General features: G+C 42.5%; 9 protein-coding genes across 24 annotated transcripts; 3 read left to right on the top strand and 6 right to left on the bottom strand.

Moving 5' to 3' along the window:
* Positions 1-38,443: 38,443 nt before the first annotated feature.
* efnb1 (ephrin-B1) lies at positions 38,444-114,297 on the bottom strand. Of its 2 annotated transcripts, XM_037779944.1 has the most exons (6): positions 114,274-114,297; positions 107,026-108,019; positions 79,120-79,397; positions 52,690-52,782; positions 45,610-45,720; positions 42,173-42,558 (listed from the first exon to the last, which is right to left on the bottom strand). In XM_037779944.1, the coding sequence occupies exons 2-6, from the start codon at positions 107,142-107,144 to the stop codon at positions 42,173-42,175; spliced, it is 987 nt and encodes a 328-aa protein (XP_037635872.1). In that variant the 5' UTR covers positions 107,145-108,019; positions 114,274-114,297. The 2 variants fall into 2 exon arrangements, with proteins under 2 accessions (XP_037635873.1, XP_037635872.1); XM_037779945.1 differs by lacking the exon at positions 114,274-114,297 and having other exon boundaries at positions 38,444-42,558; positions 107,026-107,144.
* A 10,637-nt stretch (positions 114,298-124,934) lies between these two features.
* On the bottom strand, positions 124,935-154,923 carry stag2b (stromal antigen 2b). 3 transcript variants are annotated; one of them, XM_037780195.1, is made up of 34 exons: positions 154,794-154,923; positions 152,496-152,622; positions 152,334-152,415; positions 152,025-152,168; positions 151,818-151,914; positions 151,576-151,652; positions 151,221-151,425; positions 150,043-150,194; positions 147,978-148,051; positions 147,732-147,855; positions 147,109-147,207; positions 146,832-146,911; positions 146,546-146,653; positions 145,629-145,740; positions 145,391-145,508; positions 145,192-145,295; positions 144,127-144,219; positions 143,923-144,012; positions 143,591-143,794; positions 142,451-142,521; positions 142,219-142,306; positions 142,023-142,103; positions 141,820-141,912; positions 140,554-140,728; positions 140,274-140,413; positions 139,995-140,096; positions 139,728-139,876; positions 138,213-138,341; positions 137,780-138,006; positions 134,868-135,087; positions 133,166-133,273; positions 132,950-133,076; positions 129,207-129,284; positions 124,935-126,836 (listed from the first exon to the last, which is right to left on the bottom strand). In XM_037780195.1, exons 2-34 carry the CDS (start codon positions 152,537-152,539, stop codon positions 126,813-126,815), a joined length of 3,819 nt encoding a protein of 1,272 aa, XP_037636123.1. In that variant the 5' UTR covers positions 152,540-152,622; positions 154,794-154,923; the 3' UTR covers positions 124,935-126,812. The 3 variants fall into 3 exon arrangements, with proteins under 3 accessions (XP_037636123.1, XP_037636121.1, XP_037636122.1); XM_037780193.1 differs by having other exon boundaries at positions 152,496-152,623; positions 154,654-154,816; XM_037780194.1 differs by lacking the exon at positions 154,794-154,923 and adding an exon at positions 154,288-154,559 and having other exon boundaries at positions 152,496-152,623.
* A 3,612-nt stretch (positions 154,924-158,535) lies between these two features.
* LOC119494703 (X-linked inhibitor of apoptosis) lies at positions 158,536-165,956 on the bottom strand. The gene is made up of 8 exons (XM_037780784.1): positions 165,765-165,956; positions 162,654-162,942; positions 161,992-162,559; positions 161,800-161,902; positions 161,607-161,685; positions 160,332-160,371; positions 159,528-159,710; positions 158,536-159,392 (listed from the first exon to the last, which is right to left on the bottom strand). Exons 2-8 carry the CDS (start codon positions 162,891-162,893, stop codon positions 159,199-159,201), a joined length of 1,407 nt encoding a protein of 468 aa, XP_037636712.1. The 5' UTR covers positions 162,894-162,942; positions 165,765-165,956; the 3' UTR covers positions 158,536-159,198.
* A 2,349-nt stretch (positions 165,957-168,305) lies between these two features.
* Positions 168,306-173,920, bottom strand: psmd10 (proteasome 26S subunit, non-ATPase 10). The gene is made up of 5 exons (XM_037780171.1): positions 173,732-173,920; positions 173,546-173,644; positions 172,022-172,168; positions 170,013-170,179; positions 168,306-168,810 (listed from the first exon to the last, which is right to left on the bottom strand). The coding sequence occupies exons 1-5, from the start codon at positions 173,843-173,845 to the stop codon at positions 168,657-168,659; spliced, it is 681 nt and encodes a 226-aa protein (XP_037636099.1). The 5' UTR covers positions 173,846-173,920; the 3' UTR covers positions 168,306-168,656.
* An 823-nt stretch (positions 173,921-174,743) lies between these two features.
* nxt2 (nuclear transport factor 2-like export factor 2) lies at positions 174,744-177,307 on the top strand. Its single transcript, XM_037780173.1, has 4 exons — positions 174,744-174,938; positions 175,093-175,179; positions 176,667-176,811; positions 177,001-177,307. The coding sequence occupies exons 1-4, from the start codon at positions 174,924-174,926 to the stop codon at positions 177,183-177,185; spliced, it is 432 nt and encodes a 143-aa protein (XP_037636101.1). The 5' UTR covers positions 174,744-174,923; the 3' UTR covers positions 177,186-177,307.
* acsl4a (acyl-CoA synthetase long chain family member 4a) lies at positions 177,306-192,679 on the bottom strand. Its single transcript, XM_037780170.1, has 15 exons — positions 192,551-192,679; positions 189,600-190,120; positions 189,333-189,510; positions 188,929-189,038; positions 187,037-187,175; positions 186,784-186,934; positions 184,533-184,656; positions 184,307-184,378; positions 184,032-184,171; positions 183,758-183,930; positions 183,592-183,666; positions 183,308-183,496; positions 182,999-183,113; positions 179,557-179,714; positions 177,306-178,676 (listed from the first exon to the last, which is right to left on the bottom strand). Exons 2-15 carry the CDS (start codon positions 189,954-189,956, stop codon positions 178,519-178,521), a joined length of 2,139 nt encoding a protein of 712 aa, XP_037636098.1. The 5' UTR covers positions 189,957-190,120; positions 192,551-192,679; the 3' UTR covers positions 177,306-178,518.
* A 3,484-nt stretch (positions 192,680-196,163) lies between these two features.
* eif4ebp3l (eukaryotic translation initiation factor 4E binding protein 3, like) lies at positions 196,164-200,340 on the top strand. The gene is made up of 3 exons (XM_037780727.1): positions 196,164-196,547; positions 198,604-198,780; positions 199,743-200,340. Exons 1-3 carry the CDS (start codon positions 196,418-196,420, stop codon positions 199,769-199,771), a joined length of 336 nt encoding a protein of 111 aa, XP_037636655.1. The 5' UTR covers positions 196,164-196,417; the 3' UTR covers positions 199,772-200,340.
* Positions 200,341-207,031: 6,691 nt separating this feature from the next.
* On the top strand, positions 207,032-218,415 carry zgc:165573 (cysteine-rich and transmembrane domain-containing protein 1). Its single transcript, XM_037780652.1, has 3 exons — positions 207,032-207,191; positions 214,286-214,602; positions 217,325-218,415. Exons 2-3 carry the CDS (start codon positions 214,305-214,307, stop codon positions 217,426-217,428), a joined length of 402 nt encoding a protein of 133 aa, XP_037636580.1. The 5' UTR covers positions 207,032-207,191; positions 214,286-214,304; the 3' UTR covers positions 217,429-218,415.
* A 1,970-nt stretch (positions 218,416-220,385) lies between these two features.
* On the bottom strand, positions 220,386-467,094 carry tenm2 (teneurin transmembrane protein 2). 13 transcript variants are annotated; one of them, XM_037779449.1, is made up of 39 exons: positions 466,569-467,093; positions 399,191-399,564; positions 373,898-373,942; positions 373,727-373,765; positions 372,135-372,425; positions 293,545-293,751; positions 283,311-283,542; positions 271,928-272,166; positions 257,932-258,054; positions 255,333-255,559; positions 254,490-254,685; positions 252,225-252,326; positions 251,578-251,772; positions 250,067-250,267; positions 247,037-247,222; positions 245,993-246,019; positions 241,349-241,495; positions 240,545-240,755; positions 239,765-239,884; positions 238,152-238,413; positions 237,597-237,864; positions 236,109-236,252; positions 235,012-235,261; positions 234,628-234,648; positions 234,289-234,518; positions 232,326-232,480; positions 231,923-232,024; positions 231,453-231,626; positions 230,521-231,158; positions 230,081-230,256; positions 227,691-227,926; positions 227,298-227,594; positions 226,494-227,051; positions 226,114-226,383; positions 225,614-226,024; positions 225,387-225,497; positions 224,108-224,375; positions 223,650-223,780; positions 220,386-222,762 (listed from the first exon to the last, which is right to left on the bottom strand). In XM_037779449.1, exons 2-39 carry the CDS (start codon positions 399,411-399,413, stop codon positions 222,025-222,027), a joined length of 8,451 nt encoding a protein of 2,816 aa, XP_037635377.1. In that variant the 5' UTR covers positions 399,414-399,564; positions 466,569-467,093; the 3' UTR covers positions 220,386-222,024. The 13 variants fall into 13 exon arrangements, with proteins under 13 accessions (XP_037635377.1, XP_037635384.1, XP_037635378.1 ...); XM_037779456.1 differs by lacking the exon at positions 293,545-293,751 and adding an exon at positions 364,834-364,884 and having other exon boundaries at positions 222,025-222,762; positions 466,569-467,094; XM_037779450.1 differs by having other exon boundaries at positions 222,025-222,762; positions 255,333-255,538; positions 466,569-467,094.
* Between the last annotated feature and the right edge of the window lie 71,420 nt (positions 467,095-538,514).

Here is a 538,514-nt window from a genome sequence, read left to right as displayed (position 1 = left end):
TTACTTTTCATTTTATTAATTATTCTTGTTTTTTTTTTACTTATTTGTTACTTTTTCGAAATCAATAAATAGAAATAAAGTGAAATGAAATGGTTGTCACTGACCACCCATATTTATCAACATGAATCCCAATTAGTATATGACTGTATGAAAATAATTTCAAAATATGCATATCATTTCTTTTCATGAATGGACGAATGGTGCGTTGCTTTTAATGTTACAGCCGCAAGGAAATGTGGGATGGCATTATCTCCTTTCCTTTGCTAAATGATGGTCCAGTGTATCCTATGCTAAAGGAGATGAGAAAGGAAGCATTGAAGCACCTTTCCTTAGCCTTTAGAGGATTTGAACAGCTCTTATCATGGCTGCTGCTGCTTAGATACTTCTAGGTCATTTCACTCAGTTAGGAACTTTCCTAAGCAAAAAAGACTTTCCAACCGCAACCTGGAGGTAACACAAGAGGGTGGAGCTAAGTACAACCGAACTATGAATAAGACATTTTTAGGCGACCAAAATGTCACAATTAACTTTCATGAACTGAAAACACACTGTGGAAGGGTTAAAGTTGTAAGACGAAAACACGGACAACAGCCAGACCGGAAAACAGCCAGACCGGACAACGCCGTGGTAGCGACTTGTCTATCACAAGGTAGCCACGCCTTAAATCATACCCTGCATTATAGTCTATTTTACTCTGAATTGGACCATAATTTACTAAATGAACTTCATGCTGTATTGAGGTTTGACTTGAAACAAGCGATTGAGACCATAAACTTCCAAGGCTGGAATCGAACCCAGAGCGGTTATAAGGTTTGCCCTTTAACCATTTGGCTACCAAGGCTCTCCAGTATAATTATGATTTGATGTGCCTGATGAGCTTTCGCTTGTTTGCTCAAAATTGCAGTTGAGCAGCAGTTGTTGCCTCCAGGTTCACCATAAAGTAAGTCTTAAAACAGAAGTATCCACCTTGCTCCAGTTCTGCCCTGAGCTATAGCTTTGTGCTGCGTAAGCCTGGTTTGGGTGGACATTTAAAACTAGTTTAGGGAAACTCCCCGCCTTGAGACAAAAAGAAAGAGAGAGAGAGAGAGTTGGAGGCAGAAAGAGAGAGAGAGAGAGAGAGAGGCCATTATGACTATAGCCCGAGGCTACTCCCAACGGATAAGGCATTTGTCTTCACTAGAAAGTATGATTTATTTTTCCACCAGTCAGAAGGGTTATGTTTGTCACCGCACACTGAAAGGACTTTTGGAAATAGCAGCAGAAGCAGAAATGGAAAAAAAAAATAGAATGTCCACTGCTTTTCTAATGCACTCTTCATGCTTTCAAAGACTTCCCTTCTATGGTTACCTTGTTTGAGATCACTTTCAGTCTTCATTAACTTCAGTTAATCATACTGAACCTTGCGTCTAATTTATCAGCATGGAGGAGCATGTGTGTGTGTTGATGATTAAGAGAAAGAGGGGAATGTGGGTGGGGGGGGGGGGGGGGGGGGGGGGGGGGGGGGGGGGGGGGGGGGGGGTAAGATGTGGTTGTATCAGGTTCCCTCCACTGGGTGTAGATGTGGTCTTAGATTTCTCTCTGGGCTGCTGATTAACCGTGTGTGTGTGTGTGTGTGTGTGTGTGTGTGTGTGAGCTGGGAGTGCACTGAGGAGGAGAGGAACTTCAGCTTTAATTTCCCCCAGCTCCAGATATTACACCCCCGCGCTCTCTGTTTTTATTGGAACAGAGACCAAAAAACACACCAAGTGTTTATGATGCATTAAAAACATGGCGGGGAACTCGAGTGTGGAATTGTAAATCTATACATTTTGGCTGTGTCTCTCTCCGAAGCAGAATTAATTCTTTTATAGAGGATTTCGTGTGTTTTACGAAACGGCCGATGATTGTAAACGCGCCATGAAATCATGTTTATCATCTCGATGATGTGGAGAAAAATTCTCCGTCGAGGGGGGAAAAGAGAGGGAAATGGAGGAAAGACTTTAGGAAGAAAAGAAAAAAAGTGGGCACATGGGAGGTGGGAGGAGGAGGAGTCATTTTTGGTTCTGAAGCACAGAAGGAAGGAATTATTCGGCATTACCCTAATGACCATTTGAACAAACGGACGGGTGAGGAGACCACATTACATTCTATTAACTCCGCTTTTGTTGTCAGTGAACTGTTAATGATGTACAAAGGGAGCTCTGCGCCGCTCTCCTGGACAATACACGCTCTGTGCTTCTAATTATTCTCAGGAAAATGCCGACAGCCTTTATACCTGGAGACACATTAGCTGGCTCTAATTAGAGTAAATATTCTTCTGGTATAACACTGGTATTGCCTCGCCAATCCGACAGCGATTAGCGCCGGGTTTTTCTTGCGGCCTCTCTCATTCTCCTTCTGTTTTTCTCTCTTGCTCATTGCCTTTTGCCTCTTCTTCCTCACTCTTCTCTTCTCTGCACTCAATTTACTTCCTCTCCTTTTTCTCCCTCTTTCCTCCCCTTTCTTTTTTCAATTTTTTGCAGCAGCAGCAGTAGAACACCACTAGCTGTGACAGAATCGCAGTGTCTGCCCATGCTCCAGCCATCTCCCAAGTTCATTATATCTGTAAACAGTGTCCGTGCCCCCTCCGCCCCTCGTAGCTCCTGCGTCGCCAGCCAAACGCAATGTGACAGCGCCGCCACAGCCCTCATTTACAGCCATCACAGGACAGATTTCCCCTTCCAAGGCTCCCGTCTGCAGCCTGATAGATGGCCCCCGTGCTTTTTTTTTTTTTTTACCCCTGCGCGTGCACGTGAGCGCGCTGTTATTTTGTGCGTATACTGTGTATTCCTTCGTCCATCCATCCAAGTCTGCGTGTGAGTCGGGTAAAGTTGGAACGGCAACATTTACTGTCAGTAGTGATCCTCAAAACAATGTATTATGATACTACAGACTTTGTTTCCACACTCTCACATTTTTTTTTATATTTAATGCACCACTCTGCATACATTGCCCCAACTCTCTCTGCTTGTACTTCCAGAGTGCTGCTCAATTTTTAAGTGCACAGTTTGAGTAAGGCCCTTTCCATTTCTGTGGCGTGCTTATTGGAGCACCCTAGGGGCAGGCACATCTTTAGTTCGGGAAACGCTGCAGCACACTTCAGCCGCGGTGCACACACACACACACACACACACACACTTTCTGATATCTTGCCTCTCCTCTCCTCTAAATATTATACTTGTAGTCGTAGCCTCAGGCATCGGTTCTGTGTCATACTGGGAAGGTCAAAACAGACACACATACCACACACACACACCCATAGATTTCAAATATCTCCATCGGCCCTCGGAGAGATCAGATTGTTTTACGGGAAATCATGTCACGGGTCAAATGATTGAATTATTAATGGAAGCGCGGTGCAATAACAATCGGCCCTTGTCTATTGTGATTCCAACGCGATATTCACAGGCTCTTCTCCTCCTGACTTGATACTACCATGTTACAATCCAAATCCAATAATGCAGACTCTGCAAAAGAATTCCCCCCCCACTTCCCCTCCCATCCCTTCTATTGTTTCATCAGTCGAAGAGCGCCTTTAGTCTGTAGCCCTCACAGCGGAGAGTATTACCGAGTCTGTAGAACCATATCGACTGCTGTGCCACATTTCCAAGGACAAGGCAATACGTTTTCATCAAAACAGTCATGGTGAAGTAATTCACAATCATAGGACTCTTTCACAAGACGCTGGTCTATGTGTGTTTTTGTGCATATATGTGTCTACACTACAGTATGAGTGTGTGCGTGTGTAATCTGGCATTCCTGACTAATCTTTGTGCCTTTTTTTACAGTGCCAAATATGGATTCCGTGCATAGCTGGAAATCAACCGAGCAAATCTAAAGCGGCATTCGCGTTATGGAAATGAAAGCAGACAATTCAGTATTCTCACATTTGCATATGTAAAAGAGACACACTCAGAGAGGTGCAGGTATTTTAACCTTATTTAGCACACGAGCGATTCAATTGAAAGTAATATGTTGCTTTATGATGTTTTAAGGAGTTCACAACGACTAGAGGCAGCTCTCCGTCGTTCCCCCGGGGCCTGGTTCTCACAGAGCCGGTATGGAAATGCGTGTTATTGTTAAAAAAAAAAAAAAAAAAAAACCCCAGTGATGGATTCTTGACCTGAGAATTTCATGGTCTGTTTTGAAAATGACCGTATAGAGCAACACAGGGGGGAAAGACACGTAAGGTCACCCCTTTAGCATTTTATTATGGGGCCGGTGCCAGAAAACACAACTCTTTTAGACGTCCTAAACATAGCGCGCTGGACACACGGGCTGACAACTTCACTTAGGAGAAGGAAATCAAACAGGCTTGTTAATGCAGCTGCTGAAAACAGCCCCATTAGGAGCAGTCACTCCTATTCTTTGTTTTTCTATCATTTGTACTTGCCTTTTCATCGTCCCTCCCTGTCGGGCACGGCTGAGGGAAAAAAAAAAAACGGAAAAATGAAAAAGAAATGAAACATGTTCGCTTAAACATTTAATGAAGACATTTCTCTTGCAGTTAGCTCGGAATGGATATCATAGGGAATAAAACAAGATTTTTTGGGGGGGTTTCGTATTCCTGAATGAAGGCGCTGCCATGTCTAGCTCCATCAAGCTTGTTTGCGTCATTATGCGTTCTCATTACAGCTTAACAGAAGTTTCCCATCTGGAGAAGCAAAGTCCCTCTTCTCCTCCCATTTCAAACTCCATAGATGTCCTCCGAGGCCTAAATGAGCTTGAAGACAAAATGCACCGTGTAGTATCTTTTTTTTTTTTCCTTTCTAACTTGCTTTTTCCCTCATTATGTTTCCCCACTTTATGGGGAATAGAAAACAAAAGACGACATATGTAATTACCGCATGACTAAAGCGTAAACATGCCTTATAGGATGGGGCTACGCTCTCGGCGGGCAGGCTAATTGTAACTTTCCCCATGCTCCTTCGGTGCCTGGGTTATACGATACAGCTCACAGTCAGACACGTGAACATGCATATGTGCTTACATGCAAGCACACACCCACACAGATGCACCCATGCTGTGTGTGTGTGTGTGCAGCCAGTTCAGTTTCACTTTCTGTCTCTGAAAAACAGGATGTTTCCTCGATGCTGTTTATGGTCTTTATTGCTTTATGGAGTGATATTGCTGCTACTCTCTCAAGCACATGACTGTCATATAGTTATACTACTCTGTACTTTATTCGGGTAACAAAAAATACATTCTTTTTTTAATACATAAACAGCCCTTGAGATTGGGCGTGTGTTAACACTACTGTAGGCCATAGAACTCGCCAGCCGCAGCCTTAAAGCTGCAGTGGGTAGAATTGGAGAAAATATTATTTAAAAAAGGTATTTTTATAAAAATCCTGACAGTAGTGCATGAGACAGGTAATCTGAAAAAAAAACATGAGTCTCTGTGTCCTCCGTTGTCCTCCGGTGCTCCTAATGGCATCTGCAAGACTTCACGGACTGGAGGAAAACAACCAATCAGAGCCGAGCTGGAGCCTTGCCGTCTCTGAGCAGCTGTCAATCACTCACAAACTCCGATCAAACGGTCAAACTAGGCAGCGTTGATCAAATATGAATCAATACTGTAATGCCTATTTCTTTGGTAAAATGTTTTCAGAAACATCTTGTAGTGTACTGTTTAGCTGTAAAATGAGAAAGTTTGTGACCCTGCCACGATGTTGAGATCAGTTGAGGAAATACCAAGCACTGCCCACCAGCCGGAGCAAGCTTTCTAATTTTGCAGCTAAACAGTACACTACAAGATGTTTCTGAAAACATTTGAGGAGAGAATTAGGCATTACAGTAACAGCATATTGATTCATATTTGATCAGCGCTGCCTAGTTTGACCGTTTGATCAGTTTGCATGTGATCAACAGCTGCCTCCGTTGAATGAACAGCCAATCGGAACGCTCTTCCTCTGAAATGACCTGTGATTGGCAAAAGTCTTCCGTCACAGACTAGATTTATTTAAAGCCTGAAAAAAGAGCCATGAGGAGGTGCAGAAGTCTAGTTATGTCTCAGACCACTTGAATTACAATATGCTGAAAGGTTATTATGAAGGTTTTGCCAAAAACATTCTGCCCACTGCAGGTTTAAGCACATAACTGTCATATAGTTATACTCGCTGTACTTTGTTCAGGTAACAAAAAAAGATATTTTTTAATATACAAACAGGACTTGAGAATGGCCGTGTGTTAACACTCCTGTAGGCAAATAGAACTCGCCAGCCGTGGCCTTAAAGCCTCCTCTGGCAGTAAAAACCACAATGCTACAACCATGAATGGCATCCCGGCCTTGGTCTACACACACATCATTCCACACATTACTCCCCTTAGCTCTCCTTTTGATGTGTCAGAGAGAGAACTAGCCACTGTTCCACTGTTTTTTATTGCTCGCACAGCAACGTGTGAGCACATATATACGAGTGAGTGTGTGTGTGTGTGTGCAGGCGAGAGAGAGCGTTTGCTCTTCAAAGGCAGCAAAACAGGGGGTGCGCTACTTAAGGCCTATTAAACCTGGAGCTCTGTTCATTGTGGCCGGGAGAGAGAGAGAGCGAACGCTGCGTGCTGAGGCAGACAAAACGGGCGAAGGCGTACCTTTGAACTGGAATCATGTGGGAGCTCACATTTTCACAAGTGCTGCAGAACTGAAAACAATGTTTTGGCGAGTCCCCTGATGTGTGTTTTTTTCTGCTAAGGGCCCAGCTAACGGAGAATCTGTTAGGGCTTTTGCCCTGACGGTGTGATATTACAAGCCCACAGTACATAATCCAACATACTGTGAGTTATTAAAATATGACCATAGCAGCTCCCCGGGGCTATATAACTCACACATACACTGTCTCCCTCTCTCACGCACACACACATTCCTGTGGCACACACACACGCATGCACACTGTCCATACCTCCCCCCCCCCCTCTCTCTCACTCTCTCGCTGTCTCTCTGCCAGACATGAACACGCAGTTTTATTTAAAGCCGCGTACAAGCTCGTATCCCACAGTAGAAGGGGGTAAACTTCATCCACAAATCAATACTTTAATGGAGTCTCAAACCTTCATTACACACCTCACACCACAGCCGGTTGCGCTGCAAGGTGAAGGAAAGCATGTCTCGAGGAAAAGTATATGTTACTCTATATCATCCATGTTTCAGGAGATAAGCACAGCAGACTCCCAGGAAGCAGGAAGGAAGCGACTGAACCCGATCAATGCCACAGACTGCAGTTTACGTACGGGGAAATCTGAAAACAAGAGAGGAATTATCATTACCTGCAGGGTGGTTTGTGCAAAAGCAGAGTATAGTAGGCCTGGATTGATTTCCCCAAAACTCGTTCCAAATAAAAAAAAAGAAGCAAGCTGAGAGCGAGTCCTGTGGTAATGATAGATATGCCGGTATTGGATTCATTTATAGAGTGGGAGTGGAACACTATTGTTAGATCATAATTCAAACAACCTGCTTCTTTCAACTATGGTAGATGAGACTCCCGGGAGGATACCGCTATAGTCATCTGCATTATGTGTGTGTTCGCATGCACGCTCGCACCTTTCACACACACACACACACACGTTCTGTGGATTCACACAATTCCGGTGTTTGTGCAGTCCCCGGGGCGCAGAGCAGGACAGGAGATTTATGTTCTCTGTCGTCCAGACACAGTTCTCCCGGCTAGCTCCCCGCTCATTAGGGCTCCTACACGGCCATACGTGTTACTCTAACAAGCTGCACCGAGCCCCCCTCTAAAGCCTGATGGATTTGAGGGGTGGAGTGAGTCCCCCCTTCTCCTCCTCCCCCCATGCAAGAACCCGGAGGAGACGTCACATTGCGTGAAGCGTCGCAGATACAACTTATCTCCAACGAGGCAGGGAAGAGGACTATGAAGTTGTTCAGCCATCCATCATGGTTAGCCGCGTTTATTAGGCCCCGGTTTAATGATCCTCCCCGCACAGACGTGAAGATGCACTGAAATTGAACTGTTTGTTCAGGCAAGGGGGGGCGCCGTTATCAGCGCGACGCGATGGCAACCAAAGCGGAAGGGGTGTATGTTTGCTAATCTCTATAGTTACCTGATATGAAATGAGTGTCATTCTCGCTCTCGGTTGGTTTACGGAGACCGGAGCAAATACGAAGGTCCAATATGAACAAACAGATGAGTTGTTTGCAAGCTGCTCTGCTTACAGGGTTTATCAGTTATGCTCCTAATCCGCTTGATAATGCATCCGGAGTCTATTTTGCAACTCGTGTCTGACTGAGCGTGGCGTGCGCATGTGTCTGAGAGTCTTTATGTGTGTGTTGTTTACAGCAAACTGACAGTCATGGAAATCGACAGCGATGGAAAAAAGGAGGCTTTGCTTTTCCATTCCTTGTGGAAGCTCAGGCAATAAGTGGTAATATCACTGCCAATGAAGCTCATTTCATCTAAGTCTGCACCTTGGGATTTAATCAAAAATCCTGTAGCTGTTCACTTACAACTGGTGCTCGACCGGGCTCTCTCTACTACTGAGGAATACATTATAAAGATTTCTGTAATGAAGACATATTGCACACATTTACAGACTAAGCGTCAAGGCTCTGATCAGAAGAATAACTGACCTAACCACGGCTAATGATCTCCCATTGGCCTTGTTCGATCCTTTTTAGGGCGGAGGCGACAAAGTTGCACACACAGGTGAAGGTTGCGATGGAGTGGACGGGAGGCGAGCTTTATTTACAACCTCGCGAATGCAAGATAAGCTCACGTCGGAGAGTGAGACAGATGCGCCCGCATGCCCCACACCGCCCATATTTCAAGCACAGCTATCAAGAAGTGGCAAATAAAATGTCTGCAGTCAAATTTTACAGACCAGTAAAGTGTAACTTAATAAAGGCAGTGAAATGCCTGCCTGTATTGACTGCTTGTGCAACAACAGATTCCAGAATGATGGAGAACGCCATTAACGGCATCATTAATGAGCCAACTCGATGCCTTTGTGATCAAATGGTTTCCGTTCTAACTTATTCCAACACACAGTGGGAAGCGAAAACAGTGGTGATAGCACACAGGCACAGCCAGCAAGCACACGCTCCTCCCGAGCCTCTTCCTGATTAATCACACTGCAATTTTTACGCGCTAGGTCATTCACCTCGGCGGCTTTGGCAACGGCGCGGAGTTTGATGGTTCTTGGAAAGTGCCGTTTTATCATCGCACCAAGTACAGGCATTTTTAAAAACGTAGGACAGGTCAATTCATTCAATCTAAAGCTGTTTGAGTTGGCTTCCTGTACAGGTTTTTAAAAAGATATTTGGGGGCGATCTGGAGAGGGTTTCACTTTTCTAACACAACATCCAAAGTAAACCGTTTCATTTCCAACGATACATAACCACGGCCGGCTGAGACAGAGAGCCCTGCCATTGTAAATTAATCAGCCTTGTGGAGGAGAAACAGGAAAAAGCATTCCTCAAATTAGACAAACCCCAGCCCCAGCTTGATGCGGGCAAGCCCTGGCTGTGATATGGCCGGCTCCCATAGCTTCATACAGAGCCAAGGCAAATTTAGAGCTGATAAAAGTTGGCCAGGTCTGTTACAGTTCACCTCCGTGTTACCGGTGCTGCGGCCAATTATCTTCTCAGATGCCTCCACTCCACGTTTGTCTATCGCTACATTGCACAGACGAGAGGGGATAAGAGCGGATGAGTATTGTCCATTTTAGGGAAATAACAACAAAGTCAAGCTGTGTTTTTGGGATTTCATCCAGACACATTTACACTGCTGAGTCGCTGTCAGGGTTTGTGCCTTTTCCCTCTGATCTGGGAACACAGTGAAGAGAGACTGTGGTGTAGTAGTCAGTCCCCCGTCCAAGCTGCTCTGTCTGGGGGACACCAGACCGGCCTGGCAGCCCGGGCCCCTTCATGGAGTCAGTGCTGGGTTTAATTATCCCCAGCTGTGCTTCATCTCCCTCCCCAGCTGGGCTCTGTGTCCCAGTGTCCTCTGCAAGTACGGCACATTCACACTGAAGTCAAGGTGAGACACGCAGACCAGTGTGCACACACAGTGTGATGCTGCACAGACCAGTGTGCAGCCTCACAGAGAGAATGTGTATGCGTAGATGAAAACAGGCCATGGGCACAATAATATGACCGCCTGTACTATATAGCTTTGTCTAATTAAAATCACCCTGCAAAAATATATCAGCACTGACTGTCATAACGCTGGTAAGGGGAGACACCCGAGGCAAAAACATTGTTTATTCATGCACTGGTCAGTTTTGAGAGTTTGGGCTATTTTGCTTCACATGTCTTCTTTCAGACTAATTAAAAGAAAACATCCAAAATACACATTTAGGTGTTTATTTTGCCACTTTGTCTATTTGCGTCTGTAGATTTCTCCTAATTTCACCTAAAGTCAGTATTAGATAATGCCTCATTTGCATATCTAAACATAACATTTCAGAAATCTTGTAATACAAAAAATAATTGTCTTTATGTAAGTAATCAAACAGGGAAGTTTCATGGTGATATCCATTAGTTAAAGTTAAGGCTGTCAAAGTTAACGTGATGATAACGTGTTAGCACAAATTCACTCATTCCTTTAGGGCATTAACACAACTTGCGATTTTTAGGTTGTAGTGGGCTCAGTTTTAAAAGCTAGAGTGAAAATACTGGTATCACATGAAACTAGAAAACATGAGGTAAAAATCCTAAAATCCAATGGTACCAATCATGTCAAACTAGCTTGTTGCAAAGGAGGTTAAATAACGCTCCAAACTTGCACTAAATTTTGGTGAAAAAAAAACTGGCATGGCCATTTTCAAAGAGGTCCATTGACCTCTGACCTCCAGATATGTGAATGAAAATGTGTTCTATGGGTACCCACGAGTCTCCCCTTTACAGACATGCCCACTCTATGATAATCACATGCAGTTTGGGGCAAGTCATAGTCAAGTCACCACTCTGACACACTGACAGCTGTTGTTGCCTGTTGGGCTGCAGTTTGCCATGTTATGATTTGTGCATATTTTTTTATGCTAAATGCAGTACCTGTGAGGGTTTCTGGACAATATTTGTCATTGTTTTGTGGTGTTAATTGATTTCCAATAATAAATATATACATACAGAACATTTGTATAAAGCAGCATATTTGTCTACTCCCATGTTGATAAGAGTATCAAATACTTGACAAATCTCCCTTTAAGGTACATTTTAAACAGATAAAAATCTGTGATTCATTTGCGATTAATCGCGATTAAATATTTTAATCGATTGGCAGCACTAGTGGAAAGAAAACATCCAAAATACACATTCAGGTGTTACTACGTCTTTTCACGTCAGTACATTTCTCCTAAATTCACCAAAAGTTAGCATTAGATAATGCCTCATTTAATGCAATATAATTACATAAAACTTGTAATACAAAAAATAATTGTCTTAATGTAAGTAATCAACCGGGGAAGTTTCATGGTGTCATCCATTAGTTATAATATTTACCATATTCACTTGTAGTGTCTTCAAAATGTATGGAATTTTGCAATACATATCTTTAAAGATCTCTCAGACTCTGAGCCAGAAATCTTCACTTCATCAGCGCTTACATACCAAACTTTCCAGTTTCATTCCTATCTATATTCTGAAGGTTTTTACAGCGGGATTTGTTCATATATCATTCATAGGCTGATTTATAGAATATTTTATTCCTAAAAACATGGCCAAAAAATATGTTTTTATGGCTTTTGACAGTATTTTCTGATTTATGGAGTGATAAATATCCAAAATTCCCTGTGTAAAAACTTTTGACCCTAATATGTCAAAAAAATTAAACACGAATTTTGAACCTGGCTTTATCCAATGTTCAGATTTCTATTCTGGACATGTATGCAAATGAGCGCATATTTAATAAGTTAATGCATCATTTGCATATTTAAACATAAAATGTCAGAAATCTTGTAATACAAAAAAGTACTTCCTTAATGCAAGTAGTCAACTGGGGAAGTATCATGGTGGTATCTATTAGTTTTATTTTTACCCTATTCACCTGTAGTGTCTCCCCTTAATTCAGATGTACTGTATGTTTTTGTCCTTTCAGTGTTGGGGCTGTTGTATTGGATTGAATTATACTATATTGTGTTCATGTTATTTTGTTCCTCTTGAATGCTGTGTATATACACAGGGGGTAAACAATCCTTTCCAGGATATCTAACATTCAATGCTGCCCTGAATAATCCAGACTAAATGTTGTCTTGGTATCCTGCTTTTTATCAGGGAAATCATTTTCTTAAAAGGTAAACCTAAATTTGTTTTGGTTTTGTCAATACTGAAAAAACAGCATCTTTCTAAGAAATACAAAGAGGGGTCAACTATCTCTTCCCATACCTAAAATAAATTGTCTTGTTTAAAAACAATTTTGGTGTCAGTTTTTTCCATTAAAGTTTTGTTGCATTATACCTATAAAAACCTTCCAATAAAATCCTTCTAAGCAGGGCGGTAGCTGCCTTCACTGAGGACAGTGAGGTGATATTTCCTCTGCAGGTTTTAGCATCCTGGTGGAAGATTCAATATAAAAATAAAAAACAAACTCTAGTTCCACTAATTGAATATTCTTTTAGCTTTTACAAAGTTAACCCCTTAAAAACCACCTGCTGAATACTATTGGGCTCATTTCCAGACATACCCAAATTATGCAATTCCAAGACTGTTTAGAGACCCCAGTATGCAGAAATATTAAAATACAACATTTCAGAATAGGCAAAAATAACACATTTTTACTGTATTCAAAACACTGCATGTTTTTTTTTGCTCAAAACTGCATATGATTATCATAAAGTGGGCATGTCTGAAAAGTGGAGCCTCATGGATACCCACAGAACCCATTTACATTCACCTATCTTGAGGTCAGAGGTCAAGGGACCCCTGTGAAAATGGCCGTGCCAGTTTTTCCTTACCACAATTTAGCGTAAGTTTGGAGTGTTATTTGTTGGTTGGTTGGTACCCATGGATTCTTTAGGTTTTCTAGTTTCATATGATGCCAGTAGCTCTAAGACAGTCTGCTGCAGCCTCCGAAAGACAGTAAAGTTGGTCGGGATTGCCGGCTTTTAATAATAATTTTTTTTTTTTTTTAAATCATTAGAAACATCTGGCAGGCCATATCGAACCTTGTGGCGGGTCAACTTTGGCCTGCGGGCACCACTCTGAGCAGCCCTGATCTAGATGTTTGGGAAACAAATTTACAGATAATATAATTGGACAGTTGACTAAATAAGTACAAAACACAAAAAAATATAAAAAATAATTCAACATACCTGTAAATATTATTTTTGGTGTCAAACTTTTCTTGAGGGTGAGGTGTATACTTTTGACTCTTGACCTCAGTACTGCTAACAGACTGCATAAAAGACATGATAAAATATATTGTATATGTTGTGCAGTTGTTTAAGTTGTTATGCTTATTGCCTGTATACATCATGCATAGACACACACACACACACACACACATTTACAGTGGCTTAAAACAGATGTGTCTGTTGAGATAACAGAGCACCAGCGCCCCATACTGCTTTCAGAACGAGACAAATGCTTCTGAAAGCCGTCCCTGCGTGAAGCTTTTGCATGACCACGGCTCTGGCAGTTTTGATTGAATCCCGATCTGACTGGGTTTGACTCGGTCCATCTGTGCGACTGTCCTTGGCCTCGGTTTCGGGTCTGGGGTATGGAAGGGGGCCGCCGAGTTATCACACTGAGAGGCTGTTAGGGTCATTACATCCCTCTGCTTCGATATTTCCACTTTTTTGATGGGAGCCAAATGTTGTGCTGGAATCCCTGTGTCTGTCTGTCTTTGTTCCCGTCTCTCACCATCCTGTCCGGGCCTATGCCAGCACAGCTGTGAGCGGCAGCGTGTAATAAAAGTCTAATGCGAGCAGCTGCTGGGGGTTTAAACTGTAATGAGATGGTGTGTGAGATTACCACACTTCGCTAGTCGCTGAGAGAAAGCTTGGCACCCCGACAACACTGTCCCCCCCACCCCAACGGTACAATTACACTTTAGATATGGCTAATAGAATATCCACACAATGCCTGTAAGCAAGACGCATAATGAGCTTTAGCTTAGCCTCCTCCTTCTCTGTTCCTCTGTCTCTACATCTCTCTCTCTCTCACATGCCCACAGCTGCACGGAGCATCCACCCCAAAGGAGTTGCTGTAAACTGCTGAGGAGCTGATGTAGGAAACAGAGACAGTGTTTCTGAAATCAAAGGCACGCCTAGTCAGAGGATTCCCACAGAGGGGGACAGCTTTTTTTTTTTTTTTGTCAGGGGCTGATCGCTGGAAACACAGTTTGCCTGCTTACGACAACCCAGCAAATAATTCAGGCCTTAAGTCATGAATAGTTGAAAGCCCTGTGTCAACTTCATTAGTCATCATGGGGGAGTTTGTGGTACAGGATGTATGCACACCCACATGGCGCCCATACATTCAATAGTGGGGTTACAATGGAAAGGAGGCTTGCTTAGGCCTTCTGTGGAGCTTTTGTTATGCACTACTTTATCATGCTAAATCCTTTCTTTTTCACCCCCTTCCTTATTGTCTTGCTTATTTTCCACTATCATCTCTTTTTGTGCTTGAGTTTCATTTGTTTTACCCCCTTCTTTTCTCCTCTCTTTGCTATTATTGGAGCTCTATCCCAGGCATGATGCGATAGGATGGATGTCGGAACATAAAAGTCCTTGTTATGATTCCTGCACCTCCTCGGAGGTGCTCCGTAATGAAAGTTCAGGGTCTTCGGGGTGCGAAGTGTCTGTACCTGTCATGGCGGTGTTGCGATAATAGGCCCAAAGGTGCCACCGCCTCATCACGCGGTGGAGGGAGGAATTCTTGTGAATGCGTGCGGGCTCTTCATTACCTCATGCAGAAGGCTAAACTCGAGACTCGCAGCGACTCTGCGGAGCCGGATATTATGAATGTGACCCCGGAGAGCAAAGCGGTGGAATTTCAATACGCCACCCGGGTCAGTATTATTCCACACCTGAATGCGGAGCCTTCCAGACAATTAGTGGAGAATTACAGAAAAGGAGAGGCGTCGGGTAATTTGCGGAGTCCGTCTCGTCACAGCCCTAGCCTTGGTCTTGCCAACCAGCAAGGGTGGAGGTGGGGAGGAGGAGGCGGAGGGGGTTGTGATGCCGCCGGCAGGGAGAAAGAAAATGGATGCTCTCAGAGAACTTAAATGGGAGCAAACTCAATTTCTTCAGGCATTTAGGAGATGTCGAGTGAGGCAGCTCAGGCCATTCAATTTATAAACGTTATGGCTAAGTGTCTCCGTGTCAGGCTGACGTCTGCCTCTGTCGCCCGTGTTCACACGTCTGTGTTTCGGTGCAGGTACGGCCGTTTGATTTTATGTTTGGCAAATGGCCTGTCACTGTTGCACAGTGTAACCGTTTTATCAACCCGCCACAGCAGACAAGCGCCGTCCCATTATGAATGCAAAGGACGATCAAGTCATTAAAGTATTATTTGAGTCTGGACTGCGGCTGGGCAGCCTTATCAGCGTACTCCACCATCCCTTTCATTAGCCCACCTCGTCTTGTTATCGTCATCGGCAAGCAGATATAGTCTGCTGGAGATAACAGTTGTCATTTAACTGCACCGCAGCCCCTTGATTAAAGCGCTCTATTAAGCGACGCCACGTTATTACGCCGCCATAGATCCATCTCTCCATCTACACACAGAAGTTTGGGCGATTACGAGACGGCATGAAAGTAATGGAAAGTTGAGCAGAATTTTCGATCAGGCAGGCACGAGTTGATAACACCAAATTGCGTAACATCTAAACAAATGATTCCTCTAATGCATCAGTCAGCTCCGCTCCTGTTCCCCTTGTCATCCGCTTGTCATGCGATGCCACGGCGCTGCAGCTCGCCGCTCGACGTGGAATGCTTATTGCCACATGAGATCTTCGGTGTATCCCAGCTCTCTCTCCTTCTGAAACGTGTGTTCCAGCTGTTACCACTCTATGGAGTTGTGAGGTTATAATGAGCATGGAAGCAGCTGCTTCCTCCTACAGTAGAGGCCCCAGCCTCTCTAATCCTGATCATTAAGAAAGGGAAGGGTGTGGGGAGTCGGAGTGCACAGACTTGTGGGCCTCAGCACCCCAGGACACGCTGCGGAGACTTGGGTTACCCGACCGTTTTATTAGTCGGACCAGCAGGTATAGGACCTTATTGATCTGCCTGAAGTGGTAAAAAAGGATTAACTTATGCAAGACAGCTGGAGCAGAGACTACAAAGAAGTGCAGCGGTTCCATTTTTAATCCGTCATTGTCCAAACTCGGACCAGAGTTTGGACATTCAGCAAAAAAAAATATGCCACAACTTTCTTGCCATTTAAGTGAGAACTCGCTTAGCCCAGATAAAGACACAGTAGCCTGATATTTCTGTACTCTCACAGCCCCGACGTCACCATGCATAAACTCAATCTTACACGGAAAATATCAGATTATTAAATATTTATGTTCTGACCTTTCCCAGTAATGATTTCATGATTTAATTTTCTCCGGCTTTACCTTAAAGTGCTGAGAGAATACAAAACAGACCCAAGCACCAGGCACGAGGGGGGAAAAAGATGATCTATGGAGACGATGACATTTGCATTGAGCTTGTAAATATCAACAACACTCAAGCAGATTATTCATAGGTTTAGACTCGCCCGTTCCAATACTGTCTCTCAATAAGCCCTCAGACACTGGCAAAGACACCTCTCTCAATTTCACTCTTTAATACTTTGAGCCGAAACAGTTGAGTGAGTGAAGTTTTAAATGGACTGATATCCAATACAAAGAGCTGTAACTCGCAGACCATGAACAGCAGCGTCATTTCGACGAAATATATGCAAGCACATACCATGGAATGTACCCGTGTAAAGTTAATAGCGTTACATCTAGAATAACAAGCCCACTCAACCTTGTCACGGTTTCGTCGACGTGGAACTGCACCCAGAGCTGCGACTCTAACAAGACTATGTCTTTGGAGCAATTTTATGTAGATTAGTAATATGCTAATTTGAAGCATGACCTCGCTGTTTGCCAGAGAAAATCTGTCTCCTTTTTGATCTGCATATTAATGCCCAAAGAATAGATGGAAGTTGAGACATGAAAAGGTTTAATAAAATCAGCAGGTAAAAGGCGGCCTGATAATTAATCCGGCAAAGAGGAAGGCTTCCACAGACAATAGCCACACCTCACATTCATAATTGGGCCCTTTATTGATATTCCACAGCCTCTCCAGCGCATCTCCTGAAACAGTGATTAATCTTTCACATTATAAAAAAGAAAGAAAAAACTGGCGAGACGTGTTTAACTTCCTTCCTGTATCTCGCGCACAACCGGCTTTAGCCAATCGCAGCCCAGAATTATCTCAGCCAGAGTCATCACCTCTCGGTGATAAATACACAAAATTACTAACCAAACTCATTTTTCAACAAGAAACGCAAATGTAGGCGCAGGTCAGGGGACAGGCCGTGGCTTTCTGTGTGATGGTCTGTCATTGCGTTTGCTCTACCTAACCTCTCCTGACACCTGGAGTCAGGGACCCCCCTCTAAATGTGTAATATTCAATCTTCCTGACAGCTCTGCTAATGACCAGGAGGAACCAAAACAGAGGTAATAGGTGAGCCTCAAAATTGCTTTCAAATTATACCCGATAATGATTCCCTTCCAAGTAATAAACTCTGTAGTGTGTGTGTGGTTTTGTGAGTGTGTGTGTGTGTGTGTGTGTGTGTGAGAGTGGCGGTGTGTTTACGTCAGTTGAATGTAGAATGGCAGGGCTAATTATCAGCACTATTAAAGGTAAGTACATCCAGCTGCATCCCGGACAAGTCCTAATGAAGGACAGCAGACAGGCTGGACTCTTTCATCTGTCGTCTGTTGTTGGTCAATATCCAGAGGTGCAAAGAGTATTAGAATAATTTATTGTCGAGCTAAGGTACTGTTACTTTAAAGAAATTTTACTCAAATAGGTTTACTTGTGTAAAAATGGACTTAAGTAAAAGTAAAAAGTAGGTCAGTTGAAATCTACTCTGAGTAAACGTTACTGGGTTACATTTATTTTGTCTACAAAATAGACAAAATAGCATTAAATGTCAATTTTATACACAAGTGGAACAACATCAGCAACAAGACCTCTTTTGCCCAAACCAACAGACGGGCACTCTGCAGTCTATGAATACAACTGATTATCGATTATAAATATTAGGGCTGTCAATCGATTAAAATATTTAATCGCGATTAATATCATGATTGTCCATGATTAATCGCAATTAATCGCAAATGAATTGCACATTTTTTATCTGTTCAAAATGTACCTTAATGAGAGATTTGTCAAGTATTTAATACTCTTATCAACATAGGAGTGGACAAATATGCTTGATTTATGCAAATGTATGTATATATTTATTATTGGAAATCAATTAACAACACAAAACAATGACAAATATTGTTCAGAAACCCTCACAGGTACTGCATTTAGCATGGAAACTCAACAGCTGTCAGTGTGTCAGTGTGCTGACTTGACTATGACTTGCCCCAAACTGCATGTGATTATCATAAAGTGGGCATGTCTGTAAAGCGGAGACTCGTGGGTACCCACAGAACCCATTCTCATCACATGTCTTGAGGTCAGAGGTCAAGGGACCCCTTTGAAAATGGCCATCCCAGTTTTTCCTCGCCCAGGTAGCCCTAGCACAGGTTTAAAGTGTTACTTAGCCTCCTTCGCAATGAGCATGGCGTGGTTGGTATCAATAGGTTTTCTAATTTCATATGATACCAGTATCTTCACTATAGCTTTAAAACTGAGCCCGCTACAACCTCCGGAAGATCGATTGTGTTAATGCGTTAAAGAAATTAGTGCCATAAAAAAAGAATGTGCGTAGGTTTAGTGTTATTATCCCGTTAACTTTGACAGTCCTAATAAATATACAACTGCCTTCCTCAGTGTAGCCTCACAAGAATTAACCAGAAAAGAGACAAAACTCAGACTATTAAATAAAAATGATCGACAATAAATAACACAAGCTATGGACACAACGGCGCCTGAATTATTTTAGTAGAATAAAATATCACCAAGGCAGACAACATGGACATGTATAAACAATATAAACTCCATAGTGGCAGCAGCCACTAACACATTACAGCAAAGGAGAGACTGCAGTTTAGTTTACACACACCGCGAGGCGTACACATGTTGTTGACGTTCTCATCTGGAGGGTTCAGCAGTGTGAGGTTGAACTGACCTATCTGAACGGCACCCTGCAAGTCTTTGGCACCGCAAAGTCCTCCACAATCTGCACCAGGTTCAACTTCTCTATTCGTTTATTCTCAAAGCATAATATAACCGGTCCACTCGACCTCTCTGTCCCAGTATAACCAGTCAACTTGGCCTCTCTGGTCCCACCGTGCTCCTCAAATTCAAACCTTTTTGAGTTGAATGAGGCCCTGCAGTGACATCAGAGCTTAACAGTCTCAAACAGCAGAACGTCCTCACACACCTCAGTGAACACAGAAGTCACCGATCCACCACGAGCATGTTAGCATTTAGCATGTTAGCCAGACCCAGCGTGCCCCTACTGTAGCTGCACGAACATCGTGGGAGTGTCACTTATCGTAACCGCTGGTTCACAATGGTGCATTAAATCAGTAATTAATTAAGATAGATGCAACAATTTTTAACCTATGCCGAGGTACATAAGGTACAATCTAGCTAAGTACAATACTTGTAATAAATAGTACAAAACTACAGATTTTTCGATTACCGCAGTACACAAAAAATGACTTTGTTACAGTTTCGAGAGTAAATGTAATTTGTTACTTCCACCTCTATTAATGTCCACACCTCTGGACGGCTGCTCTGGTTGTGCTTCTGCTCTGACTTGACTTTTAAGGAGAAAATGAAACATCTCACATTGGGATTGGTATTATTCTTCAGGCAGTGAGAGTAAACCAACCAAAACTAACTTTACCCACCTTCCCATTTGTGGGAACAAACTTCAAACCTCAGGATGATATGAATCTAAATCTAAACTTTCCAAAAATGGAAATTCAAGAAAGTTTGAGTATTCTCGGATGATTAAATCTTTGATTTTTGTTCTACCCAAGATGAATAATCTTGTCAAGCACCATTTTGCAGCGAATTATTAACATAACACAACTGGTCTTAATTTGTCTTAGTAAGATATTCAATATATTATTCAGCTCGAGCTGTCAAGAAACAAGTCTGAAAAAGTTTCTTGCATGGTTGTCACCCTGATATCCCAAACATCTGTTACTGTAAGAGAAAACTAGATGGCTTTGCCTCATTTAGTCCATGTAATCCATAGTTATTTTTTCTCAGATATGTACCCACATAAATTATACTCTTTAGGCAGGCTCATGCAGGAATATGTAATGTAATATGTCTTTTGAAAAATGAAATGGAAAAGAGTGTTTTATGTTTGGTATGTTTGACCACTAAGAACGTACAGTGAACCAACATAACAATATTAAAAACACTGCCTCAAGTACTTTATACAGTTATGTATTGTTATGCATGTAAGTATATACATACATATGTATATATAATATAGGTAATAAAGTGAGTTTTTGTAGTTTTTTACATTCAGTATTGTTGGTGTGGATTGTGCAGATGTTTGTGTGGTATTGACTTTTCAACAAGTCCTACAACCTAAATGATAAAACAGGTCTTGATGAGTGTTTTCTAATCTAGTGCCGACATCAACATGTGATTAGTTAGGTTTAGGCACAAAAACGATTGGGTTTTCGAGATTGTGTCCATTGTTGAAAGACACTAGGGCTGCGGCCGATTAGTCTTTTTTGCTTAAAAAGGTTCCTAACTGAGTGAAATGACCCGGAAGTGGCAGCCATGATAAGAGCTGTTTGAATCCTCTAAATGCTAAGGAAAGGTGCTCCAGTGTTTTACTTTCTTATCTCCTTTAGCATAGGATACACTGGACCATCATTTACAAATGGAAAGGAGATGATGCCGTCCCATAATTCCTTGCGGCAGCAACATTTAAAGCGACGCCAAAGATGCTCTATAACAAAGATGACGCATTACAAGCTGTGCCAGTGGTCTGAAATGGTATAAACGTCCTGTCTCCTTAGTAGGCGTGGTCATGGCGTATTCTGAAAACAGATTGGGTTATATTTGCAAAATGTATTTATATTTTATTTTGCCAACATTAGATATGTACAGAGCTAAAGAGCCATATTTAGCATTACGAAAATTTGTTAGGCAGGGTGTTTCGTGAACGTTAGTTGCCAGATCTCGCGATCTCTCTCTCGAGTGTGTTGCTGAGACAGAGAAAGGTCCCGAACAAATTTAATTTCCTCTGGATTTGTCTGTCTGAAAAAATGCCATTTCAGTGTCAGAATGAAATGTGGCTTGTGAAAAATGGGTCCAATATTTACTTTGGTGACTGCACAATCAAAAGAATCAGTCATAGTCTGTGTTCATGATCATTTCTCCCATGGGAGTTAATAGACTAATAGCAGTGCAGTGGCGAAACCCACGTGACACAGATGCAGGAAAGTGGCTCTCCGTGCGTCTTCTCCTTTCTGAACTGTCTCTTGTGACGCACCATTCGGCCGTCAATAACATCCACCGTCGCTGTTTAATTGCACGCTATTGAAAACATCCTTCTTGGCAGGTGCAATTCTGTTTTGTACAGGAATCCTTAATTAAATTGTAAAGTATTGAGTTTGTCACTGTAGCCTACTCATTTCATATGTGTTATAACCAAAGTTGCTTAAAAAAAAACGGCAACATTGGTCCACCGTCGGATTCTCTCTCTTTCATCGAGGTCAATGAAAAGTGGTTAGGAAAAGACATAAAACAATTTTTGTGGCTATTCAACCACATCCCAGCATTGCCTGCTGGTAGGAGACAGGAAATGGCGTCCTTCAAGACAAATTAGATTTTGCGGTGTCGTGCTGTTTTCACCATTGCTTTTCGGAGAGAACGGTCATTATTCGAATGCAAGAGGTCGCCTGTCCGAAATTGTACACATAGTTCTTTTTTTTTTGGCATTTTAACAAATGACCAGTGCTGTAGTTTTCTGACTTTTTGTTCAACAAATGGAAAATCCAACAGAACAGCACCCTGTCATCTCTGAGGATTAACTGCCAATGTCATGGTGCCATACCAAAGATAAGAGCCAGAGAAAAGTCAGAAACTGAGTTGGACAGTCTTTGTTCTTGTGGCATTGCGGGTCAGTCTTTGTGCAATATTGCAAGTAGTTTCAAGAAGCCTTACTAAGTCCTTTTTTTATGCCCCATTGCAAATTGTTTTGTTTGATGCCAGCATTTCTGTAGATTATGCAAACATTTAGCTTGTATAAGGAGATTTTGTATAGGATGTAAATGTTTAACACATACCAGTAATGTACCACTGCAGGAAGACTGCAGAAACTTCCCCTAGATCTTCTTATACAGTATGCTTAATGCCAAACACTGCAGAAACTGGCTAATTTAATGGAGGCCACACTCCTGGATAATAGTTCGATGTATTTCAACACTTCAGTGCTCCCTTCTGTATGCCAACTTGCAATATATCAGTCTCTGTTTCTCCCCTAATGCATGTAACACAGCAATTTGTACATTTCCAATCAGTGCTGCTTTAAATACATCACTGTCACCGTGCAGCACACCACCAAGTCCTTTCTTCTCTCAAATTACAACCATTGAAAGTGCTCTTAATTTTCCCGAGCTGGTGAATTATGAATGATATAAAATATTTAAAAAGCAGCATAGAGCAACAGCAGAGATGAGAGTTTCATAATCAGGCTAAGTACGTGGTGGTCCGTACTTAACTAAATGAGCCCAGAGCTGTGCACTGCTGTTTGACCTCAACGCGGCACATTCATTTTCCGAACATATGTTGGCCATTTGGGCAGCTCTGGAGTGTGAAACCGAGACAGGAGAGGGGTTCTGTCGCGTATGTGAGCATGATCTAACTGGCTGTGAATACAGGGGAACGGACCAGCGGTTAGCGGTAGGCGAGGAAAAGTCAGCAAACTGAATGACATGTTTGTGTGATCTGATGCAGATTTTTCTGGAGGAATGGGAGAACCCGAGGCCTTTTGGGCTATGAACTTCAAATCATTTCCAAACACGCATGAGCGCACACACACATACAGAGCCATAGGTAATTATGCCACCAATCCCCACCAGCATAAACACTGTTAAGGTACAGCTGTTCCAGGGCGTCTGATAGGAAACGACAAGGTGACTTGGTGTCCTGTAGGCCACCTGAGAGGTAGACCTCCGCACGGGGACACAGCAATCTATTCTCCTCAGTGCTGAGAGGAACTTATTCAAGCAGAGCAGCAGTTATTTCCCCCACTCTGCTCTGCTCCCACTCCCTCCCCGTTTGCCTTCAAGTCAGCACCAGTTAGTAGTGTGCATGTGTGCGTGTGTGCCAATGAGTGTCTGCGAGACTCTACGCCAGGCTAATTTCCACCGCGATGCACTGCAGTGTGCTACGAGCGTTCTCCGGGATATTGATGTGCTGCATATTAGGCGGCAGAGTGAATCAGCTCTGTGTGCTGTAAATATTCTATTGTCACTTTAATGCGTCTGTCAATGGCTTTGTCCAGGGTAATTCAGTCCGTTGGTGTTTCTGTCCCCCGTAGCTTTTCACCAGCGAAGCGTCTCGACGCACATCTGCACACACTTCGTGCACACGCATGCAGATCCAGAGAGAGTGAAACAGAGAAAATGAGAGGAGAGAGGGGGAGAGAGAGATAGGACACACACACACACACACACACACACACACACACACTTTGCCTCGGGTTTTTCTTGCCGTCACAGATGATCAGGCCCAGTTTTGGCTTTCGCTCAGCTCTGACCAACCCCTGGTCCTGGAGCCAAACTGTTAAAAGACATTAAGTCAGCACTGAGACGCGCCACTGCCTCCTCTCTCTGCTAACCACAGGACACTAAAAGTGTGTGTGTGCACGCTTGCGTATGTGTGTGATGGAAACAGGGCGACTGTGGGCTAAGATCTGCACACATGTGTATCCTAATGAGTCTTTGCATGTACCGGCGCATGTGTAGCCTTCTCCTTGGCGAGGTCAGATAGAGAGAGGTGGGGGGTGGGGGCAGATAGAATATTCGGAGCAGCCTTCCGGTCTCTCCGGGCGCACCACATGCCTGTCGCAGCTCAGTGAGCAGACTGTGAAAAGCTTATGTAAATGACGAGCCGCTCAGATGTGAAATCAGCCCTGTATTAAATTGTTTTGTTCCACTTGTCAGAGCTGATTAGTCCGAAGGCTCTCCAAAAGCTGCACAGGTATTGTGTTGATTGTATTCATATAGGGAAAAAAAAATTCCATAGATCACCTCGGGAAAGAGCATCTGTGTCGGTAGCAGGGTGCAATTGCTTTTTGAGGTGTGATCATTAGTCAGTTATCCCATGACGGATTAGTCTGGTGGGTTTTTGAAGATGCTGGATGGCCCTTCACAGACTGATCGCCGTCCTCCCACATATGTATGCGGAAACGCTCCACCTGTCTCTTCAAAAGGAGGCCGGTCTCGCTGTGTTACAAAGACCTGTGGCCTGTACTACGAAGCAGGATTTGGGGTTAGCGAGGTAACTTCTGGTTTAACCCTAGGTTTTCAGTCCTAACGTGGTGGTTCACTTCTTACCGGGGTAAATCACCATGGTAACTTATGCTAAACACGTAAAGATGAAGTAGGTAGAATTGAAGGAAATATGATTAAAAAAGTTACTTTATAAAACGGTCACTATATCCTGACAGTAGTGCATGAGACAGTTAATCTAGAAAAAAAATCATGTGCCTCTGTGTTCTCCGGTGCTCCTAACGGAATCTGCAAGATTTCACAGACCGGAGGAAAACAACCAATCAGAGGTTAGCTGGAGCCTGCCATCTCTGAGCTGCTGTCCATCACTCGCAAACTCTGATCAAACGGTCAAACTAGGCAGCGCTGATCAAATATGAATCAATATTCTGTTACTGTAATGCCTATTTCTCTCCTCAAATGTTTTCAGAAACATCTTGTAGTGTACTGTTTAGCTGTAAAATGAAATAGTTTGTGACCCGGCAATATTGAGATCAGTTGAGGATATACCGAGCGCAAACTTTCTAATTTTACAGCTAAACAGTACACTACAAGATGTTTCTGAAAACATTTTATGCGAGTAATAGGCATTACAGTAACAGAATATTAATTCATATTTGATCAGCGCTGCCTAGTTTGACCGTTTGATCCGAGTTTGTGAGTGACTGACAGCTGCCTCCTTTGAATGAACAGCCAATCGGAACGCTGTCTCTCTGAAATGACCTGTATTTGGCCAAAGTCTACCATCACAGGCTACATTTTCTAAAGCCTGAAAACAGAGCCATGAGGAGGTGCAGAAGTCTAGTTATCTCTCAGAACACTTGAATTACAATATGCTGAAAGGTTATTATGGAATGTTTTCCCAATGATGCCAAAAATATTCTGCCTACTGCAGGTTTAATGCTGCTCCAGAGCAGGTTATGTTCGAGTTAAGAAATCAACTTGTATAAAAGCATCGCCTACTGACAAATCAAAGCTTGGTGCGCAGATTGATAATACAAAGAAGTTGAAGTCATAATCCAGGCAAAAGCAACACCGTTTAAACTGCCAAGTGCAGAAAGGACAGCTGGCTGTATGCTGTGCGTGCTCATCGCTTTGAATTATGTTTTCATATTTATTTTTTTACTTGCATGCAAGTCCGTTTCACACCGCCGGAGTCGAGGACACGCAGCTGAAAGAAGGCTGAAATAGTCACACATGCCACATCTTTACTAAAGGGCATAATGAAGTGTAAACTATTCATCCATTCTATTTTGAAAGCCAGTTTTATATCACTGCCCCATCTAGACGATTACATCTAACTTTTGAGTGTTCCGTAAAATTAAATCTGTTAATTCACGTATTCACACTTCGGCAATTTTTTCTTTTGCCAGCTGTGCTTCCTGCATTTGGCAGCTTCAACTGTGTTACTTTTAGTCTGGATTATGTGTTTAACTTCTTCATATTTGTCTAATATTACAGTTTGCTCTTTGTTTGTAAAATCTGCCGCTCTGCTGACAGTAGACTTGCCCATGTTTGTGATTGCTCACATGCTGCAAACACCGTCCCTTTTGTGTGAACGCGCTCATAGCCAGATTGAGAAACCCTGGTTTGATTTACAGAGCTGATAACCACCGACGTAGGACCGCTTAGCGGGATCTCGGTTGTTAGGGTTAGTGAAGCCAGATAACGAGAAGATACCCTGGGTATGTTGAACTCGCTACGTATGGTGCCTTCAAATGAAACTGGTGAGCTTGTGTTTACGACATGGGAAGTCGTGTACACAATATGCTTTCGTTCAAGTGGTTAAGTCGTGAGAACACCGCTGCGAAGCAACGGCAATATTAACGTTACTATCGGCGTCTAGAAGCCACAGAGGCGAACAATTTAGCAAGCTAGGCATAAAGACAGAGGAAAAAGATGAGGCCGTTGGGAATATCAATATTTTCCTCAAACATATTATACGGTTACGAAGAAAAACAATATACGACTAAAATTACAATATATTAACTTATTGAGCACCGACAAATTAACTTCCATGGCCTCTGCCATTTCTGACAACGTCAACAAACACGTCACAACTCGTGAACTCGGAGCATTCAGAAACGTTCCACTTACGAGGTCATGAATACCACAAGAGGAGGGCGATCATACTGTGTGTCGACCCCATTTGAAGGCACCAATAGTACAGGCCTCTGATCACAGGTCCCATTCGTCTAACCTTAGTCCACTTCTGTCTGAATGTCATTAATCAGGAACAACATGCCCAACTCCCTCTACTCTCATACACATACCTGAACACCTCTAAAACGCAGCACAGGTGGCATGGTATCTTTTGTGTGTGGGGGAGGGGGATTAGAGTGGAGGAGAGAGGGATGTGAGAGACAGGGTGAGGGGCGGGGGTGAAAAAGAGAAAGCGAGGAAGAAAGTTCGGGAGATGTGTGGGCAGAGAGAAAGAGAGAAAGAGAGAGAGAGAGAGGGGCAGCGAGGAGATTGCAGCACGACGGCTGGAGGGCTCCCAGCATAAAGCAGGTCTTTGAAAAGGGCAGACAAAGAGAAAAGGTCTCGGCCAAATACCTGAAAGAATGTTGAGAGGAAAGAGGAGCGCGGCCAGAGGGAGATAAGGCAGTTAGCCGCACACTGAGGCAGCTCCTGTGTCATTGGATCGGGTTACTTCTCGCTCCTATCTGTGTGTGTGTGTGTGTGTGTTCGCATGCGCTCGGGCCATTTGAGCGCCGAGGTCGATACCGGCCCTGCCGACATTCCGGAGTGGTCTGTCTGCGTTCACGGTCCAGCGAGGTCGCTGACAAAGCCGTGATGGGCGAGGCCGCGTGTGGCGCCTCCGGGGCGAGTCCAGGTTGGTGCGACAAGACCGGGACCACAGACCTGAACCGCAGCGTCAGGATAAACTACAGGATGAAAGAGTTAGAACAATATTTCTGTTAGACTCGAGAGAATTCTGGTTCCCATGCGTCAAGCTCTTCTCCTGGGCTTCAAAGCATCTTAAGAGTCGAGGCTTTGAAAGTGATTTTCAAGTCTGGGCTTTATCTGTGTGTGGGAAATCACCCTCTAGCTATTTTGTAAGCTTAGCTACCTTTGAATGGACTAACAGAGCCTTAGGATAAAGGGATCTACTGAGCTACCGTAGCAACAAACCAAAATGAGGTGCAAACCAGCTTCTCCATGTGTCGGCGTGCAAAAGACAACAACTCTGTCAGGATATTAGAAGTGGATAATATGAGTACCGAAAACAAATCTAAGCACTTATTAGTCGTGATTGAGGTCTGATAGCAATTAGTCTCGCTCCGGCACACGGACTGACTCCTGTCTAATGATGTCATTGACCTTGTCACCCCCCCAGAGGTCAAAGTGTCCATGTTAAACCATGCGTAATGGTTCCGTGTTTAGACTACAAGGGCCTGTCCGGCTAAATGGTGATGGATCGCTTCTTTTTGCCGCTGGTGGTGTGTGTTGCATCAGATGATACGGGTCTCAACATGATACGCAGTTGATTAAATCAATACTCCAAGGAAATGTGCGGTGGGCTCCATTTCAATCCAATAACACAGGGGCTTAGGTCGTGCGCGTGTGCGCACGTGCCCGCACACATGCGTGCCTTGCGTGTACCCTTGAGGAGCGGTACACAAAATAAAAGGACAAGGACATTGTGTTTGTTTGCGATATGCTTTTGAAATGAGGTCATCAACAGTAAACGCACGCCTTTAAAAGAGGCTGATGATCATCTGAAACACATGAAAGCAGAAATCTCTCCCCCTAACAGCGATGACAGACTAGATGATAGTGGTCATTTGCTGCCCCGGGTTCTTAAATCATAAGGGAGGGGATGGGAAAAAATGACAGCCCAGCAGCCTCATGCAAAAAAACATTTTGTTTTTTTCTATTTTCCCCGGCTTGTTTATTAGATTTGTTTGTCAAGAAGAGGGCAGCTGCTGCTAAGGCAGGATGCCGAACGCGGCTGTTTGCCGGATCTGGATGTAGAATAGTGGATATGAAGGAATTTCCAGCCATATGGCCGCTGCCTTCCGCGTTATGTCAGGGATTGTTAGCAGGACAGGTGCTGCCCCGAGGCTGTACGCATTAACAAATGCATGCACGCTGTTCATCACACTGTTCGCACACAAACACAGCACAGCACAGCGACGCAGAGCTCAGGACAAGGGGAAATAATTTGTGCTATTTTACTGCCTGCACGTTTTCTCTCCTTCCCCTTCTTTTCTTTCTTTCTGTCTCACCCCAGCGGTGACCCGTAGCAACCCCCGGTCTAATGACCGCCGCAGTTTGACACTCATTAAAGGTGCTCAATTAACCAGAGGGCCCGGAGTCACTTTCATTAGGCGACTTGTAAAGGTCTATTTTAGTCTGGCTTTAAACAAAAAAGGGGGGGGCAGACAAGGACGGGTGCTACCTGGACCTCGGGTGGTTGCAGACGCAGGAGAGGAGGAGGTTTTGAAAACCTGCGAGAGGAAAAAAAAGAACCTCTGGAGAGCCATTTGTTTTGTTTCTTATTTGTTTTGTTGAACTGGATTCTGTTGGTGTTTTATGGAAACAAACTCAAACGGTGAAAAAAACTGTGAAATTGCTGAACAGAGCACAGAAAATTAGATCTCATGAGAGGGAAGATGAAAAACAGAGCCATCTGCTCTGAGGGCTGGCTCTCTAAAGACGATCTGGTCTCATTTCAATCCTTTGTATCACTCCTTTACAGTAAATCAAGGGAGAGATTGTTTTTTTCCGACGGTTTAAGCTTGTGTATATGTGTGTGCGTGTGTACTTAAGGCTACATGTGTGCAAATATAGTGCACCAAGGGGGAATGTTTTTCCCGTTGTGCATGCTTCCCGTTGTAACATATCTCAGCGTGTGTGTGTGTGTATCTGGTTTTAGGCAGAAAGCGGTCCCAGGCCTCTGGAGTCATCAGCCTGTGAAGGTCAAGTCTGATTCAGAAAGAGACAAGGCAGATTGGCATGGAAATGGAATCTGCTGTCTCTGTGCCAAACGTCCAGACTGACTGACTGCCCTCAGCCTCTCATCACATCCAAGTCTATCCTCTCATCGCGCCGTCGTCCACTCCGCCTCCTCCTCCTCCTCCTCCTCCTCCCTCTCGCCGCCTCTGCATACCAATATCGGAATAACACAGAGGAGGAGCGGCGCTGAAATGGGCCTGTTTAATAATCACGATGTCAAACAACGTCTGCGTTAACGGGAAACACGAATCCAGCTGTTAGTTGCAGCTAGGAACCATCTGCTTAAAGCAGAGCTGTCTCTTCTCATTGATTTTTTTTTTTTTGCATATGGCAGATGTAGCCTGAAGCCATTTTTAAGCGGTTATTTTATAATGAAAAAAAGAAATAATGCACTCATTGAGCTAGTAGAGGATTCATCAAGGATCCGCTGCTAAGAGATATCGCTTCAATGTTTATTATATCTTTATGAGAGAAGTCGAGTTAGATGAGTTGTGTGAGGCGTAATGTGTGTGTGTGTGTGTGTGTGTGTGTGTGTGTGTGCTGCTGTTGTATGTAATGAGCATGCGCTTTTGATATGAATGAGTGCAGTGAGGCGTGAGATGAGTATGTGCCTGCTGGTATGGAACAAGTCCTTGCACTTCTTGTGTGTGTAGGATTTTGTGACTGGACTGTGTGTGTGTGTGTGTGTGTGGTGTGTGTGTGTGTGTGTGTGTGCGAGCGAGAGAGAGAGAGAGGCAGAGAGGGAGGGAGTGTTCATTGGGCTGAAATGGGTCCCTGCCCTTCATGAATATTCAGTTACCCCCCGAGTTCCACTGATGTCTCACTGATGTCAGCTTGCGTGTGGGAAAAGTAGTTGCCCCGGTTACTATACTCCCCCAAAGCTGTTCTTACTGCTGCAAAAAAAACACAAAAAAATTGTGTATGTATACTGTACTACATCCCCAAAACGCAGAGCGTGCTGGTCTGGAGCCAGTAAATAAAACACCACTGACTGAAGTCTTCTTGATCTCATGTGGCACCCTCAAAACTAGGCCAGCACTTAGGTCACATGTTTAGGTCAGTCACCCTTCACTGGGGGATTCTCTAATGCATCCTGTCAACTGCTGTGCAGCCACCGCAGCATCGCGCGGAAACACAAAGGCACTTCGGCGCCCACTCATGATGCCTCCTGACTGCTCCTCTCAGTTTTAATTTCTCAGCTGGGTATTTGCTGCGAATTTGTCCGTTAAGCTGAAAAGCTTCGATATAAAAGGTCTGTTTTGCTCTCTTCAAGGCGGAGTGACATTGAGAGATCCTTCACTGCTGCACTGAATGAGAGATATTATTATTCTGACGCTGTCATTGTCAAACAGACTGGCAGACAGATACACAGGCATGCGCACACCAACGCGCTCTCTATCCGTCAGCATCCAGCATCTCTGCCCCCACAGATGTTGCCTAGTATTTAGGTCAGTTAGTTTGCAGATGGGTGGTCAGCAGCAACGCTCGTATTAGCTTGGGTTTCCAGGAACTGATACAATAGGCCAGTCAGCTCTCAGAGGCCACCCCGGAGAGGCCGGAAGTGCAGCTCTTTATAATCATAACGGACAGTGTTCGCTTACGGATACCAAACAGCATTAAGGGCCGACTAATGACTGGAGCTACAAGATTAAGACTGCTGTGAAAATCCACTGTACTGATGAATGCTTCTACTGTAGCCGTGGAGATAAGATTTCTCATATGACTATGTACTACTTAGCTGTATGTTACCACTACCACAGACAACACTATTAACAATCACTTTACAATTAAACGTTGGTGCACTTTGTGGTTTTACTTTGGCATTACTGTAGTTTGGGCTATACATGTTTTGGCCACTAATCAGCTATTTTATCAATACTTAAGACTACTGAATGTGTACTCATTCATTGATACACAATATAGGCTCAAACTGTATTACAGTACATAACAAAAACAGCATAATGTCAATATCATGCATAGTATCTATATATTTTATTTAAAGTTAGGGTGGGTAATGTATTTTAGAAACATTTTTTGTTATATTTGTTGAAATTCTCATCTCATCCCAACATCAATCAAATCAAATGCTTTGACAAAAATAAGAAAAAATCGGGTATCTGTGGCTGTCACAGGGCTGTAATGAGCCCGAGCAGCCTACCAGCCTGTCTACCTGCACGCACTCTGCCTGTGCACTCATTGCACATCACCTTCCACAAGCAGAGGTGGAAAGAGTACTAGAATATTGAACTCAAGTAAAAGTGCTGTTACTTTAAAGAAATTTTCAAGTAAAAGTAAAATACTAAAAATGTACTTAAAGGGTACATATCATGAAAAATTCACTTTTTCAGTGCACATACATTTGGGTATCTGGAGCAGGGTTTACCTTAGCCAGTATCGCATGTAGTTGTCCGGCAGATTTAATGATCAATGGGCAAAATATCCATTGGGTAATATGCCAAATAAATAAATAAATTCATTAATACCATATTAAATAGCCTAATATTATAAGATATGTTTCCAAGACAACTTAAATATAAACTTATATTACATAAAAGTTTACATGCCTCCACTGTGTTTCTAATCCGATACATTTTATGTCAAATTCAGCAAATATCTCTTTAAGGTCCGCTAGCTGTCTGCTCTGTGTGCGCTGGGGGGAAAGAAGCTACCTTTGCAAAGGTGCATCATATTTTTCTCACAAGCCAATCAGAGCAGACTGGACTTCTTCAGGAGCAGGTCCTAAAGAGACCGGCGCTAAAACAGAACGTTTCAGACATAGGGGAATACAGGTATATTCAGACAGACGGAATGAGAAAAATAATGGTTTTTGAAACATTAAAGCACGTAAACATGTTCTAATAGAAACCTAAAATACAAGTATGAACCTGGAAATGAGCATGTTGTGTCCCCTTTAATTTGGCTAAAAGTAAAAAGTAGGTTAGTTAAAATGTCCTCTGAGTAAACGTTACTGCCTTGCACTTAAAAAAGGGGGGGAGGGGGTGATGATATATGATACTACTGTTAAAGAACATATTATATTTAGGCTACAAAATAGATTGCATTAAATATCAACTTATACGCAAGTGGCACAATATCAGCAACAAGACCCCTATAAATATACACCTGCCTTCCTCAGTGTAGCCTCACAAGAATGAACCAGAAAAGAGACAAAACTCAGACTATTAAAGGTCGCATATTGTAAAAAGTGAGATTTTCAGGTATTTTATATTATAAAGCAGGTTTAAGTGATATATAAATACTGTTAAAATATGAAAATGCTCAATATACGGAGAAACACACACAGCTCGTATTCAGAAATTGTGCATTTGAAACAAGCCGGATTTTTGTCCATTTGTGTTGTGACAAATATACAATATTTAGAACCATTACACGGTTATAAAACGTAAACATTCTCAATGTGTCCCAGTTTATTTCCGGTTGCAGTGTATGTAAATAACATCAGCTGACTGGAAGTAAACATGGACCCAAACTGTTGCCTAGCAACACAATTCCGTTGCAATTCCATTGAAATGCACTAAAACGGAGCGTTTCAGACAGAGGGGGGACAGTGAACACTGAAGTCACCGCTGGAGGAGCATGTTAGCATTTAGCATCGCATGTTGGCTAAACACAGGTGTAGCCCAACTACTGTAAACATTTATGACGTAGACTCATTTCCGGCGTGTCACCTGCTCTGGTCAACATGGAGCTCCGCCCTCCTGCTGCCATAGACACACCTGCAGCTTCTCTTCTGCTGCAGCAGCTGATTCATCTCCTTTCTTCTGTTCAATGATGTTGTGAGTGTTATGTATGTATTTGGAAAATGAATACATTATTTGTATACTTAGAAAAGGCACTACTTTTTGTTGGTGTAGTAGTATGTCGGCGGAGTGTTACCTGTATGATTGAATCAGCACTTGAACAGTAAAGATACTTAAACTGTATCTCGTGGTTCAACTCATCATTTATAGCTAAGGGAAGAAACATAAGAGTTAGGTAGCCAATTTGTACATTCAGTATTCCCATGTTCTGAGTTTTCATTCAATATTATCAACCCTTCATTCATGATATTTTATATCCCCAGGATTATGTTTAATATTCACAGGCTTTCATTCAATATTCACACGTTTCTATTCAATATCAGTCAGGTTTTTCTTTCAATTTATCTTTTTGTTTTTTAGTTGTCATCAGACAGTTTAGTTTGATTTTGATATTCTCAATTTCTCAGTCAATGTTCACAGGTTTGTATTTAAAATGCAGAGATTTCCAGTCAGTAATGCCTTGTCATATTTCCTGAATGGTGTGCCAGTGACTTAGACAGTTCATGTAATTGTATTTTGAAAATTTTAAGACTTTAATTTACTCTTTGGGCTTTGCCAGACATAGCCTACCTCCTGAGTTTCTCATCTTTCACACAGTCAACCAAGGCCAGGACACAAACGCTTGATGTGTGTGTAGTTTAAAAACAGGTTGAAAATGAAAGTTCCATAAACATCAACAATGCACAAAGGAAAAGAGAGGCCATTACTCGCTAAAGTACAAATGTGCGCCTGTATTTGTCTGGGGTGACTCTTTTGTAGTGTTAAACATCAAGAGCAGTTTGAGTGAAAGGGGGGAAATGAGAGAGACAGAAGGAACCGAAGCTTCAAGGCATAATACTGTAATTGGAAAATTGTGCAAATGCGTTTTTGGAGTCATGTTATATAAATGGCCGGCAGAGATAATGCCTGAGATTCGAGGCATGGCCTAATTGAGAGCGGGAGATGGAGGAGGAGAGGGGTGGCGATGCTGAGGGGGCGAATGAAGTGTGGGTTTTAAATTGGGTGAAGGAAATGTGGATGGAAATGGGATGTTTTCAAAGGCGTGGGAGGGGAGGGAGAGCTGTTTCTCTTTAAAGGGGAGGAGGGAGGGAAAGAAAGAAAGGGAATAATTCCCACTTTCTTCCTTGGTCTCCACACCTGTGACCCAGCAGCCTGCCGCATTTCTCCCATGCCTCTATAAGTGTGTGTGTGTTTTCCATGTGTGTGTAAGTCTCTTAGGTTCCCCTCACTCTCTGTATGATTGATGAGTCTCGGTCAGACCTGGATCCCAGCCACAGCCCGGGTCTGATCAGGCATGTTCTGGTCATAACAATGCCATCAATATGTGGCTGACGGCTGTGTGTGTGTGTGTGTAATGAAACATAAAAAAGGAAGCCCAAGAAGATGTTTTGGTGCCATTTCCTTCCTCTCTGATGGATAAAAGAGGTTTGTTTAGATATAGTTCCCTCTAAATTGATTGGAATCACATTAATTAGCCCTTTCATGAGCGATCCACATGTTACTGTTTGACTAATGAACTCCCCCTTTCATGGTTTCCCTTCCCTTTGGTTTCCGCTTCTTTGCCCGGTCTCAGGTTTCGTCCGCGTCGCTCCGAGACTGACCGAAAAAATCTGCTTGATATTTGATGAGCGACGTTTGATGAAAGGCATTAGTGGTCTTGCATTATTTATTACTGGCGAGTGATGCATTAACTCATTAAATATGTATATGTACATTACATGAGAAAGAACATGTCCCATAGCATGTCATATTGATTCGGGTGTGAGTTACGAGTCTCCTGCACGATCCATATGAAAAAACATTAGGAGAAGATGGCACACCGAATCGTTTAAGAGCTATATATTGACGGACTCTCTCCCACAGCGCTGGATGCTTTGTCACAGTTGAGAAGTTCGAACTTGCCTGCAGATCGAGGGTGGTGTCTGCACATGCAGCAGATTTTGTGTGTGAAGGGAAAACTAAGATGTGGTGCCAACTTACACCGTTAAAGGATATGGTACCGGTGTTATTGAATTCTTTCCCCTCATCTGGTTAGCGATCACTTTACATCTCCGTGCTGACAACTTTATTTTCCATCCGTGGCTTCTGCGAAAATGACTTTGCCTCGCAGGCGGTGATGTAGTATAGCAAACAAAATGATAAGTAAACTATGCTAAAGCACAACCGGTTTGTGATCATCTTTGGCAAAAAAAAAAGAGTGCAATCTAAAATTAATTACTCAGCTCAAAAGAACATTAATCTTCGCTTCCTCACCTTAAAAGACCCTGCTCTCATTTAGTTTACATCAGTTTGATAGTAATTACTATGGCAGGCCACACGCTATGAATTTATATTATGCGATTTTTTTGTCAGCCTAAGAAGAAAGTTCATTTCACACATAAAATATGCGAGCTTCGCTTCACTTGCAGGGTCTCTTGCATGCCTCAAAGGTGACTATGATAATCTCCAGTGATTTACTTCTTTTTCCACATCACAAACCGTTAGAAAAACCCAACCGGAAAAAAAAGTCTTCCTTTTTCACCATTAGTATTCATGGTCATGGAGGAAAATGAGTGTTAAAGTTAAATTGTTCCCAAGCTACCTCAAACTGCTGGCAGCTGTTGCTTTCCCAGGTGAGTTGTTTCGTCTATAAAGACATGCGAGCAACCGTGTTACACAATCAAAAAAATATATAAATAAATAAATGTGGGGAATTACACATGCTCACGTCAAGTGAAAACTCACGGGGGTGTTTTAGCTGCAGTTTAAAAAATGCACTGGTGTTTAAATATGCAAATGAAGTGGAGTCTTAAGAGTGCAAATGCCAAGATGATGACAGTTAAAGAGGCAACCCTTGATAACAGTTGTAAGCTGCTTAAGATGATGCAGCAATATATATATATACATATATAACATGTCTAAAAATATACTCCTCAACTGTTGAATCTACTGGACAATTGAATATCCGCCTGATTCGACTGTTATTAGGCCATTAAATAGGTCAGGCTATAAGCACCATAGATGTGGGTCAGTAGGGGCCTACTAAGTTGTAAAAGTGAAAGTCAAACTTAAAAGCAACAAGTTCAAACACGTAAAACTGAATGAAATGTCACGTTTTGACCACAAACAAAAATACTTCTTTAGGTTTAGGCAAAAAAAAACAAGTTTATGCAACAAAACTACAACTTCTTTAGATTTAGGCAACGAACTACAACTTATTAAGGTTTAAAGTGGCATTATATTTTTGGCATCATTGGGCAAAAATTCCATAATAACCTTTCAGCATATTATAATTCAAGTGTTCTGAGATAAGAAGACTTCTGCACCTCCTCATGGCTCTGTTTACAGGCTTTAAAAAATCGAGCCCGTGATGGAAGACTTTGACCAATCACAGGTCATTTCAGAGAGAGAGCGTTCCTATTGGCTGTTCTCCGGTCATGTGACCGGTGCTTGGCGTTCCTTCAAAAGATTTCAACATGGCTGTCGGGTCAAAAACTTTCTCATTTTACAGCTAAACCGTGCACTACAAGATGATTCTGAAAACATTTGAGGTGAGAAATAGGCATTAACGTAACATAATATTGATTCATATTTGATCAGCGCTGCCTAGTTTGACCGTTTGGTCGGAGTTCACGAGTTACTGACAGCCGGCTCTCATAGACAGCAGATGGACAGCAGATCCCAGGTCAGCTCTGACTGCTTGTTTTCCTCCAGTCTGTGAAATCTTGCAGATGCCGTTAGGAGCACCGGAGGACACAGAGGAACATGATTTTTTTTCAGATTACTTGTTTCATGCACTACTGTCAGGATATAGCGACCTTTTATAAAAATAACTTTTTTTAATCATATTTGCTCCAATCTCGCCTACTTCAGCTTTAAGCAACAAATCTACAACTTCTTTAGGTTTAGGCAACAAAAAAAAACTTCTTTCGGTGATCTACCATGTGAATAGATGATGAAACCTACTAGTGTGTGTAGTATGCCCCTACTGACCCACATCTATGGGGCTTATAGTGACTGATAACGACCATTTAATAGCCTGACTTAACAGTCTAATTAGCTGGAATATCAAACTAATGTTTGATTTAATAAGAATCTAGAGGATACATTATCCAAAATAAGAAGAGTAAATGTGGTGGATTGCATGCTGCAACAGTGATATCTCCTTATTTTTGTGATGTTGACTCTGTTGTAGAACAACAGTAGAGCCCTTTGGCAACACACACACGCACACACAGGCAGAGAGAGAGAGACACAGTAAAACATGCAGTCACACACAGTAGCTCAGTGGGGGGAAGGTTTTAATAAACCCACAGTAACGTGGATCTATGGGGGCGTCTCGGGACCGAGCCAGGAAACCAGATGAACGTACCTGCCCCGGGGCACAGAGAGAGAGAGAGAGAGAGAGAAGCAGCGAGGATGGAGGTGGGAGTGAGTGAGGGAGGGGGGGGGGCAGTGAAGCCACAGGCACATTATGTCTCTCATTGCCCTGACTTCTTCTCTCTCCTGCCATCAGTCTCTTCACTCGCCCACATCATCATCAGCCACACGAAAGCAGAGCCATGCCCACAAACACTGATGTGTTTGTCAGAGAAAATGCCCAATCACTTTAATAACATTTCATGCCATCTCTGCTTTCACCGAGGAGGACTCGGTTTGGAGTTTGCTCCTCAGCCGGCTAAACGCAGACTGTAATTTCAGACAAACGCAATGGAAACGTCGAGTGCAGCCAATCAGATTTAATCATGTATGGAGAAATGTAATTTTGGAGGACACCAGGGCAGAGCGGGTTGATACGGGTATTAGTTACTATGCAAAAAGGCGTGTCCATACTCCCCCGAATATGAATTTATGAAGGCTGCTTGTGATTTCAATCTGACTAATGTATCAGAACAAACCCATCTGTGCAGCACTGACCCCTGAGGTGAGGGAGTTTTGGGGGGGAGAGGGAAGAGCAGTGAGCGTGGGCGGCTGAATGATGCTCACTTCATGAACCGAGGTGGTCAGTGACATGGCAAATGAAATCTTTTATCCACGTTTGTAAAGCTTGAAGGAAAAAAGACACAAAGAAGGACAAAAGTTCCATGGGAAAAATTTTATTTATCAATATGCGGTAGTTTCCAAACTGGTGGAACGTTATTTCCATTGTAGCTGGTGCCAATAGGTTACGCTGAGAAGCGGCGAAAGAAGTGAATGGCAAAAAAATAAAATAAAATAACAAAACTTGACAGTTATGATTCAAACAAAGGGAAACAAATTCAACAGGTTTTGCTTACACATGCACATTGAAAAATAATACTGTGGCTTTGAACAATAGCAGAAATCAACCTACGGTGAGGCTCATAACCATGAGCGACCAACATCCTTGTGCTAAATTAGGAAAGTGGAAAGAGAGAGAGCAACTTTAAAACAAAGACCGCCTGGGAGATAATGAGTGGTGTAAACCGGATGATTTATGGCGAGCGCAGAGCGGTCACACTCTCATACGTGGCCCCCTTTTTCTCTCCTTCCTCCTGCTCTACGTCTCTCTCCATCCAGCCCGATAGACTTATTAAAACTGAGAAAAAGATTAATCTTCCTGGACCAAACTGTTTTTGTTACATCTAATAATGGAGTTTGAAGGTGTAGGTAGCTCAAAGGCAGTGGAATTACACAGTCTTCATATGCAGAGTTAAGTGCTGTCTCCAACAGGGAAGGGGCCTTATCATTCATAGTTTCAATGACCTATCCGTTTCAAAGCCGTTTGGTGACAAAAGCTTCAATTCTGAATGGTTTCTGAGCAACTAAAAAATCCTGTTGAATGGCGATGTTAAAACTCTGAACCCCCAGTTTTTTCTCTTTTAACACATGTGGTAACAAAGACTTTTTTTTGACAATACTGGACGCTGCGAAAAAAAAGACGTGTTCCGTTGCAATATTCAGTTGAACTCTAAAAGAAAAAAAAAAAGAAAAGAAAAACATATTGCAAACAGAGACAAAGAATGCAAGGATTCATACAAAACACACTTTTAAAAAGACAGCTATTTACAAACATCCTCCATTACAAAAATCTAATCTTAAATTTTTCTTATGAGCAGTGTTCAGGTGAAATTACATCTTAAATCGGGCTCTATCCATATATTTACATTTCTCTTGTTATCTCCTTTTAATTTTTTTTTTCTTTTGAATAACATTAAGTGGTCACTAGGATGAATAAAAATGAGATGTGGTGTGTGGTAATTTGGTAATGACTCCCTTGGCTGGTGTAGGTGAATGGATGCGCACCGATCCGAAACAAAAATATGTGATTTAAATGTGTTTTGCAGAGGGCCACCGAGGGGCCGCATGCTGAGTTAAAACACAGGACCACAAAAGCGCCAGCAGCTGTTTAGGCTGTTAACTCCGAGGTTAACGACACGCAAGAGCCACCGGAGTCATCCCCGAGTCGTCCAGCCGGGCTGCCTTTTAACTCAGCAGTGTATATGGCGATAGTATGTGGCAGCGGATGATGGGTGCCTCCGCCGGCAAATAAACATTCACCAGGCAGTCTGACCGTTTGACTGGAGATAAAGACCTGGACCCGTCAATCTCGGTGTTGTCTGCGCGCGCGTGTGTGTGTGTGCACATGTGCGTCAAACATCAGCTCGTGTCATGCGTGCTGAGGAATAGCTGTCCTTATCTGCCCCCCCCCCCCTCTCCTTCCCTGTCCTCTCCTCTCACACATCATTAACTGGGACTGCGGCGCTCTGTACTTTGGCAGCCACACTGTTTTGGAGCGTCTAGTTCCAGGTCCCAAAACAAGTCTGTTCAGCTGCTATACACCATAGAAGCATTCATACAACACACACACACACACACACACACACACACACACAGAGAAAAACTGCAAATATAAGCACAAATAAGCGCTCACACATTGAAGCACCTACACACAGACAGATTCGAACACCATCCGCCCCCTCCTCACCTAAAAGCGAGCGTCGGCGTGCGCACACGTGCACACATCCAGCTGCAGTAAATCCTGTCTCGGTGCCGCTGCCCCTGGGCTGTGTGATAGCTGAGCTGCAGTGTCCTCGCTGGCTGAACACCTTGACTGAGGAATATTCTGCACAGCATTTTTTATTCACAGCACAACTGGCGAGAGGATGGAAAAATGAATGCTAAACTACCTCCACCCCCACCCCCACCTCACCCATCACCCATCCTCATGCGCGCCGCCATCTTCCTCGCAGGTTAAAGCCAAGTCACAGGAACATTCTCTCCTTTATCCGCTCTCTCTCCTCCCCGGCTGGTGAGTGTGGGCACGGAGATGGCACATAGATTAGTCACACGCTGGCGACGCCACTCCACTGACTCATCTACAGATGGCGGCCAATTGGCACCCGACAATACTGTATCCCCAACGTTCAGCCGTAGCTCTCCGTCCAACTTATATATAGGGCATCCTACCTATGTAGGCCAGCCAATCGGCGGCGACCACACAAACCAACGCCCACCCTCGCCCAGGCAGCAGGCGCAGACTGTTTGATTCGCACCAGGAGACAGAACAAACAAATATCAACCTGCCTGCTGCTTAAAAAACCATCTCCCACGAAAGCTCATCAGAGACAATAAAACCTTCAATCGGTGCCAACTGGAGCACTGGAAGGGGTTTTGTAAGATCTCAAGCTCGTCTGTCTGTCGGCGCCTCAGTTCTGTCTGTCTTGTTTTTCAACCTTATGATATAGTAGCTTCTACCCTTAAGCCAGTAAAGTCTGCCCAGATACAAGAGTTTGTCCGGACATGCCCGAACACACACACACACACACACACACACTCACACAGGACACACCTTCAAATACACATAAGTAGGTCATAAATACCAGAGTAATGGTAAAGCTCATATCAGACCAGTGGAGAAGGGAGTTTTCCACACACACACACACACACACACCTCGACGTCAACAGTCCAGGGTCAAAGGTCGCAGGAAAAAAAAAGTAATAAACACAATGGATGACATGGGTCGTGAGAAGATGGGAGTGATAATGATGATCTATTCAACTCTATACATTGTGCACTTGTAGGAAAAGTCTAACAAAATACAACTGCTTTGTGAACTGAATCAGGGTTCGAGGAAATCCTCCATCAAAAATAGTAAGTAAGGCAAACATCAGAGGTGCGAAGGGAGAGGAACACGTTATTTCACACACTGTGTCTGATACCTGAGCTATCTGGAGAGTTTCCTGGCCCAGCGCGGAGCCCTGACTAACACACACACACACACGCACACACACACGCACGCACATACACACACATATTTTATGCTCGCACACAAACTGCAGGCTGAGTGGCGTCCGGGGCCTGTGTCTGCCTGTTCCTGGCTAGTGTGCTGGGGATGGTGTGTTTAATTGGGTGTAGCACAGACTGTACTTCAGGGAACTGAGATAAGTTATATCCTGCCCGTTAAAGGGGACAGCAAACCAGGAAGCTGGAGTTCCATCTGTTGGTTCGCTACAGCCCCGCCCCCCAGGAGCACAGTGGGGAGATGTAGCAGGTGGGGAGGTGAGGGGAGGAAGAGGAGGAGGAGGAGGAGGAGGGGCGGGTGGGGATTGTCAGACAACCCAAACAAACAGAATAAACCTCTCTCATCAGTCAGCTCGTAACCCCGCTGGTCACTGGTCAGTGCGTGTGTCTCTCCAGATTTGTGCAGCAGGTGGTAGAAATAATACGGGCTCGAAGACGCATCAAGTCCCCAAAATGCAAAGGAAAGTGTTCTTCCCGAGAACATAAATCAAGCGCTCCTCTTTCTCATTCTCTCTCCCGACCGTGTCGCTGGCTGTGCGGAGCGTGTCAGACTTTGTAGTAGATGTTGGCGGGGCTCTGCGGGGGCATCTCCTGGACAATGTAGACGGGATGGCCATAGTCGCCGCTCACCTTCTCATAGTGAGGGCAGTAGTTGTTCTCTGTCCGCAGCGGAATGATGATGTCGCTGGGCTCCGTGCCAGCCGTGCCCCCGGGCATCTTGGGGTTGGACAGCGTGCTGAGCGACAGCGCCGAGGGGCGCGGCTGCGAGTGGGCGTTTTTCCTGGAGCGCTTGCGCATCTTGATGAGCAAGATGACGAGGAGGAGGATGAGCAGGAGGAAGATGATGCAGCCGGCGCCGATGGCGGAGAACACGGCCACTTTGGAGCCGAGGATGCCGTCCGAGGAGCCAGACTGGTCCTGATTCATGTGGTCTAGAGGGAGAAATAAAAAGAGAGAGCTTAGGGACTGTACATAAATTATCAGGGAGAGAGGAGGGAGGGGGCTGTCAGGAAAGGAGGAATGTACTGTAATTTTATTTTTGCTGAAGGGAGGGCAGCCTAACTTTTTTTTTAAGAACAAGTGAGGGTCCTTCATGTTTTTCTTATCCCATCTTTCTATTATTTGTGAGATTTATTATATCTAAAAAAAAAAGACCAAATGGGCACATCAAAAAGATTGCTTTCATGTGAGCCATAAATGTGCATTTAGCCATATGCAGAGGATATGGAGTGGGGTGAAAATATTGCAGTGCACAAGCCCCTCAGCACAGAGCTGTTCCCGATTCACACATTTGGTGGCTATAATAACAGTTTATTTAGCAGCTCTTTATTAAAAAACAGAGAATGGCTGTGTTTTCACTGTTTTGTTAAGGGCAGGGTCGGTGAGAAACTAGCGAGAGTACACTAGATTTGTGAAAATGATCCAACAGAAATACCCAGCCCAGTGTTGCCAACTCTATTTCAATGAAAGTAGCCAGCTAACCCGCTCCAGAAGTCGCTAAATCCAGCGAGAAAGTCGGCAAGACGACTACACTGACAGTCCGTTACATTCAGGTCAGATGAAATGATTGGACGGGTTTATTACAGTCCTGCGACAGCCACAGATACCAGACTTTTCAGCACTGATTTATTGATTGCTGTCAATTTCAACTACTATAACAACATTTTTTTCTAAAATTTAACAACCCTGCCTTTAAAGGTCCAGTGTGTAGGATCTGGCGGTATCTAGCAGTAAGGTGAGGAGATTGCAACCAACTGAAGCCTCTCCCGTATATCAAGCGTGTTGGAGAGCTACAGTGGCCGACTTAAAAACACGAATGACCCTCTCTAGAGACATTTGGAGCTGAGCCAGTGCGTTACGTGTGTGTGTACATGGGAAATGAGTGGTGAAGCAAGAGAGAGCGGCGGCGACGACGACGACGACGACGAAAGCGAGTAACGCTATAGACTGTGGCCCAAGCAGGAAAAGTTAACAGAGTTTGGTTTGTCCGTTCTGGGCTACTGTAGAAACATGGCGGACTCAGTGGAGAGGACACGCTCCTTATGTAGATACAAACGGCTCATTCTAAGGTAACGAAAACACGACAATTCTTATTTTCAGATGATTAGACACTAAAGAAAACATAGTTGATAATATTATATTCCATTTCTTCCTATAGATCCCACACAGTGGTCCTTTAAGTTTGCAATAAATATACTGTTTTGAGATATTGCAGGGTTTTTTTTCTAACAGAAGGGGAGGGTATAAGAGTCAGTGCCCCTCCCCGCCCAAATCATTTTCATGCAGTCCCTTAGAGACTGCCAAACAATCAGAGGAGTAATATAATTTACAGTAAGCCAGTCCTGTCATGTGCGGATCTTACTGCTCTGTGCCTAAATCAACTGTGATCACAGCCCTGTTTGTTGTTTGCTCTACATGACTAACAGCCCCATTGATGTAATCTAATTGAATTAGCTCATTCAAAATAGACTCCTAATGAAATCTGTAGGCATCGCTCAACACAACAAAGATCCCCGCTCCGATAAGATCGAGCCTTGGCAACTTGTACGACATGTCAAGGCCGCGTTTCTACGGCAAAGGCCAAGTGAGATATGGAAAGAAAATGACGAGGGGCATATCTGAACATCTGATTTTATTTTATCCTTTTGTCTAAAGGGTTCAGGATAGGGGGGGGGGGGGGACGGAAGGCTGTGACTGGCTCCTCTAGTGACTGAAATCTGAGAAGAAGCAAATCTGTTTTCCATGTATGCATGCAGCTGCTGCCAAAGAGCAGCACTCACCCCCCTCCAACCACCACCACCACCACCACCTCTTTACTGTCCATGACCCCCCCCTCACACAGGCACACAAAAGCCTCATACCTCCGGAGACTGCCATCCCCACTAATGACTGTGTCTCCGCACTCGGCTGACCACTCCGCACTTAACCATTTATTGAGGAGGGGATGACTGCGCCTTATCACGCCGAAATGACATCACTGAGAGCTACCGGTTCCAGCCTTATCTGTGAAATCAGAGGCGCGAGGAATTTCGTACATTCTGGAGAGAGCCGGAGAGAGGCTGTCAGACATTTCATTCCTGAAATATCAGCCTCTCAAAAACCGCAGTGACACGTCCTTCAATCCACCCTCCACTTCTTCACTTGACATAATCACTGATCTAACAATGGTAGACAGGTAAAAGCCCGGCTGTGGGGAAAAGTGACATTAGGAGATCTTTTTATAGAGCAACTAATGTCAAATAAGCAATTATTAAATGAGGGCAGCTTATCACATTGGGACAGGCAGAACAGTCTGCACCGCGGAGGAAGTTTGCGAGGCGCACACAAAGTTGTGGAGTAAGTCAAAAAAGTTGAGAAGCGGTCCCCTTCTGCGGGAAGGAAGTTCTGAAAGGTATTGGCAAAAACAGGAAGCGAGGAGGGCCCAGAGCCTCCGAGGAGGCTCCAGTGACTCCTTCAATTATCTCCGCGTTTAATCTTCATTTATCTGCAATTCTAATGAGGTTTAAAAAGAGATATAATAAAGAGGTATGTCTTTGAGTCTCCTTGGGTGCAGCACGCTCTTTGTGTATAATATGAATACGAAAGTGACTCAGGGTGAGCCGTATTTGTTTTGGGTGTGGTTCCTTGTTGTTTTATTGCCGGCTTCATTTTGGTGAGTGTTATTTTATTCTGTATAACATTTGGTTTTACATCTTCTTTTGCGTGTTGACCCCCAGATATCAAAAGGAGCGCCTGCGGCATGGCAAAGCCATATGAGAGAATGCTTACTTTGGGAGACTCAACTATGATTTTTATTTTCTCTTTTCAGGCTAAATGTGATTAATTATTAGAGGAACTGCTCGAGGCTGTGAATATTCCTTTTTTTTACACTTCAAAAACCTTTATTTTACTAAACTATTTGCACTCTAGAAACTAGAAAGCATTCTGTAAAGAGTCTGAAGCTGCAGCTTATGGGCACAATGTCGCTCTGTCAATCTGCTCACCAGGGTTTCCTGGCATCGGGGGTCCAATCCGACCCTGGTCAGGCGGACTGGGACTGGACTCCGGTATGGCGTTGTCCTCTGGAGGCTCCACGGGGTTCACCGCGTTTGGGACTGTGGGAAACAACACAAAAAAAACAAAACACTGAGAAACTCAGCCTTGGCAAGATGCATGCGCTGAATTACAATGACTTGTTCCTCTGCGTCGGCGAGGATTATTTTTTATTATCTTGTGATATATCTTTTATACACGGAGAAGGTTATCTTTGCATGTGTTGAGAAGCGTCTCAGAAGCGAAGATGAAAGCAGAAAACGAGGGAAGGACAAGTTAGCGAACGTCTGTGAAACACGCTGGTATCCCTGTCCTGTCGTAAAAAATGAGCTCACATCTACATCAGCAGCTCCTTCAGCAAACACTCAGACAGGCATTTCCAACACTGACACATTCATGAGAGCATAGGGGCACACACACACACACACACACACACACACACACACACACACACACACATACAAGTGCACACACATAAGCCCACACCTAGGATATACTTACAATACACTTAGGCATGGCAGAATGAGGGTAAAGTAGTTATATATTAACTTTTTATTGTTTTACATTATTCATCACGTTAAAAGGCCATAATATGTCTTATTTATTGCTCTGGCTTTAACTCTGCCTGTAAGAGGCACACTTCTGAAGAGGAGAGAATGGGAAGACGGGAAGAGAAGGTGGGGAGGGGGGAGACGAGGAGAGGAGGGGGTTGTATAAGCTCTGAGGGGAACGCAAAGGAAACAGACGGTTTATCTGTCTGTCTGTTGTGATTCCAGTGCACACACTTTGAAGTCTTTGTGCGGTAAACACCGGTGGGTCCGCGCCGCGGCTTTTTAAGAGGGCAGGGCCGGCAGACGGAGGACAGTTATAAACTATTACCGAAGCCGGTCCTGATGGATTCCACAGAACGCTATCAGATGCACTATCTGCAGCCGCCCCGAGGCCTGCTGAAGGGGTGTGTGTGAGAAGCGGAGTGGAGGGCGTGTGGGGAGGCAATTTACATTTGAGTCCCTCGTGGCAACTTTGTGTGGCCGTGCATATGTGTGAGTGTGTGTGAGTGAAAAGGGCCTGACAGTCTGGAAGTCTATTTTCTATTTCCACCTCAGTTTGGCCGAGACACGACGAGGAGGGAAATGATTCGGGTGTGGGATGTCTGGAAGATATAGAAAAGGGAGAAAAAAAGGGGAGAGGGAAGACAAAGAGGGACATGGGCAATATCCTTTTTTTTTTGGGCCGACATAACCTCACTATTAACAAACTGAGATCTATGTTCTCCGTGTCCGGACCACCGCATTGCTCCATACTGATTGCAGCAGTGGTGAACCTCGCCGTGAGCTGTTGTGCTCCGTCAATAATTGATGAGAAAAGACAGGAGTGAGAAGTGGGAACATTTCACGTATGGCAGGCGATATGAGAGGACACAGTGATCTGATTTCACTCACATATAGCCCCAACGCTGTGTGTCAGCCACTGAGCATGTGCAGGGAGCGCTCTAATGTTCTGACCCATTTTTCTGTGTGTACTGCTGACATTTCCCTTAGCTATGCAGACAGCAACTACCTCAGAACTGCCAACCCGCCAGAAGGAGGGAGAGGGCGGGGGGAGGCGAGAGGAGGCGGAGGAGGAGGAGGAGAAGTGAGAGTGAAGGAGACAATGATCGAGCGACAGAAGAGAGAGACAGATATGTTGGAGGGAGAGAGAGACAGACAGAGAGAGAGAGAGAGAGAGAGAGAGAGAGAGAGAGAGCGAGAGAGAAAGAGAGAGAGAGGGGGAGAGGTGCGTGCGAGGCGGTGAGTCAACACATTTCTAATGAGCGCGGTGACATGATGTGGTGGAGGAGAAAGAGAGCGGCGAACGGCGATGGATGTATAAAATATGGGCTCCCCGTATTTCCTCCTGCAATCAATTTCCCTTCCTTTTCACTTCACGTTTTATACGGAGACAAAAGACGGAACACGAGGCATTTAAAGTACAATTACATACTGACGAGTCAGGGCGCATAATTTCCCACAAAACGATGATTCAACGTGATTAGGCTTGACGGGAGTGTCTCCACAAGAAAATACAATACAAAGAATGTGCACACATATTGCTCACTGGGATGAGTCACCGAAAATATAATCCATAGAGCAAAGTGCAAAGGAGCAAGAGTGGACATATGGGAAGATCTTGGGGACTTGGCTGTAGGAGGTGTTGGCATTCAGCTGCAGAGGCGTACTGGAGGAAATGTGGCTTAAACACAATAGCACCGGGGGTCAGAGCCAAGCAGAGCCCGGGGTTCTTTTTTTGGTGTTAATTGAAACAACATAAAGTGTAGCTGCAGAAGGTAGAGAGTCTAAAGGGCCGCTAGAATGATTGTTTCTTTATCTTCAAATTACTGACCAACAGTCAACAAGACAAATATATTCAATTTATGATGAATAAAACAGAGAAAAGCAGCATATTTTCACATTTCAGAAGCTACAACAAGCAAATGTTTGAAGTACGGCTGTCAATAGATTAAAATATTTAATCGCGATTATTCTCATGATTGTCCATAGTTAATTGGGATTAATCGCAAATTAATCACAAATGTTTTATCTGTTCAAAATGTACCTTAAAGGGAGATTTGTCAAGTATTTAATACTCTTATCAACATGGGAGTGGGCAAATATGCTTGCTTTATGCAAATGTATACTGCATATATTTATTATTTGAAATCAATTAACAACACAAAACAACTAAAATATTGTGCAGAAAACTGTGCTGACTTGACTATGACTTGCCCCAAACTGCATGTGATTATCATAAAGTGGACATGTCTGTAAAGGGGAGACTCGTAGGTACCCATAGAACCCATTTTCATTGCATATATGTTAAGGTCAGAGGTCAAGGGACCACTTTGAAAATGGACATGCCTGTTTTTCCTCGCCAAAATTTTGCGTATGGAGTATGACATGGTTGGCACCAATGGATTCCTTAGATTTTGTAGTTTCATATGATACCAGTATCTTCACTTTAGCTTTAAAACTGAGCCCACTACAACCTCTGAAAAATCTACTGTGTTAATGCGTTAAATAAATTAGTGGCATTAAAACAAATTTGCAATAACGAGTTATTGCATTAACTTTGACAGTTCTAGTTTGAAGGTTTTTTTTCTGCTCGATAATAAAAATTGTTGTAGAGTGAATTTTCTGTCAACCCTTCAGTCAACTAATCAATGAATCCTTTCAGCACGAATGGAGTCAGTCAAAAATATCACTTTTAAAAGGCAGCCAATTATATTGCTTTTACTACTGCTGAAATGATTAGTTGGTTAATGAGGAATTGAAGCTTTTCTTTGTCATATATGATGGTAAACTGAATATCATCACGTGGTCCGATAACCGACATGGTGGTGGAAGTATTTAGATCCTTTACTTAAAGCTGCAGTTGGTCACTTTGAGAAAATATGATAAAAAGTTATTTCTATAAAACTGTCACTATATTCTTACAGTAGTGCATGAGACAGATAATCTTTGAAAACAAAACATCTTGTAGTGTACTGTTTAGCTGTAAAATGAGAAAGTTTGCTCCGGCTGATGGGCGGTGATTGGTATTTCCTCAACTCAACATGGCTGCTGGGTCACAAACTTTCTAATTTTACAGCTAAACAGTACACTACAAGATGATTCTGAAAACATTTGAGGTGAGAAACAGTTATTACAGCAACAGAATATTGATTTATATTTGATCAGCGCTAATCTATAATAATGCATCATAATTCATAAGATCATCATGTTTTTTATTTACATTCTTAATTTTGAAGGTAACTATAGCGGTCTAATAAATGTGTATAGAAATACTCAAGTATAGTACAAGTACGTCAAAATTGTACTGAAGTACTAGTAAATGTACATTCCATCACTGTTGGATAAAACAAGAAATTTAAATACGTCATCTTGGGCTTTGGGCATTTTTCAGTATTTTCAATTCATCGATTAGTCAATAAAATAATTGGCAGAGTAATAAATAATGAAAATATGTAGTAGTTTAGCATTAGTTGAATCCCTAGTAGTAACTTCTTTCTGTTTTTAGATTGACATTAAATTGTACACAGCAGCTAAATCAAAGTACCAGTAGACGCTCTAATTTCTCACGGCCCGTCCTCTTAATAGCTGCTGGGCTGGACGGGCACATTATGCATCAAAAATTCCGCTCACAGAAATAGATTTAAAAGTAGTAGCAGCTGGGCCAACAGCATCTCTTCTAACAAGGTTTTTAGGGCACATCGATTGTGAGTGACAGCTCGCTTTCGGACCGTTTTGGGAAATGAGCGCATGGCTCTGGCGGAGTTGAGGAACAGCCGGCAGCCACAGAAACACACTCGAGTTGAGGGCAACTTTCCTAGAACTTTCCCTCGAATAAGACATTCGCTTTCAACTTCCATTAACGTGAGTTCAGGGAATTTGTTTGTCTCCCAGTTAATAGTTTAGTGTAAAAGCCTTGTGTTGCCTGCACTGTTGTCATTTTGTTGGTGGTGTTGCAATCCCGGGCTGTCGGATGCTCAAATTGACCTACATGGAAAGATAATGCAATGCCTGTCTATTTTCCGAGATGGTTGCGGGTATTTTTCACCGTCTCTGCTGAATTTGTTCCGACTCAGACCTTGCTAGCATCAGCAGCTTGTTAGCTTCTAATCTCCCATCGACTGCCAGGATGCACTGCTGTCATCCCACTAGCCAACATTCAAATATCTGCACACACACACACACACACACACACACACACATACACACACTCTGCAGATTTCTCAGCAAAGTCTCAGTTTATATTTTGACATGTTGAGAAGCAGCTTTTAAGCTGGAATCAGTTCATGGTGGCGGGCAGATGTTCCTCTCAGATGACGGTTAGTGTCTGTTTCGGTCAAAACAACCAAGCTGAAGATGGGGGGAATGTTTAGAGTGTAACACATCTGTGTACTGTACCCTGTCAACTTCAGGATATAGACGTCCGCATATTGAGTAAAACTGCGTCTAAAAGTGAAATGCATGATGCGAACCAAATGTTGTGTCCAAGGATATCCAAACAAAGCGCGCTTGTTTACTTCCAGCGTTTTTAGATGACTTACCCCGACCGTGCACTTACATACCGATTTCAAACACATTTTCATTCTGTGATTACTTTATGAAAATCTGGTTGAATAACAGCTGAAGAGGTTTACAATCTCAAGTGGAGTCCTTTCTTTATAGTCATTTCTTATTCCATTGTTATTTCTTGGCGATGTCACCATTTGCACAAACTGTTTATGTGTATAAAAACAATTATTGAAAGCTATTGTATATAACTAATAAGAGGTGCGCAAAATGGATACAATCATGTATGACAATCTGTGTAATTGTAAAGCATTCTATTGATATACATCATCATTTTTACTGGACATTCAACTGATAAACTGACGACAGACAAAGTAACCAGACGGCAGACGTATACCTAATCTAATCAGGGCACTTCATCACGTTGAAGCAAAAATCCTATAAATTCAATACTGCAGTCTATAAAGCAGTCTGGCTTATTGATTTGCAACATAGCCTGCAACAACCAGATATATTAAAGCAATAGTTACCTCAGTGTAATATATGGCAAAATATATTGTCGTACACTATATATAACTAAATCACTCCACCTTAAACACTACTACTAGTACTAATAATAACTGCTGATTTTTAAGTGATATAAACAGGATTATTTGGTAACAATTCATTTCAACACCCTTTTAAGCACTTATAAACAGTATAATATTAATAATAAATGGGTTATAACATACTATAATACACTATAATGTAGATGTACACTTATAATGTAATAACTGTAAAATTGTGAACAACTATAGCATCTGTAAGTGGTGTTTAGACAGCTAATGAATGACCAACCAGCACAAAAAATATGTCTATATTTTATATGAATGTGAAATAGTTAGTTTGTATTTATTCATTGTATTAATTGTATTCTGTATTGAATATGTTTTTTCTTTCTTCTTTCTTAAATACAAGATATTTATTGTATCTATTTTATACATGAATAATTCTTCTTTACTCTTAATAGCTGAGCAAACTCCATCCATGAAGGCCACGACATGTATTGATGTGTTTATGTGTGTAATAATCATACATAACTAAATATGATTGCAGCTTTGTTATTCTGTGTTATCAATCATTCATTAACTATTCATAAACCAGTTATGAATGGTTTGTAGGGGAGATTATAATGGTTGAAAAATACATTAATAAACACTTAAAATGTCTTTATTCCTCCTTACAACTAAATTCCAGTGTGTTATAAACTAAGTAAGTATTTTTATACTGTATATTAATGCTACATAGTAAATTGTTAACATTTATTTTTTCTTTTAAATATTAATTTTCTGACTGTATCTATATTGTGTTATTACCTATATATACTATTTATTTATTTTTTTACTATATTTTAAAATGGCTGTTAATGGTAGGGCTGGGTAATATGAATGGAGAATTTTATAAACAATATTTAATATTTGTTTTATTTCAATATATAGTATATCAAATTTAAATGTATGCAAAATCTCATTAAAATAATAAAACTGATAAACTGTATTCTATTGTTATGCATTTCATCTTACACAACTTTTCAAAAGTGGAAAACAAACTCTCTTTTTTGTTTTTAAATTACATTTTGCTTGGAATGAATCATTTGGACAATAGAATTTTGTAAAATGATAGAATGATATGATCACATCATCAAGATGCGACACCACTGAAAGCCAATAAATGGTCAAATTGAATTATCACCAAACCCCAGGTGATGCCACTAAAGAAGTCATATCAAAAATATTAAAAAAAAAACATTAACACTGGTGGCCAATTCATTTCATAACACAACTTTACAGTGGTAGAGAACGGGTCCTGTCTGAGGTGGCAGACAAAGTCACGGCAGGCACACATGGCGATAAATGAAAATGTCACACCAAAGTGAAACACGGCTTTGAGGCAGCGACGCCGCTTTGTGTTGTACATGTGAGGTGAGCGTGCGTTTACCTTGCCCGACTTTCATGATGACTTTCATGGCTCGGTACTTGCACGCGCCTCCCTCCCGGTTCTCCAGGCCCTCGACTGTACCGTTGGAGGTTGCTGCAGGTGGGAGGAGGGGAGAAAGAAAGAAAGAAAGAAAGAAAGAAAGAAAGGAGAGGAAAGGGTGAAGGACAAGGAGAGGGAGGACGTGACGTAAAGAAGAGAAGAAAAGCAGGAGAAGGGGAGAGAAGATGACACACTGGTTAATGAGCACGTCCATAACGCACAGAACTAATCAATATTTACGACAAGCACTGATTAGCTGTTCCAGTGATTAGCCGTTCTCACCCTCAATCAAGCGCCGGCTCCTCTCGACGGTATCTCTCATTAACACAATAAAGTGAAGTCAAATGAATGGAACAACATTAGAGTCTACTGAGGGGAGGTGGGCGCTGAGGAGGAACATGGTCAGACCTGTGTGTGTTTTCTGTCTGTGCATACTTTAGCAGTGAGACATGCCAGCGAGAGTTCCAGCTGCTTGCCAAGTCCTCGAGCAGCTTACTCCCTCTGAGCCACATGTGTCATTACTTGCTGGTAGTGCTGAGAGCTAAATGCCTCCCTTAATGTTTGTGGATGTGTGTGTGTGTGTGTGTGTGTGTGTCCATTTATATATTAGAGTACGTGTGTGTCGGCGGCCTCCCTCCATTTGTTTTAAAGTGTGTGTTCTGCTCGGACTTCAAGCGAGGTTGTTTATTCAATGTCACATTCACTTCAGACACTGTGACACAATTGGCTGTCTATTTCAGGGCCCATGATAATGACCTAGGGAGACAGAGTGTGACTCTGACCTTAACACTGAGCGGCGAGAGCAAGGCGGTTGTGCGTGTCTTTGTGTGTGTGTGTGTGTGTGTGTGTGTGTGTGTGTGTGTGTGTGTGTGTGTGTGTGTGTGTGTGTGTGTGTGTGTGTGGCCGTGTACGCCTGTGTGGGCGCATGCGATGGCAGCTCTAATTTTGGAATTCCCCAAATGATCTCCATCTCCGCTTAGTCTGCTGTTTCAACTTACTCCCTTCCTCTGAAATGCTTTTGTTTCTCTTCCTCGCATTCTCCGTCTTGCTCTCTCTCTCTCTCTCTCCGTCTCTTCCCTCTCTGTTTTTTCACTCACTTCATTTTTATCTGCTCTATCTGACTCTACCCCTCCCTTTCCCTCCCTCTTAACTCAATGACCATCTCCCTGGGTGATTGCTTCAGATGGCACCCTCATTATGATGAGATAGTCTTGGAGAGGGTGCTTATCTAATGATGACACAAAGAGAGGCAGACTCGGCTACAGACGAGGGGTGGGGGGGTCCAAACAATGCAAACATCCAAGTGCTTCTTAGCCTCCCCCTGGCATGATTTAGCAGTGTTTCTACATGCATTTCCTCGCTATAAACTGATGTATCAGGCAGTGTTGAAATGTGTCTCTGCTATGGGGAAAAAAATCTGGTTGATTCATGCCTTGTCATTCCTAAGTATTATTAACGTTGACGTTCTGTTGCCCTCTGGGATTGCAGCTTTGTACTCGAAGAAAACCAAATAACGAATTGCACTAATATTATGTTACTTTATCAGATCATACCCTGGCTCTAAATTACAAAGGGGAACCACAACATTTTGTTAGTGCGGGCCGGAGTACGTGATAATTTGTGAGAATGATTGCGATAACATTGTGACAGGACCTCTTTGGCAAATTCCCCCGTGCCGTAGACTCAACAGTGAACCGGACACTGAAATATATACGAGGGGGCCGAGCCGAGAGCGGCGCAGGAACAAAAAAAGAAATTTACGTGGGACATTAATGTGAGTGAACACTCAAGGCTAAGTGAGTCTTATGATTTATGTAAAGTCTATGCAGGGAGCATGTCTCTTCTAAAAGGGAACATTCAAAGACAGTGAGGTGAACAGGCCTGTTTTCAGTCTTAAAGGCGCACCGGCTCGGCCCAGAATGGCCCAGACGCTTGCCAACCTCATCCTGCCATTTTCCGCCCAATTTCTCCCCTTCTTTCAATTTTTAAACTTCCAGGGCAAGGTTACACAAAAAAATGAGCTCTTTGAAGATGGAGCTCAAAGGCGCTTGAATAATCTGACTAAGAGTGAGCGTCATGCCATGAATTTTATATCCACTCGGAGAGGGAGCAAATCTTCTCAGTGTTAACTTACTTCTGTCATCTAAATTAGCTATTCCTTCAGGCTGGCTGAGCAGGCTGTACAGCTGATGTGGCGCGATGATAACTTGGCCCTTCGAGCCTTCTGTTTACCGAAAGAGAGCTGACTTTTATAAAGACATGATCACTTTTTATGTTGTTTGTATTCGGGCCATTTAAAATGTCAAATAATTCAGGGCTTTTTACGGCACCGATGGAAATTCATAATCCGATTAACCGTGTCCAGTTTTAACCACATTTCCTGATGTGAATCCATCTTTAAGCACTATTCAAGATGGAAATTGACTCCAGAAACAACTGTTGAGTCCATTAACAAATGTGCGGTGAATGTTAAAAAAACTTGCCTCGACTGTGCAACACTGTATTTTTCATTGTAACCCTTGTGTGATATCACTGTATTTACATTTATCGTGTCAGTGTTCACTCAAAAGAGAAGACAAGCCACGTTGCTCAAACTCCCCAACCGCTCGCCACAACAAGGATACGCTGCCAGCTTTTCTTTTTAATCTGAAAGCTTCTCACTCACTCTATCTCCTCTTTCTCTCACTTATTTTTTCCTCCCTCTCTAACCCTCTCGTTTCATCCCCGCGTCCTGACGTTAATCCAAATCTGGATTTCCAGATATTAAAAGGCCGACGGTCACATCGTGTTGTGGAAGGAGGAAACTGGGGAATTGGGTCTTCCTGTGTGTCTCGGTGGAGATAAAAAACACAAGGGGATAAAGAAACGGAGAACAAAGAAACTCCCATTCTGCTGCTAATGATTTAGTGGAACAAACCGGTTCAACGCTTTGGAGTCCAGAATACCGAAAGAACTGGTCATTGCATGAAGGAATGTTGCTTTTTTTTAATAAAGCGGTCAGGCTCCAAAGCTGTTTTTTTTTGGTATGATTTAAGGCCCTCTTTGTGGGTGTGGATCGTTGGCCGCAGAGTGACTAGTGGGAGAACAAAAGATCTACAGCTGCTGAAGTCATAAGAGAAACCAGGTGCCAAATGTTGATGTTGGGAAATATCTACAGCACAAATGTGTCAGCCAAGAGAAAGCCTTGCAGGGGAAAGAGCTGGCCCGCAACAAAGGCTCCTGTTCCAATACTACTACACATATACCACTACCGCTAGCGCATTAACATATGTGAATGCATATACACAAATGCACACAGATTTCACAAGGACGTAGAGGGGAAGGACTGCTCCCCGAGGTGCAAGAGTGGGAGATGTGTGAGAGACGCGCCGCTGACTGGCCGGGAGACGACACAAGCTGAGGCTAAAGTGCGACGCGGTGGTCTATATTTATTCTCAGGTCTGCTAAATGAGGTCACTCAGGTGGTCCTGCTGAATACGTTCCCCCCATCTCCGTCATGAATCATCCGCTGCTTATTATTCCTGTCCAGCCCAGGAGGGGCTTTCATACAGCGCGATGGGGCTGTGTGTGTGCGTGCACTCCCTCCTGTGTCTCGCGTGCGTGCACGCTCTCGTGCGCAACATCTGCCCAAAGCGAACCGAACGAGGGGATAGATACAGCCCATGTGACAGACAGAGAGCAGGTTGTTTAATGAGAAAGTGGATGAGAGGTGACATTCATTGGCTACCTTTCACACACCGCCCCCCCCTTCATTCTCCACAGCATTCAGACTCCCACTTAGACAAGCCGAGCAGGGACCGGGTAGTCACAGTAACCACCGCCAATAATAATGTCTACTTTTTCTAAATACATAAACAGACACAACCGCGATCCGATCACTCACACTTAGCATCAAGGAATAAAAAACACCGGCGCATAGAGCTGTTTTCATCCATTTCAGGCAGCTAAATAGAACCGCCGTGTCAGGCATGGCGCGCCTCTATCAAACAGTGTGTCACAACAGAAACGACTGTTTCTCATACATATTCCTATCTGGGGTTTTGTTTACATTAGCACAGCGGAGTCGAAGTGGGGAGAAGGAAAAGAGTGCCTATTTGCACAAAATATTTCACTCCTGAATGAGCACAGAGAGGTTTAGATTAGGTTTACGAGCCTGATTCCAGAGATAACCCTCCCCGGCAGATCTGGCACACATGCAAGCATGCACGTGCACACACAAACACATACAGAGTGAGGTTGGCAGACTGGAATAATACTGGGGGGATCTAGATGTTTGCACTTTGAACCTTTTCTAATCCCAAGTATTAGGCCATGGCTAAAGCCTGATTATGGCAGAATGAAATGGATCTAAATAGATGTCCAAGCCCCATCAGCCCTCCATTTCTTTGTCCTAGAAATAGAAATGGAAATCAGTAATCGACCTCCAACCTCTCGTTCGCCGTCTCTCCCACGTAGCCTCCTGCGCATGCAGGTATGGCCTTGGCGAAGACAATTTATTTAGACTTTTCATATCACCTCAGATGAATTACGCGCTCGGCCCGGCAAACGGTTTCTTCTCGTGTTTCTTTTCAAATAATAAAACCTGGCAGACAATATAAACTAGTCATATCTTTTTGACGTTAGCGCTGCACATTTTTCATGCTATTTTCGCAAATCCAATATTGAATTTAGGCTCGAATGAATGTGGTTTGGAGTAATGTGTGTAGACACAGATGATTTTCTCATCTACATGTTCAACAACGGTGCTTTTTCTTCCCGTTTAGGTTTCGCCGAGCGTCGCCGAGTGGCGGCTCTAATATCGGGCGCGTGCTGCCTGCTCCCAGGAGTCGCCTCGCTGCACGTACGGTAAGCAGGTAGCAGCATCAGTGTGTCAAGGTTTAAGGTGGTTAGCGGCCCAGTGCACACAACTGTTGCTCAGCTCACTGCTTCAGTATACAGCCAGAGGGGGAGCTCCTCTCCTGCTCCCTGATTAGACTTCTCTCACACACACACACACACACACATACACACACACGCGTGAGATGCAAAAGCATGCACGGCTGCACACACACAAACGCAACCGCAGTTGAAATGGTTGCGAAAAAAAATATACAGACATGTAAGCACTTGGGCCCCACAGAAGCGAACACACACTGAAGCACACACTGACATGCACACACACAAATGCATATTCACACACACACACACACACACACACACACACACATATTGGCTGCCTGTGTAGCCAGAAGATCAGGCAGGACTTAAGAGCTCCTCCGGCACCAAAATTACAGGGTACCTCTAAATCCTTCCAGCAGAGAGCACTATGGGATAGCGCGGGGTGGGGGGAGGAGGAGGAGGGCTGTGGAGGGGGTGAGGGAGGGAGGTGAAGTGGAGAGAGGTGTGTGTGTGGGGGGGGGGGGGGGGGGGGGGGGGGGGTGAGGTGTTTAGAGAGGGGATGGAAAGAAGAGTGCGTGGTGAGGAGGGGCAGCAGAGGAAGCGGGAGATTCCTTTTTTTTTTTTTTTTGAAGACGAGAGAGCGTACGAGCCGGGGAGGGGTGAGACTTGATCTGTCTGAAGTGTGCTTGCGTGCGAGTGTGTGTGTGTGCGTGTGGCGGTGGATGGGGGGTGTCTGTGCGTGTGTGCATATGTCGTGAGGGAATATGGAAGGAGGTGATGAAGTGAGGAGTTGAGAGGAGGAGGAGGAGGAGAGCTCAGTTTGGAAAGAAGAAGAAGAAGAAGAAGTGGGAGGTGATCTCTCTCTGTGAAGCAGAGGAAGCATATGCAAGTGTTGGATTGTGTGCATGTGTGTGTGTGTGTGTGTGTGTGTGTGTGTGTGTGTGTGCCAGCCTTACTCGCACTCACCATTTCTCTTACACTCTCCCCCGAGTCTCTCGTTGTGTGTGTTTTGGCCTCTGTGCAACTGTGTGCACTCAAGTATGTATGTGTGTGTGTCTACAGAGCATTAATGTGAATTTGTATTTCTGCATGTATGTATACAAATGTTTGGGAATATGTGAATTCTCCTTGGTGATTTCTTTTTTTTATTGCGTGTGTGTGTGGTCCTTGTACATCAGTCAAGACCGTCCCAGATTACCGAGCCAAAGGTCGGGCATTACGGACCTCTATTGCCAGCACCACTGGGCCAGTGCTTCAAGACTACTTATGACAGCTTTTAACCTCTGCAGAGGACCTGTCAGCAGCTCCCAAAGTGTCTGTGGTGCGTGTGTCTGTACAAGAACTCACAGCCCGCAGACACAGAGAGCTTCTGCATCATTTAGCCGCGGGTGTCTGCGTGACACCTCTCCGGTGAATCCGGCCGGGCAGAGCTTTTACACCGCCGCGCTCCCCTACTCTCCATTACCCCAACTCTGCGTGCTGCAAAAGTGCTGTGCGCCTGTATATGTAACTTGGTTAATAATGCTTCTACTTGTGTATTTTGGTTCAGTGTTCTGTCACTTTAAAATACTTGTGGTTGCCTTTAAAGCTTCAGTGGGCAGACTATTTTTGGCATCATTGGGCAAAAATTCCATAATAACCTTTCAGCATATTGTAATTTAAGTGTTCTGAGAGAAAACTAGACTTCTGCACCTCCTCATGGCTCTGTTTTACAGGCTTTAAAAAGACTTTGGCCAATCACAGGTCATTTCAGAGAGAGCATTTCTATTGAACGTTCCTATTGGCTGTATTCCAGCTGGTGGGCGGTGCTTGGTATTTCCTCAACTGATCTCAACATGGCTGCCGGGTCACAAACTTTCTTTTGTTACAGCTAAACAGTACACTACAAGATGTTTCTGAAAACATTTTAGGAGAGAAATAGGCATTACAGTAACAGAATATTAAATTATACTTGATCAGTGCTGCCTAGTTTGACCGTTTGATCGGAGTTCGCGGGTGATTGACAGCTGCTCAGAGACGGCAAGGCTCCACCTTGGCTCTGATTGGTTGTTTTCCTCCTGTCTGTGAAATCTTGCAGATGCCATTAGGAGCACCGGAGGACACAGAGGCCTGATTTTTTTAGATTTCATGCACTACTGTTAGGATATAGTGACCATTTTATAAAAATAACTTTTTTAAATCGTATTTGCTCCAATTCTACACACTGCTGCTTTAATTTGACCGTGTAAGCAGTAAGTCACGGTTATAACGCCGTTATAATGCAGATTGTTTGAATAGAGTGTTAATTTTTAGTTAATAATTTTGTCATATAAATATATACTGTATGTACCTAGAGGAGTTGAGACATGGACAAAGACTTTCATGTGATTGTAGCTTTGCAAATTCATTATATCTGTTGTGTCCACATGTAGGCTATATTGCTAGCTAGCAAGCTACCAGGCTGGGTGTGTGGTAACAAGAGTGTTTCTATATTTCTAGTAACGTCATTACTGAAGATATACAGTATGTTCTAGAACGGTCCTGTGACCACACTGTTTGTCTATTATCTGAATAAACCAACTCAACTGGGATCCTGGCCTGTGGTGTCTAGGGGTATAAAACAATATTGAAAAAATGTAATATCGCGATATTATGTTTTGTGATACAGTATCGATTCTCAAAAACACTATATCGATTTTTAATTAATAGTTTACATGCAATAATTAACTCAGTCAATGCTTTATTTTCATGTCCTCTCCATGTATGTGCCCTCTCAAAGTAGTGCTATGATGTTGGATGTTACAGTTACTGGGATAAATGCAAATCCCACTGTTCAGATTGCATAAAAAAGTAAACTTATTTAAACTCAGATTTTATGCATGTGGTAGTGTGTTCTTTACACTATGACAGTTTTCCTGAAATTAGATAAAAAAATTGCAATATATCGCCTTGCTTACTGTATCGCAATATATCGCGATATATTGAATCGTAACCCCTTTATCATGATACGTATCGTATCGTCAGATACTTGCCAATACGCAGCCCTATGGTGTCTTTATAACACAATGCAAGAACACAGCTGTTACATATACGCGGCACAAAACTTCCCCGTGTAATGTATCCATGCATGCAAAGACAGAAGATGATGTTGTCCCGTGTCCACGAGCACACATAACACACACATAACACACACGCCCACGCACAAACAAACAAAGGTACGCACGCAGTGCAGGCCGTCTGTCGGATCAGTAGGAGATAAAGGACGCAGAATAACAGGAGGACCTTGGGGAGCAGAGCAAGTCATCTGTCTCAAACACGAACAGACTGAGCACACTCCAACATGACAGATGCAGACAGACTCATCTTAGAGTACATCGCATCCTGGAACTCTCCACTGCACTTCTGCCCCCTCCTCTCTTTTCCCTTTGCACACACACAAACTGAAGGAGGTCTGCTCAGAATGTGCACACACGAGCCACATAATCTGACAGGTGCGCACCGGGGGGGACTTCAGATCATGGAATTTTGAATGCGGTCGATTGGCACAATAAAACAGTGCAACCTGAGGGAAGGGGGACTTACAGCTTCTAATACTATAAGCTGTTGCATATAGTATTAAAGTTATGAGAAGCAGCGACAGTAGCCCAAGCATCCAATATTAATTTCATAACCACACTGACTGCAAAATTCGAGCCTGTACTCCACTGCTCCTAATGTGGAACATTTTTAGATATTAGCTATTTCAACTTCACCAGCTATTTCAAGCTATAATGCATTCTGTTGTGTGGAGAAGTTGCCAGTGGCCCACACAACCCTCCCTAATGACAGAGTAGCTAATTGGCTGTAATGGCTCTTTTCACCGATATCATCGAGCTGCAGCCGCAGAAAACCTCAGCAGTTTTAAACAAATCATGTGCCGAGTAAAAACTGGGGGGGAAAAACAGCCTGGAGAAACAGCCTGCAGTGGCTCCTTTTCGCTTCAGATGACGAGCAGTATGTATGAAAAGAACAAACTCGGCCATGAAAGGAAAATAACATTTCAGACGACTGTTATTTTTCTTTGTTTGACCGTTACTCCCGATCAATTAGACGATTATTTGAAGAAAAAAAAATCTGGCACAGCCCTAGTGGGCACATACACATTAACACCCTTGAATACACAATAACTAACAGGTGAACAAACACGCCCGCAGAGCTGCACACAAACACACTCTTGCCTCTGAACTAGCGTCTCAGACAGTGCATCATTTCACTAATAGCAGCTGAAAAATGTTGCGTGTTCAGAGGAATAAGCAGAGGGGAAACTGGGTCAGAGAGAAAAAAACTGGCATTGCACCTTCCTATTGGTCAGAGCTAAAGGTTAGAAGAGATGCGACACATACTGAGGCACACGCTCACGTACACATGCACGCTCAAAAGCTAAAGGTTAATATTGTTCATGTGGGAATTGCTGAGTTACTGTTTATCTCATGCTTAACCTATGTGTGTGTGTGTGCATAAGGCTTGTTTGTGCGCTCGTGTGTATAGCTAGCAATGATTACACAGAGTTTATTCCTTGTTAAAGACAGAGGGAAGCTCCACATTAGTGTTTCATTAATCCCATCATGGGCCCAGTGTTTCCCTGACCACACATATTAGTGGGCTCTCTTCTCAACCCACTAACTGCACATCAACAGTCAATCCATGACTTCTTCTTCCTGTATTCCTGCCCTTAATTTAATCTATCAGACAGCAGCAACACTTTAGCGTCTGATCCGCCATCATTTGCCATATTATTGGAGCTTCTGTTAAGCCGACTGATCACTTCCTGCTGCTATTTCAAATTAAAAGCTGCACACCTCAGCCGTGTCCTCTGGTCATGCCCGGGGTTAAGAACATTCCAGGAAGTTATACTCAAAGAAATGGAGCATATTATTCAATTTTCACTCTCCATTAACCACCATTTACACTGGGGAGAGTGTGTGTGTGTGGGGGGGTGGGTGGATGCCAAGACAAATGGTGGACAAAAGAGACAAGTATCTGTTGACGATGTTAAGACTAACAGCCCTGAAATTAACAACTAAGAAGTGGCTGCACATGATATGTCCATACATTTTAAAACAGTGAGACATAGTGAGTACATTCAATGTTTGAGATGGATAACATATAAAATAAGAGGCGAAGAAATGATTGAACTATCTTTATCTAAGTCAGATAACATCTAATGGGTCTTACGTACTTGTTAAGGCATTTTACAGTAACCAAATTATTTTTTTAAAGAGGACCTATTATGCTTTTTTGTTTTTTTCACTTTCCTTTAGTGTGTTATATCGTTTTTTGTGCATGTAAAAGGTTCGCAAAGTTACAAAGCCCAAAGTCCAAAGGGAGTTACTCTCTCAAACAGAAACACTGCTCCTGAACTGCCTGAAACGCCTCTCTTGAAGTCCTGCCTTTTCTTCTGTAACATGGTGATGTCACCAAGTAACACATTTGCATAATAATGCTACAAGAATGAATCCTTAAACCTGGAAATGAGTTAGCATTTTAGCACTTCTGGTTCCCTCATCTGGAAGTCAAAGGGTTTTTTGAATGGGTCTTTGGTTAGATGCCTGATATAAGGTCTGCGGTTAACACAAGCTCAAGAGATTTTAACATTTTGTTCTACAATATAAAATACGTCAGTACTCCCCTCGTAAATTTTGAAGCCTTTACGTGTCTTAAAAAAGGCGGTTGGTAACAAGTGGCTAAATGAGACTACTGAACATCATCTCGCCGACTCGTCCGCCTTTACCGTCTCATTGTGTATACTCGCGCTCATGCGACCGTGGTGTAGTTCGTTTATAGCCTAACGTTAGCTGCAGCACAGCCGGTATGAGGAAAAATAAAGAGTTTTTTGAACATTAAAGCATGTAAACATGTTCTAGTAGAAACCCAAAATGCAAGTATGAACCTGAAAATAAACATAATAGGTCCTCTTTAAATGTCTGCATTATGCTTGATGATAAGTATAACATCAATGATATCTGATTATACCATTACTGTGCCCATTAAAATGCCCTTGTATTAACCCTATAGCCTATTATAAATCACAGCAGGTATTTTCTCAAAAAACATCCAGATTAGTGGGTGGTATTGGTATCGTCAGTTTACACGTGTGTAATCAGCTGACAGATGCACACACAAGGTCTTAGTGAGCTTGTTCCCTCAGCAGGAGGCTCATTGAAGTTTTCGTCTTGCTTCATTTGCACTGATTATCACACGAGGTGAACCGAGGTTCACTCGCTAAATCCCAACAGATGATAAAACTGATCCTCTCCGGCTTTTCTCTGGCCTTTGTGGTCGTCTACAAAGGTGATACGGGACTCCGGAGAGGAGTCGCCCACCTCCATCTAAAGGGTCCACGAGCCACAAATCAGCCTGCGCTTGCCTGATAAAAGAAGAAGCGCTGGAATGGATCGGAATGTGGCGGGTGATAGTAGAGGCATGTCAAAGGCCATGAGACTCCGAAAATCTAGACTGACTAAAGAGCTAATCTGTGAGCAAACTTCCCCCCCTGAGGGAAACCAGAGCCGAAGCCCTGGAACGAGTTAACGAACACCAACGGGCGAAACATCCTCAGAGAACACGCCGCTCGTGCCGGTGCATGTTAATAAAATGCGCTCGCGTTTAGATGTCTAAGCGTGTGGGTAAGGCTCATCTGTGTGTGTGTGTGGAGCTCCTACACTGTGTCCATTCATCCTTTGTGCAGAGAGAGAGAGGAGCTTCAATTCACTGACCTTTTCAATCTGGCCTCCAGAAGAGAGTTATGACAACTGAGCCAGCCTTGTGTTCCTCGGCACAATAACACTCATCAAAGATGGGACACAAACAAACAAACAAATAATAACTCTTACACCGCAGCAGGCCCGGGCGCTTCCAATCGCAAATAGGCAATGCAAAACAAACCCAATGAGGTATTCTAAGTAAGAAGAAATGGCACATGTGTGAGGAGAGACAAGAGCGCTGTATGGCGCAGGTGAGAAAACTTGCCTCGGGGTAATGAAGCTGCTTGGGTGATGAGCAGGTCAGAGAAACGCTAAAAGATTTCGGGCTGCAACTAATGACTTTCCGCCATGTGGTTTATTTTTTTTCCGATTTATGGATTCATTGTTTAATCCATAAAATGCTGCAGTGAGAAATGGCTATCATGATTTGAAGGTGATGCTTCCAGATGTGTTTAGGGCTGTCAATCGATTCAAATATCTAATGGTGATTCATCGCATGATTGTCCATAGTTAATTGCAATTCATTTTTTATCTGTTCAAAATGTACCTTAAAGGGAGATTTGTCAAGTATTTAATACTCTTAACATGGGAGTGGGCAAATATGCTTGCTTTATGCAAATGTATGTATATATTTATTATTAGAAATCAATTAACAACACAAAACAATGACAAATATTGTCCAGAAACCCTCACAGGTACTGTATTTAGCATAATAAATATGCTCAAATCATAACATGGCAAACTGCAGCCCAACAGGCAACAACAGCTGTCAGTGTGTCAGTGTACTGACTTGACTATGACTTGCCCCAAACTGTATTGTGATTATCATAAAGTGGGCATGTCTGTAAAGGGGAGACTCGTGGGTACCCATAGAAACCCATTTATATTCACATATCTTGAGGTCAGAGGTCAAGGGACCCCTTTGAAAATGGCCATGCCAGTTTTTCCTCGCCAAAGGTGGGAGCGTTATTTAACCTTCTTTGTGACAAGCTAGTATGACATGGTTGGTACCAATGGATTCCTTAGGTTTTCTAGTTTCATATGATGCCAGTATCTTCACGTGTGTGCGTTAAAAGAAATTAGTATTGGCGTTAAAACAAATTTGTGTGGTCCTACAAACTCAAACATTGACAGCCCTGGTTGTTTTGTCCGTCCAACAGTCCAAAACCAAAAGATATTCAATTTACAATGATATAAAACAGAGGAAAGCAGCCAATCTTTATATTCGAGAGGCTGGAATGAGTTAATGTTTGGGATTTTTGACTGAAACGAATCGTTTCACCACAAGAGAGATTGCAGAGAGGCAGTAAAGACGGTGAGCTGGACGGAGAGAGAGAGAGAGAGAGAGATGTCAGAGACAGAGAGTGTACTTGTTATTTAGGAGAGTCGATGTCAGCCCATCTGTTGTCCGCAAAAACAAAATCTGCAAGCGGCAGAACAAAGACAGAGAGAGAGAGGACGGTGCACGTGTGTGTGGGCGTGCATGTGTCCCTGTGACCGTGCACGTGTGTTTGTGTGAGTGTATGTGTGAGGATAAAAACCCTGGGGGAATCTCCTGTACCTGCTAACATGGAGGCGACTGATCAGAGCTGACTGCAGCCAACATGGGACCCGACATGGAGCGGCTCTAATGCGCAAGGACACGCACATATGCGCACAAGGATGCACAAGGTGGCAGACAGACGGACAGACAGACATATATAATAGATAGAGGGTCTTATGTAGCCGATGTGTAAAGAGCCAGAGCTCCGAACGGCCAGGCTCCAAACCACAGCGAGGAGGCTGCTCCAGCTCTGAGGCCGGGCTGCAACACAAGACGCAGGAACACACTTTTCCTCCCCTTTCCCCCCGTTATTCGCCAAAACCCCAATCAGAGAGCACAGTCGACCACAGAGAAAATGCTGCTGATTACATCCTAATACACACAAAGCCAGCAGCTGACGCACATATACAAACACGCGCACACTCACACACACTGATTACATCCTCTCTGGTGCTCCTCTCTCCTCATCCCCTAGTATCGGTTACACGGTAAAGCCACGCTGATCGAGGATCAGTGTTTTTTGGAAGGAGTTCGGGAGCTTAACCTCTAGTCCGAGAGCGGGGAAGAAAAACTCTGGACCCCCTGGTTCCCCCCCAACCCCAACCCCAACCCCAAGCACAAATAAACAGCGACAACACAAAAATGTCTGGCAGACTCGAAACAATTTCCTGAAGGATCTGTCACTGTGCAGGAGAGATGGGGATGGGGATGAGGAGGAAGAGGAGGGGGGGGTGAGATCTAAGGAGGAGAGAAAATAGGTGGAATGGCAAGGCGGTGGGAGAGACAGATTAAGTGGCACAAGCAAAAAAGAGAGAGAGAGGAACGGAAAGAGAGAGAGAGAGAGAAATTGAACCTGTGGGTTTGGAACGGGGAGGTAAAATTGTTCCATCGGCGTCTACGAAATCATCAACTCAGCCTGAACGCAAACATGCAGTTATTTGAAGCTGTCTTTTCTGCATCTCATCCATCCATCCATCCATCATGGTATACGCGTGCACAAACTCACACGTTTCACACCCATGGGACCGCCGCCTGAAAATATCTTGTGCGCCAAGCTAAACTCTCTTGAATGTTGCATTAACAAACAGCAGCTTCCATTACGCAAGCAGAGAGACGTGTGAGAGCTCACTGTGTTTGCTATTTGCAAGCTAGTGCGAGCTCATGAGTATATATTTATATATATACAGTATATTTAAATTTGCTTATGTGGCTTTGTGCTTATTTATGCCTGTGTGTTTGTGCGCATACACGCCTCTTGTGTGTCTGCCTGCTCCCGTTACTGTGTTTGTGCGCCTGTGGTCGCGCTGGAATGGAACATGGACATCTTGCCACCGAGCTGAATTCACAGAAACGGGCTTGGTCCTGGCCTGCAGAGCAGTATTTAGACTGTGTATTTATGCGTCGGACAACCGCAGCAGTCTCTATCACCGCCAGTGTGATTCATGTTTGTTTGCTTTGCTCGGCGCTGATTCGATTCCATCAAGAAGCTCTTTTTTTTTTCTCTCTCTCTCTCTTTCGCCACGAAAACGCTTTCCACAGAAATGTTCGCGCCGTCCCCCCGGTCAGAGTTTCATCAGCCGCCCGGCCCCTCATCGTAGCTGACCAAGCATGCAGTGGTTTCCATAGCGAGGATGCGACATTAAAACTAACAACCTCTATAATTATACATCCATATTTCTCCGATGAGTTTGTGTAAACAAGCCCGGGCTCCAGCTCGGAGGAGGCGGCCCTCTTGGCAGGCCCGGGCCGAGGGTGCCACTGAATGGCTGTCGGAAAACAAAGCCATTTCAGAGTGTGCCTTGGAAAAGAGAAACCACTGTTCTGGTGGATGGCGGAGAGGGAGATCGAGCTCCATCTGACAGACAAGAGAGAGCTGTGATTTGAGCTTAGCTATTGGCCGGAGAAGAAAGACTCTGACAATATGTGTTGTTGGCAAAGCAGAGGGCAAACAACCTCAGACATCTCAGATGGAAAGGGAAATATGCAAACCCAGAGTGTTTTAGATTACGGGCTGTCATTGTTTTATCCCATATGTTTTTTTTTAAACGCAGATACACCATTGTCCGACACAATTTGCCTTATGGACAATGACGCTCATGTTCTTGCGTCCTACATTCACTTTTCCTAAATCACCGCGGACTCCGAACATGTATCTTTTCCAGCAGTCTTAAGATGTCTCCTCTCCTTTTCGCCTGAAGCTATTTTAGTGCTGCAAAACCACAGAGATGGTTTCGGCATGGCGGACGGAATTAAAGAAAACAAGGAAGCTACTTTCAGCGACTGAAAAAAAAAAAAAAAAAAACGCTCACAGGGAAAAGAGTCGGCAAATGAGTTTGTGTTAGTTGAGAGGGTGAAAACACCAAAAAAAATAAATCAACAGTGTTGTTGTTTCGCAGAGTTGACTCTGCGGTCTCTTGTGGTCTGCGTGTTGAGAGGAGATCTAAGCTATCAGTTAGCAAAAATGACTTGAACACAGACTTCCCACGGCACCTACAACACACAACTTCCAAACGTGAGAGTGAAATAATGGAGGGAGAGCAGGATGGAGCGAGGAATGACATAGTGGGAGAGAGAGAGAGGGCACGCAGGATAAAATATTCTAATAAGATAAGCATGGAGCACCGCCGAGGAGGGATGAGTGTCTGCATTTGAAGATGCACGGAGCGGACTAATTGAGATGAATACATGAATATATCAGCTTCATCTAGCAGCGGCGGGTTCAGGCGTAACCAATGGTTACCATTCACTTGTACAGCCACGTGAGCGGCCCTCCCTCTAAAAGAAAGTCCTCGTGTGTCGTTCCCCCCCCTCCAACCCACCCTCCACCTCCCAAACCCCCCCCCCTCTCCCTAAACAAACTCCTCTGTAATAAACGAAAGGCAATAACCAGCGACAATAACGCTGTGCCTGCTAACCCTCGCTGAATGAAATATCCAAAGGAGAAGTAGCAGAGGCAGCCGGGATAGATTTGCAAAGCAAGCAGAAAGTCATATATTACACTGGCACTCTAATAAACACTGGGCTATATTCACTCACACTGAAGGGTGGGTTGGGGGGGGTTAAATCTCCTTATCCCAGGCCGTGCTGCTTCACTGGTGCTAACCTGACCTGTAAGCAGGGTTTACTTTGAAAATGAAATCCGTTGAGGCTTACCGATTAGCTGCTTTAAAACTTGGTAATCGGTAACATCAATGATAGTTCAAGTCAAGTCAATCCACCGCCGATTCTCCAATTCCTTAAAGCATTTCGCTATTATGATTATTTACTAATTGAAAAAACACGACACTTGCTGGAACAAAATGATTGCCAACGTGGCATTTAAACAATTTAACGGTATGAATAAGGTGACACATTTTACCCTCTAGAATCAAGGGGTATATAAATGATAAAACGGGTCCTTTACAACCACTTTTTGAGCTTTTATGTTATTTTATCCCAGGCAGGGTCTGAAATTAGCCCCCGCCACCCACCAAATGCGGGTAAATTGTTGGCAGTGGCGGATAAAATCGTCAGGACATCCGCCACTCTGGCAGACAGGGAAAACGCTGGGGATGGGAATAGAGAACCGGTTCCTAGTTGTCCGATACCTTGGCATGTCATGCCTCCGTGACTACCGATTCCTCTTCGATGCTTTCCAACAGTTACGCATGCACAATGACGCATATGCACGCTCGATCATGTTTCAGTTTGTTTGGGACTGGAGCCATGGCGGAGAGAAAAAAAAAAACGCTCATAAGTATGGTGCTACTAAACCTGGGGGGACGCACCCTATTTTTTCCCCTGATAATGCTATACTGTGAACAACATATCTGTGTTGAAATCAACAGGAGGAGAGTTAGTGACGTTACCGGTTAGCAGCACAGTCCTGCTTGGCTAAATAACGGTGCTACTTACTTTAACGGAGGTTCCATCATGTATATTATATTAGGTTTACATTATGAGGCATTCAAGCTCTGCTCAGTAAAAATGATTATTGGGCGAAGGTAAATTACAACGTTATCATGATGTGTTCAGATGTAATCTCGTAAAATGTAATTTTTGGAGAGAAATTTCCAGTAATAATAATAATAATAATAATAATAATAAATCTAGTTGTTTGAAGGAGATTTTTTCACAGCAATATAAAATAGATATTAGAGAGGGAATTATGACCTGTTTAACTTCCAAACATTAGCTCTAATCAGATTATAATACATCATTATAACTACTGACGCCAAGATTTTTTTTAATCCAAGCAAATATTTACATAATCATAATCATTTGAATTGTGTTTTTTTTATGCAAATAACCACTATAGATAACAATAGCAAAACAAAGTACAGTACTGTGTAGGCTACAGTACCCTCCCTTCCCCAGAAGATATGGTGTAATTCGAACACTGGGTTTAAACATGCATACAATGTTTTTTATGTAAAATATGCATATACATAAACATTGAATGACATCAGATCTAAAATGTTATTACTTAGATTTCAAAAGTGGCAGATAATATTTCTGAGTGGCAGACAAAAATACTTGCCTGCCACAGTGGCAGGTAGTGAAAAAAGTTCATTTCAGACCCTGATCCCAGGATATATATTTAAAATAGGACTGATAGAAATGTTTGCCAACAACATTAATCGTTATTTCAGGTCATGGAAGCAATTTTTCTGTTAAATATGCAGTAAAACAATACATCCTTTTGTTCCGAGTTCACAATCGATGCAAAAGAAAAAATCCTGCCTTGTGCCTCTTGTCTCCTGTAATTAAAATATTTCAGTGGGATTTTACAGAGGGAGGTTACCAGATGTTAACAGTTATCGCTTCCCGACAAAAAAAATAATTTAATTGCGCGTTAGGAATGTGCGAGCTATTTGCATCTCTATAATCTGACAATCAAAATGCCTTTGTCTTTTTCAAACGCGCCGCTCATAAATGCAACTGCCTTTTTTTTCTGAGTGGCTGTGATTTGATTATGGTAATTTTATGTTAACTCTAAAAGATGACATTTAACACTTTTTTTTCTAATCAGATTACTGTTATTGCGCTGCAACAAATCGAGCTATAAGCCTGTCAGCGTTTGTATTTATTTGACTATGTGCATGTCTCTGAGCTCACATGCATTATGACTGCCAGTACCTGCGTGGGAGTGCGCATGTGCACATATGTTGGGAGTGTTAAATGTAGGGCAGGGGAGGATCTTGTGCTCTGGGGATTGCAACCTTGACCTTTAACTCTCCCAAGGGCAAATACATGAAGCCGACTTGTACTGTGAAGTGAAAGAACCCAAAGTGCCCAATGGAGGAGGATTCCTTAGGGGAGGCTATTTGGATGCATAATGTGTAGGTTGTTGAGCGAGAAATATAACAGCAATACAGAAGAGAGCCCACGCAAAAAAGCCTGAATGTTAGTGATATGCAACATGCCTCCTAACCTTAATCCTGTCAGGTGTGAGCACCGCGGACAGATCATCCCACAGCGTCAAATGCACTTTGACAGCTATATTCTTAAGTATTGTTTTTCCAAGCCCGGGTCAGCACCCACGTTTTTAAAAAGTCAGAAAAATAAATAGCCATTACCAATTTATCCTCAAATAATAAAGTGCTTATCAGTCGCTCCATGTTTCTGGAGGAAGTTGGATTTACTTGCAAAGTCAAAGAAAAGCAGGATGAAAACAACTTTTGCTGCGAGCGGGCATTATGCATTTCGCCGAGGCAATCTTCTAAAGGTGAGATAGCACTGCGGCAGTATTCTGGTGGGGAAGTCGGTGTGTGTCAGAAGTCCGCAATGGTACACTGAGATGGAGAGTGACAGCTGTCAGGAGGGATCAGGCTTACCCTGCCCGCTGCACTGGAAATCAAGGGGAGAAGAGGAGCGCATGACGACAGGCTGCCTCTGTTTACTGCCTCGTGGCCTCACCCTTATATAGAACAGAACAGCGACTCACCGACCCTGCTAACCACTGAAAACATATCACAGAGCAGTCATGGTACATTAGAAAATAGAGGCACTTTTTTTGGGGCTTCAATAGGGGACGTATAAAGACTGTCTGTATATATATATATGTGTGAGGGTACGTATGCTTGTCTTCTCTCTCTTTCCTGCTCTGTTGCTCATTTTCTCCATTATGTTTCCTTAAAAGCCTCCTGTCTAAAATCACTTCTATCCTGACTCTAACCCCTAAACACAGCACGGCCATTTTACTCACAAACAGCTCATTCCATATCCTGTGTTTAGACAACGCGGTGAAATACAACCAGTTTGTGCGCTCATACACCAGGGGGGCGGGAAGGTGTGTGTGTGTGTGTGTGTGTGTGTGTGTGTGTGTGTGTGTACTTAAGAGGGTGGGGGGTGTGCTGATGGACAGCACAGACTGTTGCTGGTCTGGGGTTTAGATCAGTGCAGGGTTATCATCGCTGACCGCCTGCTGTGTTTCCGCGACCCCTTGTCCGTGAGGTTTGACCTTTAACCCCCCGACGACTCCTGTCAGAGCTGGGCTGGGATAGACGGGACCGAGCGGATGGGATCCCCCGCGGTGACACACAAAAAAAATACACACACACACCAGTTGTTGCTTACTTTACCTCATGGAAGGAGCATAAGGAGAAGGACTAGGAGTGGGGGGGGTGGGGATGATCAAGGAAAAGACAAACGGAGCCGTGGAGTCAGAGCGGAGGAGACCGGGGGTGGACGTGAAAAAGCCTGTTGGAAGATTCAGTGGAATGTCCACTCCCTATGCATCTTCTTCTCGTCTCAAACGGGTCTCTGCCACGTTTGACCGTTAATCAGGCCAGATAAGCCGGGTCTTTACGGGCCGAGCAGATTTACGCCGCTCTGTTGGCCGGCTGGAGCGCGTTCCCAGCAGAGACGGTGGGATAACACATCTTCTAGGTAGGGGGATAAGCTGGCCTAAAGGGGCCTCAACACACACACACACACACCAACACGGGACTCTACTGTACAGGAAAAGCAGGAAAACTGTGTTCACTGCAGGTGCTCGCCGTTTCTCTGAAGAAAACACACACACATACGGCGACCACGCATGGCCGGTTGTCTAAATGATAGATGAAGTGTGTCGTGGTGTATGCACAGGCTGCAGTGGAATAAATAAAGCAAGCTCTTTCTGTCGCAAAGGACAACAACATTAACATAATACCAAGACAAATACTACAGTCGATTACTGCTGACGCGAGAACATTACAGTATATGAGCCTAATGATGATCCACCACCATCAGGCTGGATCCGGCACGGCCAGCTTCCCTCGTGAAGGATTTAAAACTGGCTCCAGTTATGAGTTCACAGTCTGAAACACGGTATATTCTTAACACTTGCATAATACGCACATCAGCAAGACTGGTGATACACAAGAGAGTGTTGTACAAAAGCAAATTCAACCTCAAGTAAAGTTAATGTTTTGTCTTTGATGTCGGCTCGTACTGTAGTCAAGATGGGAGCCCACGCACATGTCACTAATAGAGTTAGTTAAAATATTTATGATGTAATCAGGAGACAATATGTGGAGCAGCGGCCCCGCTAACAGCCAGCTAGGAAAACTTTGAGCAGACGCCAGAAATGCCCAAGGTGTATTCTAAAAAGACATGTGGGTGTAATAAAGCTCAAAGAAATATTTCTTAAAAGTCCACATGATATGTTGCCACAGGAGCGGCCCCCAAAAAATTGTCGCTTGATAACATCACAAGCTTCATGCTTCCCCGCGTTCTGGCTTTGAGGGAGAGTTCGCAAATACCAATTGGACTGCTGCGGGTCAAAGGAAAAACATATGCGAGGTTTATTTTAGCATGGATTTTTTTCCTTCAGAGGGATGATGATATAAAGAAGCCATTCTTTTGAAAATAAAACATAAAGTAGCTTGTTTTTACTTTCTTAACATGGGAGGAATTAAACTTTATATCTCCTGAAGTATTCACAAACTTTGAAAGATATAAAGTTAAATCATCCAACAAAGCATTATATCCATATTCAGGGGGGAAAGCAATGTGAGGAGATGAATATTTTAGTTTTATGGATATTTAAAAAAATACTGAAAGGTTAATTATGTCTTGTTATGTTATGTTGTAATAACCTGCCCAGGACAGACAAAACAGACTCTTCAGCTAACTCTGGCACATTTACATTGAGGTAATAATAATGTTGATTAATGTGCTCTGTCCCTGGTAAATAAATAAATAAACTCTAAAACTCATAGTATATGTAACAGTACTATATATTATGCTTCATAAGAGTAGATGAGCAGTGGATCAGTTTATTTCTCATGGCCTGCAGAGCGTCTGTTGACTTCTAACTGTGCAGTTCTTTGAGGCAGCTTGTTGCATGTTAGTTTAGACATTGAATCTCTAACATCACCATCATCTCTGATCATTTCAGTGATTCAGACAGGAATCAATTACAGATGTGGCAGAACCCCCCCCCAAACTGACAATATCCTCAGACCAGATGTTATCATTTTAGAAAAAACTGTTCAAGTCACTCCAGGAAATGTAGGAAATGACTAACTGGAGCAGTAATTAGAAAAGGCCTAAGCAACCTCTAGAATAACACTGTCTTCTGCATTATGAACTGAGCTACCGTATGTTAGCTTCTGCAGCTACTGAGCTAACAAGAGAGAGAGAGGGAGAGCTGTTCCGAAAGTAATTTTTCCAAGCCCCTACGTGTCTGATACGCCTAACTACGTCAGCACGTACAGCACACAACACATACTAGAACTGCAAAAGATCTCGTGGATACATAATAATGTTGCGTTGTTTTACCTGGAGTTGTTGATCACAACGAAAATTAACTAATCTGTAACAACATATAAACAATAAAATGACTTTTATCTGTTTTTTTTTAAAAGTGTTACTTTTCGTACCTACTCAAACGGGGGTAATAATGCATTCTTTTGGGACTATTTCCAGTTGCGGATTCATAAACGTTTGTTGCTTTAGTGAGTTTACAGCGCCAGGACAGTGTACTGTATACGTGGGATTGACTCAGAATAAGCTACAGAGCCCAGGGTCCATGGTAATAAAGGAACATGTCACCCTGTCCTACAGTGTGGCTTATTGATGTGTTTTTAATAGTTTTTGGACAACAATGGAGCTCTGTGGCACAGAGGTAGCAGCTATCTATATTAGGCTTTTTGCTTCTCGGGCAATGTGTGTTAGTAAGATAAATACATTGTTGTTTTTGGCCTTTTCATGGGATTTGCTGACAATTAGAAAATATAGAAAATATCATCAGCCTTATCCTTTACAGCAAAAAAATATCAGAGGATTTCACTAGGTAGCAAAACGGTGGTATGTAATTAATGGCAGCTGTTGTGAACATCAACTGGGGTTGTGATGACCACATTTTTATATATTATGTTTGCATCATTTCACAATAGGGTGATTATAGAATTTATTTAACAAAACAGGATTCTTAAAAAGGTGTTTCCTTTGTTAGTACTCTCTTGAGTCGTTGAACTTGCTCTTGTCGAATTTACATTGTCGCTTTGGCTGTTTTATTTGCTCTGTATTGTGACATACAGCAACAGAATAACAATGGAGTTTGTTGAAGGAAGCAGAGGAGTCTACGGACCCCTCAGGGTATGTGAGAGTTTTTGTGTTTACTTAGGATGTCGAAACAAGTCATAGTATAGTATGTAAAAAAGTCAGTATTGTATGTTAAAAAGTCATAGTATAGTATGTTAAAAAGTCAAAGTATAGTATGTTAAAAGTCATAGTATAGTATGTTAAAAAGTCAGTATTGTATGTTAAAAAGTCATAGTATAGTATGTTAAAAAGTCTAAATATAGTATATTAAAAAGTCATAGTATAGTATGTTAAAAAGTCAAAGTATAGTATGTTAAAAGTCATAGTATAGTATGTTTAAAAAAGTAATTAAAGTTAGAGTATATTATCTTAAAAAGTCATAATATAGTATGTCAATAAAAGTCACCAAAGTCATAGTATAGTATGTTAAAAGTCATAGTATAGTATGTTAAAAAGTCATAGTATAATATGTTGAAAAAAGTTTAAAAGAAAAATCATAGTGTAGAATATTAGACTTTAAAACATTTTCAGATGTGTTTTAAAAAAGTGACTAAAACTAAAAGTAACATATCTTATTCTCTTTAAAGGAGCTGTTTGATACTCCCACATATGAGCGGGCCCTGCAGGAATTTGACCAATTACACATCTCAGTTAAGACCTTCTATCCTTCCAAGCCCACATTAATATAACATGCAAAATAAATTATGATAAACTCTGTCTTGTCATGCTTAAAGATGAATTATCTCCCTGCTTTTTTAGATTGCACTGGTGAGGGAACTCCTGAGGCTTCAGCAGAAAAACCAGATCTCATCTCAGGTGACTGCTGAAGATATGCTCAACCTCATTTTCGAGGAGAGCAAAAGTACACTGAAAGAACGGTGAGTTACTCTGATGGTGTAGAGAGTAACAGTAAAACTAAAGCTTCTGCTTTGTTTCTGTTTGAAGCCTTTGGGAGTTTGAGTTGGAGGAGTTTGATGAGGATGTCAAATCTCTGCTGACGCTGGTAAGACAAGAATCCCAAGAGGACTTATATGAGTTTACAGTAAGTTGTTACATTACGCTGATTTTATCCTTTAAATATGTCAAAACTGCACTTCATATGTAATTCCTTGTTTCAGCTGTGGGCAGTAAATGTCAGCCACAAAATGTGGGACATTGAGTTTGAGGCCCGCTCGCTCCTCGACTCCCCAGGGGCCTTACCTCCAAGTTTTCAGTGAGGTAATTTTTCAAATGGTATTTGACACATATTTACTAACAGTTATACTACAGTGGTTTTAATATATCTGTGATATTCTGAAGGGTTTTAAACATTAATTTTAATGACTGTAACCTGCAGACATCCCAAAGTCCTCAGCACGGCAAAAGCATACGTTTAGATCCTCAGCCAGAAAATGAAGAAGCTGAAGAAGCAGAAGGAGGCTCCCAGCTCCAGACTCGGTCCTCATTAGGTGGTGTTGGAGGTTGTTCCCAGAGTCCTGTGGGGCTTCTGGGTTCCTCCTTCTCGCTCCCTCTTAAATATGCCCTCCCAGAAACTCAGCCAAATGTCTGATTCATCCAGACAGTGGTAACAAAGGCCGCTTTGGACCGAGTCTCAGAGGCTTTCACCGCCGCTGTGGAATGCAAAGCCACCATCTCCCGCTCCACCAGGGATGACGTGGTCCAGTCTGTCCTGACAAAGATCAGGACCGGTCGGTCTAGAACCGCCCAGAGAACCGGACTCTCCTGCGGTTTCACCCTCTACGACACCCCCTGCTGAACCTCCATCTATCAATGATGTTGAGGCCACCTCAACCCCACCTGATTGACCAACAACCAACCAGAGAACCAGACTCTGCAGCTTCTCTGAAACTCCCTGCAGAACCTCCATCCAATACTGATGTCTAGGCCAGGGAGGATGGAAACCTGAAGCCCACCAGAGAACCGGACTCTGCTGTGACTCAGGCTCCAATGATTCCTCCTACTGAACCTGTTACAGCAGTGCAGGACGTCTTGACCGCCAGTCTGCCTGAAACGGAGCAGCCGACCACGAGTCCAGAGACAAACTCTGCTGAAGTGTCACCTCCGCCCGCTCCCTGGACATCTACACCTACTGAACCTCCTCTCATGGCTGATGTCCAGGACAGGGAGGACACAAACAAAAAGACAATCCTGGAGGAGGACCCAGAGCACACCATAAAATCAGCCTCTCCTGTGGTTACATCGGCTCCTCGGACCCCTCCACTAGAATCAGTGGTAATTGTTGAGGTATCAGAAGAAGTCGAGGGAGCGCAGGGCTTCTTCAGCTGGCTCTTTCAATCACTGTGTTGCTGCTTTAAGTGATTGTCTTTTTAAAATTTACTAGTAATAAATATTGCACCGCATTCAAAAATTAAATAGTTGTGGTGATGTGTCAAATTGTTTAAATGCTCTACCGTTTAAAGTATGTACATGGTTTTATGGTTTTGTTACTATTGTTTCTCTTCTTATATCCACAAATACTGGTAAAGGATATAATTTAACTGCAAAACTATGATTCAATCGTTACCCATAATATTACCCTCAATAAGTTAGCAATAATGAATTAACCAGAAACAGGCTGTGTCTAAATAGTATGAAAAGGGAAGTGTTCACAATGTTAACATGTGTTTTTAGTAAAGAGGGCGTATTCAGAGACTTTACTTCAGTAAATATAGTAATAGCACAAAGCGGGGAGCTTCACAGCGACCCACGGCTCCTATAATGCTTAGAGTGGGTAAAATGCAGAGGTCAAATTTCATGTATGTAATGTGTAGGACGATTAAAAAAAAAAAAAATAATCATTACAAGTAAAGCTACATTCAAAATGCTGCCTAAGTAACAGTACAGAAGTATTATCAGCATAAAGTACTTATAGTGTCATAAGTAAAAGTAGGCCTACTCATTAAGCACAATGGCGTCTTTCAAAATTGTGTTTTAGGTAAAGTCTCATTTTACAGGTCCGTAATTTCCTTGTCATTTACTAGGCATTTTCCAGGTAATAACTATATAATTTGGTGCTATTTATAGGGAAAATTGGAATTCCCCTAAAAGAAAATCTACTTTTAAATCCAAATAACTATTGCTCATTATTATTTTATCACTGGAAACTTTAGTCTCCATATATGTTGAACTGTTTGCTTTCACATTTTTGCATGTCCAGCTGACCTGCTGTGCCCTGACTACCAGACACTCTGGGTTATATTAGCAATTAATTGGAATTAATTAAATGGAGGTGTATCAACTGGATAATGTATCTGTGTTCCAAATAAAGAGTAGCTAATTATGTAGTTCTATTCAGGAAACTTCTAAGTAACTACTTAGTATTACCTACTAAGTAATTATTAGGAAATTATTCTGAAATGAAGATCCTGTAAAACAAAGTGTCAGATAATCTTATAATAATGTAGAATTTTCCGTTTGTAGAAGTGCAAATGGAAAGACAAAGTCCCTCAAAATTGTATTTAAGTAAAGTAGCACTTGAGTAAATGTCAGTCAAGGTTGTAGGTTTGTATCCTGAACTCTGCCTCCCTAGACGCCAACTACCACTGTGCCGTAAGAGAGGCAGTTGTTGCTATGGAGCTGCTGCAGCGACCATTAAAATACAGTCTTACCAGGAAACTCCCAGGTGTGACTGTGTGTAACTGAGTGTGAAGCAGATTATTACTCTCCGCGTCGCTGCTTAAATGAAGGTTAAAAAGCTAAACATCAACAATAAATCATCTTTTGAGACAAACTCACAGGTGATGTAGTAGTTGACGTTCTTCTTGAACTCCAGGCCCATGTAGTTGGGGCTGAACTCCTGGAATTTGATGGTGAACTTGATGTCCTTCTCGGGCTTGTTACAGTTGACGAGGACATTGGGATCGAGGACTGTGCTGCAGCTCTCCGCCTGCTCCCTCTTCACCAGGTACAGCTTGTAGAACTCATAGTCTCTGGTTTGGTCCCCTTTGGGACAGATGATGTCCAGCTTGTCCCCGATGTCCGGGTAGATCACAAGGCCCTTTCCGGCCACAAACCTGAGGGACGAGACAAAAAAGAGGAAGACGAATTGTTACTAACACATAATAAAGGAAGTCTGGAAAAAGCCGCCACATAATTCAACAACAGTTTATACAATCTTAATACTTTGAGCTATAGGAGTTATGGGTTTAGATTTGTCTGGCATGGGCTTTTAGGCAGAGCGGAGTTAATTCACCCCCACAAAAACACTACATGTAGCAGCTTGACATTGTTCAGCGTTAGCCGACAGAGCGTTTCACACAAATCCTCTGAAAGTTTCTGCTTGGATCCAAATCAAAGCATACCAAAAAGTTTTGCAAGGAGGGAAACAAGATGGCCAGACACAAAATGGCCGCCGCAGACGTGGCTACAGATAGGATTACATCCAAAGAATGCCACGGATTCTTTTCTCATATTTTTGGACTTCCATTTAAGACCCCGTGCTTCGACACAATATCTACGCTGCTGCTACTTCAGAGGTCCGAGTTCCTGGAGAAAAACAACAAGCGGGGTCAGCCGGAAGGTCGAGGCTTCCTAGTTCATCTTCCCTCCGCCATGATCATCTTCTGGAGGATTTAGATAATCCATCGGGGCCTTACTGTACCTCTCCGCCTCGCTCTCTGCTGCCAACTCAATCAGATCAGCTCTTGTTCTCTTTTATTCACTAAAGGTGGGGAACAGGAGGAGGCCCAGTCTGTGTGTGTAAGTGTGTGTGAAGAGAGGGGGCGACGGGGTACTTGCAGTGTGTTTGGGCAGTGGTGTGTGTGTTTATGCACGTCCACATGGGTGTGTGTGTGTGTGTGTGTGTGTGCGAGTCGGTCAGCAAAACGGGCTGAGGTTGCGGTCTGATGGGGTGGGAGGGGGGGCAGACGGGCTGAATCATTGTTCTGGACTTGTTTGAGGCTTAAAATGTCAACATGGTTCAGCTCTGCTGTCCCAGTTAGCCAAGCATTAACCCAGACAGCCGGACTGACCACGGGTGTGTTTATGTATGTGTGTGTGTGTGAGTGTGTGTGTGTGTGTGTATTGTGGTCGCAGACAGCGAGCACAGCAGCGGGGCTATCTGCTAGATCTGCCCATGCCAGCGGATTTAAGCAGGATTTAGCAGCGCGCAATGCATTTGTTGTTCTTCCTGATCCCTCACGTTTTAACAAGACATCAGGGGCCGGGCCTCTCTCTCTGTGTCTCTCTCTCTCTCTCCCTCTCTCCCTTCTTCTTCTCTCTCAGAGTGTAATCTCACCTTATCTGCAGCCCCTCATTTCATCATCACACACATCATTTCACCACTAAATAACTGACTCTTCAGACAGGGCCCAGGGACGGAAGGGAGGACTGCGATGCCTCCTGATAGAGGAGTGTGTAAGTGTAGGGAGGCTTAAGATCACCATCCTCTCCTCCTCCGATGATAAACAGTGGCAAACAGCCAGCTATTGTAAGAAATGATCATTTAAAAATAGGGCTGTCAATCGATTAAAATATGTAATTGTGATTAATCGCAAATTAATCACCCATTTCTTATCTGTTCAAAATGTTCCTTAAAGGGAGATTTGTCAAATATTTAATACTCTTATCAATACGGGAGTGGACAAATATGTTTGCTTTATTCAAATGTGAGTATATACTTATTATTGGAAATCAGTTACCAACACAAAACAATGACAAATATTGTCCAGAAACCCTCACAGGTACTGCATTTAGTATAAAATATATGCTCAAATCATAACATGGCAAACTGAAGCCCAACAGGCAACAACAGCTGTCAGTGTGTCAGTGTGCTGACTTGACTATGACTTGCCCCAAACTGCATGTGATTATCATAAAGTGGGCATGTCTGTAAAGGGGAGACTCGTGGGTACCCATAGAACCCATTTTCATTCACATATCTTGAGGTCAGAGGTCAAGGGAACACTTTGAAAATGGACATGCCAGTTTTTCCAAGTTTGGAGCATTATTTAGCCTCCTTCATGACAAGCTAATGGATTCCTTTATGTCTAGTTTCATATGATGCCAGTACCTCTACTCTAGCTTTAGAACTTAGCCCACTACAACCTCCGAAATCGCAAGTTGCGTTAATGCGTTTAAGAAATTAGTGGCGTTAAAACAAATTTCCCTAAATGTATAGAAAGTTTTGAGCGTTATTAGCCTCTTTCTCGACAAGCTAGTATGACATGGTTGGTACCAATGGATTCCTTAGGTTTTTCTAGTTTCATATAATACCAGTATCTTCACTCTAGCTTTAAAACTGATCCCGCTACAACCTAAAATTCGCAAATTGCGTTAAAGAAATTAGTGGCGTTAAAACTAATTTGCATTAACGCGTTAACTTTGACAGCCCTATTTAGAAAGTCCAATTTTCTGAAGAAATACCCCCCATGAAAATGAACATGATTGGATTAAGGCCTTTTCAACATGCATGGCCATTCTTCCAGGACAAGGGCTTTACCTAATAAATGACTTCATTCACAAAAGAGATAAACGCAACATGAAATTTACAAACTCCTGTCCATCAACCCCCACTACTTTTTTTGACTGCGTATGATGTCATGAAAGCATGCGCGGGTATAGGACCGGGGCTTAGGAGCGGGTGAGACGTTATTTCCACGCCATTGTCTGAAGCTCACGGGGGCGAGGGGAGGGGCTGCACTAATTCAAGGGCCGATAAGAGAGAGAGAACGCGGGCGATGCTTTGTCCTACCTCTCCTAACAATTTGCTGGTTTTCAGCAGCAACACTCTGCATGTGCTCACGTGTGTGTGTGTGTGTGTGTGTGTGTGTGTGGGTGTGTGTGTGTGTGTATCAGCGTACATATGTTTTCATGCATGTGTGTGTGCGCGCCATGCCTGGGTACACGTACGTGTGTCCACGAAGACACGGACACAATCAGCCTCTAATTGGATCTACAAGATGCATCAGTGAGGCATAAACAAGTTTCCATGGCAACATTAGGCTTTGTTGCTGCTGACCACCCCCCTCCTCCTTTCCCCCCCAATCTCAGCCCCCTCTATTTCTGCTCCCCAATCTCATTCCCTCTCGCTTTATCCTTCCCTCTCATTCACCTCCTCAACATTTCCCTCATTCTGTTTCCTCTCATCCCCCCTCTCTCCATCCTCCCCCTCTCTCTCCACACTCACAAAAAAACACCTACAGAAAAACAAGCGAGAAAACCAGAGGGAAAAAAGATCGACCAGGCAAACATCACAATTAAACCTTTATTTGTTTCACTCAACAAGTAGGTGTTTTCGATTTTCTTTGTCGGGAAATTATTGGCAACTTTTTTTCCACAAATGTTCTGATTCAAAAGCATTAAAATGACTTAAAAGCGCCGCTCTCAAATAAAACAATGAGCCTCACACCCCATTTATCGGTTTTACAAGCCATTCATTCCGTTATCAAAGCGGGCCGCAACAATTTAGATGAATAATTAAGATTTCCAAAATCTTAATATCTTAATATCCCTGAAGGATTTAATCACAAGCCGGCCCCTGTCATTGATTCAATTTTCCGAGCAAGCCTCCTGGTTGGCGGTTAGATAGCTATCCTAAGTGAATTCTCCGCTTCTGTTTCCCAGCCTTTGTTAACTGTCTGCTATAATGAGGCTCTGGCTGCTGTGGAGGTCTGGAAGCGCCATCGCAGATGGGAAAGAAGCAACATAAAAGAAATAGGGCAGCAATTAGTGTTTAGCCCAGTTTAAAAGCCCTCCACTTGGCAAGCTGCGGCCCAGCTCCAGTCCAGGATGTGAAACTAAACTGGTGGGCTGGGACTTTGTCTCCCGTTTGTCTTCTCTGTTGGCTTAATCAGCGCCACTCCGGTGCTACACACAGCCACACGCAACTGAGAGGAGGAGACGAGTGACTGAAGATTATTGTACTTTTGAGGAGGTCGAAAGGGAAAAAGGGGGGGGAGAAAAGAGAGGTTGAATTGCATCTTTCATTCATGTTGTCTGGAGACTTTATAAGACCTGTTGATGAAAGAGGTTCGAGTGCACAGAGGAAGAGCGGCTCGGATACAAACGATGTTCCTGGGAAATGACCCCGAACGCGAGGGAACCTTTATTCCCCTCATGTCAAACGAGGTGGATCTGCCTCGAACCAAACACAATAAAGAGAATCATTTTCAAAACAACCAAATGAGATTGGTTTTGTTTCATCTGGACGGCTCCACGGCGAGCTCAATCCTGTAAAGAGCTTATACAAACAGGCAGGCCTACGCTACAGCACAGCGGAGAGAGAACAGAAAACAACTAAAGCGGAGGAAAAGAGAGGCGAGGGGAGAAACCCCCCTCCTCTCTCTTTTTACATTCCACTGGTGAATATGAGCACATGATCTCACATATGCTACACCCTCCCCACCACCACCGCAACCACCGCCACCTCCCCGTACACATACACACACACGGATGTGAGAGCGCACAAAAGCACTGTGGGGTGCATCCTGGACCTTCCCAGCCCAACTTCCCAGCCACCCCTATTCAAGCGCCCTGCCCTTGCCGACTTTCATATAAAACGCCGCCTACACTAAGGCCCACTCAAAGCCCCTTACAGAGCCTCAAACCAGCCCTCCCCCCCTCCATGTTCTCCACCCCCGTCCAGTCAACTCAGGCCTCGGCCCCGAGCATAGCGCTGGCAGGCAGCCTCGGCCGCTGAATGAAAGGACCCGAGACACAGGAACTGTGAGAGAAAGAAGAGGCAGAAACGGCTCATATCAACAGAATGGATTCAAATTGATTTGTTCCTCCTGAGCAGAACATGCCATACATATTAATTAAAATCAGTTATTCTCTGCTACGTATACAGGGCGATCCATCTATGCCAACAGACCGGATGCAGGTGCTACATCTCGTTCTTTCTGTCTCGTTTTCTGCAGCCCATATTTCATTCTTTCCCTCTGGCCTTTAAAGCACACGAATGCATCATGTAAAAACAAACACTCCACACACAATCATCGGCACAACAGGTACTCTATTCCCCTCGCTATCAGCGTGGTAATTATCACGCCAGGAAAAGTGTTCCCTCACCAATTATCATTTCTCTTTTACATTATCTACAAAATCAGTGTGGCTGCTTCCCCCCTCTATTATTACAGATGACACTTTACACACAGCAGCCATATTTACAGCCGTTTCAATCAATATTCCATAGGATTACAGTTCCGCTGCGTTTTACGGCTTCCCATGAAACATCACAGTGATTCACCCACATGACAGGGTTACACTTAAGTCCGTAAAAGAACACAAAGCCGAGTTATGCAAAGAGCACTGTAGTTGAGCTCTTGTGTAACGCGTATAGCGGCGGGGATTTAAAGCCGATTCACTTGCCTGAGGCGGTCTACGTTTTGTGTAATCACAGGGTAAAAACACATCCCGCTCCCATTCAAGTCAATCAATATTAAGTAATTGTCTGCTAGCGGGGACTGTTTCTGCCTTAAACCGCTTTCAGATCCATCAAGATAGAGCTTCACGCTCGCTCGGCTCCACAATGGAAACATTCAAACAGCGGCTTCTGGAAATGGCTTCGCTCTTGATGTGTGGTTAAGATCCACTGTTGACACAGCGTGATCATTTCTTGGGAGAGAGACACGTACCATCAAACTGTCTGTGTGTTTGTGCGGCTCATGAGAATTCCACCGCACATCTACGATGCTGTCGAGTCACGTGAACTTGAACTTGTCGGCTGCGTGATCTGAAACCGGTTTTGAGCCGTCTCCCTCTAAGCGTTCGAGGTGAAGCCACGGGAAGGTGAGCCGGTCGTAGGTCTGCGCATGTAGCCGGCGGCTTGTATACATAGCTGGCTTCTGTCAGGGCTGTCGCAGGGGGCAGATGTTCTTAGGGAGGCCTGTCTATAAACACACACACATAAACACTCGCCCCGCAGTGTACACACACCGATTTCCTCACATGTCAAACACGGTAAACAAGTCGCCTCAATGCTGGCGCGGGCCACACACACACACATAGCGAGAGAGACACACGAACAAACACAAGGATCCTGAAATTAAGCAAAACAAGAACCCATCTGGCTCCAGAATTGTTTAGCAAAGCAGGAAGGATTTGACCCTTATTATAGAAAAGCAGGACAAACTCGCCAACGGGTAGTGGTATTGGATAAACTATAAACTCAGTCCAAGTTGCATTTACACTCCAGTGGGCCAGACTTGGCAAACTGTGACTTGCTGAAAAGCAGAAAAGCTGGGTGTTTTCCCTCTACGCTGTCCCCCATTAGAGGGACATAAATGAAGATGTCAGAGGCGAAAAAAGAGAGACAGAATATCCTGAATTCCACCCTGCAGAGAACTGCTTTTGTACGTGTGAACACAGACACCCTCTCTCTCTCACAGACAAACACACACTAGCTTCGGTTAGCTCAGTCAACAGGCTGGCATGCAGAGCAAATCAGATTCGGCGTGACTCATAACAGTTGCACAGAGGAGGCGAGTTACAACACACACACAGATGAGCGCGGCGGACGCACAGCGCTCACCAAACAAGATCAGTATGCTTGCCCTCCATCACAGTCACATGAGAGGGCGAGCATCACACCATCGGCGGCCGTAATGAGCTAACAAGATGACGCCCAGATGGCCTTGCCATGAGGAGGACAGAAGTGGACGTCGCTACTAGACAAACAGGCTGAAGAGGACTGTTGAGCGAGAGAGGAGTGTCAGAAGTCATTAGGGAGGAGAAAGAGCATAATCTGTTTCTTCTTATGGCCTTTGTGGTTTCCGTCAACGCAGAGCCCATCCCTCTCTAAGAGCAGGGGAGTTAAGCGAGCATGGGTGTATGCGGTCGTGATTGAACGTCATCCACGGTATCACTGACAGCGAGAGAAGGCCCAGACTGTTGCTCTCTGCCTCTCCACTTATTCATCCCCGGATCCCAGGGAGTGAGCTCTTCCAGCTGGAGGGCTGGGGGGTGGGGGGGAGAGAGGAGGGGAGAGGAGAGAAGAGGAGAGGAGAAAAAAAGAGAAGAGTAGATTTGGCTCAGCTAGACGAGAGAGCTTGGGTCAGTTTCAGCCTGAGTTTAGCCCTCATTCTGGGGGTGCTCTATGACCCAAACACACACAAACCTCCTCCCTCCTTCCCTAGTTCCTTCCCTGGCCACGACACAACACACACACACACACACACACACACACACACACACACACACACACACACACACACACACACAGAGCCAGCTGCCTCCCATCGCTGAGGAGCAGCCACAGATGGGCTCTGCATGCTCCGTAAAGATCTCTCCACAGGCCCAGTCTACAGTCGCTGCCAAACCCGCCTGGCCCGAGCCCACTGTATGCGTGAGCGTGTTTGTGTGCAGATTATACGTGTGTCCACATGCCTGAGTGGGTGAGGGTGTGCCAGAGTTGGTGTGTGTGTGTGTGTGTGTGTGTGTGGTGGTGGGGGGGGGCTGGACAGTCGGAGAGAGGAGAGAGGAATCCCTCAGGACTGAGAGCTGCAGAGCAGAGAGTCAAGAGCTGGACCAGGATGCAAGGTTGTAATCAGTGGCGAGCAGAGCAGGAGGGGAGAAAGCAGGAGAACCTCCCAGACGAACAATAGCATCTCTCACGCTCACCCGATTGTGTTTCACTCTCACTTGGGGGGGGGGGAGCGAAGGAAAAACTAGAATCATAACCATTATCAAACCCATGCAGCTTGCCCGGGTTGTTACCCCGCAGCCATTTTCTGCTCCGTATCTCCAACCCCATCGATAAGCCCTCGGAAACCATTCCTCAGAAAAAGCCAGCCGTTTAATGTCGCAACTCAATCAGCAACGTCACATGTACTAATAAACACACACACGCACACACAGCTCCATATTAGTTTTTTTAAATTCTGCTTGGCTTAGATAGAGCCAGTCATGGTTAAATTCAATTTTCAACAATTGCCCTCCTATCGCAGCATGGTTCAAAATGACTCGAGGGATCCCAGTTTCAGACTGAATAATGAAGCAGAGTGAAAAGCTCACTGAGGATGAGACTCAGGCTACGGTTTGTGGCTTAAGTTAGCTAATTTTTCAAACTCGTGCTCGGGGGGGGGAAAGGGTTGCCCCTGCTCAGCAGTATTTTGGCACCAACACATCTGGGGATGAAATCAGCGAGTGATCAGCCACAAGACATCTCCCAAACAAACCTGACATCCATTGCTAATGAGGTTTTTCTGCTTTGACATTTTGGGAAATACACTTATACGCTTTCTTGCCTCAAGTTAGATGAGAAGATTGATACCGCTGTCATCATCTGTACGGTAAGTATGAGGCTGGAGCCAGCAGCCGGTTAGCTTAGTTTAAAGAGACTTAAGAAAACAATAGGAAACAGCTCGCCTGGCTGCGCTGGAAGGTAACTAAATCTGACCAGCACCACCCAGTAACACTGCTGTGTGTCATTTTTACACTCTGGCTTTTGTACAGGTTATTAGTACGCTTTAGAGGTGCTGGTAGGACGAATTTGTTAGCTTTGGACAGAGCCAGGCTAGCTTTCCCCATATTTCCACCCTGTAAACTAAGATAAGCAAATTTAGCAAGGCAAGCTTTCCCCATATTTCCTCCCTTTAAGCTAAGTTAAGGTAATTGAGTAAGGCTAGGAGCTTGAGGAAGACTCTGGTGACACGCAATGTGTGAATGGGCAGAGTGCTCGCAGGCAGGCAGGTAGGCCGTCCAATCATTTCATTCGGGTTTATTACAGTCCTTCGACAGCCACAGATAGCCTACCAGATTTTTTCCTTTGTTTTTGTCAGAGCATTTGATTTATTGATTGCTGTCGGGATGTAATGAGAATTTCAACCAGCGGTGGAGGAGGTATTCAGATCCTTTACTTAAAGGTCACATGCTGTAAACAGTGAGCTTTTTCACGTCTTTTATGTTATAAAGCAGGTTTAAGTGCTTTATAAATACTGTTAAACTATCTAAACGCTCAATATACGGAGAAACACACACAGCCCGTATTCAGAAACTGTGTGTTTGAAACAAGCCATTAGGATTTCTGTCCAATTGTGATGTCACAAATATAAACTATTTAGACCATTACACGGTTTAAAACGTAAATATTCTAAATGTGGCCCGGTTTTAGTTTTCCTGTTGCAGTGTGTGTGAATGTCATCAGCTGACAGGGAGTAAACATGGACCCAAGCTGTCGCCTAGCAACGCAATTTCGTTGCAATTCCGTTGAAATGCACTAAAACGGAGCGTTTCAGACAGAGGGTAAATACAGGCATATTCAGGCAGACAGTATGAGGAAAATAAAGTTTTTTTGGACATTACAGCATGTAAACATGTTTTAGTAGAAACACAAAATACAAGTATAAACCTGAAAATGAGCATGATATGGGACCTTTAAGTAAAAGGACTAATACCACACTGTAATAACAGCTACTCCTCTACAAGTAGCCGTGTAATAAGCAGAATGGGGTGGACCCCGATGTTTATTTCCCAATGATCGGCTCGCAGTACATTATCCTTTACATATATTGTATAATTAGATTATTATTATTCATGTATTAATATACGTAAATACAGGATTTTACTGTTGTAGTTGGTTGAGGTGGAGCTCATTTTGAACTATTAAATAATGTTTGTTTTCATTCTGGATTAATCAGATGATTATTTTCTCGAGTAATCAAATTGATTGTTTGGTTTGTAAAAATTCTGAAAATAGTGACACTTTCAGAATATTTGTTTCGTCCAACCAACAGCCTAAACCTCAAATTTTTTAAAAATAAAAATAAATTAACTAGTAAAAGCAATAAATCCTCACATTTATGAAGCTGGGGCATCAAAGAATCCAGATAGTTGGCAATAAATTTCCTGTCAACCGACAAATCGATTAATCAAATATTCGATTCAGCTGTACTTATACATACTGTTAAAAAACTCCTCATATGTTTTGTATGCAAAAATCTTAATTTTTAAAGTAGCTAGTAACTAAAAGTGTCAGATAAATGTAGTGGAGTAAAAAGTATAAAGTACAGTACTTGAGTAAATGTACTTGGTTATATTTCACCCCAGATTTCAACAAATATAACAAAAAACTTTTGAAGAACACTACCAACCCTAGCTTTGATGGAAATAATATATTGATCCTCGAAAGGAGATTTATTTTTTGGCGTCTAAAGCACATGTCCCGCTACAGAGAGATATGGGGTTTTTGTCTCTTTCCAAAAATAAAATGAACTGCCTTCTAGTTTAAATTTTATAGCCACACTTTCTGATCAAAGGGGGGCTCAATCAATATTGTACGAGCCTGTATGTTGTTAACAGGTGTTAATATGACACAGCTACAGAGAGTCTGGGATACTGGAGAGAAACCAAAGCCTTCCTGGGAGAACAAAGGGACGACATGGCGCGCAGAAAGCAAATCAATCAATCTCTGCCAGAAACACGTCTGGCTTTGACAGCGCGGTTCTGAACCCAGAAGTAAAAGATAGCACGCAGCAAAGTTCAATACTTTCATTGTTCATCTGTCAGCGTGAGAGACAATTGCAACGGAGAGGGGAGGGAAAACACTAACACAATATTTATCTTGCGTCCCCTTCCCTTCCTGACTCGCTCTTTTTTTAATGTATTCCTGCTATTGTGAGGAGTGCTGGGAGATGGATGGGTAGAGGAGTCCGGTAGGTGATATGTGTCTGCTACAAGCACGGTGCAGTCACTCACACATTTCCCCTGTCTCCAATCTCCAGCAACGGCAATAATTCAGTCACCAACAAACAGCGCCGGGGTTTTTTTTTCTTGTGGCATTTCAATTGTCGGTGGTTGGTGGTTTTTCTTCTGCATTGTTCTTGAAACTGCTTCCCTGGGAAACTGGGAAAGTCAAACAGCTGACGAGATGTCACCTCATGAACTCTCTCCTCAGTTTCACACACTCACAAACAGCCACGTCGGCGATCCGACACACACTCAAGCATTCTCTTTTTCCTCCTCACACACACAATTCTAAGGATCTCTCATCAACTGCTTGTCAAGCTCAACGGCACACAGCGCCGTTTAAACAGGCTGCGAGCCGCAGCTCCTCGCATGCAACCGACTGCTGCCTTTCAAGGCTGGTGACATTTGATCGTATCATGTCAGACATATGAGGGCTCCTGGCCTTTACCTTCGCTCACAAGTCACAGTAAAAAACTCACAGTAAATCTAAGAGATTTCCATCGAGTGCGAACACATTCCTTTTAACTTTTTCATTTAGCCTACAGCGGAGAGAGCTTGAGAGGACGTGTGTGTGGCGCAATAAAACTTTCACAGTTTCTCCCTGTAGCAATACCTGTGCGTGTCCGTACCTGGGCCTCACACATGCCTGTTGTGACTGGTCATGCGCTGCTATATGACCTGAGGAATTATCCTGTGTTCCGACAGGGACATATACATGCATGAGCGCACACACATGCACATTCTTGCAATGTACATTCCTTAAAAGCCAACAGTAGCGAAACAAGAGAGGATAGGCCTCTCTGTGTGCGACTGACAGAGTGAATTACACGGTGAGCTAAAACACTAGCTTCCTGTCTCACACACACACACAACACACAGCGCTGGATGGCTTTCAAATGGATTTCGCCGAATCTTGTACAAACAGCGAGTCAATAACAGAGGTAATGGCCGATCGTCGAGGAAGAACAATTCGCGAGTGATTTGCGACGAAAATGTTGGTGTTTAGGGCATTTTGCACCGTGATCAGTCACCCAGCGATAACAGGGGGCGCGCTGCCAATAGGTTCCATTTGCAGGGCTCGACACGCAGACATCTGAATGTTCCCGAGCCCTTAATATGTGACGCGATATACCTCATCCCAGACAGGCGGGGGGGAGAAGAAATTCCACTGATGAAAAGCTGATAATTCTGTCTCTAACGATTCAGGAAGCCATGAAATCAATGACAAATTTGTGTTATGAGCAAACGTACAAGACATTTTAATCCTTCAGCACTTTGCCTCTGATATTTATGTTTGTCACCCGCGCTTTCATTATCATAAAGCGTGTTTAATATTTCTCAGCTGCGCGAGGGCCGCCACACTACAGATGATTGAGTGCGCTAGATTTAGTGGCTCTTTCTGTCTCTTTCTCCAGCTGTGTCCACGTACTTCAGGACCTACACACACGACACAGTCGACCGGGAGAGAGGGCAACAGGGAGAAGAAGAAGAGGAGGCAGAGGAGGGAGGGTGGGGGAGGAAGCACTGTGCAAGCACTGAGGACATGGTGCCAACCAGAGAGGCCCACCGTGCCTCAGTCCCATCTCTCCAGCTGAGGGCTTTGATTCGCCTGATTGTCTCCAATATTGAGACACACAATAAACACAACACTTGGCCGCCATTTGCAATTCTAATCAGCCCCTCTCAACCGGCGTGGACAGCCCAGCTACAGCCCTCTGGGATATCACTCATCTGACTGCAAAATAATGACACAATCATCGCCATGGCTACGCTCCTACTGCGTACCATGAGCGGCGGCGGCGGCATGGTGAGGATATTAATACGCAGGAGGACTAAATGAATTAGCCGGGAGATTAGCCAGATACCAGGTTAATGAACGCGCCACGCAGGCAACTCCTCCCGTCTAGCGTTCGGGGAGCGTTCACACCCCCTTACCCCCCCCAAATCACCAGCGAGCTAGCAGGTCCACACCTGCTTCTGCAGGGCATGCTGCAACAGGATTTCAATAAACCATCTTCTTTCAACAGGAAATTTTGACTATGTAAACTCCGGTTGATTGTTCCTCGATAAGGCAGCAAGTTGCAGATTCCCACTATCTGATTTCGACACACTGACTAACAAGCATGCACGCTTTGATGTGATCACTATCCCCCATAAAAGTCTGTTTGTGTTGGACTATGGTGAAATAGTTTGCTTTCCGTATGTTAAAGCTGATGAATCAATGTAATTTAAGATGTTTAAGATGAGTCTTAAGTCTTTATCTTCAACAAACTGTCCTAAAATCATACATCTGTGAATAATAAAAGCCCATCTGCTGGCTGTTTTCCGGGGCTGTTTTCATTGACTCGACAACATGATGGTAATAGACGCTCGCAGATAAATGAGAGCAAAGTGACACGCAATCATCCCACGTTTTAGTGGCCTTGATGCATTTGCTTTACCAGTCACCCCGGAAGATGAGGAACTCAAATTTATTTCAGTAAATAACAGGCACTTCTCGCGAATTTGACTTGCAAATCACTCAGATGATTCATAACGGGCGTCCGTGCTCGTCTGCCTTCGTTTTCAAGCGAAAGAGCGCACGTGCCTGCGTGCATTGTGTCCAAGTGTGTGTGTGTCGGGGCTTGTAGAGGCATGTGAATGACAGGCTGTCAGTGAAAGAGATGTTATTATCTGGCTGATGTCTGTGTGAGTTGTGACCGGGGGGCAGGGTCACATCACTAGCGGGGAGCCGACACTCGGCGGACAGGAAACATTACTTTCTGATTTCCCACTAGAGGGGAAACACTCTTGTCACAATCTGCAATGCCACTGTTCGACCTCTTTTGGAGGTTATTGCAATACGACAAAAATAAGTGCGTGTGAGCGCAATGGCATGAAAGATACTTATCGTTTTTCTACAGGAGCTATATCTTTAAAACAACATAGTGGGGATTTTTTTTCTTTGTTCACAAAAGGCCTTGAAGAGAAGAGTCCTAGCAAACCTCTCCCCTCCCTGTCCTTAGCCTTTGACTTTTTCTGTGTAACAACAATGCGGGGGGTTTTAGTTCGGTGTCCTGCAGTCGATCTGTTAGGGCGCTGATAAGAAGAGCTGATGGATAGGTTTAATCAGCCAAGCCCAGGGATCAAGACCACGGGACAGATCAATCAAACGCTGTGTGGTTTATAAAAGAAACAGCTTTTATCCATGTCACAGGGGTCTCTGCCTGCACTTTTTTTTCACTGAGGGAAGAAATCAACATCAGCACAGAAAGTATCTTAAGTATACTTTAGTGCTGTCAAAGTTAAAGCGATAATAATGCGTTAACGCAACTTGTTTTAACGCCACTAATATTTTTAACACATTAACTTAACTTGCGATTCCGGACGTTGTAGCAGCTCCGTTTTAAATCAGAAACTAGAAAACCTAAGGAATCCATGGGTGCCAACCATGTCATACTAGCTTGTCGCGAAGGAGGTTAAATAACGCTCCAAACTTACGCTAAATTTTGGCGAGGAAAAACTGGCACGAACATTTTTAAAAGGGGTCCCTTGACCTCTGACCTCAAGATATGTGAATGAAAATGGGTTCTATGGGTACCCACGAGTCTCCACTTTACAGACATGCCCACTTTATGATAATCACATGCAGTTTGGGGCAAGTCATAGTCAAGTCAGCACACTGACAGCTGTTGTTGCCTGTTGGGCTTGAGTTTGGCGTGTTATGATTTGAGCATATTATTTTTATGCTAAATGTAGTACCTGTGAGGGTTTCTGGACAATATTTGTCAATATTTTGTGTTGTTAATTGATTTCCAATAATAAATATAGACAAATATAGGCATAAAGCAAGCATATTTGACCACTCCCATGTTGATAAGAGTATTAAATACATAATAAATTTCTCTTTAAGGTACATTGTGAACAGATAAAAAATGTGCAATTAATTAATCGTGATTAGACATTTGAATCGATTGACAGCAGTAGTAAACATGTGTTGAAAGCTGCACTAATGTGACTTAAAAAGAAAAGCAGTGAAAAAAGTGAAAAAGGCACATCTGTAATCACTATACAGAGACTATTAAAGTCCTCAAGCAACTCTCCGACAAAGCGTAAATCTAAATGTCCCTGGTCTCTAACACCACAGTAAACACCTCCTGACTTAAACCTGAAATGAAACCCCTTCTGAAACATAAAAACTGAACTGAAACTAAATCCGTGCCGAAACCAAAAGGGAAGAAAGACGAAAAAAGCTGAAAACTATTGACACCAAACAAACAATAGATCTCTATATAAAAGGGCGCCAGTTCTAACTAGGACATTTTTAATACACAGCTGCCTTCTGAGTCTTAAAAGCGGCTTCTTATCAGAGAATTTGAGTGACAAGTCTATTCTCTGCTTACAATCTGGGCTCGTGATTGTAAAAGACAGCTACACGTGTCCCGACCGATCCAAGACAAATTAGTTAGCTCTTTCTTTCCTTCCTCGGATGGGAGATCTTATCCAGGCGGACATGCTTAAGTTGTCAGTGGGTTTCTAAAACCCATATTGAACAGCATATTGACTGATGCAATCGCGGAGACACACATCATTAGGCTCATTAACAGTGAATGCAAAAGGGGGAGGACGGCCTAACTGGTGTAGCGGGAGTCTGTGTCTCCTCTGATAACACTCGCCTTTAACAAGCCGAGCGCGGGCGAGATGCAGGCGGCCGGCATTAAAATGAAATGAGTGTGTGATGTGCGTGCAAATAAATAGCTTGTTTGACATGATGCTATTCTCATTCACACAGTTTGCTCTGTGATAACCGGGCGGATTGTGGCCTCGTAAAGACGCTCCATGTGTTGTTTTAGGAAGCCATTACAAACTGGGCCGTCTCCATTACAAGGGCTATCTGATCATTATTACCGCCATCTGTAAAGCACACTCAAACCTTACCACAGCTGCACACACACACACTTACTACCTTCCGCTGTGATATATACAGTATATGCGTGTGTGTACATACAAACGTGACACAGCGGCTGTTCCACTCGTCACATTGCGGCTTTCGGGTCAACACGTTTTTAGTCCAACCTACTTAAAGCAGTAGTAGGCAGAATGTTTTTGGCACCATTGGGCAAAAATTCCATAATAACCTTTCAATATATTGTAATTTAAGTTTTCTGAGAGAAAACTAGACTTCTGCACCTCCTCATGGCTCTGTTTTCAGGATTTAAAAAATCACAGGTCATTTAATTTTCCTATTGGCTGTTTATTCAACGGAGGCAGCTGTCAATCACTCGCAAACTCCGATCAAACGGTCAAACTAGGCAGCGTTGATCAAATATGAATCAATATTCTGTTACTGTAATGTCTATTTCTCACCTCAAATGTTTTCATAAACATCTTGTAGTGTACTGTTTAGCTGTAAAATGAGAAAGTTTGCTCCGGCTGGTGGGCGGTGCTTGGTATTTCCTCAACTGATCTCAACATGGCGGCTGGGTCACAAACTTTCTCATTTTACAGCTAAACAGTACACTACAAGATGTTTCTGAAAACATTTTACTTAAGAAAAAGGCATTACAGTAACGGAATATTGATTTATATTTGATCAGCGCTGCCTAGTTTGACCATTTCATCGGACTACGAGAGTGATTGACAGCTGCTCAGAGACGGCAAGGCTCCGGCTCGGCTCTTATTGGTTGTTTTCCTCCGGTCTGTGAAATCTTGCAGATGCCATTAGGAGCACCGGAGGACACAGAGGCACATGATATTTTTCAGATTACCTGTCTCATGGACTACTGTCAGGATACAGTGACCGTTTCATAAAAATAACTTATTTTAATCACATTTGCTCCAATTCTACCCACTGCAGCTTTAAGCAACACTGAGCCGGAGCATCGCAACCCCGTCAAAGCGTCCAACTTGCAAGGCTCTTTGAGAGGCCGAACCCCAACAACACCCGTGCGGTGCAATCGCAATCTCCCAGCCAGAACTGCCCCGCACCCTTCAAAGGCTCATCACAGGACGCACATCTAATGCACAGAGAAGGCCGATTAAAGCCTCAGCCAGCCACACGGCTTTGAAGCGACTGCTCCAGCCCCTCCGATGGGAGCCAAATCATTTCCCTTCCCTCCACCACTCCATTGTGTGAGAGGTGCACCAGGCGGCTCTGTTCGGTGGCCGCATGTGGGGCGCCTCCAAGGATCACGCCACTCCATTCCAGAGCTAGGGCCACTACAGGAAATGAGACTCTCCCGGATGCACAAGGGGCTTCTCGGGCAATAAATATATTCATGCATTCATGTATATTTGAAGTAAGGGTTTGACTCGGCCCCGCATAATGCACATGCAAGGGTTCCCGACTTTCAAAATTCTTGACATGCACGAGGTGCCACAATCAGAAGTGTATAAATAAATCAGAAAAAAATGCAGCAAACAGAGCTACTAAAAGCAGCAACACAGGCCCGGGCCCCGGCGCAGCAGAAAAAGGACTCGCGGAGGTTTGTCTGCGAAGAAAAGCTTTCATCTCCGAGACAGGAGAGGAGCGATGTGGCGGAGGTTTCGGGCTGTCATGTTTCACGGCGGGGGGGCTTGAGAGACAGACGGAGGAGAATAGCTAAAAGTAGCCAAAGTTTTCAGCGGTGGGGCGAAACTGGAAGATGAGACAGGCAGAGCGCGGAGAGAGCGCCACACATTAAGATTAGCAAGTTAAAATCACAGTGTGAAATATTATATTACAGAGCCTTAAGAGGGGAAAACTACCACGGTTACTCATTAAATGGAGTCAACGCAACGCCCCTCGGTCTTATTCTCTGCATAGTTCATAGAGCGAGCGGGGAGAGGTTCGGGGATATTGTGTTTGCTTTAGCAGACCTTCGCTCCTATTTCCAATATCGGAGAGATGAGAGGCTTCCACGGCCGAGCACATCATGGGGGAGAATAAACACACATCTGATGGGAAACATGTGTGTGGGAGATGAAACGGCCTCCCTCATATGAATGGGATGAAATATAGACCTGTGTCCTGCTGCGCTCCAATCATGGCCGTAAGAACTCGGCGTGGAGGGGAAACGGCAGACCCCCGACAGACTCTCTCACTCAACACACACACACACAAGCTGCCAATATGGCCATTCTGGAGCGGATTCATGTGGAGGCCAGAGTCTGACAGTGACATCTCCATTCACTCTCGAATTCTTTTTCTCTTCTCCAACATGCACGGACACACACACACACACACACACACACCCACGGAGAGCCAGAGGCCATGGGAGGAGGAGCAGCGCCAGGGCATAAAAAAGCCTTTCTCCCTGCCGTGGGTCTCTGTGGGGTTTAGCATGGCATTATGGGAAGATTAGACTTTAGAGTGCTCTACTATCTGATGTCATTGTTGGTTTTTGCGTTGTCTGGATGGCTTGTGGAACTGATGGCAGCAGGGCACATTTCTCTCCAAACAAAATGTTGTGATTGATTGCAGGTTCCTATTGTATCTGTCTGGTATGGCTCTATTGGAAGAAGAATTAGTCGGACAAAAAGTCATGGAAAACGCTCCGCATCTGACTCCATCAATCAAGTCGGCAATCACAATAATTCAATTAAGAGACTTAAATCCCGCTGGCTTACGAGTCCCTGCTCCAATAGCCCAGAGACAAACTCAATTTACTGACAATCCATACATGATAGCATTAACTCCACTTTAAGGCTCAAATCTTTTTCCATTACTTACATTTTCTAAATATCGAGGGAAATGCAAAAGGAAATAGCTGAGTTATACTGTTTACTTAGAGAGAGAGGACTACTCTGGAAAAAAATTAAATAAACAAGAGCGACTTTAAATGCATAATAAAATTGCAGACAGGCCGCCCAGACAAGTAAAACTAATTTGCAAGTTGTTTAGAAGGGCTGATTTGCAAAACACAGAAACTTTAGAAATGTTTTTTTAAATGGCCGTACATCAGAGATGCAGGATTGTGGAAAGACTGGGAGAGGGAGGCCGCTGAATATGTGTGTAATTGTCTTTTTCCCCCCGTTTCCGAGGTGTGAAAGGGAATGCAGGGTTGCGCTGGGGTGTCCCAGGGAGAGGCGATTGAAGCGTCAGTCACAGCTGCCACACAGAGCCCCGGCGCGCAGCAAATCCCAGGACCGGCCCTCGTGGGCGGAGGGGGCCGGGGCCGGGCCTGGGAGCAGCGGGAGTCCCACAGGCCTTTTCTTCCAAGCTCCTCTCACCAGCACAAGGGGGACCGGGATCACGCTGGGAGTTTGCTTAGAAAAGGCTGAGCCAAGACTTGGCAGAATGGGTTAACGGAGGCATGCAAGCACACTCACTCACACACAAAATGCTTTTTGGGCTGTCTGTCTTGCCTCGGGGCATGGTGGGAAAAAGATGAAGCAGGGGGAAAAAAATCTGAGATAAATCAAACTTCCAGTAACATCTGAAAATTTGGGACACACATTCACAGACATACACACACACACACACACACACACACACAGTGTAAGAAAGGGACCTCTCAAACAAGATTACTGGAGAAATGAGTGGTTTTTGCTTGATGCCTGGGGAGCCTAATAGTGGTAAAGTCCTGAGGATTATACACTGTGCCATTTCCATGCTGGCTCTAATAGTCTCCATGTCCTGCCCCTGTATGCCATAGATGGATTATGATGCTTTATAATTAACGTGGGGGAGGGGGGATGTTACAGACCGCCCATCTGCCACACTGACACACTTACAGGAGGGTATCCCTTGGGAAAAAGAGAGCCGCTACCACACTATTCCATTACTTTATCATTCTATCATTCTATTATCCTACCACTCCATTCAATTACACTGTCACTCCATTAGTGTACTCATAACAGTGAACAAAGCGCTCCATGATGATCATTAATGATATGTTCAGAGCTGGTTGGGTATGGTCATGCCTCATCCAGTCTCTACTTGTAAAATATCATCTGTTACAAAAGTAAAGCTCACTTTAGTTCCACTCAAGGAGCCACGGGGGTAAGTGGTTCACCAGTTCCCATGACAAATTTATATTATATTATATTATATTAAATTATATTATATATTATGTTATATTGGTATTGAGTTACATCAAATTCCATTTGGAACAGAACATTTTTTTTTTGTAGAACGGGAAAGTTGAAGGTTACCTTGGAAAGTTTGAACCAGGTTTGACAAAAAAAGGTTCACTTGCTTGTTTTTTTTCAGAGCTTTCAACCGCATGTCATGGTCTTCCTCAGCAGATGGAGTATGCTTCATGAGAAGACCAAAAAAAAGGAGCTGTAGTTGGAACTATTAAAGCTAATAGAATGAACCTTAAGCAAGGATTTGTTTTTGTTTTGTTTTGTTTTTTATTCAACTATATTTTCTGTAATTTTGTAGATGCAGTTGAAATCTACTACTACTAAAACTAGTAAGTGGACCTTGAGTTAAGATATTTTTGTCTGATATACTTTTTGTAGGTTTAAAGCTCCAGAATTATTTTTTTTAAATTACTACTAAAGATAGTAAGTGGACCTTAAGTTAAGTTTTTTTATGTCTATGTTAAAAGCTCCAGAAAAAGCCAGTAAAATTACTACTTAAGATAGTAAATGGGCCTTGCGTTATGTTTTTTTGTCTAATATACTTTTTGTAGCTTAAAAGCTCCAGAAAAAGCTAGTAAAATTACTACTAAAACTAGTAAGTTGACCTTGTGTTAAGAGTTTTTGTCTAATATACTTTTTGTAGGTTGAAAGCTCCAGAAATAAAATAGTAAAAATACTACAAAAAATAGTAAGTGGACCTTGAGTTAAGAGTTTTTTTTTGTATCTTATATACTTTTTTGTTGGTTGAAAGCTCCAGAAAAAGTTTAAAATTAATACTAAAGATAGTAAGTGGACCTTGAATTAAGAGTTTTTGTCTAATATATTTTTGTAATGTTGAAAGCTCCAGAAAAAAAGCTAATAAAATTACTACTAAATCAAGTAAGTGGACCTTGAGATAAGAGTTTTTGTCTAATATACTTTTGTAGGTTGAAAGCTCCAGAATAAGCTTGTAAAATTACTACTAAAGATAATAAGTGGACCTTGAGTTAAGATTATTTTTGTCTAATGTATTTTTTGTAATTTTGTAGATGTGATTGAAAGTGAAGGTACTTTAAGTACTACCTAAAAAGTAAGTAGATTTTGAGTATTTTTTCTCATTTTGTTCTTCTGCACTAAAGAAAAGTAGAAAAAGTTGCCTACACTTGCATCATAATTTAATAACCTACATTATTCATCAAAACTTTGACATTTTCACTTATTATTAAACATGCTCTCCTAGTCCTATGTCACCACATTGTTTGTTGGGATCCCTCATCCCCTTCCCCAAAGCCCTGGCACACTAAATTCCAACCTCCCCACAAAAAGTCTTTGGAGTGCCACAAACTGGGGAAACGGATCCCTCGCTGCCTGTATGCCGGTGACAACTCATGACGTGTTGTAGTGCAGCTGGCTGTTAAGGTTGCCTGCCCGCTGTTTGGGCCTGGCGTCTGACGAGGTCTGCCTCCACAGCACAGAGGGGTTCTCTGAGAAAGAGTTAAATCTATGAGGTCAGTCCAGAGGAGGAGGTTACGAGTTCCCGAGTCGGAGCCGCAGGGGTAATGGTTTTAGAGATGGCTGTCACACAGATCCGTTCCACTGTCCAACACCGCCGCTGATCTCCACCAATCCAAGTCCGCTCGCTTTTCAATCGCTCAACTCTCTCTCCCTGTCTCCCTTTCTTCTTTTCTCCCTCTCTTTCCCCCTCGCACTGACACATGGAAGTAATCTGGGAGCTCTACGCTGGACTGAAAGGATGTGCGGTTGAGCCCAGGGCTGCGTTTCAACGCTCTACATTAGCTTCCTTTCCTCTCCTGTTTAATCCCCTTATTTTCAACTGCTCTTATGTAAAAGAACTAAGATGGCAAACAAAAGGCAGACTTTTCCTTGCTTTTGCCCAACTTTTTTTTTTTTCTCCCCCACTTCCTGTAACTCTGCATCCCTACATTTTTTCGCTCGATTCAGCCGAAGCGCGGGCGAGGCGACGAGAAGAAAATCTTAAGGGAAGCTTTCCAGCGCCTGTGCCTCTGCTTGGCAGAGCCGGAGCTGATGGGAACTTCCTGGTTGCTGCCAGCCAGGCCTTCGTCTAATGAAGCCGGGTCGCTAACTGCCTGTAAGGCAGCCACTGTTCAGCCACTCCACACTCGTCCACCGCTCGGCCCTCAACACTTTCACAGGGGGCACACTGGCACGCTTCTAACACTTCCTTAATGCTCCTCTGTGGCTGGACAAAGAACAATGGCACACCGACATGCACTCTCAAGCACTCATTCACTTCCATAAGCTTATACTTGTCCCTTTCATACCAGACTTAAGTGTCCTTTAATTGTAGTATGAACACATAAAATTATTTAAAAAAAATAATTGGATTTGAAACTACAGCACCACATAAAAACCCCATATCCAATACTTTGTGTTTGTTTTGGCCCACTATAAGTCATGGGGTTTTATTACCAAAACAATTATGCTGGGCAGCACAAAGTTTCAACAAGTGTGTAATAGTTTTCTGTGACTCACAGCAGCCAACCTCAACCTAAGCCTGTTACGCCCATGTGAGTCTCTAGTTGTTCCAAAGTCTGCTTCTCAAAATTAAGATATATTTTAGATAATTTTCTGTTCTAGGGCGGCAACTAACAATTATTTTTATTATCGATTTAATCCTCTTTTACTTTATTGGTTAATTGAGTCATCATTTAGTCTACACAATTATGAAAATTGCCCAAACCAATTTCTTGGAGCCGAAGATCTTAAAAAATAAAGTTATTAATTCAAAAGTATATTACACAAAAACATGGGCAATTATCACATTATGTGGGCAAATTAAACCATCAGACAGAGATTTTTCTGTCTCTGTATTGTGGTATCTACCTCTTAATGTATTAACAGGATTGTTGCATCAATGTGATGAAATTTCTTGATCTGTCAGGTTTTTAATTCCCTGGATTAACCTGAAAAACCCTCAGACATACCTGTCTGGTTATTTTAACAATGAACTGTTTCACAACTGAGTTTCTAGAAATTACAAAGTACAACAATAGATTGATATTGTCTAGGGATGCACCGATACCGATACTGGATCGGATATCGGGCCGATACTGACTTAAATACGGATCGGGTATCGTGACAATGGTGCCGATCTATTCAGTTCAATTCTATGTTTATATACTATATACATTATATACTGGAATTTTAATTCCTGTTTAAGTTTTGACCAATTCGTTGCTGCATTAAAAAGGTTTACACTTGAGTTGTAATTCCTGTTAAATTTGAAGATTTTTTACCAAGTTGCTGGATTTATTATTTAAATAAATAACAATTCAGTGAATTTATATTTATTTGTTGCATCTTGTTTTACAAAGTTAGGAAAGCAAAGTTTAAGTCAAGCCTGGTGTTGTTGTTACACACAAAAGAATGATCCCAGTCACTTCCACACAGTGAGGCATACAGTTTAGTAATTAAACACTGGTATCGGATCGGTACTCAGTATCGGCCGATACCCAAAGCCCAGGTATTGGTGACGGTTTCGGGACTGAAAAAGTTGGATCGGTGCATCCCTAGTTTTTGATCAGCTAACTGATTAATTGACTCATCTTTTCCACTCTCCTTCCAAGTGACTCGTTGCATTCAGCTGTTGTGCCAGTTGTGACTCAGTTCCTATGATATGTAACAAAAGAAAACCAACTGTAACTCTTGGTCATGAGGACCAGTTGGGATCTCATGCATGCACACGAAGAAAAAAAATGCGAAAAATGAGTTGCAAATGCTCCCAAAGCCGGGGGAAACGAAACCGGTTTCATGTGCACGACTGCTCGAATATAAAGAAATGAACGCATCAATAACACACAAAAAGCAGAATGATCAGCTTTCAGTGATGTGGCAGCCAAACCACCACAGCGGATAAAGTGAGTCCATCTGGAGTGAAACCATGATGGAAAAACTGCTTTTTTTCTTTGAAATAATCTTTAAAAAAAAGCACTGCAACCCCTTTTTCTGAGCCCAGGTTCCCTGACGAAGATAACCAAATGAAGAAGAATCTGTCGTTCCGCACCGCTGAAACAACAGACATGTCGACACAGAAGTGCACGCACATAAAAGCAAACGCAGCTGTCCTCAGAGTGAGACACAGGGTGCCTTTACAGCACCACGGGCCAGTTGCTTTCCAGAAGTATTTCTCATTGGTCAGCCCCTCTCTCTTTCTCTGTGAGTGGGGCTCAGGCTCTGAGTCCTCTCTGTGTGTAATGAGATCTTTATCAGAGGGAAACACGATCAGAGTCTAAAGGGGGAGAGAGGGGGGGGTGGAAGCAAGGAGAGAGAAGGTGTATCGCGAGGGGTAAAGGGGGCAGGAAGAAACAAAAACAGGCCTCTGACCCTCTCAGCAGTGACCCACACTGCAGCGAGCGGCGGAGGGGAGAGTTCGCCAGACTCTCCGCAAGAAATCCTGTTTGCAAAGTTTCATCCGACTCTTGCTCGACAGGTTGCTGCAGTTTCGAGCTCTGCAGTTGCAGTTTGTTTTTTTAAAGTAGCTCCTGCTTTGTTATATTTAAATGTCAGCTCAGTGGAGCGTTTCTGCACACCACTTTGCAGGAGTCAAAGGTTTCCCCCGTGTTCGAGAACGAACCTTTAAAAAAAAATATTGCTTTGATAGCATCTGGTTCTAAAAACAAAGATAAGGCGGACGTTTGTTTTTCCTAATTACCTCCATAGGAAAAACTATTTTTTTCCCCCTCATCCAATTATCTTATCAGAAAAAGCTAATTATGAAAACAAAACTTGAACTTTAATCAGGACTTCTGTGCACCTATTCTACTAATAGCGGGCGAATACAATTATGTTGCTTTAAAAAAGTCCCCTCATCACTTCACAAGTTGTTGTTTTTCTCTTTTGGAAAAAATGTAACGTGTCAGTGGCAATCAAATCCAGTTTAATCATCATCAAACTCCCTGAACCTTTAGACCATGCACGCACATTATCAACCAAACCAGCCAAGTGTTAAACTGTGAGCCAGGCGGCTGAGGTCAACGGACAGCAAAATAAGATGAGTAAGTAAAGACCCACAGCAACAGAGGCTTTAGCTGACTTTTATCAACACGAACGCCTCTCTCTCCATGTTTTGCTCTTTTGTGAGCCTCAAACCTGACACGGGGGCCCCAAAAAACTGTTTCCGAGCCTCGACGAAATGCGAGGAGTTCAAAATCAGTGCAGCAGACGCCTCGCCGGCCCGTGGCTGTTTCCTCGCTGTGTGTTTTCGGAGGTGTTGCGAGTGTGTTTTCCCCGCTTCTCTCCCGTCATTTTTGTTTGTCTCCTTAGCTAACACTCTGCTAAAGGTCCTGAGGTAAATATTAGCTAAGGAGGGTTAGAGGACGTGCAGGAACCACTCGTCAGATTATCATTAAATTGGCATCGCTGCAGAATTCCTTAGCACACTGTGATGTGTGTGTGTGTGCGCCTGTGCGTCGCTAGCTTCAGCCAAACCGATGGGACGTGATCAGTCATAACAAAGTGACATTTTCGGGCGTAATCCCACTCAGCTAAATGAGAACTAATCCGATTTGCTCTGATCAAAATCTTAGACGCTTCTTTACCGGCCGAGGACGCTGACAAATCCACCCTTCTGCTCAGCTGCTCCTCCACCCTTTTACCCCCTCGCCATTTCACTCAACCGGCTTCAAATTAAATATCAAAAAAGGTCTAACACATCCTGCAGCTAAATTCTGGGATGTTTCTTCTTCTACTTCTTCTTCTTCTTTCCAGACGGCGCTACTGCGATGATGTATGTTGCCTGTTCAAGCATGCTGGGAGGAAATCAATTAAGCAAACCCCAGTTATTGAGAATGCAGGAGCTGGAGTGATAGCATCCTCGCATGGAAATCCATAACTGAGGGACCCGCACATAAAGCCTGAAAATACACACACACCACAGTGGCCCAAAACCTGCTGGTTTCCTATACTTTGCCTCATAACTCATGGCCTGTAGGGAGGCGCTGGTATTGTTATATTTCTGTGTGTGTATGTGGTACAGTGTGCAAGCAGAGGGCCAGATTAATTTATTAGCTGAGGCAGCAGTGCTCCCCAAAGTGAGAACAGGAAGTAAGACATCGTAAATCTAGATAAGTCACCAGATAGTGTACTGTACATTTCTATAGGCTTCTCTCTCTTTCTCTCTGTGTGTGTGTGTGTGTGTTATCACCATGGAGCAATATAGGCCGAGACAGAGAGATGGAGTTTAAAACAACAAACAGCGAAGACAGATGCTGATTGCTGCACAAGTATTCCTCTTTTTTTATTGCCTATCAGACAACGCCGCTGACAGATACATTTCAGAGGAAAAACAGGTTTGTCTTTTGTTATTGCGAAAGCCTGCACACAGCACGATAATTGTCTTTTGTTTTCTAAGCGCAGAGAGCAGCAGGATAATTAGGTTGAGGGAGAACACTTTGCCGAGTGCATTATTGTTCCACTGCGAACTTTATGAAATATTCGGCCGGCGTGGTGGGGATTTTACAAGGAGCGGAGTGGATGAACAGCTGGAGAAAGGATCTTCCAATCCCTGAAAAACCAGCGTGGCAACCTCCTAAGACATTCCCAGCAGGTGACATCATCAATCAATAAATGTCTCACCCACCCCCTTCCATCTTTTTTCATCTGTCTGCCCATGACTGACAGGAAGTGTGGGTTTTTGTGCACTTCTAATATGTGTGTGTGATATCTCTTGTCTGCTTCCACTATACCTCTGCAGCCATAGAGTCAAATAAAAGCTGATGGGCCGTAGTCTCACCATTAGGGCCAGGCCACACACACACACGCATCCACACACACTCCAGTGAACATGGCAGCAATATTCATACCCACTGACTGCACAACGAGCTCCTATGGCACCTGACATTTGGGGGATAAATCACGGATCCACTTGAATGAGTAAGTTCTAGTTATAAGCTGGTCGAGCTACTCTCCATTTCCCCTCGGTGCAGTGAGCTCAAATGAAGGTCAGTCAGCTCCTCGGCTCTTCCACACACACACACACCATACAGAAATACAGGAAAGAGAGAGAGAGAAAGAAAGGTTGTTTTTTTTCTTCGCCCACTTTTTAGTTTATTTTCCCCTTATGTATGCTTTCCAACATCATGCAAATGTGGGAGTCAAGTCTAAGTGGGTGATAATTGTTACCAGAGCGTATTTTATTATCAGCAGTCTGGGCTCACTCTTGCTTGTTTTGATGGGAATAAAATGAATCTTTAGAAAGAAATGTCTGGCATTGCTTTTGAGAAACTCGCCCTTGATTTGGTGTGGGGGAAAATTACAGGCTGGATCCCAGCCAGGACCATTAAGGGAAATTAAATTTGTTTCAAGCATTTCTTCCTGTGATATGTAAAAACATCTTATCACGCATATGTGTGGGCAAACTGAGTTCAAACTTGGAAGAGTTGGGACCCTTACAAAAAGGCAAGTAACTGGACTACACTTTGACACACCATTGCTTATCTAGACTTTAATCATCCATTCTCCACTCATTTAATTACACCAATTACAAGAAATTGTAGGGAAGAAGTGGACTCACAACTCTAACTGAAGTGTCCAAGCAGACTTTGACCTGCGTCTGGTAATAAAAAAAAGGGACATGTAATAGTGCCATAATTTACTATAATAAACCATCTATTATTGTGTTATAAGTGAGGCCTACTGTATATTGTAGAAGCCTGCACCTACTGTGTCTCTTATTGTTGTGGAAACCCCCCCACTGAGAAATAAATCAACACAGCAGCTGCAGGAATGTCAATTAAAACTAAATGTTCCTTTTTTTTTTAACACAACATAACCTAACCCAGCTTTTTTTTACGCACAATGGCAACTTTTTCCAGTAATGTCAGTCAGTCAGTCCTCCATTACATACACACACACACACACACACACACACACACACACACACACACACACACACACACACACACACAGCGAGTTTGGCATGCTTTGCACAAAATGAAATACGAGACTTACTTGGAATTCTGCGAGCTCCAGATTATAGTCTCCAGCGATTTGCCTGCTGAAGGTAACATCGACCTGCACATGAAAATAAAGATCCAGAGGTAATACTTCCAACAAGAAGGTCCCGCCATTCTGATGAGACGAAAGTGAGCGGATAAACTCGAGACAGAGCAGCAGCAGCAGTGGACGGACGAGGCTGGCACAGTGCGCACTGGCTGGCTTGTCTGGGCAGCCTTTATCTGTGGGAAGGTGAGCAGAGATCAGTCGGGAGCATGTGAGGTCGATATCAGATACATGTCCTTCTGTCCGACCTTTTTAAAAAAACCTCCAGATCTCCTGGTGTCCTTGACTGAACTGGTTCTTGAGAGGATGTCCTGGTTGACCTGTGGCTTTAACACACACACACAAAAAAACAGCCCTTCTGCGATCTGGTATGTGTGATCTAACCAATGGGTTGTTTTTTTTGGAGACGATGCGTCTGCCGGTGTCTTTTTGTCAAAGCTCCTCCGATGGTGCCTGCTGCTGTACCTGTCGCTGTTTATAGCCTACAGATGGCCACATTCATCCATCAGTCACAACTCCGGAGCACGCTGGGAATCCCGAGGTCCACACTTCATTCCAGTGTTATCTTTCACTCCTCCTCCTCTTCTTCTTCTTCTGCGCAAAAGGAATTTCTATTGTAAAAATACTCCTCAGCGCCGTTCCGCGTGTCTCGTGTCGCGTGTTGCGCTCCAGCAGCAGCAGCAGCAGCAGCAGCAGGTATAGTATAGAGCCTCTCTGTCTCTCTCTTTAGTCCGACTGGGACATGCTGCGTGCCCGCGGTGCGTTCAGAAACCTCTCGGTGTTTTGTTGCCGCTCGGACTCGAAACACACACACACACACGAAAAAAGTGCCGCGGTGATGTCAGACTCGCTCTCCAGCTCGCGCCGTGCCTCTGAATCCGCTCCACAACGTTTCCATGCCGGTGTGTATGTTGGGTTTTTAAGTAACCGTGTGAAACTCTCTCTCCGTTCCTCCGGTAAGTGCAGCAGCTCGAGCTCAACTGTAACCGGAGCCGGAGAGGAGCGCGAGGGGGACCAGCCCACAGAGCGCGCATCGGCCAATCACAGCGTTTATGGGGACGTGGATGGGGAGGAGAGGGTGGGAGGGGAGGAGGGAGGAAAGGAGGGGTGAGGAGGCATGCTAGGCTATAGGAGAGGGAGTGTGTTATTGGGTTGACCCCGCATCTCCTCTCCACCCCCCCCACCACCACCTCGGCCCGAGCCATCGACCCAAATTGAAATGGACTTTGGAGTTATTCGTCATACTGAAAGCTTTGGTAGGAGGAAAATGAGCGTGATAGTTCTGCTGGAGCATGCGTAAAAGTAACCTACTGGAGAAAAAAACTTTGGTCCCTTTAAAACCTGCTTGTCCCTGTAGATCCTGGACTGTATGCCATATAACATAGGCCATAGGGAATTCTAATTATGTCTGTGGTAGGTAGGATAAGTGAATTTGTAATATTTTCTCTCTATAACCATAGACCTCTCCAAATTTATATAAGAATCATTAGAATTTACTGTGTGTTATTGGGTTGACTCCAAATCTCCACCCCGCCACCACTTTAAACCTGCTTGTCCCTGTAGATCCTGGACTGTATGCCATATAACATTCTTATAATATATAGGGCATAGGGAATTATAATTATGTCTGTGGTATAGGTAGGATAAGTGAATTTGTAATATTTTCTCTCTTGGCTATAATTTCAGTGTAAAACCTCTCTAAATTTATATAAGAAATCTTTCGATTTTTACTGTATAGGTTTTGGTTGAGGAAAATGAGCGTGATAGTTCTGCTGGAGCATGCGTAAAAGTGCCCCACTGGAGAAAAAAAACTTTGGCCCCTTTAAACCCTGCTTGTCCCTGTAGATCCTGTACTGTATGCCATCACATTATAGGCAATAGGGAATTATAATTATGTCTGTGGTAGGTAGGATGAGTGAATTTGTAATATTTTCTCTCTAGGCTATAATTTCAGTGTAAAACCTCTTTTAATTTATATAAGAATCTTTTAGAATTTTACTGTATAGGATTACAGTATCTGTTATTTCGGTCCTCCCTTTTCTCCTCTGTGAAAGGAATGATGATTAATGGTCTCTTTGGATCCCTTTCTAGTTGTCCCCTTTTGGGGATAATGAACTGCATGAGAACTTAGTCTCCAGTGTCAATAGACAATAGACGGTCGGTAGCCTATAGTCATTGGGCCATTCATTCATTGAGGAAGAAATGCTTGACACATAATTGATCATGTCCATGTCTGTGCCCCCTTTGTGTGCCTATGTGTGTGTGTGTGAGAGAGAGAGAGAGAGTGAGGGAGAGTTTCTCTTAATTTTGCTCCATTTATTCAATCAATGCCGCCCCCTAATGGTGGTGATGAAATCCATTCATGGAAATACAGGAGGGGAATTCAATATAATTGGAAAGGAGAGATAAGAGACATTAAGACATGTCTTATGGTTCCTGAAATTATTTTTTATTACATCCCGCTGTGCCTTGACAGCCCATAAATCTTTGTGAAACAATGAACGTGATATCAAACCCAAATGGTTATACACTCTAATTATCTGGGAGCATTTATACAGTGTATGTGTGTGTGTGTTTCATGTGTGTATGTGTGTGTGAAGCAGTGATAACAGGGGCCGCAGAGTGTCATAGCTGCAACAGATTTCTGGCTCAATTTACTCCTATTTAAAAGGTGCATGAGAAGGGGAAAAAAAAGTTTGCAGAGGTCACAAAGTTTATTCTTTATGCTGCTGGAGTTTTGCCACGACTGCATCCTCCGGGAGCCTGGCTGAAGACCGTCAGTCAGAGTGTTGTCATAGTAACCGCAACACACAGGCCACAGTTGCCACAGAGCCTGGCATGTCCCGTCTGATGGCCGGGGACGTCTGGGATACCTGATATACCTCGGTGACCAATCAGGCGGTCACAGATAGATACCTGATCTGCTGCGAGCCAATGAGACGCCTCCCGTGTGCAACTTTTGACGAGTGCCACAGCTGCGGGTCAAAGCTGACTGGCCAATAGGAATATGGCTACAGGACGATGATGATGATGATGACGGTAGACTGGACATACCATGCTGTTGTTGTAAGAGTGGGATCAAACCACAGCCCGGAGGCAGCAGAATCAAAAACACATTATTAGCCAAATACAATACAGACATTTTCCTTGAGAAGCTATCAAAACTAATATTTAACAACAGTACATGTGGCAGAAGAACAACTCATCATCATACACAGTACAAGAGGATTATGGAAGATATGTAACAGATATTGGACTGTCCACATTATTCTACATAAACATAAAAGCTTTACGCAACGTGACACACAGTGCAGTACATGTAAGGACAAAGGAGAGTATTGAGTGTAGCTTTCAAGATCAATCCCACACTCGGAAGGCAATGTGATTTTTTTTCTCCCCCCGCCCCTTAGACAGCCATCTATGAAATAGTGGCATTTCCGAGGAATGAGGTCATCATGTTAATGTGTATAGGTGGCTGTGATTAGTGCTTCTATAAATAGCCTGGATGTACTTTGATACCACAGCAGCTCATACACAGACTCTCTTCAGGCCCTTCAAAATGGAGTCAGGCAGCGACTAAAGAGTATTTTCATTATTGATACTCACCAAAGTTATTACAGGTCATACCGAGGGGGACATGAATGTGTGTATCAAATTTCATGGCGATCCATCCAATAGTTGTCGAGTCATTTCGCTTGACATTTGAACACATGTGTCAACTTGGTGGCACTAGAGCAAAAGTCACCATAGTTATAACTGGATTCATCCTCTGGGAACCATGAATATCTGTACAAAATGTTGTGTCAATCCATGCACTGTAGTAGATGTTGAGATATTTCACTGAATAAGTAAAAACTTTGACCTGCCAGTGGCACACCAGGAAATGTAAGGGAATCACCAAAGTCTGGAGGATTCATCCTCTGGGAACCATGAATATCTATACCAAATGTCATGGCTATCCATTCAATAATTGTTAAGATATTTAATAAAAAAGCAAAAAATATCAACCTAATGGGGGTGCTAGGGGAAAGATCAGGGGATCACCAAAGTCAGGGGGATTCATCCTCTGGGGACCATGCATGCCTGTACCAAATGTCATGTTAATCCATCAAATAGTATTCATAGCGATCCATCCAATAGTTGTCGAGACATTTCACTTCACATTTGAAAACAAATGTCAACTTCATGGTGGCACTAGAACAAAAGTCACGGCACAGTCGCAAGGATTCATCCTCTGGGAACCATGAATATCTGTACAAATTACTGTGCCAAATTATCTACTGTAGTAAATGTTGAGATATTTCACAAAATAAGTGAAAAATCTGATCTGCCAGTAGCAATCCAGGAAATGTAATAAGAGAATCACCAAAGTCTGGGGGATTCATCCTCTGGGGACCATGCATGCCTGTACAAAATGTCATGGTAATCCATCAAATAGTGGAGACATATCTGTCTGGACCAAAATGGTGGACCAACAGACCAACATACTGCTAGCATGGGTACAAATATTCAGTTTATAATTATATAAAAGAGAGAGAAGACAATATCATTTAGAGACAATAAATGACTAAAAAGATAATCATTAGCAAAAAATGGTTGCAGATTAATATTTTCTTCGCCGTCTACCGATTTGTTTCAGCTCTAAAATGGAGAATAGTTCTCTGTAGCTTTTGTTTTCCACTCTCTGAACCTCCAAGATGAACCCTGCTGCCGAGGACATGGTTCCTTCCCAATCTGCTATTTACACTTTGCAAACACTGAAACCATGACATCATCATTCCGGGATGAAGCCACTGCGGTCCTGCAGTCGACCCAGCAACCTCACAGTGAAAATAAATCACAGTTAAAGTGGCCTCCTCTTGCTTTTAATCTGCCCTTAATGAAGTCTGGCGCATTTCCCTCTGGTGTGGCTCCATGACACGGCCGTGATCTACGGGCCGGGCCGGAGACCAGAGGGCTGCGGCCCGGCTGTGTGGAGCTGTGGGACATGTGGCCTCAGCCAACAGAGGGCTATGGATCCAGGTATGAGCGGAGTCCCTTTGGCATGCACGGGGTCAAGTGGTTAACCCTCGTTATCTGGAGAGGACGAGGAACATGTGACTGGGATGTTTCCAGCTGTAATCAATATCGAACAGCCATTAACCACTGAGACAACACACCCTCACAAAGACACACACACAAGCACTTAGCAGCCTGTTTCCCGTCCGTCTCACACACAGTAAAACGTTCTCTAAAGGAAACACAAGGGCACGGTCGCACAAACAACATGGATTCACTTCAAACACTGGGCCCTGTTGAAACAGTGGGAAAACTCTGTTAATGTAAACGGGCTATTTTCGGAGACCTGACACTTGAAAAGTTGTCCTATGAGTTATTCCTGCTGCTTTGATTTCAACTGTAACAGCAGCAGCGAGGCCAAACACAACAGCTGGGGCATCCGCAGACTTCCATTTCCTGTTTGTGGTAACGCTTGATTGCTGTCCAGACGTCTTCCTCCTTTCCTTGCTTCACTCCACCTCCTCTCCTTTACTCATCTCAGCCATCATGACTGACAGGAAAAGCACTGATTACAGACGAATAACAATCTGTGCTAAACATGTCCTCCTCAATTTAACATCCCAGCAGGAGATGTAAGCAAAACCTCTTCTCTTCTCTTCTCTTCTCTTCTCTTCTCTTCTCTTCTCTTCCCTTCCCTTCCCTTCTCTTCTCTTCTCTTCTCATATCAGTAATTAGGCCTGATAACAAGCCACGCCGATAGATGTTTCGTGTAGCCATCTTTGTCTGCACATAAACATCTGGGGATCTTGATAACAATCCTGATTAGTAGCTGGTTGTGATCCTCCTATCTTAACTCACCACAGTATCCTGCATTATACCTTTTCTCAGCCTCTCAGATGAGATTATAATTTGAAAAGAGAGATCGTTCTTTGATGCTTCATATCAAAAGAACTCGGCGCTCGACAATTCCCCGTTAAAAAAGAAATAGGTAGAAAGTTAGGACATGCAAGCACACACACACGTTATTAACTCGCTGTGATTATTTGTTAGGGTAAACTGCAGCTTGTAGGCCGCTGGCCCGGAGGGTTTAGAGAAGAGCTAAATTGACGGAGAGAATATGCCAAATGCTGGCCTGGAGGGGGGATGTTCTGTCCGTTCTAATAGAATTACAAGCCTCTGATAGATGAGTCTTTTCTCCAAGGCTACTTGTCTGTCAAACATTAGGTCACACTCAGCTTCCAGACTTGGGTGGGGGGGGGGGGGGGAGCAATAAGAGAGAAGAGGAGGGGTATAGAAGGGGGCTCAGGGCATAGAGAAGAAAACGTCTGGAGAGGTGCCTCACTCCCTGCCAAGAAAATGAGGGCAACAAAAGTGAAAAAGGGTTAGGGGAGAGAGGGAGGAATGAGAGGGTGGGAGCCGGTGAAAGAGAGTGAAATGAGTGAGGGTTAAAGAAAGAGGAGAGAGTGAGGAGGGTACAAAAGGGTGCATTCGAATCCGCTCTAATTAAGGCCCGCGTGATGGACAGGACCTGCGGACGTGCCTCCTTTTCTTTTTGAGTGTGTGTGAGAGGACGGTGTGATGGTGGGAGGGGCCCGGGCCTCTAGTAGAGATGTCTACTGCCAGCAGCCTGAATGGGACAAAGACCTGAATAGAAACTTCAAAGCGACCTCTGTGAGCTCGGCCCCCCTCCCCTCCTCTTCTTCACAGTCCCTTGGCTGTGTGATGGTCAACAAGCTCCTGTTCAAGTGGTGTGTGTATGTGTGTGTGTGTGCGTTCGCACGGCATGTGCGATTCTGTTTTCCAGTCTGTTATTTTCTGACTGCTACATGCATTTCTTGGCAGCTATGCGTGCAAGTGTGGATTTCAAAGTGTGTCTTTCTTGTGTGAAGATGTGTGTGTTTGCTTTAAAGAGCAGACTGCAGGATGCAGATATAATTGGAGCAGGGGATCTGACTCATTGCTCTCCCCCTCTGAACTGAGCGCTGGCGCTCTTTGGCGGGATTGGAACTGAAACAAGTAGCCCACAGAGCTGACGCGTTGGAGAAATTATTGTTGCTAAATGGTACAGAGGGTTTTGGCGTCTAATTTGATCCCAACGTCCTTACTGATTTTGGCCCGCGTTATGATCTTGCGGCGCGAGTCATCTAATTCTATTTGGCTCCGGCTGCTCAGGGCATCTAATGATCCTCCACTTATCACCCCTCTCTCTCTCTCTCTCTCTCTTCACAGCAGATACTCCTCAAAGTGGCTCTCCCAGCAGAGCTTAATAGCCTCACACGACTCCACCGAGTTGGAATCTTTCTGGGCCCCTGAGGAAAACAGGAAGGCCCGGGGGTGAGGGCCAGGGCAAGGCTTGAAGATAAGATTTGTGTGTGTATTGTGCGCTTTGGCATGTGTGTGATCATGTGTGTGTTTGCATGCCTCCCTAAGGTATCTGTCCTGTCTGAGCCCCACTTGGATCAGTCAAGAGTCAGGTCGGGCTCCAAAGCCCCTTGGGATCAACATGTCATTGCTGCCTGCCTGGGTGTCACTGACATGGCCTAGGTGACATCATCACTCGGGGACACTGGACAGATGATTCATCTTCCTTCAATACATCAGACCATGGATGTATTAAGAGAACTGGATACAGTGTTGGAGGCTGGGCCCCGTTCATTCCTATGAAAGTTGGAAGTGGCGCATGATGCCAAAATGGCTCGACTTCCGACTAGAAAAGTACCCGGACTTTTCGGCGATCTTCCACATCCATTGGGCCCATGGAACATGAGCAGTAGCGTCCACTCGGTCACATGGCTCGGTCACGGGTCCCAACGTCACGCTGTCGTCATGATCTGGGCCTCATTCACATGAACGGAGGAAGGGAAATAACTCTGGATTCGGCTATTAGTGCGTTTTACAACTTTTAGGACCTAATGATTTAAATAAGTGCTATTAGAGTGTTCGTACTGGGGAGTTGATTTACCTCCAAAAAAATAATCCGCTGAGTTACAGACATCTCTTTGCCAATGTAAGTCTATGGGGAAAAAGTCTGAACCTGAAAGCTTGCAATTCCTTAATAAAGGTTGATCGCCACTATGTCCCTTCAGTCTTCCCCCATCCAGTGGCTGGATATTGCTTATACAGACTTCTATACATATTTGATTTAATCACGTTAGGTTAAGTGTTGTCTGTAAATAACCAATGTGTTAATAGCCAACTGTTTGATCTATAGGCTGAGATTTAGTTGGAGACGACAGTCTGATGCTGCTATAACGTTAATGTATGACTGTATTACAGCAGCAGCTTCACACTATATATATATCTAGTCTATAGCTTGGAGCCATAAAGTCTCTCTATTATATCTTTTTTTAGGACATGGCAGAGGAACAGATCAGCGTTTTTGGATTTATTGTTGGTGCAACCAACTACAAAGCAACTCTTCAGCGTTATTTATTTGTGCCTTCAAATGAAACTCGTAAGCTCGTGGTTACAACATGGGAAGTCGTGTACACAATATGCTTGGCGTTCAAGTGGTTAAGTCGTGAGAACACCGCTGCTAAGCAACGGCAATATTAAACACGACCCCATTTGAAGGCACCATAATTTAAACCGGTTTTAATTAAAGTAGAAGTTCGAAGACATGTATCAACTTCTTCTGGTTACGCTGTTCCCATCCATGAGGGAGACGGGATTGTTTACCCCAAAAAAGGGGCATGGTCATGCGAGCCTAGTCTGGATGCCGGTCTGATGCATGCTCAGCTGAGGAGCCATTTAGAGTACAGCTCTAATCAGAGAACAGAACAAAGTAACTCCCAACAACCTCATCAGCGTTGCCTTTTCCCGGTGTAAAGGCGTGGGCCGCTACAGCTTTTGATCATACATTTATACTATAAGAGGTAGTACGGAAGCCGGGTCCTCATAATAACTGTAGAGAAACATCCTCTGAATGTGCCTTTATTTCAAATTTAGCAGTCACTGTGATCTGTTCCTGGGAAAATCCGCTTCTACTGGAACCATAGAAATCACATTGAGATAACCTTATCCGCACATAGAATGTTATCTGTCATCCTGATTATGTCATATGTTCTCAGCTGAGCAGCGTGAGTGTGTGCAGCTATAAATAAAGAGGCCGTAAAAAAAAACTGGAGGAAGTCTGTAGTGCGTAATGCCCCCACACACACACACACAAACACATAACGCTGTAATTTGTGACACGCCTTTAAGACAAAGAATAATCACAGCTAATGTAAACACTTGTGCATACGGAACAAAAAGGGGAGTGTTGCACCCTAGGACGCGCTGCTGCACAAATGGACTTTTAGCAACGTAAGATATACACCCCAAAAAAAACACACTTTAAACCCAGAGAGACATACTGCTAAATCTGAGGATGTCCTTGTTAGTAAGAAGCCGAGGGTACACGAGTGCTCTCAGCCGCATCATCAAAGCCTCGGCAATTACTCCCATGCTCCCTCGCTCTGGCATAAATCTGCTCTTATCTCGGCTCGCTGCAGGATCAGGGAATATCAGCTCCAGCATCTGCTCCATCTACAAACCCCAGCCACTAAAAGCACAACAAAGTGGCTCTGCAGGCATAAATAAAGGAAGGAGGGGCACCGGAAGAAGCGATGGGGAGCCATAGAGAGACAGAGAAACGAGAGATAGGCAGACGGCGGCACTAGGGGTGTGTGTGTGTTCCGGCTTGTCTCATTTGCCTTGAGCGTTTTGGGCTCACACTCACACTGCAATCTGTCAATCAGCCCAATCAAAAGAAAACTTCACTCTGCTCGGCTCCGGAGGAATTCTTAGAGGAAATGAAGACATATGGAGTGAAGGGAGGTTACCAGCTCGGGTTGGGAGTAAAAGGTCAAAAAGGTGAAGGTTTAGTGGTCAGGGGCAGATATGAAGTCAAGAGCAGCATGTCATATTTATTGCAGGGGTTAATATAATCACTGTTTGTCAAAGGGTCCGTGAACTCCATAGAAGTTAGCTGACTTTTTACATTATTAACAAAGTTTTTTTTAGCGCAGAGAGACGTCAGCAGATTCCAGGTCTGTTATCGAGAGCAACGTTGCTCACACCTGTATGAAGCGACGGCGATGACGGATGAAACAAGTCTCCCGACTATTTTTAGTTTGTTCTCCTCACGGCCGGACTGAAGCAACATCTTTCATCCTGACCTCTTTATCGCAGCTGTGACCCTGACCTCCCTCCTCCACCTCCCATTCTGTCTCCCGTACCTCCCCGTCCTCTCTGCACTTCCTCTTTCCTCCCTCTATGCCGTCCACTCCCACTCGCCCCAGGTCAACTACTCCCTGCTCTACAAACACGGCCTTAGAGCTGCATGGCTGGTACATTTCTTCTCCCTGCAATGTGCACTATAGATACTGCTCAAATTTACAACCTATTCAAGGCTATTCGGTTTGCTGAAAGCCCCTCAGCAGGCCCGTCGTGAATCAGAGACAGAATGTTACAAGTAAAGGTTATGAGGAAATTCCTCAGCTCCAGGTGCCCGGCTGAGGGGGTCAGGGGTGAGAGGTGACGGGTCGCACACCACCCCTCAGGGTTCTCTGACCTCACATGACTGACGAATAGTGTGCTAATGAGGACCAGCTCCCTCTTAACTGTGTCTGCACTCTCTCTTCTTGTCTTTGACTCTTTTTTTTCCCTTTTCCCCCCTCCTCACTCTCCTGGGAACCAGGGCTCGAAGTGGGCCGGTACTTCTACATTTCACTCCTTGGCGTACCGTGACGTTTTCTTGCGTGCCGGTACTCTTTTCTGCCCTAAACCATATCATGTTCTCTGGGAGATTCATAATCATACGACGCAGCGCCTCATAAGCCGTATGAACATAAAAACTATGTGGAGAGCATCTGGATGAACCAACGCATGGCACGGAGGAGGAGGAGGAGGGGGGGTGAGAACGACCCTGCTGTTATTTATCGATATGTCCTTCACGTCCCTTTTGTAAAATGATTAGTGCACTGTTCGTCATAACTTTTTTAGTTGAGAACAACTATAATTAATGAAACATTATTTAAAAGTGTTCTGAATCTGTACTTCTGATTTACAGAATAAGATTTTACAGGGCAAACATTTCCAGAAGAATTAAATGTTCAGACGAAGGCTGTGATATACTATATGTAAATAATAAAATAACTATTCAGCTATAGTAAGTTTTGTCCTTCAGCTGTTTTGGAGTTGTCTATAGTAATAATAATGGTCCAAAATGATGTAAACGGCATAGTTTTAAGTAAAAAACCTTCAAATTGTCTCGGGGAGGACCCCCAAATCCAATATCTCCTTTCATTCACTGCTGAAATTCAGAACGCATCCTGACTGGGACATCCATCCTGCTGTTGATTTCTAGGCATCCTATAATATATTATAGAGAGATACCATAGAGTGCTCCAAAGATGACATATTTTTGTAGTCCAACCAGGAAGTTAGCATCGCCCTGGTTCCCTCAAAAAAGCCAATGGGGATTTTTACATTAGATTTTGGATTGTTGTAGAAAAATACGCTCTTTGACAAACAAACATTTATGATACGTTTTGTTCCGTAAAATAATCTCCACAAATGAACTCCACTTTTAGATGTTTGAAGTGTAAATGCAATTTCCAGAGGTAAAAAGCACAACGTAAAAAGTATACACAACGAGGCAGTATAGATGACGTTTTGTAGTCTCATTTAGCCACTTGTTAGCAACCGCCTTTTTTAAGAAACATAAAGGCTTCCAAATTCACGAGTAGGATATCTACTGACATATTTCATATATCATGGAACAAAACGTTAAAATCTCTGCAGCTTATGTTAACCACAGCCCTTATTTCAGACATCTAATTAAAAACCTATTAAAAAAAACCCATAGCATTCCAGACGAGGGAACCGGAAGAGCTAAAATACTAACTCATTTCCGGGTCTTAGGACTCATTCCTGTAGCACTCAATAGGCTACAAATAACACAGGAAAGCACTTTAACTATTAACACTATGGGTAAATACACAAACGCACCACCATAACCCTATAATGTTCCAGTTGGAATATTATTGGAGTATTATAGGCCTACTATAGAAGATGCATAGCCCAAGTATAATAATATAGCAATAAAACCACAGCTGATAATGACTGACACAGTTTAACATGCTTAAAGAAATAATAACAAATAAATAGGAGCAAGGGATTGCTAATACCGGCTGATACACAAGCAGTATGTGAATAAGGGGAGTACTTTTTTTCCACTCCAAGCACTGCCGGAGACGGACTGATCTGGCAGCAGAAGAGTTGTAATAGTTTCTACCTGCTGAACCTTTAAAGTACCCCTCCATCTGTCGTCTCCCTTGGATTTATAATTATCATCATATCACATTCAAACCGGCCGATGTCGCACTCTTACATAACCTAACCCCTATCCAGCGGCGCATGCAATACTTAAGAATAGATTGAATAAATTATTATTGGGTGAGGTGTTAAATCTTGGCCGGCTATAGAAGTGCTCTCTTTCTAATGAGGCTCTCTGGCTTGTATCCGCGCATGAAGGGAAGTGAAGAGAGCTAATCACAGGCACATGCATGGGCCTCCCGCCCACGCATGCACACACAGACACACCCAGCATACCCTCCCCGCCCCCCCGCACATATCTCAGACGTGGACATTGCACACACACATTTAACCCACGCCCGCAACCTCGGGTCGTTTGCACAGTCATATCACAGAGCCAATTAAAGAGATGAGTCTTATTAGCAGAGGTGGCCCGGCCCTCGTTTATCACCGGGGTTTCCTGGCAGGGGCTGGTGACACGCGGCGCTCTCCGTCATCTTTATTAGACCTGTCTCATCACGCCCTTATGAGACACTCATCCAAACTTTACCGAGACTCATGATTTAGCAGAGCTGGCTTGGCCCAGAAATGCGTTCAGTCATCTGCGGGTCACCTTTGAATGAGCTTCAAGGGATTTTGAAAAAAAAAAAAAAATGGAGGCCTCTTGTGTGGCGCAGTGCTACCTCGCAGACTTGCATGTTTTCAGAGTTTTCCCCCCTAATTGAAAACCTTGTTTTCTCTTCCTGCCGTGGGGGGAAGTGGGGGACCACTATTATCCTCGCTTGCAAAGCTCAGGCCCACTGGGACCAGCGAAAGTGGCTCCACAACAATGATGTGAGGTGAGGAGAGAAGGTGTGGAGAATCAGATTCCAGGGTGAAGCCGGGGTAAATATCAGCCCGCTCCCAGCTAAAAACTCCTTGTTTTCTCGCCTCACGGGGTCGAATGCCCCGCGCTCAGACCTCCGGACCACCTGCAGCTCTGCCGATGACAGATTCCCTCCACACCGCTGGACCATCTCAGCCCTCGGTGTCGAAGGCATACTAATCCTCCTGCTTCTGTCCTCTAGGTACAATGGCCCTGTCACTCGTTCACTCATTCAGCATACCTTTAGCAGCTCTGCCCCGTGTGTCAATACGAAGCGAACCGACAGGAGGCAGACAGTAGGTTGAGGTTCCCACGACGCTCTATTCATAGCCTTCCACTGGAATCTCTGACCTGTTCTGGCCTGTCTCATGAAACCTGCTCCTCATAATGAAGGCCATTGATCCTTTTCTCATTCCGCATTCACCTTGACATCTCTGTTACGGCCCACAGAGCGTCTCCTCTTAAGCCGGCAGAGATTCTTTCCCTTTATATTTGGTTACCAGATATTTTATTGGGTGCACAGAGCATTGTTGGAGAGATGGCACAGAAATGTCAAGGATGGGGTGTTAGGCTACTGCAGCGCACCGTGGGGCACTGGAAGATGAGTCTGGACATTTGAGCGCCAGTGGCCTGGAAGTCGGCCTATCTGTGTGCGAGTAATCGGAGGCAGGTCCTGGTAAAAAGATTTTCCAGGGTGAGCTGCTTTCCTCCATCTCGTCCAAACCGAGGAGATTACAAGCAATGCTCTCATTGATGATTAATCCGTGGAATTAAAAATCTGCGAGTTCATCTACTTGCGGAGAAGTCTCGTCTTTAATGTACACAGCTTTTCTGAGCGTTATTTAAAAGTGGTTGTGTTAAATACAGAGCATACATGTACAGCCTGTTTTAAAGGGACTGTATGTAACTTTTTATACGTATAAATTGTTTTTTATTGCTATTGTGTGAACATATGCTTTTAATGTGAAGAACCCAGGCCTGTTTTTCCGGGAAAATCCAACGGAATGTGATATAATGCGCGGCTGCCTTATGGTACATGTCCACTGGCTCCGTCCTTTCCACGCTTCTCATTCATTTTCTATATAAGCAGCCGTGAAATGCATTCTGGTAGCGTGGCAGCGCGATTCGAGAAACGGACCATCACGTCGCCTGCTCCTTATTTGCATAAAATTGAGGTCCAGGTTACTTTATGCAAATCAGGGGCGTCAGATCAAAAATAAAATCAGATTTCGCAACTGCATGGCTTATTTCTCCCATAAAATGTTTTCAGAAACACATTTCGGTGAACTATTTTTGTGAAATCTCCCAAATGTTCCCAAACGAGCCGCCATGTTGGTTCTGATTTGAAAGCTGGGAGCAGCAGTCCATGAGGAAAAGCGTTCGTCCAATCAAGTGCCTTTGGTCTAGTGGCAGCCCATCAAGCGTCCAGTGCTGGGAAGCGAGACGATCACTCGTGATAAAAAACACCCCTGTGGACACGTACCATTAGCCATAGCTCCGCTAACATCAACAAATGACCAGCCCCAACCACAACTCAGACTCCAACACAAACTCCACAGAAGCACAAAAAAACAAAGTTATATCTAGTGAAGCCCGTCTTGCAAAACAGGAATGTGACCTACGTCGGGTGAAAACTAGTGTTGTGGGAGAATAGCAGAGCTAGTGCGAAGAGTGTGTGTACGTGGGAAGTGAGTGATGAAGCAAAAGAGAGAGAGTGGTGGCGAGTGTGTGCGAAAACGAGCGAGCAGCGGAGCAGAAGAGAGTTAGTTTCGCTTTGAGTATATCGAGGGAATGTACAGTGGAAGTTGCAGTTTGTGCAGAAATTGCCGCTGAGTGGAGTCACGGGGGTTAACTCTGGAGCGAGTAACGTTATCGACTCCAGCCAAGGAGAACAAAACTACGGTGTCTGCCCTGTGCCTTCACTTCTGACCACGGTCAGGAGGCTGAAACAGGAAAGTGATATTGTGGTTTCAGCTGGCTAATGTTGCTAACGCTAATCAACATGATGCTTGTCAACCACGCTCAGTCTCGTGTGTGTTGCCTCACTGTTTTGACCGACGCTCGCGTCTTCGTAGTGCGAGTACAAGCGCGAGCAACAGGACACTGACTGTCGTTGACTTAACAGCCACAGGTGTCACTGCTAACAAGCCATTTCTGATTCTTACAGAGAGTCCCTTTAAGTTGCCATGAAATACTTCTCAGATCCTGTTAGATTAGTTTCCCTCAGTGTGGGTCATGATTCCCAGTCCTCCTTGACCCTCTTTGAGGTCTCAACACCAGCTCAACTGATAGGCCCCCGCGGAGGCCTTTGGGGTTATCAGGAGCAAACACAAGCTAGAAGCCCTGTGGCTATGATTGAAACCGAGCAGCCCTGACCTCAGAAACACAACTTAACCCGAGCCTATGCTCTGTTCTGGGAACAATTCATAGACAGAAAAGTAGACAGAAAATAATCGTTTAGGCACAGAAGCGTGAGATGTGACATAAAGCACCTCCTCATAAAACTGGTTTGACAACATGACAACGAATCGAAAATTTCCCTTTTGGTCTCTTTCTGCATGAACACCACTAACAGCGTGCTACAAAAAAAAAAGGGCTGACAGCTCGGAAGACAATCAAGCAGGGGCTGTGCCGAGGTAAGTGCCTTTTTTTCTCCACACATTATTCTGATAGGCGACATGTGACTGACGCAGTGAGAGATGGGCCTCTTCATGTATCACAGGCTGCTGGACATGAAGGGGAGCTCTCTGCCACGCAGGGTTCCCATTCTAATACGAACCGCATTGATCTGAGCTCCTCTTTATTAATCATGCACTTAACACACAAGTCTGTGTTGCTTTCATCCTTTCTTCCGCTACCTCATGTTCCCACTTTTATCATAACGGCAACTATGGCGCTCTTTGTCTGGGCAGAACAAGACATTACTCTCGCTAGGATGGGGCCTTTTGATGGTCGACACAAATGTAAAAGCTGTCACACACCGAGAGATGTGTTGCGCTGAAGATGCAGAGTGCCTGAGAATACATATTCAAAGGCTTTTTCAGCAAAGTGCAAAAGATACATATATTAGAAAGAGTGACACCATGTACAGTAATAGCTCTGCCATTGTGGGGAGATGAGATGTCCGCCTTGGACTATACTGCCCCCTTGTGCTAATAAAGTGAATAACTGTAAAGTGAAGTGCCACCCCAACTAAACTATATATTTTAAGGACTGTCAGTTTTCAAACTAGAGTGAAGATGCTGGCACCATAGGAAACTAGAAAACCTAAGGAATCCATTGGTGCCAACCATATCATACTAGCTTGTCATGAAGGAGGTTAAATAACGCTCCAAACTTAAGCTAAATTTTGGCGAGGAAAAACTGGCATGGCCATTTTCAAAGGGGTCCCTTGACCTCTGACCTCAAGATATGTGAATGAAAATGGGTTCTATGGGTACCCACGAGTCTCCCCTTTACAGACATGCCCACTTTATGATAATCACATGCAGTTTGGAGCAAGTCATAGTCAAGTCAGCACACTGACAGCTGTTGTTGCCTGTTGGGCTGCAGTTTGCCATGTTATGATTTGAGCATATTATTTTATGCTAAATGCAGTACCTGTGAGGGTTTCTGGAATATATTTGTCATTGTTTTGTGTTAATTGATTTCCAATAATAAATATATACATACATTTATATACTTGCCCACTCCCATGTTGATAAGAGTATTAAATACTTGACAAATCTCCCTTTACAGTTTGAACAAATAAAAAGGTGCGATAATTTGCGATTAATCACAATAAAATATTTTCATTAATTAACAGCCCTAATTTTTTTTCTAAATGTGCAGAGGAAAAAAAACAAGATAAACTGTGCAGCCTGGATGTGATTAACCCCAGCATTAGTTGTATTAAGTTCATTGAAGAGCTACAACGATTAATCGATTAGTTGTCAAATATTAAGCTAGGCAGCTGGTTCTTAGCTGGCGTCTGGGGACTTGCATTTATATAGCAATCACTCAGAGTGCTTTTTACTACATGTCAGCATTCACACTGCGATGGCACAGCCTTCAAGAACAGTGTCAAGAACACCCTCGACATGTGACCGGAGGAGCCGGGGATCGAACCACCGACCTTCCGACGCTATGAACTAACAAGGCTTACTGAGAATTTCAGGGCTTTTGGAGATTTCTGTGGATGTATCAGAGTTTTGAGGTTTTTAAATTTTTGTCCTCCCGAGTATCAGATTTCAAGCAACCGTTTCTTGCTGCACAAACATTGTATCCAGTATTGTGACTGTAAAATAATCAGACCATGAGTCTCCAGATGTAACATCTGGCCTTAATGTCCTAAGACCAGATGTTACATTAGTATAAACAACAGCAACTACTGTTGACTCCTAAATACTGAATTAATCGCCAACTATTTTAATACTCGATTAATTGGTTTGCATAATTTTTTAAGAAAAGTAATTAAATGTGAATATTTTCTGGTTTCTTTACTCCTCTATGACAGTAAACTGGATATCTTTGAGTTGTGGACAAAACAAGACATTTGAGGACATCATCTTTGGCTTTGGGAAACACTGATTGACAATTTTCAACATTTTATAAACCAAACAACGATCAGAGAGAATAATCAACAGATTAATAAATTGAATATGATCGTTAGTATCAGCCCTAGTTCATTGTGGTCAAAAGTAAAAAGTACCACAGATGAAATGTGTTGATTTTTATTCAAAAGTTACTGTCTCCAGACAAGTACAAATCAGAAAACAGAGTGACTGAAAGAGGATGGGATAATAGACAACAACTTAGAGTGTAGGCAAGAGTGCAGAAAAAAAATAATAAAACAGAAATGGCCAAAAAGGAAGGAAAAAAAAAATTAAATTTTGTATATATACACATGATCTAATAAGAATTTATACCAATGTAGTGGTAAGTAACAAACAATAAACAGTACTTTTTCCTTAAAAGAATTTTCTTTTTTACTTACATAAAATAATTAGGCAAAAACACATATAGGCTGTTCATCTACTTTATCACATTACATCTGACCACCTCATGTTTCATGTTCTAAGAAGCCAATTATCCACCTTTAAACATGACCGATCCTCTGGCATGGAAGATTACTGTGAGAGAAGGTGACCTTCACAAGCATGTTTAAGGCTTAAGCATGGAATGACTACAAAATAAAAACCTCAGTAGACAAAACATTTCATTAAAACTTGTGTGTGACAAATATATGTCAAAATCTAAGCTTTTTGTCTAGCTGCCACAGCGCTGCTGAATAACTTTTCATCTTCAGTATTGTCTGAATGACTACCTTTCACTTTTGAAATCTTTAAGTATTTTTGTGACAGGACTTTTTAATGTTGAGAAAAAACCTTAAAGCTGAATTTCACAAGTCGTTTTCATTAGTTTTATCCAAACTAATTTACATGTAGGAAAAAAGGTAGAAACCCGAAGACATTATCAAGACAAAAAAGAAAAAAAAACATAAAAATACAAATTTAAAAATCTTCCTTGACGCATGGCTTCACATGCTTTCTTTTTTTTTTTTTTTAAGTTTTACTTACATTTCTCAAACTTTTGTGACTGAAGGTTGAAAAGTTGAAAATAAGAAAACCAAAAGCACATATATAAAATCAGCACCGATTCATATATAACTTTTATTTAAAATGTAGAGATACCCATTTCAACATTATGCTGCTGGATTTTAAAGAGAAAAAAGACGTGTAATTCTTTGAATGAGCTGCGGTCTGCCAGAGCCCACACAGTGGCACTACTGGGAGAGAAATCTGCTCATTGTTGGGGGGAGAAGGGGACACATTTTATCTAGTAGATGGAGGTTAAGGAGTGGTCCAAATCTTGGGGTAAGCTCTAGGACTTACTGCTTAACAGTGTGGAGCGTTCAGTGGACTCTGGGAATCTTCACAGCATAAAGGGATCATGACTGATTCTACGTGACACCTCACCATCTTAACCACCAGTGGTTACCAGGACCTCAAAATCAGGCCCAACAACAGGGAGAAGAAACTTAGGAGATAGAGGGAGAAAAAAAAAAAAAAAAAAAAGGAGCACAGAAACGTAAAGACCTCCATCCACTTGGCTAACACAGTACAAGCAAGCTACTACAGTCTGTTTATAAATTACTACTTCACACCTGGTAACTTACTACAATTGTAAAAAGGGTTAGACATAAACAAAAAATGTATCTTAAGTTAAACACACCAATTCATCCCCGTTTAAAAAAAAAAAAAAAAGGAAAGAGGAAAAAAGAAAAAGCTATTATGGATTTTTCTTCAGACATGTCTCATTTCTAATAGGTTTTGGAAGTGGCCTGTTACACTATTTCTCAACAGGAAGAGCTTACCCAAGATTATAAAAGTAAATATTTGAAACAATGTCCTCTCTGAGCAAGCAACACTGAGTGTGGGTTGTCATTGGTCCACGTGGAGTACAAGCCAGACATTTTTTGTTTTGTTTTTTGCTTTTTCTTACAGAAAACACTTCTGTTTTCGCATCTAAAATTCTCTTTAAATACAAAGCGCCTCTTCTGTTATCCCAGCGTCAAAATCATCTGGATATTAGCTTAAAACATGGACACCCCAAGGACCTAGAGGAGACCAAAAAAGGAAAAAGAAACCAACGTTAATAACCAGTTATAAAGTTCAAAAATAATGATCTAATCCCAAGTGCTTGACAATTTATTCTATTGTCAACTATTTGCTTCTGCAAATTAAAGCTACTACGAGGAACTTTTATTTTGTGTTGATTTTGGCGGTCCCTGCAGAAAAAAGCGGTAGTGTTTCCAAGCACCAGAGTCCCTTTACTGCAGCAAGGCAGTCCTGCTTCTCCCTTGCCTCCCTTCCCTCTAGCAGCGTGGTGTCGGCTCTCAGCAGGGAGGCGAAGCTCTGCTCCTGGCCAGAGGAGGAGACGCTGCTGCCAGGCACTTTCCACCTCCCGCCGGTGCGCCGACTGCATTTTTAGGGCGGCAGCGAAGCCGGATCGATCTGGGTCTGTCCGTGGTAGGGCTGGTCGCTGCCTGAGACCCCGCTGGAGTCTGAGCTGAAGGAGTTTCTGGTGAAACTGCGAGGATTTTGTCTGATTTTGTGCAGTATCCGACCCGTTGGCGCTGATGACGAGCATTAAGAATAACTATATAGAAATAGCCAATCTTCTTGCTGATGGTCTTGTTTACTTATGTAGGTCATATATAGGCATCCATATTCAATTCAGACTGTTTCATAACCAGTATAAAAAAGTTCCTCATAGTAACTTTAATTAAATAAAAGTTAGAGTTGTTCCAATACCAGTATTGGAAATGCTTCCGATACTGCCCAAAAGTCGGGATCGGGTAACGCCGAGTATGTCAGTCTATGCACCGATCCGATACCATAATTCATTAACCCAGGTAGAAAAAAAACAGAAATCAATTCTTCTTCGTAGCCCTCACTGTGCTGTCGCCCTGGATGTATCATGGCTGCCACTGGCAACTACTGTTTTAGAGCAGCGAAGAAGAACTGATTGCAGCTAGTTTGTCTCGTGACGACAGCAAACAACAACAATGCGTTGCTAGTGGAGAGTGTAACGGTAGTCAGACCGAGGAAAATGTCCGCCATTTGGCAATATTTCACAGTGGAAAATCCAACATAATAATTATATAAGTTGTATAATAATAACAGCTACATCAACAATTATGTATTTTTTTATAACGCTGGTATGGGATCGGTACTCGGTATTGGCCGATATCGCAAGTTCAGCTATCAAAATGGGTAATATAAAGGAAAAAATGGTATCGGAACATCTCTAATAAAGTGTTACTTGTGTCATCTATGATATCTATGAAGTTAGCGAGGTGCACCACTGTCAGATTAAGAGTACAGTAAAGTAGTTGCTGTCAAGGTGTTTAAGGGGAGAAGGTAATCTACCCGAGCATCTAAAATTAAAATACAGTCCAACAGACCATTTTCTCCAATTGTCTAATATCCAACAAAATAAAATTTGACAATGCTTTAACTGAAGCCAGCTCGCAGCAAAAATGTAGTGTATTAATTGCTGGCTGTTTAATAGTTTTGATATCACACTGCGTTAACTCCATTTGACTTTCTGTCTGCTGTTTCAAAATAAAACCTACCGTACAGCCACATCATTCCTAACACTGTGTAGAACAAATTCAGAGCGAAAAAAATGGATCTGAGGCAGACTTGTTCTGAGCTGGTCGTGTCAAATGCCAAAAGCTGAGCAGCTAAGTGTGCCGCTGCGTGTTGTTTCTTTGCTGGGAAAGAGCTTAATAGAACAAGACGCTACGTGTTTGCTGAAGAGAAAACTGTTTTCTGCTGGGATATTTTTAGTGACAATGAAATTATTCAAAGTTGACATAAAACACCCACTCATGTTTTTAGTGCTCTGCACTGAGGCAGTGTCTGCATTTCAAAGCCCAGAGTGAGAACAAGCCCTGAGGCAAATCCCCAGGGTTCCTTAAGGTTGGGACATGTTGAAACAAGAATTTAAGGTCGGAAGTACATTTCGGAAATAAATCAAATTTGGTGTGTTTACAGAGGCAAAAGTAGTGGCCTTGCAACCAATAGGAAGTGTTGTGTTTGGCTGCAGAGCGCACAGGCTGGTCAGATGAACTTGTCTGAATGTTTTGCACAGCCTCATTCAGCGCCCCAAATACAACACGCTTGCTAATGGTCCATGAGATGTGACTGGTTGCAAGCCATCTTGTCTCGATTTACTTCCATAGAGTCAAACTCATTTTAGAGCACCTCTGTTTACTTTGTTTAAGCGAATCACAAGTTGTATCAGCTGTCACTGTGTCTCACAAGCTTCTCCAGCCGACTATTACACAAACACACCTGGAATCTCCATGAGTAGGATGTATTTATGTGTATGCGTGTGCATAGTGTATGTGTGAGAGCCTGGAGGTGGTCGGCATACAAGGTGAAACAAATCTAAGTGATAGAGTGTAGGTGCTCCTTACCGATTCATCCATGATAGAAGCGGGGTCAAAGTAGTCGGGCTTGAGCTCAGACCTTTCACGGCGGTTCTTTGAGGGCGGCTGGAAGAGAAAGACTGTGTTTAGAGCGGAAACTCCAACAGCTTCTCCTGCTATGGCAGCTGCTTTGGTAGACAACCAATGAATATCTGAACAATCTTTGCCTGTACTAAAAGTTAGGGCTGAATGATACCAGAAGAAAACAAAAAACATTGTGACATATGGATGTTTGCAATATGCATTACAATATCAAAACAGAGGATATATCACTTCAGCAGATATTTGCAGCATTGAACTCCTACGGCTTGTGATTGGCAAACACACGCACATTTTGCACAGATACTACTCTATTACTGTATAATGTACATAGCATTCTTCTTTATCTATTTTCATTGTATATTGTAGATAGTGTTCTATCTTTCTGTATCTATTTTCTAGTATTTGTTTCTTATACTTTGTGGTTCCTTCCTTGTAAACATCACTCATTCACAATTTCATTGTACTAGGAAACTTGGTTTTAACTGTGCATATGACAAACGCTTTGACTTGACCTTACTAAATGTCCAAAAAGCAGAAAAATATACAGAGCATCCGCATCCACGGACAAAATAACACCACGCCCTGATCATATACGACCCTTGTAGATTATATTGCTTTTTGTTTGTTTAACTGGGGGAACTTGCAAGAAGCAATCATTGTACCTCTCTTGCGCCACACAAGCTTTTTCATGTTTGAGCAGGGTAACTTGGGGGTCCTTCCTCTGGAAAATTTGAAAGGTAAAACTATGCAATTTCACATCATTTTTGGACCTATTATTAATATAGACAATGCCCAAAAAGCTTAAAGACAGAAGCTGGCTATAGTTTACACATAGCACAGCCTTCGTCTGGACATTTAATTCTTCTAGAAATGTTTGTCCTGTAAAAATCATATTCTGAAAACCAAAAGAGCAGATTCAGAAAACCTTTTTTTTGTTATTAAAGTTTTCTGAATCTGCTCACTGTTTTGTACTATCAAAACAGTTTATTTTTCCACCATCAAAAACAAGAATGAATAGTAAGTAGGAAGTCATTGCGTGTTTACAGTTAGCCTAGTCTACAGACCCCCCCCCCTCCCGTGTCTTTAACGGATCTACATGATTCACGTGGGTCGTGCTTTCAAGTCTGAAATTCTTAAAAAATCTCATCCCTGCAATTTGGAAAGAATTTATCACACATGCGACGAATGGAGTGGATTTAGAAAAACTAGGACAGTTAAATTTTCTGGTTGATAGATTCAACATGACATTTGGATCCTCTCTTATAGAAAGCAGTGCTATCATAAGCATCCAAAAAAGACATTTGTCTGGGATAAAATTTAGTTCTGGCTTGACACTCATCATACATGGTTCTGTGGTGTCGGGGTAAATGGTCAAATAAATTAGTCACGTTGCCTCGTGGTGTACCGACAGTTGCAAGGCGCTGTCGACGGAGTCTTTCATCATCTTTTTAAAATCCCAAAACCAGATATATGCATCCCCACAGCCAACAATTCTTTTTGATCATCTCTTTTGTCTTCTATGCCCATTTTGATGTTACATGCAAAGATCAACGCAAGCTGCTCATTATTGATTTTGCATGCTAAACAAATCAGTCTATTCTTAGAGTAACTGCCTTATTCCCGATGCACAGTGTGCATGCGAAACCAGTAACCAAAATGTAATTAAATCAGGATATATATTGGTCTTAGTCATGAAAACGCTCACTTGGTTAGTTACGCTCTAATAAAAATCAAACTGAATGGAAAAACTGTGAAAGGAGCTGACAACTTCTGGAAACTATTGGGCCATGAAACAAAAGAAAAAGAAGGACTGCAGTGTTTTGGTTAGGGATGCTCAGATTGATGAGCGCTGGTCGGCACGACTTGATTGGTGGTCTTTAAATTCAACAGTCAAAAGAAAAGGAGAAACAAATAGATGATGCAAACAAAAAATCACATTACATGTGTTTTCACTGCCCGAGCTCCACCACACTGGTTTCTAAGACAGTTAAGGTTTTTTTGTTTGGCTCCATATGGTGCTGCTTCGGGCAGCTTGTTCTTAGCTGGCGCCGGGGATAGCAGGCTTTTTGAGATTTTTGTTGATGAATCAGAGTTTTGAGGTTTTTTATTTTTTGTCCTCCGAATATCTCAGAATTAAAATCACATTTCAAGCAACTGTTTCTTGCTGCATGACTCTGTATCCAGTATTGTGCCTGTAAAATAATCAGACCACGATGAGTCTCCAGATGTAACATCTGTTCTTATCTGGCATTGATATCCTAAGACCAGATGTTACATCGATAGAAACAACAGCAACTAATGCCGCCTCCTAATGGCAATTTTACTAGGTGTCTAGAAAAACATGTAAAAATGCCTGTTTGTTGTGTACTTTGATCTTCTGAGACCCAAACAGGAAACTGAAGGTGTTAAAGATGAAACTGAGGATTAAGTTTGAAAGGGGTAACGAAATACAAGAAGACGTAATAAATCACAGCGAATCCAACTTGTGAAATAATCACAACTAGAATAGAGAAATGTATAAACAGTATTAGTCATGAGTTAAAATTGTTGGGTTTTACAAGGTCTGTTATCTGGAAGCTTTGTGTCAAAACATTCAAGAACAGAAACTGTAAAAGATCGGGCGGTGATCGTCCTGCCCCAAAAACCCTGGTCGGTAGGGGTGTGACTATTTTGATTCTAAATTGTAAATCGATCGAAATTAGCTTCCAATTTCGACCATCAAAAGGATTGGAGATTATTTTTTCTCTCTCCATCCCCGCCTTCTTGCGTTCATCCGAAGAAAAAAACAACAACAAACTTCAAAGGCAACATAGCGAATCTAACCAGTAGCCTGCAGCTGCACTTTGGAGACATTATGGCCACTGATGGAGTCGGAGATGACAGAGAAACAAAAGAAAATCCTCCTATTTCCCTGATGTCACCAGTGTGGTGACGTTTTGCCTTCCCCGTGAGTTATGTAAAGAACGCATGTGTCGTTGACAGAAAAAACTACAGTTTGTAGGCTGCAGAAGATTAACAGACTGCAGCAACCAAAGAAAACAGCGCTCATCAAACTGTTTGTCGATTTCAGCCGTGGTATCTCCACTTAAAATCGATTGTGTGTCTACGTCGTTTTGTATGGTAAAGCGGGGTTTATCCTAACCGTAGTGTAAAGCATGTAGGGACTTCCTGGTGCATTCAGGTGTGCCTCGTAAACTCTGAGAAACTCTAGCTGTTGTTGTTAGGCACCCTCCTGCCATCTAGTGGATCTTATTTTTATTGTTTAACAGCTTGTTCCCCAATTTACCAATATTATCAACTGGTGAAATAAGTTATTGTAATTACATATTAAATAAATGATTTAAATTTGACCATATGGCCTTAGTGTGGTACATTCCAAAATAACATCACACTTGATAGCCTCTCTTTTTAAAGAAGCATTTGAAAGTGTAAATGACAGTTATCAGGGCGTAAAACCAACGAACAATAGCATGTTTAAATCGGAAATCAAATTGAATCGAGGCCTTCAAAGTGGAAAGGCAAATGAAATCGTGAATTTGGAGAATCGTGACACCCCTATTAAATGGACATCCCTACATTTTGCCTGTGCACTATTTGCAAGATCCGTTTTAAAAAGCAAAACATTATCTAAAAAGAATACTGTATTTTTTAATTAAGTAGAAATTAATAATCCCTTGTGTGGTTCTTACCAGATCAATGTCCATGGTATCAAAGTCCATGCCTTCATTGAGGTCATCCATACGACCCTCAGATGACATCATCACATCCTCCACAATCGGCTCTTCGTCTTCCTCCATGAGCCCAGTACCGCGACGACTGCAAAAACAAACCATTATTCAATTATGGAAACATACTTTTAATGACATTCTCACTGGCGACTATGTGCAGATGTGTGTGTGTCTTACATAGCATGCTGCAGATTGGTCCTGAGCTTGGCGTAGTTCATGGCTCTTTCCTGCTGCTGGCGTGCCTCTTCTTGCTGTCTCTGAGCCAGCATCCACGTCACCTGGGAACTGAATGCACAAGGGCGCACTAATTAGAAACGTTTTAATCTGCACGTTTGGTGATTTAACTGGAGATACCACAAGGATGTCAGATACAACTATATAGATGGCCCACTGGCCGGGCGCCTATGAAAAGTCAAGTTGGATAAATAAGCTTATCAGTCACTGTCCCAGTAGGGCCAACACTTGGCAGGCTGTTAAGTACAAGCATTTTGCAGCCATTTACCCTCAAAATTAATAGCACGCAAATGGGAAATTTCATTGAAGCCTATCTTAATGTATTTTGGCTCATATTCTAGTCCTCTGATCCCATTCTGAAAGAATAAGTGATCCACTCAACTGTATGATAGGCCTGGATACATTTATAAAACCTTGTGGAAGGAAGCGTTGGGATGCAAGGAAATTACAGATAATTAACTAAAAGAAAACGACCATCAAAGAGTTTCTGGGCAACACAACAAATGAAGAGGAGAAAAGTTCATGTTGGAACTTAAAAGTGTAAGAATATGCCTTGGCACAATATTCAATGAAAATTTTGATGGTGTGTACCAAGGAGCTGAACAACTGATTGAAATATTCCTATTAATTATGCCCCCTAAGGGAACTTGTGTTTATATACATAAATTAAAAGCAAGAGTGAACACTAATGACATTCTAATCTGAACGGTTATAGTTACCAACAACTTTCATGTCAAACATTTGTCTAAAGACAAGATTTGTTTTCTGTGCTCTTGCCAAATAAAGTGTTCTTTTAGGGCAGTCAATCGATTAAAATATTTAATCGTGATTAATCGCAAATTAATCGCACATTTCTTATCTGTTCAAAATGTACCTTAAAGGGAGATCTGTCAAGTATTTAATACTCTTATCAATATGGGAGTGGGCAAATATGCTGCTTTATGCAAACTTTTGTATATATTCATTATTGTAAATATCATGGCAAACTGCAGCCCAACAGGCAACAACAGCTGTCAGTGTGTCAGTGTGCTGACTTGACTATGACTTGCCCCAAACTGCATGTGATTATCATAAAGTGGGCATATCTGTAAAGAGGAGACTCGTGGGTACCCATAGAACCCATTTTCATTCACATATCTTGAGGTCAGAGGTCAAGGGAGCCCTTTGAAAATTGCCAGTACAGTTTTTCCTCGTTAAAATTTAGTGCAAGTTTGGAGCGTTATTTAACCTCCTTCGCGACAAGCTAGTAGGACACGGTTGGTACCAATGGATTCCTTAGGTTTTTTAGTTTCATTTGATGCCAGTATCTTCACTTTAGCTTTAAAACTGAGCCCACTACAACCTAAAAATTGCAAGATGCGTTAAAGAAATTAGTGGTGTTAAAACAAATTTGCATTAACTTTGACATCCCTAGTTATTTTTATACTTATTTTGCACAGATATTTATAACTTTTTTTTACAAAAAACAAAAAAATAGTGAAAACTATAGTAAAATCTTCTACAGTGAAATTGTTTTCATTTAAACTTTTTGTTAATAATATATTGTATTTAGTGAAACGATAACCCCTCCTGTAACATGTATTGTACTCAACTGTGACCTGACTGCATCGTTATACCTCAGGAATGCAACAGTGTTCATACATACTTGTAATCCAAGGGTGTTTGGTGGTGCTGAGGCGTCTGTTGATGGTGCTGTGGGAGTTGGATGGGCTGCTGCTGGTCGTGAGGAAGGGGGTAGACCCCCATGAAGCTGTCATCCCGGCCCCTCTTAGGGTCCCGCATGGCAGTGGAGGTGAGGTGGGGGGACGGCAACATGACTGGGGTCTGCATGCTCTGCTGCCACACCTCGCTGGTGCTGCTCTCCTCTGGAAAAGAAAGGTTCAAAGTGTCAGAAAGTCATACAACAAACATGCTCATGCTTGTTTTAAGTTACCAAATTTCCTGCCAAGTTCCTTAACTATAAACAATATTGAGTTTCAAAACAAAGTGTGAGCAAAATGATTGGGTAGGATAACAAAACCAACAAATATCTTCACACTAACGCAGGGGTTTCGTAATTTGTCCATTTTGAAGACCTTAAAAGAGATGTCAGGATGTTGGTATAGTATTTCCAAATACAAATTTGGGACATTCTCAAAGGGCGCTTTCACAAGCCATAGTCTGTTTGGCTAGTCCGAATCAGAGTGAAATTGATACTTTTGGTTAGTTTTCTATTTAGTCTGGTTCGGTTTCACAGTGCACAAATTAAAGCAGACCAAATTAAAAAAATTAATTGGCTGAGGGCCGTGTACAAAGGAGCGAATTTATCTTTTTCGTCTCGAGAGCTACTACTTCTATGCAGGGAATCACGGACTTTGATATATTGCTGTCGAAGTGTTTCCACTTTGACTCGGCACTGATCTACTGTGAGCATGAATCCCTTCCCTTCTCTCGAATGACTTTATAAACGTCACTATTTTGTGGACTATATTTATCATATTCTGTATGTTCTCTTCGGCCCAGATGTCAAGCAAACATCAGACTTCTGCAGAAGTCCAGGTCAGTCCTCTCCCACTCATGTTAATCTGTCGTTTACCTGTGTCCATCTCAACAAAAGCCCGCACAGGCAGCCTGCGTTTTGGTTCATTTGGAAACGGTCCGGGACCAATGGAAATGAGCGTACACACACTGTACCCTGAGGTCTGTCCTTACACAGAAGATGGAGTTTGGGATTCACTATTATAAAGAGTATGCCAGAAAACACAATTAAGAAAGGGGGTCACAACCCTCCCAAAATTAGGAGTCAAGGAAATAACAAATAAATCATGAGAACACTGATTTGAGTTTGACCGTATTATATCAGACTTAGGTGAGCCAACTCTTAAACTTCCCCACCGAGCACTGCATTTTGTGACCTTGTAAATGGAATGAATTTTTACATTTAATATTCCAGAGATGTCCTTGGTCTGGAGCAGGTCTTCGGCAAACACACAGACATACAGCTAAAGTGACCTTGTGTGATTGGTAAGGAGCCGTTTGACTCTTCCGACTCTCTCTCACCATCTGCTGTTTAATCTCCTCACCCATCATCAGCTCGGCTGGCTGAGCTGGGATGGTAGGAACGCATCTGGGTTAATCTGGGCTCCAACTCTGCTTTTGTAACATTGTTGCTGGGCTATAATATAATGTATGTGGTTCTCATAAAGACCTTTTTTCAGTTTGCGTTGGTAGGTGTCAAGGAGTTTCAAATGATTTATGTTTATAGGTAATATCTAGGGATGTCACGATTCTCTAAATCCACAATTCAATTTGACATTCTATTTTAAGGTCACGATTTGATTAAATTTTCGATTTAAACATGCCATTGTTAGACTATAGAGTCTTGATTCATAAAGATCAACAGATCATTGGTTTTATGCCCTGACAACTGTCATTTATACTTTCAAATTCTTCTTTAAAAAGAGAACTGAACTCCATTTTTATTAAGACAGTGTTTCAAAAATTAGAGTACAACAGTCTACAATATAAAAAGATGAATCTTTTCAATATCAGTATCTGTGACCCACCTCAGTACATAATCATTACAAAAACAATAGAGAAATCCTTCTGCAGTGTATTACAAGTGAGCTGTAATCTACAAAAATATGGTTGTTGTCATTTACAGTCACGCTCCTTTCTCTCCTCTCATCGCTGTTTGTCACTGAGAGAGATGGAGCTTTGGACACAGTCTGTGTACGCTGAGAGACAGCACTCAGCAGTCCTGCTAGCTTGTTGCTACCATCAGCTGCTCTGATTCAACAACATTGAGCTGATAAAAAGTGCATGTAGGCTGAAATTCAACCGTGGTGTTGTTCTGTCGGGAGATGCAGTGACTTAACATTAAACCAAGTAAGAATAGAAGAGCTAAGGAAAAGTAACTAACTAACTAAAGTCTGCTAGCAGCTAGGCTAAATCATGTAGTGTAAAATGCCATAGGCATGCAGGAAGTGTTCCGAGTATCGTAGCGACAGGGACGGCCCACACATCCCATCGTGCCTGCCTAGTCCTGAGTGCTGGACTGAGTAATTTCAGTTTGCTGTTTTATGTTCCAAAATGCAAATGTTACTTTTGTTAGTGTTTGTAATGTAATGTGTCTGTTCAGAGCATGGTGGCTTATGTTGATAATTGTGACTTTTGTGCTGGTTCATAGTTTTAACCATGAGTGAGGTGGCTGTTACATTTACACAGTACAGCTGTATTTTTTTCTAACGCAGGAAGGTGGGCGGGGGGCGGAAAACAATTGAATAAACAAAAATAAACAATTTTCGATCCCGCTTTTAATTTTGATGGTAGAGATCGGAAGCCAATTTCGATCGATTTCTGATTTAAAATTGAAATCGTGACACCCCTAGTAATAACAGAAAAATGCTGCAGTCGGTGGTGTCCAGTTTTAAAGCTTGAAACAATTATGCAGCTGCCTGCACTAACAGAACTGCACTGTGCTAAACTAAAGTAAACAGCCATTTCTCTTGGAAATGAAAAAAAAGTGAAGAAAACACCGTTATTAACCCCATTGTTAATGACTGTAGTGTGCAATACCTTCTGGCAGCTTCCTCTTGGCTGCTGAAGTTCCAGCTGTAACAGCAGGAGGCTTGATCTTCTTGGAGCGGACGGAGGAGCCTCTGCTGGAGTAGCCACTCATCACCGACATGGTGTCGTCATCGCCGCCAGCCTGCAGGGAATTCCTGTAGGAGATGAGGGGGAGCCAGCAGTCCTCTCGCTGCAGTGCCATCTGGAACGTCATGAAGCGCTCCAGGTACATGTGGCTGAGGAGAAGCGGGAGGTCACATAGACAAGTTAAACAAACTTGTGCATCTTTACACACAAACAGGTGCACATTCCAACTGGAGGGTGAAAAAAAAAAAAAGCATCGCATCAACCACACATCAAAGACACCAGTTGCACCAGTTGTCACAAACACCTGTTACACTGAAGCCTCACACCCATCAACTCAGCAGCAAAAAAAACTTACACAGTCCTCTTGTCTTGTCTCATAAGTTTGGAGGAGAACTCGCTGAGGATGTCCAAGAAGGCCAGGTTAAGGGGAGGGCCTCCTTCGCCCTGGGTACTAGGATCCTTAAACGCAAACTCGATACCATCCCTGAGAGATGCACAGAGACAGAGAGGAATATTAACACACTCTGAGCAGAGAAAAAGAAGTGGTTTCATGGACATAAAACATAGAAATAGTTGATCCAAACTGTGTAGTGAAATTCACGAAAACTGAGGTTTAAACAAAGACATGAATTTATTAATCTGAAACAGGGACACTGGTCACGTGGTACATGTTTTAAACCACTAGACCAACAGCATGCCTGACTTTTCACTGTTTCTTTTATGGAAGCTGCTATTCTGTATAAATAATTAATAACTTTTTATTTAGACAATTTGTCAAACATTCGTAAACAGTGTCAGTGTTTTTTTTAAACAGGGCAAAAAAGCTTGTTAACTCTTACAATGAAACTACAAATCTCCAAAACAAAGGATGTTTAAATCTTTTAGTGCGCTGTTAAACAAGTCAAGATACCTGATTCTTACTACAAGACACGTAATAGGCGTCTTGCTCACTTCCTTCTAAACGAGTCCTAGTGATCTATAGCATTTTGCACCGACCTTTATAGTTCTGTTGCATCCCTACATCACTGTCTGTTCCACTTGACTGCACCCAGTAGTCATGTCACACTCTGCTATAATGTAATGCTGCGCTACATCCCTTTGAAAGTTTTAATATTTTATATACTAGATGGAAACAAAGCAGAATGTTTAGCCTGTCTTTCATCACTTAAACGCCTGTCGCACATCTGGCATATCCCATTACATAGTGCATCCATATGTTGAACAAGTGTAGGGGATACCCATGCAAGCAGAAAAAAATGTGCATGCATCGGATTTCCTGGAACCTGACTGAGATTATAATATAATAATCCACATGAGAACAAAACCAACATAATGGGAGTGGGGTATTTATAAATGTGGAGGATTGTGTGCCCTTTATGCACTCAATTCTCCATTGCTGCTGAAAAGAACCAACATGTATCATTTAAAAAGGTCAAAATTGAATGAAAAATATTTTCAGTTTACACACGCTGGTGTGAAATACATGATGTAGCAACAGAAATTAGTGTTACAAATTTAGGATCACACATTTTGCTACATATGAGCATGCAGAACACATTGTGCAGCTTGTTTGATTAGTGCGTGGGTTCCTTACATAAAGTATGCAACAGACCAGTGTTTATAACACTGTTGCTCTTCTGTGTGTTTGAACAGCCTGATGTTTTTTTACTTAGAAAAGCATGCAAGTGCATGGGAATAGGCAAAACTGCAACAATTTATCACTTAAGCCTCCAAAATCCAGAGAAATAAATAACATGGCAAGAGGAAACACGGTATTCAAGGAGTAATTTGTCTAACATGACAGTTCCCAGATGCGACGCCAAAAGTGTAAGAAGCAATTCAATGTAACAAGAGCAGAACGAAGCCTTACTTGTGCAGCATAGCGATAGCGTCCCTGGTTTTGACTTGGTCGAGACCGAAGGTTAGAGAAAAACGACGGGCCAACTCTTTGATTCCACAGAACATAGAGGAGGAGCGATCGAACCCATGACCCAGTTCAGACAGCATTTCATTGAAGAGCTAGCAGGAAGAGATACGTGAAACATTACATCAACAATCTCTTAACAATGGGACAAATTAACAAAAAGGTCAGAATTACTGAAATAATCAATGAGTGAGGAAAAGTGTGTACACTGACCTGCTGCAGACTGAGGATGAGCGTCTTGGCACATTGAATCTTGTCGATTTGCCGAGTCTTACTCATAGTCTCCTTGATGATGTCCCCATAATCGTTGTAATACTGTAAAGAAAAAGAAAACATTACTGGGACGTGAAGAATTATCTCTGTATACATATCTGATTTACATGTCTAATGGTAAGACAGCCAATGCATTAATTCCTGCAACAGCAGATGTTTTTTTCGAGATGTTCACTGAATTGCAGCCCTTTTTTTTGAAATGATACAAGTTAAACTTACCCTCATGTACTGTTTAAAGATGTCGGCTCCAGTCTTCATGTCTACCACACAGTAGATGATCAGTTTACAATAGGCAGCAAGGAGGTTTCTTCTCTTGTGCAGAGCTTCAATCTTAACTGCCTCATCGTCCTGTTGCCCATCTGAGATGATCGGAGAAAAAAAAAAAAAGTTCCACAAGCTGCACATTGACCGATTTTGAAAAAACCAAGTAAGGCTTGTTCTCCTTGCCTATTGGAGCAGAGCAGAAAGTAAATGAGCTGCTAGAACTGAACATTTGCACCTGTGCTATTTGTGTCATCGTCCTGGTCTATGAAGACATGGTTCAAGATGAAGGAGAGCAGTTCAGACTGCAGCGAGTCCTCCGAGGAATAGACCAGAGGCTCCAGGTGTTCCCTGCCTCCGGACACCATCTGGTGGCTGAAGATGAGCAGGAGATCACACAGGATGGTGAATGCCTGTAGGAGCAAACAGAGAGAGAGAAAAAATGACAAAAAGTTCAAACTCAGTGTGCATAAGTTCAATACAAAATGACTCCTTGCAAATGAGGTTTTTAACAAGGCTTCTGTGTATAATTATACAGAGTTACGTGCTGCGAAAATGGCTTCACCGGAGTTGCGAGTTGTGTCTCTAAAGCCTCTTTTACACAGCCTGTTCAACGCAGAACTGTTGCGCTGTTATTGCGCCTCACTGTTCTGTATAAAAAAATGGTACCGACAAGGAATGGGGGTCATTATGCCGGCTTTGTTTGGATCAGTGTAAAAAAAGTAAAACCGGGGTAATGAAGGGTCTTCTTTACAGCAGTATTGTGGGATCTCTGTTTTAAAGGGGTTTATGAGAGAGACTGGAATGTGTTGCCTGACAATAAATTCAATGTCAATTCATGACACTTTCTCATCTTTTAATTTTAATACTTAATATACAATGTTGTTAAGAATAGTTAAATAAATCAATAAATAAGGCCTCATGATAAATAGTAGGCTTCAAATAGACCCCGTGATCGGCCCCAAAAATCCTGATCGGAGCACCCTTACTACTGCTACTACGCATGGGACTATAAGAAATTTTCATGTCACGATTATCCTGGCCAAAATAATTGTGATTCACGACATTATCCAGATAATCATCAAAATATGATTAAAACTCTTAAAAATGGCACTAAAACATATTTGAATCACTTTACCTAACATTTTGTTAAGAACCAAATATTTTTATTGCATCACAGATAGGACATCTTTTTTTTTAGTGAACATCCTTTTTAGTGTAAAACAAATAATCATAAATAAGGCCCCCACAAATAATCTGTTATTTCATACATGATAATTCCTGTATTTTTAAAAATCAGGCTCCATTTTTCACTTCTATACCATAAAAGCGAGCTCGACAGCCTTTTCAAGTCACTTGTGATGATACTCACGATCATCCCGATAAAGGAAATTCACATTGATCAACTTATTGTGAGTGTTTTTTATCATTGTCCGCAATAAAATCTTATATCCTATCTCTAGCTGCTACATATGTAGATTTGTTGTGCACGTGTCTGTGTCACCTGTTCTTTGACGGCTGTGTTGACGTTGGTGAGGTAGCGCTGACACATCATACAGAATGCCCTCATCTGCTTCCTCAGGGTCACCGTGTCATCCTGATTCAAAACACAGTCAGAAATGTTTTTAACTTCACATTTACACCTATCCAATTCTCTTCAAAACAGTGCAGAATAGGGACGATGCAGTTGGCTTTAGGAGACCTCACCTTTCTGGAGCTGCCCTCCGATGTCTTGGCCAGATTCCACAGGATCACATAGTGGGTACACTGCAGCGAGTGGATGACTATCTGCTCACCAGAAGAAAGAAAAAAAATCAATCCCAGATGAGTTAATATTCATTACTATTCACAAAAATTTGTTGAGTCATAAAACTTCACTTGGTGCGTGCGTATATTTAATAACCTGCTCAGGCATGTCTCCATTCTCTATGCCTGTGTTGAGCAGCTTGAAGTTGCTGGTAAACAGGTCCCACCCCGACAGGTCATGTGCACTGCAACAGATTTAAGAAAGACTCCGTCAGTTTCAGACAAATGTTCACAGAATCACAAGTAAATTATTGTTCTAACTGTAAAGAGGGCACATGAGATGTGAAAGGGGAAAGTGTATGAAGAAACAGAAAGAATAAATTTCATACTTGTGAAAAGCTGTGATCCTCTTTAGAGTCGACAAAACCTGATAAGCATCATCTTCATCAGCCTCCTCACCCTGGAAAGAGAAATGTTGCAACCGTCTTAAATTTTATGTATCAAGTCGTTTACTCATCTGATAAAGACAGCCATCTAGAACGGATACAAATGCAAGTTTTCAGATTCTTCAGATAAAATTGAAAAGTATCTGAAAAGCTTTGTCACTGACTATTCGGTAAGGTTTTCTCAAACTGTTTCACATATACAGCATGTCATCCCTGGAAGGTATGTTCCGATTATTCAGAAAAATATAGCCAAACACAAACATTAAAGACACATTGCACCACAACTTTTGAAATTAAATGAATCCCTCACAGTTTGAGACTGGAAGTCTTATTTGCCGGTGGATCAAAGTTTGAATTTACAGTGACAATTTGAGCGCTTATGTAAGGAGGCAGCCACAAGAACGGTCTCGGATCCAGTATGTTGGATGACAGTAGTTCCCAACCTTTTTCCTTAAGAGACCCCTTTTATATCATTGAGTAATCTGACGACCCCTGACTAAGTGACATATTGTATGGATATTTCATATTATTGGCGCCTTCAAATGGGGTCGTGTTAAACAGTACAATTAACCCAAACAGTGAACGCAATAATTGCATTAGGTTTGTGTAAAACAAGCAATTTGGATGATTTTCGAGCAAATTCCCTATGAATACTGCATCAGAGATGAGTTATTTTTAGGGACTTTAAATACAATTCTTTGTCTATATCATGTATTTTTATTTTTAACAACATACATACTTAATAGGCTTCCTTTTTTTTTTTTTTTTTACAAATTCACTGTTTTCTTGGCCATTGTTGCATTAGTTCTCTGGTTGTTTCAACTGCATAATTTTGTAATGCAGGATGAGGCTTTAGAAGGCTTTGCGATCCCCCCGTGAAGCGTTGGCGACCTCTAGTGGTGGTCAGGACCCCCATGTTAGGAACCACTGGTCTAGGCAACAATGCATAACAGAAGGCAAACATGGCGGTGATAATATTAAGCAGCAGAGTTGTTGGCTGTAAGAGGATTAGGCCCACTTTACCAAAAGAGCAATGAGTAAAAACATGCATGTTTAGGAGTGCTGACATCCTGTCACTCCTACCTCTTGTAGAAAATCCTCCAGTAGCCTGTTGAACTTGTCCACCTGCTCATCCAGTAGCTGGGAGCGGGCAATGTCCACCCTGTTAAAGATTGTGAACTCCTCATTGCAGAGGGAATGGTAAGTCTTGGAGCAGACCTCCAAAACTTCAGTGTCTGTGTGCTTCTCCACAATTTCCCTGATCTGCCGCAGCAGGGACTCCAGGTGCTGGATTAGAGAGAAGAGTGACACATCATGTGAGACATCAGTCAATGAGAAAGATAAACTGTTTTATCTTTATGTAAACTGATCCAATTTTTCCTAATATGATTGGTGTTTTCCGATAAGTGTCTCACCTTCTCTAGACGTCCTGTGGTATAAATTTCCAGGTCAAAATACTGAGGCAGCTGCAACAAGTTAGTCACCTTCTCTGAATCCACAGCGTACTGCAGAACAAACATTCAACATCATGATGTTTTCTGATTGACGAATACACAGCTGAAGCCAACAGCCTCTCAGAGCTCAGTGCTTGTTCAGAACATAGAGTGGATGTAACAAACCTTGGCCAGTAGAGGGGGCAAAGCCACAGCATACAGCTCTGTCATTCTGGTTCTGTCATCGAGCTGAGTCTTCTTCTCTTTAGCCGTCATCACCTGATCATAGATGCAGCAAGTTAGACAACTAGTTTGCATTCCTGCATGCAAAAGATCAACTCTTTAACATTTTACTTTTTGTAAAGTTTACTCTTCGACCAGATTATTTATGGTTCATTTCAAGTTAACGTCAGATTTTGTCACATTTGTGGAGACGTATGTAGCTGCAGTTCACCAGGGACATGTTCCTTGTGGCAGGTTTTTAGTGTGTTTTGGGGATAGCATTACTGTGGAAAACCAAGAACCAGTCTTTTAACATTATCCAAAGTAAATTGAAAATGGACCCAGTAGCGCAGCTTTCAAATACATTTAAGGACCAAAGCAAAATCCAACAGTTTAATCCAATAAGAAATAAAAAGTGTCGGTTCAGCACATTAACATCTACATCGTAATGGCTATTAGATTGTGAGATGAAGCCAAGATTAATGCTCAAGAGGGAAAATAGCTACACATCAAGCTTCTACTGGTAGCAGACTATCCAGAAATATTTTTGCAGGTTTATCTCAAACCTGACATCACAAATGTGTCAACACAAGCACAAAACATTGCAGTACATTCACCACTATCAACCGATTCCAAAAATCAAACTTATTTATCTTATATATTCCCACAAATACAATCAATCATGTGTAGAAAAACCAATCCTTTTATCTTTGAAAAATGTCTTAAACACTGCTGTCAGACAAAGCAAAGAAGAAAGCAAAAGGTTGAAACAACCAAATACACTACAAGCATTTATAATGGTTGGATCACAGTTATCTAAAGACATTATCTGTGCAAGTGCGGTTTAAAGGACATGTTTGAACAGTCTTTGGGCTCAGCTTGCACAGACCTGGCTCTAAAGTTAAGTAAGTGATCAATGTTCAATGTAATTGTCATCGTGATGGCAAACCCGGGACAGTCCATACCATGTCAGAAAGAAACCTGAATTATCCTTTAACCAATCTTTTAAAGTGTGTTAGCCACTCTTACCCTCTTCCCTGTGCCTCTTCCAACAGGTGGGTGGCATTCAGCAGCCTGGCGAACAGTGCACAGCATGATTTCAATCAAGGCGGTCTCTTGTCTGTCTGTAAGAGCTGCAAAAAAAAACATAAAACAATCAGCATGGTCTGTATCACGTTTGTGCTCTGAAACACAAGCGAAGTAGGTTTGCAAGAAACCGGTGCCATACCTTCCTCTCCTGGCAATGGGTCATCTAACAGTAAGCTGATCATACACTCCCAGTCCTTCAGTAGCTCTGGACCGCATTCCCAGAGAGAGTCCACCAAGTAGGCCGCGTGCTCATGGAGCTACGGAGAGAAATGTTCAGACCAATGAAGGACGGATGGTTCAATGGCTTACATGCTGTCAATAAAGACAGAAACTGTAGCCTGTGTGTGATAGTAAAGTAAAACAGCCTGATGACATACCTCACTCTCCAGGAAGAAGAAGACAGTGGTCTTAATGAGGTTGGCGTTGGGGCTTTGTCTGCCTCTCCTCTTGGGGGCCCCTTCCTCCTCTGGTTCTCGCTGGCTGAACAACCTTTGAGAATATTAATCATTAGTTGGGTATCACACAAAAGCAACCCCCGCATAATCCTGCAACTGCATTTCTTAGAAGCAGCCATGGCCCTGCGAAATTAAAACTCATAAACTAAGCTGAGAACTGACTGACTTGTAAAATGAAACCAGTCATTGAGCAACTTAATCTTAATTATTGGAGTTAGCTGAACATGAGAAAAACTTACAGTGATGCAAAAGCTACAAAGTTTGGTTTGTATGCACAGACGTACTGAATGTGTGGTTTTTTTTTCAACCATTTGTATTGTAATAGAAACATCTTAAAAAGTTTAAAGAGTAGCTTAACACCAGGCAGTGTTTTTCTGCCCTCTCTGGTTGAAAGTTTTACCTCTGGTGTGTGCCCCCTTGACTTTACTTGTTTGCTTGCTTCTCTTCCATATCTCTTCTTGTGCACTGACTCGTTCAAGCTGAGCAGCCAATCGGAGTGATTTCTCTCACCGACGCCGATTCAACATGCTGAATCAGCCGTAAAACCTCCGACACGGGCTGACTAGAGCTGACTGTGCGGGACACACCGCAAAAACTAGGCAGACAGACGCTCGCCGTCGGCCCCAAACTGTCCAACAGCCGACCGCCGGCTTGGTGTGTCTGGGTCTTTAAACCACTGGAGGTCAGCAAAAACTAAGTTACTCTTTAAACTCCCACTAAACTGTGGTAAAACACTTTCCCCTTCTTCCCCAACCTGTCGCTACATTAATTTTGCTGAACTCATTCTATGCTTCTCGGTTCAGTGATAAATACGATTTGAAAGATTTAGTCTGACGTACTTCTTAAAGAGGAATTCTCCAGCTGCAATGGCGACAGGCCTGTGTGCCGAGTAGACCAAGTGATAGACACTCTCACAGTCCTCAGGGGTCAACACCTCATCCGTGCTACTGCAGAGACAAACAGAAAGAGTCAGTCAACTAAAGCTCCAAAGTAGTGGTCAGCAGCACATATGTACGTTATGTAATTCTTGAAGAATGTGTACCAGGACGCACTACTGGTGTGTGGAAAAAACGTGGAAGTTGGGACCATTACAAATCAAATACCAACAAGAACAGAGCCACTTACTTCAAGACTAGAGTGAGTAGTTTAATTGCTTGTACTGCAACGTCATACTCTTTGTCAAGAGTCATGGAGACAATACGGTCCTATGCAAAGAGAGAGACAACAGATTTAATGAGTTATTTGGACAAAATGATTCATTTTGATTAGTAAGTGACATTCTGTCAGTCCAATCACAAATATATATCCACAGAGTATGTGTGCAGTGTTTGTTGCTGTATGAGAGTGTGAAACAATAAAGTTGGAGCTGTTGTGTTGAAATTGTCCAGCAGGTGGTGCTGACCTTGAAGCGGCTGGTGAAGAGTTCCAGTCTTGCATTGAGCTCTCTGTTGTAGTAGAGACCCTGCAGCGCTGTCAGACACTTCAGACGTACCTCGCCTTGCTGGAATACAGAGTTAGAAAACAGTCATTTATCCGGTGCATGGACCAGTTTTTCTACTGTGTTTACAAAATGAACTGAAATAAACAAATCTGGAATACATGAATAACTAAGAATCGCCTGTTGTTCTATTTGATTGCCTATAAGACGTGTAAATCAATCGGCTTCAACCTTGTGTTCTGAATATTTGTGGCTACACTTAGTTTACAACCGAGTCATTGATTGTGCCTTTAACAGCCGTGCACACCCACACAGGTGTTTTCACTTATTCTGGCTGATTAGACATCTGCTCAGACTGATGTTGTGCACAGCTGAACTGGGAATTAAACGGCATCAGCAACCTTCATGTAATAATAAAATAATGACAGTTATGCTACTAACAGGTGCAACAAAACTAACAGGAGAGTAAATCAATTACGTCCACACAGTCCTGAGAAGAGGTCTGATCGGGAAAATGAAGTGAATACTCTAGGAGCTTTAAAGAATCTAAACAAAGAAAGAGCTTAAGAAATGTTCCTGCAACCCACCTTATCGTGCATCGTCCACCCCACATACTTCAGATAGCTGTCGTTGAGGAAGGCATCGCTATAGAGTTTCATCCACACTCCAATCTCTTCTATACAGATCGCCCTGATTTCTGCTATCGCATCACTGTTAAAACATTAAATCATTATTTGTTAAACAGAATACAAGAAGTTTTATATAACAGCATCAACAACCAGTATCAAAGTCATCATTTCGTCATAATAGATGTGTATTAAGTGAAGACATACCGATATCTGTGAACAAACACTCCTTTGAATATTGCGTTCATCATATTTTCAATCTCATCCTGATTTTCTTGGAGCTGAAATGAAGAGCAGAAGAAAGCATGTGAGCAAAATGTATTTGGTCAAACATAAAGCCTAACTGACTAGGATGCTACAGTAAGAGGTGACCAGGAGGCATCGTTAGCATAACAACACGTGTGACGGCCAACTATGCCACCATGCTGTGGTGTGGCTGACCAGTGAACTAACAGATGGATGCCCAGTGGGACCTGCTGTTATGTAACCCAGTAAACGGACAATCCTAGCTGAATAACACTCAGCAGTAACACAGTCACTGCGGGTCCATCACCTATAGAGGTGTTGCGGTTCTAAAAATGGAGCAGATTTATGGTCACAAGATGGAGTAATTCACAATTATTTACTCTTACACGTTACTGTGACTGGTTAGTTTGGTTAGTTTGGTTGCAGCTGGATTTCTGGATTTGCCTTATAAAATGTTATGTAGGAAGATGTAACCTGCAGGTTGGACCAGGTTTATATTTTTATCAATTCTGATTTCAATTATTAATTCTTATTGAATTCAGGCTCACATTCTTGTCATGAATTGCGTACAAAAAGAAAAGCTGCCATGGGGCTGATCATTAGGCAATGATCTGTGGCAGACGATGATATTGGGTAGAACTTGGTTCTGAGGGCTTCCTGCGGAACATTAAACTACCAGATGGGGAAACCAAGGCTGCGTCCGAAATCGCATACTATGCACTACATACTCAATACGTGTACTATTGTTCAACATACTTGTGTGAGTAAACAGTAGCATGTATCTTTTTGGACGCAATGAACTGTAATTACCACTTCCTGAGAGCCTCCTTGCCAGTTGGAGATGCGTAACCATGGTAACCCGTGCCAACCTCATGTGACCAAACAATGATTTGCGAGAGTCATAAAGTCGGAACTATTTTTTACAAATTTATTACGTCTATAGCAAAGTGGAATCTTATACTTACACTTACATTGAAGCATTATTGACGTTACAGAAATCTCTGCCAACGTCTGTTATGAATATTTTCATTACTACCGCATTGCATTATGGGCTATATATGCCAGCGTAGTGTCCAGTGCTTGCATACTGTAATATTTCATTGGAAATATAATGCAATTTGCATACTATTGGTTTTATACTAAGGTTTCGACATACTCAAAATCTCACATACTGTTTTAGTGTACGAATTAGCATGTTAGTATGGAATTTCAGACGCAACCCAAGACTTCATACAAAGACATTCCAGACCATATGCTGGTGTGAAAATTCACACCAGTCTAATCACATGGGATGTCCAGTAGAATCTTAAATTACACAACCCACTTCTATTTTCCTTTAACAGCCACTTTTCATGACTGTAAAAACATAGTCAGACACTTCCAATATGACAAGCTAAACTGATGTAGTGGGTGTTGAGGCTGCCTTATTTATTGTTCACTGGGGGAGGGAACTGGCAGTTAAGTCAACTGGTCTTAATTAAAATTACTGTATTTAAAAAAAAAAACAGAAGACAGCATAGGAAAGTGGTTGAAAAAAACTGGCTTTATATGAAAAAAAATATTGCATCAATTTGAGGTCTTCTGCCTACATGAAAATAAAACAAAGGAACGTGCAATTTACTGACAGACATCACTGGCTGAATATCTTTTGAAAAACAGAAGTTGGTCTATGTATTCTGGATTGAGGGGAAAAAACACGGGGCCCTCTGCTGTGTTGTTACTAACAGTGGATATCACCCTCTCTGCTTCAATGCCAATACCGGTGAAACTCATCGTTTTCCACACAACTCTGTATGGGCATTTATACTACATAAACAAAGAGAAGTACATACATATCACAGTGAGCGCACACTACATAGAGGGTCTGTTGTTGAGACTTTCTGCCAAATTTACCACTAAATCACTGCTCAAAATCACCTGCAGAATTTGAATCATCCAATGTGTATGCATGACTAAATGCAAAAGGAATGAGCTTGGGTAAAAGGTATTTTAAAAACAGAGACAGCAAATAGCCATGTGGCCTTACCTCTTTGCGTTTCTGCAGAAGCAGCTCCAGCCTGTCATTAGCCCTTTTGGCCACTATCTTATTCCTCTCTGCCTCGTACTGGCGCTGCGTGTTGTCCATGTTGATGCTCAGGTTTAGAGCTACATTCACCAGGGCTGTCATCAGCTTCATGGCTGCCAAAAACACAAGTAACATCAAGGTATAAGAAAAATCCATGCACAACACTAATGTGTGAGATTATCTGACTTGACACTTTTTTACTGTCTATAGTGTCAAGGGTGTGCAACATAAACGAACACCTGGATAAAATGTAATCCGTGGGGAACCAAGGTTAAGAAATAAGAAATATTTACTACCCTTTTATTAAACTAATAAAACCTTAGATGGGACTACATTGGAAATTATAAAAGGTAAACAAACTCCATAAACTAAGAATACAAACTTTTAGCTGCATCCCTTATACACTTAACCTCGTCTAGGCACAGTAAGAAATCATTATTACACAGGGAACCATCTAAAATAGCTCTGCAGAAACTAACCAGCTCCAACCTGGCAGCCAAGACCAGTGCCGACATCAAAACATAAACACAACCAAAGCATGTTACAGTTTTCGCCGACAGGTAAGAACAAAGATGGTTTCCTAGACAGAACATTACATGAATGTTTTGTGGTCACACCACCCACCACCTGCTTAATTATGACTATTGTTAAAAATGTATAATGCTGCTGCATAAATGATATTGGCTGCATGTTCTGCATGCCTCGGGTTATTGTAGAACACGTCTGCCCCTCTGGGAGCCTTTGGCACTGTATTTTAGCGGGTAAATCCACCTACGCTGCTTGTTTTTTGTACACAGCCAATGATAAAGGTGGAGGTTATTCCACTTTTACAGGTGCAACAAAACTAAAAGGATCAGGCAAAATACGTGAAAACACCTGTGTGTTTGGTGGATTTATCAGTGGTTATGATCATTCTATCCTTTACCTACAACACTACAGAAAAAGCTGTTTTGCTTTACTTATCCAAAAGTGCAGTACAAGCCCCCAGATTCCTCCTAACTGCCTACTTTTCCCACACAGCTAACAACTCGGTATGCTTAAAAAACATGCCAATTACTGCAATTCAGCTGCGACATTCAAATGTACCTCTCACTCACACACGCACGCACACACATAAATAGAGACACAGTCAATCTCACCTGCCAGTGTTGAGGTGTGTCTGAAGGCTCGGACTTGGGAGTCTGATAGTCCGGTGAGAAGGGATATGACTGTGTCCATCATGTACTCATCATAGATGATACTGTATTGACACTGGCGCACTAGCACCGCGATGAATTCACAAAAGCTTGATTTGAACTTTTTCCACTGGGGTCCTGCTATGGTTAGAGGGTAGTCACCGCTGTCCTACAGGGGCCACAGAGGGAAGAATGTCAGTAAATGCAATGACAAAACTTGGCAAATCAAATAATTCTAAATTTGATATTTAATCTTAAATAACAATTAGGAGATTTATGGTGAATATGGTAATGATGACACTGGAAAAAGTGAAGGTACCTCATCAAACTCCTCTGTCATTCGTCGGATGATCTCAGAGTTCTGCATGTTGCGGAACATTTCTCCACTGACCACACCTGATAAACAAAGAGGGGTTGGACAAAAGACAATTTATTAAACAGTCAAGAAGACCAACCGAGCGGGTACCAAATACGTGTGAGTGTTTTATAGGACACACAGATTAAATGTTTTCCTCAATGCGTTTAAAAGGAGTGAGATACCTGAAACAGACACACACATACCTTTACATCCCGAGCACTGGATGAAGAAATTGATGAGATCTAGTAGCGCAACATCTCTGTCATGTTTGTAAGACTCGATCCAGTCATCAACGACAGACTGCAGGAAAAGAGGGATAGACACATTTTTAAAAAATCAATTAAGAATGCAGACCATCAGTTTTTTTCATGTGACTGAATAAGCAATTTTTTAGCGTGTGGCATTCATACCTGCATTGCACTCCTGCCCAGCCTCACCACCTCAAACAGCATCATGTTTTCCATGCCATTCTCTTGGTGGTGGCCATTTATCCGGCCGGCTCCCTTCCCTCCTTTGCCTTTCTCCCCTGCGGCCTTCTTCCCCTTCTTTCCACCCTAGAACAGAAAAGAAGATTATAAGGAATTATTAAGTGTGAGAAGACGAAGCTAATTTTACACGCATGTCACAAACATCTATAACTAACAGATGCAATACTGTGTTATATGACATGAGTATCCTGATCCAGGCAAAGGGCAGAGAGACATTTTTGCTTTATATACCTTTCCTTTAGCTGGGGTTGCACTCCTTCCATCTAGATCCTCAGAGAAGTCTGTGTCTGAAGAGAATCGGGTGTCTGTATCACTGGTAAACAAAAGCAAATATTAGATTGGAGAATTCATATCAACCTTAATAGCAAATTAAAAGTGGACACAAGCACTTACTGAGTATAGGTGAACTCTGAGGGTATTTCTGGTGCTGCTATCATTTCTGTAACATCTTCTGGATAACTTCAACTTATGACTGGCTTGAGATCCTCAGAAAATACAAGACGGGAGAGGTCGCATGTGACCTAGAATGTGAAACAGAGTAATTTATAGAGTTTACATGTGCATTTCAACACAGCAGACACAATAAATGCTATAAACATCAAATATGTACATGTTTGCAGAAATCCCATCCTCTGTAGTGTGCAAATGTTTCTTTGATGCCATTCAGGGAGAAAAAAAAACGGTTTCACATGGTAACAGTGGGCGGACACTAATGCTCCTGTCACGCTCAGCTGTCTAGCCATTGGCTCCCTCTCTTTCTCTGCTCCCCTTGGTTTACAGACGTCACGCGATGAACATTGGAGTGTCTTCCTCAATGGCCAAATATGGCACTGCCCTATCCGCCCCATACAAACCCAAACCAATCAAAAGACAGTATCAACATCAACAAGATACTGCAGGCCACAGACAAAACTATTGCATGGTTGTGATGTGTAAATTAGTGGCACATTCATCAAAAGGAAAGGTAGCATAGGTAACATTTAAATGTAGTATTCTGACTTTCATAATTCAGAAATGCTTCTTTAGAAGTCAAGACAATAAAAGCACACCTATGACTGTCTTTTCAGTTCTGAAAAAGGCAAACTTTAACTCCACCCATCATATGCCCGCTCTGGGTGCAGTAGGTGCGTCTTTCTGTCCTCGTACGCGCAGTGATGACATACAAAGTGTGTCATTCTTATTCTTAAATTATAATATAGTAAGGTTTATGAGTAGTAGGGAGATTGTCAGATAAACACATCTAATGTAACGTCAGTCGTGGGATTCGCTCTTAACAATATCCTGCACATGATGGCACCACATGTGCCCAAATTTGTGGATCTTACCAAGCACACATTTTTATGAATATACAATGATCGACACCTTCAAAACATAGTTAACGTAGAGCCATGCAACATTACCACTTTCCATGATGTAGTTACGACTTTTGTGAGTTTTTTTATTTAACTGGGGGTATTTATTGATTTAATAATAATCTTATTTCCTTGATAGTGAGGGGGAGATAACTGCATGACAAGACGACGGGATTTCTATGGGGTGTAGACTGAAAAAAGTGGCGCCAAATCTCTCAGCGTTATCTCATAAAACTTGCTACTTTCAAAGCGAAGACTAGACGAGCTTTAACTAAAAAAACTGATATTTTGCAACCCAACAGTGGTGGATTCCTGCAAGACAACCATGCCACAATCCACCGACTCGGTTCCCTCCAACCACGCCGGCGCGACTGCGCTCTCCGTCGGCTTCCTGTCAAAATTGACACCGGTGCTGCTGCTAGCACCGATAGCTAAGGGGGTTGTTTTTGGCGTCTTTTTCCCTCTGCATTTGATCAAGTAAGCATGCACTACTCAGGGTGCGAACACACTGTTATTTACTGAATAAAGACGACAAAACATGTGTCTTTTTCGTTATATATGGAGAACAAGCTCGTGTTTTCGAGCGCTATCCTGGAACCATAATAACAAAACAACGCTACTGTACTAGCCGCATGCTAACATGGGCTACTACACAATAACGCTACTCACTCACTGTTTCCGAGCACAATAACTACCTTTTATCTACACACCAGTCGTGCTCAATGCGTGTCCGAAAATACCAACAAATAACCCCCAACATATAACCCGTAAGGAGCTGATAACAACCACCGCTAGTTAGCTATGCTATGCTAACAGCTACATGCTAACGTTACCTTAAAAAAACATCACGTCCTTGCGTCCTCCATCTTGGCTCGGGAGAGTTCCAGTAACCGTATATTGCATAAGCAACAAACACTTTGTTTACAAATATATAAAGTGCAACTTAAGTTGTTTGGGATAATAACACGCTTCTTTTGGAGCTACGTAGTGAATATATAAGCGTTACTGACTGAGCCCAACGGACAAATGCAGGTGGTTGCTAAGTAGCCGTGTAGCCATGGAGCTAGCGGAGCGGCGACGGTTGAAGGCAGCCAGGCAGCCGCGCGCTGTGGAGGCTCCTCTATGGAGCTAGCCGGAGCTAGCAAAATACTAATCAACTAACTTCCACATAGCTCTCCGCCATTTTACAGCTAACTTACCTTGTTGTGAAATGAAGTACCCAGCAGAGGTGTAACTTTAACTATTCTTACACAAGCTTCCGTGTGAATGCGAAGACAAAATGTGTAAAAAAAGAGTTTAAAAGTCGCGGTCAGAGGCGGTTTCGGACGTTCTCTCTCACCCCGCTTGCTCCGTAGTTGGGTTTGTTGTTTCGACGACCTGGGAGGAGGAATATCCTGGTGCAGAGCTACCACCTAGCGGCCACTATATACCCGCATTAGAGAGAGATACACCGGGGATGAGCTGACATCTAGTGGCCGCTGATACATACTACACCTGGAGACTGACTGGCGCTGCTTCTGGTCTGTGAATGTCTTCTCTTACAGGGAAACGCTAGGGCAGGGGTCTGCAGCCTGAGGCTCTTTAGCTCCTCTCCAGTGGCTCCCTGTGGATTTAGAAACATGGAAATGAATATCTGTTTATTGTTAACATTTTCATTCTTATTTATCATTGTAGTAGGTCTATGGTTAGACGAAGTATTAGGGCCACATTTGGAAAAAAAATATATCTGAGATTTCGAGAATAAAGTCATAATATTACAAGAATAAAGTCATAATATTAAGAGAATAAAGTCATAATATTACGAGAATAAAGTAATAATATTACAAGAATAAAGTCATAATATTACAAGAATAAAGTCATAATATTAAGAGAATAAAGTCATAATATTACAAGAATAAAGTCATAATATTACAAGAATAAAGTCATAATATTACAAGAATAAAGTCATAATATTACGAGAATAAAGTAATAATATTACAAGAATAAAGTCATAATATTACAAGAATAAAGTCATAATATTATGAGAATAAAGTCATAATATTACGAGAATAAAGATATAATATTACGAGAATAAAGTAATAATATTACAAGAATAAAGTCATAATATTACAAGAATAAAGTCATAATATTATGAGAATAAAGTCATAATATTACGAGAATAAAGATATAATATTACGAGAATAAATATATAATATTACGAGAATAAAGTAATAATATTACAAGAATAAAGTCATAGGTTTACGAGAATAAAGTCATAATATTACAAGAATAAAGTCATAGGTTTACGAGAAAAAAAGTCATAATATTACGGGAATAAAGTCAGAAGTTTACAAGAAAAAAAAGTCGTAATATGAGAATAAAGTCATAATATTATAAAGTAGTAATTTAACATGTTATTTTCTTTTTTCTCGCAGTTATGACTTTATTCTCGTAATATTACGACTTTTTTTTCTCGTAAACTCATTACTTTATTCTCGTAATATTGCGACTTTTTTCTCATAATATTACGACTTTATTCTGTAAATCTCAGATGTTTTTTCCCTCAATGTGGCCCTAATACTCCGTAGTACATTTGCTCTTTGTCCCTCACTGCATTCCATTCATTTTGAACAAGGGAAAAGAAAAGATCATCATAACCTTAATTTCTCTCTCACCCCACTTGCTCCGTAGTTGGGTTTGTTGTTTCGCCCACCTGGGAGGAGGAATATCCTGGTGCTAATGCCACTATATACAAGCATTAGATACACCGATGATGAGCTGACATCTAGTGGCCACTGATACATACTACACCTTCTTCTTCTTTTTTTATTTTTTTATTTGCACATATAAAACTGCAAAAAAAATCCAGTCAATAAAAAAACAAACAAGAAATGCGTCAGGAGAGGCTCCACAAGCTTATACAAAGGACCTCCACCCAACCCCAGGAGAAAAAAACAATAATAACAAAAAAGGAAGAAAGATCTAAACTGACATAATTTTAAAAATACAACAAAAGTTAAACAACAACAAGAAGTACACAAAATGTGCAGAAAAACATAACCAAACAGTGGAAAACAATCCAATAAAATCAATGAAATACATACAAAAAAACAGTACAGAAGAAAAGAAAATACATCTAAACATATCAAAAGATAATTAGAAATCAAGAATTAAATGTGATGATAATTTCCTTTTAAAATGTGCTAAGGATAATGAGCTCTTGATAACATGTATTTTGGTGTTCCATATTTGTACACCACGATATCTGAGGGAGTACTGACCATAGTTTTGTTTTGTAAAAAGGCGGGTGAAGATGATTAACCTGTCTAGTATTATGTGAATGAATTTGAGAATTAAATTTCTTCTCTCGGTTTTTGGCGAATGGCAACCAACTTTAAGGTGCATACCGCCACCTACTGTACAAGAGTGTGTAACATCATGTCATTTGACACATTACTGCTACTCTTTAATTCTACCCACCAATCCTGTGTCTCTTGAGAACATTAATAGAACATTAATAGAACATTAATAGAGCCTTCCTGGTGCCTTCAACACTCCTCAGTCCTCTGTTCCCAGTATCCCCAACAAATCCCAATCCCGTCCCTCCTCTCTGACTTGGTCCTGTAGTCTTTGTCTTTCAGCCTCATACTTTTTACAATGAATTAGGATATGCTGCACATTTTCTTTAACACCACAATCCCCACACTTGTCACTGTTCCTTTTCCCCCATTAAAGCCAAAGTGCCATTAAGACCTGTGTGATCCGGTCTGAGTCTTGTTGTGGTGATTTCTTCCCTTCTGTTCCTTTCTTTGTATTTCTTTGTTATGACCGACTTTTCTATTCTGAAATATCTCCTTCCTTTCTGGTACTCCTCCCATCTTTTCTGCCATATCTCCACTCCTTTCCTTTTAATCACCGCTTTTCCTTCTCCTTTCCCAAGTAAAACTGGTACTGGTATTTCCTTTTGCAGTAAACTTGATACTACATCTTGAGACTGGCGCTTCTGTTCTATGAATGTGTTTTTGTCTTCTCTTCTACAGGGAAACGCTATGAGAAACTACGTTTCAAATATTTTTATTAGGAGGCATGTGCATGTCAGTGATACAGACTCCTGTGGGGTGTGTATCCTGCCTCATTTCTTTATATCAGCAAAAACAGACAATACTAGGACCTAAGGGCAAACAAAAATAGAGACAAGCAAATATAAAGAACATAAGTAGTTAAAGGGAAACCCCCCCCCCCAAAACAAACAAAAACTAAATAAATAAATAAATAAAACTCAGACAACACCCTAAGGCACACAAATCAGGGAAACATTGGCGACATGCTATGAGAAACTAAACTGAACTATTTCGGTAAAATACTGATTTAAAATCTATCTCAATCCCATTCATTTTGAACAAGAGAAAAGAAAAGATAATTCTCTCTAAATAATTCTACTCTCTATAGTACTCATCAGCACCCATCATATGTGTCTGCACAAATATGTCTCTGTCATGTCTTTTTGTTTTTATTTGTTTTATCTGTGTATGTTTAAACTGATCCTTGTAAGGTGTCCTTGGGTTTCCAGAAAGGCGCCACTAAATAAAATGTATTATTATTATTATTATTAATTTCTATAGAAGGCTCATTACCACCACACAGTTCAGCTTTCTTCCACTAACCTATTTGAGATACCCTATCACTAAAATGAATGAATGAATGAATGAATGAATGAATTCCTTTTGTGACACAGGGAATTTAATTCATCCTTATATATTTTGGTTTGGCCACCTTACACCATATCTATCTATCTATCTATCTATCTATCCATCTATCCATCTATCCATGTATCCACTGTATATAGAGTGAAATGCAGATAATTAATCTAGATATTGCCTGCAAGCTGCTCCCATAGCCCAATATTGTTGTAATTACCAATTTGAAATATTAATATCTACAGGAGCTCTTTGCAAAAGGAAAATTCAGGATACTGGTTTTACAAAGTCAAACAAACCCTTTCTAAGTGGGTGACATGGTTGAGTTGGTGTCCTCTTAACACCAAATCCAACCAGTTGTGGTTAGAAAATACAAAGTGTAATAATAATCAAAGAAGAAAATTGTTTAAGTCCAAACATTCAAATTTATTCACTCTTGATGACACAACAGATTGCATGATGGAATGGTAAAATAATTTCACACCACACTGATTAATTGCAGGCCCTAAATTAGAGTTGATTTTTGTCAGTTATAAAGCAAAGTCTTCCAGGATTTACTGATCTACCTCTATAAGTTTCAATACATGAGCAGCACACATTGAGAAAATTGAGTCCATAAGTACACCAGACAAAACAGATGAGCGGGATACATAAGTGTATGAAAGCAACTGACATCACATCTCATGTCCAGTTCAATTGCCCCGTCAAAAATTTCCAAATTAAAAATAACAAAACGAGACACAAGTACATAAACCTAGAGAAAGGCACCTCTGGCAAAATTATCCTTTAGTGTGTATTTACAAGTTTTTGTACTCATTAAAAGACCTATAAAATCAACATCAGCTATTTATAATATCATCCCATCTGGATATTAACAGCTATGTACCATCTCAGCGATTGTGAAAACATTGTTTCCTTGTGACGTGTACACATTCTTTCATCCTCATAATCATACAAACAACATGGTCCTTAAATATATCACAGGCTATCTACATTTAATATTAAAATACAATATTATAACGATAGTGAGAAAGCAGCATTGAAGTTTGGCAAGAGTCCGTGATTCCCTTAGGCGATATAGGTCTTGATCTTCTGTGTTATGGCTCCACAGCAGATCGGACACTTGGTGAGCGACTCTGAACACTCCTTACAAGAGACCAGATGAGCACATGGAATGAAGACAATGCAAATATCTCTGTCCATACATATTTTGCACTGTCTCTCCCTCTGCAGCTTCCGTAGTTTCTCCAGTGGGTCCTCATCTGGAAGAAAAAAAGATCAAAAATGTGATTGCTCATATTTAAATCACTGCTGCTCAGGCTTTGTTTTATGTGGTCAGCAACAGTATTTTGTTTATGCTGTGGTATACCTGGTTCAGCATTCAGGGGGTTCAGTACCTTGCTCCTGTGTCTTGGCAGCATCACTGTCTGGTGTGTTGTTGAGACAATCCTCCATAAGTGCCTCCAGGGTGGAGTAGGCTGAGCCTGTCCTACTGATTTTCTCCAAGATGGTCTTTTCCACCACACTGGGCTCTAGACCCATCCCTATGGCCTTCTGAGCCATGGCAGACTGCAGCACCTCTGAACACAGAGAGGAAACATCAGCGTACAAAACTACTTGTTTTATTCAGTCACGTTATTTTATTTAGTTACCGGTATAATGTGGTGTTTTAAATTATTCTTAAATCCTCAAACTAGAATTACTGCCTCAGGGTTGTATACCTCCACCAACCAGTCAAGTTGCAGTTTACATCCATGTCTGTTCAAAATGTCATCACTTCATCATTTTATCCAGTTCGACATTTGTGTGATATTGTCATAGTTAGCATATGAATTCTTGAGTTATCACAGTGACCTTTGACTACCAAATTCTAATCAGTTCATCCTCCAGTCCAAGTGGATGTCTGTGCCAGATGTAATTCAGTTCCCTCCAGGCATTCCTGAGATATCGCTTTCAAGAAAGTGGGATGGACGTGAGGTCACAGTGACCTTTGACTACCAAAATCTAATCGGTTCATCCTTGAGTCAGGGTTGACATTGCCAAATTTGAAGAAATTCCCTCCAGGCATTCCTGAGATATCACGTTCACGAGAACGAACTAGACGGACGGAGAACACGAAAACATAATGCCTCTGGTCACGGCTGTCGCCGGCACGGAGGCATGAAAACAGAAGAATCAAATTAAGAAATGTTAATGTTTACCATTCCCATGTCCGGAAAATCCATTCTGATGACTTGAAGTCTGAAAACAAACATGGTCATAGTTATTTTCAAAATAATGCCAGTAAAACAAAAGCCTCAGGGACATCACTTACAGGTAACAACATATTTGATTACTAATTTTTCCACATAGCCAAAGGATGTATATTTGTCCAGAGAACAACAAACATTACAGCACTAAGTATAATCATTTAAATATTGTAAACATGCGTTATTTTTCAATTTGTCCAACACAAAACAAAACTACCGTATGTGCCACAGGACTGTGTGCATTACTGCAATTAGCAGATAGGTTAATATTTTTAAAGTGTGTCTTACATGCCCATACTCTATGTACATAGAGTTATTGGCTAATGGAATTGTTCCTCCTGTCCATAAAGGCTGCAAAGAGATCCCCTCTAAAAGCGATTTCAATGTAAGAGACTGGGGACAAAATCTGTCCTTGTTTACACACAAAGACGAAATTTGGTACTAAAAAGACAGTAATTTCCAAAGAAATCTACAGTACTTGGTTTTTCTAATTCAGATTATTGAAGCCTCACATTAGCCTCAGCTGAATTTAGGTCATTTTAACACAGAACGAAGGCTCTGAATTTTGGACTGAAAACACTTTCCAACAATGCTTTAAAAGTACATAGGGGCATGTGATCATTGCTTTAGGACAGCGTTTTATCCTTTAAATGGCTGGAAGATATTTATTTCAGTTTAAGCCATATTTTGGATAAAAAGTAGCACCACTATGAGTAATAATATTTTCTTTTATCCTAACTCACTGCTGTCACAGTAACACTTTAGCTTTCCAGGGTCTTCATCATGCACATGTGCTACATGTAAACACGTGGGTAGAAATCAGCAACTGAAAAACGCAGAGAAAGGTCCGCACACTGTAGCTCATCTTGGCACATCTTCGAAAGTAACGTTTCGAGCCAGAGTTTGGGCTTGAAACGTCACTTACGAAGATGTGCCAATAAATTGCACTCTAAGGAGCTAAAGTGTGCGGACCTTCTTCTGCGTTTTTCATTGCTGTCTTCTATTGGTCCAGCGCTGGCCTACTACGGTTTCGGATGTGCGCGACCACCTTACATTGTTTGAGAAATCAGCAACTGGACAGAAAATCAGGTGTTCACTCCTTAAGTCCATATGCTGATTAAGGAAATCTGGTTTCTTAAATTACATGAGGTTTACAAAATCAGATTACTTGGCAAAGTCACTAACAACCCGGTTACTCAGGTGCATGTACAAACACTGAATGCTTACAGCTCCATTTCGTCGTGGGTCTTGTAGCTGGATGCTGTTGACAAATTCTTGTCCTTTTTCTGCTAACAGGAAGCTGCATCTGATTAAAAAAAACATATTGTATTAAAACAGAATCAAATGCCACAGCAAAAGGAACTATTTTTTTGTTGTGTATATAAATGTTAAGAAGGGGGACCATCATGGCTGTTCTTACCCAGGGTAGTGTTTGGCATGTTCTTCCCAGGGGTCTTCCTCAGGCTGCCAGCCTTTCAAACCTCCACCACAGCGGAAACACAACACCTTGTCCCCTCCAGTCCCTGCAAGGACACACACAATATCGTCTTGCGAAATACCCAAAAAAACATTTAATCAATCAAAGTCTCTCAATGCTGCACCTGTGCTGTACCTGCGCAGTAGAAGCCAGCTCTGGCGAGCTTCTCGCGGTTAATAGGGTGCAGGATGCCTGAAAAGCTTCCAAGCCTCTCCTCCAAACTCCCCATGGGGACACGAGTGTTTGCATGTTGTCTGCTGCCGCTCTCCTCCTCCTCCATATCCCCCTGGTATGGGATGTTGCCCACATCGTGCCCCAGGATGAAGAAGCAGTAGGGGTAATGTTTGGCATGTTCTCCCCAGGCGGTGTCCCCTGCTTCCCAGCCACCCAATATGCCACCACAGCAGAAACACTGCACCCGGTCGCTCTCCCCCACGTAGTAGAGGCCGGCTTGGGCCAGGTCTCGGGGTCTCACGGGAGCAGTAGGGGGCCAAGAAGAGAGGGTCTGAAGCCGGGCCTCCTCACTCCTCATGTGTGGGACCATCGGGTAGGTGGACTCATCAACCACCTCTCCCGTTCTCAAACGATATTCCATGTCTTCTGCTTCTTCGTTGTAGGTGGAACCGTTGGTCAGTCTGGTATCACAACTCGGGTTAAAATTGGTGCGGTGGGTGCAGCTGAGAAACCGGCATGATGGGGAAACCTGTAATAATTGGGAAATTATGATTTAGCTACTTAGAACAGGATGAAAACAAAAAAGTTAAATCCAGTTAGTTTTTCATTACTGTTGGGATTACCTCTTTATGCCTCTCTACAGGTGTGTCTCCCTTGCACCAGTTTTCCACAGTCTTCTGGCAGCTGAAACAACGGACACGATCGGCGTGGCCAGTGAAGTAGAAGCCGGCCCGGGCCAATCTGTCCGCTGGTACCTGCTGGGCCAGGCTGGAGCCACGGAATGAGTCCAGGCGGCTGTTCATCAGGGAAAAGTCAGCCATGTGGTCTGCCTCCAAATTGCCGTCTTGTCTGAGATCACACATGATGGAACCAGGCAGGAAACTGCTGAGTGGACTAATGATGGAAGAATGACTGAAGTAGACAAAACAGAAATAACAAATACGCTGTTAGGTTTATATACATTTTGTTGTTAAGCACTTCTTGCTACACTTAACATTTACTGCTCATGACTACATTATAGTCGGTTATAAACTATATATTAAATGTTTGCCTTTAAATGCTACACAGAGGGATTTAGTGTTTTCAAAAAATCTTTCACATTATAACAATAATCTTTTTTTCATAGTGGCAGCAATATTAATCACAGAGTTTTTTTAAATGTCTAATAATGTAAGTGAGGTTTCATCCTTTGGTTCACCCAGCTATGATCTGCAGAGCCTCGTCACCACCAACGAGCATTTAACATAGGAAAAAGTAAAAAAAAAAAAAAAAAAAAGTAGCTAACGGCCTACAATACACATAATATACACACATTACATTTATTTCACAGGGTTGAAAAGTAGCCAATTTAAATTAAATTATAGCTGCTGTGCAGCTGTGGGTCAAGGCCAGGCATTTTGAGAAGGAAGAGAAGAAGGATGAAGAGGAGGAGGAAGATGAAAAAAGGAAGAGGAGGAAGACAAATGAGAAATACAGAACGGTCCACTATCTTTAACCTTTAAGGCATTAGAACACTATGACTTCACACTATGACTTAGGCAATCGCAAGGGTTGCATGTAAAAGCAGATTTCAAACTTGTGTCAAAAATTCAGTTATCAAGACAATTCTGAGAATTTGTGCAATTCATCAAGACAACACAGAGAGGTCTGTAATTTATCTTAATAACAAACAAAACTGATGTTTAAAGATGCTCTATTTCCATTGACTGCAATGGTTCACATGAGGATAGAATTCAAAATCCTTTCAAAAATTCTGCAATTTACCACACTACATCTACTTCTTTTTCTACATCTAGAAGAAGAAGAAGAAGAAAAAGAAGAAAGAAGAAGATTATTGACATAAACAAGAGCAGAGCTGCTGCCCGACCCTTAATAAATTTGTCTCGCACCAGAAAGCTGATTAGCACATCTGGGCTTAGAGAGTTACTGTGCCTTTAAGAGAAGCAGCCAGACTGCGATCACATGGAGCCACTGGATGTTCCATGTGAGGGGATGGGCACCAGAGACTCAGGATTGTCTACGGCTCAGTAACCTAACAACAGACACCATGCCAAAGCACAACTATAATAACTCATCCTTGAGTCAGGCATACACTCAAAGCAGAGGTACATGGTGTGTTTTAGTCACACAAATTATGTTGCAACACACCACGGGAGGCATACCACACCCCAAAGTGTACATATTTTCCCAGAGGGTGGAACTTTAATTTGTCACCATTGTATTGCTGTCACATAGCCCAAGGTTATGTAGTATTCTCAGCTGTATATTGTAGGGATCGACCGATATGTTTTTTTCAGGACCGATACCGATTATTAGTAATCAAGGAGACCGATAACCGATATTTTGAACCGATATACATTTGCAGTAAAAATTTAAATCTTGGTGTCAAAAATGTGAATAACACAAAACTTCATTGAAATGCATTAAAGCATATGTTTAATTAAAAGAGAATTTTTCAACATTATCTTAAAACAAAAAGTGCAGGGAGGTCCCAGCTTCTTATAAAGTTAACTGATCATTTTAATAAATAAATAAACAATATCTCTGAAGTTTTATAAAGTGTAAAAAATTCAAGGTCTACGACGCTCCACATCAGCTCACGTTTTTCATGTAAACGTTCATGTAAAAACACCAACTCATACGGGCGATTAATATTACGTTCGCAAATCAGCAGCTAAAGCAAGTTTCAGTTCCACTGATTAACCGGTAAACTAGACATGCTTTTCAGCATATAAATAGACCATAAGATCGTGGTGTTCCTGCAACTTCGGCATAAAGGATTGGGATATTTATTGGAACTTACACTTAATTTTATCGGTTAAAAAAAATGCCGATGCCGATAATTGGCAAAATGCTGAATATCGGCCGATAATATCGGCCAGGCCGATAATCGGTCGATCCCTAGTATATTGTACTTAATGTATGCAGACTCAAGCCCAGCATATAGGTACAAAAAAATATCGTATGCACTCTAAAATATGTATTTGTTTTCCCATAAACTGTATTTGAAGCTACAAAACAAATAAAATGTCCCTTTAAGTTACACTTCATCCCACAGCAGAAACAACTTGCAACCACACACAGTATATCAGTACTGATTAAGCAACTATTGATCTACTGTCTGTTTGCTTTATTGAGGGGAGCAGCTTCTGATCCTTGAACTTCAGCTATCAGTCGACATTCTTTCAAGAAAACAGCAACGTTTATGTATAAATGTGAGTTTTTATGCACAGACACAGAAGGTGTTTAACCATGTGATCGCAGGTCATAACGCACACATCCAGGTACTATCTTCATATATATATATATATATATATATATATATATATATTAATGGTTGGACCGTAACGTAACTGGCCCCGCAAACTCCAGAAAGGTCTCGCAGCTTTGCGTTAAACAATAGCAACACAACAACAATAGTTTCAGGTTGGTAAACACACCGAATAAAGCAAACATCTGACAGCTGTCACCTCTGCTAACTAGCTAAACACACACTGCTTTAGCTCGGTGATCACACGAATCTAAAGCAATACGGTGAGTTCAAAGTAGGCCACTAAGGTGTAAGGTGTAGACACAGTGGGTAGGACTTTGATCAGTGTCCTCCAGCTGCAGTGTTTGCTTAGTAAACGCGATTGCGAAAATGTAATCTGACCTAACGTTAGCTTAGCATGGCTATTTTACATGACGTCAAAAAGTTACTGGATAAACTACCACTGCAAAACTTCAATAATTACCTTTTAGTAGCTTACAGCCAGCTCTCCTCCGGTCTGTAGTTTCAGTCACTCTTGGGTGTGAACACCGCCTGCAGGAGAAATGCAGTGATTATCAAAGAGATGTGTTTATTAGACGTGACCTCGCTATGAGGAAGTGAAAGCAAGCGGAGTTTCACTACCGCGCACCTTGTCGTGCGCATCCCAGGTGACCACTATCGTGACGTCAGGGAAATTAGGATGTATACTTTCTGTCTGTGGTTAGGAATTTCTGAGTTGGGGGAATTTCTATTTTATACATGGGGATAAATTGTTGAGTGGGGGTTTCCCAACAAAACCCCAACTTTATGATTCAACAGTTCACAAAAAAAACATTTTTTTATTGTATTATTTATAATTTGTGTAATTAATAGTTAATATAATAATTAATAGTCTGTTTATTGTCAATACTGTATATACTGCTCCTATTTTTATACTTCCTTCTATTTAAATGGTTCATATTTTGTTACACTTTGTTTAGCTCTTTTTTTTACTGTGTTAGCTGATGCATCTTGTTTTTTGCACTATCCCCTTTGCTGCTGTACACTGCACATTTCCCTACTGCGGGACTAATAAAGGAATATCTTATCTTATCTTATCTTATTTAACACAGCCTATTGAAGGATATAAACCATAAACCTCCTGAACTTTGACGTCTCCTCTGTCTGAGTTGAACACATGCAATGTAAATGTGCAATAACACGGTCACTTTTGTGTCACTTTTGCAATATAAGTACTGTAAATCTACTGTTACGGATATGTGCAATGTGCAAACATGCTGATCACTCTGTGCAATAATTATATGATGCTGTGCAATAATTATATAATTATCTGAAGGACACTTTGTGCAATAATCTGGCAAAACTGTAATCTGGCAAAACTGTCATCTCGTCAATATACATATTGTATTTTTATATTTTATATTGTATTATCTTTTATATTTTTTTATATTTATATTGCACTATCTCTCCTTTTTATTATATTATCTTTTTTAGCACCTATGGGATTGTCACAGTCTAATTTCGTTGTACTACACAATGACAATAAAGGGCTTGAATCTTGAATCTTGAATCTTGATAGTATACCGTAGGTGTTGCTTGTGTGACACAATACGTTCATATTTGTTGTCAGTGAGGGAAAGTAACTAAGTACATGTACGTACTTGAGTACAGGTTTCTTTCAGTGCTACTTCACACTACTTCAAATATTGTACCTTTTACTCTTCTTCTACTACATTTATCCGACAGCTATACATTGGGGATGAAGCTTTTTTAAAATTATAATAAGTTAATGTGTTATGCAGTGATTAAATCACCTAACATTTAATTAAACAAGAATAGTATATAGTGAAATAATTCCAGCAGAGACCATTTTGCTGGAATGGTGGTAAATTCTGCTGATTAGACTTGCATACTTTTACTTAAGTAAAACACACTTTATTTTAATTTTAGGCTACAGAAAGCAGGTCTAGCGTAAACTGAGACATGCTTTAAAAGATACCAAAATCTTACAATCAACTACATAATTAATTGCCAAACACAATATATTCATATTTGTTGTCAGTGGGGGAAAGAAACTTTATTTAGTTTCTTTCAGTACTACTTCATACTATTGTACATTTTACACTTTTTTGCTACATTTATCTGACAGCTATACGTTGACAATAAATATTTTAAAAAACTATTATAAGCTAATAAGTTATACAGTGATTAAATCACCCAACATTTAATTAAACGAGAAACAAAAAATGAATCTTACTTGCTTGATGTTAATGTCTGCGTAATAATTCAAGCCAATAGTTTATAATAAAATAATTCCGGCAGACTATTTTGTTGGCATGGTGGTAAAGTTTGCTGATTTTCTAATACATACTTAAATAAATACAATTTCAGGCTACAGAAAGCAGGTAAGGTAAACTGCTTTAAAAGGTACAAAAATCTTACAATCAACTACATAATTAATTGCCAAAAACAGCTAAGGGAGTAATTTTCTCTGATCTTTTGGGTGCAGAAGCATGGGTAAGTAGGTAATTGTAGACAGAAGAGTAATGCCAGAGCATGGATTTACGGTAATATACACAACAAAAGGCCAGTGTGTGGATAACACAATGATGTGGATATTTACATGTAATAAGTAGATAAAGGACTTAATATTTCAAGTGGTTTGGTCACTGTCTTTCTGACATAGATTACTTGAGCTTTAAGCGGCTATATCCAATTTCTTTCAAAGAAGGGGTCACGTGTGTGGGAATTATCACCCGTTTCTGCAGCTACTCTCGGTTTTACAGAGCTTTATAGCGAGTTTCAATTCTGTTTAGCTATATGTCCCGCAACACTGTTTTGGTTTCACTCTTACAACATTGTTTTCAGCCATACAAGGCAGCTGGTTTCAGCGAAAAAGCTCTAAAAACCCACTCTACACAACCTGTTCATTACCAGACAGACACAGTTGGCGACTAGCTGGAGCGTTTAGCAGCTAAAGAGTCAGATATTTCCCTCAGGATTTGGCCAGAAACATGACTTGAAATGAATGATTAACAACAACACTCATATTTATTTGGTCATTTTTGCAACGATTCAAACTTAAAAAGAAATAGATCATAAGAAAATAGGCTGCAGAGTTGGATAGACCGCACTTGGTGCACGAGAGATCAGACGTCTAAGGTCTGAGCAGTTTCACTGCCCTATCTGAGGATCTGATAACAAAGCAGTACAGTCAACTTTTTTCCCGCTACCACGTCATGTTCCACCTGTTACAAGTCTGAATGTGTCACACCAGGCCGCTCGGGGAGGACTGAGTGGGATGAGAATTCTCATTATGTAACTTGCGATGGTGGGGGTTTCTTGCTGGAGCATGACCTGCGGGTCAGTGAATGAATCATCCCTCCACAATACGACGAAGTATGTTGCCCAGGCCGCCCTTGGCTAGCTGGAGGGGGGTCTTCTCCTCCTTGTTCTCGATGTAGATGCTGGCCCCGTGTTCCACCAGCACCTTGGCTGCTTCCACACGCTCCTCATCGCACGCCAGGTGGCTGGTGGAAAAAAATGCATGCAGGATTGTAAATATAAAAATGCATTTTGTTTTTTAATTTTCAATATTGTAAGCAGCTGACTTTGGGTGAAGGCGGGGTACACCCTGGACAGGTCGCCAGACTATCACAGGGCTGACACATAGAGACAGCTGACCATTCACGCTCACATTCACACCTACGGGCAGTTTAGAGTCAACCATTAACCTAACCTGCATGTCTTTGGACTGTGGGGGGAAACCGGAGCACCCGGAGAAAACCAACGCTAACACAGGGAGAACATGCAAACACCACACAGAAGGGCCTCAAGCCAGATTCGAACATTGAATCTAATATGAAAGTCTAAATGAATTGATTTGGTTTCATTTATAAAGTATTTAACATGCGTATGTTTTCAAGAACACAGGCATAAAACAAAGTTGTGATTTATCAAACATATCTCTTCGAAATGACTTGTTCACATATATCAATATCGTGATATGAGACAAAATGTCGTCTTAGATTTTAGATACCGTAATATCATAATATGGCATAAATGTTGTCTTGTCCTGGTTTTAAATGCTGCATCAGAGTAAAGTGATGTCATTTTCTAAACTTACCAGACTGTTACTAGCTGTTCTATTATTTGCCTTTAAACACTGTTGTAGTGTACTGTTTAGTTGTAAAATGAGAGAGTTCGTGACCCGGCCGCCATGTTGAAAACAGTCGAGCCAAAACCAAGAGCCGCCAACCGACCGGAGCAAACCTTCTCATTTTACAGCTAAACAGTACACTACAAGATGTTTCTGAAAACATTTGAGGAGAGAAATAGGCATTACAGTAACAGAATATCGATTCATATTTGATCAGCGCTGCCTAGTTTGACAGTTTGATCGGAGTTTGCGAGTTTTGCGAGCTGTGATTAATAGCTGCTGCAGAGACTACTCGGCTCTGATTGGTTGTTTTCCTCCAGTCTTTGAAATCTTGTAAATGCCATTATGAGCACAGGACGACACAGATGATTTTTTTTTCACAGATTACCTGTCTCATGCACTACTGTCAGGATATGGTTTTACAAAAGTATATATATATTTTTATCATATTTGCTCAAAGTTACCGACTGCAGCTTTAAGGGTGGGTTTGTTCATTTCAGCCTACAGTATTCCACTGCAACTGTGTGTTTGTGCCAGCAGCCACAATGGTGTACTATACTTATTCCCACATACAGTGCTGTGTTGCCCTGTGAGTCCTGGATGTTGGTCGAGGCGCTCTGTTTGAGAAGCAGCTGGATGAGGCGGTGGTTGCCCTTTGAAGACGCTCTGTGAAGGGGAGTGGACTCATACTTGTCCTTGACATTGGGGTCTGCTCCGTTTTCCAACAACAGCAGTGCGATCTATAAAGAGTGAAAGCTGCGTTACCCACAAGTCATTGACAAGAAATCTATTTTTAATACAGTGTCTTCCCATTTATGTGAAATGCACATTTTCAGATCCTGTTCTGTTGGTTTCAGAGGCACACCACAGTTCATCATGGAATTTCATGTAAAGTTACTCATTTCATTCAAGAAAGACATTTACAATTTAGATGTGTAGTGTTTGTGATTTTCTGCATGTTGTCGCCCTCTGCAGTGATGAGGGATGTACAGCAAAAACAGAAAAGTCTTTTTCTTTTTATCTGCAATACATGACCTGACAAACACCGGTCAAACTGCCCATTAAACTTTCCAAATAGGAAATAATTAACACCTTGTAGCAGTGTGCCACCACTGGGACTGATTTCCATGCATGTCAGTTAAAACATTGTGTGGACCTTGCTTCAAGAGAAAAAAATGAATCCATATTTCCAGCTATACACTGACTATGTTTACATGCATGCACACAAACACAGAATAATCAGATTAAGATTATAGTTTGATTTAACTGAGTTTGATCAGATTCTCACAAAAATGGGAGTTAGTATGTGCTTGTTATCAATTTAGACAATGGAATTGTGTATCACAATATCTCGATAGATGATTTCATCACGATACAATTCCACTGAAGGACAATAAATTATCATATTGAATTATCGGCCAGCCTTTATTATAATATCCTCTAGAAACCGCTCTTGACTTTCTTCTTGTATGCCAAAGAAAACAAAAAAAAAATCTTAATATTAATTCATTTACCTCTGTATAAGAAAGTAATCTAACTTCAGTGTGGTCATAAGTTGGCCCATACTCTATTTTATTCACAACTCACTAATGCATGGTTAGGGAAAATGTCTTAACATAAAGGTAGGGTTGCTCAATTTCTGTGTGGCTTACACATTTATAGCATACCATGCTGAAATATTTGATATCATCATCCTCATGCAGGATATGGTTTGGTTCCAAATAAATGGTATAGTAGGGTAAGCCCTCAAAAAGAGTATCAATGGGCGTTCCCCCACAAAGTAGCCTCTGGTTCAGAGCTGATAATGCTACTACTCTGCTACTATTGAATATGAAACTTATTTTGAGTTGGTGCTGTTGCTCTCTAATAGTAAATGCCTGGTCCTACTAAACAATTAAAAGTCCCTATTCCAAAATATTGCAGAAGTTGATAGCAATGTTATCCTGCAGTACATGTATTATCCAAGTGGTAATTCTACCTTAATTATAGAAAAGCAACACCAAAGCTAAAAAAAAAAAAATTAGGGCTGCAAACAAAATGTATACCCATTATCAATTAATCTGTTGATTTTTAAAATATGACTTAAATGATTAATCAATTATCAACATAGTTTCCAAATGAAATCAAATCAAATGAAACCTTTCCCTTTTTTCCTTCCCTCGTTTTGTTTGATCTGTTTTCGTTTTATTTTGACTTTATTGTTTTAATTTTATTTTATATTTTTGTTGTTTGTTTGTGTATATGCTGTGTTATCTGTAGGTGAAAGATACAAATTGATGAAAACATTTGTGTGAAGATGTTTAAATAAAAAAGGAAAGGAAATGTATAAATGATTATGTACTGACACAATAAAGTATGTAAATAAATAAAGTAAAAACAAACATAGTAGAAATAAATAGATCTAGATATTAGAAATATAACACTACTATAAATAAAACATCATTTCTATTACATGTATAGAGCTACTTGAAAGACATGAAAGAAACATAATACACGTTTAAGACTACAGGGGTGTAGTACAGCCTTTTGGCATCATGTCGATCAAACTATCAGCCAACGTTACTGCAACCTGGGAACCTCACCTCATATCTGTCTTTAGAGGCGGCGTAGTGAAGAGCGGTGCATCCATTTTGATTGACTGAATTCAACTGAGCTCCTTTAGATATTAGAGATGTCACTATATCTTCTCTGCCTGCAGATGCTGCAATGTGAAGAGGCGTCCACAAAGCCTGGGAAGTAACACATCATACGTAGTCAATTCACTAAACAAAAGGAATTGGACCATTTTGAGATTACTCCATATTGTGTCTCTTCACATTCTAGATCATGGCATTTTCACACATGATGTTGACATTATTATAACACTTAAATAGCCCCCATTGCATCGAATTAAATGTCAATACACATTACATGTTTACATGAAAAAACTAAATTATATAAACTTTCTTTATATGGATATTGTAAATACAAAATTACTGGGTGTAAGGGGTGAAAGAGACAGATTCACAAAGGCATTAATTATACTCTATGTTGTTGTTAAGCCACAATTTGGGTTGTTACTGTATTATTAGGACTACAACCAGGGTCTAAAATTAAGTTTAAATCTTTACTTGCCACAGTGGCAGGTCACTGAACATTTCTACTAGCCACACAATTGCTTTGTCTGCCACTTCTGAAATCTAGGTAGAACGCTTTAAAATTGTAAACACTGAGTCAGTGGTACCAGACTGTAGAATTATGCAATATATCATGTAACCTTAATCCATGACTATATTTGGTAACACTTCATTTTACAGGTCAGCAAATTTCACGGTAATTAGGTGATAATTAACAAGTAAACTATTCAAAATTTCTGTGGAATTACTGGCAAATTACCCCAATATTTACCTCATAATGTATCGAAAATTACTTTATTATAAACATGATTTAATAATTATGTGCTAAAATAGCATCTAATGGTTAAAATAGGGCCCTTAGGCTTGAAAATAGGTCCCTTAGGCCTTAGGCACCTCATCGGAGTTGGAAAACCAAAACGAATAGTGACAAATGAGCTATTGTCTCCATTAATGTAACCTGGTAGCTGATGTCATGATTCAGGGAGGTTTTTAAAGAAATTTCAAAGAAGTTATTATGCTAATTATTATCTATTTATCAGCAGACATGGAAATAAAGCATATCAATTAACTTTGTATTCCTTTCCTGGAAATGTATTAAATAAATTACCAGCTATTGAGAAATAGCGGAATATAATTATTAAATAATGTTTATAATAAAGTAATTTTAGATACATTTTGAGGTAAATATTTGGGTAATTTGGCAGAGATTTTTAAATTAGTTACTTGCTAATTATCACCTAATCACCATGACATTTGTGGACCTGTAAAATTAAGTGTTAACCTATATTTAATTTAGACTTTGGAATTGCTTTTTAAAAATAATATTTCTTAATATAAGGAATCTGCATGGTGGCAGGTGGCCTGAAATGTCATTCCCTGACTACAACATATTGTAGGGTGCACATGTCACCTGTCATCCCTCCAACACCTGAAAGGACACAAATAAATACTAATAAATAGATACTGCATAAAAACTTGTTTTAAGCCTACATCATCTTGCAGATTCACTTCAACTCCCAGGTCAAGCAGAAACTCCACAATGTCGGTGTGTCCAGCAGAACAAGCCCAGTGCAGAGCGGTCCTACGGTCCTGCAATGACAGAATGACGGTGGTGAACACGTGGAAACTTTGCATGAAGTCATTAAGGTGCCTTCAAAACAACATGCATATTCTTACCTGGTCCGTTTTGCAGGCAAGCGATTTATCTGACAGAATGCACTCTTTTAATTTCTCAAACTGTCCCGTGTAAGCAAAATTACACACTTCCACATCTGATACAGAACCCGCCATGGTTAAATATACTTTAAATGTCAAATAAATGTCACAGGAGCTAACGTTAAGTGAAGCTCAGGAGTTGTTTTCGTTTGTTTGCAATGACTCAGGAAATCATGAATTCTACTTCCGCATGGGTTATCGTTATCATTACTTTTCAAATTAAAATGAATTGCCGTGTCGTTTTTATTTTTCGTTCAGTTATTCTTCCATTTGAGTCACTTAACAAATTGAATATATATAAATGTGTTTAGAGGATTGAAACCACGCTATCAATGCCCTTCATCGCATTTAAACGAACATACACATATTTTACTTTGGTAGGTATAGTTGGTGCCCGAAGTAGTGATGGGAAGTCAGGCTCTTTTTACTGAGTCAGATCATTTGGCTCAGCTCACCAAGAAGAGCCGGCTCTTTCGGCTCCCAAACGGCCCTTCGTTTTACCACTTCTGCCTTTTATAATTCAGCCAAAATGTAGCGCTGTTTTGACCTATGATTAGTATGTGTGCACATATATCACTTAAATTGTTCAATATAATTATACTAAACCTTCTAACTTCCATAATACCATAATTTTACATGCTGCTTCGTTTCCGACTGTCACTCATCTTGTCTGCTATTCGCGCACCGCACTCCTCTCTCTCTCTTTCTCTCCTCCTCTCCCTCCTGCTCTGTACATGTAGACCGTCAGCGTGCCGTGCACCCGCGCCTCTCCCTGCTTGATGGTATGATCCATGTCTGTCATCACCTGATTGGTCGCACGGATGTCAATAACACAACATTCAGTCACAGTCACTGCATGGAGTGCCCGTGATGCAGAGAAGATCGTCCTATCATTCTGCCTTGAATTAATTAAAGAAAAAAACAAAACGGTTCTCGGACGGGACTCGGCTCTTATCATTCACTTAAAAGAGCCGGCTCTTTGAACCGGCTCGTTCGCGACCTACACATCACTATTACATGAGGCACAATGGCTGTTTGGCTGCTAGCTGAATAAGAAAAGCCTCCCACATTTATGCTTGAACATATCTTCCTCTATCCTATCTGATAGTTAGTCAGTATATTCCGTGTCGTACTGATTACTATATCTGTTCTAATGGCGAACACGCTGGTAAGTGTGAAACTTTCGCCATACTTTAGTGTTGAAATCAGCCAGCTAACTTGTTGTTTTGTAGCTAAGCTAACGTTAGCATGTTTCCAATGTGTGCCTTTTATGTCCAACTTGACTGATCTGGATTTTAATTAAGTGCTGATTGTCACTCTAGGATTTCAGGACCCATGTGGACCAGTCGTGCAGATATTCAGAAGAGTTTGTCAACATTTACTACGACTGCATGGATAAGAAGAGAAGGGTGAGAGATGGTCTGCTTTGCTTCTCTGACTTGGAGAGCTAACCAGTTATTTTAAATCATTTGTATGAGCTATAATGTATGAGATATTGGATATATCGTAGAGAAATTGCAGTCCCAAGCTGTCAAAGATGTGTTTGAGGTAACAGGACAGTGTCGTCATTACATAGTTTGGTCAGCAGGGAGCAGTGACTGCTTTACTTTTCAACTGTAAAATACCCCACTCAGCAACTCAACACATTTAATGGGACCTTTGGGACCAGAGAAAAAACAGTCCAAATGTGTCCCAGATGATTTCCTTTTGTATTGTATGTGAATGACATAAGATGACAGGATGTAAACATGAACCCAAGCTGTTGCCTAGCAATGTATATCAATATCAATACATTATTATTATTCAATAACACTATTATTTCAATTTAAGAATGGGACAGTGACAACAGTTTTGACAATGTAATCATCACATATACCATATTTAATAGAAAAAAGTAACAGTAAGTAAACTATATAATCAGTGGAGGTGGTGGGAGAGAGGAGGATGATGGCTAAGCTGTCATCCATGATGGAGAATGACTCCCACCCCATGCAGGACACCATCTCAGCACTGGAGAGCTCCTTCAGCAACAGGCTGCTCCACCCAAAGTGTGTGAAGGAGCTATCACAGGTCCTTCCTTCCTGCAGCTGTCTGAATCCACAACCATCACTGCTCCCAGTAGACCACTTATACACTAAAAAACTGACAATAACCTGATATTTTCAGTTGGAATTTCATTCATTCATTCATTCGTTCTCACTGTGCAATATCATTTTCCACTTGTGCAATTTTGTTAATAGTCTGTTTATTGTCAATACTGTATATACTGTTTGCTCCTATTTTTTATACTTCCTTCTATTTAAATGGTTCATATTTTGTTACACTTTGTTTAGCTCTTTTTTACTGTGTTAGCTGATGCATCTTGTTTTTTGCACTATCCCCTTTGCTGCTGTACACTGCAAATGTCCCCACTGCGGAACTAATAAAGGAATATCTTATCTTAATACAATAAATAATAAAAACAAATACAATTACAGGGGACTTTTGAGTAAGCAAACTATGAGAAATGTATTCACTTATAAAGGATTGTTTAGCATGATGCATCCTGGGCAATCTACTTCTTATATGTTATAACAAAAGGTCATCTTCAAAGTTTTTCAGTAGTTTTATGGCTTTCATGTTTTTTTTCAATGACTTCACAAAGTATTTTGTTTCATTAATAAACACAATAGATTTAGGTTCTCTGTTTTTTCACTTTCATATATGGATATGATGCTGTCCCATTAGAATTACTGTATTAATTACAGAAGAAATGTAAGATTTTCCATATAAAATAAGACTCAATATCTGTGTTGACATCCAAAAAAACAGTATTGGTCTGGCTGTAGAGCACATGTTCTGCTTTCGGTTGATGTTATTGCTGTTCATAAATGATTTACTGACTCATGTGTCTCAGAACTTGACTCGACTCTACCTGGACAAGGCGACCTTGGTGTGGAATGGGAATGCTGTGTCAGGACAGGACGCCCTGGGCGAGTTTTTCGAGTCGTTGCCCTCGAGCGAGTTCCAAGTTCAAACACTGGATTGTCAGCCAGTTCACGGTCAGTGGGGCAATCTCAAACTAAAAAACATATTCAAGTGCCATTGGTGATACTAGAGTAGAGGAGAACTGTGCAAATATAAAGCAGATCATTAACATGTAGTGCATGTTTTCAAATTAAAGAGAAAATATGAATCTTCTAGTGAAGGTGCATTAATCCAGCATCAATCTCCCCTTTCTTTATTCACAGAGCAAGCAACCCAAGGTCAGACTACACTGCTTGTGGTGACTGGTGGGACGGTCAAGTTTGAAGGGAACAAACAGCGTTTCTTCAACCAGAACTTTCTTTTGACGGCTCAGGCGACACCCAACAATGACCAGCCTGTTTGGAAGATTGCTAGCGACTGTTTTCGATTTCAAGACTGGAATAGCTGAGGCTCTGCTCGTCTCAGCTTTTCCCCTCTGAAATGTACGAACACTGATACATTCGTGATAATCTAGATGCAGTTTGTTTATTTCTTTTTTGTAACAATAAAAATGTCATACACCACATAATACGAAAAGAAATGTTTATTCTTAAAATGTTGCACAAGGCATGTGATCATAATGGAGTAATAAATACAAATAGATCACCAAATGACCAACCGTAAAGCGACAATGTCGACAAGTGTCAATGACTGCGTCCATACAATTTTAATGATGCAAATCTATCAACACGATACTTGGAAAATACATAGAAAACACTCCTATATTAAAATGAACAGACTTCACTTCATAGAACCATATACCAAATTGTACATTAACCTGTTAACTGAGGTAAAATACGCACAGTATTAACTGAGGTAAAATACACACAGTATTACAGCCAGTTCTGACTAACTAATGCTAATAAGCATTTTAAGCAGTTGGTTAGTAGCTAACCATGCTCGCTCTTAAATAAATACACTGCCCACGAGAATTTTAACAAAAGGGCTTTCTATACAAGTTCCCAACTATTCAACGATTTAATATATTAAACATTTGCTTATCTTCCTGAGTCATTTATGTGAACACATTTTGGTCTTACTCTCTGAAGCAATTGACACAATAGCAAAAAGCATAAATAAAACAAAAAAAATAGGTGGATAAGCAGACATGACCACGAGTATGTTTTATTCTATATGATCCATGTCGGTGTATATCTGGGTGGAAATATTTTTCCTCAAGTAAACATTAACATGGCAGTTTAGCCATTTTGGTAACAAATGTGTAAACCATTTTTTTTTTTATCTAGACACAGCTTACTTCTGCTTGACTACACAAGTACTGCAGACTGAAGGCACAGTAACATCAGTACTCCAACTTTACAAAAAGAGCAATATGAACCTCCGTGATGATTACAGTTGTTAATATATTCAATGGAAGTAACAACAAAGCAACATATGGAGGACAGTGGTATTTTTTTATTAGCTACAAACTGAGTGCCAGCACGTTTAAGTGGATGGCAGTTGAGTGCTGTAATGGTCTCGGACCGTTTATCGTGGAATAAGAGTTGCCATTTGAGTGCATTTCTTTTGACAATCAAAACTCCTACACACACAAAAATAGAAAGCAGCACACACGGATCAACAACTACAACTATCTACAGCTCCAGCTTTTCTGTTCAAGACATTTTCATTTGGACGCCTGTGGTACACAAACAGCATAGAAATCCTACTGGGTATCACCGGGAAGAGTATTTACAGTAGTTACGGTTACAATGGAGACTCTTGGGTGAAAGTGAGCGAAGTTATTTGCCCCCGTACATTCTCTCTATGTGGTGGAGATAGTGGTTCTTCAGCTCTTTCCTCTTCAGCTTGAACGCATCTGTGACGAGACCTGTCTCAGGCGTCCACGGCTCTGGACTCAGATGTACCTTCACTGGAATCTCAAATCGTTGGAGTTTAACTATATATGGAAGAAAGGTGAAGAGAACAGTGATGCTCAACCACATTTATCAAAGTATAGTACAATGAATAGTGCTCTTTACTACTAAAATATTGGTACATAGCATATAGAACATGTATCGGCAGAGATAAGGACAGAAGTACGCATAAAAGTAAAGATAATTTTAGGTGCTGCACAGCTGTGTGTGTGTAATAAAAATGGATTGCTCCATTAGTGAAAAACTGATATTTGAATATTCCTGATTTCCATTGACTGCAATGGTTCACATGAGAATAGAATTCAAAATACAGTCAAAAATATAGTTTGGCGATAAAATTCTGAAATTTACCACCCTGCATCTACTGTCACCTCAAAATCATTCTCATTTATTTTCATGAACATTGGAGCTTTATATAGCGATAATTTGTAGTAGCTGTGTGCAGTACTGTTTGCACTAAAACTTTTGATTTTTGATCATTCAAAAAAATGTCTGGATCGTTTGTGGAGGACAGTCTGAAGATGCAGCGTAGCAAGTTTGGTGTCAATTGAGCAAAAAAAGTGGCAGGAGAAAAACAGAGCGATGGACTTCATAATTCCTGCCAGGCTGAAGCATCTGATAATTTTTGCTCACGTGGGCCGAAATTTGGTGGAAGTTGCAGAGTTCGGAACGGCTGATTTGTTATAAATTTTCAAAGTTTTAAACTTTAGACGGTTGCTGTAGCGCCACCATCAGGACTATTCGCCCACAAAGCCAGTTGACGAAGCATAAGACTGGACCTATGGGCAAAGTTTGCTTTATTTTCATGCATGGGAAGGCAGACTACTTAGGAAGAAGAAAAAGATTGCCTCTAATTAGTACAGCCATATCACAATATCGTGAAAACACGTGGTCATTTCTTACTGTTAGCAGCAACCTCCTTGATCTCCTTCAGAACCTCTCTTTCCATGTCGGGGTGAGTGCAGATCTCCTCCCATTCTCCCACAATGCCTCTCTGTTTGGCCAGGTCCGTCATCCTTTTCTGGTTGGGAACGACAAGGCTGATCACGTAGTTCTGCTCACTGAAAGGATGAACAATAAAAGATGTTGATAAAAGGCCACAGAAAAAATGTATACGTATGCTCGCTGCTGAAATATTGCAGTTGAAGTCATTAAAGACGTGGCATCCAAAATGCAGAACTGAAAGTTGAAATAGTGAGAAAGGAGGTGCTGACAGAAGTTGGATTTTGATGTGTGAAAGTGAAAAAATGAAAGAAGAGGGACGACGACATAAAGGTCAACATCTAAACTGGGAAGGTTGAAAAACATGCAACTACTATTACTGGGATATCTTGAGTAATTGTTAGCATGAGAAGGCCAGGATGGGACTAGTTTATACAATATATATTGTACAATATTAAATATCATGTTCAAATGGGGTAACGATGAAGTTACAATACTGTGATGACTAAATTTGTTCAAATTAATGACACAAAAATACTTGGGCTGTCAAAATTACTGCAATAATGACACACTAACGCAAATTCCTTTTAAAGCTGGAGTGAAGATACTGGCATCATATGAAACTACAAAACCTAAGGAATCCATGGTTACCAACAATGTCATACTAGCGTGTCGCAAAGGAAGTTAAATAATGCTCCAAACTTATAAAAACTGTCATGGCCATTTTCATTTTGATGTTAATGAAATTATGTACAGTATTTAATGTGTGTCATCTGATGATGATTACCGGAGCTACTTATAGATCTTTTCATTGCCATTCTGTTGCTAGGGCAACAGCTTTGGTCCATGTTTACTTCCTGTCAGCTGCTGCATTAATAAACTGTGCAACAGGAAATACAAAGGGGCTCCCTTAGAATGTTTATGTTGTCTAGTTTGAAATTTTTTATATTAGGGTTGTCAAATTTACCGCGATAATAACGCAAATTTGTTTCAACATCACTAATTTCTTTAACGCATTAACGCAACTTGCGATGTTTAAGGTTGTAGCAGGCTCAGTTTTAAAGCTAGAGCGAAGATACTGGTATCATATAAAACTAAAAAAAACGTAGGAACCCATTGGTACCAACCATGTCATACTAGCTTATCACGAAGGAGGCTAAATATACGCTCCAAAATTGCACTAATTTGGCGAGGAAAACTGTCATGGCCATTTTCAAAGGAGTCCCTTGACCTCTGACCTCAAGACATGTGAATGAAAATGGGTTCTATGGGTACCTACGAGTCTCCCCTTTACAGACATGCCCACTTTATGATAATCACATGCAGTTTTGGGCAAATCATAGTCAAGTCAGCACACTGACACACTGACAGCTGTTGTTGCCTGTTGGGCTGCAGTTTGCCATGTTATGATTTGAGCAAACAATATTTGTCATTGTTTTGTGTTGTTAATTGATTTCCAACAATAAATATATACATATTTTTGCATAAATCAATCGAATTTGCCCACTTCCACGTTAATAAGAATATTAAATACTTGACAAATCTCCCTTTAAGGTGCATTTTGAATAAATAAAAAATGTGCAAATAATTTGCAATTAATCACAATTAGCTATGGACAATCACGCGATTAATCACGATTAAATATTTTAATTGACTGGCTGCCCTAAAAAATACACATTTCTAACTAAATATAAGGACTGGATAATGTGAATATAATAATGTATATCACAGTATGTTTTTAGGTGTGAAAAACAAAATCACATGTCAAGTTTCGTGGTTGAAATTCAAGGACTGGATCGTACTGTAAATCACTTTTTTAGGTGGAAGACAGTTTCTCAAGCTTTCTATATGGTGTATATGGATTCACAATATAAACAAACTCCCCACCGTATGATCATAGATATAAATATTGATACATTTTTATCTTTTACATCTTCCATATGTAATGGATATTTAAGTTACATTGTATTATGTCCCTTGGTATTACCACAAAATTTGAAATAATGCATATGAGTTGGTTTAATGTGGTATGTGAGCAAATATAGTGAAATTCATCCATAATGAAAAAAATTACTTATGATTATCATGTAATTTCATCCATATTTGCAAGCTCTAATGGAGGGTGCATTATCACCAACTGCTGCAGTGGATTTGCATACAAGAATGGAGGAAATATTTGGGAGTTATTAACAAAAGCACACATGTACTTGTAAACACAAGGCATTCAAAGTTTGGCCTAAATAGCGAGCAAGGGAGGGGAGAGCAGCGATGGTGGAGCGAGCTATAGAGTGATTGAAGAGAGGGGGCGGCGTTAGTGAGAACAAAGCAGTGAATCAGAGAAATAAAACGTTATTGCTGAAGCCCAGAAACATCCCGAACACAGCAAAATAAGAAAAAAAGAAAATATAGCCAGAGGGCTGCAGGTTCTCTGTAGATACAGACACTACCACACACTTCTAGTGGGTCATAAGTGATGGTTGAGAGGGATTCTTTTTTATCATTCTATACATTGTTTGTTTGTTTTTCTTTTTAAATTCCTACATATTATACCTTTAAAAAGGTACAAGAATCGGCTCTGAGAAATCAAAGCTGAATGATTTTGCCCCAAAACTATCTATCCAGAAATGTTGTAGTTTGGAGCAGAATGCATAGCTACGTGAAAGAGTGGCTTCAGCTGACCGACATTTATCACACAGAGGTGAGACATCTGAAAACAATGTGTGAAGTTTGTCTTTGGAATAATGCGATCTGTGAACAACATATATGGATAAGTCTCGGGTTGTTTTTCCATAGGTTGGTTGATATGTTTTCACCTAATCCCTCTTCCCAAGTTTTCTTTATATCTGTAGAAGGTATTTTGAGATTTTGAAAGGCATTGTAAAAGTGAGACACTGATCAAGTTCATCTGGTTTAACTGTGGCAAAACCTGGGAGGAAGGATTTCACATACTTCCTTAACTGTAGGTAACCGCCCACACCGCCCTGGCTTCTGGACGTTTGTGTGAAAAGCCAACAGTGACGTTTAGTTGTCATTTGAAGTTTTCAGTAACTTTAAATGCTTTGCGTTTTGCTACATAGTTGATATGGAAGAAGCGCAAATCACATTTCCTGTGACTTTAAAAAGGTTTAATATGCAAGAATTTCCTAAAAAACAATGTATAGACTGATACAAAAATATTCCCTCTCAATCATCACTTTTGACCCACTAGAAGTGTGTGGCAGTGTCCGTTTCTGCAGAGACCCTGTAGCCCTCTGCCTGTATTTACTCTTTTCTTATTATTTGGCTTTGCTCTGGGCGTTTCTGGCAATGTCGTTTCTGGTTTAATGTCTTAAACCAACCGACAACTGTTAGATATTACATGTATGTCTTTAACTTTCCCTAAATAAATGAAGGCTTAACTTACCTGTTTGCGTAAGCGCAGATGTTGTCTATGATAAAGCAGTTTTTCAGAGCAGACTCGACTTTACCGAGAGACACGTATTCCCCGGCCTGCAGCTTGACCAAGTCTTTCTTGCGGTCTAAATGAGGGTAGGAAAATTCTGTTCACAACAGTGCTCTTTTATCAAGAACAAACAGTTTCCCTGTCAGTGTAAGAACCACATTGACAGTAGATCAGTGCTGTGAAATTAAGTATGTATGGTGTTCCTTTTACAAGCGCTATCAGATGACAGCCACGGGCCTGAGTAATAAATTAGAGAACAAATATACACACCGACTATTTGTAGACAACCATCTGCGTAGATCTCTCCCACATCTCCGGTGCAGAACCATCTCTGACCTTTTTCATCCACAAAAAAGTCCTTATCGTTGCTTTCCTGCCTGTAGTAACCCATAGTTACGTTGGGGCCGCCAATCAGGATCTCGCCTCTTGGGTTCGGCTCATCTTTGCTGGTGTAGCCACCTGAGATATAGTATTAAAATAAACCCTGTGATTAAAAAATACTTCTCATTCCGCACTGTAAGTACAGCGTGTACCAACAGGTTATTCAACCGTACCTTCAGCCCAGTCCCGGAGTCTGATCTCACAGCAAATAAGAGGAGCTCCAACGCGACCGGTGCTGATGTCCACAACTGTATAACAAGACATGATATCTTAATAAGATACTTATTCAGTCTCATCTTTACAGTGTCTTCCTACTTTACTCTTTCACTCTCATCTTACCCTCTGTGATGGTGCCTGCTCCACAGGTTTCAGTGAGCCCGTAGCCCTGACCCACTGGACAACAGAAACACACATTCATGAATCTCTGAGTGGCCGGGGACAGGGGGGCTCCTCCGGACAACATCATCCTCACCCGTCCTCCCAGAAGTCTCTTCACTTTCTTGAACAACAGGCTGCCAAGACAGATTGCAAACACAGCATTCGATTTGAAGTCAAAGAACCACAACCACATTTCTAAAGGGCACTCAAGGAGACACGACGGTTTCTTTCTTACGCATTGCAGAGTGGTGCGTCATATCCCCTCTTGATCTGCTCCAGTTTATATTTGTAGCCCAGTGTAAACAGCGTCTTCTGAATGAAATTCATTTCCTGCACTTTGGTCATCACGTTCTTGTTGATGCGATCCATGATTTCCTTTTAAGGAGAAAAAAATGTATACATTTGAGGATGAGTAGGGTAAAAAAATGTGTGTAAAACTGAGCAAACAGAAAGAAGGAGAACAGAGTAGTGAGTGATGGACAGAGGAATGATATTAAGTAGGATTCTTACCGGCACAGCTGCCATCAGGGTGGGTCGGAGCACAGAGCAGTCTCCTTTACTTCCTTTCTTTATCTTAGTCGACTAAAGGGAACAGAAGGCACTGATTGCATTAGACAGCAACAATGAGTAAGCTGATGGCAACAATGTCATATCAGTAACCACACCTAGGTGTGTTATAAAGAAATATAGCATGACAAATACAACACAACCTGGTGTTGGTGGTGCTGGGTATTACCTGGTCCGACAGTGTCTGGGGGGACGAGTAGCCGATCCGACAGCCATATGTGACACTGGAGATTTCAGCGGTCATTTCCAGAACATGAGCCAGGGGGAGATAGGCTATGTAAGTATCATTAGGCCTGCCACAACACAGAAAGAGAAAGTAAAGGTTAGGGCCGGCAGCTACTACACGGTTTCCGTTTAAGATGATCACACCAAGCATCTTTGATTGTGGTTCACAGCTTGCGAATATAGATAACACAGTGTCAAAAATGTCGCTGTACACCTCTATATAGCTGCTGCTGGAAGCCTATCCCGGCATCATTTTTCATGAAACATTCTACAGTTGTCTTCTCATTTTTTTAAAGCCCTGTTTCCACGAAGAAGTTCCTGGAAATTTTAGTCTTGGGACTACTTTTCAAGAAACTAAAAGGCTCCTTCAGCGCACTGTTGTCTGCGTTTCCATAGCGATCTAAAGACATGCGAAGATTAGGCAAATTAGCCTGCTGGCGTAGGAAAAAGCAACATGACGTGGGACGAGAGCTGCTGGTTGTCACAGGGGTACTGTAAACACACTCTGCAGCCTCATCTAAACAAACGGGTTGAAAAAATAAACCTTGGGTTTTATCTCACTGTGACGACATTTACCGCTGCATAGTAGAAGAGACGAACGCTGGATGTAATGAATGAAATACAAAAAGGTATGAATTTTTACCTTCCTCAACCACAACTTTTTCCGCTATTTACAATTTAGGAGTTATCACTTGAAAAATATACTATTGAAAGCTTCTTCTCTAAGGAAGAAAGCTTTAAGCTATATTTATAACATATAACGTTTGTTAACATTCCGACTGGCAATAGTAAAACATCTTGGGGGGAAGATTTTGGGTCCCATCTTGATGATGACGATATGTGGCGAAACATTTTATTGAATGCAAAGAAAATGACAACTTCTAATAATGAGACCCAATATAAGATTATTCACAGACTACATGTAACCCCAGCTATTTGATCTAAATATGACTATGTCTATATGCTCCCCATTATGTCTAAAATGGAAAAATAGCTGTGGCACATATAATCATCCTATGTGGTCATGCCCTAAAGTTGTAACTTTTTGGCTGTCAGTCTAAAGTGAGATTAAGAAAGTATTTGGCATAGATATACCTCTAAATCCACATAATTGTACTGGGATTAGACTCAAATTATGAACGTAGGTACAGGTACATTCTTAGAGTCGCTTTGTATGCTGCACGCCTCACAATATTATAAAAAATGGTTGGAACCCCCTGATATTGTAACGTGGTATGAAAACCGTATGTCTATTTTGCCATTGGAGAGCCTATCACATGTGTTAAGAAGTACTCTTGATGTGTTTGTAAGTGACTGGTCCCCAATAACAATATATCAGGAAGAGGAATGGTCAAGAATAATAAGTATGGGTGTAACAAATATAACAGTATGAGTATGTGTAATTGTTCAATTCACCGGGTTGTGACTATTGCTGATGATTGCATTTTATTCTTATTTTAATTGTTTGTTGTGTTTTTTGTTTGCGAGCGTGTGTATGAGTGAGTTTTTGTTTTGTGGTTTTCTTGTCTCAATTGTAGGTTTGTGTATTGTGTCATTTTATTATGTTGAAAAAAAATTAAATTAAATATCGAAAGAGAAATACAAAGGTGGAAAATGAAACCAAGAGCATCTGTCGCCACAGTAAGTCATCTGTTGAGTGTTTGATAGTTATTTATTTGTGCTTTAGAACATAACCGCCGTGAAAAAAAAAGAAATCAGGAAAAAAAAAAAAAAGTTCTCCCATTCACAGCACTGTCTGTCTCTTCTACCACTTGCCCTATCAGCTAGCTCGCGCAATCGCTCTTTTTCTCTATTGTCTTTTTTAAAATAAGTCGGGAAGCTGACAGCAGAGCCTAACTAAACTTTCAACTAGGGTTGTTGGGCTTCAAAGCTTCAGTGAGAAATATTCAAAGGTATTCGAAGCTTCGCGGTGCGGCGTCTGTCTCCATCTCCCCCATTTCAGTGCCCGGGACAGTGCCACTGCGGCACTACTGTACACACACGCATCTCTACATACAACAAACAGCGATATCCATCTGAGAATAACTAATAATGAGTACTACCCCGACTAGGGCATTTTTTGGGGGGTAAAAAGTTGGGATAAATTGAACCCTGGCTGGAGAATGATGAAATAAATCCAGCTGTGCAAACTGTGTTACACTAGATCACGTATACTGACTAATACTGAAACTCACCCGAGTCCAGGGATGCGTTCACACTGGCCTGTCATTCCTGCAATCAGGTTACTGTGGACGATCATGACTCCTTTGGGTCGGCCTGTGGAGCCGCTGGTATACATCACCACGGCCATATCGGAGGGCTGGGGCTTCACAATTTCCCTCTCCACTGAAAGCCAAACAACCAGTTATTGCCTTGTACTATGTGTGTATGCGTGTGTGAGGTTTTTAACCCCAGAATTTGACTAAGGTGATTCGGACAAATACATACTGTTCTCAGGCAGCGCGCCCAGCTCTTGCACGGCCTGCATGCTGTGGGTGGACAGTCCTGCTGGGAAGCCTTCTGTGCTTATTTTCCTCTGGTCCACGTAGATCACGTGCTTCAGTTTTGGGATCTGTGGAAGCACACTCTGGACAGAAAGGAGGACAAAGACGCTATTACAACAGGATGCCCAATCACATGATTCCCATTTATAAATAAGATTAACTTCTAGCTCCATAATTGCTGACATCATATTTATAACCTGCAGCAACCTGATCTGTAAATAAAAAAAATCATCCACTGGAACTACTGGAAGACCCATTAAAAGAAGTTAGGAATCTAAAATGGTCATTTGAGATGTTATCCACATTTTGTTGCACTCCATTTAAAAATGGCTTTACAAGCATAATGTGTTGAAAACAACTTCCATAATGAATTTGATCTGTCTTCATATAGAAAGTCACACCAGCTTCAATTATGTTGTAAGGCTGAGCACCATTCATTAGTAACAGACTATCATGTTTCCTAATTAAATACATCTCAACAGACACTGTGTTCATTCATTCACCCATGTGGCTGCAGACAATACACTATATTTTTCTGGGTGCCCCATACTAGCTGTAATGTTAATGAAATTATGTACAGTTTGTAGTGTGCGTCATCTGATGATGACGACTATTGGAGCTACTTATATAGACAGACCAGCTGGTTCATGACTATAGGTTGATCATTGTTGTTTCTGTGCGCTGTAAAAGGATTACATTATCCACGTGGCTGCAGACAATACACTTTATTTTTCTGGGTTACCCATACCAGCTTTGATGTTAATGAAATTATGTACAGTATTTAATGTGCGTCATCTGATGATGACTATTGGAGCTACTTATAGATCTTTTCATTGCCATTCTGTTGCTAGGGCAACAGCTTTGGTCCATGTTTACTTCCTGTAAGCTGCTGCATTAATAAACTGTGCAACAGAAAATACAAAGGGGCTCATTTAGACTGTTTACGTTGTCAAGTGAGAAAAGGTCTATATTAGGGTTGTCACGCGATAATAACGCAAATTTGTTTTAACGCCACTAATTTCTTTAACGCATTGACACAACTTTCAATGTTTAAGGTTGTAGCAGGCTCAGTTTTAAAGCTAGAGCGAAGATACTGGTATCATATAAAACTAAAAAAAACATAGGTACCCATTGGTACCAACCATGTCATACTAGCTTTTCACGAAGGACGCTTAATATATGCTCCAAAGTTGCGCTAATTTGGCGAGGAAAAACTGTCATGGCCATTTTCAAAGAGGTCCCTTGACCTCTGATCTCAAGATATGTGAATGTAAATGGGTTCTATGGCGACCCACGAGTCTCCCCTTTACAGACATGCCCACTTTATGATAATCACATGCTGTTTGGGGCAAGTTATAGTCAGACACTGACACACTGACAGCTATTGTTGTCTGTTGGGCTTCAGTTCACCATGTTCTGATTTGAGCATATTTTTTATGCTAAATGCAGTACCTGTGAGGGTTTCTGGACAATATTTGTCATTGTTTTGGGTTGTTAATTGATTTCCAATAATATATATATGTATATGTATATGTGTATATACATATATATATATATATATATACACATATACATATACATATATACACATATTTGTATAAAGCAAGCCTATTTGCCCACACCCATGTTGATAAGAGTATTAAATACTTGACAAATCTCACTTTAAGGTACATTTTGAACAGATAAAAAAAAAGTGTGATAAATTAACGATTTATCGCGATTAAATATTCTAATCGATTGACAGCCTTAGTTTATATAGATAGAAAAGCTGTTTCATGACCTTGATCATTGCTTCTATTGAAATCGGAGGGAGCTGTTCTGTGTGCTGTAACTCACTTTCAGTGTATTTTCAAGCAGCTCCGCACTGGTAACTAGATGTGTAACTCCAGTCTCGTTCAGTCCAAATGCGATCGCATCCTCTCCCAGTGTGGCATAGAATGTCACCACTGTTATGAATACAAAACACTCAGTGAGTTACAACATAAAGCAGTTATTATATTCAGGGTTGGAAATTAACTTTTTCTCCACCTGCCACTTTGGCTAGTAGATTCCATAATCCATAATCTACCAGCCACTCAATAGATTACCATTGTTTTTTTTGGCTTGTGAGTGAAGCAAATCTAGCAGCCACTTGCATATTTTACCAGCATTTGGCTGCTGTTTATTTCCAACTTTGATTATATTATTCACACTTTGTTACATAACATCCTGCATTACTGTACTGTACATAATGTACTTACATGGGAAGTTGCGCCTGAAACATGCCTGGGCGGTGATCATCCACTCCGCTCTGGTTTCACAGAAGATTGCAATACTGCTTTTGGGCTGCAGCCCCAGAGCTGCCAGTCCACTGCCAAACTGACTGACTACAGAGTCCACTTCATTGTAGGAGAGCCATCTGTACTCCCCCAAGATCAGCTAGCAGGAGAAAGAGTCATCAGACATCTTTATCCCCACAAGCATCTCTCACCCAAAAAATATACATATATAGGAATTGGAATCCTTACCTTTTTAAATACTTTACCGCTAGGTTGAATCTCATTCTCTTTACTCAGTAAATCTCTGGTGCCGAGACAGTGTTGTGGTCCGAAGCGTTGCACAGCATGCTCAAACAGCTTATCTAGTGTGTCCTTGCCTGGGAAATCCTCCCTGGCCAAGGAATCAAAGTGGTCCACGCAGCGGTACGGCCCTTCCGCACAGCCCGAAGTGGAACGGGCCTTAGTTCGCTTGGACAGAGCTTTTCTTTCCCCGGCACCGGTGATGTAGTACCAGGGAAGGAAGGACAGTACGGAGTACAGCCATACCACAAGGTGGACTGGAAACAGGAGGATAGATTGGAGGGAAGAGTCTGACTGGAGGCCCATCCTGTACTTGTGGAAGGGAACTATGCAGACGTGGTCTTCAGACCAGTTTTATTAATGTTTCAGGTGTATCAGACGGGAATCCTCGGAATGAAAAAAAAAAACAGAGTAGAATCCCACAACTGTAGTATGAAAAGCTTTGGTCCACTGTCCGCAAAATGTTACACCTAGAGTTGGAATAAAACAGAAAATACCATCAGAGAAAGTTATCAAGCACATGTGAAATAATTCATTTTACATGTAAAAAAAAAAAAGAATCAGAGCAAAGAAAGTCATCAGGGTTCCTCTTCCGTGCCAATAGCTGTCTGGAAGAGGAAGTTAACTAAGTGCGTCTGGTGGCAAACTTCTCACAAAAAAAACCCAGAACCTTACAAAATAGTTGTTTGTGCATCAAAGAAGTCAGCTACTTACTAAAGGCTATCAACCATCTGTATCTGAAAGTCATTTAAATCAATCCCTTTATAACTTCCTCTTACACCCAGGAAGATTGCGCTTTGCTGGCTAAAGAACTACACTTGTCAGAGACTCACCTCCTTCTTTTACTCTGTACCACACAGCCTCTGTGTGTCTGTCAGCTTTCAATGCTCAATTATATATGTGACACCTCCTAGGAGGGCGTGTTTCAAATATTCAAGTGCCCTCCCTTCTAGTGTTCAAACTGTCTGCCTGTGAACAATAAAGGATGCGTCATCTGAGACGTCACGAAGGAGCGAAGCAGTGTTGAGACCCTCTGATCAGACTGACCACTGTCCAATGACCACAACCCTGTGAGGACAACCAATGACAATACTCTTGGAGCTCACCCCACTCAGTGTTCTGCGAAAGGTCACTCTAGGACAAGCTCAGGTCACTACTACCTCGCAGTGAGTGCAGGGTAGATGAAGGAGTTAAATCTGACAAAACTGAATACTTTCACCTAGATTTCAACATCAGGGAGACAAAGGAGATATCACTGATTAAAGTAAGTGTTGCACTTTTTCCTAGTTTTCATCAGAGTGAATAACCCCCACACCAGCCGGGAAGAAGAGGAGGAATGAAACTGAACACTTACAGCGGTCGGAAAAAGTGTGGGTATTAACATGACTATGTGTCTACTCAGCTCCATTGACTACTTTATGATAAATAAAAAGTCAGACAGTCATGTACTGAAGTAACCTTCCATCCCTATCCTCGCTTTACACACATGGTGATTCATTCAAATTCCAGTGAATCATAGCTCCAATCCACGTCACACACACGTCCGTATATCTAAAGAAAAAAACAATCTGGCTTTACTCCAGAAGATAAATAAAGATTGTGATGCCGCTATAACTTCTGCTTGGGCCTTAAGCAGGATGGTGGATTTCAGTTCACTGAGGTGAACAGTAGCAAACCAGAAAACATTCTTGTGTAATAACCGCATATAAGTAGCAGACACTCCCTTCACTATAATACAGAGGCTGTGTAACATAGCTCAGTGACTACTTTGTTTAAGTAAATTTAATTAACCACAGAAAAATTCAAATAACAGTAGTTCATTTGCAATCATCATCACGGTATGCGTGTCTTGATGAAGATGGCATGGTGTGATAAACCCAACCTGATGGATCAGACTTGATAACGTGTGTTAACACTGGAAACCCAGTAGTAGTCAACATTTCCTTGAGGTTCATTTGTTTATTTAGATCCCCATTAGCTTTTTTGCATAGCAGCAGCTATTCTTCCTGGGGTCCACATAGTTTACATGGTGACAATACACAAAAATACACATTCACACTACTCATCATAGACTAACATAACACATCGTAATACACAGTCAACTGTAAATAAAACAATAACAACTTAAAGAACTAAAACACAAAGAAAATAGAGCGGCTCTGACTGAATCTATCATGATCTAACAGATAAATATCATCATCTAACATTTAACATGGAATGCCCATATAATACCCTCACACACCCAAGAATACTTATTAATTACTACAGTTTCTTGTTAAGTAATGCTCTTTTAGTGTTTTTTTTTGAAACCATATATATCATTTTGTTGTGTTTTGTTGTGAAATATGATTTGGGAGTACACACATCACATTATTAGTTATGTCCATGGCAACAAAAGTAGCCATTTTGGACGGATATTGCCAATGTAAGCCACATATTACCACTATTTATACCAGGAAATGCCTCAAATTCAGTGTGAGCAACTGCATGGTTGTTTCTACTTTACACAACTTCATGTTCAAAAACGTCTCATAACACAAAAGCTATGTTTAAATGAATCCCACTAAATCAGAATGTATCATTATAATCATTATAAAATGACCTGACTCGTGAGTTGAATTCAACCTCCTTATGAAGACGTTATTTAGAGGTTATCTGACAATGGCTGAGGAGCGCGGTGGCGGATGAAATGATGACAAAAGCCGCCACGCTGGTTGCTGGTACAGCCTGGCATCATTCAGCTCATTAACGTTACAGCTGCTGAGGATGTAGCGAAACACCAACACAACATTAACCTCAACATTAAACCTACACACGGATAAACACGACAGTAATGAGATTACAGTGAGCAGCTAGAGAGTGATACCCTGCTTTATCCAACAGGCTGGATGCTTTCTTACCTTCAGTGGAGGGAAACCGGGTCAGTCGTGTGTCTAACACAGAAATGACCGAGAGTTACCTTTTCTGAGGAGCGAGAAACCGGAACTACTACGTCATCTGATTCCATATTTCTGGACCAATAGGCAGCCGAGGAGGATTGGCTCTCTTTTCTCCCCCCTCTTACGTCCTGTTTACGTATGTACGTATTTAGTCTTTTATGTTTGTAATTTGTTAAGGATGTTATATATAAATATTTACTCTTTGATTTAAATGTTTGAGGAAAAATAAAAAAAAGTAAAGAAAAGGAGAAAAAAAAGAAACACATGATCCAAAGTAGACATAAATAAAGTAAATTCCACTTAAAGTCTTTATTTCCACTGAAAAATATACAATAGCAATAGAAATGAAGAAAGAATATTGCTTCAAAAATACTGCTACAAAAAACTTGAGAGAATGTGTTTAATGAGCAAAATGATTTTAAATATAAATATATAAACTCTTTCACGTTACTTGTATTCGACTTTTCCCCCCCCAGGCCATCAGACTTTTAAATAGATAATTCATACGACACCTTCTCACACAAAAATATATCTTATACTGTATATACTTTATATGTTCTTAATGTAAATGTTCTTAATATGCCTTGTACAAAGTATTTCTTATATATGTATATTCATGCTTCCTGATATGTATATGTTCTTAATATGCCCTTGTACAAAGTATTTCCTTTTATAATTGTAATATAACTTATAACTTATATAAACATCTTGAATCTTGAATCTTGAACTTAAATGTGTGTATTTTGAGTAACGTTAGACTTATTGAAGAGTGGTTCGTCCATAACATTCCTATTCGCTATTCCTATTCACTCTTAAATGCACAATTTGAGGGAACTGGCGGGATTACATTTATCTGGAATTGTACCTTATTTGATTACATATGAAACATATACAATTGATTGATTGACTGATCATCAAAGGCAACAAAAACAGTGCTGATGTGCTATAGTACAGTAATCATACGGGCCTAAAACACAGAGATTAACTGTATTTTTAAGTAGGATACTACTTTTGTCTTCCATTTGGAAAACTGAAATTGTACATTTACATGCACCTCTGCTGCAGTGAGTTTAAATTTGTTAAATTTGACAATTTGTTAAACAAATATATATAAATATACAATTATGCATAAAAACAGTGGCCCCAATGTATTCAGGTCGATGTCGCCCTCTAGTGGTTGGAAATAGGAGTAACGTCCTCATAGAAATTAGAATGGAACTGAAAGTGGAAATTGAAAGTACAAAGTAGTTTTGATATTTATCATTTGAAAATCAATTTCCTCATTAAACACATTTTCTCAAATTTTCCTTTTTTTGTAGCAGTATTTTTGGAAGCAATATTCTTTCTTTATTCATATTTCTATTGTATATTTTTCAGTGGAAATCGACTTTATAAATCAAATGTGAAATAAAATCAGCAAGCTGTGTTACTTCATTTTGTGTCCACTGTGTAGAAAGTCATATTTATGAACCAAATAGAAAAAACTCCACAGGCATTTGGATCACGTATTTTCTTTCTTTCTTTAGTTTTTCATCTTTTCCACCCCAAAAACCCAATGTAGAACGATGATACATCACCCAAGGGATGGGGTAAGTTGATAATAAAATCAGAGTAAGGGTTCAAAGCAATAGGCCTACAATAAATACAAAGTACCACAAACATGACCTAATAACATACACAAAAAAACATATATACTCAATGTATAAATATGTAATGGAGAAATAGGTCAATAAAATAGAACAGATACAGGAAATGACACTATTAACCTTATTGATTGTTGACGTGAGAGACGTGCAGTAGCCCCATACAGCGACGCGCCTGTAGGAGGCAGTGTGGTCGAGTGAGTAACACGGACGAGCTGGACATGCGCTTGTTTTGTGAACCAGAGGAGCCCTGGAGAGCAATTTTCTTAATGCCCTTGTTGACCCCACTTTGAAAATCATGAAATTTCTCAGTTATCAATTTTACCCCCATTCACCAAAAGAACAATTTTGTGTAGCAATATACAACTGAATGACATCAGCTTGATGGGTGAGACAAGGGCTGGTGGTAACGTTATCACTATTAATCAGTATATTTCCTCCTGTAGAGTAAAATAACATACCTACACAATCGGGTCTCGAAAATGTTTATGTTCTCATCATAATATCTAATAATCAATCAACAGATTTTTTCTGTCTCTCTTATTTGTTTATTTGTTTATCACAATTTAAGACTATACAACATAACAAAAAAAATAAATTTAAACAACATTGTGAGTGGGAAAAAAATTAAAAACATAAAAACAGATACATGGACAGCATGGGGGAAAAGCAATTACAAGACAGCAATTAAATGACCCCTTAAGCGACTTTTGAAACATTTGACAGATGAACAGTTTATTGATAGATGTGGAAAGCTACTCCATAATTTGGTTCCTCTAAATCTTATCGAAAAACAAAAAAATAAAGACATTGTTAAAGAAAGAAAAAAAGGAGAATCTGGAGTTTCTTAAATAGAGGAGCAAGAGGAGATGTGTGACTCTGATCGAGTTGCACTATCTGTTTATATCATGTTTATTTTTGTTTATATCTTATTTTGTATATTGTATATTGGTAGAATTTCAATTTTTTTATTCTTATTTTTATTCTAACGTTTTTTATCTATTCTTTTGTTATTATACTGCTTACTTGCACCAACAAAAACAAAGCAAATTCCTAGTGTATAAGATAAGATAAGATAAGATAAGATGAACCTTTATTAATCCCCGGAGGGAAATTCAGGTGTCAAAGCAGCAACATCAGCAAACAGAGTGAAACACAGGAGAGGTAAAGGTATACAAAAATTATAAAAACAATAATAGAGATATAAAAGATACAGAGTGAATGGGTGAACATAGTGTGTGCAGTCCGTCAATAAATTAATGTAGTATGTGCAATAAATAAATGTAATATGTACATATGTGCAGTCTATAAAGTGGTATAAAGGATGTATAGTGTAAAGTAATGTAATGTATGTAATGAGTAATTTATACCTCTTACACCTGGCAATACACAAGATTCTGATTCTGATTCAATCCCCTTTTTCAATCCATTTGCACTATCTGTTTATATCATGTTTATTTTTGTTTATAGCTTATTTTGTATATTGTATATTGGTAGAATTTCAATTTTTGTATTCTTATTTTATTCTAACGTTTTTATCTATTCTTTTGTTATTATACTGCTTACTTGCACCAACAAAACCAAATCAAATTCCTAGTGTATACCTCTTACACCTGGCAATAAACACGATTCTGATTCTGATTCTGATGTTATGTTTGTTAAAGTGAAACCTGTATTGAATATATTGCATAATAATGCTGATGTTTGTATAACAAAAAAAAACAATAAAGACATTGTTAAAAAAAAAAAAAAAAATAATCTGGAGTTTCTTAAATAGAGGAGCAGAGGAGATGTGTGACTCTGATGCAATCCCCGTTTTGTTAGCACCGCCCCCTCGAGCTGTCCCATACAGGAAAACATTCGCATCACATATCCGTGGCCCCCACGTGTCTCATGGCTGTTGCACAAAAACATCACGAGTGGCTGCTGCAGCTGTGGGTGGTACAAATACAGCACATGGTTGCGTTTGGTAGGTGCTTGTAGCAAACGGAGCGGGCCTCAAACTAACTCTGCGCTTGTTTGAAGTCTCAGTTTACAAGTTAAAAGTTGTGCAACTTTTTTTACTTTGGTTTACTGTCAGTAGTGAAACCCCACTGGGACTTTTGAGGACTTTTAAAACCCACTAGTCCCTCACTCTCCGCCTGCAGCAGCAGCAGCAGCAGCCTCGCAGCAGAAAGCTATAAGCATGTCGACCACTAATGAAGTGAAGAGCTGCCCAATCCCCACCAGGACACTCACCCTCAAGGACTGGTCCCAGCTACCCGACTGTTACAGCCAGACACCCGGGGGGACACTCTTCTCCACCACGCCTGGAGGTAAGACCTGGGGAGTGCAACGCTTTTTCCATATGTCTACTTTTGTGTGGAATTTGCCAGAAAAAGTCAGCTAACTTAGCTGTGTAACTCAACAGTTTTGTCGTGCAAAATATTGTCGTGCAAACTCTCGCGAGAAGTTGCAAACAATGGAAACAGCATTAAAATAAAACAGCTGAGAAAAAGTGTTTTAAAGTGTTATTTAGCTCACCCTAACACTGTAAAATAACCATATAAACAAAACTATAAGAAAGTTGAATAAATGCCTTGTTGCTCTCATTCTGCTTAGTTGGCTGCAACCCTCATGTTGTCAACAAGTTGGCTGTCATTTGTTAGTTTTGAACACTAAGTTGAACCAAACAATGGAATCAAGAAGTGCTATTACATAGAATATACACTCATGTACAATTCTTTTTATAAGATATTCCTTTATTAGTCCCACAGTGGGGAAATTTGCAGTGTACAGCAGCAAAGGGGATAGTGCAAAAAACAAGTTGCATCAGCTAACAGAGTAAAAAAAGAACCATTTAAATAGAAGGAAGTATAAAAATGGGAGCAGTGTGTACAGTATTGACAATAAACAGACTATTAACAAAATTGTACAAGTGGAAAATGATATTGCACAGTGAGAATGAAATTAAATTCCACCTGAAAATATCAGGTTATTGTCAGTTTTTGGTGTTAAGTGGTCTACTGGGAGCTGTGCTGGTTGTTTTATATTAGTAAGTTTCAAATTACACTTTAAATAAATACCACATATTAACAGACATGTTTATCTTTGATTGCTGATAGCAGAACAATAGTTGTCACTTTGAAGTACATGAGATAGATACATGATTATTGGCACGTAAACGTGACAAATAAAAACAACAACACACTGTCACTTGTTGCTGCATGTCTAAAGACGACAACAAGAGCTGTCTACCCCGTGACTTGTGATTTAAAGAGGGTGTGTTTGTGTGTGTGTGTGTGTGTTCAACTGCCAGAACAGCAGAGTGATTGGCCTCTGCCTTGGTGGAGGAGCTGGAGGCCGTCCTATACGCGCTGCTCTCTGCTTTGCATTTCAGGAACAGTAGAGAACATTCTGTACAAGTTAAGAGGAGGAGGAGGAGGGGAAGGAAACCTCTAATGCATGGGCAGTGTGAGCAAGATATATTTATTTTATTAGTACCAATTGACAGCACTGGTATAGGAACTTGCACCAGAGAGTTTTGACTTGTGTTCCACTTTGTGTGCAACACATTTCGCTTTACTGGGGTCATGCCATGTATTGCTAAGACTGACCTCTTTTTTTACATAAATGCACTGCACTCTGCCTTGCAATTCATCGATTGCGCTATAGCTTGCATTCCAGCCCTCTTTCCTTGCCCCAATTCTCTCTCTCCTCCCTCTGCTTTACTTTCCTTTGTCCGGGACGAACTGCTTACCACAGTCATTGCATAACATGTTTTTCCTCGTGGCGAGGTCGAGGAGGTTCAAACTCCAGTAAAGAAGCAGCAATCCACTCCTTGACTCAGTCATATCCTGGTCAAACTTATCACAACACGCCATTTTTACGACGCTGTTTTTCGCTTGGAGTCTGTCCAAGTCCAGATGGTGACAGACATGAGTCGTGTCAAGAAGATTTTAGATGTGGCAAGCTGCAGGGTTTTGCTTCAATCATGTCAGCACTTTCAGGAATCCTTGGATAGACACCTAAGCGTGTCACATCTGCCGTCAATGTTAAATGACTTTACCCAGTGAAAGAACGAACATGTGGCTTTAATCTCAAGGCCTCCTGCTTCAAAAGAGAATGTTTTGTGCTATGATTTCTAAGAACTCATGGCAGCCTTCAGCCCTCCCCTCTGCACACACACACAAACAAACCTACTTTTCCTATTCAAATCCCCTCCGGTAGAAGATAATGATGCGTAACTCCCCAAATGTGCACCTTGCCAAGATGCTCTTGTAATCATATGTTGTCAGAGAATTAACTTAATTTCCTACCAGGAAGTGAGATTTAATGTTTGTTTACTGCAGGTCAAACACCAGATTTTCTTTTTTCCCTTTTGTCTCTCAGGCACCCGCATCATCTATGACAGAAAGTTTCTGATGGATTGTCGAAATTCCCCTCTTGCCCGGACTCCCCCATGCTGTCTGCCCCAGATCCCCGGGGTAACAGTACCTGCTACACACCCTATGGGGAAACTACAGGATCTCAAAGAGGAGGAAGAGGAGGAAGAGAAGAACATTGCAGGTAAACATGCAACTACTAAGTTTTTTGTTTTCTCTGAGCTTGACTCGTTGATGTGTGCAAAAACATGTCAATGTTTCATGCTTTTTGTGGTTTTATGAAATCAATATATCCCCCACATTGCACACTTTCGTAGTGTTATTTAATAAGAGAACTACACATATCAATATCCTCATGCATATAATGCTCTTCCTGCTGTTTTCTCACGTACTTGCAACCCTTTTGTTTCCACCCTGAGTTGTCATTTTACTGAGTCATGATTATTCAACATGTGTTATACAGCAGATAGGTGCAGCATGTGTTCCTACAGTGCCATGCCTACATTCTAGTAGCACAGTATTTGTGCTGTGTTAAGGACCGGGACAGGAGTCACGTGTTTAGTCTTTCAGGGGTAGAACCAGACTTTTAAATCCAGGTTAATAGTGTCAACTGTAAATCTGTTGTTGCTGAGGAGTTAAGAAAGATATCAACAGTTAAGGGTTTACTGAACGTTCAGTGTTTCTGATGGCCCTCCCCAGAGGATATAATGACATGTTTGAGATAAAAGACGTCATTCTGGCAATGATTCATGGCAGTGTAACTAAAGGTTTGGGTTCATGGGCAAATTGAGATTTATTATTGAGCGGAATACATCAAACCATCAATCTGCCCCTCTCCATTCCTCCTGTCAAACTAAAGACCACGAGGATTAGTGTTGACCCTCTTTTCCTCTATCTCACTTGTCTGAGTTGGTAAACACACAGCATATGTCATGCGGTCTGGATTTGCGAGCTACACCCATTTAGTCCAGTGTTTTTGTTTTTTTCTTGCCAGTTATGAACGCATTGATTAGGTCTGTACTTTGCCATCTTGTCTGTAGTCTGTTAAGGTGTGGTTGTGCTTTGTCTGCAGACTCAACTGACAGCTGATTGTCAAACACCTCCCATTTATAATCTTAACTGTTTCTTCTCTTCCTTTTTCAACAGATGACAACCAGTTTGAGATGGACATCTGAGCTCCAGTATTACCTCCTGTGGAGAGTTATTAGTTAAAAACACCTCGGAGGTCATTTATGACTGTAATGCATTACATATAAAGCTTTTTTTCACCTTTTTTTTTTTTTTTAAATAAAAGCTTTTGTGAGGAACCAAAAAAAGGATGGAAAAGTTAGAAAACAGTAGGGTGTTTTTGACCCTAGGAAAAAAAGTGTGTTAAACAAAGAAAATGGTATTTAATGGGCTGATCGGTGGCTCACTCACTTCAGAGCTGCAGCAGGATTGAAAAAATCCATTTTGATTTCACTTTTTTTAATCTTTTGTAAATAACATTGTACAATTTAGCCTATTTTTTAAGTTGGGGAATATAAGATGATTACATTAAGACATGTAGAGTTTTTCACTGCAGGCATCAGTTGTTTTGTTGTATTTCACCCCCAAATACGGATGGCTGACTTTCTTTGTGATGGGCAAATGAGTGTCTCCTGATATTGGGGGTCAGGGCCTACTGAATATCAGCTCCTACTGTTTTGTATGGAGGGAGAGCTGAGATGTGAATAATTTCAAATAAAGGCTATTCAGACTGCCAGCAATCGCTTGTGTCTTTTTTCATTAAATGTTAGCCTATATCACATTCTACTTCGAACAATGCGTAGGACATTGTTATTCTATGTATCTATGACAGAACGTGTAATAAAACCATTGAGTTGGGTAATTCCCTTGCATTGTAGAGCTGCACGCGGATATAAAGTGCTTAACTGTGTACCATTTTAACACCCAGCCCATATATCACACACTGATGATACATATGTAGGAGAGAAAAAATATCTACTTTAGTCTACTTTTTTTTTGTTGCTATTTTCATAAAATATAGGATTTTTCTTAACTGAATTTGAAGTTGTTGTTTTGTTTATTGTTTTTTAAGTTTTACAGAGAAGTTCAATGCTAATTATATTTTTTGTTTTACAAACAAAAGAGAACAAAAGGATGAAAGAAAAGATTAATTAGCAAAAGATTAAAAACTCAATGAGAAATAAATAAATACAATAAAAAGGGGGGATTCAAGTTGCTTACAATTCAACATGAAATTTCATTGATGCGGTGTATCCAAAAATAATGACTAGGTCCACAAATGACATAAGAGGAGATTTAAGCTTAGATTCAGTGTAGTCCACGAAGGGACGCCACATTTTCTCAAATTTGTTGGCAGAGCCACGAAGCATAAACCTGAGTTTCTCTAGTTTTAAGTGCTGTATGACATCTCTCAACCATAAAATGCAACTGAGAGGTTGTGGATTTTTCCAGTTATGGAGAACCAGCCTGCGCGCCAACAACAATACAAAGGTCAAATTTAAAGTTTTAAATGTTTGTTTCATAAAAATGTGTCCCTTAATTCAGTAAGATCTTGTCTATAACATGAAAAAGCATGTTGCCATAGAAACCTACATGTTAAGGAGCTAATGTGTTGTATAACCGTCTCATGTATGGTATGTTTTTGTACACTGGTGGTGTGAACTCCCCTCACACAGGCAGACAGATTTAGCCAGTGTTGAATTGATTATGCAGTCAAGCTTATTAGCATTAAGGTCAAATGTAAGCATACTCTATGTTGCTCAATATATAATATTGAATAGTCAGAAATATCTTACAGACCTAATGCTAATTTTGTGATATTTTTTAACAACAGGAGTGAATTCAAAGTGCCCCATTAGCACACGGTGCTGAGAAGCTAAATGCTACCCGGACCCATGTACAAAGTGTCTCTCGCACTATGAACAGGGTCTGGGCTGTAGGTACGCCTGCTTGTTCCAGACGCTGATCTGTAGATTAAGGAGGCTAACTGTAGGAGTAGGCCTGGTCTTAAGTAATGAGGTCAGCTGCAGCCCAGACATACTGAGACCACTCTGCAATGTGGGGGTGGGGTGTGACACCTGCTGGTATTTGACCCGACAGTCATCTCAGATATGTATTTGTTGATTTATGAGTTATGTTGAGGCAGATGTGGCATAAATATTAGTTTCAGCACAGTCTGATGATCCCAAAACTTGGACTTTAAAGCTATCAATGATGTCAAGGTGGATCTTCAAGTGAGAACAGATAAGCAGGTCCCTCCCTGTGCGTCATACGTGAGTTAGGGATGTAGGTCAGTCTGCTCAGCTGGTCCAGTCCAATGACCTTGCAGGTGTGACTGGGAACCACTTTGCATTGCGTCAATGTTAACTGACTTTTTGCCAGGAGGCTCCGATTTATATGATTTTATTTATAATAAGAATCAGAGCAGATTTTTATAAACGTGCTCAGTATTTGGCCCATCACAATTCTTCTAAGAGCATGCAAAGTAAACTTGATGTGTGCCAGACTGTTACTGTGCACTACAGTAAAGACTGGACCCAGACTGGACGCACTCCAGTGCAGAACGATAAGATAAACGTTGGGGTAATACTTAATCACTTGGCTGTTCTTTGTAAAACATGCCGATTGAACTGCATGCACTGTTTGAACAAGTTTGGGTGTATGTTTGTGCTGAGCGCACGTGAGAACAATGCCAGGTGACTAGGAAGAACGCCACATGCTCCTGTTTTGAGGGATTTCCTATATGGCAGAGGGGGAGATGTGAAACTGAAAATGATACTCAGACGTTTTTGGTGATATACGGAGTGGGTAAAGGGTTATGCACATTTACGGGTACACCTGATGTAATCATCCCATGTCCTATTCTGGGATGGGCACCAATGTACAGCACAAACACAGCTTTGGTGTCCAGAAAAAGAGGTGAAGGTAAGGGGGCGGGGGGGGGGGGGGGCGTTGCCCCTCTTGGATGCCTTTATGTTAGATAAAACATGATCCAGTAGAGAAAACGTGATGAAGTGCCCTCGAGGGTACCCTTCATTTACAGAAAACGAAATGAAGTGCCCTCGAGGGTACCCTTCATTTAGAGAAAACGTGATGAAGTGCCCTCTAGGGTGCCCTTCAAGTAGAGAAAACGAGATGAAGTGCCCTCGAGGGTACCCTTCATTTAGAGAAAACGAGATGAAGTGCCCTCGAGGGTACCCTTCATTTAGAGAAAACGTGATGAAGTGCCCTCTAGGGTGCCCTTCAAGTAGAGAAAACGAGATGAAGTGCCCTCGAGGGTACCCTTCCAGTAGAGAAAACACGATCAAGTACCCTTTAGGGTTCCCTTCCAGTATAGAAAACGCGATAAAGTGCCATCTAGGGTACCCTTTCTGTAGAGAAAATGCAATGAAGTGCCCTCTCGGGTGCCCTTCCAGTAGAGAGAGCACGATGAAGTGCCCTTACAGATGGCCTTAAAATTGAGAAAACATGATGCAGCGATGGTGCCCCACCGCATGCAGCTGGTGCCCTTTTATTTTTTTCTCCCCCTACCCCTCAGAGTCCGCCACTGCTTCCAGCAGTATGACATACAGTCTACAATTAGAACTAGCTGCTCAACACATTGTCTTAAATTAATTCCTTTACCTCCATCAATAGGCCTTATGACCCATTGAAAACCAATGATGACAAGTGATTTCAACACAAGGTGCATCATAAATTAAAGGGACTGTTGATGGTCCAGCTCAAAATAGCTCTCTCTTGACTGACAAGTCATTGTGATTACAGGTTTGTTCATGTTGGACAAAAACCCGCCAATGCAAAATCTGCCTTCCTTATGCATCTGCACAATAGCATGATGATAATCTGGCCACATCAATTTGATGTAAACTTCATGTAAATTATACCTGCATAGAATTTGCTTTCAATGCACGCTTCCAATCACACTTGTACATAATTTCTAACATGCAGTAATTGGCCATTTTTTTATAATTGTAAACTGATAGATGGGATTATGTCAAGACGTGTTTGAAGCAGTGGTAATCCACTGCTCAGAGTGGGAGATCCTTGCTGGCTTGTTTATCACTGGGCATGTGACAGTGACACATGAACTTGTCAGTAACTCTCTGGAAGAGGTATACATCACAGAGGGTCAGAAGTGCCTGCAAACATGCATTTGACAAGGCTTCTTTTGTTGTTTAGAAATGTGATGCATTCTGCTAACCCCCATGTTGTTATATAATTCCATACATTTCAGTCAATGGTTTGTTTGCCATACATCCATAAAATGTTGTTTTGCACAATATGAGCCTTGTACCACTGTAAACAACTTCCCTTCAGATGACCACCCCTTCCTTCCCACTGAGAGTCAATGAACTCTGGTAATCTTGCTCCATTGCCCTTTTCCATAGACAAACTATTCCCCCTTTTCATCCCCTCCCCCTGCTCCCCTTCCCGGTAAGAGGGTTGGGCTGAGCTGGGCTGGACGACCAGGCTCTATTTCTGTCAGCTGCTCCTGTTGAAGCTGTTGGTACAGGCTCGCTCGGGCTGAATCGCCGGGGTGACGATGTAAACAGACACTCGTACACACGGCCTGCTTGGTCACATCTATCATGACAGGGTGGGGACTGGGGCTCAAGTGGATCATGCATGATATACACACACACAAACTTTACATTGCAGGAATTAAGCCAACTATTTCACAGAGTGACTTTTGTTGAGTACACCAGTAAAATTATATTCAATTCCTAGATGTGCAGCACTTTATTGACAGTGTGCGTCTCAGATTTGATTTCAGTTTCTTTGATTACACTAGATTCATAGACAGGTGTATTTAATCACTAGTTTCTGTTTAGCCCCTGCAGGTGAAGTTTGCAACAAAGAACTATATGAAGGTCTGAAAGGACTTGTCACATTACAAGAAACACACTTTTGACTTTTGTCCTTTGACAGCTAAACTTACACTGAAAGCAAACCTCAGCCTTGCTTGCTATACACCAATATGTATAGAATGACACTGTATTTGTCTCAATCTTAGGTTAAAGCTTATGATTCCGCTGTTTGTTGCAGGATCTCTGGTATGCCTCATAAGACGGTCTCAGATCAGTCTTGTAACAGCTGCTGTCAGGCTATTGCTTAATGTGTCGCCAGTAACAGTACCTTTCACCAAACATGTTTTCCACGCATGACTTTGTACGAGCTGTAAATATAGCTTAGTATGCATATGTCAAAGGTTATGTCCTTGTTTCTCGGGAGCACCGCTTGCCTACGACTCTTACTGTTGTTGTTGTAGGCTATACCTCTTGCACATAGTCATTGTGCAAGCTTTTATCACATGTTGCTACACGGTCCGGTGTCACCTTGCAGAATAGAGACCATTGTCCTTTTAAGATGTCAAGTTGGCCGGCTGCTGGTATGCTACTATGTTCATACTGTACTCATGTAATGTCATGTCTGATGGAGGAACTCAGATGATGTTTCACAACCCAACTCTAGTATCCCAACCCTATGACCCCTTGTATGTGTGTGCATCTATTACACAGGTATACTTTACAGAATACTATACATACTAATGGTATGTAGAATAGGATATTTTGTCATAGATATACAGTATGTAACAGAGCTCCACCTCACACTGCTTCCAGACATTTCTTCCATCACTGGCTTTATTGTGCTGTACATGAACATGCACTCACAATAAAGTATATTCTGCATTATGCATGTGTTGGCAAATATGTGCATGTGTGCCTCACTCTGTTTATGATCTCTCTCGTCCCTGCCCACCTAAAAAAGAGCAGAGACACTGACACTGAGAGCTCAACATGTGCAGAGAGGCCCCAGAGCCATAGATTTTTCCTGTCATAACAGACTCACTTGCATATCGGCTGCTCTTCTTTGAACACAACATCTCACAATTACACAGACGCACTATTGGGACCTTGTAACCCAGATCATTGTCAAGCATGTCATGTAGTTTAAAGACATTCAGTCCCTTTGTTGTAAGCTTTAAATGAAAGCTTTGCCTACCATATCTTTGTAGCATTGTTATTTTAATAAACTTTTTTAATAAGATTTTAAAAAATGTGTCAGACTGACAGGCTTCACAGTGTCTTTTGGTTGCAAAAAAATGACAAGCAAACCAGTTGAAACCAGCTGAATTCATATTGAAGGGGATTTCTCTGCATGTCATGTGATACGGATAATTAAATTTCGAAAAAAAAAGAAAAAAAAAAGACATTAGCAAATATAATAAGCCTACACAACAATAACACAAATGTCTAACAACTCACTGCATGTTCATTATAATGCAAGAGACAGCAACCACCTGCACCTCAGAAGAATAGACTGGGAATAGTCTGCCATCTGCTGGGAGAAAACCAGTAATGCACGTCAGCTAAACAGGTGCATCTGGTGAATAAAAAAACACAACGATGTAGTTGTATAAAAGAGCTCCAGAATATGAGTTAATATTTATACAAAATATGTTATGTATATGGTATTTAATCTAATATAATATTAGCATGTTAAGAGCTTCCAAGTTCATGTGTTCATGTGCTCCCTTGGAAAAAATAACCTATGCTATAAGAGGTAGCCCACAGCTTTTCTATAGGATATGGGATCCATGGATCACTTATATAGAATCTTCTTAACCTTTCTAGGGTATTTACTTAATTATTAATTATTATTCTCTACGTGCTGTTTTCTTTCTTTTTTTCCCCTCTACATTTATTTATTTAATTAATTAATTAATTAATTTAAGGTTTCTATCTTACCAACATGAACTATACTACTGTAGTACTTATTACTTTCAATTTTAACTAACTAATTCAATTATTTAAAAAAATATTTTATGTTATTTTTTCGGTAACTTTACCTCTAGGGGTGGGAAGAAGGCTGGACCTCTCTCTGTGTGGGAGTTGGAGGCAATGTGTATGTGTGTTTTTATGTTTATACATATTAAATATTAAATGTAAGATATATCTATATCTCTCTCTATATATATATATATATATATATATATTTTTTTTTTGTATTATGGCACCGGTGTTATGTTTTGTTATGTTTGTTATGCTATGTTTGGAAAAAAAAGGAATACAAATAATTCTCCCCCTCCCTCCAAAAAAAGAGCTTCCAAGTTTCCATAAGCTTATTAAAATAATAAAAGAAAATCAAATTCCAAGGGCGAAAGCAACTACGTCACACATTAATGGTTAACATTTACTAGTCAGTCATCCTGACTATCCTCTCTCCTCATATATGTCGTCACTGACATAGTGATGTAGGCCCTATTTAATCTTCCATCTAGTAGTCAGATGATCAGGAGTCATTACTTTTCCCACTTGCTCATCGCTCTTTCTTGTGATTGGACACTGCGAGCAGCGACTGTCGCTTCAGCCAATCAGCTTCTCTTGTTGCCTCAGCCAGCACATGACGTCACGTCCCCGCTAACGTGATACGCACTGGGTTTCGAGCAGCCAGAAACACTAGAGAGGGTCGCTGCTCATTGCGGTAAAACAAAGATTGTAGTAAAACTCTGAAGACAGAAGGAGTTTCTTTCTACACAGACGTTGCTGCTGTTCACACCAGGCCAGGATACTATTCATTCAAAAGGTAGGTAGGTCCACATAGTCCTTTTTAGTGGTATTTTAGTGTGTTTATGAGCCGAGTCATGATGAAGTTAGGGAGGGCTGAAGACTCCGGCCTGCAGGAGCTTCTTCTATTAGGCCTTTATTAGCAGAATATAACATTTCTTCATAATAATATGTCTTAAACATTACATTGATATCTTAACCTACTGTTGAAATATACTATTAACGTTACAATACTGATATTAATACTAAAAAAGGCTAATATGGTAATATAAAGATAATAACAAACTAGCTTAATAGAACTCAATAATGCGGCTAAATGTCTCTGTTGCATTGTAGCAACAAAGACTTTGGTTCCTGTAAATGATATATATTGTTTTGTCGTGACGTGGCTCAGCCCATGTTTTTGTGTGTTTGTGTGAGATATAGTTCTGCTTCTTCCTAATTATGTTTCAAATATCTTTATTAGGCAGCATGTGCATGTCAGTGATACAGACTTCTGTGGGGTGTGTATCATGCCTCATTTATATATATATCAACAAAAACAGACAATACTAGGAACTAAGGGCAAACAAAAATGGAGACAAGCAAATACAAAGAACATAAGTAGTTAAAGGGAAAAAAACAAACACAAAACAAAACAAAACAAATTAAATAAATAAAACAGACAACACCCTAAGGCACACAAATAAGGGAGACATTGGTGACATACAGCATATACATAAACATGTGTGGTTCTTCCTAATTAGGTCCAATGGGGGTGTCATTCTTCACATACAGCCTCTAAGTGAGTCTTGTGATGTCTCTAGATGTAGAGAGAGAGTAAACACAGTATGCCAGGCTACAGAGAGAGGCCTGTGTTAGCACAGTCTCAATTAAATGAAGCTCTTTTTTTCTATACACTTCTACAGGCCCAACATAGCCTTGTGCCTTTTATAGAGATGCTCTTCTAGGCCAGGGGTTTCTCAACCTTTTGTAACTTGAGGCCCACTTGGAAACAGGCACATCTGGCTGTAGATGTTTTGAATGTTGACGAATGTTTTTTGATACCTTATGATTCTGTAATTTACTCTTTGTCTTCGTTTTCAATTGTTATGTTTTGTTTTATGTCTGCAACCGTGTAACTGTGGTGCTGCCTATCTTGGCCAGGACACTCTTGGAAAAGAGATTTTTAATCTCAATGAGTTTTTACTCCTGGTTAAATAAAGGTTAAATAAAATAAATAAATAAAAACTTCAGATTGTTAATAAAATAAATAAATAAATGACAAACTGGGCTATGAATATGTGTTATGCCACTGTGAGGTGTAATGACCCACATAGATATTCAGCTTACCCTCACCCATCACTGCCTGCCATTATGCATACTAAACTATTCAGGGTCATATTTCCTCACCACACACTTTTACTGGTTTCAAAAAAATTGCTCGATTTTGTGTCTATGCATCTGTGACATCTATGTCTGTAAAGGGGAGACTCGTGGGTACCCATAGAACCTAATTTCATTCACATATGAGGTCAGAGGTTAAGGGACCCCTTTGAAAATGGCCATGGCAGTTTTTCCTCGCCATAATTTAGCGTAAATGTGGAGCATTATTTAGCCTCCTTCCCGACAAGCTAGCCTGACATGGTTGGTACCAATGGATTCATTAGGTTTTTCTAGTTTCATATAATGCCAGTATATTCACTCTAGCTTAAAAAGTGAGCCGCTACAACCTCTGAAATACAGAATAGCCGTTAGTCTAACCATTTGGCAGCACCTTCGCGGCCCACTAGGTGTCTCTCTGACGCCCACCAGTGGGCCCCGGCCCAGTTGTTGAGAATAGCTGTTGTAGGCCATATTTCAGGGGTAAAACTAAGAATGTATTGTGTTAAAGGGGAACTTCGTCCATTTTCAAAAAGTCATACATGTTATCCCTATTGTCTAAAACAGTCAAAAATTATTAGTAAACATGAACAACTCTCTCCCAAATCCAAAAACTAGAGTGCTAAAACTCAAATTTGGGATGTCATAGGGTTTAAAGTGTGGAGCTGCTCCGTAGACAATGAATGGGAGAGATTTCGTCGACCAACCGAAATGAGCTTTATTCTATTGTAGTGTTCTCAGTTTTAAAACAGAAAATGTTCCCATATACTCAGAACATCCCCCTGGGTGCTCTCAATGTCATCTAGAACATCTCTCCCTATTCATTGTCTATGGAGCAGCTCAACACTTTATACTCTATGACATCACAAATTTGAGTTTTAGCACTCTAGTTTTGGGATTTTGAGTTGTTCATGTTTACTAATATTTTTTGGACTGTCCTAGACCATAGGAATTACATTTATACATTTTGAAAATGGGTGTAGTTCCCCTTTAATGTGTAATACTTCTGCCCCACAATCTATGATCTGCTATTATCGGACCATAACTGCATTTAGTTGTGCTACTCTGTGCTGTACAATGACAATAAATGAAACTACAGTTGACTATCAGATGATCAATTTCAATGACACATTTCCTGTTAAACTTCTATATAAAAAAGGGAACTTATTAATAATAATGTTAAGTTCACACAGTTTCATGTCAGACCATTGCTCTTGGCATTTATCAGTTTAACAACAGCTGATGCAAGCAGCCCTGAACGGGTTCACAAAGTTTAGATTTATTTGATCAGGTACCTTGTCCCTTCTTTAGTAGGTATTGTTTTGATGAAGGTTAATAACTTCCACCAGTTATGTGGCTTATTTTGTATTGTACATTGTGTAGATAGATAGATAGATAGATAACACTATTTACAAATCTCTATATAAATGTTCATAGCACTACTTTACACTAGATAGAAGAAATAAAAAAAAAATACCATGAAATAGAGTTAAAGAAATACTGTATCTCTGCTGTGCAATTTCAAAGTAAAATATGCTGCCATTATAATAACACATATGTCAGTGAACTGACCGCGCCTTACTTTGTCAGTATATACAATGCCATTGTCAGAGGGATTTAAAAGACTCAGAGGCGTCTCAGATGCACTGTCCATGTGTGTGTGTGTCTGTACGTGTATTAATGCCATGATACTGTTGTGAAAACATTGTCAGAGCTCACTCACTTATTCTCGCGGCCCAACACGGAAAACAAATGACAAACATGCAAATGAACACTAAACACGCACTGTGCAGGCCTCCATGGGAGAGACGAGCCCTGTAAATCACTTCTCATCAGAGCTAAATCTGATACCAAATATGGTACAGATTTACATGGGTACAATAAAAGACAAGGTGAAGGTGAACTTTGATGCTGCTCACATCCTTATTGGTGTCTGATTACTGATTATTTGCAAGGTCCCTTTGAAAGAAGCCGTTCCTCACCCTTTAGCCAGTAACGTAACACTCTCCGGTCACAAATGACTTATGAGGTGCAGCAAAGATCCAGCAGCCATCAAAGAAGCTTCTCTGTTAACAGAGAAAGATCTGATAATTGTGTTATTTTACTACTCCACGTCCTCGCTGCCTTAAGGTACAACAAAAACAAACCATCAGGGATCACTGTGTTCCTCCTGGAGCATGGTAACCATAGTTACAGAGGCCTCGCCATCTGTCAGGTGGTGAAATGTTCAGACGTCTTTTTAAAAGCACTGCACACAGAAGCTTAATGCTGATGTAGTAAGTGTAACTTAGTACAACATTAACAGTTGTATTTCTTCTTACAATCTAATCTTACACTTTCATGGTATTGTGAAATGAGTGTGAAATCTACTCAATATCTTATTTATTTATTTTGCACAAATTAAGACAACACAAACATACAAACTATATATATATATACATATGTGTTATTATAATGGCAGCATATTTTACTTTAAATTTGCACAGCAGAGATACAGTATATCTTTAACTCTATTTCATTGTATTTTTGTTTTTATTTCTTCTATCTATTGTAAAGTAGTGCTATGAACATTTATATAGAGATTTGTAAATAGTGTTATCTATCTATCTATCTATCTATCTATACAATGTACAATACAAAATAAGCCACGTAACTGGTGGAAGTTATTAACCTTCATCAAAACAATACCTACTAAAGAAGGGACAAAACAAGGTACCTGATCAAATAACTAAACTTTGTGAACCCGTTCAGGGCTGCTTGTATCAGCTGTTGTTAAACTGATAAATGCCAAGAGCAATGATCTGACATGATACTGTGTGAACTTAACATTATTATTAACAAGTTCCCTTCTTTATATAGAAGTTTAACAGGAAATGTGTCATTGAAATTGATCATCTGATAGTCACCTTTAGTTTCATTTATTGTCATTGTACAGCATAGAGTAGCTAGATAATAGTCAGATAATAGCAGATCATAGATTGTGGGGCAGAGGTATTACACATTAAAGGGGAACTACATCCATTTTCAAAATTTATAAATGTAATTTCTATGGTCTAGGACAATCCAAAAAATATTAGTAAACATGAACAACTCAAAATCCCAAAAACCAGAGTGCTAAAACTCAAATTTGTGATGTCATAGGGTATAGAGTGTTGAGCTGCTCCATAGACCATGAATAGGGAGAGATGTTCTAGATGACACTGAGAGCACCCAGGGGGATGATCTGAGTATATGGGAACAGTAACAGAATATTGATTTATAATTGATCAGCGCTGCCTAGTTTGATTGGAGTTTGCGAGTGATTGTCAGCTGCTCAGAGACGGCAAGGCTCTGACTGGTTGTTTTCCTCCGGTCTGTGAAATCCTGCAGATGCTATCAGGAGCACCGGAAGACACAGAGACACATGATTTTTTTCAGATTACCTGTCTCATGCACTAATGTCAGGATATAGTGACCGTTTTATAATAACTTTTTTTAATCATATTTGTTCCATTTCTACCCACTGCAGCTTTAAATGAGCCTTTATGCATCTTTGGAAACATTTAATAGATGAACAGTTTTTTTTGATAGATGTGAAAAGCTACTCAATAATTTTGTACTCTTAAATTTGATCGAAAATGGACCTCTACTGGTGAGAAATTTAGGAGGATGAAGATCCAAGCAGAACACTACCAAAGAGCCATCCTTAAACCTTGTTATTGATATTTTTACCAAATAAAGAGATAAAAGATTGTTATACTTTGAACCTAATAAATACAAAGTTGTTTTTTCCGATACATATAAAGGCATTGGCAACTGGTTTTGTGTCTACCAATTCGAGAAATGCCTTTTGACGCATTTCATTTTACAGCTACAGCATTGCTTGGTTATAGGTGGAGGACGTGGATGGAAAAGCTGAGCAGAAAGGAGTCGGAGGAGTGCTATTTAGATGTTTATAGTGTACATACACAACGTGACAGAGGAATCCTGGGAGGCCTAGCAGAGATGCAGTTTTCCATCTGGCCCACTCTCCTTTTGTTTTGGCTGTTCTACATGAGCAAACCCAGTGATGAAGCCTAGCATGAGGGTTGCGAATGGACCTGGATCTGCCTTATCAGCAGCCATTAGCGGGAAATGCACCACCTTCTCACGAGGAACAATTAACCTTTAGACACAAAGCCAGATCGCAAACATTTATTGTGCTTTCCAAACAGCCTAGAAATTAAAACAGCTCCTGTAGGCAACAAAATCTTAAATCTCCCTATGTTGTGTTTGTCTCACACATCAACACGGAAACCACGAATGTGTGATGTTGTTGCATGTCAAACAAACTGTGAAGATACAAACAGTACAGGCCTGTTTGGTCACTGCGATCTCTTTCTCTTTCCCATGGCTCATTTGATTACAGCCTCACCCTGCACTCTGTGTGAAGCTGACTCCTCCATTTGTAACGTCTCTCAGTGTGTGAACTGTAAGAAAATGGTGCTTATCTGCGGCTCGGCTGATGTGGGTCGTGATCGGCTATTGACTCATAAGACACCCTCAACAAGCGCAAACATAATATGCTGTGCTTGTCTTCTCTTTGTGGCTGATGTGGGGTTGTTTTCCGTATGAGGCTGCAAAGGCGTGAAAGCAGCAGGAGATGAGTTGAGGGATTAGGGAGAAACTATATGAGATGTTCTTCTCTGTTCTGGGAAACAGTTGCATCATTTTTGTGCCTCTGTGAAAATGTCGTGTTCTTATGAATCAGGACTCGGAGGAACACACACGCACACACACACGCACGCACACACGCACACACGCACACACGCACTTTTTCTCCGCGGTCCATACAATACTACACGTTGTTCTGATCTTGAAACAGGATTAAGGTGCATTCACATAAAGATAACCACAATCCATGATGATGGACTGTTGTTGCTGTAGGCGTCACAGTATAATATATAATAACCCCAAAATGTGCATACTGTTATTGTTGTAGTAGGAAAATCAATATGTATATTCATACTAACGATACATGTAAATAGGTATTTATATCTTTATTATACACGTTATTTAAAGTATGTAGAATTTAGGGCTGACCCGAATGCTTCCAAGCTTCAAAGCTTTGTCCGTTGCCATGGTAATTAACCTGCAAATCTATATTCGATTGCTTTTAAAAAAATGTTTTATTTAATATATATATATATATATATATATATATATATATATATATATATAAGCATGTAATAATAATGTATAAATCCCCAAATAGCCCATGAAATAAGAATCCCACAACATTATTCATTATTCACATTCAACATTATTTATATATCGCTGTTTGTTATTTGTAGAGGTGTGTGTGCGTGTGTGTGAATTAGTGCGACAGCAGCACTGTTTTGGGCACTGAAATAGGGGAGATGGAGACAGACAGACAGAAGAACATGTCAGCCTGCTGCGCCGCGAAGCTTCGAATACATTTGAATATTTCTCACCGAAGCTTCGAAGCCCAAAAAAAAAAGGTGTTCGGTACAGCCCTAAATTGTTATTGTACATTATCTATAATATATCCTTCCACCTGTCTGCATAAAAGCAGAAAAACAAGTTGTACTAATTTCCAAATGTGTGACTTGTGCCACTAAGTATTGTATTATATTGTATTCTCGCTGTTTGACATCAGTATACAAAGCACACACATCCTCCACCTGTCTGTACTGTAGTTGTTTACTCAGCACACTAATTAAGATGAGCCATTATTTACACCATCACTCCTATTGTCTCCTTGCTCTTCAGGTGATTGTTGAATCCAGAGATGAATTTCGAGCAGCCCCCTCCGTACCCAGGCCCCACTGCTCCAGGCTACCCAGCCCAGGGCCCGCCTCCACAAGGCTACCCACCTCAGGGTTATCCTCCACAGGGATACCCTGTGAACATGGAGCAGCCTAACGCAGCGTATCCTAACTACCCCGATGGACAGATGGGTCCCGGAGGTCCTTATCCTGGCCCAGGACAGCCTCCCTATGGGTACCCCGGACAACCACAACCACAGTTTGGCTGGCAGGGGGGACCCCCTCAAGGGCCCATGTACGGGGAAGCTCCCAAAAACACAGGTGAGTGATAACACAGGACAGAGACGCTATTCATAACGTTGTGAGAACAGAACGGTTGGAAGACCGCGGATGATAAGAGAAGTGCTATCCTGAAGGACGTGTTAACACGGAATAGTTCAGTCGAAGAATTATGAAAGGATTTGCGTTCTTGAATCCAGGCTTTTCAAAAGATAGTGACAGGTGTGTGTAGCCAAAATCAGCCAAATGTTGTCTGCACATTTTTCACATCCTGTCACCTTTTGCGTCTACAAAAATACTAACGGCTGATGAGTAATAGCTGTGTGAGCTATTATACTGTTCTCAATCTAATAAACCACACTGGCTTTAGGTGTGATCATGTTTGTTATATGAGATTTTATTTCAAAAATGTTGCAAGGGACACATTTTAATAGGTGTTGATTACTGAAAATGGCATTTATTGTCATTCACCACTCTAGCATTTAGCTGTTCCCTCTTCATTATCTGATATTTCTCCAGCAAGACAATCTGAACAGAGGTGTGGAAGTCTTTTTTTCTTTGCTGACTCACATATTTAAAAGAATCTGTAGTGAAATTTCAATAAAAGAACTTTGATTCCGAAATTGGAAAGTAAATTATATCGAAGGGATCATTTGAATTTGATCATAATATTTGAAAATTTTTGCATCATTCAAATCACAATTTCTCAAACATTTGCCTACCAATGCCTATTGCTGTCTCTGTTGGTCATGTTACCCACGCCTTGTAGGTTGTAGCGGTCCGTCTATAGCGTCTCTATCAGGCCTTTTTCACACAAGACACCTTTACATGTCACAGCAGGAAAAGCACAGGGGTAAATAATAAAATGAATGATGACTGAATTCCATTTAGCTGCTTTGGTTTCAGGGTCCTGGTGTTGTTCATGTCGGCTCACTGTCACATTGTCATAACTCACCGGGACACTTGAATAATAGTCCCCATAATGTTATTTAAAGAGGACCTATTATTACCTATTATTTTCAGGTTTATACTAGTACTACTATACTTGTATTTGGGGTTTCTACTAGAACATGTTTACATGCTTTAATGTTCAAAAAAACGCTTTACTTTTCTCATACTGTGATAGGCCAACCAAACCAAACTCTTCGGACTCCGCTCCAGCTCCGCTCTAACTAGCTTTGTTTGAGGGGCATGCCAAACTATCCGCTAGGCAAAATGTGTTACTTGGTGACATCACCATGTTACGAAAGAAAAGGCAGGACTTCCATCAAAGCGTTTCAGGCAGTTCAGGAGCAGTGTTGCTGTTTGGTGGAGTAACTCCCTTTGGCGTGGACTTTGCGCTTTGTAACTTTTCAGACCTTTTACATGCACAAAAAACTACATAACACACTAAAGGAAAGAAAAAAACACAGTAGGTCCCCTTTAACTATGACAAATGAAAATATCTACTGTGAAAAGGGCCTATTATTTTCATTATCAATTAATCTGCCATTTATTTTCTATATGAATTGAGTATTCTTTGGGTTTATAAAATGTCAGGAAGTAGTGAAAATGATGATGCAAGATGTCTTGAAATTGCAAACACAAAGATATTCACTTCCCTATAATGTAAAACAAGAACAAACAAAAAAACCACCACAACTGAGAAGCTGAAACCATCAAATGTTTGACTTAAATGTTTAATCCATTATCAAAATAGTTGCCCGTTCATTAGTCTGTTGACTAATTGATTGATGAATGAATTGTTTCAGCAACTGGGACTTGCAAAAATGCAAAAAAAACTGTCAGCATGTAGAGAAAGACATTAATGATTTAAACAGTGTGAAGTCAAGCCAGGTTTAAGATAAAAGGTGTGTCAGTGCAGTAGCACCTCCCAGCTGAGCATTCAGAATACTGTGAAACAAAAAGGAACACACGGTAAAATATTCAAGATGAATATGCAGAGCGAAGCTTCCAGAGGACACGGTTAACACCTTTTATGTATTAAAGCGAGCAGCGAGGTGTTACTGTAACTGACTTAAGATAAGCCTCTTCTGGCTGATCAAGGATCAGGAGAGTGCTCTGATAGAGACATTCATTATTAAATATGGGCCAATCATTAACCAGTTATATCATTATCAGAGTGATAAGTTGTCAGCTAGCTTCACTTAATCTCTTGACCAGGACGCCGGTCACCTTGGTAACACACTCCCTTCTATGTCATGAGTCACTGCACCTGGCTGTTAAACGCTGGATGAGTGTTTCCCTCCACATGAATGATTAATCGCAAAACACAAGGAAGGGGAGATGTTTTCGTTCAGGCCCGTCGTTTGACTCGTGTGTGGCGCAGATGGTAAACTCACACATATACGGGTAACACAACGCCGTTCACATGACTTATTTAGACGTATTGACTGAAGTGTGTGAAATAAAGCTGTACGTGCAAAGTAAAGGGAGGCGTGGAGCTCTGAACGCTCTCATCTCATTGGCTTAATGATACCTCAAAGCTGATGTTACTCAACTGTAACGCTGTCTGATCGCGGCCCTGGGCTGCTGCTACGGCATCGCCATGGCGATGAACGTAATTAGAGGGAAATCATAGCCGCCATGGTTACGCTCGAGCTCCCCGCTGAAGAAGACTCGACGGCGAAATCGTGTCTCGGTTTTTATGTGAGAAAATGAATCGCTAATTGCTTTCTTTAAATTGTCCATATCACCTCTTCGACCCCTCTTTTCCTCTCCTCATGCACTCTTTTTCCTCTCTTATTTTTTTATTTCCCTCCAGTGTACGTGGTGGAGGACAGGAGAAGAGACGACACAGGAGACACGTGCCTGACAGCCTGCTGGACAGCTCTGTGTTGCTGCTGTCTCTGGGACATGCTGACATAACTACTCCCCAACTGGTCGCCTCCCGTTGCCCCCCCCATTTCTGTGCCTCGAGCCCCATCACCCTCTCCCCCCATCTGCCTTAAAAACCTCGCACTCCCTTAAAACCAGCCCTCCATTTCCTCTACAAGTCTTTTTACTCGTCTATAAATCAAAGCCTCGATCCTTTATGGAAGTCTCTGTCCAGAGCCACTTTACTCTACCACCTTGATGTAAATCCCTCAGCACTGACTAACCCTGTCCAGGGGGGCTACGCCGTAGCAGCTTGTCCTGAGCTTCTAAACATAAACCTGCTCTTCGCTGTAATCTTACACCAACACACTCACACCGACGTAGACACACACACACACACACACACACACACACACACACACACACACACACACACACACACACACACAGTATACTCGGATCTCAGGCTCATCTAGTGTGAGGCTCTTTGGCACTTTATGACGATTACCTCTGTAAGATACTACTCCTGCCTGCCCTGTCTACCATCCTCCCCGACCTCTCCTTCAGCTGCGCTATACTTCCCATCGCCAAGGGCAACCCCTTAACCTGAAACCTGCCCCCTTCCCCCTCCCCCACCACCACCCCGGCTCTGTTAATGAGCCACAGGGCGCTGTTAAAGAAGCTGATGCTTGAAATGTTCCCCTTTCATTTGCACACAAGCTGTTTTTTGCCGATGTTTTTTGTCTTCAGGTGGAATCATATGAATGCATTTTTAAAAGACGACGGTGATTTATGTTTGATTACTGTTCAACAGTCGATGGCCACAATGTTGTTCTTCTTCATGATCTTGATATGAAACAAATATTCCAATATTATTTTTAATACATACCTTGGAGATAAAACTGAAAATATGTAAAAAAATAAAAATAAAAAAAAGGAAAAAAAGTTGTGATTGCTTAAAAGAAGAAACTTAATCTGTCAGATGCCTTTTTTGCTTTGGATGAGAAACTTGCATTAAAATAATTTATTCCCATGAAATGGAAAGGCGTTGTCGTTTATTGTACATTTGGGGAAACTGCAGTATGTATGCGTGAGTGGTGTGTGTGGGAGAGTAGGGAGTATAGATCAGTGTCATGTAGCCGTTGGCGGCCTGGACGGATCCATTCAACTATTTATAACCCAGCTGCCAGTGCAGGATGTTGGTTGCGACATGGCCGCCTGCCTGACACGTTAACAATATGGTTCACAATAGTGAAGCCAAGTGAAACTAAAGAAGTGGAGACACAAAACTGTGAAGGGGATAAATTACAGGATGTGTTATGGCTTACTAGTGGTGGGAAGTAACTAAGTACATTTACTCTAGTACTTGAGATATTTGAGTATTTCCATTTTATGCTACTTAATACTGTTACTCCACTGCGATTCAGAAAGGAACATTATACTTTTTACTCCATTACATTTATGTGGAGGTTGTTCTGTATAATGAGTACAGTTGGTTTTTAAGCTTTTATACTGAAAAAAAGCTCCCTGCTGCAGCCAAAAGCTGAGCTATGGGAGCTGTGAGAATGAACCAATACTGGTAAGTTGTGGGCTGTACAACCAAAACAACAAGTTTTCTCAGTAAAAAGACAGAGCTGTGGGTAGCTGCAGAGTCGGGTGATAAATCTTAGTGGGTTCATCACTGCGGTTGACTCCTTTCACATGATGCATACAGGAAGTTTCCAGACTCATCCATCTTTTGAACCTTACAATGCTGCAAACATTTTTTGTAGCCTTCTCCCACACCTGTGTCTCGACATGATAGGCTTCATTTTGACTCGTCGCAGTAGGAAAAGCACAGGTGTAAATAATACAAATTAATGATAGCTGATAGCTGTTTCCATTTAGCAGCTTTAATTTCAGATTCCTGGTATCATGCATGCTGGCTCACTGTGACTCTCACCGGTACACTTGAATATAAACTGAGCCGTCGTCAGTGTTATTAGTAACACCGGAGCTTTCCCTACTATGGCGAGTCCAAATATGTGCTGTGAGAAAAGGCCTATCATGTCTCTCTGAGCTCTGCTGGCAGCTCCTTCAATCTCACCGCTTGCTCTTTGCTCTGATGTGCACCGTCAGCTGTGAGACCTTATATAGACAGTCACAGGTGTGTGTGTGTGTGTGTGTGTGTCTTTCATAATCATGGCCAATCAACTGAATTTACAACAGGTGGACTCTGATCAAGATGTAGAGACATCTCAAAAGTGATCAGGAGAAATGGGAGGCACCTGGGTTCAATTTCAAGTGTCGCAGCAAAGCGTCTGAAAGGTGATATTTCAGTTATTTCTTTTCAATACATTTGCAAAAAAATTTAAAAATGTATTTAAATGATTTTGGCACAGGGCTGCAACATAACAAAATGTGAAAAAAGTGAAGGGGTCTGAATACTTTGTGAATGCACTGTGGTCATGTGGTCCATTGTTATTACAAAAATATTGATTATAGACACTTTAACACTGCTGAAAGGGGATGAGTGGAGTAAAATTTACCAGGACAAAAACATTTATCGGTAAGCACTTAACGGAGTTAACAGGCGTAATTGTAATGGCTACTTAAATGGCATCAGAATCGATGAACAGTCAGTGTAAGAAAGACTGGCCCCGATGTATGTGTATTTAGAAATGAAAGCAGAGAAGAACAAGAGAGGTAATTGTGTGTGTTTGTTTACTGGCATGCCATTGAGACATCAGCGTCATTTATGTATACATCTGTTTCAGACAGGAATATATGGAGCAAAACGGAGCTATTCAGTGATGCTGATGCACAATTAACAAAGAATGAAAGAAAGCTGCTTGTTTGAATCAATGGAGCTTCTTCCAGTACACCAACAACACTCCAAAGATTGCTTTGGAATGCAGCGAATGTTAATGTTTGCCATTCAAGTCTGGTGGAAGTGTAGAAAAGAACATCAATCGTCTGCAAACACAAAAAAAAAAAAGCGAGATGAAAGTGAACTACACGCTGCTCAGTTGAAGTAAACAATTATGTTTTATTGATAAGGTTCTCAGAAGAGTCTCGTTTCAGTGAATGTATAAGAATCATCCTTTTGATAATACTGATTTGGTACATTATGACATCCAGCACGAGTCTCTTCACAGTGAGAGGGATCCATTACTGCTACTGCTGTTGGGATCTAGGACAGAAATATCTCTGCTTCCAGACAAAAAAGAAAACAGTCAAAAACAACAAACTGGGGGTTGATATTGTAGATATGGAATATTAGAGTGCCACAAAACTCTAGAGTAGTAAGACCAGCTAAAGATTTTGCACATTACAAGCCACTTCCTCTTAGAAATATAAAACTCGATATTCTGGACAATATTCTACTGTGCTGCATAAAGGTAGGTCTATACACTGTACATCGAAATATAGCTCGAAAAAACAGATTTCACAGTTTTAAAGACTTTATTTAAAGTATAAACCGCTTTTTTTTTCTTTTTTAAAACACTTTATTACATAAATTATTCTTTTTGAGAGTGACTATTATTTGCCCTGGCAGCAAACTGAAATTAATACAAAAAAAACAAAATGAACATTTCTTACATATTTTACAAAAGAAAATAAACTCATCCATTACTGTTCATTTGGAACTGGTGACTCATTCATGATTGTCATATAGTACTAAGAATAAATAAATAAAAAAAGAATAAAATAAATACTAACTTAGCATGTTTTTTTCCGGACTCTGTGAGTGGTGTGTTTTTGATCGTTCTGTACAGAAGTGCCTTGGTGAAAGTCTCACAATTCTACCGCGACTGAAACGTACAAAACTACGGCATCTACAATATACGCAACATCCTGAAATTTAGTGTAGTCGGACACATATGTAGTAATATGATTCTTCACCCCATTTCAAAATAAACAATGCTGTGTGATACCACTGTCCACAAATATAGCCATCACTTTTTTTAACTTTGTTTTTTTAAAAAGTTTATCTTCCAGTCCGGCTCGGATTGGTTCGAGGATGCCGTTAGCTTGGTTTGGAGAGGACTGGTCCGTGGTGGACGATGGGAGGCCTGAGACAGGGAGACGACTCCTAGTATTGGACGACCTTTAACATTGCCTTGTCTGTCGCCGTTTGTGACGTCCTCCGTTGACGTGGCGTCGTAGCGGCTGCGCCTCTGGAGTGGCTTTTGTCTCCACTTTGGTCCCTTCAGTGTCTATCAGAGACAGAAAAGCCGTCACCGCAGAAGCCAGCGCGGTACGACTCCACCGCTGTGTTTCGGTAGCTGTCGTGGCCGCTCTCAGTGTGACCCAAAAAATATGGGCGAAAATATCACTATCTTTTTTAAAAAGGGGAATCTTCTTATTCGTTAAGCAATTGTTCTCAAAGTTCTTCAGTGCTTTTTCAGTTGTTCAAAGTTTTTTTTTCCAAAAAAGAAAAACAAAACGACTAAATTTTTTTGCCTGTGGCAGTAAAATTAACGATAATGTTTTTCTGATAAGTCATTCTTTTCAAAAGTCCCTGCAGCGTTCCGTGAGTAACCCCCGTGTGTTGGTTAATTCTCTGTTGGGTTTTGAGAGGAGGAGGGTTCGAGGAGGCTGGGTAGGAGAAAGGATCTAGAGAAGTGAGAGTGCGGACAGAGAGGGAAGAGTTCAGGTGGGCTGTTACCTCTTGCCCATCTCGTTCTGTCTGAGGAACTGGATGTTGTTGCTGCTGTCAGCCAGTTCTGGGTACTGCTCCACGGGCAGTACGTAGTAGCCGTCGTAGCCTTGTACTCGGCCCGTCGTTAGCAGCTGCTGTCTCTCCCCCTCCGTCCAGAGACGACTGCCTCCCTTCCCGTCCCTGGCCCTCTGCTGCTCCTTGGCCCAGGCCCCGGCCAGCGCTCTCTGCCTGGCCAGTTCCAACAGTCTTACCTTCTCTTCATCCACCACGTCCACGGCGAGCCCGTACCGAACGCTCAGCACTAGCGACGGCACCGCGAACTCCACGGTCACTCCTCTCCTCGAGCGCCCACTCACCGTCACGTTGATGCCGCTCTCCAGTGACTTGCGTCCGTTGGTGAGCCCCAGGGCCAACAGGTCGCTGTCAGCAGAGCCGACCTTCACAAAGTAATGGCAGTCCTTCCCGTCCTGGGTGTAGTGGGTGCCCTCGAGGTACTGGGCGCCGTTGAGCACCAGAGCCACTTTGCGGCTGTCGTCGCTGGCCAGAGCCGACACGCCGGCCACCACTCGGCCTTCCTTCAGCGCCAGCATCACTCCTCGGCCTATTATGGGGGTGCTGGTGCCGAACCAGTGGCCGGGCTTATCCCTGCGTCTTCGCCGCTCCTTGTTGAGGCGACGGCCCTCTAGGGCCATGAAGGCCTGGTTGTGACGCTCGGCTGCCTGCTGCACGCCAGTGATGAGCTGCATGAGACAGAAGAAAGCTTTGTCACTGTGTTGACGGTGATGGATTAACACTAGGGCTGTCAAAGTTAACGCAATGATAACGCATTAATGCAAATTCGTTTTAATGTCACTAATTTCTTTAATGCATTAATGCAATTTGATCTTTCAGAGGTTGTAGCGGGCTCAGTGTTAAAGCTAGAGTGAAGATAGTGGCATCATATGAAACTAAAAAACATAATGAATCCACTGGTACCACGGGGTGTCATAAGAACTTGTCGAGAAGGAGGCTAAATAACGCTCCAAACTTACACTAATTTTGGAGAGGAAAAACTGTCATGGCCATTTTCAAAGGGGTCCCTTGACCTCTGACCTCAAGATATGTGAAAGTAAATGGGTTCTATGGGTACCCACGAGTCTCCCCTTTACAGACATGCCCACTTTATGATAATCACATTCAGTTTTGGGCAAGTCATAGTCAAGTCAGCACACTGACACACTGACAGCTGTTGTTGCCTGTTGGGCTGCAGTTTGTCATTTTATGATTTGAGTATATTTTTTATGCTAAATGTATTCCCTTCGAGGGTTTCTGGACAATATTTGTCATTGTTTTGTGTTGTTAATTGATTTACAATAATAAATATATACATACATTTGCATAAAGCAAGAATATTTGTCCACTCCCATGTTGATAAGAGTATTAAATACTTGACAAATCTCCCTTTAAGGTACATTTTGTACAGATAAGAAATGTGTGATTAATTCGAAATTAAATATTTGAATTGATTGACAGCCCTAATTAACACAACTGACTGCAACTGGTAAATATTGCTGTGAACGATGACTGCAATCTGCATTAACATGAAGAGCTGAATCCCTATCGTGAGGTTAATACTGGCGCTCCGTACCTGTCCGTTCTCACAGTGCTGCGTGGCCTGCAGCTCGTACGGCGGCTCCACAAAGTAGAGCGAGTGTCGAGGGAACCCCGGGATTATGTTACTGAGCTGGAAGCCAAACATCACCAGCCAGCTCTTCACATCTACAGCAGACAGGAGGGAAATTAATTAGCCAAATGACTCAGTTAAACACGGCAGCAAATGAATCATTTCTTTCTTATCATAAAAAAGTGGAAGTGTGTTTGCTTGTGTGACACATCTGTTGTTATGCAAAGCTATCAGCTACGGTGCCATCTGCACTATATTTTTACTTTCAGTAGTAACAATAAATTTCTTCTGCACAGTAGAGATATCAAGAGACAACGGACGGCTTTGAATAAAATTCTACTTACAGAGTAAAAATACGGCTAAATTATGTAGAACTATTCATACAACAGAATTCGACACATTAATGCGTATTAATCCTCTACCTGTGACATAGTTTTTGACATCCAGCATGTCACTGAGGGGGTTGTTGTTCTTGAACATGTACAGATTAAACGGAGAGGGATCCTTCCCTATCTTGGGCCAGATGCTGTAGTCGGGCGACGTCCAGCGTCCGGCCAGGACGTCGTAGTCCCGCTGGGTGAAGTGGACCAGCTTGGTCAAGGGGTCGTAGAGGCCGCCGTGGAAACCGACCACCAGCTGGAACTCTGGGTTGGAGTCCAGGTAGACTTCTCCGTAGGCCGTGTACTGCACCTGGATGACATGATGAGGCAGAGTTGATTTACTTAAAGCTGTGTTCAAACCAAGAGTGAGGTGAATTTTTACTTTACTTGCGTGAGTCAGACCGCCAATATAATTTTATCATCATTTTTGATGGGGCTCGTCTCCGTATCTATGGAGACGAGCCCCTTCTGCTCTCAACAACTTCTCTTTCCACCATCTACCGTGGAAGAAATGACCACTGTTGCTGCTTTGTACATGTTGTGGAAGTCCCAGATGTGTCGGAAAACCAAATGCCGTCGTGTCTGGGTTCATAACATTACCCGGCGGCGAGCTGTATTCACTGTATCTAGCAAGCCACACGTCGTTACAGCAGAATGAACCCAAAATAAACAGATGTTGTGCTGTGCTGTGATTCAATTGCAATAAACGGATCAAAAAGGATGCTGAAATAATTACAATATGACGACGATTTGTAAAAAGTCTGAATTCATGCTTTGTCAGGTCTGTCCGCAAGATGACAAGCAGACAACTTTTAAATTGCTTGTTTTCTGGATGGAGTTTGGATCGATTAGTGCCAAGCTACGCAGCTGCTCCATCAACACTCAACGTTATTTAGGCATAAATACGGCAGCGATGTTGCTGTTTATACCATAGACAGTCTGTGATTTATACATATACATTTATACACAGAGTTTCGTCTAGTCTCTGTATAAATATATATATATATATACACTGATAGGCTTTCGCGACACAGTGTCACGTTATATTTCTTGCTCGAGTTGAAATATTTCACTCCCACGAATACGCAAATGACAAAAATTTTGTGTGTTCGTGTGGCATCATTTGCACCATTCACGTCACCCGGCACAAATTCGTGTTTATTAGCCTCTTTGCGTTGACTTTGAAAAGTTTGCTTTGCTCTTGGTGTGAACACACTATTTTCACGAGCCTTTTTCCATATGCAGATTTGTTTTTAACACAATTTTCGTAGCAGTAATTGATTGCAAATAAAGTGCGATTCAATGTTTCTTTGTATTTTACCTGTTTGATCATTTGTCCGTTGCTGCTGAAGACAGCCAGCGGTGTGCCGGTGTTGTCAGAAGCTATGTAGTACTCCTCCCCACTGCTCACCTCCATGGCGAACAAATGGCCCTGATCATGAGACAGACAGACAGTCAGTACATTCATATTCTGCTTTAGGATAAGGATGTATATTTATCAATATTATTGAACTATAAGGATGTACATCTACGTACGCCCACGCCTACCTGCAGGTCATAGTAGAGCGACGAGATTTCCGAGCTGGAGTGGTTGAAGATGTGCGTGACCCTGGTCGGGTGGTTGAGGTCGGCGTAGAAGAACTGCAGGTGCTGCCCCACGCTGTTCCTCGTGGACACCCTGCGGCCCAGCCCGTCGTAGTGATACACGACGCTCCAGCCGCCGGGGCCTCGGTTGTAGGCCCTCAGCAGCTGACCTTTGGAGTTGTAGTCAAAGACATCTGAGCCGCGCTGGCTGAGGTAGCCGTCCTCGTCCAGGCGGTACTGGACGTCTCCCAGGCGCGTGATGCGGTCTCTGAGGTCGTAGCGGAGCGGCAAGATGCGGGCGCTGTTGCCGGGGTTCAGCAGGTGGAGGTTGCCGTTCAGGTCGTAGCTGTAGCGCCAGGTGGACCAGTCGTTCACCTGCATGAAACGAGAGAGTTTGTTAACGTGATTCTATCAGTCTATCAAAGTGTTGTAAAAGATAAGATTACTGCTTATAGAATATTCACCTTGACGCCGCTGAGCTGTCCGTCTCCGTCATAATCATAGCGGTACTGGGTGGTGTTGGCGTAGGGCCCGATTTTGAGCTCTCTCTTCACCACCCGCCCCATGCTGTCGTACTGCACCGTCATCCAGTACATGAGCGACCGGAAGATCTCGTACTGGACCTCCTTGATGCGACCGTGGGTGTCGAAATGCTTGCTCAGCGTCATAACGGCGGTGGTGATGATCTGATTAATGTCGTAGTAAATGACCCCGAACTTTCCAAAGTGCTCCACCTGTCGATAGAAAGGTTTAGAGAGAAGGTGAGTCCTCTGGCAGCCAGAGGAGGTACAATCACAGACAAAGTTAAATCCTTGATCGTAGACCAGAGGGGAAATATGCGCACCTTTCCGGAGATCTCGTCGTATCGGTAGAGGTCGACGGGCAGCGGCGTCTCACTGATGACCGGCTTCATGCTGGCGATGCGGAAGCTGTTGTCGTGGTAGGTGTAGTCGAACCTGGCGTTGACCATCCCCTCCTCGCTGAAGCGATAGATCTGCTTGTCTATGAGCGGCCCCATTTTGCGATAGCGAATGGTGCAGGAGAAGCCCCCGCTCTGCAGGTTGACCATCTTCAGCACGCCGGCCGTCTCGTCGTAGCCGAAGGTGACGGCCGTGCTGTCGTACACGATCTCCGCCAGCTTCGCTAGCTTGCCGTACTTGTAGAGGACGCGGCGGCCGGTGCCCAGGTAGTGCGTGGCCTGGGGCCTGCCGTCCTCGCTGAAGTCGTGGATGATGGAGGCGTTGCTCTCCGGCGGGTTGTAAGTGTTGCGGATGTAGCCGACCGACACGTGTGTGAACATGGTGTGGCGGGCCACGCTGGGCATGGTGACGGCCGTGACCCGACCCGAGGCGTCGAACTCGAAGATGTACTGTCTCTGGCTCTGCAGCAGCAGCACCATGGACTGCAAAGTAGAGAGAGGCGGAATCCGGATTAATATAATAGCATTATCAATGGATGACTTGCCTCCTGTGAAATAGCACCAGCAGTAATTTGCTCTCAGCTGACAAATTTGAATCTTCATAACCATGAAAATGATGTATTACTTCACTCAATTCTGCAATCCAAATTGCTATTCGTTCCTGCAATTGCCTTTCCTTGGGTGAGATTTTGATGGCTAGATGACAATGTTAAAGACAAATGAGCTTACTTTGTCAAGGTAGCTGTAGCTCCACACCTTCCCGTCCACGAAGGAGCGAGACAGGATGCGTCCCTGGGGGTCAAACTCCGTCCTCTCGCTCATGCTCCCCCTCTGCAGCCCGACCAGCTGTCCGGTGGTAGAATACGACACGTTGACCACCGCCAGGCTGCTGCTGGGCAACCACATGGCTGGCCGTCCCTGAGCGTCGTACATGATGCGCAGCGTGAACTTCCGGTGGTCGTCGTAAATCTTCTCCGTGCGTGTGTTGCGGTCGAAGTCGATGGAGAGGAGATTGCGGCCGTGAGCCTAGAGAAAAAGGGGAAAAAAACGAGAGGTTAATTCCAGGAAATGTTTTTAAACAAGGCCGTATACTGATGTATAATAAACAAAATAAAAACTCACTCTGAGCTTCCTCCCGAACACGGTGACCTTGCCCTTGGTCTGCTCCTTGCGCAGACGCCATTCGATGGAGTTGAGGCCGTTGTCGGTGGGCAGGGTGATGTTCCTGCGACCGATCGTAGGGCTGACGGAGCCCGCCAGGATGTGGGGCTCCGTGTGGAAGCTGATGCCCATACCGTTGGCGTACATCACTCTCAGGGTGCCGTTATTGCACAGCTGGTAGCTGTTCCTCACCTGGTCTGTAGGGGGAGACAGACAGACAGGTAGAAGGTCAACAAGGGGACCAGATGACTGCTATACTTTGCCTCAGTGCTCATCATGATCATGATCATCGCTCATGATCATGATATATTTATATTTATAAGTACATGCTGGTAATATATCCCACTTTAAAGGTATTTTTGTATGCATTTCATTACATTAGGCCTACATTTGACATACATTTCCACAGTTTGTACATACATTTGGTTACTAAACACTTTTTATGTAGCTATTGATACAAATCAAATTGTATACAAATATAATATTGCATATATAAATATATAAAACCAACTTAAAATGGTATCTGTTGGCCTACAGATTAAATTGGATAATGAGAAGGAATACCAAGGCAAGGCATTTCAGAGCTGTTTTCTCAGTGCTAGCTATGTGTTACCACGGAGACACAGTTACGCAGGTGTTTAGGGGTGTGGCTGTACGCAATAAGAAGTGAAGGGTACTCGTGGACAAAAATCAGAAGTGCCAGTACTCAGTACTGGTGAGTACCGGCCCATTTCAGGCACTGCTTTGTCTACTTTGCCTAATAAAGCAGTTATTGATACAAGGAAATTACATGCAAATAGGTTTTAATGTATAACATTTGTGTGTGTATCTGACCTTCTGCCTGAAAAAATTAAGTTTACTAGAAAAAGGAAAGTCCAATCTCAAGCCGAGAGGCTCATGTCAGTGAGAACCAGATCATGCTCATGAAATATTTATGGACCGGATTCCTCTTCATACAAACTCTAAAATATTCTGAATGGGTTAATCTGACTCTCTCTACAATCTCCCAATCTCTCCAGTTTAATGACTCACTCTCAAACACAAGAATGGAGACAGATAAACCCATGGCTAATGCTGAGGCAAAAAATTCTCCCTCAGATGTCTGAAAACAGGCGTCCCGATCACAATGATGTGATTGAAAGTAAGATAAAATTGTTTTCGGCTCAGAAATATCTGGCAGATGCAGAGGGAGGGGGAGCTTTTTTTTTTGTTTTTTATATTTCATTTACAAAAGGTTAGGGGATCAGATGGTGTCTCCCTTTGAAGCCCCGCCATAAATGACAGTAATCCATAAGGCCAATTTGTAATAAAGCTCCAGGCACATTTTAACAATGCCTCAAACAGACAAGTGAAGCTTTTTCCATTGACTTGGCAGCAACAGCCTTTAGATAAATCTCCTCTGCTCTCTCTGTCTGAACGACCTCGTAATAAAACCGAAGCGAGGGAGAGGGAAGGAGGGAGAGAGAGAGAGAGAGCGGAATGAGAGCTTGAGGGCCAACGAGAATTCACTGTGGAGGAGTTAATGAAGAGAGTGAGAGAGAGCGGAAAGAGAGGGAGATGGTTAAGTGAGTATGTCAGCAGAGAGCCGTGCTGAAACCCACACAGTGCGGCGGAAACCTTAAATGACTTACAGCTCTATGAAACAACTCTCCCCTTTTCCTCCCGCAGCGCAGGTGGATCACTGAATACATCTACAACTTATTCTCTCTGAGGCCTTCAAGAACCGCCGTCTGCATTCATACCTCTGTCACGCCACTGGTCAAGGAGAGGGTATTCTCCTTCTTCTTCTCTTTCCTCTCTAAACAGACCAAATAAGCTCAGGGATCATGGGAGCTGGTCGAGAGCTCTATTTGTATGTCGGTGCGTCAGTGTGAGGAGAAGGCTTGAGGGATGAAGGAGGATTCACTCTGTATGAGTTAATGAATTTTTTGCTGTGATGATATTCAAAAGCAGGATGATCCCAGCTGGGATTAACAACTATATATATTGGTGATTTTACTCCATGAGAGGGAGCGAGAGATGTGGGAAGGGAAGGGAAATAATTTCCTGGAGCATGCACATAACTGAGTGAAAATTACAAGACTTTCAATTAGAGTCGGCAGGCCCGGCGCATATTCGCAATCACAGAGGGCGGCTGTGTTTTTGAATACTAAGATTAAGTAGTTTTAGAGACGATAACATAAAAAAAACAGACCCACTTTCACTTCATCTGCTACTCTATAATTAAATCAACAGCCTTTTGATTTATACTGCCCTTCGTGCCACTTCCTCGGCACTCTCGCAAGCATTTAAAAATTCATGACCGGCTCATTTTCCGCCGCCGCGTCCTGTACGGTATGTGCTGTCCCTACCTTGCACGACGGTGTACGAGGCCTCGACGGAGGACAGGTTGGTGATGACGGTGACGTCGTCGTCCCTGCTGGAGCTCTCGATGTCGATGTTGATGGAGCGCTCGATCTCGCGGTGGAGGCTCGTCACCATGCCTGTCGGGTACGTGACGTTGGTCAGGCGGCCCTCGCTGTCGTACCTGGGAGACAGGACATTGCAGTGTATAGGTGATTGAAGGGAAGGACACACACACTCAGTTACACACACACTGCCAGAGAGCAAGTCATCTGTGAGGAGCTGGCTGTGGTTATACAAGTGAACACCGGGGGGCAGCAGCACACTGTGTGAAGTGTCAGATGATTATTTGGGAATGCAACATGATGGAACATAAAACCTGTGAAGCTCATTCATTTTGTATTCCAGATAGGTAGAAATATCCAAACACACTATGACAAACACTCACTGGTAAAACGTGGTCCATCCCGTCTCATCAGCTTTGGTAGCCAAGAGGCCTGTGTTGGCGCTGTAGCCCATCAGAGCCACCTCCTGGCCAACGGCTGACACGCTACGCAGCCCTCCGGTGGGGTCCAGTCCCAGGGTGATCACTTGATTCTCGGGCAGCAGCACCAGTCTGAGCAGGCCGGCCCCTCCTCCCTGGCCCTGGCCGTCCCTCCTCACCTTCACCGTGTTGTTGCAGTTATCCACCAGCATGGCCAGCTCTCCGTCGGGACCGTACGTGAAGTTGTAAAGCGGCTCCCCGGTCACCAGGCTGACCGTCTGGATGTGAAGCCCCTCCCCGTTGAAGACGTACAGCTCCTGCTCCCTCGGCGACGCGACCTCGTACTGCGCGGACCCTCCGTACCCGACGCTCGACACGGCGGGGCCGGGCCGGTTGGCTCGCACGGCTCTGATGCGTATGTTGTTGAGGTCGGCGATGAAGAGCGTCCCGTCGGGCGACACGGCCAGAGAAGTGGGGGAGTTCAAGCCGGCGTCGGGGGCGTAGCCGTCATCGCCGTAGAAGCAGTTGCAGTTGACGTCGTTCTTGCAGTCGCAGTCGGAGGCGACGCCGGCCAGGAGGGAGATTTCTCCATTAGTGCTCACCTAAAGAAAAAAACACACACACAGAAAATGGAAAAGGAGAGCCGGTTAATGATGAGATTGAGTTCCCCAATGAAAGAAAATGTATCATCAATCAAAACAGAGGGGGAAAAAAACATTAAAGTGCCCGGATCTGAAAGAAGCACCTGTAGATCTGAAAACAATCTGAGAATATCTTAAAAAGCACCCACACAGCCCGACCAGCTGTGCTGTCAGTTTTGCTCGCCAACAAGTTTAGACAAACAAATTCATTCAAAAAACAACCACAACTGTGTGCAGCACTTCTTCATCTCGTACCTGTCTGACTCGGTTGATCTTTTTCTCATCTGTCTCGGCGATGTAGAGGACGCCGGTGTGGGACAGGGCGATGGCGGTGGCGCTCTCCAAAGCCGCGTGTATAGCCAGCTTACTGAGGCTGTAGTCGATACCCGGCACCTGGCAATGCATGGGCCGACCTGCGATGATGCTCACCTGTAGGCCACAAACAGAGACCGGTCATACAATGGTAATAACTCCACAAACATGTAGAGATGTTAGCTCTTGAAACAGCGCAGATGAAACTTTCCCTAATAAAGTGAGATTCCAGGAAGTAGAATCTTCCAAGAGCTAATTAATCAGTAATGTTGCCACCACTGGAAAACTTAGAAAACTGTGTTAGCATATGAACTTTTCCTGCTAAATTGGCTTGAGAAAGCCTAATTGGGACTAAATCCTGTCAAAGCCACACTAAGGGTTTTGCAGGGGTGATCCAGCGTTGCGGTACAGACCTGGTGGTTCTCAGTGATGCGTAGGATGACATTGTTTTCCAGGACATAGAGGGAGTTGTCCATGGGGTTCACCGCTAAGTCCGTGGGCCACTCGAGACGCACCTAGTAGGCAGAAACAAAAGTTGTACGTGAGATAATATCTACACTGAGGGAGGCGTTTTGAAAGGATGCCAAGGTTCAGACAAGTCTCCTCTTCATTTTTATAAGTGACTGCGGCCCTCCTCACTCTCTTTTGATCCATCCATTTATGCACGGACTCTTTAATCCCTCCCTAAATCAGTCACTGCCTGACCCGCCGGCTGGCTCGTGTCCACACGACCGCCATAGCTCAGCACTCGCGGGGGCCGTCAGATCATCATCTATCACACCGTCACCTCTCGCTTCCCCTTCCTAACCGTCGTACCTGGCTGACGTCCATGCTGGAGTCGCAGCTCAGCGGCCGCACGGCGGTCAGATCGTTGGCCCCCAGCAGAGTGGAGATGATGCCGTTCTGGTCCACCTTCCGGATCATGGTGGCGTCCACGAAGTACATCAGCCCGTTTTTATCCACTGCGATACCTGTCAAAAGCAGAGACGAACACGGTGAGTGACGACCCATAACTCAAAACCGCGGCGCGACCCGTGGACACTTTAAGTCAATTAAACTTCACTCTTTCCGGCGGCTGAAAACGGATAGCAGCCCTGACAGCCGAATTGCTCAATGCTTCATCGAACGAGAGGGAACAAAGTGATGGAAGGGGCACTGAACTGTTAGATAAGTGTTAGTTTTTGGGATGAGTCATCGGGATGCGGAGCTGAGCTCATGCTCCTCCCAGAGGGCGACTGTAGACTGCAAGCAAATTCTCTAGAAAGGCAAGTGATCTGTTGCACTCTACTTCCTTCCACAGTTTCCCCTCACTGCTTCTTTTTTTTTTGTTGCCCACCCCACCTTTCTGCTTTTCATTTGTTTCTAGCGTTTACCAGCACCACTGTGCTGTGTCAGCCTCGTCGGTCTAACAGGCAGCAGGCATTCAGACAGGTGTGTTTGTTCGAGGCAACTGTGCCCCGAAATAACTTCTAGACGCACCGAGACACACAACAACAGATGGAGGATACAGCGAAGGGCAGCACAGTGTAAATGAGAGAGAGAGAGAGACGGAGAAGGAAGAGGCAGAGTGGGCAAGCTGATGTGTGCTGGCTGACTTTGCCACTGACAGCGAATCAGTGGCTCATTGTCTTCTTCTCCCATCGTCTCTCACAAACACACACACACATACACATACTGTATATATACACTGATATCCGCAGTCCCACATGTACACACACTTGTGTGTCACAGGCAGGAAATGTGACAGCGTGACATCCTTGACAGTTTGGTGTCACAATGTTCTAAGATCCAATGATCCACAAAAATATAATTCCATTAACAAGTTTAACCTGGTTTATAACCTCCTTCTGTGTCTGTCCTGCTTTAGTGGAGTCACGAGACAGACGGGCGCACTGTGAAAACAAATTATATTCTCATCAAGGGAAATTTAAGGTTGCCTCGATCTACATGTCTTGAAAATCACGAAGGCGTTTATTTAATAGCTGTTTTCATTCATCACTTAAACATGACAATCTAAAGAATCCACTTAAAGTGGCAGTAGGCAGAATATTTTTGGCATCGCTGTACAAAATTTCCATAATAATAATCTTTCAGCATATTGTAATTCAAGTGTTCTGAGAGAAAACTAGACTTCTGCACCTCCTCATGGCTCTGTTTTCAGGCTTTAAAACATCTTTAAATTGGCTTTTCATTCAATAGAGGTAAACGGTCGATCAAACGGTCAAACTAGGCAGGTTGTTTTCTTGCATCTTGCAGATGCCATTAGGAGCACCGGAGGACACCGGAGGACACAGAGGCACATGATTTTTTTCCGATTACCTGTCTCATGCACTACTGCCAGGATATAGTGACCGCTTTATAAAAATAACTTTTTTAAAATCATATTTGCTCCAGCTTGCCTACTTCAGCTTTAAATGCAACAAATTATGATTCTGTAATCATGACTAAATATATATGTTATTATTGGCTGAACTGGCCTTATTGCACCTCCCTAGGACTGCAACTAATGATTAGTTTCAGTAGAAATTAAGTCTAATAAATTGTCACAATTTCCCACAGCCCAAGGTGACATCTCTAAATGTCTTGTTAAGTCCAAACAACAATACTAAACCAATTCAATTTATAACGATATAAAACAAAAGAAAAGCGGCTCACACTTTAGAAGCAGGAAACAGAGCAAGACAACATTTTTGTTTGATAATTGACTTAATTATTAGAGATTATTCAACCATCAACATAATTAGTGATTCATTTTCTAGACTTTTTGCCAGTGGCTCACCTTTGGGACTCATAAGTGTAGCTTCAGTGGCTTTGCCGCCATCGCCGCAGCGCTCATCAAAGGGCAGGCACTGCTCCCCAGTCCCAGCCACTACCTCGGCGTTGTCCGACAGCAGGCGGCCTCCCGTTAACGAGTGGACGCGGTAGATTCTGCGGGAGTTGGTGTCTGAGATGAACAAAGCCCCGGATACTGGATCCACCGCCAGGAAGTACTTATGGGTTGGGTTGTTACTGAGGTGAAAAGAGACGCCGTTATTATGTCAGTGAATAGCTTGATTTTATATATTTGCTACTGGAATGTGCAGAATAAACTTTGAATTTATCGTCCTAAGGATCTTACCTGTGTCTGAAATCTTTGTTCCTTCGAGGGAGAGGGTGAGAGAAAAGCACAACAAAACAAATGTTAATTCACACAGTCGGCGGAGAGCAACCTACAGAGAGCAACACAAAGCTGGCTGTGGTGTGAACAGCAAAATGGAACCATGGTTAAAAACACCCTGGAGAAAAGGTATCTAGTGCAGTGTATAATCCTGTCATCCCCAGTGTCTCACCTAATTTTTTCTGTTTCAAGGAACAATGCAATCCTACATTTTCAATGTACTGAAAACAACCTGCCATCCTACTTTAATCTAACCAGCCCTTCGTGTCTCCATCAGTATTTTTCCTGCAACATTAAAAAAAGCCTCTAAATCCCAATCGGCTTTCTAATTGATTATTCTTTTACCTTAATTCCAGGATGCCAGTCGTGTTCATCGATGGGTAAACCCTGCGCACAAAGTTGAGATCCCCGACGTAGAGGCTGCCATCGATGCCCATCGCCAAGGCGACCGGTGCCAGCAGCTTGTTGCCGTCTGCCAGGCCGTTACAGCTGGGGCAGGAGATACTGCGCCTCCGCCCGTTTCCCATGACGCTGGTGATTACTGGCGGCTGCTCCGTCACAAAGATGTTCTCACCGCTTCCCTTGTGGAGGATGCCTGGACAGGAGAGAAAACATAAGTAGATCAGGATCGTTGGTCACGTTCTGAGTTGCAATAGAAGCTGTATCTCATATCTCAACAACAATTACACAGAGTCAGTTCACGAGCAGCTTATATTAGTGACATTTTATTATTTTGGCATAACTTAAGCTTTTGATGGCCAAAGTACAACAGTGTAGCGTTGCATGATTCTCATTACTCTGCTGTACAGCAGGCTAACATCAGGTGATGAGGACAAGGGAGGCGTGGATGCATTCCCCCACCTCTAAAAATACCTCTATACACCACTGGTTCTCCAGTTGTGTCCATTCCATTAGTACACTGATTATCACAGCAGGAGAACATCGGTGCACCAGCCCATTTATATTTCCATGCGTGTGCAGATAATGGTATAGTAGATGATGAAACAAGTATTACTCCCCCTCACCCACCGCCACTGAGATCCAGAATCAGTTTCTCGAAAACGTATCTCTACCCCGCCACCCCTCAACCCCGTGCCTCTGCTCTGGTAGCTGCTGCTGATTGGTCGGTGCACATGTTTACTCAGTAGGGCTGGCGTTAGAGGATGAGGGAGTCAAACTAGGTGAGACAACACAAGCTCTTCCTGTGAAAATCCTCACCGACAGGTAAAAAGAGGCGCCTGGCAAATTCCACATGAACCGCAGGAAGCACAGTGTGATCTACCTCCTCCCCAAGACAATAGTAAGTTTTGTGAGATACACCGTACTGTAAACCTGCTACACATGGGGGACTGGCTAAATATAAACAAGAAGGAAAATTGTGAAAAAAGGGAAAAGTTTGCGTTCATTTGTGAGGGAATATACAAACGCGTGTGTGTACGTACCACTGCGTGTGTTTAGTATATGATGCTTGTCGAGTGACCAGCCACCCAGACTGGTGGGATCCAGTTCGTAGCCTTGCAGAATCGCTGTCCTCTTCTCCCAGAGGATGAGACTGGCACAGGACTCGTACTCGTAGCCCACTGACACTACATACAGGAGAGGGAGGAGGCGAGAGAAATAGAGGAAAAAAACACGGAGAGGTGATGAGAAAAAAGATCAGAGAATACATAAACATGAAAGAAACAACGGAGGAAGCGAGGCGAAACTTCATCAGAGCGTTACCTCCCTAGTTCATTTAAGTTGTGAAACGTGTGATACACTGAGAAGCTAGTTAGCACCTGTACCAAAAACCTGCACTCGCACCTAACTAACACCCTAACACGCTGCTAAATCAATTAAAAACCTTGTTAATTGGACAGATTGCCCGGCGGGCCTTTAAACCTTCAGGCCACGGCCGTTGCCACGGTGAAAGCTCTGCTGCCCCAATCGTGTGCGTGTGCTGACAGAGTCTCGGCTGATTTGGCTAAATGTACAAATACGGGAAATGAGTTAAGACGAGTGTATTTATGTGCATGCATGTTGTTGTGTTCCAACTTGCTGAAAGGAAAAGTGTGTTAACACGTCAAATCCCTCTTGAGTCGCAGTGAGAGTGCTGCTGCCAGCACCTTTTCAGATCCACTGCAAACAATAATGTAGTATACCTGCGTCTGTATCCACGCTTAAAGCGAAACGTAACTTAATCGTAAACCATGTTTATGCTTTATAATATCTTTGAGAAATGTCAAATTACAGTTCCTCTCAGGATCTTTGAGTGAATGTCATTTCCCAAGCCATCATGATTTTAGTCCACACTGACGCCCCAGATGTCCACTGCATCTGCGGCCTGACAGCAGTGTTTGGCTGACAGCATCTGTGAGCGACTGTGACAGCAGAATGTAATAGCACTGAGGCTCCCCTGGACTCCTGCTTGCTGCTCCAGTAGCTAACTGCTAACTCACCCTGATGGCTAATAACCCTTCACCACAGTTACGGCTGGCTGACTGAACCACACGCGGCTTCAATGAAAAATAGACGTATGAAAAAAAAAAAAAAAAAGCACTTAACTGTGGCTATACTGCGGTAGTGGATGGAGGCTGGGTTTCTGGTGTATTATCTCTCCTTCAGGCTCCCCAATTAGCACTCTCTCCCTCTGTCATAGCCAGAGCTGCCTTACTGGTAAAGTTTCTACTCCACTGGGAAAAAAAGCCCCCAACCCCCAACACAGCTTCTCCTCCATCCAGTGTTAATTTTGGCAGCTATTTTAGATTTAGTCTCAGTCTTAAAGCGAAAATGTTTATTCATTTTAGTCACATTTCAGTCATTTTTATCCTTCATAGTTTTAGTCCAGTTTTAGTCACCAAAAAGTAATTTGATTTTAGTCAAAATGTTTCTTTCTCTCTTAATTTTGTCAGCTTGTCAGAACACTGCCTCCATCCATCCCTTCCGCTCACCAACAGCTTGAGAAAGCCCGTAGACCCTCTGCCCGTATGCATCCGTCTTATCCCAGATGTAGGTGTAGGCCAGGTTGGGTGAGGCGTGGAACCACTTCTGGAAGAGGTGGCCCTCCACCGCTACCATCAGGTGAACCTTCAGCAGGCCCATGGACACCACGGCTGGGGTCATGGTCACCTTGAGCAGCGAGCGGTAGCCCTGCGTCCTGGAGCTTAGGTAGCACAGCTTCAGGCTCGAGCCGGGCACCTCGATCTGCTCATGCAGCACCTGGAAGACAAAAGAGAGGAGATGACAGGAGAGAGGGATTAGGGGGGATTAGAGAGAGAGGGAGTAATGGGGGTCACGCTTCCACTGACGGCTGAAGGACAAAAAAGGGAAAAAAACAATGGAAGAAATAAAGAAATAAGAGAAAGAGGGAACAAATGTGTGGGGGAAAGCTATGGAAGCGAAAGGAGAAAGAGAGCTACAGGACACAGGCATACAGGAGAGTGGGGGAGAGAGCGAGGGAACCAGAAGGGAGATTAGCCGGCTGCCAGAGGTCAGTGGTACTGCACCTGTGTCTCCGGTATGATGGGTTTCTCCCCTGGCTTGGAGCTGAAGAAGGAGGAGAGAGGGGATGCAATCACAAGAGGGTCAGGCCTGACGAAGCCGCTCAGGTCACAGCCCGGGATCGTGTTCTCTTCTGTCTTAAGCACCAGAGTGTCCATAGCATAAAACTGGCTCCAGGGCAGCCACACGGTGCGCTCCTGGCTCAGGAAGGGGGCACGCTCGAACCGCAGAGTCATTGATGCCCCACCGTTAGCTATCAGGTCAAACCTGGGGAGGTTTGCAAGAAGAGGATGGGAATGAGGTACAGATGGGGACGTGCTGTGGTGGACGAGCATTTGGACTCATATACTGTCCAATATAATATTTACTCCACAGCTTTAATTCATCAACAAAATCGCCTGGAATAGATGTTTTCAAAATTATTGCATTATGGTACGACAAACTTTAACACCTAGACAGGCTGTCTAGAACACAGTTAAAGGTCTGGAATATAAATAGCACAATGTTAGAACACTGCTCTCAGTGAGGAAGTGATTTTATTAGATGTGCTTTAACCTTTTGTCACCAAATTATGATTAACAGCTGTGGGCTAATGATTAGTAGAGAAACAGGTCATATGCGCGTTTGCCATGGCAAACGGCCAGAGCTTTGTACGTGTCTGGAACTGCTGCGGTCAAGAGCCTCTAACAACTGGAAGAAAATAGCACTCATCAAAACTAAACAAGGTCAGACGGGGACATCAGAACATGTTCATTCAAGTCACAAGTCCGTGAAACTGGTGAGTTACTGCCCCTGCAATGCAAGGTTAATTAAATGTTACTAGAAGTTCAGATGTTTCGGTGTCAGCTCGGCCTAACTGGGAGGAAACGCTGCAAAGAAAAGCATTGATAAGAGGAGGAGACGGGTGCTTAAAGAACCTGAGACAGGGAACACAGAAACTGCACATTTAATGAGTGGAGGTCAGTCTGAAGAACCAATGAATCAAATTTTGAACATGTAACGGATGTCAGCAAGACTTAAATTCAATATAACTTGTAGGGGGAAGAACAGAAAAGTCAAATTAAAGCAGCCTAAAACTCCCCGGAAACTGGGATTCCTGCAGGAGAAAAATGGAAAGACATGTCAGGTGAGTTAACCAAATGTGTCCGGAAGTTGTCTATTAAAGCAAAGGATTGTGGTACTTAAAAATCCAATTTCAAGGTTGTTTTTCAATTTTTTTTGCTTTAAAAGTTTCTTAGACAGCCTTATCACCTGGTTTCACATACTGTTTATAACTTCTATTGTTGTAAAATTCCCCGAGCTGACATGAAACCTCATCAATTATGAAAACATGTCTTTTTTCCCCATTTATTTTCATTTAATTCTTATGTTCTTGTTGTTCTTGTAAATACATTTCCTCTGCTCTTATTCCAAATCCCCTTTCTTTGCTGTATCTAATTATCTGTGGCTGCAACAGCCCTGTTTCCTCATGGGATCATTATAGTTTTCTAAATCTAATCCAATCTAATCTAATCTAATCTAATTTGATTTAATCTAATCTAATCTAATCTAATCTAATAATACAGCCTATGTGGTGAGGTAGTTTCAGCAAGGAGTGCTGGGGAGCTGTTGTACATACATTCCATCCTGCCGTGTCAGCGTGTAGCCGTAGTGGGGATAGTTGACAAAAGACACGTTCACCCCCACCAGAGGGGTTCCATCTGTAGTCAACACCTGACCCCGGATTAGAGATGCCAAACTGGAAGAGGACAGAAGAGAGAGAGTGAGAGAGCGATAGTCAATCTATCAAGCCAATCTTCCCAACCATCAATCATCTGATTTGATTAATCTCACCATCCTTCAATCACCCAATTTGCCCATTCGTTCATTGCTCTGGTCTTCCACCACTCATTAATTAGAAACAATCAGCCAACCCCGCCATCTAGATTAGCTCACGTCAATCACCTAAACAAACCATGACAATGTGGATGGATACGTGCGTATGTTTGTGTATGACTGTGTGTGTGAGTGGCTGCACTTTAGATAGAATAACATTTAAACATACAGCATCGCTTTGATGAGCTATCTCCTTTGAAACATCTGATGCCGGCGTGTGTAAATGTATGCAGACAAGAATCAGCACCATGGACAGCGCTTCACAGCTCCACCAAATCTACGGGGAATCTTGGCTCGGTCTGCTTCGCAAGGGATTTGTTAAGGTCTCGGCTGGCTCTGTGGACCATTCTGAAGTCTATTTGATATTTGTGTCATCGGATCTGAAGTTAATGCTATTTTTCATGGCACGCATTTATTCCCATGAATAAATGTTAGACCTTCTAAGAGCATCAAAGCGGCGATATGCTCTAACATGCAGTCTCTTTGTAGCCTGTGTGTGTTGTGTGTGTTTCCCCCGCCATACCTCGAGTTGAACGGGTTTTCCCCGGGGAGGATGTGAGTGCTGTCCCGGCCCACGAGCATCTTGACACGATCGTAGAAGGAGCGGACGCGGGGCTGGTGTGTCGGGCTCTGCTGGATGACCAGGAGAGGGTCACGGGAGCCCCGACACAGCGGGCTGTTCTGACAGGGACTCTGGATGCAGCAGTCTGGGTCCATGCAGTCTGTTAGTCCATCTGAGAGACAGAGAAAGAGCAGTGATGAGGTGGTGGTGTAAGCAAGGAATGCAAAAAGAAACGTTACCCCTACTTCTTCAGTTCTTGATTTAATATTTAGATTCTTTCACAGGGGAAAAAGTTTAATTTTGGCATTCATAGTGAGGACTCCTCTCACGAGACATCTATCTTAATTCTAGCTCTTCTTTTAAAGCTGTGGTAGGCAACTTTGAAACCAGCGAGAGTAAGCTAGATTTTGAAAGTATCCAACCGAAAAAATTCAATCCCCTCCCTTCAGGCCAATCATTTCATTTGCTCTGAATGAAAAGATTAGACGGGCTTATTACAGAAGAACGACAGCCACAGATACCGATTTTGTTTTCATTTTTTTGGTCGGAACATTTGATTTATCGATTGATGTTTGGATGTAAAGAGAATTTCAACAAATATGACCAAGATTGCTTTTAAAATAAATTGCCTACCCTCATTATTTTTCTCCAGCATGCGTCCTTTCACAAGCATTTTTTTTTTTTATAAGAGGCATCCTTAAGTGAGGACTGCACTTAACAGTTCCACCACAAATTTTCTCCTGCTCCCCCCCCCCCTAAATTCACCTCCTTCGTTGTCCTTGTTGTCGGCGCAGGAGGTCTCCATGGCAACACTGCAGCCGGGGCCCCTCCAGCCTGTCTGGCATTCGCAGTGCCAGCTCTGCTGTCCCATGGTGCACTGGCCGTTCCCGTTACACAAGTTAGGACAGCCGTCTGTGAGGAGAGGAGAGGACAGGAGGCGAGAGGGGGAGGGAGGGGGTGACGGGAGAGAAGCAGGGTGATGCTTGTTTGTTTTATCATCGATGATACACAGATGAACCCCGCACATTCTTACACACACGCACACACGCTCAGATGGTTATAGATAGACCAATGATTTCTCACTCAATTTAATAACCACGTGGTAGCATACCGTAAGTATCGATTTTTCAAGAATCAATTTAATTCAGCATGTCAATTTCCATGCCCGCCTTCCCATCCGTATGTCTCTACACCTTCGGGATGGCTGCTAACGTGTGTGTATGTGTGGACACATCTCTTGATTCACTTACTTGATAGAGCCCCACCCGATCATCACACTCTCTCTCTCGCAGTCTCTCTCTCTTACTTATGATTCAGTGTAGGTAATGGGATTCTGATGGCCCGAGAGTAATGCTTTCTCATGAGAGAATGGGATTATGTTCGATGGGAGTGTGTGTGTGCATGTGCGTGTGTATCTGTGCGGTGGCAGTCTATGAGCTAATAAACCTTCACTTTAGTTTATGCAAAAAGCTCTACCAGTATCTGAGGCCCTGCAGCCAAGAAAGTTCTGTAACTAGCATAGCAAGGCCACCCTCAACTCCAGAGCGAGGAAAAGCAGACATTTTAAGGGCGTCTGGCTGAGGAAATTTTGCAATTATGGAGGGCAGTACCATCTTGTCAAAGTCATATCTCGTCACTTTTGGTTGGTTGTAATGGTAAAGAAAATTTAAAGGCATAGTTTGACATTTTGGGAAATGCGCTAATTCACTTTTTTGGACACAGTTAGATGACCTGAACTTAGAATAAAGACTGGACACAGCTGGCTCTGTCTGAAGGTCATACAATCCACCTACCAGCACATATGAAGCCCACTAATTAACCAGACCATATCTTGTCTGTTTAATATGTACAGAAATGTGTGTGAAAACTTCAATTTTGTGGTCTCACGGGGGGTTATGAGCAGGACTATTTCTTGGCTGGGAGCAGTGACTTTCAGGGGTGATGTTGTCACAGCAGAGACTACAGGACGTTTTCGTGCCTGGCCAAGAAAATGTCCTGCACATAACCTAACCTCCTGTAAGACCACAACTAGGACTAGGTATCGTTACTCAATACCTTTAAGGTATCGACCGAAATAACCCAGTACCAAGTAGTATTAAACTTCTCCTGTCAAACGATACCTGCAATCGATCCTTTTTGTGCCCAGATCCAGAAATAAATGACTATTTGTGTGGTTTTGCTCGCAGCCAATCACTGAAAGCGTTCTTCGATTTAATGCGGCGTGTAATTGGCGCACTACCGCAGCAGCTACAGCCCGTACAGCCGGGATGCCTGTCTGCACACGGCTCTGAACACGGAGATGTCTGTGCCGGCAGCTAGCAGTGGGACATACCCACAGCTTCCATTCACATGATGGGTATCGAATGAAGTACTCTATTGGTATTGTTATCACTTTAAGGGCATAGGTATTGGTACTGGCATTGTAATTTTCTAAACGATACCAAGCCCCAACGACAACTTGTCATTTTTACTCTTCGGACAGAGCCAGGCTGTTTACCACTGTTTCCAGCCTTTATTCTAAGCTAAGCTAACTGGCTGCTGGCTCCAGCATCCTACTGAAAGGAAAGGACAAATATGACAGTGGTATCAATCTTTTCATGTAACTCTTGGCAAGAAAGCAAAAATACTATTCCTTTACTCCTATATTACAATAAGTCTTCTAAATTGGTTCCGAATAAGAACATCCGCTAACTGCCAAGAGATAAATAATATTTTTTTTCCTGAAAGCTCACTATAATATTTTTCTATTTCATTTGATAGTTTCCATCCCTCGCTGAGACAACGTTGCCCATCAATGTCTTTTTTTTTTTTTTAAAAAAGCCCTTTAACTCCTGGCCCGTCTCACCATTTTCCCATATCACTCTAAATCACACCTTTCTAGCTCGAACACAAGTCTGTGTGTCCGCCACATTATAATCTATCAGGGAGAGAGCGGGAAAAAAAAGGCATGATGACACACAATGACAATGTTTTCTCCAGCAGCACAAAGAGCCTCAAACAAACTTGTCACAGTGATTTCCTCTTCAATAAATGAGGGAGCAGGATGCGACACTCTTAAGTCTACCCACGGGATATGGAGGCAAAGACAGGGTTGACTGATAAAACAATACGTGCATGCACGCAAAGGCACTTACTCAAACACACACACACACACCCAGCAAGACGCACCCTGGAGATATTACCTGCCATTTCCCACTCAGAGGTAGTGTGTCGACACAGAGTGAGGAAGGACAAAATAACCCGGTGAGAGATTATGAATATGAAATGCTTTTCATTGAGTCCTGCTCGATAGATTAATGAACATATTTTCACTCAAGTTGCACTGTAGGATTTTGCCCTCTAACAAATCGCCGCATCAATAAAGCCATGCATTATGAATACAAATAGTGCAATCTAAACCGTGGCAGCAGCTAAATTAACAGGCATTTCACCCCGATTGGCTTTTTATCATATGTCTCAACACCAGGCGATGAGGGAAAGTCAACAGAGGACTTTGAGAAAGACAGTGCCCCGTCTTGTTTGAACTGCTAAGAAGAGGGAGGGGGACGGGGGGGATTCACCACGTTTTTCAGCTCAACAAGCGGAATCAAATCAAAGGTTTTTATCTTTAATTATTACCATTTTCTGCATCAGGGGACTGCTCATAACGCTGTATTAACAGGCAGGCTGGAATAGATTGTCCCCAAGTATTGAGCTCGGGGAACAAAGGCAGTTAGCAGTGATTGCCTGTTAAATGGAGTTGCCATTTAAAGCAGCCAAATACTTATGAAGCACCCGGACAGGACGATCCATAGCGGGCATTGATCGGCTTGCCTGGGCAGGCCGACACGAGACTCCTCTCTCTTTAATGCCAGGGCCCAGTCGATACCCCCCTCATACTAACTAGAATAAAGTGGGATTTCAGAAACTATTAAGTCCACCCTCCCCACTAATGTAGTTGGACTCTGATGAAATCCCCTTAAAAAGGAGAAGAAATTGCCTTGGGTTATGGGTCAGCACACTCACTCTGGTGCGGCGTGCGGTGTGAGTGTCGGGCTATATGAATGCATAGAGAAAGATACCGTGTAAGACTCCGAGGGAGAAGTGAGAAAGAGGCTGAGATGGAGAAGGAATGAGAACTTGGTGCATAAAAGAAGACTTTGTGCTGAAAAAGTTCCACCATTTTCCAGCTCTGTCTCCTCTAAAGGTCATACAGTAAAGGTCACAGCCATAAATCCAAGACCACTGCTATATAGATGGACCAGATAACTCTGCACTTCCTCAGATAAACCTCCCCTCATCTACTCCTCCTCTTCTTAATAAGCTATCTTGGAAATTATATTGATTACTTTACTCCATATGTTCTCTAACCTGCTGTCTCCCTGCTTCCCTTTGGCTCCATCTGTTCTTCTTTACTCTCCCTCTCTGTCTTGCTCCCTCTTTAACCCCGCGATTTACCTTTTCTCTGGGCAAAACAATTCTCTTCATAAAACAATGAGAGCTATTCCATTAAGCGCAGAGGGTGAGAGGACACTCTCAACGGTGCTCCGGGGACCTGTACTGTCAGGCAATCTGTGCCGCTCTGCGTAACCCGACAGAGGTTCAGCTGCGGGGCTATCTATTAAGCATTCTTGCCGTGCGCGTGAGACAACTCACCCTGGACCTGCACCCGCCTCTGTTTGCGTCGATGTCTTAACCTTAGCCATGATTCTGTTTATCTTCGTGCGATCTGACTAAACTGTTTTCTTTTTTTTAGGTCGGAGGGAATGGGTTTGATGAAAAGATAGAAAATCTGGAATTAATACTGTACGCTCGCTGAGTCACACGCACACACACTCACAAAATAAATGTATTAGCCGCTCTGCCGTGGCCGCGACTGTTGCCACAAATACCCAAATGTAAACACACACACACTCGACAGCTCTGTGTTTTTTGACACCACATTAAGGCCTCGCACCAGTGGCCTATGAAATTCACCAATTACCTCAAAAGTTCTTTACGGCTTTCAGCGTTTTTCTCCTTGTGTGAAGCAGCTGTGTTTACATGACTAGAATACCTGAGCGGAGTTATGTGTTAATGTGGTTTTTCCACGTTAGAAAAATATGGAGAAGAAGAAAACACGCTCACACGCATGCACATCCACACAGTCACAGCACAGCCCCCCTCGACACTGCTGATACCACACTAGGCTCTACGGTACCCCACAACACATCTAGGCTCAATGACAGCTGGCCCCTGCCGTAGCGCACTGCTGGAAACGGGAGTGCGCTACATGTAGGGGGGAGTCATCATTGAAGCTGGCGCCCTGATCTACGGACAGATAGCACCACAGAGTCTACAGAGCCAAGCCAGGCCAAAACCCACAAATGCAGCAGCTAGCTTCTACCACCACAGGCTAAGAAAACAAAACACCAGAGTCAGATACGGTACCTGCTTTGTCAACCATGCTCCCATGGTCTGCAGTGGGAGAAAACGTGCACAAGGTAAGAGATGGGGAGAGTTGTTTTTTTTTTTTAAATAAATGCAAGCAACATCATGCAGAGCTGAAATGAACAACAGGCAAGCTGAGATAAGCTAACACCGACAGTGTCTGGTGCTAGTGAAGTGTGCTTTGCGCCAAGCTGAGGCCTGACAACTCTTTCATCTTGGGCTGATGCTGCAGTCAAAGCTGCCCTACTTTCTGATGGGGGAAATGGGGAGATCACAAACTGTTATTCCCCTGTGCGTATATATGTGTTGGCGTGCGTGTGGGTATATATATATATATATATATATGTATGTGTTGCTTTGTGTGTGTCTTTGGTGTTTGTTTGTGTGTATCAGATTGCAATCACAGTGCTTGTGGTGACAGGGAAATGAGACTTTGTGTCTCAAAGCACTGTGGGTGAATCAAAGGAATCTGGCACTCATCCATCCAAAGTGACAGTGATGTCAGTATGAGACAGTGATTGACTGACATAAAAAAGGCACACACACACACACGTATACACACACACACACACACACACACACACACACACACACACTAGCACAACTGTGCGCATGCACACACACAAACAAACAATGTGAGAGAGATATTTTTTTGATCCCAGTGAGTTGAAGAGTTTTACCTTTCATCATGTTACTTTGGTGTTTTCAAAGGCCAAAGAAACTGACACTCCTGGGGTCTGCAGTTGAGAGGCAACCCAAAAGCGGCTAAATCGTGCTCTTTTGTAATCCTACCACCTCCACATCTAAGAAGTTCGCTCCTCGCCTCTCTGTGTTCGCCCACCTCCTACGTCACCGCCCCCCTCCCCTCTTCAAATTCCCCAAAGTCTCCCTTTTGCCTCTACTTCTCATTTCCAGATTCCTTTAACAAAGTGGGAAAGGAGCTGCCAGTTCAGTCTGACTGGGTGTTTCTGTGCACACACCCACCCGTGTTGACACGCAGACGCGCGTCAAACACACAACTCTAAATGCACACACAAAGCTTACCGATGGTGCAGTGCTCTCCGTTCCAGCCCTGGTGACACTGGCACTTGCCGTCCTTGCAGGTTCCGTGTTTGATGCAGAGCGGGTTGCACACGCGCTGGTCGCACCCAGCGCCGGTCCAGCCCTCCTCGCAGCGGCAAGCTCCGCCCATGCACACTCCGTGGGTCCCGCAGTCGACTGAGCACACCTCTGAAGGAAGAGAGGGGTCACACATATTATTTCAGGACTCAAAAGTTGATGTTTTTTTGTAGGTTGGTATTTTGTTATTTGTAGGGCTGTCAAAGTTAACGCAATAACGCGTTAACGCAAATTTGTTTTAACGCCACTAATTTGCAATTTTTAGCTTGTAGCGGGGTCAGTTCTAAAGCTAGAGTGAAGATACTGGTATCATATGAAACTAGAAAAAATAACGCTCCAAACTTATGCTACATTTTGGCGAGGAAACACTGGCATGGCCATTTTCAAAGGGGTCCCTTGACCTCTGACCTCAAGATATGTGAATGACAATGGGTTCTATGGGTACCCACGAGTCTCCCCTTTACAGACATGTCCACTTTATGATAATCACATGCAGTTTGGGGCAAGTCATAGTCAATTCAGCACACTGACCCACTGACAGCTGTTGTTGCCTGTTGTGCTTGAGTTTGGCGTGTTATGATTTGAGCATATTTTATTTTAAATTATGCTAAATGCAGTATCTGTGAGGGTTTCTGAACAATATTGTCATTGTTTTGTGTTGTTACTTGGTTTCCAATATTACATATATACATATATTTGCATAAAGCAAGCATATGTGCCCACTTCCATGTTGATAAGAGTATTAAATACTCGACAAATCTCCCTTTAAGGTACATTTTGAACAGATAAAAAATGTGTGATTAATCACGGTCAAATATTTTAATTGATTGACAGCCCTATGAAATATAATTATTGAAATTCCATGAAAACAATGGTAATATGTAACTAGGATGTGTAGAAACTTTCACATTTAAACCCAAGTTTTAACCCGCAAATTAAAAGAATCTGTTTGACTTCATCTCTGTGGCAGCGAGTAACAATGTCAAATTACCCAAGTGCAAAAAAAGTCAAGTACCCAAAACAGCAAAACAATCAGAAACAATCAAACCCACATTACGCTACATACAATTATCCACTATACACCTTCAATTAAAATCAGTCGTATAGTTTCGCGCAGACAGGGTTTTATTTCCTCAGCTTCCATTACAGTCGCTGTTTGGGAGGCTCCGATGTTGCAGGCAGCGACGGCGCATGTGGTGAGATGTGACAATCCCGCTTGTGTGCTCGGGACCCCCCGGTGTGCGGGGGAATGTAGTATGTACAGATGTTTTGATATGCGCTTGCTGAGGGATCCTGCGGCGTGGAACAATGTTGTCTTTATTAAAGTTAAGCATTGCTTCTCTCGTAACAAATGCTGCAGCTCCGCTTGTGATCCTGAGACGGGGAAGCGACACAAGCCTGACGTGGTGGAGGCAGCCGTTTTCTCTTGCAGTGGTGGTTTAACGGCTTTAGTTTTATTGAGATAAGGAATCGTGGAAGTTGAGTTTATTATAAACAGCATTTAAACTGGAACTCGGCTACTTTTACAGGCAATATCTATCTTGATTTTCTACTCCATCCAGCTGGGAATTATGAGCCTCATGCACAGGAAGTGACTCCAGGCACTCTCTATTTTCCTCTTGTCCCCCCCCCCCCCCGCACAGACTTGATTAACTGTATGCGTCACTATTCACAATGCAAACACCTCCAATATGCATGTAGTCACCGAGTTTAAAGGTCTTATTGATGCGAATATTTCATAAAAGAATAATACATCCACAGAGCCTTTAGAAAAGTACCGAATAAAAGTATGGCTTTTCCTGAAATACATTTTTATGACTGAATTAATCATTTAAAAAATGTTGACGGGTCCAAAATGAATGTTTTGTTTATATCTGTGGAAGATAGCTGACGTTCGGCTCCTTCTAACAAGACTTGTGAGCCAATAGTAAACACGTGGTATCTCTGGGTTGGTGGGGAAAAAGTAGACAAATGGGTGAGACTGACGGTAAATGACTGGCAACGACTTGTTGTGAAGTAAATGCAATGGAACAGGGGAGGGAGAATGTGACATCTAGTGGCTGAATGTTATTAATGTTATCAATAGCACCTTTAAGAAACATCTGGAATTTACTTTTCATTTCTGCTTTTCAAAAAATAATGATTATAATCTATAAAACCCGTAATAGTTTGGTTCCCCGGTGCATTTCTTACTAGAGACCAATCAGACCTCTCAGCTGCAATAATCTTCCAACTGTACCTATAACAGCAAGATCTGGTGTGGAGGCTTTTACTTTGGCCTTGATGATGACTTGAGATCGGTCACAGCTGTGTTGTTTAAAAGTACAATTAAGGGCTTTTCTATTGTCTTCTGATTAGTTGCTGTGTGTGTGTGTGTGTGTGTGTTTGCCCGTGGGCTGGGTGCGGGGGTTTGTTTGCTGGTGTTGTTTTGTGGGTGGTTATTCTTCCTTTTTCTTCATGTTTTTCTTTTGTTGTTGAAGCTGCTTTTTCTTGCATTTTATTTATCGTCGCATTCTTTTATACATGTTGCATGTTGTTACTTTTATGGAAAGCCCATTGTAATGAAATGTGCTATACAAATAAAAGTGCCTTGCATCGCCCATTTCGGATTTTGAGCACTACCCTGATAATCGTAAAAAGCTGTCATAACCATACTGTCGCTGACAGTCTATCGAGAGAGATGATTTTATACGGCCCTGACAGTAAAACTTGTCACTTTTTTTTGTTCCTGTTTGTTCCAGTTTGGCTGAGATAACACAACAGTTGTTGTATCCTGTTTCTGAACAGTTTGAAAACCAAAGCAGTATTAAATAAACTGCTAAGCTAATTAGCCCTATATCCTAAGGGACCACGCAATATGTTGGAACAATGGGTAGTCAGAAGCCCGTTTCTCCTAACTACAACACCCCAAACTCTACTTTACTGCAGCCGAAGCAGCTCTGCAGGCGCGCTTACCCATAGAACAGTCAGGTCCCATCCAGTTGGGGTCACAGCTGCACAGCCCGGTGTCTGGTATGAAGGCCCCGTGGCCATGGCACTGGTCTGGGCACTGGGCCCTGGGCAGCTCGCAGTGGAGCCCTCCCCAGCCTGGCTTACAGTGGCACTCCCCATTCACACAGATGCCATTGTTGGAACATGTCGGATCCAGGCAATCCACTACATTAAGCCAGAGATACACCGATGTGAGAAAACAGACAGAAACAAAATGAACAACACAAGCTAGAAAATGTCACATCAGAGCTGATGTTAGACACAATTAGATTTTTTAAAAAGAAAGAGAAGTGACAAAGGACATATTTTCATTCTTCGCGTACACAAAATGATAATGAAACAAAAGAAAAATATCACCAGACATATTACTGAGGCAATTAAAGCACACAATAATGAATAGCCGAGTCTATAATTGGGGCATGGCGGCAAATGCGTTCCACTCACTGACACATTATTCGGTGTGAGTGCTCGCCTTGCATGCACATGCATTAGTGTGTATGCGCTAATACAAGGGGGAGAATTTGACACTGTCAGTCTGCCAGGTTGACAGGCAGCTCCGAGTCCGAGCAGTGAGTGAAAACCAATTTGACAAATTACCTCCTCCCAGCAGAGCCCACCCACCCCTCTCTGTCCCGGTCGCTCCCACTTCTTTCTCTCCCTCCCCCCCTCCCCTCAGCCATGATTGACCCCTACGCACCCCTACGCTCACGCACTTTCATAAAAAAGCACGCGCTCGCACATAACCTCGGCCCTCCGTTTCTGTTTGCCTGGCAGAAACGGCGGATCACAGTTATCGATTTTCATGTCGCTGGCACTCCAGGTAAATTGTTTGAGGGACTCTGCTGTGATGAATATCAGATTTGAGACCAGAGGAGAAGGAGAAAAATTAGATGGGAGGGAGATGGAGAGAGCGGGAGAAAATGCTGACCTTGTTCTCCGGCCCTGTCTTAACTTTTCTTCTATCTGTCACTTTCTTCCCTTTGTCTTTCTTCCTCCTCTCCTCATCTTCCACCCTAGGCGCTCTCTTTTCTTCTTCCTTTCCCAATTCTCTCTTTCTTCATACATATTCACCTCTCACCGCTGCCCTGACTCCCTCTCCGTCTGTCTCTTTTCTCTCTCTGGTTTTCTATCTTTTCTGATGCCCGAGAATGTGGCGGCCTGATCCTTCTTAACTAGGATCAATAGAAGCAATTTCACCCCTTAATAAAATCTCTGATGTGTTTGGCTGCCGTATCATACTTCATCTGTATATATGGAGAGAACGGACACTCGGTCAGATTAAGATTATGCTATGATGAGCTGTCTAGTTAGGAGTGTGTGTGAGTGTTTGAGGTGCGTTTGTTGTGGTGCGAAACCACTGTTTCTTTCAAAAATAATAGCTCCGAACGAACAAGTGCAGGCAGATAAAAAAACAGCTGACACCCATTAATTCATCACACATCCTTGAGGAACGCCACGCCATTAACTCCTCTCACCCTGTGCACAGCTCTGCCCCTTGTAGCCGATGGAGCACACACAGTTGCCGTCGGTGCAGGTGCCGTGGCCGCTGCAAAGAGGGTCGATGCACTGCGTGACGGGGACATCGCACTCTGGTCCCTTCCAGCCGCTGTAACACACACAGGAGCCCTTGTCGTATTGGCCGTTGCCGCTGCACAGCACTGGGCACGCCGCTGGAGGAGCGGAGAAAAAGGGGGGAGGGCGGGAAAGGGAGAGAGTAACACCATGAGAAAAGAAAAACAATTAGCTTTTTAGAGATTCTCAAAGCTGTGAAAAGCCCATGACGGCCACCCACACCTGCCCAACCCCACCAACTCTTGTGCAGGAGGGTGAATAGAGTGGTTAAAGGGCTGGAGAGTGGCGATGACATGAAGAGTAATTACAGGCAGAGGTAACTAAACTATTCATCAAAGCTGTCTATCCCAGGTGATCACAGAGCCAGGGAGACGTTGGCTGGCGGAGCTGCCATTCATCATCAGTCATCTTGTCTCGGCTCCACCTAAGGCCATGCGCCATCTTACCGCTCCTAATCCTCTCTGTGCTCGCTGCAACGGAGCCCGAACGCGCCCGCTCGTCTAATTAGACGACGGCATTTTCACGACGGAAAGAAACACATTTGTAATACCTTTGGAGCAGTCCATGCCGTGGAATCCTGGGAAGCAATGGCACACACCAGAATTACACTCTCCGTTACCATGGCAATTGCGCGGGCACTCTTGCACTGAATCTGTGAAGGAGACAAAGTGAGACAGAGAGAGAGAGAGAGAGAGGGGAAAGAGGGGAGGGGGTGAGAGAGTTTGATGGCAAGCATCAAAGCATTCGATTAAATCATTGGCACCGTTCATTCTTTAAGATACTACAAACGGAGTCAAGGCGCTCCGAGTCTCACACACATCAAAAGCAAGTGCCCTTCTCCAAGACCCCTTGCATTCCTTTTCATTGCATTTTTTATAGTGTTGGGTGAATGCATTTTTGAACGAGACATTCCTCGAGACGCCGATACCCATCCATCATTTCTCTGCACGCTGTATCAGAAAATAAGAGTGATTCCCATCGAACCCTTCTGCTGCTCTTTCACCCCTCGTCTCCTTGGTTTGGTTGTTTACTCCTCCACCAAGGTCATTAATACTTCATCCAGGTGTGGTTGTTTGGTGCAACTTGGCAGATTTTTAGCTGGACTCCATGTATGACTTCAGTGCACTATCCCCCTTTTAGCGCCTCTTAACCCACTTACAAGACGGGAGCAGTTTGGTGGGAAGAAACAGGGTCGATGCTAATGACAAGGAGGCATTTTTGGACTTTTATCCGTCCTTTCCTCCTTCGCTTTTTCCAGCTTCCACTCTTCTCACACAAAGAATGACTCAACCAATCTGCACTGCCTTCCTCTCTCAACACTTCCTCCCTCTTTTTCTGAGCTCAGCCGTCCCCCCCCCGTTCCCCCCTGAATCTAAGCCCCATGCCTCCCTCTTACCCTAATGCCACCCTCTCTTTCACTCCCCTCTTCAGCTCCTCCTTCTCCCGTCCTTCACTCCACTTCACTCCATTCTGGTTTTGCCCCCACCATTATGTCTCTCCTCCAGCTCCCCCTCTCGCTACTCACTCTAATTCTGCCCTTCTCCCTCTCTCTCCTCTACTCATACTGCTGAAAGCACTACCGCCAGATATTGACAGTGAAGGATTCTTTCACTCGGCTTGACTCTTCCTATCCATCCCCCCTTGTTCTCACACTCATGCCTCCAACACAATTGAAATTATTTAGGGCGCCGTTTCAGGTCCTAAAAACATCCGATTTACAGGTTTGTTTGTACATTTATGCTTTTCACACATGCACAAACACCTAGGAAGTGATTCTCTGGTGTAATAAGTTGTGTTTTGTTTTCGAATACATACTGTCAATTTATCCTACTAGGTTTTGGCAAACACAAATCTTTGAACTCACTAAGCGGTCCTGCCTACTTGACAATGTTGCTATAGTTGTGTTGCTAACGGCAACATTGCACACATGCTGCTGGCGAGTGTTTTTGCACCCTGTGGATGTGTAAAGTCTTTGACAAATTGGGGAATTAATCTCACTAAACTGCTACCATGTCCCTCCCATTTTACACATCAAATGTTTATGGGTCTTGGGGAGTACTACTGCATATGAAAAAACAGTTGTATAAAAGCATTTTGTGGCTCCAGGGGAGCTGCGCAAAGTCTGGTAAATTGCCTCAAGTGATGTCATTTTAGTCAGGATCTGTTGGAGCTCCAAAAATCTGGAGGTGTGGAGTTAGAAAGAAGTGAGCTCACCAGAACTCATCTCTGCTTGAGGATAGCGGCACAAGGCTACATTAGCCGCTACTAACATGACACACCTGAATCTGTGACCAAACCGCAGCAGTGGATTTGCATTGTGGGTAAAGTAGGGGCCAGGTTTTGACGACAAAGACGAATTTGTGGAATAAAAAAACAAACAATATTGATTCTGCTGCCACGATTTTTATTCTTAAAAAATAAAACTGTCCATTGCGAGTCCGACAATGTTATACTGCAGGAGCACAATGCTAAATCGGTGGAGTGTTCCTTATAAATTAGGAGTATGAGAAAATATCGATACACATGAGTATCGCAATATTATGTTTTGTGATACTGTATCGATTCTCTAAAACACTGCATTGCAATATATTGAATTGTTACCCCTGTATCATATTACGTATCGTATCGCCAGATTCTTGCCAATACACAGCCCTACTTTAAATCAGTGTCACTGGTAATGAATAGCTTTGTCTCCCTACTCTTTCCATCTTCTAAATGCTGGTGCTTAATCTCAGTTTACCTCCCGACTTGCTTCTCCCTCCTCCGCCTCTTTCCCTCCCACCACCCACAACCACAAATGCTGACTCTTTCTCACCCATGATGTTTGTGCTGAAGGAAACCGCCTCCCTCTCCCGGCCGTCGTTGTAGAAGGCCAGGTGCCAGGCACCAGCGTCCAGGTACTGGACAAACACCGCCTCATTGAGGACCACAGTTTGGATGCTCCTCCTCTCCCGCGGAGACTCGACCACGCTCCACTTCTCCTTCCCGTCCAGGCGCTCCATATAGTCATACTGCAGGAGAGAGAAAAGACAAAGTGCGAGGTTGAATGGAGGTGAGAACACGAGTATGAAATCTATGATTCAACTATGAAGTGCTGCGGTGGCACTTTTTAGACTTTGAAAAATGACCAATAGTTGTATATGCAGGAAGATTAAAAGATGGGGGAAGTAAGCGTGGCTGGAAATTGCCAGGGAAGCATGAAGAATGCAACAGAGAGATCCTTGAGGGCTGTCATTCTGCAGAAAAGTGTTTTTTACTGCTGCACGGCAGCCACAACTTCATGGTCTTTACCAGCTTTAAGTCAGGCCAGGCAGCGAAACACTTATCCAGATGCAATTATCCCATTCTACAAATCAAACCTGCTGTTAATTGAGTAGTCTCTAATTAATAAGAGGCAGTAAAAGTTACATTACTGTGAAATCTAATTAAGTGTAACTCTTAAAGACTAAATGAGTTTTTTCAAACAACTATTATAATGAATCACAAATTAATTTTAAGATGTCCCATGACACAAGCCGCTTTTTTTTAAATGCATTCTCCATCTTAGCTGATCAATATGAAGATAATGTGTTCCCAATGAATAAAATTATAATTCTGCGATTAGCCCTGTTACCCTAAAGGTGTAGAAGACGTACAACTTGCTTGCACTTGATTTTACCTGTGCGTGTGAAGGAGGCAGGCCCTTGCGGATGTACACTCCGAACAGGGCGTCCTTGCCGAGGGAGATGTTGAACTTGAGGAACTGGGGTTGGCTGAGGTGAAGCAGGGATCTCCAAAACACTCCTGGGGGGACTTCCTGGGTCACCCGCCTCCCGACCTCGATGTTGCCCGTGTCTATACTGCTGTTCCGGCCTGCCCACGGACCTGGAGCGAGGGGAAAAGAAACTGCATAATCTGTGATTAAAGGCATCGATTGTTGGAGTCAATAGTTAATCATCACAGTTTACTGGAAATAAGCTGCCATAAAAATGCATCGCCATTGAACGGTAGGGGACGAGCACCATTAGCTCCGCAAAGTTTATGTTACAATGAGTGTTTGTTGCGTGTGACGGTGGGATGCAAAATGATGCCTTTGTGTCAAAGCCTGCAAGACCGTGGACTTTGTTGTCTGGGCTAAAAAGAGAGAGCGCTGATGGAACGGCAGGGCAGAGCTTTCCAAGAAGACCCGCAGACAGGCACGCACGCAGAAACACACACAGCATCCTGCAATCAGGTCAGTCATCTAACAGCAGCAGAGTGCTGGGGCCCAGACAGAAAAACACTGAGCGTGTGTGTGTGTGTGTGTGTGTGTGTGCAGAATAGCGAAGAAATAAAAGTAACAATGAGAAGAACAACAGCAGCATCTGGCCTCGACGGCTGGGGAACACAACACAACAGTCCTCTCATTAATACAGAATACAGGCACAGAGCAGCAGCCCACACGTACCTATAGTACATGCTGTGTGTGTTACAGAGCGAGATCGAGCGAGTGAAAGAAGAATAGATAGAGAACCGCATGGGGGCCTTAAAAGAGAGGAGGGAGGGAGGTGGGGGGCTGTGCAGTTGGTGTTTTACCTCGCTTCTGTCTGAGACGATAAACCTAGCTCGAGACAACACAGCGGAGTGGTTAAACAGCACATACTGATAGCACAGCTAGTACTGTGTCATGAATTATGAAAATACTGTAGTTGGCGTGAGCCTGTTTGGGTAGAAAAAAAAATCTATTGGATTGTTTTAGTATGTAATGCACAGCAGACACAGTGTTTAAAAGCCTTAAAGGATAAAAGGCTGGCACTATTCTATATTTTTCTTGTTTTCAACAAATCTAACAATGTGTTAGTGTGTCCTTCAATACTGTCTGTGGCACTCAGCAGCCCCGAGCCAATTTGTTCATACTGAAGACATAAATCTTTTAAAAAATGGGTTAAAAATATATGGCTTTATTTTGAGAAGCAAGTACTGCATTTGTTGGGGACTATTTTCAGCTGCGGATTAAAAAAGACCTATTATGCTCATTTTATTGTATTTTGAGTTTCTACTAGAACATGTTTACATGCTTTAAAGCAGCAGTGGGTAGAATTGGAGCAAATATGAAAATAAAACATCCTGAGAGTAGTGCATGAGACACGTAATCTGAAAAAAATCATGTTCCTCTGTGTCCTCCGGTGCTCCTAATGGCATTTGCAAGATTTCACAGACCGGAGGAAAGCAACCAATCAGAGCCGAGCTGGAGTCTGCCGTCTCTGCGCAGCTGTCAATCACTCGCAAACTCCGATCAAACGGTCAAACTAGGCAGCGCTGATCAAATATAAATCAATATTCTGTTACTGTGATACATATTTCTCTCCTCAAATGTTTTCATAAACATCTTGTAGTGTACTGTTTAGCTGTAAAATGAGAAGGTTTGTGATCCGGCAGCCATGTTGAGATCAGCTGAGGAAATACCAAGCACCGCCCACCAGCCGGAACACATTTTCTCATTTTACAGCTGAACAGTACACTACAAGATGTTTCTGAAATCATTTGAGGTGTGAAATAGACATTACAGTAACAGAATATTGATTCATATTTGATCAGCGCTGCCTAGTTTGACCGTCTTATTGGAGGTTGCGAGTGATTTACAGCTGCCTCCGTTGAATAAACAGCCAATAGTAACGCCCTCTCTCTGAAATGACCTGTGATTGGCCAAAACTGATTTTTTAAATCCTGAAAACAGAGCCATGAGGAGGTGCAGAAGTCTAGTTTTCTCTCAGAACACTTGAATATCTTGCCCAATGATGCCAAAACATTCTGCCTATATGTTCAAAAAGCTTTCCTTTTCTCATTCCGGTTGGTATGAGAAACCGGTATGAGAAAAGGAAAGGGAAAAAGCTCAAAAGCATAATAAGTCCTCTTTAATACACATTTGGCATGCTAGTGAGTATTTACAGCACCAGGACTCGGTACGTGGTATTGAGTCAAAATAAACAGTGCCCATGTTCATCGTAATGAAAGAATATGACACCCGATGCAACAGTGTGGCTCACTGATGTGTTTTAAATAGTTTTTTAGACAACAGTGGAGCTCTATGGCACAGAGGAGTTTTGGATACACAGACAACACTTGTTAGTAGGTAAATTCATTGTTGGTTTTGCACCTCTCGTGGGATTTGTTGACGATAAGACAAAATATGAATATCACCAGCCTTATCCAGGCTTTAATGTCTCCCAGACCTGAGTTTTGCCTCGTAGCTGTGTGTGGATTCTTATGTGGGGGTGTGTGCGTGCTGTAGTTCATACCTCTGCCTCCAGAGGGCAGCGTGGCCACATCACTGTTGACAGGCAAGCCAGCTCCCAGTCCGTTGTTTAACACAGGGCCGTCGGATGGCTTCAGCTGCCATGTCAGACCCAGCAAGTTGATCGCTGCGCACAAAGGGATGGAGAGAGAGAGAGAAGAGGAAGGAGGGAGTGAGGACATATGACTTGAACGATAGATTGTCTACAAGCCTGGTATAAAAAAAGCCAAATTGAAAGCTCATCAAGCCAAAGAACTACAGGAGGCCAAACCTCCAAGTCTGATCTGTCATTTATATGGGAACCAGTGCAGCTTTTAAAGAACGCTGCTTTTATACTTGTGTTAATGCATATCAATCAAAAACACTGTTAACAAAGTGGCAGGTAACCAACATCACAGAAACTGAGGCAAAGTCTTACAAAACAGACAATTAAAAACCATAAGGATGTTTTTTTTTTTGTTTCTTTTGCTTTCTTTACCTCAACCTCTCACAATCTTCTTTCAACCTGACAGCATCTCCTGCTTTTATTTGGAAGCCTTTACACCATCTCGCAGAGAGCAAGTGACAGATTGCTCTCTGAAGAGATCGCTCTATGACTCTCCCTTTCTCTTCTCCTCGTCTTTTGTCCTCTGTTGTGTTATTGTGTGCTGGTGGTATAAGACTGCTCCAGTGTGTTCGCTCTTCACTTTGTCAGCTCTTTACTCTCCCTGTGTCTCTTCCCCTCCTTAGCCTGCTGCCAGGCATCGACCTCCCCCCTTCCAAAAAAAACTAAAAAAGAAAATACAGGAGAGAGGAAACAGCACGAAAAAACTGAAGAGAAAGAAAACAGTCCCTTACTGTACACAGTAGGAGACAGGTATGTTTCTGAGTGTTGTAAATGATTGGTTTAATCTCTCTAATGCTTTTGAACAATCCCTGAGTGGAGATGATGCATCGTTTTCTCATGTCTGAATATTTAAAATATGTCATTGAAGAAGGCACAATGCACCTGGAGTGTTGTATATATACTGAAAACTGTGATGTGAGCTATTGCGGATGCACACGGCGTGGATACGCGACCATGTACTGCATTTGTTGGGGACTACTTTCAGCTGTGGATTAATACACATTTAGCATGCTAGTGAATATTTACAGCACCAGGACTCGGTATGAGTAGTATTGAGTCAAAATAAACTACAGTGCCAATGTTCAACGTAATGAAATAACACGTTATGTGCATCGTTTGTTTGTGTCTGAATATTTAAATATGTTATAGGAGAAGGCACAATGCACCTGCAGTGTTGTTTATGTACATGAAAACTGTGATGTGAGCTTTGAGGATGCACACGGCGTGGATTGTGTACTGCATTTGTTGGGGACTACTTTCAGCTGTGGATTAATACACATTTAGCACACTAGTGAGTATTTGCTGCACCGAGACTCGGCATGTAGTATTAAGTCAAAATAAACTACAGTGCCCGTGTTCAACGTAATGAAAGAACACGTTATGTGCATCGTTTGCTCATGTCTGAATATTTAAATATGTTATAGAAAAGGCACAATGCATCCGCAGTGTTGTTTATATACAGTACATGAATACTGTGATGTGAGCTTTGAGAATGCACACAGTATGGATGCGTGATCGTGTACGATGCATTATGTAGGTGTTAATGCATGCCTCCCAGCGTCGGCCTTATCCCCACCACATGAGCCTTATAACGCCTGCATCTGAAAGCCTCGGAATCAATTTCCCCTCTTGTCAAATTCTATCTCCACTTGCCCAGTTTTTGCACACACAGGGATGAGTGTAAAAGTTGCAAGAAAAGGAGATGCGGCTTTAGGAATTGCTGCCGGGGCAGACTTATTCTCACCCCCGATGTCCCATCTCTTCCCCCCCCACCCTCTATCTGTTTCTTTGTTTCTTCCTTTTTATGTTTCCTCTCTTTCGCTCTTTCTCCCCTCCCTCGCTCCTGGTCAAAGGAAAGCGCTGACACCTCGGCTGCTGCCCGGCCTCCACTGTCAGCTCTTTTTTATTTTTCGTGGGGGGGGGCTGGTGTAGAGAACAAGAGAGACGGAGCGAGAGGAGCAGAGAAACTAACAGTGTCCTTCCTCCCCTCCCTGTCTCTTCTCTCTTATATCCACCTCTTGCCCTCTCCTCTCTCATCACCCTGACCTTCACTCTTCTCCCTCTTTTCCTTTTAATTCCCTCTTTTTTCTTCGTCTTTTCTTCTTATCTTCGCCTGTCCTCCCTTGTAGATAACGCCGACATGCATCCGCGCACACTTTCAGGCCACGCACACGCAAAAAGATGGTATCACGGGAAGCAGTCGATGGTAAGATTACGTATTGAATCGGCAGGAGACAGTAAGCAATAGTGAGTCTATTGTGACGGCGCTCTCAATCTAGGTCATCCCCAAGAACACATCAGGCAGCCCTATAGGTAGCTAACTGTGTATGTCGGCTCATTGTGTGTGTGTTTGAGGGTCGGTGCACATGTGTGGTTTTCCCCGAATGAGTCCTCTCTTTTTGTTCTGTGGGTGGTTGTGAAAAGTTGACCAATAGATGGCACTCTTACTCCTCGGCGACAAGAGCACAAAAAGCCAATGCTTTGTCAACAGGTTTCTTTTGCAGCAACACAAAGAGACAGAGAGAAAGAAAGACGAAGACAAAGAGAGACACGTGTTATCGTTCTCTTTACAAGCACCATCCCTCATTTTTAACAACACTCCTAACTTTGTTAGGGTGTAATTTCAGCCAAAATGAAACTGCTGAAATTGATGCATTTAGCATTGTGTTGCCATGATTTTAAGTATTTTCTTTTCGGATCATAATTGCCGTAATTACTGTTTTCGAGCTGCATTGGAAGGCTTTATTAAATGCCGTGCCAATAAGGCCTATCTGAATTGAATTCGACTGACAGACACGAAGAGAACAAGAGAGATAGTCTGACTTGGGCTGCGTTCCTTTTTAATCTTCTCACTCATGTTCGTGAGCGCACACACAAACACACATGTACATGGAAAGATCACAGAGAAACAGGTTTAACAAGCAAACGAGTTGGATTAAAAATAGATCTGTTGCTTCAAGAGGGTATTTTTTTTTATGTAATCTCGATGCATAATTCAGAGAGGCAAAGTGCTTGCCAGTATCATCTGCAAAAGACAGCATCTGAAACAGCGGCAGCAGCACACGTGATTCTGTGACAAAAAAAAAAAGGGATGGACTGATGAACGGAGGGACAAGGGAGATGAAAAGGAGGAGGAGGTGGTGGCCGGGCTAGGAGACGGGGGTCACGAGCTCTTGAAGAAATCGTGCCGGCAGAAAAGGAGGAGAGGAGAGAGGAACAGAGAGAATACTGGAGGACAGCGAGAACTGAGAGAATATTAAAGAACATATAAAATCCCCCGAGGATAAAAAAAAAAAGAGAGCAGGAAAACAGGCTCCAGATGATGTTGCAGAGAAGAGAGGAAGAGATGAATAAGGGCCCCTACGGATGGAATTGAGGAAGGGAGAAGAAGATGGCAAGTGGAGAGGAAAGATTTAAGGGATGAGTGGCCCTGTATGCGTTGACTGGTTGGGTGAGAGAAAAAAAGATGGTCGTGATTCATCCTCCGACAGTAAGTGGTTCTCAACGCTGGGCAATCAGACAGAAATACAATGCTCATGTGTAGGCTACGTTGTGTTTTTGGGAAATATTTATACGTCTCAGAGTTAAAGGGTGCAAATGGATTTCTGCATGAGAGCGGGAGAGATGGAGAAAGGTGACTTTGCAGGCAGACTGTGCGCCGAGTGTCCCCTGACTGGAAAATATTGTATCATCATCATTCTGTTCTCTGGAACATGTTCCAACTGTTCAAACGCTCTCCCTCGCTCTCTCTCTCTCTCGTTCCTCGTCGGTGTTCTTATGTCCCTCGCCCGCTTCTGCCTCAACTCAACCATATCATTGCGTATTTAAAAGGCAGCATCTCCCATTTGAACCAATTGCACTTGCTCCTAATTGCACCAAAGGCAGAGAATGGCCTCTTGCATGTTTTCACGTGTAATCTCTTGCAATGCGACTAAGATTACACAAGTGTATGCACGCGCACACACACACACACACACACACACACACACACACACACACCAAAGGCAACACACTTTTCTTTGCTGTCTCCCCTGGCCGTCCTGATAAATGCATATTAACTGTTCTAATTCACCACTAAATTAACAACTCTGACCTCAATTAGGGCGGTAATTGTGGCTGAGACCAGCCCCCTATCCTCGGCACGGCTGCTAATTGGTTTAGGAAGCCTTTTCCCTGCCTTCCTACCTCCCCCCACCCCCCCATCTCCAAGGCCCTCATTTAGTGAGATTTTGTTGTCCAAAACAAACACATGCATAAAAAAAAAAGCAGCCACCTGAGAAAACGCACCTTCACTCGCACCTTTCTCTCCATCTCTGCGGCAAAGAGGTGCAGTGCTAATATGGAGGGAGTGAGCGAGGAAAAAGCAGCGTGCTGCCTCAGGTTCTCCATATTCGAGCCGTTTGGGATATTTCTTAGAATTTACCACACAATATCCACTTATGTAGTCTATAAATAAAGCAGCCTTCTCTCTCTGCTAAGTTTTGAAGGCGCTGCTTGCTGAGATCATTTAGAGTCTCAGACAGAGGAACGGGGGCGGCGGTTGGCTGCTGCCCTTGGGGGTCATAGACACTGAGAGAGACAATTTGTCTGCTTCTGAGTGTGTGTGCATCTGCGTATGCATGCTTAAAATCGCACGGTATTAACAACAAGCGCACGCACGCGGACACACACACCGCAACCCCCGATGGGACCTCCTCACCCAGCTGATGCAACTGAACTGTAATTGACTGCAACACAAAAGGTTATGTGAGTTTTTTTTTTCTGCCGGCTCCCACCTGCAAAACAGTGTCTACAGCGGCAACTCACTCAATCACACAGCAGAGATGGCTTCCTTATTGGCACTGGAAATATTGAGACCGGCCTGACGCAGATGTAGCCGTGCGCGCCCGTGCGTGCACGTGTGTGATGGGCTAAATGAAAAGAGATGTGAATCTGAGTGATGTCCTCCTTTCTGAATCCTCATTTCCTCTTCAGATATCTCTACCCTGACCCCCCCTCCCCTCCCCTGCGCCTTCTCTTCTGCACATCAACCCACTCTGGCTCGTCTCATCCGTTGCTACCTCGGTCCTTTCCCTCTCATCGATCTGTATTAGAAACAGGATATGAGGAACTATGCTATCTTATCACAGATCAGAGAGCGAGAGAGAATGAGTGAGGAAGAAAGATGAAGGAAGAGTACGCTCTGGAGGCCAAGAGACTGAAAGAAAATGAGAGACGGGAGAGGAGGAGGAGAAGAGAGGACAGTCTTTCTTTCACTTCGCCTTCATCCATCTCCGGTTTCGAACACAGGACTAGTGAAGCACCATGGACCTAATTGGACTAACGATTGGGCCCAGATAAGACCCGCGCTAATGAATAAATGAATGAGGAAATAAACGAATGAAATGAGCCCATGCGCGCTAATGCAGGCAACACTCAGCGATGACGTCAGCGAGGCTCTGGATTCATGCACACGTCGCAGCACAGAATATATCCATCCAAAGCACGTACAGAAACTCCAGGTACATAGACAGGAAGTCAAAGGATGAACATTGATGTTTCCACCATCTACCGGCTGAACAAGTGTGCACCCTGCTTTGCATCACCTGGCCGGCGCAGATGACCCGTTTATCCCTCTGGTGCAGATGGTATAGCACCTTGTGCCTGGTCCTGGCCGTGCCCTGCCCTTTTCCTGGACCGCCAGCGTGTGGTAAGATCCTAACCTTTATCAGTTCGACAGGCCCTGCTGCTACGGACACACGCTCCCCGTCTGATCCTTATGCCCAGGTCCCTGCATTCACCATATGCCGTCACACACACAACAAACGTATATGGACACACACCCACACTGGCATGAGCGACACATCCTGACCTCTAGCTGTTCCACCTTGGATCAGCAGAAGGGAAGCCACATGCAGAGTGAGAGGGGACTTTGGGGTCAAGGAGCTGGATCTGGAAAGCAGCCACGTTGTGAGACCTGCAGGTCCAACACAACTCAAGCAGACAGTCCACATACTCAAGGGGCTCACTGTGTCTTTCTTATGAAAGATAAAACAAATAAATAATATCCCCAAACTTTGGGTCAGGAGCTGTTAAGGTGTTGCAAGATAAAGCTGAGGAGTCCAGAGATGATTAATAAGATAGAAGAGAAGGGAAAAAAACATATTTCTGATATGGGTTTTTAAAAAAGTGAAATGAATAGTTTCACTTCTTCAGGTATCTAAAAACGGTTCCAATTAAACAATCCAAGAAGGGAACATCACTCATAACCTGTGGTCAGGGGACTCTAGAAAACATTGATTTACTTTAAAGGGCCAAAATGTGAAAATCTAACAATAACATGAATAATAAAAACCTTGAATTTTCTCCACATTTCTCTCTTCATGCTCTATTAATTGAAGCGTGTAGTGAGACAGTGGTTCCCAAACTCTGTGTTGGGACCCCCCTAAGAGGTCGCAAGATAAAGCTGAGGGTGTGAGATGATTAATAAGATAGGGATGAGGAATAAAAATCATATATCTGCAACAAAAACATATAACTTTTCTGTGCTTTGCTTTCTTTATTGTGACTATTCAAATTCAAGAGGGGAACATTACTCTTTGGTTGAACACTCTCAAGTCATAGAGGATGCATTGCTTTGGTGCGCTACACAATATCCAGAGCATTAATATAGCAGCAAACAATTATTTGCTATGTAAAGATATAGAGGAGTAATGTCTACCTGAGCAGAAAATGAAGTCCCTCTCCCTCTGCGTGTGTTGTAAACCAAGCTTCTCCGGGCTTTACTGCCATAGCTGGGCCAACCGGGTGTGCTATTAGTGCATGTTAGTGCATGTGAGCGTGCCCCACTGGCTAGCTCACGGCCGCAGCTCAGTCTGCACTGCTTTCATGCGGCTGTTACAGCTGATAACACCGTCTCATCCCATCCTCTGGTTCCCCTCAGGTTAACACTGACAGCAGTGTTGCCTTTGTTTTCACTGTCAGCACCGTTAGCTACGAGCCGCCGGCTCAGCTGTCGCCATGTTGAGAGCCGTGCGAAGGCAATAGAAATGCTCCCAATCTCGCATTTGGCACCTTTAAATAATCAAAATAAGTTGGAACCCCTTCATTAAGCTAACAATGTTGCAGGAAGACGTTATTTGTTGCAAAATGTGATAATCTGTGTCTTTTTGTGTCAGGAAACATTTAATTTGGAGACATGGTGATATAAAATCTGGAGGGAAATTGCTTAGTCCTGTTTTTTTTTCTTTATCAATGTGATGTGATAATTGTCCCAGGTGTTTTGAAAATCGTCTCCTGTATTTGATTGGTTGTTGCAGCCTGGAGCTTTAGTAGAAAGATGTGTCGTTTCACATCTGTGAATTGTTAACGCCTCACAAAGGTCCATGACTGAAACGTCTCTAATAAACAATTCAACCTTTTCTTTCATGTTATTTCATTTTCCAGGTGTGCATTAAATAACACTCAGTCTGAAAGGAATCTGGTTTAAAATTGAGTACTAATCTGTAAAAAACAAAATCAATGAACCATACACACACACACACACACACACTCTCCTGAATTGCCACCATCTTTAAGCCAGCTTTCAAATGATTACTTTGGCAGTGCCGCATCTCCCCATATTCTGATTAATGACCAAAATGTTCAAATATTCTTAAGAAAATGCAAACTTTGATTAGAATAATATAATTTGGCAGAGCTATATATCTTTGAACGGTAAAAACCATTAACATGTTATTATGTAAGGGAGCAGTGATATGAATGCACTCAAGTGAGACACTTCTAAGCGGGAAGAATGGGCAGTAAGCGATTGTGATCAGTCTGGTACTAGCGAGACAGCAATGATAGATGGAAAGTGGTCGGCTTAGAGGCATGAAGGTCACACTCGATGACAGTGTGTGTGTGTGTGTGTGTAAGTGGTGTGTGTGAGTCGGTTTAATCAATAGACAGGGGAGCTGAGAGTAAGACTAAAAATACATTGTGTCTGTGTGTGCGCGTGTGAATGTGTGTGTGTGTGCGCTCTCATTCATCAGTGGTGACAATACCATGTGGAGTACGCCACTGTGCCTGACAAATTCAGCCATCACACACACGCACACATTCACACGAAACACCCCTGCAAAGGTGACACCAGCGCCCGCGAGCAAGTTTACTCATCGCAGTCAAGGGCACACCTGTGCCTGTGTGTGAGAGTGTGTGCACGTGTGTGTGAAAACAGTCCTCCTGGACTCTGACATGTCCTCGATCTTTCATCCATGCATCAAACTATAGTCTTTTCATCTCCTTACTAACCACAATGCATCTCTTTTTCTGTCTCTTCCTGTGCATTTTCTGCCCTCCAAGACTCACATCCATCTTCTTTTTTTATCCGTTCTAACTTATTTCGTCGTCATCCTACTGTTCTCGTCCTCCACTCTCTGTCCTGTCCTCTCTCTGTCACACTCCCTCTGTTCTCCGCTCGCTGTGATCAATTAGGAGACATTAGTCCCACAGATATTCCAGGTGACAGAACCTCAGGAGGCCACGCTCTCCTTCATCTCTCCTCCTCCTGCCTCCCCTCAGTTTCTCCTCTCCGCACCAGGCTGTCTTGTCACTCCCGCTCTTCCTCCCCGTCAGCTCCCCTTCTTTTCTCAGGCAGTGCAAACAACAGAACTCGCTACCCCCCCCCCCCCTCCCCAATCTCGCTCTCTCATCCCTTACGGCGCCAACAGTGACATATCAGCCTCAGCCCTCATCCTCCGTCTCTCCAGTCATCTATCCTCCTTCTCCTCTCCCCTTTATGTTCTGGCTACATGCTGACAGCATCTGCCTTCTTCCCCTTCTGCCCTCTCTGCTCCAACTCGATTCTTTTTCCCCCTTTCCCTTTCCCTTCCTCTATCTCGCTCTCTCCAGGTTGCCGTTCACAATGACAGACCCGTCTTCCCTCCCGTATGCCAACCGTTCACCTGTATCCTAGCAACCACCTCTCCTTTGGCTTGGTGCTCCATGCGGAGCAAGCAAACAAGACGCCGGGGGAATGAAGAACAAGCACTCTTGTTTATCCTCCTCCCTCCATCCGTTCAGTCATTCCTTCACACGTAAAGACGAAGCCATACTCCACTGGAGTTGGGAGCTAAACGCTTTAACTGAAAGTGTTCTGTCCTCACGTACAAAAAAACTCTCTATAACTCATACAAACAAACATTTTATGTACAGAAATGCACACAGCTGCGTTCCATGTTGTGTATCTATGTGTGTTTATCCCCCCTGGCTCCATTTTAACAGTAGGACACAGTGAATAAGCTTCAAAGAGATAACATCTCCCGTGCTCCTGAAGCATGCTGAGCCCAGCCTTTCTAAAAGGTTCTCAGTGTGCCTGCATACGTATTTGTGTTTCTGGAAGATTGTCGAGAAATTTCAGAAGCTTTATTTATGGTCTCGAGGAGCACCAGAAAAAAAAAAATTATGTTTGAAGGCCAGCACGCCCTCAAAGCGACGCAATCACACATTGTCGCACACACCTCTCGTCGGTAGCTCTTATAGGGAAGGAGTACTCACACACACATACGTGCACACACACACGCACAAAAAGAAAAGTGCTGTTCAGGCACATGTGTCCTGGTGTAATTTATGAGTGGGCTCCTGGGCGGACGCCTCAGAGGGGTCCTCTTCACGCTGCATGGCTCTGGGTGCTCTGCACATTCCCCCCAGTGAGTGCTGGGCTCTCTTTCTCTCTCTCTCTTTCTCTCACACACACACACACACACACACACATACATGACACACAAACAAGGTACTACAAAAATCCCCCTTATGAGCAGTGAACTCTTCCGACCGAAACTCGCTGCACGATTAACGCTACAAAAAGCTAGGTAAACACAAGGGTTTCAGGCTTGGCAGCACTGCTACAGCTCTGTTCAGCACAGACAAAACACCACAGCAAAACATTTCCATACAGCAGCTGAAAAAGGAGCCCCACAGTTAGCAAAAAGTAATACTGTAATAACAATAAAGTATCATTTCAGCCTTGTTCAGCTTACCGAATTATAGCCACTTGCACAATTAAGTTTGGTGGTAAAGCGCTGACGTTTGGCATATAATAAAACAGTAAATACACAGAAAGTGGAGCTTAAAGGAAAACTTATTAGCAACTCTCGCTCCTCGCTGGCTGAACTCCATTCAGAATGTTATAAAGTACAGTATATTCACACTGCATTGGGGGAGCATGCTTAACAGTCTCTTTTTAGCCAGATTGGCCATCGGCAGCGCAGCGGGATAATTCCTAGATTGGCCCGGGATGCCAGGCCAGAGTTAAAAATTAAATGTGTAAATCAAAGTGAAACCGACACGAGGCAGTCAGATACAGTCACTCAGAACTGGAGACCGCCGGCCCCCCGGCTGCTTAAACCTGATGGTATGATCTCTGTCATTGATGGCAAAATATATGTCAGCACTCTATGGTTTTCAGAGCGCAGTGGTGCCGTTGTCACGTTGTGTCATCGGGGCCAATGTTATTGGTCACATGCATATACGCATCAACACAATGTACATTAAGTGCGTGGAGTAGAGTGGAGAAAAACTGGACAGTGCAGGTGAAAGAGAGAGAAATGCTGAAAGGGAGCGCATTAAAAAGAAGTAAAAGCCCGGCAGGAAAGTGCAGTTAATTGCTGCAAAATTACAGATATGTTCATGTTAGCAGCACAATTACCTTTCCTGAACTGATTCTATGTTTTAAAAAATAAGCTGTATGAATTGCAGCACTTAATGAAGCTCTGAAGGAAAGCAGGAGATGTGTACGCATGGAGATAAATATTGAAAACAAAGACCTGCTCCGGTTACTCAGAGATACCGGATGATGATCAACACCAGTCCAGTCAGAGCTTTGAGGAAATGACAGATGCAAAACAAAGACTCCAAAATTATATATATAAATATTTATTCCTGTAGCTGTAATTATGGAACTGCAATTAACTCTGGAAACTGAAGACACTTCACTGTTTTTAATTATTTGGGATGTTGTTTGAAGCAGTTTTTGTATGTAGTTAAAAAACTAAAAGATGTGTCACTGGTAATAACAGTAAACTGAAACTAGAATTACAGCCTTGCGGTTGTATTCCTCCGTCAACCAGTCAGGCTGCAGTTTTGTCTGTCTAAAATGTCATCTCTTCGTCATTTTATCCTATTGATTTATTAATACTAAAAAAATATTTGTAAAATATTTATAATTAGCATATGAATTCTCGAGTTATGGCCAAAAACATGTTTTGTGAGGTCCCAGTGACTTTGACCTTTGACATTTGACCACCAAAATCAAATCAGTTCATCCTCGAGTCCAAATGGTTGTTCGAACCAAATTTAAAGTAACTCCCTCAAGAGGTTCCTGAGCTATCCTGTTCACAAGAATGGTACGTACCTCCGTACAGACGGACGGACAGACAGCCTGAAAACATAAAACCTCTGACCACGGCTATTGCCGGCGTGAAGGCATAAAAATACGGCTGGTCAGGGCTGACGTTAGATTCCCGGCCTGAATCTTTTTCCCATGTCAGCCCTGTTTTCACCTAGAAATACACCTAGAAAGTCATTTCTTAGTATGGCTAACAAACTAATGCTAATAATTATTATGACAGGCAACACAGTTAACAAGTTGTATGTATCTGGGAAGTATCCAGATGGCGCGCTAACACTGATGTAGTAGTTAAAAAAAGTGTAGCTAAGGCAAGCAATTATGTTCTCAGAAATAGACACATTTGTGAATTATTGTCCTCATTAGTTCCTTATCAGCTTAATATCATTAACAATTACATCTTCTCTGATGAAAACAAATATTTGTGTCCTCAAGTGAGCCCTGTGCTGCTAATAAAATAAGATGGAGGGTTTAGTATTTTAGTTTCTATGCTCCACTACATCCCTGCCCTCGAGTATCAACGGGGAGGTCTTCCATCCTCTCCCCCCACTGCTGTTTCCTAGCTCCATATGTGGCTGTCCGGCGCAGCAGTGTGACCGTGTAAAGCTCAGGAGAGGATGGGTCGGTCTGTGTGCCCCCGGGCAAGGGGCCTTGATCTGCTCTGGAGGACGCACGCCGTTCTCAAGGGCACTCCGAGGGGGTACACAAAGCACGCACACACACACACACACACACACAAATATGAACGCAAAGGCACAGACTTGAGTGCACAGATGCAATTGGAAACATCCAGGCGAGCAAGCTGAGGTGCACACATGCACACTCACTACGGACAGGTAGATGGATGATGATGTATATATAAATATAAAGATATATTTATAAATAATGTAAAGTGATATTAATAATGTATGTAGAGGAGATAAGGGGGTTGTTCTTTCTGCTGATGCCACTGTTTCCTAAGATCCCCCATCTGTTGCCTCTAGTCTCTGGGGTAAGAGGCCAATCAAGGGCTCAGTGACACATCTGCCTCCTCACACACACACTAAAACAGACGCACAGTCAAGAATACATACATTTTCTGTTCCTCCTCTTTCTATTGTCCATCTCTCTCTCTCTCACACTCACACTCACACACACACACACACAGAGGCACAGGTCTGCATTCTCTTGTCCAGTGAATGAGGTCAAGAGGGGATAAAATCCTCGCCCACACACACACTCCCACACACTATGAGAAATGCTCTTTCTCTCTCTCTCCTCCCGACAGATCCACCAGCAGACAGCCATCAGAATCTCCTCCCGAGGTGCTCGGTAAGTGCTCTGCTCTGAGTGTCTGCCATTCCTTTAAGTATGACTATCGCGCACTGGATTCAGATCAGTGAAATACATCCACTTCCCTGCTGGGTCTGTTAGATTCCTTTTCTTAACTGATACCTGCTCACAGAAACAGCACCGGTATGCTGTGTGTGTGTGTGTGTGTGTGTGTGTGTGTGTGTGTGGGTGGTGTATGCATCTTCCTGTCTGTCTGACTGGCTGTTTACTGATGCCGAGTGGAGGCCAGGGCTCCTGCTGAGTCGGATTTTGACAGTGCAGCGCGAGGCTCCAGTGACAAAGCTCACACCTCGAGAATCTGCTTTGTGTTTACAACGGGCGGTTAGCTTGACACTTTTTGTCATTGTGGTCTGGGATGAATACAAATAAGAGCAAAGATAATATATTAGGGGGGTCAAGGCGAAAACAAACGGGGCTAACCAACCTAAAATAAAAGAGATGGGTGACTAAAGGGCCAGATGCTGCATCTTTTGCGCGCTCAAATCTGTTGTTGTCATTTTAGACGTGCGGCCGGCATGCTGTCACGACGCGCAAGTTTTCCCAAACACCTATTTTTCAGGGCGCGACGGCTGAGATAAAAGTAGTTCAACTTTTAGAACTCTGCAGCGCGCACCATATGTCATGTGATGAGAATTGACCAATCACAGCCTGCAAATATCTCTTCTTTCTTCCGTAAATATCTATACTTCTATATAGAAGTTAATCATTTTAGTGCAGGACCACCCATAGATTTATGATCTGTCCCACAGTATATTTTACTCGCCTCACCCTTTCTGTCCAAGAACGTCACAACATCCGAAGGTCAGCCAGCTTGACTTAGACAAATCAAGCAGTAATGTTACTGTGAGGGATTTACGGTGCTGGAAATCAATTTATCTTTGTTCTGACTTTGTTTAGTTTACTCAGTGAGGTTTTTATTGCTAAATTACCGCAACTTCATCATCGTCATGGCAGCACATCGGTTTTGGTTGCTTAGTAACGGCAGGCGCAACAGTAGCGAAACCTCCGAAGCACCTTGGATAAAAGGATGAAAGCGGCATGGCTGGCGTTTTCCGTGCGTTTTAGACGCACTGTATGCATTCAGAGGATGTTCTGGTCACTTTTCTAAAAAATGTATCGGCCATGTGTAAGTTTCATCAAAAGAAATCCCTCTAAAATGTAATTAATCCTCTTCATGAATAATACTTGATCACTTACCGATGAAGTAGGACAGTAGGATGGCCAGCAGGGCAGCAGCCGCGATGGCCGTCACTGCGGCACATTTCCAGCTGCAGTACTTGGACGGCTTCTTTAGCTTGAAGGCTGAGCGGGAGAAGGTGTTTCTGGGTAGCAGGCGAGGGGGCGGAGAGTACACCGTCCCCGAGGTCAGAGGGTAACCGGGGGAGGAGCTACTGAAGAGAGGGGTGGTCCCTGACGAAGTCTTGAACAAGAAGTGCCTGAAGAGGAAAAGAGTAAAAAAGGTCATTACACACAGGTAGAAAAAGATAACGTTAATGTTGTTGGTGCTGAAATAAGTGGTAAAAACCGCTCTGGCAGCAAGGTAATCATGGCGCAGACACACCAGCGTACCGCCCAATCAGAGTCCAGATGACAGGGTCACATATGTGCAAGCTTCTGTCCAATTTCTCTTTCCGATGAACTCTTCCTGCCATATGAGTTTGAACATCCTTGAACTGATTGTGTCTCCAATTCGGCCCGTTCCAGTCTGAGATCTCTTTTTAACCTCCACCTGCTCTGCTCTTTTTTTTTTCTCCTCCCCCCTTCCATTCCCTCGCTTTGCCTCCATTCACCCCAGCTCGCGATGCGCCTCGTTTCTGCTCTCGATGGCTTCAGAGGATCACTGGCGTCCCCCTTTCCTGTCCTCATTGCCCTAGTGAGGTCAGAGCTCAGAGAGGATAAAAGAGGGATTTGAACTATCATCCCTTTGCTCATATTACCCATTATCCTCTGATATCGCTGCACCTGCTCACCCAACGTGTCTCCTTTGCTACTCTCTCTCCCCTCCCCTCTCCTTCCCATGCTATCATTTCTTTCCACCGCTGCTGCTCCACTCCTTCTCACATACATGTATACATCTCCTTTTCCTCTCCCTCCTTCCTTTCACACTGCTTTTCTGATCTGACTTTGAAGGGACGTTGTTGCCATGGTAAGAAAATAAAGAAGAAAAAATAAGAAACTTTTCAAGGACACAATAAGAAAAAAACTTTTGTGGCACCTTTGTGACATCTTTGGTGACACAAACTCGTAGCAGCACACACGGGGAGTGAGGAGACTGCCCCTATGACAACAGGTGGTACGACAGGAGAAAGCCCTCAGGTGAGTGTGACAGATCAGAGGAGGCCAGGTCACTCAGAGATGACTGAGCAGAGTTTTTGTCTGCTCGTCTCTGTGGAATTTCCTTGTTTGTGTGTTTGTGAGTGTGCTTCTATCTTTGTGAGCTCCTGATCTTTGAAGTGAGGACATTTCTGCACAGAGAGGATATTTTGTCTGGTCCACCTCACTTCTACAAAAAGTTGTTTGATGGTTAAACAATAAATCTTCTTCTTAAAACTTGGGTCTTATTTTCTTCGTTTTATCCTCAATTTCACAGTTATGATAACATTATAATCAATACAATAATTGCTGAGATTTCTGAGAATGTTTAATGATTTTAAAAGACATAATTTAGCCAAATCTTGGATGAAAGTATTCTATTACCACGCTAACATTATCTAGGGCTCATTGATTTCATGTTTGCAAAGTTAACTATCTAATGCTAGCTCATAGCTATCGCTGGCATAAACATTAGCAGGCTAAAGCACATTAAGTCTAGCCTTAAATCACCGTTCTTTGTGCTGCTACAAATGTAAATGTTAAATGGATTTGCATTTATATAGCGCATTTCTAGTCTTCCGACCACTCAAAGCGCTTTACACTACATTCTACTACCGTCAGCAGTCACCCATTCATTCATACATTGATGGCAGAGGCTGCCATGCAAGGTGCCAACCTGCCCATCAGGATCTAATCTAAATACTCATTCAATTTGGGGTTAAGTGTCTTGTTCAAGGGCACTTCAACATGTGACTTGAGGAGCCGGGAGTCGAACTGTCGACCTTCTGATTGGAGGGAGAACCGCTCTACCTCTGAGCCATAGCTGCCCGTCAAATGTGGAATGATGTGGAAAGTTCTTGTGTCTCTACCTGTGATTTCTTTGTTTTGTATGTCGCTGAAAGTTTTTTGTTGACTTCAGCATACTCTGCGGTGACCAGACGACCCGGTTTGTCCGGGATTGTCCCGGTTTCAAACTGGGTATTCCAAGTCCCGACAACTATCTGTAAAACCCTCAAATGTCCCAATTTTCAACAGTCACTACCAAATTGTCCTGGTTTTGATCACAATTAAAAAATCATTATTACCTAACACAATATTAGCCAATAATACAACCCAATCTATAGAAATATAAACAATGCACCACACGTCTGAATTCAACACTAATTTGTCAGTATGTGTGTCAATCAATCAATCAATCAATGGTTTTCGGTTGCGCAGAGTGGAAATGCCGATAAGTGGGGATCATATTAAGACGGCCAGATAGCAATATACAAAGCTGGCAGAGATTGTGTCACAGTGGGCCGTTTAGCTGGCAGCCTGTGCTTTTCAAATAAACTCTGTTTTGGTGGATTTTGGGAGACAAAACATATTTTTTCACCTTCTGAGGCGCTGTCCATGGTGTTGAAAGGTGTTTTCGGTATGTGTGAAATGCTGAAATAATTAACCCCCATCCTGATGAAAACGCCTATGGTGCGTGCATAAGTGCATGTGCACATGCATGATCATGCGGTACACTTAAGGGGTTTGAATATATGGTCCCCTTACTTATATCATACCCGAGATGTGCATGTTTTGTCTGTCTAATGGTATGCACTGCTACATCCACCTTTTACCATCTATCTGCTGTCAGGAAAATGAAGCGTTATCTTTCTGTACACTTTCTACTAACATAATTTTTAATCTCTGAGCTTTGGGGGGGATAGCAAGTCATTCCAAATGAAAAGGCTAAAGTCCAAGTAAATTCACGAGTCATTGGTGCTAAGGTCAAAATCGAGTTACAAGACTTTTCTCCATCAAGTGGAGTCAAGTGGAGTCTAACGCTGCCAGATTTGTGACTCAAGTCTACCTCGGGTCCAAGACATGTGACTCAAATACAGAGTACTCAGAAGTTAAGTAGTACAAACAGGTGTGTGTGTGCGTGTGTGTGTGTGTGTGTGTGTGTGTGTGTGCACAAATGTGTGTCAGTGCTCTGTTCTTTCTTCAGTAGCTCACTGTCTGTTTTATTCAGACTAGGCTAGTAGGACCAGTTATAATGACTCCTATTTAGAACAATGCTTAACTACACATTGCTGTGTGGTCTCCCATCCTTTTGATGTCTTTAATAATTGCTGTTTCATAACAGCGTGTCTGTACATGTGTCTACCCTTCTTAAAAACAGTCGGTGAAAAACGGGTGATGTGCTCAAAGCATAAAGATTTGGTTTGGGAGCGCCGCTCCGCTCTTCTATCAATTATTCAGCCAGTCTGTGCTCCGTCTCTCTCATCAACTCATGCCACTGATTGTTGGATTGGTATCCTGCTGGATTCTCCTCCTTTTTTTCTCCTCTTCTCCTTCCTCCCCCTTTACCTGTCAGGTACGCTGCGTGACACCAAGGAAAATAGGGGAAAGAGAAGAAAGAGAGGGTGTGGGGGGAAAACAACCTCTAGACGGATAGAGGCTGAATGAGCGCAAGGAGATGGCACGCAAGGAAATATGAGGTTATTGTCTAAAAATACCAGCCTCTCAGTGTCACAGCCATCAATTTTAATATGCATGCATAAATCTACATGCTCCCAAATGCGAGAGCGCGCATGGAAGGCGCACGCAAACACACGCACTCCAAGGTCAACCAGCATGTGTCTTTGCTTCAACTCATTTTCACAGCCACTCTGTGATGGCAGGGCCAGCGGTAATTAATTACAATACCCCTTAATGTGTGTGTGAACGCGAGGAGGGGGCGAGCCGGTCAATTACTTGCATTCCATGCGATGCAATGTATGCGATTTAATGTGCTGGTATGCATTTGAACGTGGGCACTGAATTCGTTTCATTTCCTGGCTTTGTTGTTTGTGTGCAGAAGGCTCCGCAGCGAGCTTGGTGTGGGATGGGAATATGTCTATGGGCCATACTAATTACGAGTAGGAATGGAAAGTGTCTAATGTGCTCTGGGGAGGTAATTGACATTGATTTATGTTGCGGAGGACCATGGAGGGGTTCTATCATAGCAGGCAGCCGGCAATCACAATTCTGTATCATTAGGCTGGGGTGTGTGTGTGTGTGTGTTTGCTTGTATGTGTGTCTGTGTGTATTTGTATGTGTGAATATTGTGGGATTTTTGACAGTAGTCCAGCATGGAAACGTCACACATAATTAGAGAGAGCTGACAGAGACCCCCCCCTCCCCTTTCCTCCTTCTTCTACTGAGCTGCCAGCAACACCCCCTCTACCCCCCCTCCAGTCTAACCATTGCTACCTCGCTGTCATGCATCCTGTCTTATACGTGCAACACACACACATGCAGAAACAAGCAACTCACACACTGACACACATTTGCACAGACTGCAGACATAGGCGCCCACCCACGCGCAAACAATAAAAATTCATGCGGGTTCTCTTTCATGAGATCGCCCTAGACGTGCTACTAAACATTTAATTTGCATCCTCGCGGAGTGAAAAAAAAGTGACCTAAGAGATGGATGGAGGGGATGGAGAGAGGGAAGCTATTGATTCGAAGACAGACAGAGGGAAAAGGGAGGATGTGTTTTCACTCCATTCCAACCCCGTTCCCCATTGAGAGAAAAGAGGACCTGGACAATTAACCACAGAACAGAGAGCATGCTGGGTAATTAGCAGGAAGTCAAAGCTCGTATTCCCCTTGAGCGAGCGAGCGCACGCGCCTTCTCCAGCACACGCGCACACACTCTTTGGTTTTCTCAGCTCTCACAAACATGTGGTTGCTTAGGATAGCACTCTGAGAATAATCATCAGAGGTAGAGAACAATTAGCGGAGGTCGACTCGGTATGGGGGTGACTGAAAAACGGTCAGATCTGAGAATGAAACAAAAGGGCTCGGGGAGTGGAGGATGCTCAAGGATGGCGTCATGAGAATTGTTCCCTGCTACAATGGTAGGAAACAACAATCGGCAGATGGACGCAGCATAATGGGCATTCATTTGCTGTGTGTTGCTTTGAAGGAGGACATGGAACAATTCTGAGGCTGAGTGATATGTGTAGAAAGCAAAAAAAATATACAAGGCATCATCTAATATTCAACTATCCAGAGATGTTATCAAGAATTTCTTCATATTAAAGGAACAGTGCACCCAAATGACGCCTTGTTTTCCCACAGTGTTTTATAGTGAAGGCGTCCCACATCACCTGAAATAAACAAATACCTCTGCTAACATTGGAGGAATTAATTACATTTTTATGAAAATACAATATTAGGCTTATTAAGCTTCAGGGAAAATGAGCAGTGGTAAAGGCCACCTATCTAATGAGTGAGGCGATTGTTCATCATCAAGTAGATCAGATTGCGTCAGGATCTATCTGATTAAACTCCGCGAGTGATTGATCGATCACATTACATGTTTGATTCGCAGTAATTAATCAGAACAGCATGTTGTAATTAGGGCTGTGTATTGGCAAGAATTTTGGTGATACCATACGTATCATGATACAGGGGTTATGATTCAATATTTCGCGATATATTGCGATACTGTAAGGCGATATATTGCAAATTTATTATCTAATTTTAGGAAAACTGTCATGCATAAAATCTGAGTAACATCCAACATCATAGTGCTACTTTGAGAGGGCACATACACTGAGAGGGTGCATCCCATTGCAAATGAAATGAAGTATTGACTGAGTTAATCTCTGCATGTAAACTATTAATTTAAAATCGATAGTGTTTTTGAGAATCGATACAGTATCACAAAACATAATAACGCGATATACGATTTTTCCGATATTTTCTTACACCCTTAGTTGTTATGTCTGCTGAAGTTAGTTTGATTATCACCAGTTGGACCCAATAGTGTCTGCATTAAGTTAAAGTAAAGTTAAACTATCCCAAAGACTGGGTCGGAGGAGATTTTATTAGGGTCGCCAAATAAATTTGCAGAATTTCTTCCAACATCTTTTATTCAAGATATATATCTGCTGTACACTTTTGAGCCACATGGGGGAGCCTGAATGTTCGTATTATTCTGATAATTGTAGCCTACTTATAACATTGAATCTAACTTGAGAAGCTAATGTACATTCTGTTTGTTTTACTGATGAGAGAAAAAAACGAGAGCCTAAAGGCATTTATTTGTTCTCTTTTATAAACTATTTAACGTGTTTGTTTTCAATAACACGTATATAAGACAAAGTTGTTGACATCTCTTAAAAATGGCCGGTTATTCAAGATGATATAAGGTGATGTAGAAATGGCGGTAAAGGAACGTTAATTTATGCAAAAATTCACTCTCCTCACGATTTATAGATAAGGTCTATTGTGCATTAGAGTATATTAGTCAGTATTGCAGCAGTGGTTACAGTTGCAAAGCAGGAAAATGTGTCTAACTTCAGTTTTAATCCCCCAAAATGACATTTAATTGAGAAAACAATCTCACCACAAGATCAATTTAGTAGCTGTACTGCAGCTTTCTATAAATCCAACATGGACTCCGTCTCCTGATGAGTATAATGTGATACAGTGTGATCAAAAGCTACAGAACAGCCTCGAAATGGTGGCGAGATTTTTTTTCTCCACTGATGTTTCCAAGGTCAACAGAAACTTTCAATCTCAGACAGTTTTTATCTGTATTGCTGACAAAATGTATACAACTGAACGCCTTCTCCGTAGACAATATGAATGTGTTAACTCATTCCTGAAACAAGTGAAAGTGCAGTTAAAAAAAGAGAGCCTAGTTTGTTGGGGTAGTAGCTCCGCATAATGATATTGGATATTATGTTTACAGTATGTACTGAATGCAAGGTCATATCATTAATAAACCTTGCATGATATTACGTGGTTCTCTTATGCGTATTACAGTTGTGGTTACAGGGCTGGGCATGAATCTCTTCTCTGGAGCTAACTTCTTCTTCTCCTCCTCCTCCTCCACCCCCCTGTGGTTCCCACAGGTAGCATCTCTGAATCCGTCCCCGCAGTAATGCATTTGAAAGTAACCTATAGTCCCCCACCCCGCCCTCCGCTGGCTCCTTCCAGATAAATTGAGATGCTGCAACCCTCTCAGTGATCTTATTTCTCCCCTAGAGCTGTGGCCCAGAGCGGAGAGAGCAGGGGGTGCAGGGGAATGTCCTGAGATCACAGAGAGAGATTGAAACTGGCATCCGCTAGCCGAGAGGCTCCGAGGGACCGATTGGAAATCAGGTGCTCTCTCGCAAAATGCCGCAACACATGTACACACACATGTGCACTCGCATGCACACGGAGAAATGCATTCTTTCTGTCTTGTTTCTTACTCACACTCACACACACACCCACACACACCACACACACCACACACACACACACACACACACACACACACACACACACACACACACACACACACACACACACACACACACACACACACACACACACACACACCAGCCATCTATAGTCATTTATCTCACACCGGTAAATGTATCCATGTTCTACGGGCCCCAATCTCCTTCCTCTGCCTTTCTATCTTCTCTCACACACACTCCCCAAAACAATCTCCTTCAATCACCACCTCTCTCCATTTCTCTCCCTCTCTCTCCCTCTTTATCTCTCCCTCCACTACCGTAAACCATTCCTTTCCTATATCACCCCCCCCCCTTCCTTCCTCATCCATTCCTATCTCTCTCTTTCTCTGCCAGTCATCCAAGCCCTGGGGTGTTCTTAGGTGATCAATCTTCATCCTCTCAGCGCTGTCACACTATCGGGTCAAGCCAAAACACACACACACACGCGCGCACACACACACATTTACAATAACGAGTGGACGACAAATGCCAAAATTTACATATGATTACAGTGGGGAGAACACACATGCTTGGATGCAAACATACACGCAAGCGCCTCCCTCCCTCGTATGTGCTCTTGTGCTCATCATCTCCTAGCTGCCGGTTATAACGAGATGGAGGATGGGCTCTGCCAGGCGCGGGGATGGTGTGACTCTCTGGCTCTGCCCGGCTGGCTCTGACCCAGTCACAAGCTCCAGCAGCTCCAGCCAGCCCACCCAGCCTCCGCCATCGCCAGACCCGCAGAGGAGGGCCCAATCTGGGCTGGAGGGTGGAGCTGGAAACTCTGTCGGCCGCTCTGGGCTCCATTCGCTGCGACAGGCTCTGAGCCATGCCCAACCCCACCACCTGAACATGACCAAATACTGGCACTGCGGAGAGCTTGACAGCGTGTGTGTCGCTTCGTTTAAATCTGTAGAGATGGCAATCACAAGAGCTTCTGTGAAAAGAGGATTTATAACTTTATTTTTGTCACCCAAACCTCGCCGAGGATCACCGCATCATTTGCAACAACAGAAATAACAAAAAAAAAAACGTCCTCTCTGCTAAAACTATGTCATGGCACCCGCATCACCATGGCAACACAGGTCTAGATAAACAATTGCGACTGGAAATCGCTTCTATTTCAAGCTGCAGGTATTCTTGCTCAGCACCGTGCTTCTTCTTATCCATCATGCATACCGACGTGATGCATCAGCACAGGTTGAGCATAGACCTGAGGCCAGCGGGGCTGAATTAAACATGGCCGGGCCTCATAAATACTGCACAGGGCCGGCACTCGGGGGAGCTTAGCCGGGACCATCAGAGCTGGAAGCCCCAGCGCCCAGCAGGAGAAACACAACTACAGCTTGCAGAGTAAATGCTCAGAGAGCGAGCGTGCGCATGCTAGCAAGCATGTAGGCAGTGTCCCTCTCACTGCATGCCTCATGAATAGTAATACCCTGCATGAATGCTCTGTTCGCCTGGTAAGTGTTCTTTGTGTACAGGCAAAAGCGCATGTGTAAGGTGTGTGAAATGGTTTGTATTTCCTGCTCCCTCACTTCAGGGTGCATGCATAATAGCTTTGACACATAGAAGCTTTTTTTTGTATATATTGCATCAGGAGATGAGGTAGAGAATGCATCTGAGGAGCACACTTTTGTGAATCAGTGGCCAAGAGCACTTTTCGTTTTGTTTAGGTGGTTCATATATTGGTTTAGAATGTTGTAGGGGAGTAGTGGCACACTGTGCATGATATTCTGTGGTGTTGTGTTAGCTCAGTGAACGAAAAAGTGTAGCTTTCATCCATGAGGTGAATCTATAACAAATGATACTGTGTGCTAAAACAATATGCTGGTCGCTTTGAGACAAATCAGTTCAAAGTTCATGACTTCTACCTTTCTCCTTAGCCAGGACCTTCAAGCTACGTAACACTGCCCTGAACTACTACGTAAGAGGAAATGAGAACATTTTATTGTCTGAGGCATTCATAAAAGAGTCCGCTATGTTGCACCGCCATGTTTCTACAGTAAAAAAGAAGTCTGATTGTATAGAAGTCTATGAGAAAATGACTTCTCACTTGATTTATTACCTCAGTAAACATTGTAAACATGAGTTTATGGTCTCAATCACAAGTTTCAAGTCTTCTTCAATACAGCATGATGTTCATTTAGTAAATTATGGTCCCATTTAGAGTAAAATACTGTTGATCATAAAGCAGGATACGCTTTAGGGCGTGGCTACCTTGTGATTGACAGGTCGCTACCACGGCGTGGTCAAGTCTGGGAGTTGTTTGTGTTTTTGTCATTACAACTTTAACCCTTTCACATTGTGTTTTCAGTTCATGAAAGTTAATCATAACCTTTTTGGTCGCCTCAAAACGAACGTCTTATTCAGCGTTCGGTTGTACTTAGCTCCACCCTCTTGTGTCACTTCTGATGGCAACAGCCAAAAACCAAGATGGCGATGGCTAAAACGCCGAACTCAAGCCTACAAAACCGCAGTCCACAAACCAATGAGTAACATCACGGTGACTACGTCCACTTCTTATATACAGTCTATGATTATAAAAGTAACATTTCAAAATACAAAGTCCGTTAACGCCAATGGAATCTGCAGGATAAGTGGATTTGCTTGCGGAGGCAAAGTAAAACTTTTCATGGGGCTTGGACACACTGGAGAGTTCAACTATGCTAACCTCGAACACTCAAATTTGTGCTGTTGACCAATTGCAAATCCATTAAAACTTTTTTTTCGACTACCTTGCCTTACTCTTCATTCATGTTTGGTGAATAAAGCATGGAGCACAAGAGTAGACTTTAATTTTAATGGACTTGCATTGACGCTCACACTGGTCTGCTCCTCACTGTGTGAGCGTTCTCAAACTTAGAAATTGTTTACCAATTGCAAACCACCTCGACAGCTGACCTTTGAGGTAATGGAGAGCCGTAGAGCCCAGATTGGAGCTTTCATTTTAGCTGCTGCCAATTTAATACAAACCTGATCTGCCAGAGTAAATAAACTGCTCCACAAAAGAGGCAAGGTGTGCAGTCAGTCCTGAGACAGGAGTCAATAGTACAAATAAACCTGTTAAATAAACTGTTATACTGTTATAAACTCACAGTTAGCTGCAAAGCTAGCTTGTGTTTAGCAAGTTGGCAAGCTTGGCAGACTGTTGCGGCTAGCTAGCACTAGGGCTACAACTAACTTATTATTATTTTCATTATCTATTAATCTGCCAATTATTTTTTAGATTAATCAATTAATCATTTGGTCTACAAAATGTCAGAAAATAGTGAAAAATGTCCATCCCAGTTTCTCAAAGTTCAAAGTGATGTCTTTAAATGTCTTGTTTTGTCAGTCACAAACCCAAAGTCATTCAGTTTAATACGATATAGAACAGAAAAACAGGAAATCTCCATATTTGAGAGGCTTAAAAAAAGCATTTTCTGCCATTTAAGCGATTAATCGATTATCATAATAGTTGATGATCATTCTTCTGTTGATCGACTGATTGATTAGTCGACAATCGTTGCAGCTCTCGCTAGTGCTAGAATTAATGTTAAGCCGGCATATCTGCGAACTAACCCCAGAAGTAGGCACTACATCACCAAGCTTCCAGCTGCATCTGTTTCACAAGGACTCTCTCTGGTTGTGTTGTTTGCTGGTTTAGAGTGATTTGTTCCAAGGTGACAAAGAAGATTGCTTTCTTTTAGCGCGTTTGTATTCTTAACATTCTAACCGTAACAAATTCTCTGATTACAGGAATGTGTTTCACAGTTTTGTTTAAGGCCGCATCCGCCTCGGCTCTTATTTTCTCTCTGTGCTCTGACACTGTCATTCTTTTTTGCTCACAGGAATGCTGTTGAAGCAGCATGGCTCTGACCTTTCATTCCTCACTATTGATTAAGGCTTATTCCACTGCTGCGCTTACTGTAAGTAGCTCTAGATATTAGCATCGGGCAAACATGTCAACTGGAAAAAAAACATGGAAAGAATAGTAGTAAAGGGAACACATTTGCTCTTACCTGGTCTCCAGCGGGACGTTACTGTTGAGAACCCAGCTGTCTTGCAGCTGGACCGACTCCGGGGTGGTGGGCCCGTCTCCAGTGCCCGGAGCTGGGGCGTGAATGGGGTTACGTCCCCCTCTCAGGGTGTTTCTGTTCAGGCTGTTGGCAGACTGGTGGGATAAGGTGTGGTGGTTGTGCGGAGGGGGCAGCGGAGGCCGTAGCGTAGACTGACTGTGGTGGTTGGCAGCCCCTGGAAGCAGACAAGAACAGAGAGCAGTTTAAGCACCACACTTCTTTGCGAAGGAAATCAAAGAGATGAAGCGAGGGAAGGAATTCATTCCAAGATGCTACAAATATAGGACAGAAACGCCATTTGATATTTAGTGTTTATTTCTCAGTATGCCAAAAAAAGCTAGAAAATAACTTCATTAACATTCCATTATGTGCTACTTTTGTAGTCGGCAATCATTTTGTCGGAGTAGGTGTCATATTTTCCAAATGGTCGATAACTTATTTTAGCAGGAAATTCCAGCTAAATAGATACATGAAATCTGATAATCGTGTTTTCACATTTATTTTTTTTTTTACATTTTGTCCGTCCTATTTTTAGGCAATTCTTCCACTCTCTCACTTTCACTCTTTCGTTCTTGTTTTCCTTTTTCACAACTGAGACAAAATGTGTGTGTGTGAGCAGTGTTCGAGCACTCCGCACAGCGTGTGCCCTCATCTCTTGCTCTCAGACTTGGGGGAACATGTCAGCTAGAATCCAATACCAGCCTTTCCAACTCTGAGCTAATGGACTGTTGAGTGAGCGAGCTGAAAAACAAACCCGGATGACTCAGACAAGAACACCCATTCACACATCACCTTTCTATCTCTCCTCTCCTCTGTGAATCAGTGGGGGATATGAACCCGTCTGGAGCATATGTGTGTGTGTGGGTTCGTACAGGAAAATCAATAAACCACATACTATACAGTATTGGAGCTTGACACAGCTGCATCACTTCTCGCGCATTAGCATACTTTTGTTCACACGTTTGACAGGTGCATGTACTCGTAGCACAGCTGATCAGAAAGGAGGTCAAAAATCACACTAAACTGTCCACACACTTTATTGTAATGTGGTCTGAATAGAAATGTCGGAATTACTGCAAAACACACAAGAGTCATTGATGTTACATTTGGCTTTGAATCCTCGCTTTACAACACAGTTTGCTTTTTCTTTCATCAATACCGCACGCCGCACTCTCGTTATTTTACACATCTGAGCGCCGAATACATTATAATGATTGTGTTTGTTTGCACGTTGCCTCCCTCGCGCTGATCAAAGGACGGAGTAAGCGCACATATGCACACATACTGCTTTGTCAAGCTGCGCGATCACACTTGCCCTCCTCCATTTGTCATTTCCTCTAGAATTAGATAAGAAAAGAAACAGCGTGCGCGGGGAAGGGAGATGTGTCGCACTCTCTGCTTTTTCTGCTTTGATATTTGGTCGGTCCAGATTCCAGAGAGGCAGAAATGATAGCAACTTTACACTGAGCCAAAACAGGACATACATGCATACACAGCAGCATCCACCTCACACAAATAAATCTAGGCCCTCTTTCTCGTTTCCTTCCTCCTAGACGGGTGTTTAGAGCAGCGGTTCTCAACCTGTTTTCCTTGAAGTTTTTCTGACATCATCACCCTTAAAGAAAAAATACAAATCCTCAAACAAAATCCTCAATTTGAAAAAGGTGATTCTGTGTATTAAATGAGTTAGTCTATTTTTTTATTAAATCAACTGTCTTTAATGAATCTAACTCATCAGTATCATCAACATAAGTAAAGTGATGATGTCTTGACGGATTCGCCAAGGGAATTCAGATACATAATATGATCTCTTTTTGTAAGAACTTAATTAATTTACTATAATAGTGTTAGAGTCGAAATAGATATTTTGCGATTGTGGTTAAATTAGGGCTGTCAAAGTTAACGCAATAATAACGTGTTAACGCAAATTCGTTTTAACGTCACTAATTTCTTAAATGCGTTAATGCAACTTGCGATTTTTAGGTTGTAGCGGGCTCAGTTTTAAAGCTAGAGAGAAGATAGTGGTATCATATGAAACTAAAAAACCTAAGGAATCCATTGGTACCAACCATGTCATATTAGCCTGTCGCAAAGAAAGCTTAATAATGCTCCAAACTTAAGCTAAATTTTGGCGAAGATAAACTGGCATGGGTCCCTTGACCTCTGACCTCAAGATATGTGAATGAAAATGGGTTCTATGGGTACCCACGAGTCTCCCCTTTACAGACATGCCCACTTTATGATAATCACATGCAGTTTGGGGCAAGTCATAGTCAAGTCAGCACACTGACACACTGACAGCTGTTGTTGCTTGTTGAGCTTGAGTTTGCCATGTTATGATTTTAGCATATTTTTTCTGCTAAATGTAGTACCTGTGAGGGTTTCTGGACAAAATGTGTCATTGTTTTGTATTGTTAATGGATTTCCAATAATAAATATATACATACATTTGCATAAAGCAAACATATTTCCCCACTCCCATTTTGATAAGAGTATTAATTTCTTGATAAATCTCCCTTTAAGGTAATCAAAGGGAAATATGGGATATAGGACTAATCATGGACAATCATGCAATTAATCATAATTAAATATTTTAATTGAAAGCCCTTTTTAATACTAATATTAGTGTAGCCTGATCTTTATCTGCAACTGTGCAGAACTACCTTGTTTAAACAGCCTACTAAGTAGCATAAGAATACATCTTCTTGAATAGCTTTATATACAGACTTTTGTGTTATAGTCATTTTAATTATATATGTTTAAGTCTAATTTCAGCACCCCCTGTAATCTTTGGGGCCTCCTTAAGGGGGCCCAGACCCCAGGTTGGGAACCGCTGGTTTAGCGCATATAGGGTGCAGCGAGCTCCCTTGCAACTACAGCTGATATGGCGACCAGTTTGTAAGGTGACCTGATTCCTCCGCGCCGCCGCTGGGATGCAGGTGTCACCCACGTGGCCCCGAACAACAGATGCTCGTGAAAGGAGAGAAGAGCGGAAGGAGACGAGAGAAAAAATGGAGGGGCCTGACCTCTGCGACACGGGAGAGACACAAAACATCTGTTTGGACTCGCAAATATGCTCCTGGGAGAAACAGACACACACATACATGCATGCATACACTCGCATATGCAAACATACATGCGGTTACACACCTGCAGAAAAAGTCAAACTCTTGCATCATACATGCAGAGTGTAAATTGATATTAAAGTATGCAGAGAGTTTTACTTCTCCTGCTCTCCTCCCTCCTCCTCCCTCTACAGCCTCATTCCTTCTTCAGGATTGTTTCCCTCTCTTTCATCTTGCTTTTATTTGCATTTTGTTTGTGTCCTTTGCCGAGATGTAAAGCACTTTGAGATAAATCTTGTTTGTTAAAAGCACTTTATAAATAAATTTGACTTGACTTCCCCTCTCTGCAATGCCCCTGTAAACGTGAAATAGCTCCTGCTCCACCCTATCTGCATAAAGACTTTTATCTAAGCATAGCAACAATGCACACAACACAGAGCCATACACTGAAGAAAAAAAATAAGCTTGCACGCATGCAGTCATGTCCAAAAATAAAAGTAGGCTTTCCTGTGCTCACGCACTACCCCGCTGTCTCCCATGTTTAAATCTGTGTACAAAAAAATGCACGCGCTTCGCCTTTGTTCACTTTCCTGCCATAAATATTGAACAGTTTTTTCATTCAAAGTCGGATGAATAATATATGGCACACCTTGTATGGAAGAGGAATACATGGTTTTTTAGCCTTAGTTTTCTATGAACCTATGAGTGTGTGTGTATCTTCAAGTATGTGTATTTCTATGTGCATGTATATGTGTGTGTGTGCACTCGTATGCACCCTACACCACTGGGAGAGTACACCGTTTCAACAGTCCAGCCACTACATTGTGTCACATCCTGTGCTGTTGCACATCTACCACATTTTGTAATAAAGATTTTAACATTTCCCTTCACAGAAAGAGATGAAAAGCTATTATCTATAGCTGCGAATTCTATTACACGTCTCCAGATAATGTCAGAATAAAATGTAAATGCTGCAGAAAAGTACTGCTTGTAATTCTATGCATTTACTCTCTCCTGGGGCCGCCAGAATTGTCAGGTTAACTGAAGTGAATTGTTACGTGAGAGAAAGCGATTCTTTTATTCTGCATTGAATCAATAGTTGCGGAATAAAGTGCATAAATGACTCATTACGAATGTTTACTGGTGTTATTGTGCGAACATACAGCTGCACAACATCAAAATCTATTCCTCCAAAAGTCACACAGCCTTTAGTACGCTGCAAAATATTTATGATCGGAGACAAATTGCTTTCTTTTTTTCCCGCTGCAGCGCAGGAGAGTGATGTCAAAGAAATTCATTTTCATGTAGACTTCAAATCCATAAAAGAAGAATCGTTAGAGCTCGCTGGAGAAAATACAAACATGATGAGAAGTTTGGGTTGGCTTTAGAAGCAAGGCCGAGGTATGAGGCTGTTTTTATTTCTTTTTTATATACGCTCAGAGAACTCCTGAAGAAAACCACATATTATTTTGGCCACAGAAACACAAATTCAACCAACCACTGGAACAGAGGCGGCGCGCAGTAACGAGTGGGCTGGAGGTAAATGGGTCCAATAAATTAAGACGGGAGGACTTAGTCGGATGAATTGTCCGGTTTGCTGAAGTACAACCCGCAGGTAGGCTAATAGGAACAACCGTTTTACCAGCAACCCAGTCTGATAAAAGTCAAAACATGCGGTGAGGAAATAGAGCAATTAGGAAGCAGCCGAGCAGATCACATTTTATTCCACTTTATCTTTTCCTCCTTTTCTTTCCTCTCGCTTTCACTCGCCAGTGTGAGTAAACAGCGATCGTGGAAAGATTCTCTCCGTTTTGTTTTCACAGACACTTTTTTGTGGAGGAGCTCAGAGGCCCTTCTGACTGCTGTTGAAAGCTGACCCACTTTATTCTGTCCAAGGTCCCCTGCGACTGGAGAAGGGGGGGGGGACTGTATAGCTGTAAGCCGGTGGGTTTGGCTCGGGCTAATCCCTGGAAGTTCATTATGCTCGCCAATTCAAAAGGAGCCTCATTCAGCGGAGGAGCATTAGCCTGTCTGCTAACCTGCCTCCCCTGTAAAGCACACTGCGCACACACACATCAGCGAGAGGCAGGGGCTCGCCACACTATATTAATCTCACAGTGTGTGTGTGTATGTGTATGTGTGTGTGTGTGAGTGTGTGTGGCCAGCTGGCAGCAGAAACCAACCAAGGCAGTTTGTTTTGCAGCCCTGGATGGGCAAACTGTTTATTGACATTTTCTGTGGTTAACAGAGAAAAGTCGCAGGGCAGGATGTGCATCTGTGTGTGTGTGTGTGTGTGTGTGTGTGTGTGTGTGTGTGTGTGTGCAGGATGGAAATGCCCATTCAGCAGTTAAAAAGGGATCATTGCAGGGCTCAGCTCCCTATCCTCCCTCTGTCCTTCCCACTCCCTCTGTCTCTCCATCTCTTTATTTCACGCCCCATATCTCCACTGCTTCCATCCTTCTTTACAAGAAAAAAGAAAAAAAAAGAAAAAAGAAAAACGCTGTGCCACCCTCCATTGTTTTCCACGCACCTTCTCCCCGAGCTAATTGCTATGCTCCCAGTGTTTTAAGGTGGTATATTCCCACGTGCCGGCGCTTCTTCGTATGTCCTCTGCCTTGTAATGTCACATGCTCCTCATTTGTCATTCTTCTCAGAGCTCCGAGCACAATGGAAGGTGAAACTAAGAGTCGGCACATAGAAAACGCACACATGCCGACTAAAAGGGGCTTTATTTGCACATGGGCTTCATTATACACAGGCGTACACACAAACACATGCAGGCACAAAAAAAAAAAAGATATAGTTAAAGACATAAATTTACACATGCAGGCACACACACACACACACACACACAAACACACACACACCGCCTCTGCCTTGGCTAGTCATCTCTGTCTAATTAGGAGGCAATAATCCGCTAGAGAAGAGTCATCAAATTCAGCCAAAAACAAACAGTCTCCACGAGCACAAATGCACGTGTGTGTCTCACCCACACGCACACACAGATGCATAGAACCGCACACACACACACACACATCATCCCACTGTTACGCAAATGTCACCCTTACATAAGCACCATTAGGAAGAATAACATTAGTGCAGAAGAAGAGGGAGAAGGCATCTCTGCCGTGCCTTTGTTTCCGTAGATTTGTTTCAACGAAGCCATTAAACATTCATCGCTCCGGCAGTGACTTGAGGTGGCTTCCCTGGCAGAGAGATAGCTAGCCACTTTAGAGGAGGGCTCGGGCTATAAATAGCTTTCGCATTCCCCATGCATAATGAATGGCCAGAGACAGCGCTAACGCTAGCTCTTTCCAGGAGCGATCTGCTACGCTCCGTTTGGCCGTCTCGACTCTCCCGGCGTTCCGGGAGGAGCGTTTCCCAGACAGGTGCTCCGAGCCAGACAGTATTCCCACACAAACACTCGCAGACCCAATTCCCAGCCAATCCTCGGCAACACCGTTCCGTTCCCATTCACCTGTCACGCTTCGCTGGAAACACAAGTCATGTCTGTCCACCTGTTAGCTTAGGTAATGGTGGACTACTTTGCAGGAACACACACAGACACAAACACACAAACCGCATGCAGCTTCCTGAGGATTATCTCACTGTTGGTCAGTTTCTGCCTGGCTTGGTAAGGCTCATTTCCTGCCCAGCGTCCACTCTCTACAGGACACACACACACACACAGTACACTCACACGAGCGCATGCATAAACAGTCGCCGGTTATAGGTGTTTTATTTCCTCGCAGCCGTTCCTGTGACTTCCTACATGCCAGGGTTGTGTTTATGCAGTGCCAGACTGCCACTCTAAACTCATTTAGGTCGATTTTAATGGACGCCCCAAAGCCAAGGACTCTCTCTGCACCCATTAGATCAGCAGTCCTGGCTGGGAAACGTGGCAATTTGCAATTTCATCATCTCAATGTTGTTCTCCTTCCATCCAAATATCTCTCTTTCACCCCTCTAAGCTCTCATCAGCTTACCCTCTTTTTATCCACATTCCTCTTTTTTTCCCTCTGTCTCTTTGATTCCCCCGTGTCTCTTCGTTTTCTGTCTCCCCTTTCAGTCGCTTTCTCTCCATCTATTTTCACTGCTCCTCTTTGGATGTTTTTTTTCCTCTCCCTATCTTTTTGATTTCTTCATGCAAGATGTCTCATTAAACAACTTCAAAAAGTCAAAGTTTGGCTTTCTCTATCTCTGCTCCCATTTGCCTCTTTGCGCCTCTTTTTCATGCTTCTCTGTCGTTTTCTTTTTTTTTTTACTTTCTTTGTCTCTCTCGCTCGCCGTCTCTGTGTGTACATGCTCAGCAGAGACTAAAAAGAAGCCCCCAGAACAGAAAGTGTGGGTGTATGTGAACAAGAAATGAGAGGGAAAGAGAGAGCGTGTGCCTGCGAGCCTCACTCTCCCTCTCTGCCAGTGTCTGCCATTAGGGTGTCAGTGGCAGAGTGAATTTATTTGCTGTGCGGTTACTGGGCTAATGATTGATGTTGCCCCAGCAAACAGTAAACCAATTAGAAGGCTGATGTAACGTCATTTTAAAAGCCTCCTAATCACGTTGCTCTTGAACCTGGGACCCGGGCCTTCCCTAATGAAGATTTATACTGGATCAAAGGAGAGCCTAACGCCATTAACAATAGATTGTATTCCACCAAAAATCACATTAGGACTTCTCTGCCCACCCCTCCTTTCCCTCCCATCAGGCCCCTGCTAAATATATCTGCTGATTACAAGTGCAGATGCACCGAGGAATGGAGAAACAGGGGAAGAGAGGCAGAGAGGGGCAGACAGAGTTGGCCTACAGGAGCTAATTGTTGAGAATAAATGTGTATGCTGATGAACAAACTCATCACAGCAGATGCGTCTGTGTGTGTATGGTGGAGAAAAATAGGTGTGAGGTGCTGATATAAGCACACAGGGCCTGTAACAGCCAACAAGAGAGTGTCCAATGATGAAAGAGAAAGCTTACAGCCAGGGAAACTAACTAGTTTGTCTTTGCTGCACTGATCCTCCTGCCGGCACTTAAAATTCATCATCCCCTTACCTTTCACTTTCCGCTGGATTATTAATGTCATATGGAAAATAAGTACAAACACGCCTACTCACTGGCAGCCAAATCTGCGCTCTGCAGAGTGTAAAGGTTGCTTTCACTTGCATCATTGTTTTTTTGGCAAAAGGTGCGAGGGTTATATTTAAAACGTAATCCATTAAGAGATTACCAATTGTCGGCTCAAAATGCGCCTTTTTGTTATGTGAGCAGACAAAAGAAGTCGAGTTACAGAGAGTTTTCTGTTGTTCTTTTATGTTACTTTTTGATTATGCTTCTTCAAAAACTGATGGAATATTCAGCAAAAGTGTTTTATTTTTATTTATTTATTTATTTACACAGCTCTTTAAGTCATCAACATATACTGGGTAATCTTTTACTGTTAAATACTTTTAGGGATGTTACAAGAACCCATACTTTGGTACCAAGTCGATGCCAAAGTTCTGAAAATGTGACGATACTTGTTTTTCTACAGTACTGCAGATAGGCTACCGTAGTTACCGGGGAGCTTGAGACTAACGGCGTCTAAAATCCGAAAGGACGCAGTAAACTCACTATCAACTCGTCCAGGGGACGCACCCAATTTTTTTTCCTGATAATGCTACATTAGCCGTGTTTCCATTCGCATTTTGAAGTATCGCATCAGAAAAGCTGATAGAAACGGCAAAATTCGATAAAACTTCTTCAATTGTGGGAAAAACGTTTTTATGCTCACTTGAGGTGTTAGTTGATGCGCTAAATGGGCTATGGAAACGACTTTGCCAAATAAACTCTGATGTAGCGAACATTTAACTCACGACTGATCAGCTGTTTCCGCTGTCGGCATCTTCTCGGATATTCCCATAACCTACGAATGCTTGTCTTCCGTCTCCGGACAACATGAAACACGGCCATTACTAGCTGACATGAAAGATCAATTAAACAATTGGCCAATTGAAACAAATTCCTGAAGAGCTCTCAATAGATGGTTAGTAGATGGTTAAACGGCCAAGCCGACTTGTTTTGTTTCCGGTTCACGACCTCTACTTCTTCTTCTACTCTATTTACTGGCAGATTACAGCCATGCAGCCTATAGAGCCAACTTCTGACCAAACTACGCTGTAGCCAACAAGCCAGGTTTATTCACTCCAAACCAGTTGATGGAAGCGCGCCTAATTCACATTTCTTTTTTGCAACATTTCAAAAGTTTGCTTATAATTCACTTGACAATTGAATGGAAACACAGCTAATGTGAACAACAAATCCGTGTTGAAATCGGCAGGAGGAGAGCTAGTTAATGTTAACGGAGATTACATTGAGTTTCCTTATGATGCGAACTCTACTCAGTAAAAATGAGGCAAAAAAAAAGAAAAAGGCAAAGGTAAATTATAACGTTATCATGATGTGTTCAAATGTAATCTTGTAAAATGTAGTTATTGGCAAGAAACCTGAATAAATACAGTCATATGATGTTTTCACAGCAATATAAAATAGATAATAGAGAGGAAATTATGACCAGCTCTAAGTGTTTTTTTTTTTTTTTTTACACCGTGGTATTGAATTGGGTATCGAGAATCGTGGAAATTCACTGGTATTGGTATCACCTACTAAATTTCTGGTATCGTGACTTCCCTAAATAATGTCCTTTACTGTTAAATACTGTTATTGTTATTTTAAATGTATCTGCATGATCAACCAAAGGATTTATTTCCCCTTTACTAAAACCGTAAAATCCATAATTGACCATGATTACAATCAAAATCTTAAATCTCTAACTACATATTTTTATCTCACAATGTAAACAATAACTGCTTGAGTCCCCGTGGTTTGATTCCCAGCCCTGCAAACAAATGCTGACTTCAGAGGAATGCAAAAAAAGCAGAAACAAAATGGCTAAAAGAACAAGATGTGACATTGAATTAAAGCCAAAGTATTGCTCTGCATCGTACTGAACAACGAGTAAATCAGATCAGGAAGCGGACGCGTGATGAGGTAATGCGGCGACCCAGGTGATGGATGACATGTTGATGTACGAATAAAATGAATGAAAGGATAAAAGGGTGGGTGAATGGACGAGCTCTCTTACCCGTGGAGGAGGGCTGGGCCCGGAGTAAGTATGAGTCATCTGGGTGGGGCTCCAGGTGGGAGTGGGTGGAGTTTTTCTCAAGCAGGGGCACCTGGCATTCCCTGATCGGCGGAGACGGGCCAGGGGAGGGGTGGTGGGGGGCGGACGAGGAGGACGGGAGGGACGGAGGGAGCAGGGAGGAGGAAGAGGTTGGAGGGAGTGGGCGACCTGGAGGATGGAGGGGAAAAAGAAAGAGAGAGGGAGGGGGAGAAGGAGGGAGGGGGGGCGTTAGACAAAACAGATGGCAATGACTGACAGTGATACAGGGGCCGGTTCAGAGGCAGGTTCACTGAGATACCTGGATCATCCCTAAAAGTGTCCATTCACCCAAATTACAGAAAACATATTGTCCTTATACCTTTGGTATCTGTAGCTATGCAGATAGTTTTGTTTTTATTTCTCTAGCTTAAAAGATAACTGTATCTATCCCAATAAATTGAAAGTGAATGGGAAGGAATGGAACTTCAGTGTTGACAGTTCTTGTGAAAACTGTTGACAGGGTGTTGTGTGGAGTATCCAGAGTAACTGGGACATTGTTTCTGGAAAAAAAAACCCAATTCTGTTCAGTTTTAGTGCTGTGACTAAAAAACAATGTGGCATTGCTGAAATGGCAGACTGATACCACAAAACTAAATAAAACTAAAACTATATGCATGCTGGGATGAAACTGAGAAAATGTTGTAATTTGGGTGAATCAACCCTTAAAAACCTGGAGCATGGATTGATGTAAAACCACCTGCTGCAGGTTGCACTAAACAAATTTATCCAGTTATCTCAGAAGTGAATTTGCTTCTTGGAACAGGCCCCTGGTCAAAGCAATGTAAAGCAGCTTGGATACAAACACAGAAGCTTGCTGAGGCCGGAGAGACTCAATATAGAGATGAATTCACACAAAAAGCCCGCAGGTTCCCGACAAAGAGATTTTAAAGGCGCTGCGGACACTTCAGCTCAGTCCCAATACGGAAGTTATGCTCACTTTAGCTTAGTTTAAACTCATTTTCCGCGAAAACGACATAAAAAAATTAACTTTACTACAATTGTCATATACATACAGGTATATTCATAAAAATTTGAGTTCTGCATTTAACCCATCCTAAGCATTTAGGAGTGGTGGGCCACTGTAAAGTGCCTGGGGAGCAACTTGGGGTTCAGCGTCTCGCTCTTCAACATGCAGACAGTAGGAGAGACAAACCACCAACCTTGTGGTTAAAAGACAACCTGCTCCACCCACTGAGCTACACCCCAAAAAAAACAAAAACTAATATTGGGACATTCATTTTTATTTCATCCATACAACCTGCAAGAAAAAAATATTTGCAGGTAGGCATGGGTTGATATGAATATTTCATGTCGCGATTATGCTGGCCAAAAATACTTGTGCTTTCTGATATCATCCTGATAATCATCAAAATATGCTTAAAACTCTTAAAATGGCATTAAGACATACTGGAATGACTTTAAATTACATTTTGTTAAGAAAAAAATATTTTTATTGCACAACAGGTAGGACAAACTACATCCTTTTTTGTGAAAAACTATCTTAAATAAGGTAACCATAAATCATAAGGTCCCCCTGCATAAATAAAAGATAAATAAATTAGTGACATTGTGTGTCTTTCTTACATGATAATTCCTGTTTGTTTAAATCAGGCTCTATTTTTCCACTTCTCTACCATGATAGTGAGCTAGACAGATTTTCCAAGTCACGATTATCCCGATAAAGGAAATACACCACGATCGACTGAGTGTTTTTTATCGCAATCTGCGATAAAATCCTATATCGTCCCATCCCCATTTGCAGCAGTGAGATATTGTCCTGCATCTACAGTATCTTACCACTGTATAAATTAAAATGAGCCTATGTAACTTTTGCTGAACAGCGGCTACTGTAGCCACAAGTGACTATTATGAGAGTATACTGAATTGTAAAATATAGTGCAACATTAGCACAAGTAGATAAGATTCATAAAGTTGGTGAACTGACTCATTCAAGTCAACAGCAATATCTATCCTAAGTTTTCTATCCTAACATTATACTGGTCATAGCACACCAAATGAATCATTAATACTCCTGAGTGTATTGAATTGAAGCGAGAGTGCTAATTTGCTTATGAATTCAACTTTTCATTTGCAAATTTCTTCTTCCAAATTTGTTTTGCTTTACAAACAGTAGGATCAGATTTTTTTTCGTGACGGCCTACATGATCCATTGTACGATTGTCCTCTACATGGGGGAGACAAAAGAAAGTTAACAGCCAAGTCTTTAAATAGTGGGAGCCATGGGACGCGTGGACACAATCAGGCTGTCCCATCCACCAGAGAGAGAAGAGAGGGATGGAGAGAATTCGCTCTACTCTCCAAAGGTTTGGAATCAAGGACAAAGACAAATCTAATAAATTCTATTTAGAGACGGCTCAAAATATAGAATAATTATGTCTGCCATATTTGCAGCTCAATCAATCAACAATATGATAAGAATGAGGCCACCGAGTCCAGCCAATCCACCCAAGGACTCAGGTTATTACAACTGCTAATTAGAAAGTCAACCGAAGACGCTTTGTCGCGCTGATAATCACTTATTTTCTCCTTATTCCACATTCAAAATGATAGCCTTGGGCGCCAGCGATGTCTTTTCAAACAACTTTACAAATAAATCTTAGAAATGCCTTTACCTTCACCTTCCAAAGTTATTTCAAGTAGGGGAGGCGAAGAACAAAATAGGCTAGCTCGTCACTAGTTTTACAAAGTTCATGCATTCTTTCTTTCGCTACTGAAAACTTCACCAGGAAAATGGAGAAGTTACAATGCACGGCCTTTTCAGTAAGCCGCTTCTTCTTTCATCACACTTTTCTTTTTCTACAGAACAAAAAGAGGCAGGAACAGAGGAGGAGAAAAGAAAGAAAAGCCGTGAGACCTTGAAGAAAGAGACGAGATAGCTGAACATTCATCACCATCACGCTGTTTCTTCTTCTCCTTTTCTTACTGACAGTTCTTCGGAATACAGATGTGGTGTGATTGTAATTTGACAGCATTCACCTTCCCATCACGGAGTATTGATAGAATCAAAACGTGTAAAGGCCCGTGATAGATGGGGAGCTTTTTTTTTAGGCGGCAGTGCAATATTGCTTGCATCAGGGAAAACCGTACCTGGGCGACGGAGGGATGGAGGGGGGGGTTAATGCAGACATCATTTAAGAAACAAAGTGGTTGGACGTAGTTGTTGGCCAGCTTGCCCATCTATGCTGCCTCAAACTGAAGCTGCGCATTAATCACGGAAAATACACGTTTGAGTCCAGGTGCCACTGCGGCTTTCTAGAGATCTATTTGATGGAAATGGAGGCAGAGTGATGTCTCTGTCCTGCCGTCCAAACTGCTCCAGCTTAGAGCTTTGCGTCATGGAAACCAGAGCTAGGATCGATCTACAGCCCCACGTTAACTACACCCCAGAGAGATGCCAGCCCCGTCTTCTGTTTAGGTATGTGTGTGTGTGTGTGTGTGTGTCCAGTCAATCTCATCAGCGCAAACAGAGAAAAATGGATAAACAATGGCAAAGCAAACAGTGTGGCCGACGGGAGGGAAAAAGGAGAGGGACGGGCGAGAGACGGATGGATGGAGAGGGAGGGCAGACGACGAGGTCATGGGGGTAACCAGGGGAATGAGAGAGAAATGAATGGAGGGTGGAGAAAACAGGACGGTCCAGAAGCTATGAGCTGACAAAAACTTATTGGCAATAAAAAAAGAAAAAGCAATAGAGGAGGGTAATTAGGAGTGGAGGAGGCAATAAGAGGGGACAGAGCAGCGGAAGATGGAGGACAGAGACAAAAGTAATGAAGAGGTAAAGAGGGAATCAGCCACGGACACCGGAAAAAAAAAGAAAAAGCGATTGATCCAAATGAATCGATCACTCACTTCAATTGATGGCGAGCAGCTATTTGCATATTTCACAAGACCTGTAATGAGGCTACTAGTGACAACAGGCGATGAAAAATGTCCGTGTGTGTAGCCGCACACCTTTAAGATTGTTTTATTGTACACAACTACGTGTGTGTACGAGCCCGTTACTTGTAAGGTTACGTGCACGCCGGTGTGGTTATTAATATTTTAAATCACTTTAATTACAAAAAAGGAAAAATTGCACGAGTTGGCCAAAAGCAATTAAGGGAACTTTAATCTCCTTAGCAATTATGCTGTGGGGCATCCTTAACTCAGTCATTTCTGTCCGCTACATTTCTAGAAAGGTCAGTGGAAATTGCTTTGTGTTATTAGAACAAAGACTTAGCGATGAGCTCCACGTGGGCTTCTCTTGACGATTTGCGTTCCGTCGCCATCCTTCAGCCGCCTCCCCGGCCATCTGCATACATCTCTCGATCCGTCTCTCGCTCTCCGAATCTGCGGTTCTCTCGCAAAGTGTTGATTAGTGTGAAAAATAAGTGTATCACGGGGGGGAAAAAAGAAAACCAGGCATCTAAAGACTGTGGCACTGTATTAAAGGCATTAGCGGTGTCCCTTGATGATTTCATTACAGTGTAAAAAAGAAACATGATCATCATTAGTTTGTTGTGCGAGCACCAGGCTTTGACTTGCTTGTATGAGTCATATGTATGCCTGTTGCTGCGCTACTGTGTGCCTCCATTGAATCATCTCAATATGAGCTCTGTATAATCTATTGTTTTTCCGCAAAGCCGTGCTTTACTGTGCGAGGGCATTATACATCCGACGTAATTCTTCTTGTTGACTGTTCAACGACTTCTCTTCTCGTCCTTGTCTCTATTTCTGTCCCCTCCCTCTCTCCCTGCCTCGCTCCGTCCATCCGTCCACCCATCTGGCTGAGGTGAGGAGTGGTAGGCCGAGGAGAGTGGAGTGGAGCGAGGGATGGAGCGACAGCTGGAGCCCAGTCAGACAAGGAGAGACAAATTACCCCTCTAACGAGAGCCATTCATCATCTCTTCATCTCTCCCCTTCTTTCATCCCTCTCTTCCTCCACACCTCTACGTGAAATACTGCGCACCTGGATAGCAAAAAACACACACAGATCTACCTCGCGACTTGATGTTGTTCTCGTTTAGTCGCTACTCATGTGGCTCATGCTGCTAAGTCAATCAGCATGCGCTTCTATTAGAAAATAACGAAGAGAAGAGAGTGTGTGTGTGTTTGTGTGTGTGTGTGTGTGTGTGTGTGTGTGGGGGGGGCCAACAAGATAAGGGAGACGTGAAATGATTGAATGAGCGGTGCGCGGGGAAGAGAAGGAGGAAAAAGAAACGGCACACCCATGCTGGCACATGCAGAGACTCATTACCACGGCTGCTGTCAGCACAGATGTTGGACTGAGGGGGAGCTGTCAGTCAGTGTGTGTGTGTGCAAGTATGCGCAAATGCGAGTGTGTGCGTATGCGCGATAGTGTCTGACAGTGATCTGAGGGCTATTTAGTGATGACAGCTGCTGACACAATGGGCCCTTTTCTCTATTTATCTATACAGTGCAGTCTGTCTCCTCCATCTCGTCTCTCTTCCTGTTCCCCCTCCCTCCCTTTTTTATTATCAAACCCTCGCCTCCCCTTTCCTCTTATTCATCCCTTTCTAATAATTCACATTAAGCTCAAAATGCGACAAGATGCACACTTGTTGTGTGTGTGTGTGAGCAACAAATGGATGTCGCAGTCTATCCAGGAATGGTCTGAGTTCATCCGCTGCATACCTAGAATGCGTTCTCCCCCCCCCTTTACATTTCTTTCCTTTCGTAATGAGGGCCACACTGCAGAGAATGACTGATAAAAATGAGTAAAGAGGGAAAGGGAGAGATGAGAAGATGATTCAACAGACGTGTTTTAATTAGTAAAGTTGGGCTTTCACAGCCTAAAGAGATGATTGTATCACTGGCTCCTTCTTTGATGTGTAACAGTGTCTGGGTTCTTCTCTGGCCTATAGCGCTCCTCGTCTCGCGCTTCGTTCCTCTCTTTCATCACGCCTGCATCATCACTCCATCATCCCACATATATGGGGGCCCTTTTCCTCAAATAGGCAGATCCTCCACACACACACGCACACACACACACAGCCTGCAGCTGAAGACGGCTGGGAAGAAGGTGCCATCCACATTCGCAGCGTCACATTATTTTATTCTGCATTATAGTACGGGTGTACGGAAATATTGAAAATATAGTATGGCGATATTATGTTTCGTGATACTCTATCAGTTCTCAAAAACACTTGATTTTTCATTAATAGTTTACATGCAAAGATTAACTCGGGCAATACTTTATTTCACTTGCAAAGATATGAGCTCCTTCAGTGTATGTGGCCTCTCAAAGTAGTGCTATGATGCTGGATGTTACAGGGATTGTGATAAATGTAAATGCATATCCCACTGTTCTGATTGCATAACAAAGTACACTTTTAAACTCAGATTTTATGCATTATGATGGTGTGTTCTTTATACTATGACAGTTTTCTTAAATTAGTTTTAAAAAATCACAATATATCTCCTTGCTTAGAGTGTCGCAATATATTGAATCGTAACCCCTTTATCATGATACGTATTGTATCGCCAGATTTTTACCAATAAACAGCCCTACATTTATAGCATTTCTGGATATTCTTTTTTTTCTATTCCTTCCAGGATTATAATTTTGGCTCATCATTTGAAATACTTACAGATTTCTGCTGTGGCAGATCTGTTAAGAATGATTTTCACCAAAATTTTCTGCTCACCCGATATTAATGTTTTCTGATGCAAGAAGACCCCGTTTGCCATAGTGACCGTAGTTCTTTGTCTGACGTTCCCCCACAGCCCTGTAGTGCAAAACCCTAAGTGTTTGCACTACCAACTTGTATTTGTATTATTATAATCCAATATTTGGCCAAAATTTTAATTAGTGAAAAAAAAACAGATCAGTATCACGTTATAACGTGAAATGTTTACCGTTATAACAAGGTGTTTTTCACATTATAACAAGACATTTTCACGTTATTACGACAAACAAACTTATTACGTTATAACAAAAACTTTTCTTGTTATAATAATACACTATTTATCTTGTAATAATGTGAAACATTTCATGTTAAAACGTGACAACTTAAAAGTTTTACGTTATAACAAGATAAATAGTATATTGTTATAACAAGAAAAGTTTTTTGTTATAACGTGATAAGTTTGTATGTCATAATAACATGAAAATATCTTGTAATAATGTGGAAACATCTTGTTATAACAATAAAGTTTTCACGTTATAACGTGATACTGAAATGTTTTTTTTCCCGTGGTGTGGCAGCAATACGGTTTCGTAAAATTCCCCCACACGTTTCTTCAAATCAAGCCTTATACTTGTGAGCCCTCAGATGATTGACTTATCAAATATGGAAATCTGCAGCCAGCTCAACAGGATGTTGCATAAATAAAATACTCTGAAACAGAATTTCTTTGAAAAGGAAAAAAAAAAAAAATACATGTGCAGAGTACAGAGATGAAAAGATGAAGGCAGAACTCCTCGAAAGACCTTCGCCTTGTTCCATCTGTGTGAGGCCATTCAAAGGAAGTAATAGGTTCTGATGATTAATCACCTCTTAACAATATCCTTTGACCCTCGTGTGACGTGAAGTGCATGCTGAGAGAATAATGGAGGCCCGGCGTATTGTAATATCAACAGAACTTTTGTAAAGAAAGGCAAAAAGATGATGATTTGATTGACAGTCCCATCTGAACATCTAGAACATTCACAAGGACATGATTATTCTAAGGTGTAAGACGGTAGGTGCTGCACTGATAGAAATCTGCTGCATGAATCCTAACAGATCATCTGTGAGTTATTCCAACATGTGGTTCAGAAGGTCGTTCCTCACTCCTCTCCTCACTCAAGTGCCTGCTTTTTTTTTTTATTTGGAGAATAGGAGAGACGAGGACAGACACAAGCTGACTCTGAGCGATACACTCGACCTTTTGACCCAAACGCACAAACACAGCCCAGCTCCTATCTGCATCTGCTAATTGAAACATTGCTCCCTGTTGCTGCTGGAAGTGTGTGTGTGTGTGTGTGTGTGTGTGTGTGTGTCCGTGCCTATACATAGCATTAGGATGCTGCAGCACACCCGTGCTGTCCATTGTCAGAGATGTCCACTGCGTAACTTGGGGCAACCATGGAGGCTGCATTACCATATAAATTACATCCATGTTGCTGCCGCTGTTGTGGATTGATGGTATTGTTATGGATTCTACGCATCGGACCCTCATTGAAAACAATCAAAATGAATAGCCTCCTCCTCCCACATAAATGCACACACACGCATGGTGGCACATACACTCGCTCATAACTGCACGCACACACATATACGAGCATGAAAACACACACAAACAGGACCAGACCCTTAACCCCAGGTGCAGAGAGATAGACACCCATCCTTTCAGCCTTCCGTTACCTTTGAACATGCTCTGTAACGGTTGGGAAGAGTAGATCAGCAAAGGGGGAAATATCCATCTATGTGTGTGTGTGAGTAATGTGCAAAATCTGTGACATTACATATGTCTTTTTGCTGCTACTGCTGTGTTCAATAAACTGCCCTACCAAGGCCTATTTGTGAATCAATTTGATGGCAGGAGAAAAAAAAACTAATTTTAAATTTGAGGGCAAAAAAAACACAATAAATCAGTACCAACATAATAACATATAAGAGGTATAAAATATAATAATGGACCATACAAAATTAAGTCATTTCTTGCCACAGAATAGATGCTGGAGTCTAAACAGAAATGCCACCCAATTATTTCCAAATTTGTTATTCAAATTATAGAAACAAACAGTGACAGCGACTGCACTATGACGAACAATCTCTTAATAAATTTAATTGCTGGGCGAAAGCAATTTTTCACATTAAATCCAAGCGTTTCACATAGTTGGGAGTCGATTTTACGATACCAGCGAGGCTGTTTCCATATTTTCTCACTTGAGAGAAGGGTTCAGAGCGAAATATGGACAAGCTCTTTGATGACTGGAGATAGCACTTGGTCTTGGCACTTAGCGAAGACACTAACAAAACAACAGAAAAACCTGCTCGCAGCTTTGGAAAGACCCTCTTAGATTTATATTGTATTTGGAGGGAGCAATATCTGTGTGTTTGTTATCTCGACTGGAGAGAAAAGCTTTTAGATGTTGCGGGGTGAAACGCCGGGAAGAGCTTTTCCTCCAATCTGCTGCGCTGCCGAATCATTCGCAGCAAGTTTATTTACATGAGAACAAATTTCGAACTTCAGATAACATGTTGTGGACATGAATTGGGAGAGGATTGTAGTGGAGGACGAGGTCCTAAAGCGCAAATTAGATTTCACATTTTCCCCTGCTTGTTATGTGAAAAAGGTGAGTTACAGTTGGATTTAAGTAAAAAAGAAAAACAGCTTTGATTTAGTAATTAAAGTTCAGTAAAAGATCAAGACAAGACAGCCCAACTGTTCCAGAAAAAAGATCAAGGTAAGGATTAGGAAAGAAATTTCATGTAGAAAACATCTTCACTAATTAGCACTTAAATGTGAGTCATCGAAGCTTAAATTAAACGATGACACGTATTCACAACACCCTAAATTTGCACTCTGATAGCTCCAGCTACTGCCTGGTCACATTCATGTCTCCTTTCATTAGTGGACGCCTTTACTTTCACTTGCAAACTGTATTTGCATTTTAAGATGGGGCTCATTTCATGGAATTTTGGGAGCAAAAACAAAACTACATTACCCACAATCACCCAGCATCTCCAAGAACAGCAGTCATCAAGAATCCAATGCATACGGAATTACGAAAAGAGGCGTGAAAAACATGTGCAGGCGCACAAGAGCACACGGAAATACACATCCAACAGCATAGGAATGCAGTGCACACACACTTTCGCACATGCACAGGTGCCTGCACACATACCTATTCAACATAGCGGGGCTCCGCTGAACCAACCGGTAATTGCTGCGGTTGCTATGACAATCTAGTTCCGTAAAAAGCACAAAAAAAGAACAGAAAACATCTGAAAAACAAAGAGGCAAAAAAGTAAAGAAAAGAAAAGAAAGATTTGAAAGAGGGAGGAAGAGCCCTCAGAGGAAGAGGAGATGGTAAGCGATCTGGATTTGTTTGGCGCACGGATCTGCCGGTTTGCGACCTTGTGTAGTCGGAGATAGCGTGGTGCATTGTAATCTTATGAATAAACTTGATTTCAATTACATTATGTGTGCGTGTGTGACAGCGAGCTTGTGAGGCTGAGTCAGCAGCGTCTCCTTTGACGATTAGCAAACACATGCGTGCACACACACGTGGTGTGTTTAGAGCCAGCGGATAATGACTGTACGCGGCCTGTTGCTGAGAAACCTCTCCTCTCTTTGATGTTCTGCAGCCGCTATTTATAGCAACAGCTGAAAAAAAGGATGGAGAGCTGAAAAACAGAGTACACAGCCACATTGTATTCCCTCTAACTAGCTTACTGTTGAGCATCTCTCTCTCTCTCTCTCCCTCTCTCTCTCTCTCTCTCTCTCTCTGTCAAGGTGAACAGGCTGGAGTCTCCACACTCGGGGCCAAATTTGCTGAGCCTTTTGCGCCTCGGTTCGGACGCGTTCTGCGCCTCAGAGATGTGTGCATTCTTCATCAAACAGACAAAGCAGCATGAAGCTGCAGTCTTGCTGTCACAGCTTGTGTGCCTTTTGCTTTTGTGCACAAATAGTAAACAGAACAACAGCAAAATAACAAACATATCATAACAGATACAATAACTTTAGTTGATTCTACTGGATTTTACAAAAGGTTCTTTCACTTTGTGAGGGCCGTCGTTACAGGGATAATTCTTACCGGTGTTCATTTTGGCAGCTATTTTAGATTTAGTTTTAAGACGAAAATGCCATCACATTTTAGACATTTTTATCCTTCATAGTTTTAGTCACTCAGAAGTCATTAGTCAAAATGTTTTCTCTTAGTTTTGTCAGCTATTTTCTTTATTTAATGGTAGTCCTGTTTAGTCATCAGATTATATTAAACATTTCTGTTGTTTTAATCAAACCTATTTCACAGAAAATTGTATCTTATCATTCATTATCTGATGAAAAACAGAGGTTGAATGATTAAGAATACAGCTTTGCAGTTAGTCCTCCTGACTGCGCTCATTAGTGATGCCGGTTCAGTTGCACCCACTGGTCCGTTATGAGAGCCAATCCACTCAACATGTAAAAATTAGGGCTGTCAATTGAATAATATATTTAATTTAGATTAATCGCATGATTGTCCATGATTAATCGCAATTAATTGCAAATTAATCACACATTTTGTATCTGTTCACAATGTACCTTAAGGTTAGATATGTCAAGTATTTAATTCTCTTTATCAACATGGGAGTGGGCAAATATTTTTGCTTTATACAAATGTAATGTATATAATTATTATTGGAAATCAATTAACGACACAAAACAATGACAAATATTGTCCAGAAACCCTCACAGGTACTGCATTTAGCATAAAAAATATGCTTAAATCATAACATGGCAAACTCAAGCCCAACAGGCAACAACAGCTGTCAGTGTGCTGACTTGACTATAACTGCACGTGATTATCATAAAGTGGGCATGTCAGTAAAGGGGAGACTCGTGGGAACCCATTGAATCCATTTTCATTCTCATATCTTACGCCAAAATTTAGCATAAATTTGTACTGTTATTTATCCTCCTTTGCGACAAGCTACTATGACATGGTTGGTACCAATTGGTTCCTTAGGTTCTGTAGTTTCATATGATGACAGTATCTTCACTCTAGCTTTAACACTGAGCCTGCTACAACCTCCGAAAGACTGATTTTGTTCATGTGTTAAAGAAATTTGTGGAATTAAAACGATTTTGCGTTAATACGTTATTATCGTGGAAAGTGACAAAAATAAAAAGAGATTTTGGTAAAGTTCTTATTTTCTAATCTACATTTTAGTCTTGTCTTCTTTTGTCAACGATATTGCATTTTTGATATCTTCACCGTTAGTGTTTAATGACATCTCGTCATTACCTCGTCTTAGTCATGGAACAAAAGGTCGTTGACGAACATATTTCCTCATAGTTTTCGTTATTCTCACTTTCAAACAAAACTGGTTGTAGCAAAGAAAAGAAAAGTTAATCAACAAGTATTATATAGAAGTTCTAATGGCAACAGATAAAGTGTGAAGGGGAGCTGCAGTGAGTTTATTTAGGGACAAAACAATGTTATCTCAGAAAGAACAGAGTAAGAATGAACACAAAATGTGGCTCTGTTATAACACCAAACATTGGGCAGAGTATGATCATTAAATATGAGCAACCTTTTGTTGAAGTATCCACATTATGGTGGCTTGTTATCTTTTTTAAAGCAATCTTTTTAATCCAAATCTGTTATTTTCCTCAAACGCTGGTTTAATTACTGCCTTACTTTTACAAACCTTTTTAGAAATAGGTCATTATTACAATTTGATCATAATAGACGCCCAATTTATTTCCCCAGTTAGAGTTTAATTGTGGGCTTAGTTAATAGAACTGACATTTTGAGTATTACAAAATTTTGGGATCTCAGACAAATCCTGCTGCTGAGCTGCACCTTTTGAGCTCTTCATCACGCTCAGGAGGCCGTCCCAAACGCTGATTGCATTATTAGCTGCCGCCTCACTAAATCAGATGTTAATTACTTGCAGATTTGCGAGCTCAAACGGAATGAAAGGTGTAAACGCAAACTTCCTTTTCATAGATGTAACATCAAATCTGGCCAACTATCTCCCTCCCTCCCTCCCAGTGAGGATGTGTTTGTGTTTGTGCAGAGAGGAGAGTGGAGGGAAGCGATTGGAGATTACCATGCATGTCTAGGCTCTTTGAAGTAGCTGCTGCATTGGTCATGGATGGCTGAGTGGATGTGTGTGTGTGTGTGTGTGTGTGGACATGTTTGTGTGTGTGTGACGCGGATAGGTTGAGTCACAAACCTCTGAGGCTTGCTTCAGCAGAATAGTTGTCAGATGCAGTTTGTGTGTTGATGCACACAAAAACCCTGCACCTGCATCTCTCCATATATTACATGTATAAGACTATATGCTATCTATCCATCTATCCATCCATCTATATCCATCCATCCATCTTTTCCTGCAAGAACACGCAATCATCACACAGCCTTACAATTAGCACAGCTTGCATCAGCTGACATCAGCTGACTCAGAGGAATAAGGAAGTCCCCATGATGATGGACTTCACACGCGGCGGTGCATCTAGGTGTACGCCTGAGTGTGTATTTCGGAGAGCTTGTTTGTGTGCCCGCTTCGCACAAACACTCTCTCGCAAACGTGATGCAACTCTCCAAGGCACCACCTGCAAAAAACCCATTCAGCTCATAAACAGTTGTGCCCAGCCAAGCAAGATGCAAAAAAAGACTTTACTATGCACTGGAGGAGGACAGACCGGCCCAGTCAAAATGTTCAACACCGGGCTATTAGTCCCGTCTCACCCCCCGTCTCACCCCCCTCGCTATGAAGCACAGACCTCGGAGACAAATAAGAAATGCTAATCTTTGTAGGACGAAGCCAAGTCAGTCGGTTTAAGCTGAGAGCGTCGAATGAGATTTTTAATTACTGCATGACCTGGGGTATATTAGCGCATATTAATGAGGATCATTAACCTAGAGGTAACTAAGACCCCTCCTCCTTAACTACAACTGATAGCACCTCTGCCGTCTGACACTAAACTATCATGTGTGTTTTTAGAGAAATGATCCACAGATGGCTTATTCCATCCTTTTTTAATAACGTCCTTGGTATAAGTAAATAACTGTGAGTGAGGAATTATACAGCTGAAAGCTTGAACTCTGTGTTGGGTTCGTTGCAGATGAAGGATAGCAGGGAGCAGGCACTGTGAAAGAAAGAACGTTCATTTGGTCTTTTTTATGTGGACAAAAAAATCATTTTCAATGGGCAACGAGTAGGTACAGCATGGAGCAGAATGAGAGATGAGGAGAGGGAAGGAACCATTTCAGTTGACATATGCAAAGGTCAAGGTAATTTCAATGGATAAAGAAGAGGACAAACAGCAGAAAAGGAGAAAGTTTTAGTCTCTGTCTTTGACTACGAGGGGTCGAGTTGGGGCAGAGGAGGGCCCGTTTTCCAGAGACGATGTTGACGTCATCCGCCGTTTCTGCAACGCCCCCCATCACCCTCCTCCGACATCGTGTGTCAGCTTTCGGTGTTGTAGTGCCATTAGGCTGCGGTCTCAGCGGTATAGAGGCAGACGCTTTTATCTCAGAAGAGGGCGTATTTGGCTTGTAACATTTGCTAAGCAAAGACACACTCACAAACTCATTCACGCGCAGATGCTTGTGTAAAGATGCACACACACACACACACTCTTCCTTATCTCTTACTCTGTCCATTTCTCCCCACTCTCCTGTCTCAGCAGTTTATCCTTTCATCTTTACGTAACTGCGCGCTCCCTCGGTGACCTGCTCTGAAAACTAGCTGTTGCACAGTATGCACACGCAACGCGGCTGATCCGCAGTGCAGGGACCCCATCATCCACCTGAGCCTTGTATCCCACTCCAGCTCTGTATCATATCTCGATACACCTGGACGGGAATAAATATACCAATAAGATAATGAGCAGCGCGAGGGGAGTCAGTTGCACTGATACACACATAGAAATGGGAATATATAGGGCAGCACAGCAGAGGGAAAACGGCTCCTTTGTGCGGTGAATCCCAAAGAAGGAATGAGGGCCGTGTTGTTGAGAGTTCTGGGTGGTTACATGCACAATAGAGGCAATCACTTGAGCAGTGTGCTATTCTGTCTGGCGCTGGTATGGAATAATGGGGCATAATGCCGCTCTCTGGTAGCCATTTACATTATATCATATGAAGGTAAGTGTAGTATGGCTTAATGCACCATATACTGTTTGCACTGTTTGAATTTAGACAATGGCAACTTGGGCTTTGGTAAGTTTTATGCAAATTGTCTGTCTGAGAGTGTGTGCGCGCCAGCCAGTGTGTGTGTGCGCATCTTCCTTCAGTACACTGTGCATTAATTGGCATTCCCAGTGGTCGTCAAGAGAGCGCAGGACTCCTATGGGCATCTACACCTTCATTAGACTCTACTGATCATCACGCCGCAGCACCAAGAGAGGCCCTGTTCCCTCGCTTTCATCACTTTCTTCTTCGCTTCACTACTCCCTCGTCTCTCTCCACCGTTTCTGCCACCCCTCACCGTTTCTTTTTTAATACGTCGCGTTATTCCTCAACCAGACCCCGCGGTGTCGTTTTCTTTAAATGTTATCTTCTCGCCGCTTCTGGGTTTATTAGGCCGGTGCAGAGAGGGGAAGGGAGGATGGAAGGAGCGGGGCGAAATGGGCGAGAAAGTTCTGGACTAGCTGGACTTGGAACGCAGACGCCCTCCCCCCCTCTCCCTCTCCCGCGCTCGTCCCCCTAAACCGCTGCTCCGCGGTGTATCCCTCGATTTGTAATGGCTTATGATTTCACCGCCTCCCCTCTCATCCTTCAACATTTCTGTCACTTTACCCCCCCTCCCTCTCTTCTCCCTCTCCTCCCTCTCCCCCCTCCTGCTTCACCCCTCTCCACTTCCTCTCCGCCCTCATCTCGCGCGTTCTTTTTTGCATTTTCATTCCCATCAGCCTTCCTTTCGTCATTATCTCTCAGTTAATACTCCTCACTGTCTCAATCCCCAGCGCAAGTGGTTCTTACCCCCAGGGGGTAGGTTCGCTAGCACTCCACAGACCCCTACAGACATGTAATGCACCCCCCCATCTCCCCCACCTACTCTTCCGACTTAGCCCCCCTCTTCCTCTCTCTCTCTCTCTCTCCCCTCCCTTTCTCCGCAGTGGATGAGAGACGCCAGCTGGAGGAAACAGAGAGAAATGGGCCCAATTACAGCATTGGGAACTGAAAGTTGGCTAATTAACTCTAATTCGCTAACAAACTGCTTTTTCACCAAGAATCATCTCTCTCTGTCACATGGCACGCACATGCATGAGAAACCGCATTTGCATGTGCTGCCAAATAGAAAAAAAAGGAAATGCATAGACACACAACTGCAGGTACACACACACACAAAAAACTTTCCCCTCACACTTTCCCCTCCCATCTACACACCCATGCCCACACAAAATGTGCGCGGACCCACTTGCTCAGCTGTATTTACCGCAAGGGCAATATGTTGATTACGTTAGAGTGGCTGATTATTGCACAGTGACAGTAAAGGAAACAAATGTCTTTCATAGGCAGGCATCTATCTCAGCGAGAGAGGGCTCCTAGCTACAGACTATAGCAGCAAATGACGCCGCCGCCGCCGCCGCCGCCGCCGCCGCCGCTGTATCCAGCTATGACAGACGAAAGAAAAGAGGGCAGGAAGAGGAGAAAGAATGAAAAACGGAGAGAGCGATTGCACAAATGAGGTGCGGGGAGAACAAAAAAAAAAGTTCGAGGAGCGCCAGATGGAGAGGAGGAAAAACAGATGAATAAAGGATGAAATAAAAAAAGTGGATGGATGGAGGCGGAAGACGGAGGAGACGGATAGGGAGCGATTCACTGGGTTTTGTACCAAAGCTGCGAAACAGCTTGCCCCTACGACGGGATAATGGTGGTTAGAGGCAAGAACAATAGGTTTATCTAGAGCAGAGATGCTATCTGGGGTGAAAAGCAGACACACACACACACACATGTACAAGCTGTAGGATGTTTCATTACTTGTGCGTTACAGACTGTATGTGGAATTATAGTGTAGGCAGCGCTTGGAACAATGAGATTGTCAATGTTGAGTTGTCAGAACAGGTGTCCAGTGGGCACAGCTCCTCTGAAATGGCAGTCTGATCCAGCACACACGCACACAGTAGCCTATATATGAGTAGGAAGGGTGAGAGCATCACTTACAGCCATTGTTAGCGAGGCAGGATATCCTCTCATCCCTCTCAGTGAATCATGAAAGATTTTTGTTAACTTTTTTTAACACTAGACCATGGGAAAAAGTTGAATCATACACTTCTAGGGACCTTTACTTTGGAAAATATCTAAATTAATTCAGTAAAAATGTTGGATTTTCAGCATGTATGTAGTCAGAGATGTCCTAAAGTCAAATATATCAGTCATTGTCAGGCATTATTTATTAAATTCTTTCCAGCAACCCAAAAATTAAAGAATAAAGAAATTTTCTTTACAAATTAGTGGTATTTTCTTTTTAATTTATAAGGGATGTGTCATGTTTTATACTTCTGGTAAATATAATCCAGTCAATCTCATTTCCACATATATATTTTGTGTATACAGTTTCCTTTGATTACACCTTATTTTGAAAACCGGATGTAGTCACACATAGTCATACTTTCGCTAACTGCGCCAAGTCCATCGCTCGCTCTCCCGTCAGCTCCGTTCTCTTTATACATCCATGGTCAGCTCCATCGGGGCCGATTGAATATATTTCACATAAATGTCAGCATATGGCTGCTCTACAGTTGTAGCGTCGGCTGATTTTACCATGGAGATGAGAGTGGCGGCTGGCTTGAGCCACGATGTCTAGCCCTGCTTTTCCTGCAATGTGTGAAACCAAAGTGTTTCCATACTTTACTGTATGTGTGTTGTTTACAACGTTGGATTTAACATGTGATGGTTCAGGTCGTATCAACGTGGACCCTCCGCTGTTTTCTACTTTCTCGTTTTGTCTCGCTGCGGCAGCCTGCGGTTTGTTTTGGTTGACAGATACGGAACGGATATGACTTCATGTTACTCAGACTACAACAATAAAAGTGATAACTTCCTTCTACCTCCGCATAGACTAAAAAGAAGCAAATATATTGATTCTGGCATTCAAAAATCAATTTCAAAATCGTAAAAAAAAAAAAATGCTATACACAGGTGAATCAATTTTCTTTCATGCCCCTACAGGATATCCTCTCATCCCTCTCAGTGAATTGTGAAATCTTCCTGATCACCAGACATGATAAGAAGCATTTTACATATGTGTGTGATATCACACACCTGACCACTGTGCAGATGGTCGGTTAGATGGGAAAATGCCACTTCCGACTGCACCTCGCTCCTCACTTCTCCCCTTCTTACCTTCCTTTCTCATCCAATAAATTCCTCTCCGGCTCTACCTTTCTAACCGATTACCCTGCGACGAGATTGATAGTTACTCCTCTTCCTCCCTCGCTCTGTTTCTCTGATCCACCTCCTTTTTCGTCTTGCGCTTGCTCCATCTCTGTCCCTCTCTCACACCTCATTAGTGATGCTAATACTCCAAGTAATAGAGGACACCATTCACAGTGTGTGTGTGTGTGTGTGTGTGTGGGTCTGCGTGACCACACACTCTGGAAGGGACTGTGTCTGGGATGGGGAGATGAGTTTTCCCCCTCTGATCCCATTTCTCCGTCTGGGCCCTGCTCTCCTTCTCGCTGGGAGAAAATCCGATGGAAATGCAATCACAATCAGTTAGGGTCCAGACGAGGACGGACACACACACACACGCACACACACACACGCAGAAACATACACTCCATTCCACTACCGCAAGGGAGCCATGCAGAAAATTGTTTTGGACATGGTGATGAGGATAGGGGGGTCTGGGGTGTGGTGAAGGGGGGACTTTTTAATTTACATTTTTAATGTAAAATATCATTCAAAGAGGGGAAAGTTAGGCATCTCATTATACCGCTTCTTTATTACACACAAGGCACATCAGTCTCAGGGTACCGTGTCCCGAAAAAACATGCACACGTGTGCACACACAAACACACGTGTGAACAACCTGCCGAGCCCTCCAGCCATAATCACCAAGTTAGAAATGGGGCTCCTCTTCAGACACCATAAATCTGGAGAGGAATAATCTACCCTGTCCTCCAGGTATTATCAATCACAGATAATCTGCGTCTTCGGATTTCCCCCCTCCACTCGCAAACCATCCAGGAGGGGTCACTTTGGGGAAAACTTTGTAGGAAAACTACCGACCCTTCATATGAGACGGTGATAATGTGGCTGCAGGATTATGGATGTGGAGGATTTGACTTTGACTTTCTGTTCTGCTCATGTCATGACTGAATAACGACAAGCGCTCATACGTGAATGGCAAAATGAGTTGTTTGTCAGTGCCTTCTAAAATGACCACTACAAAAATTAATCATATGAGCGTTCTCTCAGGGAAATATTGTGGAAACGGTTAAAGGAAACCAGCGGTGACTGCAGGAAGCAGATAAGATGTGAACGGGTGTCAAAATGAGACACTTTCTATGCCCGGTGCTATGACAACGTCACGCCACTTTTGATTCAACAAGAAAACTTTCTTACTCGCCTGACCATAAGAGGTTGCTTGTCAGAAAAATGTAATGTGTTTGAACAAACAACTTATGTTGTCATTTTTCTGGTAAAGACAGTCATTTGGATAATCGTTGCTACTTTAATACTTCCAGACATGTTTACAGTTACGACCTTCAATTTTAAAACAGCAGTCATTAGCTTTTTTGGCCACTTGGAGGCAGAACCAGTTGGCTACCTCTGGGTCTGAAAAGTGAAGCTTAAAGTGAAGTTTAAGTGCCTTGAACTTGCATTTTTTCTAATAGCCAGCAGGGGGCGACTCCTCTGGTTGCAAAAAGAAGTCAGATTGTATAGAAGTCTATGAGAAAATGAGCCTACTTCTCACTTGATTTATTACCTCAGTAAACATTGTTAACATGAGTTTATGTCTCAATCGCTAGTTTCAAGTCTTCTTCAATACAGCATGATGTTCATTTAGTAAATTATGGTCCCATTTAGAGTCAAATAGACCATGAAGCAGGGTGAGATTTACAGATCGCTACCATGGCATTGTCCGTGTTTTTGTCTTACAACTTTAACCCTTTCACGGTGTGTTTTCAGTTCATGAAAGTTAATTGTAACATTTTGGTCACCTAAAAATGTTTTATTCAGCGTTCGATTGTATTAGCTCCACCCTCTCGTGGTTGCAAAAAAACACGATGATGACGGCCAAAATGACGAACTCGAGGCTTCAAAACGGCAGTACACAAACCAATGGGTGACGTCACGGTGACTACATCCACTTGTTATATACAGTCTATGGGCAGAACTCGACAAACAGCTGAACATCACCCGCGCTTTTCACATGTTATGAAGTTGTAGCTATGCATTGGCCTATTTAATACATCCAGCAGACATGAAGCAACATAAGCATTTGTTTGGAGGCTATTTGGACGGAGGTGGAATGCTTTCAAATAAAGATACTCGCCCTGTGTGTTTGTTCTACACAATCTGTTGACTTCCACAACAGCACAAATCCAGCAAATACTTCACAGTAGTAAACCATAATCTTCGTCTCTCTGAACTCTTGCTCTGCTCAATCAAACGAGACGTTCCCCGCCTTTAGCGTCGCCCCGCCTCCGAGGTCACGGCAAGTGATGTCATGCCAAAGTGGGACTGCGTGGACCTCAGAAGCCTCCCGGGGCTCCTCGTGGCCTGCCCATGTCACAAACCATCATCATCAGGCCGTAAGTCTGACATACGGGCTTCCGTGAGGATCAACCACCTGCAGGAACACTGGTGGTGATGCCTCTAATGGCGTGTGTACATGATTTCGCCTTTGTATACACTGTATACGAAACCATCTGCACTCGACGCCATTGCAGCCGCGGCATCGGGATGACTCGTTTGTTTTTTTTGCCGCACATGTACGTCTGAGCATACATCATCAACATCTGCGTGTGTTTGTGTGGACTAAGAGGACATCTGCCCATGTCAGCAGTGATTTAAATGTTCTCTAAACAGGAGCGCCAGTTGACACACAGTTAATAAACCGCTCATCTGACGGCTGAGTTTGATTGATGCCCATTTGTGTAAACAACGGCATGCGTCTATTTAAAACTCGGTCCCTAACCTGCAGTAATTCAAATTCTGTTTGCTTATCATATTGAATAGCGTTTCTCTTTTTTTCTTTTTTTAAATCAGCGGGATTTGTGTCAGCTCTCTGATAATCATCCCAGCAAAGACCTCCTTGTCAGAAAAGTGTAGTTTCACAAAGTAATGCAAACACACGGTTGGAAAAGTGAACCCGACGCTGCCCTTCCTGTCCTTCCTCCTTTTTTCTCTCTCCTTTCATGCTGCTTTTTGTCCTCTACAAGTCTCCAGCAGTTCTTAAAGGCTGAGACGGCACCGTGGGAGTCTGATCACTACTGAGTCCACACACACACACACACACACACACACACACACACACACACACACACACACACACACGTACACGCAGAGTGAGCTTCCTTTGTGCTGCAGCAAAAAAAAAAACTGCATCTTTAGAAGTGTGTCTGTCAAAATGAAATTGCTGGCTGCATTACAAGCCTTTGAAGGTATTGGAAACTCATTTTTACAATCGCCCCACAGGCAGGTAGAGAGACATCTGTGTGAGTGTGTGTAGTTAGACCGTTTCGACGCAATATTTTCTGTTCTTTTAGTCAGTCTGCAGTTGATTATTATTGTCTCGGCTATACAGTTTGTTGCTGAGCTTGTTGTCGTTCCCCATCCCTGCTACCCACCCACCCACCCGCCCGCCGCGTCTTCTTCTGGATAATCCTTACCTCTTTCTTCCCTTTTCGAACTCTAAGCAAAGTCATTTCTCCCTGAGACCCCCCGCTGGGGGAAAAACAAACTTTCAAAGCCAGCCAAACAATGAGTCACACGTACACACATTCCTCTATGAAAAGACACGCTCCCGCAGAGGAACATCAAGAGGTGCAGAACGGACATAATGGCTCTCTGATAATTATTCATAAAGGTGACTTTTGTACCAACGCCACTAAGTGCTCGAGCTCAGCGGCATGGAAAGAGCCTGGAGTTAGTCACAACACGGGCAGATGACCAACATTATGGTCCGGCTGAAACAGATTGACACACACGCACACACCCCTATAGTTACACACACTATCAGCTGAGGCACACACACACATATGTAGATACCGTGACTCTGCCCCGTCGTAACGTTTCAATTAGCTGCAGAGGACAGTCTGGCCGCACATTGCCTCCCATCTGGGGTTACTGCAGTCAAACGGGCGGGCGGATGGACGGACAGAATGACAGACAGTCTGATGGCCCTCCACGCTGATTAATTCTCTGAGATGATGAGGGCGGGGTGAAATCAGAACACTGTGATGGGAATAATCAGCGGAGGCAGTGAGCTATACTCTTCCCAGAATTACAATATGGTCTGAGAGCATATGGTTGTTCTCGGTTTGAGTTTCTGTTAGCGCAACACCTCCGGCTCAACAGTTATATAAGTCCTCTTTTTTGAAAACAATCCTTCACCTTATCTCTCCCGCATTCTGCTTGAACCCGCTTTTGTTTGCAGGGAAACAAGCAGCGCCCATACGACTGCGGCGACATCAACAACAACAACCGTCCCGAAGGACCGGGAGGGAGGAGGGATGCATCGCCCCTCCGCAATCTCTCCCTCGAGAATCAGCCTAACTCTTCCCCCCCCGCCTTCACTTCTATCCCCAGTATTTTTCTCCATCTCTGGTTTCCAGAGCGATGCTTTATCGTTCCCGTACGGAAGTCGTGGTGGAAAAAAAAAAAAGAAAAAGAAAAGATCAATGAAATACAAGGACAAACTAAATTTCTCCCCCTGTCTATCTGCTCACCTCTCTCTGTCTGGGCCCCCCCCTGCACCCGCCCCACCGCCTCGTCATCTCTCTCTCATCCTCCCTCCATCTCTTTCTCTCCATCACCCTCTCTCTGGTGGAGGGTGGTAATCCCATTAGGATCAATATTCCAGGCGAGTGAGCATCCTTTCACTGCAGCAATTACAAACCTTTAGAGACATAAAGGAGAGCATTTCTTCACAGCTTAGACCATCAATCAACTATTTAGCTTCAGAGGCAAAGGAGGTTGTGTGTCTGCGTGTGTGTGAGAGTGTGTGTGTGCGCGCGCACGCGTTTTCTGAATTCTGCAGTATTGTTCCGTCCGCGTTACTGAAATGACTGTTGGGATTTTCGTCTTATAGATCCTATTATGGGTGTATGAATACATGAGAGAGTTTCTTAATGCACACTTCCCATCTGGCGGTGCAACAAGGCCCTATCATCTCCCTCGTGAATGCATGTATTAGCATTGTCCACAGTGGGATTTCACACACGGCTAAGCTTGGCTGTTTAGCCAGGGGTTAATATTTCATGCCTTCACGTTATCCCCCATACCCTCCCACCTACCTCCTCTACTTCCAGCGTCAAATCCATGCCTCTGCAGCATCACCTCATTGCTATGCTAGTGTGCCAAACACACCGTGTGCTAATTTAACAATCTTTGAACTAGGGTTCCTTGACAGCTGTGCAGCCCTTCCTATGATTGTTATTCTTCTAAAAAACTAACATAAATGCCTCGGCTAGACTCCCTCTCTCTCTCGCCATCTTCCTCTGAATACTCCCTTCTTCTCTGTCTCTAATGAGGTGGCGTGACTGACAGGAATGGCGAGGGCATATCACTTCTCATCTTGTCAGCTCTGCGGCCACTTGTGCCCCTCAATGTCACAGGGCTCCTCTTTGCCTCGAGGCCCCCCGGCTTCCATCTATCTAACTGCTCCACAACCCCCATCTGGCACGTCTCGCCTCGAGACGGAGGCAGCCTCGGTTTGGGTCACATCTGGAGGCGCTCTTCGTGGCGGGCTCCGGAGCACAGTACGATAACGCTAAGAGAATGCACTTCATCAAAAGAGCTTCATATACGTTCTCTGCAGTAAAACTTTATAATGTCTCTGGGTTCAAATTTGTAAGAGAGTATAACAATTTAATCAGTTCTTTACTGGAGCGGAAAATAGGAAATGCTATACTGTAGGTTTGACGCAGCAGCGTGGGCTACAGTGGATCTTAAAACAACAAGTACTAAACATTAAGGCTCGCAACAGAACCAGGAAACGACATATCCAAATGGCTCGCTATTTTTACCGAGAGCTGCATCATAGCCTGTGGCTCACACTGTCAAAATGATCGTTCTAATTCTTTGCCATGAAAAAATTCAATTAGACTATCATTAGACCGGGTTGATGATGAGGTTCTGTTTATCGTTAACTGCACATCATTCGATTCTTCATTTAACAGGCAGCGCCTCATTTACTGATGATCCATTTAACAAATGCTTTTTTCCAAAAAGTTTCTTTGGGCTTGAAAATGTGGAGTTTTTTGAATGCGTTTGTCTGTCGAGTGTTGCACAGAAAAATCTGGGTGAATTTCCATGTCTCTCTCTCTCTGTTTGACACATGCTATCTGCTTTTGTGGTCTGCAATGACAAGTTCCCTTTCCTGCCAGTTTGACTCAGAAACTCGAGCATATGACGGCATGTGAAAAAACAAAAACAAAGGGAGTGGCAGGAGGGGTTTAACTAGTGGATTGTTGTGTACAGTCCCAAAGAAAATGGAGCAAAACGGGTGCATGCATGTATGGAGGAGTGTTAGTGAGAGCAGCAGAAGGGGCTTGATGGCACTTGTGGTTGTGGATTAACTGTTACATCCCTAACAGGAAGTGGTAGCTGGAGAGAAGAGGCTAAAGCCGAGCCCTCTTTTTACCAACAATAGAGAGGGGGACAGATTGAGTCCTATAGGGCCAGCACTGTCTGTTCTTCGTTTCCCGCATCCCATTTCTATAAATCTCTAATTTCTAACACTCCCAGAAAGGAATCTACTGTAGTCCCAGCTGCACTTGGAACCCTGTGGGACCGAATTTGGCTTTGCACCCTAGTCCCTGCTGGTGAATCTATCTACCAGATGCCATTGTAACTACTGCACATCCTTCGCCTTTTCCATCACATTATCTCACTTCCAGCGTTAGCAGGCGCGGTCGCACAAATCCGCGCACGTCGAAGGTCCCCATACCGATCACCCACTTGTTCCTTTCAAAACCCTGGAGACGAGGAACTCAGGCTAACAAGGGAACGGGGGATGAAAACAGAGCTGTGGAAGAAACGCAGCGCTGGAGGAGAAAGTGGCAGGGTGGAGGACATCTTTCCCTCGGAATCAAACTGTGCATATTTTCATCTTTGCTCATAGACCAACTCCCAAAGGACATCAGTATGCCAAACCGAAGGCCCTGCTGCGTCTGTTTACTCTGCGCGACAAGAGACTGAAGAGACCGAATCAAACTCATTTCAGTAAAGAGAAATTATATCTCCTTTGATACCACCGTGTGAAGGCAAAACTCGCTATCAAAGCCGCCTCATCGAGGCGCCTAAGTCCTGTTCCAACACCTTCGAGGAGCTAAACGCCTGCTCCGCAAATATGAACCAAGCGCTGTCTCGTAAAAAACACACGCCGGTCAAATATAGCAGAAGGCGCCACAAAATGGTCACAGTCAAGCGCAATAATTGAGAGATAAGGTTTTTGATTTTGCCCAAACGATGTGAAAATTGAAAACACAGCGTGGTAGCTTTTATGGAGAGCATCCTCACAGCCTTTAGTTTGTTTACAGGGGCGACTGGCAATAACGGTTATAACGATGGCCTTGGAAACACAGTCCACCGCTACCATATCAGCTAGACATCTACAATATCACACACGCTGGAGCTTGGAATACAAACAATGGCTTTAAAGTTTGTTTATCTCCCCACACACCTTCCCAATTATAGTGTCAAGAGAAACGCGTCTGTGAATCAACAAACAATTTTCCTTTTTGACGCCGGGCCCGCACGACGTATTTAGAGGAAATAAATGCATGGGAATTCAAATGGAACTCAGTAATGTGGTTGTATTGTTGCTATTCTTTTTGCCTTTCCTGCTCTTTGCTGCATGCTAAGTGTATGCGTGTGTGTACGTTGGTGAATAGATATGTGCTGACAGTCTGGCAGCCTCCATCAGAACCCTGCATCTCTGTCAGACCGCAGGCTGGCTGACTGATGAGGGGAAGAGCAGCAAAGTGGAAAATGAGAGGAAAGGAGCAGGAAGAGGAGGAGGAGGAGGACGTGTGAAAGAGGAGCAGAATGGAAGGAGGGCAAAGTGGACGAGAGGATTTGAGAAGGGTGAATAAAACAAGGGGGAAAATGTGGCTGTGATGTGGCGACAGAGAAGAGGTGAAGAGATTGTAGCCTCAAAGGTCGGATGGAGGGAGGAAGGGAAGCAGGCATGGAGGAGTGGTGACAAAAACTGCGAAGAAAAAGAAGAGGCTGATTTAATAGGAACTGTAGGTGTGTGTGTGCGTGTCTCTGTTTGTGTAGCGTGTGTGTGTACGAGCAGGAACTGGTGTAGGTGAGTGGCAGAGTGTAATAAGAAATGTGACCTATTGATTGGCTGTAGAAAGATGTCAGAGCTCCATATGTGTGTGTGTGTGTGTGTGTGTGTGTGTGTGTGTGGGGGGGTGGGTGTGGGGGGGGGGGGGGGGGGGGGGGATGTGTGGGCAACAACATCACGAGACAAAATGGCTTCCTTCCTCTTCATCTCCTCCGTGTATTTATTCCATCTTCATTTACTCCTGCTCAGATTTATCCACTTGCCGGCGCATCTTTAGCGTCTAACCCGAGAACTTGGCTCGGCGACAGATAAAATCTGGTTATTATATGATTATGATGTGTGGTTAAGGTAACGGCGCCCGAGGGCTGCGGCGCGTTATCATACGAGAGTGTTAAACAGAAGAGGAAGTGGGCTTCCCCCGGATTGACAATCCAATTAAACGACTGGAGCGGCTGCAGAGACCACCCAGGGAAACAACAAATAATTCTACATTTCTTGGCCTACATACACGCGTTGATGTAGACGAGACTGTCTGTGCAGCCAGTTGTGAAAAAAAAAGGGCATTACACTATAGCACACACGTATACACAGCTTCTATCATCCTCTCCATCTCTGTTCCTCCAGGCTATCATACATGAAAGCTGTGAGTGGACCCCGCGAGCAGAGCAGGGAGAGGATGAAAGAGCGTGACTTGACCTTGGCACTGTTGCTTGACTCTTAGCATTACAGATAACAGCGAACCAGCCAGGCTGCACGCTGTAGACTATTCAACCTACAGTATGTGCTCCTCTGTAGCGAGCTCCCTCTCTCACGGCCCACCTCGTCAGTGTTTCTATGTTTGCAGGAGAGGGGATCAGAAGAGTAAGTACACAGGAAGCCTATAGACACACCAAACACTTCAAATGCCACGCAGGTGATTGATTAGCTGACCTGACCTGGACTCCTGCGTCAATGAGATGGATCATGAAAGAGCATCAAAGGGAGGGTGTTTAAGGGTGTGGGTGCGTGTGTGTGTGTGTGTGTGTGTGTGTGTGTGTGTGTGTGTGTGTGTGTGTGTGTTGGGTTCCTAATGCTGCTATAAAGGGCCGTTCATAGCTGATCAACTGCCAGACTCCGGGTCAATTATTGATGAGGTTGTTTTATATTTAGAGGAGAGGAAAGGGTGAGGAGGAGTGACACAAACTTTGCTTTTTTTATCTCTACATGATCATCGTCATATTTTCTTTTTCTGTTCTTTCTCCACCCACTCCCAGCTTATTTTACCTACAGGCGATTTATGTGTTGATTCCTTTATTTCGGCTTACTTTGTTTGTCATGGTTGAACACAAATTTAGCTGAATTGTGGGTAGTCAAGGTGTGTTCTAAAACAATTTGGAGGCCTATTTGTGGATGCTGTCTTATATACATCCTTAAAGGGAAACTCGACGTATTGTACAATACTCATCATGGTTAGTACTAGTGGTGTAAGACGTATTCAGATGCTTTATTTAAGTAAAACGACCAAAACATTAATGTAAAAATACTCCATTAAAGGAACAGTGTGTAACATTTTGGGGGATTTATTAGCGGAAATGGAATATAAGATTCATAACTATGTTCACCTGAAACGAAGAATCGTTGTGTTTTCATATCTACATAGGGAGCGGGTCCTCTTTTCACGGAGTCCACCATGTTGCTCCGCCATGTTTCTACAGTAGCCCAGAACGGACAAACCAAACACTGGCTCTAGAGAGAGCCTTTTGCGTTTTTACGTTACGTGAAGGCCACCGTAGTTCTCCGACACGCTTGTGAAACTGCGGTAACGTGAGCTGCAGAGTGCAAAACCATGGGACCGCCAGCCGCCGTCTGACTTTCGTTGCTCCTAAAGTAGTGTAATTATGGTAAGGATGGCCTCTGAGCGAGGTGAACGACGTTATTACAGTTTTGTACTTGGTGGCTTATATTACCGCAGTCTTGGAAAGGGAGGAGTGAGCTGAGGGGTACTCAGTTGGTTGCAATCTGCAACCACACCACTAGATATCACTAAATCCTACACAATGTCACTTTAAGTAAAATTACCAATACATTAATGCAAAAATACTCCATTAAGAGAAAGCCTCGAACTCAAAGTATTGTTAGTAAAATGTACTTAAAATATCAAAAGTAAAAGTACTCGTTCTAAGGAATGAATAATTTATATTTAATTGTTGAAGGTGGAGCTAGTGTTAACTACTTTATATACAGAACATTCCCAACCAAGGGTTCAGGCCGCTCCAAAAAGGTCACAATATTAATCTGAGGATAAATTAATGGGGTTGGAAAGAAGAAAGAAGTTCTGCTACACAAATATGTACAGTATTAATTCTTTGGACTTTTCTCTAATATTAGCTTTTTCATGAAATATTGAATCTTTGGGCCTCAAAAACATATACCTCGATACAAATACCAAAATACTCAAATTTATACTCAAGTACATTACCTCTACTTGAGTAGATGTACGTAGTTACTTTCTACAAATGGTTAGTGTTACTCAGTTTGTGAAAACAGCTGTGTAGAAGCTTTTCAAAATCTAAAAAATAACCTTGGTGATGTCACAGTGATTTTATATGTGTTATCTCAGATATATAATGGAGAACCTGGGAGGTAGAGTTTGAAAGATGTAGTCATTTACCAGGCAGAAAGGGAGCTGATGTATATGGAGCAGCGTTCTTGCTTAATATTTCACTCGTAGAAGAGCAATAGTAAATTGCTGGAGTGTCCCTTTTAAAAATGTGCATGAATATCCTGAGCTGATTTGTTCGTGCTATTAGGTGAGAGGTTACAGGAACCTACAGGTTTGACACTGAATGTGATTTACGGTCCTCCTGAAGTATCACCATCCTCACAACCAGATGAAGGCGGAGAGGCAGAATATGTTGGGTGAGAGAAGGAACAGATTTTATTTGCACAGAGCAGAGTTAAGTGCATCCTTCATTGTTTCCTGTAAGCCTTATGTTGCACCACACATCCGACGCAACGAGCATGTTCCCTTTTATCAGCGTCTCGACTTTATGTTCCTCCCCGCCTTGTTCCTTCCAATATCTGCCTGGCTGCAACCAACCCGTTGTCGACCAATTTATGCGGAGGCGCATTGTCCCATACGGGGCCCATCTAGACAATCAAGGCTACCTGATGAGACCCTGGGGGAGATGAAGGGGAGGGAGGGGTGAGGAAGGAAGGATGGAGCGAAGGCACATACAGGAGTTGGAGGGAAAGGGGGGAGGAAGATGAGGGTGGGAAACAGGCGCCGAAAAACAATGAGGCAAAATCAGAAGATAAACGAGGCGCTATTTCAGTGGCAGGATTTATGTACTGTCAACATTACCCTCGCTATTAGGGGGAATCCAATTACTCTGCGCCTCTCCTTCTCCTCTCCTTTCTCTCTGGGAGGGGAGGAAATAAGGGAGCAAAAGAGTGAAGGATGAAAAGAAAATGGATACGGAAAGAGGGAACAAGAACACCTCTGCATGATTTATCCAATTTCCCACACATATTTAGATATTAAGGAGAGGGAGCAGGAAAGGGAAGGCAGAATGGACTCGAAAACTGAGTGAAAGAGACAGGAAGGAGCGGGGATGCACAACGGCGCGGCGTAAAGGAATAACACAGAGCAAGAGGACTGAAAGCTCTTGTGCATGTACGAGAGAAATTATGAAAGAGAGAAAGCGAGAGGAAGGGGAGATTTGGAAAGACAGACGCTCCCTCTAGATTTAATTGCGTGCACCTCAGCTTTTAAATGGCTGATAAATTATACATGAAGGATGCTAAGACAATAATTATGAGCTGTTTTAGTGCGGAACGGCGGGATGAGGACAGACAAGACAACGGCGGAGGAGTTGGAAAGGCTCGCGCCGGCCAAGAAAAATCCTCCACGGAAAATCTCTGGAGAGCGCGCGGGGTCCGGGAGTGGAGGAATCACAGTGCATTATCATGATATTATGGAGGCTACACGGAGCAAGTAAAGTAGTCTTAGTGAAGCATCCAGACACACACACACACACACTGAGCGGCACTCATAAAAGAGCGCACGTACACATGCACCGGGTTTCTTTTCAATACAGTGCCCTCAGGTTACAGCCCCAGCAGCTTTGGCCCCTCAGATTTCCGGCTTTGTTTATGTGACCTAGCCTGCAGCGCACATACACACAGCAAGGATACTTGCATTTATAGCGCTCTGTCAATGTTTCCCCGACGTGTTCTCAACTCTTTTTTCGTCATCCTCTCACTCCGTCCGTCCATGCCCTCTAGATTCTTTAAAGCAGCGGCGATATATCCTTCCTCAATCTCTTGATAATCGTTATAAATCTCTATTAAACCCCCACCTTCTGGATAGATGGGGTGTCAGCGCACATCTGGCACTCTATGAGAGATTGTAGGTATGTGTGTGTGTGTGTGTGTGTGTGTGTGTGTGAGGGGTTTGAAATCTATAAATGAGAGTGTGGGAGAAAAGGAAAGGAAATGAGAGAAATACAAATTGACTATCTCGCAAAAACAAAGGGATGACAGAAAATCAAACATCTCTTCCCCACACACTTGCCGTCCGTCCGCTCTTCAGCCCGGCTTGTTGTTTTTCATGAGCCCTTTATCTTGTTTCGCAGGGCTCGTTCCAAAGCTGTAACGGGAGCAGCCAGTGATCGCAGCAGTTGCTTGTTGTGCCCTTAAGCGCAGCCACTTAACCCGGGCTAACTCACTCACTCAATACACTCAATACCCAGTCGGGCAAAAATGGAAAAGCCTGCAACGGCATGCTGCTTAGCATAAGAAGCTATAAAAAGACACAGAGCCACCGCTAATGCTGTGTCCACAGTCCATGCACTTGTCATATCTGCTAAGGCTGTGTGTGTGTGTGTGTGTTTGTGTGTGTGTGTGTGTGCACGATCCTTAGCGGCTAGCTGGGGGCGCCGCCACGCTGGATGGCACCATCAGCTCGGAGGCAGATAGCGACTTAGCTCTAACTGCTTCCCTCTGCTTGGTGTACAAACACACACACACACACACACACACACACAGGCAGAAACGAAAGGTCAATTTCTTGCCACACCACTGGTCTGCCCAAGAAACCTGAATTGATTGATTTGACTCGATTCTACCGCAGGCTGAGAGTGAAGCAGAGAGAGTGGGAGAGAGAAGACGGACAGGCTGACAGCACGGAGAGAGAGATAAGGCAGAGAACGGAACGAGGGATGAGAGTTTGAGAGAGAGTCAGGACGAGAGAAATATGTTTCATATTGTAAAAAATCTAAAAGAGCAACAGCGGAAAATGTGAATTAGGAGCCAACAATTCTGTCATTGTCTATTATCATCACTGCCACACACACACACAGGCATACACACCTTGGTGCGAACCTGGCATAGTAGACGTGTGCGAGGAGAGGTGCGATTGGATCACTCTATTCTAGTCGTGGTGTCGGCAGGGGGGGAGATTTTGTGTGAACAGATGGTGTTTACCTAGTGGCAGGTTGGTTGGATCACCTTACCACCCCGCCTCTGCCGACCATACCATTTTAGCAATAGATATAAAAAATAAAAAACACACACACACACACACGGGATGTGCACAAACGGACAGGGAAGCACACACTTGTGCAAAAAAAAAACCTTCATACACGCCACTCCTCTCATCTGAATGAGGGGTGATAACTCACCAAGCCGCTGTCGGGGAAAGGATGGAGATAAACGAGGGGTGACGAAATGAGAGAGAAAGAGAGCAGCTAGAGAGGGAGCGGCGGAGATAGAGAGAGAGAGAGAACGAGGGAGTGGAGTGGAGGAGAGGAGAATTGGGCCATTGGTGGCTTTTTTTTTTTTTTTTCTCTGGTCTGTAGTTATGTAGGTCACTTTTTTCTCCGACTCCGGAGTGGTGAATTTGTAAATCTGACATAATAAGGCATTTGGCCCGCAGTGACGCTTCTGAAGACGCTCTGTCTTCCCGGCTCATTTTCGCTGCGCCATTGCACAGCTAGCTACTTTACCTGCTGATCTGAGGAGAGAGAAAAAAGGGGGGGATGAATGGATGGAGGGGTGGAGTTGGCTGATTTGTTTTTTTTGCCCGGGGAGGGAGGGAGTGTGAAAAATGAAGAATATTTAAATGGAGGATAAGAGTCTCCACACACTAGTGCAGACTGAAGGGGTTTGAGAACTACAAACCACAAATTCCTTGATGGCCTCTGAATTTCAGAAGAAAAGGAGAATGTTTGGTATTTCATTCATGTCTTCCCTCTGAGACTTTCCTTCACCTCTTTCATGTAAGAGGCGGCGGGAGATCCGAGGTCGAACAACAACTCCCTATCTCGTTAATAATTCACCTGTAGCTGCGGCCACTCCGCAACAGAAAGAGAGATATTTGAAATTCCAAACGTCTTGTGGGAATGTTTTTCTTGATGACATTGCATGTCCTGTCAGTCTTGAAACGTTGTAAAATGTGCACATGCATGCAAGTGCAGAAACACACACACACATAAGCGGAGGAGCAGACGGTGCAGTGTATGAGGTCTGACAGAGCTCTCCAAGGACCAGCTTGTGTTGCTAAAATAAGGCTGTGTCTGGAAAGAGGTGGATTCCCCTTGAGTGGGGCACAGAAGAGCACTAAAAGCTAAGTGGAGATGAAAAAATAGCCCCTAGAACTGGAGGAGAGAGCGAGAGGATGAAGGAGAAGGGGGAGAGAAGGTGAAGGGCAGGAGAGGCATGGAAACAAAATCAGAGACGGAAAGGGAAAGTGGCAGAGAAGACTCGAAGACAATAAATCTTCATCCTGGAAACCATAACTTATCCATGGTAATGTGTTGTCAGACAGAAATTATGCATGATGTACAATTACTTAAATGAAACATAATTTAAAATAGACACATCCAGGCAGAGAAGACAATAAAATAATCAAACCATGCCTACACACTGATGTGAATATTCTAGAAAATGGCCAGAGAGGGAAAAGAATATCCTAACAGCTCGCTGAAATAACCAACATTTTACACGATATTAGAGCTGGAATTAGTAGAGGATTGATTGAAAATTAATTGGCAACAATTTTGATCATCAAATCATTGTTTAAGTCATTAATCAAGCAAAAAAATGCCACTGATTTGCTGGTTATAGCTTCTCAGATGTTAAGAATAGCTGCATTTGTCTGTTTTCACATCACAGTGAATGTCCAGCTTACTTTAAAAGGAAGTCTTTGGAGAAGGATGGCAGTCCGGAAAACATCCGAGGCACTCTGATTGTGAATCAAAAATCCTTATTGAGACACGGATAACACCAACACGTTTCGTCTTCATCGATGATACCAAGGACTTCCTTTCAAAGTAAGCCCGACAGTCGCTGTTTTTTATTGTTATTTGACTACTTGCCTCATCCTTGAAAGGCACCTTTTTTTTTTTTTTTTTACTTCAACATCACCAACACCATATTTCCTGACCCAGTGCAGCACTCCCAATTTTTTCTTTATTACTTATAATCCGCTGTACAGGTAGGTGTGTGTATACGTATGTGAGAATGTACAGACATAGACATTTATTATAATCATTACTGCCTTTATATGCTATTTTGTAATTAACAAGTGTCTATCCTAATGTTGATGGTTTTAAGTACATGTCTGTCCTTAAGATCTCTGGATAGGAGAGATTACATGGAATGGGAATAGGGAGTAATATGGGACATGGATCTATGTGGATGGGGAGCTTAAAGAAAGTATTATTTTCTGTATTATGAATTTATTTTCTACTCACCCTCCCACTAATACATGTGCATATACAATTACATTATATATTAAGCTTCTATCAATAAAAAATGTGTCTTAAAAAAATCATTATAAATTGAATAACTTTGGCTGCTGATTAGCTCACACAAGCAATCTGAAGACCTCACCTCGGGGTCTGGAAAACTGCAACGGGCATTTTTCAGTATTTTTATTAATGTTATCAACTTTGGGTGCTCCAAAGATCACAGGGGGGGAGCCAGTTGTCAAAATTAGATTTGCGCATGTATAACTAAAATCATGATAACCCACTTATACACATATTTCTTATATTCACAACATGTTTTTTATCTAATAAAATATTCAGCTTTGATCCATATTTGTTGGTGTTTAACCTTCCAAAAACTATGTTTTGCTCAACATTTACTGTTCCGTTTGCTGCACACAAAGGGAGGCCCACACCTGTATTAACTGCACCATAAATTACATTTATTTAACCACAATAACAAAAAGTCTATTTTGGTTCTAACTCTAAAAAGACCATATTATTTATCTGCATTTGTTTGGTGAATCTGTCAATAAATCATCATCATTTTATTTATGTTGACGAAACTGACAAGTTGTATTCATTAAAGAAAGTTGATTTAATAAAAAAAGACTAACTCATTTAATACACTGAATCACCTTATTCAAATTGAGGATTTTGTTCAAAAATGTCTGCATGATTCATGTATTAACTGAAAAACAATAATGAAAATAATTGTAAGTTGCAGTCCTATACAGCCAAAAATATGCACGTCCGTGTATGTATGGTGCAACTAGTGCACACAGACTTGCACTGAGTTGTGAAGTACTTTACAACTCGGAGCAGAAGCCGCGGATAAACACACGGAACAAGGGTGTTACATTGGCAACATGACTGAGAGCTTTTTACTCTCTTCTCCGCTCCACCATACGACATCGTGCCTCCCCTCCTGCTTCTATCCCTCTCTTTCTGAAAGACTCTCTCTTTCTTTTACGCCTGTGTGCCTCTATGTCCCTCGCCCTCTCTCTCCATCTGTGCCCGTGTGTGAGTACAGTACATTCCTTCTCCATTAGCTGCTTTTCTTGCTGTACCGGGGGACACCGGGGGGGAAGGTTCTGGAGAAATGAGTAAGAGAGAAGGATGACAGAAAAATAATAGACGTGGCTGAATGCAGCACCTTGTCCACATACCTGCAGTCAGATACGTGAGGCGCTGGAAAATAGCAGAGTTTAGGGGGAATTGCATGGAAAACAAGAGCCAAACACACAGCAGAAGAAGTAGGAACAAAATCACACAATTTGCAGATTGGCAGCATCGCAGCGCTGTCTTTAAGTGGGATTGTTTTGTGCATCTGTAATTCTTTATGCATGTGTGTGTGTGTGTAGCTATTGTTTTAGGAAAACATGAGGCATTTGTGGGCTTGCTGCTGGCTGAGGCAAAACAGAAACATTCAAATGAGCTGCTTTTTATGTAAGAAAAAATAAAATAAACACCTTTGATACGTTTCACACGGCCGTCACTCGCGCTCATTTTGATTTCCCCACGTTATTTATTCGGCAGCTTATTTGCTTGTATTGTTTGTTTGCTCTCAAAGATGAGTTTACAGTGCCTGAAATTGGCAAGTGGTGGTTTAAATTTGCGCGGCCTTGATCGGGTCATGCCGCTTATAAAAGAGGAGAAGCGATGCTCAGGCAGAGAGGCCCTGGCTGTGTTTTAGAATATTCTTGAGGGGTGGCTTTTTATCAGGAGGCTTTGGTTCGGCTCCGGCGGTCGAAGAAGTGGTCGCCGGCTATTCTAATTGAGGCCGGGACAAAATGGAACGACAAGTTCCCTTTCTGATGCCGATGCAGCCTGGGTAATATCCTCGCCATGTCCCCAGAGCGCTGTTTCAATCTCACCCGGTCGGTGTGAGTATGATAGAGCGAGATATGAGCGCATGGAGGGAAGGGAAGGGAAGAAAAAAAAAAAAGTGGGCTGTAAACAACCTCAACCTGTTCTCCGAGCGCTCCCCGTCTACGTCTGCGCGGGGAGCGGCGAGAGACCGAGAGATAGGAATGAGACGAGCTGGAGTGTGTTTGAGGAGGAGCACTCCTCCCGTCTCCTCTGTCTGTCTTTTTCCCTTTTCTCTCTGCAATCCCTCTTTCCCTGCGAGCCAGTGTGTGTTTGAGTGGGTGAAACACTGCCACAGTCCTATAGCCTCCCGTGAGACACTACTTCAAACAGACTGGAGAAGTACTGCCAAGGGTTCACTCGCTGGATTTGTGTGTGTGTGTGTTCATACGTCAGCTATGTGTGTCTATACGCACAGATGCTCTTTATGCCTCCATGTTCTTTCGCTCTCTACTTTTATAGGGTTTTTTTTTCATTACATTACATTATGCACAGAATCCAAAACAAACCATCAAAGTGGCACTCGAACACACTCTTTCCTAAACACACATGACACTCGCTCAGAAACACACACACACAGACAGACGTAATTAAACAAATCCATGGTGTCTATTAAGCGTGAAGGCCTCCCTGCTGCGAGAGACATATTAAAACCAGGATTAGCCCAAAACAATTACAAAATGCCACAGATAGACCCTGCACTCCCCTGGATGGTGCTGTGAGTGTGCGAGATCGCCTCTGTCGCCTCATGTGGGCTTTAAACCGGGAACACGGGTTCCTTTGCTCACATTGCTCTCGCGTCTTATATTTTATTTAATACTTGGCAATTGTTGGTGAGCAAAGGCAGCGGGGACCTTGAAGCAGTATGCAGCACTAAATAAAAACCACTTTGAACAGTGCAATGGCAATGACTCAAGTCTCATTATAGTTGAATGTGTCGTTACGCTCAAACAGTGATGTGTGCAGTTAGCAGTGTTAAGAGCTCTGACAAAAAGAGCAAAAGAAGCAGATTTGCTGACGCAAATGTAAAAAATACACAAGGTGGAGGGATGATTTGCTCACATTACTGGATCTGAAAATTCAATATTTTGTGCTTCACCTGGAAAGTACAAAACCATTATCCTCCACCATTGCCTCTCCTACTCGTATTCTCTTTTTCTTTTTCTCCCACTCTCTTTTCCCTCAGACTCCCTCTCTCTGTGGAGCAGCAGAGCAACATTCGTGCCACTTCTCGCAAGGTATATTTGCATATTTGTATTCTTCTTCTTCTCCTTCTCACACACTTCTACACCGGGTCTTCAGACATCGCACCGGCTTCCAGTGTGTCACCGTGTAGAAAAAAAACTCTTACGTCTCGTCTATAAATCATTAAATGGCTTAGCCCCAAGATACATCGCTGACTCGCTCGTACAATATGAAACTACTAGAGCTCGTAGATCATCTGGAGCTGGTTTGTTTGCTGTTCCTGGAGTAAGAACTAAGATTAGTGAATCTTTGTGTAGTTACTATGCGCTTTGCAATTACCAGAGGATCCGAGGTGTACATTTCTATGCATGTATACATATATAATATTCTTTTCTTTCTTATTACTGACTTTGAAATGTGCTCTCTAAATACCGTTCCCCAATCTCTCCTATGTAAATATTTGTCTTTAATTCTTCAGTTTTAATTCTTTTTAAACATTTTTTGCATGTAAAATACTTCCAATGTTTGAATTATGCTATATAAATAAACTTGCCTCCTCCTCCTCCTTTAACTCTTTCCTCCCTCATTCTCCATCCATCCACCTCTTCCTCCCCATCCTCCCTGCCTCTCCATCTCCTCCTCGGCAGAAGAAGTGGGAAGTCTACCTGCTGGATAATCCTGCATTACATCCTTAATCCCCTCAGCGTGCTCACACACACAAGCACACATACCTATGCACACACACACACACACACACACACACACAATGCTAAACAATAGATGCAGGTGTTGGAGGGATTGCACACACCTGCGCGTACAGCACATCTTTCCTGCATACAGTAAATGTGCATTATCAAGTGACATGTCTTCCCCAGACATGCTGTTGAAGCCTATATACTGTAGAAGAAGCACAGTTTTCCCTGTTGTGACACTCACAGATTGGACAAGCAGAGCCTCTGCACATAGTGGATTGTCACTACAGCGTCTGACAAGAATATTTTAAGGACAAAAATAAAAAAAGAGGCATATAGAAAATGAGTTTGAGGTGTATATGTGTGTGATCTCTAGTGGGCGAAAAGGAGAAAGGTGAGAGAAATGAGAGCGAAAGCAAAATAAAAAACAGAGCGAGAGATAGAGGCAGAGCAGCGGGCGAGCAACAGACAGAGAGCGATGAGCAGAGACGGAGGGAGTACGGAGATCTCTGAGCAGTGGTTCTCATTAAGAAGTGGCTCTGGGGTCCAGTCACTTGGCATTGATTTGTTTAAAATCCAAAGCTCAGCCATCGACAAGCTTGGCGTCCTCAAGTCCCCGTCAAAGCCAGCGAGTGCACACGGAGCGCGCACGGAGCCAGCCCGACAGCCAATCGCGAGTCGGATCGCTGATACTTCTTTTTCTTTCTCCAAACTGAAGCCAGGGAGTCATCTTAGGGCATCCTCACATAACACCTTTTTTTAAATGGGAAATATTTAATCACATTAGAAGTCAAAAGGATACAACAAAATCTTTCTAATTCCTCCCGTGATCCCAGACAAAAATCTGAACTCCTCAAACATTTAAGTGTGTTTCTGGTTTCAAAATACCCTAGTCTCATTCTAGTGTGTGTCCGACGAGTGTGTGCGTGTGTGTGTGTGTGTGTGTGAGCTCTTCTGGCTGAATAGCCTATGAATAGAGGCCATAGTCAATCAATAGCAATCTACGGCCAGCCTTCGCAATGCTAATGGAACTGTGCAGGAGCTGGCATTTGGCCAGTGCCATCACTGCAGCATCAGTCTGAAAGCACACACACACACACACACACACACACACATACAGAAAAAGGTTAGAGAGACAAGAGGTGAGAGCCACAATGTGTGTCAATATGAGAGACAAAGAGAGAGAAGGAGACAGAGAGAGGTGGAGACACGCATACAGAGAGATGAATGTGTGCTGTGACATTGTTTAGGTGATCGAGAATGATCGATGGAATCATTTCACTGCCCCCTCTGCCCTGCTGCATGGCCCATCTCCCCTCATCTCCCCCTTAAGCATTGGTCATTAGGAACACGCACGCATGCTAACACACATGCAAAGACCGAGTTTTCACTTTGTCATCATCCCTAAGGCAAGGTCACAGCGCCCTGTCTCCTCAAAACACACCTTCTGTTTAGTACGGCAGCTGGAGCCAGTCTGGTGAGCTAGTGTGTGTGTGTGTGTGTGTGTATTCAAGCCTGTAAATTAGGATGTGAGAGACATTAAAGCTGGTAATGTACAGGAAAACAGGCTTTGTAACTTTAGCTTATATATTGAGTTACAAAGTCGTACGGTGACTTATTCATGTATCACAACTACAGTGACCTTTGCAAGTCCATTCAGAGTCAGAGTCAACAGTTCAAACTGAATATACTGTACTGTAGTATCTACTGAGTAAATCCCTCCTGAGCTGTAAATAGGCCTACGCTGTGACTGAACATCGACATGGAGAGAAAAGAAGAGATGTTTCTCCGTTTAATCATCTCCTTGAGGAAGTGAGCACATTACGTCGAGTTAATTGAGGGAAAAGTGAAAAAAACAATCTAGTTGAATGTGTCACCCACCTCACAAAATTGATGGACGGCTAATGTACCTTTTTTCTCCCGGAAAAGTCATTTCAGTGTGTTCATCAAAGTAATTTGAAAGTAATAAAACTAACTCTATAATGCATTACTGTCTCCATCAAGACAGGCTTGAAGTCCTTGCTGTGATTTAAAGGACACATGTAGGCTAATCGATAGTATCTTTCTGAAAAATGAATGTGACAACAGGGAATGAATGTATTAAGGCAGTGGTTCTCTACCTGTTGTTGTCTGACCTTCAACTGTTTATCCATTACTTTTAGATAGCTGTTTTACCATTACTTTTAGCTATTTCACCATTACATTTAGCTAATTCATTATTACTTCTAGCTATGTCGTCATTACTTTTAGCTATTTCACCATTACTTTTAGGTGACTACAGTTTATGACTCTTATTTCATTACTCTTAGTTAACTGTTTAGCCCTCTCTGCACACTTGCCAACTATTTTTTGTGCCTTATCAATCGCAACAAAGAAGCGCTCCTTTGTTACCGCGGACTCAATAGCGTGGATATTCTTTTTAATCAATACATACATGTATATCCTATTTAATATATCTATTTTCAGATAATTAGCTACTCCACTCTCTTTTCATGTATCCCCTGACAACTGCAGAAGTAACCCCTGGGGTAGAGGTATTCCTGGGTGGGAATCACTGCTATAGGGTATCCTCTGACACAATAAAGGCAGAGACAGAATTGCATGAGGGCAGTTCCTCCACTTACAAGAGTAGCCTCATTTTCCACTAATGCTTAGTAAAAACACCTCCCTATGTGCTTGTGAAACAATCCCACATATTTGACCTATTTTTGCTTCCGACGCAGCACAGCAAACTACCTGCCTGTCTTCAGCAGAAGGCGCCGCTCTTTGAAACCGTCAGATGCGAACTCTCTAAAGCGCGCAAGCCATTGTCGTCACCCCCGTCCCTTAAAATTGGTTTCACATCTGTCGCGACGTGACAGCCAGGGAGGCAGCCACGCTAGCTGGCGGGGTGGAGTGACTCACAGTCTGGCCTGGAGGAAAGGAAGTCTCTCCTCCTTTTTTATGTTAATATCACAGACCTGAGGAGAGTGTTTGGGAGAAAGGAGGAAGAGATGCAAAAGAGAGAACAAAAGAAGGGGTGAAGAGTTCAGGAAGCTGGAGTCGGCGCTTTGGGGAGAAGGATATTAAATATGAAGGGAGGTGCAGAGAAGGAAACGTGGACGGGAGGTAGTAGCAGCAGAGAGGCAGAGATAGCAGAGAAATGGGGGACATTAGATAAGATGAAGAATGGAATGGAGAATGGTTAGTCGGGTTTCGAGTTTACAAACAACGACGTGATGAGTCATTGAGTCACCGCTGTTGCTACTAGCCCAGAAGGTATAATGAGGCTGTGCAGATGAACAATGGCGCCTCTAAGACAGAAAACCCTTTCCAGCAGAAATGCTAGGATCAATTTGTCACTTCAGCATGACTGTAATTGTGACACTTTCATCTGTCACATGGTTAGCTCTGGCACGGATCGATCACTTAGAGCGCTAGCGTTGCATGGCTAAAAAATGGGATAACACCGCATCCTACACAGTTGTTTTGATTGAGGATACGACGCTTTCTTGCTCAGAGGGAAATTAGAAGGTGAATGAAGATGATGAATAACTTGGTAATATTTGTCTTCTTTATTAATATGCAGCGTTAAGTAAGTGAAAGGATTTCAATCAACTGCGATGGCAGCTTTTGTTTTCTTTCTATAAATTAGCTTTCAAACTGAAAGCGGAAAAAAATTGGAGATTAGAGGACAATGACTAGACAGCGTCAGGTGTGGATGGAGGGATGTTTAGAGATATGAGAGGAGTGGGATGTGTTGGGGTATAGGTGACACACATGGCAGCGCCACATGCAGATGGTACACATGGATGAGCAGCCAGGGTAGTGAAGCATAAAACCAGCCAGCTCACTGATCAGGCACACACACACACACACACACACACACACACACACACACACACACACAAATGCTCAAAAGCATGCTGAGAACACCAGTTAGCTTGCCAGCCCTTTACTCACCCAAATCACCACTGTGAAAATTAATACCTCCAACCGTCCATGCAAAAAAAAAAACAGCCACACACTTCATAAAAGACACACACACGCACACTCTAGAAATCAATAAATGCATTAAATATTTAGATAGGAAAATGCATCCATAAAATTTGCGAGGAAACCTTTTTGAAACATTTTATTTTAAAGTCGGTTCAATAAAAAAACAGTCTGAGATCCTAACGTTTTAATATCAGCCGTGTTAATCTTAACGATTTTCCTCAAAAACTGACTCGAAATCTGAGATTGACTGCCGGCTGAATGCCTTTCCATCAGAGTGACACGCACAAACGCAACCACACACAAGTGCTTACCTGATGAGAGATGAGACAGATTGAACAATGCACAAAAATACAACCTCCTTTTCCACGATTTCAAATGTGCACACAAAGCCATCAAACCGCATGCATTATACACAAACGCACAGGCCCTGACGGCCATGCACACAATAAAGCATGGTGCGTCGGGGAGGACACAGGGGGCTGAAAGCAATCTTCCAGCTGACCTTGAGTGGGGAGGACAAAACGTGTGATGGAGGGAGAGGAGAAAAAAAACTCAAAGCGAGGAAAAGGAGTGAAATACATAATCTATCTCCACTGGCAGAGGGAAACAAATGCTTTCACTGTGATTGAGGACACATTGCCCCTCACACATCGACACGCACACATATATACGCACGCATTTTGGCTTAAAGAAAGCTCGATGGAAAGGCAGAGGAAAAACTCATTTTCCTAAAGCAGGAGAGAGGAAAGTGATGCAAAGGAAGAAGGAGAAAAAAGCCGTGGGTGCAGAGAATAGAGGAGTCGGTAAAGAGGCCAAAATAGGTGGAAACAAAGAGGGAGAGGGGAGCGAAGCAGACAGAGACAGATGGACGGAGTAAAGAGAGGGAAGGGGGAAAGAGAGATGACTGCTAGTGACCGGCCTTTGTAGATGACTGTCGTTGCTCACTTTCGAGTCAGCTTCACTGAGGCAAAGTCTTAATGACTCACGGCCCAATACTCCGCATAATCAAGCTGTGCATGTGTGGGTCTGTGCGTGTGTCGGCGTGTGTGTGTGTGAGCCACTAGTCTTGTAACAGAGAACTTTATTACCATCTGTTCCCGCACATGCTTATTTGTTTAGCCGTGACACGCACGTCTTCTTCAATCGCTTTGCTATTTTTTCTCTCTCTCTCTCTCTTTCTCACTCTCCCACTCTGTGCCTCTTCCAGTCACCTCTTCCTTTCGTGTCCTCTCCTCCCCTCTGCCTCGCTCCCCCGCATGGAGGAGGGTGGGGGGGCCATATTCCAATAAATAGCGTCCGACCAAAAAAAAAAAAAGGAAATCACGACGATTATCTATTTCTAACTACCCTCGCTCGTCGTGGTGAAATGGAATCGCGCTCCAGCCATTTTAATCGAAGCGTGTGTGCATGTCAGCCTGTGTCACTGTGTGTGTCAATGTGAGTGGGTGCCTCAGTACCTGTAGAGGCCATTAGGTGGAGCTGGTGACTGACTGAGAGGGAGAGAGAGAGCGAGAGAGAGAGAGGCAGGATGGATGGCTGAATGAAATGCAAAGGAAAGGCTGACTCTCTTCTACCTGTTATCACCAATTTTTTTTCTGGCAGTGTGTTTTTAAGGTGTCCAACGGTGTGTTGTAGGCTGGATTGCTCTTGTCCGGGAGCATCAATTATCTATGGTACAGTGGGTATCACTTTGTAGTAGTAGTATTTTATTGGTTGTAGGTAAAAAAAAAAAACATATTTGTGCACCCTCGAGCGATTTTAGAGCTGCAGAACATACAATATATGATAGAGCTTTTTTCATGCCATACATTTTAATTAGCCATAGCAGGGAAGAGCACAGGTGTAGCTAATAACATTAACGATATCCCAACCATGCACAACACTAAAGTCCCCAATCTGGGACACCTTTTAATGGAATGCAGCCATCGTTAATGTTATTAATTATACCTGTGCTTTTCCTGCTATGGCATAATGCTTGCAGTTGAAAAGGGCTGAAGATACAAAAAAAGAGAGTCATATTAGTGTCAGATCTTAGCCTAATGTTAAAACGTAATGGGGCCTCAAATCAGCTAGACTCGCTCTTCCCAATAAGATTTTCCAAAAACACACGGCCCCGTTCCCGGATTTGTGAAAAACACACAGACACACGCGCACCTGTGCTACCACAGATCTTGTTGGCAGTCCAGAGAATAGGGACGGTAGCCTGGAGGAAGGGCAGGTGTCCACAGATGGAGCTCTCTCCCTCTCCCTCGCTCTCTTTCTCTACCACAGATGGACCCAATCACACCTATTCCTCTCTCACATGCCCTATAGCTACATAATCAGCGTGAGTGTGTGTGCGAGCGTCTGACTTGTTTATTGTCACATAAAATGGGGTGTCTTCTGAATGAGTCTCTAAACATGCGTGCGTCTGGACGTGTTTACAGCCCGCGGCGGAGCACATGTGGTGTTGACGTGTGTGAAGCAGTGGCTACTACAAAGTGGAAATACTTCTACCAATCTATCAGTCCGTTTAAGCCAAAGTACTAGCAGTAGTGTTAGTGTGGTAGTGTGGTAGTGTGTTCGGTGAGGCGTGCACGTTCCCTAACACACCAATGTTTCAGAGCACAGCTTGAAAACGAATCCTAAGATCCCAAAAAGTGTCTGTTGGCTCAGGATAACACTTGATTTCGTTTCGTATTTGCATGTTTGGTGACAGCTGAGCACGTGCAAGGTGGCCTGCGGAGGGTCTGTCTGTCTCAGATGGCGGGGGGTCCCGCTGGCCAATGGGACCACCCGCTCCGTAAAGCAGGAAGTGAACCACCGATCTGTCATCTGTCTTCATAAACCCACCAGTCAGGACCCTCCTAATTAGTCACCATGGAAACCACGGCTAATTCCCTGGTCTGCCATGCCAATCACGTCCTGTCTGTGGCAGCAATCAGAAAGGCACATTTATCCACCGCTGGGCTGGATCCGTGTAACAGATGTGTGTGTGTTTGTGGGTGTCTTTGTGTATGTGTGTGTAATGTGTGTGGGCGGTTCAGGGAGTTCGTGTGTGTGCGCTCTTGTGAAAGGCCTGCATTTCCTTACACAATGTTGCTTTTATATTTTAGCGGAAAAAAAAACATATTACGCCTGTCTAGCTTGTAAATTTGTTCAGATAGGAGGCAGATGTGTCAGAGCTGCTGAGAGGGGTGTGTGCCGTGTTGTGATTGTCTGTGGGAACTGTTTGATTAGCTTGACGAGTGCTAGCAATCCCCTCACACCCACAAAGCAATCAAACAACTATTATATGACGCGCGCACAAAAAACACAAATACACACACAGACACCGACACGTAGATACTGTAGACGCACTTTCTCTGAGGTCAAACTGTTCTGTCAAAACGCACAATACAACCCCTGCTGTTCTCAAATATCCTGCACATTCACACACAACGAATCAGACCATTTTGACTTTTAAATTAAATCACATCTAAATATCCAATCAATTAATCAGCATTGACTTGGAAAGGCAAATGCCGGGATATAACCTTGTAAATATTGAGGACCACACACATGAATAAATCATGGATCGTAGTGGAACAGGGGCATCCCGTGTGCCGTCCATTTCTTGCCATCAGCTACCTGTCAATCACTGTAATTACCATCAATTGGAACATGTTCACCAGAAGGCTGGGGGGGCCAACACACAAGGGCGCACTTAACGTACGCACCAACTTCAAATCAATGACCAAAAAAAAAAAAGGGACACACGCAGAAATCGCATTCCAGCAGCACATACTGGCGTCCACGGATGCCAATCATAACTTCAAGCGCACATCAAAGCCAAGTTCTATTCAGATGTATGCCGTTTGATCACCAACACCGCCGCCGCCTCCACCGTGTACACACATTCTCACACACTCCATATGCGTGATATAACCTACATAACAGCGGGGCGGTCCAGTCCGAGATGTATAGGTTGAGAAAACTGAGAAATAATTCAAGATGGTTTTCTGTTTGAGCGTCCAGCAGAGGAAACACGGGGATTGGCTGTTAGTCAAGTTACAGCGAAGCTCTATTGTCCTCACACTGGAGGGAATGTAGCACAATGCCATCTGACTGGTGACAAAGAGGGTCTTACCTGTCTCGTGAGAGAGGGTCTTGGTTCTTCCTGTGTTGCCTGAGTGATGCATCGCTCCGTACTTGTCTCTGTTTCTGATTAACCCTCTACCCTTATCTCCTCTCCTCCACACTCCGCTCCTCTCCGCTCCCTTAAGAGTCCTCTTTTCTTGATTCTCAATCTTTTGCGCCCTGTTTCCTCCCTTTCGTCAGAGTCCTTCGCTGCTGCCCGTCGCCTCTCCCTCGCCGTTGTTCTTCTTCACTCTTGTTGCCCTTTCTTCTCCCCTCTCCCGTCTGTTTGCGGTGAGCTCTCTGAAGCACAATCCGCTAGCTGAGTGCCGGAGCACCGCGCGGGAGGAGAGAGAGAGAGAGAGAGAGAGAGAGAGAGAGAGAGATAGAGCAGGAGCCCGAGAGAGACGCGCACACACGCTCGCGCAGTGTGGGTCGACACACTTGCACACGTGTAGCTGTTGCACTGCAGAGACAAACGCCACACACCAAAATCACCGGAGGGGAAAAAAGATGCCCTGCACTGCTTTCCCCTTTTTTCCTTGAGACTGCAGGTCTTTTTTGTCTCCCTCCTGTTTCTAGTCCTCAGTCCTTTTTTTCAAGCAATCCGTCACAGATCAAGGCCAGCTCGGGCATAGGGGAACGGATGGATGAGGAGACACTGGGAGTGAAAAAGAGAGTGCCTTTCAGCCTGTGGCAGGCAGAGCAGAAGAGAAGGAGAGATGTGGCTGCGGCTCCATCCTCCATCTGCCCACAGCTGAGACTGAGAGCAGACTCAACACACACACACACACTCGCTCACTCTCTCTCCTCCTCCTCCTCTCTCTCTCTCTCTCTCTCTCTCCCAGCAGCGTCGCACCACCACCACCACCGAGATGGAGGGGGAGGAAGGATGACGGCGGGAGCTAACGAATGAGCCAAAGGGAGAGAGAAAAAGGGGTAGGGGTGAGACAGTGAAAGAGGGAGAGCGTAGTGGTAGACAGAGGAAAAAAGGAGGAGGAGGAGGAGGCTGCAACGAGGGCGGGAGAAACGCAACGGAGCCCACGAGCGCTAGAGAGTGAAAGAGTGACAGAATCATGGGAATGTGACAAAGCATGCACATCAAAAGGCGAAGGGGAAAGGGAGAGGATAAAATGAGATATAGGAGACGCGAGGGAGTGGGTGGCGAGAGAGGAGAGAGGAAGGGATGAGGCAAGGTGGAAGGAGAGGGGAGACGGGGTCGAGGGTAAAAGGAGAAAAGACAAGGCGGTGAAGCGGAGATGCGTATGGAGGGAGGAAGGGCAGAGGACACTGCGGCGATGAAGCCAGTAATATGTCAGATCTCACATGGGCGCGCTCACGTTCACATACTGTCCCTAAATAGGGAAAGAACAATGTCAAACAAAGCGGGAGGAGGATGGCAGCCACAGAAGACTTGCCCTGAAACCAAACATCAACATAAAATGAAGGAGAGATCGTTTTGAGATGGATCATTTTGTCCTCTGACATAATGACAAGGATACACTGTAGCTATCAAACTAGCTGCTAAAACATAACAGTGTGTTTCTCTCTCTGTCCCCTCACAGGGCTCCACCAAGCCACCAGCTCAGGTGTCAGGCTGCCAGGTGAGTGAAGGTCCTCGCAGTGCCCAGCAGAGGGCAGACGTCTTGTCACACATCAACCAACGGGCTGAGGTCACGTTGATCAGCATTCAGCATGCATTTGACACATCATGTTAAAGCAGCAGTGGGTAGAATTAGAGCAAATATGATTAAAAAAAGTTATTTTTATAAAACGGTCACTATATCCTGACAGTAGTGCATGGGTAAGGTAATCTGAAAAAAATCATGTGTCTCTATTTCATCCGGTGTCCTCCGGTGCTCCTAATGGCATCTGCAAGATTTCACAGACCAGAGGAAAACAACCAATCGGAGCCGAGCTTGAGCCTTGCTGTCTCTGAGCAGCTGTCAATCACTTGCGAACGCCGACCAAACGGTCAAACGAGGCAGCGCTGATCAAATATGAATCAATATTCTGTTTCTGTAATGCTCATTTCTTGCATAAAATGTGTTCAGAAACATGTTGTAGTGTAGTGTTTAGCTGTAAAATGAGAAAGTTGAGATCAGTTGAGGAAATACCAAGCACCAGCCGGAGCACAGCCAATAGGACCGCTCTCTCTGAAATGACCTGTGATTGGCCAAAATCTCTCGCCACGGGCTGGATTTTTTAAAGCCTGAGCCATGAGGCGGTGGCAGAAGTTTAGTTTTCTCTCAGAGCACTTATGGAATTTTTTGCCCAATGATGCCAAAAATATATTGCCTTCTGCCACTTTAATGGTAAGATTGTGTGTGTTGTTTTTCTGTTCTTACACATTGTAAAACAAGCGTGGATAGTGAAGGTTACTAAAGAGATAAAAGCGGCAATCTAAGAGTGAAAGAGAACATCAGCACAACCGCTGAGAGGAAAGCCCGACACAAAGCAGGTGCGTGCTGCATAGTGTGGTGTGGTGTGTGTAACATAGTGAAGAGGGAGGAGGAGACGAGCGGTAAAGGCCAACCCCCGAGCCGCCACTCCAGAGGACCGCTGTCAGCCTCATTTTCAACCTCTTCATGTGACATTCTCAGACGCCATCTATCATCCTCAACGAGTCACAGATGCACACAATGCGCCGCGACAACCGGCGCGCACGCTGCTCACAAATACAGTATGTACGCGCACAATCAAGACACACGTACATGGGCAGGTATGCTCCCTTGGTATACACAGGTGTTGAGGCTCGATTTACGGCAGGGGGTGTGTGTGGGGGCCAGAGAGGGGGGATGTTTTGCGGCTATGACTTCATCATATTAAAGCTGAGAGTGCGGCGCAGGTAGAATCGGCGGGAGGAGACGCTGGATTTCTAGATGAGGTTCACGTCGATTTGTCATGATAAAAAAAAAAACCCATCTGAGACAGAAACAAATTGCTTTCTTGACAACACCTTGTAATACTCCATCATGCACACGCGTACGCACACTCACACGAGCCCCCGCGCTTATATATATACACATGTACACACACACGTGAACATTTTCTCATACCGGTTATTTATCACTGCCATTCAGGATCATTATACCTGGCATATCTGTATAACCATATATATTAGGTGTATATGTGGGATACAAAGAAGCTTCCACTCAGCACCTGAGAGTCCATTCAGCCTGCTGCTGTGCTTTAGTATGGAGGGCATGAGGCTGCATGGGAGAGATGTAAGGAGAAGAAGCATGTGGAACAAGAATGAGAGCATATGGAAAGGTCATACAGACTAAGGTGAACAAGGACGGTGTAACAGTATGAGAAGTAAAAACCTCTGCTTATTAGGCCCCTCTTTTTCTTTATCCCACTATTACACTCTTAGGTTAATGTTGGGTTTGTGAAACTCGGCAGTTTGAATTGCAAGCTGTCGATTCATATACTCCTAGCATGTTATTTTAGATTTCTTCCAATTTTTCGGCACAGAATTCCTTTCTTCCCTCAGTGACAGTTTTTGTTCTTTTTCCCCTCCTTACCCTCGCCTGTTCCCATCCACCTACCTTCTCTTGTTTCTCCTCCTTCTACCTGCCTCCTGAAGTGAAACACCAAGGGAGAGTGGGTGAAGAGAGGGAGAGAGGGAGAGAGGGAGGGAGGGAGCGGTATAGATGGAGAGAGAAGGTGTGCTATAAGGTGCCCCCATGGGTTGAACATGGTCATTTGTCATGAGGCTGAAAGCTTAAGAAAAGACTAGTTAACCTTTACAGCTGATCCCCGTGAGACACAGGAAAAAACACAGCCCGGGCAAAACACCTCCAGGAAAGAGGTGTGCAGCACACGCGCACACAAACACACACACAAGCGGCCCTCGCAGTAGCCTTCAGAATCCAGAATCGATAGTAGTGAAACCGCTCTAAGAGAAGCTGGAGGAGGTTACCATTTTTTTTTCACCACTCCCCCTCCCCAACTCTTCCTCTTTTCCCTCAGCGAAAGGCCCCCGTTGTCTCTATGGTCCTTTTCCTTCCTTCTTCGCCCCCCCTCCCCATCCCCCGTCCTTGTCGTGCCCACACCCTGCCAGAGTAATTAATCACCTTGTGCTAATGAGCTATTAACTAATGACAGATTGACATGCCTCTGCCTGTGTGCGCATGTCTGAGTGTGCGTCTGTGTGTCTACGCAAGCATGTTTCGAGTGTCGCCGGAGCCACCCTCAGCAGGCTAATGTGATTAATAAGGTTAAGCTCTTATTAGGGCGGGAGCACAAGGAGTACACAGCACACACACACACACACACACACACACATTTGCACAAATACTAAAAAAGAATCACACATTTCTTTCATCCACGGTGCAAAGAATGACTTGTGTCAGCCTGCTGAGAGTATAAATAAAACAAACATCAAATGCCTTTCACCATATATTCTCATTACCCAGAGGCTGACTCTGCTATATACTAATCACATCTCAGGGTAAAAGAGGGAAAGCGTCGGAGGAATGCACATCACTACCTACGATGCCTTTTTTGTTGTTTCTGGTGGACATTCTGAGTCGTTTGTCGACATTTTTACAGTCATTCAGCAGACGACACGCTCGCGCCCGTGGAGATCAACAGAGTGTGCTTTGCTTGCTGTTCGTGACATAAAAAAACACCCCCACCCCCCTCCCAACTCTCTGTCCTCCCTTCACCTTCAAGTCTGGTTTCAGCACCATGGACAGCTACACACAAAGGAGCCGCTTTCTGAACAAATTTGAAGTGTCCTTAGAACAACGTCCTTGTTTTGGTGCACAGCGTGACACTCTCCTTCTTTGTAATAACACTCACATCCTAATAGACTGTGTACCGAACAATTACAGTGTAAAAGGGAGGCACTATATCAAAATGTAACACAGATAGGGAAGAGTTGCTCGAGACAGGTAGTTACAGTATAAGTGTGTACCTGGAGTCTGTTTAATCAGATGTATTGGACTCTAAAGCCTCTGCTTTCCAATTCCAAGAGAAATGTAGTTACAGCGAGATCATTTGATACTCAGGAGAATCCTTGCACTACATAATAGGGAGTGTAACCTAGCTGCACGTGTGTGTGTGTGTGCATACGTGCAACTGTGCCAGCGCCTGCACTGTACTGTATGTGCTTCTGTGTCTCTCTGACCTAACAGTGAGTCCCTCTGGAGAAGTTTTTGGCGCATACCGAGACTCATTTGCATTCTCGCGGCTCTCTCATTTTTTTCCGTGGCTTTAGAAGTGAACAGCTGCTTAATGGTCATAGCTCTTCAGAGACAGGACATTGGGAAGCGCGGAGGGGGTTAGCCAGGGTTTCTGCACTGCCAAACACACACACAGTCGCACACAAGCACACGCTGAGGCACACACCAGGTAAAGCCTGGTTCAGCGACGCTTCTGAGAGCGAGATGTGACCATTTAGCAGATGTTTTTCTTTCCCAAAAGTGACTTTGGAGGCTTTTTCACACTGTTGAATTTAACTACAATGGAAAACAAAGCTAGGCACACATGCATTATGCTGTAGCTGATGTGACAACAAGAGAGAGAAATCCTTTGCTCAGTATGGCAAAAACAATACTGGTGTGTGAAAAGATAGGATTTGTGCCGATACATCACGAGCATGCTTCATATCTACATGTTCCAAGCAGTGGAGTGTGTTTGTGAAACCTGATTTGAAAAGCAAAAAAAGGGGATTGAGGTGGGACTTTTGGGATGCAGGTGAGTGCTTTCTCTAATTTTTTTGTGGAGCTCACAAATTCAAATAAGCTATTTGAACCCTGCAACCACAGACACACATCCAACTACGTCATATTGCATTCATCTCGGCGCTCATTTGACTGTTTGACTCGAGCAAACAGCCCAGACACACACACAGATGGGTCGTGTTTCATGAGGTGCCAAAAGAAGGGATTTGGTGAAATACAAGACAAGTGAGAGGAGGTTATCGCCTCGCAGTGTGTGAGTGTGGAGAGCCGTCCTGGTTACACAATGTTCTCCACAGCGGGGAACCTCACACCTTGACCTTTACATCTCCCAGATTACTCAAATGTCCTTTTTTTGACAAAAGCACATTGTCAAGAGCGGGTCAGTGCGGCGCACACAGACAAAGCAACCAATCGATTGATTGGCAGGTTTATTGACCCACCAAACAAAGCTGTTTGGTTACCTGAGCTATAAATAATATATTTGATCTAATATTAAAAAACAAACAAAAACAATTAATTGAATACGGCTGTTTTGACTTAACTAGGATAATAACAGTAATATGTTGAAGATGGCTTAAGAACAAATTGTCAAACTACCAAGATATTAGTATCTGGTTTAAAAGGAATACATCATAGCAAATACATGTGTCTAATTCAGTTTGGGCTCCTGGAGGCCATGACTGCCATGAAACTTCATGACTTTTCTAAATTTTACGAGAATTCATCACATAAACATGATTTTGAGAAGTTCAGTTTGGGGTCTTAGAGACTCCAGCTGTACAACGTGTTTAAATGCGATGGATTTGCTCTAAATTGCCGACAGTGCTTTTTTACACAGCAAATTGCAATGAACTCTCCGGATTTATGTTGCTGGAGTTTTATAGCCGTTTGTTTATAAGAGGTCTAACAGGGAATTAGACCTCCCTGGGCAATGGCTTTTTGGCAAACCGTATAACATAAAACATAAAATAATTCCTTATTAATGCTTAATGGTCATTCACATACGTTGTATATATTTTACAAATACAGCAGCGTGGGATCCCAAACAATGAGGAAGTAAAGACAATCTCAGCAAAACACAAAGGTTGATTTCTAACATCTGGCATAAATCAGACAACGATTTGGTCTGCAAATCCCAGTAAACAGCTTGAGACATCGCAAAACAAACTCTTATTAGGCGTTTTGGGACCGAAGGAACTTTTCATAGTTAAAAATGTAGTTCTAAGAACTCCCCTTTTTATTGTGTCCACACCAGCACAAGAGGAACCATGACTGACATAAGTGTACGGTGATTGGTCGAACACATGAACCAATGCAGCACCGGCAACCACCCTTTTTAAAAACATGTCAGCCGTGTAAATAATGGACAACACAAAACACGACAACAGCTCGTAACACAATAAAATGGAAGAAAACACGGACAAAGTGAGGTCAACACCCACTGAGCCAAAGACCGAGTGAGAGCCGCTGCTCAGCGAGCTAATGCAGTAGCACAAAGGCTAACCCAGTAACGTTAGCACAAAAGCTATCCCAGTAGTACAAAGGCTAACCCAGTAACGTTAGCACAAAAGCTATCCCAGTAGTACAAAGGCTAACCCAGTAATGTTAGCACAAAGGCTAACCCACTGAGCCGAAGGACGATAGCCGATTCAAACTGAACTTTCGTGACGGCTACTTTGCTTTAGTTTATATGATCGTGGCATGTAACAGAGTTGAAAACGGCTATTGTTGCTGATTGAATTCATCTCTATGCAGTCAGGTAACAGATTATTAACTCCAACAGGTGTGTGGTTGAGATTCATGGGGACTGGACTGAGTATAAATCCTGCCTCTTTCATTGTGATTGGCAAACAGGTGCAGCTGCCACGACTTTGGAGTAGCTGTTGAAAGGCTCAAAATCAAAGTACCTTAAACTCCTGACAACTTTGCAGCTCTAGTTGTTGCAAAACGTTGGCTTATCTGATAAACGGCACCCTTCTGGTTTCCTTCAGGTGGGGTTAAAAACTTTACTCATGGGCTCAGCATGGCACTTTTATTCCAGATGCTAAACATAGACCGGTATTTACAAAATAACCATAAAAGATGGGTGTAGTCAGAAAGGGCCAATAGAGGAGGCATACGTGGATGCAAATGCCCCCTAATGAAAAGAGAAAAGTAAAACACAAACACAAGAGACACCGGCGCGCCAAATCTCAAGACGCTCGCATATCTGGATGATGATGAGGAGCCGAAAGATTCGGAGGAGGCTAGATAGGAGAAGCAGGGGACGGGACAGCTCTAACATAGAGACAAATGACCTCCCAACATCACAGACATGGTGGGCCTGAAGGAGAAGCGGGTGAATAAAAGCCTGGATACATAGAATAGAGGAAGGCAAAAAGACACCGAGGGAGAAGGGGAGAGCCAGATCAAACACGAGGATTGATGGGCTTGTAATTTTCTCTTTTCTGCCTGCTAAAGATGATGAATCCCTCTATGGGGAATTTAATCAGACTCCAACAAAGAGCATACACACAAGCAGGGCTGCAACAAACCTGTCATGGGTAAGTAAACAGCACAGTACAAACAAATACAAAGCATCTGTGTGTGTGTGTATCCCTGTGTGGCACCAAAGCACACACATAAATTCTCAAATTCTGGGGAAAGTTTTTGTGACCATCCATAAACAAACATTACAGACAATAATTTCTCTTTATTTTTAAGGACAAAACTGAAAATGTTGCACACATACACACACACAGTAATTAGCTAAGATCCTGTAAGAAAGCCTGCATGTGTTTTCTAGAGAACAAGGGATTGATTTCCAGCTGTAAAATGTGTGTGTGTGTGCATGTCCTTTGCTGGCTCTTTACTGGGCATGAATGCTGCCTCTTTACCAGACTGAATAGATTACAATGCCTATGCCACGCAGATCAATACGCACAAGCTATGGCCAAATTAATTGCTTGTGACAACGCAAAGGAAGACCACAGAACTTGTGAGAGGAGAGGAATCGGCCTTGGAGGAGGGAAGCGCTGTAAATGTCGAGAGCGTGTGCGAGCTCATTGTCTGGGTGAATTGTGCATGCTTAAAATAGTCATTGTTAGTCAATAAGCAATTTCAACGTGAGAGGCTTGCTGAATGTACAGTCTATTAATTCATTTACAGCGGATGCCCTTGAAATATCTAAATAAAAAAAAAAGAAATCTAGAAGGGGGAGAATACAATGTACATATGAATAAAGAGAAAAGAGGGAGAGGGAAAGGAAAAAGGGAAAACAAGTGAGTTTGGGGGTTTCTGTCATCATGATGGATAGATAGAGAGAATAGGGGCTCCCAGAAGGAGAGGTGTAAAAATAGGATAGCACCTCTCCCCTGACACCTCTCCCTCTCTGCCCATTTATCCAATCACAAGTCTCCTCTGCCTCTCGTCCCCTCCTCCTGCTCTCTTTTTCACCTATGACTCTTCCTCTTCCCCTCTCTGTGTTGTTGTTCTGCTCTGTTTTCTAGACATCATCTCCCAGCATCCTTCTTTTCCTCCCTCTGTGTCCATTTACTCACCCGCTTACACCTACACCCAACACAGACAAAAGACAAAACCTCTCCATCCCACTGGGTTTCCTCTTCACCACCACACTCAGCTGCAGAAGCTTTAAATGTTTTACTGCGCTGATCCCAGATGACACACTTATACAGTAAACTTTGACTTTTTTTTCCCATCAAAAACCTATATTTACACCCAGGGATTGCTCCCAGAGCCTTGTGTCCTTTTATCTCAGCTGTCTCGCCCTGCTTTGCATTCATGCTGCTACACAGATTCAACACATTCGAGCTAGTGGTCGACTAGGGATACTAATGGAAGCCGTTCAGAGCACCACTTATTGTCGTGTGTGTCTCAAATGCTCAACAAGCCAAACGGCACTGAGACCACTAAGGCGGGAATAGAAACAGTCCTCCGCCGATTCGCCCAAGTTTTCGCCCAAGTTCTTCTTCTGTCCCCTCCGATATCTATCACTTTCTCAGTCATTAACCATTCCCCCCCCTCGCCATCCCTCCATTTCTCGTTCTCTCTCCAGAGAGGAAAAACAAACAGCTGTCAGGGTCAGGCTTGCAGATGAATTCCAAATGACTTTGAAGGGCAGAGGGGCCGACCAACTTTCTCCAGAGGAGAGGCCGGTTACAAACACTGCACGTGCAAGAAAACAAGCATGCAAACAGCGCTGAATAAATATGGCCCGATCCTCGACCCCCGCACATACACACACACACAAAGTGCAGCTACTCTTTGAATCAATACTGCATCTTAAGTCAGCCTACTGTCAAGGTGAAGGCAGTCTGTGTGTGTACTGTGGATCAGTGGATGGTAGTGTGCGGGCAGTGAAGCACATCAAAAATCATGCGCAGCAGTACCAAGGGATGTCACGAGAACCAACACTTCGGAACCAGGTCAATGCCAAAATTCTGATAACGTGACGGTACTTGTTTTTAGGTACCATCAGGGCTCGAAACTCACAACGTCCCTTTTACAATAGAAATTGTGTTTGGGATGCAGTAAACTCCCTATTGACACGTCCTGTAGAAGCAGCCTATTTTTTCCTCTGATAATGCTACATCTTAAACAACAAATCCGCGTTGAAATCGGCAGGGCGAGAGCTAGCTAACGTTAACTGCTAGCTCCGTGTAGGACTGTGCCGCTTACCGACTGCTAACAGCTAACGTTAACTAGCTCTTGTCCTGCCGATTTCAACACGGGAGGTGCCACTGATTGACATTATGATGTGTTCAAGCTCTAAAGTGTCAGTAAAAATCAGTATATGGGAAAAGGTAAATTCTAAGGTTATCACAATGTTGTCAAATTTAATCTATTAAATGTAGTTTTTTGAAAAGACACTTCAATAAATAGCCTACGGTTGTGTGAAGGAGATGTCCCCTAACAAAAACCAGTATGCAAACGATAATAAAGGAGTGTATGTTGGATTATATGGGATTCATTGTTTTACTTTTGTTTTTACTGTGCTATCTAATTGTTATCGAGAATCATGGAATTTTACTGGTGTTGGTATCGACTCCTAACTTTCTGGTATCGTGACATCCCTACCAGTTCCTGAAACGCGTACCTGCTTGCCAAACTTGCACTCTACCTAACGTAGTTGACCTAGTAAGGTGTAGGAGCTGGTGTGGAGTGGAGTGAAGCTACAATGGTCAGGTGCACTGCACTGTCGAGACACGACACCAAACACTTAGAAAATAGACAATTTCTAGTTACATGTAGAGGAATGTAAAGCTCAATAAACAGAAATGCAACGTGCACAGGTTTGCTCACTTCCTCTGGCTCAGATTTATTTCACGGGAATCAAGTCCTCCTCTAAACTTTCTAAAGATACGAGGAGTCAATTTCACCTTCGCCGTCTTGCCACCCGTGGCTCAATCTGCAGCTCTCGCTGGGTCAAGATGAGTCGATGAATCACTTTTCATCTTATCAATCATATCTATGTGATATCTCTCCATCTTGTCTGTTGTCTGAGTCCACTCTCTATCACTGTCTGTTACCATTCATCCATCATGGATAAGAGAGACCTTTACATTATTCAGTGAAGCTAAGTCAATGTTTAATCAAGACGTTTACATCACTCTCAATTCTTTTCTGCAGTTTTCTCTCTAATGGAGTCGATGCCAAAGTCTAATTTGATTAACCAACAAAACTTTACAAGTATAAACTAGTCGATCTTGACTGAAATAGCCATGGAGAGGAACTTTATGTACAGATGGGTGACAAATTAAAGATAAAACAACATAAATTGTCTTAGGTATGGATGTATAAAGAGTACTGGCTACAGCGTTGAGAGCAGGCTCCCATTATTTCCTATGAGTGTTGCTTAGTGGCTCATTAAGCCACAAAGGCACGACTGCTGAGTGATTAAAGTACCCAGATCTTCCGGCGTTCTTCCGCATCCATTGAACAAATAGAGCAAGCGCATTAGCGTTTCCTTTAACCCCGCCTCCCAGCTCTCAGTCCAGCCTCAGTCTGGGGCTCATTCACATGGATTGAGGAATGAAATAAACTCTGGATTTCGGCTATTAGTGTATTTTACAACTTTTAGGACCTAATGATTTAAATAAGGGTTATTTAAGTGTTCGTAATGGGAAGCTGATTTACCTCAAAATTTATCTGCTGATAAAATCTGAGGGAAAAAAGTCACTATGTGAAATGACCACATCATTACAAATGAATACAATTTCAACTCATTGGATCCGCAAGAGTCTCTGCTTTCCAGTCATACCCAATTTATGCAATTCTAAGACTGTTTAGGGACCCCAGTGTGCAGAAATATTAAAATACACCATTTTAGAAGGGGTGACCATTTGTACTGCATGCAAAAAACTGCATGCAGTACACAGTCGTGTTTTTTTTCCCAAAACTGCATGTGATTATCATTAAGTGGGTATGTTTGTATAGGGGACACTCGTGGGTACCCACAGAACCCATTTTCATTCACATATATTGAGGTCAGAAGTCAAGGGACCCCTTTGAAAATGGCCATGCCAGTTCTTCCTCACCAAAATTTAGCGTAACATTAGAGCGTTATTTAGCCTCCTTCTAGCTATGAAATGGTTGGTACCATTGGATTCCTTAGGTTTTCTAGTTTCATATGATGCCAGCACCTTCACTCTTACTTTAAAACTGAGCCCGCTACAACCTCCAATATACAGAATAGCGGTGAGGTTAATTCAAAATCGATACAGCGTTTTGGAGAATCGATACAGTATCGCGAAACATAATATCGCGATACTTATGTGTATTGATATTTTCTTACAGCCCTACGTTTGGCCACTACGAAAATTTGCTTCAAAGCCTGGCACACTTCCTGGGGGCTTGGTTTTAGGCTGCTTTCCCAGTTCTGAAGGAATCACTGTTGTCATTTACTGTAGCTCTTATAGTCCTATAAACATGGTTATATGGACTGACAGGTAACTCTTTGATTGGACAGTTCGGCGACTGTCATCCTGCATCAACACTATATGGACCTATGAGAGGAAATCTGATTCCGGTCATAGAGATTAATTGCACTTGTGTTTATATACTGTATCATCTCTGGTGTCGCAAATAGAGCATGAAGAAATAAATGATTATGAGCATTACTAGTCAAGACTGCAACTGGACCTCACGTAGTGAATAATGATGGACACGTAGAGACAGGACGGAGACAAGATGCTCTGTAATATTTCAAGGGGATAATTATGTAGATTGCTTACGCAAATTGATTCCTTTGCAGTTCCCATGATCAGCTAATGCATTTAATAATAGTTTAGCTTTGGAATTTGTTCTAAAGTCTAACATCCCTGTGGTTAGTCTGCTTTGCCTTCACGCCACAAATGAAACGAACCAATTAGAGTCCACTTAGAACCGTGCCAAAGCCCGTCTTTTCAGATGATTCTGTGTTGGCTTGTTTAGTTTGCTGTGTTTGTTTAGTTTGAGCTCTACTGACAGCTTTCATGCCAACCTAAAAGAACCGAATCAAACAGGCAAACGCGCCAGAGTTTGTTTGAACTGCATCGAACAGGTTGGGTGTGAACGCACCCTTTGTAAGGTCTTTGGCTTTCACAAACCAACAGAAGAGCTTCTGTATTTCACGTGGATTCTCAAAGTCTCTGCAACTCTACTGGATGGGATGAACTCCATATTCCCTCATTTCATTTGATGATGGTGATGGAGAGTGTTGACGTGGGTTGACATCTATGAAGGCCACAGCATATGATTCACATCACTATTCATTAAACCATTCAGTGACCCGTGATGCCCTATATAAACACATCTGAATTATGAATTATGTTGCCCTACACATTTATACAGTTTTTTCCTTTAATCTGATGTATGTATTATTTACACAACACGTGCTTGTATTTGTGTGTATGTCTGTCGGTCTTAAGGGTGAAAAAATTTAATCGTTGTCAAGCCACACATAAAACTTGTACTGACGTCTCACAGAGTCGGTTTAAACAATGAGCTGACGAAATTTAATTCACTTTTTACTCCTCGGATATATGTCGGTGTGTATGTGCCCGCTCGTGTGTGTGTGTGTGTTCCAAGACTTTGAGTTCTGGCAGCAAGATCAGAGGAAATGTGCGTTGTTGTGTTCGCGTGTGCGTGCGTGACGGTGTGTGTGTGTGTGAGAGAGAGAGAGAGAGAGAGAGAGAGAGAGAGAGAAGGCATGAAAGTGAGATTCTGCTCTGAGACGTTTGATGTCGAAGAACAGCGTCTGCTGTCTGTCTGCCAACTGCCAACCCTCTATCACCATCCCAACACATGGCCTCTGCAAAGTGTGTGCATGTGTGTGTGTGTAAGTGGCCTGATTAGGCAGGGACTTGGCTATGTGACACTGCTACAGAGCTAGTTAGACTCATAACGCGCACCTCGCTGTGTCACAGTGTAAATGTGTGGGCCTGAGAACGCAAAACAGGATTTTGTTTTTAATCACATGACAGAGACAGGGCGAGAGACGAGGGAAAGAGGTGAGTGTGTGTGTGTGTGTGTGTGTGTGTGTAGGCGTATTGGAAAGGGTGCGCAATCTCTCACTTTTCATACCTCTCATCCCACACCACCAATCTTTGGATGGGCCCTTAACATCGAGAGTCAAGCACACTTGTGGCTAATTGTTAACTGATGTGTGTGTGGTTCTGTGTGCATGTACGAGAACATTTCTGTGTCTGTGTGTGTGTGTGTGTGCATGTGTAGGTAGTGTGCAACACTGTGTGTGCCAGAATACTCCTCCAAAACCTGTTCTAGCATGGCTGATGTTACAGACACGCTACTCCTGTTTTAATCTATGACTGAAACTTTGTCCAAATAAATAAGCACAGAATATATCTTTTTTTAAAAACAGAAAAGAGAAAATGAACTGAAAAAAAAAAGAGACGCCACTTTCTATATTTGGCCTCAGAAGGCCATGGGATGCTTTCATGATGAATTTTAGTTAGCTGGAAAAAACTGAAAAGATCCAGCAGATGTGTGAAGAACTAAAAGACGGGGGAACAAAAGCAATGAAAGAGAGAATGGAGAAGAAAGGCAGAATTGAAATCTGTTCAAAAAGTCAAACACTTGTCTTTGACTCAAACTCGCAGACATGCATGCCTACGCAGACTTAAGCACGAACAAACAGAAACAAAAAACAGCGATTGAGGTGCTAGCATGTGCGCGCACAAAAAAAAGCCATACTGAGATATTGGCAGAGCAAAAGGCTGAAAGATCAGGTGAATCTACAGAGCAAAGATCTTTCTTTTGCAGGCTTCTTGACATTTTCACTCTGATAGGGCCAGATATAGCTTTTCTGCCTCCTCAAGAACACACGCAAACACACACACACACACACACACACACACACACTGTGAGAATGAATAGTTGAAGACCAAGGGGAAGGGAGTTATTTTGGAGGAAAAAACTGAATAGAATATGGTTAAAAATCAAACAGTAGCCAGGCGCTGGAAATGTCCTGTGGCAGCAGACAAATAAGTGCTGCTACTGGAGAGATCTGAGCACCTCAGGTCGGCTACATTGATGGGGAAATTCAAAATACTCTTCACCCACGAAAGGCTTGAGAGATGGAAGAAGAAAGAGAATCAAAAGTAAGTAAAATCAACATGTAGACTTGTGACAAGATGGGAATGGACTTGAGACTGAAAATTGGATTACGCTGAATAGATAACGACATGTTGTGAGAATTTAACTGTGCTGCTTGTTGCAAATTTCCAAGTGCTTTTTATCATCAGTGTTATACTTAGCAATGTCATGTCTCCTCTGTGTTTGGATAGAAAAACAGAGAGCCAATAGCAGTCTACCGATTTGCGATTGGTCAATTCATTTTTAATAATGTTCAGAGGTCTGGGTTGCATTCATTATCCCCAGAGGTGACTGGAGCATACTAATATTGATCTGGGTGGATGGTTCTGATGTAGTCCATTGCTGAGGTGTGCAGTGAAAAGCTACTTGATGACTGTGGCAGAAAGACTCAAAGTGTCAATATCATCAAAACTGACCGGTGTGATTACACTGATATGTTCAATGTCCAGCTTATGTGGGTGTATGTATTAATTTGTTGGATTGGATATAGTAACATTTAAAGATAATTATTACATGGTTTTGTTGAATACTTGATTCTGATTGGTCAATTATGGCCTTCTACAGTCTGTTATTTCTTTATAGCATATTGCTGCTATGTATAATAGACGGTTGCTATGGATGCAGTTCAGATGTCGGACTCTGGAGGACCATTTTTGTGTCAAATTATTAATTTCTTTAGTAAGTAGTAGTACATAGTAAATAGTTGTTTGCTGCTATATTAATGCTCTGTATATCGTATAGAGCACCTTTAAGGAAATTAAGATTAAGAAGTTTCTTTCAGGTATTTTCTACCTAATACAACTGCATAGTCTTAGCCTAAACCTGGCCTATCATTCTGTATAGACCTTTTCGAAGTTGACCACATAAACATTATGAATGCCCCTTTGTATTTCCTGTTGCAATATTTATTAATGCAGTAGCTGACGGGAAGTAAAGTTGGACCAAAGCTGTTACCCTAGCAACAGAGTGGCAATGAAAAGGTCTACATTAACAAGTTTTATATATAAAATCTCTGAATAGAGGTGTCAGTGTTGTGGCAGGAAGGATTGAACAGGATTTGTGCAGCCTCTATTTATCCCCAGCATGAGTAATCAACCAATAGTGTTTGTGTTCTTCCTACAAAATGTTGCTGAAATATATAGAAAGTCACTTTTGTTTTTATTCCAAAACAGCTCTGGTTGTCCTTGGGTGACTTTTATTAGAAGCTGGTTGCTATTTATGTGATTGTGTCATTACATAGTTCACACACTTGCAATTCTGTACACAAAGGCATGGGTTAGAATGTTCCAGTAATGGAGCATTTTTGCCTTGTGGCCTGAAAAGAGATTGCCACCAATTTGTCTTCACTTCATACCAATCTATTAAAACAGCCTTGATTGGCCCTGCAACTGATCTCAGGAATCAACTTGGGACTTGTGTTCTGTATGCATTGTTATTGATTACAGTGACTTACCGCCGTCTGCCCTAAAATAGATAGTTATGACTTTGCAAAGGGGCCACTGGGAACAGAGGCCGTGGTGGTCTAGGCTGACCCATTGATTATGTATAAAGGTGACCGGGCTGTACTATTGATTGTAACTGGTGGAAAAGGTACACTATTGCATAAAGTGGACTAAGCTTTCAGTGCGACAACGTGGCGAGAGAGAGAGAGTAGTAAAGAGAGACTAAAACACTTCTCATGTGCCTATTTGCAATGTCAAGATAGTAGAAAAATGGCAAAACCAAACAGCTGATAGAGATCCAAAAAGTTGTATTCCTCCATTTCCTGGGCTTGAGCTCCACTGCCTGTACAACTGATACTTGGCTTAGCCATGGAAGGGGTTCAGAAAGGGAGATTTGGGACCAGCTGAGATGCCAGGCTGTCTCCACGCTCGGTTATGGAGATGGAAGATAAAGGCAGATACTTGTCTGATGATTAGCCAACGCCGAGTATTAAGTGGCAAAACAAGAGGACTTGCACAATCAGAGGTTAGAGACTCTAATATAGATTTATTCATCTATTCTCTTTCCTCCCATTTGACTCCTCGCAAAACAAAGCCAACCTATTAAAGCAAGTATTGAGTGGAGAAGAAACGGTTTTAACAGAAATATTGACAACCGTGCTGCCGCTTTCTTTCTGCTGAACAGTGTGGTTTTAATCAGGGTCTGTGTGTCTTCACTTGGTATCTATTCAGTGACTGAACAAAGGGGTTAGCTTCATGAACGCGCTGCAATGTAATAAATACATAACATGAGGCGGTCTACATCATACAAGCTGTTAACACCAGACAATGACAAGCTAGGAGGTTTGATACATCAATGCTGGTGGGAAAATTAAAAATGGAGAAATTACATGTAGTTATTACGGTTTCTTTCTTCCACTGAGATACAAAATAAAGGCAACCTCCACCAGTTTTACATATTAAGACCAATTAACGGTGCTAAATTCGATATGCAGAGAATTAATATAGATGTAAACAAGTATTTGCTATGTAAAGATATAGAGGAGTAATGTCTACCTGAGCAGAGAATGAAGTCACTCTCCCTCTTTGTGTGTCGTTATTCGAGCTTCTCCTTGCCTTGTTGACACATCCGGGTCGGCCGCACACGCTTTTAGTGCATGTTAGTGCATGTGAGCATGCCCCACTGGCTCGCTCACAGCCGCTGCTCTACAGGTTAACACTTAACTCTGTCTTGTTTGCACTGTTGCCGCTTTTAGCACCGTTAGCTGCGAGCCACCGGCTCGCCATCTCCGTGTTGAGAACCGTTGAGAGACAACAGAAATCCACCAAATCCCATATCTAGCACTTTAAAGAAGAACAGTTGTATAATGGTTTCTGTGGCTCTTGAAAGAGATCTCTAAAGTCTGAGTAAATAGCCCTGATAATGTCCTGACTTGGGCTAAGACACTATACTTTTAAAAAAAATATATATAGTCTGTATTATTATGTACTGGGGGCATGGAGTTTGAAAGAAATGGACATACGGTATACCAGGTAGGGAGGGTCTAATGAAAGATGCTACTCAATTGCATAAAAGGAAGTGAAGGATACAGAGTTTTTAAAGCTTGACCTTCTGGGGAGTAAAATTCCAGATATTTTAACATTCTTCTTTTAATTTGTCTCTTGCAAGTCCCCAACTTTCAACTTTATGCAAATGTCCAGTTGAGGCAATTATATTTAATAAAATACATAGGCTAGACATTCAAACTCGGTTTTCACTCCACATATTTCACGCTACCATACATGTCTTGTATTAAGTCAAAAGGGTATCTACTTTATTTCCCAAAGAGATCATTTCAAAACAATAGCTAAGAAAGAAATTCATTTCAGCTTCTATTTACCAGAACAGATTTTCAGTTTAAATCAAACTTTTGTCGTATACACTTTAAACAACTGTATAAGACATACAGGAGCGACAACCAATCACACTTGTTTTGATTTCTTCAGAAAATGGAAGTACAGGTGTTTTCCTTCTCCAACACTCCACTTTGTATAAGCACCTCAAACTAAATTTGTGAAAAGCCGATCGTCGCAGTTAACAGCTTCCTGATTCAATATGATCTAATTCTAACAAGCTATTGGAACTTGGAGGGGAAAAACAATGTGTGGTAACACATTGCTTAAGAATGACTACTTTGTTGTGCTCCATGTGAGTGTTAAAGGGAGAAAATAGCTGTCCAATCAGAGCTAATTACATACATTAGCTACTTAATGCTTAACCCAAGCTTCAGGCTCAAGAGAGGAAGTGAGAGCCTGCTACTTTAAGAGTGGATGTGGCATTAATAGCAGGAGTACCCCTTTAATCACAACCTAACAATGACATTTTATAGGTGAGTGCGTGTGTGCTACATGTGCTTCTATACACCTGGCTCTTAGTAAAAATGGTGTACTTTGATATTAAACTGTATCCATGAATCAGGTACTCCATCTCTCCTTCTTTCTGTTTTCACACATAAACAAACACCGGCCAGCAGAGACTTGCAAGGTAATGCCACGCCATGCCTCGCCTCGCCTCGCCATGCTGTGCGGTGCCCCGCGGTGCTGCGCTCCATTCGATGAGACAGCATGAAGCACAAATCAATATGGATTAAAGCTCTGTACGGAGCCACTGACTCCTCCTCGCTGCGTGGGGAAGGGAAATGTGTGCACTTATTATGCTCTATTGCAGATTTTTCCCCTTTTAAATCATAGAGGAAAAAGTGAAAAGTGAGAGATAAACTAGCTTCCGGACTAAGGGCCACCGTGACACTGAAGAAAAACGCCTGTGCCACGCCCGTCTCTTGCCACCCGTGGGGCGTATCCATCAAGCTGTTTACAGCGCTGCGTGGTGGGGGGGCTGGAATCAGCACCTCATTCCACCTGCCACACCTAAACTGAGAGTCGCATATGAGCACACACTCATACAGTGTACAGCGAGAGGCCTGGCGGTAGGCCTCAACCCCCATGGCAGTGGTGGGCTCCCCACCGCGCTCTGCAGGACACTGCAGATTATCCCAGTGCTCGCAGACAGTCACAGAATGTTAATCCTCAGCCATCTCTTCTACTGTACTGTTAAATCTGGATCTTCCTCTCAATCGCTCCTCCTCCTTAGCTCCCCTCTTTCTTTATCCGTCACTCTCCATCCTCTCCTGCAATCCGCTAAAATCTCCCTCCAAATTCCCGGCTCCATCCTCTTTCTATCATCTGCTTTTAACCCCATCCTCTCTTCCCCTAAAACCTCTTGATCCCCGGTTTCCTACTCGAAAGCGACAGAGCCTCATCCCCATTCCCTCTTATCCTTTCCTCTTCGCTCCCGGCCCAGCCCTCGCTATCAGCCCCGCATTGATCTTCTCATCCCCAAGAAAACAAAACACCAATCAGCCTGTCATAATCACTCTGCTGGAGGAGGAAGCGCCGAACGCCAAGCACAGCTGCCGCATGTTGATGTAGAGACAGTGGAAAAGCTAACAGGGCAGCAAAGGGTAGCTGAGTTTTTTATTTTTTGGATGAACATGTGCTGGATGGGTTCTATTTTTAAAATACGTGAAAAAAGGAACCATGAAGGTTTATTAACTACAGTGTTGATTCCATTCTGTTAATGATGATACTGATTCTCATTTCTTTTTTTATTTGTATGCTGGAACAATAAAGTGACAGCTGCTGGAACCGTTCCTTCTAAAAATTACACAAAACAACCTCTGAATGATATCTGGTCTCCCACAGCTTCCCTCCGCTATTCACTCTGATTTGCTCTCATAAAAATTGCCCTCTACCGCACCTACTTTTTTTTTTACTACTCGTCCCGCAGGATTTTTCTTCGGGACAGTGCGGCTGCTAACTTCCAAACAATAAATTCAGTTTGTGATCTGTCAGCAGTCTCCAGACTGTTAGCCCTGTCGTACTGCGCTTTGTTGTCATGCAAAACATGGATTGCAAACTTTATGTCTTCACACACCTCAGCATCTTTCCGCCACGGGCGATCTGGCAGATCCAATAAATCTCCAGCTGAAATGTTTGCTGTGATGCATTTAGACCTTACATTAGCCACTTAAACTGTACGTTTCCCTCAAATTTACCCTTAAATGGCTTCGAAGTTAGATAAATCACTTTTTTTCCGCACTGTGTGACGCCATCACACTTATAATTGGTATCTACTTGTCCCAGCAGTTCATTCTGGCTGCATCACACAGAAACTCAGTGAAATCCAAAATGCTACTATTTCTGGCTGCTTCATGGCATCAATTGGAAACATTTTGGTCTGGACAGTTTGAGTTAGTAATGATGGACATGCCAGAGAATCTGAAGGGGTGAAGAAGTTAACACTCACTGATTAATTAATATGAATATATTAAATCGACTCACACTTAGAGTAAAATTCTCAACTCCCTTACTGGCTTTTACACAATATTAAACACTTGATATAAGCTTGATACTATAAACGAAAGAATTGTAAACGGAAACCAAACGACCATATAAAACTCAGACCCTCCTCTCCAGACAATATTTCTTCAGTTCAATATCCATTACAGCTCAAGGTGCCCTATATTGTATATATATAATATCTGTGGAAATGATATTTATTGTATTGTGGTGGTATAGTATTCATCAGTTCTATAACATTTACTCTGTATTGTTGGTGCTTTTTTCTCCTCTCAGAGCTTTCTCTATGTATTATGAAACTAATCAACAAACAAAATGATACAGTGATGTAACCCATCAGAAATACACTATAAAGCTTTAATGAATGCTATGTTGTGGTTTAAGATGTTGCTCTTCACTTCATGTCTGACAAGCTGCCGTCTTTGTGGTATATTTACAACCAAAGGATCTGAAGACTGAGAACATTTTTGTGCATCTATTTTGTATCAGTAGGTAACTGGTACCACCTTGTGTTTAAAAAAGACTACGAGTGTACATGACCACTCTGTGGTGCTTTGGACGAAATGCATAAATCAGCATGCAACCCTCTCTCCCACAAAATTACGTTCCCATACAACTACACTGCATTCTCAATCACGTTTCAAGGGAAACGTATTTTCTCCCAGATTACGGTCGCAGTTTTAAACACGTAGTTAATGTTCTCAATTGAAACAAAACAAAAAAAACGCACCAACACTACTAGGTTTAGGCAACAAAACTACTGGCTTATCTGTACTATTAAAACAACATGGTTTGGCTTTAAAAAGACTACGTTTCACACAGGACTGCTGTCTCTTGGGAAAAGGTCTGGTGTTTGTTTGAACCATACACCGCCCCCCCGCCCCCACCCGTAACAGACTTTCTCACTTGTTATACTCGTTGTCATACCACGTAATTTTCAATAACGTTATGATTCCACGCAACTTTCATTAACGATCGCTCGATATACTCGTTATCTGCCCTGCGCGTCCCTCGTTGTACTATGTCACCTGCTGCGGCCGTCCGCGGACATACAAACATATTTGTGATATGTCAGAGACAAACATAATCCCCGACAAAATACGTTTCCTTCCAAACCTAATTGAGAATGCAGTCTAGTTGTATGGGAATGTCATTTTTGGGAGACAGGGCTGCAGCATGCTACAATGCTCACAATGATAATTGAGATGCTTAGCAGGTAACTGATTTCATGGCCACCATCTTAGTTTAGCGTGTTAGCATGCTTACATTTGCTAATTAGCACAAAACACAGTTGATGCTGATTGGAAGGAAAAGTAAGGGGATCATAAAGTCATACAAGTCATCAAGTCAAAAAAACATGAATGTCTGTAGCAATGGCAATCCATTGTTGAGACGTTTTCCGTGGAACTATAAAATGTCAACTTTATGGTACCACTAAAGGCAAAGTAAGGAGATCACCAAAGTCCTTGGGATTAACTGTCTGGGCCATGGATCTCTGGACCAAAATTTATGGCAAATCATCCAATAGTTGAGATATTTCAGTCTGGAACAAAGTCGACCAACAGACCAACACTGCCATCATTAGAGCCATGCCACTAGTGTGGCTAAACCAAGGTTACCATCACTTTAACAACAAACTCTAAGTTTCAAACACAATGAAAAAAAGCCATTTCACAACCAGATGTAAACCCCTTATGAGTCTAACAAACAAAAGACCTGCACAGGTAAACCTGAAGCAAGCATTAAGTAAAGGCATAGTGAGATAGGCTGCATAACTGGTATATGAGTAATGGTCAGTTGATGTACCAGTAATGGCTGTTCTTTGCACCTATGTATACCAAGCACCAACACTATTGCCTATCTGCCAGGCCAGAAGATTGATGACGGTGTAGCCTGATGTCCCCTACAGTCACTGGTGGGTTGTAAATCATCCTTTGGACAGGTGACATGTGACTTCTGTTTGAATGTCTGACCTGGTTGATGGCTCAGTAATTGTTGCATCATATGCTGCGCTTTGGTAAATGCTGTCATTTTGAGAAATATGATTAAGGTTAGCAGGTTACTTTAGATTGAAAGGTGCATTTGTCTGTAATTTTGAACTCATTTAAAGAAGAAAAATGCATGGTGATAATATTTCATTGTGTATGCGGGACCTTACTTCTTGCGATAACTTATTATTCCTTATTTCCATTTTTGGAATAAAATGTAGAAATAAATTCAGAAAGCCTGTGGTGTCAGCCAGGGTAGCTCTTGTTGGAAATTGAATGCTGCCGAAGAGCTAAAAAGTTCAAATGTTCCAAAAATGAAATACTGCTTTAATAATTGCAGAAGTGGTGGTAGGAGAATGAGGGTTTTTTGATTAGTACAGTTGTCAAGCTTTGGGTATTGATAGTACTGTATATACTATATCAGTGATGAACCGTCTTCGTTGTCCGTGACACATCTTAAGTAAAATCATTTTTTTCTGGATCCAGTGTACGCCTTTTATCTAAAAGCTTTCTCTAAAATGACTTTATATTGAAGGAAATGCATCAGAATACAGTAAGTGTTAAGATGTTATCCTTCCCAGTTATTGTATATTGTATATGCGCTGTATGGCAAATCAAATATATTTCAAGACTTTCATTTCCAAGGAAGTCGCGAATATTTACTCACCAGAAACCAAGGAGACTGTGAACAGCAAATAGTGCATTTCTGACGCGTTTCCACAGACAGAAAGTAATAAAATAAGGCATAGAGGGAAATTAACATCAGTAAATATCAGCTGGGCTGCACGGTGGTGCAGTGGTTAGCACTGGCGCCTCACAGCTAGAGGGTTACAGGTTCGAATCCGGCTTGGGACCCTTCTGTGTGGAGTTTGCATGTTCTCCCCGTGTTAGCGTGGGTTTTCTCCGGGTACTCCGGTTTCCTCCCACAGTCCAAAGACATGCAGGTTAGGTTAATTGTGGACTCTAAATTGCCCGTAGGTGTGAATGTGAGCGTGAATGGTTGTCTGTCTATATGTGTCAGCCCTGCGATGGACTGGCGACCTGTCCAGGGTGTACCCTGCCTCCGCCCAATGTCGGCTGGGATCGGCTCCAGCCCCCCCGCGACCCCTAACGGGATAAGCGGTTGCAGATGGATGGATGGATAAATATCAGCTGTGATAACTCTGCCTCATACAAGTATTCTAATTTAACCAGGAGAGCGCAGTCTGAATTTATATTAACAGCTATTTCACTCAAAAGTGTCAGTGTCATTAAGTTCCATTATTCATATACTGTTCATGTGAAGGTCAGAACAAATTTGGACAGTTAAGCTGCATATTTATCCGTATATAAATATATATTGATATTATATATTGAGTCCACCTTCTCTAAATGTGTGTCCCTGCGACTGTGCGCTCTAAAAACCTGAATTCACCTCTTTCTACTTATTCAAAAACGCTTCAGGAAGATTAACCTTTACATGATACCAAGCAGAGGACCTGTGCTCCATTATCTCCTCAGCCCTTTGCCGCCATGCTCGTGAATGTCTTACTTCTATTCTATTCGCTTCAAGGTTGTGACCTAAAGTATTACGTCTAACATGTTCATAATGTGTACAACAAATCCTATTACGCAAACCATATGGCATTAAAAAAAATAACCTTCACCCCCTAACACACATTGTCGTTCTTCTCTACTACACACTCTCACTCCTACCACTCTCATTCTACTAATGAAAACAGATGAAAACTCCACAGCCCAATAACACAAACATTAACACTAATTCGCGCTCATAGAGACAAACAATCTCCGAGACACGAGTAAATACGGCTGAGTTTCCGGGAGTGGAGGAGTGGAAAAAAAACGCACCCTCTGGGAAATTTTCTTTGATCAAGTGCAAAGAGATTAACCAGTTGGACGTGTGCTAATGAACAGGAGATCATAATGAAAGGAGCTCGTAAATGTAGATGAGGCATGTGAAAAGGAACAATGGCTTTGCTTGTATCAGATGAAACAAGAGTAATGTACAGAATCCAATTACTTTACTGTCCTTTCTTTCCCACCTACAGGAACGCCAACATCCTGGCAACTTTTCACAATGGACTGAAGAAAATGTAATGTTTCATTACAACAATTACACTAATACGTGCAATCATACTCTCAAAACGAGCAGGCCTTTGAACCGACTCCGGGATAATGTTGTACTCTCAGCTGGAGCCCAGTTAGAAGCTATTACGCTTTGTGCAACGGCCTCTTTCATAAAAAAAACATCAACTTATAGACAAAACAGTAAATCACGCACGGACGAATGCGGCAAAGGGCACAAAAGCACATCAAACACAATCACACACAAGCACATGGGGCTAAGTGAGCTAAGAGAGGCCACAGTCAGACGTGACTTACTGATTACATAGTCCCCAAACGGATCCTCATCCTCCTCATCATCTAGGTAAGCTGGAGGAGAGGGAATTGAGGAAAGAAAGAAAAAGCAGGAGAAAAGAAACAAAATAAAGGGTTATGACAAATCAAGGAAGAAAGCATGAGTTGGAGAGTAAAAAACAAAACTGGACAAGAAAAGCTCAAACAAAAGTAAAACTAACACAAAGTAGATACAAAATATGGTAAAAAAAATAATAATAAAGTGAATGCGGCCTCCCGCCCTCCCATCATCCACCTTTTTCCCTCATTCTCCCTCTCAATCTGATACCTCCAGCCTTCATTAGGAAGCAAAGCGCTGACCATTAAACTACAAAAGTAGTTTCAGCAGCATGCAGAGGAAAATATGACCACTCATAATGGGCTGCAGAATTCTCAATTTGCTCTCAGTGCTCCTTCCCTCCCTCTCTCTCTCACTTTCCCCTCTCTTTTTCTGGCAGGTCCAAAGATGGCATGAGAGGCCATTACGGCTAACTAAATTCCCTATTAGGGCGGCAGCATTGTCGTCAGCAAGTTACAAATCCGACGCCAATGATATTCCATCCAGCGCTCCTGTGACTCTCTTTCACCTGATAATAATATGGTTAGTATGGGTGGGCCATTGCTGCAACTGCTGCACGCCAAGAACACAATCATTTTCAATGCCGTCATGTTCAGCTTTATGTGAAAATCCCCTCCTTCATCATCTCTCCCTTTCCATTTATTCATCGTTTATGTTTCCCTCTTCTTCTTCTCTTCTCTCTATCACTCCAGGCTCCCTCCCTTTAATGTGAGTTAGCATCCATCTACTGTGATCAATATCCCAAGGCTTTTATTAAACACTGCTCTTATGCATCTGTGTGTGTGTGTGTGTGTGAATGCACCTGCTTTCTTCTGTGTGCCTGTCTTTGTCTGCGTCTTCACTTCTTGTCCAATATCTGGTCCAACAATGTCAATGCGGGTAGTGAATGTTTTTATTCATCGCCGTGTGTGTGTGTGAACATGTATGAGCGCTTTGATCAGTATGTTGAATAGACCAATCTTTATTGATCCTGACTGCGGGGCATTTTTCAAACCCAAAGACGGACACTTAGAAATACACACCACACGCCTGTGTGTGTGTGTGTGTGTGTGTGTGTGTGTGTCCACCGCTACTTTGCTCATTCCAGCATGCGTAGCTCTCGCTGCATGGACAAAAAGTCCTTGAACCAGTGGGTGAAGTATGGAGGCGTACATGCACGCACACACACACACCAGCACTCACAGTGGCGTGTGTTTGTGAAAGCGAGCTGTCAGTGCTGCTCTCACACACCATTCATCACAAGCTACTAATTCTGTTAGACCATTGTCGAGCCTTTCGCACCCCACGTTGCTCTCTGAAAACTCAATCAGAGGCTAATGCCCCCAACCCTCCTAACGCACACGCACACACAAGCTTTCACTTTCAGTTTCTTACTAACACACACACTCACACACACACACACACTCACAGAGACCCTGAGGGGACAGCAGAGGTCTTGGGGGACCCCACCAGCCCAACTCTGTAAGTGTTGCTTGAATTTGATAGACAGGAGCTGCATGGACCGAGTTACCGTTGCTGAGAGTGGCTGCGGTGGAAAGGAAAAGGCTCTTACAATCACTGTGTGACATATAATTATAATATGTATTCCAAAGTATAGAGCACTTTCTATTCAAGATTCAAAAGGATCATGATTAAACATTATCTTAATTTACCTTGATTGCAAGACAATCCTTTGAGCGCTCCACTTGGAAATAAGTGACAACACATCAGCGGACGTGAACGCGGTTTGATTTATGGTGGGATTCGTGTTTGCGGTGCATAAAAAACAGAATAAAGAGGACAGGGCGGGTGCAGGCACTCTGCCACCTGTGCTAGCAGATTTGATTAGTTAATCAGGAATCACTTTGCCAAACGCAGATTTTATAAAGCATAATTACAGCAACAGCTACCAAAAAAAAAAACTTTTGACTGCAGATGTTTTAAGGGACATTTTGAAAAGTTTTTCTGCTTTGTCAAAAAAGAGAATTAACATAAAGTTTAAGCAACACAAACCAGCTTCTAAGAGTAAAAAAAAAAAAAACTTCCAATAATGAAGGAGCCAGTGAGGGAAGCCAGGCAATTGAGCATGCCCAGACAGGGGGGGGCAGGGTTAGGCAGAAAGGCCAGACTAAATTTAGCGCCACCTTTTCATTCCCTAATTACGAGATTAATACATCCTGTCACATACGTCACAATACTACCGTATGATTTATTATCCAGTCGGCGAGATGGAGAGATTGAGCCAGAGGAGGATGGAGGAGAGGGATATCGCCTGGAAGCAGCTAATCAGCATGCATGTGTGATTGGGCGGGGCCTCGATTGTGAGCGGCCAGCCCGTGTCTCTGTTCATAAAGTCGGCTATATGAGTAAAGTGAAGATTTATTGACGGAAAACAATGTTGAAGTTGAATTAGATTCCTGCCTGTTTCCTTAACAGGCTGCTCTTTAACGAGAGGGAAACACAGAGGCATATGGACCCCCACACACACACACACACACACAAGCATGTGTAAAGCATCGGACTATGGATTGTGGCCATAAAGTCTGCCCTGGGCTTCAGGTTTAAATCAATGTCAAAGCCTGATCTTATTTCATCTAATGCATGTTTTAATCATTCTCCCCTCCTGATCAATGCAGTTTGGATGCAGTCATCAGGCACCGCTGTGGGAATTTACAAGCGCTCCTATTCTCCTGCCTGTGTTTCCAGACGGACGTTTTACGAGGCGGTGCGCAGCGTGACAGTAAATCTCTTCCTCCCACTTCGCCAAAATGAAATCTCCACAATGCCGCGCTCTATGCCCATATTTGTTTGTCTCCCTGTGTTGCTTGTGCAAACGAAACTTGTATTGGCCCTGCCAAGTCAACGTTCTAGTCTCTTTATTTTAATAGTGTCTGGAAGGGGCAATAAAAGCGAAGTGTCTTTATTCAATACTTGACAATAAAGCTGGATGTAGGGAAACTTTGAAATCCCTGAGTTGCATTTAGGAAACTAATTTAACAGGCTTTACATACTTGTCGGTAATTGGAATTTGGCAGTAAATGAAAAAAGCAAATGAAAAAATAATCACCGTGTTTTTAGTTTAGAAACTGATTTAGCAGGTGCCAGAGGTCTGCAGAGGAAACAGGTGAAGCCCATTTCTGGATGAGTAGCCTGTACACCTGCACACTGTAGTCAGGTGCCACTGTATACCTGCTGCTCTCTGGGTGCTTTGTTTAAAGTCTTTACAGTCTTTGAAAGTCAATCTGTGTGTTTGCATGCATGTGTGAGCATATAATTATCAACTTTAATTGGAATCATACTGTGATTATATTATCATATTGTATTGTAATTCATTTACATCACAAATGAATGAATTAAAGCAGCTTGTTATTGAAACCATCAAATAAATAACGTGACCGATGTTCAAATATTGTGTCATGTGATGACAACTTCATCCACTGATAGAGATGGTGAGATATCAAAATATCAATATATTCTAATTCAAAAAATCGACAGAGGAAAAAAGTGGTCAATTTAATTATTTGACTGTTCATGTAGTCTTGCATACATTTGCCTAATTCTGATATGCATCAAAACTGATATTGGAAAATAATATTCATATTGACATCATAACATTGATTTTAGCCCCAGTGCATATGTGTTTGGAAGAGCTTGTCTTTAAATATTAAAACTCTATGTGTGTACGTGTATGACAGAAAAACTATAATTAGCGCCTCGTGGTTGTACACCTCCGCCAACCAATCAGTCAATTTGCAGTTTACATCCATGTCTGTCCAAAATGTCATCACTTCATCATCTCATCCTATTAGACATTTGTGTGAAAATTGTCATAATTAGCATATTAACTCTAGAGTTATGGCCAAAATCGTGTTTTGTGAGGTCACAGTGACCTTGACCTTAGGGCTGACCCGAATATTTCTAAGCTTCAATTGTTGCCATTGTCATCGACCTCCAAATCATTATTCGAATGCTTTGTTTTTTGTTTAATAAAATTATAAGTATGTAATAATAAAATATAAATCCCAAAATAGCCATTGAAATAAGGAATAATCCCACAACATTATTCATATTCAACATTAGCTATTATTAGTTATTCTTAGATGAATATCACTGTTTGTGTAGTCTGGCAACAGACAGAGAAACATGTCAGCCTGCTGCGCTGCGCCATGCCGCGAAGCTTTGAATACCTTTGAATATTACTCACCGAAGCTTCGAAGTTCAAAAAATGGTTTTCAGGACAGCCTTACCTCTGACCACCAAATTCTAATCAGTTCATCCTTGAGTCCGAGTGGCATTTGTGTCAAATTTGAAAAATTTCTCTCCAGGCATTCCTGAGATATCACGTTCACGAGAATGGGTCGAATAACCCGAAAACATAATGCCTCCGCATAAAAAAACAGAATCCAGCAGACATGTTTACCACTATGTGTGGGCACTATGTTTGTTTCTAATGCCAGTCAATATTTCAATGTACTTCAATATTTAGAATTGAGCCAAATATTTAAATATTTAGCTGTATTCTATAATTCTCTCTCTCTGTGTCCAATGCATGCACACGCACTTACATACGCATACAATAGCATGGTCCCATACAGTATATATCTATGCAGAAGTTCTACTTACACAAACATACAGCAGCATTCAAAGTTCTCTATACCAGTTCTGTGAGTTCTACGTGTTTACAATAGGTGTATATGTGGTGCTAATTGTGTCGAGACTAGCAAAGGCACCGGGAACCGGGACTGACGACTATCTATCCAAAGGATCACACTCTTTAATTTGTTATCGACTCAGGTTTGTTTTTTTCAGACTGTTCAACTCCTCCAGAATCAAACATTTAAAAATAGTACATGTAGTTAGGCAACCTGAAATATGGTAAGAAAGTCTCCCTAATTTTTAAATTATTTTGGAGTTAATTTGAAGTCCATTAATTATTGTACAAAAAATTTAGTAATGAAGTTAAAAGAAATGAGGCAAAACAAAGCTGCGAATTTACCCGGCAATTAATCTGCAGCCAGTTGCCCTTCTGACACGAAAACTAGCACACACACACAAACACACAAACAGCACTTTCCCTGAGGTTTGTGCTATCTGTCACCATTTCTCTGGGCTTTCTATTTTGGTAGTGAAATCTGCAATAGGGCACACGTGCACATCCATCCACATGTGCGCTCCTGCCCTGAAGGGGAACCCTAGACCCTTAAACTGACACCTGTCAGTCACGCTGGCAAGCTGTACTGACGGGAGCATAACGAGAGACGGTGAGAGGCGTAGCGCGAGCGGAGAGAAGACAGAAGACGAAGCTTGAGAGATGAAGACGAAAGGCGGGAGAGGAGGGGAGATGAAGAGGAGGAGGAGGAGGAGAAGCAAGTGGAGGTGAGACTTCAGAAGCTTGTTAGAGACGCGGCGAGATGAGAGTGGCGCGGCGTGCTGTTTGGTGTTTTAGCACGTCACCGTCTTTTTGATTTGTTAGCATGTGTTTATGATGTTGTTTCTCTGTCTGCCTCTGTCAATCTCTATTATTAGATCCTCAGATCCTCTTCCTGCTGTTTTGACACTCCCGTTGCTCCTGTTTCACACTTCCTCACACACATACAGGCCTCATACACACTCTCGCACCCGTAGACAGACAAAGTAGCATATAGAAAGACAATGACGGTAACGTACACACGCGCTTGCAAATTCGGCAGCCGCACCGCTCGGGGCACACACACGCTGGTTGGGTCTGGTGGGAGTGAAATCTTTCCTCCGGGTGCTTTGAGGCGTGACGTGCATTCAGTATCAGATGTTCTGTTTGGAGGAGCGAGGGGGTGAGATTTCCTCATTCAGAGCAACTAAATAACTAACGAAAGACTTGATCAGGCACACGCACACACCTGGTCCTTTTATCAGGCTGCCGCGCTGCCTCTGATCTCTTCATGCTGGCAGAGACAGCAGTGCAGACGCCTGATCTAAATCTCTGGTCTGTGAAACCATGAGACGAGACTGAAAGGTGGGAGCCGGTGGTTCCCTTCAACACTTCAATATAGAAACTTTTGAAGTGTTGCATTTAACTGAATCGACTTTGATTTAGCAACGTTCTGCATAATCATCAATATGAATGAACAGACAAAATATCCACGATGAATGATCAATGTATAAAGTTTCTTTTTGGAAACTGAAAAAAAACAAAAACAACTTTTGATCTTCTCAACAATCAACACTCAGCGAGATCATACTGCAGGCGAACGATTATCACAATATAGTGCAGGATTAAGAAGCTAATTTTACAAGGTCTGGAAATGCCAGCGACAGAGCGCTCAGTGGCGTTCTCCTGGCCCTGAGACAGACAGAGTGAGAGAGTGGCGGCTGCGGCTGATATCTGCGGCTGCGAGATTAGCTTGGTAATTAACCACAAAGCAATTATCGGCTGGTGGGATGAGAGGCGCGTCTCGGGGAAGGTGTTTCTTGATGTGTTTAATAGGTGTTGAGTAGTTTGATCAGTCGACATAAGTTGTTTCTGATTCGGGAGGCCCGCAGTCCAACAGAGGTTGATCCACGGCTGATACGTGTTTCTGCCGAGAATTCAATTAATTAGGCTGTTGCTTTTGCTTCCTTCCACTTTTCATTAACCTCCATCGACACCTCGGCGGAGCTCCTGCGCAGGTTTTACGACGACGTCAGGATTAACAAGGAAATGGGAAGTTGGCAATAAACAAAGTTGCCAGAGGATGGAGAGAGTCCCTCTGGGAACACCACGCTCTCACACTCAGAGCGGAGATTCAAAGACATCTTCGTGTTGGATCACAAAACGTTAAAATGCTCCAAAAATTTCCAAAATACTTGAACTGATAGACGAGTTGTGAGATCTCAGCAGATAAGCAGTATAAGAGGGTAGAGTTAGAGGGCTTTGGCTAAGTGCTATTGATGAAAATAAGGATGGCTCTCTGGAGGGGTGGGGGGGTGGGGGTTCCAACCACTGTTCTTCAGATCAGAAACAGACTCAATCAATAAATCCAACTCGCTCACAATTCATATAATGGCTGACTGTTTGAGAAGGGGTCTAAAGATTTCAACAGTATCGACAAACTTGTGTAAGATATACATTCTCGCTCATGAAGCCAACTCGTCCTCCCCGATTTGTCCTCACTCCCTCAAGTTTTACTCACACTCTTCCCTGACTTTTTCTCAAATCAATGTATTTTGATGTACACATCTCAACCACACTTCCAAGAGTCCTTTGTCCTACCTGACTCGTCGTCAGACTTGTCATTCTCTGAGTCGGTGAGGGTGAGGGCGGAGTTCTCGCGACTGGACACCCCTGAGCTGCGGCGGGACTTTACCCGCCCTCGTCCGGCCCACAGCTGGATGGCTCGCTCCGGAGACAGCGGCCCCTCAGGGTCCGAGTCAGCGTCGGAGCCGGCGCTGAGGGAGTACCCCCTCTGGAGGAGGCCCAGGTCGGGGCAGTAGGGAACGGCGGCGGGGTGCGGCGGGGGGGTCGGCTCGCATACTCCCAGTTCGGCCAGGGTGAAGTTACCCCCTGCGACGGAGAGAGTGGGGTTACATAGGTAGAGGGTGGGGAGTGATATAAGTAAAAGCAGTAAATGGGAGAACATTCACACAAACAAATGTTCCCACAAGCAAACACACACACACACACACACACACACACACACACACACACGCACACACACACACACACACACACACACACACACGCACACACACACACACACACACGCATCTAGCAAACAAACCCACAATCACACGCAGAGCAGCACACTAATTATGAAACTACGGAGGCGGAGGCTGAAAATTGGTCTTTGTTGCGGCAGGCAGGAGGGGGAGAGATGACACAGCATGAATCAGGCACAAACTACAAACTAGCTGCTGGAAGGAATATGTACTGGCCTGCAGGCCTGTTAAAGCTGGCTTTAGAAGGCCTGCCTCCCTCGCTTTACTGCTATGCATTGGCATTCATGAGGTGTTGATGTGAGATCAAAGAGCTGTTCACTTGAGGCCTCTCAGACTGTAGTGGGGCTGCTTTGCTGCCTTCTGGGTTTGATCATCTCCCCACCTAGCTGCCATCACACTCTGGACCCCAGGCTCGCTGAATATACTGCAGTCTGCTGCAGCACTAACACTCTCGCCCTCAAGACAAACCGACTCGTCACTTCCAAAATAAATATATAAAATTATCCAAATTAAAGCACATCAAAGGAGATCAATAAACAGTGCTGCAGCCCAATTAAATCCAAGCTGAGGAAAAAGCAATTAAGGAAAAAGGCATGCTCAACCAATTTATTCTCTATACTAATTAAAAGAGTATTGTGGATGCAATCGCTCACCATCAGCTGTTGGGGTAAAGGGATCGGGGGAAAAACAGTTGTGATTCACTTCATTAGCAGTTTGGGAGGGAGGGGGGGTGGAGGAAGAGGCGATTGAAGAGAGGATGGCATTGTGGCGGCACGCTGGATGAATCAGTGCGCCGGGAATCACACAGCTGTGTGACTGGGTTAACTGTGACTCATCAGGCGTACGGACGCAATCACAGAGAGAGAGGAATTAAACAGATGAAAATCGTCTGCTGGATCTTCACGACTCCTCTTCATAGCCTCGCCGAAACTCGAGAGTTGTGCTGAAAATAATGGGGAGAGGGAGGGCCTGAGAGGAAACTTAGCCCGGGGAAGTGGCGACAGGCTCTATAGTTCTACTCAGACAAACAGATGGACTGGACTAGCGAGCAGAGGCAAGCCAATAACTCCACAGGTGGATTCGGCATCTCTAGGCTACAGCTTGCCAAGCATCCGACCAGCTACGAAAGACATCAGGGAGTATTACCCATCCTCTTCTTCTTTGCTTCTTTGTCTTTTCCTCCCACTTATAAAGGATGACAAAAGGGAACCTTCTTTACTATACGTGACACTAGGGGCTTTGACAATGTGGTGGTAATTTACACTACAGCACTACTGTATATATGCACAGGATCTAACTCTAGTAGTGAACCCATACCTGAGATGAAGTATCGTAGGAGGACGGGGGAGAACTCCAGGAGGCCTGAGAGAGTAGAGATCAGTGAGCAAATCATCCCGAACTGAACTGCTTGCTAGAAAAGTGTCTACTCCACAATCACAGTTCAGATGATGCTCTATGCAAATCACCCCATCCAACTACAATGGCAACAATTGGGACACAAACACATCTTCTAGTCTAAACAAACACTACATGGAAGCAGTTACACAACATCACAGTGTGTCAGCGTGTGTGTGTGTGTGTGTGTGTGTGTGTGTGTGTGTGTGTGTGTGTGTGTGTTCGCCACACATATCTAATGTTACATCCCACAGGCCACCACTCTGTACAATTAACATGCCATAACCAGTGATTACATATGCAAAATCCAATCACTCCTTATCACCATCAGCGGTAGACGCAGCCCAATGCCGTGGCAATCTACATGTACTCAAAGAAAGATGGATCGGTGCGACGGGTTGAAGCAGACGCGAAAATCCATCTCAGTTATTCCACAAATAGAAAACCAATCGCATGTTACATGATACTATGACAGATGTGGGGGCAAATGCGGTGCTGCATTCTAATCAGATCAATGCCTTCCTCTTGGTGCAACGTCGCTGCCGTTCTTGAGCTCATAATGCGCATTAAATGTGTTTCAAGGCCTGAGCGGCTGCCGCAGCTGCCTTGGGCCACGCACATCTGTGTCTGTTCATTGTGTACATGCTGACATGTAAGTTTGTCTGTCTGTTTATCTGTGCATTCAATGTGAATGTGTTGCATCTCTGAATGAGACTGTGCTATAGGGCGAAAGCAGCGCAGTGTGAATGCTTTTTCACTAATGGAGTGAAAGGCAGAGTGTAAGAAAGAGAGATAATCGAAACCGATGGGAAAAGAAACATGTGATAGTGTGTTAGGGAGTTTCAGCGCGCATGAAAATAAAATACAAGCTGTACAAGAAAAGGCCTTATTCAGTATACGCTGAATCTATTTCAAAGGAAAATATTAATTGAAATAGGAATAACACGAAAAAAAAACATGCACAACATGACCTTGCACAATAAAAAGTGGGTTAATAATGTACAAGTATGTGTGTGTAGATCTCCATTAGACTGAGCGAAAGCGGCATGATATAGAAGGCTTTCTTCACTACTAGAGCGAAGGGAAAAGCAGAAGGAAGGGAAACAAAGGCAGTAAAACGGTGTGAAACGTGTGTAAGTATGTGAGAAAAAGAAAGAGAGAATTGGGGGTACTAGGCGCCAAGTAACACAGTTTACATGACAGAATGCAAGTGTATTTTCCAGCCTGCAGAGAAACAGAATATGAGATGTACAATATGGGACAGTATATGTTAAATCAAATTCAAATGAAAACAGGGCTATACTAAGTGCAATAGAAATAACAAGAGAAAGCGTAACTAACAGTTATGCCTCTGTTAAAGCCAGGTTTAGACCGACTTTGGCCCTGCGTGAAAAAACACAGCAACCTCACAAGTCCTCCAAATGAAACAACAACATACTGTATATCTTTAGTCCGTGCCCTCCAGAATGACACATAGAAGTGTTTTCTAATCTGACCCCCTAATGGCAGGACGACATTTGTCTGTACCTTCTAAAGCCGTAACAAAACCAAAAGATTTGGTTTGGTTTAGGCATAAAAACAATTTGGTTAGATTTGGGGAAATATCTTCGTTCGGGTTGAAGGTGCTAAATACAGGACTGCGAGCATTTCTATTAACTCTTAACGGCTCTCATAATGGCGATGGCGAGCCAACGGCTCGTAGCTAACTGTGCTAACAGCGCTAAAAGTGCAAACAATGGTGAAAGTTCTGCCAGAGCTGACAGTGTTTACCTGAGCGGTAAAGTTACTACAGGTCAATGTTAAAAGAAACCCATGTTGACTGTCTTTAGATAACGGGAAACAAAAAGCGGCCTTCCGTGTTAAAGTCCAATATTTTTCTTATCCTTCTCCCTACGGAGACTTTGTCGCTCTATAACAACTTCATCCGACTTCCTCCTTTGCTCCCATCATATTTAATGCGACTGCTGGAGGCCTTTGTCACTTAAACGTAAGTATGTCGTTTCGGGGAACTTGCTGAAACGACTGACGTTCCCGCCAGATGCTTTGTTACACAGAACCATCTGAGAAGCTTTGATTGGAAACTGTTTGTAAAAGGGCAGGCACTTTCAAAAAAAGACTTGCAGGTGATTGGATGAGCCATCTGTCAATCAAATCCTTACTGAAGCCAGTCGGGAGAAGAGTGAAAACATTTTGTCCACCTAGAAAAGCCTTCAGTGCTGTTTGTTGCTCTTCTTTCAATGAAGAAATATTCTCCGGTTCTGACATAACGGATGCTATTGCAGCATCTACGCTAACCTCTTTAGGAGCCGCCATTGTTGTTTTCAACAGTCGCCTCTCCGTGTTGCGTCACACACACCTAGACCACGCCCGTAGCTGCAGTAGTTCAATATGCTGATTGGTCCGATCAGACACTAACGCATTACTTGAAGTCTGACAAGATGGATTTTTGCATGATCTTGTGACATCACGCAAATCCAGCTGCCGTGAAAGGTAAGGCGCAGATGGCTCTGGCAAAAAAAAAGGCAAGATTGATCGTATTTCACAGTCTCACCGGGAATTGGAGCAACACGCCCCTTCCAATGCAGCCCCTAGCATTTTTTACCCGCGACTAACTACAGACCACACACTGAATCTTACATATTGCCCCTGATTTACAAAGACCCATCATTTGTTTGAAACATCACACGGTTAAAGATGCGGTTCCACTCGTTTCTTAGCTCAGCAGGGACTTTAGTTTCCTGCACCTGCGATGCATCATCATTTGGAGTATTCATGCGCCGCACGTTGTGTCTTGGAAAAATAAGTGACACGGGGGAAAAAGAAGCATCTTGTTGGAAGTCGAATACAATCGTGTGAGTGGGAATGGCATTTGCAGTGATCCATTAAACCACATGTACTTCCCTTGATAAAACTCATTATGGATGTGTGTGGGAGCGAATGTGTGCAACGCTGCAATGCGTGTGTGTGTGTGTGTACGAGTATGAGTGTTTGTGAGTAGACAGCTTTGTGGGATAGAGGGGCCTATCATTAAAAAATCATTTGTGCTTGTTAGCAGTTTGACAGGCAAAGTATAGGCAGCAGGACTCTGCATTATGCTGGTTGCCTTTCCCTCACCCCACCGTGTAATTCTGTACAGGATATAAAACACGCAGGACGTGTGGGCTTCAATGCCTGCAATTACGTTGCTTTTTCCAGATCCGATAGTTTACACTGCAGGCCACCCTTGGACATGCCATTTTGAGCTTTTGAGCGAGCGGCAGTTCCGAACAATTTCTGATTTGCCCTGAAGTGCTGAACTAGTGAACTGATTTCCTCCTGGGTGGAGGATGCATAAAAATCAGGAAGCACATGCAACTGTGCACGGCAGGTTCCTCAGCAATCCCCCGAAATGGCTGAAATTACTGTTAATAACAGTAAAAGCCTTATTTTCTTTGTCACAGCTGAGAACATGCTAAAATGTGCGGCTAATAGCAGCCAAAAATGTGTCATTTTTTAATATTTTCCATTTTCATTTGCATCCAATTCAGAATTCATCTGCGCTGCACTTTAGTATCCCTGAACAAATGAATTTCTCTTTTGTGTTTTCTTTCCTGTGAATTATGAAGCAATAAAATATACATATATATTCCTTCCTAATAATAGAGGCCCTAAGTGAAGAAATCTTTCAACAGACGCAGGTGAAAGAAAGAGACAGGCGAGTCAGGGAAATGATGGAAATGACAAAGTAGAGAGAATATAGTAGTTAGGACCCAACTTTCATGGGTGGCATATTCCTGCTCTCCTGGGATCAAATCCCGACTGAAGTTGATCTCCTGTGTCTCCCATAATCGCGCAGAGGAGGGCTGGATTGTAAAACTGAAGACAAGATGGGGAATAGTAGTTTTTTAAATTAATTACGCACATTTCTCAGTGTCAACCTCACTATTTCAAAACTCTCTGCACAGCTGTCTTCACACGCTGGCAAAATGGAACAGAATCTCATATCCAAAATGCTATAAATTTACCAAAATACTGTAATCTGTACCAGGGTCTGAAATGAACTTTTTTCACTGCCTGCCACTGTGGCAGGCAAGTATTTTTTTGTCTGCCACCAAGAAATTTTATCTGCCACTTTTGAAATCTATGCGCTAAATGAAGGAATACAATTTTAGATCATTCAGTGTTTGATATATTTTACATAAAAAAATATTAAATACATGGTAAATTCCATTGTTTGAATTCCATCGTAGCTTTTTTTCGGGGGGAGGGACGGTACTGTACACTGTACTGTACTGCACTTTGCTATTGTCATCTATAGTGGTTATTTGCATAAAAACACAATTCAAATGATTCTGATTATGTAAATATTTGCTATGATTATAAAAATATCTTGGCAAGCTGCTTAGAGCTAGTGTTAAAAAGTTAAACAGCTCATAATTCCATCTCTAATATCCATTTTATATTGCTGTGAAAACATCTCCTACAAACAACTGTATTTATTAAAGTTTCTAGCGAAAAAAAAATTATTTCACAAGATTACATTTGAACACATCATGATAACGTTGTAATTTACCTTCGCCCAATAGACAATTTTACTGAGCAGAGCTTGAACGCCTCATAATATAACCTCCGTTAACGTAAGTAGCTCCGTTATTTAGCCAAGCAGGACTGTGCTGCCTACCGACTTCTAACAAGTAACGTCACTAACTCACCTCCTGTTGATTTCAACAAGGATTTGTTGTTCAAAGTGTAACTTTATCAGGGAAAAAAAGCTTTTTTTTCTCACCTCCGTGGCTCCGGTCCCAAACAAACTGAAACATGATACGTTGTGTGTATACATCATTGTGCATGCGTAGCTGTCGGAAAGCATCAATAAGAGGAGTTGATAGTCACGGAGGCATGAGATGTCAAGGAATCGAACAACTAGGAACCGGTTCTCTATTCCCATTTCCAGCGTTTTCGGATCAGCGGATGGCCTGGCGATTTCACCTGCCACTGCCAACAATTTACCCGCATTTGGCGAGTGGCGGGTGCTAATTTCAGACCCTGATCTGTACAACTCTTTACTTTAATTGTTTAGTTTTTATGTATTTCATTCAAATGGTTCTTTATTCGTTTTCTTACCTCTTTCCCTCTGTACTGCTGTTACATGTGAATTTCCCCCTGGGGATCAATAAAGTCTTATTTTGCCTTATCTTATCTCGCTGGAGTACAAAAACTCAATTACATACGGTGTGTATAGGACATCTACTGACAATACAGATATAGAGGAATAATAGCAAGCTCTAAGCTCATCGGAGACTACAGTACAGATGGTCTTCCTCTCTGTCATCTTGTCTCCCAAAAAACACACACACGTTCTCCTCTCACTCTCACGGCCACTATTCATCCTCTATCAGACACTTGTCTATCTCTGCCGATGCTTATGTAAATCACCTCTTCCAAAGTGTTCCCCTCTTTGTATAGATAGTAAGGAAATTAGAAACAAAAACGAGTATGTAAACACATGCAAAATGGGCTGCAGATATAGTCCAGGAGACAATTGCTGTAGTTTTGAGCGAGAAAATGCGTGAATTCATGAATTTTGAAAGACATTGAATTCATTTTGTGTCAAAGCAATGAAAAACGATCCACAGTTTAGCTCGCACAGGTTGCTGCTGCGCTTCGCTGTGTGAAAAGGAGAGAAATGTACTTCCTCTGAAGTTGCTAGGGGAGAAAAAAAATAGGGAGTAAAACAGAGAGCGAGGCGAGCCGATGACGAAAAATGGGATCATAAGATGAGGTAGTGAGGAATGATGAAATCCTCGGTCATGGTAAACAGTTTCTGCAGGGGGAGAGAGAGACGGAGAGAAAAAGACGGAGACAGAGCGCAGACAGACGGAGGGGTACTGCGTATACCTCAAAGATAAGCCAACATAGTGGATCTAATGGAAGCAGCGAAGCAGAGAGGCAAGAAAGAGTCGTTCGGCTTTGACTTGAATACATGTTATACAAAGGTCAAGGTTCAAGGTCACAGCTGTCTGTGAGAGTGAGAATGGAGATTTGTTGTGCAGTTGTAATTATCACACACACTATTATTTCTCTCTCACACACACAAACACACAGTGCAGCAGCGGAGAATACTAATAAACATCTTCATAAATCAGGGTTTCCATGGTGATAAGGTGAGGATGAAGCGAATGTTGCACATCAGAAGTGAGAATGTTAATGAACAAAACCTCTACAAATGTTGATAATAAGATCACCATCTTTGCTGTGACATTTTTTTTTACACACAAAATTTTCTCATCTATAATAGGGATGGCATTTCAAGCAAAAATATTATTTGATAATTAGTGGGAATTATTCGATCATTATTCGCAGCTGCTCCGTGAGCAGAGAGAGACAGTGTGTAGAGCCGGCACATTTTCAAATTTAACTCGATGAATTAAGGGTTTATTTTTCCCAAATTGTTGGAACAGTGGAAAGAAGACAGTTTTGGTGATTTTATTTAGTTTCTATAAAGGTTGAATGATGTGTGTTTTATGATGTTCCGCTGCTGAAACTACGGGGCTCAGCGTGGCGCCGCACACACGCGCACACCTGCAGCGATGGAAAAGAGCCAATCTGAACGTGCCACACATGTTTTATCCTGTAACGTTACTACCAGGTGGCGCCTGCAACGGTAAAATATATATTTTGTAAGACTAGATGATAGTCGCATAAGCTATTCTATATTTTATAATTTAATGACTATCTGAAAATTTGGAAATCATGACCCATCCCTAATCTATAAGTAAAAGTCTTTAAATTACACAATTACACTCAAATACCTGCATGTTCATGTACTTATGTTCATATTGGACGATTCTGCAGTTCATAATTTACGTCCAGTGCTAATGTTTAGTGCAGGAAATGCAGGATATTCATGTAGCACATCTGACTTTCATGCATTATACTGTCTTTCAGCACGATATTTTGGTTTTACGGCCGCAACTTTACTGTTTTGGTTCACTGTCATCATTCTCATCAAACTCACAGCTCTAATAAACCTACTGTACACCACTCGCCCAGCACCAAACAGCAGACAGTTTTTATTAGCGACTAGCTGTTGAACATAATGGAGCATTTAGCAGCCAAGGAGCCAGATATTTCCCTCGTGTGAAGACCAAAACAAAGCTGAAGGTGACCAGAAACATTTTGGCCGTTTAAAAAGGTTGTTATTGAACATTCACTGGGGTGTTCGATATTCTTGATAACATACAATTAATTTGCTCAAACATATATTGGACCTCTAGCTATTAAGAACAACAAAAATAATCATATTAATAATAATAAAAAAAGATTATTTTGTGTTTTTTCTGAAACCCAGATGTGCTCTCTAATCAACCTGTAACCCTTTATTCAGAGTATTAAAGGGTTTTAGGGTATTACAGTAAAAGTCTTTCTTTTCTATTAGGCTAAACATCTTATCTCAGTCATCACTCTCATGGCCATCAGATAAACTGCCTCATCCCTCAAAAAGGAGATTATTCTTTGACTTATTTGCTGGGATTAAAAACAAAGTGGTTTGTAGCAGACGATGCTGTCAAGATTAAAATGTTTTATCTTGACATCTGGAAACTAAACATGTGCATTTTGCTTTAATAAGTAAACAAAGCATTAGCACACATACCACCACTTCAAACACCAACACATTCATGCATCTTAACGGGCATGTCAGGAATCAAGGTAAGGTTTGTTTGAAAAAATAAATAAAAAAAACTCATGTTGCGCAGGGAAACAATGAAGTAATTGTGTGATCAAATTTGAATGTGGGTGTTAAATTATTAAGTGTTTCGTTAAACGGTGCTGTTACATCTTCTTTTCAACTTTTGTTGTCTCCCAGAGTGCTTCTTGCTGTACATAGTGAGTGAGTGGCAGTAGCAGAGATATGTTCAACATTACCTTCACCGTGTGACTGACATGTCGTGACAGAATGACAGGGCACACTGACATTCAGCCTCGTAGGGCTTGGTGTTGATGATCATAAGTCCGTTCCTCCACTCCCCCCCACACATACACACACGTGCATACACGCAAACATATCCCATTGCATGTGGCATGTCATTAACGCCACCATTAGCAGCGCAGTAACGACCTAACAGATACTGTATGCCCAAATGGGAGAGTCATGGTCAAACACTTCCCACACCTCCCAGATGACATCCATTCTTTTGGCTCCCGCCTGAGCCACAGGGGCCCTTGCACCTCCTAATGAGGAGCCCGAAATAGGTGTGACAAATGTCATCCATCCCTGGGCTAGTTCTTCTCCTGCCCAGAGGACAGCAGTCTGGGGGGCTTTCTCACTCCTGAGTTTTGTGCATCCTTGATTCTTTCCTCGCCTTCTGTCCTCGTGTCTTAGTCCTGCCCACGGGAGATGCGAGCGGAGGAGGCGAGGACGAGACGCGAGGAGAGAGGAGTCGAGGCACCAGGCATTTAACAAATGAGACATCCTCGCCTCGGAGATTTTAAAGCGACGTCAGTGTGGCGCAGCTGCATCAGCTGTCCATTGTTTTGTTAAAGGGCTGTATTTTATGGTCTCTGTCAGATCAGATGAGTATAACAAGGTTCGTGACAACTTACATATTTACTATTATTTCAATTCACAACGTAGCATGTCACAAGAACGTACCGATGTTATAACGTATATATATTATAATATATTATATCATATTTAACAGACACATATATACATAACCTCTATATATTTTATTGTGTGACGCACAAGGAATACAAATGTTTGTAGGAAAAATGCTGTACAAATAAAGAGCGACATATATTAAATGATTGAGTGGTATTTATTATATACACACACAGTCCTAGTCTATTTATATGACAACGTGAAATACAACAAATTAGTGCTGAATGCAAGAGGATGTTGTTATTGATGTGCTAATTTGCCGTCAGCAGCTGTTTGCTCTTGTAAACATCATGTCATGATTATAGCAGATGAATTTGGTGTCGCCTATATCCAACGCTAAAAACTAAGTAATATCAAGGTGTAGTGTCATTAAGGAACGCGGTTAGAAAAGCACCTTACGAGGCACTACAGAAACGGTGAAGTGCAGAAAGTCTGATAGTGCATTTGATCGTCTTAATAACTGCAACTTATGAATATAAAAAGGAACAGTTACATTTGTAGAGTCCTGTCATGGTTTTAAATTATTCCAGCTGTGTGTTTCACAACTTTCATATGTCACAGGTGCCGTAAAGACTTACGCAAAGGATACACCGGGGAAATTTCACGTCCATAAAGCCAAGTTCTTGAGATCATGTCCATCATTTGAACCCTTCAGGATTGAATTTAGAAAGTACTATGAGTCTATCCAAATTATAAACCAAGGCATATTGAAGGAGGCTGGGACAAGGGCGGACACGGGTCTTGGGGTATTGGGTATAACACATGCGCAGTGTAACCGAAGCTGCAGTCGTGCTTTGCGTTTGGCTCAATTCGGCGAGTGCAAACCAGATTTTACTGCATTTACTGCACGTGTTGTACCCCAAAGATATGACGCGTTGATGACGCGTGACCTAGCCTCTTTCAATAGACCTTGTTATTAACAATACAAAATGTGTTCATATAATTAATTTTCTACAGAAAGAGAAATGTGATTTAGTGTTTACCTTCTCTGTTAAGTTATTATTTATATAATTTATAGTATTTATTATTACTTTTTTATTTTATTATTATTACTATATTATGTTTTCAGAGTTTCCTATAATGACCATAAGTCCTGGAGTCATGGAGTCATGTCTGTTTTGGTACCTGTATATACTGTATATATCAGTATGATGCCTAATGTTCTATGTTTTGTCATATTGTCACACATTGTAATTAATGATTTCTACAAAAAGAAATGTGATAAAAATGATACACCGGTGTATCCTCGCTTATAGCTCCTCCGGCAAGCCTCCTCGCTCCACGATATTTGATTTAGGATTGATTTCTGGGTCACAAGCCAGAGGAAAAGAGGAGCTAGGAGACGATGAGACACAAAATCGAGAAATGAGAAAAACCCTGGGTTGGACAGGACGTGACAGGACGTGACAGGACGTGACAGGACGTGGCACGACACCATGCACTCTGGAGGAGGTTCTGTCACTGAGAGGTGTAGCGCAAAGCCGTGACACACCTCTCATCCATGTGTAGGAGGCTGAAGTTGACCAGCCTGGGAGACATGCCTCACTGTTGCTTATAACACTGGAATACTCCACTTACATCTACTGAAGGAATTCATTTTGAAATTAAAGTATTTTCAGGAATGCTGAAAACTTAATATGGCATATACTACCCAAGACACGAATATATATACATATTTAGTATGGATTTGGACAGGGAGATGGGATAGGAGTTAAAAAATGTTCACTGCTGAGAGGTAGAGACCCCAACATTTGAATAAATGCAGACACTGTACAATTGCCTATTGACTAGAATGAACATGCAGTGCAGTGTGAGGCGTATATCAATAGGGAGTATGCAATGCGGAGCTTAGGTATATATGGATCTTTTGCAGTATTCAATCAGAAATACTGATATATTACATACTATGAATGTGTTTTAGAATGAGTTGATATTCTGAATAACATATTAAAAGGGACTGTTTGTAACTTCTCACACGTATAAATCTACGTTGGTTTTCCTATGCGCGCTCACGTGTGGCTACGTTGTTCAGACAAGACTCCAACACAAACTACACGGAAGCACCAAAACCGCAGAGTTATATCTAGTGAAGCCCGTCTTGCAAAAGTGTTGGCGGCCGTCATGGTACGCGGTGGAGATCGTAGCTTTGGTCTCCAGGACCGGAGTCTCTGCTGTACTCTGCTCCTCTGCCTGCTTGCCTTCAGTCACACACCGCGCTCGTTCTCGCTCCACCTCACGTGCATGCGCGCACACTACACACTGCAGAAGAGACGGGGCTCCGCAGCGAGAAACGTTATCGTCTCCGACCGGGTGCCAGTGTCTCCCCTGTTCCCTCCGGCTGCGGTCGGGAGGCTGAAGCAGGAAAAGCCAACACCAGGATCAGCAGTGATTCATGGAGAGACTTTCGTCTGGTCAGCTAACATTACTGCCAAGCAGGTGAAATATAGAGTGATATTGTGGTTTTAGCTGACGTGTGTCGCCTCACTGTTTTGAACGATGCTCGTTCATGTCTATTTAGAGCGAGCACAAGCGCGAGACCAACGCTGACTTTCGTTGACTTAACGGCCACAGGTGTCGCTGTTAACATCATTTCTGATTCTTACAAACAGCCCCTTTAAATGGCATGTATGATAATGAAATGATCAGTGGAGGAAAAGACACTCTTGTGGCATTCTTTGTGATTTCTGTACCACCACATCGTCTGCTAACATCGGCTAACGCTGGTTACTCTTATACACCTGTGACGTCAGTTACTGAATTATAATACTAATTAATACTAAAAAATATTATATGTCCACTTTGCTTGTCTCTGTTACTCACATACGTTGTCCTTTGTTGTTATCTTGGTCCAACTGAGTCTGATTTATTCCACCAGTAACGTTACACCGCCTGAGTCACCAACTAGCTTGTAGCAGGAGCAGTTCACGGTGAAAACAACGCGTCGTCGTATCACGCAGTGTGCTCGCTAGTCTCCGGCAAAACGTAAAAAACTTGCAGACCACTAACCTGTTAGCACCAGTGTACTGCTGGTTACTCTTAGCGTTAAGTATAAACTTGTAATTACTACATTAAATGTACTTTCGGGACGTGTACGCAGGAGAACGGCGACATTAGTCTACTTTAATGTTCATCTCCACAGTCGGACAACTGAACACTGTAGTGATGTGTCGGTGGCGAACGAGCCGGTTCTTTAAGCCGGCTCTTTTAAGTGAACGATAAGAGGCTCCCGTCCGAAAGCCTTTTTTTTTTCTTTCTTTAATTAGTCAAGACAGAATGATAGGACGATCTTCTCCGCGCCACGGGCACTCCATGGACTGACTCTGACTGAATGTTGTGTTAATGATGTCCGTGCAACCAATCAGGTGATGACAAACAAGGATCATACCATCAAGCAGGGAGGGGCGGGGCGCTGACGGTCTACAGGTACAGAGCAGGAGGGAGAGCAGGAGAGAAAGAGAGAGAGGAGTGCGGTGCGGTGCGGTGCGGTGCGGTGCGGTGCGCGAATAGCAGAAAAGATGAGTGACAGTCGGAAACGAAGCCGCATGTAAAATTACTGTATTCTGGAAATATAAGGTTTAGTATAATTATATTGAATAATTTAAGTGATATATATGCGCACATACTAATCAAAGGTAAAAACAGCTTAAGCTAAATTTGGCTGATTTATAAAAGGCAGAAGTGGTAAAATGAAGAGCCGTTTGGGAGCCGAAAGAGCCGGCTCTTCTTGGTGAGCTGAGCCAAATGATCTGGCTCACTAAAAAGAGCCGGAATTCCCATCACTAGAACACTGACAACAAACGTGACACATGAACTCATCATCATATCACTCCGCCAACCTTAACTATTAATATTACAGTCAAGGTGCACCATGTTATATAGATCCCTATCTAACAACATAACAGAATAGAATAACAGAATAAAAGTATTTTAATGAACCTGATAAGGTAAAACTAAATAAATATTCACAATGATAAATGTCATCTTACACTTATACATGTATGGAATTCTTCCATCTTCTCATGTCTACCATTTCTCCCTGACTCTATAGCATCATTCGTCATGTGTCTTCATCTGCATGGTAATCCTATAGTGATTGAAGTTTATTTACACATGCAGCAGCTGGAAAGCAAATCATTTGCATTCGGTATCATTTTTTGTCACTAAAGCAAGGACGGAACTGGCGTCAAAACATAAACGTGTGTAAGAAATGTGTCATACATCCGCTCACACAAACACGTACACTCACATTTAAATTATGTGGCTGGGGAACATGTTTAATTACAGCCTGGAAAGCAAGTGACTCGACTGAGAAAAAAAAAAAAAAACACTTGATAACACTGACATTTACAATCTGCCTCATTTATCAAAAGCTGCCAAAGCAGAGTCAAAGAGGGTCATTACATTGTAAACATAGATTAACTCAACTCTCACAGAACCCACACAACATTGTCTGATAAATGATTTTTATTCCAAGAAAATTGCAGATGTCAGCATGCATTTCCCTGGACTCTGCCAATTAATTGTCTTGTTTGTTACCTGATATTTATGTGTGTGTGTGTGTGTGTGGCACCTGTATGTGTGCGAATGAGAGCCAGCATCAGTGCTAAATAGCTGGCACCCTCAGCATGCATTTCCCCGGCCTCTTCCTATTATTTGTCTCATTTGTTACCCAGCGTTTGCATGTGGGCATGCACCTGTGCCAGCATCGGTGTTATCACTTTCATAGAGCTTAACAGTCAGGTCCCGGAAGTGAAAATCCCATTCATATTCTGAATCGAGGATTTTGATTGTAGCCATAATATCTTAACCATCCAAGGTTGACTTACCAAGAGCTACGAGATTGTGAAACGGTAGTATTTGCTCCTGTAGAAGCAACAAGTCTGTATAATATCACCCTTGTTTTAAGAAAAAACATGTTTTATTTCATGGAGAAGTACTACACGACCCACAATCCTAAGTGAAACAGTGACATCTCTGATTGGTGGAGCTTGTAGTTACCACAAAAATGTTAACTGCACCCGCGTACGGCTGGTGAGGGTACGTGCTCATACGTGCTGCTTCATGGGCTGCTTACGGATTTCAAATTGTACCAACATGGCGACATGTTTGGAAAAATGTTCTTATATTACAAAAATAGTTCACCAAAATGTGTTTCTGAAAACATTTGAGGCGAGAAATAAGGCATGCAGTTGCTCAATATGTCTCTGATTTTAGATTGATAACAGTAAGTTGTTTGTTAAGTAACTTTTTCAGGAGTTTCCAGTGGCGGGGAGTCACCTTTCACAATGCTTTATGGGATGAGAAGTTCCTTCACTCTTAAAATAATTATGTACACAGTCTTGTACCTTTGTATAGAATTCTTCCATCTTCTCATGTCTACCATTTCTCCCTGAATCTATAGCAATCATTCGTCATGTGTCTCCATCTGCATGGTAATCCTATAGTGATTGAAGTTTATTTACACATGCAGCAGCTGGAAAGCAAATCATTTGCATTCGGTATCTCTTGTACCTTTGCCTTTTTTTCCATTTTCCAATTTGTTTTTGCTCTGAATTAAATGTTTTATGGTCTCAATTCATCTCGTAGTTGGCTGGTTTAGTTCAACGCTTAAAACTGAACTAGGGCACCGTTTTAGAGCGGTTAGTACGATTACTTTGCTTAGCGTCGCCAGCTTTATCATCCTTAACTTGCAAAAAAAAAAAAAAATGTTTTTAAGCTTAAAAAAAAAACTGTTAATGAGTTTTAATAATTTTTCAGTTGAGAAGAGAAAGTTAACCATTTAGATTCACAATAGAAATTTACGTCAACGTACAAAAAGCAGTGTATTTGTAATTATTCTCACTGTCAGAGGGGGTATACACAGGTCTGCACTGCATGTTTAACCAAGGGGTATTAAATTATTATTATTATTATTATTATTATTATTAATAATAATAATAATAATAATAATAATAGTAATACAAATAATAATAATAAAAATAATAATAAATTAAATTTATTGAACTAAATGAACTAATATTTATAAAAAAAAATTGGCATTGAGAGTAATTACAAAAACACTGTCCTTGTGTGCTTTTGAATGCCGAATCCGACTGGCCACGGTGTGCTGATATGCTTCGGTACTTTTGTGGTTCCTCATAGCGGAGCCATCTACACCAAGAGACACTACAAGTAATTACTACTAAGTAATTAGAAATATCCTCATATGTGATTTCCAGTCATTTTCATATGTCGTCCTCCCTGTCACTGAGGCTGATGGATGTGGTACTGTAAACCCATCCGATCGCCGCAGTGTCGCTGCTGAATGTTCCCAAATATCATTCATTGTTTACAATGCTACTGGCTCTAAATCTGAAGAACGAAGTGTACAAAATGGGCAGGATTTGACAAACTAAGCTGAGGTATACTCTGGTTTGAGTGGATAATGTTATAGAGTGAATCCCAAGGGCACATCAGGTTCTGACAGACCTATATTTAGTGCCAGTCATTCTACTTAGTCCGAAAACAACTATTAATCACTCTCTCTCTCATTCAAGTACACACAGATTTTACAGACACACCCATGATGCAGGGAAAAGAGCTAATGTAAGTCTGTAAAGTGGGCCCTTTTGACATGTACAGTAGCCTGAGTGTGTGTCTACGAGTGCCAAAAGCTGGACCAGATGTTACTTGGAGTTAAGCCCCCCCATTAAAGACCTCCTTGCATGTGTAGGGGCCACGCATTCAAACCCACAGGAGCAGTTTCCTGTCTATAAAGGAGCGAATATGAGGACGGGGTGGGTGGGAGTGCGTTGAGGATTGGAGGAGCGGAGTGGAGTCGTCCCCAGGATATTCTTCAGCGGCTCCTCTGCTCTGCTGCTGCAGCTACGGGATGCTTTTGAGTGTCAGCAGCTGGCAGAGGCGCAGAATGCCAGGGAGAAGACAAAGATAAAGAGGGATCGGAGGAAGAGGGGAGGGATCGCATTTAATCTCACCATTTATTTTTAATAGCATGCAGCTGCTTTGTTCTCTCTTTGATCATCAGCAGTCCAGGTTGACTGTAACCCAATCGAACGCACGGACACACACAGGCACGTGTGCATGCATGAACACAAAGAAGCATATTTATCTTACCTACAGTATGTGGATTTTTGCATATCTTTACCCACAACTTTGTGTGTCCAAATCCCTATGCACTGCGGTCCTTGTCAGTGGAGGGCTGCAGACACACTTGTGCTACTTCTGTGCTACTTCTGTGACACATGGTGCCACCAGCCGCTGCAAGCAATAAGCGTCACCAGGAGGCTTAACACGTGGTGGGTACACACTATTCCCCTAATTCAACCATTCACCATTGTGCAGGAGCCCTGACTCAGCGGAGGAAATAGTTAGTGAAGCAACAAGGACAAACCCCATCACTGGCTTCCCACTAGCGAACACAGCCAGTTGTGCTCATTGAACTACCATTACCTATCATGGATGTATAAAGAGAACTGGATACAGCGTTGGAGGGGGGCTCCCGTTCCCTCCTATGAGAGTTGCTCGGTGGCGCATGAAGCCAAAATGGTTTGACTGCCGAGTGATACAGTAGCCAGATCATCTGGCGATCTTCCGCATCCATTGGGCCCAAAGAGCAGGCGCAGTAGCATTTCCTTTAACCCCGCCTCCCAACCCTCGGACTGGGGCTCATTCACATGAACAGAGGAAAGAAAATGACTCTGGATTCGGCTATTAGTGCATTTTACAACTTTTAGGACATAAGGATTTAAATAAGGGCTATTCAAGTGTTCATACTAGGAAGTTGATTTATCTAAAAATAAATCATCCGCTGATTTACAGCAGTCTCTTTCCCAATGTAAGTTTAGGGGAAAAAGTATTTTTGAGCCCAATGGCATCACGTGATGGACACAGAAGTTGTAGTACCGCCATTTGGCCACTACGAAAAATGTGCTTCAAAGCCCGGCGCACTTCCTTTGGGTTTGCTACCCATAGACGGTATATATAAATGGACGAAGCATCTCCACTCCCTTCCACTGTATTTTTACATCATTTTGCGGTATCGAGGTCCCGCCCACACACCTGCCAGAGCCAATCATGAGCTGAGCATGGCCGCAGCTTGTTGGCGTGAGCCACCTAGCTGCTACGTTAGCACCATGGTGGCTGTTTGGCTCCAAAGACACAACAACTAACCATAATATCTCTATAACTACATTTCTGATCAAATTGGCACGTGTTCTATTACACAGACTCATGACGGTTATGGAAAGTTAAAGTTACATCTCCTCTCTTGTATAATTCCCGAGCCTCCGGCTGTGACTACTTCACTCAGAGCAGCTGTCAATCATGCCGTCTCACCCCCTTTATCTAGCATCAAATAACTGAATAAAACCAAACTTATCAGAAAAATAAACACTTGAACATAAACCAGCGTGATAACAACTACCTAAAATGACAGAAACTATCTTTGGGAAAAATGTATTTGACGTGTACTTTGACGTTTTAGTTTGGCCCATGTCCCATCCGCTAACATGGAGGGGGCGGGATTTATGACCTATACTGCAGCCGGCTACCAGGAGGCGATTTAGATGTTTTGGCTTCACTTTTGGGGAGCTGTCATGTCATACAGTCTATGATATGTACGCTAACTATGTAACAGTCAGCAGCTGGTTAGCTTAGCTTAGTATAAAACCGAAAATAGGGAGAAACAGCTAGCCTCGTTCTGTTGTTTTTACACTTTTTGTATGGAAACACAATGTGACATGTTAATTAAAGAGCAATAGAGGTGCTCGATGGCGCAATCTTTTTGCATACATACTGTATATCAGTGTGATAAGGACTACAAATTAACAGAAACCATCTTTGGCGGGATTTATGACCTATACTGCAGCCAGCCACCAGGGGGCGATCAAGATGTTTTGGCTTCACTTTTGGGGAGCTGTCATGTCGTCCATCTTTATATACAGTCGATGACCACTACCAGGAATCAAACCCTGAGTCTCTGCAATGGTGGTAGATCATTTTATTCCTGTACTCACCTGGGAACCAACACAGTTTGTCTTAATGGAGTTAAGTCTGCAATGGTAGTTTGCAGTGATTTGAAGTGGTCAAGGGGCTGGAGAAATCACATTTATATCCTTGTAATGCAGGTTCCTCTCACCCTGGAGGGTTAGGGTCAGTCCCTGAATCATGCTGAAGAGGGCACATAATGACAGGCTGCTGGAAGTCTTCTCTCCTCAAAGAATGGAGAGGACACAGGAAGCACAGGATGCCTCTCTAGCACACAGCCTCCTCCCGACCACCCATTTTCCTTGCCATTCGGTCTTGAATAGAGGCAGCGGAGGCAATCATGCCAGGATGCGAGTGGCAGAGTTTGGCAGAGTTTTTGGACAAAGCAATCATTGGCTACTGTAGTCATTTGTCACATCAAAGTCGACGGAGAAAAGGGAATGCAGAATGAGGTTAACGCGCCCATTGTGCTGTATGTATGCAACCGGCTCTTGTGGGTTTGAATGGGCTCAATCTGATTATATTAGCACGTATTGTTGTGGCACATTTCAGTGCATCTTTGAAGATAAGAGGTCAAGCCTATAGCAGCCCTGTGTGAAATCAAACACACAGTATGCTCATTCTCAGAGAGGGCCTCGACATAACACATGTGTAATTTATATGATCTGCAAAGCAACAATACAGGAACAGCAAGGGTGAAAGACAGGTTTGAAAGGTGTGACGAAAAGGTAAAAGAGGACATAAAAGAAAAAGTGAGAAAGGAAAGTGAGAGATGGAAGAGACGGATTGAGTAGGGACAGTAGATGGTGTTAAGTGTTGTCCAGGCAGTAAGGCAGGCGGGTGGGTGGTGGATTCTCAGTGTGGTTTCCATCCCCGGGGGCAAAGCAGCAGAGGAGAATGTAGAGGGGCTCATTTAGATCCTTCTAAAAAGTAAAGGCCAAAGCTTCTAGAGACTGCAGTGGCTGTAATAATGCCCGCTGTCTAGAGGTGGACCTGCGGGGACGACACACCCCTGGGTTGTGCTGAATAGAAGCCTCAGAAAAGGGCTGCGGGAAAGGCAAGGAGGTGCACAGTATGGGTTGAAAGATCAGAGATGTGAAAGACAAACAAAAGAGAGACTGCAGTAGGAGAGAAGAGGTGTCTTCTATATTACAGTTTACACATTTGTATTTGAGTCACGAGATTATCTGTTTAGCAGTGATTCATGCACATTCAGAAGACTTTTATATGTAAAATAAAGCAAACATGCAGGCAAAGCTTTCTCTGATATTTCTGGTTATATGTGAACGAGCCTTGAGCCATTATTGACATCAGTGATGTTTTCAAATGCGCTGCTTTGTGGTGTTAAATAGTGAACACTTGTAATGAGCTTTCCAGGCTGCTGCATGTTATGGTGAGGGAAGAACGTGTTATTTGGCTGTGCTTATCCAAGCAGACTAGGTAATAAGTGTGTAATGTGGGGAAACGGCGGAGTTGAGATCCAATGAAAGCGGGGGGTCTGTTGGAATACACAAGCAAACCCGCTTTATCAAAATCTGCAAGGAGCCGTTAGGGACAGCTAGTGTTCAAACACTGAGAATAAACGGAAATGGAAAAAGGATTTACTCGAAATTTGCATGTTGTGTTCAGAAATGTGAAACACAGCCTGGTATAGTTGCATCATTTGAAATAGGGATTTCAGCATTATACGACAATATATTGTGCAACAATACAACAGCACTTGCTTATTGACTCTAGTGGCAGTCAGATATTCAGACCAAATTAGAATTAAGTTTCCCTTCATTCATTCAGCCTGACATTGTATGAATGTTAGCCAATTACTTGTGGGGAGGTAGGGATCATTTTGTTTTGTTTTTCCCTGATCAGTAGAGTTAGACCCGAACATTCGACTATTTGGTCATTCGTTCTTTGGGTAGGTATTCGGTTTTCAATTATGGGATTCGGTTATATATATTTTTTTTAACCCCTCAAGATTACAAACATACATAACATACATTGGAAAATGATTCTTATTCAAATCAATAATATAAATACAAACAACAATACTATTAATGCCTTGAAAGACACGTGTTTCAGCGCTATACTGTCCATCTCAGCCGAGAACAGAGAAAGTCCTTTTCGAGTAATGTCATGGAGATGAGCCAAGCCAGAGCGTTCATCCCTGTTGCTTATGTCGGAGCGCAACCCTTCGGCTCGGGCCAAAAGGGTTCAGACATTTCGGTGAACTATTCTGGTAATATAAAGAGGAAACAAGCCGCCATGTTTTGGACAGTTTGAAAGCCAGGAGCAGACAGCCCATCAGTGAAAGCGTTCGTCCAATCAGGTGCCGAGTGCATAGTGCCTATTGGCAGCCCATCAAGCATCCAATGCTGGGAAGCTGTGCAATCCCCCGCGCCCCCTGTGAACACGTACCATTTGGGGGAGAGGGCCCGCAAACGTGACTTTGACCTACATCCACACTTGCACACATAGAGGGATGAGGAGAGGACACACTGAGCGCAGTACAAAGGCTTGTGTGTGCCGTCCAAACGAGGCGTAAAAACAGCACTAGAGGACTCATCTTGACACAATTTTGTTCGAAAAAACATGTTGGGGAAGCCTCTGACTGTGTGACAGAGGAATTGTGCTGATTTAATGGCATGAGTCCGCACTGCCTACTAACCGGGAGGCGCTCATCCGGTCACGGCAATCCTGTGCTCGCTGGAGGTTGAGTCAGCATGGGCACAGTACCAGACTGAGGCGTGGGCTCAGTCGACCCATTAACTAACTTATCTTTTACTGGCATTTGAGAAGTTTAAGCTGCACTGTACATAAATCAGAGGTAAAATCAGTCTGTAGTCTGTCTCCTGTGCAGATGCACAGTCAGCATAATACTATACCTTGTATCATGTAGCACAGAAGACATAAGAAGATGAACTATTTTTCTAAAACTGGATCGAAGTGCAAACTTGGGTGAACAAAGTCAAAATTGTTGCAGCAGGACAAATATGTTGGATGTAGGAGGAATACATTATCGGCATGTAGACTTGAGGCGGGCCTAAATAAAGGTCATTAACATCAGCTCCTAATGGACTGGGAGGTAAGTCCACAGAAAGTATTTCTTGCCCGGGAGGCAACACAAATATACAGCATCCCAAAAAGGCTCCAAACACACTCCAAATATGGTTCCAAAGGGAGATGATGTTCCTTTTTAAGTTGAAATTTACGCTTCAGGAAACACTGAAATTCCAGTGAAGCTTTTCATGCATAATGATGTGCAGTAAGTGAGTTATTTTAACAGGCAATGATATATTTGGAGTAAGACTACGACTACAGTAAGCTGCAGCAGATCCAGAAATATAGTGAGAAAAGCAATCATTTCTTTACAGGGCCAGTGTTTTTTTTTTGGGGGGGATCTATTAGCAGAAATGGAATATAATATTCATAACTATGTTTTCATTAGTGTATAATCACCTACAACTAATAATCATTGTGTTTTCGTAAGCTCAGAATGAGCCCTTTATATCTACATAGGGAGCGGGTATCTTCCGCCATGTTGCTCCACCATGTTTTTAAAGAAGCATAGAACGGACAAACCAAACACTGGCTCTAGAGAGAGCCTTTCACGTTTTTACGTTAACTGAAGGCCACCGTTGTTCTACAACACACTTGTGAAGCTGCGGTACCGTAAGCCGCAGAGTACAAAACCGTGGTACCGCCAGCCGCCATCTGACTTCCGTTCCTCCTAAAGTAGTGTTATTATTAGAGCTGTCAAAGTTAACGTGATAATAACATGTTAACAGAAATTCGTTTTAATGCCACTAATTTATTTAACGCATTAATGCAACTTAGGATTTCTAGGTTGAAGCGGGCTCAGTTTTAAAGCGAAAGTGAAGATGCTGGCAGCATATGAAACTAGAAAACCTAAGCGGAAACCTATGCCATACTACCTTTGTCGCAAAGGAGGCTAAATGACGCTCCAAACTTAGGCTAAATTTTGGCAAGGAAAAACTAGCATGGCCATTTTCAAAGGGGTCCCATGACCTCCGACCTCAAGATATGTGAACATGGTACATTTTAAAAAGATAAAAAATGTGCAATTAATTTGCGATTAATCACGATTAACTATGAACATGTTGTCACGGTTTTGCATTCTGCGGCTCGCGTTACCACAGTCTTGGAAAGGGAGGAGTGAGCGCAGGGGTACTCACTGGGGGTAATCTGCAACCACACCATAGATGTCGCAAAATCCTATACACTGCACCTTTAAGATTTTTACATGCAAGCCATAGTGAAATATACCTTTCATAAACCTGAAGGTTGTTTTGATAATTTAAGAAAAGTGTTTGTATTCTTAGAGTGCTGTCAAAAAATCCTATCCCAAAATCCTTGATTTGGCTTAGGACACATGAGGACATCTGCTACACTCCCAATAATTTTCACCGCATAACTCAGTGCAATGCAGAATTGCCAACACGACACAAACATCCCAAAGTTATTAGGATGATGAAGCAACAGTGAAGATTATCAAGATAAATGTCACTGGAGTGCAAGCTTTTCTGCAGGTGAGTCAATAAGCTACTCAACATTAAACTCAGCGACAGTTTGTGTGAGTGCCACGCTCACTACTCCAGTCCCACCTGTGCATGACTCACTCCTTTTTGTCTCACACATGAGACTAATGACAGCCATAAGGGCAAGTCAATATGCATTAACACACCACAGAACTGTAAATTGTTTGTGCTTCACATAACCACTAAAGAAAAAATTACATTCTGAGAACAGCTTCGGATGACCTCAAAACGTTTCAACGAGAAGCGGAAACGCCACGACGGCTCACCAGACCAAAAGAACAACATCATTATAATTTAATCAAAGTTAATCATATTTTCAAGTGTGGCCCCAGCAGCGCATGAATTACTAATATTGCAGGTCAGTTCAGATATCAGACCTCCCCTTCGAACAATTTGCTGGATATTCAATAAAACAACAAGGACATTATCAGTCTCCCCTATGTCCAATTTACTGTCGAAGAAGAGAAAGTTTCTGCCTGCAAACAACAAGCTGTTCAACAGAAGAACACATTGTTTCTATCCCTCACTCTCTGAAGTTACAAAAATATCTGGTTGAAAGAGGAAGAAAACTCTATTCATCTGCTGCTTCTCTCCCTTCGTCTTTCTCCCTCCTCCTCCTCCTCCTCCTCCCGCGGTGTCACAGTCCATATGGTGCTGCAACACTGTTGGTCTCCTGTGACCACACTTCCCACGATGCATCTGTGGCTCTGGGCCTTCGACGGAGCTGATAGGCTGGGAGGAACTGTGGGTATCGACCAGCTATCGCCTGGTGTGAGGTCAGCCCGGTGCAGCAGTGGAGTGTGTCCGGACGGCACACACCGCTGACTTCCAGTCTTTTCATGCGTCCCGCCGATCAATCCTCCATTTTCTGTCGTTACAGTACCTTTGACAACGCGGAACGAAATATGCTCTTTTGTGTGTGATTTTCTTATTTTTTTAAACCACGCACAGTCAGATATAAAGCCTTGACTGGAGGTCTATACCTTTTCATGCTATAATGAAGATGTTCTATTTGGAAAACAGCATCAAGGCCTCTCCATTTATTTCTTTTTTGAGGGTGATTTTACTGTTATTCTTCTCTCTTCTGCATTAGCGTGTTATTTTGCCCTGAGCTCTCTTCCTCTCCTGTCTGTGTCCATGCAGAGAAAACAGAGCTTAGCACAGATCAATTCCATCGAGTCTGACTCCTTTCACTAGCCAGGGATCAATACTGCCTGTTTCATGTCCCTTTGCAATATACACGCGTGTACACACACACACACACACACAGTTTAAAGGCATGCCTATGAGAGCAGGCCCACCCCTTCAGAGATGACCTATCGGCCTATCGGCTAACTCGCACACCAGGGGATACAGAAGTTCATTATGACAGGCTTCTCAGTGCTAAAGGTCTGCTTTGGTCCTCTGCTGCAAAGTGCAGCATTTACACCATCTGATTACATTAACAGCTTGCCACCGAGGCCTCGCAAAGAAAAACACAGTGGCTAAAAGTAGTATACAGCTGGAAAACCCTTTACGTTTACTGTTGCATGTGTGATAGCAGATGTTTAAGAATCACAAAACGGGACTGGAAGGGCTCTAAAAACGTTGAGCTATGCTTGGCTCAGCCATACAGGCTGGACAGGAAAATGACTTGCCAACTGGAGCTGCACTGAGAACAGAGATAATTGGTAAATTGGTAAAGGAAATTGCTACGTCCTTGAGTTTCTAGTTTTGCTTTCTAGCTGCAACTGGCAGCCTTCATTATCTGACATATCTAGAATTTGATTTATAATCCTGGAGCCATATGATATCTCATAAACTCCATTTTTGGCAAAGCCTGCAAGCACATCAGTTTTATGTTTAATAAAACCAATGCCTGACGTTGTTTTTGCAAATTATCTTCTTGGGAAATATGTATATTTGCTTTCTTGTCGAGTGGGAGATGGAAAGATTGATACCACTGTTGTGTCTGTAAGGTTAATATGAAGCTAACAATAGCAACCTGCTAGCTTAGCTTAGCAGAAAGAGAGGAGGCGGGGGGAAACAGCTAGTCTGGCTCGGTGCAACGTAAAAAAGAGAGCGCCTTCGAGCACATCTATTGCTCTTTAATTAACATGTTACAATGCGTTTGTTTAATCCATACAAAAAGAGCAAAAACAATAGAGCAAGGCGAGTTGTTTCGCCCTATTTTCAGTCTTAATGCTAAACTAAGCTTATCAACTGCTGGCTATTACATAGTTAGCGTACAGATCATAGACTGTATATAAAGATGGACGACAGTATAGGTCATAAATCCCCCCTCCATGTTAGCGGACGGGACATGGGCCAAACTAAAAAGTCAAAGTACACGTCAAATACATTTTTCCGTCATTTTAGGTAGTTCTTATCACGCTGATGTCAAGTTTTTATTTTTCTGATAAGTTATATGATGCTATAAAAAGGGAGTGAGACGTTGTGATTGACAGCTGCTTTGATTGAAGTAGTCGTGCAGTCGGCGGCTCGGGAATAGTACAAGAGAGGAGATGTAACTTTAACTTTACATAACCGTCACCAGTCTGTAATAGAACATGTGTCAATTTGATCAAAATGAACTAACGTCGCAGGTTGGTGGCTCACGCTAGCAAGCTGTGGCCGTGCTAGGCTTGTGATTGGCTCGGGCGGGTGTGTAGGTGGGACCTCTATATTGCGATTCCAGCCCCCTGATCACTACTGCGCAGACTTTGGCTCCAAATAACATCAAAATCTCAATTTGGCAGCTCCTGTATCTGTAATATTTCTGTTTCACTTTTGTACGGCGGGAGGAAGTGGAGACGCGTCGTCCATCTATATATACAGTCTAAGATACAGACATGAGAGAGGTATCAATAATCTAATTTCACTCTTGGCAAGAAATAAAAATAAGCATATTTCCCAAAATGTGGAATTATTCCTTTAAAATTCATCAAATTGGCATGATTTTCAATGTAATGTCTCCAGTCCAGCTCTGTATGGATTGAGCCCAAAACTAACGTGTAATAAAGCATTTGAAGGGAATGCTTTGCTCCACAAACTCACCTTGCCTGGAGTACTCATCAGCCTCGTTGTGAACCAGGTCGGTCACACAGCCGCCGTAGTGCAGCCTCTGCTCGTGGTCGAAGGCCTTGAGCGTCTCGCTGGAGCTGTAGGACTTCTGGGTAGGCACGCGGCACTCGTCTGCGTCCAGGGTGGAGGTGTTGTACTGGTCTTTGGGGCAGCGACCCCTGGTCAGGGAGCGGTGCCTACGATCCTTCAGATCCATGCTGAGGTTGGATGGGGTGGTGGGGGTAGGGATGCAGGGAGAGGAGATGGATGTGGAGGAAGAGGAGGAGGAGGAGGAGGAGGAGGTGGTGGGGGGGAGATGGAGGGGCCTCCTAGCGGGCCTCCGTAATGTCAATCTCCACTTCAGTCACCTGGAAAACAGACATAGAGAGAGGGAGAGATGGAGAGAGTGGAAAAGAAAGCGAAAGGTTGGTATAAAATTAATGGATGCACCGCTGTGACTCACTCTTGCTTTGCGCTCCCCAGAGAATCCACACAGGGAAAGTTAGGTAAGAGGGAGAGCGCTGCGAATGGACATTTGAGCAACCAGGCAAATATACAACACATCGGCGTATTGACGCGGGATAAGTAAGGCTATTGTGGGGAGAAACAGAGCTGCCAGCGCCGGGGCCCACAGAGCTAATCAGACATCGACCGGGCTGATGAAAAATGGACAGCCAGCATTTAAATCTATGACATAAAAACAGAGAGTGACTCAAACACGGTCCAGTCATCTTAAACTGATGTCAGCGACGCGTGAATACAGACACACAAAAGGGGAAACAATGATGACAAGAAAAGGCACGGAGGATGAAGAAAAGTGGGAGGACAGCCGAGAGGAAAGACAGACAGCGTGATGGGAAGAGAAACGGCTGATTATCTAGGCTGGAAAGAAAGGTAAAGGGGCGAGAAAGAAAGAAAGAAAGAAAAGCAGCCGGATGCAACAGGAAGGATGGAAGAAGAGGAGAAATGACTTGAGGGCATTGCTAGTCTCTCCCTCATTATCAGAGTGAGAATGAATCCCGCTCCCTTAGAGGCTGTAAGGGATAATCAAACACAGCCAGACACACACACACACACACACACGTCACAAGCACTCAGAAACAAACACACTCAAATGCACATATACAGTATATGGAGGTACCTGATCTGAGATAACCTGGCCCTGACTCAGCTTGTAATGCAACTTGTAACACAGCTAAACCGCGTGCGTCAACACATCACCCCCTCTGATCTGTCCATTATTGCATCACACACAGCGCCCACTTTTAATCCATTCAAATCTTATACTTGTGGATGCAGATTATACATGATTATGATGCTAATACAGCATGATACCAGCGCGGCGGCCTTGAGCAACGCATTACATTAGCAGCTAAAGATCAAAGTACAACAATACAACAACCAGCAGTAATTGACAGGACCGCTTCCAGCAGCTGCCTGTATGGGATATTTATGGTAATAAATAGGTCAGCCATGTTTCTATTGCTTCGGGCCGAGGAAAGTCTGGTCCACCCACTGCATTACAGCGTAGCGTTGCATTTTCATCAAAATATCTCTCAGTCTGGACGCTATGTATTGATATCAGACAGAGCGAGCGTTTCTAAAGAATAGGCGCCATTTGAATCAGAATATGTGATGCAACTAATTGCATGCTGGGACGGAGGAAGAATGAGAAGGGAGAGAAAGAGAGAGAGAAAGAGAAAGCCAGAGAGAGGGAAACAAAATGTGAGTCAATCTATTCAATGAGGGCTCATTTTAAAATGCTTAGAAGGTAGTATTGAAAAGTGCCCTGCTATGTCCATTGATTAACAGTAGGTATTAAGTCTCATAAAGAGCTCATTATGCCCCGGCATCCATCACACAGGCTATTAGGAGTTCAAGCTTAATGTGTTTGTACCTTGAAAGGAGGATGAGGAAATAGAGAGGGCTACTGGCTAGGCGAATTTGGGGACTTGCATTATGCAAGCGATGAGGCTTTGTGAGTGTGTGCACTGTACGTCTGCTGAGTGCATACTGTATAATGATTATGTTAAAAGGAATAGTTCAAAATTTGAGACAAAAACAGGGACAACACCCAGACCGGACAATGTCGTGGTAGCGTCCTCTCAATCACAAGGTAGCCACGCCCTAAAGCATACCCTGCTTTATGGTCTATTTGACTCTAAATGGGATCATACTACTAAATGAACATCATGCTGTGTAGACCTTTTCAGACTTGACAACTTAAACATGCTAAATGGGCATCATTGACCTTCCTTTTCCAATGGTTGTTAATGAAGTAGCTGACAGGATTGTCAACTTGGACCAAAGCTGTTCCCCTAGCAACAGAATGGCAATGAAAAGGTCTCCTGATGAAGACTTAAAACTAGCAATTGAGACCATGAACTCATGTTTACAATGTTTACTGAGGTAATTAATGAAGTGAGAAGTAGGCTCATTTTCTCATAGACTTCTATACAATCAGACTTCTTTTTGCAACCAGAGGAGTCGCCCCCTGCTGGCTGTTAGAAAGAATGCAAGTTGAAGGCTATTGGCTTCACTTTTCAGACCCGGAGGTTACCCACTGGTTAAACACAGAGCTGGCTATTAGCCTAGCTTAGCATGAAGACTGGAAACAAAGGGATACAGCTAGCCTGGCTCCTTGCTAAGTGAGAGATTGCATTGAGTTACAGAAGCTAGTAAGGGAAGAGGTGACGTCAGGAATTGGGCTCTCTATATACTTAAAAAATGGTCTCAGCACTTAACCCTGAAACCTCTTGTAGTCTTTATGCTAAGCTAGGCTAATCGTCTCCTGGCTCCAGCTATGTATTTAATGCATGGACGTGAGATTGGTATCAATAAGCAGCGATAGAGCAGTGCCAATTTTCAAGTGGGTGTATATGGCTAGGGTTACAGATATAGGAATACATGTGTCAATATCACACCCCCTATGTATAGCGATACACAGTTAACAGGTGTGTGTCTGTGTGTGTGGCAGTCACGGTAGAAGGACTTGAGAAGTAGTTTGTCGGTGTAGTTTTAGTTGAGGTGTAGGAGAAAGGACACAGAGTGAGAGATAGATGGATAAAGTGGAGAACGCCAAGGGGGTCATTCAGGAGATCTGGGACGCATATCAATCACATTCCACCCACGCGGGTGTTTTCCTCAAGGTCGCGGAAGCACACACCTTCACACACACACATACCAAACTTTTTTTAGTTAATTACTCTGGCGACAGCGGTCTAACACCCCCCCCTGATCATCACAGGCAGATTGTCTCATTTATCAGAAGTATAATGACTTATTGTAGTTCTGACTGGTCGCATATCACAATTTCATGGTATGGTATTCATATACAAACAGACAGACAAAACTTTGCAAACACCCACATGAGCCCGCCGCGTTTCCTTGACAGTCGACAAAGGGCGGTTAGATGAAGGAGAAAAGAGATGCGTGTGCGACCGTGAAGTGACCGTGAAATCCAGGCAGAATGAGAAATGTAATTGGAAGACGACAGGGAGGGGTGGAGAATTCATTTTCGAAATTACAGAGGTGAAGTTTGGTACGGATAATGGCCTTTTCTCTGCAAATAAGAGCTCGGGAAGAAAAAATATGGAAAATGACACAATGTAAATCCACTGTAACTAGAAATCACACCCAGTTAATAGGAAGCTAATGACATCAATGGATTAGCCAGCATCAAACAAGATGGATTCCCATTGAACCTGATCAACCTCTGAGAGAATATCAAAGAAAAGAAGGCTGCAGTATAAACTGAGTTTACAGTTTTTTAATACAAATGCAGCTATTTTAAGAATCTTTTTTTTTACCCATCTAATGTGTAATCACATGCTTCAAGAAGTGTTTCTTACACAAGCTTCTAGTTTTCTAAACCTGTCAGCAAGAAAATATATCTGACACATTCTGTCACAATAAGTTTTATATAGAAAATTGTAAACTACTTGTTTCCCCTAAAAATGCTTGTCAAATTCTTGCTTAGCTGGCTAATTCAGTCTGTCCTCAATAAAAAGAAATAAACTTGAGAGTAAAAAATATATTGTCAAACCGACAGGCCACTCCAGCAGTGGGTCAGCAATGTTTCAGCAGTAATAGTAGGTGCATTAGTGCCTTTACGGTTTGAAATTGCCTCAGGTATTGTGTGTTTCGTTGCATCATGCCTCAAATGTGCCTGAAGAAAGCGCCGCAGAGACAGCCAGCTCTGGGAACACGCTGATCGTGATCGACCCGGCTTGGCTGCGCATATTATTTCACTGCATTTGTAATGGTTACATGTACATTGGCTGGATACCCAAAGACAATTAGCTGCAAAGATTCCATCCAGCCATCTCATTTATCATACAAATAAGCAGGGAGGAGGAGGCGGCGGCGGAGTGTGAGTGCTGGTATAGAGGCTGTTTAGGGCCATCACACTGTGGGAGGCTTCCTGTCCAGATGACTCCTACTGCAGCTATCCAGGAGGAGGCTCAACAAGGGCATGTTTACTCCGTATACGCTACAAACTATCCTGACATTTATTAATACAGTATATTATTATACTCTGGACAAAGCTGTACAATAGATCTTGCACACTTTACTGTTTTTTTTTAATATTTCAGTACTTATACAGCTTTATGTGATATATACTTTTAGGGCTGCAACTAACAATCTTTATCCATTAATCTGCACATTACTTTCTCAAATAATACATGTTCATTTTGAAGATTGTTTACCAAGTTACTGTTGTACAATTTATTATTTATGTATAATTTTAATAATAAATAACAATTCAGTAAATTTGTGTCAATGTATTTATTTGTTACATTTTGTTTTACAAAGTTAGGAAACAATTTTTAAATCAAGTCTAATGTTGCCTTGCACATAAAAGAATGATCCCAGTCACTTCCACAGTGAGACATACAGCATATATATGGTATCGCTATCGGTATCTGGACTAAAAAGGTCTGATTGGTGCATCCCTAATTTGATTAATAAGCTGTATGCCTCACTGTGTGGAAGTGACTGGGATCATTCTTTTATGTGTAAGGCAACATCAAGCTTGACTTAAACATTGCTTTCTTAACTTTGTAAAACAAAATGTAACAAATAAATACATACACATGAATTTACTGAATTGCTATTTATTATCTAAATAATAGTACATAAGCAACTGTAAATATTTTTAATGCAGCAACAATTTGATCCAAACTTAAACAGAAAATAAAATTCCAGTATATAATGTATATAGTATATAAATATAACGTTTTATTGAATATTTCGGCCCCATTGTCACAATACCCGATCCAGAGTCAGTAGCAGCCCGATATCCGATCCAGTATTGGTATTGGCACATTCCTAGTCCAAAGCCCCAAAACTTTCAGTTTATTATCACAGAAGACAAAGAAAAGCTCAGATTTGAGAAGCTGGAACTTTTCATTTTTGCTAGAATAAAAACTACAGAAGATTCATCAGTTAAAAAAATAGCTGCCAAATATCTTTCTGTATTTCAACTAATTGATTAGTTGTTTATACTTTATACCACTCACTGTGTAAATCTATACCCGTATATATACAATGTCCATGTCCCTTTATAGACATGATAAATATGTTTTTGCACATAGATATAGATACAGTCATTTCTATCTGATCTGATCTTATGGTTGGATTAGAAGAGCCTGTAAAGCACTCATTATCTGGCTCATTTAATTCAATTGGAACCAGACCAAAAGCAACAATCATCCAACAAGACTGGTGGCTAAAAGCCTGATAAAACACAGCATGGAGCATTTTCATCAGAACATTCATCCACTCTTCCAACACTCTTTGTCAACAGTACTTCATTTGGTGTCTTTTTCGTTCTCTCTCTCTCTCTTTTTCCTTTTTTTTTTTAATTTGAAAGGGAATTTGAATAGCAAAAGGCGGCCTATTGAAAAACACAAGGCCACGTTATCACAAAAGACAAAACTGGGTCTGTAAAGCATTTTGCTCTCAATTTTCTGCTGTTTTTTTCTGCCACTGCTCAAATTAAGTTGTTTACACAGTTTGTTCACAAAGACAAAGAGAGGAAGACTCCGATTGACTGAGAGAGACAAAAAGAGTAGACGGGAGGGGAGGGAGAGAGAGAGAGTACAGAGAGGTTGCGTGAGAATAAAGAAGGAAAAACAAATAGTCGAATGAGACTCGCGCTCAATTACACCTCTCCAAAAAAACCTGCGTGCATCTTGATTTCAGGAGGAGCGTCCTACTCGAGGACCAGATATTATACAGTTCATCAAAGCATCCAATTACGTGTTTAGATTTCCCTTAAGAGCAGCTTATATTTGGCATCATATCTTTAAGTGTAAATCCTTATTATCCTTATGATTAATTCGTTCTTTTCACCAGTAAAATCTTTTCCGAGTGTGCATAATCAATGTAATTACTTTTAACACTGTATGGTAATTAATAGCTTTTTGAACAAATATCTCATTATGTACAATATACTTTCAATTTCACTGTATGGATGACAAATCTAAGCTGTATAGAAGTGTGAAAAATATGTCTAGGGAGACGGCTCGTGGGAGATTTACTGTCAGCGGAAGGGCTGGGCTTCCTGATTACTTCCTGTGCTGAGATGGAAGTGTTGTACTAACATGTATTAGCATGTATAAATATTCCTGTATGTATCCACGTCTGTGAACGCACCGTGACCTCTATCATTCTCACACACACACAAGCCTGGCTTGTATGAGCTTTGGACCTCGCTATGAAGCGTCATTAATCATGTCTTCGATCTCGGGTGGCATTGAAAGTGCATGTGAGAGCGCACACGCACACAAAAGGTATACGTACTCACACACACATACACACACAAGGCAAAATGAGGGCCGGGGCTGCTTCCATGGCTCCAGTTCAACTGGAAACCGCGGTCCAGTCTGGATCCAAGATGATCTGTGAGCCAACAGCTGAGGGGCGTGCAGGACAGGAAACATTTCATCACTCTCTCTCCCACACACCTCGCCTCATTACCTCAAACACCTCCTTTAGCCAAATAGGAAAAAAATCACTTGCTTATTAAGTGTGATCGGTCGCGGTATTCACTAGCTGTGTCATTATTTGTATTTGCATGAGTGCAAGTTGGCGTGTCGTTTGGTCACTGACATTGTGGTGATATTGAAGTCATCTTTGTGCGATCAGTTTTCCTGATAGCAAACAACTTCTGAAGGCAGTGATGTCGTGCAGCAAGCGCTCATATCTCAGTTTTTGGAGCCCCTCATTAGGAAGTGAGCGCACAATAAGTCAGTGGTAGACTTTACAAATTAGGCCGCCTCTCATGCGCACCGCCACACAGCAATAAGGTCACTTGCAAAAATAAAACAAGATATATTCTCTGTAATTGAACCTAGTTCTATCAGGTTGCCTGCGAGTTGATTTTCATACTGTACTGAAATAGAACAGAAATAAACTAGAATTACCACCTCGTGGTTGTATGCCTCCGCAAACCAGTTTACATCCGTCTCTGTCCAAAAATGGCATCACTTCACCATTAAATCCTATGAGACATTTGTCTGAAATTGTCATAATTAGCGTATGAATTCTTGAGTTGTGGCCAAAAACATGTTTTGTGAGGTCACAGTGACCTTGACCTTTGACCACCAAAATCTAAAAGACAACATCCTTGAGTCCAAATGGAAGTCTGTGCCAAATTTGAAGAAATTAGCTCAAGATGTTCCTGAGATATCACTAGAATGACCTTAATCTTTGACCACCAAAATCAGTTTGTGCCAAATTTGGTAAATTTTGTTTAAAATTTTGTACAGACAGACAAACAACCCTAAAACATAACGCCTCCAGCCATGGGTGTCGCCAGTGTGGAGAAATTAAAAAACACATTTCGCAGTTGACAATATTATTGTATGCCAGTGGGCAGCCTCCGGGGTCTGAGAAGTGAAGCCAATGCGGAAAAGTGCCCTAAACTGAAAACATCTTATTCAGCGTTCGGTTGTACTTAACTCCACCCTCGTGCCACTTCTGGTTGCTAAAAACCAACATGGCGACAACCAAATACCAAGATGGCGAACTGGAGGCTTCAAAATGTCAGTCCACAAACCAATGGGTGACGTCACGGCGACTACGTCCACTTCTTATAAACAGTCTATGTTGTATGCTTTAGAAAATATTGAGCAGCAATGTCTATTTTTGTTGGACTAATAGTTTTCCTCTCAGCCTTCTGAGTTAATACTGAATACTTGTTTTCTGCATTCTTTGAGTGTGAATGAGAGCGAGGGGACGTCCCCTGTGATCAGCCAAGGCTGAATGCAGTAATTATGAAGTATTGTTGAGGCCATACAAGAGTTTGGGATAAAAGCTACATATCCCAAGGTCTGCATGTGTGACTCAGAGTTGTGGTCCCCGCAGGGAAGGAGATGGATGAAAGTTGCCACACTGATCAGGAACTGTGAAGAGACCTCACCTACTTCCCGTTCTCTCCTTCTTCTCCTCTCATCCTGTCATTTGTCAGGATGGAAATAAAGGAGGGGAAGGAGGAAACAATCCACCCCTCTCTCTTCCTTGCTCTCGGTGCCTGTGTAATCTCCACACTGGGCTGCAGAGTGCCACAGAGCCTCTGTTTATTAGACTAATCCTTAAATCCACATTCTGCAGGCCTCGCAAACGCCTCGCAAAGCTCTAATCTGACTCAAAACAAAGGGATTAGAGACGACAAGGTCCCTCTCTCTGTCTCTCCGCGTCTGCCAGAGCGGGCTCGGGCTGTCGCACACATGTGCAGAGAAACACGCTAGCGCTGTTGCATGCTCTTGCCCGTCACGCCCGTATTTGCTAAAGACTGATTGGTGCGCGGCAGAAGCAAAGCCCTCGCATGGACACACATGCTTCCTGTGAACGCTGAGCTGGCTGCAACAAGACAGGCAGTTAGAGCCAAGGTGCAAACAAACTGGGTAATTACACATAGCTCAAAAACTCATGGGAGATATGACGGACAAGATGAGAATGAGCTGTGGGAATGAGACACGGCGACAGCGGGGAGGATATAACCGGAATAGCTAAGCAAACCTGGCTTATTTTATGGACTCACATGGCTGCAAAAACAACACAGGAGTAGGATTGTTTTACACATTAGCAGTGGATGCAAGGAGTCACTTTGGGGGTTACAGGTCTGTTACAGTATAAACACAAAATAAAGCACATACAAATCAATATTTGTCCAGTATTTATCTGCATTAAAGGGGCCTCACATCCGCTCTGTAACACCTTACAGATCAGCTGAGTCCCTCCAGATGCCACAGCTGTGAGGGGGCACACTAGAAACTTCTTTTCATTTTCCACACACCATTCCAATCACAATTTCATTCCGTTTCTCCTCAATATGGACAATGAATAATGCAGAAATAATTCAGCTCTGAGATTGCGTTCACTCAGTTGTTAATGCTAATTTTACACTGCGATCTTTAAGTGACAGCGAGTCTGTTTAGCAAATGTACCGTGCAATAATGTTGACAAGTGGGCTCAGTTTATTTTCTGGCTCCTTTCACACACTTAACCAGGTTTACTGGGTTGTCACTTCATGGGAAATACTTCTTTTTTTATCAGATACAAAAATGTGGAACAAGTAAAAATAGTGGCAAACAGTTCCAGTGTGGGTATTTTGAAATTGTTGGGAACATCTTGAATCATCTTTGCCAGCACTTGCACGGTGTGACATCTACAGTATATGAAGCCAAATAGACAGTTTAATATGGTCACCTTGCAGATATTTACCTCCTTCTAGCGCACGTTAGTATAAATCTTCTGCAGCGGGGATCATTGCCACAGCTTCTGCTACACAATCTGCCATTGTTTGATCATCAGCTGATAAAGATCCAACCTAACACCTGCCAGCAGAACTTCATTACTGCTACCGACTCCTTATTGCAACGAGCGCGCAGCATGCCAACGAGGCCAAATACGTCCTCTGAAATCCTCCTAATTCAAACCGTGTTCTTGTTATTTACTTTACAGCTTTTCTATGAATGTAGTTGAGTTCATGCAGCTTGATGACCTCAACAAATTTGTAGCATAGCTCAGGTCAACTTTGATCCTTTTAATGAACCACAATAGAATACAAATGTCAAGTCTGTCTCCTCAGTAGCCTGTCTCAAGGTGATATGCTATCCAGATACTAGCGTTTGAAAGCCAGAGTGTGGATACACTCAGTAGGTTGTTGATTTTATTTTTAAGAGGAAACGGACCTGGTTCGTTTTGTTCACTAGCGAACCCTCGGAAAACTCTTTTGTTTCTGTATTGTTTACAATATTATAGATCCAAGACGAAAATGACAGAAGAAGTCACCATTACAAATCTGTCTGCTACTTCAGCACCACGGACAGCGCCACGGATTTATCAAGACACAGCACAGTTATGGCACCTTTCCACCAAGCAGTCCAGTTCAGTTCAGTTCGTTATACATTAGAACGTTTATTTTTGCATTTCCATTAGCAAAAGGCGTGGACGGTACCAATAGAACCACTCCATTCTTGGTACCAACTCGGTCGAGGTTCCAAGCGAGCTGAGCCGATATTAGAGAGTGGAGTTAAAGCAACGCAGACCACTGATTGGTCAGAGAGAATTGTCTTTAGCGTGACTGCACAAACACGCCATTTTTAATTCACTTGACCCAGATTTTGAAAAAAAATGGCAGCTCGCAAAAATAGGTCGCTACGCCGAAACATTACGTACACATCGCCGTGCAATTGACGAAGTGCTGATCCTCTGTTTGGTTGCCATTGAAATTATTCAGCGAGTGTCAAGGCAGTTCCACATACCATCGCTCCGGGGATCAAGTGAGAATCCCGCCTACACTAAAGGTGCGTTCCGACTGCCTAGCAGTTCCCTGCAAAGTGGACTGCTCAGGGTTATCAGCCATGTTAAGTAAGATTCCAAACCGTACGGAGCAAAAATGCTCAGTTCAAAGTTAACTGTGAACTGTGTAGGGAAGAACTGAACAACGGCTCTTCACTTCACCGCAGTTGATAAGCAAAATTACCCATAAATCAATGTGCCTCACTCCAGCGCTAACATAAAGCTATTATTTCAGTAGCAGCAACAGGTATCTGAGGTATTTACGTTACCAACGCACGGAGGAAGTGATGTCTGCGTTGGTGACGTTGCAAGCTGTTCCAAAAAGAGGAATTTTGTCGAAGAAAGTTTCCGATAACTGACATTCCCTGAACAAGGAGCAGGGAGTAAAGTTTATGTTCACTGTGGATCGGAATGCAGCTTGAGGCTTATACTATCTGCAGTGGAAAAACTGGCATTGAGAAAAGGACTGGTACCAAAAGTGAGTCGGGTCGAGTCAAGCAGAGCCGTACCATGCAGTGAAAACAAGGCTTTAGGCGGCTAATATGTCAGAGCCAGGGTTGGGGCTATAAATTCTAACTTGCACAAACCTCAGTCAGATAAAGGATCAGTGAGTCAGGCAGACTAGACTAACATATTCAAGTAAACAACCCATCTGCCCCTGCATTCTTTCTGCTACTAGACGATGGAGAGGGGGGATGGCAGGTTAACAAGGTGCATACATTTTGGTCATTTTTATAACAAGGGCGATGACTTCCCCCCTCAGAAGTGTGCACGCCAGACACTATTTCATTTGTAAGGAGTAGCATTTCGCCTCCTCTCTTTGTCCGCAACAACATGAGAAGGCTAGATGTCCGCAATGCATCGAGTCCACTGTGCAGTATATGTGAGAGTGAGCGAGAAGGATCTGACCGTAGTGTGACACCGCGGTATCATATTCTAAGGTTATGGAGCACGTCCATGCCGGGCTGCGCATCTGACAAGAGTGTTAGTGCAGCAGGTGAAGGTCATGCGCGATATGGAAAAAGCAGGGCAGTCTACAGATGGATAATGTCAGCGGAGGGGTCACAGAGCCGTGCTACCTGTTCTTTTATTCAGCGAGGGAATTCCTGCTCATCCTCAGTCAGCGTGATCGCGCCTCGTATGTGTGTGTGTGTGTGAGTGCTAAGATGTGTGTGGGCTCTTTCACCTATGCCCTAGGAACTAGCTGCAGCACAGAGAGTCAGGGCAAACTTTGCCGCGGTACTGCCAGTGAGTTATTAAAACAATCGAGTGCTGACAAGCCCTGCATTCTGTTGCCGAGGGAGAGGGCTAGGGCTTAATAACTCAGTGTCACGCCTTGACATTCTTACCATCTGTCTGGGTAAAATATTCAAATGTGCAATAAATGTCACTGGGGACAGACGGTGACACTGTCTAATTAACACTATGACAGAGGTGACACACTGAGGGCTTTGGCTGGCTCTTACTGTACAACATGCATCGCCAGCGCGCGCGTGTGTGTGCATGTGCACGCCAGAACTCTGTGCAGAGGTAAAATGCTGTGGGGACACTGTGGCAGTTTTTTACTGCCATTCTGTCTCTTTAGAGGAAAGTCAGCTATTGTTTAACTAAACGGAAAAGTGTAGTGCTAACACACACATTAAAAACGTGTAAATGACAGCAGCTATAGGGCTGTGCAACCCTGGAGCAGTGAATAAATGCCAGAGAGAAGTCATTTCCTCAGGCTGAAATGTCAAATAGGGGGAGGGGGGGGGGGGGGGACAGGGAGGAGATCGCCAGCCATGTACGAGTATCTTACTTCAACCCTGGTACATACATGAAGCAGATCAAAAATAAGCTGCAGCGAATCGTTCCTGAACTTCAGTGGATATAGTGCTATAGGTGCTTTTCCCCCCCATGTGAGGACAACAAGAATGGAGAGTGTAAAAATTGTTCACGATGACATGTTAAGCAGAAGGAAAGCTGAGTGGATTTTAAATAAGCACATCTGAAAAGGTGTAAAAATAGCAGGCTCAGAGCACTTAAAAGTTTGTGTACTGTAGTGAAAGGATAAACCGAGGTATTTCGACACCATGGCAACGTGTAGAGAAGACGGATGTCTCCAGGATGCGGTGCTTTTGTGTCTGTGTGTATGGGCTTTCATGTATGTGGGGAAAAAAAATCCTATTTTGCAGGATGGTAAGGCAACAACATGCAAGTAACAAACATTAATGACGCAGACAAGAAGACATCAACAGGAGTCTACACAGCCCTGTGAGGCTGCTTTGTTCATTATCTTAGTTTTTAGTGCTAATTAGCAAATGTTAGCATGCTGCCATGCTAAACACAAAAGGGCCCAATCTTACGCCTGGCGCAAAGCGGCACAAAGCGGCACAAAATGGCAACTATCATTACTAGTTTCAGACTGACGCAATTGGCAATTTCACGCCTAACGCCCAACGCCCAACGCCCACAATGTGTAAGTAGCAAATGTACTTACACCCATCTGTTCGCCTATGGGTGTGTTGGTCTTAAAATGAGGTGTGGTCAGGCGCATTGCTATCTTGAGGCAGCAACAAAAACCTGCTCTAAAGTTAATAGCGCAGTTTTTTCCTGCTATTTAAAGGGCGCATTATTCAGGTAGTAAGTTGCACCTACATAGGCAAGTTCACAACAAGCATACACTCTGCTTGTTACACAAACACATAGAGACCAGCAACAGCGTTTTCCCCCTCAATTGAATAGGTTATCGTTGCATTTTTCTTCATATGCAGTCAAATGGAGTTGTTGATGGGACAGAGGATTGGGAGACGGCGGAGGACGGGGGTCCACCAGCCAAGGAACACATACATCTATCCTTCCCTCCTAATCAGTAAACAGAATATTAAACTCATCAACAGAAGACATTCAAATTCTACATCAACAATTCAAACTGGTATTTATGCCCAGTTGCAGATAAAGATTAGGCTACACTAATATTATTATAGGATTGTACTATTTGTAGAATTAGATTCCAGTGGTGGCTGCGTAGGATTGTTTATAACTCGTGTGATCCAAACATTTCCAACAACTCCAGAGCGTTGCAACGTCCAAAAGTAAAAAAAAAATGATTGAAAAAAGATCGATGCAATCATTTCCAAAGTTCACAACATGTTTTTATCCAACGAAATAACCTGCTTCAATCCATGCATTCAAACCATCTAGGAAAAGAAAAGATTGCTGGTACTAGAGGAACCCAACCTATTTACAGTAGTAGATGTAAGACTACAGTGAAAACTTGACTGGCCGGAGGTGCTACAGGAAAAGTCTGGGTATCACCAAAGCCATTAGGCTTCATCCGACCGACATTGCCATCCCTATTGAGCCACGCCACTGGCATGGCTTAAAGTGCAAGTTTGAAAAAGCAACTTGTGCAATGCATTTCATTAACAATCAACAAGTGTTAAACCATTTATGTGTGTTTAACAGTGACCATTTTGTATCGATGATTTTGGTATATCTGCATTCAAGTCACAATTACATCAATACGTGATGTATCTGAGCTTCCCAACATATTCAAGCATGCTCATATTCAGTATAATATACCCTCTAACATGTGGGCTGGCTGCTGCTGTGCAGGGTAGTAGTGCCAACAGTTCATTTTCCTGTTAGAAAAAAGGAGCTTAGTGTTGTATTGTCACAGTCTGACACTGTGTCCAAGATGCCTTCAGACTTTTTGTAGACTGGACTGAAGTTGTTTTCTGTGTTTTTCCATGCTGTATTTTTCCTCCAGTGTCCCTGTACTGCCTTTCCCTCCTCTGCCCATCTGACCACCTCCTCTGTATCAGCTTCGTTAGTTCTTCTCAGCTCCTAATCACCTCATTCCCCTTCACCTGAGCTTCTCCGCACATCTCTCCGCCTGCACTTCATCCTCTCGTCAGATTATTCCGTATTTAAATCCTGCTTCTCTTTCTCCAACTTCCTGTTGCCTGTAGTCTGCTGCGTTTGGGTCCACCTGCTCCACTCTTCATGACATTTATACTGTAATCCTCTACAAAAAGGCACAGAGGCACTCTTCATAATATTTCACGCATGCTCAAATTTCTACATTACAACTTAATAAGCAAAAAAATGTTACCACTGTGTGTTTTAATAAGCTAAAATAACATACACCTGGGTATAAAAACGTACACTTTTCCCTGCCAGAATGTGTTTTAACTTTGAGCACCTAACAAATACACGGCTCTCCTGCTCTCAGGTGTTTCTCTCTCTCCGTCTGTGCTGCTCTCGCTTCCCTCTCTCTGTATTCTGTGAGAGGCTGTTGTATGAAGCACCTTTAATGGGTTTGTGAGGGATATATTGGACTTCAGTAGGAGATTTGACACACTGTGTGCGCGTACGCGTGTGTGCACCTATAAGTGTGTGTGTGCTTCCTGGATTGTCATGTAGGGTCCTGTATTACGGGCGCTTTTTCCACTTGTGTTACTGTGTGCACTCACACTCCAAAGCCATTAGATTCTATACGAAATCCTGAAGCTGAGAACTTTGAAGCTGAGAGTGGTGCAATTGACAGGCTGCTGTGCTGCAGAGCACGTCTCTCTGCTCTTGATCTCTGGTACAGTACCCATCTCGACTGCGGCTACAGTTGCACTTTCACATACACATTTTTGACTCTGTTACTTTATCTGTTCTCTCCAGCCCACACGTGGGTGTCTGTGTGTTTGGTTGCACGGCGTGGCACCCATATTTTAGAGCTATATACCGCAGATAAGTGCTTGCAAGCTTGGGTCCACATTGTCTGCGCCTGTTGTACTGTGAATGCTCCTAATGCCGTCGACTCATCGTCTTGGAGTGGTGTTTGTGCCTTCGGGGGCCAATAGAAGATGGTTACGGCCGCTCTAGCACCAATGACATAGCTGACTGGTCGCATTTAGCATGCTAGATTTAGCTTCATTAGAGAGGATGTGGCCGGGAAGGCACACAAGAAGAAAGGAAATGAGGGGTAAGAGGGGGGAGATGGGAGAACGACAGCAAGACTTTTGCAAGGGGCCACTTTGCAGCAGAGCTGGACGAAAAGCCAAAGCCGTCTCGTAAAAATACTTTATAAAGCAGCCATATCCATAATGGCTACCCAATAGAGAGAAATGGATTAATGCAGCAGTTGGAGTTAAATTAAAAGCGCACCACGCTGGGTCAGAATATGACACACATCGCTATCAGCAAGAAGCTTTATAGTTTCAGTGCTGTACCTTGGGGTAGAGTGAGTCATAATGTTGCAAAGTAATATATGTGAAAATGCATTTTATGAAAACTAGTACTGTCTGTCGATTAAAATATTTAATCGTGATTAATCGCACATTTTTATCTGTTCAAAATTTACCTTAAAGGGAGATTTGTCAAGTATAATAATACTCTTATCAACATGGGAGTGGGCAAATATGCTGCTTTATGCAAATGTATGTATATATTTATTATTGGAAATCAATTAACAACACAAAATAATGACAAATATTGTCCAGAAACCCTCACAGGTACTGTATTTAGCATAAATAAATATGCTCAAATCATAACATGGCAAACTGCAGCCCAACAGACAACAACAGCTGTCAGTGTGTCAGTGTGCTGACTTGACTATGACTTGCCCCAAACTGCATGTGATTATCATAAAGTGGGCATGTCTGTAAAGGGGAGACTCGTGGGTACCCATAGAACCCATTTTCATTCACATATCTTGAGGTCAGAGGTCAAGGGACCCCTTTGAAAACGGCCATGTCAGCCAAAATTTAGCGTTACTTTGGAGCGTTATTTAGCCGAACATCAGATATCTTCCACAGATTATAAACAAAACATTAATTTTGGACCTGCCAACATTTTTTAAATGATTAATTCCCAATCATAACAATTTTTTTCAGGAAAAGCCATACTTTTATTTGGCACCTTTCTAAAAGCTCAGTGGATGTATTATATATATAGCTGTCAAAGTCAATACGATAATAAAGCATTAACGCATATTAATTTTCTAGAAAAGCGAACGAATCCATTGGTACCAACCATGTCATACTAGCTTGTCGCAAAGGAGGCTAAATAACGCTCCAAACTTACGCTAGATATTGGCGAGGAAAAACTGGCATGGCCATTTTCAAAGGGGTAAATGCAGTACCTGTGAAGGTTTCTGGACAATTTTGTGTTGTTAATTGATTTCCAATAATAAATATATATATACATTTGCACAAAGCAAGCATTTTTGTCCACCCCTGTGTTGATAAGAGTGTTAAACACTTGAAAAATCTTCCTTTAATGTACATTTTGAACAGATACAAATGTGTGATTAATTTGCGATTAATCGTGATTAATTATTGACCATCATGCGATTAATCACAATTCAATATTTTAATCGATTGACAGCCCTAATTATAATTTTTTTAAATATTCATCTACCAAATTTTTTTATCAATAACACCTTTTATAAAAACAATTCAACCAAAAAGAATTACCTCTAATTCAATATTCAGTCTTCCAAAAACAACGCAATCACCACAACTAAGGACAACACCGATCTACCCAGTGGGTTGAGATATAGTTAGACGTATTAAATAATCCTCTATGCAACAAGTGTTCTGACGGTGATCCTTTAAAAAGTGCATCTTAATTCCAGAAATGTCCCACTTCTGCATGACAGAAATAAATGAGCTATCACATCCAATTGGCAGATTTGCTTCACTTGTATTATCAAGGATAAGTCTGTAAAATTGAAAACAAGAATAAATGACTTGTCAAGATGGATTCTGTTTGCAGTGATGATGCATTATTTGAGAGGTTATCTAAGATTGGGAGTGTAGCTGGGTTAATATCTGGCGATCTGAGCGGCACAAAGATGTAACGGATGGAAGAGGCTACCCTTGAGGTTGTACATCAGGAAAGGCACACATTAACCTCTAACCTTGTGCCTAATCTCTGTTCGTGCACTTTTTAACATGCATGCAACCACATCTATATAAAGACAAAGTCACACCAGAGTGCTAGGGGGCTGCACCCAAACACAACAAGGCTACAGATGTGTGCAGGTCATTGAAAGGCACCCTGCAACAAATGGTGCGAGGTCATCACACTTAGCCCTGGCCCTTGCTCTGGGTCACAATAACCGCCAGCGATAAAGGAGGTTTCCATGGGAACCGGAGGATATTTCAGCAAATCGGAGAGGAGAAAGGAGTCCTCTGGGCGTGCATGTCTCGCAGCACCCCAGACCCCCGGTGATTTATCCCCCACAGCTCCTGTACCACACTAAACCATTAGGACACCCAGTGATAAGAGATAAACATACTCTGGGACAGCGTTGGTGGGGGAGATAGGAGAGAACACAGCCTGCTCAGTGCCATGTGAAATCCCATCTTTTGACTTGCTGGAAGGTGATTTTTTTTCCCTTTTTTTTTACCAGAATGGCTTGACTGCAGTGTCCAACATCATGATTTTGAGCTGTTAACCCTCTGAGACCCAATTTACTATCTTTCAGAGGCTGTAGCATGTCATGCTAGCTTGTCGGGGAGGAGGCTAAATAACGCTCCAAAAAACCCCCATGCCAACTGCCATCTGACCTCAAGATATGTGAATAAAAATGGGTAACCACGAGTCTCCCCTTCACAGAAATGACCATTGTATGATGATCACATGTAGTTTTAGGCAAAAACCATGCAGTTTTTTGTGTGCAGTATAAGTGTGTGTGCAGTATATGTGTTTGGCCTAATCTTAAATGATGTGCTTGAATATTTCTGCATACTGGGGTCCCTAAACAGTCTTGGAATTACATAAATTGGGTATCACTGTAAAGCTGAGACTCTTGTGGATCCATGAGCCCAGTTGTATTAATGTGTGATGATGTTAGTCCCCATAGTAGCCATTTCATTGTAGTGAGACCATTTTTTTAAACTTGACCTCACTGTATAAAATGACCTGTGGTGACCTCTAGGATAATCACAGCCTACTGAAACTTTACAGCCACAAACTAGAAACCTAGGGCATTCAGAGGATGGATGGCTTTCCTAGGTAGATTAATAGTAAGGGGGTTTCTGAGCAGTTTCCATCTAATTGCCAAAAAATGCAATTTATGCAGAAATCTCTAGATGTCAAAAGTTTTTGATACCAAATCACAGCATGACTTTTTCTATGGTGTTCCTCAAGGTCTTTGTTTCTTAATGTGGTATTTTGGAGGGATTATTGATCATTTTATATTAATTCTCAAGTGGTAAAAATTGATTACATTTAGCATCAAATCTGTGTAACAAATGGTATCATCCCAAAAATTTCTGCAACAACTTATGAGACATAATAGAGCATGGGAATGACCATCATACACTTCTATTATAATGTTCTAAACCCCTATACACTTTTACATTTTAATTTCTCATTTATGACTAGAACAACTTGACACACAGTGCTGAGCTGCATCTCAAATTAATCTTCAGGTTCCCAGCTTTCAGATGATGTACGCAAATTCTACTGCTGACCTGGTGTCTCCCCCTAAATACCTTCTGTACCCCCCTAAAAAAGACAAAAACTGATCTATTGTGGGTCTCAGAGAGTTAATAAAAATGTTAAACTACACTAGCCGTCACTGATTTTGTATTGATTGCAATAGACGTTATAATATGCAAAGGCAACACTGGAATAAGTTGCCTTTTTTGTGTGTCCTACGCCTACACCGGCACTTTAGAAAACCCTATTTATGAAAAATGTTCTGTAGGCTGCCACTAAACCAAGGCCAAAGCACTGTTATAAAATATAACCCTGTAGGAGTGGATGAAATGTTTGAAATCAACAGCGTCAGAGGACATTTTTTCAGAGTTCCTTGCTCTGATTAGCCGGAGAGATTGATCACAGCTCCGTAGGGGACTCCGGTTACTACCGAACTCTTGTTGGAGAACAGTCCAATTTCTCTAAGAAACAGCAGCAGCAGCAGCAGCAGCAGTAGTAGTGGTAGTTGTTGTATCAGATGTGGCATGGAGCGGTCAAAATAATAGCAGTTGTATTTTGGTGGCAGCAGCCGCACCAGTCTTGTATAGTGCTATATTGATGAAGATTGGAGCCGAGTGCTCTCCCTCCTCCTCCAAACACACACGCACACACACACACACACACGCAGGCCTATATTGGATTTCACGCTGGCTGCCCATTCACCAGACACTGCAGTGCATTCCTAACCAAGGGCCTGGAGGCAATACGGCTGCTTTATTTGTTTATAATGTTTAGGCTTCCCGCAAATGGCTCGCGCCGCAGTCCCCGATAACTATGCATAGTTACATTTAGGCAATCGACTGGGCTCGTTTCGACATGAGGCACCGCGGCTCAATTCATTTGGAATGGACTAAAAATCTAATAGTGTCGCCTAAGTGGGAGGAGGAAAACGGAGAGGAGGAGAGAAGTTGGGGATGTGGGGAAACGGGAGGAAGAAAGAGCAAAGGGCGATGTTGCTGATGCTGTAATTTAAAAAAAGGGATAACCTGCGCTGATATATATATATATAAAGAAAGCAGTCCGCTGAAAGATACAGTTCTACCACCACCTCTACCATTTTCTCTTCCGCTCAAATATGAATGGCAGATAAAATATAGATTTTTAAAAAAAAAAATGACTTGCTCCCGCACACACTTTTCTCTGCTTTATTCGTCAACGTTTCGGTCAACAAGGACCTTCATCAGGACATTAAGAAGATGAAATGGTGGTGTGTGTTCTTTTAAACACCACCAAATCAATGTGATTGGATGATTGGAAGTGTCTGCCATCCCTATTGGTTTGAGGAAGTGACATCATCACATATCCATTGCACCATGAATAAAACAGGAAGAGAAGAAAAATACAAACAAAGAACATTTAATATACATCACTATTGAAGGAAAATACTAATAATCTTACCATAAATTATCACATGGTACATGATCATAAGTATATAAAGTTACACATTTTGAGAATGTGCATGTTTTCCTCTCCTGGATAAAATATAGATGCCTTCCCACTGCTCTTGGTCACTGAACAGGCCCCCCCCCTCGTCTCTGAGTGTATCTGCTGCACAGACCTCCTGACACATCTCTGTGTATCCCTCTGGCTACAACAGCTTCCATAAAATCTATAAAGAGCCCAACTGCCAACTTCCACAACTTCAGTTCCATTAAGAGATATGAGTACACCCGAGACAAATTCCCTGGAAACACTCGGCGGAGTGAAACTCTAATTTACTGAACTGATGACAGACGATGACACACTCCGGGGTGACAACGCACGAGAAAACTAAGTTAACGGTGTTGCAGTAGGTTGTCTCGGAGAGATGACACACACACGCACATAAATGACGGCGTCTGGTAAGTGAACTGGTGTGAGTCATGTCAGTGTGTGTGTGTGTGTGTGTGTAGCCTGAATCATCCTTGCGTGTGTGTGTGTGTGTGTGTGTGTGTGTGTGTGCGTGTGTGAATCTCCCATCCTCTTCACTAGCCTCCTCCTTGTCCTCTGCCAGCTGCTCAGCTTCTCACTCCATTTGCTCCAGACTTCATACACATCTGCCCACGAAATCCATCCATCTCTCTCACACACACACTTACACACACACTGTCTCCTCAGTCATAACACTACACATTGGCCACAGCAAAGCAGAGCATTCAGTGAGCGAGGTGCGTCACGTTGCTCCTAAACACTTATCGCCGGCTCATAACGCGAACAAACTGAACAATGGCGGCCGCTGCGATAACCAAGGTCGGCCTTTTCTCCCTACTTTTGGCTTTTCCTCCAGCGAGTTCACTCCGCGTTCTCTCTGTCTCTCTATCTGCGCGCAAAATGGAACGTCCTTGCAAACTTTAGGCGATGTCTCAGAAATTCCTTTTCTACGTGGTTGTAGCAAATAAAAAAAATCTGAAGCCTCCCAAAGGCTCCTGTGAAGTGAAGGATGAAAGCCAGCGAGTGAGGAGAGTGGGTAGAAAAGCTGGAGAGAGGGGGTTTGATGCAGTCTCCTGAGTGAGGGGAAAGGAGAGAGAGAGAAAATGCAAGGGGAAAAAAGTGTCCTCTGAAAAAAAAAATAATAGCTCATTGATGCAACCATTTCCCCTTAACCTCAAACGGCAAGCTTCTGAGCTAAAAGGGGGCAGAAACCAGGGAGTTTTCTTGAAAAAGAAAAGGAGGAAAAAGGCATTCGTCCTCTGCCTTTTCTCCTCCTCCTCCTTCCCCTTTTCTTTAGGCTCTTTGAGCATCTCTCAGAGAGAAATGACAGTTCTTATACAGGAATTTGGTTCTGTAATTAACCTGCTCATTTGCTAATTTGACTGTAATCAAGCCTCTCATCTTTCCCAGCGGGGTGCCAGAGCTCTTTGAGCAGACAAGGCAGGAGACAGTAGCAGTGATGACTTGCATCAAGAGCCTCCTCTCCTTTACTTCACCTTCTGAAAAAGGAAAAAAAAAAAAAAAAAGCATGCTCACAGGAATGAGCAAACAAGTTCAGGTAAAATGCACAGCAAAGGCAGACACATATGGTGGAGTGTAGAGAAGAAAAATTGGCGAGTGAAGGACGAGGCTTTCCTCAGGGCTGCTCATGTCTGCTGTTAGCTCTGCTATGTGTCTCAGCCCCCGCAGCCTCTGTTAGGCTCGCACACATTTTATGAAGAAAAAAAAAAGGGAAACACACAGGCATAGGTATTCTCCATTCAACGCCATTCAGACCAAACTACCCATCTGACATTTACATCTGTCAAGACCAAAAACGTGTGTCCTTTTCTTCCCCCCTGAATGATCAGAATCCGCTATATCTCTTTTGATTCCCTCTTTATCATGCTCTTCTATTCTTTTGCTGTCTATCTCCCCTCTCGCTCACATTCAAACACGGCGACAGACTCTCTCTCTCTCTGCACACAGAGCAGTGGGGACTCTATCGGGTTGCCAATGGCAACAGAAGCGCAGGGGTAATGGCATCAGACCGGCTATTAGTTTTGATGTGAACTTCATAGTTAACAATTATGAGAGCGCGAGAGAGACCCGAGCCACCGGGGCAACATTTACATGCCGCCTGTTAATCCAGTAATGGGGCTGATTGAGCCGCACTCCAAACGCGACACTGCTGGTGTTGGAGGAACCTGCTCAGCCTCCAGTCGAGCTCGCATTCTGATTGGGCGGTGGCTCGGCTGCCTTAGCCAACATAAAATCTGTTCATTGGATGGATTTTAGTGTAATAGCTCCAAGTGATTATTGTCGATTGCATCAGACAGCTCAGATGCATTAATTTCATCTATTAAAAAAGATCCTTAGCATTAAAGAGAATAATATACATAGGCATTTAATGCAGCAGTAGGTAGAAATGGAGTACATATTAAAAAAAAAGTTATTTCTATAAAACGGTCACTATATATCCTGACAGTAGTGCATGAGTCAGGTAATCTGAAAAAAATCAAGTGCCTCTGTGTCCTCCGGTGCTCCTAATGGCATCTACAAGATTTCACAGACCGGAAGAAAATAACCAATCAGAGCTGAGCTGGAGCCTTGTCGTCTCTGAGCAGCTGTCAATCATTTGCGAATGTTTTCAGAAAATTCGAAACTGATACCGGATCAGATATCGGGCCGATATTGACTCAAATAGCTGGATCTGGTATCGGCGACAATGGGGCCGATCTATTAAATTCAATTCTATGTACTATATATATTATATACTGGAATTTTAATTCCTGTTTAAGTTTTGACCGATTTGTTGCTGCATTAAAAAGGTTTACATCTGAATTGTAATTCCTTTTAATTGTGAAGATTTTTTACCAAATTGCTGGTGTACGATTTACTATGTTAATAATAAATAACAATTTGCTAAATTTATATCTATCTATTTGTTACATTTTGTTTTACAAAGTTAGGAAAGCAATGTTTAAGTCAAGCGTGGTGTTGCCTTACACGTATCAGATCGGAACTCGGTATCGGCCGATACCCAAAGCCCAAGTATCGCTATCGGTATCGTGACTGAAAAAGTTACATCGTGCATCCCTAATGTAATGTTTAGCTGTAAAATGAGAAAGTTTGTGAACCAGCCGCCATGTTGAGATCAGTTGAGGAAATACCAAGCGCCGCCCACCAGCCGAAGCAAACTTTCTCATTTTACAGCTAAACAGTACACTACAAGATGTTTATGAAAACATTTGAGGAGAGAAATAGGCATTACAGTAACAGAATATTAATTCATATTGGATCAGCGCTGCCTAGTTTGACAGTTTGATCAGAGTTTGTGAGTGATTGACAGCTGCCTCCGTTGAATGAACAGCCAATAGGAACGCTCTCTCTCTGAAATGACCTGTGATTGGCCAAAGTCTTCCTTCATGGGCTAGATTTTCTAAAGCCTGAAAACAGAGCCATGAGGAGGTGCAGAAGTCTAGTTTTCTCTCAGAACACTTGAATTACCATATGCTGAAAGGTTATTAATGAATGTTTACCCAATGATGCCAAAAACATTCTGCCTACTGCAGGTTTAACGTCATTATAATTAAAGGTTCTGGGTGAAATTTCAATCTGTTATTGTGATTTATATCATTTCTTAATCATTTTAGTGTGACAGACTGATGTGATAAATAAAGCAGGTTTATCCAATTAGATATCCATATATTACACAGGCTGTAAGAACCAACATATTTAATACTTTGATCAAATTATATAACTCATTGGTGGCCTGTTTAATTGGCACAAGTATAGTCGGAGTGAGCCAGACGGAGACGAGGAAGAAGTTATTTAAGAACAGAGAGGGTCTGACTCAAACGGGCTGCCGAACGGTCGGTTTCAAGAGACAGAAAAAAAGTCTTTGACGCGTCGAGTGTGACTGAAGAAGTTCTCCTCATCCCAGCCTTTCCTCCATCATTCTCTTTACGTCTAATAGTTTTTATATATAATTCATAAGCCAGACGCCACTCCGACTCAATCTTCTTTTCTCCTTCCTCTCGGCTTTCTGTTTTTTTCCCAGCGCTGATCTGTGGTTATTCTCCAGATGACACCACAGCAGGTGTTGTGATTGGAGGGATCAGCTCGTCTCAGCACCAATCAGGCGCTAAGGGAGAGAGGTGTCCAAGAACGAGAGTAATCCCTTAATGAGACTAGCGCGTTGACATACTTGTACCATGCTCAAAAATAAAAGGTGCCACACAGACGTGAGCGAGACACAACATGTGCTACTGACACAATTACCAGGACTCGGTAACCTACACTAGACGGGTGCCAAGCTACCGTGTAACAGAGAGACAGTGTTTACCAAAGGACACAAAAGAATCAAAAAGGACACGAGGTAAGGACGCATCCTGCGGTTTAATGATTGGTGCATTCCGCCGTGTTGTGAGAGGCATATGCGTGCAGTTGCCATCTCGACACAAAAACGGCAACGGCATGAAAGTAAAGTGGTCGGTTGGCATGACGACAGCGCCGAGTCAAAGTCAAAAGACCTACCGGGCCTAATTATGAATTTTTGGTCGAACACGCACAACATCTGACATGGGTAACATCCCCTCGCAGATGCACAAGTCATAAAGGTGAGCAAAACATGTGCCTCTCTAAAAATAAAAAAAATCTCACAGGTATGCCCTAAGCATCCTTCCCAGTCCCACAATGCATCTCCCCTGACGACCACCATCTGGCGCTCCAGTCTAAAGATGACCCGCGGAAGCACCCTTACCTGGCGTCGACCTCTGCTAAAAAAGTTTCTCATCAGTGTATTTATTTATGCATTTTTTTCCTGCAAAAAGCTGTCTCAGTGAAATGAACTTTGCTGCATCCGACAAAAAAGGGGTACAAAAAAGTATAAAAAATAATTAAAAAAAAGCAGAACTTGGACTACTTTTAGTTTCACTTAAATCTTCAGTAGTTTTCCAGCAGACGTTGCTTGTGGGGCCCCTGGCTTCCCTGTTCTCTTTCTGCTTTCTTTACACTACACAGAGACATAACTCGCCTACTCTTCAAAAGGCAGCGCCGCATCAGGGCCGCATAAAAAAATTCCCTGATGAAGCAAGATCCAAATGAGCTGCGTGTTGCAGTGGCGGAGAAGTCAATAAAAGTGGATGGATTTTCAACCGGGGAACAATTATGTGTTTTTGTGGTGGGATGATGTTTACCTCGGTATTCCGCACAGTTTGTATCCTTTGTGTACATATCAATATGTTTTCATAGAGACGCTTTCTAATCAGCAACAACATACTAGATCTATACATAGCGGGCCTGATTTGGTCCTGCATGCTTCTGTGTACATGCAGGTGAAACAATTTCTTCACAGCCTCTGCCCAGCAGCCCTCCACCTCCAACCCCTCCAGGCGAGGCCAGAGGGGAGAGGGGATGGAAGACAGAACACACACGCTCCCGTGGGATTAGGACTATTTTGAGATAAGCGCCCCCTGGCTGTGCTGGAGTGCAGACATGTACCTGTGACTAATCCATAACACATGCATGCAAAACAAGCGGCGCACACACACAAACTCAGCATGGATGCATGCCCACAGGTTTGCCCATGCATGCTAATGAAAACACGCTTTTTGATACGGCACAATAGGTGCAGAAAAGTGACGATAATCAAAGAAGCGCTTCTCATTTTGAAATAAGACTTCACACACACTAAGCCTGTGTGGGCTTTCAGGTCCGTGACCCCCGTCAACCCCCGAGACAAACCGCAGTTGCCACAGCAGCGGTGTCGCCACCTAACCCTTCCCCTCCGCTCTCACCTCTACAGATAGAGAGGTCCCATCTAAGTTTCAAACCCTGTAAAATATTCATCAGCGCCGAAAAAAGGAAAACTTTTAATATACATGAAACAAGACCCCGCTGCCTTTGTTGGAGCTCCCTATCTCTTGCTCCCTCTCTTTTCTCCCTTCCTCCCTCCCTCCCTCTCGCCCCGGTCCCCTCTCTGTGGTTCTCATGAATAATGAAGGCCTATAGAATCCAGTGGCTCAGATTGTCCCTGCAGTCGGATACAGCTCCCCTGTATTGATCAAATAAGGCTCCTTAAATAATTAACCAAGCCTTTGTCATGCAAATGAGTGGCCGCAGCAGCGTGTGTGTGTGTGTGTGTGTGTGCGAGCGGCGCGCTTGTGTGGCTGCGAGTTCAAAACATTAGAAGTTGCCGAAGGTTCATGTTGGGGCTTGCAAACAAGTTGCACCTCGCTAACAAACTCGTGTAAGTACATCCTGGCGGGAGCACACATGCACGCTCAAATCAAGCTCCGTCTTCTGTATCCACCCAAACCTCCCTTTTCTCCATACCTCACTTTTTTGGTAATGGAGATGATAAACGGTAGCAGCGAGGAAGCCCGAGATAAAGCAACACAAGGGCAGACAGAACAGAAAAAACATCACTTATACCGGCATCTATGCTGAGCCTCCGGTTTACCGAGTTTACAAACTGTGAGAGAAAGGAGATGAGATAACTTTCACTCATTGTGCCTCTCATTCATCCCCGCTCTTCAATAGTTCTGGCAACATACAGACGCTTGGAAAGAGAACCTGCCATACGACTTTGTCTCTTTCTTCCAAGGACGGGCTCTTTTGTAATGCAACAGTTCTTTGTGACAAACAGCTCATTTTCATTCAACCCCCCATTTTTTTTCTTCTCCATTCTGTGACTTCTGTGTGATATGAGTGGGTGTCTTTTCTCTAGTTACCTTTTTGTTTTTGTTCTTTTGAAAGAGATGCAAAGTTGCTCCCATCACACTTGGCATTTGGCAGTCTTTCCCGGGACTGGCCACTAGCGTGCATTGTGATAAATCATCGGGGGTTTGATGTGTTTGATTCTCGCCGCACGTTCTCTGAGCCGCAGCGAAAACAAAAAGATGATAAGTTAGTGTACTTTTAAAATGCACAAGCAGTGAGATTCATTTGATTGATGATAATAAAGCTAGTTTGGAGATGTAACAGTGTTTGACATTAACCATGGCCCGTGCTAAATTCAGTAAAAATTAGTATTTAGCAAAGGTAAATTACAACATAATGTGATGATATCATGATTACCACGATGTGTTCAAATGTAATCTTGTAAAATTTGTTTTTTTGGCGAGAAACTTGAATAAAATACCTGGTTGTTTGATGGAGATGTTTTCACAGCAATGTAAATAAGATATTAGAGAAGGAATAATGACCTGTTTAACCTCACAACACTAGCTCTAAGCAGCTTATAATACATAATTAAAACTAGTGATGCCAAGATTTTTTTAATCAAAGCAAATATTTAAATAAAAATTACAACCATTCATGTCCTAATCATTTCAATTGTGTGTTTTTATGCAAAAAAGATCTTTTGTAGTGTTTGCACTAAGAGACTGTGAGAGAACAAAGAACTTGAGCTTTCAATCTAAATAAATAATAACATATTTTTTTCTGTTATGTCACAGCTAAGGAAGGCTGTGTTAAATTGTGTTAAATTGTGTTAAATTGCCTTTTCTGTCTTGTTTTTACATACGTTTAGATTTGGGCCACCAAATTTAGGAGCGTGGTGGCCTATGCGGGCAATTCTTAAAAATATTAGCTCCTATTCCTGTGTTGGCTAATTGTCTGTGACTGTAACCAGAGCTGCAGTTGGTGACTGTCAACACAACTTAGTAGTTCTAGGTTGTTTTTTTTAGCTGCATATGACACCTTTCACTTTATCTGTTGGGGGAAATCACACTGTAACATTTTTGATATAGACATACAGATAAGTATTCACTTCTTGTGCAGTACTGGCTCAGAAGCACCGAAACTACAGGCCTTGCCTTTTGGTGGTGTAAAGCAAAACCTGAGGGTCGGGACCCCACAAGGGGACACAAAATTAATCTAAGGGGCCGCAAGATCATTACCATTGGGGGCAGCAAAACAAGTGGCATTATCAGACTTAGCTGTACTCTGTGTTTAGTGCTAATTAGCAAATATTAGCATGCAAACACTCTAGTGAACATGGTAAACATTATAACTCCTAAACATAAGTATCTCAGCATTGTTACTGTAAGCATGTTAGCATGCTGACGTTAGCATTTAACTCAAAGTTTTGCTGCGCTTAAGTACAGCCTCACAGATCCTGGCTGCAGTCTTAATTTTGACTCTTAGTCTTGTTTTGTGAAACACTGTATAAATTTGGTGCAGTGTGTAGGATCTGGTGACATCTAGCGGTCAGGTTGCAGATTGCAACCAACTGAAACTTCTCCCGTCTAAAGACAGTGATCAGTTAGCTCCACGTTATTAAACTCTATGCTGATGACTGATCTGTTTTCGCAGCATCTTTGCCACCCCACTTCTGATAAGCAACATGGTTTTTCTGAAAGTTACTTTAAAATAGGCCCACGCTTGTTCAAAACTTCCGTGTTCAAATTTGTTTGCATAATTGGAGAGCAACCTTGGCTGCTAATGTCTGAATTAGGTAAGTGATAACAAAGATATTTAGAGTAAGAAATGGAAACAAAAGCATGAGTGTGCAGCTCCAGTTTCTGAAGATGAATCGATTGGTTCCATTAAAATGATAATGTTGAACCAGCTCTGTGTCTCATTGTATCCCATGTTTGGTAGTAGACCTATAATTAGGAACCCCTGACTAACTATTATTTTACACACAGTGATGTCACGCTCTACCCACGCCGCTGCCCGCTACAATGAACCTCAGCCTCCCGTGTTTGCATCACCAACAACAATGCCGCCGAAATTAACGGTTACATGTCATTGAGATTAAATGACAATGAGATGCCCTTGTGTTTGGGGGTCACGTGAATAAACTCCATGGTTTTGTGTTTATCTCCTCTACTGTCGTATACCTGCAATTACGGGCGCTGCCATTAACAATTTAGCTCTGCAAAGGTGGGTACTAAATTTGTTGATAAACCACGATACAGTATGGCTGAATGACAACCTGTAGCCCAACTTTGACTGCTATCTCTTCAACTCATTTTTCATTTCCATGGCAACTAGCTGGATGTACTCCGTTCTCTTCTAATCCTTTCTTTCTCCTCATTATGCTAATTAAGACCAACTCATAAGGATCACACCAATAAGTGCTCTTTTCTCTATTTTCTTCTCTCTTCGCTCCTCTTTCCCGCCGCGCTTTACTCTACTCATAATCACGATGGCTGACAGTTAGGAGCATAAAAACACAGTTTTAACCCTGCTGCCATTGATGTACTGTTCACGTTGAATGGTGTTAAAAGCTGATTTCATAGCAAATTAAATGTTAATTTTACCCTGCATAGCTAAGCACCAATTTGCTTTTTTTTTTGTGCAAATATATATGCGTGTCTGTGTGTGTATTGTACCTGTGTAAATGTGCTGTGTGCGCTTGTTTGAGAGCCTTCGAGCGTGTAAGTGCCAACATGCCTGTGTCCTAAATGTTCATGTGTGTTTCAGGGGATATTAAGCAAACACAACTCCCTGTGAACTCTTCACAATTCTCACAGGGCAACTTTTAGAGCAACAGAAGTGTTGCCTCAGCACTCGACTTTGATCAGTAGACGGCGTTTTATTGCTGCTTTTCCTTTTTTTTTCATGTGTTGCTAGGGATGTTGCCAAGTTATGTTGGTTCTTAATCTCCACATATACCTTTATTTAGCTTTGTTCATGCAAATCTGTAATCAGAAAGATAGAAAAGAAATCACTGAACATTTTGATGTGTTATTTGTCTCCAAGCCTAGCAAGCCTCCTGTGGCTGTTCCTCTTCCTCTCTCTCTAAAAGAGGGAGAGGGAGAGGACAGAGATTGCCACTGGGAAGGAGTGATGGCAGACAGGAAAAGAGAGACGTCAGATCTCTGTGAAAAAAAACAAGGTGTGCTCACTTCTTTCTTTATCTCTCTGCCAAAAATAAAGCCTGCGTTTCTCAGTATTTCCCTCCGACTTTGCAGCCCCCGAATGAGCTAAATAGCTTGACAACATCTGTAAATTACATCAAATTGGAATGGAAAGGGGCAGTTGACATTTGCGTAGATTTTTGTCAATAAGCATTGTCACCCCTAGACGCCCCATGTTTAACAGAAGCAGACCTTGATTTAATTACTGCTCTAGATCCACATCTATCCACTGTCACTCACACACAAATGCCAAAGAGGCAGGGAAAGCGTGATTGGGGGGTAGGTGGGGGAGGGTTTGTTGAAAATGCCACCTCCTTTGACTTTTTCCACAATTACAGAATACCACACCGATCTGTGGAAAATTATTTTCGTCGTGAAAAGATGACATGATGACATGAGATTGCAAAAAATAACCCCCATGTATAATTATGCAAAATTCACCAGGAGTCTAATAATTAGACATGTCACTGAATTATCCTCAAATCCCAGGTTGTTTCACCCCTGCTGCTTTTTTATTATTTTTTTTTATGTCTCTTAATATAGTTCAAATTAACGCCCGGTACTTTTTAGGGCACTAATAATTAGGGCTGTCAAAGTTAACACGATAATAACATGTTAACGCAAATTAGTTTCTTTGACGCATTAACGCAATCGATGTTTCGGAGGTTGTAGTGGGCTGAGTTTTAAAGCTAGAGTGAAGGAAAGTAAGGAATCCATTGGTACCAACCATGTCATACTAGGCTGGTCACAAAGTAGGGTGAATAACGCTCCAAACTTACGCTAAATTTTGGCAAGGAAAACTGGCATGGCCATTTTCAAAGCGGGTTGAGCATATTTTTTTATGCTAAATGTAGTACCTGTGAGGGTTTCTGGACAATATTAGTCATTGTTTTGTGTTTTTATTTATTTCCAATGATAAATATATGCATTCATTGGCATAAAAAAAAGCAGATTTGAGTATTAAATACTTGATTAACTATGGACAATCATGGGATTAATTGTGATTAAATACTTTAATCAATTAACAGCCCTACTAATAATGTCTTATTTTCTTGTGTTCATTTTCTATTTGCTAACATATGGCTCTTTGGTTACAGTCGTCTAATTTCCATGTTTACCATTGAAGTCCTCAGTTAGTTTACTCACTGAATCAGCTCTGCTCTCCTCTCTGTTTGCAACTCACGCATGCCTACAGGGACCAAAAGCATTCATTCCCCCCACAGCTATTCTTAACATGCTCACTTGCTGGCTTTAGTACACACACACACACACACACACACACACACACACACACACACGCACGCACTCACACACACACACACACACACACACACACACACACACACACACACACACACATACATACATACACATAGAGAGAGAACTCAGTCCTTGCCAGGGGAAGGCAGGCAAACTTTCCCCCAGCGCAGCGACATCTCCCCAGGACAGGAAAAGTAAATGAACAAGAGTGATTTGTGTGTAAGCGTGGAACCGAACACACAATGTGTTTTTGCCGTAAAGCTTTTCTGTCAGCTCGGAAAGGCTCTGAGTGCGCGCGGCCCATACAAATAGGCTGCCCCGGGGCCCGCTTCCTCTAATACGGCACAACTATCAGCAACAGATGACAGAACGGGGAGGGGGAGGGTGGGGGGTTACATGGAGAACGAAGCAAAAGCTAGATCACCCCTAACAGAGGGAGACAGAAGGCTGGCTGGGGGTAGAGAGAGTGCGACTCGGAGGGATCAGCCGACAGACGTACAGGGAGCAGGTTGGCAAATACATTAGAATAAATGACACAAGTAGCAAAACGGATTAGAAAAATTTTAGAGTTTAGATAAAAAGAGCTGGAAATACACGTGAGGAGTGGAAAGGCAGCACTGCGTGTTTACCGTGAGAGGTCACATGTAATGAGTCTGTGCATTAAAGGTTGCTGAGAAGAGCAGTGTGGGTGTATTTAATAATGAAATGTTATGAGAGACAGAAAGCAAGAGACAGAACGACTGAGACAGCAGCCCGGTCTCACCAAATGGTGTGTGTATGACACGGCAATTTGTAAGTCATTTTAAGTGCAATAACAACACCGTTCTTGCTTTTGGAGTGTCATTTAACGTCATGTAGTCTGTACTGACTGCAATGTGAACACATCTGCGTGAATATGCTACGCTCAGAGCTGGTGAAGTAGAATAAAAAGTGAGAAAGACTGCTTATGGTGGGCGGGAGGGGAGGTCTTTCAACCAAGAGACCGTGTTCGTGTCCCAAAGTGTTGTTATTGAGTTATTTTGAAGTTAAGTTAGTTACGTTGTTTCTGTACGTATTTTACTAAGCTTTTGAAATTGATTTTTTAATGCCAGAATCGATATATTCACCTTCACATTTTAAGTGGTAAACACTACACACACAGTAAACTATGGAAACACTTTGGGTGTCACACATTGCAGGAAAAGCAGAGCTAGACATCATGGCTTAAGCTGCAAGCCAGCTGTCACTCTCATCTCCGTGGTCAAATCAGCCGACGGTGCAACTGTAGAGCACCCATACACTGACATTAATGTGAAATGCATTCAATCGGCCCAGATGGAGCTGACCATGAATGTATACAGAGAACAGAGCTGGCGGGAGAGCTAGCAACGGACTTGGCAAGGTTAGCGAAGTATATGCACTATGTGTGACTACGTCTGGTTTTCAAAATAAGGTGTTAAAAAAGGGAACCGTATAAAATTGATTGGATTATATTCACCAGAAATTAAAAAACATTACATGTCCCCTATAAATTAAAAAGAAAATACCACTAATTTATGAGGTAAATGTCTTTATGATTTGATTTTTGTGTTGCTGCTGGAAAATACTTTAATAAATAATGCCTGACAATGACTGATATATTTGACTTAATACTTAAAAATCGGCACCCAAGTATCGTGATAGTATGAGGTAGGAGATAGGTGAATCGTCCCAGCCCTATTACTTTAAGCCCAACCACGATGTTTTTTCTAAACCTAACTAAGTGGTTTTGTTGCCTAAACCTAACTGCGGCCGTTACTGTAGTTTTATTACCTAAAAACCACGACCATTTCAATTTCAATTTCACGATGACGTAGCCTTAAATGACACTCGAAATGTCCTTAAAATGTTGTGCTATTTATACGCCTTCCCATGAGATCAGGTTGAAGACAGAGAAAAACCACACAGAGAAATGAAGACAGAAGAGATCCAAACGAAATGATTGACAGAGCGAGACAGACAGATAGATAAAGGAAGGAAGAGATGGAAAAGGAGAGAGACAGGGGGAGACTGAGGGGGGGGGGGGGGGGGGGGGGGGGCATTGCTGGAGACCGTGCTATGACAACCTTTACAGAACTCAGCATGCCCCCAGATGTACAGCTGAAATGTCACCGACAGTAAGCAAGAGAATGTGCCACTCATACACACACACACACACAGACATATCTGCACCACACAGCTGACAAAAATCAAATCGTCTTTTAAGTGCACCACGGTGACTGAACATGTGGTCAATTCTGTGGGAAAATAACACTCAAATCTAGATGATGTAAAGACATCTCATCCTCTGTTTTGCCCAAAAAGTCAATTCAATCTGTTCTTTTCAGCCTCCTCTATTTGATTACTTCTCTTTTCAGTACAGCTGCTAAGTAATGAGCTGCATCCAGTTTTATTTAACACTCAAATTGGGCCATTTCTAACCGGGATTTCTATCAGAAGTCTCTCAAACACTCGAAAAAACACCTAATAAAATAAGCGACATGAGACTAATTTCACAGCACATGAAAGAATATTCAAAAACGAGCCCCGTGTGAGTCATGCATGGCTTGTATCAACTGCTAGTGTGTGTGTGTGTGTGTGTGTTTTGTGCCGCTTGTGACGAAGTTAAGAAGTGCCCCACCTGCTTGAGCACCTTTTAATGATTATTGATGAAGTTGCTCAGTTAAAGAGAAAAACAATTAAGACCCTGCCAGTGCCAGAGTCACAGCACTAATGAGCGGCGGCGTGCTCGGGCCTGCTCGCCGGCGTACTGCTGACTGGTGTGTAAAACCTAATGGAAGCAACACTTGTTTTAATCGCACCTGAATCCTTAAAGGCTCGAGGTAGCTGTCACTGTCGATGTCTTTACAGGACTTTAGCTTATGAGGCTAAGGCGGTGGCAGATGGGCGAGGGTTTCAGGGACGGCGAGCCCTCGACTGTGCAGCTCTCCGGAGCCCGAGGGTGGCGGTGTGTGCGGGCGGCTTTTCGCATCTGCTGTTTACACATGGGCAACCTGACCCTTCCCCTCTCCCATGAGCACCCGAGGAACTCAATGAAAATCTTCAGCCTCTGCTCAAGATGACTGCCTTTGCCTTCAGCAACATTTCCTGTTTCTCCACCGTCATCTCCTCTCTGCTCTCTTGTCTCGTATCCCTACCACCAGTGCTTGAAGTGGAAAAAAAAAGAAGTGCCGGTACTCCCCTTATTCACATGTTGGCGTGTGTATCGGCCGGTATCAGCAATCTCTTACTCCTATTTATTCATTCTTTCTTCTTTAAGCATTTTATACTGTGTCAGTTATAATCTGTTGTGATTTTACTGGTTTCTAGAGTTGGCCTGTAATACTCCAATATCATTCCAACTGATTATTATAGGGTTACGGTGTTTGTATATAGTGTCAATACTTAAAGTGCTTCCCTGCATAATTTGTAGAATCTCTCTATAATATATTATAGGATGTCTATAGTCTGGATTCAATAGCAGCCAGCCAGACAGGCAGGTATGCATGCAGAGCTGAGGTGTGTGAACTATTCATTCGGGTTGCATATTATGCAGCAGGATAAAGGGACACATTTTGAATTTCTATAGTGAAAAAAGGTATTAGATATTGGATTTTTTTTTTCTCCCCCAAGAAATTTTGAGTTTTTTTTTACTTAAAACTAGGCAGTTTTGGGGCACCGCTATAGCTCACCTGGAAGAGCGTTTTTATAATATGCAATATTGATTACATGTCTGTTACTGTCAGCGTCAATTTCAACCATGGAAAATAGGTTGGAGGTGTGTGAAACTTCACGTAAATAGAGCCAGTGCGCGCAGCCTGTTCGCCTGTTCGCTGAAGCTTGGAGCAGGTTAGGACATCTTCAAGGGAAGACCTGAAATAATCTGATGTTTGCTCGTTTGCATCGCGTCCGGTTAGGAAGAGGTGTTATGAGGCGCGGCGCAAATGAGCCGGTGCTGTGCCGTTACAAATCGCCATTATTAATCTCACAGAGAACCTGACATGGAGAGGGCAGAAAAGAATACCAACAGCTTGTAAGAAGTTCCGGTAAGCAAGAAAAAGGTACACCATAGAGTAAAATGAACTGCTTACCACCATTTCTTCCTCCCTCGTGCTGCATCCTTTCCCATCACTCCTTGCCTCCATTGTTTATTCCACTACGAGCTGATTCCATGAATCCAGCAGCAGCTTTTTTTTTTCATTTGTGACAAAACCACTGGCTGGCTGACCTTTCCCACCTCCAGCTGTTTCCTCCTCCCCCTGGCAACGCTCCTCTCATCCTCTCTCTCTTGCATTCTTTCCGTCCATCTACATCCACAAAATAGGGCCAGGGAGTGTCATTGCACTGCACCACATGTGTGTGTTTTTGCCAAAAAAAGAGAAAAGAGTGTGAGTAATACAGCTAGAGGGACAAGCGAGAGAGAGAACAAATAACATCGTCCTCCAAAGAGCTGCGTCTGAGAAACATTAGCTCTTCCTCTGTGTGTGTGTGTGAGCAAGTGTGTGAGCAAGTGTGTGTGTCACATAGACAACACCAGGCCTGACTGGAGGATTAACAGAGCCTGTATATAAGGGATTCGCCATCTCCACACATACACACACAGTCACAATCCTCAGCTGGATTTGTGCGCATCATTCCGTCTTTCTTACTGTCCGCTCATTCCCTCGTTCTGAACCCCAATCTCATCTAGGAGAGGATTTATGAGGGGGGGCGCACCTCATCCCTCCCAACGCAACACAATCTCAATTGGACTGAGAACAGCCTTATTCCAAAGCAGACATCCATTAAGCCAAGGTATTACTGTAATACAAATATCAGACGACTCTATCTCTTCCCATCTCCCTCCGTCTCTCTCATTCAGGCCGAACATCAACGAGAGTGATGTTATTAATATAGATTCCGCTATAGTGTACAAGACATTTCATTTCTATGTATATCAGATTAAAAACGCCGCACAGCAAAGGCCTTATATATTTAAATGGAAGAGCCGCAAGAGGATGTAGGTTAGGTGGTGATTAGGTTTGGGTCTTGTTTAGGCTCTATGTTGAATTATATCAATAAATAAGTGTAATATAGTCCATAGATAGCTCCTCAAGGCTGATAGGCTCAGTAGACAGGGATTTTAGCAATCTAGTCGCCTCATCTCCCGCCGCCCCCCCCGTGTCTAACTTCCTCCCCAAAGACTCTCCGATCCAATTACCAGCCTGGCACGGCTCGGCTCGGCACCAACTCTGCCAACCCGGGTGAACTACGTCTCCCTTAACGTTCCCTTCATTCAGTCACTCTACCTTTATCTTTGCTTGGCTCTTCGTTTACCCCGCTATGTGACGCCGTCACGCTCTGTCAGCCCGCAGCGCTGGGCTTTTTTTTTTTTTTTCCTTGCATTGTAACATAGTGTGTCTGTGTATGTGTGTTTGTCAGCTGTGCAGCTGAGAGGGAGTTTCAGGCTGATTAAAGAGATGATTTATAGGAGCATGATGTTGGAGGAATTCCCCGATCGCTCCTCAAATCGCGTCTTCTCAAATGAGCTCTCTCCACTCAACCACAGGCAACCGCAGAGGAATCTCGCCCCCCCCCCCCAAGACACATGCATACATACACACACACATAAATCTTTACACACATCACCGTGCAGCCGCGCAGCTGAGTAGGTTTTTTACCTCTAATCAATGCTGTTATATCCCTGAGTCACTTTTGCACAAAGCCTCTGACATGATTACCGTGGTATTTTTGTACTACCTGTACAATCTTTGGTTCCATCCACTGCTTTATTAAAATCTGAAATGAAACTAATCTTCAGATAATATCTTTCACAAATCAGACACCTCATATCTTACCAAGACTTTTGTTCCATTTCCATTATGTTAAAGGCCCTGAAAACCTATTCCCTCAATAAGCTTCTTACCATCTGTACTGTGCTCCTACAGTACATGAAGACGGTTCGAACCGTTTGGGTTGTTTTAATTGAGCGTTTTCTAGATTTGTGTTTTTTTTTTATGAGTTCCTCTCACTGGTTTGAAGTGGGCGGGGTTCAATAGGAAAAATTTGATGACACTTATTTCCATGCACCAATCCGATAGCAAAAACTAGATGACTGAAATAAGGTCTGTGGTTAACACAAGCTTAAGAGATTTTAACGTTTTGTCCTACAACATAAAATACATCAGAAAATATCCCACTTGAGAATTTTGAAGCCTTTATGTGTCTTAAAAAAGGCGGTTGCTAACAAGTGGCTAAATGAGATTACAAAACGTCATCACGCCGGCTCGTCCGCCTATACATCCTCGTTGTGTATACTCGAGGTCATGCGACTGTTCTGTAGTTTGTTTATAGTCTAATGTTAGCTTTTTACTTATGGCGATTGCATTTACACTTCAAAAATCATAAAAGTGGTTCATTTGTGGAGATTATTTTAGAGAACAAAACGTGTAAGTCTCATAAATGTGTGTTTGCCACAGAGCTTATTTTCTGCAATAATCTAAAACCCAGTGGAAAAATCCCATTGGGTTTTTGTCGAGGGAACCAGGGCGATGCTACCTTCCTGACTGGCCTATAAAAATACATCATCCCTAGAGCACTCTATTAGCATATGAATTTGTGAGTTCTGGCCAAGAACGTGTTTTGCGAGGTCACATTGACATTGACCTTTGACCACCAAAATCGAATCAGTTCATCCTTGAGTCCAAGGACGTTTGTGCCAAATTTGAAGGAATTCCCTCCAGGCGTTCCTGAGATATCGTGTTCACGGACGGACAACCCGAAAACATGATGCCTCTGGCCACGGCTGTCGCCGGCGTGGAGGCATAAGAATTATCTAAATCTGATCACAGTTGACCTAATGTAGCGGGATAGCTGAGATTAGCTGTTGGACTATTAATAAATAATACCTAACAATGTGTTTTTTCATATTAACTTTAACCTTGATTGCTGCTTATTAAGTCATTAATATTTAATGTTATAGAGAAACATCACACGTTTTCAGACTCTTTAAGTTCCATTACACTGATGAGAACACAAACACTTTTTTCCCCAGTGTGTATCTTTCTGTGAACGTGTAATTCCCATAATTTCTGGGTCACAAATATTTGCAAATGCCTCTCACACTTCGGGAGACATTTAAACTGACTCTCTCGCACACCATTACGGTCTGTGATTAAAAAGTGCAAGCAAAGGAGTAGGCCCACCGCTGAAGTTCATAATACAGGCTTGGAACCCACTGATACTCCCAGGTTGATCCAAATGTCTTTTAATAATAATAATAATATCACTTAACGACAACTACTGTTCAGTATTCAACAAGCTATTTTGTGATTAAATGTAGAAATTTGCCTTTCTGTTGTATCCCTTTTTCTCATATATATCCTCAATCTAGTTCTGCACCAGTTAGTGATTTCCTATATTTCCCAGGAAGCCTTTTGACATACTTCAGAAAACGTGCCTGGGTTGATTATATTCAACGGGATTATATGTGAAGCCAGAGAGGGCTAATGCCAATAGCAGTATTGATGACATTAGCCTTATATGAGCAAGAAAGCCAATTTTCAGTCAAGAAAAATTAATCTTTAAAGCCTTTATTCTCATTGTACTGCAGCTGCATTGCAATGTGGACTATACATATGTATGCAAATCAATTCTATACACTATACCGACATATCAGTAAAAATATCTTTGATTCTGAAGGTGTGATGATATTGATATTTTAGATGTCTATTGTTTCTGATTACAGCACTGGAATATATCTATGTGAATTCATATTCTGTAAATGTATCATCTACAGGGGATACAAACCACACACACCAACGAACAAATAAAGATCCTTTTCAAAGACGGTTTCTTAGCATACACAATGCACGAGAATCAAGCCGACCAACAATGGTCAGCAAAGCCCCGATTTTTTAATGGTACTAAAGATTATCTTTCCAGATATTCCTGTGGTGTGAGGTACGTGAGTGTTTTTCCCATCCCCCGATCTGCTTGGAAGTCCATCCTGCACACACCGATTTCGCATATATTAAACATGTTCATATTGGACATATTTACGATCGGATATCCTGTTGTGTGTGGGGAACCCAGAGGACAGCTGATGACGCAGTCAAGTGGGAAAAAACAATAGCCAATTGGGAACCAAGCTGACTGAAGAAGGAAGGACAGCAACCGCAGTCATGGCGGCCGCGGCTAATGCAAACACAAAGCATGAAGTAGTAATAAGATAGACCTCAGAAATGGAAAACCAACATGTTGATTTGTGTCAACAACACAAGTATTTATTTAACGTGTCTCCATGAATTCATCCATATTTTTTTTTCTTCGTGAATTTTCAGTACAAAGTAGTGCAAAAACTAACATCGCTAATACTTCCTGCCCGTCGTTCGCCATGTTTGTTTACACCAACGTCACGTTTGACCGAGAGATATTTTGCAAGATTTACATTAATTCATGTCGGGACTCTTGTTATTCATGAATCTGTTAGAGTGTGGTGTTCTGTTTTGGCCAAATCCTTGCTCTCCACACATTATAGGAACCAAACTGTTGAATTTATCATAACATGTGGGGTCTCTCACATTTTCAATATCTGTTAAGATCTGAAAAATCTTTTAGTGTGGGCCAGCCTTTAGTCTACCCACTTTGGAAAGTCACAGGAGATCAGGACCTATATATCCCATCATACACTGAGGACACAGGGAGACTGACTGTTTTATAGACAGACCATTTCAATTCAAATCCATGGGGGAGTTTAGAAGAATCCACATTAATTGGCACGTCTTTGGACTGCAGAAGAGAAATAATGGACAGTAAGGAAACCTACATGGAATCCCACCGATGAGCCATCACGTAATCTCTCTTCATTCAATGCCAAATATCTCTTCTATCAGTCTAATATCCACTGAGCAGAGGGACGCCGCTCTTTGCTGCAGTGCTAATTTTCAATCAATAGCTACTGTCTTGTTACGTTGTATAACCCATATAAGCAAATTACGTGTTTGATGGGCAATATATATTAAATATATTAAACGTAGCCAGTCGCTTCAGGTAATTTAGTTCTACAGGGAGAGCAGTTCGATTTCTGACACATTGGGGGTGTTTCTTTTTCTCCTGTTTTTCTTTTCCAGCCTGTTTTGCTGGCCTGCAGAGAGCGAGAGAAAGGCCTTGAATAGTAATGAGTGTGTGCTGTAATGCAACTTCAGTTCAGTTGAGAGACTCATTAACAAACTCTGATGATTTATTTATTTTTCGCCGCATCACTCTCAGCACAGGGGTTTTGGCTGATGTTAAAAAAATGTTATCCCCTCTCAAGGTTGCGCTTTCTCGCATTTCCCCTGATTCCTCTGCTTCTTCTTCAAAGTAATTGTTTCACGCTATGGCTGTATTCAGGCTATGTGAGTTATTAGCTGAGTCCTCCGGCAGGAGTGTGGGCTAAATGGAACGGTGTCAAGAGGCTGGCTGCCCTGCTGTGTGTGTGTGTGTGCGTGTGTGTGTGTGTGTGTGTGGGAGGATGACTGGGAGTAAAGTAACAACGGCCAGTTGAGCGCAGTGCGAATTTTAGTGTCTGTACATGCGTCTATCACTGGGATTTTCAAATGCAGCGCCTCGGCATCACAGTTCAAGCCAAATGTCAAATTCCGATATACCGCGTAGCCGTTCGCGATGCTACTCAAATCGTAGTGTATTTTTGGTCAGTGAAAGCGTGCTGTTTTGAGATAAGTGTGAATGTATATATGCATGTGTGTGTGGGATGGCGGGGGTATGATGTTAAAGGAGAGAGGTCTGTAGTGACAGCAGGAAATACCTGGAGGGTAGAACAGGGAAAAAAGAGAGGAACATGTTTGCACGCTGTAGGGAACAAGATGTAAAGATGTAAATATAACATATGAACACATACTTCAATGTGCAGTCGATAAGCTATACTGCTTGAGAATGTACGGATAATCCAATCTCAACACAGAGAAGCTGTTTCTGACCAATTATATGGCAGACTTTTAGGAATGGACGGCGTCCCCTTCCCAAAATAGGCAAAGCAGGGTTGGTTGAGTTAGCTAAACACGCCATGTGCTGTTTCTCTCGTGTCAGAAATTGGACAGTTATTTGGACATGTTTGCGCTGCGCTTGCCGCTGGGTTCCGGTGTGCTGCGCCCAAAGTTTGACCAGTTTGAACAAGCCGTTGTTGCGCCACGCAAGCCATTAGAAATAATAGGTTTTCCTTCGCGCAGTGGTGCCGCGTTCTGTCTAAAAGGCCTAAGAGACGGGTATTGTTGAAAATGACTGATTTTAACAGCTGAATGTAACTGACCCTAGATATGCTCCCAAAGATTAACCATTCCAACATTATAAGGATTATATACTTACAGTTTATAAGGATTATCAGGATTTAGACTGACAGGATTTAAGATTTGAGTTTGTTTTTGTATGATTTGTTTATTTGAATAGATATTCTGTTTGCAGCCCACAAAATTATTGCCCATTTTTCAGGTTCTGAATATTATATTAGGGAATTTTAAGCTTAAAAGAGCACTGCACCAATTTAGCATTGGACTTCTACTGTATAAAATTGTTGGACTCATCATGGGAAGTTTTAAAAGAATATCAGAGTCGTTACAGCAGAACCATAGATACTCTTGTAGCCCGTCTACCCTCTATGTATGTAGATGGGGCCCTGAGTTCTTTTCCCCTATTAACTTCTGTAGGGTAACTCTGATTTACTTAATGTTATTTATCTTGGGTCACTATAGAAATAATTGAGTGTACTAACCCTTTAACACAATGTATAAGCACCACAGTCTATGCAGGCTATATACCCCAAAACCTCTGAAATAATAAACACACCTAGAAACCGTTTTAAAATAGAAATAAGTAATTTCTTACTTTAATTGTAATAAAAAATAAATAAAACAATATTAACTTAAACCTTAAGTGTTTTTACTTTTGTTTCTTAAACAAAGTGTTAAACAAAGTTCCACTTAACAGCAATAACACTGTGCACACAGCAATATTCACATACTAAGCTGGCAAAATATCAAATCAAATCGTTGCAGGCCTGGTTCGCTGCTTGTGATCGTTGGGACCAAAAACTTAAGAGGTCACTTCACTCCAGCAGGAGCATAAACAAAATAAAGCAGGGTGGTGGGTACCTTTCTTGTAGTTCTGTGGTTCTCCTTAGATGTTACCAATCCATAGCCATGTGTCCATGAGCAGGAGGGCAGCACGTGGGCATAATCACGGAGTTTGGTAGTTATCCAGCATTGCAAGAGGAACTCTGAGCATCCCGGATGGCTCAGAGCGCTATCTGGGTGTTGTCTCTAGCTTCCAGGTCGGAAACAGTCCAGACGAAGCTACGTGTGTTAGCTGGGTTAGCTAAAAGCAGCAGTCTGTTCACCTTGCTAATTCACCACTCACTTGGTTAACGAGCGGCCTCATACAGGTTACAGCAGAGCAAACTTCGGGTAGAAATTCTCTGTAACTCTGTCACTGTGAAAAGCATGTCCTCTTGGAGATTCTCTAGTTGACAAACTCAGACCTGTTTAATACAAACTTGTTTTGCAAACTTTGGAATTCCACCTCAAAACGGGCGCATCACCTCGTTAACTCTCAACCTCTCTCGCTCTCTCATGCCCTCTCTGCATGCACACGCATGCCAGCCAATCAACAAGCAAATAGATACACATAAAGATACCACTCTATCAAATTAAAAGCTTCATCAAAGTGGAATAAAAATACATGCATGCATATGCAATATGCATCTTAACATTTTTTAACCCATGACCTCAGCATTTTAACACACAATGAAAATGATGTATTTTAACCATGCTTTTTAATAAACCTTATTTATTTATTTATTTATCACAGACAACTATTTATGTATGCATAATTTTAACTGGGCTACACCCTTTTTGTATTCCATGCATTCTTCTTTGTCGTCAAAACCTGTTGACTACATTACCCACATTGCAACGCGCGAGATTTGGGTGTGTTACACTAGTAGTGGCTAATGTAGCCTCGAGTTGTAAGCCTCAAGCAGACAAAGCGGTGGGCTACAGAGATCTGGTAAGCTCACTTCTTTCTTACTCCACAACCCCATATTGACCCTGCTTTATACAAGTTTTTTTTCATATAATTCATTAGTACTCCCCAAGACTTGTAAACAAACTACGAAATAGGTGGGATCTCCCTTTAAAAGTGCTAAATGCGAGATTTAGAGAGAGCATTTCTATTGCCTTCGCACGGCTCTCAACATGGCTACGACTGAGCCAGCGGCTTGCAGCTAATGGTGTTAAGGGAGAGCGACTTCATTCTCTGCTCAGGTAGACATTACTCCTCCATATCTAGCAAATAGCTGTTCACTGCTATATTAATGCTCTGGATATCGTATAGAGAACCTTTAGGGGAATCTTGTGCTCAGCAGAATTAACGACTTAATTTACATTGTGATAAATATTAATATTGACTGCTTAAAAATACTGTAGTGCAATGTGTTGCCCCAGCCCAACAACTAGGAGAGCACCAGGTTGCTGTCATCTATGAAGCCCTTATACTCCCACTGTCCCCCTACCTGCTGGTGTTTCCCTTCAAGTCACAAAAAAAAGACACAAAGACCCATTGATGCTCACCACGCTCCTCCTCTTCTCTCTCTCTGATTCACTCACACTCACAGACGACGAGGTGTCCTATTAAAAGCTGTAAAAAAAAAAGGCAGGCCGCCTTTGTCCTATTACTGTGGAGTGGAGCTGATGTCAGTGAAGTTGGCAGCCACGGATGACTGGGAGCCACCAAGGCCTTGGCCAGCTGACATTATCCTGCCCCTCAAATGTTACCCGGCCCTGCAGCGGTGTGTGTGCCTGTTGTACTGTTTGTCCTTGTCCAAATGGAACTTCTGGATGGAGTAGCCATTCTTCGCAAGGTGGACAGGAGAGACGGAGAGAGGGAGAGAGAGAGAGAGCGACAGAGAAGGTGGTAATCTGAGTGGATCTGAGCGCTGATCCTCTTTGGCTCTCGTAGTGTGTGTGTAGGAGGTCACATCCAGCTTGAGCTCTGGGATAAGATGGGCATGACAACAACAGAGGAGATGCAATATTTGGACTGGAGCTAAAGTCACCAGCGACAGATTGAAAAGGATCAGCGTTCTAGCGGTATAGAAAAATATGGAAAAATAATTTGAGCTATCCGTCTGTGTTCTTTATCTGTGTGTGTTGTTGATATGACTGAGGGGAGAACCACATCTGCCACAGGATTACACACACACACACACACACAGATTGAGTCTCACAAAATCTTAAAAGGTATATCGGGTCAATGACCATTACAATTTTGTGACGGCTCTAACTCCGAAGGTCTGAGTTGAGTAGCGGCGGCGGAGATGTGGTCCAGGTAAACAGTCCAGATGGGTCATCGGCACGGAGCCAAAGCCCTCCTTAACCTGCTGGATCAGGGAATCAGCCACACTTCACAGCTACGCCGGAGATCACACACACAATCTCTCTCTCACACACACACACACGCATGCAGACAAATCTCTTACCTGCACTCAGACCAGGTGCAGCCAATCGGATCAGTTTATCCATCCACAATGCCGACACGTAAGGCGATAAAACCCAGTTTGTTTATGGTAACTGCCGTAAATAGCTGCCGCCCGGCTTTATAGATTGAATGTCATAAAAGGATCAATTTGTTTCTTTGGGAAGAAGCAGTAATACAGTGCATTTAATATTCCTTTTTACAGACTTGTTTATTTTCATGTAGACTGGAGCATTAGAGATGCCATTATAAGGCCCGGGAAAATTGGTCCACTGAGGATTGATCCAGCTCATAACAAGCACCGCGATTCTGAAACATTTATGTAACACCGCCCCACATTACAGCCTTCTGGATTTGTTACGGAGAATTATATGATCCCTATAGAAGATCAACAATGTTGTAATTGCACGCCACAGTTTCCTTCTCTTGTCATGCAGAACTGCATGAGGAAAAAACCTATTTCGCACCCCTCTTACCCATCCTCCGGAAAACAGCCATTAACTTGTTTGGGCTTTTCATAGTTTATCACCAATTAATGCGGAATTAGCAAGCTGATTGTCCTGAAAACTTCCAAAATCGTTCTGAGTTGTCAGGAAGAGGTTTTGAAAATAGCTCTCTCTCTCTCTCTCAACCGCCTCTAAACGCGCGATTATGCACATCAGCTGCAGCTCTGCTTTGCCACACCAAAAAAGACGAAGAGGCGAAAGGGAAAAGGGATGTGTGCACGTGCATTGTTAGCAATTACTTTTTTTTTCTCAGGATATTCGTCAGGCAACTGTAGGGGCACACAGAGAGGAAATAAGAACATAAGTCGTCGGGTTTAGGGCGCATTGTTATCACAGCCGTGCCAGCGCTGCGACTGTGAAATGGAGAATGCGGTTTCACTGCTCTCAAAAAAATCCCTCTCGCCCACTGGGCTGGCGTTCCTCAAGTTCAGCTCGCCCGGTGTGATATCCTCTTGCCGATGGTGAGTGCTGGGTCCTGAAATTCCACCCCACACTGGATTTCAGTCCCTACCACGTATTTTATGTTGTGTCTTAGCTTGAGCTGTAACACAGGCACAGCACATGCCTCTAAATAACTGCTAGGCGTGCTGCTACTCCAAAACAAGCCTCTGTTTTCTAGTAAAACAGAACTGAGACAAAGTGATGAATATAGGAAGGAGGGAAAGACAAAATTCCCAATGTCTTTTTGGGGGGAGAAACATAAAATAACCAATCCATTATGCGAGCACCACCCCTGCTGTGTTCCCCTGATTCCCTCTAGCTATTAGCAGCTTAGGACACAAATAGATCACACAAGATATTAAAAAGCAGCGGGAATCTAACAGTTTAAAAGCCCTGCCGTAATCCTCGCTGTGGAACAAAAACACGTCTTCAACAAAGTCAAATTATTGTTTTTGCTGATTCTTTCTTCTATTTTTACAATTATTATTGTTTAGTATTCACATTTTTACGTGTTTTTATGAGGGATGGAATTTACAGATACAACACAGTTCATCATATAGAGTGAAACTCATCAGCAACAACATCCACAAGAACGCTGACGGTACCTTATTCTCTATATTCATATATTTTAGTTTCATTTTCATTTCTTCTTCTTCTTCTCCCCCATACAATAGCTATTATATGTGCCAAACATATTGAAGTGTCTGGTCAATGAAAACTCAGGAGACGAATGTAATGTTGTTCATAACAATGAAAATGTTACCGATGTATCAGTATGCCGGATTTCAAAGCTTTACCCTCAAAACTTCAGTCACAGATTTGTGCAAGACAGGAAATAAAGCATTTTGTCAGAGCTGATCTAGGAATCAAGTGGTGAGTGAGGTTGATGTTAACGGCTTTTGACATCATCTAACTGACAGTACCTGGGTGTGCTACAGAGATCACATCAGAATGTGTAACACAACATCATATTGGTACAAATTTGACACAAATATTTTGTAGAAATTGATGTTTAACACAAACAAGGTGCTTATTTCAATTATAAAAGGCAGAAATATCATTTTCTTAAAGAGGACCCATTGTGCTTTTGCGCTTTTTCCCTTTTCTTGTTGTCTTATATATATTTATTACACGGCTTTGATGAATACTCAATTATGATTGGTCAATCACAGCGTTCTACGGTCTGTTATTTCTTTATAGCATTTTGAATTATTGATTTTTTAAGTAAGTAAGAAGCGGTATAATGTACAGCTAGCGGGTCATTGTTGTGCCGCATCGCCCTGTTGGGATTTATTTTACAACAATGTTAAAGGCCTGCAAAGCTACAAAGCCCACCCCAAAGGGAGTTACTCTCCCCCACAGAAACACTGTGCCTGAACTGCCTGAAACGCCTTGCTGGAAGTCCCGCCTTTTCTTCCGTAACATGGTGATGTCACCAAGTAACACATTTGCATAATGCCTGCCTAGCGGCTTGTTTGGTGCGCCCTCAAACAAAGCTAGTTAAAGAGGAGCTGGAGCAGAGTCCGAAGAATTTGGTTCGGTTGACCAATCACAACAGAGAGGGCCAGCTGACCAATCAAAGCAGACTGGACTTTTTGGGAGGGCGGGGCAGGAGCTCAAACTGAGCGTTTCAGACAGAGGATGAAAAGAGGTGCTGCAGCCCAGCCGGTATGGGAAATATAAAGTGTTTTTTGATGTTCTAGTAGAAACCCCAAATACAATATGCACCTGAAAAATAAGCATATTAGGTCCTCTTTAATACTAATATTGATGCTTTCTGTTGTGCCGTTATCAGATTTGTAATCATTTCAGTCTCAGACACATAACGTCCTTGAGATCTCAGATGCACTGCATGATCTGCTTTGTCCAGTGAGTCCACAGGATCCCCCAATCTATGCTCCTGTGCCCCTGATTTAATCACTATTCCCATTCTGCTTCAAACTCTCACTGGATTTAGCTCCTTTCCGGGCTATAAAATCCACGCGGAGGAAAATGAAATACCAGCAGACATAATAAACACGAAGGCAGTTTAAATGATTATGTCGGTGCGCCTTCACAAACTAAATCCATGAAAATCCATGAAACTAAATCCATGAAAATAACACAGGATGCGAGTGTTTGCTCTAAGACAAGTCTGAGTAGTTAGAGGCAAAGTCCTAATTTTACTACCAAAATTGCACTAAAGCCTTTTCACATATCTTATGCTGACCTTACACCAGATGATCAAGTGATTTCAGTTTTTGGGAAATTTACAATTTAGAGTCTAATCACTGAGTTGTGCTGTCTCAGCACATAAAAGGTAGGACACAGTCTTTTTTCTCATTTTGACAATCCTGGCACAATCAAGCATGTTTGGTATTATAATAAGGGTTTAGTATTTTTGTAAAAGATGTATGATGATCAATGATAAAATTCAGAATTTTATGACAGCCAAGAGGCGTGTTCCTTTTGTCTAAATTCAGCAGCCCTGTAGTAAAAGCAAGCTAGTAAACATGGGAAGGTTAAAGCTGTGGAATTTAATTTTTCAAACCCCGTATTAGTTAGAAACCATGCAGAGGAAAATTTAATCATTTCTGGTTGCAAACCAATTTTGCTCTTTATCACAGCAAAGAGTTAATTGTGTAATGTGACTTCATGCATCCAAATGTGTTCGAATAAACAAAAAAAAAACATGGAGGATTTGATTATATTAGAGGTGTCACATCACCCAGTGTTCACTTCACTCCAGATCCTAAATTACTTGAGGAAAAAGAAAAGCTATCAACTCCCGTCTTGCAGGTAGCAGCAGGACTAATAATTGTTTATTAAGCACCTAATTTGGCTGCAACATGGCTGACTCTCAAGTCAAATAGCATAATCAACTGACACTGTAACAAGTTAACAACATAATTATTCCAGCTGTTGTGGCCGATTGCCTAATCAGTCACTGTTTGACCGTATAAAATAGAAAAATAATAGCATTTTATATTTACTTTTGAAATTTAAAACACTGTGGGTGCAGCCGATTAGGCTGTTATCTGGTTATTATTATTATCAGTGGTTATTAGCCTCATAGATGTGGGTCAGTAGGGGCCTGCTACACCCACCAGTAGGTTTTTATCATCTATTCACATGGTTGATCACCAAAAGAAGGAATAAAAGAAGACGACTGTAAGCTCTAGTAATTGTAGTAATTATGACAGGAGCAAAAGTGGAAGTCAGTCGCTGTAGCACAGAGGGTGTGAAACTCCATAATGGGTGGAGGTGTGAAACTAACAACATGTAGTTGTTAATCTTAAATTTCACTTTTAATTTTCAAATGTAGTTATTGTAAGCCAAAACCATAGACTGTATATAAGAAGTGGATGTTACTGTGACGTCACTCATTGGTCTGTGGACTGCCATTTTGAAACCACAAGTTCAGCGTTTTGGCTGTCGCCATCTTGGTATTTAGCCGTGGCCATCTAAGTTTTTTGCAACCAGAAGTGACTCTAGAGGGTGGAGTTAAGTACAACTGAACTCCGAATAAGACATTTTCAGGCGACCAAGAATGTTGTAATTAACTTTCATGAACTGAAAACACAAAAACATAGACAACACCCAGACCGATCAACGCCGTGGTAGCGACCTGTTAATCACAAGGTAGCCACGCCCGACAGCATTATGGTCTATTTTACTCTATATGGGACCATAACTTACTAAATGAACATCATGCTGTATTGAAGAAGACTTGAAACTAGCGATTGAGACCATAAAATCATGTTTACAATGTTTAGTGAGGTAATAAATCAAGTGAGAAGTAGGGTCATTTTCTCATAGACTTCTATACAATGAGACTTCTTTTTGCAACCAGAGGAGTCGCCCCCTGCTGGCTATTAGAATGAATGAAAGTTTAAGGCACTTCCACATTGGCTTCATTTCTCAGAACCGGGGGTAGCCCACTGGCCAAAACACAATGTTTTTCCTTAAACTTAACTAAGTGGTTTTATCGCCTAAACCTAAACAAGTTTCACGTTTCATTCAGTTTTACATGTTAGAATGTGTTGGTTTCAAGTTTTGCTTTCATAATGTAGTAGGTGCAGCAGGTCCCTACTGACCCACATGTATGAGGCGTATAACGACTATTAACGCACATTATGAGCAGATAACAGCGGGTGGGATATGCAACCTCTTGCACAAATGTAAAATGAGTATAGCAGTAAATCAGTATATTTCATGTTTTTTGTCCAATAGGTGTCCCTAAGGATCCTTGATCAGTTAAGTCGCCTTAAACACACATTAATTGAATAAGCATGGTGTCTCAAGTATGGCTACAAAAGTGGGAATAAACCTTTAATCAAGCAGAGGTAAATCTCTGTGAATGTGAACATCAAACACAACGTGCTTCAAAAGGAACAATTCAAACTTGAAAGAGCCAGATAAGTTCACAGTACGACTCAAACACGTCGTCTCCAGAACCCATCCTCCAGTCCTTATCAGGCCTCTCTCCTCGATTACAGACATATTCTTAAATCAATGTGGAGTGATAGCGGCGTTAAGAAGACAGTGGAGTGGACTAGAAGCCGTCTGGAGTCTAGACCACTCTGACTACACAAACACACACACACACACACACACACACACACACACACACACACACACACACACACACAGTGATGTGGCATGCCCTTATTATCCACGACGTAACATCACACCGGGTGCCCGTCAGACTCGGGACACGACACAAACAAAAAGAAACCTTAAGGCGACGCGACACCCGGTCGCAATTAAAAGCTGAGGAATTAGCCTTTAAGTACGGATGTCCTGACCAGACGTTATAAATGTAACTCCTACACATTCACACACACCGTACTCGCAAGCGAGAAGACACATTCAAACACACACACAAATGTCTCAGAGGGCATGTTCAAGCACAATCACAACAACAACATCCGCTCGTATTATTACTATTCACCGCCTCTTTGTGAACATCAAATATGAATGGTGTGGACAAGTCATTCTCTGCATGGGCTTGTGCGAGTGTGTCTACATGTGTGTGTGATGAGATTAGAATCATCCAGGACACTCATCTATTCTGTAGCTGGTGAGGAGATTGAGTGGGGTTGGGTGATATGATAGCACTTTCACAAAGGATTACATTACTCTCCCTCTCATTCTCTCTCCATCATACAGTACTCTTTTGCTCTCCCCAGTCCTCACATGTGAGTATAGACACCGCCTATGTTGTAAATTGAGCTGGTGCTAGATAAAGGATTAAGACCCCTACTTGCACACGAGCATTTGTGCGTGTATGTTTAAGTTAGATATGACTTACGAGACGTTCTTTTGCCAAGTGGTATTCATCTTCCACTGACATGTCAATGTATTACAGGCTTATTATGCAGTTCAGTTAATCTATTGACTAATCTATGTAATCTGAAAGTCATTTTATATTGAGCAGGGCAAATGCAAAAGTCCCCAGTATGAAGAGTATGTATGTAGCCGAGGCGTAACGTGTTCAGTACTATCGGTGCCATTATAGAAGAGCTGATTAAATGTATGTTTAAATGCCTGGGACTATAGGCATAATGATAAGGATAGTCATTAGTTAATGAAATAGGTTGCAATCTAGTACAAGATGCTGCCCATTTAATTGCAGTTAGTAGCAGTACGGATAGATGTATGGAGAAGAAGTTTGCTCTGTTACTGTATGTGAATGTGATGTGCAGCTTTTAGTGCATTAATGACTGCATGTGATTTAGCATCAGGGATTGATTATGAATAAGGCTCTGAAATTAATTTGAAAAAATTTACAGTTTAAAGATTCTCATATCAAACCCCCATTTTGTATTATTAATTTATTATTATTATTATTATTATTATTATTATTATTATTATTATTAATAATTACAATTTTAAATTAACTATTTATGGTTGACATTTTTTGAGGAATAATTTAATAATGTATTTACACTCTGTAATTACCTCTCGGTGTAGTTGTTTTCATTGTTAGTGGCGGGGTCCGCCATTTCCTCATTTGATTTCCTTAACACAGGCAAGGGATACATGGGAAACAATGCATGTATGTAATCCAGCTTTGCTTTAACAGTTTGTAAACAATGATGACATAGGGCATTTACCACCAAAGATTGCGAATGCCAACTAAACAAATTGACTTTGACAAATAGTTACCGACTTCCAGATCCGTGTGCTATTAGTGAATGGTGGAGAATACATTAGCAAGTGGCCAGATATATACACGTATGTGGTGGGGGAGAAGCCAGCGAGAAACTACGAGTATACAAGTCACTAGATGCTTACGACTGCGTTATCTGTGGTCATGTACAGAACGTCAAATACCATAATAACATAGACTCAGAGTTTTGTGTCTTGAAATCATAAATCAAACAGAAATAGCCAAAGACAAGGACACAAGACCACTGTGTCTGAGATTTGGTGAGATTTTTATAATTAACAAACCAGAAAACTATACGTCATTACAGGGAATTGTACACGCATGGCAGGGTCAGTATTATTTTGTGTTGTAGGCTTGCTAGTAGGGATGGACCTATTAATCGGCCGAACATCGGTATCGATATTCGCCTTGTTCACTGCCATTGGCCTATCAGCAAATCAGATGACATTCGCTGATGGCAGTGGCTGATGTTTATCTATTTTGTTGCATCAATTTTGCGCTCTCCATTCACTTTCCAGCAGCGTTCTACCGCTACTAGTACTACTACTACTAATCGATTACAGATGGCGTCGTTCTCTCGGTCAAATAAGAAAATAAAAAGGATAAAACGGGTCACCAAATAGGCTTTACTTGGGCAGCCATTAATATATTGACGGCCTGCTCAAGTAAAGTCCATGTGTGGTAAACACTGTGTTATGTTTCTAATCGCTTTTACATTTAATTACATTAAGTTATGTTTCATTAAACAAATGTTTTTGTAGGGCTGTGTAAGTACTGAAACATTCTTCTCATTGAGTAGGTAGTTGTATTGCAGCTAAAAAGGCTTTTGAAGCAGTTATTTATAATTAGAAAGAATATTTTTCATTTGAAAGAAGGTTATAATAAAGGTTGTTTCATTAATTTGTATGATTGAATTTGTGCTTTTTCAAAGACAGTGTAATAAAATGCTGAATGACTTTAAAACGGCTCAGTTATTTTTTTTATAATGAAAATGTTTCCGTGGCACAAAAGGGGAATAAAATAACAGCAGAAACAAAAAAGACAACAACAAAAACATTGGTATTGGCATTGGCCAAATAGTTATTGTAAACATTCAGAGCTTAATGATATAGTTGTTATGCATGCATGAATTATGCTTCTGTTTTACTGTAATTTTCTCCCCTTTCACTACAACCACAAGCATTTTTGATCGTGTCCTCAGTCCAGTGGTAGTCAACACGTTTAATAGCTTGCAGCCATACACGGCGCCGGTTGCTCTGAAACTGTCGTGATTCTGTCGGAATTCTGTAGAACTTGAGTCCTCTGATGGAATATCGATTCTGACAATCGAACATGCAACAACCAGACATTTTGATGCTGGTAACAGTTTTTTTGCTAACTCATCTGGATAGCTATAGGGCAAAACGCCACTTCTGTTGCCAACAGGCACATTCATATTTTGACTTTAACTCTATAATATTAACTGTTTACTGTTCACTCTCTTACAGCCTGATCAGAGCTGTATTGAGTTACTGCTACTGTGCCACATTAAAGGCATCCAATTCGTGAAACACTGGGTGTTTTTTATTGCAGCTGCAGGAAACACAGTGTATCGTTTGTCAAAAATGCATCTACAAAACAAGATAACGGACATTTTCTGCACATTTGACAGTGGATTTTAAATATTGCAGGGAGTAATATTTAGAATAAGAGTTGCAAGTAACAGGCTGCACACCTCCAACTCCTCAGCAACGTTACCAACTCCTTCTACTCGCGTTATGCGCTGCATGAAATCAGATTGCAGTTGTCATTATTTTTGACTTCTTAAATATTAAAATATGCGTTTTTTTGGCTGCACTATAAACAGACCAGTGGCTCTCCATCACACTGTTGACAAAGTGGCTGCTCGATGTTTCCTGTAGTATTACACCAAACTTGTTACCACCAGTAAAACACAGGTGTCGCCAAGTCAGCCAGGACTGAAAGCTTAAGGATTCCAACTTTAGTATAATAAATACACACATTTGTCTTAATGGGTACTGGCAAAGCAAGACATTTTATGACAGCAGAGTCAGCCTACATAAGGCTCCATGTAAACATTCTAGAGATGTAGGCGTGTTGACATGCTCATTATAAAGCTTATAATAAGCACAAATCTCAAATCAAGTTGATTGTCTCTCAATTTAACAACTACTTAACTTTCTCTCCATCTTTTAAATGCATTATAATTGGTTGTAATTTCATGTTATCAATCATGTTGTCGTGCGGTTACTGCATTTCTCTTTTGTTGTTTTCTTTGCACGGTGATAAATCATACTTTATATGCCAGAGGACATGAGGCCTTGCTTAAAAAACCTTTAATTGCACAACCACAGTATGTTCCTTAAAAAATTGCAAATTCCATTCCTATAAAAACCCCGCTCTCAGGAGAGAGAGAAGGTCACTGTGTTCACAGGCTAAAGCTGGTCACCAGAGAGATAGAGACGCAAACTGAGAAAGAGAAAGAGAGAGAGAGAGCAGGCTCGATGAGAAGACAGAGAAGCCTTAATGACAAAAGCGTAGGAATCTAAGCTACAGTTGACTGTAAATGCTCTCCATTACAATAAATGACTTCATTACAATAAAGATGTGTTCAGCCACCCTCTGTGTTTCAATGAGTATAACTGTGCAACGATTCGTTGAAGTGTGCTCAAGTAATAGAGCTTCAGATGCAGTCTGTGGTATTTACACTTATCCTCTCGATGTGCCGGCTCAGGACAATACTGAGTATTTGTACCTGCGCAGAGCACCTGAATACGCACACTTGTGCGCACACACACACGGAGACACACAGCTGTGTCACACTGATACGGCCAGTCCCTTCCTTTCTCTGTGCTTATTAAGACGTCGGAGCTTTTAGCACCTAGCAGCACTAATCCTATAGCCTTATGCTCACTAGTACTGGAGCCAAATGGCCTTATACACATGCTCTCTCACTCTTCCCCTCCCTCCCTACCGTTCCCTCTCTCTTTCTCTTTCTCCGTGTGCGAGTGTGAGCATCTGTGACTGTTTGTGATGAATGGACGAGGCGAAAGAGGAGAGGGGTGAATGTGAGACATTGCACCACTGAGGTCAGTGAGGAGAGAGAAAAAAGGAGAGAATGAACAAGGGAGGCTGAGACGAAAAGAGAGGATGGGTGTATGTGTTGTTGTGCGAGTGTGTGTGTGTGTGTGCGTGTAAGGGGGGGGTATAGTTGCACATGAATTGCATACAAAAGCACCACATGCACTCTGCCCCTGCGTTTATGTCCTGCTTGTCAGGCATGCAGAGCGTGTGTTTGTGTTTTTCGTGTGCGCACCGGCGTGTGTGCGTGCATGCATGTGCAAGGCCGAGGTAGGTTAAACTTGTACTCGTGAAGTGTTCCCAGAAGAGATTAATCATCCTGCGCTGGAATGCAGCATCGCGGTCATAAATCATCACCTGACCTCTCTCTTTCTCTCTCTCTCTCTGCCACACGTAGCAGTGGAGTCAGGGTAAAAGGAGTGTCATTGCAAATCTGCAGTAAACAAACAGCCAACAGCCTTGACAGAAGCGTGAAAGCTAAGAAACAGAGCTACTTATCAAACACCGGAGTCCAATCGAAATGATCGGTCAGATATATTGAAGCCTGATAATGACAAAAAACGTTGACAGAATAAATATAACAATGGGAGTAATTCTTTCAATCAAAATTTGGGAGGAAACCAGGAAACCAAAATGTAGGTGTAATGGATGCTTTGAGCCCGTAAGAATAATTCTGCCACTAGATTTGTGGTAAGTTTCTGAAAGGTCCGAGTTCACGACTTGTGAGGTGTTTGTTGGCGTTGTCAGAAATGGCGGAGGCCATGGAAGTGCATTTTTCAGTGCATAATAAGTGAATATATTGTAATTTTAGTCTTATACTGTATTGTTTTTCCTCATCATTTTATAATTCATTATAATCATTTTGATATTCCCAACGGCCTCATTTTTTTCCTCTGTCTTTATGCCTTTGCATTTACTGCATTAAGTTACCCACTTGCTAGCTTGCTAAATTGTGAATCTAACTCTATTACCAGACAGAACATTTATATTAGATTATTACACGGCTGTGTTGAATACTCGATTCTGATTGGTCAATCAAGGCGTTCTGCGGTCGATAATTTCTCTATAACATGCCGTTGCTATGTATAGCAGACAGTTGCTATGGGCGCAGCTCTGATGTCGGACTCTGGCGGACCATTTTTGTGTCAAAATATTGATTTCTTCAGTAAGTAGCCATGTAACAAGCTGGATAATGTACAGCTAGCAAGTCATCGTTGTGAAAGAATCCCCTTCAGGGCGATGAGAGACCCAATTCTTGCACAACAATGACTGGCTCGCTGTACAGTATCCCTTACATAACAACCTTTTTAAAACTTCAATGCAATTATTTATTTATACAATTTTGGCACATGGCAACTATTGGATGGTAAGATTAGACAAATTGTGGCAATGGGAAACTAAATTGGTCTGTTATGGGACGCAAACTCCATACAGTTGTATGAAGGCAGATGAGCTACATGTCCATCTACCACCGGATCACCAGCTTATATTCCAACTTACTCCATAAAGGACAAAGCTGATTGGCACTCAATGTTGGCAATAAACGTAAATCACATGTTACAAAATCATCCAATATGAACCAAAGTCCTAGGATAACAGGAATCCATTAGATTTGGCCTGAAAGTAGCGGAGAGAGACAATTCAGTAAAATTATTTATTACATGGCTTTGTTGAATACTTGATTCTGATTGGTCAATTACGGCAATCTAGTCTATTATTAATTTTTATAGCAGACCGTTGCTATGCATAACAGTCCGTTGCCATGGGCCCAGTTCTGATGTCGGACTCTGGCGGACCGTTTTTGTGTCAAATTATTGATTTCTTATGTAAGTAGCTGTGTAATAAGAGGGATAATGTGCAGCGAGCGGGTCATTATTGGGAAATTAACCCCTTCAGGGTGATTCAAGACCCTGTCAAGGTTCATTTCGCAATAATAACCGGCTCGCTGTACATTATCCCTTACTTATTGACTTTCAGTTGGTCATATCATGATGATATGATCAAATCTGAATATGCCAAAACAGCTGGAGAAAGTCATGAGAGCACATTGAATGTGCATTTTACACCCTTGTGCTTTTTTGCCCTCATAGTTTTATTATTAATGAACAAGTATATCCGTATATACTTATAAGCTGTTAGTGAAATGTTCAAGAGCAGGTGGGAGCCAAGAGAAGCTGCTGAACAAATGTTTGGATCAAACCTTTAGACCACTCTGATTTCAGTGGGACGCTAGCCGGAAGTCAGTGCTATCACTGTGCATTTTGCAACTCAGGTAGAAGAAAAGAGCCTTCCTCGGTTATGTTCAAGTACAGGAAATTGATTTTGTAATATTAAAAATTCAACAGCTGAGTTTCATTACTTTTCTGAGCCTATTCCCTTCTCCTTGTGGAGTGGGAAAATATCACAGTTTATTAAATTACTTCTCTGAAAAGTCTCCGGGGATGCCATCTTAACTCGCGTCCTCCTTCACAAGGCCATTTTAGACTGTAACTAGGCATGTCTGCTTAGAAAGAGAGACAGAGAGAGAAAGAAAGAGGGGATAAGCAATAGAGGGGGGTGAAGGTACACTACATTTCCTCAATTCATTGGCTGCCGCAGAGAGTTTGTGGTTATTCCATTGGCTGTGAAAGGCATGGAATTGAACGATCCCACAAATCAAGAGTAGGGGAGTTGGAGCACAGTAAATGGAGAAACCACAGTAATTGCTAGCGTGTGTGCTTGTGTGTGTATTTGCTTGGATGTGACCCTTAGTTGATATGTCCTCGACTAGTCAGGATTGCAGCAGACCCGCATGCAACCTCAGCTGAAGTGTATTTAGAAATGCAGAAGACCAAAGATATTAAGCAAGTTCACGGCCACAAAAGATCCTCAAGCATCGTCAGTGATTTCCTCAACAACACGCCCCGTCTGAAGCAGCAAAGGCGTCAGGGCTCGACTGGGTCTGTGGGGTTGAGCGATGAATCGGCAGTGTGTTTGAGCATGACTCAACCGGCCACACCTTCCTCTTAAGGGCAGCAGAGGACAAGTCTACTTTTCACTGTATTTCTCCAAACAGAGACAGGAAAGAAGAGGCAGGAGGGTTTGTAATTTGTAGTGGCGACCACTCGCCGGCCTCTCCACACTGATGGGAAGCAGTTTTAAAAGAAAACCCTGCACTGCGGGGCCAACAGACCAAGGCTGCTCGTGGTTACTTTTTATACAAGCTAGCTCTGCATTGTCAGCCAGGAAATTCAGTTTGACTCACTGTGGCCTGGAAAGGCTCAATGGGCGCTTTGCTTTGCATCTTCAATGGGACCAAAACTACTTCACAAAGGGATCAGCCTTCACCCAGTTTGCACCCCAACAGGTGTATTTTCAACTAACAGATGATGAGCACCTAACTGGAGGAATGTGTCACTCAATAGGCCATTAGGGATACAACCAATGATATTTTTCATTATTGATTATTTTACTGCTTAATTGATTAATCATTTAGTTTAAAAATGGGCAGAAAAAGTGCCCAATGAAATTCCCAAAGTCCCACTGTATTCAAGACTCAAATACCCCTGAACTTGGAAACTCTTTATCTGGGCCATTTTCTGTTTTTGAGGAGGCATATAAAGCTTTTGCTGGCAAGTAAAAAAACAATCACGAGAAGGTAGCTACATCTAGCAACACCTACACTGGATGATTAGTGTGGAATCATTTTTGAAATATTTAAAATTGAAAAGTTGACTTTCTCTTTGAGGATCCAAAAAGGCAAATTTGACCAGATTTGGAATCGAATTTATAACCCCAATATGAGCAGACTTTGTATGAGTCCACGGATGTTTCATTTTCCTTCCCTCTTCTTGAAGAGAATATTGTGAAATAAATGTAAGCTCCCTTGGTTCTAATGTATATACAGTAGTTACATCTTTAATAGAGGGGTGGATGGGCATATACAGTGTAAGAAAGCATGGGCATGTAGGCTGTATATGTATGGGTATGCAAATGAATATTGATGTGTAGATGCGTTAAATGTCGAAGGGTATACATGGTTACATACTTTATGAAGTGAAGATGGAAGACCTACAGTTCTCCAGAGGACTGACTTATGACACAGGAACTGCAGCATGCGCATACCTCTTTTGTGCATTTGCATACAGTATATACTGTACATGTATATAAAACCTGGAAAAGGGTGTTAAGTACAAATATCTGGATAGTTTTGTACACACTGATTCTGTCTTAGTCCGAAATTGCATACTATGCACTCCATACTTAATAGGTGTACTTTCGTATGTCATACTTTTGTGTGAATAAACGGTAGTGTTTATCTTTTCGGACGCACTGAGCAGTAATTAATGTCGTTACTTCCTGAAAGCCTCCTTGCTGGTTGGAGACGTGTAACCGTGGTTACCCGTGCCAACCTCATGTGAACTAAACAACGTTTTTGGGGATTTAAAGTCTGAATTAATTTAAAATATAAATTAAGCTGAGCAAAGTGACAGTTAAATTGAAGCGTTATTGATGTTACAGAGCTGTCCGTCAACGTCTGCTATGAACGTTGTCGTCACTACCGCATTGCATTGTGGGATATTTATGCTGCCGTAGTGTCCAGCGTTGCATACTCTAATATTTCCCCAGAAATAGTATGCAATTCGTGTACTATTGGTTTAATACTAAGGTTTCGGACATACTAAAATATCTCACATACTGTCACTAAATAGCATGTTAGTGTGGAATTTCGGACGCAACCATTGTCTTTTCCTAATTAAAATAAAAAATGTAAAAAAAGAAATTCCCAAATCCAAGATCTTCAGATTGTTTGTTTAATCCAAGAACCAGTTCAAAACCATGAAATATTCAGTTAGCTATCATATATGTTAAAGAAAAGCATCAAATCTGCTCATTTGAGAAGCTAAAAACCAGAACATGTTTGACAGTTTAGCTCAAAAAAAAATGATTGAAATGGTTATCACACTACTTGCAGATTCATTTTTGATTCATCAGCTAATCTTTTTAACCTCTAGCTGTCTCTCGTTTCTGGTAGTTTCCCCTAAATAATCCACTGAAATCAGTTACTGATGGCCTCACACCAGGTTGGTCCATGATAAAAGACTTGGTGCTGGCCATTATCCCCGAGTTAATGTGCAAGTAGGCACATGAGTTAGAGACTTTATTTTTGCTCAACTTAAATGCAACCAGGAAGCTCACAACAAAGAGCCACGGGCATGTGAGGAGGATGAGTTAAAACCAGTCGGTCAGCTGTCAGACAGATGTAGTAAATATCATCCCACTCTGCCATCTCTTCCAGCACAAAAAACCCACAGGATCCATGAGCATGGTAATCCAAGATGAAGGCTGCTCTCCACACGCGTCACTTTCTCTAAAGCACAGCGAATGCCGGGCGTCACAAGTCGCACACATGCGAACACACATCGCACTGCATTGAGCGCTGTGGTCTGAGCTACAGCCCCTTGAAAGAACTATAGGCCGTCAAGGTCATAAAGAGTATGTAATGTAAGGGACTAATGGAAGGAACGAGCTCTGAATGGCATTCAGATTTCATGTTAGTCTAAGAAAAACCAAACAACATACCGACAATACTCAAACGTAGTGAATCTGAAAGCTGGAGCCAATACAGGAATGCATAAAGACACAGTAATGTTTGCTAAATGCTGTCTCCAAAAAATGTCAGACTATTATGTAGCCTATTCAAAATTGTTTTCACATTAAGTTAGAGTCGCGCTGGCTAATTCGACGTCTAATATGTGTCTTGGTGGCAATTTTGAGAATCGTTGTTCCAATAAAGAGATATCTGGGGCTTTATTTTGGTGGCAGTGCATTACACGCTACGATCCACTGTGTTTACCTTGATTAAATCATACACAACCCACAGGCTGCCACAAAGTAACCACACCAACTTCTTTTCTCATCCAGAAACACAAGATTTGAGGGAGGCAGGCATCTTTCCAAACTGTTTGGCAAAAGTGAAATGTTATCTTTAATATCTTGATACATATAATTGTCATAACGGGGGATACAACAGAATTATGACTAATTGTTTTGGTTATATGTGATCGGGCGAATCAATTGATGCAGTCATCCAAAAAATGGCTTGCACAAAGTATTGTTCAGTTAGTGATGTAACAATACCAGAAATGTATTTAGTAGTTGATACTAATACTAGTGAAATTCCACAATTCTCGATACCAATTCGATACCACGGTAAAAAACAAAAGTAAAAAGAATAAATACATTATACTTCAACATACACTCCTTTATAACCGTTAAACAGTAATATTGCTATGAAGACATCTCCTTCAAACAACGGAATTTATTCAAGTTTCTTGCCCAAAAGTACATTTTACAAGATTACATTTGAACTCATCATGATTAGGTTAGACTTTACCTTTGCCCAATACTCATTTTTACTGAATAGTAAAAAATAAATCACTGACAGCTCCCGTGTTGAAATCGTCAGGACGAGAGCTTGTTAACGTGAGCTGTTAGCAGCCAGTAAGCAACACAGTCCTGCATGGAGCTAATGGCTAATGTTTACTAGCTCTCATCCTGCAGATTTCAACATGGATTTGGTGTTCACAATGTAGCATTATCAGGGAAAAATAGGGTGCGTCCACAAGACGCGTCGATAGAGAGTTTACTGAGTCCCAAAGACATTTTCTACCGTCCCCAGGGCGACAGGACGCCGTTAGACTCAAGCCCTGATGGTGCCACTGTAGAAAAACGAGTACCGACACGTTTTCAGAATTTGGACATCGACTTGGTACCTAAGTGTCGGTTCACTTAAAGCTAGGGTTGGTAATCTTGAGAAATTAGCAAGAGTACACTTCATTTTTTAAATTATCCAACCGACAAACCCATCCTAATGTTGCCAATGAAAGTAGCTAGAAGCACTAGCTCCAAAATGTGCTAAATCTAGCGAGAAAGTCGCCAAGTTGGCAACACTGACAGTCCGTTCCTTCAGGCTTTCCTCCAAAGCCACTCCTCCCCCAAAATTATCATTATGAACATAAACAACAAACATGGCTATTGTTAGTACTCACAGCTGTTAAGCCAGCAGCTCGTGGAGGACTGGTGACGCCCAATGAGGGCACAGGCAGGGTGCTCGCAGGTAGACGGGTATGGAGGCCCGAATGAAATGATTGGACGGGTTTATCCTGCGACAGCCATAAATACCAGGTTTTTCCCCTTTTTTTTTCTCAGAGCATTTGATTCATTGATTGTAGTCGGGATGTAAAGAGATAACTAAATACAGATAACAAAAACATTTTTGAAGAACATTACCAATCCTAGCTTTAAGAGAGAAAAAAAAGTAAAACATTAATTTTAGTTTCACTTTTATCAAAACCCAAGCCACAATTCTTCCGAAAACTATGGGAGATGTCATCAACTCTGTGGTTTCCTATCATCTACCCACCAATTAATCAATTACTGCAATTAATGTGATTTGCTCCTTCATCAGCGAGTCTTTGTAATTTTAGCCTCTCGAGAAACCACAGCGTGCTATTCCATATGTCTAAAGCTCCCCCGAAGGAGCACAATTAATGTTGAGGGTTGAAATGTTGAAATATGAAACAGAGAGGACAATGAGGCATGAATGAATCAAATTGAGGACTAGACAGCCGGAGCAGGGAAATGTGGAGGGGGACGTTGAGCGGTGCACAACCGGTTGGACGCGGTAGAAATGAGGAGGGGGAAACTGAGCCGGTCCTCTCTCATCAAAAGCCCTTCTGACACTGCTGTATCTCATGCCACCCAAAAGCTGCTCTGCAGGAGGGCAGACCGGGGCAGCATATAATAGGAATGAAACCATTCCTGCAGCAGTTTTCTTTTCTGGATCTGGATTTATGACACCGTGTTGATTGTATTTCTGGCTCAAAAAAGCCATGAGCTTGTGAAATAGCTGAGAGGGTAGTAGGACGGACAGAGCAGCCTATAATAGAGCAAAGCTAGTATTTTCCATTTACCGGTATGCTGACAATTACAGCAACAGTATAAACAATGTCACCCCCTCCTCTCAGTATTCTGTCACAAAGACCATCATTTTCAACCCAACTCTCCTCTCTGTAAAGGTCAGCGTTCTTTGTTAATCAGTAGTGACAAGAGGTTGTTTCTGCTTCCATTACCACCTATCCTGCTCTGTCTCAAATGATAAGATGTTAAGGTCTAATGTACCGTACACCGGCGGTGTTTGCTGGATTTCAAAAAATGATTTTACCTGATAAAATAACAATCATGCCCTCAACTCTATTTAGCACTGAATCATTCAAGACCTGCTTGTGAAAATGGCTTAAAAAACAAAACACAAAAAAGGGAGGTTTTAAGCTGCAGGTGTGTAGATCTGCTGGGGGATAATTGCGTGCTTTATCCTCTCAAGCATCTTCATGAAAAAATAAAAGTATAAACTTAGCCCCCAAGACTAAATCTGATGGATTTAAGGTATTTTAAAACTCGCTAATGTTACTATGGTTGCACTGTCAGAGGCGTTCACACCTTGTTAAATAGTCCAGGTAAAGAAAAAAAAACTTAAACGCTGTGCTGCAAATAGTTGCTCCCAAAACCAAAGCAGTCAACACATGAAATCGTACTACAAATAACCGGCACTTTGCAGGTAATTACACCCGAGAGACATACAGTACAGTATAAGCAGCTTTTTTTGTTGTGACATCAGTTAACATGCTGCAATGTAGTTGACAGAATTTAAAAACAATGAACACAATGGTGCCCGTTTTGTGTTTTGAAAGGGACATTTGGCTCTAAATCGGCAACCAAATTGCAGCGGCCATGGCCACAAACATTCAGCCCACTACGCTGGTTCATTATCTAACACTGAGTGGGTTCTGAATTGGTTGGGAAGGACAAAACGTATTAACTGGGCGCTCAGTCAGTACCAATACGGGTCGCGCCTGTAGTGTGAAAATGACATTAGTGAAATTGGGCTCTTGAGGTTCTTTCTAATGCCGTTTTCCATCTGTTTGTGAATGTGGACGGCGCTATCTGCACAACGCAGGACGGAACTCAGCGGCGGGGGGGTCACACTGGATATCACTGACCTCTGAACAGCCCCGCGGCCCCGACGGCGTTTGTTTGTTTGTGTGTGTCTGTATGTGTGTGCGTATGCATTAGAGTTATTGTGTGAAGCCTTCAGTCTTTAATCCTCTAATCTGCTGAACCCTGGAAAATCACTGCAGTCATCTGTCAGCTGGGTCAGAGCGGGCTACAACACACACACACACACACACACACACACACACTCAATGATGGTCATTTATTCAACGGGGCCAGCCTCATTTCAGTCTAATGAAGATTGATGCTGCTCGTTCCCGGGCCTCACAGGTGTTGCGGTAAAATGTATGTATAAATACGTAACCCACATAGAGGAAGGGAGAGATTAACAGAAAGAGATTCACTCTCTCGTCATGTTCACGTGTGAATTAAAGAGGACCTATTATGCTTTTGTGCTTCTTCCCTTTCCTTCATATAGTTTCTCGTGCATGTAAAAGGTCTGCCAAATTACAAACCCCAAAGTCCATGCCAAAGGGAGTTACTCTCCCCCACAGAAACACTAATCCTGAACTGCCTGAAACGCCTGGCTTGAAGTCCCGCCTTTTCTTTCGTAACGCATTAGCATATTACCTAACAAGCGGCTAGTTGGCACGCCCTCAAACAAAGCTAGTTTGAGCGGAGCTGAAGGAGTTAGAAGATTTTTTTTCGGGTGACAACAACACAGTGGGCCAACTGACCGATCCGAGCAGACTGTGTTTATGGGAGAGACGGGGCAGGAGCTGAAACGGAGCGTTTCAGACGAACGGTGAAAAGATGTGCTGCGGCACAGCCGGTATGAGAAAAAATAAAGCGTTTTTTGAATATTAAAGCATGCAATATAGTAGAAACCCAAAATACAAGTACGCACCCGAAAATGAGCATAAATAGGTCCTCTTTAACAAAATATCCACCGCTCACATAAAAGTTTGTGACTAAAAAACTATATCTCCATGGTAACAGCACAGAGTTAATCTTGTTGAATAGTTGTGAAGGTCCAGCAAGGACGTGGACTCAGAGAACCCGCGGTGCTCAGACCCTTGAGTCAAGTCTAAACCTCTCAGGCCTTGTTTGTGTGTGTCTGAGTGTGTGTGTAGCCATGCCAAATGGGACACCCTGAGGGCTTGTCTGGAGATTGCGGTTGACACGGCCTGCTGCCGTCCAGCGTGAGCTCCTATTAGCACTTAAGACTGTGGCTCTCTACACATATGCACACACACACACACACACACAAACACACTGGGCACAATGATTACACTTGGCAGGTTAAAGAGTGTGTGCACTTGTCTGCGTGGGTAAAACAGATTAAAGTACACAATGTGCACTTGTTCCTGTATGCATGTATTTAAATGTGTCAGACGCCCCAAAACTGAGTCTTTTTTGATTTCTATGCCCCTGTCAAAAGCTCAAGATGGAGGATGGAAAGTGGGAGACAGATCAAAGAGCGTGAGGGATCACATAAACGCAGGCAGCCTTGAAGAGAGCTAAAGGTGGAGGAGGAGATAGAAGGGCCACCGAGAGAATATGTACAAGTTGGATTGAAGTGCCAACCCCAAGGGGGGCGTCTCATCGCCGAGATCTTGCACGGCATCTGCGTGTGTTTTCATGTCACAAAGGTGCCAGGCTCTGGGATTTACAGCTGTGTGTGTGTGTGGGGGGTCTCATCCCTTTGACGCCCTACTTGACAGAAACTCCAAAAAGTTGTTTTTTCCCGCTAATGCAACCATTAACTTATTGCAAGCATATGGCTTTAAATCCTTAACTAAGAGTCACACTTGTGCCCAAATGCCCTGAGTGAACAACTACAGCTTCCTGCAGCGTTATGGTCCTTGCTGCAGCTCCAGGGGTGAGCCAGCTGGGCTGTGGCTTTCAGCCTCTCTGTGTCACCAAAAAAAAAACAAAAAAAAAACACAGAGCATGGCAGCAGAGGACAGATGTTAAAATTCAGCACAGCACCTTACACACTGCCTGGATCTTTGATTTTCTGCAAAGCATAACACCATGCATTATTTCTATATGGCAGCATGTGAGCTATAGCTGGTGAAATATTAATGAACACAAAGACTGTAGAAAAAAACACAAAGTGCAGTGTAGCAATTGGTGCTTTGGAGCAGATTAACTCAGAGCTGATGTGACCGCGCGTCCTGAAGAGGAGGAGGAGAGGAAGAGGAGCGGTATATAGTGGACGGGTCAAGCAGCCAATTAAAAGCCCACCAGTAAACTCCATCTTTTGTCATGATGACGAGAAAGCATCTGTTTTTTTTTTTTTTGAAGGGCAAACTCACTTTCATCACGCATGCATGTAAGGAGAGCGATGAGATGATGATGAGGATGCTGCTGCTGCTGCTGCGCCGCTGCTGCGGTAGAGCCATAAACGCGTCAGGAGCGTCAGGAGCTAAAGGTTATAGCCGAGCTCCTGACAGCTCCAACATTTCCACCTTGACCCTTTTACATAAAGGAAGCACTGCACAGCCTGTGGACACGTGTTTTTTTTTGTTTTACACACAGCAGGCCTATCATAATGTGTGTTGCCATGCAGATGTGCGAACATGCAAAACCGCTTCATATAAGGTCATCCCAGCCAAGGAACTATGAACCAAAGCAGCTGGACAAAAATGACGCTGCGGACACGCGAAGAGGATCCGTGCATGTGTGACCAAGTCAAGTGCATGCACGCTCACACGAGGAACCATAAATCTTACTCCGATTACACCTCAATGTCACGGCTCCACGACAACTGATGGTGATGGTGGTGATGGCGCACCACAAAACACATGTGGACGCGCGAGCCTGACAGTAAACAAACGCGTAATGAGCATCGTTTCCATGTGAATAGATTTGGAAATATCACGTACCTTTTTTTTTTTTCTCCCCCCAACCAGCTGCGCGCGGTGCACTCACTGCATAACCCTCCTCTTCTTCTTCAACTTGAACTTTTCCTCCGCTTCAGATCGAACAGTCCGACTTGACACACTTGTTTATTACACACTTTTTCTTTTTGCCCCGTCTGTCCTGAGTCCTGACGAGCCGCTATTGCGCGCAGCGTGAGGTGAGAGAGAGAGAGAGAGAGAGAGAGAGCTGGTGGAGATGGAGAGGAAAGGCTATAAGCTTCCAGTATAGTGCAACATCTCTGCACAAAATCACACGGAGCAATCCATTCCTGTGGCGGTGTCTCGGTCGTTATAGGTTAACATGCAGCTGCTGCTGACTGGTGGAAAAAAAGGTGCACCCCGAAACCGGACGAAAGGTTTTTCCGTCTTCCGTTGATTCCTCTCTCTCTTTAGACCTGAGAGACGACCGATCGGTTAAAGGGCTGCGCGCAGCAGCATCCAGGGAGCGACCATCCACACACACAGCAGCCTATAGAGGAATGACCGAGGCTCGCGGAGCGCGCGTTCACGGCCAAAGCCAAGTCAATGGTCATTACCAGTGCATGTGAAGAGTAATCCACTGTGTGGACTTGACTGACTGCAAGCTAAAGGGGATGACACAGCAGGGATCAATTAAACAATTAGAATAAAAAAACATGTAATATATAATGCTGGTCCTTAACTGGAAATCACTGCAAATGTAAACAATATATTATCATTATTTTTGAAAAGATAAAAAATTAGGGCTGTCAATTTGTTTTAATGCCACTAATTTCTTGAAATAAATTAACATTTAAAATTGCGATTTTTAGGTTGTAGAAGGCTCAGTTTTAAAGCTAAGAAATGTTCCAAACTTTGGCGAAGAAAAACTGGCATGGCCACTTTCAAAGGGGTCCCTTGACCTCTGACCTCAAGAAATATCAATGAAAACTCTGAGATAAACAGAGTGAAAACTGTATTTTTTTAGATAAAACAGATGTTGGCAAACTGCATAATTTGCAGTTGAAAAAAGTAATAAATCGCGATATATCTTATCGCAATATGATCATATCATGATTTAAGTATCGTGACAACATCGTATCATGGGGCCTCTGGTGATTCCCACCCCTAGTTAAGATGAAGATGTTGAAGATGTAATTTGCCAAAAGGGTCCCTTGACCTCTGACCTCAAGATATGTGAATGAAAACAGGTTCTATGGGTACCCACAAGTCTCCCCTTTACAGACATTATGATAATTACATTCGGTTTTAGGTCAAGTCATAGTCAAGTCAGCACACTGACACACTGATGACAGCTGTTGTTGCCTGTTGGGCTGCAGTTATGTTATGATTTGAGCATATTTTTTTATGCTAAATGCAGTACCTGTGAGGGTTTCTTTCTGGATAGGGTGACCAGCAACAAACCAAATGTGTGACAAAGAGTATGTTTGTGTGGGACAATGTGGGACACGTTACCAAGAATGAGAGGTATAGTCTACAATTTTGATATAATGTTCATTTCATATTTCATATTTCTGGACAATATTTGTTATTTTTCTGTGTTGTTAATTGATTTCCAATAATAAATATATGCATAAATGTGCATGAAGCAAGCATATCTGCCCACTTACATGTTGATACAATTATTAAATAATTGACAAATCTCCCTTTAAGTTACATTTGAACGGATAAAAAATGTGCGATTAATTTGCAATTATTCGCGATTAACTATGGACAATCATGCAATTAATTTGATTAAATATTTGAATCGATTGACAGCCTTAATAAAAATCTATATACCCTACTGTTGCATCATGCTGTGTGATACCCTACTGAATATCATTCTCTGATAATTTACATGTACTGTATTAAAGGAATAAAAGGTCAGCTCCATTATGCCAAATGGGCTACACAGCAACACTGCCACATCTATTTACAGCCTAACAGGCACAGTTGACTCTCACTGTATTTCCCAGAGCTTTGGGTGTTAGTAGCCTCCTTCAGCGGCCTACAGTGCTCATTACAGTGGCCCTCATGCATCTCTTTTTAAACAGTGCACCCACTGCACTGCAGGCTACCGTTCACATTAGCGCACCGCCTAATGGGCTTTCCTCTGTATTAGCAGCAATAGAAAAGGTGCAATAACAGAAGCATGCAATTATGCACCATAACTAGGGAAAACATTGTTAACAGTTACCCTATTGCCTCTCGCTCTCCGAGCTGTAAATGCATATTTCCCAATGGAGGTATGATAATAACGTCCGCTTATTTGAAAACACCTTGTAAGGAGAACCTTGTGGCTCTTTTGATAAAGATTTCATTTCCGAGGCATTTTTATGCATAACTGGGGATTAGCAGGGGACATAAACCTCCCACTTCTGGCTTTGATTATTTATTTATTTATTTATTTATTAACTCTTTCATGTCCGCCGTGGATGTATTTATTAAGACGAATAAGGGAGTCGGCTTATTATAGGGCGAGTAAAATCGCGAAAGCCTCGAACGTGATTTGAATGCACAGATGGTGAGATCCAGAGCGAAGGGTGAAAGGATACAGGAGGGAATCATGGGATCTCTAGTGGGCTGCACAGGTGCAGTATATGAGATGAAAAATGCAGATGAGGGTAAGATGGTGAACCATTTTTAAGTCCCCAAGTGATAACCTAAAAAAAACCCAACAGCTTTGACTCGTGCCCACGGTATTCTTAATCATGCAGGTGCAGCTTGTCCGGAGCGTTAAAGTTTCCCCACACTGTCCATTGTGGAGTTTTGTTTTTCTTAAAGATAATGAGCTGAGTATAGCTCCTTTAAGGCATAACACAAGCTTGTTGTCAAAAATGTGTTGTTGCTCGTAACAACTCATACAAACTGTTATTCCACAAAACAAGAGCCAAGAATAATGATAAAAACCCTGCACCGACCCTTCTCCCGGGGTGTTAGTGGGGGATTGGAGAGTAATGATGTCAGCAGAATTAAATCTGCCCTTTCCATCCGTCTGCACTTAAGTCCTCGCATATGGACACACCTAGAGATTAGCCCTAATATGTCCTATAACAGGCCCAACACTTAGCCAGCGAGCATAGATGTGGAGACCGGCCAGTGAACAAACCCAGATTAGATCGCCCAGAAGCTGCAGCTACGGGTGGCTGACCAGCACATTGCTCATCGGTTTAAAATCGACCTCCGAGTAGACGGCCGCCAGCTTCTGCCTACAGGCTGTCCGTGTTCCTCCTCCTCCTCCTCCTGCCATAAAGCAGGATCAGCCGTGGCAATCCTCCACCCTCTCTTTTACCACGTTAGGGCACGCCAAGAGCCTCTAGTGGTGCTTCAAGTACCACTAGCAGTTCACTTTTTTCTTGTTAAACAAATTATTTTTCCTCCTTTAAAGATTAAAGGCAGAATATTTTGGTCATCATTGGGCAAAAAATCCATAATAAACCTTACAGCATATTGTAATTTAAATGTTTTGAGAGAAAACTAGACTTCTGCACCTCCTCATGGCTCTGTTTTCAGGCTTTAGAAAATCGAACCCGTGAGGGGAGACTTTGGCCAATCACAGGTCATTTCAGAGAGAGAGAGCGTTCCTATTGGCTGTGCTCCGGCTGGTGGGCGGTGCTTGATATTTCTTCAACTGATCTCAAATTGGCTGCCGGGTCACAAACCTACGCTAGAAATAGGCATTACAGTAACAGATAATTGATCCATATTTGATCAGCGCTGCCTAGTTTGACCGTTTGATCGGAGTTCGCGAGTGATTGACAGCTGCTCTGAGACGGCAAGTCTCCAGCTTGGCTCTGATTGGTTGTTTTCCTCTGGTCTGTGAAATCTTGCAGATGCCATAGGACACAGAGGCACATGATTTTTTTTTCAGATCTCATGTACTACTGTCAGGATATAGTGACCGTTTTATTAAAAATAACTTTTTTTAATCATAATTGCTCAAATTCTACCCACTGCAGCTTTAAAGCAAACTACAACAATAATATTTTGCCAATTAGCTAGTAGCTAAGTTCCATTTCTTTACCGTCCCTTTCGCCTCGTGCCATAATTAGAAACCGCCATCTTAAAAAGTGATGGATCATCATAAAATCTGACCCCTCGGATGAACGTGTTGCTCCAGACTCAGCTCGAACGAGGAAAAAATCATCCCGAGGCAAGTTGTCAGATGCTATACGTGTTAGATGAGTTAGCTGACCTTTTCTCTATCACGAGCCAATATTAGCACAAGCCATTACGGCCTATCAAAGCCTAATGCTTATAGCCAATGCTCAGGGGTCCTTGAAGCCTCCCAGCACTCATGGTGGAGGACGGCGTTCCCGGCCCCTATCTCCACCATTACAGACTGCACCGTGTCAGGGGTTCTGTTTAACCTTGTGCGATGAGTTCTCTCCCATGCATCTATCACCATATCATATCCACACACCCTAAAGGGTTAACCCTCCCTACAGCGTGTATCTGCGGGTGTATGTGTGCCTTGCTACCATCGAGAAGAAGATGCATTGTACTGTTAATTATATAATCAATTCCATTAATTCTCAAAATGCAAATTAGCTAATTAAAGGACCTGAACTTATGGAATTACCACTGATTAGCTGGCTAAGCACTATCCCTGCCCTCTGAATACTCCCTTATTAAGCTATATTAACTGTACCTTTTTCTCTATAGCACTAGTATATAATACATGAATTATAGCTATTCAAAATAGTATGAAAAGCACGAAAGAAAAGCTAATATGTAGTTGCTTTCAGTCAACTAAGATGAGCAAAAAGCAGCAGTGATATTCAGAGTAATGGGTGGTATAGGCAGACAGCGTCTTTAGCCACACTAGCCTTTGCTTCTTAGAATGCAGCTGGTTATTTAAGACCATATTAGCGGGTTTCTTTCAGCCTGTTTTTCTTTCTGTCTGTCTGCTTGTTTGTCTCTTTTAGTAAGTAAAGCATTTGACTTTGTATTCCTTGTTGCTCTCATCTCTCCCTCAGAGCTGTAAGTGCCCCCGCTGTAGTGGGAGCTGGCTGATGTGAGGCAGTAACAGGTACATCGGGGAGTAGGAGAGAGCAGAGGAAGACGAGGGGGAGCCGGGCTTGGTTTGGCGCGCGCAAGTCTGCCGAAATTACATCAAGCAGCGGGGGGCAAATGAGCATTTACAGTATATTCGAGAGGTAGGCGATATGTGCATGTGTGTGTGTGCGCACGTGTGTTTTCAGGGGGAAGCATTAGATCCATCGGCATGAGTCTGAAAGCTTACAGGCAGCTTACAGAGCAGCAGGGGGGTTGTGGAGAAGGAGGGGACCGGGGGTAAGACATGAGCGAAGGGGGGTGTGGATTGCTGGAGGGCTTACAGAGGAATAGGGCACAGCTGGTTTTTAATTGAGTCCCCCCCCCACCCCCTTACACAGCGTGTACGTGTCTGCGCACAAACACACACGCTCGTATTTTTACTCAGCAATTTCCCAGCTGATGGCTCAGAGGAACTAAACGCTTTCGGTATGGCAGCAGCCTTCATATGAAGCCCTCCACACGGGCTCTGTTTTGGTCATGTGACTGATAAAGTCCTCCACCAATCAAGGCCTCCAACAGCTATTCGCGCTCCCATGAATCTTAGCGCTCGGTCTCGACACAAGCTCGAACAGCAGCCGGCCTCCTTACCTCAGCTTGTGATCTCAGCTGGGAGGACCAGGCACACACGGAATTCAAACTTTCTCTTTTTCCTGAAATTTTATGGCGAGTTATGAGACATGACTCAGCATAATGTATCACTTTGAGAACTCATTTTTACAAGAGAAGTTTGTGAAAGATTATTTTAATTTCTTCTTAGGGAAATTATATGGTCATTTACTTTATTTTCTTACAAAAGTGATTTAACATTTACTAAATTTTTTCATGCAGTCCAGAGTCAGAGCTTAAAGCTGATTTTTTTATAAAACAATCACTATATTGTGACAGTAGTACATGACACAGGTAACCTGAAAAAAAAAATCATGTGCCTCTGTGTCCTCCGGTGCTCCTAATGCCATCTGCAAGATTTCACAGACCGGAGGAAAACAAGCAGTAAGAGCTGATCTGAGGTCTGCTGTCTATGAGAGCCGGCTGTCAATCACTCGCGAACTCAGACCAAGCGGTCAAACTAGGCAGCGCTGATCAAATATGAATCATTCTTATGTTACCATCCATCCATCTTCAACCGCTTATCCGGGATCGGGTCGCGGGGCCAACAGCTCCAGCAGGGGACCCCAAACTTCCCTTTCCCGGGCCACATTAACCAGCTCTGACTGGGGGATCCCGAGGCATTCCCAGTCCAGTGTGGAGATATAATCTCTCCACCTAGTCCTGGGTCTTCCCCGTGGTCTCCTCCAAGCTGGTCATGCCTGGAACACCTCCCAAGTGAGGCGCCCAGGGGGCATCTGTACTAGATGCCCGAACCACCTCAACTGGTTCCTTTCGACGCAAAGGAGCAGCGGCTCTACTCCGAGTCCCTCAGGGATGACTGAGCTTCTCACCCTATCTCTAAGGGAGACGCCAGCCACCCTCCTGAGGAAACCCATTTCGGCCGCTTGTACCCGCGACCTCGTTCTTTCGGTCATGACCCAGCCCTCGTGAGCATAGGTGAGAGTAGGAACGAAGATTGACCGGTAGATCGAGAGCTTTGCCTTCCGGCTCAGATCTCTTTTCATCACAACGGTGCGGTAAAGCGAATGCAATACCTCCCCCGCTGCTCCGATTCTCCGACCAATCTCACGTTCCATCGTCACCTCACTCGCGAACAAGACCCCGAGGTACTTGAACTCCTTCACTTGGGGTAAGGACTCATTCCCTACCCGGAGAAGGCAATCCATCGGTTTCCTGCTCCTATGTTACGTTAATGCCTATTTCTCTCCTCAAATGTTTTCACAATCATCTTTGTACGCCTCCACCAACCAGTCAAGCTGCAGTTTACATCCATGTCTGTCCAAAATGTCATCATTTGATCATTTTATCTGACTTGACATTTGTGTGAAATTGTCATAATTAGCATATATGAATATTGAATTATGGCAGAAAACGTGTTTTGTGAGGTCACAGAGACCTTGACCTTTGACAACCATCTTCTAATCATTCTTGAGTCAAAGTGGATGTTTGAGTTCCTGAGATATCACGTTCACAAGAATGGTACCAAAAGCATGATACCTCTAGCAACGGCTGTCACCGGCGCGGAGGCATAAAAATATTATGCCATAGAATTATGTAGCCTAAAAATTAAGTAAAACTTCCCTGGATCATCTGAGATCGGATTTTAATGATCCTCATATTTGATTTGGCGGTTTACGCCGGATGCCTTTCCTGACGCAAAAAATAAGAAAGACATTTTTCCCTGAAAGTTATCCAAAGACAGTGTGAAGTATCTGCATTTTTATTTAATCTTAAATAACCAGCCTAAGAAAGGATTACAACTTTCATATCTCTCCAGAAGTTTGCCGTCCAGCCAGAAAACTTTACACACTCAACTTCACTTCCTCAGTAATTACTGCCCTAGGTCTGCTTTTGTAGGGCAGAATTCAAACCGTATATTAAAAAAAACAATGTGTTATCAAGTTATCATAACCTCAAATATAGGCCTATTTTTTCCACTTGGTCTCCAAACATTACTGATGGAAAGCCTATGGCAAAAAAAAAGCATCAGAAAACATGAATTGCTCAGTTTAAGTTGTTGTATAGTGTTGGTCCATGTGTTAAAAAGAGCTGCCAATCCATAAGGAAGTGATAGCAAGTTGCTATCCGTTGTTTCGACTTTTGACTGTGGGAATACTTTTATGTTTACGTGAACAGATTGCACATTTAACACTTAATTAGCGAGATGTAACGGCACTTATTGCACCCGCCCATTATTGCCCTGTATTTTACGAGGAAATATGTTTTCAGGACAACATGCTGTGCGGAGCAGTTGGTACTGTAAATGCATCACAGTGTGATAACATGAGGTCCACGGTTCAAATCCATGGTACAGCTACCATAGAAACTGTAGAAAAGGAGTCAGAAACTGCAGTAAATGTTGCCCCACAAAGTAAAAGACTTTTTCTGCACTAAGTATAAACAGCTCGGGCTCTTATTTCCACGACGCAACTCGAGAACAAACAGGCAAACAAACAACGGGAATGCTTCTTTGTTTTAATGAGTTGTGAGAAAATATGTGCTGTACATTTTGAAGAGACTGTGCAGAGGGTTTGGTTCACTAACTAGAATGCTGATTTTCCTTTTGTATTAAGAACAATATTTCCTGTTCCAAACCCAGAAACTAAGCTCAGCAACTTACCGTATGTTTAAAGTTCACTTGTGTTTGGATTTTTGACGCCCCGGATGATGTAATAATGTGATGATCTAGATAATTATCTTTGCTTTCACTTCATTTGTTTCACTTGGGTGCACACAGTAATTGTTGCTGACTGTAAAAATAACTCCAATGTTTTTAGTTTTTTAAGCTTATAGGTGTCATTGTAATGCATCCTAATGCTATTAGCAGTGTATGGGTAAACATGGCAACAGTACTCAAAACCCAGTCAGTGCATTAACTCGCTAATATGCTCGGTCCGTGGTGTCCTACTTCTTGACCGCATCTGAATACTGTCGAGAGCCCCCCTTTTGAGCTCTGCCCATGATATGCCAATTTCCGTGCACGTAAAAGCATACACACACACACACACACATAAGGACCAACGCCGATATGATTCCGCTCCGTCTACGCTGCTCTTTCGCGGCGGCGGAGGAGCAGACACCACATGACTGCTACCTCATTAGAGGCTTTAGCCCGTGAGCTAACAGGCCACAGAGACAGTGGGCCATGCCACGATTGCTAATTATAATAATAACAATAACACTGCCTTAGGATGCTACTTGCTTTTCTTTTCAATTAATTTTATCAGATGCACTCGAGGGGAAAGAAATGGGAGAGGCAGAGGGGAGGAGGTGGAGGGGGGGACGGCCGACACACACTGGCTCTATAGGAGGGAAATGATGTGTTTATTCTACATACTTGGCCAGATGACAGGCTGCGTAATTGCTGCCAAATGACAATGGCTAACCTGCTTTTGAGTAAAAATCATTAACGTGTGACAATATTGTTGATGCGACTGATATTATTTACTGTACCACCAGTTGCAGATGACTAAACCTGCTGTTATTTTCCAATACATTGGCAGAGACGTGTATGAGGAAGCTTCTTTTGAGCCCCCTTGAGAAAGGCTGATGTTTGCCCGAGATAGTGAGGTCTTGTTCTTAAGTGACTAAGCAAGACAGACGGGAACCCATAAACAGATGTTTCTGAGTGGAAGCCGTGGCCACCTGTGAGATATTGCTTTTGATTTAGCCCCGGATCAGAGTTCAGCCTCTGCTATTTCATGTTATTATGTTCAGAATAGATAGCAGTCATCCACAGGTGCCTCTTCGACACAGATACTGTGCGACTCCTAAGTCTGTACATCAGCATAGAAAATACACACCGACTCATAGCCAGATTGCTTTGTGATAATGTATTCAGGTATGATATGTATTTCCTGGAGAGACGTATAATTTATTTTGACACTTTTGTCAGCAGTATTACCATTTCCCGGCGCATACTGTAACAAACGGGGTAAAACATGATTCTCACTCTGCTGGGGTGAGATTTCAAAACAACAGCAATAACTCCAGGAGCGTATACTGTATGCCGTCTACATTGTCTTATTGTATAGAACTTAAGCTTAAAGGATTCTCCGAAAAAACAGCAAAGTTGATTCATGCAGGTTTAAAGATTGTAAGGACAAAAGTCAGCTAATTGCAAGTAGACCCATGAATCGTTTTGGCAGTTTGGCACGTAGGTATTGGTTGTTTGGCACGCAGCACCTCAGAAGTCCCATTACAGTGAAGCTATGGGGTTCAAACACCCAACAACTCGGAACAAAACCAGCTGAGTCGTGAATTACCGCTGGCTGTACTGCTTGTGATGGGACAGCTGGGAGGACCAGTCACACACGAAATTCAAACTTTCTCTTTTCCGAAATTTTATGGCTAATTATGAGATATGACTAAGCATAAAACATCACCTTAAGAATTAAATTTACGAGACGTTTGGGAAATATTTTAATTTCTTCTTAGGAAACTATATGGCCATTTACTTTAGTATTTTTTCCTCACAAAAGTGATTTAACAATCAAATTTTTCAGAGTCAGAGAGTCCAGAGTCAGCACCACCCAACCAAAAATAAGGCTAATATGCTTATTTGTAATATAATGAAAAAATATTATGCCATAGAAAGGTAAAGATGTCCATTAAAAGAGCATGGGAAAGTTAAAGGTGACTAGCTGCCATCTCAGCTTTTTATCTCTAGATAAAAATACACATTTAAATCTATTAAATTGTAAATGTATATTGATTTCAATATATATATCAACAGTAAATGGAAAGACAGAGACATGGGGAAACCTAGAAACAATGAATCCCTATGAACTATGGATTGTAAATAATGAGAATTGTTTATTTGCACGCAATTTATTTTCCTATAAAAAATGGACAAAAAAGAAAGACTGTTTTCCCTAAAAGTTATCCAAAGACAATGTGGAGTATCTGCATTTATATTTATCTATTATGAAGGTAAAATAAGCAGCCTCATAAACGTATAGTATATTATGACACTTTTGTCAGCAGTATTACCATTTCCCAGCGTAAACTGTAACAACAGGGTGAAACACGATTCTCACTCTACTGGGGTGAGATTTCAAAACAACAGCAATAACTCCAGGAGCGTATACTTTATGCTGTCTACATTGCCTTATTGTATAGAACTTACTTTAAACTGTAGCAAGCCAGCAGAGACCCCACAACATATAAATAAGACAAAGCCATAGTCGGACTGACCATTGAGAGCACCGGTAGAAATCCCGGTGGGCCGGTCGCTCCGTTATACAAAAACAAGAGCAAGAGAGATCCGTCATCGGCCCACTTTGATTATACACCATCCTCCTCCTTCAACAGTCTGTTAGTCAAGGTTTTATAGCTGAAGCGGTGATACAGAAGACAACAGGGATAAGATAAGCAAGGTTTGGGTTTGGCTAGCTGGATATTAGGCTAAAAGTTCAACTTTTCAAAAAGTCAATACGCTTGTCAATGTCACTTTTCGTAAACCGACCAATCACAGCCTGGATGGGACAAAAAGGTTGATGTGCTACAGCAAACTTTTGAAATGTTGAACTCATTGTTATGCATGAATGGTTGTGATTGGTAACAAGTTAGTACTTAGCATTAACAAATCAGAGACTAACCACCAATGTAGACCAGTTCTCTCGCACAAGGATTCAATGAAGGAACAAAACCTAAGAAAATTGTAAATGTTGGTTGGTATTCCTTAAACTGCTACATTGTCCAATTGGAATCAATCTTATGCTATTGGTATATCGTAATCATTACTGTTATATGACATATAACATTTTGTGTGGGTGGTGGTGTATCGCTGGGGGGGTTTTGGTGGGCCGGTCTGTATCAAAAAGTCAAGGGACATTTTTCATTCCCTGTTTGTCCCTGGCTTATACACTTAACCAAAGGCTAACCACTTCGCCCCACCTCCAGCCCCTGAACCAAGCTAACACATACCGAATCAGTCTGTCAACTGAGATTGGTTATGATGTATAAATTAAATGACCTTTTTGGACTGCTGGGCTGTAAGCTCACATTTATGGGAAGGATTCATATAATTGTGTGTCCTCTGCCAACATAACATTTTAGACAGTAATCTGGATTTTACAATTTACCCTCTTGTTGTGAAGTGTTGGTTTCAACTTTGTAATGAGACATCGGTAGGGGGTAGGGGCATCAGCCATCAGCATAAAAAGGACTTACTCGCTTACATCATGGCAACCCAAAATTCCATCAAATTTATACCATTATTTAAGTCATTACTTAAACTACTTACATTACTCAGCTACTTCACAGAGAAAGAAAAACACTAGTAACAACTTATAAATACCCCTTATTGTGAGGTAGTAAGGTAGTAACTGTACCAGGTCAGGAAGCAGGCCAGTTTAAGCAATTAATCTAATAATATATTCATTATGACAGTGCAAGTGGACCAATATGTCATTTACACAGATGGCTGTGGGGAAACATTGTCTCTGCTCTTATGTTATACTGTTCTGTCACGTTAAACATCGAGCCAAGAGAGCCAGGGATAGTAAATGATGTCTATCAAAGGTAAATTACTGTCGCTCTCTGTTTTAACATCCACTCTTCTTACTTCATCTGTTCCTTACAAACAGGGAGAAGCTACGGAAATGGGAAATGTGCCAAAACAATGTTTTCAGTCAGTTTCACGTTGCAACTAAAGCAAAATAATAATAAAAAAACATTATTAAACGCTTTCTACAACGTCTAAAAACATACTCAAAGGGAATGCTTATAAACGCAAAGCAAAGATGACACATCCATCTGACTGAACTAAGAACAGAGAGAGGGATGAAAAAAATACTGTAAGGGGAAAAAAAAAATCTATAATTAAGTAAATTAAACCCTGTCTTATTTGCATGATCTCAATTAATGTGCAGTCCATGTAGCTGCGACAGGCACACACCAGAAATCAAATTAGCAGAGATGAGACGGCATCTGTCTTTGGCTCCCATGTCCCTCTGGACTGGCAGGGATGGCAGGGCTGGCTCTAAAACAGCCCATTGTTTTCACAAGAGCTTGATGAATGGGTTGATGACAGCATGCTGTGTGTCAGTCACAGAGACAAACTTACTCTGGTCGAACACAGGACAGCAGACATATTAGAGAACAAGATGGTGAATCAATTAACAGCCACACTGTTGGTTATTGTATGCGGGTGGTTTTGGCAACGCAAGCTTAGAAGTCTGAGCCTATTAAGCACGTGTGTTGTGATATTTTCAGGTTTTGACCAAGCGGCAACCTCCAGTGCTGAGAAATGAAGCCAACGCAGAAGTGCCAACGAGTGCAGTTCCTCAAAGGGCCACTTGAGGCTGGCTCCAAAAGTGAGTCACTCCAGACCCCCATGTTAAAACGCCCAACTTTGCAGCAGAAATAAACATGTTTACAGTCTCTATAGCTAATTTCCCCGCATAAATTTAGGTGTAATTGAGGGTGTGGCTGCTTTGAGTGACAGGTGGGTGCAGTTCTAGGTTGCTAGCTGCTAGCTGTCTGCTCTGCTGTCTCACCTGGCCCGCCTCAGCTTCACCGATAATCCACCTCTTTGCACATTTTTGGATAAACTGGGATTTGGGCTGTGCCAAGATGGTTACGGTTGGAGCCACCCACTTTGAGCTTCACAACAGCTCTTCAGAAACTTATGGCTGCAACGTATTCTCATGTATGATATCTTCCATCCATCCATTATCTGTAAAGGGTCACGATGCCGATCCCAGCTGACATTGGGCGAAGGCACGACACACCCTGGACAGGTCGTGCGATGTCTTACGAAAAGTTATTCCTCCTTTTTGTGCATTTTTCCTACGAATGTCCAGTAACACATGACGCATGTGTCAATTCACGCTCGTTACATGCATACAGTCTTTTCAAAATAAACTTCTGTCTTCACAGGAAACGTCTTGGTTAGGTTTAGGCAACAAAACCACTTAGTTAGGTTTACGAAAAAAGATCGTGGTTCAGGTTAAAATAACTCCGGAAGTGGCGTAACTTATGAACAGAAGTTACGTGACAAATAAATCAACATTTATTTCTGGTTTTCACGAACATCGGTCTCCTGGAGGACAGTCCGGGTTTTTTTGAACCACCCATCCACCCCGAGCTCCTCCCTACGCGGCATTTGTTGCTCTCTATACTTCCTGATTCACGATTTCGTGAGAATTGATTTTGTGGCATAGACACGAATTACAGTGCATTACTTTTCGTAGGTATAGCTACGAACGGTGTAAGAGAACAGCATGATGGGTGACGTCACAGAGACTACGTTCATATTTTATACAGTCTATGGTTGGAATAGGTTATATTTATTGATTGGCCACTGAAGAGCATCTCATTCTATTGCATATTGTCATTCAATAAGGAATTGCTCACTCGTTTTGAAAGTGAACACAGGCGTATATTGATATAAATTTGAGATCAATCGTGTTAGTGTGATATTGCAAAATAAGATCCTGGCTTTCAACTGACTTTTTCTATACAAAGGAAACCAATGTGAATGATAATGTGGGTGGCTTTTTAGCAACTTCTGACTGACAGGCTCTAACACATTTATTCGAAGAGCTGTAAACTGAGACAGATGGAATAACAAAAAGGTGTTTGTGCTCGCATCGGTGTATGTGTGAATGTGCTCGCGGCTACCGTAGGTATGTATCATACAACTAGTGGCTGCAAACTGTATAGTAGAGCAGGGAAATACCCATTTGTGTAACATATGCGTGACCCTGTACGCATTCTTATTTATTGTCCGTGTGTGTGCGTAGGTATATTTGCACTCGTGTGTAAACAAGCTCGCTGTGTGCTTGTTTGTATGACTGGCGTTGAATTTAGCGGATCTTCCCCTCCGTGGAAATAGGCCAATTTTCTCTGTGAGGCGTCTTGTGACTGCTTTGAAAAGAGAAGATGGAGATTCCCTCTAGTTCCAGCTTGGCCAGTAAATGGTGCATGTCTCCTGCCATCAATCACAGCGCTGCACTAACAGACAGCTGGCTGCCTAATATACACCTCCATTAGGAGTATCTGCTCCTCACCGAAAAAAATCATTGGAATCTCAATAGATACTACCAAGTTATACGGAGGACTTGTCCTGAGGCAGATGTGCCTACTGCTCCCAGCTGAAGGTGTGAATGAGTGTCAGGATTTCAGTTAACAGCTTTTCAGCCTCAAACACAGCGAGCAGTCAATTACATCGCTGCCGCTGATGGCTGGAGACAAATTAACCCGACAGCTGGAAAATACAATCTTATTTTAATATCGGACTTTGAGTCAAAACTTTTATTTACATAAGCAGAAGTAGGGCAAGTCATTTAAATGATTTAGTGCATCAGTAAATATTTTAGATATACTGTATATCCTCCTATTTCAGTGCTGCCTTTTCTTCTTAAATGAGTTCTTTGATGGACCCCCCTAGACTATGTCTGACTGGTCTTTGCTCTGTTTGCCTTGCAGGTTGCTAGAAGGCAAAGTTGAGTGAGTTGATACTAAAACCTTTAACATCTTGCTCAGAAATGGAAGTCTTTCCACTCAACAGTCTCCTGAGCCTTCATCCTCTATGAATTTATTCTGCCTGCCTGCCACAACATACAACATTCAAACATCAAACAAAATACTGATATGTGCACCTTTTGCACAGTTGTGCTTTGGCTATTACATTTCTTCTGTTGACTCCCTGTTTTGCTGCTATAACCTTAAGCCTGGTAGAAACACATCATCATTTTTGGCATAGGTTACCGGAACATATCAGCACGCCTCTAATGCTTAAGATGATTGCTATTAAAATGAAATTACTTTTTAAATTCTCAAAGCCCTACCCCCTTTAGTTACTGCTGATATCATAGGCTGTATATAAAGATGGACGTCATGACAACTCCCCAGAAGTGAAGCCAAAACATCTTGGTCGCCCCCTGGTGGCTGGCTGCAGTATAGGTCATAAATCCCACCCCCTCCATGTTAGTGGATGGGACATTGGCTAAAGAGTCAAAGTACACGTCAAACAAATTTTTCCCAAAGATGGTTTCTGTTTCAGGTAGTTCTTATCACGCTGATGTATGTTCAAGTCTTTATTTTTCTGATAAGTTTGGGTTGAATTAGTTATTTGACACTATAAGAAGGGGGTGTGATGTCATGATTGACAGCTGTGATTGACAGCTGCTCTGAGTGAAGTAGTCGCAGAACCGGAGGCTTGGGAATTATACGAGAGAGGAGATGTAATTTTAAGTTTCTATAACTGTCATGAGTCTGTGTAATAGAACATGTCAATATGATCGTACATGTAGTCATAGAGATATTATGGTTTGTTGTTATGTCTTTCTAGCTGAACAGCTACAGTGGTGCTTACGTAGCAGCTAAGTGGCTCATGCAAACAAGTTGCGGCCGTGCTCGGCTCATGATTGGCTCGGGAAGGTGTGTGGTCGGGACCTTGATCCTGCGACTCCAGCCCCCCGATCACTGCTGCGCAGACTCTGGTTCCAAATGACATCAAAATCTCAAGATGGCAGCTCCGGTATCCAAGATATTTTGGCTTCACTTTTGTACAGTGGAAGGAAGTGGAGACGTATCATCCATCTATATATATACAGTCTATGATTAATACGCAGGGCATATATGCAGTTTACAGTGATTATGGTGGCAGATTTACTACTCCAATCTCAGATTTGAGACCAATAAAGCAGACTTCTTTCTGGCCAACAACCGTGGATTTTATCAACTGAAATGATGACTGTCTAGCAGATTTTGTCAGCTGTAGCAAGCTATCGTAAGATAATGTTAACAATCCAGGAGCTGGTTGTAAACTCCGTCTCCAGCTGACTTCCAGCTCATTTGTTTCAAAACGATATACACTTTATGGCTACATACGTGATAATAGTAAAAGACGGAGGCTAAAGCTACACGTCCCAGGCAAAAAGTTAGCACAGGCTGATGATAAGGAGTATTGTTTGTGCATTGCACGGTAGAGCTGGTTAGCTTTTGTATGATAGTACTGTATTATAATTAAAAGTTTAATTAAAATGTTATTTGTTCTAACATAACCCTTGGATGTTTTTTGTTTTATAGTATATTAATTTAAACAGCATGCTTTACTTTCACAAAAGAAAACAATTTGAGAATGAAAAATAATCACCGTGTTCAGCAAACGTATCGCTGTTTAATGCAAGTTTGGATGGAGTTAAACTTCCCCAAACCAAATAAAGAGCAGGACAGAGCCAAGCTGATGACATGCCCTTGGAAATAACGCTATAGTCTCCAACTGTACGCCATTTCTGCTTGGAGCGGAGTACTGCGTGACTTGATCACAACACAAACGCGGCGGCCTCTCTTTTAAGAGTCTGTAGTTAGTGGGTCATGACAAAACAAGACAAGATGTGTTGTGCAGAGGGAGAGATAGACGAGTATCGACTGTCACACCTCAGCCACATCAAACAACCATCATTACTCTTTCAGATAAAATAAAGACACAGAAAAAGGAAACAAACAGCAATTTCATCGCCGTCCTTATGAAGTGTGCAATCTGTAAGAAGACACAATGAACACGCCAATCAATACTTCCCCTTTCTTCCTGCTGTCTCTCGGTAATATATTGGAAATGGAGTTAGAAAGATTGATTCTGTACACAGCGCTACAGGCCAAAGGAAAATTAAATGAAAATGTAAATGAAGACTGCTGTGTTTGGTGAGTTTTCTCCCTCAACTTGTTACTCTGCTCTGAGGCCTTCGCCATAGCCATTCGAAATTTAGTTAATTTACTATTTCGTTCCATGAATAAATTCAGACGGAGTGAGACAGAAAGACAAGGGGGGGGGGGGGACGCAGGTAGGTGGTAGGACGGTTAGATTGGGATTGTAATCATTATTAAACACCATTAAAGCATAACGTCAGCCATGTGCTGCTGTTAAGAAGAGAGAACAAGTAACAGCCATCCATTTAGGAGAGGAGGATGTGGCTGAGAGCACAAAAGAGGAGAAAAAACTTCACAGAAAGGTCAGAATTCTATTTCAGAAACTGACAAAAAAAGCGTGCATCTGCCACGCAAACTTGCACCGACACACACACACACACACACGCACACACACACACACACACACACACACACACACACGCAGGAAAAACAAATACAATCGCCGTTCCTCAGGGTTAAAGGAAACTGTACTTCAGCTCCATAAAGCCTCTGAAGTTGTCGGAAATGGCTTTGGGCCAGGAGTGAAAAACTTTAAATCCAAGGAAGCTCTTTGTTGTATCAAGGACGTTAATGTCTCATCCGAACAAACAGTGAAATGGCTCATGCTTTTAATACAACTAATATTTTGCTTTGACTGAAAACATCAGTGGTTCATCCTCAATTATTTTTCTCCACAATATGATAAAACATTAGGTCTTAGTTCTAGGACATGAGCGAGGGTGTTTTTATCAGTGGAAAAAAAGTAAAAAGTTTACAGCTATTTTTTTATTGAAGATTTTTATCCCCAGATTCTCTATGAGCCCCTATTTTTACACTGTGTTATTGCTACTTTTACGTTTTCACAGAATAGTAAAATGTTTTTTCAGATCCAGGTAACTGCATTAGCTTTAAATCATGTGTGGACACACACTACTTAAACTTGATTTCTCACCTGAAGAACTGATCTCCAATATTGTTTTTGCCATTGTGGGTTGTATAGCTCGAGGTATTTCATTATTTCTCAACTCAACAACTAGTCTCTCCTCATCCATTCATTGACACACACAAGAGACGGCAACAGCAAGAGGTGAGTGAGGAGATCGGAAGTCGAGCTGCCACGGAAGAGAAGAAGAGCTGTTACGGGAGCTGGAATGCAGCAAGCAGGGAGCGAGTTGGAAAAAAATTTGTTTTTTCAGGGGCGGAAATAGGACAGTGGCATGAAGGGTCAAAGAGCAGCACAGTAACAAGCAATGGTGCGCACCTAGCCAACGGCATTGTGGGGGTGCACATAGAAAATAATGGGGGAGGCTACTTTTCATGCCGTTGGACGGTGTGTTTTGACCTGAAGAGTCTACATTCAGCTTTTAGCTTTGAGCATAATGTTTACCATGTTTATCACCTTTTTGCATTTTCTGTGTTAGCATGCTGACATTTGCTAATTAGCATTACACACAAAGTACAGCTGAGGCTGATGGGAAATGTCAAGTATTTGGTAATAAAACATTAGAATTTTGACCTGATGAAGGCGTTGAAGTTATTACATTGAAATATCATGTTCGTGGATGTTCAAATTTCGGGGCAATCCATTCAAGAGTCGTTGAAACATTTCACTCAAAACCATGTGTTAAAGTAAAAGTCAGGGGATCACCCAACACATCCTCTGGGAATTAGGAACATCTGCACCAAAATGTGTGCCAATCCATCCCGTAGATATGGAGATCTATTACTGCATACATAAAAAACTTTGGCTGCCGGTGGCACTTGATGAAAAGTCAGCGGATCACTTAAGTCTTTTAGATTTATCCTCTTGGCACAATGGATATCTGTACAACGTTCACGGCAATCCATCCAGTAGTTAATTTCAGTCAGGATCAAAGTGTTGGACCGACCGTCATCACCATCCCTAAAGCCATGCCGCTAGCATGCCTAAGAATTATAGCTGGGATATAGCAAGGATTGGAACAGCACTTTAAAAGTCACAAAAATGTGCTATTACCCATGCAATCTCTAGCAGGAAATCTCTATTCTTATACAGATGACATTTTAAAAAGTAACCTTCTCAACCTTGCCATTACATAATTCTTATTTCAGGCTCAGACAGTTTCATCTGGTTTAGCACATTAACATTTTCCAGGTAGATTGACTCTGACTAATCCTCTTCGTGTGGCCTGCGGAAGGCCTTCAGCGAGCGCCCCTATATCCTGTTCTACGAGAAGTGAGATCCGCGGATGACAGTCTGCCGTAATACCTCATATGAAGGTGTTGTTTGTCAAGATTAAAAGCCCTCACTATTGTATTGTAAGGAGTCGTTCTTCCATTTAAAACCTGTATAATCCCTGGAGGATGGTGACAGGCCTATAATAGTGGAGCACAGATCCCTGGCGTTGATGTATACAATAGTCTTAACCTCACACATCTCTATTAGTGTGTCCACTGACACAGGCATTACAATCCCCCATGGGAAGTCAACTAAGATAAACAGCGGAGAGAAGCAGACCCGACGCTCATGCTTCAAATATAGCCGCTCATTTTTCAAAACACAGCAGGTGGCGATACTTCAAATATGATAGGGCATCTGTCTGCTTTTGAGTTGGTTCCATTTAATCTCAGGGTTATTTTGCAGAAAGTTGGTGCATAACAAAAACAAAAAGTATTATCAGAGAACACTGTATGCTTCAAAAAACAAGCCTGAATTTGCAATAGTTGTGACCACGTATGCACATGCATCCAGGCATGCATGCATTCACACACACACAACCTGACAAACACTTGATCTCCGTGGAAAAAAATTAAAAAGGAACTGTGCTGAGAACAAGTGTCTACAAGAAACATTATGAAAGAGGGCCAGGCTAAAATATAGGGGGCAGGGCTAACCCACACACTGAAACTATAGACTTTATACAAGAAGTGGACAAAGTCACAGTGACGTCACCCATTGGTTTGTGGACTTCTGTATTGAAGCCTCGAGTCCAGCATTTTGGCTGTCGCAATCTTGGTTTTTGGCCGTTGCCATCTTGGTTTCTTGCAACCAGAAGTGGCACAAGAGGGTGGAGCTAAGTACAACCAAACGCTGAATAAGTCATTTTTAGGTGACCAAAATGTTACAGTTAACTTTCATAAATGGAAAGGGTTAAAGTGAAAGAGTTAAAGTTGTAAAACAAAAACACAGACAACTCCCATACTAGACAACAACCGGACCAGACAACACCATGGTAGCAACATGTCAATCACAAGGTAGCCACGCCCCAAAGAATACCCTGCTTTATGGTCTATTGAACTCTAAATGGGACCATCATTTACTAAATGAACATCATGCTGTATTGAAGAAGACTTGAAACTAAAGACCATAAACTCATCTTTACAATGTCTACTGAGGTAATAAATCAAGTGAGAGGTAGGGTCATTTTCTCATTAACTTGAGAAACTCAATACAAACTTAACTGTTAATGTTAGCCGTTGGCTAGGACTGTACTGCCCACCGGCTACTATAGATTTCATTAACTAGCTTTCCGCCTGCTGATTTCAACATGGATTTGATATTCACAATGTAGAGAGAGTGTACAATCTGACTTCTTTTTGCAACCACAGGAGTCGCCCCCTGCTGACTATTAGAAAGAATGCAAGTTTAAGGCACTTCTGCATTGGCTTAACTTTTCAGACCCCGGAGGTTGCCCACTGATTGAAACAGGAACTCTGCTGAGACCAATGATGCCTCCTACGAGAGTCTACGAAAAACAGTTCATGAGTTTGGTCATGGTATGTTAATCTGTTTAGAAGTAATGCACCTTTTTGCTATAGGACAGTCCCACTGCCACAACCCCTTTTTTTCCGATTGGCAAACACACACCTTCACACCGACACACTTGACCCCCATGCCTAATTTCAGCCTCATAGGGCCAAAACTGTGGCCGCCAAAGGGTCGGGACATTTTTGTGAACCGACCGACCGACAGAGTGAGCTATAGAGCTGCCGGTCGCAGCTAAAAATGTGCATCAAATGTGTCTGTGAAAGAGCGACAGAGTGCATGTGAGAGCATGTCTTTGTAATGATAAGTCAGGAGTCTGTGGGGATGCATAAAGACTTTGATATGCAGAGGTGACACACATACGTTCTGCGTCTGCGTATCTTATGTGTGCGTGGATGTGTGTGTGGGCGATGGTGCCTTTGACTGCGACACAAACCTGTGCATCTGTGTGGGGCCTTGAGTGTTGGAAAATTGGCCTAACATCTGTGAGGATGTAAGACGACTTTTATCCACGGCGGGGACATGGAGGGGAATCACAGAGGCCCAGAGGGAGGCCGAGGGTTTCTGGTTGAGTCCAGACCTCCTGCTGGGGGGGGCCAATGAAGGAAAGCGGGGAGGATCAGAGAGAAGTTCCACTCGGGGGCTCTTTTTTTAGGGCTGCGGGCCGCCTATGAGCAAGGTGGAGCAGAGGGAAACAGGGAACACAGAAATACTTCCCTCCCTCGTACACCGGCCTCCCACTCTGATCTCCCCCTGGCTTGTCCCCAGTAGCATTTCAGCCGAGAAAAAGTGTGTGTGTGTGTTGGAGCGGGGAGGGGATGGGTTCTGCCTTATTTATTTTACACAGTCCAGCCCAACAGAAGGCAAATCGCATTCTGTGGGGGCGTCTGTCCTGTTCCCATGGCAGGATTTGTTCGCTTTGTGCCACTCGACAATAAATCACGCCACCCTCCCAGGAAGGTTTTGGACACGCCACCACTGGCAACTAAAACAAGCACTTCACTCACTCTGATTTATTCCTCCCATTGCAAGGAGGAGAAGAGGAGGTGCTAACAGGGTCCCTGGGAATGGTGAGAAGAAGGTGCTTGCTAGTGTGTGTCTGTATTCATGTATGCCAATTGACTGTGCATGGGAGGGGGAAAAAAAAGAGGACAAACGGACAGCTCTGTTATTCTAAGTTTAGACCACCCTGATATCTCTTTGCTGCTACGTATGGGTTGGAACACACAAGTCCGAGCCGCCTGGCTCTGCACTGGACTCACCCTGGCACCTGTGGCAGCTGGAACAAGACCTCCTCCAAATACAAAATTAAGAGCCACACACACGCAGGCATGAATGCATGTGCGCGTAGAGACAGACACGTGCACCGAAAATGGGCATGACTGAGTTGACGTGTCTGAGAAAAAGGCTTCCTCCAGATACCAAATTAATCAGCAGGCTGGAAGATGCAAATGACTGGCCTACATGGAACCAGCAACACGGAGCCAGAACTCACACAGCACCACGGACAGATGGCCTGCAGGACCACACCAGCACTCACATACCTCGCTCTCTCAGTCTATGTCTCGCCTGCTCTGTCTGTGCCATCCCTCTCATCACCACCTCATTCTATCTCAATCCCTCTGTCTGTCTTTTTCTCTAACTCGCTCTATCTCTAACTCCATGTGTGGCTCTAGTTCACTTCCTGTCTCTTTCTACCGCTCTATCCATCCGTCTTACGCCGGGCACAAACTACATGAGAATCAAGCCGACTTTAGGCCTGATTCCCTTCTCTCGACGACGGTCAGCAAAGCCCAGATTTGTTGATGGTTCTAAAGATTATCTTGCCAGATATTCCTGTGGTGTGAGGTATGTTAAGAGTGTTTTTCACATCCCCCGATCTGCTCGGAAGTCCATCCTGGCCGCACCGATTTCAAATCACAAATGTTAAACATCCTGTTGTGTGTGGGGTGCCCTGAGGACAGCCAATGATGCCGTCACGTTGGAAAGAACGATAGCCATTTGCAGTAGAGTCTGATTGCAGCCGCGAGAGGGCGTTCCTGTAGAGCTTGACAGGAACGCCCACGTAGATCATTGGTTTACGTAGAACAGGAAGGCCCAGTAGCTACTGACTTTTTGTTTTGCAAAGTAACTTTATTGTCCTGTTTGAGTCCGTCAAATCAGTGGCTATGCATAAGTACGATTTAACTCACATTTTTGTCAAATTCTTAAATCATTTTACCATTATTTGTGACTTTAATGAAACAAGTGGGACAAACTAAGCTTATTTATTGCTTCGTGTCACATTAATCTGTCACATACAGTGAAGCTAGTTATGTAATGATGCTGGTAGCAAAATGTTAATTCTCTTTTTTTTTAGCTACATAGCACGATTTTAAAGGAAGGAGCTGCCTCTGGTACTGGAGACAAATCCTGGATATGGCTGCCCTTTTGCTGTAGGCGACGTGGCTTTACTGAAATTCACAATATCCAAATATGTGTGATCGAACTGCCACCATGAACATCCACATGTCAGCACATAGCCTACACAAGATAACTGTTGAACATGTCATTACATATGAATACAGCTCATCTTTACTGTAGCCTGCTGCCATTTTTGTGTGTCTTTACGATGGAATCTGTTAGTGGGTGTGCTGTTTTGGCCAAATCGTTGCTCTCCACACACTATAGGAACAAAACTGTTTATCATAACATGTCGTTATGTGTGGGGTTTCTCACATTTTCAACATCTGTTAAGATTTGAAAAATCTCTTTGTGTGGGCCATCCAATACTTTCTTCTCTCTCTCTGTCTAACTAAATCAGTACATGTCATCTCGGTGAACCTGTCGAGCATCACAACAAACATTAACCAAAACGCCATCAATTAATACAAATCTAACACAGCTAGACTTTTAGTTCAAACGAGGATGTAAAGTTAAGATTGTTTTCCTTCTGCTTGCCCTTTCCGACTCTCTCTAGCTAGGCTGCAGCACAGCTAGCACAGTGCATAAGGCAGAGAGCAGAGTCTCTGACCTATTTAGGAAGCTGGCAAGAGAGCAGCCAGGGAACATCAAAATACTTCAAAGGCTCCCTTTGAATCCGTCGTTACGCCCAACTTAGTGTGAGCGTGTGCACACACGCGCGCACACCGCCTTCCGTGCGCACACAAACTTCATCAGCCACAGCCTGCACTATTTCTCACACACACACAGTCACACACACACACACGTACACACACACACACACACACAGCTCCCCCGATATATTCTGTCTGAGCTCTTCGTTTGAACTGTGTCCCACATTGCTAAGTACGGAGAAGTCGAAGAAATCACATTAAACGGTGGGTCTGCCACCAGCGTCATGACTCAGGCTGCACCGTGGAAATTCTGTCCCTGACCCAGCTGTACAGCGTCTTCTTGCCCTTCATATATATAACTTCGCTTCATGCAGTGGCAAAAAACTACAGTTTAGACAACTGATATAGCAACTAAACTTAAAAAGGTACCATGCACCGTGGGCTACAGATAATAAAATGCAGTGGAAAAATATTAATTTGGCTATTAAAACGCCACACACACTTTTATAGAGTGAAACAATTCATTAGGAGTGCTATTTTTAGACTGAAACAGGCCTGCTGCTCTCCACTACGCAGCATGAAGAAGCCAAACGCATGTTTCAGAACTCTGGACAGCTCCTGTGCTACATCAGCTATTCAGGACCTTGGACAGCGCCACCAGAAGAGGGTCTCTGCTCTGTACAGCAGCCATCGCAACCTTGGAAAAGCCGCAGCAGCCTGTTGTGTGGGTGTGAGTGTGTGTAGTGTGTGTGTGTGCTCGCACGCAGGCGCTTATCCCTTTGTGACACTCCTAACACAAAAGGGTATTTATCGCTTTGAATTACGATAGCTGAATGCTGTGTGTGCTTGCGCTGCCAAACGCCCCTATGTAACTTTCATTTCTGACACTTTCACCTCAGATAGCAGATCGATAGAAATGAGATGAAGAGACGGATTCGGCAGATGACAAATGGAGAGGGCTGAGGAAAAAAGGGGACATAAATAAAGGAAGTCTTTGAGCTTTTTTTTTCTTTTCATTTAGGCGTGTGTTTTGCCCAAGGGGCACTCTTCCATGTGTGTATTTCGGAGTATTTGTGTGCGTGTGGGCATGCACAAATAATGGGACGTAGCAGAGGCTGTCTTTCAGGTCACGACGCGATGCCTCTTTACAGCTCGTGTTGAATGATTACTCATATTTCAGTGTTTAGGTCAGTATATCTTGTGTATGAAAGAGAAGACAGAGGAGGAAAGAAATGCATGTTTTTTGTGCATGTGTATATGTGTGTACTGCGTTGTACCAGGGGGCATTTCTTTACGCAGCGTTCCTGTGCCTTGGAGCATTAAATAAATGGTAGACGGAGCAGAAAGCATTAGCAGGCCTTTTAGTTTACTGAAAATGCCAACAGGACAATATAGGCGCAGTGCTGCTTACTGGTCATGTGGCATGCAGGTCAAACAGGGCAAACAGTATATTTGTTCCTATGTAGATGTTACTGCATGCATATGTGGATACATGTGTGTGTAGAAAACGACAACATTCAAGTATATTTGCGTCCGAGAAGTGTTTGCATCACACAGCTTTTAGGTGGTAACTGGAGCAAGTCCAAATGGACCCCATGGTTGTTAGGGAGAATGCTGCATCCTGCTGAGAGGGATCTGGGACAAAAGAGGGGGCTACGAGGCCTTAGGCGGAGAGACTGAGGGGTGACTCCGGGTAACATGGAAGATAAGTGGGTACTCTGGGGTGAGTGGCTGGGGTCGTGAATGTATTCAGGACACTGGAAATAAAGGGAGTGGATGTGGCATGGCAAAGCAGCGTGAGAGCATTTGATCCGAAGAGGACAAATTGTTGATAAAGGCAGGAGGAATGTTTTGGCCTGATTGTGCAGCGAGGAGGTTATACTGTAGGAGGTATGTGTCTGTTTCTGCATGAGTACCGAAACCATCTTTGTAGAAAGAGAAACTGCCATTTTGAAGCCTCGGGATGGGCATCTTGACCGTTGCCATCTTGTTTTTTTGCGACATGAGGTTAGAGCTAAAATGTTATTTTTAACTTTCATGAACTGAAAACACTGTGAAAGGGTTAAAATTGTAAGACAAAAACACAAACAACTCCCAGACTGGACAATGCCATGGTAGTGACCTGTCAATTGCAAGGTAGCCACGCCCTAAAGCATCCCCTGCTTTATGGTCTATTTGACTCTAAATGGGACCAAAATGTACTAAATGAACATCAGGCTGTATTGAAGAAGACTTGAAACTAGCGATTGAGACCATAAACTCATGTTTACAATGTTTACTGAGGTAATAAATCAAGTGAGAGGTAGGCTCATTTTCTCATAGACTTCTATGCAAACGGGCTTCTTTTTGCAACCAGAGGAGTCGAGGCTATTAGAACGAATGCGATTTTAAGGCACTTCCACATTGGCTTCACTTTTCAGACCCGGAGGTTGCTTACTGAGAAAGAACAGGGTGGCCTTTATATAAGTCTAGAAGTAAGTTATTACACTAATTGTTTAAAGCGTACACTATTGTATCAGTTAATACTCTTTCCCTTTTTGATTATGTAATATCAAACAACTTAACTTTCTAATTTTCCCTCTACTATATATATGAAATACAATCCTTTTTGTGCTTTTGTAAGAGCACATTTTATCAAAGGATGATAAAGCACTTTTTGAATTAGCATTAGCTCTACAATAGCGTCTGCTATCATTATGTGTATATGTGTGCACTAGCTCCAGTGTGCGGGTAAAGAAAAGTGTGCGAGAGTGTGCGTGTGGAGTTCCGAGCAGAGGTAATGCAAACTGATGTTAATTATTCAAAATGCATAAATCTGACCACTTTAGTTAAATTAAAGCCTAAACTCTGGTATTAAGGAGACCTCCCTCTGCTCTCTGCACTGGTAAGGGGGGATACGTAATCAGGGAGAAGCTCATAAAGCATATTGCACTGTGATTGAATTTACACCTTTGGCTGTTAGCACTACATATCAATGCATGCGTCAGGAGACAGATTTTTAATTTTGCTTCCAGGATAATGAAGTCATTGCTTCACGCATCCATTTAACTTTGACCATTTTAAAGAAATCTTACTTTTAGTGTTTTCGAGCATTTCTGCTGTGTTAGACTGTATACCAAAGAGAGCTAATATGCAGGAGAGTTGATAGTAGTGCAAAGTATACACCTTCAAATAGTAATCCACCGGGAAATTTAGCTAGAGTCTGCCAATAGTGGACGCTCATTTGCTCAGGTCTTAGACCTGGATAATCTAGGCGAGGGAAGTGTATGACTTAACTCAATATAACTGAAATACTGACCTTTGGTAATGTGCCTCTGAGGAACACACTTAAAAGGATAAGTCTGGTGATATTCTGTATTTTTCTTATAAAGCCCATGAGAAGGCCAAAACCAACAATTAAAGGTGCAGTGTGTAGGATCTGGCGGTATTAAGCGGTGAGGTTGCAGATTGCAACCAACTGAAATTTCTCCGGTGTTCCAAGCCTGTAGGAGAACTACGGTAGCGGCCAGCCCGTTCTCATTCCCAGGGCGTCAAATGCCAAGGCTATGTCACAGCCGTCGGCATGTGATACCGCCGTTCCATTAACAATAATGTAAACCCATCCCTAGCAGTAGTAAACGCTCAGAGAAAGTGCGCCGGGGGTTTGGCTATACAATTTAAAGAGCGAAAAGACACACTAAGGGTGAGCGGGAGGTGAGGTTCATGGGTCCAACAAATACAAGGCTGTCATCCAGGAGACCGCTGTTCGTGTCCAGTGCGTTAAGTTTCACTTTCACGTTACAATCAGCTGTTTGTTCGTGTCCCGTGTTCACAACGTTCAATTTCATTTTCACTTTACAAACAGTAGTTTTAAAGCCAACCATGTAGTTTTTTCTTAGTGGTTTTGTTGCCTAAACCTAAAGGGACACCAAGGGGCCTGTAGAAACATGGTGGCCAACTCCGTAAAGAGGTATGTAGATATAAACGGCTCATTCTAGGGTAACGAAAACACCACAATTCTTATTTTCAGGTGATTATACATATATAAAAACATACTTATCAATATTATATTCCATTTCTGCCAATAGATCCCCCTAATTATTACACACTGTACCTTTAATTGATATTACTAACAAGTATTATTGGTGTATCTAATGGCTGATATTGTATATCTTATTCCTTTGTGCCATAAATCTCCGCTGTTATCCAAAAACTATTCATCAAAGAGCCACACTGGTGCACTGACACGTTCCTTCATTACCAGGAATATGGCCGTTGTAGTTTATTTCCCACATACACTAGCCTGCTGCTGTAAATATTTATTAGAACACCAAATCCACAGCTGAAAAAAGTCCCAAACAAATGTACCATTTGCTAATAACTACAGTGCCCAAGATTTCTTAAAAAATATATGAAACTATAAATTTGATGTACATCTTCAGCAGGAACAAACATTGTTGGGGCTGAGAGCCACAAACAGCCCGGGGAAGTCAGAACAACTAACATATTGTTTGTTTTGGTCTTTTCATGAGATTTGTTGACAATAACAAACATATATAGAATAAAGCCAGCCTTATCCTTTTATCACACAACTCCAGTGCAGCTGCCTAGGCCCATACTGTGACATACACCCAGGTGTAAACACATGTAACTGTATGAATACAAAGCAGGACTATGCTGGAGAAAAAGCATTACTGTACTGTCAGCAAACCTTTTCTGGATAAATGAATGTTAAAGCAGAATTACAGCAATGAGATGCAATCAGCAACACAGAGAAAGGGCTATCCGATTTTAATTGCCTCCCTATGAAAATTAAGATATTGATAAGACAGCATGGCCGAAATTATTAGCATATCTGAGCAGGCCCGCAGTCGGTATCATGCAGCTGGGGTGAGAAAGGGAGTGCTCTCTCTTCCAAGTCTCTTGCAAATCAATTGGCTGATGGATAACATGTCTTTTGTGAAATGGACTGGCCTGCCTGTCTCACACTTGAAGAAATTGCTTTTGGATAGCAAAATGGCAGTTTTGAATCGTCGTCATGGATTCTTCAGACTTTGTCATTTGTAATATTAGGGTTTGGTTGAAGAGTACACTCGGGCACAATAATGGATCTCAAAATAAATGAATTCCCATTGGATTTCTCCAAAAGAGCAAAAGTGCGGGCCTTGATGCGGCTAAATGCTTCGCCACAGTCACTGGTTTTCAGCTTGCTCAAGACAGCCACACACACACCGAACACACACACACACACACACACACACACACACTTTTGTCTCTTCACACATAGAGCTGCCACAGCTGGCTGATGGGATAAGGGCAGACACAGGTAGGCCAGCTAGGCTCCGTGCCATGGCTCCCAGCTCCGGGGCAGTAGTGTGTCTCACAACATGGAGGACAGGCGGGAGCAGACAGTAGCGAGGGCCACTGCTACACCATATCCCCGGGCTGTGTGGCATGGCAACCGCTGCCGCAGCCCCTGACATAAGACCCTGGCCAAAGATGATGGCTTCGTGCCCCGGCTGCAGGCCTCTGCCTCAGCCGTTCACTTCAGCCGACACACCTCCAGAGCCATCCGTGGCACGAGGCGCTGCACACTTAACACTTCCACAATACACCCTCTCCGCCTTCGGAACTAGACAATACGCTTCGGATGAATAAAACAACACCTCCAGCGCAAAGTTATGCATGTTTTAAGGTGTCGGCGAGATGAATGAGAAACACTGAAAATTAAATGCAGCTGGATGCAGGTTTTCACGCCTCGGGCTACAAGTCTGCCGCCGTCGGCCTTCATCCCCTCCACTCTTCCAGACACTCACTGTCAATGTAAGTTTCAGGCGGCCCCTGGCCTCTCGGGTATGGACCCTCTGTATGCATACAGACGAACCCGTAAACAGGCCATTTATTCCCATTACACACTACACACTCATGTCTGACAGCATGTGGGCAGATTGCTCTAACAATATATCCTTTAGACTATCTTTGAGAAATGTGTGCACTTCCACCACCACCACCCACGCACTGTGCAAAAACGGCCTGCTATTTCAGTTACCTACGGTGCACAACACAAACATATTCAAATTGCTATGTGATAAATACACACTCCTTTTTTTCCCCCGTCGGTGTTGGATATGGAGTGCTTATTTTCTGTGGGCCAAAAAAAAAAATATAGCCTCTGGCTGCTTCATAACACAATTGCCCTTTTTTACAAGAGCTGACCACTAGAGCTGACAGGTAAAGAGATGTAGTAAACACATACTACATTGGCCTGGGCAAAGACAGAATAAGCCGTACAACATCTAATATAAAAAAGTGTATTTAAATTGGAAAAGAAAGAAAACTTTTAGAAAGCCAGAATCAAAAATACTGAGAGACAGAAATGTGCTCAAAATGTCAAGTGGAGGCCTTCTCAGGCTCACGCCGCACGTCACAGAATTACAGCAAAGCCGTCGCGGCGTGACGCGAGCCATTGGAAATAACTGGTTTCAGAGCGCAGTGGTGCCATTGTCACGTTGTGCCTGAAAAGGCCTTCAGTGAGTGAGAGAAGGAGAGGGAAAAGGAGAGTACTAAGAAAGAAATACTCAAGCAAGAGCAAAAAAAAGAATGAATGAATGAAAACTGATAAATATTAGCCTATAGTTATACCAGAGATTCATCCAAGTTCACACCAGAGGGGCAAACTATTCAGTTTTCTTTCCTGAGAATTAAATGTAAAATTAAAGGTAGGCCTATTTAACAAAAAATGCTATTGCAGTGTATTTATTATTTGTTATTTTCATTCCTTAAAGGTCACCAGAATGCAGGAGACCCCCAGATCCTCCGCTTTGGTTTTGAAATAATCCCTATTTTTTTAAGTCTCAAGGTTGGCAAGTATGAGTCGAGGTGGGAAGTTATAGGCACCGTATGTGGTCCTGTATCCATATTAAGGAGTACTGATGTAAAGTCGTTGGCAAACTTAACTTGGTTTTTAATGTCCACCTTGACATTGAACCTCAGGTGTTGCTTCTCGGTTTTATCTAGTCCTCGTATTAAAGTCTTTCATCAAAGAAGGCTGCTCAGTATTCTTACATTTGCTGCCCGGAAAAATACTGTATATTGCTTACATGGATCGATGATACACCTAACCAACAATTGTGGGGTGGCATTAACTGATATTTGAGCTAATTCCAATGAAATATCTAACATACAGATTTCAATGTAAAATGGGTGATTTCTTTAAGACTTGGACATCCTTCTTTAAATATGCTAGTAAAAGACTGAAAAAAATATTGTACTGAAGGGTCTGACGGATTGCAATATTGAAAATTGACAAAGTGACATTTATGGGTCATAAGGAAATATATTTATTTACTGACTTTTAAGTATTTTGTTTTCTTATTTTTCTTAAAATGTTTTGTTGTTGCATCACTGATCGTAATCAGCTGTAATAGACTGAGCGCCAGGTCTGTGTATTGGCAAGAATCTGACGATTAGATACGTATCATGATACAGGGGTTACAATTCAATTTATTGCGATATATTGTGATACTGTAAATAAGGTGATATATTGGGAATTTTTTAATCTAATTTTAGCAAAACTGTCACACCACCGTATGCATACAATCTGAGTAAAAACAGTTTTCTTTTTTTTAGAGCCGTGGGATTTGTATTTGCATTTATCACAGTCCCTGTAAAATCCAACCTCATGGCACTACTTTGAGAGGGCACATCTCTTCGCAAATTCAATAAGAATATTGACCTACAGTGTTTTTTAAGAATCGATACAGTATCACAAAACATAATATCACAATATTCGATTTTTTTCGATATTTTCTTACACCCCTACTGAGCACCTCCTTATCCTTATACACATACATACATAGTTGCTATGACATTTTCTTCCACATATTTATGTGATTGTGTACAATCATCTCTTTGAGTATATTATATGCTATGTATATCGTGGGTCAGGAATGGGTCAAGTCGGATGTATAGGCAAGGCAAGGCAAGGCAAGGCCAGTTTATTTATAAAACACATTTCATACACAAAGGCAATTCAAAGTGCTTTACATATATAAAAGCAAGATAAAATAGCGCAAAGTGCACAAGATAAAAAATGAATAAAAGAATATAAAAGTATACGTTTTTATAAGTATAAGGATAGTTCTTGTTGCCACTGTGTGTTGGTGTATTGTTGGTTTTGTCTGCGTTTGTGTTTAAAAACATAATAAAAATATCGTCCAAAAAAAATAATACTGAGAGACAGATACTGTAAGAACGGCTGAGAGAGAGGGAGGGTTGAGTGGAAGGATAAGGGGGAAAGAGCGAGTGTAAACGCCAGCTGATTTAGTGGAGGCTAAACCGGGAGGAACAGTGAGCTATGTGTGCTGGAGCGCAGCTCTGCCACTGAGAGAAGAGGAAAGTCAGCCAGCATGTGCGTCACACAAACACACACACACACGGAGCACAACACATTGAATAGGGTCCTCAGAGCCAATGTTTCCTCCTTTCCTTTAAGTCTCCTTGAACTGTCGCTATCCTGCCTTTACACCGAACCACGAGACTCTGCTGAGGGAATGACACTTTACTTATCCCCTGCAATACCCGCTAGAGACGTGTGTGTGTGTGTGTGTGTGCGAGAGCGATTTGGTAACTAGGTCAGACTGCTGGAAGAGACGTAAACCCAGCATGCTGCGGCTGATAATGTCCTCTGCATGGCCTACAGAGGAGAACACACTCAGTCATCTCATATCTAATAACCTGTTTGTTTTCAATCTGACAAGATGCAAGTAATGTCTCTTATTCTACGGAGAGGCAGATATTCCTGTAAGAATACAGCAGAATTAAAGTTTTGTGTGTGCATATCATAGCCCGGTGTTGATGCAGCAATACACCGGGTGCGAGGTTAGGCGCCTCGGGCAAAGTGCCTATTAGCAGAGGCCCGCAGCGAAAAGCTGGGAGCCAAGTATTGAAATGAACAGGAGAATGAAAGGGGAGTCTGTGGTAGCGTTAACTTAGATGCTGCTTGGAATACAACATACACAAGCGCTGTCGAGCTAGTAGCTACATGCTGTTCCCAATTAGGAAAACGGCGCGGGGGGTTAGACGTTCAAACAAATGCATCCTCTGACTCTTATAGTGACGTGTTAAAAGATGATGACTAATCTACTTAACCAGATGCCTACCCCTGGGCCTATATGGCGTTTCTTTTCTTTTACAGGAGTGCAAAAACAAAGAAATAAAATACACGTTTTATAATTCTATTCATCATAAGATCAATTGTTAAATCTTACTGAATGAATTTATAACAATATTCTTATTGCTGCATTGTACTGCCAGCCGTGACTCATTGTAAATGTTGTAAAACACTGCAGTATGAAAAAAAAATGCAAGCCCTAGACGCTTGATTTCTATCAGAGTTTGTGGGATAATAGTGTGTTATAATACCTGGGAGTGAATTGCCAGGAATCGTAAGTGCTCTCTCCGTGTGATGAAATGATTAATGCGTTGTGAGTTATTACTCAATGTTGGGTAAAATGAAATGTCTTGTTATCATTTCAGATTTAACCAAAAAAAAGCTGAGTGTAGTGTATCATAATAGACTCCCTGTCAGAAGTTTGAAATATGAGTTCTTACATTTCATGGAAAATTACAGAGTTAAAGCACACAGCCTTTCCTTTTCAAAGAAATTTAAATGAAAAGCCAAATGCTTTTTTAATCATACTTTAATGAAAAGGTAGGCTATGAGTGGCATTAACATCTTATTTGCTATGGGTTTTGCTCATGTCCAGACACCCTCACTCACAGTTTTATAAATAAGGAGACTGATGTAGTTTGATAAGTGGATTGACATATTAATCTGTGGCGGCAGTAGCTCAGTCCATGGAGACTTGGCTTGGAAACCGGAGGGTCGTAGGTTCAAGTCCCTGCACGGACCAAGTACGGAGTGTGAAAAGGTAGCTGGAGAGGTGCACCTCCCTGGGCGCTGTGTAGTAGCTGCCCACTGCTCTGAATATATTAGGATTGGTTAAATGCAGTAGCTAGATTTCACTGTGTGCTGTGCTATGTACAATATGTGACAATAAAATTGGATTTACATTTAATCAGGTTGTTTTTTTTAAATAATGTTTTACTATGATTACACATTCTCTCACAAGAGTTAATCATGACTTTCTCAACATTTAAACAAATAGGTTTCCTGGCAAAATATCACCTCTTTAGCATTATTACTAACTATTGAAACTACAATTTTAATATTTTGTTCTTATTATTATTATTATTATATATTTATTGAATGTGACATATAAACACAAAATCATAGCTAAGATTAGTGGAAATAAAAAAATATATATAATAAAAAAAGCTATCTAAAAGTACAGATGGTTGTTGAAACCCTATCCACTACCAGTGTTTATTGATCACAACCAGCCTGCCTGGCTTGTCAATAGGTAATTTCATTACACGACTAATAAAAATGAATCAATCAATTAAGGGCTATAATCTGACAACCACTAACCTGATACACCACAGAGCCCACTTAAATAAATCAACCACCACCCTCTGATCAATCCGTCGACAGAGCTGCATTTTCTACACTTCAGCAGACGCACACAGATACACGGCCATAAAACACAGCTGGGCTTATAGGCACAGGCAAAAACTAGTAGGAGTAGGCATTACTTTGTTGTGCCAATGTACAGTACTTCCATAATCAAACATGTCATGTTCCTGTGGCCACTGTTGGTCTTTGAAGAACTTTAAAGTCCACTTGTTGGTCACAAAGTTGGGAAAAATTGAGAACAGGCATCTCTGAAAATCCTACAAAAAGTGTTGAGATATTTCTTAATGTAATTCTGAAACAGCGAGCTAAGTCAGCAGTCTGAGCTAAGCTATATTTTGTGAGCTGGTAGTCTCTTACGACTTTCTGCTTCTTAGTCGGCTGCACAGCTTTACAGGAACAAACGGTGCGTTATGACATGAAGCCAGCAATATCCTACAGACGAGGAAGCAGCTAAATGTACACAGGACTAGCTAGCTTAGCTTGTGTTGCTCGCTCATTTAAAGGTCCCATATTGTAAAAAATTAGATTTTCATCTCTTTTATATTATAAAGCAGGTTTAAGTGATGTATAAATACTGTTAAACTATCAAAACGCTCAATATACAGAGAAACACACACAGCCCGTATTCAGAAATTGTGCGTTTGAAACAAGCCTTTGTGATGTCACAAATATACAATATTTAGACCATTTCATGGTTTTAAACGTAAACATTCTAAATGTGTCCCAGTTTATTTCCTGTTGCAGTGTATGTGAATAACATGAGCTGACAGGAAGTAAACATGGACCCAAACTGTTGCCTAGCAACGCAATTCCATTGCAATTCCGTTGCAATTCCCTTGAAATGCACTAAAACGGAGCGTTTCAGACAGAAGGTAAATACAGGTATATTCAAGCAGACAGTATGAGGAAAATAAAGTTTTTTTTTAATGTAACCAAGTCTAAATATGCCTCTAACAATAACTAAAAAAAATAAATCTCAAGGTCTGGGATTACCACAGTAAATCCTAAAGTGATATCCTGGTTCGAGGATAAAGACAATGTATTTACACTGAATATCTTATTGGTCTTTGGCTATAGATAATGAGTGACTTCACTCAAAGAAATAATACACAGACACACAATAATTCTTTTTCTGTACCAATATTATTGAAAATTTCAACAATCAACCCCCACATTAACTCAGAATGAAAAATAATAACAAATGAATAAATAAAATGAAAATAAAAAATCTGGCCAGTAAATGTTGAAGTTTTGCTGCAGCTTTAGTCTCTTCATTTAGTTGTGCACAACTACAGTCCTTATTTTAGTTTAGTCCAAAAGTCATTTTAGAGGTGGTCTTCCCAATCCCAGATGATGGAAAGATCTTACTGGTGTAATAATAGGAATGAAAGCCAAGTCCTGCTCAGGCCTGGAGTCCAGAATCCAGAATCCAGATGTGCAATCCAGCAGCCACGGTCGCTCCTGGCTTTAGGAGTCTATGTAGAGTGGAACCGCTCCTCTCCTCCTTCACACCAGACACCTCTCTCAATGACCGGGCTATTTCAACAGAATAACGTTTTCAGACACCACGTTGTAAAATCCCCAGGTCTGGATCTTATGTTCCTTTTCTTACAGAGAGCTAACTTCTCGTCTTCTCCCTCTACAGCGAGCAGCGATAAGTAAACACACCGCGCTGTGCATCTGCCACCTAGAGGTCATTACTACCAAGCTTTCGCCAACTGCTGCAAAATGTTGAAAACAAATGACTCCAGCAAAACAAAGTGTCTTAGCCTGGTCTATCTGTGTCTGATTAGGCAGTGAAATAGAAAACTCATAAATCAATTCAACACTTTTCTTCCAAACTTAAATTCAAGTGAGCTGGTAAAATTAAACTACATGTCACATTATGATAATTATGATTATGATGATAATGTTGATGAAGATTTTGGGTGGGTTACATCAACATTACAGCATATAAACGTGTTCTAGTAGGGTCTAGAACATTTCTGATGGGGTGGCCAGGCTGGGGCACAGACTCAGAGAAGAGTGGCACATTTAAATAACATGTTAAAAGTAAACCAGTAAAAATTACAGCCCTAGATTCAAGGTCATAATAAACTGTACATTATTAATAACAAAACGTTTATTTTGTGTAAAAAAAGAATGTAAAATATGCAACTTGACATCTGATATGAAGTAGCAATAACAAATAACAACTGACATTTGTACAAGCACATACTGTAGATGCAATGCAACATGCAATAAAATTTTCCACCATGTGTAGCTCTGTATGGGACAGAACAACTTCATTCACATCGGTAGAAATTGGCTATTGAGCCCAGTGAGAAGCTGTAGCAGAGTGTTACTTGAGCCATTTGTGCTGTGTGTACCGTGTTTTGTTGAAGGCTCTCTCCTGTCACCCTGCACTGTTCGAGAAAAATACCTTAAAATGTGGTTGTTTGGTCCATCTGCCAGATACTGGGATATGTCTGGGAGGGAAAAAGGGATTCGGTTTTAAAACTACCGGCATCCCCTTTGGCCCCACCCCTGTAATTTAGACTAGGGGTTCTCAAAGTTTTGGGGGCCAAGGACCCCTTACAGGGGAGAAAATTTCCCAAGGATCCCTAATAATCGTACACCGATTAAGCATATACTTACTACCATTTGTACTCTTAGATGCCATTGGAACTATTTGTTTTCTAAAAATTATAATTTCTAAATTCATTGTAAATGCTTTTTACTATTGAATGTTAAAACCAATTATATACCTTTATACAGAGGGTGATTTTATTCAAATTGCATTTGCATTCAACTTGACAGCATGTATAGCCTACATTTCAAGTAATTGCTCTTAAAAACTCTCAGATAATGAACAGCAAGGCAGGCATAGTCCTATTAAATCCACATCTTCAAACCAGTCTAAAGCTGACTGTCAGTAAGTGCAACTTCAAAATGATAAACTTATTGCTGAGAATCACAATCATATCAGAGTTTCTATTGGCACAAAGCTAACGTGGGTGGGGGTAATAGACACAATATGCTTGTTTTATTGGCGCAAAGGGTCCCCGTAGATATGCACTTTTTAAGGATATAGCACAGTTTTATCATTTATAGTAAATGATACCCCGGACCTCACTTTGAGAATCACTGATTTAGACAAACAGACTTCGGCTAAAGCAGCTCCTGAGGGGAACTTTAGTTTTATATGTCCACTTCACTATATCATGGCTTCAACAACCTTGGGCTATGGATTGGCTACCTTTGAAATTATACAGAGAGCATTAACAGACTATAAATTAATCAATGTAATGTTACACAATAACGGAAAAACAGTGGAGTATTCCTTTTGAAGTCACTTAGTAAAAGACATGTTATTTATCTCAACCGCAAATGGATATTATGTTGCACAGGCACAGCAAAAAAATACATAATGCAACATGCACGCACAACCACCCACCCACCTACACGCACCCTGAATCTTCTTTCAAACATGAAGGTTGGCTGGATACATTTGAGTGGATGGACTTTTTTTCTCATAATTCATTGACATCCAAGACCATTGCAATATTTTCTGAAAAGCCTGTCAGTACATTAAGTACAATTGAAATAAGGATGATGGAGATGATCTATCATGATGAAGTCCCTTTGAATACTGATACAAATTGATAGTACTGCAAATCTGTTAAATAACAACCATGCAAACTCCAATCAAAATTACATCCATCAACATATTGTGGTTCATTGTACATCATCTGCATTCTAATTATGACGTAAAACCCTTTTACAGTAAAAATTGCATTAATGTTAATGGTGAAAATATCTACTTTTTTTTCTTTCAAATGAGAACATGCTGGTTGTGGATGAAATAACTGCTCTGCACACTGATCCGCATTATTCCTCACCAAAGGGCCATTCATTTGTACAAACTTAACTGTAGATTGCCAGAGAGCCTGCTGTGCAGTACAGTGTGTTTGTGCATAATGTTTAGTTGCATCCAGCACAGACGGTTCACCTCAGCTGTTCAAGTAGTATTGGGCCTCCTGGACAGTTTGCTGAATGTGAAAATACACAAGTCTGCATGAAATATTACTGCAAAGAAAAAACATTCTTGGATTCACTTACACAGTTAGATCATTTAGTTATAATGCACAGTACAGGGTGCACTGCCCATACCATTTTTAACCTTGTAAAAGTGTTATGGAGTGGATTTAGGGCCATTTGAATGGATGATACAACCACTGCTATCGACTTCCAACCATGCATTCCCACCCTTTTAAATGAGGGAGCGTTCTCCAGCAGTTGAATATCAAACAGTGGTGGAGCTGGTTCTACTACACTGAAAGAAAACCAATTCGACCACATCTCTCCTTCACCTCTACTGCCCTTTCCCATTTATTTAACCACCTACCTAACCGTCTTTAATACCCCCATCAATCTGAACCCCGCACACATACGCAACAACTCCAGATCTGGCCATTTTCCCCTCCTCTCTCCGGAGAACTATGTGGGTATTATTGTAGCAATATAATTTGCAAATGTGTGTGGAGAGTTGAGAAACTGCATCTGCTTAATTTCTATGTGCATACTCAGATTTGTGAATGTGTGCAGGAATCTCCAAACGTGTATTTGTGAGTGTACTGAGATTTGCGAATGTGTACACAAATCTGTAAATAGGTAAATGTGTTGAAGAATCTGCAAATGCATACTCAGATTTGTGAAGATGTACACAAATCTATGGATCTTTAGGTTTTTTATTCATCTTGAGCCCAGGCTCAACTTCCACTGCCACAGGGGAGCAACCAGAACATCGACGGCAGGGTGCAATGGAGCCGTAAATGCCACTCTACTGTTCTTAACAACAAGCAGAAACAGGCGTACCTATGTTTCCATGATTTTCCAGCTAACAAGTGACTGCTGGCTCTTTAGCATTACTAACGGTGCAACCTGTGGACCTGTCATTTCTTAGACTTGCTAGAAATTGTTAACACAAACTAACATTAGCTTAAACTTTATCAGTATCATCATATACATACAAGTACATACATTATATTGACCTTTGACCTTTGCATTTAACCCATCCTAAGCATTTAGGAATAGTGGGCAGTGCCCAGGGAGCAACTTGTGGTTCAGTGTCTCGCTCAAGGACATTTTGATTGAACCGCCTACCTTGCCGTTAAAGGGCATCCCGCTCTATCCACTGAGCTACAACCGTCAGCTAACAGATGGAGCAGCATTGTTGCAGTGTTTCCCTTGAAACAACTTCAATCGCAAGTAAACTCTGATGTCACAGATTAAACATTCTGTTTGTAGCTAAAATTATTACAACAAAATGTGCGCGATCCCCATCTGTACTTTATTGTTGGGGGTATATATAAAGATAGTATATAAAGATAAACGATGCATCTCCACTTCCTCCCACTGTACAGAAGTGAAGCAAAAGTATCCCGGATACGGCAGCTGCCATCTTGAGATATTGACATTATTTGGAGGCAGAGTCTGCGCCGTAGTGATCGGGGGACTGGAGCCACGGAATCAGGTCCCGCCCACACACCCGCCTGAACCAATCGCGAGCCGAGCACGGCCGCAACTTGTTAGCAAGAGAGAATCACAGCTGTCGATCATGTCGTTTCACCTCCTTTTTTTTTAGCACCAAATAACTAATTAAAACCAAACTTATCAGAACAATGAACACATGAACATACATCAGCATGATAAGAACTACCTGTCAGAATGACAGAAACCGTCTTTGGGAAAAATGAAATTGACGTGTACTTTAACTTAGTTTAGTTTGGCTCTCGTCCTGTTCTCTAACGTGGAGGGGGCGGGATATATGACCTATAGTGCAGCCACCGACCAGGGGGGCGATGTTGAAGATATTTTGGCTTCACTTTTGGGGAGCTGTCATGTCGTCCATCTTTATATGCAGCCTGTTTCTGTAAACAAAAATACATTATGTAACTTTAGAGACTGCAGGGAGCAAACCCATAATTATTAATTACTTTATGATAGCTACAGGTATTTAATAAACTCAGAGGAAAGAATCCTACAAACAGCTGTAAGCAACAAACAAAACTTCCATGGCTCTATTAACATTTTAGCAAAACCCAGATGACATTCAGTGGCTCGAGGAGACATTATTGGTGAGCCTCATTAATCTAACCTGTTAGAGACTCTGTCTTAATCGCATTAGAAGCTGTATTTTTATGGACATCTCAATTTGTAATAGATGTGACATTATAGAGCAAAGTGATTAAGGCAAAGGTCTGCGCCTCCATCAACTACAGCCATGCAAACTGTGTCTTTTGCGCTTTCTGCAATGTTTAAGGACCAATATTGGTGCTGAAATATGGAAAAAAAAAGCCAGATGTTTAGACTTTGTCCTGTGTGCAGAGAAAGCATATTTAACCTGTATATATAACTATATTTTTTCCTGAAGGAGTTGCTTTGAGGCTTCCTCTTATTTGCCGTGAGATTCATTCGGGCAGTGTGAGAGTGTGAGACGGAGCCTGAGAGCGAGTGCTTCACACTAAAAGCAGGAGAGTTTGCAACCCCGCCTGTGGCAGAGGAAGTTCTTTAGTAAGGGTCAGCCCGACAGTGTGAGCCGGAGTTTTGTACAAATCAATGCACATTTAGATTCTCGTACACTTCCCAAATCTGTACGACTGAGATACGGTTTCACAACTCGCCACAAACATTTGTGAATAATATTGCTACAATACTACCCCCATAGTGAAACCTCCCCTCCAGATCCCCCCCATTCCCGCTGTGCTATCACAATCAGTCTCCACCACCCACTGGAGCACAGAGACAGAAAGACAAAATGTCACTCAACCCTGACCTTGCACACATGGGGGCAAGCAGGTTCATAACTGTTGTCAGGGCAACGCTGCAGGGTGTCTTTCAGGTGTCACCGGTGATGGAAAAGATAACCCCCTCCACATCACTCCATCACTGAATATGGATCGTTCCGTGTGGTTACGCTCTCACTCCTCTCGGTGCCCTCCCCTTCAACCCATCATGCTCGAGTGACAGAAACAGGTAGTGGGGTCTCCGGCTCGTCGGTGGGGTGAGGTGATCGACAATTTCTCCTACCTGGGAAATACCTGCTCTTTCTCCTCCAATAACTTTGATCGACTTCGCCAGGAAGCAGCAGAAAGACCCGGAGTCATCGGGGCCTGGAGAACGACGACGTGTCCTGCTGAAGCTGCTTCTCTGTCTCGTCTATTGGCAGCAATTACATATGCATCTGCCTGCTTCTTAGTGAGCCAGCCAGCAAGACCGACAGCTTGGAGAATGAGGGCTGATAAACGCCCCATTAGACAGGTAATTGCCAGAGTATTCTTTAAATCTTAATTACATTACAAGTCAACAGTGAATGCCATCTTGTGATAAAGAGACAGATGTTTAACAAATACCATTTTTTACCCTTTTGTGTTGTCATAAGAATATTATATATGCACATATGAACAGAGTTAAATCAAGGACTTGGGTAATGAGGCGTCCATCTACGGTATAGAAGAGCCGACCATAATGCACTTGCAGCATTGTTTACAACTATTCAACATGAAGTAAAGGCAATTTACTGCTGCTGCAGTGGCTACAGTGGCCATTTGTGATGAAGGGACAAATGGCCCAACAAATAACATTCCCCTTTTTGTTTTTCAAGGAATAAACATGCAAAAAAAGAGCATTCATATGCCCTTTCTCCATTTGCACTAGCCTGCCATGTCACATATTGAGTGCTAATAAATAAACTCCAATCCGTGCATTGGTTCTGCGAGTGCAATTTACTATTGTTGCTTTGTCTGAAATAGCTGTTCTGGCAAAGGAGCAAAGTACCACATGGCAGGGTTTGCCAGACTTTCAACAAGTTTGCTCCACAGATGAAACTAAACTAATGACCGCCTAATAACCTTCCCCGGGGACTCGAGCACGCACGATCGCAATGCAGATGAGCAAAGATTTGCTGAAGAGTTAGTCAGGAGGAATGCAGGGAGTCTCTCTCAGAGTTGATTCCACGTTAACAGAGGCCAATGCATTTCATTTTCTGCATTCGGCTTTCAGTCATTTCCTGAAATTAGTGAACTGAATGGAATCGAGTGAAAGGCCGACGTGTGAAAATGGAATGTTGCGAGCGTGCGGAGAGTGGCTGCCTTGTTTTTGGAGTGCATACCTTACTCATGGGAGTGCACTGAAGGTGTAATGCGGTGAAGCTCGTCTTCATTTTGACAGCTTCCTCTCTGCTGGTAATGACATTAAGTGATGTGAGTCAATCTAGCGTGTTTCTATTTCCTGGTCTCTACGTGAAGAAGCTTCCTGATTGGCCTCACGCTGTAAAAAACGACCATTCTGAAGTGTGTTAATGCAGTTGATGGTGATTGTAATTGATTGAACTAATGGAAAGATCGCATGTGTCCAACTTTTCATGAGGGAACGAAACAAAAAAAAGCTTTTTCTTTCCTAAGTCCACATGTCAGGATAGAAGACGGACCCAAAGGACATTTGCCTAGTCAACTTTGTGGATTCCTCCTGTCATTTACCTAATCCTGATGTTCACACTCCAATGGCGAGACTTGAGGGACAAGGAGACGGGTGATGAGAGGATGGGAGACAAAGAGAGACCGAAGTTGTGATGGCTGTCTGTGGACGCTCCCAGGGGTGTGTGGAGGGGTTGGGGCTGGCTGGACCAGGCTGGCCAGAAGCTAGAGCATGCCTGACAAGCCGCATCGGAGCCACTGACACATCTCCGAGTCTGAGCACTGACTGAAGTGGACACTACAGGACGCAACACAGCCAGAATCTCAAACACAGCCACCCGGGCAGGGCCATTTGAATGACATTACAATATGTTCTCCAAAAGTGTCATGAATAGATTCAAAAAGAAAGTCTGACCCTCTAAAACATATAAAAAAGAACTCTTTATATAACTAACAAATCATGTTAGGATAAGAAACAAGGCAGTGTCTTCCTTAAAGGAACAGTGTGTAAGATTTAGAAATGGAATATAAGATTATAAAAGTATGTTTTCTTTAGACTATAATCACCTGAAAATAAGAATTGTGTTTGTGTTGCCTTAGAATGAGCCGTTTATATCTACATACAAAGAGGGTCCACTCTTCACAAAGCCGGCTGCCATGTTGCTATAGAAGCCCAGAACGGACAAACAAAACACTGGCTCTGGATAGGGCCATTTGCTTTATCACGTTTTCACATTTTCATGTTTTCACGTTTTTGCATTTTCGCATCCGCCATTGTTGTTCTCCTACACGCTTTGCAAATGGGAGAATTTTCAGTCGGTTGCAATCTGCAACCTCGCCGCTAGATGCGGCCAGATCCCACACATTGCACCTTTAACTTAAAAACAGTATAGTGTTTGATGTTTGTGACCGATTGTAGTGACTAGCATAAGTCATATTTATATGTTATAAACCATATGTAACATGTTAGTTCGTTAAACTAAACAAACACTTTCACTTTAATGTAAAGGATTTTACATTGCAACCGTTTTGGCCAAAACACAATATGACTGGGAGATCCTGTTACATGTTGAAAATATGTTACATATACTGTATATATACTTATGTATGGAAATGCCACTAATATTTCAGTGCCAGGTTATAATCTAAAAGACTTTGACAAAATGCAAGAAATAGATTAGAAGTTGATTTATAATCATAAGCTACAGCAGGTAATGCCAGCTGGGTTTAATTACTTCACAGAACTTTCACATCCAGCCTGTGGAGGTCAGACAAAAACGTTAATGTTCTTTTTTTTCTCAAAGCTGTGGGAACCAATTTCAAACTAGTGATTTGAGACTGAGAAACTGTATGTGGCTAATTCATATGTCAGAGGGGGCGATCGCTGACTGTGATCAACTCAAATGTCTCTGCTTTCAGTGAATCATGGATGTATAAAGAGAACTGGATATAGCGTTCAAGGTGGGGCCCCATTTATTCCTATGAAAGTTGCTCAGATGCGAATGAAGCTAAAAAAGCTTGACTTTCGAGAATAAAATTACCCGGATCACCCGGCGATCTTCCGTACCCATTGGGCCCAACTTCTTCCAACCCATGGTCCAGTCTTGGTCTGGGGCTCATTCACGTGAACAGAGGAAGGAAAATAATTATGGATTCAGCTATTAGTGCATTTTACAACTTTCAGGACCTAATTATTTAAATAAGTTCTATTCAATTGTTCGTTTTGTTACAGTTGACTGACGTGCAGAAGTATCCAACCTCTGGTTCCCCCCAGGTTAACTGTGTTAGCTCTGTCAGCACTGTTGCCTTTGTTTTCACTGTTAGCAAAGAACACATATTACCAAGAAGTAAAAGTTGCATTATCAGCGCCCAGCAGGAAAGCTACGCTTTTGCCATTTTGGACTGAAAATGACTACCAAACGCCAGTAAAACGTCCGCCTAAAAAGTGCCGTACAAAAGTAAAACAATTTTTTTTTTTTTTTATTGTCATATTCACCGAAATGGCCTGTGTTGAACAATAAAATATTGTAACTATAATAAGCGTTTTCAGTCCAAAATGGCGGCAGCGGCTGTTTCGTCACTTTGCTTTGATACACTTTGCTTTTCGCGCTCTTAGCACCGTTAGCTGCGAGGCATCAGCTCAGCCATCACCGTTTTGAGAGCATCCCAATCTTACATTTAGCACCTTTAGCAAAAGCAGAAGTAGGGAATCAGTGAGAAACTCCATTGAACAAAAATATATTAGTTTAGATATTAGTTTTTATGCGACAACTAGCAGACTTTAGGAAAACAACCAAGAAAAGTAAACCGAGCCAGTCCAGGGTCGTATGTGCTGTTTGTTAAATACTCTGTTGCTTACTTACTGCTGTAAGATATGAATGAAGAATGGAAAAGTAAGCTGTTCTGCTTAATTGACTACTTTCCCTCTATTGCTGAGTGGTGTTGCTGTTCTGGTTATGCACTCCCTGTGTTAATATTATTTAGTTGTCCATTGGGCAATATAAAGATGTGTGCACCTACAGTAGATTTATTACATTTATTCATAAACTGTGCATGAGGTGTGTAAGCGGTTAAAGGCACCCTGTGGAGTTTTCAACCACAAATATCGCTTTGGAGCACTGTTTTTACGAGTCCCCTTGTTGTTTGTATCGTGCACATTTCATTGGTTTAATGGCTGTTACTGTAATTTCAGAATTTTGATATGATGTGATAATTCACAATGAACAAATAACATTTGGTGATAGGCATATTGTTTCCTGAAGATACAGTGCCTTGCACATTGGTCTCTGGAGTTTGAACTTCTTCACCTATTACATGTATCACTAAAGCAACAAAGCACATGTACTGATTTTTACTGGAAAACATTCTGAGAGTATTATATTACGAGGTACAGGCCATTTAGATGCATTTTAATGTAGGTTTTTATTTAAAGCAGCCGTAGGCAGAATTGGAGCAAATATGATTGAAAAGATATTTTTATAAAACGGTCACTATATCCTGAGAGTATTACATGAGACAGATATCTGAAAAAAAAATCATGTGCTTCTGTGTCTTCCGGTGTCTGCAAGATTTCACAGACCGGAGGAAAACAACCAATCAGAGTCGAGCTGGAGCCTTACGTGAGAAATAGGCATTACAGTAACAAAATATTAATTAATATTTCATCAGTGCTGCCTAGTTTGACCGTTTGATCGGAGTTTGCGAGTGATTGACATCTGCCTTTGTTGAATGAGCAGCCAATAGGAACCCTCTCTCTCTGAAATGACCTGTGATTGGCCTAAGACTCCTGTAACAGGCTAGATTTTTTAAAGTCTGAAAACAGAGCCATGAGGAGGTGCAGGAGTCTTGTTTTCTCTCAGAAAACTTGAAATACAATATGCTGAAAGGTTATTATGGAATGTTTGCCCAATGATGCCAAAAACATTCGACCTCCTGCTGTTTTAAGCGAAGCTTCTGTGGTTCGCCAAAGAGCTGTGGCCGTGTTTGCCAGTGGGAGTCCAGACAATATCCTTTTTGATCCGATATAGTATGAAGAAAAGAAAAACACAACCCCCCAAATGTTCTACGAAGTCTTTGAGAAAATCACTTTTATCTGTTTTTTTTCTTCCTGATTCAAGTTTCTTTATATTTCGGAGAAAGTTTGGTTTAACCTGCCGGGTGCAAATTGCTCCCACTCACTTTGCACCGCTACTCTTCCACCTGGTATCCCTGCGCTTCAATCTTTGGAAACATCTTTTCTGAGATGGGCTTGCGCTGGGAGATTCATTTGGGCCTGGAATTGCACACATCACCGCAATATTGGATCTAACCAAGCCAGACTGCAGCAAAAGGACATTTGGGCCGGGTGAAATTGGATATTCTAGTAGTTCAATAACTTTGAGGACGGGACTGGATGGAGGCGAAGACAATTATTCATGTTCAACAGTGTGAAGTTGGGCCAAGTCTGACACGCTTTTAAATAAAACAACATAGCTAAATGGTATGATAACTGCTATCAGTAGAGATGAAGAAGCCTGTTGGATGCGTGGTGAAATGCCCTCCAGAACAAACAAGCCCAGCTGCTTTTTGACTTTTCTACATATCCAATGACTGAGAATATTAGACATTATTGCTATCCCGCCGTTTTCCTAGTGGGGCCCGACTTTACTTCCTCCCATGGGTGAGGATCAGCTCTCCTCGGCAGCATTTCTAAATAGAGAAATTGTTTGTTAGAAAAGGTCAACGCTGTTAATTATACACCTCGCAAGGATGAATGTCCCCGCGAGATTGAAGATGGCGTTCATAAACTGTCTCCCAACAGAACAGACAGGTTTGAATCTTTAATGTGCCATTATTGTTCTTTGAGGCATGCTCTCTCTGAAACATAACGATTTGAGCGCGGCCATTTCCAACTTACGCTGGAGACATTTCGAGTCTATTAGGCGTGAAAGTACGAAGCCCATAGATGAGTGGCACTTTTGGAGAAATGAGAAAGTGAGGAGTGTAATTTTTGACCACATTTCAGAGTTTCTTTTTTGCTCTTTGTATAAATTGCATTTGTTCAATAGACTTAAATAACTCACGCTTTGAATTCAGTTTCATATCTCTGGCAGGCAGGCCCATTATAATTACAGGCCATATATTTTATTGTGATTACAAATTCAAGCAAAAGGGGGAGAAAAAAAAACTTTCTACAAGTATCAGTGATGATTTTCCAAAAATGGGTGAACCTTCTGGAAAGATCCTTATTTACATGAAATCTTGTTGTCGCCAATCACTTCATAAGGCTTCTTTTGAACACACGAAAAAAACACCTATCGCATTACTAATGAGGGCCCGCATCATCACTTTGATGAGATATTTAAAAAGTCCTGATTGTGATCATTTAGAAGAAGATTGGATCTCTTTTTTTTTTCCAGATGCCAGATTGCATTACCATCATCTCTGGTGTTGTCCAGTTCTGGCGCATAATGACGACTGATTTATGGGTGATGCATTGGCATAACAGCCCGAGATTTTTGCCCATTTCTTTTTCTGCGCGTTACGCAAGCGCATAATGTAATCCATATGATTTAATGGAACGCAAGATAAAACACTGAATCAAAAAGATGCATTGCACTGTGCACTAATGGAATATGTAAGTGAATCCTGAAATGTCGACCAGTGTCTTTAGTGCACTTACCAGGAGGAGCTGAGTGTGCTGGGCTGATATTATTTGTTTGCTCTCAGAGTGATCTGAGTCTGCGCCGCTGTGCTGTGCTGGGCTGTGTGCGGGTGCAGCTTGATGGACGTTGAGAGGTGCTTGGCTGTAGCCTACTGTAGTGGCTGATCTGTCTGGGATCAATAGCAGCTAATTACAGCCCACATTGATCCGGAGGGCTCACTAATTTAGAGCCGAGCCCAGGCCCTCTCCATACTGAGCCGGTGAAGCAGCTCCAGTCCCAGCCCTCTGGCCCTGCAAACATCTCACTCAGCACTCAGCAGCTCATTATCTCCCAGAAGCAACCGGTGGGGCATTTGTCTTTCTCCTGGGATCTGCTTCAATACTGGCACACTGGATACCTGTTATGAGACATTATAGATTCTCAGATGTCATCTTTATCTGCCTTATCTGTCCTTTCAGCCACTTCTGACAGGGGGGGGGGTAACATAGAGGGATTATATATTCTTTAAGGATCCAGAGTTAGCATTTTTCAGCTGGCCCATAGTTTCCAGCAGTGTCCCTGCTTCACGACACTCAATACGCAAGATGATGTGTGTTTGCGTGAATATATCCAGTGAAACTCATCATTTGTTGGTGCACTTTGCACCAATTTGGGTGCACAAGTAGCAAAACATCCTCACAAAGTCACATACTCCTTGCTGTCACATATGTTTCAACCTTCACACATTCCTTCATCAAAGCAAAAGCCAGACACGCCAAACAAAGGCACTATGTACAAGTGAGCTGATTACCTAGTCACATGACTTACTATCAAGTTTCCATAAATTACCTTATAAATCCATATTTCAAAATAAAATGCTGGCAGCACCTGGAAGTGACTTTATGTCTTCCCGGATCCGTATTCTTCATATATGTTTGCAGTTTATCTACTGCACCTAATATTGTCATTCTGTTTCTCCATAGTGTAACTTTACTATTGTTACGTACAACATCATGAGCTCCATCCTCTCTGTTTCTTCTCTTACTTTCCTGTTAAATGTTTTTTTTTGGGAGGGGGGAGTTTTTCCTCATCCAAAATGAAGGTCTCAGGATAGAAGATGTTGTATGCCGTTCAGATTTTGAAGCCCTTTTACGGCAAATTTAACGTGATCTCATCCCTACTCTTTATATTTTGCTGCTTGGGCAGAAGCGCCTGTCGCGTAGTATATTGACGCAGAAGGTTCGTGGTTAACTTTGTGAAACGGTCACGGTTAACGTTGTAGCACGTGGTTAACGTTGTGAAACAGTGGTGGTTAGGTTTAGGCAACAAAACCACTCGGTTAGGGTTAGAAAAAAGATCATTGATTGGCTTAAAATAAGTATGGTTGTTACGTAACTTAAAGGTCCCATAATATGCTCATTTTCAGGTTTGCATTTTGTGTTTCTATGAGAACATGTTTACATGCAGTAATGTTCAAAACCTTTATTTTCCTCATACTGTCTGCCTGAATGTACAATATATATTTTCTCTTTGTGACATCACAAATGGACAGAAATTCTGACAGCTCGTTTAAATGCACAGTTTCTGAATACAGACTGTGTGTGTTTTTCTGTGGATGAAACATTTTGATTCTTTCACAGTATTTATATGGCACTTAAACCAGCTTTATTATAAAAAAAGACATAAAAAATCTCACTTTTTACAGTATGGGACTTTAAGCTACGGCCGTAACGTCATTCGACTCAGTGATTGAGCGTTATATGACATAATGTCACGTGACATAACGTTGTCGTCATAAAAATAACTAAATATTTGCTTTCACAGGGTCACACAAACGCCGGCCATCTGGGTGAAACCCTCTGTTTGTGTGGCCCATCCACCACCCATCCCGCCATTAGCGGATTTTCTCACTCTAAATACTACAGCCGTTGCTCTGAGCGTCTAATAATGACGCGGATGGGTTTTCATTGGAGTTAATTGAAATCTGATTCTCATACAGACACTAAAGGGTGCCTTGTGCGTCAGTATCAAGACACCGAGGGCCACTGCCCAAGTAATGGGATTTTGGGCTACATAAATAAAACTTTCTTGACTTAACTTGACTTAAATACAGCTGGCTGCATTACCCATTCTATCAAATCAAGCCTCCACACAACTTTTCTTTTATGTCCCAAAAAAAAATGTTAATTTGGAGCTGCTCATTCAAACCATCTGGATGAACAGTACGGAGGTAATGTATCTGTTTGGCTTCCTGTTGCAGTGCTCATGTGTGTGCATGTGTTCTGGCTTGCGTGTTTCCGAGATCAAGGCCACAATCTTTTTCATCCTCTGCCCTCCTGCAAGCTTTGATCTGACATTTGAATGTTGCACCTTCTGTTCTCCCATCGTTGTGTCTTCTCCACACACTGAAATCTGTGCTGCATCTGCCTTTGGGATGTTTGGTACAAACTCAGCTATGCGGCCTATTTTGGTGAAGGTGACCTGCGGGTCGGCGACCCATCCCGACCCCACCTGAGGAGCACAAATACAGGAAGGCAAAACAGTGGGAAACAGCAGAGCTCACACACTCACCACCGGCTCACACAGAGGGAAGACGTGAGCAGTCTAATGCATCCGTCCTTCAGTGTGTGACCTCTGCTTTACAATAGCATTCAGCTCAAACTAAGCTCTGTTTTTTACCATTCTATCTTAGCACTTTCAACACTATTCAACTCCACAAGATTGCCTCACTCCGCAGCTATTATAGCACATCGCCACTCTTCCAGATTGAGCGTTTTCACTCACACACCTATCTTTTTCCTCTCCTGTTTTTCATCCGTCTCACCCCATTTCCGTCGCGTGCTCCAATTGCCGGATCACCCCAGGCTCTCCTAAAGGTCCGCACTCGCTGCAGCGGCTGAATTTGGCGGAGGGGGAGCTGGGGGTGTAATTGCTTTTTGTACTGTGGTGTGGTCACCTAATAGCATCGGTAAGCACATACATGCACGCAGACGCACAAATGAACAGGCCTGAATTTACTCTCTCGGATACACACACTGAGATCAGCATAGGCGTACACACAGAAACCATTACAGAGAAAGGTTTGTCATTATTTTGGTAAAGGCTTGAGTGTCTCTCACCCTGCTGTGCCAGACATGAGCAGAAAAGGGGAGATTGTGCTAATAGCATGTGATGAATAGGACGCGGGAAGCTCTTTTAATTCCTTGTGGATTTTTTGAATACGCGTTTTGCCTCAAATGGCCTTGATAAAAGAGTCATCAGTAATCTAAAGGTTAGAAAATCAGAGTTGGAAAGTTAGCAAAGCTACCACTGTGTGTTCCCTGATTTAGTTCCTAGAATTTAACTAAACATGCAGACTTTTTTATTTTAGTAACAAGAGTGTAGAGTTCCAATTAAGTCAAAATATACTATATGAGGCCGTTGGACCGTTCTCATCTCAGGAGAGTTGGTGTGAGAAAAAGGTCAAATGATTCTTACTAAATCCTCCTGAGCTGGGCACAGTCAGGGACAATGATAAAGTTGCTAAATGTACCTCTCACACCCAGAATGACCTTGCATAGAAAACATGCTATACATACACACACAGGGGTGAAAAAAAGCATGCACATACACACAGTGAAAACTGCACATATAATCAAAATGCATCCATTCCAAACAGGAAGCGTATTCTGTGAAGTAAGAGCAGGTACTGTCTTTCAGCAAACTGTAACAGTGTCAAAAATGCTAAAATAGATTTGTCTTCTCATATAGAATAATATACAATAAGAGTTGAAAACATTCCCACTAGATTTGTATTATTTAAAAAAAAGAAAATGAAATACTGAATTTATTAAAGGTACACTGTGTTGGATTCAGCGGCATCAAGTGGTGTGGTTGCAGATTGCAACCAGCTGAGTACCCCTCCGCTCACTCCTCCCTTTCCAAGTCTGTGGTAACGTGAGCCGCCAAGTGCAAAACCTTAGTAACGCCGTTCGCCTCGCTCAAAGGCCATCCTTACCATAATAACACTTCTTTAGGAGCAAACGAAGTTAGACGGCGGTTAGTGGTACCACGGTTTTGCACTCTGTACTCACTGTTCCTTTAATATAATGTTTTGAACAATATATATACAGTATATTTACATGGGTCAGAGCAGCTTTTCATGTAATGTATTTTAACACAATATAATACTTTAAAAGTACAATTATTATGTAAAGCTCTCAAAATATGTTTCTGAGTGAAAATCAACCACAAATGCGAATTAACTTTTTTATAATACATTTCAATTCTGTGTTTTCACTGATGTGTGTGGGTGTGCGGTTTCACTTGTGTGTATGTAGAATGACTTTTCACGCGTGTTATTGAGAGATGAGAGAGTTGAGAGAGAGTTTGAATTATGTCCCTCAGGGCACTTCATAAGAATCCGTTCCATAATGTTAAGTCCTTGCACTGCTCAGTGTCAGTGAACAATGTGAGGCATTGTTTGCAGTGAAATCACTGGGGGAAAAAATGTAAATATGTTTGACATGCCGACTCCTTTATAAGCAGTGCTTTAATGCATTCTTTGTCACCGCTTTGATAGCTATATATATATATATATATACTGTACCGCCCTAATGTATATATATTAGGGCGGTCAAAGTTAACATGATATTAACACGATATTAACGTGTTAATGCAAATTCGTTTTAACGCCACTAATTTCTTTAACACTATAATGCAACTTGCGATTGTTAGGTTGTCAGCTAGAGTGAAGATACTGGCATCGTATGAAACTAGAAAAGCTAAGGAATTCATTGGTACCAACCATGTCATACTAGTTTGTCGCGAAGGAGGTAAATAATGCTCCAAACTTACGCTACATTTGGGTGAGGAAAAAAAGGCATGGTCATTTTCACAGGGGTCCCTTGACCTCTGACCTCAAGATATGTGAATGAAAATGGGTTCTATGAGTACGCGTAAGTCTCCCCTTTACAGACATTCCCACTTTATGATAATCACATGCAGTTTGGGGCAAGTCATAGTCAAGTCAGCACACTGACACACTGACAGCTGTTGGCTTCAGTTTGCCATGTTAGCCTCCACACAGCAAGCCATGTTATTTTTTATGCTAAATGCAGTACCTGTGATGGTTTCTGGACAATATTTGTCATTGTTTTGTATTGTTAATTGATTTCCAATCATAAATATATACATACATTTGCATTAAGCATTCACATTTGTCCACAGAGTATTAAATAGTTGACAAATCTCCCTTTAAGGTACATTTTGAACAGAAAAAAATGTGTATCATTAATCACGATTAAGTATGGACAATCATACGATTAATCATGATTAAATATCGATATAATCGATTGACAGCCTGATTTTATATATATATATATATATACTGTATATATATATATTTATTCATACACATAGTGAGTTTTACCTGCATTACTGTCTTTGAAATAGGTATAAAGTACCTGTGACTCACATACTTTTTGTTCCAAACCCCATCTATTTTCCAGGAAGGTCTCATATGGCAGGACGCTGAAACAATCATGCTAATGGAACCGTCTCAATTTGATGCATGTGCTAATGTACTTCTGAATCATTATTTTCCTCCACTTCACAGACGAAGTACATTTTTTAGAACTTCTTGAAGCACGTAGAATGAGTAAACAGGTAAAAAAATCCCCATCCGAGCCGGCCTCTCCAGCATCTCATCGGGAAATTTTATTTCTGCTGCTCCTCAAGTACCCATACTGAAAACATGTCCATCCACGTCATTTCTGCAGGAGGAGCTCAGGACAATTGCGCTACATTTCCATATGAAAAGATGGGGACAGAGAAGGAGCGGGAGGAGATACAGAGTGCTATGCCCTGCATCTGCGTTACCATGGGGATCGATCGCGCTGCACCCTCTAATTGGCTGAAGAGGGTTCCATTTGGCCCCTAAGAGTCCCACTCACGGGCTCTTTCCTTTCGTATGTTGCATCTAGCCACTTCACTGTCCTATTCACATGAAAAATAGAGATCTTGGTTGCACTGATAAAAAAGTTTGAGTACAACTTCATTCTCTTTGTCATCCATGATACACTTAATGCATCTCTGCCCGTATCTCTCTCTTTTGTTTTTGATCAAGGTCTTTTTTATTTTTTACAAAATACAAATACACTTGAACATGGACACTTGTGCCAAATAAACTACAGTTTTTGCTCCCCAAACAGAAAGTACAGCACATTGCAAAAAGTCAATCAAGAAATTTTATGAGGCACAGGTCAGCTGTACAAAAGGCATTGAGATAAAATGTTTGATGATACAATCATTCCTTTTTTTTTTTTATTTACACCCCCCACGCACCCACACACACTGCTTTTCAAATCATATTCACAAAAGGTTATTTCACCAAATCCGCTCACATAGCCCTTTCCGTTATCAAGATGAACTGCTGATGTGCCTCAGTGCAGAAGACAAATGTGCAAAGTCAGACAGCCCGTCTCCAAAAGAATGCCCTCAGTCAGACGAAGGCGCTTATCTCTGATGTGTTCTCACCGTCGAGTTCAGTGCTGACAAAAGAAGTGCAACTTTAAACTGGAGTTTTGCTTGACACGTGTCAAAACACTATGGAGGAACGGTGCAGACGTTGACATCGCCCCGTTGTGAGGTCTTTTATCGTGTTTACACCAGAGGTAAGGGGGAATCATAGTCACCGTATTTTAATTTCACTCTGTGTTTTCTCTGTTTTGCCTTTTCTTGGCCTTCAGGGTAATATCTGCAACCTTCTCTATATGAAAGTGTAGAGGCGTTGGTGTGTGTCAGTTCTCTGTATTAGAACATTCTGGTAAACACACACACACACAGTCGTGTTTTCATGACTTTTGAGGACATTACATTGACTTACGTTCATTTGACTTACCCTAACCCTAACTGTAACTGCTACTTGCCTAATCCTAACCCTTACCTTAACCTTAACTTTAACCTTAACCTTAACCTTAACCTTAACCTAACCTTACCCTAATCCTAAACCAAGTCCTCACCCTAAAATATAATGATTTACGTTATGGGGACATGCATTTTGTCCCCATTTGGAAGGCGAGTCCCCACAATGTGACTGTGTAAAATGGTTTATGTCCCCACAACATGGGTAATACACACACACACACACACACACACACGCACACACACACTCACACAGTGTCGCATTACCTACAATGTGGATGATTCACTGATTATTAGTGGATCTAGTTACCTTTCTTCCCCTATGCTTGGCATCCTCTTCTCTCTCTCTCCTCATCCCATATTTGATTGATTGATTGGAATTGTTTAAGCCATGCTAGCGGCATGGCTGCAGGGATAGCAATAGGCCCTTTTCACAGAGACATTTTGACTTGTCACAGTAGGAAAAGCACAGGTGTAAATAATTCAATTAATGATGGCTGATGCTGGCTCACTGTCACTCTCACTGGGGCACTTGATATATGCTTTTCCTACCATGACAAGTCAAAATGTCTGCTGTGATAAAAAGGCCAATATCAGACCGGGGTTTGGTTGATCTATTTTAGCAACTATCGGAGCGATGAAATCTGGAACATACGTTCATTGTACCCAGAGGATGAAGACGTTAGCATTTAGCTCAAAGTTGAACCTAGGTCAGTGGGCAACCTCTGGCACTGAAAAGTTGAAGCCAATGTGGAAGTGCCTTAAACTTGCATTCTTTCTAACAGCCAGCAGGGGGCGACTCCTCTGGTTGCAAAAAGTCTGATTGTATAGAAGTCTATGAGAAAATGACCCTACTTCTCACTTGATGTATTACCTCAGTAAACATTGTAAACATGAGCTTATGGTCTCAATCACTAGTTTCAAGTCGTCTTAAATACAGCATGATGTTCATTTAGTAACTTATGGCCCCATTTAGAGTCAAATAGACCATAAAGCAGGGTATGCTTTAGGGTGTTGCTATCCTGTGATTGGCAGGTTGCTACCACAGCGTTGTCCGGTCTGGGTGTTGTCGGTGTTTTCGTCTTAAAACTGTAACCCTTCCACAGTATGTTTTCAGTTCATGAAAGTTAATTGCAAAACTCTGGTTGCCTGAAAATGTTTTATTCAGCGTTCGGTTGTACTTAGCGCCATCCTCTCATGTCACTTTTGGTTGCAAAAAAACAAGATGGCGACGGTCAAAATACCGAACTCAAAGCTTCAAAACAGCAGTCCACAAACCAATGGGTGACGTCAGGGTGGCTACGTCCACTTCTTATATACAGTCTATGACATAGGTACAGCCTCACAGAACCACTAGCATGACTGTAGACTCTTACTCTTGCTCTGCCTTTGTCTTCTTTTTCTTAAATTATAATGTTCATCCCCTTTCTTCTTCTTCTTGAGGCTTAATTGTGGTGCCCATTTCCCTTTTTTTCCGTCTTCCTACATCTTGTTAACCCTGCCTCTGCTCCCTTGTTGCTAGGATAAATGTATACATCATATGCGATAAATCTATTATGTAACAATAAACTGAGGTGTTTGCGTAGTTTGAATATGTGTGTTTATGTTACAGTAGTGAGGGCAATGTGTATGTTTCCAAATGACTCAAGATTTTATGTTAAAAGCAGGAGTATTAACCGTATTAACAACTCTCATGATTTGATCATGTCTGACAGACTTTATCCCAATCGGGGGTTAGTTTGCTTGGTGGAAACCTTCAGAATGCCCCGGGTCATCATTAGCCGTGTAGGCTGGACCAAAACGTAGCCAAGGCACAGCAATCATGTAGAATCAATCAGGTCAAAACCTTACCTGCACTCTAACGCACCGTTGATCTAAGGTTTAAACACACATTAATGTTTTCAAGGCGTCTCAAAACACAGTCACGAGAACGTTCTAAAAAAGCGAATCAATTTGTTGGATGGACCATGGGTCCCACTTCTCTCCCCAGTCAATGGGGATTCCCTTAACATGAATGATGTGGTTGTGTGTGAATAAAGTGTTTGACAGTCATGGCAACAGTACATCTAAAACAAAAATGAAGAAGAAAAATGCAGAAAATATAACCCTCACCCCTCTGCATCTGCCATTGCCTCTCTTTCTCTCTGTTACTGCAGTGCAATCAAACCTTAAAGTTGGGAAGTCGGGGGCTTGACACGAAAGATAGATGCAGGTTTGAAATGTTTTCATAAAACACACATTGCTTTGAATATAGTCGAGCACAAACTGATCACTCATATGCTAAAAAATGATGTTCCAGACAGAGAAGTCTCCTCCGGCACTGAAGCAGTCTGATCTGCCTCTCTAACTACCAGACACTGTGACCTGAATACAGCGACAGGAAAACTGTCAGCAGCACTGTCTTCTTTTCTGGGCTCATTTGCTAGTTGAACAGATGCATAGGCCCTAAAGGAAAAAAACAATGAGACGACGTGATAGGTTCAGTTAGACAAATGCAATTGACCTTGGTGTAATGGCTCTGTTCTCTGTGTCATTGTGGACATTATGTGTTATCAGCAAGTTCAGATTCACGGGATTCAAAATGTAAATGCCTGGAGGAAATCATGATAGAGGATTAATGACAAGTCAACGTACATTTTAAAAATGTGTGCATTTTCAGCTTGCAGTTACGGTAGCAATATCAGTTAGCAACAGCGAGTAGGCTAGCAGGTGACAGGTTGGGGTGGAGTGTTTCCTTTTGCAATGCATGACAGCAACAGCTGTGTAAGAATGATGCAATAATGCAGTCCTAGCAACAAAATGAAATAGTAAAGTTTATACCCCAAGCCCCAAAATAACATACCCAAAATTCAATGAGTACTGCTCTTAAATCCTTTTGATTACAGTCGTGATCCTGGTCTCTTCTGAAAGGTAACTCTTTGGAATTTACTCCCAGAGAGTCAGACTAATATTGAGCCAAATTTACAGAAACACAAATGGAGTAACAAATCTTTGTATTTATTGCCTTTCCTTTCTTTTATTGTCATATTTGGTATTTACTGTTGTTACAAAATAAGCTGTTGTTGTCGCAGTGGTATTGGGATCTTAGTAAGGATTCAACTCCATGCCATTCCAAACAACCCCCCCGGAACGATACAGGCAGCTAGGCTGTCAGTATGCATGTTTACAGATATGTACAAACTAATTGCTGGACACCGATTTACATATACAGTATGTTTTAAGTCATTTATTATTAACTTCTATATTTCTAATGGGGCATTCACCCTTATCGCGTGGCGCGATTACATACAAAGTCAATGTAAAGAGGTGAATAGACTTGAATAGACGCGGGTTTGGGCTGGGCAACGCAAATGGCGTGAATGACGAGATTCGCGTCCTTCGTGCCATTTGTGTTGCCCGGCGTAAACTATTCGCGCGAGTTGCAATATTTCAAGTTGAACGAGAAATTTGCATGACACTGTGTCGCGAAAGCCTATCAGCGTTGAGATTCTCCACCTGTCGTCACTCATGTCCGGACGTTGTTGAATCAGAAATGGAGGAAAACATATTGTAGCCATCTGTTGGCACTTCCGCTCCAGCTCCGCTCTAACTAGCTTTGTTTGAGGATGTGCCAAACCATCAACTAGACAAGTATTATGCAAATGCATTACTTGGTGACATCACCACGTCACGGACTTCAAGCGAGGCATTTCAGGCAGTTCAGGAGCAGTGTTTTTGTGGAGGAGAGGAACTCCCTTTGCGTGGACTTTGGGCTGTGTAACCTTGCAGACTTTTTACATGCACAAACAACTATATAATACACTAAAGGATATGGGAAAAGCATATTAAGTCCTCTTTAAAATGTGTATGTGCTGTTAAATGCTTTTTTTCCCCCGCAACCAATCAATCTTAACAAAAGAAAAGCTGGGTTTCACATTTCCTCCAACAACAAAAAACGTGCAGAAAGTGCCGGTGGACAAATTTGTTCCTGTAATAATTGAACATTGTTAAATAATCTAACATGTCTGCAGCAGGGCAACAGGTAAACTGGAATTAGCACCCTGTTGTTATGGAAACAAGACGTGTGTTCCACTTTTTATTACCCCCCTCACAAGAAAGCGCCCCAGGCAGTGCGGCACAAAGCATGCTACATACTGTATGATCAAAGCATTACTCTCTATTCTTTTCAAGTGTTGAGAGATAAACACAACTGCAGACCAATCAAAAAGCATCCTCTCAGGGATCTAGATATTATGTAGAAGGAATAGAATACATTTGAAATGAATACAGCTGACTGGTTTTCTAACATAAATACAGACTCCATTATTTGACATGAGGAAAACAGTCTTAGCTGCTACAGAAGTGGGGCTTACAGCCTTTGGGTGCGTGAATGGGAGACAGTTCCGTCTTTTCTATGTCTGATCCTGACCCCAGAAAACACACATGCAAGTGCACAAGGTTGCATCCAATAGCTTTTTCTCTTAAGGAAAAAAGGCAAAAAAGTATTAAAGAATGAAAATGTGACATGGGTTTATTTTGCTACTCAGCTTGCGAAGTCCTTTTTCAGTGTTTTACTTCTAACCACGCTTCAATAAAAGGCATCTTCGAAGTGCACTTACGGAAATTTCTCATCATAAACTCAGCTATGGGCAATAATTCACACAAATTCACTTCAAATGCTCTCAGCCAATGGAGTAATGAAAGGTATTTTGCAAACAATTGGTCCCTTTCCTCCTACTGTGCGCAGTGCACTGAAGGGGGGAAGGAGCAGTGACTGAGTGAGCTGTGGCATTGTGCTAGCATCAGCAGGGCTCTCGCGGAACTGGGCTCCCTGGCACAGGAGTTAGTCAGGATTAATGAAGATGCCAAAGTCACTCCTCAGCTCCTGGCTCTAATGGCACACAACACACAACGCAAATGCAGTCGACACAAGGTGCCATATGGCATCATTGCCACTGACACCCCAGGAACTTTTGGGGCTGAAACCCTGGCACGGACGAGACATAATGCACGCATTTACTCGCAAATACATTTGTACGCACACACACACACAAGCGCATGATTGTTAAAATGACATCTGAGTGCATCCCCGGCTAATTTAGAGACCAGCGCTGTAGCAGGAAATCCTCTGGTGCCCGAGCATGAGTGATATACAGATCCACCCACAAAGGCCCTGGCTCGATCTATCTCCCATGTCATTGGCATTCTAAATCTCTCAGTCATGCCTGCATCCATAATGGCCCAATTACTGCCGATGGGGATCCCACTCCCTATCTGACAATTACATCTGTTAGAGTTTGAGAGCGTTAATGCCTAAAAAATATCAATTAAGGTGATTGATCAGGATGTTAATATCCTATTAAACAGCAGTCCGGGGCTGCAGAGCATTTCTGTTGATTGGGCTGAAATGAGAGATACTCTCCGGGATGAGGCGGCTGTAGTTTAGTGGGCCAGTTAGATTGCAGATCTAATGAACACAGAGATGGCCCAGAGTTGCATTTTATTGCCAGATAAACCTGGACAAGAACAACTTTGGGTAATTGCTGCTGAAAGGCATTTTCATGGAGCCATAAAAAAAGCCCAGCGGACGGACAACTTTCTAGATGGCTGAGCCAGAAACAGACAGGTATCGATGTCGTTTTACAAAGAGTTGGCGATGACACTTTAAACATTGTATTACACATTACGGTATTTGTCAAAGGATCCTTCGCTGTAACGGACTTGAATCAACATTTATTTTTCATTAAACTCACTGGCAGTCATAGTTGAGGTACAGTACGGTGCGCTGATTCTCATTTACAGATTGACTGAGTAAACTTTGACACTGTCTTCTTTGTTGAAGTGGTAAATTTGTTTCAACAATGTCTTATCTCCAGTCGATGGTATTTTCCTTTTTCAAGGCTTTCGCCATTTTAGCACTGTGTTTGACGAGCTCTACCACTGTGGTCTCATATTCAAGTTATAAGCAGTGCAAGAGGGACATTTTATTTCTCCATTCAGCCCGATTCAGCATGTGAAGAGGATAACTGCTTGTAACCGGGTAAAGAAATACCATACATTGCAATAAAAATTATGTTGAAATAAAGGTATATTTGTAAATATATGTGACGTAGTTAAAAAAACACTAGATATTGTTATAAGAAAAGGTAAAACAAATGTACAGTGTAATAAATAAGTTTAAAAGATACAGCTATATAGTTAGAAATATTCTTTTTTATTTTGAAAAGTTCATTGTGGTAAGAGGAGGTAGTATTTGAGAGGGCAATAAGGGCAATACTGGTCATTCATTGGTTGAGGTGGGTTGGATCACAGGTATGGCAGGAAGTGAAAGGAAGAGTGTGAGTTACGTTGGGTTGCTTGAGTTGTGACGTAAAGTGTTTTTGAAGTTTGTGCAAATAAGTATGTAGTTGGTGTCATAGATTATCTACTCGACAGTCTTCGCCCAGATACTCACTCTATATAAACTGGGGAAAAAAAGTTTGTAAACTTGTGTTTGGTTGATTATTTCTCTGTTGTTACAATGCTAATTGGCATTGTGTTTTACATCGTTGGAAAGCCTGTTTATTTACCTTCACAATGATGTCCAACTTGTAAGGATCATGCATTTGTGGGATGAGCAGCACAGCTGATTATGTGGGTAGCGCCCAAGAAAAATTTGTCAAAATGCTCTGCCAATGGTAAACAGTGTATTCTCATAAGGCTACCAGGAAGCCTGCAATGAAGCTCTTCCTTTTCCTAGTTTATTTCTACTCAAAGTTTGTCATTGTCCACATGTTTGATAACTTGTTATACAACTGAGTGTTTTGTTAGCTTTCATTAGCAAAGTTCATGGACTCCTGGACCGACCACGCCATCTTTGGACGCCTGCTTGCCATTGTGTTCTTCATGGGAGACCGAGAGACCGATAAAAGCTGCTGATTGAACTCAGAACTCTTAACCAAGGTTGTTGTTGTTTGGCTGCTCTCATTAGGGCTCCACACATTGATTTGGCATAAGTTTTACGCCGGATGCCCTCCCCCCCTGTGAGGTTATATCCTTTGGTGATGGGAGGAAACCCGAGAACGCGGAGGAAACCCTCCCAAACACAGGGAGAACATGCAAACTCCATTTGGGATCGAACCCGGGACCTTCTTGCTGTGAGGTGAAAGCAATAACCACTGCTCCATCGTGCCGCCCAGAACTCTTAACTCTCATCTTTTATTGCTCTCTTGAGTGAAACGGACTTCCCCGCTCCCAAGCGTCACATCAGGCCTCCCGCCAAGGGTTTTCTTTATTTCAATATGCCAGCTTGTGTGTGTGTCCTTGGTGAGTATGGGCCCACTGAGGTTAGTATGAACTCGAATTGAATTAATAAAAAAAACATTTATTTTAATCGTCACATACATAGGTATACATTCAAGAAATGTGAGCTTTGCATTTACCCCATCAGTGTCTCGCTCAAGAACACTTCAACATGCAGACAGGAGTAGCCGGGGATCGAACCGCCAAACCCCCTCTATCCCCTGAGCCACAGTGTACTGTTTGGCTGTAAAAAGAGAAAGTTTGCTCCAGCCGGTGGGCGGTGCTTGGTTTTGGCTTGACTGTTTTCTAAAGCAGTACACTACAAGATGTTTCTGAAAACATTTGAGGTAAGGAATAGGCATTACAGTATTGATTTATTCATATTTGATTTGATCGGCGTTCACGAGCTTCACGAGCAGTGATTGACAGCTGCGCTATAGAGACTCCTTGGCTCTGATTGGTTGTTTTCCTTCGGCCTATGTGGAATCTTGTAATGTCATTAAGAGCAGTAAGAGGAGGGAGAGGAAGATGATTTTTCCCCAGATTATCTGTCTCATACACTACTGTCAGGATAGAGTGACAGTTTGAGCAGGGGTTGAGTGAGGTGAATGAAGGGACTCAAGACAACTGAAAGAGTATATAGGTAGAAGAGAAACAGGACAACATTACCTTAAGTATTCTTCTTTGTAAGCAGGGCTCTTCTCTCGCTAAAATAGGGATAAGTGGGCTACATGCTATTTAAGCTCTCCGAGATGATTGGACATATTTTCAATTGCGACGCGGCTCCTTTCTACCCGACTGATTGTTTGAAAACATAAAGGATCTCCTCGCATTGTTAAAGCGCACAGTGAAGCCCTGAATAGGGGGCAATTAAATCCTAAAGTGTAATTTCATACATTTGCAGCGTGTTACAAAATGTTTCCTCTTTTTATCGTCTTGTCGATGATCACCAGAGTGCTGCACTCATCCTTCCCTCTGTCCTCCCTCCACCTCCCTCCCTCGCCGCTTCCATTTTTTGAAAGGCTTCTAGCCGTTTCCATTCTTCCCCCTGGCACGGCATCACACACTCATTTCATTTCTCATTTACAGACTGATAATCAGAATGTCATTACAGTGTCCACACTGGGCCGCTGGAGGGGTAATTGAGCAGCATAAAAGGCATTTGAAAGAGGGATGAATAATATAAGTGGAGAGGGGGGTGAGTGGCAAGCTGGACCGGGGCCTGCTCTCTCAGGTGTCTGGCTGCTATCGGGTGGCATCCGCCTTGGCATTATGGTTAACCATGTCTACGTCAACCTCATTTTTCACTTCCAGCACATTAGAGGGTGAGCAGGCATCAACACTCATCTGGAAGACAGGGGAGGAGGGGATCAATAGGAGAGTTTTAGAAGGTCAAAGTCAAGCATCAACAATCACTTTACAACATGCACGCCCCTTAGATTTAGATGCTAAAATGGAGGATGATCTTGTCCTTGATTGGGCTGTTTCCATGACTCGGGGTGAGTCTTTTCCTATCTGCACACAGAGCACGTCCACACAGGTAGAGGTTAATCCCACGTCTCACCGGGATGCTACAAAGATCTTATTTATTTCTTCCTCCACAATCTAATTGATTGATTAATCACCGGATGGCTCCAAACTGCTGTTGTGTCGTAAACAATACATTTTTATCGCAGCCCTTAAAAACACCAAAAATTGACTCCCTCAGTCGCACACATAATAACAGCATCTGTATTACAATCTAATTTTATTTGTTTACTTGCTTACCCGTCCCTGCCCCCGTCCGCCCTGACTGTGGTCTGGCAGCTTTGGCGCGGCGCCAGCCCCGTTTGGCCGTGGTGGTACATTTCCATCTCATTCATCACATAAAGACAGATAATCAGAAAGTCATTACAGTGGCTTGACACCAGTGCTTGCCCCAGGAAGACAGAGTAATTGAGCACCGCAGAAGGGAAGAGAGCAGACTGAGCCAAGGCCACGCGGTAATGAATGTGAGATGTCGACATACGAGGAGGGGGGAAGAGGATCTTGACGCACAGAGGAGACGTGGACGATCGGAAAGCGGGACTGACAACCGGGAGAGGTAGAGGAAGACTGATACGTGTGGGTGGGTGGACAAAGAGGACATTGAGAAGAGAAGTGAGAGAGGTAGACAGAGAAACACTGGCATGACTTTTAGGTAATTGAATCAATACACACACTGTCAGGGAGGAGAAACCACAAAAAAGTGAGATTTGACTGGTGCTTTGGTAACTGTATATGTTTGCTTCTGAGAAAAGCTACAATTTTTACAGTTTTTAATTTAGTTTTTAATTTGAGACATAATATCACTTGAAATTAGGGCTGTCAATCAATTAAAATATTTAATCGCGATTAATAACATGATTGTCCACATTTAATCGCAATTAAGTAATTGCACATTTTTAATCTGTTCAAAATGTACCTTAAAGGGAGATTTGTCAAGTATTTAATATTCTTATCAACATGGGAGTGGGCAAATATGCTGCTTTATGCAAATGTATGTATATATATTTGCGATTGGAAATCAATTAACAACACAAAAAAATGACAAATATTGTCCAGAAACCCTCACAGGTACTGCATTTAGCATAAAAAATATGCTCAAATGATAACATGACAAACTGCAGCCCAACAGGCAACAACAGCTGTCAGTGTGTCAGTGTGCTGACTTGACTTTGACTTGCCCCAAACTGCATGTGATTATCATAAAGTGGGCATGTCTGTAAAGGGGAGACTCGTGGGTACCCATAGAACCCATTTCCATTCACATATCTTGAGGTCAGAGGTCAAGGGACCCCTTTTTCCTCGCCAAAATTTAGCATAAGTTTAGAGCATAATTTAGCCTCGTTTCCGACAAGCTTATGACATGGTTGCTACCAATGGATTCCTTCGGTTTTCTAGTTTACTTGGTTCCAGTATCTCCACTCTAGCTTTCAAACTGAGCCCGCTACAACCGAAAAATCGCAATTTGCATTGATGCATTTAGAGTGGCGTTAAAACAAACTTGATTTAACGCATTATTATCGAGTTAACATCGACAACCGTACTTGAAATACAACCAAAACAACCTAGTAACCAGAATCTGATGTTTTTATTTTAGAGCTTTGAGCTTTTGCAAAAATGTACACCAACACAGCAGATTAAATTCCACAATTTTAGTTATAAAAACCTTCATTAGACCCCGCTGACCCTCACATCACACACTCTGCTATAGTGCAGAGCACAGGAAAGCATAAACCCCGACACAAAGAGCACTTATGCACAAATGACCAACACTGACTAAACAGTTAAATGAATGGCTATAGATACAGTATGTAAAGCAATATAACTGGCCTACCACCTTACTCAAATGTAACTTAACTTATGGTGGCATTGCATTTTAGCCCTTGCTTTTTTATTCTGATTAAAACCAAGCATTATTTTTTCCTGATAGTCAAAATAGCTGGATATGTATCCCCTATTAAAACCCATTATAGCTGCATTATAAATCATCATATTGTCTCAGCACGAAGAAATAAGACACCGCCAAACACCTAATGGACACAGGTCTGAAAGGAAGTAATCCATTTTTTAAACAGTGTTTTAGGGGGTGCCTATAAAGTTGCAACGGTTCTACACTTCCTGGTCGTGTAGCTACAGCTCTGACACCAAATCAGTAAGTGATTTACGGCCGCTACACCAGGTGACTGCAATGAATATGCTTGTTGAATGGAAAACCGGTAAAAGTATAATCCCCACGGACCGGGATTGCTCTGTCAGACCCCTCTTTGTTCTGTCAGACTTTAGGTGGTGCTTGGTTTATTGCCGCCCGTAGGTGCCAGGACAGCTCTTAGCCGAGGATGATCTCATTTTCAGGTTTGGTGAGTTTCCAAGATCTTTTAAAAAAAGTTGCTTGTTTTTTAAATTTCCCAGCCTCCTCCTGCAGTAGGAGATTATGCCACCAGCTGTTTCTCACAATTACAGTTTATGTTTGCTGTAGGCAGAGGAGAGTTTTGACTCTATCCATCAAAAACTCAGCGAGGAAATTACTGTCTGTTAACCAGAGTTTTCTTTATGTGTTTTCAGGGAAGATTTCCTGGCGGTAATGGAGCTCCAACTCTAAAAACAGCAGCTTTCAGCGAGGTCTTAGACTACCTCGAAAGACTAATTTCCAAAATCAGAGTGCTTATTATACCAACCCACTATTAGAGTTTCTCAATAAGTGGTAAAAACCAGGCACAAAGAAGCTTGAATTCCTAGCAAGACTCCATCGTAGGTTTGTGAAGGGGCGTCCACCGGGTTGTCATGCAGGCCAACAGGGTTATCAACAAGATAAATGTTGTTTTCTGGGTTCTTCACCTCGTCCTCAAACGACTGAGTCACAAAGTATCTCCACTCCACCTGAAGCACGTCTCCGCTGGAGAAACAAGGTCTGATCCTGTGGAGTATTGTAAGGATTTCTTGTCAGTGTTTTGGGACAGACAATTATCGTCTAGACTGGCGGATTATAAGAGCAGACTCGACGATACCATGAGGGATTGCAAAAAAAAAGAAATCCTCAAAAGAAGTTCTTCTTTTCTCGTGGATTTCTCTCTCAGTGGTGGTGAAAATGCATGTGCCAAGTGTTACATTTATCTTCTACGTCTTGGATCGGCATGAAATTCTCTCAGTTAAATCATCGTACGAACGACTAAAGGGATAGTTTGGGTGTTTTGAAGTGGGGTTGTATGAGGTTCCATAGTTGGTGTATTACTTAAAGTAGATGGCGGTCGGCCACGACCCCAGCTTGGTGAAGCAGACAGGAGTACCGACACTGGAGCAAAGCAATGTACTGTGTGCTTCTCCAAACTGAGGGCATGCCGATCATCATCTAATACACTGACTATGGATAAGTACCTCATACAAACCCACTTCAAATCACCCTAACTATCCCTTCAAACATAATAAACCCAGACTCTTGTAAATAGTATGGTACTTTCAGGCACACATTACTCTAAATGCTTTTAAAGTGTGGCACATAAGAATCTGAGCAAAACAGTCCCGCTGCTAATCTATGTTAGGGCTTAATTGAGAGATGATGTGCCGAGGCAGCTGTAGAACGCCACCTGCCAGGTTTTGACCCTGGTCTGGTGCTCAGCTGTGTCCAACCAAGACAAGCTGTGATTGGCTGTGGAGTCCGCGGCTTCTCCAAGGGCACCTGTGGACCATAATAAGTCTATTATAGTGTGGGCAAACCAGAAAGGCAAGATTCAATACTCCCTCCTCACCTCTGTTACTTTGCCAAAAACTTTCTACCACACCGGTGTGATCTTTTCATTACAGTTCAAATATGAAATAATCGCATGTGCTCATTTGTAACCGCCATCCATGGAGGCTTGTTTTTGTCCGTTTTCTGTCTAACCAAAGCAGTTGTCCCATCTACTCATGACTTATATACATTACCATGCTGCCATGCCAGCTACATGCTGCCAGCATTACAACCTTAATCCAATGTTACAAACTGACTCTACACTGTGTGAGTTATTGTGACAAAGTGTAGCTTAGTCTCAGCAGCGTGGGCGGTGACACACGTTTCCATCTGTAGCCGTACAATGCCTTTGCCCTTTGCTGACATCTTTTACTGGCAAACCCTGACTGGACTAGACTGGTGGCTCTAGAAACTGCATAGTACACTGTGTATTTAAACTGATAGCCGTCATTTAGGGGCTTCTTATAAATATGTGTTGAGACTACTGAGCCCGTCTCCTGGAAACCTGACTCGCACGCTGGTGATACAGGATACAGCGGCGGACAGAGCTAATGATGGGGCTTCCCATAAATACTTATGTGTGCTGTGCTCAGAATAATCAGTACTGAGCCCGTCTACTGGAAACTCAACTTCTGTTATGGTGATACTGGACAAAGCGGATACAGCTTGTGTCAGGACTTCCCGTTTCTTTTAATGATTCTATACACTTAAGGCTTGTCTACTAATTTCTGCAAGACTCCACACATGGATCATTGAATGCTCAGCATTAACACAAAAATAAAAAAAGCCCTAGTCCAAGAACTTTCTGCAGAAAAGCCAACTCCAAAGGCAAATCCCCAAGCAACCATCAAGTGTGACATGTATCAAGGTAATGAGTTATCCCCACTGCTGTTTTGCATGAGTCAGATCATCATAAAGCACAGATGTGAAGACGGTGGCATTTCTTATCTGACGGGGGAACCGTGGGCGGGTGGCAGTGAAGAAAAGGGAGGACAATTATCAGTGGGAGAGTCAAACTATCAGAGGACCACGTAGAACAGCTGCAAACCAGCGGGGGGTTCCACAGTAGCTCAGGAGCCACAAGAGAGAAAGAGACATTAACGTCCGTGTAGCTTGACAGAGTAAGACAGGTACTCAGGAATGACAACATCCAAGCCAGCCACACATGCACCCTTCCAGTCATCATCTCATCAGATATTCAGCTGGTGTATCGAGCTGCCAACGGAGGACGTAGAAGCTGCTGACATCAAGGAACCGACTAAAGTCAAGTGTGCAAAAAGCATCAGTTAAACACAACGGCTGGGAAAACAGGGCAAGGGCTAAGAGAGTGTGTCAACCACGGCCCCTCAATGACACACAAAAGTGTTGAGAAGTACATCTGTAAAGTGCCTGCCAAGAGAATATCTCTCAACCGTACTGCCGTCAGATAAAAGAGGTGACTGACATGGGTCATTCCTGTGATGCAGCAACATTTTAATATTCAGTAAGCCAAGTATACTTAGACTTTTCTGTATGCTTGTCAGTATGAGCCAAGTATACTTAGATTTTTCTGTATACTTGTCAGTATAAGTCAAGTATACTTATGTATACTTTTGTTAAGTAAATCTCTGATAAGTACATAAAAAGTAAACTGAAAGTATACTCTCTTATTTTAAGTTTAAAAGAAGTATACTAATAGCACACTTGAATAAACTTATTTTTGGTAAGTGTTAACATCATGAAACATGGGGGAAAAAGCCATGAGTGAAAGTTTTTGCTCACCCTACTTTACTCTTTTGAGTTCCCTCCAAAAAAATGTCACTTCCTGAAAATGGTCTCGATGGAATTGTAGTCCTTTTGTTGGAGGGCGAGAAACTACTAACTAACAGGGTGGAAATTGATACGGTAAATGACGAAAATGGTCAAAAATAACTATAGTTATTCCTAATATATACATATAATCAGAGAGAGTTTAACATGGCCTTTACATTAATTAAAGAATATTTTGCGTTTTTCATAATTTTCTGGCTTATAGTTCTTGGAGAAGTTGATTACTTAGCACTGGGGACATGGTGAAAACGTGTACATGTACCAAACAAAAGCTCAGTAAAGTAAAAAAAACAACATAATTTTAATTTGCATTATTCTTTGTTTATGTTAAAAAGAAGACCATAATCTATCATTTAAGATATTTGCTATAAATATTTGACACATTTTAAAGAAAATATGAGGAAATATTTCATGGGGACAAAAATATTGCTGCAAAACAGGAATGACCCACATCAGAAAATACAGGAAAACGGGGTCAACTGTAGGATCTGTAGAGCGGTGAGGATGTCTCCCAGAGGCAGGCGTACACTGAGCTGCAAAACCAATTCATGAACTGGAACCTGGTCCAGAAGAGGGACGGCAGAAAAGGATGCTTGAGTAAGACTGAGTAAAGATCCTGTGTGATTTCCGGATCCAGGCTGTGGCCCAATCAACAGGTCGCTGTGGTAATGCGCCATAACAGAAAACAGCAGTGGTGATAATTTGACTGTGACACTAAAGCGCAGTATGTGGCTCCAACAGATTCAAAGAACACCATCCAATACCTCTGTCCACAAAAGTGCAGTTAGCGTAGCTGTTATAGTCTAATTTTCATCACACCCACTTTAGCTATATTTTCCCCTTTTCTCAGTTCATTAACACCGGTTGAGGTGTGAGTACGTGCGAGTCCTTTCATAACCAGAGGTGGGTAGGTCCGCTAAAAAAGTGGATTGGAATAAAAACTTGGAAGAGAAAAAAGAAAGCGAGCAGTGCTTCTTTATCAAAAGATTTAACCCTAAAGTGCTCACACACATTTCATCAAATAGAAAAGCTGGTTGATTCAATTTGCTTTCCTGCATTTTTGCCTACCCGGCAGCGGACTCCACATTTTGCTTTGCTGTGGCGTTTGGTCGATTTTGTTGTCGTTAGCGGAGCCCATCCTTCAATCTCAGCTCAGGATTTAAACACAGAGTGGACACATATACAGACAGGTAACAATATACAGTAGACATGCAGGCTATGTTGCACACATATACACAAGGAAGAGTGGACCCCAAGTGGTTATTTTCAACCAGGGATGGCAGCTAAGAAACGTATCAGTCAAACAAAACACAGCCACAAAAACAACATCAAAATGACATTTCCATATGAATTTAAAAGAGGTAAACGGACCCGATTCGACTGTTATCAGGTCATTAAGTGGGCAGTCGCTATAAGCACCATAGATGTGGGTCATTAGGGGCCTATTATGCTTACTATGTTGTAAAAGTGAAAGTGAAGCTTAAAGGCAACACGTAAAATGGAATGAAACGTTACGTTTTGAACACAAACAAAAAGGCTTCTTTAGGTTTAAGCAACAAAAACACTTTATTTTTGGCATCATTGGGCAAAATTTCAATAATAACCTTTCAGCATATTGTAATTCAAGTGTTCTAAGAGAAAACTAGACTACTGCAGCCCCTCATGGCCCTTTTATCAGGCTTTAAAAAATCTAGCCCGTGACGGGAGACTTTGACCAATCACAGGTCATTTCAGAGAGTGAGCGTTCCTATTGGCTGTGCTCATAGACAGCAGATGGACAACAGACCTCAGATCAGCGTTCTGTGAAATCTTGCAGATGCCGTTAGGAGCACCGGAGGACTGAAAGAGCCTGAAAACAGAGCCACGATGAGGTGCAGAAGTCTAAGTTATCTCTCAGAACACTTGAACTACAAAAACCCGCTCTACTTCTGAGCCACGGCCGCCCCAAATTTAATAGCCTGACAACAGTCTAAATCATCTGAATAACTAGAGACCATCTTGCGATGGGATCACACCAGCCACATCACCAAATCGATCCCCCTTCCATAATTCCTGCCCTTCTACTTCCAACGCCCTTGCTTGAACCACACCCATCTGCAAACTCGACCTTCATTTTGATCTCAACTACACACCTCTAAAGTTTCGTGATTGCATCTCGCACGATTGTGGTATCACGTTGACAATATCTGTCCGCAGACAGACATAAACACCTGTCAAAGTATTCAAAACCTCCCCTGTGGTAGTTCCTGCTGCAGTAGGCGTCTCCAGGACCACATTTTGCCATGCTGACACACAAAGAAACAAGGTGAAATCAATACCAGCCAGACGCTGTCGCAGCTGGTAATAATCATAGAGACACTACGGCTTTTGCTCATAAGATCTAGTGTCTGTGTGATGATGAGAAGACAAGAGTCTAGAGAGTGCTAAAGAGTCTTCTGATCAACAGACACAGACCCGGACTGGCTCATTGCCATTCCCAGATGAGACCCGGGCTACAACGCTGCACTACTACAACATGTGTTGAGCATC

The sequence above is a fragment of the Sebastes umbrosus genome, chromosome 9 (assembly GCF_015220745.1).
Source record: "Sebastes umbrosus isolate fSebUmb1 chromosome 9, fSebUmb1.pri, whole genome shotgun sequence".
In the NCBI taxonomy this organism is placed as follows: Eukaryota; Metazoa; Chordata; class Actinopteri; order Perciformes; family Sebastidae; genus Sebastes; species Sebastes umbrosus.
The sequence above is the reverse complement of the archived record's forward strand: the minus strand, read 5'-3'. Positions and strand labels throughout refer to the sequence as shown.

Bases quoted from the DNA above. Each gene is read 5' to 3' on its own strand.
- efnb1 (XM_037779944.1), bottom strand. From the start codon at position 107,144: ATGGCGGGACCTTCTTGTTGGAAGTATTACCTCTGGATCTTTATTTTC. The intron at 45,721-52,689 runs GTAAACGCACGC...TGTTTCCCACAG, and splicing joins CATCATGAAAGTCGGGCAAG to TCCCAAACGCGGTGAACCCC. The intron at 42,559-45,609 runs GTGAGCAGATTG...TTCTCCCTCTAG, and splicing joins CCCGATGCCAGGAAACCCTG to ACCACATGAATCAGGACCAG.
- stag2b (XM_037780195.1), bottom strand. From the start codon at position 152,539: ATGATAGCAGCACCAGAAATACCCTCAGAGTTCACCTATACTCA. The intron at 142,104-142,218 runs GTTATTAAATAT...TCTGGTGAGCAG, and splicing joins ATGGAGACATGCCTGAGCAG to ATAGTCATCCACTCGCTGCA. The intron at 140,729-141,819 runs GTGACACAGACA...TTGCTCCTACAG, and splicing joins ACACAGCCGTCAAAGAACAG to GCATTCACCATCCTGTGTGA.
- LOC119494703 (XM_037780784.1), bottom strand. From the start codon at position 162,893: ATGTGTGATCTCAGACAAGACGGCAATTTGGAGGCAGACCACATGGCT. The intron at 162,560-162,653 runs GTAATCCCAACA...CAATTATTACAG, and splicing joins CTGTAGAGAGGCATAAAGAG to GTTTCCCCATCATGCCGGTT. The intron at 161,903-161,991 runs GTACAGCACAGG...GTGTCCTTGCAG, and splicing joins AGCTGGCTTCTACTGCGCAG to GGACTGGAGGGGACAAGGTG.
- psmd10 (XM_037780171.1), bottom strand. From the start codon at position 173,845: ATGGCGGGTTCTGTATCAGATGTGGAAGTGTGTAATTTTGCTTACACG. The intron at 172,169-173,545 runs GTAGGCTTAAAA...GTTACTTCCCAG, and splicing joins AAGTGAATCTGCAAGATGAT to GCTTTGTGGACGCCTCTTCA. The intron at 170,180-172,021 runs GTGAGGTTCCCA...CACTCTTTATAG, and splicing joins CCTCTAAAGACAGATATGAG to ATCGCACTGCTGTTGTTGGA.
- nxt2 (XM_037780173.1), top strand. The intron at 175,180-176,666 runs GTGAGAGATGGT...CATGTGTCTCAG, and splicing joins GCATGGATAAGAAGAGAAGG to AACTTGACTCGACTCTACCT. The intron at 176,812-177,000 runs GTCAGTGGGGCA...CTTTATTCACAG, and splicing joins GGATTGTCAGCCAGTTCACG to AGCAAGCAACCCAAGGTCAG.
- acsl4a (XM_037780170.1), bottom strand. From the start codon at position 189,956: ATGGGCCTCCAGTCAGACTCTTCCCTCCAATCTATCCTCCTGTTTCCA. The intron at 187,176-188,928 runs GTGAGTTACAGC...CTTTCTGTCCAG, and splicing joins TGCTTGAAAATACACTGAAA to AGTGTGCTTCCACAGATCCC. The intron at 184,379-184,532 runs GTAATACCCAGC...TGTTCCCTTTAG, and splicing joins CCCAGACACTGTCGGACCAG to TCGACTAAGATAAAGAAAGG.
- eif4ebp3l (XM_037780727.1), top strand. From the start codon at position 196,418: ATGTCGACCACTAATGAAGTGAAGAGCTGCCCAATCCCCACCAGGACA. The intron at 196,548-198,603 runs GTAAGACCTGGG...TTTGTCTCTCAG, and splicing joins CTTCTCCACCACGCCTGGAG to GCACCCGCATCATCTATGAC. The intron at 198,781-199,742 runs GTAAACATGCAA...CTTTTTCAACAG, and splicing joins GGAAGAGAAGAACATTGCAG to ATGACAACCAGTTTGAGATG.
- zgc:165573 (XM_037780652.1), top strand. From the start codon at position 214,305: ATGAATTTCGAGCAGCCCCCTCCGTACCCAGGCCCCACTGCTCCAGGC. The intron at 214,603-217,324 runs GTGAGTGATAAC...ATTTCCCTCCAG, and splicing joins GGAAGCTCCCAAAAACACAG to TGTACGTGGTGGAGGACAGG.
- tenm2 (XM_037779449.1), bottom strand. From the start codon at position 399,413: ATGGATCTGAAGGATCGTAGGCACCGCTCCCTGACCAGGGGTCGCTGC. The intron at 231,159-231,452 runs GTACGAGATGAA...TTTTTTCTTTAG, and splicing joins AGATCAACCGAGTCAGACAG to GTGAGCACTAATGGAGAAAT. The intron at 226,025-226,113 runs GTGAATATTCTA...CGTTTCATGCAG, and splicing joins GACAGCTCAGCGGCGTCAAG to GTGAACGACTGGTCCACCTG.